This window comes from Phyllostomus discolor, chromosome 4 (assembly GCF_004126475.2).
Source record: "Phyllostomus discolor isolate MPI-MPIP mPhyDis1 chromosome 4, mPhyDis1.pri.v3, whole genome shotgun sequence".
In the NCBI taxonomy this organism is placed as follows: domain Eukaryota; kingdom Metazoa; phylum Chordata; class Mammalia; order Chiroptera; family Phyllostomidae; genus Phyllostomus; species Phyllostomus discolor.
In genome coordinates, this window is record NC_040906.2 from 35327763 (window position 1) to 35904478 (window position 576716).

Below are 576716 nucleotides of genomic sequence, written 5' to 3' on the forward strand. Positions count from 1 at the left end.
TATAGCATCCCAAGGAGGTCCCCAATGAACTCATTTCTCCTGGTATTTACACTCTTACGTAGTAGGTCCACTTCCATAAGTGTATTAGGGGTGGCTTGTGTGACCCGAGAGCACAGGACTGAGAAACTGAGGCCTGCCAACAACCATATGAATTTGTTGAGCTGTGAGCGGACTGCAGTTCCAGTTGACAGTTTGACTGCCACCGTGTGAGCCAGAACCACCCAGGAAAACCACTCCTGAATTCCTGGCCTGCAGGAATTGTATGAGATTATATATATATTTGTTGTTTTAAGTTGTTAAATTTTGCAGTAGTTTGTTACACAACAGTACAAACCTAACCCCACTTCCATAGTGCTAACCTGGTAGAAAAACAATTTTGTTGTAAAAATAAAATTTATCTAGGCATTTGATTTGCACACGTTTCATCAAAAGGGAGTTACTTAATTAGTCGTCATCCACAATAATCAGTGCCTCCATTCTGAATTTTATTCACAGATCATGTATAGGCACTGGTAATATTAACAAAATATTAAATGAGAAAAGAATGAAAGCAAATTTGAACATTATTTAAAGTTCCTCATGAATTTATATTGACTACCTTACAAAATCATTTGTTTTTAAAGCATTATCAAAATTATTTTAGTTTCCTATTAAAGTCTATGCTCATAAGCAAAGACATGGAATATAAAGGGAACTTCTCAGGAAAATCTAAACAATTTTCTGTCAAAACCTTAAATCTTTTGATTTATTATACAGCAAATTAAGTGTCTAATGGGGCAAGGGGAATAAGACAGCAATAAAGAAAACAAAAATAATCTGTGCCCTTAAGAAGTATACATTCCTGTAATTCTTCAAAGTATTTAAGACACATAGCTAACAAATTCTTCAGCCAATATCAGGAAGATTATTATCCTGTATAATGTCACCTTTCTTCACAGGACAAAATATTTATATTATGTGGAAGTCTGTCTTCCTATGACTGACATTCATTGGTTTTAGCTTTTTCCACCAAATGATGCATTGTGTGTCTGCACCCTATATTATGTGACTGCCCTTCAAACATACCTGCAGGGAAGTTCTTATTTTTTCTTACAGTATCCGACCCAACCCCCATTTTTTACACCAGGCTAAAACTTCAGTAACTTTACATGTATTTTTGAAAATACAAATATCTAAAGTTTAAACAATGGCAGTTGCTTACAGCTAAATGGATTTTTATGTTTGCACATTTTTGCTCTGTGATAAACTCGACTATAGCAGATTATTAAGTTATTTCCTCACACGCATTACTATGGTATACACCATACCTGCCATGTGAGCTTTTAAGTGTTTCATTGTTGGGAAATAGAATTTTCAAATTATTTACATTTTAAAGATGCAGATAGATGTTCTAGTGCACAAGGTGTAAAGTGCCATTCTCACAATGCTGCTTCATGAGGTTGTTTGGAAATCAAGTTCAGATGACCCAAGAGTGGGAGGGACCCAATCCCTTTGCTATGACTACAGAGAATCAGTAAAAAGTCGCCCATCTCTAAGCCTTGTCAAATGTAATGTACTGTACCTTGAGGAGAGAAAAAGATACTTGTACACACGGTAAAAAAAAAAAATGGTTTGCAGTGAGAGATGAACAGGATGCCTTAAAGAAAAAGGATGGCTTGTATTTAAAACATAGTTATCATTTATCATTGAGTGGGTTACCTGTTCTCAATGGCTGCATTCTTTTACAAGGAAGTAAAACCTTCAGTATTTGGAAGCCATTGTCAGGGGAAAAAAAGAAGTGATCAATTTTCTTCAAAATGCAAAGTAGCTCTGAGTGCATTATCTTGGAGATTTCCATTGTCTGTCAGTGACTCATACTATACCCAACCATAGCTTTGCCTTTCTCCCAATTTGAGAAGACAGCGTATGACTCACTGACAGACAATAGCAAATTCTCCTCAAGATAGCAGGGACAAGAGAAACAAACATCTGGGAACTAAGTTATAAAGAACTAATTCAGAAGTTAAGATGCCACTGTCCACATCCATGTGTACATTTCTTCTCCTGAAAAAATGTTTCTTTGTTCTTCTTTAAGTAGAGAAAAATAGATTGTGTTACAATGTAAACTATAGTCTTAGAATGCTTCGTACAGCTTTCTTAACCAAATATAATTGGGTTCATGTATTTCCTTATCATAGGCAAAGTTGAAAAACATCAATTAGTTATTGTTTTTAACTCATGTAAGTTATGTTATATACTTTCCAAGTATGAAAATGAAATAGAGAATGGGCAGAAAACTGTACTATAGCAGACACTGGGCCATATTCATATACTGCTTTGTAAGGAAGTTAAATTTTGAGTTTTATCTATTTTTATGCAGTTTCCTCTATGCCTATATATTGGTGTTATATTTTTTTGGTCTTTTTATTTTCATTTTTTTATTGTTGTTCAAGTACAGTTGTCTCCATTTTCCCACCACCACTTCCTCCCAGCCCACCCACCCCCACCTCCCACTCTCCATCCTTTCCCCCTTTGGCTTTGTCCATGGGTCCTTTATATATATATATTGGTGTTATCTTCATATACGTCACTTTCATCTGATCTCAAATGAAGCTAAAAATTAATACAAACTCTTTCTCCCTTATGTTTTGAACTTGTTTTATACATTTCTGAGAATTCTTTTTTTTCCTTCTAGTTATTATTCAGGCAGGCTGACATATATTTTGCACTGTATATGACTTTTACAAAATTCCCATTTTTTTCTTAAGCAGTAAACATTTGGATTTCTCTATTTAATAATATATATCAATAGAGCTAAAATTTTAATGCTATATTTTAGTAAAGAAGTTATATAAGTATTTAAAATTTTCTGTTTTACTATACCAATTAGTCAAGAGTATCTCATGAATATCTAAATTTCATATCACATTATGCTGATCTGCTCTTTTAATGATTTTTTTCCATAGACAAAGAAACAAACAATAATACAAAAAAAATCCAAACTACTGTGTCTCCAATTATTTCATGACATTTGTTGATTCTAACAATTTTTCTATGGAGGGACCCTTGTTGTGCTGTTGTGGTTTCAGTAGTGTGTGTATGTTTACCTGTGTGAATATATGCCCTAATTTTTTGAAATTACTCTGCAAACACAAAACCTTAATGTTTTGCTGTTGTTCTTGGAAGATTCCAAGTCCCGCCTGATGTTAATAAGCCAATTCCTCCGACATCTCTCAAACAGCATCTACGTCCTACATGAGCACTTTCATGCTTTTTTACACTTAAAAACAAAGACAGATTTAAAATCAACTGTGTTTCAGATGCCGTCCTGTTGCTTCAGTAGCCAACATGAATACTGTGTCTGGTAGGCCCCAGAGAGCTCCCTTTCTTCTTGGAGAAATGAACCAATAAGGAAGTAACCAGGTTATAGTAAGATATTTGTCAAAGTGAAATCAAGTCAATATAAGGTAAGGAGGGATTACCTCTTCCTTAGAAAGTCAGGAAAGACCTCATTTAAAAAGTATATCTGTGGTAGGCTCCAAAAGAATTTTTGCCGAGTAATTGCAAAAAAAAGGTGTAGTGCAAATAAGCATTTAAGTAGTAAATCTTCAGAAGTGTGAGTGTGCACGATAATCCAAATCAAGTTTCCACAAGTTACATGTAAGATGCATGGAGTGATTGGAAGGAAAAAAGAAGACACCTGAAATATATTTCTTGCTAGAAAGTGAAGGGGTTGAATGTGTTTCAGGTTTTGGATGTTATCCTTAAATTAAAAGAAAGCCATGGAAGATTTCTAAAGAGAAAGGATAATATTTTAACTTCAGAAAGTTCTTTTGACAACAACCTGAAGGATAAACATTAGGGTTGGGAAACTTCAGGCATGGGTGGCAGTAAACAATCTCCTGTTAACAGTCCAAGTGGGGAGGGGGAGAGGGGCAATGGGAGGAAGCATGAACAAATCAGAGAAGCACAAGCAACTATTGGAACACTATACTTTGTGAAGAGCCAAAAGTTGCTGCCCTATAAGTTTAGTTGTTCTGTGCTAGTTGTGATTTCTCTTCTGGGGTGTCTGTATTTGTTTAGTTCAGTTAAATATATACAGAGGTGGGTAAAAGGTTTACAGTTGTTCATATGGACAATAATACAATAATTAATAAACAATAATAATACAAGTATAAACTCTGTTTCATGTACTCACAACTATAAGTATATTTTGTCCATCCTTGTATGTATATACTTTTTACTTTAAATCTATGATTTTTCAAAGGAGATATATTCATCCCCTTTAATTATTCATCATATGACATGCTTTTGACCTTATCATCTTGATGGCTATACTCCAAATATACTCCATTTTCTCAAGGTTCTTCTTAAAATCTTGGACTCAAATTTTTATGGTTTCATTGATTCATATTTCCTATTTATAGTTATAGTTTTATATTGTACATTCGATTTTCTATTGTAAGAAAATAATACCTCCATTGCCTGTTTCAAAAATACACACAATGCCAAGCTGTCTATTTTTTCTCATCTTCCTCAGATTGTCTAGCATAAGTCAGAGAAATAGCACCATAAAATCAATCATATAAGGGGTAGTTGTAGCAAATGAAATAGTTCTTCTAAGTGAAAGTTAAATACACCCTCATGTTTATAAAATACAATTCAATAGCTGTAATTAATTAAGTTTATTCTTTTTCTAGAACATGAAGATTACATACATAATCTTTCTTTAAGTTCCAAATAAATTATTTGAATTTTGGTAATTAAGTTTCTTGACATTTTCAGTTATACAGATGGAGAAAATACCTGGGACTTTAAGTATACAAGGCTTCCAGTTAAAACTTTGTCATTTTGACTTTTAAAAATGTATTTCTTAGCCCTGGCTGGTGTAGCTCAGTAGATTGAGCATGGGCTGTGAACCAAAATGTCGCAGGTTCGATTCCCAGTCGGGGTACATGCCTGGGTTGCAGGCCATGCCCCCAGCAACCACACATTGATGTTTCTCTCTCTCTCTCTTTCTCCCTCCCTACCCTCTCTAAAAATAAATAAATAAAATCTTTTTAAAAATGTATTTCTTAGTAGGAAATATTGAAGTACTGCTGACTAGATAATAAGCCAAGAGCACTTTACCCTCTATATGTATCTACATTACTTAAGCAGATGAAAAAAAGTATAACTTCAGAGGTTCACTTAATACAGGCAGCTGACACTTTCCAGGAGAAAATAGAATTACTCTCCTCACACACTCATCATCAAACTAATTATACTATAATCTCTCAATCTTTGTTGATAAAGATAATTGCAATAATACAGATGTGTAGTTTCAGTCTTTGATTATGGCTGCAAGAAAGGAACAGAAGTTTTCATTACAAGGGAGCAATTAGAGAAATGCATGGAATCTTAATTTCTCAATGCACTCAATGACAAAGGAGGACATCTGGCTGTCAGCGACCAACATGTAATCAAATTAACATTATGAGAATACCACTGGCAATCCCTATTTTCTTCCCAGCATAAACTATTTTTGAACTCTTTGTACTTTAAAATATAATCATTTTCTTTAGAGATGCAGCCAATAACTTCATCTCCAAAGAGCATTAACGTCATAATAGTTTTTTTTAAAGCAACTGTCTGTATTTCTCTCAACAGATCTGAATAAGTTTGACCTAGCAAAGGGGAGAGGTTGTCATGATGAGTTTTATAAAGCTTCTTTCTGGCTCTGTCTTATCTAGAGGGACCACAGCAGCCTGCTCATCTTTAAGGAGGTAAGAGACAAGATTATTCTTTCAAAAGGAGGGAGGCTTTCAGCTTCTGTGAGTCTTTGTGATGTCCTATAATATTCCTGGCATGAGTTATCTCTGTATGGGACCAGACAGCTGGCTTTGAAGCTGGTCTGTAATGAATGAAAAGAATAGTTAGTCAGGAATATAACCAATATTAGTCACAAATCTGTGTAATCACACTTTAAAAAGATTCGTATATTACTTAAAGTATATCATTATTCCTAAATAATGATAATTGATGTCCATAATTTACACTTTTGAGTAAATATGACATACATGAAATCATATTACTTTATAAATGGTGATCAATTTGATAGCAAAATTTGAACTACCATGCAACTGTGTGTATGCACATACAATATAAGTGCACTCTGGAAAATGTGTCTTATTCAGCAAAGAAATATGTTAGTATAGTGATCTTGGTAGTTTTGTTATTGTTCAGGATACACATTTAGATTTTGCATGTTCAGTGATCTTTATCATTCATTGTTCAAAATAAAATCCAATTGCTTTATTATAATAGCCAAACCATTTCAATGAAACAAGGAAAAGTACAATAATAAATCTCCTCTAGTCTAGACACCAAGTTCCCAGCTCAAAAAAGAAACTCCAATAGTTTATTGTTTAATCTTTCAGAAATTTTCTTTGCAGTGATAATTATATATGGTATAATATTTTATTTCCTAATTTTAATTATTAATAGTGCATATAAAATTTTAAAAATACTTTACATTAGTTGTTGATATGGAAAAACTAAATTATTCTAAAGAAAAACAATTGCAATGAACTTGTTTTGTTTTTGCAAAGTGTTGTTGGATACAGTTTTAAGATACATGACAAACATTAGGATTTCGAGTACAGGAAAAAGGGAGAAGAAAATTATATTAACTTATTATGATAAACATGTATTTGATGCATCAATATGAAGAATGAAAGTCTTATTTTAGAAAATTTTATGAACTCAGAATCAAGGAACACACTTCATCTTAATAACACATTTTTTCTACAAGTAAAAAAATATATTAACAAACCTCTTGGGGAAAACCAATCTCTATATAACTTTATTATTGCCTAGAGGAAAAATGAATACTATAAAGAATCTGTTGGGAATTTGATAGTTATTTCAAAGAACCAAATTGTAAGTATATATATGGTCATGTGTAGAAATAATCATCTTTGTTGGTCATGAGGTAAATTTATAATTATTTGTGCCAAGATATCTTTTCTAACATATATATTATTTCCAGAGAGGAAATTAAAAAGCAGAATCATAGAAAAAGGAGAAAAACAAAGAAATGTAGGAGACAGAGGGATGTCCTGAGTTGAAGACATGAGATACTCAAAGTGGAATAGTAGGAGGTTCAGAGGAAAGGTTGAAACATAAAGTGCCTTCCTTCCATCGTGATGTCATGCTCAAGCAAAATTAGAAAAAAGAACAGTCTCTTTATTGCTCACCTGAGACCCAAATGTTGACAACCGTTTCCCTTGATGTTCTCTCTCTCCCAGCTCCTCTGAATCCTTCTATATCCTGGAGAGCAAACAATTTTTGTTATGACATCTTATCCACCATATCCAAATAATAACAATAAACTGTACCAACGAAATATAAATTATTTATATTCTAGTCCTTTAGGACCCTATTTAACCTGAAAATATTCTTGAAAAGGCTGGTAGACAATTTGATAATCATTTCATGTCAATATGGATAATTCCTTAACAGTCAAAATTACAGTCACTGAATCAGCCAGTGGAAGAGAAAGCAGCCTTGTAACATTTTTCACATAATACCTGTGAAATGATTCCGTACTAAATTTGAATTTGTTAAATATGTCAGGAAGTAGGAGTCTTGACAATGTCAAGCAGCATATATTTATTTTTGAAAGAGAGAATAAGTATAAGGAAAAATTGAATTACTAAGGAATAGTTAATAAACAATATGAAAATCATGTAACACTTTTAAATATTTATGAAATTGGAACAGAATTAAAATACCACATAATAAGTTTAAGGTTAGAATATCAGTAAAGGGGAAAAAAGATTATGTCAGTGGTTACAACTGAGGGAAGATCATATTATAATCAGCATTATAATCAGCATTATCTTATTTGTTCAGGGTATTATAATAAACATTCTAGATAACAGAAAGAAATATACTGTTTTACAGGACTGTCAAGTAAAACCAAGAACTAATGTGAACAATGAAATGACAAAGATTAAAATGACCAAGAACCAATGTGAACAATGAAATGACAAAGATTAAAACATTGAAATGAAAGAAGAAGAAAGTTCTTTATTAGATTGGGAAGATTTTAAACTGCAAAAAACTAGGAGCCAAATTGGTAAAAAGAGAGAACCAAGAAAAAGGAAATCACAGGATGTAATGACATAAGAAAGTGTTATAAGGAAGAGAAAGCATGACATTCTCCAAAAAAATTCACAGTAAGACAAAAAGTCACAGGCAGATTTGTAGTTTCACTCCTAAAAAATTTTATCTATCTGCATAGCCCAGGCAATCAATCAGTGTATATCAATAATATCCAAACTTTTAAATGTCAATAGAAATAATGTGTTTTCATGTTTGCCCATTCTTAGCTAATGAGGTAATTGCATAAAGCTTGTGTTTGGAATGAAATGATAATGAAAATGCATTTCAGTTAGAGTCTACTTCAACTGGTACTGATGTTACTGATTTGAAAGAAGTGATTTTAGTACATCTATTTGTCACATCTTTCTCTCTTCTCTCTTCATTTAAATGATGGTTGACTTGATAGATTTTAGCTTGAATATATTTGCTGTTTAGCAATAAAGCTTTTAAACTAAACAATCAAGAAAGTTCTTTTAATGTTTTGTGCCCTCACAAAACATATGGAATATGTAATTAGGATTTGCAAAATACCAAAGAAGTATAAAAGTGAAAACAACTTAGGTTTTTGATAGCTTTGCTACACCCACTAATTTCTTTCTAAATTCCATGGTTAAGGCACTATGGTAAAGGGCAGTAGTAGAAAAGAGTTAATTTAGAAGTGACTGCTTAGGGTAATTGCTATAAACATTTACTGAGTCCTTTGGCCTAAAGCAGGATGGTTGCTAAATTGATTATGATCGTGTTAGTTCTTATTTGAAATACAATAAATAAGGAAAAATTCACATCTGCTTAGACTTAAACTGAAAATAATTAGTACATTGTTTACCAATAGGTCCTCTGGAAGATAGCTCAGCAATTTTTATCTTTCTGAAACAAAATGTTAAAGTAGTTTCCTATATAAAGAATTAGAAAAATTTGAGTGAGAAATTCTTTAAAGAATTGAAAAGACAGAAGTTATACCATCAATCTATCTATCTATCTATCTATCTAGATATATTAAGAAGATATATATATATATATATATATATATATATATTTAATAAAAATCTTCATGTTTTAAAAAAGTACTTCCAACCAGAGAGATCCCAACTGCTTTGGTCAAGAATGCAGCACTAAGACTTCCAGAGAAGATGGCAGCTTACGCAGACATGGCTCACCTCTTCACACAACCACACCGAAATTACAACTAAAATATAGAACAATCATCACTCAGAAATCAAGTTGAATGGAAGTCTGACAACTATGGAATTCAAGAAACCACATCTACCCAAAATGGTAGGAGTGGTGCTGACCTGGAATGCACTGATCCCACGCCCACGTATGCTGGACAAAAATTTAGAAAGGATCTCAGGAGTGAGGAATTGCAGCCTAATACCAGGCCCCCTGGCCCAAGGTTCTAGTAACAGGAAGATAAGTCCCCACAACTTTTGGCTGCAAAAATCAGTGGGGATTGAGTCAGTACAAGAAACTGCTGGAACCCTGAGCAATTTCTCTTAAAGAACCCACACATGGACTCACCCACTCAAATTCACTCCCTATGAACTCCAGTGCTGGGTGGGAACTTGAAGGGCATACTACGAGAGGCTGAAGTGTCTGACAAAGGGGAAAGCACAGGCCATTGTCCCTTTTCTGAGCCCTCCCCTGCACAACCAGGGAACCAGCATTCCAGTGCCACATCTCAGACTGTCAAACTGGTTAACACTGTTTGACCCACCTTGGAGATCTTCAGAGACTCCACCCCACCCAGCTTATGAGCCCACCCCAATTGCTTTTTCATGTAAATGGCTGGTCTTGGCTCATACTGCACAATTTCCTAAATCCTCTCAAACAAGCAATAGCTGGTTTCAGTGAGCCCCGGGTCCTGCATTAAGAGCTGCCAGCCTAGATTCACAATTTGGACTCACCTGGAAATCTTCAAGCCCAGCACAAGTGGCAGCCATCTCAGATTGCTTTATAGCTCAGGCAGGATGGCCTGGGACAAAACACAAGTTGGGGCTGCACCACCTGGGAAACCCCAGGGCCAGCACACCTAGTCAACAGCTACAGACCACACTGGAGTACCACCACCCTGCCCCTGCACAGCTGATCCTCCAGAGGGCAGAAGTTGGTGGTCAGTGGTCACAGCCAGTCTTTGAAGCTGACTGGCCTGAGTAAATCCCTCCCATTGATCCACCAACAGCAACCAATGCTCAACTACAAGAGGAGGGTGGATTCAGCCCACAGGAAGGGTGCACCTCAAGTACCAACTTAGGTGGTAGGAGAGGCTGTGCCACTGGATCCTATAAGATACCTACTGCATTAGGCCACACTTTTAGGACATGGAGTCAAACAACTCTACCTAATACATAAAAGCAAACACAGAAATACTGCCAAAACGAGGAGACAAAGAAGCATGGCACAAATGAAGAACAGATCAAAACTCCAGAAAAAGAGATATATAAATGAAGCTAAGCAATCTATGATTCAGAGTCCTAAACACTGGTTATAAAGATATTCAAGAAACTTAGTGAGGACCTCAACAGCATAAAAAAGATCCAGTCAAAAATGAATGATACAGTAATTGAAATAAAGAATAATTTACAGGGAAACAACAGTAGAGTGGTTGAAGCTGAGAATCAAATCAATGGTTCAGAACAGAAAAAGAATGAATCAGAACAACAAAAAGAAAAAAGAATCCAAAAAAATGAGGACAGTATAAATAGCCTCTGGAACAACTTTAAGAGGTTCACATTCACCTCATAGAGGTACTCAAAGGAGAAAAGAAAGAGGAAGAAATTGGAAATCTGTTTAAAAAAATAATGAAAGAAAACTTCTCTAATTTGGTGAAGGAAATAGACATGCATGTCCAGGAAGCACAGACTCCCAAACAGGATGGATGCAAAGAGGTCCACACCAAGACATATCATAATTACAATGCCAAAAGTTAAAGATAAAAAGAGAATCTTAATAGCAGCAAGAGAAAAGAAGTTAGTTATCTACAGGGAAGTTCCCATAAGACTGTCAGCTAATTTTTCAAAGGAAGCTTTGCAGGCTAGAAGGAATTGGCAAGAAATATTCAAAGTCATGGAAAGCAAGGACCTACAGCCAAGGTTGTTCTACCCAGCAAAGCTATGATTTAGAGTTGAAGGGCAGATAAAGAGCTTCCCAGAAAAGGAAAAAACTAAATGAGGTCATCATCACCAAACCACTATTATATGAAATGTTAAGGGGATGTATTTAAGAAAAGAAGATCAAAATTATGAACAATAAAGTGCAAAAATAAATATCTATCAACAGTTGAATCTAAAAAACAAACTAAGCAACTAAGAACAGAGACAAACTCATGGATACAGAGAGCATTTTGATGGTTGCCAGATGAGTAGGGGGATCTGGGGAAATGGGTGAAGAAGTGAGGGGATTAAGTACAAATAAGTAGTTACAGAATAGCCATGGGATGTAAAGTACAGTATGGGAAATGAAGCAACCTAAGAACTGATATGTGTGGCCCATGGACATGAACAATGGTGGGGGTATTGCCTGAGGGAGTGAGGGATGCTGCATGGGGAGGGGCAAAGGAGGAAAAAAACATCAGGAAAACTGTAATAGTATAATCAATAAAATATAATTTAGAAAAAAGAATGCAGCTCTAAGTATAAATGCACATTTTTTATTGCTATTAACAACCAACAATAATAAATTTTAAAATGTCTGAATAAGCCCATGAGATTCCTGTAATTCCTAATGGCTCCAGTCTGGCAGTCAATGAATTCTTATTAATATAAATGTATGCTATCATTTTTTTATCAAATGAAAATATAGTTATGTCTAAGTCTGAAGCTTAGGAAGGCATACTTAGGTCAGGCCTGCCCACCTAAAATAGCCAGACTTCAATACAGCAATTATTCTTACTTATGATACACAAAACAACATAGTAAGCAATAAAAAGTCAGGGAGAGAAGACCCTAAACAGTACTAGGGAGTTCACGAACAGGTAGGTTATGGAAAAGAGAACTGTAAGAGCCTCTCACAACTTCACTAATCTTCATATTGTTCCTGGATCATGAAAAGCAGTTTCAGATCTCAGAACCTAATGCTTTTTTTCTGATAGAAAGACACATCTCTGACTCTTTACCAGGCCTCCTGAAACTGACTTAGATCCCATTTTAAGTGCTGCTTCTTCAGGTGTGGCTTCAGTTACCCATGAGATTAGACTGGGTCCCAGAAGGAGCTACCATACTGGCCCGATTTCCCTTTCCTTGAAAGCACCTGTCACAGTTACGATAAATTATAATTATCTGATTAATGCCCTTTGCCAATTAAACAAGAAACAAGACAAAAACCATTGCTGTTTCATACATATCTCCACACATTGTAGATTCTAATTATTTTTAAATCTATGTTGGTCAATAGTATATCCATCAGGATGTTTACATTTATTTTATTTAATTATATAAAACCCTATTATTACCATTTCTGTTAGGGAAAAGGATACTTTTCAGAGTAATGTGTTCATGATCACACAATTATTAAGTGTGTGGTCCCACCCCTCTTTCATCACACACATTGACTGTGGTACGGTTGGCTTGATATTTATATAATAATTATATTCATAAAGTAAACCTTTCTCAATTTTTGGTCCAGCATTCTTTGTAAATCACCTATTTTCTTTATGGGAAATGTCAACAGTGCTAAACATAGACCCTAACCACTTTCACATCTGTAATAATGCCTCTTTTTTTAAGAATTAAGTTTAACGTCAATTGAATAACTCATTTATTCCAGTAGAAAAACCTAGCAATGGAAGTTCTATATGTCTGAATGCCATGTAATGTATTGTTTATATTTATTAGGTTATTTTCTCACAATAACATATGTTGTCCATACTAATCTAATACTAGCTATTAATAACTGCCAGTGCAAAAGGGAATAGCTGTGGATAAGGGCAGTAAACAAAATGAGAGCAATTACCTATCTCCAGGTTATATGGTACAGTACCTTTTTGATCTGAAGTAAATTGTATATTTAGTATTTTCTATTGCAATCTAATGTTTTATGGAGAAATAACATTTGCAAATGCGTAAAAATTTTGTTTCATTAGAAGACATTGTGTTGGCCCTGGCTGGTGTGGCTCAGTGGATTGAGTGTGGCCTATGAATCAAGGGGTCAACAGTTTGATTCCCAGTCAGGGCACATGCCTGGGTTGTGGGCCAGGTCCCCAGTAGGGGGTTCATGAAAAGAGGCCACACATTGATGTTTCTCTCCTTCTCTTTCTCCCTCCCTTCCCCTCTGTTTAAAAATAAATAAATAAAATCTTTTAAAAAGATGACATTGTGTTGATAGTAAGAAACCTAGTAAACTTAAATTTAACTGCAAATGTAATGGATCTCCTCATGAGAATAATAACTTACAACAATTTTGCTAAAAAAGGTAAAAATTATCAGCATTTCAGAACTTGGAATAAAGAATACTCAAGACATTATGAAATAAGAGACATCTAGCCTATCGTTGAAAACATGCCTTGACAACACACTATATATTGCACAGATCAATTTTTTAAAACAATATTCTTTAGTGTGTTCTCATAGTCATCAAGTGTAAGCTATTGGACACACCACAATTAAGTGCTTAATTTGCAAAAATAAAGAAAACTTCCCAGGGATACCTTACTTGTTCTATTCAAAATTATAAAATAAGTGAAAATTTGTAATTCATTATACATATTGTAAGAGGGAAGATAGAAGCAAAAACATAGAGTAACACTTAGAGAGATATAACTTGTGTTCACTCACAAAGCTTCCCTACTGTGTTTGTGCTAAGTTCTCTAAATTTAGTAATCTTTCCCAGCCTAGGCAAAATAGTTATTTGAGTCCAGTTAATACCCATTCTATATTTAAAAACTCCAAGTTATTCATGAGTTTACAACTGTAAGCAAAAAAAAGAGATTTTTGTACAACTGTAAGGAAAAAAAGATTTGCTTGTGAAAATGGTAAGGAAAATGTATAACTGATAAAATAATACTTGAAGAAAAATAATAGAGCCATCAAGCCGGGGTAGCGTATATAAATGAAAAGCATATATTCGTACACCATGTCAAGTCATTTTCTCAAGGCTTAAAAAAAAAAACAGCAATAAGCAAGGAAAATGCAGCAAACTGGGTATTCTAATCTATTTGTTAGGGTTTTCAAAGGAACAGCACAGGGGAAAATTTAAAACACAGCAACCAAGCTATGAACAGCCAGATTTCAGTAATGTTCCATTGAAGAGTGCCAAAAATAAAGAGAGAAAAAAAATCAAGTGGGAAAGGTAAATAGGTGAAAGACTGCTTTTACCTACAGATGTACAAGTGTTGCTGAAGTGGAGTCAGAGGCTTGGCACTCCTGTTCATACTTGACTCCACTCCAGCGCAGTACATTAAGAGAATGAAGAACAGGGCACAGTGCAGATTAAGTATAATGACAGGGCACGCGTGGCAGCCAAGCCTAGTTGTGGAGTGCCGTGCACCATTCACTTGGCAGACAGGGTCGCAGTCTATGAAAATGACTGTGAGGCTCATCAACTTAAAAGGAATGCAGAGAATTTAGACAGAGTTCAGGGTAGAATGACAATAATGGAGACCTCTAAGGAAACATTAAATAGAGTCATTAGCCTGCAGAAATCTGAGAAGCTGCATATTTATCGATCTTTAAACAAATTATGGCTTGCCCCTCAAAGGAAAGAAGTCTATACTTTTTACTCCTTTGGGCATCACAAAAAGGAAATGAATTTAAATTGCACCATGAGATATTTAAGTTAGACATAAAGAGATATTTCCAGGTAGAGAGAAAGAGAGTGGTTTAAAAATTAACTTTCTCCGGAGGTCATTAAATGTATGCCATCTTAACTGGGTTAAGCCTAATGCTGTCTGCAATTTTCTATCACATGTTTCCTTCAGTGCTGTTACATTACTGTCTCTGTTATTTGGGCTTATAACAAATTATAGTTTTATTATGATGGAATCTCTCCTTTGCCTGAATGCCTTTCACTCTCTCCTTTTAATATGTGCAAAACATACAAGGAATAAAATCAAAATGGCCTGTGCAACCCAGTGCCTTTTTCTTTGTTCTTTTTGTAGAGATATTTTAGGGAATCTTCATATCTCCACATTGATTTCACTTTTAGAAAAGGTTAGGACAGTTTGACTGCTTCCAGGAAGACTGAAATCTGGAAGATAATGAAATACAGGGCATGGCAAAAGGAGATTTACAGTTGTGAATAAGCAAAACATAGTTTATTCTTGTATTATTTATTAATTACTGTATTATTTTCCATACAAACAACTGTAAACCTGTTTTTGCCCCACGCTGTAGTATTGCAAGTATTCGTTAAGCTAGTTTTATGTACAATTCAAAACCATTCCATGAGCCCCGGGTGGGTGGTGTTGAAAGCCGGTTTGGTGAAAGCTGACGGCACCACGGCCTCGCCACCACCTGCACATCTGAGGTTTCCTGCCTGCACAATATTCCTGGCCAAGTCACCAAGCTGCCTGGGCAGAGGTGAAGCAGGAATCCTCAGACTTAAAGAATATTTTTTCAGGGAGTTAAGAAATAAATTTTTGAGTGTCAGACTTTTAAACTCCATGCAGGAACCTTTGTTCTAGTTCATTAGTACTGAATCCAATGAGATAATTCAGGCAGAAAATAGAAAACGTTGAATGTCCAAACTTTTGGTGTCTCTGGGCCACACTGGAAGAAGAATAATTGTGTTGGGCCACACATTAAATATATTGCAACCTGTAATCACAAAAAAAGGAATCTCATAATATTTTCAGTACATTTACAATTTTGTGTTGGGCTGCATTCATAGCCATCCTGGGCTAAATGCCTCTCACAGGCCACAAGTTGGACACCCTGTTGGAATGTTCAGACAATCCAATGAATCCTGCACCCACCCAGCCAGACACTTCCGGTTCTGAATAATACTCTCCTTCCTTCATTTAGTCCTCATACAAAAATTCTAGAAGGGAAATTTAGAATACAAAATGTAGTTAAAGCTGTTGCTTTTCTTTGATGTAAATCTTAACAATTGAGTCATTTGTAAAGCTGGCAGAAATGAAAAATACAAATTTGTCAAATGGTGTATAGATACACCATCTATTATAATAATCACTAACCACACGTGGCTATTTAAACTTAAATTAACTAAAGGTAAATAAAATTTCAAATCTGTTTACTTAGTCTCACTAGCCACGTTTCAAGTGGTCCATAGTCACCTAGTGGCTACTATCCTGGACAGTACAAAGATCATTTTCATTGTCACATAAGGTTCTGTTGGACAGTCCTTACCTAGATAAATGAAAACATAAAAGCACATTTTGTGAATACATATGGCATATAAAAATATTATTTATTTGTTTTACTTTATTCATTATAATTCCTTTTTCTATAATAGTTTGAGAAAATATTATTCTCAGCATGGATAATATTAAATGATCTGAAGCCATGTTAATGAAATTCTGGTCTGTCATTGGCTGAGCAACCTTGGGCAAGTCACTTATTCAATTCATTTTTTCAATAAGTCTTTTCTGAGTATCACCTGTGTTCAAGGTACTGTGCTGAGCCCTGGAGAGAAGTCAATGCCTTAACAAAGTTTCTGAGTTCACGGAACTTATATCTTAGTAAGAAAAGAAAATAGTTTGCAAAACAATATGTAATATAATATCACCAAGTATTGATTGCTACAACAAATATTATATCGGGTAAGGGGTAAGTGGGTAGGAAAGGCTGTGAAGATAAATGACATTTAGAACCTTTCATAGACCTCTCAGCCTCACCTGTCTGGGTCTTTTAGATACTTGTTTCTCCTAAGCTATCGCTGTGTGATTAACTTCACATGGACTCTGACCAACTTCATACAGACATGACACTGCCCCCAGAAACACTCACATAGCTCCTGCTTCCCTGTCTACACAGTGGTTTCCTGTTGGTGCTGAGATATGAGACACTGCCTGCATTGCTTGGGTATCCATGTGCAGTCTGGAAACTCAGAGGAGTCGATGCCTCAAGGTGCCTACTCTGACCAATGGGAGTTGGTATCTGAAGGATAAACTCTCACTTTATTCTCTCAGAAGCAAATCCCAAGACACAGTCTTTTATGAACTCCAAAGATGGTCCCACAAAGTGAAGACGTTAGCTACACATGTTACCAAGCAAGGTCAACTCTGTAGCACATCCTTGCTTTGTTTTTCTCTCCCTACTCCCTACCTCAGTATCCCATCTTCTTAGTCTCTCTTAGTCTCTCTTTTTCTCTCTCCTGAATCCTTGGGATTGCACTCCCAAGTAATGTCATTAAACATAGGCTTTACCTTATGCTTTGCTTTGTGAGAAAGCCAGGAAAAGTTACTAGCGAAAGAGTCTCGTAGACAGACAGCTTTTTTCAAGTCCTTGAGTCAGGGGCGTGCTTGCATTGTGCAAATACATCCAGATTCTGGAGTTTTGGCTTTCAGGTCTGTGAAATGTGATGGTTGAACAATTTATCACTATAAAACCAGAGGCTCTTATATATAATATTTGCATACACGTACCCTGTGTACTTACGAGATTACATGCAATGTTAACTGTCTTTTTCATTTATGCTGTTACTTTGGCTCCTACAATTTTGAAAACAAATATGCAGGCATCTTATGGAGTCTCAAGGGAGTTTTTACATGTAATGGTTGCTTAATAAGTCTTGACTAACTAACTGGCTTAGTGCTCTTGTGCAACTACTTTTGAAATTTGAATGAGATTTTTTCCCCTCCTCCTCTAACTTAACAGGTCAGGGTTTTTCCAAATCTTTTTGGGCAATGCATCCCCTGCAAACTTTCCTAAATGCCTATATCCACCCCCTACCACTCTATGAGGCTCTTTGAGTTGGTCTAGGAGGAAGCCCTACCATCTGAATTTTTCACCAATATTCCAGGCAATTGTGAGAAATTCCTCCAATGACCACATTTTTTGAGTAATTTTATGTCAAAACAAATGACGAACCACATGGAATTTTGGCACTCTGGTGGTTTACAAAGCTTGGTTATAAACAATTTTTTCCATAAAATGTTTATACTTCTGTGGTACAGGCAGGTATAACATAAATAGTTATAAACTTTACATGTAAAATGTTATGCATCAATAAAAGTCATTTATAAAGTATATAGAAAAACAAACTTCAATTGATATGTCGAGGGTGAAAACATGTTAGCTATTAGTAGCATAAAGCTACCTCTACTAAAGTTATCCAGAGTATTAGTATTCATAATTATTCATGATGGTAAATCTTAAATCCATTAAAATAATAATTTTAAAAAGATGGATGATGGGAGACCAAAAAGAGTAGAACCATTATTCTAGTAAAGTCTGGCATTCATTCTAAATTTTCTTTTTTTTTCTTTTAAGATTTTATTTATTTATTTTTTTAGAGAGGGAAGGGAGGGCGGGAGGGAGAGAAAGAGAGAGAGAGAGAGAGAGAGAGAGAGAGAGACATCAATGTGCGGTTGCTGGGGGTTATGGCCTGCAACCCAGGAATGTACCCTGGCTGGGAATCGAACCTGGGACACTTTGGTTCCCAACCCGTGTCTAAGTTTTCTTTAAAAAGGTATAGAGGCGCTGAATGTTAGCAGAGGTTGTGATATCTGAAAAAATATCCCTGCAATATTTGTAGTTGTTATTAAATCTTGAAGATAGATGGAGTATTCTGGGTAGTATATTAACACATCACTTTTTTTCCCAAGATCCTTCAAAAATTCTTTCCAACTCACTTACATAATTAAACCATTCTCCTCAGCGTTCATTGTGACCATTCTGTGATCTGGTGCTAATTTAGTCTGTTGATTTTATCTCTTGAATTCTTAACAGTGCTGCTCATGCACTTTTTGTTTGTTCGCAATAAGGCAGTATTTCTGCAGGATGTCCCTGAAAACACTAATTTCGGGAGACTAATAGGTGTTATATTTTAATAAAAAGTAGTCTCCAAGGTCAAATGCATTTGGGAAATATGATAAGCAAAGTTAATCATGTTTCTTTTCTATAATTCTCAGACCCTTTAGGATGTTAGTATGAATTAGAATAGTCAGAGAGTGAATATAGAGTAAAATACTTCCCATATGAATTTTTTCAGAAAACACCCTTTCTTTCTTGTATTCTTTCTTTTCTTTCTTTCTTTCTTTCTCTCTTTCTTTCTTTCTTTCTTTCTTTCTTTCTTTCTTTCTTTCTTCTCTCTCTTTCTCTCTCTCTCTCTCTCTCTCTTTCTTTTTTCTTAATGAAGTATGTATTGAGAAATTATTCTGAAGGACATGGTTTAGGTAATATTGAGATGGAAAGATATTTTTCTTTCTGTAGGAAAGAAAGGCACAGGATTTGGAATCCAATGGCCTTGGGGTCAAATCTCAACCTCAATATTCCATAATATTGGACCCTGAACAGGTAAATCTTAGACTTGTGTGTTTTGCCAGAAAAAAAAATGTATAACGAGAGGTTTGATTAACTTCTAAGGTCATTGTAATAATTTTAAAAGGAAACATATTAAATACCAAATATTGATCTTTTCTATATTCTATACAGTCAGTAAATATCAGGTTTGTTGCTTTTCCTCAACTTCCAACCAAATTAAATTCTCCACAGTTTCCTTGAAGATGTGTAACTCTTTGTTTATTGGAAGCAGCAGAACTCTTTGAGAATCCGTTATTCTATGGGCCCCATTATCCCCCTTTTTTAAATGAGTTAACCCCTACACACATGTTTCTTCTTGTGATTTTTGACCTCTCTTCCTGAATTTAATTCTCCCATCCTTCAAGTTCACATTCTGTATGAGCCTTTTCTTCAAACTTCACATTAAATCCACTATTCCCCTCCCCATTTGTATTCCCACGGAATTTTTTCTTGAGCCACCACTATTTCATACATCCCTGTTCGTCACAAGCTGGTAGATTGTAGTAAATATTCAGACATCAATTATTGTTTGACTAGCATAAAAATATTTAATTGAAACACATGTGTGACAAAAAATGTTTTATTTCAAGGAAACCCACAAGCAGCAAAACTCTTCTTCACAATGTAGCAAAGCAGTTGAGTGATTATTGATATAAAAAAGCTGTCTTTTTATCCCTCATCCACATTGTTAAGTGATTTTTAAGCACTTTTTTCCTTTCAGCGTTTTTTGGATGATGAAAAAAACTTTGTTTATTTGTGCCTCTTCTGTAATCTTTTCATCACTTTGGGCACAATAGTCTCAAAATGTTGGTAATTTTTTAGTTGGGGTTCTCAAGAAATAGCAAAGTTTTCTACTTCCCTGGATTTAATGTCAGATGTATTTGACTGCATTCAAAGTCTGTAAATGAGTTCATAAAATTAAAATTTATTTTACATTTTGATACTTAAATCTTAGTTTTAAGAAGCTGCATGAGAAATCGGATAAAAATGTGGATTTTTTTAGTCAAACATTTTGGCTTAAATCTTAGGCTCACTACTTATTTACACATACAAACTTGAAATTTAGAGAATTTGAGGGCACTCCCAATTTTGTCATTTACAGGAGAGGATAATATCATTTCACAAGGTTACTGTGAAGCTTCAATGAAATAATACGCAGGTTTCCTCTCTCCCAGGAAATAGAGCACTCCTATGAAACATTTTGTAAGCTGCAGTGATGTAAAGCAAAGAAGCAACTACTATTAATTTGCATAGAAAAATTGTGAGTGCTCCCAGGCTCCCAAAAATAACCCACCAAATTTTATGAAATGATACATAAGTCCTAAATGAACACCACCATGTAGTAAAATCTGTAACATTCGAGCTGCTCAAGGTACACAGGGGCTCTGTGAGGAGTCAATGCAAAACAAACATGTGAGCACTGTTGTGGCATGCTGCCTTTTTTGATAAAAGCAAAAGTCTTCAGATGCCTCTTAATTTGCAAAAATGTACTCATGTAGGTGTTATATAAAAGTGAAGTGGTATAATATAAACTTCTAAAAAGCAGGGAATACCTATATGGTAACATGCCACATAACAATCTTTTATTCAAAGACAGTCCTTATACAAGTGGGAGGTCCACATTATAATAGAGCTCAAGAACTGCTACGGCCTAGTGACTGATGTTGGGTGGCAGCCGGGGGCACCAAGGGAGGCTTCAACCTGATCCAAGTTCTTGTGACAGAACAAGAAAGGATTCAAGAGCGCAACAGAAAGGATTTAGCAAAACACAGTAAACTTATGAAAGCAATAGTATGCACACTCAAGAAGGGAGAGCAGGTGACCTCAGAGACTGAGATGTCTTCATGGGGGTCTGGGTAGAAGATTTTTATTAAACGCGGGCAAGGTGGCAATAGGGTGGTTTTGGTTTCTGTTGCTGGTGGGGTGACAGTAGACCTCGAGGCTCATCCTTGCCACTTCTTTCCAGATAGCGATTTCTTTCTGGTCTTCTGAATTACAGAAAGTTGAGGAGGAAGCAGCAAAACAGGTGGCCAGTGAAGGTCACAGCTATGATGTTCCAGCCAAGACAGAGAAGGGGTCGGGGAGAGTTTGAATTCTTTGTTCCCTATTTTAACATTGCAGCCTCAACTTCATAGCTGTCTGGAGTAAACTTGTAGTGCAACACATCGCACAAATACTTACCATTGTCTTACAATTGCCTATAGTATACAATACTGCAAATTCTGCACAGGTTGGTGGCCTAGCAGCTTTATGGGAACAGAATGTGTCAGCCCAAAATATGTTTATTTGACATAAGAATTTTTTAGGCTGGTAAGAAAAACAGACATGGGAGAAGCTCTGAAAAGCAAGTTACCCTTTGTAAAAAATATTTACATTTTTAAGAGAGGCCTCCATTTGTCTCCCTCTCAGTACCTGGAAGGGGATAATGAGCTTTTCTTCTGAAGCTCTTAAGAATGTAGGAGGCAGATTCGTATATCCATAACAGGCTATGTTTACTGTGCTTTTCTTGATAACCTTCCCTAACTGGCTTCCCCCACCCCTAACATCCTTTGTCTTTAGTAGGAGGTGCTATTTAAATTGGTGGCTTCAACCATGTTGGTGAGTTAGTCAGTTCTCCTGGGTCTCCCCTGGATACAGAAGGGATACATGTTACTAAAATTTGGTTTGCTTTTCTCCTGTTAATTTTTGTTACAGAGATGTCTCAGCCAAAAACCCAGAGGACAGAGGAAAAATTACTTTTCCTCCCTACGGAGCAATAGGCTATGCCATATACCTAGGTGTGTAGCAAGCTAGACCATCCCAGACTGTTCAAGAGCACTCTGTGATGTCTACACAGGGATGAAGTTGCCAATCCATGCATTTTTCTGAATGCATCCCCTATGTTGAGCCATGTATGACTGTGTATGTATATACTGTTTATTGGTAAATGAATATACTTAGATATTATTTTATTTAAATATAGTTCATTTCAATATTTATTAAAAAATACTTATTAAGGCTTAATTTGAGCGATACTCCAAGATATATTTGGTGCTACTTTCATATTTTTCACTTGTTTCAATATTATTAAATAATAGGAAATTTGATATTTCCACATACGGATTGAGAATTGTTGAGAGTTCAGGGTGTTACTTAGCCTTCATCCCTAGATTATTATCCCTGTACTCTTTTGAGCTTTCCAGTCCTATGTCAATGCCTGAACATTTGTTTTCTTACGGATAACACTTGGACAACCCCTGAGCACTCAGGATGTGACCAGACCTACTGGTGTCTATCCTCTAGATGCTCTGGCATCTGCCTGACAACTGTCCTGGACCAATTCCACAGCTAAGAATGAAGAACTGGCTATTCTCAAGAATGCACTTTATATCATAAGATCTCTCTTTATTTTCTTCTTTGGAACACTATTTGGGTCTCTGCTTGAATCCATGTTTCCAAAATAGCTATTTTTTGGATCTCAAATAAATGCTTATTACCTATCATTTTGGTCTTTTATTTTTAGGTTAATACTAAAAAGATACTGGGGGGGGGATTGAGAAAATAATTTTTATCTCAAGAAACAGTTCATATTAAAGGTAATTAATTGGGGCTGTATTTTCATTGCTGTTCTACTCCTACTGAGTGCCATAATTTTTTACATGATATAAAACACAAGTCAAAGTTCTTAGAAAATATTAAATGGGATCAAAAACAAAATTACCATAATAATGACTTGGTTTTAAAATGTATATTTTAAACTAAACCAAGCATGCAAAATTTCACCTGACATTTAAGCTTCCTTGGCATCTAGGATAGAAAAAGTTATTATTTCTATGGAAATAACTTTTCCCAATGGAGAGCACAACGCTCTATTTATTTTATCAAGTTCTTTGTGTTTCATTAGGATTACCCATGAACTACTGCTGCCCAATGCCTGCCTGACTCCTGCAATAATTTTAAGCCCATTTACTAATGAGATAAACTTTTGACTCTAGCTCTGTCCTTTTGCTAAAAGTGACTCAGGAAACTGAAGTTGAGTACTGTTTTTGTTTTTGTTTTTTTAACAAAATGGCCAAAAATCCTTTATGTTAGTTCAACTGTGTCTTTCCCAGGTTATACTAATCCTGGTATCTTCAGGAAACAAATGTACATGTTTTTTGCTCGTGCCGTATCATTTATGACAAAGGAAAAGAGCAACCACATAGAAACCTCTGAAGATAGAGAGATTGGAAATGTGTTATAAAGTGGAAAAGTAAAGAGGGAATACAAATAGCATTTTCAGAGGAAGTGAACTCTCTTGATTGGATTTGTATAGTGTTCTCACCAAATTTACCCTCTCACTGCTCCCAAGCACATTTCGCACCTGCATTCCTCCAAGCTGGTATTCTTGTCGTTCCTCAACTTGTGTTGTTACGCAGCTGGATTACATCCAGTCGGCAGCTATTTGATAATGCCTTACTTGTTTGGGAGCTGGGGCTGATCATTTGGTTCTCTGAATAAGCTCATTATCTATTTTCATTGGTAGTTTTTTTCCAGTTGCCCAGGACAGTACTCCTTCTCTTCTAGTACCGGCCCCTTCCTTGCCTCCTGCTCAACCTTGTGGTTCAAGTTGAACTCAGCTTCTTCTGGAAAATCCCATTGTCATTTGGTCAACATGAAGTAACCAGGTGTAAGCATTTGACCGACACCAGGTCAGTCATATTATTATCTTCTTTTGCCTGGACAATTTGTTCCCTTCTTGGTCTTTTGTCAGTTGGTGTGTTTGTCTTACTCTGTTTTATTTTTGACTTGGTACAAGAAAGAAGGTCATTCATAGTCTTTATAGCAGTTCTAAGAAAGGTGGACTTGGGACCCATCTCCTACTAACCATGTCGAGATGGCTAATATCAAAGAATGCAAGTGACATGTGGAGAGGAGACAAAGAGAGAATGACTGAAAGTTTGGGAGTACAGTGTTTCAAATCTCAGTTTTAATCATATATAAGTTCTAACTATATCATAGAATCCTTGTAAGTTTTTTTGTGTTAGATAATGACCATTTTTGTTATAAATCAGTTCAAAACATTTAGGCTTCTGTGCTGGAAATTAAAAGATAGCAAATGAATATGCCAATATCACTCTTTAAAGACAGTGACATTGAATTTCAGTTTCTAGTCCTTTCAACTTCTTACCACCTTTGTAAGGAAAAAGAATATATATTATTGAAATCACTTCCAAACACTAAAATAGTATTCCTGCTCTCCAATACTTTTCTTGGTCTTATATATACGGTAACATTTCAAATGCCTTAGAAGCAATATATTTTCTGTTTCTTTGCATCTTTTGTGGTACCAGTACAGCAAAAGAAACCCAACAAACTCATATTGGTTGACCTGAGAAGACACAATAGTTTCATTTAAGTCTTTTGAATTTGGGTCTTGCCACTCAAATGAAATTTTGGCACTAGTATCAACAGGCTAAGGTGAAAAACATCATAATTTACCTTGTCTCCATTAAAAGCAATGCATTTTGTATTTGAATACAGCATAGTTTTTTATATAGAGAGGTTATAAAAGCCACTTCTTCCATCTTTCTGATAAGGAAACTGAGATCCAAGATTAAGTAACTTGCTCAGATGCATGCAGACATAATCAGAATAAGGATTAAAAATCCAGTTAACCCAAACTAGGATTTCTCTGAATCACATATGTTTCCCTTTCTTCATAGTTAAAATGAACTGCTGATGAACTATTCAAAAGTTCTATCAAGCCCTGGCCTGGTGTAGCTCAGCGGATTGAGCGTGGGCTGGGAACCAAAGTGTCCCAGCTTCGATTCCCAGCCAGGGTACATACCTGGGTTGTAGGCCATAACCCCCAGCAACCGCACATTGATGTTTCTCTCTCTCTCCCCCACTTCCCTCTCTAAAAATAAGTAAATAAAATCTTAAAGGAAAAAAAAAGTTCTATCAAAAATGGATTGTTCAGGTGTTTTCTTGCTGACATATAACTTGGTGGGTCACCCTTTCCCCTCATTATCCCCTCCCCTCTCCCTTCTGATCACTGTCAGCCTGTTCCCAATTTCAATGTCTTTGGCTATACTTTGCTTGCTTGTTCATTTTGTTGATTAGGTGAAGGGTTTACAGGAACAATTATAAAGGACATATGAACAATAACAAGGAGGGTGGAAACAGGGGAGGGAGGCAGGGAGGGATGGAGTAGTGGAGAGGGGTGGGAGGGAAAGGCAGAAAACTGTATGTGAACAACAATAATTTTTTTTTTAATTTGGTGAGTCAAATATATTGTCATAAATCAGATAAAATAAGCTAATGAATTTCTGTAAATTTTTAAATTTCTCAAACAGAAAAAATCTTTTGTGTCTGTGTATCTAAATTACCTTTTAATCTATTTCTTAATCACTCTTATAGAAAGCTTTATCTTCACATCCATAAAATCAAATTAAAAATAGAGTATCAAATGAGAACAAGGGAACATTGATGATAGTAATAGACTTAGAAAAATATAGAGATAATGCAAATCCATTCTCTTAGTTTCTTTTAAATGTGATTTCTTTGGGATGCCATCAAATAGCCTAGTTCAATTATATCAAGTTAAAGTACAAAATCATATTGAATACTCTTACTAGAGTAAAAAAGCCTACCTCTGAGTGCACACCTGGCATTCTATAGTTTAAATATTCCTTGTTGTGACATTTCAAAATATATGAAGTTTACACAAAATTGCCTGGTTGATATTCTAATTTGCATATCAAAACAATGCTTTCAATTTACTTCATTGACGGCAATTGTGTTATCTGAGATCAGGAATACTGTTTTAGTGTTTGGAAGTGATTTTGGTAATATAAATTCTTTTTCCTTACAAAGGTAGTAAGAAGTTGGAAAGGACTAGAAATTCAAAAATTTTGTTTTCAGGCTAAAAACAGGAAAGTCAACAAAACACTCAAAGTACCCAAGTGTCTATTCTATTATGTATTTCACCATCGGGTGGTCGATTACCTTTGGCTGTGTTTCCTCACAGGTGATTTTTGAATTTCTTCAGAAAACCTTTTCTTATCTAAATCACATTTTCTTCTTAATAGCTCATTTTGATCTATTGATACATAAGATTTATAAATACCTAATGATCTCTTTCTCATTGAAACTGAGGTTGAAACCGGGATTGAAACTCCACGTTGCCTTATCTCATGATGTGGACTTAGTCACTTTCATGATAATTACTAATGCCTCTTGAAAGCATGCACAAAATTTCATTAGATATGTTATAATTTTAAGATTATAGGGGAGTAATATGTTAATATGTATACATACGTAAATACATGAAGAAAATTTTACACACATTACACATATATTACACTACATGTACACATACATTATATATACATTACACATATATTACATATATACACTACATTACATATATATCTGTTATCTTACACTTCATTGTAGCATCTCAAATATATTTATGGGATTATATATTTAGAAAACAAGCTACAAACATCATTGATATGAATATTTATATCATGTAAATACCATGTAGCTTTTAATAATTATAATCTAATTGAAATAATGTAAATAAATCCATTTAGTAACTAGTATGGTGGTTCTGCCATGTATAGTGGTTCTGTCCATTGCAACATTTTTTGTTAATTTTCTCTTGTCATTCAATTGCAGTTGTCCCAATTTTCTCCCATTGCTCTCCCCTGCCCCACCCCACCACTTTCTCAGTCAGTCCCCCCCTTGTTTTCCACTATCATGGTTTCCTTGGCTAGACCCTTCCCCCCTTCCCCTTCTCTCCCCCATTATCCCTCTGCCTCCTCCCCTCTAGTCACTGTTAGTTTGTTCCTTATTTCCATGTCTCTTGTTCTGTTCTGCTCATTTGTTTGTTTTGTTCACTAGGTTCCACTGATAGGTGAGATCATATTTTATAGTCACAAAAAAGAATGTGTTGTTTTCATAGAGATGAGAACTAAAATTTAAAGCATTTTACCAAAACATTTAAGACAGTGATAACTTTGGAAGCAGCCTCCAGATTTAATAAGTCTAATTGTTTGTTCAAGTTTGTTTTTCTTGCGAAGGAATGTAGAATTATATAAAAAAGATTAGATAAGTCATTAAAAACTATAAAGAGCTAAAGACATCAAAGTTGTGAGTATAAAGAATAACAAAACCAACTGACAAGATTTTTAAGTATTCCATATTTCTGAGCTTTTTAAAAATGGATTTGAGAGGTACATAATCTCTTAGCTTACAAGATATGAAAGTTTAAATGTTTTTATTCAGAAAAACACAATAAAATTAATTATTTAAAGTGTGCTTAAACCTTGGCATGTGTGAATGGCTTTATTCTGCTTTCATGGAATAAGTGTATTGTGGTTTATATAATTAACATAACAAGTGTCACTCAGCGAATGACTGGAACTGAGTATTGAAGGGAAAAACAACAAGGGATAAAGTCCACTGGGAACTTTTATGGAATATCAAAGAACAGGTTATATTGGCATTCAGGGGGCTCATCTTGGCCATGTCACTGGAGAGGTACGTGACCCACAGCCTGCTACTGTTTATTGTCTGATGAGTGAACATATGAGCATTGTTCACAAAAGTACTGTGTGAGATAACAAAGAACTTTTTAAAAATCTCTAATTAATGCTTTAAATATCTTGAGATAGACTGAGAAAGACTCTTAAAGAATAAGAGCATCAAATACATTTTGGGCAAATGAGAACCCAGGAGATTCTAAATTATATCACGCCTAATACAGGAGACATTCTGAGACTTAATTATAATGATTTACCCAGCAAGGAGGGAAATAACAAAAATCTTTCACAACTCACCAGTCAATAGAAAGACAGAAGTTTAAAATAGCTGCCAATAAAAACAATCATAAATTTAACAACATATAATCTTTTCTTCCCTTCTTCTTAAGGAAATAGAATGTAAATGAGTTAATTCAAGCTTAATTACAAAATAGTTTATTAAAGTCCCTTCTTATTACTGATGCCAGCTTTTAGCAAATTAAGAATTTGTTGAAAGAGCATATGCAGATAAAAAGGGGGCAAAGCCCTAAACTAAAAGAGAATCCCTATTAATGGCTTCCTAAAAAAAAAAAAAAGAAAGAAAGAAAGAAATACAACAAAGGCCCAGATAACTGAATCTGCAGCTGCAGTTAACACTCCATCATTGAGCTATGATGGACAATACTGGTACTGTACAGACTCAGGCTGAATTAATGCTGTTCGTTTTTTGTGTCTAAAGACAAAAAAAAACCTGTATGAAACAATTTCAGTTCTCACTAAGCCAAATCTGCAATCCCATCTGTTCTGATTTCATGTTTTAACTCGAAAAAAAGAAGTCAACCTGATAAACAAACCTCCTTCATTTTAATACTATTAAGATATTCAGCAAGACAACTAGATAAAATCCTTGGAATTGTATTCAACTTGAATAACTTTAAACAGTGAAACCACCAGTGTTTTGCAATATCTAGGTCAACCTGCTCTCCTAAGGAAGCATGTGAATGAAGCCGAGGGCTAGACCTATATAATGTGATGTCACCTCTCTTTCCTGGCACAATCTGAACAGTGAACTACACACTAGGGTTATAGCTAAGAATCCTGCTAAGTTCTTTCATTTTACTAAAGGGAAAGAGTTAATGTGTCTGAAACTATTAAGTAGAAACATCGTATTAATTTTTTTCTTCTAATTTTTAAGCAACATTTAAAAGGGTAAATAAATATCCATCAAAACATTTTACTGCTTTCCCTTTGTTCCTTAGCAGGAAAGAATTTTTATATAAACACAAAATGCTATTGCCTAATGAAATGCTTACTAGAGAATAACTAATTGGCTTAAAATAGTTTAATTATAGTCCTGGTAAATTTTTTCAGTCCCTGTTTGTATTGGTTCCCTGGGTGCAATAAATGTTGCATTTCCTCAGGATTTATGATGGTTGTGAATAATGTGCTCCATAATTTAAAACACAATAAATGAAACATTGTTTAATTTTAAGAAAAAGCTTTGGATTCTATAATTTCTCAGAATTAAGAGTTATTTTATCATTATTGATTATGATAATCTAACATGTTCCAGTAAGGCTTCAAAATAGATGATATATTAATGACTTTGCACTTTATTAAATACAAGTAATTTTGTAACACTCTTTTGGTATTAATCTAAGTATAAAAACTTATCTTAATGTTCCTATTATCATAACTTAGATATAATTTTCTTCATAAATGAAACACTAGAAAGGAGACTGAAGGCCTAAAAACCACATAGTCGTATACCAGGAAGTGGGTAAAGAAGGAATAAAAACAAACAAACAAACAACCACCAAAAACAGCCCTATATTGGGATAACTCAACCTATGCTGCCGACTCATTAAAAAAATGTGCTGAGTAAACTGATCTTTCATTCTTTATGCTAGTAAATATAGCAATTATGACATTCTGTGATATAAATGAAATAAGAGAATTCCTCTTTTAAGACTTTACTGTCTTTATCCTTCAGTGTTTTCCTCATATTAATAACAGCAGATAACATTTAATGATCATTTACTATATGCCAGGCACTAAACAAGCTTTTTAGTACTGTTTATTACAGTATATGTTATCTAGTCTTATTTTATTCATAGCCATCTTATTACCTCATTTTTCACATATGAGAAATCAACAATAGAGAAGTTAAATAACTTGCTCTCTTGTCATGCAGCTACTAAGTGATAGAATTGGGATTCACATCAAGGTTTTATCGAATTTGATGTCTATCAAAGAATAATAAAGTAGCTAAATATTCTTCCCAAAAGTTTTTTATTAAACAAAAAATAATAAAATAAGTCTTAAATACATTGTATGTTATTTATCCCTCAATTCACTCTTTTAACTGGTATTCAGATCATATAAAGATAAATGGTCTTGGAATTCTCCAGTTTAAAAAAACTGTTTTCTATAGTTTTGTTTAGGTAAGCTTCCTCAACCATAAAGGATCAATGAGAACTTGAAAACTAGCATTTAAAGACATACTATAGAAGTTTTCTGTTTGGGAGAAAACTCAATAAAGTTGTCAGTCATTAAATATTTACTTTTACTTTTTACTCTAAGGAAATTTAATATGTAAAATGTAAGTGTGGAAAAGTCATGTACTTATGTTATGCATCATAATCTTTGAAATAGAACAAAAGATTGTTTGTAAACAGCAAAAATAAACAATTCAGGAAGCAAAACAAATAGAAGAAAGTAAATTTACTTATTGCCACAGACACTACCTATAACAATGGTTTAACTTGGAATATTTATAATTTTGCTGCTTTACCTTGGTAGCATTCTATGTGGGTTAATAAACTTAATGAAAAAATAAAATAAATCAGAATTCAGCTTTCACAATTTAGAGACAGCTTTGCATTTATGATCTTGCTTGATAAGATAAAATAATGACCATGCTTTCTTATTATCAGATAGAGGTTTTCAAAATAAAGGCCCTGAAGAAATTTTTTATTACGAAGTCTTTTTCAGCAGCTGATGTCAGATGAGGAAGTCCCTTCCTGCTGGTGGAAGGGTCCTATTGTTGCATCTAAATTTTATATTTTTTATTGGGTTGTGACCTCAAAACTTCACAATGGTACATTGAAGCAGATAGTATTATGGAAAATAAACATATGATGTCTGAAAATTGGTGTTTGAAGGAGCATGAATAGTTCCACAACAAAGTTAGTATAATAAAAACTACTACCTTTACCATTTCCCTGAATGATGAAATATTTTTGGCTGAGGCACATAGACAATTTGGAATTAGTAGCAAGGACATACCTGTAGAGAGGATTTATTAACATGATACCAACCAAAAGAACACTCATTTAGGAAGACAACCTAAACTTGTGTCTATACTCTGCCATTAACAATATGGTAAGTTACTTGACCTCTTTGAGCTTAAATGTATTCACTTTTTATATAAAAAGATTAGATTATCTTTGTGAGACTTTCCACTTATCATCTTTCTAATAAGCTATAATTTTTCTACATGGCAGTTAGAGTGTTAATTCTACTATAAGATAAAATAAATAAAATATAGTCTATGTAACCAGCTGTCACAAATTCATCTTAGATAGGAAACTGTACTGTTTAGAAAAAATACATTGCTAAGTGTATCATTGTAGAAGATAAGACTCTAAGACTTCTAAATATGAGTGAAATAATTCTAAATAAAACATAGGAAAACATTGCTTCTGGCAGCTGAAAAGAGAAGATTTTTAAAAAGACAGAACAAGGGAGATGGTGAAAGAGCCCTTATTTTGAGATGAGTCTCTTCCTAATAAAGACATAGTAAAGCCCATTAGAATCATAAACTGGTCAACACATGGGTTGCTTATGGAATAGATCAAACAGTTGAGTTGTAAATTCTTGTGCCATTGGTGGAAGTACAGATACAGTCCTCAAGCAGTCTGGAGTACAGAATCAGAGAGAAGCATAAAAATAGTAAGTTTTGTCCTGGCTGGTGTGGCTCAGTTGATTGAGAGCTGGCCTGCAAGCCAGGATCAATTCCTTAACCAGGATGACCAGGATCAAAGATCGCTGGATGGATTCCCAGTCAGGGCACATGTGTGGGTTGTAGGCCAGGTACCCAGTTGGGGGTGTGCGAGAAGCAACCACACATTAATGTTTCTCTCCCTTTCTCCCTCCCTTCCCCTCTCTCTAAAAATAAATAAATAAAATCTTTTTAAAAAATAGTAAGTTTTGATATTTGCAGAATCTGTGGAGAATGTTTTAAAATTCATCACAAATGACAGAACTGGAGCTCAGGTTAAGCTAAACAAAATCTTCAAAAGCAAAAAATCCTGATACAACATCTGGCTTACAATTCTAAATTACAAGTGGCATTGTTGCTCTGTTTGATGCCTCTACATTTTTCTGTTGTCCTGAGAATAAAATCCAAGATGGTTGACACGAATTACAAGACTCTACTCCATTTAGCCTGTCTCCCAGATGACATCATTGCTCATATTTTTCTAGCTATTGAATTCCTTTTAATGAGCAAGACTATGTATAAATCCTGGATTTCATATTCCATCTTTTCTTTACCAAAATTATTACCCCTATTCATTTCCATTTGACGCTGGCTAAAAAAAATTCTCGACTTAATTTTTTTCCTCCAGTTGGGCTTAATGTATATGTTTTATGTTGTCCTCAAACATTTTCTGGTTCTTATCTTTTCATATGAGGTCTGTACATAAGGTATCCAGCCATATAATAAGAAAAATGGAGACATTTATTGAAAAGATACAAGAAACATTGTATGTAGGACAATGATGCCTCAGTTCCCTTCAAAGTAGGCACCTCAGGACCTCAAACAGTTCTCCCAATCACCATCAATTGTCCTGTCATATTTTCCTGAATCTCATCAATGGTCTGAAATCTCTTCCCTTTCAAAGGTGATTTTAGTTTTGGGAAAAGCCAGAGGTTGAGAGTGCCAAGTCTGAGTCACTTGGGTGATTTGGTGTTTCACCAAAAAACTCTGCATGAGACATGATAATGAGTGGGTGCAATGTCAATGTCATGATGAAGCTGCCAGTCACCAGCTGCCCATAGCTGAGGCCTTTGGAATTCTCTGAATAGTTTCCATGGAGGAATGTTTGAGCTTAATGCAAAATTTGATGCAGATTCGTTGCTCTACTCGCTCAGTCATTTTTAATGTAACAGCCACACAGTATGCGCGTTCACTCAACTGGTGCCTACCACCCCCACTGACTAGTACAATTTAAGTTGTCATTGCTCATACATGTGCATTCAAGTCCACTCTCCTTGGTTGCCAGATTACAGCGATGCCATGAACACCATTCTCCTTATATTAACAATGGCTGGACTTTTAAAAGGACAGACCTTGTACTACTCCTCATACTTGATTTTAATTCCATATTTGTCTACTTTTTTCCTAAACCCTGAGGGCAGAGACCATGTATATCTTGTTTACCATTCTATCCCTAATATGTAACATAGTACTTGGACTGTGGTAGAAGCTAAATAAATTAGTACAGAATGCTTAATTTGTGTAAAAAGCAAAAGATTTCAGGTTTTAGGAGAGATATGAAATAGTCTCTGCAAGTTCAGTTATGCTGTGACAGCCCCATTGTTCAACACTGAGGGGTCATATGTGTTAAATGATTAAACAGCAGGAATTCTGCCACCTGTAAATATCAGCAGCCTAAAGAGTAAAGATGTCATTTTCCATCATTTATTACATGGATGATAATGTTATTGTTCTGACCATTCAAAAAAGACTAAGACATCCCACTTTCTGATGACTCATTCTCTGGTCATTTGGCTTGAGTTGACTGTTCAATCACTCTAGTTTTGTTTTTGTATTGTTTGTGTTTTTTTGTTTTTGTTTTTTCAGTTAGGAAAACTACAGAACCATTATTGCTGGCCTATCTGCTTCCTTAAAATCCATTGTATACTCAGGGACCACAGTGATCATTTTAAAACAAAATCTAATCTGCTAGGCTCTGAATTAACCCTTAAAAACATTATACTTAGAAAGCCCAAGTCAAAAGCCTTAACATGATGTACAAGACCCTGCATTATCTATATTATGTAAATTCTGCTTACCATCCAGAACTTATTCATTTACTTGACAAACACTTATGAGTACAATATATACTAGATACTGTTCTAGTTGATGGGGATGCAGAGTTCCTGTTCTCATAGAGCTTTCTTTCTGATCAGATGAAGCTAAGTCAAGCTCTTAACACTACCTCTTAACCCACCATCTTCTCTCTGGATTCCATCCCATTAATGCTATCCTTGATAGGTCACCAGTAAACACCATGTTAAAAACTAAAGTGGCACATTTTTTTAAAGATTTTATTTATTTTTTCAGAGAGAGAAAGGGAGGGAGAAAAGAAAGGGAGAGAAACATCGATCAGCTGCCTGTCGCTTGTGCCCCAACTATGGACTGGCCCACAACCCAGGCATGTGCCCTGACAGGAATCAAACCAGCAACATTTTGTTCTGTGGGATGATGCTCAACCAACTGAGCCACAATGATCAGGGATCAAGTGGCACATTTTTAACCCTCATCTTACTTAACATCTCCACAGTCGATGACAACTGTCCACTCACTCACTGTCCCCCCATGAACACTCGTGCGTCATGATTTTCCTCTTCCTACACAGTGACATCACCTCAATCTCTTGTAACAATTAACCCTCACCTTTCCCTAAGCAGAAGGTGGAAAAAGGATGGGAGGGGAATGGTAGCCCCAAGATACTCCAATATTTAAATAAATGAGTGAAAACATGAATGAACAGCTGCCTGAGCCCCTACATGAGATCCATGTGTTATATACACTATGGACAGTAGACTGCCACACTGTTCCATCATGCAAATTTTCGCACTTACTTATTTGTGTAATTACTTATTTAATATCTCTCTTTTCCACTGAGCCCATTTCCCTGTTAAACCACTTATGACTGTCTATCCTGTTCCCTGTGGCATCCACAGAGGTAACTTGGGGTCTGACTCATAGTAGGCATTAACATTGTGGAATAAATGAATGTACCATCCTATCACATGTTTGGACATGAATCTACATACTTTTCAGTGTATAGTCATGTAACTCCATGTATGATACCCAGGTGGTGAGAAAGATGGACTTAAGATATTGATTTAAAAATAGTATGTTAATGCTGGAGGAGGTCATCAAGAGTAAGTGACCACCAGTTGACCAGAGAGCTGGATGCCAGCACCTGAAAGCTCATCACCACCTCCCCTGTCTTTGGAATATACATTCTTCCCACATTTCCACATAGCTGATATATGTGTCTGAACCCTCTTAAGACATCAGTGTAAACTTTTAAGATTCTGGTGGGCTAGTGTTGGGACCTACTCATATTGAGTGCCCAAGAGAAACCTTATATGTGAGTTCCCTGACTTAATGAAAGCTACCACCTACTAATCTAGAGAGGCCTGTCTGTCTTTTCGGTCTTTCCTTACCCTTACAGTATGGCAGTCACCTTCCTATTTCATTCTAGGAGTTCCTGAGGTTACAAACCAACAACTGAAAAGAAAAACAATCCATAAATTATGGATAACCCCACAGAAACATAGTCTTTCTTATTTTTACCAAAGATCATTGATAAGGGATTTAATATTTTTGTTATTTTATTGTTCTAATAATGTTCCCTAATTAAACCCTAACCTAGCCTAGAAAATGAAAACACTCAGATAGTGATCTTAAATTTGCAGCATAAGGGTATGTAGAAAAAAAATGAAGCTGAAAATTAAGAGAATTAAATACAAGACTCTGACTCTTGAAAACTAAGTGCAAGATAAAAATGGTATTCCTACTTACATCATGTTATAAGAGATGTTCCTTTCCTTTATTTACTTTAATCTGTCATAAATTCACTAGATGTTCTTCTAACAAGTAATGTAAATTAAGAAAAAAATGTACCGAGTAATTTACTAAGTGACAACTAGAGTGGACTTTTGCACTGTTTGCATATGTTTCAGTAATAATCATCTAATTCTAGATTCTGAGATATAATTTATTCAGAGAGTCTCACAGAAATATTTTCAAAGTCATCATAATTTTAAAAATGGTCTACAAATTTATTTTAGTAACACTGATTTTTGCTAGAAAATTTACTTTTAAGGAGTATTGGATAATGAAAGAAGTGGGACACTGATGTCCACACACACACACACACACACACACACACACATATATATATATATATATATATATATATATCTTTTGTAAATTATACTGGGGTACATATATATGAAATATAAATTTTTCTCTTAGCTAAGTTACATTGACATATATACAAATATTGAAGTGATCACAGACATCATAGACAAATATGTTTTTGGTAATAAGTTGTGCATTCAACACAGTTTCATATATTTTCATATTTTATTTTACTACCAATATTTGCCAATTTGAAACCTTATGCAATTTAATAATATAACTATTTATAATGCTAAGTAGTTCACTGATTTGCAACCAGCCCCCTCAGTTGAAGTACTTGAAATGGCTCCTATTTTTAAAAATCAAAAAGTAGATCATAAAATGGAAAAAGAAAGTGAGCCATGTCATTTGGAAATAAGCTATCATCTTTTCATACCAAATTTCTGTTTTAAAAAATGGTTTGTATAATTTGGTGATGCCATTTTCCCCACAAATAATGAAAGATGACTCAGATGAAATAGTGTTTATCCTAAGGGTCATTAATGGGTCTGGGAGAGCTCTTTGAATCTCCTGAAACTGTGTGCAAAAATATTGTGGCATAAGCTTATGAATATTTTTCTGAAGAACTTTATCTATTAAACACTTCTCAATTATGTGATTCTCTAAAATATAAGTATCACTAGTATATAGAAAAAGAATCACAAGTCCACAGTGAAATGGGCAATGAGATTAATGAGATTTCAGGAGATTTTTGATACAGGCTGTCATTATAATGTTGAAATTGAGAAAACAAATTTAAGATTTATTTCATGTTAGAATTAACATTACTTAGACTTTCATATGTTCAAAACTCATAAGTTATTTTAAGATCAGGAATCTGTAACTGAAATAACTTCAGGCGTGTCTATAGAAGTCAGATTTTAAAATGTTTGAGCTGATTGATTGCCTCTTCATGTGTACAACTTCAGAGGTATCAAAATGAGAAACCAAGTGCCTTAAATTTCTTTTAAATCTTCTCTGAAAGGAAATGGAGCAAAAATAAGTAACATTAAAAAATTGAACTGAAATCCTAAACTATATGAAGATGACCTATGTCTCCAGACAGATAACTTAATGTTTCTTAAATGTACATTTTCATGAAATGAAACTTTCTAATATGTTCATATGTAATACAAATATACATTGTACACCAAGATGAGAGCATTTTGTTGTTATGTCAATAACAGCAGCATTGCTAACTCTTTGCCTTTCAATCAGATGACACTGGCAAGACAATATTTTATTAGAGAAGAACTTGTTAGAGAAATAGGTTATTGTTATGGAACGTAAGTCTATTAATGCTGTAAATTTATCTTCACATATGTCATGTAAGATGCATTAGTGCCCATTAGATGCAGGTATAAGCTAAACATTAATGGAGTTATTGTTGATATCTTTTCACCACAATATCCTCCCAGTTGTGTGTGCAATGCCTCTGAATAAGGCTTTCTTCTAAATGGTAGGCCTTTCTAAATAATATGCAATTAAGAAATGTGCTATTCTACTGCATTAAAGCACAAGCCAAATGCAGGTTATTAGCATCCACTTCCAGTACAACTGTGCAAGTGGGACAATGTGTGCAACAAGGAAGCAATCACTGACCGTATGATAACAGTTAAAAAAAACTGATATTTACAATCCATATATTCTATTTGGAGAAGCTTTCTTTCAGCTCTTTGTAGTTACCTTGACAACACAAAAAAATGAGTGTTCTTCAAGAACATTAAATCTTAGGTTAAAAATTGGAACATTGGATAAATGTTTTAATATTAATAACTGTACCCCTAAAATGGAAATAAAAATATTTATGTTGTTAGAATGATGAGGATTATTTAAACAGCTTATAAAAAGCAAGAGCTGTGCAAATATGATTAACATTAGTACTAATACATAATGAAACAGTTTAACCACTAAAACTAAATTTGGTCATAAAATTCACATTGGCTTATCCATATTCTCTAATGATATTCTGTTTCCTCACCTCTTCAAGGTATCATATATTACAACTATTTTAAAAATATAAATCAATTACAAACTCACACTTAAAAATGTTTTTAGAAACTTCTTTTTTAAAAAAAGATTTTATTTATTTATTTTTAGGGAGGGAAGGGGGGAGAGAGACAGAGAGAGAGAGAGAGAGAGAGAGAGAAACATCAATGTGCAGTTGCTGGGGGTTATGGCCTGCAACCCAGGAATGTACCCTGGCTGGGAATCGAACCTGGGACACTTTGGTTCCCAGCCCGCGCTCAATCCACTGAGCTATGCCAGCCAGGGCTTAGAAACTTCTAAATTATTGTTTTATTTACTTAAGGGGAAATCACAGATAAAAATTTCAAAATGTGATGGATTATGAAGAAAATCCATTATTTTCTGCTTTAGACAAAGTGACTTAGTGTGCTTAAAGTTTACAAATCCTATCTTCTAAAGTTTCCTACTTTTCTGGAATTCATTAGCCCATATCTATAAAATCAGAAGTCTCACATGTAAAGTGATTGCAATATACTTAACCTTAGCATAGGTCTACCTATTTACATTTTATGTCTACTATGACCTTCAATTAGGAGTAATTTCTCAATCTGAAGTGTCGGGGGCTGAGATGTCACCAGAGATGGTGTCTGACTCAAGACTTCAGCAGCAAAGAATAAATCACATAAACTTCTTTCGATATGTACACACTTGAGCAGGTGACATATAGTGCCTTTCCTATTACTGAGAGCCTTGCGGATTACAGATCTCATTTAATCCTCATATTGTAACTGCCAAGTTACATATCGAAAGACGATTGTGAGATGAGGTTCACATGGCTTCAAGGGTTGGAGCCAGAACTTGAAATCTGATTCCTAACACAAGTTTGGAGTCCTGGTCCTTCCCCCAGGAACTGTTTGTGTGATGGCTGATTCACAACCTATTGTCTCTACAGAACAAAAAAAAACATTTTAAAATTTTGTATAACCTGAAAAAATAAAGATTTAGCTTTATGAGAGAAAAGAGCTAATTTATTCTGTCTACACTGGTGTGTCATGTTAAACACTATTCTTTGTATGTCTAACAAATGCAACTATCATTGTATGATATAATTAAACTCCCTTGGAAAGAGTTCAAGACAAACCCACAGTCCATTGAATTTTACAGTACAGCAACTAATATTAGATTAGATTTCAGTGGCATCATTATATACTATGGCAGCAAGTGGATTACATTTAGCTTGTAAGAAATTATGTTCTAACTGCAACATTTGTGTGCAAGAATATCTGAATTAAATTGGAAAGGTATTTCTAATATTCCCCATATTTGTACTCAGGTTAAATTCATTCCTCACTGAGAGTAGTTAAGAACCAAAAAGTAAGGCTTTGTTTGCTAACTGCCTCAGTTTTTGTGCCCAAAAGCATACTTACAATGTCATTGTGACCTTTTGTCTCTTTACTGGGAGAGTGGGGTAGCTATTTGCTGAGAGGACAGTAAATCATGTATCGCTGCTGCATTAATTCTAATTAGCAAATAAAATAAAATAAATGTTATAAATAAGGCCTGAATAAATTATGAGACATTTTTAAATCAAAAGGATATACACATGCATACACATATAAATATATAAATATACAAAAATTTATATTTATATATCCTTTTGATTTACTATATATATCACACATGTATATAAAGAATGGAAGATTGAAGTTTTATGGTGTTAATGGTGTAATATATATATGCCCATAAGCTGATTTACACATATATTTATGTTATATGTATGTGTGTGTGTATATGTAGACAGAGAGAGAGAGACCCAAATATCACCTGCTGCCTACCTTTCGCTCTTTGTTCACATCACTTGAACATCTCACATTTCACATCAAGACAATTTGCATTTGTTTTATGGTCTGATGACTTGAGTGGTTGATCTGCTGACTTGAAGCAATGGGAAATGCCAAAGCACCAAAAAGTTAAGACACAATTACAGGCTAAGACCATGAATATAAAATGCTACCCACATGAGGCTGAGACTAAAGACCACCCCTCAAAGAACACCTAGGGAAAGAAGCAGTGTCCTCTGCTGAAGTGCTCCCTAATGTGCTCTAAGCTTCACCTCCTGAGTACCAGCTTTTCATTCAAAAATAACTCTTGAATCAAATAAAATATTCCAAAGTGACTTAGTACCTTTCCTGGAGCACTCCTTCTGGAGTGTTTTTTCCCCTTTTTTCTTTTTTTTTTCTTTTGCTCGATCCTTCCATGCCCTCCAACCACCAGCCCCACCAGCTGTCAACCTGCTCTTCCGCTCTACATCTGAGTCTATCACTATTTTGCTTGTTAATTCACGTTGTTCATTAGATTCCACATATGAGTGAAATCATGTGGTATTTGTCTTTCTCTGACTGCTTTATTTCACTTAACATAATGCTCTCCAAGTCCATCCATGTTGTCACAAAGGGTGAAATGTCCTTCTTTTTTATGGCTGAGTACTATTTTGTTGTGTAAATGTACCACAGCTTTCTTATCCATTCATCTACCGATGGATAGTTGGGCTGCTTCCAAGTCTTGGCTATTGTAAATAACACTGCAATGAACATAGGGGTACACATATTCTTTCAAGTTAGTGTTTACAGTTTCTTTGGATAAATTCCCAGAAATGGACTCAGTAGGTCATAAAGCAGTTCTATTTTTAATTTTTTGAGGATACTCCATACTGTTTTCCACAATGGCTGCATCAGTCTGCATTCCCACCAACAGTGCAATAGGGTTCCCTTTTCTGCACGCCCTTGCCAACATTGGTTGTTTGTTGATTTATTGATGGCAGCCATTCTGACTGGTGTGAGGCTATATCTCATTGTAGTTTTAATTTGCATTTATCTGTAGCTTTATCATTTTAATTTAATTTAACATCATCTGCTGAATGCCAGCTATGTATAAAGCATTTTGATACATCCTTAAGGTATACACAAAGAATAATCTCCCTGAACTGAAATTAAAGATCTTTGCACTTTAATATTATCTGAATAGTTATTGTCTATACAAAGAAAATCTTTATATACAAAAGTCACAGTATAAAAAGGAAGTTGAAGAATTTATATAAACTAAAAAAAGAAGCTAGTTGTACTGTCATTAAATAATTTGTTTTGGAGATATCTCTTCTCTGTTTTAGATGTATTAAAACATATACAATTGCCCTGGCTGCTGTGGCTCAGTTGTTTGGAGTGTCATCCTGTAACCTAAAGCTTATTTGATTTCTGGTCAGGGTACATACCTGAGTTTTGGGTACAATCCCTAGACTGTTCACAGGACAGGTGTGATCCCCTGGTTCAAATGTATAGGATCCCTAGTCTGCCCTGATCCTAGGTCCAGGTGCACAAGGGAAGCAACCAATTGATGCTTCACTCTAACATTGATGTTACTCTCTCTCTTTCTCTCCTTTCCTCTCTCTCTAAAAGCAATGAAAAAATGTACTCATGTGAGGATTAAAAATTATAAAATAATAAAATAAAAATAAACTATATACAATTTCAGAATAATATCTATATAGTGTACAGTAGACATCTAATGTAGCTAAATGCAATTTATAAGCACATCTGAGATGGGGATGTTAGGATTACAGAGATAATTAGAAGACAGGAGGGAGAAGAGTGGAAATAGCTAAAGTAAAGAAAAAATGTTATCATACCACAGAAAGATGAGATGAGTGTCTGCCTTAGCTGTACAGATGAGTTTCTATTTACAGATTTCAGTCCCTCCTGAAACCTGCCTTCTTCTTCTCCCAGAGCTGCACAGCATACTCTCCTTACACCAGGCTGAGTTTCTTTGTTTTCCAAGTAACAAAAGCAAGTCTGGCCAAGACAAAACTGAGTCTCAGAGAAACAAAATAACTAGGCCATGGATACCCAGCTTGTGTCAGGGTAAAAATCCTAACTCCTGTGCTCACAGATACCTGGTCTGTCTGAAAACCTCACCTTGTCATTATATTGAAAGCTCTAATAATAACCAGTGAGTGGCTAAGGGTCCAGATTTATCTTGCAAAGCAAAGAGATGAATATAGTGGTATACACATGTCAATTAAATTCTCTTTAAAATCTTGTGAGTTATTCTATTTAAAAAATTTTAGCATGTTCAACAATGTTAGATACAGCTTTTCAGAAAGCAGTGTTATCAGGCACAATCTGTATCTGATCCTTTGTTACTATAGCTGTTAGAGAATTTAGAGTATTTAATTTAGATTTTACATAAAATAATGTTGAGGAAAATTTTTAAGGTCTGACATGGTAGAGCTGACATTTTAATCATCTTCCCAAAATGTTTATGATAACAGGGAAAGTCTTGTGGGAAAATAAAGTTGTGGAGTATTTACCCTACTGTGAGCTGACTGTTAGGAGTTTCTGTGAAAAGTCAGAGAGAATGATCAGCTCTCCCATCCAACATGCTGACACAATTTTTTAAAAGCCTCGTTTCTTTAAACTATTGTTACTAATGGTATGCTTTGTGGAAATCCATTGTCATGGTTTATTGTTCCACTTTCTTGCTAAAAGAGATTTCATGATCAAATAATATTGGAAAATCTGAGTTCAATAAAGTTAAACAGGAGTTTAGTTTTATTTGATGAGTTTTGGCTTGATTTTACTGCAGAGCTCCTCAGAGCTTTAAAATGCAAATGTGTATTGTGAAGCTACAAGTGAGCTGAGGGGTAAAGCATTTCCCAAATTTATGTTCTAACAGATGCCTTCCCCCTCCAATTTTTCTTTTTACTTCTTTGTTTTGTGGGGGCTGAAGGGAGAGAGAAGAGAGAAAAACTTGGGTAGAAGGAGCAGCAAAAATTGTTGAGAACGTTAGTTCTCGAGTGACCTGTCATGCCACTGACAAGTAACATGAGGACAAAAACAAAAAAATTCAGTGTCACAGGTAATGGAAAAAATGATTGAGGCTTGTTGTAAGAAATAAGTGAAATGCTAATAACACAAATTGCAAGAACTACTGTTACTAATACTTTTCAAAAAGCCGAAGAGTAGTCCAATTCTAATTTAGTTGAATAGAAGGCCTGAGCAGCCAGCTGAAGACGAGCATGAAAAGCAGTTCCTTCTCAAACTGATACAAGCTTCTGGTTCTGATGGGGAAAAAAAGAGTTTCATATGAAAAAAAAATGCTCAACATCAGTAGCCATCAGAGAGATGCAAATTAAAACTACAATGAGATATCACCTCATTGTATCACCTGTCAGAATGGCCATCATTAACAAATCAACAAACCACAAGTGCTGGCAAGGATGCAGAGAAAAGGGAACCCTGGTACACTATTGGTGGGAACGCAGACTGGTGCAGCCACTGTGGAGAACAGCATGGAATTTCCTCGAAAAACTGAAAGTGTAACTGCCTTTTGACCCAGCAATTCCACTGCTGGGAATGTACACTCAGAATCCAATTCAAAAGAATTTACGCACCACTCTATGCACAGCAGTGCTATTTACAGTGGCCAAGATTTGGGAACCACGTAAGTGCCCATCCGTAGATGAGTAGATTAAAAAACTCTGGTATGTTTGCACAATGGAATACTATGCAGCAGAAAAAAGAAAGAATCCCTACTTTTTGCAACAGCATGGATGGAACTAGAGAACATTATGCTAAGTGAAATAGCCAGTTGGTGAAAGACAAATACCATACGATCTCACTTATAAGAGGAATATAATGAACAAAATAAACTAATGAACAAAATAGAACCAGAGGCATGGAAATATGGAGCAGACTGACAGCTGTAAAAGGGGAGGAGGAACTGGGGACTCTTTGAAAGAAGGTGAGGGGATTAGTCAAAGAACATGTATGAAGGACCCATGGACATGGACAACCAAATGGCGATTGACTACGGAAGTGGAGGGTGGGCTCAGTGGAGGGGAGAGAAGAGGGAAAAATTGAAACAACTGTAATAGCATAAATAATAAAACATTAAAGATAAATAAATTTGAAAACTGTACTTGAACAAAGATTAAAATAAAAAAAGAAAATAAATAAATAAATTCAAAAAAATGTTTTAAACTAAGCTCTAAAATACTGTTGTGATTAAATTAAATATCAAATTATTGACAAACATTGCAGCATATTGTTTTGGTTAAATATCTTAATCAAAGAGACCTTTTGTGAGATGTTTATTTTAACAGTTTTAAGTGAAAAAAAATCACTCTTCTTACCTGCTGAAACTCGGATAATTTGGATAAGGAGGAAATTCCCACTCATTCACCTTCCCCTTGGCAGTGGCTGTCAACAATAACACCATGCCTTACAATCACCAGGGACACTTTAAGGAATGTAGCAGTGCCTCTGCCTCACCCCCAGAGAGCCCAGATTTGCAATGGAGACTTTACATCAGTATCTTTTATTTCCCCAGGTGAATATAATATATGCTCATGACTGGGGACCACTGCCCTAAGAGGAAATAAATTATTTCTCCAGGAATGAAATGATACATCTAAACATAAACTATTAAAAATAATTAAGGGCACAGGAATCCATAAGTCATAAGAAAACTTTTTCATTATAAAATTATTTCTTTAAACCATTATTTATCATTTGTGCATCAAAAGTTGGAAAAATAACAAGTTTAAGTACTCGGTTAAAAAAAATCAACCAAAAATAAAGATGACTTCCCTGGAACATTGTCAATGGCATTTGATCTACAAATTAAACACTTAATGCTCTAATATATTTGTTAGTTACCAATAAAATAGGTATTTAATATTAACAAATTATAAATAAAAACGGAATAAGTATTTGGAACATTATTATCCATCTGTCTATCCACCTACCTACTTATCTGACATAAAAATATCTATCTCTCTCTCTGAGAGAGGCTAGAAATCAAGGGACAAAATGTTATGATATTGTGTTAGATATAAAAATGATACTATACTTCATTACAGTAATCAACATATGTGTACATATTTAGCACTATAGACACATAATTTGGTATCTTTAGTTACTTTTGATTATATCTCAGTGTAATGACATGCACATATTCATATATTTATTCACTCATTTATATAGGCATTTTCCTTAAGGCCATCAAAATTAAACCGTATTTGCCTTAATCTTCAGATAAATCATAGAAAGTAGGTGTCACTATTATCCACATTTTACAAATGAGGAAACCTATTACAAACACAAAATTACTGAGTCAGACAAATTAGAAGCTTAATTCATATTGGTGAATGTATGAGTACAAGAATTCATTTCCCAATGGTCGATAGACAGATGTATGCACTGAATATAAGCCTTTATCCTGCCTTAGAAACCTCTCTGCCAGAAGTCTTATGAAAACTGAGCAAGAATTCAGATATACTTTAACTTATCATATAAGAGTATCTTAGTTCTAAAGGATGATTTTGGAATATAAATTCCATGGTCCAACCCCAGACTTCTAAATTTGAATTCCTAGTAGTGAGATCTAGAATTTATCTTTTTTTTTAAAGAAGGCCCCTCAAGTAATGAATACTAATTCCAAGCATGAAACACTAAATTTCATTGCTCATTGTTGAGATTTAGTGAGTTCCGGAGTTTGGGTGCTACTGGTGTTCCAAAATGAGGGCAGGCAAAGAGGCTGCTTGGACAGAGTAGATGTGTTCTCAGTCACAGTTTCCTCTCTCAGAGGACAAGAAGCTCAAGACCTGAGTCGCCATTTTATGCTCCACTTCCTAATGAGAATCCCTTTCCGCATGCAAACATCTTTTTAACTTTTCTGGGGAAAAAAATACTCTGCTATTTTTACCTAATAATATTACAATTTTATTTTACTTCCTCTGAGTTCTAGAGGGTGTATGACATAAATAAACTTTTAATTCAGGAACAGTGAAAACAAATATTGTGTACAATTTTTAATGAGCAATTTTGCAAGTTCATGAAATGATGGTGTAGTATTACTAGTAATCATATAAACACCCAATGCAAAGTACAACCAGTAGACCTTGTTTTAAATTTAATTCTAATAAATAATGTGATTGAATCCTGTTAGGAGAAAAGTGGAAGCATTAATCCAATCACTGATCTGATCTCCACTGCTACAAAATTTAATGCCTGTCTACTTCCTTTGTACTAATGATGAGACTAAATAATGTATATATTTTTTATTTACATGTTCAATAATACTATGGCCTGTTTGGTGAATGATGTTCTTCTGCCACTTGGTGGTGCTTGCCAGTTTCAGAATTTGTTTCTTGGTGGCACTGTAACACTAAGTATAAAGTAAGCTGAACAAAATCACAGCATTCCTATTGGAAATGCTTTGCTTCCAACTGTTTAATAATTTAAAGAACCTCTGTGGAAGCAACTGCATTTGTTAACCAGTCACAACTGGTAATTAACTCCTTTGGAGTTTTAAGTTACTTTGGGCAAAATGTCTTAGGAAGAGTACATGTTACTAGAAAGCATGCCAAAAATTTACTTAAGAGAGAATTCAATAACAGTTTTACTCTGCTAAGAGGTTCTGTAAAATTCTACTTACATAGCCAAGCACTGATATTCCAGCAGGTCCTGCTTCATTATTATAATTACTGCATAAACACTTTTAAAGACTTCTTTGCCTTTAGTTCCAAGCCTAACTTATTTTCATAAGCTTGATTAGTTAGCACACCAGCCTTGCCATGGAAAATGACATGTTCTCACTCTGAGGAGTTGTTAAACCTTGATGTATATTAATCGTATATTTATGTTGCTGTCTCTGCTGAAAGGGGGCAGCAGCAAAAGACATCTCTGATTCTTTTTTTTTTTTTTCAGTGTCGACTGGCAGCTCTATCTAATGGGCATTTCGTTTCCTTAAAGAATTTAGCTGCACTGTCTAGAAGCCGATTTTCTGATGCCTCCAACGTCTGGTCAAATTGATCTGTTTTAATGGAGTCTTCGTCGGTGAGGAGCGAGATGCCACCGACTAGAATGCTGGGATCCGCTGCTTAATTGTCAGGAGTGAGAGGCACTTAGATTCAGAAATCTTTGGAAGTGGGCGGGGGGTGGGGTGGGGGCCACCTCCCAGCGGAGGCAGGTGCGTAAGATAAAGGAGTGGGTTTCACACGGGAAAAAATGAGATTTCTTTGAGACACTGAGGTGCTGCGTGATCACATCCCTCCAAGAAGTTAAAATGCAAGGAAATGGGAGGAGGATGGAGGTTAAAGTACTTAAAAAGATAGGTCCGGTATAGGGTACAGTTTTTTTTGTTGTTGTTGTTTGTTTGTTTTTTGTTTTTCTGGCTGTGCCTATAAACGATGCTAATCCCTGTTTTCAAAGTGTGTTGGTGCCTCTTGTGATTGGTGATGGACGCAAATTGCCCGTGAGATGTTATCAAACAATGCTCTTCTAAATTCAGGTGACAGAGAAGGAGAGAGAGAATGGCGAGAATTAAAAAGAGAGAGAGAAAAAGGAAGAGATGGGGGTTGAGGAAAGAAAGAAGGGAGGAAGGAAGACAGGGAGGAAGGAAAGGGAAGGGAAGGAAGGGGAGAGAACTAGAGAGGGAGGTTGCGGGGACAGAAAAAAAAAATCCTGAATCATTGAAGGATCACACATTAAACACTGAACAATTACGTAGAAAAGAAAACTCATCCAAAACACTGTCACTGCAATAACTACGAGGGTCAAGGGAGAAAGATGTTCCTTTCCATCCGTGTCCCAGGAAGCCGCGGGTCCCGTTACTAAGGACTAAAATACCATTAGTCTAAAGAGTGTGTCTAACTGCGTGAAGAATGCAGCAGGCAGAAGGCGGGTCCGGCTACGCGGTGTGCCCGACACCGGCAGGAGCAAAAGAAAGAAAAGCGTAGAGCGAGACACTCCTGTCAAGTTAGACCTTCTTCCCTCGCCCAGGTCACGGCGACCGGGCAGGGACCAGCGCAAAGTGCCCAGGGCCACTCCCTGCTCGGTCAGTCCTGCTGAGCCGCCCTTCTCAGACGCCGCTTCCCGGAGAACGCACCGGGCAACCCACCCGTTGCTGACGATGCAGAGGAGCCTCCCCTTCCTCTCTCTGACCACTTGTCCCGACCAAATCCTACCTTCTAAACACATTTGCCCGCACTTCCCAGGTAGCAACACAAATGGGCTGCTGGCCAGAGATAAGCGTGGGATGGGGAGAGGTCTTCAAACCTTCTGCTCCTCGAGCTGGGTCGGGACTGCAGGGGGCCCGGGAGGGCAGAAGAGAGAGAGAAAAGGAAGAGGAGAGAGCCTGGAAGACTGGTTGAGCCAGCTTGGCGAGCAGCCTCAGGGTCTCAGGCTCCTGTGGGAACTGCTGCAGCTTCCAGGCCGGCCAAAGCTGTGCTCACACCACCGCCTTTCACGTCCCCGGCTCCCTGCTTCTCCCTAGAGAACTGTCCCTGGGCTCTCCGCAGCGTATTCCCAACCTGTATTCTTTTACAGCCAGGCGGCGCGCTCCCGCAAGCTGGAGCGCTGGGCGCCAGTAGGACGCCCTCTCCTCTGCGCCCGCTTTCCCCTCTCTGCCCTGCTGCTACCGCTTCTCTGCCACCTCCGCCCTCACCAGCTCCAGCTCTGAGAGATGCCACCCGGCAGCAGGCGGGGGTCATGCACGGAAGTAGGGCGCTACAGCCAGCGGAGCCTGCTCTCGGTTGGGGGCAGAGAGTGAAAGGACAGGTGGTATACTATACAGGTGTGGGATTAGCCCACCCAGAAGCTTGCGCTTTTTGCTTGAGCCCTCCCCTTCTAGCCCTACTCGGGCCAGAGCCTGGCGAGCTAGCCCATCTGTGGCATCCACCGTCGCCTCCTCCTTGCACCTCCTTGTCGACCCCTCCCTCCCGGGACCTGCATCCCGCTCCGCCAATCAGCGCCGTTTGCCTCTTCCCACGTGATCCCGGGCGGGCTAAGGACCTGCTGCTTCCCAAACGCCAGAGGGATGCGGGCAGCAGAACGCGAGAGGCGGCTGCTTGGCTGCGGGGCGTTTTGACTTTTCCTCCACCCTGCCTCCTAGGGCTCCTCTCCTCTGTCCCTGGAGTCTGGTCTCCTGCTCCCCCGGCCTCCCAGAGCCCTTTTCTTATGGCAGGAGCTTCCCAGGTCTCCGGCGTAGCTTCTCAGCCAACGACCCTCTCGCTGCCGGAGCTGAGCCGGGTCACTGGATGTTGCTAAAACTCTCGAGATCATGCGCGGGTTTGGCTGCTGTTTCGCCGTCAGGTGCCACTGCCACCGCCACTGCTTCTACTGCCGCCGTCCGCGGGATGCTCAGTAGCCCGCTGCCGGGCCCCAACGATAGTGTGTTTTTCGGAAGCCGTTTGCTGCTGCAGAGTTGCGCGAACTAGTCATGGTGCTGTGGGAGTCCCCGCGGCAGTGCAGCAGCTGGACACTTTGCGAGGGCTTTTGCTGGCTGCTGCTGCTGCCCATCATGCTACTCATCGTAGCCCGCCCGGTCAAGCTTGCGGCTTTCCCTACCTCCTTAAGTGACTGCCAAACACCTACCGGCTGGAACTGCTCTGGTAAGTCCAGAACCCCAGCCTCTGAACCCTTAACCCCTCAGAGAAGACGCGCGTTTCCAGCACAGACCAGCTTAACCTAGAGCGTCTCCCTAGCCCCTCAACTCCTACTGCCCCAAACCCCAGAGACGACTGACCTCCACCCGAAGGAACACAGAGAACTGTTCCAGGCCGCTAGGGAAGGCTGGGGTGCGGGAGGGGCCTGGGATGAGCAGAAAGTGCAGGTGTAGGAATCTTTGCATCCTTGCACTTAAATTAGAATGGCGAAGATTTTAAGAAATATTAAACGGGATGGCTTTGTGGGCTCGCTGAAAAGAGCATCAATCCTTGGGGAAACACCAAAACCGAATCTTTAGCATCATTAAAGAAAAAAAGTCTGCTAGAATGGGCTAGAGATAACTTTATGAGAAAGAACGACCAAGAACGCAATAAATCAAATGGTGACTGCAGGGGAAACACTGGTTCCTGGCAAAAGTGCACTAGTCCGGGTCACGCAGATTCTAAAGGAGCTTGATTTCACGAGATTCAATCCCAACCTTCTCTTAGTGTCTCTCCTTCTCTCTCTCTCTCTCTCTCTCCCCCCCCCCCCTTCCTCTCCCTCCCTCTCTCTCCTTGGCTGCAAAAGACATTGTTTTGGCAGCCCACAGATGCCTCTCTCTTGCCTCCGAGAGCTCCTAGATGGTGGAGGGAAGTTGAAAAACAATCATTCCTAGGTCTCCCAGGCCGGGGTGGGCATGACCAAGGCTAGCCAGGCTCACAGGCAACCATGCGGAGAACAGAACCGACCCCTTGGGCTCTGACTCCTCCATTTCTGAACACAGTTCCTAGGAGTGAATCAGGCGCTCTTCCTTCTCGCTTGGGTCCCTTCAGAGTCTGAACGCCAGAGCTTGGCAGGCTTTGCTTTGCTGAAACCTCCTAATGAAATAGGGCCCGCGGATGGAAGTTGCTGCACTCTGAGCTGGCTTCACATTTCAGTATGACAGCCCTTAGTATACCAGGAGGGATTGTGGTGTGATTTCACTGGCATTTTAAACTCCATTAACACGCGTTGGTATTGTTCCCTAGGTGTGATATGTTCCAGTTTTAGCTACTGTGTATGTGATTTTTCATCTTCTCTAAGTATGATCTTTCTGTAGTTAAATCTGGCTATAAATAAAGGGGTTTTCAAAGGATGTGTGGTGAGCAGAAGTGCATGTAACTTTGGGGAAAATGTAATAACCAACTGTAACTTACAGGATGAGAGAATATGTAGTCCTGGCTTGTTAGTGATATAAATTTCATGAGGAAAAATTTATACATCATTGTAGTTTGTGCTTTTTAAATACAAGTTAAGTTTTGCAACCCTATTAGATTTGGGTCAATAGATTGCCTTTGTTCTGTTTTTAAAAATTTCTAAATTTGCCATTTTTTAAAAAACTCAACATGTTTTCTTTAACTTACTTGTGGTTCACATGTGCATTATATTATTTCAGAAAGACAAATTTCCACTTAGCAGGCGCCTGATCACTTTTCAAGTACTTTATCAGAGGAATATTAAACAACCTGTAAAATCAATTTTTTGAAATGTTGATAGCTTTGTAGTCCATATGACTAGTTTGCTTCATCCCTAATTGCAGTATTATTTTAAGTAATAACTAACTTAAATGTGAAATTGAGGTTGGCAGTGAAGAAATTCATTATTAACCAGATATCATAAAGGAGTCTGTGGAAACTAAAGAGAATGAACTGGTTTTCCAGGCTGACTGTCAAGGCCCTGGCACCCCCACGCCCCCACCCCTGTTAACTTAGAGGTGATCAATCTTCATTTGAGCCAGACAGACCATCACAGAAAACACTGTGCCTGTTTATCTTTATTATTGGGGCTTTGTTTCCTCTTTGTCTGGAGAAATTCCAAATAAGAGGTTGTTTCAGGCCATAAAGAAAAAGAATGATTAAAGATACAGAAATGGTGAAAAGGCATTCAGGGATTATCACCAGTTTTTTAAAATAAAATGTAGAGAGTGGGGGTCGTAAACTATAGTCTACCTGATGAGAAAAAAATAAGGAAGCTAGGAGGCGAACATTGAACATTCATTCAGCACTGCCAGTATTAACCTAAGCTAAAGTAAAATAGCACTATCAAAAAAAGGGATATTAAGAAAGAACTGACTAGAAAGGAATTGCTGAAAAAAAACAAATATTGATTACTTAACAAGAATTTTTCAGGTTATCTGTAGAATGACCTTGTAATACATATGTGGTTGTCAGAATTAAAATTTTGGGTAATTCTTTTAAAGTTTCAAGAAATCACTATTTTTTTCTTAAAGTCTATGACTTTTTAAATGACTGGGGTATTTTCTTTAAATTTGAGGTTATGATGACAGAGAAAATGATCTCTTCCTCTGTGACACCAACACCTGTAAATTTGATGGGGAATGTTTAAGAATTGGAGACACTGTGACTTGCGTCTGTCAGTTCAAGGTAAGAAGTCTGATATTTGCACCTTCTAATTTGTTAAGGAGACTACAAAGCAAGGATCTCCCTTTACAACTCATCACTTGGCAATTTATAGCTATGCAAGCTAAAAGGAAAGCTGGCACCAAACAAAGTACTGATGAGAGAGCCAACCGATGTCAAGAAGGCATAGTTTTTGGGGAGAAGTGCATATGACACAGTTATAAATGCCATAGAGGTACAGAGGTTCAGGTTGTTCCTTTGGCATGTCAAAGGAAAATTATGTTTCTGTGTCTCTTTTAGCATATTTTATAAGCCAACTACTGAGAATAATAGTCGATAACCAGTGGATAAGTGTGGATTTGTAGTTTTGCTCTTTTTGGTTGGGACTGTCATCTTTTGATCATATTGTTCTCTTTTAATGGCCTTGTGTTTTATTATCTTGGCAGTCTGGTTAAGTTTTTAAATGAACTCCTTCTTAATGTGACTTCAAAACTACTGTGCTAGTTTTAGAAATCATGGAGTTTGCTCATATGTGTCAACGCTCCATGGGTACCATATTCAATTAAAATGGGGTCTCCCAGAAATCCAAAAGAGCACAAATAGCCACAAGTGATTTTACAAACATGAGAAAGGTGTACTGTGGCTCATGTTAAAAAGTAAATTAAAATAAAGAGCGAGATTGTAGTGATGTTATCATCAAAACTAGATAACTAGTAACTATTTAAAAATAGAACTCTTAATAGTCATCATCTAACAAATATTTTCTACCATGTAAATTATAAACCTTCATTTATCTCCAAATGTTTATATAATCATATATACTTTCAAATATCACCAATGTCATACTAATAATGTCTTATATTCACCTTTGGGTGTTAGTGAATTACTTTAAATACACATGAGTTCTAACATAAAGTTCTGTGCATAAATGAACTATGTGGGATCAGTGGAAACTTTTCCAAGATTGTAAGCAAAACTAAAAAAAAAATAAAAGGATATAGAGAAAATAAAAACATTAAAATCAAACTCAGGTTTAAATATTTATTTTGGTGTATGATATTTAGATTATTGATGAAGTTTAAATATTTTAGACCAAATTCAATCTTTCTATGAGAGAGTTAAGAAAATTTACAATTAAATATACTTTGGCTTATAGATAAGCTAAAAGCTTCTTGGACAGTACTTTTTTTCTTTCTAATAAAGCAGTAAAACTGATACTTGCAAAGCACACTACCTCCTGGTGGGTAAGTATTGCTATGACCATACTATAATATTTTAGACAATTCTATAGTTTTACAAACATATACTTGCATATTTAATGTGCATGCAACACCAACCTGTAAGACCTTCAGCCACATCGACAATGTAATTATGGTCTTTCAATGAACTGCACGAGAGACTGCATGAGAGAGATAGAGGGTGAGAACTCTCCAATTCATTCTTTCCCCAAATGTTAACTAAAGGAAAAATACAGTTGGGTGATTCATTAGTTAATGGCCCACAGGATTTTGTGGATTTCTTCTGCTTTCAATGTGTAATTCCTATAAATTTTTCTTGTTTTCATAACCAAGGGTAGACATAAGAAGTGAGCTCATAAACAGTGTAAAATAGATCAAGAAAAATATTTCTCAAATGGAAAGCCATAATTCTAACAAGATTTAACGAAGAAAAAAGAGTTCACAAAATTCTAAGTGGACACATGCTACTAAAAGGAAATGCATAATTTTCTTTTTAAAAAAATGGTTCTGGATTTTCAGGTTTCACAGAGGATTTTGGTAAAACTTTTATCAACAAACTTTTATCAACAATATATTAATGTTTTTCATGCATTGGTCAACCAATTAAATTTGTCATTTAGTTAAATAATTGTTGAGTGGGATAGTTTGGATGGGGGGGCAATGACTACAAGTTTAAATCAGAAACTAAAATGTAAATTTTCTTTTCCTAATGCCTGTAACATTTTAAGTTTGTTACTAGATTACTGATGCTATTAGCTTGTGCTTCACAATTGTTGTCAGTGTGTCAGGAGAAAAATGAACATTTCTCTAGTGGAAAAATTAGACTCTGCACAAACCTTGAACTAGAGTGTCTGAATTAAGTTGATGATCAAAGAAAATGTACAAACTGTACCAAAAATAATAGATAAGCTGTTTTTGGTTGGGAGTATCTTAAGTTAGGCCTTTCCAATACTTTTCAGGGAATTTGTTTTTTTTTAATTCCCTGTAATTATCTGATGAAAAAAGAGATATTCTGAAAATCTATTCTCAGTATCTGATGAAAAAAGAGATATTCTGAAAATCTATTTTTCTGTGTGTTATTCTGAAAGACATGAGGTCATAATTCTTTCATTCAAATAAGCTACACACTATGATCTTTTTGGCTGATAGAGAAATTTCAAAGATTAATGAATGTGTGTGTTTATAACCTATAATGTTTTCCAATTTGGATTATTGTTGAAGCACTAAAGTGAACATAGAGTTGCCTTCACCTCTTTTAGATGACTTAAAATAAATGTATTCTACCCTTCAAACATATTACAGTAGTCCCTCATATCCTCGTGGGACTGAGACTAGTGGTAGTACTAAACCCTATACATTACTATGCCTTTTCCTATACATACATACCTATGACAGTGTGATTTATAAATTAGGCACAGTAAGAGATTAACAACAATAAATACAAATTATACTCATGTGTTTTCTTTCACACACAAAATATCTTACAGTGCTGTATTAACCTTTCCACTTGAAGGAAGCACTTTATGACTTCTCTTTGTCATCTCTGAATTGCCAACATCACTACTCTTGAACTTTGGGGTCATTATAAAGGAAAATAAGAGTGATTTGGGCACAAGGACTGTGGTACCTCAACATTTGATCTGATAACCGAGACAATACTAAGTGACTGACGGGCAGGGAGCGTGCACGGCATGGAGATGCTGGGCAGAAGGGTGATTCACATCCCAGTGGGATGGAGCAGGTTGGCCTGAGATTTTATCACTCTATTTAGAAAAACACACAATTGAAAAGTAATGAATTTATTACTTTATTTCAGGAATTTTCAATTTCATATTTTTGAATGGATGTTAACTACAGGTAACGGAAGCCATTGGTAAGGTGGGACTGCTGGATTGCATTTATTTCTCACAACTGAGTGAAATAGTTATTTTCTGTTTTTAAAAATGAGGAAGTTAAGGCCCATAAATACAAATAACTTACCACTGAGTGGTGATCCTAAAGCAAGAACTGAGGTCCTCTGACACCAAATCTATTTTTTTCCAGGACATGATATTTGCAAATAAAAACATCAGTAGCAACTACAAAAGTACATATTTATTGTGGAGAACTTTTAATATCAAAAGTAGTTCAACTAATTCTTAGGTGATGATATGAGTTTCAGAAGAGGGCTTCAACTTTGTATATCCTACATTCCTATCTACACAGCAAACGGTGTGCTGGTCAATCTGGTAAATCATTTGTGGGTATGAAAATTTAGAAACGGTGGGTGGATAAATGAACAGATAGATGGATGGATGGATATAGAGATGGATGAATGGGAAGATGGATGAAAGGAAACTAGAAAGAAAAAAGGAAAAAAAGGAAGGAAGGATGGAGGGAAGAAAAGAAGGCATATAGTTTTTCACATATTGCACTGGTCAAATAATTATCAATTATCAGATTATAATTTTAAAATACGATGAAAACTTATATATTTTGAGTATTACTTTATTCAAACATTAAATATATTTTTAATTATCTTACTGTTGTTCAATTACAGTTGTCTGCATTTATCCCTTACCACTCCCCCCACCCCAGCCAAACCCACCTCCCTCCCATCCTTCCACTCCCCCACTGGTTTTGTCCATGTGTTTTTTGGATGTTGTTCCTGAAAACCTATTTAATAAACCATGCTTCACATCTGTAATTTTCCTACATACTAGGCCTAACCAATTTTCCAGAACTAGTGGCACAAAACAGTGAACATTATTTTGTTCAAGAATTTGCCATTGGACATGGCTTAATGATATCAGCTCATCTCTGTTCCCTCTGGCATTAGCTGAGGTGAGGCAGGGAACTCAAAGGTTTGGTTCTATACTTAGCTCAGAGTTCTCACTCTTATGTCTGACTGTTGGCTGGGAACTTTGGTCCTTTTCCATGTGGATCTAACTGTGTGGGCTAGCTTGGGCTTCCTCACAGCACAGTTGGCTGGGTTTCAGACAGGCATCCAGAGAGACGGAAAGAGCCATATCCTGTGATGTATCCTGTGATGACCTAGCCTCCAGTCTCAGGAGTCAGAGAGTTGCTTTCCCCCTAGTCACAAACTGCCCACTCTTAAAACCATAAAAATGTTTCCATATAAGGAAATGTAGTCACAGAGAAGTAGAAGATACCTGTGGAATGATCAATGGATTGGGACATATGTGGGTTTTTTATCTTGTTCTCTTTTGAGCAAGAAACATACCATATTTTAAGTCATTGTCCCTAAACCTTTGACAACTAGGAATATAGCAGAATTCACTTAACATCTGTAGAGAACCTTCTACATGCCAGACTCTATGGAAGGTGTGGACAATAATAAAATATAAGTTATGCATAGTTACTAGATACTGAAATCTCAGTTAAATAAAATTCTTATTAACCAAGCATGTATAAATCACATGAAAAACTTCTCATATAAATCCTTTGTTAATTTGTAGCAAAATGAATTCCATATATTCTAGAGTATCAAGTCATTGCATCTACCCATGTGGCATGTAGCTGTTTTCTTAAGCAATGTGGGCATTTGGGAACAAAATCATTCTAAAAACACATATTTGTAAAGTAAATTTAAGATTTTAAAACATCTTACAAAAAATAGAATCACTTTTTCCCTGAGAGGAAGTTTGTACAACACATACATTTATGGGCCTAACCATCTGGGCCCCAGTCTTGTTTTTTCTCTTGCCAGCCAACTATGTAGCCTTTCACAAGTCACTTAACATCTGAATATGTCCCTTCATCTGAAACTGAGCAGTATCATGATTACCACTAAAAACTATTTCAAACAACTTGACATATTTTAATGTAGTAGTTAGCCTATTTTTATACTAGGGTTATACTGTTTTCCTTTATTTTTCTAATTGTAGACATGCATGTTTTAGTGTCAATTTTAGATGGTGGTGACTGCTAGCAAAAATACATATCATGAAAGGCAAATCATTTTTATTTCCTTTTATAAATGAATATTGCAAAGTGTTTTAAAAACACAACTCTGCTAATCCTCCTAAATGCTCTTTAGCCATTTCAAATGGGGAAACTGAGCTATAAACTTGTTAAACATTTAATTCTTGAGTAATATACACCAAGTCCTACACCAAGGCAGTGAGAGAAGTGGGAGAACCTAGGACCAGACTTCCACTCCTGAGCCTTAATTGTTACAGGTTTGTCCAACCTGAGGCCTTCGGGCTACATGCATCCCAGGATGACTGTGAATGCAGCCCAACACAAAATGGTCAATTTACATAAAATATTATGAGATTTTTTTGTGATTACATGTCACAATGTATTCAATGTGTGGCTCAAGACAACTCTTGTCCTTCCAGTGTGGCCTAGAGATACCAAAAGATCAGACACCCTTGGTAGAGTACCCTTCCTTGGTGTTACTCATATTGATGAGTGCAAATCATGGTACTGAAGGGCAAAATCCATCTTGTTGATAATCTACAGTTGAACTCTTTTCAACTCCTTACAAATCTCCCTGTTGGCTTGTGCTTGGAACTTAGTAGCTCTGTTTTTAGCATTGCTCACACTTGGCTTGCTCCATCCCTCAGAAGTGGCATATGAGTATTGTATCCATTTATTTCATATTTTAAGATGCATATCAGCATTATGTACTAGCACTTGACAGAGATAATAAATACCTCCCACACTTCACTCCCAGTCCACTCACTACATCTGAGTAATCTGCAGAAATAGATGACAATGATAAATAGGGAAATTCTTGGAATCAGAGAGAAGAAAATGTGGATGCCAATAATCAACACACAAAGTATTGCAACCAAAATTGGGGATAGAGATTAAAAGATAACCAGTGACAAGAATGCTAGAAACCCAACATAAGAAGCTAAGTAGTCCAGTCATCTGCCCTGATTATGACTCTCTTCTGTCTACTGAAAGGTTGCTCAAATCTATTGAGTATAATGTTACCAGCTGTTTACTTCTTCATAGTCTCCTCCATGTGCTCAGATATCATTGTAGTGCTAGTGAGTTCTCATAAATCTTCCTTATATTCTCCTGTCTCTGGTCCTGAACACACCACCTTTGTCAAGCACCCTATGCAACCACCTGGCCGTGGTTTTGACCATCTATGTGGTATTGTCTCCTTAGCATTGCTCATGGAAAATTCAGCTCTTCACTGACATTTTTCTATTGCCTTTTTTCTTTAGTAGTGATAAAGATGTTCAGTCCTTCAGTTGGTCGGTTTTCAGATATAAGCATATATATTTGGAAAACATATGGAAAGCTGCCGCTACACATGTATCACCTGGTCAGAAGTGAATTGCTATTGAATTAAAGATCCTCATTAGCAAAAACTTCCAATCAAAACAGTGTGTTTAAAATAGAATCATGTAGACGGACTGAGTCTGGGAGCCAGTAGTATAACTGTAGAAAGGAATTGTTGTGTAGAGGGCTTCCAGAATGTCTAAATTAGAAACTGTTGAAATAAAGAAGATTTCTAAAATATGCCATCTTTTAAATATTTAAATCATAATATAATAATATTTAAATGAATATGATTTAATATCTAAATCACCTTGCTAGCATTTATGGTGATCATAATATTAGTGTCATAGAATTTGGATTTACTACTGGCAGAAAAATATATCACTGTTAGTAAAACATTATATTTAAGTTTTTCATTAATTAATACAAAGTTAGGCTCCTAAAATGACTTCCATTTCACAGAGCATTGGTTTATGCCACTTTAAGTTGTTAGTATGATTAATCCTATATTACATAAAGGCAAAGAGCAAGATGGTCGACTGGGGAGGACAAAGTACAGATATTGTAAGGCAATAGAGTACAATATAAACTAAGGACAAATCCCTGAGTTGAATTTGACTTATGATAGAACTTTAGGTTTGTTATCATATATATTAAAACTTTTTCAGCCATCTCACTAGATCATTGGTTTAATACAAAATATTATGCATTTATGACACATTAAGTATCCAAATATTTTAATAAGAAGTAGAAGACAGCAAAGTGTTTTCACATACATGTGTATGTATGATTTGCTTTACTCAGTTTCTGGCATAGGTGAGTATTTATAGCTAATCAACTTTGTCATTATTTATGTTATAATTAATCAATGAAGCACATGTGTGGTGGTAATCATGAGATAATCACATCTCTGGCACAGTTAGCAGGTACAGGACTCAGCCAAGTGTCTCTAATGCCTCAGGCTGTGATTATACTATGATGAGTATACCCTGTAGGTTGCCTGTTTTCCATTGTAAAATGTGTACTTTTTTGCAATGACCTTTTTTTAAATGAACTTCTCCCTTTATGAAATATATTGATAGTCATACTTTTGAATAGTCAGTGAAGTTTACATGTAGTTCAGTAGTTGCTGATTTTTTCCCTGTATTTCATAGTCTGTTTCTCTCTACACTGTATCTGCATCATTATCCCAGGATATAATGATATAATGAGAATGAAGTAGTAATCCGAATGTCTTATCCAAACATTTAGAAATAAAGATTAAAATTCAACAGAGAAAAAACACGCTAAAGGGTAACTGAATTCTCTGGCATTTCAGTTATACATTTTTGCTGTCCAAACACAGACATTGCCTATTTTTGAATAGCTTTAATACTGTAGCATGTTTTGCTTTTTCCAAAAATGGTATTAAATAATATTGATATATTCGTTGGTATCTCCTTTTAGTATTGTTTCTCTGATCACTTTGTTGGAATTTCCTGATCAATTTAGCTGCTTTCCCCCCCCCCCCATCTGAATTAAATGACCAGTTGGCTGACTTGACATTGCTTTTGTGTTTCTTTGAATGATTCCCCTGCAAGGTCAAATACTTATTGGATACAGTGAGGATCACTGAAAAGGAAGACAAAAGCTTTCTATTGTAAATGATTATTTTTGTTCAAGAAGTGAGAGGCCCGCAGACTCCAGTACTAACCATAGGATTATATCTGTGTGCTTCTCAGTGCAACAATGACTACGTGCCTGTGTGTGGCTCCAATGGGGAGAGCTACCAGAATGAGTGTTACCTGCGGCAGGCTGCCTGCAAACAGCAGAGCGAGATCCTTGTGATGGCTGAAGGATCGTGTGCCACAGGTATGTGTGTGATCCTCCTTAAACCTTCTCAATGAATTCTGAATCAAAAAAATTATGTCTCTTGCTCTTTCTGTTATCTTGAGATAAATAATTCAGACTATATATTGGCTAGACTGTTTGTCTGTTTGTTTTGAACAATAGCATTGTCTACTGGAGGGTAGCTTTGCAGATTTGGGTTTGGAAGTTAAGATGTGGCTAACCATAGCAGCTCTACAAAATGATTTTCGTGCCCTTTAGTAGATTGTTTTGAAAGTCGTATTGATGGTGGGCATTACTTCTATGACACCTGTCATTTCTGACACAGTCAGCCTGAGATTCCACAAAGCTTTGTAGTTATAGTGTGTAAATAATGCTATGCAGAAAGTGAGGAGGAAGACTGACTTTATATGCTCTCTAGCTTTTCAGGTTTTCCTTTTATGTGGTGGTCAGAGTGAACAGCATTACAGGAAAGAAGGGAGACAAACAAGAGGAACAGAGCCTAACTTGATGAAGTAGTGCTTTAAAACGAAGCTGAGTTTTCAAGTCAGCCTTGAGGCATTGAAATTACATATATTAAAGAAATTTTAGTGTCCCTCGATAGTTATCCTTAATGGCAAATATGTATCTTTCTGGAATATCATTGATTCTAAAGAGTTGGATGATATAAGCATGTTCAGAAAAATAGTGATATTAAACATATCAAAAGTAGAAATATAGAATAGTGCCCAGGAAGGTCTATTTTATTGAAAATTATCTCTTAGATAACAAGTATTTCTATTCTGATGAATTAAGTTAAGAGTTATGTGTGTGCTGGCAAGGGCAAGGTGGTAAATGAGCAAAGAGAAAAGTCCCATTCCCTAAAAGATTACCTTAAACCTATTGATGATTAGTAATTGCTAATGTTCTCAGTTGTACTGGAAACTATCGAAGTTTCTAAGAATTAGGGAAACAGAAAAGCATCATTCCTCATGGACAGTTGTGCAGGCTCTCTGCATTTGGTTTTAGTTTTTAAGTAGTTTTTTCACCTACATGATTCTTTGCCCTACAATGCAAATGTCCTTCTGGGAGGGTGATTGGGAGGCAAACTGGACTGGTGCTCCACTTCTTACCTGCCAGAGCAAGCAGATCGTCACTGTTGACTTGGAACTGAGAAAGAAGTAATGAGTGAGAGTGACAGCAACAAGTGAGAGTTCTGGACCATCTTCCTCTGTGGGAAAGGAGGAGGGTCAGCATGCTACTCTCAGAGTAAGGATGGGGGAACTAGAAAGAAAGGCAAAGAGCAAACAAATTATGAAAAATCAATGTACCATACCTACTGAACCAAAAGTGAAAAATGAGACTTTAGGACAAATGGGATAGGAAAAAACAAAAACAAAAAGAGCTCTGACTCCCAGAAATGAGGAATGATGTAGGCAAATACCAGAGAGTGCTAAGGAAAGGATTTGCTCATTCAAGTTCATGTAGGGTGTCTGTCTCTGACAGTAGCCAAATAAGAATCAGTGGACAGTCCTCAAAATAAACAGTCATAAAGTTATGATTATGGCTAATAGCATTTAGTAGCAAAATCGCTCTTGTCAGCCTCAGAGTTCTTGTCAGCATATGCAGTTGCATTCTTCTGGTTCATTCAAATCTTTCCATTCTAGTCCCTAATGTTTTGGTTATACTATAGAAATAAATACTTAACCAAGTGGAAAATTCAGTCACAATTGAGTAAGCCATCCCTAGGGCATTCACAGACTTAGATTTCTTCAAGATTTAATTAGTAAGCCAGTTTTGTTGCGTGCATCTTCCATTGACTTGTAAATCAAAAAGATTTTTGATCTCAATAATGACAGAGGGACTAAAGTAACTTTGATTAACTCAGTGTGACTATATTTAAATTGGAGTTCTGACTTTTGATCTAAAAGCGATTCTTACTTTTTTCTCCATACATTTGCCATTTATTTTAAATGCTGTTTGGCACTGAGTGGAGGTGGAAATTTGTGACCTCTAGGAATAAAAGACAGTAAAAGATATAAATTTATTATACAGGAGTAGGCAAAAATAGGTTTACAATTGTGAGTATGCAAAACACAGAGTCAATAAAGCTGTTGTATTAATTATATAGACAACTTTAAACCTACTTTGCCTACACCGTATTTCATTGAACTTAAACATCATTTTTCTTTTGTCTAAAAAGTGGGTTTCTATTGGGAAGTCTGGTCAATAGCCTCACTGTCAATTTTACTTCTCTGCCTTATAAGAAATGCATTAACTGAGAGCCCAGATTCAAGTCTAACCACATGACTTCTTTTCTTAGGTGTTTCTCTCTCTCTAATAAGTTTTAGTAGGCTGCTTATCTCTTGTTTGTCAAGATAACTTATCTCATAGTAGGCAAATCATTAAACCTTTCCATCACTATTTCATAATGATGCCATGAGCTTAAGTGACTATTTAAAAAAATGTATTCCTCCTTTCTTTTCTAAATACACAATATGTGTCAAATCAAATGCAAATTGTCTTAAGAACCATACTGCATGAATTTTTGGAAACATACATGGGAAATACAAGCCAAAATTCTACTGCTATTTTCTTGATTTTCCCCAGCACTATGCATTTATTAGAAAACCTATAGATGAACAGGCAAGATGTTCATTCAAATTTTTAATTATTATGTTCCAGATACAGTGATAAGGATTTTAAAAATGCTATTGTGTAGTAATCCTCAATATAACCCAAATGTAATACACATTATTATAGCCATTCAATAGACTGAATAAGCTTAGTAGGAAGGTTGAATGACATTTCTTATGCCATCCAGGGAGTAATGTCCTAAAGATTATAGCTTGAAATCCTTAAGCTTTTATGCATTTCCTCATAAATGCATGTAAGTATAGGAAGCTGAACAAGAATGGACCTTGATGTAAAAAAGTTTACCATCTTAGTGACAAGAGAATAAGAAAGTATACACATTTAACTAAAACACAGGTAGAATGTATTAGTGCTATACTAGTATAACCTGTTATTAGTCCTTGATTATTATAAGTGATACTGAATTAACTTTCAAATTAATTCAAACCAGTTAAAATTTTAGTTGTGAAGATATATTAAAAGGAGACCTGATACACATTGACTATTCAGGCATTGTCCTCTCCAAAAGTGATAAGGCCGTGACTTATGATTATCAACTCAGTTAACAAGACTATTCTATGAAGATGAATGCATCAACCTTCTTGATCTACTATCATTAAATAGTCAGATCATATGACTAAAATCTTTTTTTCTATACTTACCAGGAAAGGTTTTTTATTATAAATTGTTTTACCAACTAGCCTGTTTTTAAGGAAAGGATATTGTGGCCCAGAGACACAAGTCTTAGTCACACTAGAAGTTAGTTGAAGACTTGGTATTCTGATTTTATACAGTGTTGGACCCTGTGGATTTAGTTAATATGAGTTTCCACCAAGGCTGACAATTCAAACTACTGCTCTTTCATGGAAGTGCTAAAGCCTAACATAACAAGGGGGGCTATCGGGGAGGCATCTGTTCTTTCACATGTGTCAGCCTTCTGTGGATTTTCTGTGCTATGCTTCTTTCCATGAAGTGCCTCTTAGGACAGTGTCATGCTGACAAACAAGTTGAAGTAATGTTTTATTTTAATTTGGACTAAAACACCAAATGTAAATTTATAGAAGTAGCATTTGATATAGTTCTTAAATTCTGGTTGAGATTTCAATGTTAAGTGAGGACATATCAGACAGAGAATACTAGTATTAGTCTTATTTCCCAGTAGTAACATCAAAAATACATGACCAAATGTACTTTGAATAGAAAGAATAGGGAAGTAGAAAGAAGACGATGTGTACACGTAACAGGTGGAAGCAGATGGAAACTCAATGGTGTTGACTCCAATAACAAAATTGAGTGTTTCTGAGAACTGAGTTCTCAGAAATAGACAACTCTGACCAGTTGTAATTATGTAGGAGAGAGAAATGAGAAGAAATGAAGAAAGAAATATGCCTAAGGGATTTTTTTCTATTGTGAGCATCACCCTAGGTTTATTCAATTTTAAGCCAAAGGCAAAGTTAATCTCACACTTCTACTGATTTCAAAAACAAAAGATACTCTTGGTGTCAGATAGACTCATCCACAACTGTGGTTTTTGGAAGCATATTAACACTTATATAAAAAGATATTTATTTTTAAACTATTTTTCTTTGTGCATATGTGATTTATCCATAATAAAAATCTTAATTATGACTTTATTTGCTACCTATCTTAGACTGTTTAATGTCTAAATCTCATTGATTACTATAAGCATCTCATTTTCCATTTTTTTGTTACTGGCACCAAACTCGTCATTAAAATAAACATGTGAGACTTTACATAGTGAAGTTTAGGAATTATTTTAAAGCTAGAGAATCCTCTCTTTTATAAAGTTTAAACATATAAGTAATAGAATGTTTATTTTATAAGTTATGCTATAGAAGTTAAATTAATGTGAATACACATTTTCAGGGTAAATATTCTTAATTTTCTCAATTATATCACTATCTTATTGAAGAAAGTAAACATGAACTAAAAAGAGTCAAAAATATTTTTGAAAATGTTTTTCAAGCAAAAACAAAGTTGTTTATTTTTCTCTCCCAGATGCAGGATCCGGATCTGGAGATGGAGGTAGGAGATGTCTTTTTATATATTTAAGGATTTACATTTGGATGTTTTGTAGATATTTACTTGTATACTTGTCATTATAGATATCTTAGAGGAATTCACAAGTCACATTGTAGGAAAGGAAAAAACAAAAAACTATTATTCTCTTGGTTAAGAAAGTGTATATACTATGCAAATTATTTGATATATTTATAAATTATACTTAAGAATTTTGTCTCCAACTAATCTTCATTGTTTATTTGTGTCTGGATTATCTCTGAAATAGATATGCATGTCAAAACTTTTCAACAAAAGATTTCGAGCACATTTGACAGGGCAAAAATAACTCATGAGGAAGCCATTTAAATATCTTTTTTATAGTATTGCTATCAATTACCAGGTATTAATTTAACATATATATAACTATCTTGTAAACAGGGTCTTAATTATTAAATTAAAGATTGAAACTAAAGGAGATTGAACTTATTAAAGGAAAGTGAAAAACTAAACAGAATTTAAACCAATGGCCCAGCCAGTGTGGCTCAGTTGGTTGGGCGTTATTCAGCAAACCCAAAGGTCGCTGGTTGGATTCCCAGTAAGGGCACGTGCCTGGGTTGCAAGTTCAGTCCCCAGTTGGGGTTCATACAGAAGGCAGCCAATTGATGTTTCTCTTTCACATGTATGTTTCTCTCCTTCTCTTCCCCTCTCTCTAAAATAAAAAAATGAAATAAAAATTAAAAATTAGGAAAAAAACTTAGACCAATGAAAATAAGTCAGTATCTTTACTTCTTTGATTAAATTAATTTGTATTCATTTTTACTAAAATAAGGTACATATATGTTTTCATTATTTCATTGTGTGTTTTTAAATTATTTTTAGTTTTATTGTTGTGTAATTACAGTTGTCCCCATTTCCCCCATTACTCTCACCCTCCCTCCCCACCCCACACCTACCACATTCAATCCTTACCCCTCAGTTGTCTTTCTCCATGAGTCCTTTGTACATGTTCCTTAACAACCCTTCCCCTTCTTTCCCCTCTTATCTTCCTCCCTCCTCCCCTCTGGTAACTGTTAGTTTGTTCCTTATTTCCATGTCTCTGGTTTATTTTGCCCACTTGTTTTTTTTTTTATTACGTTCCACTTGTAGGTGAGATTATATGGTATTTGTCTTTTATTGCCTGGCTTATTTCTCATTGTGTTTAATAAATGTATAAAATAAGAGAGTCAGAAACCTTTAAAATTTGATCTGATGTATGTACTGACAAGATTTTATTTATGGTTTGAATTTGCATTGTAAATTTCCCAAAATGCTTTTCTAAGTGAAGTCAAATAAAATTTCACCTTTGTGCATATGTTTTTAAAATAATTGTTCTGAAAGTTGCACTAATGAACATTTACTCTTAATGGCAGTAACTATTTTTTAAATAAGAGACTGAACAGTTTTATTTTTTCTAAATTACTTTAAAAAATTTTTGTATTACTGTGCTCTAAAATACTAATGTATTTAATTTCTTGATTTTTTACTGTATTACAAGATGCCAAAAAAGCTTAATAACTTGAACCTGAAAACCTAGGTTAGAATGACCTGCACAACTCCACTTCACATATCCATTGGGCTGTATATAAAATATATTTGGCTCATTACTTCTTCTATACAGAAGATGGACTTGTCTTTGTATTCTGACAGAGTTCCTTTTTCCAAGGTATCAGGGGATTCAGAATCAGTTTCCTTTGAATTACCCATAAATGATTGAATTACCTGGGATTGGTTAATCCAACAATTCTAGCTAGTGATTTTTCTAAATGGTGTCTATATAATGTATTCTCAATAATGTGTATTTAATTAATAATTGGGGCATCTTTGCGAGCACTTTCTATGGTTAATGATTATATTTTTTCATTTATTTTAGCAAAAGTTAATATAATTCCCAAGTGAGTGCATTGATCTGAAAAATGAAGGGATCAAATTTATTTGCAAAACCCCTATATGTGTGACTGTCATAAATGATATCATTTAACCTCCAAATCCAAAGTCAATTTAAAATATATCAATTTTTACTTGTTTAGATTTTTCTTTACTTTTTAGATAAATGACTATTATGTTAGCAATGAAAATTAGATCTGATTATTTAAAAAATAATTTAAGTTTCACTTATTTGCCTAAGAGTGCAACAGTCATTTACCACATTTAAAGGAACACTTTTACTACAATATAAAAGCAATGTAAAGGTTTCATAAAATTTATATTAACTTGTTAGTATACATTTTATAGGAGGTTTTAAAGTCCAACTGTCAATCTATTTATTTAGATGAAAAAATTTGAAAGGCTAATTTTATTTAGGTGAAACATGTTTACTGTGTCTCCAACGTGATCTACACTGTGCATCCATTCACATAAGTACTTTGTAGATTGAAAAGAAACAAATGCTGCATAATAATCTTAGCTCTCCCCCTGTCAGTGATTGTATTCTCCTTAAGTACTTACGAAAATTCATCAATACAAAGAATAATTGTATATTATTAGTTTTGAACCTAAGACATATTGTTTATGGAATTCTGTTTTCAAACAAAAATGTTTAGTTAGAAATGCAACTATCTACAGCAAATAAGCTTTTTGAATGGACTAGAAGTTGGAAAAATTAGCATAAACTATAACTATATATGCATTCTATAGAAAGGTAATGCGTGATAATGTGTGAAATTCAAAAATTCCAGAAAGTAGTTGAAAGGGGTTAGTGTTTCAAGTGTGTGTGTGTGTGTGTGTGTGTGTGTGTGTGTAGTGAGAGAGAGAGAGAGATTTAATGTTGTAAATACAAAAAAGTGTGTGTGTAGGAGGGATAATAACGTCTTATCCACCTACAGACTTCCTTAAGTAACACATACTGCAGTGAGAAAAAGTATGAAAGGAGCCTCCTCCCAAAGTCTATGGGCGTGTGGGTGGTAGAAAGATAATTTTTAACCCCTGCTTTTCTCTCTTCTTTCACAGTCTTCAGTCATAAAGACAAGTCTATGCATATTTTGCATTATTTTCTTTTAAAACTATTTCTGAATTGATTAGACTTTTGATAAGTTAGATTTCTAAAAACAAAATATAAGCCCAGTAAAATGAAAATGATACTTTTTAAGTATCATTTTTTAAATGATACTTGTATTATACTGCTATAAGTCTGGAGGAATCCGCAATTAAAATTTAGTATCATCATATGGGAAGTTTTATAATGTGTAAAATAAAATGTGTCCAAGAGACATGGCATAGAGAAATGGGTATATTTTTATTTCATAAGGTAAATGAAGCACTAGACTTATTTATACAACTTACATAATTATATAATTTTAAGATAATTCTTTAATAGATTAATGTCATATATGTACATTAATAGACATATCTGACATTAAATTTATGTCCATTATTTGTACAAAGAAAGCCTGGTTTTTATTTTAATCATCCAGTAATTGTTGTTATGGTAACTTTGGTACAAAGAACTAATTATGATATGCCTTTATTTAACACAAAAGTGCCCTGTATAATTTTGGTTTATATATTACTCGGGTGTTTATAATTAAGATATTTCCTTCACTTATCTCTTAGATACAACAAGAAATGTTTACACTACAGCAAACTGTGGACCTTAAGTTGCCATTATTGATTTTGTGGGTTGTAAAAACAGTATTTCACAAAGTTTGAGAACTTGAAAATCATTTTTTTAAAAAATCATATGTTTCTGATGTGGATTTGATGATATTCAGGAATTCAGCCGAATTGAACATGCCTAATAAAACCTGGATACTGTGACAGGATTTCCGGTGCTGTTAAAGATGAATTGTCAGTTCTCTACACTCAAAGAGATTATATGTAAATTCTCCTCTTAGCACACAATGAGAAATATCATGGTTCTGACTCTAATTATCAAAAGAGAAGCAATTCTCTGTGCAAGTAAAATGTTAAATATATTATAAATAACAACTGAATATTCATTTCATAAAATATATAAGGCTAAGTCATTTTTTGTTCCATGTTGCCATATTCATTTCCTTTCCTGACCTCACCTCGTACCTTCTGAACCTTATGGTCATGGTTAAGTTCTGGCTAACACAATATGCTTCACCATGTATTTTCTCCACTGGGTTCACATTATAGCCAAGTCTGATCAGCATGAATTGTTAGCAGCTTCAGCTGAAATACTGATTCAGTAAAGAAATTCTACCACTTATGCGAGGTCTGAGATTCTTCTAGCGTAGTCTATGGGGAGACAAGCAGAAACTAGCCCTGTTTTTCTCTTCCACACCTTAGGGCTGCTGTTCTGCCTTATAACCATCTAAGCCTCAACTGAAATCTTATCTTGGATTTCCATAGGTTGGAATCTATTTTGCTTTCTCTTTACCCCAAAATAAAACAATATTGCAATAGTAATGAAATAGAGGTAGAAAAAATGGGGAACATGCAATGGATAATGAAATTAGAAAACTACAAAAACAAATCAGAAGGAGAGAAACAAAGTGAGAATAATGGAAAATAAAAAAGGAGGAGAAGGAACCTCTTCATCAGCATAGCCGTACTTTGTTTTCCCATATGGCTACCATCTTAAAAATAAAAATCGCTTTTCTTCCAGTAGAACAGTGATTATTTTCTGAATTTCCAGAGAAGATTGCTTGGGAATATGAAATGGATGCTACAACCTTTTGTCTGAATCATTCATATGGGTTTTAAAACCACGTCTAGGAAAAGAGATGTACTCGTGTGCTATCCGACAGACACGGCTTTGGACTTCCAATCAGGAAATTTGTGTTTGGGATTTTAATGGGCTTGGAGGATACCTGTTTGATATTTACTCTCAATCTCACTTGGAGTTCATTTATTTTATCAGTAAAATAGAATAATATCTTCTTATAGGAAAAATGATTATAATAAAGTAATGTAAAGAACTTTGAACTCCAAAAAATTAAAAATGAAATTAAAAGAATTTATATTACCTTTGCTCTTTAGTCCCAGTTACTCTGATTGTATAATTTCTCTAAAGAGCTTAATTGGAAGTTTGACTCTTTTAATTAGTGATTTTTACCACTCATGGTATAAAGTATCGATGCAGAGATAATAATAAGAAATCTACGAATACAATTACAGTTCTCAGTATTTAATGGAGACAGCTAGCTTTGCACCATGTAAAGAGGTGAAATCACAGTGTTGATAGCAGAGGAACTGTGCTTATATAAGTAGATAAGAAATGATGTTAAAATTTTTAAAACAGCAAATAATTATTCTTAAAACTGGAAAAAGAGGCATATTGCTTCCATAGAAAACCAAAAGAGAGGGTACGGGAAGGATTCACAATTTGAGGGATTCAGTATACTTTCAAGGAAGAATTTCCATTATGGGTCCGATCATTGCAAAGTTTTTCTCAGAGCATTTGAGATTTTTAGAGAGAGAGTCTTTTAAAATGGGAGCAGGAAGATTTTATTACAGTTCTGCTTGATAAGAGAGCATGAACTAGATAAGTCTGAAAGGATGCTTATACTCATGTATAATTATTTTTAAACATTCTATGTTTTATAGAAAGCACTATTATAATAGTCACTTATTTAATCACAATACTAGCCTCTAAGTGTGTGGAAGATGATGAGAAAGGATGAGCATCTCGCCCACAGACCCAGCAACAGTGGTTATGGTAACAAACCAGTCCTTGATCTTCAAGAAAGAAGGAAACTATAGGCTACAAGATCATCCTACATCTTGTAGTAGGTTTCTTGCAATAACTAGACCCTATATTCTGCAGTTTATATAACTGATAAACCCTATCAACAATCATTTGAGACTTTATTTTCCCATCTCCTTACTCCCTTCCCACCCTCATTTTTGTTTCTGAAATCATCTGTGCTATTCAACATAGAACTCAAACCCTTGTAGGTTTCTGTTGTCTGTTATCCTCATGTTAACTCCTAAGTTAACATAGCACATGATGACTGCTATCTATTCTCTTACATTCATTTCCCCCTACATCCCCATGCATAACCTCATTCCCTTTCTTTCATAAGTATTTACTCTGAAGTATTTAATGTACTTTAAATTATTGAGGGAAAAATATGGTTATGTGTTTAGCAGCAAAAAACAGTAGTTAAAAACAGGCTCTAGAGCTGAACTCTGTGGGTTTGATCCTGGCTCCACCACTTACTAGCAGGGTGACCATGGACAGGTTACTTAGACTCTCTGTTTTTAGCTTCCTCACCTATGATCCTAGCAGGGTTTCCCAGGGTGCAGACTCTGAGGTTGAGATTTGTGCATTTGAAGTTTACTGAGTGGTATGCTCAGAATCAGCACCTGTGGAAGGGAAGACAATAGGATTGGGCAGAAGGAAAGTTGAACTGGTGTGGCTAGAAAGAGTCACAGCAGACCCACCTGTAGCTTTCAACATGGGATGGTCCCTGTGAGTTATGCTGAATTGGTATGATGAGGCTGGGCCTTTATACCCCATCACTGATGTTGGTAGCTGCAAAAAGGGAGTGTTATCTTGGGCCAGGTGGCTGTCTTCAGCTGCAGACTGGACCTGGAGAGGGATGCAGCAGGGAGGTGTCTGTGTGTACCCCTCCCAGAAGCTAACAAGAGGAAATGTGGACATTGCCTCCTGGTGTCCTCTGCATCCTACGAAATTTAAAAGAAGGACCAAAACAAGCAAAATCCCTGCCCTGGTAGAGCTTATTTCTTGTGAAGTTACCCAAACAGTAAAGAAATAAACAAGAAAAAAACTGGACTATCAGATGGTAATGAGTGCTATGTAGGAGGGGAAAGTAGGATACAGAAAGGAAAGGGTGGGGTTTGTAGTTTTGGGGTGCTCAGGAAGGCCTGGACAGAGATAAGGAAGAAATGAAGGAGCAAGCCTTGCAGATAATCGAGGGAAGGACATTCAAAGACTGCAAAGCAGGTGCATAACGGGGATGCTCCAAGATGAGGGACGTTAATGAGACTAATGTAAGAGGGTTCTCAGAGATGAGGGTGGGATGTGAGGATGTCCTTTCAGACCGACCCTCCAGGACAGATTTGGCTCCTCCTGTGAGTGAGCTGGAGCCACCCAGGGTCTGGAGCCCAGGAGCGTGCCGTGATCTGACTGATGATGTTACAAGATCACTCTGACCTCTGTGTTGAGAACACATTGTGTTAGGTAATGAAGAAAGCAAGGAAAACTACAAGTAAAAGGCAAAGTTTCTTTGTCAGATTGTCGATGTTCAGGAGATGTGGTATATATATTCTCTGTAGTATTCCTTGTCATGTTACATGTGTCACTCTGCCACCCATATGAGGGACATTGTCTATGATTCCTTACTGAATCGATATCCTAGATTTCACTATAGTAAGTCCATTTTTTTTCTCTTGAGGTATTTTTGTATGTGGGGCTTTATTTAAGATGTCCTCCTCCTGTTTTGATAATTTCAAGTGAGTGGAAAATTTCACTTGTTTCCAGACAGTATTTGATACGTAGGAATCTCCCTGTATGCTGTAAAGCATGCCAAATTGTATTTAATTTGTTTCGAATTTGGATTTGAAAATATAGCTTTTTTACTGTACTAAATATACAACCCATATTGTAGCATATGATTTTCAATGTGTACTTAACAAAGAGCAATTTCATTTTCTCTGGTAAATTATACACTTGTTATAGCTTTGGGATTTAAAAAAATCTTGGAATAAATGGAAAACAATATGTTTAAATAATGGTAGCATCCTGGCTCAATGAGTCAAACCAAAAGAATTATTCCAGTTATCATCAGTTAATAAACTTGTTCTGGAAAATCTTTTAGCTTTGTATTCCATGTGGCTCTCTCTCTGAGAAGAATAAAATGGGAATGAACTCGATTTTAAATAAGGTTGGGCTGGTGCTTCCAAGAACCTGTTCTGCAGATGGATCATTTAAACTGGATCCATTCCTAATTAAATAATATTTCTTACAAACCTAATCTTTCCCCCATTTTCTCTCCTTTTCAAGACACTTTTCTCATTTCTCAGTCCTATGTTTTGGCTAACTGGGTGGCTCTTCCAACATTAGCTTCTCTTGGTGAAGACCACAAATAGAATGAAAAGAGCCCATTTCGATGATGACATCTATACAAAATTGATGTTCTCTACACCTATCTGGTTCTAGCTAAATTAAGAAATCCTGCACGATCTTGTAAGCATTGAATTAGGGTGAGAGTCAGTTCAGACACACTGACGGCCCTCCCTGGAGACTGTAGCACTAATAGAAAAACATGACCTTTGGCAAGTAGAATTTCTGACACATTGATTTAAGTGATAGTGGTGGGAACTTGGTGAAAAGATATGCTGAGCTATGTAGTGTCATCTTTCCGGAACCCTTTGAGCTCTAAGATGCAGTTTGAGATCTAATCCTTGAAGATTGGAGAGGTTACAATGTTGAGGATTTTACTCAGTTACTCAAGGGACGACCATAATAGCAGCTTGAATGTGGTTATGTTTGAAAGTGGGTGTTATTTTTAAATATAATGAAAGCGAAACACAGCTGGCAGTTTAGAGAAAAGGGGGAATTCATAGTAGAGCTATTATACTGCATTTTAAATAGTGGGATAATATTAAACGGTTGGATGCTGGTGCTCCTGCTCCCACTGCTTTGCGGTCCGTGCTGCTAACAATGTTCAGGCCTTGATTCAGGAATCTCCCTTCACGGCTCACAAAGGCAGAGCTCCCTGATGCCAAGCTCTGCTTTGAAAGAGAGTGAGGCAGAGTTATAAAGCCAGTGCAATCTTATAAATCAGCACACTAAGGATTTTCTATTGTGAATAGTTCTCAGATCCCTATCTCCAGACCCTCCACCAATCCCCGGTATCAATCCCTAGTCATCTCTGGTATAACACTGAAAAAGAGCTTCCTACCTGGCTTCCCTACTTCTAGTCCTGCCCTAATTTTTTTTTTCTTACTTGCACAGTCAGAATGATTTGTATAAAATACTTATCGAAGCATATCACTTGGCTGCTTGCAACCCAACAATGGCTGCCCATCATCTTTACAATAAAAGACAGTCTATTTTTGAAGTCCATGGCATCTGATACTAGTAAATCAACATGTTCACTTGTGATCTACCTCATTCTCCTAAGAGTTGTGTGCAAAGAAAAAAAAATGAAGTTATTTTAGGATTCTGGTTAGTTAGTTTGTAGGCAATTGAGGTAATTTTACCCTATATGACTACTGTATTCTACATCCAAATTACTTATTAAAATACCAAATGACTTTGGCCAGAGAATAGAATCATTTGGAAATCCATTTGATGCCTTCATTTAATTTGACACTGAACTAGGGAAAAAAAGCCCATCTTCTTTTTCTGAGTTTTCAAGGAATTTCAATGATTACCCCACATAAAATGTACTTTAGTCACTAAAGAGTATTACTTAGAAAATAAAGCACTGAATATTAGTTCTTTACATTTAGGAAGTTTCTTAATTTAATGGGATAAGAGAGTAAAACTCTGTGAGTTTTAGCTTTTACCTTGCAAAACACACAATGGTATATGGGAGAGAAACAGGGAACCTCCATGTGACACCATGGAGATTCTAGAGGAAATGTGCTTTTTTATTGTTGTTGATTACGGTTGTCCCAACTGCCCTCCCTGTAGCTCTCCCCTGCCCTGTCCAATCCCCATTCCCAAGACAATCCCCATCCAATTGTCCTTATCTGCACGTCCTTTGTATATGACTTGACCCTCCACTTCCTTCCCTGTTACCCTCCTCTCCCCTCCCCTCTGATCACATGTCTCTGGTTATATTTTGCTTGCTTGTTTGTTTTGTTGATTAGGTTCCACTTATAAGTAAGATCATATGGTATTTGTCTTTCATTGCCTGACTTATTTCATTTAGCATAATACTCTCCAGCTCCATCCATGCTGTCACAAAGTGTAGGAGTTCCTTCTTTCTGCTGTGTAGTATTCCATTGTGTAAATATACCACAATTTTTTGATCCACTCATTTACTGATGGACACTTAGGCTATTTCCAGCACTTGGCTATTGTAAATTGCACTGCTATGAATATAGGGGTCTATAGGGGAAATGATTTTAGAGTAATTCCCCTCACTGTCATCAGACAGAAAATAAAGATGCAGCCAGCAGAATTTCATAGAATTCTGCTTGTCATGTAGGAGGTGCTGGATAAGTGTTTGTGAAATTCATGGTTGGATGAATGAATTTGCAGGGCAGTGATATCAGCTCCTATCATGGCAATTAATCAATGCATATGTGAACACTGAGGCCATGCACCTGCTTCCCAGTGACCTCTGACTATGGACCTTGACTTATCAAAAGTAGACATCAGAAATTCCATACAAGAGATCATTCCTCAAGAAAGCTACAGAGTGATTTTATCATTTTCATAAGCTCTGAGTCACGCTCTTACCTATATCCCCATTTTCCCCAGGTGCTTCTTTCTCTATTTTCCCTCATCCACAAGTGAAACTGGAGCAATGTAGGAATTCAGTGCTTAGATATAAAATGATATTTATGGGGGATAAAAACTTGAGTTTGGAGAAACAATACAGGAGAGCAGTCTACTGTGGGAGAATAGGATTTCTCAATGCAAAATGTCAGCAGAAGATAAAACAGTGGTGTTCAACGTCAAAAAAAAAAAAGCTTTAGTGTCCAATTTAAAATAGCTTCAGGCTTGGGTCAACTGTGTTGTTTTTTATCATGTCCCACCTCCTAATGTTTCTTTCCATATTAATACATATAATATTTACTCATTTAATGCATTCCTTCCCTCAATTGTTTCTATACTCCAAACACATATATGTTTTGAGAAGAAATTTTGAGAGGAAAAAAATGTTCTTTCTAGTTGTAGATTTTCTTTCTAACTACCCCACATTTTTCTCACCCATCTAAAATAGCACTTAATGCGACCAGAAGATATTTCATTAGTGAAAATAGGTTTCATTCTCCCCAGACAAGACAGAGGCTGAAACCAATATTTCATGGTGCTGAATAGGAGACCTGACAATCGTCTTCTACCCCAGCACTTTTAAAATGTGTTCTGTAGAACTTAAATGCCTCAAAATGCTATTGTATGAAGACAAAGGACATCCAGTTAAATGAGATTGAGAAACGCTACACATTTTGACCCCTTTTGAAGAGTCGGGATAGGACGGCAACTTGTTTCAATCTGTCCAAGCCCCTCTTCCAGTGTTCAGCACTGAAAATCTTACAAAGCAGGGAATTCCTCAACCAGGAATGATTGGTTGCCCTAGTCACGTACTAAAACTGAGAAGCCATACAGTAAGGAAGCATGTTACATTTTGTTTGAATGGTGTTTTAAAAGAACAACTGACCATGAAGTATTTTTTTAAACAAAGATATTGAGCATCAAAAAAATTAGTAATCTCAGGTGCACACCTTGGGAAACTGCCCCAACCCTATCCACTTGTCTCCTGGCCCCTGAAATTCTTTTAGTTGTCTCCTCTCTATCGTCCTGTGCTGCCATCCAATGGAGACCTAGGGACTGATCCTCCAATTGTAACTGCTTGAGTCTGCTCCTGAACCTTAGACTACTAAGCCTCAAGCTGGAAATGTAAAATAATTTCCATATAAAAATATATTTCATTACTTTGAAGTCATTCTCCTTTCTCAGTCTCTTTTATAAATATTTACCTGTCTTAATGCATATCTTTTGGGAATTTCCACTGGAAGGTAGTATATTGTAAGGGAAGTCTTTAAAAGATCTGTATCACAAGTTCTTTTGGTATTTGCTATTATATAATTCTGGATAAGTGTTGAATGTGCATTGGGCAGTATGTGTAAACTTAAAAAAATTAGTAAAGAGTTTTGAGGCTGCCATTATGTAACATAGGTCTTCATGGCGGATCTCCACTGATCCCTCTCTCTGTAGGAACAACAATATCTGAGGAGAGAGCGGAGAACCAGATAAGGGGGTGAAGATGGGTAGAATGGAATACAAACATTTTCAATGTCTGTGAAAGGGAAAAGACTGAGATCCAGAGCCTCTTAGTTCTGCTCAACCATTTCTTTTTTTTAACCAAAAGCTAAAAGCTTGATCTGGTTGAGCAGACCCTGTACCTGAAACTGCACCAGAAACTAGGACAGGTGCCCCTCCACACACCTGCAAATGATCATAGAAGGCAAAGCTCATTTGCATGGATGTCATAAAATTGGCTGAATGAATTTAAGAAAAAGATTCTGTTACACTGAATAATGCATTTGTTTCAACAAAGACTTAAGTTTTTCTAAATTCAGAGATATTTTTCTAACTTTTCCTAAGTGGATTTTAGCTTTAAATATCTGAGAATTAAAAAGTACTATTTCTGACATTTCTAGCACACAGTATTTACTGATAATGCTGAGGGAGCATTCTTTTTGACAAAGTTTCTAATTTTTGTACCTCTAGGACAAGGCCAAGCAAAAGAAAAATGCAGTAGCTGCATAATACTCCCTGAGGTTGCTGGGAATGAAAAGGAATAGATGGGCGAGTGTTTCACGTAGTGCATTACTTTTAGGTACGCTTCTTTTAAATTGAGCAATAATAGAAACATGATAGAGACACAGCACTGCTTGCTCATTTACATATATACTTACATGAATCACTTAATGTTCATACAGTTTATCCAATATTTCCCCAATAATTGACAAGCCCAGTGTAACATTATAAACACTAATTTCACTGTCTCTAATTAAGACATTTATAATGAGTATCTACTGTATGTCAGGTATTTTATAGCTATATAGTAAAAACTTGCCATAACTCCCCAAGAATGACATAATCATCTCCATTTTCCATTGAAAAAAACAAAAGACACAAAGGCTAAGCCACTTGACCGTGCAGTTTGGTGGTCTAGTCAGGACTTAAACCCAGGCCCCTAGAGCTCCAAAGTTCCCCTTTTCTCCATGTTTCATGTATAGTCTGCCTTATGTTTTAGAGTCAGGGATTTAAAATAAAAACTATAATCTTTCATTAAACTATACTAAGAATTTACTAATTTGATTAAAAGGCAAATGTTGCTTTTAAGTAAGAATTTTTCACTGATCACAGAAACATCTACGCTGTTTGTTTTGTGTGACAGGACTGGCTTATCAGCCCCCGTGCATGCAAACACAGGCACTCACTCACACACACATTTTTTAATTCACAATATTTATTGCTCTAGTATTTATGGATATTGTAGTGCTTGTCCTCATGCTGTACTAGCTCTCTTGGTATTGATAACATGGCATAATATTGTTATACTTTGTCCCAGCCATGTTTTAGATGCTTGAGATACAGGGGAAAAAAATCTTTTCACATGAAACTTAATTCTAAAGGAAAGAAAAAAGACATACCAAGAAAATGAATAAACCAGAGCATTTCAGAGGGTGATCATTTCTTTCATTAAAGTAAAACAGGTTGGCATAATGCAAAGTGATGGGGGTTTGTAGGGAGGGTGAGATCTGCATGGGCTGCCTAAATTACAAAAAGAAAGGTGCACCCAGAGCCAGAGGCCAGGCACTCAGAGCCAACAGGGGACACCAGCCAATGGCCCAAGTGAGAGCTTAGTGAGACCCAGAAAAAAAGAAGGTAGTGAGCACAGTGATTGAACAGGAAATGGTAGACAAGGAGAGTGAACAGCGGGTAGTCATAGAAGGGGAGTAATATAAATCTGGTTATAGTCTTAAAAGACTGCCGTGGCTGATTTGTGGAGAATGAATTAGGAAATGAGAGGAAGCAAGGAAAGTGGTAAAAAAGATTATTACAGCAGAACGAAGGAAAAAAGATGACTCCGACCTGGCTAGAATGGTGGCAACAGAGACAAGGAGAGACAGGTGTACTGGCGTCTACGTCTCCTCACATTACTGTCCATTCATTTCATACTGACATTGGTGTGAACAAAACTCTCACATGCCAATATAAACAAAGATCTGGAAAGGGGGAGGAAAAATGATACCAATCTTGTCACTTCACTTTGCATTGTATGTATTCTCCATCCACTTGCAACATGAATGAATATATAGGCTTACTTTTAAGACATGAAAATGTTTTATTAAAAAGCATCATTTTATAAAAAAAAAAAAGCCCACGCATTGAGTCTGTTGTATTCATATAAGGCAATTTTCTCAGACTTGAAGAGAAAAGCAGATTGATGTACTTTTGGGATTTTCAACCAGTGACTTTTTCAATAAAGCCTGCATGCATCACTGTTTTTGTTCTTCATTTACCATTTTAAATTTATACCACTTAAGCATCACTACTAGTATGGTAGTAAAAGGTAAAAATACAAAAAAATAGACAGCTTTGTACTTTGGCCTTTAAATGGCTTTATGTATTTATATGCTACAGAAGATATGTAGCAGATTGTGATAACAGAATCCCATATAATCAAACTGCAGCATTACTAATATAGCAAATACCATGAAACAGCTCCCTTCTGCTGACTCAACGAGTGGGAGTTCTATTTCTTTCATTATTTTTTTCTGTAACAGCTTATCACCAGCAATACCTTTATAGCAGTTCTACTTTGAAGTGTGAATGTCCCCACAGTTGCACTTTACCTGTATTTGCCATTGATTTGCACGTTGGATTTTCTTCTTAGAGACAACTAATTTGAGAGCATTGAAATATAAAACTTAGGGCTTCCATCTTTGGTTTCCTACTTCACATATCAATGTAGGAGAAGTCACTTTCAAATGCAAATAACCCAAGGCCCTCAATAGATTTTGTTCAACCTCCACGATGCTACTGTATTTTATTTTTCTAAAGCCTGTAGATTTTCACATGTTCTGTTAGAGGAAAAAAATTCCACATGTGCTTCTAGAAAGCTATATTAGTACCACTGCAATTTAAATCTGCTTGTTGATATTTCTAAATGAAAATGAGGACACCAGAGCATCCTGCGAGTGACAGCCATTTAGTTCAGTCCGCCTGACCAAACTTGGGGGTGGGGGTGGTTTCGATGGTGCTGTCACATATTTGTAAGTATGTCCTTTGCACATTCCTTTCACTAACGCTTTAGAGGTTATTTTAGAGTAAGTAGAGTTGTTTTTCTGTTTAGTTTGGGGTTGTTATTTAGTTTTTTACATGCTTGTTTAGTTTTTCCTCCTCTTTAACCCTACATCCGAATTCTGTTCTATCCTACAAGTCACGGACACTGTCCCTGACTGGATTCATGAAGTGGGAAAAATGTTGTACCAGTAGGGGGAGCTCATATCCTGCCTATTTCCTGGGTTGTAGAAAAGTGACTAGTATAGCCTTGTGTAGTTAGGGTGGAGCTATTTCAACTCACAAGCCAACAAAGATTATGGTTTGGAATAAAAGTTATTTCTCCAGTGAAAAAGTAAAAATTTTCTAATGCTGTAAATCTCAACAACAGTAAGTTTTTTGAGTGGCTTGGTTCATGAGTCTGTATGCTGTGCTTGAGTATTTCAGATAGCTGAAATAGGGAGGCTTTGAGAAATGTTAAAAGCTTTTTTTCCTGGTATGTATTATCAACTTATTTTCCTCCATAAATAACAGGCACAGCACTTGATTTTAAAGGGTTTTGTTTGTCTGTTTTGTGGCTGTAGGTCAATACAAACACAGCAGGTGCAGATGTGAGTGGCAGTGGACATTGGGTTGAGTGAATACTCCTTGCACTCTTAAACTTTTTTTCTTGTGAATATCTCTTAAGTTTGCTTTGGGGCCATTTATCTTTCTCACTAAATTGGTTTCAAGTGTCATCTCACATGTGCCATGATCAAGACTGGCTAATTGACCTAAATCAATAAAGAGTCAGGGCTGCTTCTCCTGTCACTCCATTTTCTTCCTTGAGGATGCTAGGACTTTCCTTTGAGTTGTTAGCACCCTTCAAGATCCTCTCTGCAATGTTCAGATCTTGAATATGGTGGGCATTAAGCACCTCATCATGCTGAATGTACTTGTATATTCCCCCCAGAGTTTGTGTTCACAAAAAACACTCATTTCTTATACTTTATTGAACACCCATTTAATAGCAGGCACTGAGGGAGAGACCAAAGATTAACGACTAAAAGATGAAGAATACTGGTCTCTATGCACAACGACCTCATGACCTAGGCAACTCAGCCCATATTATGTTGGGAAAAGGATGGCTCTAAAATCTGTGTTTTCTCCACAGAAGAAAGGGACACAGTTGTCTCTGAACTGATCTGGTTAGAATGTTTGACTTTCAAATCATTTCTGACTGAAGCCAGTTGACAAATACATATAACCAGTTTTAAAGTGCACAATGCCTGCAATTTGGAGGGGCTTTACTTGTGAAATCACTTCTGTCATACAATGCTCATTCAAATAAATGTGCTTGAGTGATGGGTTGTGTCCATGTAGAGACACTGGAGTGGGTGTGGCAGGGTAGAAGGGAGGTGAAATGGGAAGAGGAAGGAGCCTGGTAAAATGTTACCAGGCGTTTACTCAGTTTCTGCTGGATGAGCTCCACAATTGCCAACAATTTCCTAGCAACAAATTATCTGTCCTGTGGTTGATAAGCCTTTAGCATGACAGAGTGATGACCCTAGACTGGATTCTCAGATTTAAATAGCTCTTCAGTTCCTACAAGATGAAGCTTTTTCTCCTCTCTCTTCTCAAAATAGACTTTTTTTCTACTGTCAGCATTACTACTGCTTATTGTTCCCAGTTCAGTCCCTAATTACTATGGATCATTGGTGCTTCGGTGGCCTCTTTTCCTGTTCTTTCCACATTTATTTTCCATGTGTCTTATTTTTCCTGACTCGGATTTACCTGGAAATACAGTTTTATAAACATCATCAGTCCTACATGAGTAGACTGGACCAGGCAATACACAGAGGCTGTTATATCATGAAACATGTGTGGCTTCAACTTCTGGGCCCCTCCCACTTTGTACAGGCCCTTCCAGCCTCTACACCTAACTGTGCATTTGAAGTGTTTTTCCCCCTCTGAAGAAGGCCTTCTAAATTGAGAAAGCTCAGGCACTATAAAAACTAGCATCTGTCTCTGGCCGTGGGTTTTAGTGTTCAGATCTTTGACCCAGTTTTCAGTTGCTTTGTTGTTTCTGGTTGTTTTGTGGTTCTATAGGGAGATTGTTGTCCTGGTTGTTTTCTTAATGAATATTTTTAATTTTGCTTTTTTCTCCCAAGTAGCTTTTTAGTCCAGAATTGTGTCAGAAGCCAGGTCTTCTAAGAGTTAATGGATTTTTCAATAATTTTTATAAAATGTGACATCTTATATATGTTCCTTGACAATCCTTCCCCATCCTTCCCCTATTATCCCCCTCCCCACACCCCTCTGGTTACTGTCAGTTTGTTCTTTATTTCAGTGTCTCTGGTTGTATTTTGCTTGCTTGTCTGTTTTGTTGATTAGGTTCCACTTATAGGTGAGATCATACAGTATTTATCTTTCACCACCTGGCTTATTTCATTTAGCATGTATAAAGGACACATGGACAAAGCCAAAGAGGGGAAGGATTGGATGGGGTGTTGGGCAGGGGAGAAATGGAGACAACTGTACTTGAATAACAATAAAAAAAAATGTGGCATCTTAAATCTCTATCACTAGATATTATAATATAGGTATTACACGAATGTATTCAACAGAATACACAGCATTCGAGCCAAGCCAAAAGATGATATACACCACTAATATGATTCACCAGAGACTCATTTCGAGTTTGACAGTACATTTGAAATGAGGCTCCTTGTGAAGTCTATTGAGTATTCTCTCAAATCCACTCATGTTGCACTTCTGCCCCCCTAACTCCTCCCCGTGCCAGCACATACATACACTTCCTCCACCTCAGAGGTCTAAGGCTCTCAAAATTTTAGAAGGCTATTCCAACAAGGTTCCCTTTTCCCAGGGAGTAATATCACTGCAGAAAATATCCTTGGAATAGTAAGCTTCTGGCAACTATAAAACCTGTTTAAGCTGTTGCTAAAAGAACTGGTGACTTACTAATTCTCACTGGTCCTATTTCCTTTTAGCATTAGCTCCAATCTCAAACAAAGATGAAGTTCAAGTCCTTGATTTGGTCATCTAGCTTTCCAAAGAACTAATGTGGTAAATGACTCATGTATTAATTCCATATTTTATGTATCAGGTGCTTGTTCTGGGAATATAGAAAGGAATAAAACAGGTAATAATCATGTTAACATGGCAGTTTAGTGGACCAGGGCAGTGAAGCAGGAGATATTAAAGGACAGGGAAGGACTTTTTAATAATCTAGAAAATTCCTTGAAACAGATCTACAAACTTTCCACACCAAGCACTCAGAGTAGGCTATCATTGCTCAAAGGAATTGCTATAATTCTTTGTGTTATTAAATTTTATTAGGTGCTGGGTCCATACAGAGGTAGAGCTCTACAATGACAGTTAACTGAATATGAAGTCATTAAAAAATTAAGTTTTGTGTTATTCATTTTGGTGTCATGAGTGTAAAAAAGCTAGTACATTTGATTCCCAGAATCACAGCTTCATCACAGAGATGAGTCATTATGAACTAAAGGGACCATATTTTAATGTTCCAATTTGGTTACTGTAGCTCATCCATGCTCAGCAGCGGACTGACTAGGGAATTGGGGACAATCTATTTTTTTGAAAGAAAAATTAGTCCCGGGTACTATTCTTGCTGTCTTTAGTCCCCTCTCAAGAAGGAGCAACATCCACTATGCTCCTTCTTGAATACGCTCTCATCTTGAGGTTTTCCTTAACCATAAATAACAATAACATAAAACAATCTCGGTTACTGTGGTTGCAGTACTCCAACTGGCATTTGTTAACAAACATGAATCACCAAGTATTTTATTAAGCATCTACCATGTTTGTGGCACCATAGGGCTAGGAAAGAATCTTTATAAAATAATCTCTTCTTGAAGAAGAGCTCATAGTCCTATAGAAGAATGAAAATATGTGCATGTGAAATAGTCAGGCTCAAGGCCTGATATGTAGTTATTCAGAAAGGAAGACTGATCAAGTGCTAGGTCTGGAGAACCTCAGAAAGGAGATACAACATGAGTTCAACTTTAAAGAATAATTTAGATTTTGACTAAACTGCCATTTTTAATTTTTTCCAATTTGTTTTCCTTTTAACTTCACAAACTAAACATTTCCTATTGACAAATGGACTGTGCACAATTATTTGTATCCCTCCTTTCAGCCAATCACTTTATGAGTAGTTTTAGTTATTTTTCTAGCCCTTGGAGAAGATTTGTACTTTAAAGGCTGGGTTTTGTATCTCACTGGTTCTAAAGGTATTGAAGTGTCGAGTAATAAATTCTAGTGTCACAGAACTAGAGTGGAAACAAAAAGATAGGGAAAATTAGCAATTTGTAGTTTCATCAATGTACCCATAGGTGATTTTTATGACTTGTGGTATTCTGGTAAGTGTTTTAAGGTAAATTTCAAATATGTTTTCTTCCACTGAGTATCATGTAGTGTTATTTTGAAAATATGTTAATAAGCTCCAGCTCTATGCCTTGTAATATACTTTAATGATGGCTGACATGCCTGGCTAGTAACAGAGCTATCTTGTTTTCACATTGAAAATAATAAATCTAGATTTATAAACTTCCTGACACATAATATATTAGAGGTGTAATCTTTAAAATATACATCCAAATAAGGGTTGTCCTTCAAATTTGATCCTTCATAAAACCGTAATCACAGTTAAACAAAAATCCATCAGTCAAAGAGTTTCTAACTCTGGCTTCAGTCTTTCTTAGAGAGCCAATATACAACTGCACAAATAAATTCCCTTACACTGCTGTGAAATCTAATTTAAAGAAAAATGGTATTGCCCTGCTTGATATTTTGCCTCATTCATTCATGTAGCAAGCACTTGCATGGTACTCATACACTAAAGGTTCCAGGAACTGTGCCAGGGACACGTGGATCCTGCCTCTGAGGAGCTCACCACTAGTGCATGGGGACAGGTGAGAGTCTGGCAAATGAACAAGAGAGAAAGGGCCATTTGAGACAGAGGCAATGGCAATGTTAACACATGGAAGTGTGGAACAGCATGGCATTTTTAGGGAACAACAGATGGTTTGGTATGACTAGAATATAAAGTACAGGAGGAAGGGTGCACAGGATGCTAAAAATGTTATTTTAAGCCAGACAATGAAGGATTTTCTTCAGCTTAAAAAGACTTCATATTATCAAGCATTTTTCTGTCCTTTTTGCCATAGTCTGGAAGAAAGTTCTAGTAAGCTGCTCAGGGACACTTTTACTGAAATTTGAGAGATTTAGTACAGGAACAAATGTTATAAATAAGCCTAGAAATGCAAAATGAAGTATCAGCGTGATTTCTTCTTGTAAGCTAATTATTTCTCTTTTCAGTCAAAATAATTAAGGAAACCACAGAGGGTACTCAGACCCACTTTTTTATTGCTGTGTTTTTCTCGTTTTAATACTTCAAATGCATTGTCCTCATACACTAAAGGTTCCAGGCACTGTGCCAGGGACACGTGGATCCTGCCTCTGAGGAGCTCACCACTAGTGCACGGGGACAGGTGAGAGTCTGGCAAATGAACAAGAGAGAAAGGGCCATTTGAGACAGAGGCAATGGCAATGTTAACACATGGAAGTGTGGAACAGCATGGCATTTTTAGGGAACAACAGATGGTTTGGTATGACTAGAATATAAAGTACAGGTTGTTTATAGAACAACCTAAGTAATAGACATTCATCCTCCCATTTTATAGATGGGAAAACTAAAACCCAGAAAAAAACATCTGCCCAAGATCTCCAGGTCACTAAGATACAAAACCAAGATTCAAACAAAGATCTGTTTGATACCGAGGTTAATGATGTATACTGTGCTGCCACTTCTCCTTAGTCAGACGTTATCAATATCATGTTCAGATGGGAAAACCCTCTGTTCTGAGCAATATTTAAATCCTTCATTAAACTGTCCCAAAATATCAGATAATAAATGTTGACACTAATATCTTTAAATCAAAATATTCATGTTAAACATTCTGGAAGTTGCTGGGAAGAGAATTTCATAGCTATCTTATCTTTAGCTTTCTATACAAATTGCATCTTGGTCCATTAATCTTCAAATTGGGTTAAAGAACAAATGGGAATTTTGCAAAGTTTCTAAGTAGGATGAAGTTTTCAAGTGTGATCTTAGGAAACCTTTCTCAACCTCAGTTCCTTGTTTCTAAAATGAAGGTTTTGGACCAGTAATCCCAGCAGTCCTTTTGTACGGCCTCAAGATTCTGCAAACTTTCCAAAATAAATGATATTTCATTCTGTAGATATGGAATAAGCTGGCTTAGAGGTGAGAGAACACTTTAAGTGTGATTATTTATAACTGCCAAATTCAGATTCAGATTTGAGAACTGTGATTTCTGTATTTATTTTTAAGTACTCTCATGGTCTGCATATTTCTGGCATATGTAGGATTTATTGCTGGTTGTATACCGGTTTATAAACAGAAAATTGTTCTTTAAAAACAAAGTACCAACCCGTTTCATTTTTAAATCAGAAGAGACAAAATAATCAGGAATACCTATTAATAACATTGCAGAATGTTTGTTACCATGGGGAGGCAGTAGGGTGGAAGGGTTAAAGACAAGGCTCTGTGGCCAGAACCTGTGGATTTAAATTCTGATGCTTCTACTTCCTAACTGTGGAACTTGAATGAATTCCACACTCTGCTCCGTCATTCTCTCATCTGTAAAATAGTTGCTGAGTCACAGGGCTTCTGGGAGGATCAATGGGCCCTCGCACAAGATACGAGGACCTAGCGCAGTGCCCAGCCCATAGTCATGAAATGCTGCTCATTTTTAGTATTTTGAATAGGATCATTTATTAGACTTGAAGAAACCATGGAATTAATAGATTAAATAAAAATATTGAAGGTAAGCTCCAAGGGGACAATGGGTTTTGTCTCTTCCTTTTACACTGTAACCTCAATGCCAACCTAAGGGCCTGGAGCAAATCAGGTGTTCAGTAAATATTTGTTGAGTGAAAGAAAGGTTAAGAGTAAATGGTGTTGAAGCTTCTGTTATCCTCTTTATTCCAAATATCCCCCTGTATTTTAATGTTTTTTAATGTTCAAAAGCAATGTGCCATATACTATAAATCATATAACATAACAAGTGATAATTAACAGCTTTGGTTTCTGATGGACTCCTGTTCCAATTTCTTCCTGACATTGTGAGCAGAAATGTCTAAAATCTTAGATACAATAGAAGCAACTGTTAGGCTTCATCTTTTTTATTGTGACAAGTAAAAAAAAATCAGACCTCTACTTATTGAGACGTTTCATGGGTCTTGGCAGTCCTCTTCCTTAGAGCAGTAGCTGTGCTGATCCAGCCGCTGGAGTGGTTACTTGGACGGCTGCTGGGCAGCTCTGGCGAGCACCTCAAGAGGTTTTAAACTGATTTCAGAGAGAAAAAACAAGCTGGGAATTCCAGGAATACTGATAAGCCACCCCTCACTCTTCCTCAATGAAAAGCTGCAACCTAGAACCATGGATTCCAAATTCTGCTTCACTGGACCCAAATGGATGCCTATCTTGAATAATCTAAGTTTGATAAAAATCTTTTTTATCTAAGACATGCAGTCTTAGTTTTAATAATGATGCTTTGAAATTAGTTATGTAAACTAATTTTTTATAAGATTTTCGCAGTCTTTATCTTGTTTCATTAAAAACCCATGTTTTCTCCTCTGTATTCTTTCCTACACAGACTGCTCCCAAGTCACTGTTGATTTGTCTGAGTGACAAGGACAGTGACTTCAGTTAATGAAACAAAATGACTCCTCCCAATGGGCTCTGAGTCAAAAACTTGCTGATATTTAAGGTGCCTTCCAGCTGTATACTATTTTAAATATTTTATTATTGTCTAAATGATTTTGTTGGAAGCAGAAGTTTGAAAACAAAAAGCCATGTATTGTATAATATCAAAATCTGATGGTTTTCACCCAGGGGAGTGCATTGGCTGACGAAGGACACTTGTGTTACATGAAGATTACTGATATCAAACTTAAAGTTTCTGGGAAGGATATGAAGAATTCTGCATAAAGATCTCATGGTCCTTCTGGAAGGAAAACTATTTTTATTGTAAAGTTTATTTATTTAGTTAGTTTAATTGTTCAAGTACAGTTTTGGGGGGGTGGGCTGGGATTGGAGTAAAAGGAAAATTATTTAAAAAAAAAAACTCTAAAGCCTTTTTCCCAAGATGCAATGTTACAGAAACCTGTCAGAGTGGAGGAAGCTGCTTTCCAAAGACGGGTGGGAAGAGCTGCATGCAGATGGTGGCCTCACTGTCCCCACTGTCATAGGGGTACTCCTGTCCCCTCCATCATGCAAATGTGGAGTAGGAGCAGAGCCACCTTCTGGAGACGCCTGGACAGTCTCCAGATAAATTAGAGCAAAGAGCACAACTGCTATCGGCAACATGGAGGCACATGTAATATACATAGATTATAGAAAGAGATACTACTTCCCTCACTGCCCCCAAACAAATAAAATAGATGATAACATGGCAAAATTTATTATAGTTGATTTGAAGTTCCATCTATGATCCTCATAAGAGACACAGGCACTGAAGTAATTTCTAAACAGAAACTCTCTACTATTCTGAATATGTGACATTTTGAGGGTAAATATCAGTCACATCTAATCAGAGATTTAAGTTAGTATGCTTATTGCACTAATGCGATGTTGTCAATATGTTTTTGTGCACTCAAGCCATTCCCTCCGTCAGACCCACTCTTTCTCACACAGAGCTCTAACCAACTCTGCCCTGCCCATCAGCGGTAGTTGGTGCAGTATTATATATTACTTGGTAGCACCCCATACCCCCATGCACACCTCCCATTTCTGGTTGACACAAGTCACAAGCCTGGATTCTAAATAGAGTCAAACCTTGGTTCTCATCTGTCTTGGTTCTCAAACAATTCGGTTTTGACTGAATTGTTCATGGGGAAAAAAGTGCCTTCGTTTTTTTAACAAAGCTTCAGCTCTCAGTTCTCTACCTGACAGTCCTTTTATGCTGATTACCTATATGATCAGTCACATGTCTCTCAGGCGACAGACAGAGGAGATCTGGTTTTCGAACAAGTTGCTCCTGGAACAGCTTTCCAGAACAAATTCAGTTCAAGAACCCAGGTTCCATTGTGCTGAAATGTAACACTGTCAAGTCAGGTATTTTGACTCCTCTAATTAAAGGAGCCCAAGAAAGCCACTGGGAGCACACAGAAAATCCTTCCCATTTTCAAAAATAACTATGTCTTTTATCAAAAACTGGTTAATGGGCCCTAGGCGGTGTGGCTCAGGTGGTTGGGTGCCATCCCGCAAACTGAAGGGTCAGTGGTTTGATACGATAACCACCTGCCAGGGCCCATGTCTGGTTTGTGTGTGCTGTTCCTGGTCGGGGCACATGGAAAGGGCAACCAAGTGATGTTTCTCACACTGATATATCTCTCCCTCTCACTCTCCCTTCCTCCCTCTCTCTCTAAAATCACTAAGCGTGTCCTCATGTGAGGATTTTAAAAAGAAAAAGCTGGTTAATGGAATTAACATTGCCTTTAATTTCTTCTGCCTTCCAATTTAAGACACAAACATTCACCCTTCCCACTACCATGAAAGGCCATAAGCTGGTTTTGATAAAATTGTATCTGAAAATGAAAAAGCTATTTGATGTTTATTTACTGATTGAACCCGTGCCAGCAGTTCTGGTGTGTTCCCGAGGAGGCATCCACCATCTCATGCATATTTGAGTAGCATCAGCACTTTCACCCCGTTCAAGCATACAGTATGTCAAGCATTAGAATGTACATCAGCATCTGTGGCAGATCAGCGTCTTTCAAAGCAGAGAATAAACACTGTACACTGTCTATAGTACACATTTTTCATACCACTGGTGTTGATTTCTCCCCCAGAAAATGTGAGAATGGTAAATCAACAGATATTAGCCATCATGAGTTATGATGTGTCTTCAAAATGTCAATTTTAAATGGTCTAGTTAGAATGTCAAATGGTTGGCAAAATGCATGATGGTCAGCCTGCTCAATAGTTGTTGGTCTACCATGGTCAGGGCAAAGTTGACACTGGCGCCTGACCATTGGCTTGCATCAGTGAATCTGCAGGAAGTGATGATGCGTCAGCAACTAGGTTTTGGAGAACTGGCTGTGGCAGATAGGAAATGAATGTATACCAGGGAAAATGTAGTGGAGAGTTGGATGCAAAGTCTTCTGTGAAAATCTATAATTTTCCTAAAATAATACCATTATTCAGGTATATCATGCTATCTAAAATGCATTCCAATTATTTATGTGTTAACATTAAGAATTATATGACAATATAATTTGGTTTAGTCATTACCTTTTTTTCTCATATGTAAAATGTATTTCCTTAATAAAGGTCTAGTATATCTGTGGAGGAAATAAACTAATTCTTAGACTTATAATGTTGCCAAGAGTAACAATTCAAATATTTATATATAGGCTCTCTAGTGACTATTGAAGTAGTTTCTTAAAGTTAACATTGCCATGCAGTTTAAATGAGATATCAAATTAATATTTGTATGCATAAAACTCTAAACTATAGAGTTCTAATGGAAACTTACATCTGCCCAGTTCATTCTTACTGTGTACACTAATTACTTACTGAAATAAGGTTTTGACTAACTGTATTTCAAGTATAGCTGTCTCTGCTTCTAATAATACTTAGAAAATAATTTTCAGCATTTGTCGATGATTTCATACTAGGGGGTCCATAGATTATTTCAACATAGTTCTTTTGTACATATTAAACAAATACAATTATTAGTTAAATAAACCAGATATCATTAAAAGATCAAATGGTTCTGAGTTTATTGAATACTTTTCTTTTTTAATAATTTATAATCTATTCTGACTTCTATTAAAATAAATATTTAGTGACCATCTACCATATGCAGGCCCATACTAGCTACCTTCATAGATGTTATCATTGGCAGTTTCTAAAACAACCCCGAATAAGTCACTGGGCAGTTGAGAAGAATGATTCTACTCCCCGAGGCCACTCGTTGCTTCCACAGCAGCATCCAATCTTTTTTTGTATGACCTTATTGTATTATATGATGTTTTGGTCTCTTTCTTGCTCAACTACCTTCCATGAGGTTAGCAATAATTACAACAGCAATGGTACCAAATAACTTAGTGCCTCTAAAACAAGTTGGAGGGAATTCTCTGATTTCAGTGCCTTATTTAGTCCTTAAAAAATGGTATAGATATGGAGACGAAGATAGCCCATGCCCCAATATCCTATCTTAATGCAAGCCTTGCCTTTAGTATTTAACGGTACAAAACACCATTCTCCACAGTCCCTGACTGTCACCCCAGCATTGTCCTGGGCCAGACAATATGGATTACTGAGTTATGCATGAGATAAAAATTGGCAGCAGTCCTAGTGCACTCAGTTCTTGATTATGCATGACTGAATTATCCTTTTGTGGGTAACACATGTTTCTCTGGATTACCACCCCCTAATTGCTATTATGGGACCTCCAGCCTTCTTCCTCCCTGCACAAGTCTTTCCCAACCACTCTAGAAGCCCCTAGGGATATGACTCACAAGATTCCTGAACAATTACCTTCAAGCAACAAGGAGCATTTACTGTTTTTTTTTTCTTTTCTTTTCTTGGGCCCAACTCTCTTTGGTCATACACAGGAAGCCAGATGCAGGCCTTCTAGGGGTACCGTGTCAGCCCCCTGGTCTGCCACACAAGGTCGGGCTGTGTGAACACTCACACTGGAGCCTCTCAGCAGATGTGGGGAAAATAGGGGGCCTTGTCCTGATGGTCCCTAAAAGGTGGCGTTTCCAAGTGTCAGAGAAAAGTTTACGTGAGAATGATGGAGTCTTTAGCTCCTGCTTACACCTCTGGCTCAGAGGACTAATCTGAAATTTCCCCCAAACTCTGCTCATCTCTTTCTTCATACAAAAAGAAAAAAAAACACTTACCTTTCTCTTTTTCCCCCTGCAGTTTCTTAATCAGCATATTTGCTCCTAAACTCAGGTTTCAGATATCTCACAATTAACAAGTGAAAATAGAATGCTTGTTTTCCCAAAACAATTCTTCGCACAACAGTCATGGGGAAATCTTAAAATGTTATCTGGGTCAGTGGTATTCAAATGTTGCTGGACATTGGAATTATCTGGAGAACTTTTGAAAAATGCCTGGTGTCTGTGCCCTTAACCTAGATAATAAGTCATCTCCAGGGCAGAAAAACTCAGAGAAAATAATGTGGTATGACCCACTTCATCCTGAACTTTAGAAAAAAAAATGTAAACTTGTTCTAGACTAAGCCTTTTCTCCAGGGCTCTGGAGTGGTGACAGGACTTGTACCTGAAGACAAAGGAGAGGCTGAGGGATGTTTGTCCCCCCATCTCCACTTGTTCACTAGGAAGTTATAAAAGGACCTAGTGCAGAAGGCAATTGCAAGGTACCCACTGTTTGAGCCATGGAGTGTGTGCCGAGGGAGCACTTTCCATGGCTTCAGTGTGGACAAAGGACCCCAATCAGATGAGAACTGAGAGTGGAGCAAAGAACTCAGGGCGCAGTTCACTAGTGGGTATGCCTACTCTGTGTATCACTGTGGAATAATTATGCACAATGGGCTGCATCAACAGCACCCTGCAAGTGATGATTTTAGTTTCTGTTACTTAGGCTAGTTTGTTAAACACTGTAAAGAATCTTTAACTGGACAGTATCAGACTTAGCAAGTGAGAGTTTTTTCTAAATGTTAAGTCAAAACTTAATTAAGACAAATGAGACTTCACACACTGGTCCCTATTTTCAGGAGCACGGATGATACCAGCTTACTCCATATATATTTTGTATGCCTGCATCTTATTGTCATAATAACTATTCCTACCTGTTACTGCTCTTGTTTGTATGTATTTTAAAGACAGCTCATTAACTAAGTTTCCATTGGGAAAAAAACACAGGTTTTTAAAAATAAAAGTGATAGTGCTATTTGTGCATTTGCTCACCAATTTTTAATTAGTCTTTCAACCATGTATAGATTAACAAGATATGTCTCAAAAATCACAAATGCACCTTATAAATATAAGCTATAAATAGTGTATGACAAAAAAGAAATTGGACTCCAGAGATTTAAATGGGATCGTTCTATGATAGACCGTCTGGACCAGTCATCACTAAGTAGAAGTTGTACTAAATGAAGGCACCAAAATATTAATTTGTTCTAGTTGAAAGTGAGCCATGAGGCCCTGGCTGGTGTAGCTCAGTGGATTGAGTAGCAGCCTGTTAACCAAGGGGTCTCTAGTTCGATTCCCAATGAGGGCACATGCCTGGGTTGCAGGCCAGGTCCCCAATTAGGGGCATGTGAGAGGCAGCCACACATTGATATTTCTCCCCCTCTCTCTTTCCCTCCCTTCCCCTCTCTCTAAAAATAAATAAAATCTTTTTTAAAAGGAAATTAGCCATGCAGTTATGTAATATTTTGCTCATTGGATGAAGTGTTTAGTCACCTCTTTCACCCCAAAATTGTGTACAAGTATATAATATTAAACATAAGATATACTTATGATAATATCCTTCCCTCATTGAAATGTGTGACTACAACATTTCACCAAAGTTATTTACTGTACTTAAGGGGGAGATGGTAGTGTAACCATTACCATCACTACCATAAGCACTAATTTGGAGTCCATCATATGATGCAAGTGTAGAAAGAACTTCATCAACTAAGCTCTTACTCTGAACTTCATATCTAAAGCAGTTTTTAGATTCAATATGCCTCTAATATTTCCTCATCTTCTTAGTTCAAAGCTCCATTTCTTCAAATATTAAAAATCTCCCAGAATAGACTTAAATAAGCACAGCTCTCTAATAAAGAAAAAGCCCAAATGAAGCTTGAAAGATAGAACAACCCTAATTTGAGCTTTTTTTCCAGTTCTTCCTTCCTCTCCCCTCACTATGCTTGTCTCTCTCACCCTTGTATACACACACCCACTCGCACATATTTTTGGAAGCAGAAGAGCACTGCTTGCTTTTTGAACAAATTAAATTGCGAAGAAGAAGAAAAAAAATGTTGATGTGAAGCCGGAATACACTCATCAGACTAACAAGTGCTTTTGGCAAAGCTTTCGCTGAATGTCATCCTGAGGGACGCAGCTCTCTTCTTCCTAGGGTCCTGCACAGAAACCACGGGACCTCCCAATCCCCTAAAACCTGTTAGACAATGAACAGGATTTGAAGGCAGAATTAAGGGCCTGAACATTGTAGTCACAAAGTGATTGGTGGGTTGTGATCGCAGGAAATAGGGAAAAAACAATACATTCTTCTGTTCCTTCTCTCTTTGTGGCTTTCTTGTCACTCCGAAAAGCTAGGAGGCCTATGGGGCTTAGGGACCCCTGGACATAGAAGATAGTCTAGACATACATTCGCTTAAAATTTTCCAAAAGCATCCACTCTAGAATTTGTCTTCTTTTGAGGTAATCTGTTACAGAAGGCTGCTATATTTTGGCTTTCATCAATAATGACTAGTTATGCCAAAAATGGATCATAAATAAAGTCTAGACAAAGGCAGTGCTTTTGTTCCAGAGGCAGCCAGCAGATGCCTTTGTAGTCCTCACTCTCCTGCCGGCCAGATTAATTTTGCGCCAGATTTTACTCTGTAATACCTTGGAACAAAACTAATTTATAATGTGTCCCTTGGCCACATGGACTTCCTCAGATCACTCACAGTAGCACTCTTCAATAATAATGAAGAGTAAACTGTTTAAAAGGCTTTTCTGAGAGTCAGGGACTTACCATGCGGCTTTACATAGACAAGGCTATCACAGGCAGGGATTTCAGTTCTCCAGATTGTTCTTTGATTGTTGGGATTCTGTAACATGTCAAGTATGGGAAAAAGGACAAGGCAAGGAAATAGAAACCCAGGGAAACGGAAATCTCAAGTTTATTCATGGATTGTCAATCAGTTATATGATTGTAATTTCTGATAACCTCGTCTTCCCCTTCTGTGATACTTATTTTACAGTAGGAACTATGAAACCTTGCAGATCTAGCACCTTGTCTTCAGAGTAGGTGTTATATTGGGACAAATGACATTGCTGCTTTTCCAAGTGGAATAGTAACCAAATCTTAAAAATCAGCCTTTTGTTGTTGTTGTTGTTGTTGTTGTTGCTGACAAAAAGAGCAAAAAGGTCAGTGGAACTTGCCATTGAAAGTTAGCTCATGCTGATAGCTCTGTGCAGCTTAAATGGAAGCATTAGCTGTAGTGATAGTGAGAAACATGATGGAGCTTTCTGCTCATGACAAGGAATTCTCCCAAGCTCAATAGACAGACTTTTCTTAATTGAGGAACAGGCATCACCAATGAATTTTTATGAGTTTATGCATTCTGGAATTTTTTTCATAATGTAGTCAGTTTATAATATTAAAAATGTATATCACAACTGAAGCAGTTTTGTAAAACAGGCATTAATACAGTACTGTATCTATTTATTTGTACCTCAGGGATGTAAGGCAGAAACAAAGCAAACTGCTTACTGCATGAAAAGCCATAGCCATCCCATAACTAATGGCTGTGGTGCAGGGAGTAAGGAATATGCTTCCATTGGACTCACATCAAGTGGTTGGGGTCAGTTATAATGAGATTGGAAGAGGTAGTTGAAATTGAATCAAGATGTTGCACAATGGGATATTAATTTTCTGTATTGTTCGTGGAAAATAAAACATGAGGGAAGATAATTGAAGTGCAATATTTGCTGTTATAAGCCTTTTAAACTCCCGTCTGCTCCTTCTAGCCCACAATGTGTATCTTAATATATGTATACCCACTGCAATTTAGACTTTGTTGTAACTACTAGATACCCGTTTATATTTTTAATACGTCTACAAGAGTTCCTGCTTGTTTCTGTGGTGACTGATACCAATAATCCTGGAACGGGAAGTCTCGAAGCCATGTTCAAGATGAAGGGTGTCTGCCAAAAAGCAGCAACCCTAAGTGGAGTCTAATTGTGATCTTTTTATATACCCGTAGTTCCTTAATGATGCCTCTAAAATGTTACTCTGGTTAAAAATAAAAACTGCATATGAGGTCTTGAAAATTAAAACCGAAATGCTCATGTTTTCTTTATTGTAATTGCATCAACAATGCTTAGCTTTCACTGGCCCGTAAATAAGGAAATAGTTTAGGGGTAATAACCAAGTCATTAATTTGCCATTGGGTACTTCTATACAAGTTTCTCTAGCCAGTATTTTGTAACAGTTTCTTGGAAGACTTTTTTTTAACTGAGAAAAAGCCATTTTATTAACACACACACATTCATAGGACTTTAAACTAGAGGTAGTATAAAATCTTTAAGAAAAGAAAAAGAAAATGCATGTACTTGTAAACCACCTCGGAGCTGGTGGATTACTGGCTGGCAGGACCACCCAGGGAAAACGAACGCACAGATAATGAGGTGTGCCGACACTGCTAATGAGCAAGAAGTAACCACAGGCCGTACTTTTCGTACCCAGCCACCTATCTACCCTAATCGCGCCTCCTTAGAGGCAGATCGGGACAGTCCTTCCCTCATTCTCCAGCTCAGTCACTTGTTAATGGGTCACTTCTTAAATTTTTACTTTTTAAATTTAAAAAATTATTCTTGGTTTAAAAGCTCCACACATTACACTACTGGCCAACCCTAACCAACTATATTTGTTTCGACAAATAAAAATGCAAATGTTCCAGCTGAGTCTGGAAGACAACATGCTATTTCCTTTTACGTCTGGGGAGATCTTTGTGAAGTCAAAAGACAGCCATTACCTCTAAACGAAAACAAAATACCAACCTTCCAAAAGGTAACAAAAGCATCACTGCCATGAGGGAATAGACAGAAAATGTGTAAATGCCATTTGTTACTGTTCTGCTACATAGATGCATCTTGTGCATGGAGAGCCTCTTCACTTAACATAACTAATACAACTGTATTTTCAAATAACAAGAAAAGCAGTTTAGGAAAGGCAGTTACACACAAAAGCATTCACAAGTATCTTAAACTTCAGCTTGCAATAGGGTAATGTACCTCCAGAACATCCAACAAGGTGATTTTTGGCATAGTAATACTGCCACACACACCACCACTCAGTGCAAGCTTTGTTTGCCAAGTCTCAAAAGTGGTCTAACATTCTCTGGCCAATGAACATTTCCTCCCCCACTAGCACCCCATTCACTGGGCGGGCAGCAGCAGCCGGAGGGAGACAAAGCAAGGGGACTCAAGGAAGAGAAGGTAATTCTTGATTTGGGAGAAAAACCATAGACTTCTTGTGCTACAAGAGAATCACAAAATTGTTATGAGAATTTGAATATGACCTGGACTGTAGACATCTACCAGAGTCATAAATAAAAGGGCCCAAATTTTAAAGGGACTTGAAGTTTATTTTCTCTAATGGAGAAAGATAGTGAAAAATAGAGACTTTTCCTATTGGAACGGCTAAATAAAAATGTATCAGAGTGGTTTTAAATTCGATGCCTATTGAAACTGCAGTACAAGAGTGTCACTTAAAAAAAACTCTATAGTCCTCTTGCCCCCCCATCACTGCACCAGATTAGAAAATATTTACACACTGTAATTACAAGCAGTATAAACAGTGTTTTATACTTTTCAGATTTTGTCCACTTTACACAGTGCAAAATACGAAAAATTTGAACACATGAAATTACATATCCATAATGTATCTACAGAGTATTACATTGCAGAGAGTGAAAGCCCCCACTGTGGGGCAGATGGATGCCAGAGTTTCAGGCTTTTGTCAAATGTAACTCTTTGTGTCCATCTCATTAACCATAAGTGGCATTTTCTAACAATACTCTGGAGAGGTAGTATCAAGATAATAATATTCTTACCAGTAAACTCAAGACAGAATAAGGAAGATTTCTTTTTAAGATTTGAAGGAGTTGCCAGAAAATATGCAATTGGAAAATAATTTACACATACAGACACACACAAATTGCAGGCTGTTGCTATGGGGCTTTATAAAGCTTACAAATTCAGAAAATAGGATATTCGCATTCTCTCAATGAATCAAGAATGTAGCAGTCCACATAACTAAGCAGATGACTAAGCAGGCACTCAGGAGAAAAGCGTGCAAATCAGGCTGTAGGGAAAATGCTGTCACCAGATGCTACAAATGTAACATAATTATCACTTAAAGAAAGTCAATGTAGGAAATTAATTAAAATACTTTTTTAGGCCATTGATTTTTCTAGTTCTCAGATCCCTTTTTCCTTGCATACCCATCCCTTGTCGTGTTATAATCTAGCCAATATCAAAAATATGCTAGAAGAACTCTTTAAAAACCAAACCTGAAGTTTCTGTTATTTTTCCACAATATTTTTACTTGCCAGTAGCCTATCTCTTTCTGAGAATAATCTATTTTTTCTGACTATAAAGGTTTTTAAATTTCTTATAGTTGCTATATAGAGATAGCACCTTGCATGATGGCATGATTCAGGATATTTTGTCGTGTGATGTTTACATTTTTGCTAAAATTCTTTGTGGTCTATTTTTATATTTTTGCTTTCATGAACTCATTCTTTTAGATGTCTCATGATTACTGATTGCAGAAGCAAACATGTTTTGTTTCATTCACCTGCTATGCTATCGTTTGGATGTGCAGACTTGTTAATTAACCAATTGACTCAAGCAACTGAGCTGTTTTGCAATTTCTTCTCTTGACTCCAGCTTCTAGAAGTGTCACATTGTCATAGTAAAATCTATTTATATGATACTTAGTATATCCTGTTCTCTATTCTAAGTTCTATAGGTAAAAACAACAACAACATTTAAGTATTGTGACAACCCTAAAGTGTACAGACGAGAACTGAAGCAAAGAGAAGTGAAATAACTTTTCTGAAACAGCACATCCAGTAAGTGGCCAAGTCAAGATATGAACTTGAGCAAACTGTGTCTAGAATCTGTGACCTTAGCCACTACTCTATTCTCCCTTATACAGAAATTTATATTTTTTTCAATTATACAGAAGACATTTCCAAAAGGTGTGGATGAGTGTTTTGTCCTTTTATCATATGATAGACATACTACTTTAAAAATACTGAGGTTTTATTAATTGAGTCAGTGTAATTCCAAGCATAAGACACATTTTTATAAATTCTATTATCAAGATCATATAAAAACAAATATTTTTAAAAGTATCTTAATATTGGTACTATGTGTTAACATATTCTCTTTGTTTTCTCTTTTCAGCTTAGCATTTTATAGTAAAATGAAATACATGTATTTTTAAAGGTTTTACTATAAATGATAATAGATATTGTTCAGTATTTTATAGAATACATGATCAGTAGCATAGATACATAAATACGTGTTTTATAATGAAAAATATTGGTTTAAAATTCAACTAATAGTCAACATTTTCTTTTTCTTTTTTTTAAATTTTATTGTTGTTCAAGCACAGTTGTCTGCATTTTCCCCCTACCACTCCCCCCACCCCAGCCAAACCCACCTCTCTCCCCTGATCCCACCCTGCCTTGGTTTTGTCCATGTGTCCTTTTTAGTTGTTCCTGAAAACCCTTCCCCGCTTTCCCCCTATCACCCCCTCCCACCTCCCCTCTGGTTACTGTCAGATTGTTCTTAATTTCAAATTTCTCATTAATATTAACATTAAATAATTAAATATTGTTAAATAATTTAATGTTCTATGTACCATGACTAGCACTATATACCATACACTTTACATCCAAAGAAAGTGAGTTTTATTCTATTAAAATTGCTTATGCGATTTGCCTTTCAGAAAAAGAAAACATTTCAGAAAATTATATCCATTTATTTCAAGTATGTTAACTCATAATAATATGCATTAAACATCTCTCAAATTTGCATTTTTTTAAAATTCCAGAAAACTCCCAAATTGTACATTAGTCATCATTTGCCCTTTAATTACTATAATCTCTACATCAGAAGAGCTGGCATCCATGAAGTCAAATTAGAAATAATCTCACAAATGAATGATATTTAATAGTGAAACTGTATATGTTAGACCACCTATTTACTGGCATGTTTGGGGCATTATTTTCTCTCTCAATAAGGTAACTGAAAAAAACTAAATGAAAGCAAAACAATTCTTCATCTATCCTTACTATATTCACATGTTGTTTAATGCTTTGTCATTTACTTTCACTCTGGGACAAGATGAAACAAAGTATTTCCAGTTTAACCTTGAAATACACACACACACACACACACACACACACAGCACAAATATATTAATTTAGACAGTTTTATTATTGTTTACAAAACAAATTGTACAATCAAGATTTTAAAAGTATGGAAAACAATTCAGTAAAAATACCGTGGGAGGAGAAACAGGTGAGCTAGAAGAACTGCCAGTGGCTTCTCTCGCTGTCTCAGTGTTATTGAGCAAAGAGAATGGGGTACTCAGAGGAACAGAAGATGAAATGGGGATGAACAGATGAAAAGTGTAGACTCAAAATTTTACAACATCTGATAAATCCACTTACCAATTTTTCAGTATTATGCCCTTGACAATTGGAAAAAAATGAATTTTATACTAATTTTTCTTAAGATGCAGGGGAAAAAAAGGGAAATTTCTCCAAGTTATATTTAACAGTGTAACCAGAAAATGAGGTAATGGTGATGGTGACGGTGACAGTTTGGGAAGGAATACAACCTTATGAGTGAGAGTTTCCCTTGTGCTCCTTAGTGTACTTGAAAAGAAAGCCCTCAAATCCATGTTTTTCCTAACAGATAAATCAAGATTTATAACTTTTAAGTGTTTTGATACCAACTGAGTTTTCAAAATAATCCAATAATACATGTACACTTATTTTTCATGTAAGTGCTTATGTAAATACATTGCTAATGAGTATTTTAATGGAATACAGTCTGACCTAAAAACAGGACATTATGAAGTAAAAAGTCAAGTGAAATAAACATCTGCAATGTATTTATGATCGTTCTTTCTAAATTAAAGTTAACCGTTAAAGAATATCACTAAGAAGAGACTATAGGTCTTACATTCTTCTAAGAAACCACTTGATAAATTCAGAGAATGGTATAAGAAGCAGCTTCTGCTGCTCAGAAATTTGCAAAGAATTGTGGTTGTCATGGGGATACTTAAGTTACAGAAAGAAATAAATCAGGATACAATGAATAAAATTAATTTTTCTTGAAGTTCAGTTGATGCAAGGTTAAGACCTATTTATTATATGAATGTGTAGCCACCCATGATATTTTAAAAAATGAATACCAAATTTGCAATATATGTAAATTAGGCAAATCTCGTCAATTGAAGTCCTCAGCAAATGCAATAAAGTTTAGTTACTCACTGATGACTTTAATTTTCTCATATGGTTTTGCATAAATAAATACATAAATATGTTTATAAAAATAGAAGGCTGTTTTTTGTTACTTTTTGCACTCTTTAATAAGAACAAAAAATATTGAAGAAAACATAATAGTCCACAAACACTAGATATTATCTGATATGAAAAAATTGCTACAATCCTGAGCAGTAGACCACAACTTCAGGGCGAATTTGAGCAGGTATCAAATGCCCGGCTTTATTTGCTCACTTTAAGTTAGAAGCAACAGATCTGGATTAGATTAGAGGAACAAATCAGGCAAATAAGTAAATGATATAGGTGTTTAAAAAAAGTAAAGGAGTAACAGGTATTGGTAAGGTCTACAGTAAAATAAAGAGTTCATGCCTTGTCTAACTGGACAAATTAAGTCCTTGAATAGTTGTCCTGTGTGAATTCATATCCATACCTGCTAGATCTGATTTTTCACAAGAGGGTGAAGATCTAGGTTTTTATACAAAACCTCCTAATTTTTAAATGTAGGCAAGTAATTTAAACATTGAAAGCATCTAGTGGGCTACAAAAGAACTATTGTCAGTAACTGGTTTTTGACTTTCTTAGAGGTCTTCATGTAAACTTGTCTTTAATAAGTAGGCTAAAATCTGATCAATAGAAAATTTGTTAGTTGGAGTCTTTGCATTTTCTTAGGCACAAGCTTATGAATGTGAAGTAATCCACTGTGTTTTATCAGTGGTGGCTTCTAATAAATCATAATTCCTTCAGTCTATAAATATGTCTCTTCTTCAGAAGTCCACTAGATCCCAAGTATATAGCTAATAAATACTATTAGTTCTTGTATTCCAGACCACGGATTATTTTTAGAGTTAACAAGTGTTATGGTTCACAACAGAAGTTTAAATAGGCTCCAGAGAATTTATTAATTGCTTTCTCATCATTTGTCAACCTTCAGACAGAATTTTTGCCTGAATAGCAGCAAGGAGCCTCTCTCTCTGTGATGCAAATTAAGGTACACCCACTCACTCCTTCATAGCTTTAGAGTAAGAAAAATAAGGGTGATATCTTCAGTGTTGTAAAATATATATGATCTTCGAACCAAAAGGCATTTGGTCCACAGAGAAGTAATACATTCACCAGAGTTATCTCCATATGCCAGATTAAGTTCATCATTTCTAAGAGAATTCATGTTTTCAATCTACATGTGACAAACACATGATCACTAACACTTATATAATGGTTAAAATTTAGAAACTACAATACATTCTCATATAAGATCCTAGATATAATATTTTGATCCTAGATATTATGCAAATGTGCATGAAACTCTTCATTTCTTCCTTTGACTCACCAAAGAGGGCCGTTCAAAAGTATCTTTTTTGTTTTACTTTTTTTGATGTTATACAGTTGTATCCATTTTCCCCCCACCACTCACCCCAGCCATCCCCACTTCCCACCTTCGATCCCATCCCTCCTTGGCTTTGTTCATGTGTCCTCCATAGACATTCCTGAAAACTCTTCCCTGCTTTATCTCTTCCCACCTCCCCTCTGGTCACTGTCAGCTTGTTCTTAATTTCCATGTCTCTGGTTATATTTTGCTTGCTTGTTTGTTTTGTTGATTATGCTCCACTTACAGGTGAGATCATATAGTATTTGTCTTTCACAGCCTGGCTTATTTCACTAAGCATAATGCTCTCCAGTTCCATCCATGCTGTTGCAAAGGGTAGAAGCTCCTTCTTTCTTTCTTCTACATAGTGTTCCATTGAGCAAATGTACCATAGTTTTTTTTTTCTCCTTTTTTTTTGATCCATTCATTTACTGATGGGCACTTAGGTTGCTTGCAGCACTTGGCTATTGTAAATTGTGCTTCTATGAACATTGGGGTGCATAGGTTCTTCTGGATTGGTGTTTAAGGGTTGTTAGGGTATAATCCCAGCAGTGGAAGTTCTGAGTCAAAAGGCAGTTCCATTTTTAGTTTTCTGAGGAAATTCCTTACTGTTTTCCACAGTCAAAAGTATCTTAATGGATTCCTTCCTTATGTTTCCTGGTATAACTCTATTGCCTGAAAGTTACAGCTTTTTCTGGTTTATATTTATCACAGTGTAATAACACATGCTTGATTTTAGAGCATTTATTTCATTTACATTTGCTCATATAAATCTATGAGAACTAAGATGTTTTATGTAAAGGACCTCATTAGTGTTCTGGAGATTAGATGATAGTCAATGAATACAAATATCTTTAGTTGCCTCTATTTTGCCAATTTCCCCCCACAAATGCACCTATTATATCCAACTTATCTGCTCATGCCAAATACTAAAACAAAATTACAATCATGGTAATTCCATATTTCAACATGTGCCATAGATTCACCCTGCCTCTGGAAGACAGGGTGCAGTTTTCAAAGCCCTACCTGAGCCTGTTTTTCATTGTCTCCTCTTTATCATCATGCTTTATTCAAACAAACAACTTTCTTTTAAGCTTCTTTCTCAGGCTGGTATCTTTGCTACAAATTCCCATCATCTTAGAATCATTTTACTACCTCTTTCCTTCACCAAGTATATCTTATAAAAATTATGCACATCCTTGGGGCCCAGTTCAATGAGGTATGTCTATACCGCTTCCTCTTTTCTCTTCCAGAGCACTATGTGTTCTTAAATCACACCTGTAAGTATCATAGCCTTAAAATTAATGAAGTATGCACCTCAGCTCTATCACAAGATCACAGGTGTGTTTAAGATAGTATTTATCCCATTCACTTTTATATGCCCCCCAAAGAATGTTGTCTTCCACATAATAAACACTCAAAAATGTTAATTAAATTGGCTTGGTAGAAAGAACCAGAACCATTAAGATCTGCCTGATTCAGAAATCCCCTCTACACCTCTCCCACTGCGCAGCCTCTACATGTGAAATATCATTACTTCATGACATAGTTCATTTTTGTTGTTGGAAAATTAAAACTATTATAAAGTTCTTTCTGATTTTGAGCTAAAATATTCTCCATCTTGCTCTCAACCTTTCCTGTTAAATTTAAATATTAACATTTTCCGTCTTCTACATGGCAACCTTTTAAATATTAATATAATGCTCACCCTAGTCATTCTCTTCTCCTATTATACCTCACCCATCCCTCACTCCCGTATTCCATTTTCCTAATATGATACCATTCTGGTCGGCCTCTTTTTAAATGTTGCTGATTTTGTCAGTTTGCTTCTCTTACTGGGAAATTCAAAACTGACTGGGCAAAATGCTCTGTGAATGACCTGATCTGCCCAGTCCAGATGCAATGGAAATGACTTCCTCAGTGGGAGCATCATACTGCTGCAATACAGGCTACAGCTTTAGCAGCCAGATCCTGTGTTTGGCTTATAGCGAGCTTCAGCAACACACAACTATGCAGTGAGTGACTACTATCTGCCAAGCACCACAAGCTCTTTCACACATGTTGTCTCTGTGAATGTGCAATTGGTTCAAGCTCCCAAGTCATTGTCACGTGAATTACTGTCAAGAAAAGATCTAGTCCCAACAAAGATAGTAATAGTATAATTACTATTCCAACAAAAATCTAAGATTTTTTCACTTATCCCAGTTAAATTTCACTATGATGACATTGTCTCATCCATTACCTCAGTTAAATTTCACTATGTTGGGTTTGCCTCATCCATTCAGCCTGTTGAGATCAATTTATATCTTGTTTCTGGTGGCAAAGATAATACTTTTCCCAGCTTTAAGTCAACCACGTATTTGATAAGGACACCATTTAATTTTCAGCCAAGACACTGATAAAGAAACTGTTGAACTGAATGGAACAGAGCCAAGGAGAGAAGGTAGCTGTCTAGAGTTCCTTCTTCTGATTCATAATTAAAAGTCCCTAAAGCAGGGCTCTTCCTTAGCTTCAAATCCACCAAAATGTTCTGTCGTTTATTGTATGTCCTTTGTCATGGCTACAAGAGCATCATGAAATTTCATCTAGTGTCTTGGATTATGGTAGAAATCCCACAAAATATGAGATTGGCTTGATATGACTTAGTCTGAGTGCACTCTTGGTGCTATTTGCTTATTTACTTATTGGGTTTATTTATTTTCCTCTTACTAGAGGTTCCAAACTAATGCTTTGACAATACTTCATGAAATTTTGCAAAGTTAATAATTGCCTGACAACTCTGTGGATTTTGTACTTTTATCCATTTTTGAAAATTGGGTCATTTACTCATGTTTAATCTTATAAGATCTCCTCTATTCACCATCATTTCCTAGTGATTACCCAGAATGATTTGTTTCACAACCTTTCAAATGTAATTTATCTGTGTCTGAACTTGAGCACTCATTTAAGGAGGCTAAATGCTTTCATAATCTTTGCTTTTATTTTGTGCTTCAATTACCTCTTTATGATGCTGTCTTTCCTAATGTGAAGATAATTCTGCCAGTGGAGAGAAATGGAAGCAAACCACCATTTTACCACATTGAACAGTATATCATTTTCCCCAAACAGTGATTGTATGCATCTGCAATATTTATATTATATATTATATCACACATATTTTATGCACATTTAAAAGACAACTTTGTAGCGACCATATATATGATTAGGTAAGAAATATCAAATATTTCAGCCTCTTGGTCCTATTCTTCAAGATAATCGCTTCTCTTTTGTATTTATATTTGTCTATATGTTCTTCTCTTCATATTTTGCACATTTCATTTAAATAGGAACTCATTAGAGGAGAGCCCTAAGCAACCACACTGGTTTCCTTGGATACCGTTCTCATCAGTATCATCTGTGATTGTATTATCAGATTTTCAATTTTTACTCTCCACCTTCTTTAAATTTGCTGGCCATGGAACCCCCAAGGGGAATATAATAGCCGTTGCTTCTTAAATTGTTTTTTGATATAATTTCTTAAAAACTTCAGTATGCTTTAGTAGCCTTTTCTCAAATGCTAAAATGTCATGGATGCTTTCTCTAAAAGTTTCCATTATTTCTGATTCAGGGATAAATTCTTCTTTGCTGGTAAAAATGAAATCAGGAGTAGCAACCCCCTCACTGTTTTATTTTTGACCTGAGGAATGCGGTTTCAGCAAGACAGCATAATTTTCAGATGCTCTTTATTAGAAGAAAGGTCTTTCTAGTAAGTGTCTAGGTGTTTGAATTTCCTGTAAGTTGCCTCTTTTAACACCAATGTGATTTGTGTAATACAACATCTGTGTCATAATTACTTATCAGAAATGTGAATTCTGAACCTCAGCCCAGACCTATAGTATCAGAAACTCTGGAGGTGGGTTTCAGCAATCTGTGTTTCAGTAAGCCCTTGAGGTAATTGTCCTGACACTAAAGTTTGAAAACAACTATTGTAAAGCATCTCCCATATCTTCTGGCTGGAAAGCAATGCAGAATATTATCCCTTAGCTACTTATGTTGGCTCAGATATTGCATATTAACATTACAGATTTGTAAACAAATGTACATCCTCTTACCAGACAGTAGAATGTTCCTTCATTTACTCTTTTTTCTATCTCCCTTTCTTTCTTCCTTCCTTCCTTCTTTCCTTCCTTCCTCCCTCCCTTCCTTCTTTTCTTTCATTCTTTTTTTATTATTTATTCACATTTTTATGAGCAGCTAGGGAGATACGAAGGTGTTTTAAAATGTGTTCAAAGAAGTGAAGCAATGCACATCTAGAAAGCAAAGTATAAGGTTCACTGAATCACAGAAGTCAAAAGAAAAGGGCTTTAGGAGATCAAGACTAAGATCTCTTCCACCTGGAAGGGGGCATGGGTGGGTAGCAAACCAGGAAAGGGGATACAGATTAAAACAGAAGACTTCAGTCTTGATTGTTAATAATACTCTGTACAGACTTGGTCTCTTTTCCTCTTCTCCCATCTTTGGGCTGTTTACCAGTAGCTCCCAGGATTTGCAATGCGCTTTTTCTATACTTGCTTGAATTTTTTGCTTTAATGTCTTGTACAGAACCAGGTTCTTTTTGTGTTTTAGGAAGTTTTTCCTGGGCTTCTTTTGAAGGATTCTTAACCTTTTGATCTTGGTATTGGAGGTTTTAAGTCTTTTTCTTTTTGGGTTTGATTTTTGTGAATATTTTGTCTGGAATATCTCCTACAGATTTCTTTCCTGGGGCTTTTTCTTCAGCTTTCTCATCATCAAAATCATCATCATCATCAAGATCATCTTCATCACCAGATTCATCAGCAGCAAGTTTTGCTTTCTTCTGGTGGAACCTTGCTACCAGGGACAGAATGCTTTCCAGATATACTTAAGAGTTTCACATCCTCCTCCTCCTCATCTTTGGACTCTGCATCATCCCCCACAGCTTCTAAGTGCTGTCCACTAATATTCATGGGCCCTGAACCACACTTAACTCTAGGATCACAGGTGGTGTTATTTCAAAGCCCCAAGTGAAACCATTCACTGCATGGGCATTTTCACAGTTGTCAGTGTTACTTTAATTGGAATTCCTTTGTAATTCATTGCCTCTGCTTCAACAATATGCAATTCATTCTCTGTACCACCCTTAAACTGACTGTTCTTAAAGACAATTGGTGCTCATTTTCATCATTATGCACCTTAAAGTAATGATATTTGTTGCCCTTTAGTTCACAACTGAAAAGATAGTTCTGGGGCCTGAGGGGGCTCATGTCCATGTCCATCGAATCTTCCATAGGGTGGTGGCATGCACTTGGGTGGGAGAGAAGGCCGGCAGAGATACATACATGACTACTGTTCCTCAGAACAGATGTGCAGGGTGGATTCACACCAGGGAAAATGGACTTGTGTCTTTTGACCAAGGAGTCTTCTATACCACAGACAGTTGTATCCTAATACATATTCTGATACCTGTAAGATAATTATTGAGAAAGATAGATAATCTCTAATGTTAAATTGCTGATGTTTTCAAAAGTATGCTACCCATCAGGTTCAGGGTCGTCTGACTCATTCCGGATTGTTTCCTCCTGAGATCTGTTGCTCTTGCTTGGACCATTACAAATCTTTTATGCCAGCTCTCTTGTCTCTGAGTCCCTTCACTCTGCTCTCTTTATCTATGAATCAGTCTAAAACACAGCTCTCATTATGTCATTTCCTCATTGGAAATTCTTTGTTGATTTTGAACTCCTCATACTGGCAGTTAAGATACTCAATGATACCACTTAAGTTACCTTCTTCAGAATTTCATTTCATGGTGCCCTTCTTTATGATCCACACTGTATTTCAATGGGGCTAAGCAATAGAGATAGTCTTGGCCCCAGGCCTTTGTTCGTGATCTGCCTTCCTCTCGACCTGCCATTTACCTGCATTTCCTATTGGAATCCTTACTTCACAGCCCTGGTTACCCCACCCTTATGAATTCCTTTATTTGTAACTTGTTTAGGTGCCATATCTTCTCTTTCTGGTGAACTGGAAGAGAACAAAAAATGTTGTACTTTATGTTTCTAATTACATACTACTTTGTAGATATATGGTTGGGGATTTACCATATATCTCTATTAAGAAGGGACTTCTGATGCATGCTTCTTCCTTAACAATATTTGTGTAATTGAAGTAAATAACACACTACAACAATTCATTATTTCTTTTATGCATTTTTCTTTCCTTTATTCCTCTTCTAAAATTTTCTCAAATTAAATAGTTAATTACAAAATGTCTAAACAAGAAATGCAGACTTTTGCTTCCAAATTATTTAAACTTAGTGATTCAACACACTAATGTATTACCTGTTTGATGACTCTTGTATATAATTTTTATAAGTTTGAAGTTAATTTGTTACTTTTGAATAATTTATCTCTAGATGGAAACAGGTGGAAAATATTAATTTAAAAACTTGGTGTTAAAAAGTGAAAGAAATATGTGTATGAGTGTACTCATGTGAGAGAAATGTGGTGGGGAGAGAAGGGAGAAAGGGAGGGAGAGAAAGAAGAAAAAAAGAAAGAGTTCATGAAGAATGAGTTGGCCATGGAGGCCTTCAGTCTTTCTTTTTCTTTTGGTTAGTAATATCACTATCACACACTCAATTTAAGTGGAAATGTAAGCTGTTGAATATAAGAAAATTATTTTATTCCACACTTGCATACAGGTGGTAGTCATATTATAAAACTTATAAATTATAAAAAAATATTTTAAAAAGGTAGCATACATTTGGATACTATATGGTAGAGTTGAGAAGTCTTATGAATAAAAAAAAACAAGCGATAAGAAAGCCAACTTCATGAAAGTAGTCAAAAAGGCTTAGCAATTAACTTTAGAATGAAGTATTTTTCCTTTCTTACCGTGATCAACTCATATTTAAATCCTTAAATGGAAAATTACTTGTATTTAACCTTTTATGATTCCGAGAGCCATTTAATTGTAATTATAGCTAATCCAATTAAAGATGGATTATAACTACTGACTTAATAGGTCATGAAACACTGAGTTTAATTAGTAGAGTCCTATTTATTTTGAAAAAATTTAAAAAATGCTCTTCTTAAAATATGAGAAAACTCTTTAAAAGATTAAACTTAAAATTGTGGAGGTTGCATTGTTTTAAAATTAAATTTTTTAAAAAAATTCAGGAAAGAGTGGTATCACATGAAATTCAGAGAAATTTTTGAGGTTATGTTTTTATATTTATTGAATTTAAATTATTTAATATAAATTTTTCTCTTTTCCTAGACAAATTAAAATTGTTAATATATACAATGAAATACTAATAAAAAGTGGTCATAATAATAGTATTAATGGCCCTGGCTGGTGTGGCTCAGTGGATTGAGTGCCAGCCTGTGAACCAAAGGTTCACCAATTTAATTCCCAGCCATTTGATGCAAGCCTGGGTTGCAGAACAGGCCCCTAGTAGAGGGCACGTGAAAGGCAACCACACATTGATATTTCTCTCCCTATATCTCTCCCTTCCTTTTCCTCTGTCTAAAAATAAATAAGTAAAATATTTAAAAATTAGTATTAATGAATGAAATAAGTATCGCTTTTTAAGATTACATATCACAATGCAATACAATCTAAGTCACCTATAAATATTTTGTATCTGTTGCACATTTAGAGAAAACCATGCAGTTTCCAAGTGACCTCTGTTAACATCAGATGTAATATTTTAATGTTAGTGTAGTTTTTTTAAGAGCTATAAAAACAAATATAAATAAAGGAGATCTTTCTCCTAAAAAAATGAATGACTATGGGTATGGTAAATAATTGCACAACTAAAATTAAAAGTCTACTTTAATTTGTGCATAACATAGATTATACAGTCTTTCCCGCTATCCCTACAAGCATACAAGCATATTAAAAAGATCTACATTCCCACAAATGAGCACATTAAGGTCAAGTCCTCAGGCTGAGCAATTCTGGAACAATATAGATAAAATTATTTTTTTGAGATATTTTTATTTATTTTTTAGACAGGGGAAGGGAGGAAGAAAGAGAGGGAGATAAACATGGCTGTGCAAGAGAAATATCCATTGGTTGCCTCTCTCATGCCCCCAACTGGGCACCAGGCCCGCAACCCAAGCTTGTGCCTTGACCAGGAATTGAACCAATGAACTTTCAGTCTGCAGGATGATGCCCAACCCACTGAACTACACCAGTCAGGGCTTTAGACAAAGTCTTAATTATAAATATCACATTTCCTTAATTCTATGCTACAACATTTTCATATTTTAGCAATTTTGAAACCATGATGCCTTTTAAAACTGAAATGTAAGAACAAATGTGAGGTCTTCAGTGTGAAGGTCTTCATGGGGGATTTTCCAAAGTGACAAGAGCTAAAATATTAAAATATTTTCTTCTAAAAGTGTCCTTTTTCCTTGAATAACCCAAGAACCACCTCCTGCATGGCCAAAAGGATACTACTATTATCTTAGGATAATATTATTTCTTTCCATATTTTTTAATATTCTGGTAAAAAGTATCAGGATATTTCATTTTCTTCTCTTACAAATTATCCACTGGGCTATATTTTCATGACTAGAGGTACCATAGTAAGAGAATTGGTATTAAAAAAAACACACAACAAACAATCAATCTAGAATGTACTATTAGGGAACTATCAAGGTGCCAATTTTAAGGCCTGCATGAGGATCCCAGGAGTCCTTGTGGTTTATTCAGCCTCAGCCCACAGGTACATAGCAATATAAACTGGCACCAGAGCTAAAATACCTAATTTAGGAGCCCCAGGCCAGAACAGGTTAAGATTACTCTGTGCTCGATACACACATATGGGGCACCCAGGAATGTCCCAGAGGAAATCTGTGGCTATTGAAACATATATTATGGCAATACATATCAGATTCAGATTCACAAATAACCCAGCATGCATCATCTGATGCACGCTGGAGAGTTCCGCTACCTCCGGGGAGAAGTCCAAATGTGCTACTGCAGCCTTGGAATAGAAATGCGTTTTCTGTGAGCAACAGCCTCCTATGACAAAATTGCTTTCTCCTTTAGCATCTGGAAGCTGCTGAGCAACCCATAATCAAGGTTTTCTTAATGTTTTAAATAGGCCTATTATCAGAGTTGCATCTCTCTGAAAGCTTCAGACTTCATTACACTATTAGAAAAAAAATTAGCATGTTATACCTGATAAGCTTCTGGCATATTCAAAATCTTGCAGCCTTACTAATGCTGACTACCCAGCACTTTCTGTTTTATTAAAAGTGAGTTGCACAGAATTAAAATATATGCTGTTTGTTTACTTTATCCCTGAGATAAGGCAGCAACAGTTAACTTGTTTAGAAGTTAAGTTAATTTTCTATCTACAAATTCAAGTATTTTTGGTATATCCTTTCTCTTATCAGAATATTATCTGATTGAACACAAATTTATAAATAAAAAACAATTTGGGCATGTTTATGGTAATAGGTGATATTAAAAGTAAATTTGAAAATTAAAGTGATTTATTAGAATATTTTTTAGTAATCTAAATTAAAACGAAGAATATTAAATCATGCTAATGCTGGTTGCTACTTCATATGTTAGTTCTTAAGTATTTCTTAAATTGAGTGGTTTAGAAAAATGAAAAATATATGTATAGACATTGAATAAAAATAGTATTTTTAGCTTTTTGAAAATAGGCTTATATAAATTGGCAAATTACAGAAATCATCTGCGACAGATGCAGTTTATTGGGACTTTAATTAACGTGAAAGGCTAAACTTATATAAAAGACTGAAAGTCGCAATGATCTGAAATTTAAGGTCGCAGTGCCAGGTCCAGTTTGGAAATGCAAATCACGTCACCATTCCACTATTCCTCACTGTAGAATCATGTAACTTTGCGCTGAGAAATACTACAAAACAGCCCAGACCTATGTGTCTCAAAACTTTAAATTAGTAGGTAGCCTTAGAGTATGTACACATGGCATCATTGTTAAAGTGTAAGTTCTGTTGGGTCTTTTGTTGTAGTTTTTAGGATTTTTGTTAAGCTCAGGCTCACTATTAGGAGGAAGAATAACATACAAATATAAAGAGATTGTTACTAAAAATGCCCCAAATACCTTGAATTGGTCTATTTAGGACTTAAATTTAAAGATTTGGCTTTTTGATTCATGTAAAGGTAATGAAAATTACAAAATTTTAGTGTTGCTCCATTTTTGACTTTAGACACAGTCAACTCTGCTCTTATCTTGCCTTAGCACAGTGTTTCAACATTTGCCCCAAATAGTCGTTCCATGCCAGCAAGTCATTGGCTTCTCCAAAATAAATACAGGGACTTCTAATCTAGTTTGAACAAACAAAAAACTGCATTGTTGTCTTCCCAAATGTTCCCTAGATGCATAATTTTTACATTTTGGATTTAGGAAAGAAAGGGATAGGAGAGAAGGTGGAGGGGCAACACTTACAGACAGAAGGAAAAATATTCTAACAATATTGAGAATTCACACAGATAATAGCTGTGAATTAGGTAGTTTGTGACATTTAATGAACCCTCTATAATGTGCTGTACTGTTAGTCAATATGTGGCTTTCTATAAGCATTTACAAAATTATACCTTGGTGAATGACTAGGTCTGGTAACGTTTTCTCTCTCATTGCTGTTAGAGGATCATTTGCAAATGGTCCAATGCTGTCCAGGTGCCATCAGTGCACCTGATTCTCCAGAGACACGGAGGGAGGAGCTGTCAGAAGCTTGGTGGAGGGAAGTCCTGTGGCGCTGATAATCTTTCATGGGCTTAGCATTCCAGCTGTCAGAGTGAGAATGCTTCGCTATTCAACATGTAACTAAATACAGTGGTGCTAAGTTATTTAGTAAAACAACAAAATTCAAAAACCCAAAACAAGAATTATCCCTAAATTTATATAAATAAAGAAATAGGTACAATAGGAAAATGAATGAATGAATTGCCTAATGTGGAATAAAGGGGCATTCTTTTAAAGCAACCAAAGCAAGTGTTTCTTTGAAGTCAGGAGGTAAGAAGACAGGAGTCTACTCAAGCTGGGTTTCAGGGCTGTGGAGAAGTTACCAAGCCTCTCTCAGCCTGTGTCCTACTGTGACAATGAGAAGGCACCAAGGTCCTGAGTATAAAATACCAAGTCATTTAGTGAGTATGAGCTATTTTCTCTTCATACTACTAGCGACTGTGTCTTTTCCTTTATCTCAAGAATAATTAGCATGGCATTATCTAGAGTACATCTAGCTGTGCTATGAAACCCAAACTGTGCAGCTTTCAGTCTGGCCCTGGCAGTTTTAGCCACCACCTTTTATTGTTCTCGTACAAATCCTGGTGCTTTTTTCCTGAAATATATCAGACAGTATTTTCACACCAGTAAGTGAATGTGTTTGAGATACCTGAATAATTTATAGGACTTTTTGTTACCCAATCTGTCATATAGACTTGGCAAATGTATTCACAATTGGGAACATTTCCATAGAAAGGAATGGTTAAGTTATTCAGATTCTACTTTTTTCCCATCACCTAATTAATTAGCACAACGCATTAAGGACTTATTTTATGTATAAACTAATATTCAACTAGATGTAAGGAATGAGCATAAAGATTCTTTCAGAAAAATGTTTACAAATAACTTTACCTTTCTTTGTTTGGAGGGAGGGAGAGTATTGCTTCTTTTTCAGATATCTGAATATTGGACTGAATTTTTTCCATTTCCATCTGGATTTTGGTAGATATGCCCATGTTTATTGGTATTTTTTAAAACAAAACTGTAATTAAATTAACTTTCTATAAATATTTCTGTTTTTCTCTGAACTGAAATGAAATTGTTAGCATACTTTAAATTTAAGGGTATTCTTGGCGACTTTAAAAATTAGTCCCCTAAGAAGGTGTCTGTTAGCAACTTGATACAATATAAAATAGATTACAATATAAAAACATTTATGTTTCTATAGTAATTGTTTCCAAAATTATGAACTATATTTTTCTATTACAGCTGTGGAGAATATATTTTTTTAATTCATAGATGTATTTTCCTTGTTATATATTAGCTTGAGAATGTTTTTATATATTTTACTTAGTTGCCTATCTCCTCTCTACCACCTGTATTTTAATCTGACTTTTAGTTTAAAATAACATTCAGTTAGACTGAAAATAAGGAGGGAAATTTTTCAAACCTTCAAGACATTGATTTATAAACGTTTATCCTTCCAAATGAGAAAACTTTAAAAAAAGAATAGTTCTGTGCTATACAATTTCATTCAAGTGGTAGTGTTTGTGATAAGGAAGGATAATGGGTCCTTCATCATATGCTTTCCCAGTTAATTAATGTCTGTTTTATGAGAAGTTAGTTACAACAGCTTTTCAGAGGATATAATTCCAATATCCTAGCCAATGAGAAGAGTTAATTCATGACATATAAGTAAGAAATATTAATAAAAATAAAAACAGTGCTATTTGCAAGAAGCAAAACAGGTCTAGAGTGGTTAATATCTAGTTTTTCAAATGGTTGTGCTTGTTGGACAATGAGGGCGGATAATGAGAAATAAGAAGGTGCCCATGACTCGTAACAAAGTTTGACATACTGGAAGAATATATCTGTGTTTCTTCTTAGTTTTAGGATCAATATGACTCTTCTGTCCTTACATGTTTAAATTCCATTTGCCAGGCATCAGCCAAGAAACCCATTTTCTAACTGATTATCTGTGTCATCTGAAAATTTGTATGTGTTCACTCTGCTTCTCTGTGGTTGGCTGAACAAATCTGAAATACTTGCTGATCTTACCCATCCGAAAGATCCTGACAGTTTCACAACTGTGTAGGGGATCCAGAAATTATTCTCAAAAGTCTTAATTTGACCCAGAGAAGGTGCAACGCATCTAGACCCACAGAAGAAAGTGTGGCGTTCATCACTTCAGCCGGCCCTCTGTCGGATGACCCACAGAGCCCCATCAGAAGGTCTCCAGTAGGGAAAAGCTTGACTGCATTCTTGGGTTAAGGAAAGGTGATGCAGTTTATAACTGCTGAGACAGGGGAGATGAGAGAAAGATGGATAAATCAGTTCCAATGAAGCCATAAAAAGAAAAGAGTGTGGTGTTCGCCCTTATGGTCCTGTACCCCACACCCCTCCAATTTGCAGGCTAGACATTCATTTTCATGGTGATTGCATCCACGCATGTTTATCTTCCAGTGGTGGAAGTCAGGTGATTAAATTCAAATGCTGCTGGTGAGATTTATAACCCAGCGGCAGTGTAGGCTCAGAGTGCTTCAGCTAGGAAAGAGTGGAAGGTGCATTTAGAGGAGCGGCTGATGTGTTGTTGGCAGGCAGAGTACCGCTGAAGTAACAATTTGCAGTAGTTTTACACCCCTGTCAGTGCCAGTTGGCAAACTAATGGAGATGATGGAATAAAAGAACAAAATGTCACAACAGAAAGGAATGACTTGAAAATTCAAACATTTTCTTATTTCTCATCATCCTTCTGAATCAAAATTAAATCAGTCTACAAATGAACCAACTTGGTATGGAATAAAAGGCAGCTATCTGCACAATTTGTTTCCAAGTAGGAAAATCGATTAACATTCTTTTGACCATTAGCTTGTTCAAAACATCATCATGTTTTGTAATAACTAGGAGAACTAGTTTATAAACAGGAATATTGATTTTAAGAGAATAAGTTTTAGTTGAGAATAGCAATTGATACAGATGTTGAAACCTTATATTAAGGATTCCCTTGTAGTGGTGTAGTAGAAAATCAGTACCGAGGTAGCAAGGTCAATTTTAAACTATTATTTTCTAATAGCAGGTATAATACATTTCCCAGTTGTGCTCCATATACTGATCATGCGGCTTCACTATGTAATCTTTGCCTTTCATTACAGACTGCACTAAAAAAACCAACTCTGTGCACTAAACTTCAGAGATTTAATAAGTGTTGTTGATATCCCATGATTCACTCAATTTTAATTTTTTTAAACCCTGAGAAACTGCCTCAATTTTTGACTCTGGAAAAACACTGGAAGTTTATCAAAACAAATAGGAAAAAATCAAATTAACACATCACATCAGAAGTTCAGCACAAGATAAATAAATGTGAAATTTAGATGCTGCCAGATGTCACAAATATCACCTTAGTAAATACACTAAAGAACAAATCTTCAGAGGAGCTACAAGACACCAGCCATAGCACGTCAAGAATGAGCTACAAGTAACTTGCCAAAGGTTGAAACGTAATATAATTTTACAGTGCAGCTATGTGGTGGCTTACTCATTTTTCTCCCATTTGGTATAAAAGAGAAGTTGTTTCAACATTCACATGGAATAATAGATGAATAGCTTTATCTGATACATGGCCGCTATAAAACTCAGAGTCCAATTTGTGTACCTTGTTATTGCATATGCATCTTAAAATAATATACAGTACATTACTTAATTTCATCTCTAGATTCCAGTCTGATTGTTATGCCTTCATTTTACATTTTCACCATTCTGCTATGTTTTTCCTGTATTTATAAATGCTTGAATCACATTGAATAAGACAAGTATGAAGTTTTATCAACCTATTGCTATCTGATAGTATTCTTTTAAAAGGCATAGAAATTAAAGTATAGTTTCATTCCAATGCAGTGTTTATATGTATATTCATTCTGTGAAGGTTATCTAAATTAGTCTTTGGACCAAGCAGCTGCATGTAGTTAATTTCATAAATACAGTTGATTTCATTGCCTATTGAGCACTACAGAAGCCATACATTACAGATGCACACAGTTAATTTCATAAATACAGTTGATTTCATTGCCTATTGAGCACTACTAAAGCCCTACATTGCAGCACCATGAACTGGATTTAAAAAGACCATAAAAATCAGTCTTTGGCAGGCTTAAGCCACTCAAAAAGGAGAAATGACTACCCCATTCTTAAGAAAATACACAGAACTTACCATCTGACTTTTTTCCTGGAACCTTAAAATAAAGCTCCTACATTGGCAGAGTCTAAATTCCTCTGACATCAGTTTTTGCAGCATGGAGGTTAGCTATTATACACCAAAATATTTCTCTTGTATATTTCCTGTTGGAATGAGTCGTGTTACTAAGTCCTTTTTTTAGCACTAAGGAAATCAAATTCTGTTTTTGCTTTTTCACTGAAGAATACAGGGGTGTGCATGGAATGGGGCCAGATTTTATTATGGCTGCCTGGTGCATATTTTGTAGAGAAGAGAGCTGTTGCCACTTCCCTCTCCTTACCCAGCATTTCCACACAATTTGCATATTTACCTGTTGAATGCTTTTATCATCATTATCACTGCTGATTGTAGGTTCTCAGCATTTCTCTCCTGAACAAGTTCCTCTCAACAGCTGCCCCCTATCCTCATTCTTTTTTATATGGAGTCTGTACTCCTCATACCTACAGCTTTATCTTTGAAAGTCCAAAATTAGATTGTGTTACTTCTCTGCTTGAAATGTTAATAATATTGAATTGACTGCCAGAAGAAGGAAGAGGGCTAAAACCCTTAGAGATGGGGAGCATGCTGCTATTCATGCGTGGTCTTCCACCCAACAGCAGCACCACCAATCTTGGTAGTGATGCAGAATGGAGTCCCTACCAGCTCAATCGTAAGGAAGTTGCATGTTGCCCAAGAGATTGTCCAGGTAATCTGTTTGCACATCAAATCTTGTAAAGCCCTGGTTCCAAAGGCCACCTCATTCTACCCTATCATTTATCTCCAGCCCTCCTTCTCATGCTCCTCCCACCTTTGCTTTCATTGACTCTCATTCTCTAGACACAGGACAAGCTTTCCATGCCTCCAGCCCTGTGTATACAAAGTGACCTCTTTATCCAGAATTTTCTTTTCTGAGATCTTGACCTAAGAAACTACTACAGGTGCTTTATGATCAAGACCAAGTATCTTCTTATCTGGCATTTCTTTTCAAATTATGGCATTTGATAAATCACAGTTAGCTGTTTTTATCATCTTTGTTCCTATAGCACATTCACATATTTATTTTTAGAACTTACTATATTATGTTGGAATTACCTGTTGACTAGATTTTTCCTTCACTAGACTGTGGTTAGTTCTCTGATACTTAGTAGAATTTAAATAACATGTAGGATCTTGAGAAATTCTTCCTCAAGAAAGCCATGAGTGAATGAATGGACACTATAAGGCCTCTCCACATCTTCTCAAGGAAAATAAAAACAATAAATGTTACTGTGGGACAATTTAAACAATTGTCTTTGGTGTCCCTTAGAATAGGGATCCAAAAGCTACAACACCAGGGTTAAGCTGATCCCTCAGCACTGTGATTTCAGCCAAGTTGGCCTTAGAAATTAGCCTTTACTACAAAGTTACTAACATTGTTTAATAAAAAGGTAAACAGCATCCATATATGAAATTACTCTACTGTAATTCTGAGAACAACTGATGTTTGAATCACATGTAATGTCAAGCTGCTTTAGGCACCCCTTATAAAGTCAAAGCAGGAAATAAGGTCTGCATTCTCACACAAATCTGCAAAAGATATATTCTTCTGAGTCCAAACTACAGTCCCACAGCACTTTTCAGGCCTTCATGCGAGTGCAAAGGAAATTTGCATACTTCAAAATTCATTCACTGTGCATTTGAAGAGTTTCCACCTAACCTTCAATTGGAAGTCATTAATCTACAATTTAAAGACAAGCTAAACAGAAATATCAAAATGATTAAGTAGAATTAGAAATTACTTTTAAGCAATAAATATACTCAATTAAAATCATGTGCTCATGCATTCATATCAGTATTTGGCATTACCTACCTTGATGAAAAGACATATTCAAAGAAGTAATATATAAAACAATATTGTAGCAGAATATTTGCAATTAATTTTGGTGATAGAAAACATTAACTTTGGGCCTCAGTTAGACAAATATTATCCCCTCCCAAAAAAAGAATTACATTTTTCCACTAGTAGATCTGTATTACACAAAACTGTATTCAATTTTTATTGTTTTCAATTTCATCAATAAAATAATTATAGAAATGTAGATAGTCTCTTGTCATGTAAGTACCTACACATTGTCTTTGATTCTGCCTCTTGGGGCAAGATCCCAAAACATTTAGTCTGGCACGATACAGAAAAAGTTTGCTGACCTCTGCTCTACAACCAGACACAGAGATTAAACATTCAGAAAACAGGTAGCCTATTTTATAAATCAGGGCATAAAGTGTAGACATTTTCACCAGTTTAGAAAATTTATTGTCATAGAGCATGTTTATATATTTCCTAAATAATCTTGTCAAAATACATAAAATAAAAATCTGTATATTTTTAAATATATATTTTAATTATTTTCTAATAATTTTCATCAAGACTAAGGGTTATAAAAACTGTAGGTGAAGCAAAAAATGGAAATAAAGAATTACATCTGAACAACTCAGGTCTAGATCAGATTTACTTTGTAAACATTTTAAATCTACTGTATAAAGAAACCTACTTTTCCTGGAATTTATCTCTTTTAAGCAGTAAATTATTGTAAGTTTTTAAAAGCTGAAAAGAGCCTTCACCTTTAGTTGAGCCAAATAAGCTCTTAGTTCCTGAGACCAGCTACTCAGCAAGTATCTCTTCACTGTTCACCAGGCGCGGCTCGTCACACAGAGGCATTTCTGAACACGTGGTGAGGGCTCTACAGAATTGCAGAAAGAGGAAAGGTGTTCTGTTTTCCTTTGACTTGCATATATTTCTTAAAGACAAAGCAATTTTCTGTGTTGAAACATCAATTCTCTTAGACCTATTATAGTGGAGTAGTTATGTCTTTCCCAAAGTTGTGGCTACAAAGCTGTGGCCTGCTAGAAACAGTCATCAAAGGACGTGTTCAAAAACTGGCAGTCACTCTAGGACATCCTTTGAAGAGAATAGAAGGCATCCTTTGGCACGTACATCTGTTATGACAGGATCTTTATTCTAAAATTCTTGGTACAAAACCTTCCATTTTGATGAGAACATCTTTAAGTTGACAAAGTTGAGGCTGAAAATGTTCAAAATTTTTAAGGTGTTGATCACAAAGAATAAAAACAAACTATTCTCAAATAGATTAATTTTATTCCAATTCCATATTTTGACAATAGAAATTAAGAAACTTACATTTACTTAAACACTTTAATGTATTATTTTTCCCTTTTTAATACTGTTTATATCACTGGCTTTCTTTAAATTAATTCCATATTCCTTCATTTCAAGAATTTTCACTTCTGCTTAGTAGTTAACCTATCACCAGAAATTTAAATTTTCTTTTGGCATGTTTATGAAAGTATACACCAATTTGATATTAAATAATTTTAAGTTTACTTACCATCATAGGTCTTGGAAATAAAGTTTAAATAACTATAGAAATAAAATATTATCATTTGAATTATTATTGAGGCATAGACATTTGACCTCTTGCTTAAAAGGCTTACAAGTTTTTATCAGCAATTATAAGTAATATGCTACACTGAGATTTAGCATGTTTAAGAGGCTCGATCAAGTGAGAATTAATTCCTTCATTTCTTACATCATGGTACTAGGAATAGATTTAATCTATATTGAAAGATTTCTAAGAAATCAGCCTCACAGATCCAGTCCATCTCCCAGGTAATACCTTTATTGGATGTAATTAGTCACATTTTTAATAAAATCACTTAGCTATTTTGTCAGTCTATGCAGATTGTTAATATCAACAACCAAAAGTATAAAATTATTTTCTTTATGGTTGTAACCAATGACTAATATCAACATATAATATTCTATTAGTAAAATGTAGTAACTGTGCTGTACAGGGTGCAACAAAAGTTGGTTTCTAGTTGTTCTTATGGATAAAATACAATAATTAATAAATAATAATATAATAATAAATTGTGTTTTGCATACTCACAACTGTAAGCCTACTTTTGTCCCACCCGTGTATTCATTAAATTTATTGATTCATTTATCTTCATTTTGCTCACTGAATAGCATTCAGAATTCCATTAGGCAAGTCTTGCAATTTACTATATTAACTATGCTTATTAAATTAGCTAATGTATATCATTATATTTTTATTTTTTTTATTTATTTCAAATATATTTTTAAGATTCAAGATTAAATATGATACTGACAAAGTACAATTAACTTCTACAAAAACAGGTAGTATTACATGAATTTCATTTTCACATAGCAATATAACTCTTGTGAATTAGGACTATATTCATGTTCTCCAAATTCTAAGCTATTTGTTTGATATTAGTTTCGGAGATTTTTTTTAAATGAAGAATATACCAAACTTAGTACTGGTTAAGGTCTCTCTCTCTCTCTCTCTCTTTCTCTCTCTCTCTCTCTCTCTCTCTCACACACACACACACACACACACACACACAGTTTTCAGCCTTGATTCAATATTGTTTTCAGGGAGAAAAGTAAGTCTAAGTAGAAACCCTGTATTACTTTCAGTTGTAGAGAGATTAAGACCCAAGCTTTGAAGTTGCTTGGACAGATCAAAGTTCACATTCCTGCGCTACTGCTTGTCGGTGCTGTGCCCATCTCCAAACTTCAATTGCTGTAGTGTAATGGAGATGAAATGGAGATAATAATTACATGTACCTCGTGAGGAAGTTGTGGAACAATGAAGTGAAGTGCCTGGAGTGTATACTAACTACTACTCAGCAACTCCTAGCTACTATTAACATCACCTACATTTAAGCAAAGGCATATATTAAAATCACTATTTTAGAGCTAGTATTATATTTATAAGTGTATTATATTTTCAGAGATTAAATGGTTTTTATTTATTTTTCTTTTTTAAATCATTTTTATTTTTTAATTACAATTGACATACATTATTATAGTAGTTTTAGGTGTACACCCAAGTGATTAGGTATTGTATAACTTACTAAGTGACCACCCAGATAAATCTTGTACCTACCTGACACCATACATAGTTATTAAAATATTGACTATATTCCCTATGCTGCATTTTACATCTCCATGACTATTTTGTAACAACCAATTTGTACTTCTTAATCTTTTCACTTTTTTTCACTTACCCCTCAAGCACCCTGCCATCTGACAACTTTCAAAATTTTCTCTTTATCTATGAGTCTCTTTCTATTCTGCTTATCCATTTATTTTACTTTTAGATTAAATTATTGATAGATCTGTATTTATTAACATTTATTTGTTCATATTTTTGCTCTTTTTCTTCTTCTTCTTAAAGTCCCTTTAACATTTCATGTAATACTGGTTTGGTGGTGATGAACTTTTTTAGCCTTTTCTTTTCTGAGCAGCCCTTTTTCTGTCCTTCCAGTTTAAATGATAGTTTCTGTCGTAGGTCTGTGCTTTTTATCACTTTGAATATTTCTTGCTAGTCCCTTCTGTCCTGCAAAGTTTCTGTTGGGTTCATCTTGTTTGGGATTCTCTGTGCTTCCTAGGTTTGCATGTCTATTTCCTTCACCAAATTAGGGAAGTTTTCTTTCATTATTTTTTCAAAAAGATTTCAGATTTCTGGCTCTTTCTCTTCTCCTGGCACCCCCAGGATGCAAATGTTGATATACTTAAAGTTGTTCTAGAGGCTCCTTTTACTATCCTTATCATTTGAATTCTTTTTTTCCTTTTGCTTTTCTGATTGAATGCTTTCTGTTGCCTTCACTTCCAAATCTTTAACTTCATCACCTGCTTCATCTACTCCACTGTTGATTCCCTGTACTGTATTCCTCATCAAAGCCAGTACCATCATTTCTGACTCATCCTTTTTTATGTGTTGGGGTTCTCACTAAGTCCACTGAGCATCCTTATAATCAGTGTTTTGAACTCTGCATCTAGTAGATTGCATTCTTCCATTTTGTTGAGTTGTTTTTCTGGAATTTTGTTCTATTCTTTCATTTGGACATGTTTTGCTTGTCTCCTCATTTTGACAGCCTCTCTGTGTTTGTTTCCACATGTTTTGTAGATCCACTATGTCTCCAAGGCTTGGTAGAGTGGCCTAGTGTAGTAGGTGTTTTATAGGGTCCAATGGCACAGCCTCCACAATCACCCCTAGCTGGGCACTCCAGAGGACCCTTGGTGTGGACTATATACTCCCTCCTGTTGTAACTGAGCCTTGATTGCTATTAGATGTCAATGGGAGGGATTAACCCCCAGGCCAGTCAGCTTTAAGGAATAGTTGTGACCAATGACCACCAACCTCAAACCACCATGGATAATCAGCTGGGTAAGGCCCCACCCCAAAGGCAGGCCTTACTTCAGCAGGACTCTGATGCCCGATGAGTCTACTCCTTGAGTGTGATTTGTGAAAGTGATTGGGTGGTGATGCTTTGATGTTGTCTGTTGCTGTCCACCAAGTGAACTGGCTCTGGGGCCTCCCAAGAGGTATGGGCCAAGGTCAGCTGCTGCTTCTGTTTCGCCCAGGGCCACCTGGCATGAGCTACAAAGTGATCTGTAGATGGCTGCTACTAGTCCTGGGCTTGAAGGTGCCCAGGAGAGGTTGAGCTGTGAACCAAGGTAGCTGCTGCTAGTGCCAGGGCTGGAGCTACTTAGCAAGAGGTACAAGCATGCTGAGGCCAGATACAGCTTCTTTGAGAGATTGTAGAAAAATCTGAAACATAAGCCAAACTATACAATTCATATGGAACATTCACTGGAAACGGTTTTGGTGGGCCTGAAATTTGGGTGGGGGAGGGCCTCAGAGAATCACCAAGGTGGGGAAAACAATGTGAGTCATGTTGATGGACTCTCAGGTATGGCTTCTGCCATCTGGCTCTGTGAGGGGAAGGCTCATCAAAGGAACAATTGCCTCTGCCAGAACTTCTGTCTGAGAGAAAGCTGCCCTGATACCAGATAATTCAGTTTCTCCCTATATGTCCCTGTTGCCTTTTTCTTTGGGTTCCTACCACATCTTGCCACATAAACAGCCTTCTATAGAGTTACCAATGATATCTCAGTCATGAAATCCAATGGACAATTTTTAATTCTCAATTTGACTGCTTAGAAGTTGAGTTTATTGATCTCTTAGTTTTTGAAAACCCCCCTTTTCTTCAGTATCCATAACTTACCTGGCCTAATTTCTTGTTACAGCTCTGATAGCAACTGCTACGTCTCTCTCGCTGGTGCATCTTTCTCATTCAAGCATTAGCATTCCTCAATAAGTAGTCACAGATTCTGTTCTTTCTCTTTCCTTTTCACCTCTGTTTCTTAATTCTAATATTTTCCTTTAAGTCATATCATCCATACCTATGAGTTTAACGTGACGTATATGCTAATAGCTTTTTATGTCCCTAGTACAGAATTCTCTGTGGTTTGAACTTGGAAATGTAGCTGCCCACACTACAACATGGTCATTGGATAAAACACAAAAATGCTTTTAAAGCACCTACAACTTCATATGTCCAAAGCCAAATTAATTATCTTCCCATATAGTGTCATGTGCATATTGCACACATCACAGTCTGGTTTTCTGGAGTTTCCTACGTCAGTTCTATTTTGCAAGCCAGAAACCTAGAAGCCATGATGGCATCTTTCCCTGCCTGAGACCTCCCACCATAGGCAGTCTGGCTCAGGTAGCAGGGCCTGGCACTGGCACTCCGAGTCTGCCTTGAAGCCATCTACCTCTTCCCTTCTTCCTCTGTAATAGAGATATTATTAAGAAAATGTCCATTAAGTTACGAGCAATCCTCAAAAATCAACCATTTATTATTGGTTAGCAATTTAATATGCCCTGGAAGTGTTTAGAAATAAATGCCATGAGGATTAATGTACTAAAGAAAAATCCCTTAAAGAGATGGGAAATAAATCACAAGTGGCAACCAGCAGTGTGACATATAGCAGAAAAGGGTTTTAAGAATTTAGCCTGCATAGTAGATTGTATGTAAATCAACTGATATGGCTCTATTGATTTTTGAAAAGCACAATCTAGGGTCCACAGATAAGAATATAGTACGCGGACCCTCACATTAAGTGTACTGGTCAGTGGTGTTTGTTACATTCACAATATTGTACAACCATCACCACCTCCTATTTCCAAAACCTTTTCTTCACACTAAACAGAAACTCTGCCCTTTAATAATAATTTCCCACTGGTAAACTCTACCTTCTGTCTCTGAACTTACCTAATCTAGGTATTTCATACAACCGAAACCCTATAGTATCTAACTTTTTGTGTCTGGCTTACATCCTGCGGTGTAATGTTTTCCAAGGCTCATCACATTGCAGCATGTGTCCGAACTTCCCTGCTTTTGTGCAGCTGAATAATATTCCATCTCTACATATATGTCACGTTGTGTTACTCATCGGTTGATGAACACTAGAATTGTTCCTACCTTTTGACTTCTGAGGAGAATGCTGCAATGAACATTGGCAGAAAGTATCTGTTGGAGTCCCTGCTTTCTGTTTTTTCCAGACTACACCAGAGTGGAATCATCGGGTCATGTAATACTTCTGACTAACTTTTTGAGGAAATGCCCAACTATATTTGGCAGCAGCTATACCGTTATACATTCCCACCTACAATGTCCAAGAATTCTTTTCAATGATATATGTTCAAGGATGATTTTAGTTTAATGCTTAATAATTTAGTGTTGACATTGAGAATTCATTGCATTGGGTTAACAAAGATTACCAAAGAATTTAAGAATAAAAGTTATAAGCCATAACACAATGTTCTGAAAAAATCTTTTAGTCTAGAGAATGCTAGTGTTCATTTATATTACATAAAAAAATTTACTCTATTTTTCAATAAAGGTCTGTCCTTAATAGAGGTGGATAATACTAACAATCCATATGACTATGACATGTAATTCAAATTATTTTTGTAATCAAAATATTGCTCTGATTCAGCCTTTTTTTTTCTGCTGTTGTATTTAAGCTCTATATAACCAAAACTACTCTTTTTGAGCTCTCTGGCTAGATTAGTAGTAACCTACTGGTGGAAATGAGCAGTTAATCGCCTGCTAGGAAAATCAGTTTAAAAGGTTGGCCTGTCTGAAGTAGATAAGATAATTTATCACATATATTGGATGACTGGCTAACTATTTGCTTCTATTTTCCTCAATTTCAAAAAAACAAAAACAATGAACTTAGTGTATAACAGATATTCATAATAACATTATTTAACAGAAATTATGTTTTAATTTTTTTAAAAAGAAGTTACATGGTTTCTATCTTTTGTGGGGAATTAGAGAGGAAGATATAAGTCAAGTGGAAGATGAACAGGATGATCTCTTAATTTCCCTTGTTGCCTTGTGTGTCCTTGGCTCTGCCACGCTGCTGATACATTGACTCAGTTTCATTGTAGTAGAGAAACCTTAAGTCTTAGCAGTATTACTGCAGCACATGCATTTATATTGACATAAGAAGTCCCTTGAATTGTTGAATTTGGGAAATGAATAGACTTCATTGTTTTATAAACATAGAACCAATATTTTGTGGGAAATGCACATTTTCCAAGTACACAAAAAATCTTGATCCTTGTTTTGATAGACTGTTTTATCAGCATATATGTGCATGTACATGCACACACATAAATTGGGCACTTCTGCTTTAGAAAAGTTGCCTTTTCTTAATTATAGCTTGAATTTTCCACAATCGATTGTATCTAACATAAGTATTTACATTCATATTTATGTTAGGATTTAAAACATTGATTTAAATAAATTTAAGAATCATTTTTTAAAAGTTGCTAGTAAAAGAGAAAAGAGAATTTCCTATGTGTTCTAGTTGAAATAAAGAACAACATTCAGGCCCTGGTTGGGCAGCTCATTTGGTTGGAGCACCATCCCATGCACCAAAAGGTTGAGGGCTCCATCCACAGTTAGGGCACATACCTCAGCTGAGGGTTTGATCCTGGGTTAAGTCACGAATGGGAGGCAACCGATTGATGTTTCTGTCTCACATCTCTTTCTCTTTCTTTTTCTCTCTGTCTCTCTCTCTCAAATCAATAAACATATCCTCCAGTTGATCTGTATATGAACCTATATATGAATTAACAGTCCCTCAATCCTAAGTGTATTTATTGTTGATCTTAAGTGTTTAGTATAATTTATACTTTAACACAGATAATCTCATTCCTCTACTCAAAAGCTTTTGATAGCTTTCCAATAAATAAATACAAAAGTCCAAACACCTTAATTGTTCTTTTTCCCAGGAAGTTTGGATCTTGCTACAACTACCTTTCCAGCCTTATAGTTTACTACTGCTTATCAAATACTCAGTGCATGAAGAAACCTTACTAGTTACTCTGCTCTATTCTTTCCAAAGTGTTTTCTGTGCATGTGTGTGTAAGTCCCACCCACTGGAAATGTCTAACCCCTTGATTTCATCTGTAGAAGTCCAACCCATTCTTCAAATCCAATTTCAAGGCCATAGGCTATCATCTCCATTAAACATCTGTTGGACACTGAATGGAAAATAATTTTCACCTTTCTATTATTATTAGCCTTTTTACCACTTTTGACATACTTCTTACATTTTGTATGGAATTATAGTTGAGTATTATGTGTCTTATTCCTTCTTCTGTCTCAGCTCCATGTGAGCTGGGGCTACATATCCTTTATCTTGAAGTTTCCCACAGCACCCACCCCCCAAAAAGTACCACACAGATGGGGAGTACTTAAAATATTATTATTTTGAATTAAATAGAGTGCACATTTTCAACTGTAGATTATAAGAGATCACTTTTTAAAGGGTATGATTTATTCTTTATTAAGTAAATTAACAAGAAATTAATAAAACAAGGAACTCTTTTGAAAATGATATAAGCTGAATCATGTTAGTATTTCAGGACACAAAGAAACATGAAATGGTGACTTTCTTAAGATAACCTTTTGGTTTTATTGCCAAGTCATATGTTTATTGTATGAAACAATGAGAAACAAATCCACAACAATCAAACTACTTTTACCTGCATTACCAAAGATTAACTCCAGGTATACCAAGATACATTTTTAACCTACCCAAAGGAGCACAGTTAATGTTTTTCTGTAGTTTATGTTACGTTCTGTAGTTAGTTCTGTAGTGTATGTAAAAAATTTGTCGTGACTTTGTTTTTGTGTCAAAAACTATGGTTCTCAAACATTATTTTTCAAATGCCTGGCATTCTTTTCTTGTCTGTATAACCCCTACTGATGAACATTTTAAATACTAATTTTTCACTGTATCTAAACCACTTTAACTTTCATCCATGTAATTTAATCTTTATGCTCATCTTTGTTTCCTGGGATAAATTCCAAGAAATAGAATTGTCCTACTCAGGACATATAAAGTGTCAAAGCTATTCATATGCGCGTAATAGCTTGTCCTTCAGACATTTGTTTCTTTTGTTAATCTTTATTGGCAGCAGTAGTATTTTAGAGTGCCTAACCCCCCTGTTTCTGACTCAAAATGCATTTTCTTAAGTATTCCTCAAAATCAGGATATATCACAATTCTTTTCTGCTTGAAAGACATTAGATGAGCTCTGGCCAGGTGACTCTGTTGGTTGGAGCATCGTCCCACAAAAATAGTTGTAGATTTGATCCCCAGTCAGGGCACATACGTAAGTTGCAGGTTCGATTCCAGGTTGAGGCATATGTAGGAGGCAACAGATGAATGTTTCTCTCTCACATTGATGTTTCTCTCCCTCTCTCTGTCTTTCTCTCTTCCTCTTTTAAAAAAAAAAAATGTCAATGAACATATCCTCAGATGAGGATTTAAAAAAGAAAAAAAAGATATTAGATGAGGTCCTCACTAAAGAAAAAACAGTTGGATTAAGGATGAATAACTTAGATTCTTTTTAAAACTGTATTTTCTCCATATCTGAAAATACATATTTGGAGTTAGCTGTATCATGGCACACTCTGGGCACATAGTGTATTTGTGACTCCATATTGCAAGTTCAGAAATGGCAGCTGACTTGAAGAAACATGCTGTTGTCATTCAGAGTTCCAGTTCTGGAGTTACAATGACTACACTGTTACCTTCCACTCACCACTGTGTCTGTGCGATGCTGGGCCACACAAAGAGGGTACTTCTTTGGAAGGGTGGCTGTGAGGGCTGGATGAGATAGTGCCTATAAAGTGTATTGCCCATGGCCTACCAACTGGAGGATCTCCTCAAAAGGGTAGCTGTAATTATTTTTACGTAAAATATGTGGAAAATAGCTGCATAAAATACAAGTTAATTATTTGATAGATATGTTCAGTCAATGGTTTCATTTAGTGTAAAATGAGTTATACTACTTAAGGGAGGACACACAGAAACATTAAACTTTATGTTCACTTGAGGAGTACTTCATGAAACACATATATAATCAACCTCTCTATGTCGCTAACATTGAAACAATTTGGTAAAAAAAAAAAGGTGTCATTTTGGAATAGGTCAAATGAAAAGAGTGTGTTGCTCGACATTAAAACATTAATTAGACTTCATATGAATATTTAAAGGATTCTGGTAATAATTCATGCACTAACATCCAAAAGAGGCCTTTCAATAAATGAAAAGTTTCCAGGTCAAATCTCTTCACAATATTCATATATTTTTCTTGTCTTGAGTTAACATGAGATAACAGTCAAGGTTATAATTTTACCTATAACTAACTTAAAGAAATAAGACAGGTAAGATGAAAAGAACTGCCTTTGAAAACACAAATATAGAATTAAACTGTCAAGACTTGAAATGTTCAATAAACTATGTGTAGAGTAAGATTTTTAAAATGCAAACAATTTTCTTTGGCTATGATAGGAAATTAATGTATTGGCCAGAAAATTGTGACAATTAATTGCAGAATGGCTGAATTTTAATGAAAGGTTCTTAGAAAAAAGTGATAAAATGAATGTGCTGTTTGCTTTTAAATCATTTACAGTTGAATAATTTATGTTATCTTAATTTATCCAGTTAAATTATCCACAATGAATACAATATGAATAGAAGGGATTTAAAATTGTCAGGTTTTGCAATAAAATGTTTGCCAATAACCACTTTCTGTTTCTTATTACCATTTTAATGGTTTGATATTGCAATATGGAATTAGAAGACTCGACTAAAGTATACAATATAATGACTTTTCAGGGTTATAAGTATTTGACCTACAAGACATTAAGATAAAATCTCTTACATAGATTATGTGTTCACTCAAAACTAACCTAACTGGAAATTATTTTAATAGTCTCCCAAAAATTTGACTGACATTATTCTCCCCATTTCTGTGTCTAACAGCATTCTTCAGATGCTCATGCCAAAATCTTTGGAGTCTTGCCCAAAACCCTGAACTTCTTTCCTGTCAAACTTTGCATCTTATTCATAAGTAAATTTTGTGAAAAGCTGCCTATAAAATATAACCAGTGTACTCACAAACACCTACTGCTACCCCCTTGCCCCAGTCACCCTCATTCTCATTCTCTCCCTCCTCCTCTCTCTTTTCTCCTTTCTCTCTCTCCCTCTTTCACTGTAAGGTAGTCTCTTTATGTTTTCCCTGTTTTAGTGTTGCTTTCCTACAGACTCTTTCCAACAGAGCAGCCAGAATGATCATTTATAAATACAAGTCAGAATGTGTTACTGTACTTGAAACTCCCAATAGCTTTCCATTTCATTCAGAATAAAAGCCAAAGGTTTTATAATGAACTTCACAGCAATATAATATCCTAACCCCTGCTACATCTCTGATTTTGTCTCCTACTACTGTCTTTTTGTTTTCCTCTCAGCTCTCTCCTAAACAGCAAGCATTCTCTCACCTCAAAACTAGTGCAGCTCTGCTTATAAAACAGAGGCTTGAATTTATCTTATTCCTTCTTTCTATTATGACTCCACCATCGATTTGACTTTCACCAACAGAACCCTGGAATCCAACCCTAAGTGCTGACAGACAGACTGCCTGATTCAACATGCAAAATAATTATGATATACATCACACTCTACGAAGTGTTTTACTTGAAGAGTTGAAAGCAGACCTACCTACCTCCTGAAAAGCTTCAGTATCATTAAGATTACATACTGAGTCAGAACTAGGGTTTTGTTAATATACAATTAGTAAAAAGAACCAGGCAAGACACAAAGGATAGATCTGAATATTCAGAGAACTGGAAGATTGCTGCAGTTCTGAAATGGAAGCAAGACAAAGACCAATTATTCTAAGGAAGAATTAGGACACATGGCCAAAGGTGAATCCCAAACCAAAATGTCCATATGCTGGCCACGATCCAGGCCTAAGTGGAACAGGATATGAGAGAATATGCAATAATCATGTCATTGGTCAATGTACTTATGAGTGGTCAGTTGGAGCTGGCAATGGGCATAAGGAAAGAGAATGTAGGCAACAAGTGTACCTACTTGTGGATACTGATATACAGAAAAAGGATATCCCTTGGGATCAGGAATAACAATCAGAAAACAGAGTCTTAGGAAAAGATAATCTCCAGAAAGACCATACTCAATGAGAAATTGAGTTATAGGGAAATAAACATGACTAATAAAAAAATAAAATTCAATTTCTGAGTTCTGGGGAAACCAGCCCCAATTCTGAATTAGTGAGATATCTCTATTTTCATTGCTGAGGCACTGGAGTGATGCTAGGGCCTGGGGAAACCTCAGGGTGGCACTGCTACAAACTCTCACACCACGGAATGCTCACAGAGAACGATGAGCTTCATTTCAGGAGTAAGCTGGAGGCTTCAACTTCCAATAGGATAGTTAAGAAAAGCCTTATGGAAAGGTAACATTAAAATAAAAACTTTAAAGGGCTGAGGGAGAGAGAGTCATGGAGATATCGGGGACCGAGCATTCTAGGTCTTATCAGAAGGACTACAGGAAGGCTGCTGTAGCTGCAGTGGAATGAAAAGCAAGGGAAATGTGGAAAATGTGGTTGGGGTCAAGACATGGTGTGTGGATTCCATAACCCCGAGGTGAGGACTTTGCCATTAATTGTAAGACAGCATGCCACTAACTGGTTTTTTAGATTTTACTTATTTATTTTTAGAGAGACAGGAAGGGAGGGAGAAAGAGAGGGACAGAAACATCAGTGTATGGTTGCCTCTCAAGTGCCCCCTACTGGGGACCCATCCCACAACCCAGACATGTGCCCTGATGGGGAATTGAACTGGTGACCCTTTGGTTCACAGGCTGGCCCTCAATTCATTGAGCCACACCAACCAGGGTGCCACTAACTGGTTTTAACAGGAGAATACATGTTCTGCATACTGGCTATAAGCTCATAAACGTGACCTTAATTCCTGGACTAACTAAATGGCTAACTAAAAGCAAGAAGACAAGAAAATGGAGGCTTTAATTTTGTTTTTATGTTTTATAGGATAATAGTTTCTTACTACATGAACTTCAACAATTTGTGTGTTCCATGTTTTATACACACCTCCCTGACATGCTGTTATTTAACACTCCAATTCCTTCTAATAATTGTTTAGATCAGTTGCCCTAGAGTTAAAGTAAATAACATTTATTGAGCCTTTATATGTCGTAGGTACTATACTATATGCTTTATATGCAGAATGTCATTTATTTCTCCAACTTAGAATCATCATCATTTCCATGTAACTAATAAGCAGATAACTGTGGAATTCTAGAATGTGTGCCTTGCCTAGGATTGACATAACACTAGTTTTCACAGACCTGAGTTTTGTCTTCAGATTTTTTAAAATGTTTTGTTGGGTTTTTTTATTACCATTTAGTCCTCTTCAGATTTCTTTAGGTTGACTAATATTTAGTTAGGAGAGAGTGCGTTTCTCGTGTTGGAATAGATTTCTAAGAGGGAAGATAGCGTGCACCCTGAGACATTTGTTACAGCCTGAGTGCAGCATCATGGAGCAATTCAGCACACGTGCATTTGAAACAGCACAGGGGTTTCTAACCTGGCTCTTCCACCTCCCAGCTCTGCAAGACTCCTCAGTGTTTTGCTTTGGTTTCTCTGTAAAATAATAACATCTAAAGTAAGATCCAAGCCTATAAGATTTTTGAGGTCTCTTTTTCAAAGATAGAATACATAATTAGGTACAAAAGTGAATATTTATTTAGATGAGGCAAAGAGAACATAGCAAAATACACATTTAAAATAGCTGACACATGCCATAAGCATCATAACTCAAGAAAAAATTAGCAGTGTTCTTGCCTTATGCTTAACAGTCAGCGTGACATAACTAAAGATTGCTGGAAAATAGCTGGAGTCAGACTCCCCTGGAAGTCTAGGGAAGAGGCAGGAGTTTCTAGACAGAGGTTTTCAGTAGGCCACTGTTCCAGCCAACATCACGCACAAGAACAGATTTTACAACCTCTAAGCCCATCAAGCAATTACCTTGAAATGTGTGTGCCATGCATTTTAAATAAAAACAATCTTCTCTAGGCACTTTCTCTCTATATATGTTTGTTTAATTGAATTAAATTGGGTAAGGCTAGTTCCTTGGTATAAAATACGAAGAGGCTGATTGAATTTAAAATGTTTTTGGGGGGGAGAACTACTATAAGACACTTACTAACTCTCACAACAAAAGTGTGAACAGGACCGTAATCTGTTATTAGGCTAATGTTCCCTCTTTTTGTGAGCATTTATCAATGACTTTTTCAGATGACATAGACTGATGTATATATTTAGAATACACTTGAGTAATGAATATAAAAATCGTTTGAAAAACTAAAAGTGGTCTACACTTTTTTTCATTAGTTAAATCACATTTACTCAGAAGCACTATTGAACCAAAATATACTGTTACTCCTAAGGTACAATACAGGTGATTCAGTTGTCATCATGTGGAGTGGGAATAAATAGGCAAGGTGATAGACCTTATCCAAGCTTGATTTGTACTTGCCAATGTGATCTTAAACAACTCATTAAATATTTTTGTGACACATATTCCTTAGATGTAGGAGGAACCAATGGCATTAGATCTACCTAAATAAGTTGGGAGAAATAAATCCCAAAATGAACATACAAATCTGTGTGCTTTTAGTGCCCAAATCTGTTCCATAACAGCATAGTCTGAGGCATATGATGCGATGCTACATGCCAAAATGAGAGAAAACCCCTTTTTCCTTAAACAGCCTTTGAAACTGCCAGTAATTAATTTGAGATAGTCGTTAAAAAACTGAAGCCAATCTCTCCTAGTCATGGGGTCCTGTACATGAGCCATCTGGAATCATCAGATAATTGGGACGATTTCAATCATTCTTACATAATTGTGAACAAGGAAACTCATTTTGATGTGAGTTCAAGGCTTTAGGAAAACAAAGCATTACCAATTCAAGAACATCTGAAACACAATAGCAATAGGAAATATACATGTAAAATATCTGGTTTGAACAAAAACATGTATGTGGAAGCTGTCAGAGTCCCTAACATTCCAAGCATCCCAAGGAGTTAGTTCGTGGACTTTATCTTCAAGGGGTGAAACCTAACTGGGGTTAGGGGTTATAACAGCTACAAAGATTGAAGAACAAATAACTGAAAAATATAGAAGAAGGGAAAGAAAAATAAGAAAAGTCTATATTGGTTTCCCCTCAGTTCTCAGTATATATGCCTTGTGAATGCTACCTGTTAATATTTGAGAATATTAACCAAGTGCTAATGTTGTTTTGAAAAGCTGACGTGTTGAGAATTTCAAAAATATAAAACATCTGTCTTTAAATCACCAACTCTTTATTAAGCACAATTTTATACCCGGTTTCTGTAATGGAAATAGTCCAAAAAAATTAAATCAATTCCTTTCGAATATGTGAAGTGAATATTCTACCAAGTCTTTCTCAATACTTACTCTAAATTTTTGTTTGCAAATCACTCGGATACATATAATGAAGTATGATGATCAGTTGTCAGAAGACATATTTTTAGAGATTTTATTCTGTTGTCCTCCTTAGGATTGTTATTTACCCAGAAGAAAAAATCTTCAGGAGTTGCAGTTCTATTGAACTGGCAATTTAGCTAATATGTCTTTATTTTTCAAACTTTCATCATTCAGTTGAGAGAAGAGTGACAGACTGCTCCCACCTTGGTTCAGTTGCCCTGCTCTGCACAACATTGGAACAGATGGGAGAACCTCGGTTCTCCCTTGTCCCTAAAACTCGCCTGTCTAACCAGGAGTCACCTATAGAGAAATTCAGCGCATTTCCTTAAAGATGTGATCGTTTCAGTGCTTCGCCTAGTGTCACTGCAGCACTTGCCTTGTCAGGCAAGAAGAATTTTTGCACCAAGTTAACTTTAATTCTGAATGGCAGGCAAATGATTACATTTGAAAACATTGAAATTATATTGACCAAAATGCTTAAAAATTATACATAAATAAAATAGAAAAGAAGTTATTTCACACAAGGAGGTCAAGGTTCCATTCGAATAAGATTTGTATTGAGAGTTTGGTCGGTAGAATATGACCTTTGATACTTCTTACTAGATAAGAAGTCACTTTGTTTTTTTAAAGAGTGTATGTGTTTTATTTTACTGTGATGTGATTAAATTCAAGCTGCAGATTATTGTTTTGGGAACCACTTTGTACCCTAAAGCACTGTCAAATGATGACATATGCTAGTAAATCACAAATCACAGAATTATATGCATTTCACCCTTTCTGTGGTTAACTGAGGCACATGTAATTTTCATTGGCCAAATGCTTGTGCCCTTTCTTTCCTTCATCTTCACTTTTCTCTAAGCTTCTGTTTAAAAAGAGACTATTGTCACCACTTTAGTAAAGTCTAAATATGATAGCATATGTAATGTACCGAGAAATCCAGTACCTTGCACCTTCTTCACATCATTTAAAAGATTTTTAGACCAACCTAAGTTGTAAATGTGAACATATTTTTTTCAATGAGAGATTTGCATAATTCATTAAAAATAAAAATGTGAGTACCTTCAGAAATGCTAACGATAGAGGTCAAAAAGCACCCACCGACGTACAATTGAGACACAATGACCTGTCATTGTCTTATCCTCCTGCTCCACCACAGAACAAAAGACTATCTAATGTTGCAGTGAAGATTTATTCTGTTTTGGTTAGATTAAAAATGAGCAGTCCATGCTTATTTCTCAGAGAGAACAGTGTATGGTAGGTCAATTGAAGGTAGCTGCTGTATCTTAAAATCTATTTGAAATGTTTGAGTGAATTATTGTCTAAATTGACAGGTGATTGCTATCCAGCCTAACAATGTATTCTGTTAGGATAGCTCAAAAGGGACATTGCTAAAGAATACATGCTGTTATAAGCTTTGCCTGAGTAGATAAAATGATATGATATGTGAATTAAGAAACAAAGAACAGTTACAATTAAATCCACATAATTCTACTGTGAGATGTCTTTACTTGCAATTCTTTGCAAAGTGTGCTGTGCCCAGTGTATCAAGTTCACTCGAAATAAACAGTTCAGGGATCTGCTTGCATGGAGAAATGCACAGGCAGTGTTTTTAAAATAAACTCCTAAGATAAATGCGACATGATTTTCTTAAAGTGTTTAAAAATGGGTGTACCTATAACTGTTATGTCTACAAAATTTAGAATACATAGAAATCCAAGAGTTCCCTATTAATTATAATATTTACACATGCAAATAAGAAATTATACTAAAAATGGATGCAAGAATGTGTCTTTTAGAACACTTTTAAAAGATACATCTCAATTTTAAAATATTTCTTTTTATAATTTTCAAAATAGTGAGTACATTTGCAAACTGAATTAAATTTATATAGCAGATCAATTTGAAAAGAAACTGGTCATGCAAGAAATAATTTCTTATATAACAATAAGTATCTAACTTCCAATAACATAAAAAATAAGCTACTAGATTAGTACTCCTTAAACCATTAAAAATTAGCTTGTTTAATAAATAGTCACATTTCTATAGTTTTATATTAATGCTTTATTTACATTTATGTATATACAATTTTTCATTTCAGTAAGTGGTTGTAGTTGAAAAATCTCTTTCTATAAAAAGTTTCAACTATGCTTTTGGAATGAATTAGGTCCAATTAACATTCCATTGATTCCATTGTTAAAGGGCGACCAACTCACAGCCCAGTAAAAAGGGAAGTTAAGTGGTATCAGCTGCTTCCTCTCTCCGAGCAGTAGGGCCCCCACCTGAATTCCATTCTCTGTGTTGTCTGCAGAGGTGTCTCCAAACCCCATAACATCACTTTTCCTTATGAAAACCTCTTGGCAGTTTGCAGGGTGAGAGCAGAAGACCAAACCATGACAAATGTCAATGCAGCTTTTAAGTGAGTTATATGACCTAGGCCTATAACTTAACCTCAAATTATGGATTATGTCAGAAACTATGAAGCATATTTATCCTCCATACATTTCACTTGTTTGTTGTGGTTTCTAAATATTTTGATGGTTGCTTATTTGTTTATTTTATGTTTAAAGTCAGTTACGGAAGACTTTTATTCCCAGAGTGCGGGAAGCACCAGGCTTGAGTTAGAAGCCCTAAACTGAATGCTCTGATAATATCTAACTGTGCTATTAGCTTATCCTTGGTACCAGGACAAGTCTTTTGGCCTTTGCCTTTAAAGTGAGTTAGGGACAAGATTCTCCATATCTCTTATTGTGTTGTTATTGTTGTTCCTTGTCTTTGATTTGGTTTTTGTTTTAAATCATTGTTTTCTATAGCATTTCTTTTGCTACAGAAAAAGTGCCTAGCTTATTGAGTTTCCCTATAACTTTATAATTTTCATACTGCCTTGAAAATGAAATTAAAACAGTGTGTGTCCTTACCTGGCATTTTAAAAAAAGTGTTAAATTCCCTTTCAAGGTAAAAAAGGATAACTATTTTTCCCTCGCTGAACTCTATGGCATTGCTATTTCCAAACTTCCTTCAGGACTCACTACCAGGCCCTGTACACCTAAGATGATAGATACCCAGGAGCACAGAGAAAGAGAGCATCTACATAGCTGGAAAGGCATATTTCCACTCATTTCTGTCCTTCAATGGGATCAATTTCCACTTCATTTATATTTACAAATAGTCTCCAATAAGTATGGTGCTGAAAGAAACTGAATTATATTCCTCTTTAAGCTGTTAATTGAAAGTTATAGCTGATCATTGAGGGTTTCGGCTCAGTGGCAAAATCAGCAGTGAGTAAAAGTAAGCTGTAGATAATCAGTTCTACTGTTCTCCAGGATTTTAGTGGTAAAATATTGCCTGGCCAGCCGCTCAGCCTCAAAGCACAGACCTTTTATGGCTTCACCTGTGTCCCTTCACCCAAGTTACCTTCCTATCTCTCACCTTCGTACTATCTGAAGATAGAAGCTTAAGAGGACTTTCGTGTCTGTGAGGAAAGAAAAGATGACTCAACCACATAGAAAAAAAATAGGTAAAGGGAGAGTAAGAAAATAATAGCAAATCTACTCAGGACCTAATACAAACAAGGAAGGAGTGATGAGGAAGAAAATTATCACGGCAAATCATCAGTGGCTGTAAGGAACCATGTGCATTTGAGGAGAGTCCAACTCTGATGTTTAAGTTCAGCTTTTGTGATTAAATATTCTACAGGCATAAATATGAAAACTCTTCCATACTCAAGTGAATTTACCATGAGCTTCTACAATATGAAAAGCAGCTTAGACTCACTTTTGAAATAGGCATAAATATTATGCCAGTTAATCTGGTAGAACTCGTAGCAATATGTGGACTCATTTTATTTTTTAAGAGAGTCATTATGTTTGGTTTAAGTCATTTAGTTTCTGAAGAAAATACATCCATTTCTGTTGTTTGTGAGATATTCACATACAAAGTTTCAAAAAGTCTTTATTTAAAGAAAAAAATGCTGTTGATAACAGTGAGTATGAAACTTAATTATTGGCAGCTTAATTTTCCCCTTCCAATATATACATGAACGAATACCAAATGATGTCAACACAAATTATGAGCATGCAAGAAAAACTAATTGTTCCACATTATTTTACAGTTATTATTGATTACCATGCCCTTTGCAAATTAAGACAGAAATAGAAAGTATAATAATTCTCAAGGATGAATCTAACAGTTAAGAGAGGATAGAAAAAAGTTTCCAAATACTTTCTTAATCATGCATTAAAATCATAGGATATATTTAAAGGGACTCAACTAGATATATATAAAATCAGAAAATTTTAAGATATGCTGTCTAATCAAATATACGCTGACTTAAGAAAAGACTTCTCTTTTCAAGTAAAAACTGTTCTTTCTATCAGAGGGGCATTGTTTTCTCCAACAGAGAGCTTAAAGACAAGATGAAAACTGAGATGGGCATATGAACACCACGTGCACACACACACACACACTTTCAAGGAATCTATCAATTATCTTTAAATACTGCCTGTTTTGCAAATGTAAATTACAGCATGGTGATTTAAAGTAATCACGTTTGAAAATAAATATACAGAATCCTAAATATTTGAAAATAAATGAAGGACAATATTGAAGGGAATTTCTGAGTAACAAAGTCAAATTTATCATGATTCTACTTTGTTTACACTGATTCAGTCAGAAGCGGTTAAAAGCATCTATGGCTGTACCACCCCGAATGCGCCCGATCCCATCCAATCCAGGAAGCTAAGCAGAGTCGGGCCTGGTTAGTGCTTGGATGGGAGAAATAGGAAAAAGCATCACAGAGTACAACAGGAATGGTCATTACCAGTAAATATCTAATCAAGCATTCAGGAATATTATTTCCTGTAACTGAGCTTTAATAAAAGAAAAAAGAGCTGAAAATTGAAGGTTCAAATCCTGGGGAGGTACTTGAACTTCAGAGGTTTAAGATTCTAACATAAAAAAGAAAGCTATATTTTTAAAACTTACTTTTAAAAGGAAGTAGTGATGCTATCATAAAAAATAAATTATTCTGAAGAGGCAGTAATATACAGAGCAATTTCAGGACATAGTTGACACAGGACTTTACGAATTTCATCCTCATTTTTTATTTCCCCAGTTTTTGGACACTTTGGCATGATATGTGCATGACAGTTTATGGGTTTAATGAATTGGAGAATTCATTGAAATTCAGTACTGTGATAATAACCTTTAAATTAATATTTTCCTTCAGATAACTTGTATTAGAAAAAAAATCTAATATCATTTCCCATAAAGTGACATAATAAAACCAGAATGCCAACTACAGCATGAAAAATTCTCCCAGCAAATGTTGGAAAGGTAGTCCACTTTCTGAGTGTTTGCTCTGTGTGTTTAGCTATTAAAATAAGGGTTTAATTTTAAATGCATGAATAAACTTCTTACTCATCTGCAGACAAACAAAGAAGTAAATATTTTTTCTCTCTTTGAGAAAACTAATACTCTATCCTTTTGTTTCATGCAACTACTAATTTAGTAGGCAACCTGAGGGTATGGGGGTGCGGGGATAAGGCAGGGGAGGAGGGTGTTGAGCATAGCCGTTCAGTAATTACTTCACTGTCTTAACAATCTCCATGGTTTCCCTGGCAGTCTGCTACTGTGTGACTTTTGTTTAGGCTGGGATTTATAACTGTCATTCAGGAATAGGTATTTGAGAGGAGCCATTAAACAACCATCAAAGCATTAAACAGGTTCACATGCGGGAACCTGCCACAAGTACCGCCATGAGCTGGCTGCAGAGAATCCCTCAGTCTTGCAGCAGCTGTGATGCCATTTAGACTGGGAGCCTAGGGAGCTGGGAGTTGACAACAACGTCCGAAGGACTGGAGGTGAAAGAGCGTGCAGCTTGAGTTTGAGTGTGAGACAGATGCTGCGTTCACCATCTCCCCTGTGTAATGCTTACAACACAGTAACAGAGCATTAGAGTTTGTGGCAAGCTGAGTGACAGGAATAGAACCATGAAATTGGTAATGTCTTGCCAGTTTTAAAATGTAGATGAATAACTTCTTGTCACAGCAATGAAATCTATAAAAAATTCGTGTATAACTAATGAGACTCTGGACTATCATACTTCTCTATTCAATTTCTTACACTAGTTTGGATGTTCAACTACCTGTGGTACTTGGACTATGGAGGCAGCTTATTTTCAGAATTGATTAACATTAGAATAAGTTAATATACAAATGCCTATGTCTGAGTTGCATCCTCGAGGTAATGTGCAAATCTGATGCTGTCATTTTTAAAGCTATTCCTGGTGTTTCTACATCAATTATCAGACTTCTTTGATTCTTCTCTATATAGAAAGCATGTAAATTAGCTTATGTCACAGATTGTGGAGAAAGGGCCTGGGAATGGCAAGGTGTCAGAGAACTGCCATTTTGACTGATTGTACTCCTGGCAACTTATTATGATAATAGATTGTTTTTTATTATATCACTGCATTTAGCTGTGATGATATTTAACTACAGAAGATTAAAGACGTGTCATGATGCCAGAGAACTTTATGAATGGGCCAGTGCATTTTTGTCACATTTAAAATTAGCAAGCCAGAAGAGTAATAAACAGTTCTGGGAAACCTCAGAGTCACTCCACTAAAGAACGCACAATTATTTTGTTTTCTTTTGGCATTTCTTTTACTTGTTGAGCCAATAAATGTTTATTGTTTACTTTTTATGCTCTGGCACTAGGCTAAGTCCATGTCGAACACTTGACCATAAACATGACCCTGTCCTTAAAGATCTGATAGTCAAGTTTATATAAGAAAATATGAAAGAATACAAGATAATACATACTCTTTCTAATTTCCATGCTACAGAAAATAAGTGATGTTTATAGAAAAGAGAAGCAGATTAGTAGAGATAAAATTATATAAGACAATTGGACAGTCAACTGGTGGATGAATAGAATTTCATTAAGAAAAAAGAAAGAAAAGCAACTTAGATGGGGAGAACAATGCATAGAAGAAAAGAATGTGTGAATGCAGGGAACATTCACACAGACCATTTCTTAAGCATAAAGGTTACTATGTTCTAAGCATTGTGCCACATGGTTTACATGTCTTTTCTTGTTTAGTGCTTGCCGTGAAGTAGACATTATCATCCCCATTTTGCAGATAAGGAAACAAAAACTTTATGGAGCTTTATAGGCTCCATAAAGTCACAGAGCTTAGAAGCAGAATATGTTGGAGTTAAACCCAGCTTACGCTGTGCCATATCACAGTGACCTGAGTGGAATATGGCACACAGTGGGTGCATGCTGGCTCAGTCCAGGGTGGTGGACCAAAGCAGGTTGCTCCCTCAGTCTGCAGGAGCAACAAGGTGGACCCAGATCACAGATGCTGTTCTTGGGAAAAATATTCAGGATTATCTGGGTATGGAGAAAGACAAGTGGTTGTCTAAGAAGACTGAAAGGGTTTTAACCTGGAAGTTCTGACTTGAAGACTCACTGGGAAAGAGAGGGTCATCTCTTAAGATCCTATACTCTTTGAATTGTAAAGGAACTTCAAGGGCCAGATGCTTTGCTTACAGACCAATATTCAGTCATCTTTACCTTTGGGAAGAAAAAAGCCTGGAGCTGTTTGCCCCTAGACTGTTGGCCTAGTTTGTCTATCAAAGTAACTAGGTCAAGCAGGAGGAATGGATGAATGGGGTGGGCAGAAAGGCCTTACCTGAGTCTAGAAGGCTAGAAGGGAAAAAAAGGAAAGGAGGTTAGGAAAGACTGTGCTAGAGTCCAGGGAATGGGAGTTTTGTCTCGATACCCTAAATTCAGTGAAGAATTAGAGCAATTAGCTAATTCAATCCCCACGTGTCGCTTTTGTCTCTATTTCAATGTGTGTGTATGTGTTAAGCAAATATCTACTAAGTATCTCCTGTGATAAGTGATAAGCCTTAAGGGATACACATATAAATTAGACAGAGATCCTACTGTCAAAGTGTTCACTGAGAATTATGAGACGACCCAGCCACAATTAACTCTACAGCCAAGGTGAACATGATTGATAGCCCAAATTCAGGGCAAAGTGTTCCAGAGTTCAGAAAAGAAAGCCTTACTTCAAGAAAAAGAGACATGGCAAAGCACAAAAATTACGCTGGAGGTGGTATTTGAAATGCGTGTGATGGGTTTTGGTCATTCAGACCAGAGACAGCAGACGAAAGCAAGCTAGTTTTAGACAAAGGGAATCACATGAGCTAAAAGACTGAAAGGTGGGAAACATGAAGTATGAGTAAGAAATAAACGGAGTCCTTGGGTTTACCTAGAAACAAAGGGTATGTGAATACTTCAGAAATATCAGGGTAATTGATTCAACTCTGTGCTATATTCTGCATATCTCTTGTTTTATTCAAAGCAGCGGATGCTGACACTACCAGTAAGGTCACCAGGGTGGTGCTCTGACCCACCCTGCTTGCTCTAACCCAATTACTACTCACTGCTTCTGGGATGATTTCACCTCTTTTTGTAAATACAGCAGCCATTTGGTGGTCTGGAGAAATGCAGAAACTCCACCAGTAAAGGTGCCCTTCGATAAAGGATTGGATAAAGAAGATGTGGTGCATATATCTATGGAATACTACTCAGCCATAAGAAAGGATGAAATACTGCCATTTGCAATAACATGGATGGGCCTTGAGAATATTATACTAAGCAAAATATGTCATAAAAAGCTAAGAACCATACGATTTCACTCACATGTGGGATATAAAACTGAAATTCGTAGACACAGACAACTGTATGGTGGTACCAGAGGGAAGGGGCATGGAGGGCTAATAAAGGGGAACAAATTCATGGCAAAGGAAGATGGTTTGACTTTGGGTGGTGGGCATGCAATGCAATATACAGATCATGTACCATGGAAATGGCCTCTTGACACCCGTATGATCCTATTAACCAATGTCACTCCAATAAATTTAATTTAAAACATTTATTAACCACATATTGCTGTAGCTGGTGGACAGACAGGCCCTGTAAGTAGTGTTAGAAAAGTGTGAGCCTCTCTTTCCCCACTACCCCTTCAGTCTTCCTTTATGGATTCAGTCCCTTCTTTCCTGTGAGTACAATTTAGCCTCTGTAGATGTGTTTGCCAGGGGAGGGGGGAATCTTATTTGCTTTGAGCTAATAGTTTTTGAAAGTGATGGAAATACTGAAGTCCAACACCTATATTGCCTCCCAGAACCTCTACAAGGAAACCATTTTCTCATTGTTGATCTGCAGACAGAAAAATCCAATACTGAGATACTGTAGTTCCTTAGTGAATCAGGAAGCTGCAGCGATATGAGCCACACAAGAAAAAGTTTGTCTTTTTTAAATCAATGTTTGGCTCAAGGAAAGGAATAGGAACTGATCATACTAAGTATTTCCTCCCAGCATTTACTTCTTTATAAATAAATTTGAGTTTAGTAGGCAATTTACTTTTTCTTTTACAATCAAACATACAGCTGAAATATACAATATAGAAAAAAAATGAAGGATTAAACTATGGTTTTATTAATAAAGATGCCAACAGAGAACATCAACAGACATAATACAGGGATCTGAGTCTGTCAGTAATGACACAAAGTACTTCCTCAGAAATATCATTTTTTGGTATCACGCATACTGTATGTTACACATAGAGGAGTTTCTAATAGAATCTTTAGTCTCTTGCATTGAATCTAGTTATAACAGATCAGCTCCCTTTCCATTTCTTCTTTAATTTACTGTGGCAACCTGCTTGAGTGAGCACAGACATGGTACATTTAACCAATTTGGCACTGTGCCTTGGGTTTATTAAACAAACAAAGATTTGATGAGCCGCCTCTAAACTCCAGCCCCTCAGGTAAATTCTGCAGCAGTGATATTGTCCCGAAGGTGGCTGTGTGCTCCCTTGGTGCTGGGACTGAGGACACTGTGGAAGTAGGATCCACACACCTTGGGACCAGTGTTCATTCCTTAGACTTCTCTCCTCTTTTGAACTTGGACGTTGTCCTCTCTGTACCTAACAACTTCCACAACCCTGGTACACTGCATGGAGCTATAGGCTCTTTGCTCTCAAGATATCGTGTATGCTTCCTTAGAGCCACTATAGCAGGATTAAAGATTCTGCAAAGTTAGGAACTAAATACATGAGTTACAGTATAGTTTCTCCCAGTGAACAAACAGGCAAAGTCCTCCTCATTTATTAATTGGTTGGATTTTGTTTTTCCTACAACTCTTGCACAGAGTAGAATATAAATATCTATCTACGAGCTTCCACATTGAGAGTTTAGCCTTATGTACTGTGTGAAATTTTGTTTAATATCAAGAAGATATATATATATATGTAGATATATATACACATATATATATATATCTCAATTCTTTTCTTTCCAATTCCAATCTAGTGAATGATGCCTAGTTTTTATTATACACATGTCATATTAAAAGAGAATATTGACTTCTAATATATTTTTCTGCCATGTATAGAGTTAGGTAATAAATTAATTCACTATATGCTAACAAAATAAAAATATTTCAAGGCAAGTGTCTTTAGAGGTTTCATGTAGAGCAAACACAATGGAAGGAATAAAAGATGTGTGGACTTAAGGTTCCTTGTCCCTTAGTAGAAAGTTGTCTAATGCTCTATTAGCTTATAGACAGATTATAAAGTTTGATCATTGCTATGAACATTTTTTATAACCCAAACGTGTAACCCATGAACACCCCCTCATTTCTCAGCTAACAGCCCTTTTCCTTTTTCACGGTGTGACCAAGGTGAAACATGCCATAGAGCATGTGATGCTAAAAAGATAAAATTTCAATAAGAACACTTCATGGGCAGCCAGACTGTAAGAAATTTTCATAATCAGTGATTTGAAATGTCTGCATAAACTTTGACTTGAGATTAAACCTTATCATAAGGCTATTTTTCTCTGAAAGAAACAAGGATAAATTACAGGATAATTTCAGTTACTTTTACTCGTGTATGATTTTGAAAAGAAAAAATACTTTAAATATGCTTTTTAAAAACTTTTAAATGACTTTCATGGTGGCTCTTACATTGCATCACATTTATGAAGGCCAGGGGAAAAAAAAAACAACAACAAATAATTGAATGTACCAAAGGCTTCAACGGTCTTAGTTGGAGGGAGTTGTCAGTGAATTCTAAATCCCGTTACTTGTTAAGTAATTCCTTTTATTTTCTGATATCATTGATGGTTCAAATTGGCCAAAGATGCATGTTGAACCAAAATAACAAATTTAATTTGTCATTTGTTAGCACCTTCAATCTTTACAGTAGCCTGTGTGATTTGATAAGCTCCATATCCCAATAAGGAAACTGATGCACAAAAAGACAAAAAGAAATCCACTAAAGACCACAATAGCCATCTTCAGTATCCCTGAGTCCCATTTGGGAAACTGGTCCTGTCCACACGACTAAACCGTTTGAAATGCAAAGCTCTCTGGAGCACTCACTGCATGATGAGCGAATGCTGTGAGGTAACGGTAAACGTCATCTCATAAGAGTTTTGTGATCAAACTTGTACGCTTGCATGCTAGACTTTTTTGATCCAGCTTTGTTTGTTGAACTTTGAAATTACATCCTTGGTATTTTTTTCTTTCTTCTTCTATGAGTTCGCCTTCTATCTCCAGAGATATGGATTTCCCTTTCATATTCCTCTTTTTAATATGGTTATTAGATATAAACTGCTGAAGACTGCACAGCCGAGAGACAGATGGAGACAAAGATACCGTTTTTAGGTCTGCATCTTTCCAGTTTACCTCCTCATCTGGCCACCTGAGATAGGATTACATCCCTCCATTTCTCCAAGCAAAGCCTTTCAGCTGCAGTCAGTTTCATTTAACGAACCCACAATGAGTGATGCCTGACTACGTGGTGCTGTTTCATGGGCAGAAAATTCTGGGGCGTGTAAGGAAAGTATAGCTCCAGTGCCTTGTTTATCTCACTTGGGCCTCACAGAGTTGGTTTTCAGCAATGTGCTGCTTTCCCTACACACTCCATCTCAATTTATTGAGGAACTGTGAGCTCAAGTAACTCATCCAAAGTCACACATGAGTGGCTTACCAGAATTCGTACCCCAGAACTGTCATGGTTCCTAAATCCTTTATTATGAGCATTATACCGTACCATCTTCCAGGTCTCAGTATTAACATCATGTAAATTTATTCTCCAGCATGATTCATTAAAATGAAAATGGGCCATTTTCTCTGATTCTCCAAGCACTTCAGAAGAAGCGTTACATCCTGAATACAGATTTCATTTCTGAGAAGGAGACAAGAAAAGAAGTTAAACCTTTAGTTGTATTGGAAGCTGGTTCATCTTAAAAGGATTTTTATTCCCATTTTTGCTTTAAAATATTTAAAAGAAAACCAAGAAGCATTTAGGTTAAGAATAGCTACAATTGCATTTTTTGGCACTAGATAAAGCAAGGAAACTAAAGAGTGCCTGTAATTCAGTGGCAGTAACCTTATAAATCCCCTATGGATTAAAAGTTAATGTAAAACTAAATTTTTTTAAAAAGATCAACCTATGCTAGACACCCACATTTCTTTCCATCATCATATATACATAGCATCAATTTCCTTTTTTGGTAGAATCTCATTTTCTGTTTAGATAGAAAATTAAAATATAGAGTAACCACATATGTAGGTCCCAGTATAAAAATAATACCACAAGAAAGAAAAACTCAACATCTAAGTATGTTTAAGATTGCAGTCAAGAGGTAGAAAGATGAAAATAAAAAGGGGAGACATTATAAAGTGTGACTTTGCTTTTTATTTCTTTTCTTTCAATAAAAAGATCCTTCTCTGGATTACTTCTCCTCCCCCTGCTCCTCCTCGTCCTTCTTCTTCTTAATATAAAGAGCATTCATTTTTCATTCATATATATGCCAAAGTTAACAATTGTCCTCAGCAAAATTATTTATTAAGAATAATTAACAGAATGGCCACTGTTTGGGTAATAATCCTCCCTCGAGGAAGTTGTAATCTGGTTGTGAAACAAAGCATATATGTAATGACACAAGCATGCATCTGTGATGTAAGGAAGGGAAAGTGACATAACACAGTAAATGATAAAGGCTTTTAGATGACAAATAAATGATAGGAGAGCAAAATAAATGTGCCTTCCAGATTGGAGCAGAGGCACAAGAGACAATGAGGGACAGAAAGAAGAGGCTAACTTTAGGGCTCCAGTGGACCTGTTCACAAATCCCATTTTTACCACTGTCCACTATGTGTTTTAAGCAGCCTTGTCTGATCCTACATACATAAGTGGACATCACAACCCCTTCTCCATGGAGGTTTTGGAGTACCAAATTAGGCAGTGTATATAACTACCTTCTCCAGGTCTTATCTCTGCGTAGACATAATCCAGTGGTACAGTGGTGATGATAGTATCAAGAGCATTTTTGAAACTCCTGGCACCAGGGCCTGACATAGGAAAGTCCCCAAATGAAATTTCATTCCCTTTCCTAAGCCCTCCCTTTGCCCACAACACCATCTAGTTATCTAATTGCTTGAGTTGAACCCTGAGTCAAAATAGATCTTAGAAGTTTAGAAATGGAGATGGACATTTCAGAGAAGTGAATAAAAAGTGGACAAAGTTTTGAAGGTAAAAATATAGACCATTCAAAAAACAATAAATACACTGGACTTTTTTTTTTTGCAGGGGGTCACGGGGGTGTTGATTGTGTAGAGGAGTACTGTGTGTGCATTTTGAGAGCAGATGAGCTGTTAAAATATATGTGGTAACCTATGTATACAGGCTTTTTTCCTATTACTTTTGAATTTAAAACAGCCTTTCCCCTAAAAATGTCTAAACATCTTGCTAGCATAGACATGTTCCAAAATGCAGGAAACATAATTAATAAAATAACAATGTTCTCTTTAGCACTTTGACATCTTTTACTGTCTTCTATTTTATTTAATTGAAAATGCTGTACAGATACAATTAAAGCATGTTACTCAAAGTAATAAAAGTGGTGTTTAGGGAAAAACAGTTTGGAGAAATGCACCAACACAAGGACCAGATAGTGTAAAAATGATCTAAATCTATCAAGGAAAGTCCTTTGTCTGTAGAGTTCTAGTACATAAGCAAAACACTTTTTTATAAAAATTTATTCCAGAGTATAGGTCATTAGCAAACAAACATACAGGAGAAAGTTTATCTTCGCACATGGTGCAAGGAGCACAGTTGCAATAACTTTATGAGAAAAGTTTAAAAGTTATGATATAAAGTTTAAAAAATGATGAAGAGTGATAAAATATCACCAGTTTCAGTGATGTTACCAAGTTCCTTTGTTTTTAGTAGCATTGAAGTCTAGGTGATTGTTTTAGAAAATTATGGGAGGAAGATAACAAATAGGTCATAGAATGCTGACTGACTGTTTAGTGATAGTGCTGTTCGGAGCACTGTGCTCTGAGAATCCTAAAGCACATGGAGGTTCAGCGGGAAAAGGCACTCGGCTAGAATAGAAGTGTCTGCTATGGGCAAGGGAAGAACAGGAAGAAGTAAAGACAAAAGATTTTCAAATTCTTTGATTAAGAAAACTTCACTGAGTGCAATTCAATGCAAGAAAAAAGAAAGTATTTATTAATGTGTTCATCATGAAATTAACTATAATGCCCCCAAAGGAAACTTCAAAACAAGTAGTTTAATAACTTATGATGCCTCATCACTGATTTTTACCCACTAAAAAGTATAGTTTTAAGGATCACATGGAAGATTATACCTCTTCCATTATATTTTCTTCTATAACATGTCCATAGTAGGTGAACAAAACAACTGAATTAATTTAAAAGCACTAGAACTTTCCTGTCACTGATACAAATTTTTTGTTGTTTTTTCCCCCTTGGCATTTTTTGGTAATGGTTGTGATTCCCTGATTCTTTGGAAAGGAAAATCTGATATTTATCACAGTTAATTTGGTAGAAATTAAATTTCAGGTATATAAATTTAATAAATTGGCACATCATCAGGCTGGTTGTTTTCTCTTTCTTAAATTAGAATTAATATGTCTGGAAAGAAATTACTTCCATCTCCTGCCTTGAAATTTACTAATTAGACAAAACCTCCAACTATTTAAGAGTGAAAGATATTTTCATGCCTTGCATTTCCAGTCTGTGTATTAAAGTAGACAAGGTTCTTTGCAAAGAAATTTTTTTAGAGGAGACTTCAAGACTAAATGATGAAGCACACTGTATTTTCTTAAGGTTTGTGGTAAACTAATAAGCTATGCACCCAGATGCTGCTAGAAAAACAGCATCACTTTACTCTTCATTTATTAAAATATGTTTTGGATAGACCATGGTATTGCATCTGAAACTACCCATCATGAGAATTGTTTTTCATTTTTCACTGTCGTAACAAAAAATTTCTGTTACAGCATTTCAGTACCCTCTTTCTAAATATCTCAGTGAATGAATGCTAATTTGCTAATTTTAAAAAACACTTTATTCAGATAGCACAAATAAAATTATAAATAGTGGTCAATCATTAAGATTTGCTTACAATATCATACCTATTTGATTAAGTATTTTGCAAAGCATTATGTGTAATGAGAAACAGAGGAGAATTTGGCAAGCAAGTTAGCTTTTGAGTATATGATGGGCCATATATATAGTTTTTTGTCATATATTCTGCTCCTTTTTATTTTTTTTAATAGTGCTTTACAAATATAAAAGTCATTCTTAGCTTATAAATTATACAACACAGTCCACAGGCCAGCTTTTACCTGTGGGCTGTAGTTTGCTACCTGCTTCTTTAAGAGAATTTTCTGTATATTAGAAGCTTAGTCAAGGCCACATCAATGTGCGAACTTTCAGGGGCAAGAAAACAATGGAAGTAGAAGGTGAGCAATTTCCTCTAAAGGAAGCAAAGCAGTAGTTACACTCATCACTTTCAGTCATATTCCATTGCCAAGCACTTAGCCATATGGCCCCGTCTAGGCACAAGACGAACTGGCAAATGAAGTCTCTAAGTAAATTTCTACATAGCCGCGTTCTTCTTTTTTGGTTGTTTGTTCTGAAAGTTTATTTTTTTTCCCATTACCGTTTAGTCTCCTTATGCCCCTCACCCCCACGATCACGGTTGTCCATGTCCATGAGTCCCTTTTCCTTTTTGCTCAGGTGGAAGGATTAAGCACACAGCCCTCTCAAACTCTGTTACTGCACATGTCAGTTGGGTCCTCTGGGAAGAAGGCATGGAGACAAATTTAGAGGGCAGATAATGGTTTGTCTTTGGGGGAGTGAAAGAGAAAATGTGGAGGAAGCCAAATTGGGCTGGGAAAGTCCTCAAACTGTGAAGCAGATCTAGTGACTCTGAAAGGAAAGAGGATGGGAAGCAAAACTGGGCAGAGCAAACCTCAAACCAAGATATAAATCTGGCAAAAATTAGGTCAAACGCACATGCACCTCCAGAGCAAATGTTGCCCATTAGGGGAGTGTTGCATACATGGGGCCAGAACTGCTAGACCCTAGTGTGCCGTCATGCTCGCCCTTTGGCTGTGGCTGTACAAAGAGAATGTGTCCTGGTCCTGAAAATGGAGGTCAATCTTGAAGTCGCAAACACCTGGTGACTGCCAGCTCACTGCAGTTAAATGGCAAGTTCATTCTTAAAATGAGGTCCTGAGATGGGTACCTCCAGAGCTGCCATATTATGTAAAAAGGGGAGAATAGAGTTAGGGAACACTGACATATGTCCCATTAGTAGAAACAGAGTACAAGGAGTGTCACGTCAACCACTGGGTGAACCCTGCCAACCCTATCAAGATGACAGTGTCACAGCTCTGAGTTTGACCAATGTTTATATCTCTTTTTCCTGTTTCATACCAGAATTAATATAGTTGGCTATAGGATACACTTTGTTGTCAAATTTGCAATTCACATTTTTATTTATAAGCTGACAATACTAGAATGTGAGGTTAGATTCAGCTAAAAAATTGAGAAAGCTCTAATGAGGGCCCCACAGAAGTCACCCACAGCTAATCTGCACTATAGGTATAGAGAAGCAGTGGAGTTAAATTGAGAATTTTCTTGATTCACACCAAAAACACCTCTGCAGTGTATTTCTAAGGCCCAAGGTGAAACTTCTTTCTCTCCATTGTTGTACAAGTCCAACTGAAATTAATTCAGATGAAAGGGAACACAAAAGACTAGGTTCAAATATAAATATTCTTATCTAGATTCATAAATTAACTCAGTAAAGAAATGGGTCACAATCCAGGAAGGTAATGAATAATAATTTCTACCATTTATTGAAGGTCCTAATAAATTTTAATATTTTTTCATATGTTGCATCCACTCTTGGAACATCCCAGCAATGGGTGTTGTTATCCCATTTTGCAGATGAAGAAACAAAGTCTCATGGAAATCACACAAAGGCATTGACTTGTGCAGACTTCACCTGGTGTTAAACTCATCCCCATGATCCCAGCACCCACTATTTTTCTGGGGTTTTTAATTGAATTTATTAAGGTGACACTGGTTAGCAAAATTATTTGGGTTTTGCATGTACAATTCTATCATGCACCACTTGAATATTTCATTCTGTTTATCACCTCAAGTCAAGTTTCCTTCCATATCCATTTATTGCCCCCCCTTGTACTCTCTTCTGCCTATCCCCACCCTCTTCATCTCTGCTTTGGTAATCACCATGCTGTTGTCAATGTCTGTGAGGGGTTTTTTGTTTTTTTTTGCTTAATCCTATCACTTCTTTTTACCAAGCCCCGCAACCCAACTCCCCTCTGACAGCTGTCAGAGTGTTCCCTATCTGTGAGTCTGTTTCTATTTTGTTTTATTATTAATTTGTTCATTAGATTCCACATTTGAGTGAATTCATATGGTATCTGTCTTTCTATGAATGGCTTATTTCACTTAACATAAGGTTCTCCAGGTCCATCCATGCCATCACAAAGGGTAGGATTTCCAGTAATGCCATTGTCTTTCTAAAACAAAACAATCCTTTGGAATAATCATTCCTTTCTCTTCTTAAGAGTGTTTACATCCAGTCATACTTGGACATTACTGCTTTTCCTGTTGGACTTTAGTCCAGTACGAGTTGAGGTGAGAGAGGTTTGTGTGCAACTGTCTAATGCAGACCCTTTACTTTTTGCTGCTCTGTAGTTCTGGAGGTCACGTACCTGGGGCCAGACTCAGCTTGGGAAAAACATTTAAATCATAATTTTAAATTCATTTTTATTCAACCACTTTTTTATGACAAATAGGAAGGTTTTTGCTTACATGTGTGTGTACATGGATGTAGTCAAACTTGAAAACATAAGCCTAAATACTCATACCTTTCTGCATACTTTCACACATCATTATATAATTGACATTTCTCATTCTTGCCCTAATTATTGCCTGATCTCATGATCAAGAAGTAGAAGAAAAACATCCTTGGAAGGTTAATAAGCCATCCAGAAAATTAGATTAGCATGATCAAACCTTAATGATTATTATTTCTCACTATATTAGATCACCTGAAAAGTTGGAGAAAGAAAAATAATTGACATCATTGGGCAATTATACTTGTAGTTTTTCACAGTAGATTTTACAGATGATCACCAGTTATAAATTCTTTTCCTATCTAAAACCAAAGATTTTTTATAAATTATACCACCATTATTATAGTAATCAAAGCCCGTTTATTTGATCATCATGATAATGGAGTACTTGAGGCATTTTCTCCTTTGCTAATTGACAGTTGGTCAGTTAAGAGCTGCTTTTCACAAAATCTTCCATAACCCTAAGGGTTTGAAATAGCTTCTAATAAATGCCTGAGAAGCTCCTCTAGAGTCTTAAGTGCATTTGCTAAAACTCCCAACTGCTATTTTCCACCTTCTGGTCAGCAAATGCCTTTGATCTGCCATCTAGCTGCCTGTCTTGCATACATCTATCTGTCTCAAGCATTGTAACCCTATTCATCAACACAATGACACATTACCATTTAGATATCATTTTCTGAAGCCAGATTTCTCTGAAAAAGAAAATGAAATGCAAAGAGTAGGAAAAGGGTCAACCTGAAGCTTGGATTGCCTTATTTGGGGAATTGTAAGAAGTAGCGTGTGGTCAGAAGACTAAGCCTTGAGCTTGCTCCTCACTCACACCCTATTACACACCCAGGTACTTTCTGCGCAGACTTTCTGGCTCACTGGCTGCTCCATACTGGCCCACATGCCACTTCACCTTCTGAGGTGGGACCCAGAGCCCAGGTTCCACAATACCAACATCCAGTTAAGCAGAATTGGTTCCTTCGATTTCACTGCCCTTTAAAAATTCCTAAACAGGTGGTGGTAATGGGGTAGGGGGAGTGAATTGGACTAAATGAGTAAAGGAACTTGCTAATTTTTAGAAGACAGAGCATGCAGTCTTAAGTTTTTAAAAATGTTTAAGAGTATTTCCTCATAATATTCTGATATTCATGATGATGGACTTTATTTAGCTCACAACTTTATCTCGATTACCACCAGATAGTTGGTGTTCAATAAATGTCAGTAAAATGAATTAATGTGCTAGAGAAATTGGTTTATATCATTGAACAAAAAATTAATATCTAGTTTTATCTTGATTCATTAATGTCATTGTGCTTTTAGATAAATAAAGGTTTAAAGAAGATGTTTGTATAGTGCAAACTCCAAAATATTGGGAATATGATTAATCCAAAACTTCTGTTGATAATAGGAGAGGAAGGAGAAAAATTGGGGAGAGAGAGAAGGAAGGGTGGGTGGGATGGGCAGTGATACCTATTAGTTTCTCAAATATAACAAAGCAATATATTATATTTGAGTAAGGAAACATTATAACTTTAAATATAAGGTTTAAAAATAACCCACTATCTTGTCTCAGCAAAAATCTCTTCCTTCATTTATTCAAAAAACATTTCCTAAGTGCCTCACTGTGGGCCAACGAATATGTGGATACTAGGGCACGAAGCAAAATTAAGCAGTTCTTACCCACAGAGAAACCATAGAGGTCATTCCTTTCCTCTTTCCTTCCTTCTTTCCTTCCTTAACTTATGTCCAAATACAAAGTCAAAAGTATAAAGAACAAAATGGCATCCTTAGTAGCTCCCACAATATTTGAATTAATCTGGAAAAGTCAGCAATCAAAAATCTCCTTTTCACCAGCTGAGGATAGCTTTTTCAGTGTGTATTCTAGTGTTTAAAATAAATACTTTGCAATTAGGGTGAAATATGTTAGTGACAGCTGCAGAGACGGAAGGCCTCTGTTTATTCAGACATCCATTTATCTCCAAAATATCAAGGTAGTGGCAGATCCGCAGCTTATCACTGCTTCTAGATGAGGACACAGAATTGAGTCTCTCCATGCCTCCATTTGGCATTAATCTTCCCCCTTAAACTTCTGGTAATGAGAGGCCTGTTGATATCAGTTAGGAAAGTAATTCTTTTGTAGGAAACTTTTAGCCACCAAAAGTCAGGTCTGTTCTGTTACAAATAATATACCGTTGAAGCCTCCCATGTTGATTTGGTTTAAACTCACATGGCTAAGTGTATACATGGAAAATGTAGGCCCCCATGAAAAAAAAAACAGTTTTATAAGGATATACACTAAGCAGTATGTATATATTTGTACCATACTCGAGGTAAATGATGATCTCAGTGTATAAGGCAGGCATGCTAAACAAAACTATAAATATAATTGTAAGTGAGGTAGCCAAAGCCTTGAACAGAGAATAAAAAATATTCACTAAAAACACATTCACAACCACTGTGCCTAGTTCTGTGCCTGTACCCTGTTGAGCTTCAGTCACAGTAATATTTACCTGATAACTTCTTATCAGGATGTTTGGAGACTAAATTAGAAGGTAGCTATATTTTGAGTACTTGAGATGGAGTAAGAATACAAAGTTTATTAATTATTATGCTAAGTGAAATAAGCCAGGTGGTGAAAGACAAATACCATATGATCTCACCTATAAGTAAAACCTAATCAACAAAACAAACAAGCAAGCAAAATAGAACGAGAGACACTGAAATAAAGAACAAAGTGGCAGTAACCAGAAGGGAGGGGGCAGAGGGATAATGGGGGAAAGAAGGGGAAGGATCATCAAGGAAAATGCATAAAGGACTCATGGACAAAGCCAAAGGGGGGAGGATTGAGAGTGGGAGGTGGGGGTGGGGGAAGTGGTGGCAGGAAAATGGAGAGAACTGTATTTGAACAACAGTGTAAAAAATGAAAAATAAATTTAAAAAGACATACTTAAAAGAAAAAAAGTTCTGTTGTGTTTAATTATAAATCAAGGTACAGAACATACCAAATGCCACACACAGTCATACCATGCATATATGTCTCGTGATATTCCACCACCTCATAGAAAGATGAAAATGACAGTCACACCATCTCTTATTTTCTAAAGGTTAAAGATTCTAAAACAAAAGTACTGAATTGGGAAGACTAATTTATACATACTATTATATGCTGTATTTGAGCTAAACCTCTCTAGGGCAGTTCTAGCATGAGAAATTTCTGTGTTGATGAAAATGTTCTTTATTTATCCCAATACAGTAATCACTAACCTCATGTTGCTATTAATTTTTTTGAAAGGTAGCAAGCACAACTGAGGAACTTCTATTTAGTTTTAATGACTATAACATTAAACAGCTACAAGTGGCTACTGGCTACCTTATTAGACAACATTGTTCTTAGAACATTTGATTTGTAATCTTTGAAAGACATTTTTTTAGAGTGGAGATTTAAAATACTTATTTTAGTCAGATGTTAAGCAAAACTATATATATAAAGTAATTTAGTTTCTTCATAATTCAATAAAAATTTGTTGAATAAAGATTACCCCACTAAAGTGGATGTATTATATTGCAATGAAATTTCTCAAAAAAAATTAGAGATAAAATTCAGTACATTTGTAGCCTTCTCACCACCCCGTGTCCCTCCACATATCAGGGTTTTGTAATTTGTGGGTTTGAATATTAATACTAAATGTAGTCTTTGCTTAGGTGAGTCAAACCTTCTCAGAACTAGTAGCAGAAACTTAAGGTGGGCTAATAGGTTTGGATACACCACACCAAGTGATACATCAACTTCTCTATTGGCTTATTAAAAGAAAAATGTGACATCTGAAAGCAAACACATGAAATTACTACATGCTCCCACTCTTTTCACCAGCCCACTATTTGATTCATCTGATTAGTGATCTCAGAAGAACCTTTCAGGCACTGAACCCATCAGAGAGTTGTGTTGTCAGATGATAAGAAACTTTTAGAGCTACGTAAATCGTCTTTTACCACAGGGAGTTTTATCTGTTCTGGAATAAAGAACACTTTTACATATGATATTTCTATCTGGATAGCTATAGGAATATTCAGAAAAGATTCATAGACTTAAATCAAATTCGTACTGACAAGGACCTTAAAACCACACGGTATTTACCAAGACTGTTAGACAATGCCTTATTTTTATTTTGTTTCTCAAAAGTTGAAGGGGTGGTTAATGTATTACACATTGAGAAGTCCATTAATCTTTGCATTGGCATTTGTTTTCCTGTATTTTCCTTGGAGACAAACCAACAAATGAAGAATGTTCTTAATTTGATCTCGGGAGTAATCATAAATAGGGATATTGTACTATTTAACAGATGCAGTAAACAGTGTTGCAGGCTTTTTATGTACATTTCTATGCACCAAAATTGCAACCGGCTTCTTAATCTGACTGATGTTCTTAGGCTCTTTAAACAGGAGTTCAATCCAAGTAATTTGTCTTGAAAAAGATAAGTTGAAATCTTCCCAGTTGCATTGAAATTGATGTGAAACCTGCTTTGAAAAACATGCAGCATGAAAGTGACACTCTTGGCTGTTATATCTCACCCACAGCCCTCCCTCCATACACAGCAGCTTCGCTAAGGAGAGTTCATTTTGTTTATAGCATATGTACTCACCTTGCCCTGCAACTCTGCCAGGTGTGGCTCCTACATAATAAAAGCTGTCTCTAAACCACATCTTTCCCACTTAGAAATTCCTCACCTGAATGTTTATCCATGTTTTTGTACTAGCCTCTACATGTTTTGTTGTTGCCATTGTCTTTAAATCCCTTTTTAAACAAAGGAATGTGAATAACAGCCTTTCTCTTTGACCTGCTTTAAGGTAGTGTGGGAGCAGAGGAGGAATGAAACAGTCACAAAAGACAGCCCGTGTTTGGGGGGATTCAACGTGGACTTTAACACCCCAGGGAGAGGCTTCTTCATTTTGATACCTGTATTGGTGTTGGTGGAAAGTATTTCTATATAGAGATGTTTTGTCTTAAAACACAGTAAAGATATCATTGGTCCTATGTACTACCTCGTAGTTAGGCATAGTTTGAAAGAGATTGTATTTAGTGCTATTAAATCCCTTCCCCCAGCCCCATGCTCTTCCATTTAAAAAGTCTGCCAATACCAGTGCTTGTGCAGCTACAAAACTCCATAAGAACAGTGCTTTAGAGACACAAAGAAAAAGCAATTGCATATAGAGACAAAATTAGTTGCTACATATCAATATTTCACAAAGCTTTCAATATTTCATTTCATTAACATTTTCTTTGAATCACACTACATATTTTTTAGAGAAAGAACTTCTATTCATTTTATCTGATCTAAAAATACAAATATGCATGAGGAACCCTAAGCAGCATTGGAGAAAAATGAAGGCAATGATACAGAATGCTGTGTGGGTATGAACTTGGGCAGGAAGCAGAATGTGTTCTGAGATAGGAAAAAAGGATGTGTTTTCCATTTGGGATACCCAGAATCAGCCACTCTCTGACCTTTGTGTCAACAGCTTTCGGGCATTTAAAGCATGTGTGTGAACACAGTTTTTTAAATACCAATAGCTATCAAGAAATATTTCTTGTATGCTCTAAGAAAATAAAATTGAGCCTATTTAAAGATACAAGAACTTGTATGTTCTTGTACTTTCATGATAGTTACTATCAATATTAGCTCTAGTGAAAAAGTGGCTGAAGTTAAATTGTCTAAAGTGTTTCCACAGTTTCCTTCTGTCTTCTCCCCAGTGACAATACTCCTTCAAACCTAATCTACTTCTACTTCACTGTCCCATGTAAGGCCATTCACTTCTTTCTTCATACTGTCTGTCATTTTTAAACTGCCATTAATACAGTCTGTCATTATCACTCGCTAAACTGATTCTTTTCAAAATCCATGCTGTTTGCTTATATGACCCTTTCCTCGTACGTTAGATTTAAGCTGATAAACCTCCACTACTGCCTACTACTGTTTTTTTCAATGAATCAGCATTTGACTTACTTTTGTATATCCTGTTCCAGAGTAACCATCAGTGGTCGGGTACTTGGGAGTTGCTGCTGAAACACAGCAACACAGTGGAACCAGTTGTATCTATGCTTCTTAGGTTCATCTCTGACATACTCAGATTATGCTAGGTTATTCATGGTAATGCAATAGTTAACAAACGTGTCCCCAAATTTAGCAGTTTAAAATAACCAAGATTCATTCTCAGTACATATTCACTGCAGGTTGGCTGGGCAAGGTGGAAGGTGAGGGCAGTCACTCAGTGACCCAGACAGATGGAGTGCCTATCTTGAACACTGACTTTATAGCTGGACCCAATCCATCAGTAAAACTCATCAGTTCTCTCTCCAGATTACATGCCACATCTGATCAATGTTTTTCTATCTCCCTGCCATAGCATCCTAAGGGTACCCTCCCTCTAAGTCACCCTTCAATAGTAGAGGAGGTTTCCAACCAACAACTAAATCCTCCAGCCTGAAAAGATCCATGTCACTTCCACTTAACAACGCATTAGCCAGAACTAAGTTATACAGCCTGTTCAGTCACAGGGTGTCCAGCAAATGCAACATTGCCCTGTGCCTGGACATTTTAATGTACAGCATTACTGACTCCCACAGGGTATACCTGGTATTTCTTCCCAACACTTGCCCCATAGTTTCTCACTCTTTTCAACTTCAGTTTAGCTATCTGGAACTCTTATTATTACCTAAAACTTCTACAACACAAAATTCCCCCCTCTGACCACTACTCTCTGTCATCTCCCAAGCTAAAAATGGATATAAAAGCAAATGATACATATAAGCTAACCTTGAAGATTTCTCAGAATAATGGGAGAATCAAGAAAGTAACCCAGTCTCTACAATGAAATAAGTTAAGAAATGTATGTGGATACAAACCAAGAGCCCAACACAGCCTGTGGATTAAGGAAAAACGAGGAAGATGATGACATCTTTCCTGAATAGTGTGATGCTTCAGCTGAGTCTTCAAGCTACAGTCAGAATCATCCCTACAGGTGGGGAGGAGACATTCCCCTGTAGACATTGGAAACAGCATGTGTAAATCCCCAGCTAAGTCACAAGTACAGCATGAGCATAGGGAGCATGCAAGAGATGAAGGTAGAGTGGGTGATAGGTTGGGAGCAAATCATGAGAGTCTGAACACAATGATAAGGGACTCTGGATTTTTATCCTGAAGGTAGTAGGAAACCTTTGAACTAAACATGGTTATGTCATAATCAATATTTGTATATTTAAAGTATCATTCCAATTTTCTTATTGACCAATATTTTATTGTCATTAGAAATACTTCACTGACAATTAAATGAACAACAAAGATCTACAAAAATATGCTTTTTAAAATTTTGTTATTCTATCAATGTAAACCACAATGTTAGAATAATACAAATATTTTGATATTTTAAAATATTTCTTTCTTGTGCTTATTATATTTACCAATATGTATTGGTTTATTCACAAAGTTAAATCATATTTTATGCTTGGTAATTTTAGCATGTATGTCCTTCAATATTATAATTTTTAAAACAAACATTAAACAGAGAAATTAGCTCTAGTTCATATTAAACCTAAATCTTCATGGTTTAGGTTAACATCAGCTCTCCCTAAAACTTGAAGATTTTCTTCTCCAAATCTACAAAAAAAAGGAATTGATTCAGATTTGGTTATCTTACAACTCAAGTAAGGTGTTTAAAAATAAAAGATCCATGAATCCTTTTTTAAAGATTTTATTTATTTACTTTTAGAGAGGGGGGAAGGGAGGGAGAAAGAGATAGAGAGAAACATCAATATGTATGAGAGATACATCGATTGGTTGCCTCTCACAAGCCCCCAACTGGGGATCTGGTCCACAACCCAGGCATGTGCCCTGACCTGGAATTGAACCGGCGACCTTCCAGTTCATAGGCCAATGCTCAATCCACTGAGCCTCACCAGCCAGGGCAAAGATCCATGAGTCTTGATGGAACTATAAATGAAAGTGGTTTGAGTTTAAAAACCTAAAGTTTAGAAAATTGGTCTCATAACAAAATTCCAAATAGAGCATTATTAATTTTTAAAGATTATCTCTTTCCATTTATTTTGGGGTAGCCTAGCAATCTAATGATGATAAAATTTTCTCTGAAATCCATGCAATTTTTAAAAATCTAGCTATCTTTTCCATAAGTATTCATTCTTTCCACTTTACAGTTTTAGACTGAGCTAATGGTTCTGTAAGTAGCCATATTGATTAGCTTGAATCCAATTTCTTACCTATTCTAACACTTCAGCTCTCTTAGGTCATTTTGTGGGTTTTATTTTATTTTGTGGGGTTTTATCCCATTTTGTGGAAGATGTTCACATCTTCTTTCATATTTCAAACTGGAAAATTCTGACCTTTCTATATGTATACTTTTCAGGATACATTTTCTCATCTTGTTTTCTTTTGCTTATTTTGATTTCAAATAATGTATGTGAGAGCAGGTTTTCTGGGAGTGAGTGACACTGAGGAGGCAGGACCCTGCCTCACTTGGCTGCTAGTGGGGACAGACTCCAAGATGCAGCATCGCAAGCGATATCTTCAGGAATGCTAGGCTCTGTGCAATGGGTTACAGATTTGAAACCCGAGTTTGAAAAACAGCTATGAACTGGAAAAAAGAATCACATCAACAACCAAACCACCTAGAGCTGATAGGCAGAAAGGAAACTGTAGAGATGAAATAGGGTCTTTCAATATAAGACAAGCAGTTTTGGAGGAAAGAATGTGGCCAGATTCAACACAACCCTGAAACTCATCACAAACACTGAATTCCAGCCGTGGCATTCTTTCTATTATTTTGGTTATTGTGATTCCAAAATTTAGAGACTGGACCTTCAATAGCAAAACTAGACTAGAAAATATTACAGGTAATTCAGAAAAATGATCACTATGACTACCAATTTTACCAAATACTGTGACCTCTTAAAGTCGGCTTCATTACTGCTGTTCTTTCATTTCATTGACCTATTTATGTCAATAAGTGGTATGTATGCACAAGCCGTGACCTTTGTAAATTTCATTTTTAAGTCTCTGTTGGACTTGAAAGTTAGCTGGAATGTCTTCAGGCATATAAGGAAAACCAATGTTCATAGCAGGCAAGTAGGGGGAAAAAAGGTAAAGCCCTTATTTCGTTTGTATCTTCATTAATAAGAAAAGAAAGAAAGCATTTTTGTTCCCAGATCCAGTGTACTAACTGGACTAAAGAGCCCAGAGCTCTGGGAAGCTTCTGAGAACACCTCTCAGAGACTCCTCGTCTGTGTCTTACCTGTTTTTCCTCAATCCTTTATGCCTTAATGTAAAAAAACAAGTGAGATTTTTATGTGTATATGTGCAAGATTTCGTCTATAAATTCCTCAATATTTTTATGTCCCTGGTTTGTTATGTTGTTTTGTGATTCCCATCTTCCTGCTCCTACCAAGGCTTCAGTATCATTATAAGCTACTCACAAGGGCCAACAATTCACATTTGTGATGCTTGGCCTTGGATTTCCTTCAAAAAACCTTCTAGTTGGAACAAGACAATGACTTTATTTCAACTTTAACACTTTCTTCATGTCAACACCTTACTTAGGGTGGCAGAGCAATTTAGAAGGTGCAAAGCACTTTCACACATCCTCCTGCTTCATCTTCGCCACAGCCTGCGAGCTAAGCAGGACAAGGCTTCTCCTTTTACAAGTAAGAGATCCGCAGATCAGGAAAGAGTCTGGGCAACCTAAATTCAGCTCTCCTCGCACTAGGCCTGAACTATGTCTCTCATGTAACTGCCTTTAGACTTTATGTCATTTTCCATTTTAAATGCATGATCAGGTTTGCATTTCAATTAGACACCGAGAGATAGGTTTAAAATAGGCAAGTTTGCAAGTGCACAGATCAGGTAGTACAAGTTTAGGCTAAGTGAGTGTGGTGGTAATGGGATGGGAAAATATTTAGGAAATAAATATGAGATATCAGATGTTACCAGATTGCGAAGTAATTCTACTTTAACCAACATTCAGTAGGTTAGAGTTAACTCTACTGGCAATTTAGTCTTTATTTGATGAATCAAATAAAACTTTCTACATCACAAAATGCCTTGATGTTTTCAATACCAGAAGTCATATACTAAAGACATACAAAAGTGCAAGTTAATAAAGATACATCTTTATATATCAAAGATGTGCTAATTAGAAAAATTAAGCACAAAACTGGGAAGTAACAAATTAGTCTTACAAGGCTGGCAAAGCTTTCATCTTTCTTCATTCATATTCACTCTCCTCCAGTACTTCATATCTCTCTTTTTATCACATTTCTCTCAAATGATGACACCCCTCTTAATTACATACAAATACAATAGAAGCAAAAAAATATAACCAGAGATCCATTTCATCCCCTCTTTGTGGTGTCACCTTCCTCCTACATCTGTACCCACTGCTCTGCCCTCTCAACTAGAGTAGATGTATCCCTTCCTCTAAGAACAACTACTACACCTGTGTACACCCATCACTTCTCGCGGGCATTGCTTCTGTGATTACCCTCTTGCTCTCCTGCATAAATGTGGTCCTCTCTGCTCCATCATTTCTCTCAGCAGAAAATGAGTCCTCAACTCCATCCTTTCATAAAAATGTCTAAATTTTTGTCCAATGAATCCCTCATTCCCTGTTCTCATCAGGACATTTATGTGAAAGTGTCACCTACATTTATTCTTCATACTTACTAATTCACAATCCTTTCTCAGTCTTCTCTCACTGGGATCTGGTCTTCATGGTGCTTATAGTATCCCATGTAGCCCAAACCAGTGTTCATAACTTACCAATAAAAATTACATGTTTTATCTTTTAGGCATTTAATAAGGAAAAATAAATTATTTCTATAAATTTACATAAAATAATTCAAATTAATTATACAGAGAAAAACAAAAGTACTTTTGTGTATAATTACCACATGATTGATATGACAGAGTACCATGCATCTAGTGTATTAACTTGCTCTGAATTCCACCATGCATGATATCAAGCTGAATAAGCCTTTTCTCTTCCTTCTTTCCTTCCTTTCATCCTGCCTCCCATCTTTCTCATCAGCTGAGTATCTTCAGTTCCTTTTTTGTTTGTTTGTTTTAGAAATGGAGTATATTTTCTTTAGGAAATTGAAAACTGAGAAAAAAATGCCACTTAACATCATCAGTATGTCAGTTTAGGTCAGCAGGAAAACACTGTGATGTGTTCATCTCTTTGACACCAAGAAGATATTCCAGTCCATGCTTTAACATGCTTTCCATGTTTTTTCACTATATGCTTCTTTTCTACTGTTTTTCATCCTTTTCCATATATCATATCAGAAGATTGGTTCAGCCTTTAAAACTTCAATAACAGGAACAAATCTAACCCATCAAGTAGCCCAGCAGATTCATTATTATGAATACTCTAGCCTTGAAAAAACTCGATAGGACACTGAGGAATCCAATGAATAGAAGAAGAAATCTACTGAGTTTTGGAATGTTTGGAGCATTGGATCAGTCTAGGATTATGAAACCTAAACCTGCCATTGTAAAGAGGAAGCTGGATGCAAGTCCTTCCATAATGTTATCCATTTACTCTGTAGGCTAAGAAAGCAACTGGTCTCTGATGCCCCTGTTCATCAATCATACAGCCAACACTTGGAGGATCAAAAATAACATCATAAATTATTCCTCCAGTGATGAGAAAGTAAGACCCCACCACCAGAGTGTACACCGTCATTGTTGAGGGCATGTGCACCCAGGGTGACTTCCTCAGCTTCAGGCCAGGGCAGTCCAACACTGAGAATGGGACTTGGTATGAGTCTCCATGTTGGTGTTGGTGGTGGCAAGGACAGCTCTCAGGGTCTCTTCACTTCTGACTTAAATAGAACCACGTGAAGTCAGTAAGACTTAAATGACAATAGAATCATGCCTCAAAATAGTAGCATTGTATTAATCTCTTGAATTATTTTTAGTTGCATAGAAGATAAATTATGTGATTTTTAAAGAAACTTTGTCAAGCTCTAGCGAACTAGCTTAATTATGAAAAATTAAATTTTCTATAATGATCTTTTCTTTTGAGTGTTTAATATAAAATTACATTTGCTCAGTCTTGAAACTCAGTTCTTAGACTTTTCAAGTAGTTTTTAGAATTTTAAGTCATTATGTATACATGTAATTTTAGTCTTTTTTTAGTTTTTAGCATCTAAATCACTCAAAATTCAAAATTAACAGTGGATTTATAGTTCTTTTAATTAAAAAAAAACAAAGATAATGGATTTTCTCCCTAAAATCTGAACACATATTACTGCATTGTGGTACTGATACATATACAAAATAAATCTCTTTTGTAAATAGCAGACTAAAATGCTAAGACTCTTGTTTTAACATTTCAATAATAACAGTGTAATTATTATTCAAATATTGTCACATTATAATATGAATACAAATAAATTATTTCTTTTTCTTCTTTTTCTTTAAAGTCATATTAGTATTTTTAAGAAAATGTTGGAAACTGTAAGAGAAAACATGACCAGGGCTCAGAATCGACAGCTTAGCGTTGTGTGAGCCTCTGGGACCCGTCAGCCACTCCACCCTGTAGTCCCACTTCCCTGTGGGAGAAACACAGAAAAGGGGAAGCTGTCCCACAAAAGGCAAAACCCACAAGTTATCCAAAAAAGGATGGAGTAAAGAGTTTTGGTTTAAAATTTTCTTTCTATTCTTTAAATGGAATTTTTCTTTACTGAAAGAGGAACTCAAAATTCAGCTTTTGGTGATAATGAAACAGTAATTTTTACAAGTTATTTAAAAAGAAAAATTGTTGTTTATTATAATTTTGTTATCAAAACAAGCTTAATAACAACAGATAATTGGATGTTACCACTGATAAATCCTTTACCTATATAAGTAAAACAGAAAAATTAAAAGTCTTCCAAGAATTAATTTGTCATTCTATCAATTAAGAAAAAATAAACACTGAGTTCTAGATTGGTACTAACTTTAAAATAGAAAGAGTAAAATGTCTTTTAAATTTTGAAAAAAATTCAGATTGAGGTCTACATAAAATTTGTGTAAGTATTTTTTCTCAACTTAATTTTTTTAAAGATTTATTTATTGATTTATTTTAGAGAGGAAGGGAGGGAGAAAGAGAGAGAGAGAGAGAGAGAAGAACATCAATGTGCGGTTGCTGGGGGCCGTGGCCTGCAACCCAGGCATGTACCCTGACTGGGAATCAAACCTGCGATGCTTTGGTTCACAGCCCGCGCTCAATCCACTGAGCTATGCTATCCAGGGCTTTTTTTCTAAACTTTAAATAAATATAGAACCAGTATTTATGGGTCATATTTAAGCTTAGAAATCTCATTGTCTTTTTTGGTAAAATCTGATTGTTTCAAGGACTACCTACTTTATCTCAGGCTTGATGCATGTGGAGGTTTCTTTTGATTTATGCTTTTACTGGGTTTGATGTTTGTGCTCTCCTTAATTTGAATGGCACACCTTATATATCTGTCAAAGAGTGGAGGAAAAAATGAGACCCATGCATAGACAGGGAAAAGGATTGCTCTGTTGAGAAAAAAATGAAAATATGATAGAAAAAATATGCCTTAAGTAATGTAGAATATATGTTGGTATAGAAAAGAAATAGTAAAAATTTGAAGGATGATTTGGAAAAAATGTAAAGCAGATCTAAACTTGTGTAAAAAAGTAGTACAACCAAAATCTGAGATGTGAAAATGATGTGAAAATATGTTTCTTAGAATTTATTGATAACATTAACCTGAGTCTTATTAGTCATTATGCAGTAAGTAAAGCCATAGTTCCAAGTGATGCCAAAACCTCAGGGGCTTACAGTGTCAGTGGCAAAAATTCTTGCTCCTATGGCTAGGGTCAACTGTGGCCCTGTTCTATGTATCTCCTCATTCTGGAACTGGCTGAAGGAACAGCTCCTGTTCTATAATCTCTCTTTGTTTGTTTGTTTGTTTGCTTGCCTGTTTGTTTTTTTCTTTGTTTTTTTAAATATACTATATTTATTATGCTATTACAGTAGTCCCATTCCCCCCTTTATTCCCCTACTCCATAAACCCTTCTTCTAACATTCTCCCCCATTAGTTCATGTTCATGGGTCATACATATAAGTTCTTTGGCTTCTACATTTCTTACACTATTCTTAACCTCCCCCTGTCTATTTTGTACCTACTATTTATATTTCTTATTCCCTGTACCTTTTCCACCATTCTCCCTGCTCCTGCTCCCCACTGATAACCCTCCATGTGATCTCCATTTCTGTCATTCTGTCCCTGTTATAATTGTTTACTTAGTTTGTTTTTGTTTCTGTATGTTCAGTTGTGGATAGTTGTGAGTTTGTTATCATAGTTTTGTTCATAGTTTGTTCATAGTTTTCAATCTTCTTCTTTTCCTTAGGTAAGTCCCTTCAATACTTTATACAATAAGGCCTTGGTGAGGATGATCTCCTTTAACTTGACCTTATCTGGGAACCACTTTATCTGCCCTTCCATTCTAAATGGTAGCTTTGCTGGATAGAGTAATCTTGGATGTAGGTCCTTGCTTTTCATGACTTTGAATACTTCTTTCTAGCCCCTTCTTGCCTGTAAGGTTTCTTTTGAGGAATCAGCTGATAGTCTTACGGGAGCTCCTTTGCAGGTAACTGTCTCCTTTTCTCTTGCTACTTTTAAGATTCTCTCCTTAACTTTCACCTTGGGTAATGTAATTATCATGGGCCTTGGTGTGTTCCTCCTTGGGTCCAACTTCTTTGGGACTCTCTGAGCTTCTTGGACTTCCTGGAAGTCTATTTCCTTTGCCAGGTTGAGGAAGTTCTCCTTCATTATGTTTTCAAATAAGTTTTCATTTTCTTGCTTTTCTCCTTCTCCTTCTGGCACCCCTATGATTCAGATGTTGGAATGTTTAAAGTTGTCCTGGAGGTTCCTAAGTCTCTCCTCATTTTTGTTTTTTGAATTCTTGTTTCTTCATTCTGTTCTGGTTGAATGTTTATTTCTTCCTTCTGCTCCAAACCATTGGTTTGAGTCCTGGTTTCCTTCTCATCACTGTTGGTCCCTTGTGCATTTTCCTTCAATTCACTTTTCATAGTCTTCACTCTTTCCTCTATTTTGCAACCATACTCAACCATTTCTGTGAGTATCCTGATTACCAGTGTTTTGAACTATACATCTGATAAGTTCACTATTTCTTCATTGCTTAGTTGTATATTTTCTGAAACTTTCATCTGTTCTTTCATTGGCCCATTTTTTTTTGGTCTCATGCACCTGTTAAGTGTAAGGGGAGGAGCCTTAGGTATTCACCAGGATGGGGCAACCCATGTGGCCGTGTTGTGGTGTTATATGTGGGGGAGGTGTCCAAGAGGGAACAAGTCTGCTTGCTGGGCTCTGGGCTAGCTTTCAGTCACTTCCCCCACTACCCACAAGCAAACTGGGCCCTTCTGGTGCTGATTCCTGGGTGGGTGGGTTTGTGCACATTCTAGGACACTGTGGGTCTTTCCAACAAACTCTTCCATGATGCTGGGATTTTCTCCCACTGCCACAATCCCCACAGATTTCTTTAGTCAGAGGTTTTGAGGCTTTATTTCCCTGTGCTGGAACTCTGGGTTGTGCATTCTGTCTTGCTCCCCAGTTGTTCCTCCTGGTTTATCTGCATGCCAGTGTGGGACCACCCAGTCCACCAGCCCCACACCTCACCTGCCTAGCACCTTGCCTGCCCTGGTCCTCCAACTGCTGCCTTGTCTTGCATCCTCTCCACCCAGGAGCCCATCTCCACCCCTCCAACTGGTCCGGATAAATGTTTCTTCTTTAACTCCTTGGTTGTTGGACTTCCATACAGTTTGATTTTCTGGCAGCTCTGGTTGTATTTTGTTCTTAAATTTGTTGTTATCCTTCTTTTGGTTGTGCAAGGAAGCACAGTATGTCTACCTATGCCTCCATCTTGGCTGGAAATTTTGTTTGTTTTTAATGCAGAGAGGAAAAGCAAGAAATCCACATGATGGTTTTCATATAACTTCTTACTTCCACTCACATTTCAATGGTAAAAGCAAATCATTAGACCAACAGTGATATCATGGAACTCAAGTCATATGGTTCTACACATAGTAACCCTTTTGTTGGAGAGAGTTAAAAAATAATTGGAAAAATTAATGCAATCTACTATAAATGTCACATATCAAGGGTGTCTTCATGGAGAATGTGAGACTATAGGTAAGTCTTAGAAAGTTAAAACAAATGCATGTTAGAAGTCAAATACTTAACAGTAATAGGCTGGAGTCTTCATTAGCACTGAAATCTCTGGCTTTTGCCATTGAAATTAGCACAGAATAAGATGGCTGCTAAAATAAAGCTAATTTTTAAAAGGAACATGAATTCTGCAGCATAGGTAGAAGTATGATATACAGCAGTAAAAATGCAGAGTAGGCTGTAAATATACTGTCATAAAGTTCTTAAATTGTTCATTAAATGATAGGATAATTTAAAGATGTGCACTATAATTCTTAAAACAATCACCAAAATAATAACACAAGGATAACCCAGAAATTAATTACCCTAAAGTAAATGGATGAAATGCCCTGACAATTGCTAACATATTCAGACTGAAGTTAAAAAGCAAGATCTAACTACATGTTACCAAGAAACACATAAACACACTTTATTTTTTTTGATTTTTCAATTACAATCATATACTTTACAAAGTGTTCCCTTGATATTTCTTGTACCTACCTGGCACCATACATAGTTATGGCGATATTACTGACTATATTCCCTATGCTGTTATATATATCCCCATGACTATTTAGTAACTACTAATCTGTATTTCTTAATCCCTTCACCTTTTTCACCCAGCTCTTTGAGCCCCTGCCTTCTGGCAACCATCAGTCTGTTCTCTGTATCTTTGATCTATCAAGGAACACACTTTATTTTTTAATTTTGTTTATTTTTTATTATTGTCCAAGTACAGCTGTCTCTATTTTCACCCCACCTCAGCCTCTCCACTCCACCCATCCCTGTCTCCCACCCTCAAATCTACCCCCTTTGGCTTTGTCCACAGGTCCTTTATACATGTAAGGAACATACTTTAAAACATGTTAACAAACAGGTTGAGTATAAAAGAATAGAAACAATAAGCAAAAGAAAGCTGGTGGCTCTATGAATGTCAGAACAAAGTAGACTTCAAGATGACAGCATTACTAGAGATTAAAAAGGTTCATTTTATAATGAACAAAAGGTTACTTATTTAAGGTAAGACAAGACGGCTAAATGTTTCTACACCCAATATCAAAGTTCCCAAATACAAGACAAAACAAAAGAGAACTGGAAATAATGTTACTGTAACTAATAGAGATTTTAACATTCCTTTTTCAGTAGTAGAACAATTTAAAAATCAGTATAGCTATGGATGATGTGAACACAAGCCATCTACTTAAACATATTAACATTTATAGGTAATTACTCCCCATATAAGGTTACAACTTCTCAATGTACGTGAACTATTCAGGAAGTAGATAATATTCTCAGTCATAAAACAAGTTTCAATAAATTTCAAAAGATTTAAGCAGAATATATTCTCTAATTATGACAGATTTAAATTAAAGATGAATAAAATAATATACTCTTAAAGACCCTCAAATATTTGGAAGTTAAAAAACACACTACATAATCTATGGATTAGAGAAGAAATCTCAAAATACATTACTAATATATATATTTTAACAAAAATACATAAAAGCACAATATCCATATTTGTGGGATATAACTAAAGCAGTATTTATAAGGAAATTTATGGATTTAAGTATACATATTAGAAAATAAGAAAGGTATAAAATCAAGTACTTCTAACATTTTAAGAAGCTATAAAAATAGTAAATTAAACCCTGGGTGAATAACACAAAGGAAATAATAAGTAATAGCAGAAATCAATAAAATGGAAAATTTAAATAGCTCTCATGAAAAAATCAAATAATAATACTGTCATACCCAAACTCTCATAAAATAGAGGAAGTGGGAACACTTCCTAACTCATTATGGTAATATTTAGGTGATGTATTATAGTACAGTACACATATTATAGTGTGTATGTATAATATACACTATATGTAATTATTACATATACTCTATATGTAAATTATTATAATAAATACCACTATTATATATTATTTTAAATAATATCATCTATAATATAGTTTATATTGTGTACATACTATTGTGTATAATTGTGAGTTGGCACAACTTATCCCCTGGGTAACTCCCAGTAGATGCCTAACCAAGGGTCTCAACTGCAAAAGACAAGGGGGCTGCCCCTAAGTGGCTGTAACTGTTCATTAAGGACCTTCCCATTGCACGTTAGTGTTTCCTGAGTGATGGGAAGCTTTAGTCTGGAAGCTGCTAATCTTGCTAACACTAAAAGGCTCTCTCCCATTAGCAGCTTCTGTGTTACATTAATCATAAGAAAGTAATAAAGAGGAAACCTCAGCCGTTCAGTCTCCCCTGAGGTGGGACCCCAGCTTCCTTCTTATCCCCATGGTCTACTCTAATGGTCTTGCCTGTATGAAAGTAATAGAGAGGATAATAAGTGTTGTGTATTTTATCAGAGTCCAAAATCCTTTTTTTCTAGGGAGAACTCTTTTTGTATTAAGACTTCCACATTTAAAACCCTATCATGAATACTTTTGTAATTGAAGTTAATCTGTTTAATTCATAACTTTTTAAATGTGAGTGCAAATAATCAAGCACAGGGAAAAATAAGCTTTAGAAAAAATAATAAATCTACCATTTCTGGAAAAACTATAAAACAGAGTATTCTCAGAGATGTCTTCCTGTCCTTTTAAAAAAAAAAAATTAAATCACTTATCTGCACAGCAGTAAATCAAAGAAAATCATGAAATAAAGACCTTTGCTTTTTGTAAATGTTAAAAACTTGTTTGTAAACAAAGAAGAAATGATGAGAAAATATCTTATTAAAAGAAAATAAGGTTGGATTTGTTGGGTTCAGGGTGCATGTTAATAAATTATGTTTTTGTTCAAATTTTATCTTATGAGGGTTCATAAAGATAGGAGCCAATGCCATACTTAATTGCTTATACTCTTTTTCTGTTGAAAATGCAGGACCTTTAGCAGAAGTGCAATTTTTAAAGATCTTAATTTAAACATTTGTTTCTAAGTGTATGATCTGTTCATGGAATAAACTTATCTATGCTGTAGTTAGGTCATTGAAATTTTTTATTTGCAAGGAAAATGATTTTTGCTTTCAATACTTTTTTTAATTGGATAAACAATAATTCATCATCTCAAAAGTGTTTCTGAGATTTTTATTGTTTGGATTCAAAATGCTAGAAAGTTTTTCTTCATTTACACTGCTTTGTCCTGATTTTTAGAGGTTAATTTTATAATTAAGTTACATATTACATATTGTTATACTTGTAATTTTTGAGGAGAAAAGAGGACTAATACCAATAATCATCATCAGTGACTATGTATGTTTAAAATTAACCATGTGTTCATAATTCTCAGAAAAGAAACCCCTGTAATGGACTCTGTGACATATTTATGTAAGATTCAAGAACTCACTCTACAAACCTGTAGAAAAGCTGTTTTCTAAAAATTTATAATCAACATTTTCTTTCTTATCAGTACTTAACATCTTGAAGAGAGAAAAGAAGATATATCTAATAAGTTAAGGCCACCCACATAAGTTTTTTTGAATTATGTATAAAAGCCTGTGAATGAAAAAATATATAATTTACAAATGAGAAAATGCTAAGTATTTTTTAAAATAAATTATACTCTAATTTTTTTCCTCTAGGCAAGGAAAATATTCTGAATCCCTTTCCATAAAATAATTTTCACTTGGTTTAATTATTAGCTGAGCAATTTTGATAAATCCAGTTAACTGTCATTAGTTTTATTTTGCTTGTAAAAGGCTGAAGTGTTCACTACATACCAGTGGGTGGCATATTAATATTATTGTTAGAGTCGTCCTTGAATTGGGAGGAAAAAGCAGTTGAGGACGACATTCTTATGAAGCCCTAATAGCAAGTGGGTCCATTGGAAAAGTAGCAGCTTTAATGTAGTATTAGAGTTGATGGTACTACAAACACTTATCTGAGTTATTTTTGTTTCCTTTCTCTGTCCTCACAGTCCATGAAGGCTCAGGAGAAACCAGTCAAAAGGAGACATCCACCTGTGATATTTGCCAGTTTGGGGCAGAATGTGACGAAGATGCCGAGGATGTCTGGTAACGTGTTTTATTTATTTTTTTAAACAAAATAATGATAATTTATTTTTACTTCTTTAAGCATTTCCTAAAGAACACATTCTCAGCATTTATTTTTCTTCTCTAGTTCCTAAGAGGGGCTATGAGGGCTATAGTAACAGCAAGGAATTTCTGAAACTGAATTAAGAGTTGGACCAGCCACGCAGCTGCCCAGCTTCCCCACTTTGTTTGGTGAAATATGAAAAGGCGTCACTGAGACTCTGAAATGCTGTCAATGTTAAGAGGTGGACAAAATAATTGTATTTACCAGAACATCTCTCAAGAGACACTGTCAAGAAACAATGGACACTTGGTAATCAAGTGTGTAAGACGGCGGATCTGGGTAACCACAGAGATCTTATTTAAGGGTATGCCTATACATGCCTGCAGCTGAAATGGGGATATGGGGAAGCAAAGAAAGATCTCTGAGCCACCCTCTAGGCTCAGCTTTTCCCTTCATCCTAGCCATACTCAGCTTTTCCTGTAAAGATATGCTGAACAAATAGCAAATATTTATTATTTTGAATGAGTCCCAGAACGTTAGGCTTCTAGGTCATGGACATATGTTCGGTATAGCCTTGATCACATCCAAAGTGAATGACTCAGAATTCAGAGGTCTTTGTGGCATGATAGTGAATGAAGCTCTCTGTGTCTCTGTCTCTCTCCCTCTCTCCTTCTTTCTCTCCCTCCTTCCCTCCTTCCTCTCTCTCCCCTCTCCCTTCTCCCTTCTTCCTCTCTCACTCATTGACTCTTACCCATACCTTTCACGTATGCTGTCCTTTGTTTTCTTCAAAATGTAGGCTGTGCTTGCCTAAAGCTCTTAACACACATTTTGATCAACGTGGCTGAGTAAATCTTAAATGTTCTCGCCACCAAAAAGAGTGGTGTATGACCTGATGGAGGTATCAGCTCACGTGATAGTGGTAGTCATACTGTAACATACAAGTGTATCAAATCAGCCTGTTGTACATCTTAAATTTATATAATCTTATACATTAATTATATCTTAACTTAAATAAAGCAATCATTTTGATCAAACTTTTGTGGGTGGAGAGGACAATTCATCAAAGGGACAAGAAGAAAAAAATTAAGGCAACATAATTTTGGCAAGAGTTAAACAGTCTGCACTTAAAATATTTCAAAATATTTTCAAGTGCAGATTAAGTTGAGGACACCAACTGAGCAAACTGGATGGGGTTCTTAGGGTAAATTAATGAACCATTTCAGAAAACTAGGACTTAGAATTTTACTTATATAAAATTCCCCAAATGATCACAAAATACTGCTCTGAAATAAATGACTGACTCAAAAAGTCTTCCTTCCCCTTAAATGCTTTAGGGTTCCATATATTAGGACATGTTTACAGAAAATGTACTTCTAAAATATCTCATTTTTAATGTTTTTGATAACTGCTTCTATTCAACATTATTTTTAAAGCTGATAAATATTTTGCTGTCAATTATTTTACTTTTAAAAAATTGGAATTTTCCTTTAGTTTCTCATCTCACTAATGATCCTCATTAAGTGATATAGTTCCACTTTACAAGTGCAAAGATTTAAGCAGTGGGATAATAATAGCAAGTGAAGATTACTAATTGCTTATTTAGGCTTGGTCCATTTGTATGCATTTTTCCCGTTATCTTCAAAATAACCAAGGGGCATTTCATTTTGATCTCACTTTACAAAGAGGGCACTGAGTTTTAAAGTGTGTAAGTGGTAGGGCCATATGAAGAAATGAAGGGGAAGTACTGAGAGGCTGTTAGCATAACAGTTCAACCAAAAATGCAATTCAAATATTTCTTCCCTGTCATGTCTGGGATAATGAGATGGCCAGACTGCAGGCAGCTTAGATTCATTGACTCAAGACCTACAGGGTTAGAGCTGCTGACAAGAGAGATGGCTGCAGCAGGCAGGGAAAATGTCCAGACAGTCAGTGTCACTCCTGGTCTCCTAGCAAAAGATCAGATCTATGGTATGAAGGCTGGCAGTACAAGGAGATATGGGCAAGTCCAGTGGCGTCAGAGAGGTTCAACACCCATGACAACTGTAGTTATAAAAAGAAACTGAGTTACAGAGGAAACAGAGAGAAGGCAAGGTAGAACTTCAGTCAGTGAGAAGATATCAGTTAGGAAAACTAGTCAGAGACAAATGCAGGCGAGACTGGAGAGATCCCCACTTGCCAGAACTAGTATAGAAGAAAGCCAAGCCTTGGTACAGGGGGCTGGGGCCAGCACCTGGATCTCAGGAATAAATTACAAGGTCAAATGCAATAAGGCTGACCGGAGACTGAGTCACTTAGCTTCTGGCTAAGGATTTCTTGTATACCCCCACTCCAAAGACAGGATTAGTTCCAAAATGCAGAAAAAGGCTGAACCTCCAGATCGGGCTAAGTGGCCGTAGCTGTGAAGATTAGAGGGCTTCAGGGGGCAGGGAGCCAAGAAGATGATTATACTTGCCAGGCAAGAATGAAGAGTTGTTAGCGTTTGAATAAAATGTACTTAGAATGTCCAATGTAAGCAATAAGAAATGGTGCTGAAATGATAAGCGTATTGATTTTCATTTACATAAATACCTTTGGATGTTAATGCATTACATTTAGTTATAGCCATGAAGGACAAATTGGAAAGATTTAAAGGACACAGAAATAAAGCAATAAATGAAATTAAATAGGCATGGGATGAAAGACACTATAAAGTAAGAGAGGAAGCAATAGGGGAGCCATCTGACTCTTGTACCATCAGCTGATTCAGGTGAGCTTTGAAGTGCCATTGATTTTGGATGAAACCATGGCCAGGTCCTCTCACAAACATAAAACACTGCCTATGTTGTATGGCAACAAAGAATACCACTCAGCGTTTTGTATTATTTTTCTTCTTTGACACCAAACTCCAGCTTTATGCATACACATTTCCTGAACCCTGTAACGTGAAGTAATAACAAGATGTGAGTAAATACTGCTGAGAAATAATGTTATTGTATCTGCAATTCTAAAACAAAGGTGAAAAATTAACTCTTGATCTTTCTTTAACTCTGGCCTAAGAAATTCGTCTCTTCCATTACACCACAAGGACTTAGTCTAGTTATTCAGAGGTGCTCAGGTGTTTTCTAGATGATGATAATTCTTTATTAGAATCAAGACACCAGTACAATAAGTTGACCTTGTTTTCATAGTTATTAACATAAGTTTTTGACTTAAGAAGCAAGTCACACTGGACATGAGAAAGGGAAAATAAATGAAAGGGAGAAGAGTAAGGAAAGTAGAATAATAGGAGAAAATACTTATTAGAGGATGGCATTGATAAACAATGTACTAATATCGTACTAACATTTTAATGCCTTTAGTTTGAGAAAATGTGATTTATAAACTCATAAGCCTCTCACTCATGTTCCATGATTTTGTTTCAAGGTTTTTTTCCTTGTCATTTTCTTCATATGGAGAGCATTAAGGCAATAGAAATCAGAAAATGATCAGGCATTTTCAGTAGGAAAGACCATTACTACAGAAAATTCTTCAGTTATGGATATATACCTAAGTGTAGGAAAGAATTAAGCTCTCAAAACAGAGAACTAAAAGTCCACATGGTAAGTGGTCCACACCACATATATGGCCACTCTCATATCCAGGCATCCCCTTATTTAGGATGGATGTCAAAATAATTGCAATAGCTGTACAAAGGGATGTGTGGCCTGTTTAGGGGCAGGGTTTAAGAAAAAGTGAAAAGAAGGGCTTAAAAGATTGTTTCTCTTTATATCCAAACTAAAAAAAAAGTCATAATTGATACAGCTATACATCAAAGAGACTCTCAAATGTATTCTGTCAAATATAATTTATAAAGAAAAAGAATGGCTGATAAGTCGAACATAATAAAATTGACTCATTGCAAAGTAATAAAGTCCCAGCTGATAGCACTGGGAATAACAACTTATGATTTCAACAAATATTTCTGATACTTGGTTGGTTTTAGAAACAGCTTTATATTCTCTTAATTATGTTACCAGATAAATTATTTCAGTAAGTCCAAAGTAGGTCAGCAGTAACATTTTGTGCTAGGAACTAATCCTAAGAAGTAATTAGCCTAGAACTTTCTGTTGGTCCTGTCAGTCAGAAGTAGTTCAGAGCCCTGGGGTTGATTCTTGATTTAATGTAAGAATAAAGCAAGCCGGTAGCTGGGTCTGATCATAGGAATGGCTGGGTATGAAATTGGCTGCGTGCCTAACATTTCCAGGGTGTCAGGATAGATCAAGAAAAGGAGCACAGGTGTAAGAGCAGATGTGGCTGGGTGACAAATGACATAAAGGGACAACTTAAATTATTATGGGTATCTGCTTCTTACGTATGCTTTATAGCTCTTACATCCATTTTAACTTTGCTCTTGCATTATTCTCTACGTGCCATTCAGTCTCCATTAGCAAAATCATATTGGCTTAAATGCTATTAATTCCTCAGTAGGCATTTTATTTTTGAAACATTAGTAATGTCTTCCAGTTTTAGTGCATAACATCCTTTTTGGACTCTAATGATGAGAAAGGAGAAAAGCAAAGTAGTTGCAATAAAATGAACTCAGAAGAGTAAATGAATGAGTCTGTTTCTTTCTTTATTTCATTGATGTTTCATATCTGAAACAGGGTGTGGGATTTGACACTCCTTTTGTGAGTGTCTCTTACAAAGACAGTTTAGTCTGAAGTCTTGACCGCCATGCTCCTATGATCTGAGAAGGCTCCTTGTCGCTAGGAAGACTGTGTGTTACTGGCATCATTCCCCCCTTTAATGCATTGTGGACTGTGGAGAATCATGAATATTTGAAGCCAGGCAGTGGCCATGGATAATCCCTGGACTAGATTTCACCATACATATAAGCAAATTAGGCATTAGGTCCTGCTGACTTGAGTACATTTGGATTATGAGTTTGATAGGGAAAATGAAGACACCTCTGAGGAAAATATAGAAACTGATTTCTTTTAGAACTACCACTGGCTGATGATTGAACAAAAAGATTGTGTTGCAATTGGAAAGGTTCCAGTTGGTTTCTATTAAGTAGAAAGATCACTCTGAGTTGTACGGGATATCCAAAGAAGAGGATGCTGATGAATCACAAACTTTTGTGAACTAAGAGTTTATTCAGTCTTCCCTCAGGGTGGTTCCATCTTATTCATTTCCTTTGCTCTCTTGCCTTAGAATTGTAAATGTGGTCACCATAACTGGGACTAATTTCTTCCATGAGTTTACTCAGGGAGAGAATGCAAAACAAAACAAAACAAAATAGAAACTGGTCTCATCCAGAAAATCGAAGGTTTGGATTGGATGTAAGGCTTTAGGAGAATGCCTTTTCAATGCCAAGATTCCTGTGGTAGAGGTACTGCCTCCCGGGAACTGCCTCTTCTCCCACACCAAAAAGGCAATGCTCTCAGGGCTGAAAATTGCTACACACATTATTTTCTATTTGTATAGACACGTGGGGTCTGAAGATAAAAGACACCTCTCTTTCCTTCAATGTTTCCATTTGCCCAGAACATTTTTGCAGAGACAGAGGGAAATATACAGCTCCTGATTTTGGGAAATATACCTTTTCTATTCCGATGATTTTAAGGGAAAATGTTGACATTTTTAAGCAAACCTATGTCCAAATGTAAAAGTTTGATTTTGATTTTGTAATTCCTTCTTTTATATATTCTTCACCTATCTTAAACATAATTTGTACTTTTTAAAAAAATTTTACACAATGAAATACAATTTGGAAGTTCAATTATAGTTAAATAAGACCAGTATCTTCTGTAACAGGGTCAATAGAATGATCTGTACTGAAAAATGCCCCATCTGCAACCCAAACTTCCCTCTGCCAATGGCTGCCAGTAAATAGTCAAATCTATAAACCAAATCTAAACACTTCAAGTGATACTTAGAAGTGAATAGTAATGCCTCTTGAATTGCACAATAGGAAATTCCCCCCCACCCACAAAACATACACACACACACACACACACACACACATACAACTGATCCATCTTCCAAAACAGCAAGTGCATGCTTTGTGGAAGGTAAAACTTAAAAAATGAACCTGAAATTTGAAAATAAACCCTGGTCCTTAAAACAAAAGCTTACCTCACTCAGGTCTACTGTGATACTGGGTTACTTCAATTCAAAATGAATTGAATTTTCACCTAAGTTCTGAAGAGTTTTTGAGTTCTTCTCACAGACTGTGCTCAATGCTGCCATCGCACAGTAATTAAACTTAATTAAAATGTGATAAATACAAACATAGATCTGCTACAGAGTACCAAGAAATACAGGAATGAAGTATTCTAAATACTAACATGTTTTATCCATTTTTATAATTTTTATTTAGCTTGTGCTGCATGAATCATGTGTTTTCCACTTTATATAAAATTAAGGAAATACTATATGCAGGCAAAAGAGAAAAACAAAACTCCAAAGTATAGATTGTATTTCTACCACTTACTTATCTGTTTTCATTAATTGTTTCTCTTTTCACTTGCTTTTTTTCATTTTTGATGCTTTATTGTTTATGCTATTACAGATGTCCCATTTTCCTTCTTCAATCCCCTCTACCTGCCCACCTCCCACTTCCCTAGTCAATCGCACGCCCTTGTCCATGTCTAGAGGCCCTTCATGTACGTTCTCTGACTTATTCCTTCACGGTTTCTCAATCAGTCACCACCTCCCCCCTCCCCTCTTATAGCTGTCAGTCTGTTCCATGTTGCCATGCCTCTGGTTCCATCATGCTTATTAGTTTATTTTGTTCATTAGATTCCTCTCATAAGTGAGATTATATGGTATTTGTCTTTCACTGACTAATTTATTTTACTTAGGATAATAGTCTTTAGTTCCATCCATGCTGTTGCAAAAGGCAGACATTCCTTCTTTTTATTGCTGCGTGGTATTCCATTATATAGATATACCAGTTTTTTGATCCACTCATCTACTGTGGGGCACTTAGGCTGTTTCTAGCACTTGGCTATTGTAAATAGTGCTGCTACGAACATAAGGGTACGTAGGTCCTTTTGAATTGGTGTTTTGTGATTCTTAGGGTATAGTCCCAACACCGGAATCATTGGATCAAAAGGCTGTTCCATTTTTAATTTTTTAGGGAAACTCCATACTGTTTCCCACAGAGTACACCAGTCTGCATTCCTGCCAGCAGTGCACTAGGCTTCCTTTTTCTGCACATCCTCGCCAGCACTTGTTGTTGGTTGATTTATTAATGATAGCTAGTTTGGTTTACTTGCTTTTTTAAAAAAAAACCCTGCACTAGGCTTGCTTTTCTAGTGCTCACGCTCCAAACTCCTTTTGACTTCCTCTGGAGTTTTCTGAATCTCCATCCCTGGTATATTCTGAATAAGACATTTCTTTCCCTTAAAATTAGGGAACATATGCCCTGGATTCTAGCATCCCAGTGTAACATCTCAGCCTCACAGATAAAAATATAAATCTCATTGTAGTTATTGAAATATGAGAGAACCTCCAAAAGCATGTTTCCCACACAGTAGGCACCACTGTAATACCATTGAATCATCCCAATAATCTTATGAAATTAGATATACTGATAGTTCCCATTTTACAAAAAAAGGAAACTGCAAGGGTCAGCAAACTGACAAAGCCAAACAGGGAACAGCTAGGACTTTGCATACATACACATGAAAACTGAAGATGTTTAATATGTTAAATATATTCATCTAGGAACTAACTTTATTTGTTGAAACAGAATATAAAAACAAAGAATTCAACTGCCACTTTATGATGAAATTCACCACTAATTGGATCATATTATCTATGATGCCCTTGAAGTATAGTCTTGCCCATTAGGTGAATACACCTTATGTTTTGAAGGCTGTTTGGTTTTTATTTGTTTTAAAGACACATTGACTTATTATCTATGAAAATACCCTTATTACAACTATGTGCTTGCCAATTAGATTGAAAAGGTTTTTAGCCATGAGGTTGCAGAGAACAGATATATCTTTACCAAAAATCTGGTTATTTTGACCTGCTTCGACTTCAATTTGCTTGTTCTGAAATGGCAATAGCAACCTTGATAATGGACAAGGGTGAACATAATTTATATGTCATACTTAGTGATAGTTTTCATATTTTTTCCTTAAAAGATGCATATAACACAGCTTTTAGAGATGGGTATTATAACACTTCCCCTCCCTGTAATACCAGTGTGTCATTATCACAATATTTCAGGGGGGTGTGCAAAAGGCAGAGCACCGAAGAACCCAGAAGTGCGGGGGCACTGCTCTCAGTAAGCCATTTGCTAAGCAAAGTGGGAATCATTCTTTACTACCTTTGGGACTAGTTGATGGGCTACCTGCCCCTTTCCCAGTGGTGAAGGATGCTGTATTAGAAGTGCAAGAATAGAAATAATGAGATCTATAGGAAGAGGGCAGAATCACCAAATTAAATCACCCATATGCCAGTGGGTTTTAAGACCTAACTTAGTGGCAATGCTATATCTTTTTATTTAAGACTTTAAAATGTGACGCCAAGCTTCTTATTTCCCAGTCCATATTTTTGGTGGCTACACTGAAATGGAATTTGTCATGCCTTCTCTGATTATAAAAATTGTATGTGTTTGTCATAGAAATTTTAAAAGATTAGAAATATGAAGACTCTATTAAAATGTCATCTCACCATTCCAAGATAACCACTGTATATTACCCTTCCACGTGTGTTTAGATGTGTGTGTATGTATGTGTTGCTAAGGAGTCTAATATTTTACACATCAACAAAGTCCTTTTCTTAATTTTACTTAATCTTGAGGTTGAGTTTGGAGATCATTATAATGCAAAATAAGTTTATGAATAATATATTTACATTCGAACATAACTTCTGTGGCCCAAATTCTAATGATTCTTCCTAAAGGTTTGTATTTCTCAAACAAATGAATTTGAGAGTACTGTCCTCCCATTTGTGATCTAAAAATTTCAACAAAACCTAAATCCCTTCTAACTCTACAGTAGACATTTTTCTTGGTTAGCTCTAGGAAACTAGACTGTATGTATATGGGAAACATTTCCATTGTCTGTATCCAGAGCATTCATAATAAATAGCTTTCTGGGGTATAAGCATTATTCACTGAGAACTATCCTCCCAAAGGTGTTTTAAATTGGGTAGAAACTGTTTCCGGTCAGTGGTTTACTTCCCAATAGTAATATATTGTTTGTATTGGTTCATCTAAACAACAGATCAGTAAGCCATCCTCGGCAGCCCACATCAGTCTACTCCAGACACATGTCCCTAACAAACAGGATGTGTGATATCTAATGAGTGATTAAACAAATCACTCATGATTTGTAGGATTATATGTAATACCCACTCGAAAACTCAGTACTGCTGAAAATCTAAGTGCTGTTTTTAGTAAAAAGAAAAAATAAAGTAAAACAAATATCTATTTTTCTAGTCCTCCCAATGCAAAGTTAAATTGGGTCCATTCATTCTTTTATCATGAAGCTATGAATGAAACTTAAAAAATCAGTACCATGCCCTGGGGATAGATGATCTTCTAAAGGTTGTTTACAAGAGCTGCTTTTTATTCATTGCAGTCTTTTCTATGGCTTTGACATAGCAGTTTACCCTGTTCTCTGAGCTCATCCTAAAATGAGCTTTCCACAATCAAAATAGCATTATCTAGGGTAATAAAAGTAATGCTAGATCCTAACTTGCTATAAGTGCCTAGACTTAGCAGATATTAAGAGATATATATCAGGGAGAAGTGCATAACAATTGGTGAAAAAACAAAAGTAAGAGATGAAATAAAATATTAGGTTCACATCAGCAAATAGCAAGTGTTGTACTATTTCTGTAACATACATAGATATCATTAGTGTGATACTTTAAGTTGTTCATCTATAACATCAATTATCAATTATGACAATAAAATAAAAGTAATATATTTAATGGATGTATATAATTTAATTGAATCTAATATCTTTTTTCTTCTCCAACAAATTGGTCGATGCGAGAAGAAAATGTAACAAAGCTGTTTTCATTATAACAACAGTGGACAGCCAGATTTAAGGGGAAAAAAAGGAGCTTTGTATAAAAAAAAACCAATATATTTGTGTCTGACATTTTGGGGTAAAGTTATTACATGCTTAGGGAATATATTATGAAATATTTTATACCTGAATTCATAAGGTTAACAATTGTCTTTTGCAATTATGTTAAAGTATTTCCCTTTTGAGCTGTGCATGGCATGATGGGACAGCCAGAGGAAAAGGAAAAACTTCTAATATATTAAAAAACTTGTAATTTTCAGATTCTTTCTCCTCTCTGTGGTTCTCTGATATCTCTACAATGTAGGTAAGGGAGGTAAAGGCAGATAATGATATCCTCATTTTATAGATAAATATAGGAAGGCCCTGAAAACTGAAGCGTTATCTTCATGTAGCAAAGAAGAAGGGTCAAGTAACACACACCACTACCTCATCAAAGCTACCAAAGAGAGACTGAGAGAGATCGAGAGATAGAGAGGGGGCAAGGGGGCTTGTTCTTACCTTGGATAAAATTACATCATTTCCCTTGGCCCCTGTTATTTTAAATAAATGGATTACATTACACAGATAGATCTACAGTCATATTATAATTCACATAAAACTCATTCATTTAAAGTATTCAGTGTTTGTAATATATTCACCAAGTTTTGCAACCATAAACACAATCAATTTTACAATATTTTCATCACTCCAGAAATAAACTTTTAGCATTAGCAGCCCCTTGCCATTACCTCCTAGTTTCCTTTCATCATTCCTAGGTACCAACTAGTCTACTTTATATCTCCATAGATTTTTTTTTATTCTCACATTTCATATAAATGAAATAGTTCAGTATGTGGTCCATTATGACTGGCTTCTTTCACTTAGCGTGGTGTTTTCAAGGTTCAGCTACATTGTAGCATTTATCAGTATTTTGTTCTTTTGATTGATGGAAAATATTCCATTATCTAGATATACTACATTTTGTTCATTCATTTATCAGTTGATGAACATTTGTGTTGTTTCCAGTTTTGGCTATGATGAATAATATTGTAATGAACATCTGTGAAAAATTTGTGTATGTGTATACAGGTTTTAATCTGGGCATATGTTTGTATTTAACTTGGGTATATTCCTAAATGTTGAATTGCTGAGTCAGATGGTAACCTTATGACATGATTAACTTTGGGGATCTGCAGACTGTTTTCCAAAGTGACTGCCTCATTTTATATTTCCACCAACAGTATGCAAGGATTCAAATTTCTCCACATCCTTGCCCATACTTGTTATTACTACCTTTTTTTAGTATTATGCTCCAAGTAGGTGTAAAGTGACATTTAATTGTGGCTTTTATTTGCATTTTCCAGATGTCTAATCATGTTGTCTCTTTTCATATACCTGTTTATCATTCCCATATCCTCTTGGAAGAAGCTTCAATTTATATCCTTTGCCCATTTTTACTTGAGTTATTTACCTACTTGTTTTTGACTTGTAAGAGCTTTTTAATAATAAATTATAGGTGTAAACTTCTTACCAAATACATACGCTATGTAAATAGTTTCTCCATCCTGTAGAGCTGTCTTTTCATTTGTATGATGGTACCTTTTAAGACATAGAAGTTTTTAATTTTGATGGACTCCAATTTGCCAGTCATTTCATTTGTCACTTGTGTTTTTGTTGTCATATCTAAGAAGGCTTTGCTTAACCCAAAGTCACAAAGATTTCCTCACATATTTTCTCCTAAAGGACTTATAGTTTTAGCTCTTATGTTTAGGTCTCTGATTAATTTAGAGTTAATTTTTTCATATGGAGGAAAGCAAGGGCTCCAAAACGATTTTTAAATATAGATATTCAGTTGTTTCAGTACCATTTGTTGAAAAGACTATTCTTTCTCCATTGAACTTTTTTGCACCTTTGTAGAAAACAATTGACCCTGTATGTGATGGTTTATTTTGAACCCTCATTTTATTCCATTGATGTGTATATCTATCCTCATGCGCCAAAACTACATAACTTCATGTTGTCATAAGTAAAACATGGGAAATAAGTGTTTAATCAGGGGTGTCCAACCTTTTGGCATCTGTGTGTCACACTGGAAGAAGAGTTGTCTTGGACCACACATTAAATACATTTCAACATGTAATGACAAAAAAAATCTCATAATGTTCTAAGTAAATTTATGGTTGTGTATTGGGCTGCATTCACAGCCATCCTGGGCTGCATGTGGCCTGTGAGCCGCAGGTCAGACATCCAGATGATTTCCGTGATTCCTTTGAATTCAGACATCAGCTAGAATTGACATGCAATGTTATATTAATTTCAGGTTGTGCATCATGATGGTTAGACATTAGTATAACTTATGAAGTGGTCCCCCATGTAAGTGTAGTACCCACTTGACATCATGCATAGTTAATACTGTAATTGTAAGGACCTGTTTCACAAGCATCCACAGTGGTCCCAGTGGTATTATTCCTCTTTCTTCTTTTGGACTAAAATTTCTATTGAGGCTTTTTTGTTAATACTCACCCAAGGATATGTTTATTGATTTTGAGAGTGAGAGGAAGGGAGAGAAAGGGAGAGAGAGAAATCGATGAGAGAGAGAAACATTAACTGGTCACCTCCTGTAAGCACTCCAACTGGGGATCAAACCCTAAACCTTTTGGTATATGGGATGATGCTCCAATGTACTGAGACACCTGGCTAGGGCATGACTGAGGCATTTTTAAGTTAAAAGAGGTGGTCTGTTGTGTATAGAAGGTAGCATTTATGACTCTGTACTTTAACCTTCATACCAAAATTAACAGAAATTTTTTTTTAAATATTGGCTAGTCATCTCTTTAGAAAGCACAGAAAAATGGTTTCTTTAAAGTATTTGAAGCTGCAGTGGCAAAAGATAAAAATACAATGAAGCTATTTAAATAAGAGGAGACATTCAAGAGTTGAATAATAAAACTATGTTGAGGAGAAAGAAGAAGAGGAAAAGTAAGATAGAAAAAATAATTGTAAAGAAAAATTGAACTAAGAGAAGCTACTACAATTAATCAAAAACCCTATCTCTGAGTAACCTGGAATTCAAAGGAAAGAGGAAAAGAAATAATTCTTATGGTGGAATTAGAAAAAACAACTAGTTTATCAAGAGATAGTTTAACAAATTCTTAACTCCACAAAAATTAATACTGTATGCCTTTAATAACATTTTGAATGAAATAAAAGACAATTTCCCTGGTAACTAGCTTATACATTATATAAAATTATTTATATTGGATCTTAATGAGTTGATGATAAAATTATAAGTCTGCAGAGGTGATTTTCTCTAAGACCTGAATTATATTCAGTATGTCATTGCTGTGATATCTAAGTTGGTAAAGGGAATAGTTTTTTTCTCAATTACACTTATCTAACTAGAAATTAGGCAGAACCACTAAAATATTTTATATAAGCCTTTAATATTATAATTCCCTTCTACAGATATGAAAACTAAGCAGTTGTTGAGAGGTAAAATTTGTTCATGCAGCAGAGTAAGAGTTAGCACCACGGGTTGAGATGGTCCTGGAACATAAAAGATGTGGTTGTTATGTAAGTTTGTGCAAAATGGGAAAGCCCTGATTGCATTGTCAGGACAAATATCCTTGATTTCATTACAACTGGTTAAATGATTAAAAAGTACACATGTACACATGAAAAGCAAAGATAAAAACATGCAAACCATTAGATCATAACATGACTGTGATTATGGTTTTGGAATGTAAGATGCAACTGTGAGATATATTTACTGATAACTCTTTCCACCAACCATTCTGTTCTTTCTATTTTGGCTCAGATTGCCAATCAATCAATAACCAATAATTTGATAGATACATTTGATTATATTTTTTTTAAATCCTCATGATGAGATTTGTAGTCCTTTATTAGTATAAGCAACTTCTGTAAAATTTAACCCACGTATTCACCTATTGCATCCACCCCAAGTTTTATTTGTCCCAACCCAAAGTACAGGTGCAAACTTATTTATTTATGTATATTTTTTTTAATTTTTAAAGTTACAGTTGACATACAATATTAATTTCAGGTATATAACATAGTGGTTATACATTTATGTAACTTACAAAGGGATCCCCCCAATAAGGCTAATGCCCACCTGACACCATACTTAGATATTAGAATAGTATTAACTATATTTCCTATGCTGTATTTTACATCTCTATGACTATTTTAATTACTGGCAATTTGCACTTCTTAATCTCTTCCACCCATTTCCCCAACCTTCCTCCTATCTGGTGACCACCAATTTGCTCTCTGTATCTATGAGTTTGTTTTTGTTTTGTTTGAATTAAAGGGGGAAGAAATTTTAACATTAGGGACCAAACAATACATGGTAATAAAATAGAGTCCACAAGGGCAATAACCTTGCATTTTTTAAAATGTAATTTAGTTTAATTCCAATTTTCCTGCTTACAACAATGGCTAGAAGGGTTGGTATAGAACACTGTGGATATTAAAAACTGTAGCCTGCAAAGTTATTCATTAAGAAGTCTTTCTTTTTAACAGGAAATAAGACAATACAATAGACACAACAAGTATCTTAAGTATAGAGAAGGGCAGTGTCAGCGTGAGCTGGATGATTAGAGTTGGCAGGTTGGAGAGAATTATTTTAAAATAAGGACTGAGCAATAGTGAGCACTAACCATTTGTCCTGTACTCCCCTAAGGGCTTTGCATTTATTAATTAATTTAATCCTCATCAAAACACACGAGTTAGGTACTATTACTATTTTAGTTTTGTGTATGATGAAATTGAGGCACAAAGGTATTAAGTAACTTCTCTAAGTTTGCTTGGTTGTTCAGGGTCATAATCAGTTTGAACTCAGAGGTCACGCTTTTACCAATTTTGTAAACACTGTGCTCCAGAAAAATTGGGGCACAGGGGAGAACTGGCAGGACTCAGAAGACTTGCAGGTGTGGAGAAGGGAGAGAAGTTTCCTCGGGAAACAAAGAAAGAAACATATGTTTAACTAGCATGTAAGTCAAATGTACCATCTATGGAAGTCCAGTGCTCCATCTCATTGAATCCTGTGCAACAGTGTGGTGAGTTAGGTATTATTTTCCTACATTTATACAAAAGAAGAAGCTAAGTTTCAGGGAGATAAATAACATGCCAAATCCATGTTGGTAGTTAGGGGCAGTTCTTGAATTCAACTTCAGGTTTTTCTAAAATAATTCTAAGGTCCCTATCCTTTTCACTTCATAATGCTAGAGGGTATATGTTAAAGCAGAATTATGTAAGTTAAAGAAACTCATTCTCCTTTCAGATAAAAGAATAGCTTATGACCGAGAATGTATATAATACCTGGAAAATTAAAAAATTATCTGTTGCCAAATGATGGAAGACTTAGTTGTCAAGTATATTAGTTATGGTAGGTAACCCTAAATGTTATAACAGAGAAGTACCAAATTCTCTGTTATTTCTCTTTCTCACACACATACACACACACACACACACACACACACACACATTTATTTCTTGCTGTCATCACAGTTCAAGGCAAATGTTCTCATCAGGCAGTTTTACACATGATCTTTTAGGAACTATGTCCATTTCCTTATCATGGACCTGCCCTTATCTAAACAATTGAGATCCCATTCATTCATTTAATAGAAAGTAAAAGAGAAGTAAAAGATCCTACATGGGAGATTTTATTGGCCAGTCTTGGAGGTGGCATTCCTCACTTCCACGTACATCACTCTGGCCGGAACATCTGTTACACAGTAAAAGTTGCATTAAGGAGAAAGAACCTAGTCATGGAGTTTGGTAATGGTCCCTGGAGGAGAGAGAAATTGGAGTTAGGGAAGCTGTACAGCAGGAGTAGATACTTACTTAGTGCATAAGATGGATCGCGTTCTGTCTGAACCATGGCAACACAGTGTGTAATGCAGACAAAGTTCACAGCTCTGAAGAGCTTCCATCCTGGAGAGGTTCTGGTCCAAGATGGTGACAGAGACATCCTGAGAAGAGGAAAGACAGGGGAGAGGTGATAAAGAAATAAACAAATAAACAGGCAAGATGATTGCAGGTAAATTTTTAAACAAGAAAATGAGAGTTCTAAAAAACAGGGTCCTGGGCGATGGGGATGCTATTTAAGATGGGGTATTTAGGGAATGAATGCCTCACTGTGGATTGTCATTTGAGTCAAATAGCAAGAAAGAGCCAGCATCTCAAAGATCTGTAGAAACAGAATTCTGAACCAAGAGAGCCCTGGGTCAAAGGCATGGAATGCAAATGATCTGTCTTCCTGAAGCTGGAGCCCAGAAAATAATAAAGAAATTTTACATGAACTTGCAAAGGGATCTGATCATGAAGTCTCTAGGAGGCCTTAATGAAGAATGTTAATTTTATTCTAAGTATGCTGAGATATCCTCCGATGTCTTAATCTGGAAGTGATAGATTTACTCATCCCCACCCTCACTTCCTCGTGAAGCCTTACCAGACCTCTTCAGAACATCCTCATTGCCCCTTTCTCCCATATCCCACAGCATTTCCCCCTGTTCCACCCATATGAGTACTTAGTTTCCTGGACCTATGCATGTGTGGTTTTTCTCAACTGGAATGTAACCTCCTGGAAAGCAGAGACTTATATTTAATTTGTGGCTCCCTCAGAACAAGCACAGTTCCAAGAAAGCACTGAGGTCTTGATTAAGTGTGTGACAAATGAATGATGAATAAATAAATGAAGGAAGGAATAAAAAAGAGTTAAAAAATAGAGAGCGTATCTCTTTGTGTTTAGAGTCTGTAACGCACTTTTGACTTGCACTATGTCTTTTGATCCCCATGAGCACCCTGGGCTCATGGGGAAGAGTTTGGTAACTGCTCTATCATGAGAAGCAAGAGAGAGACAAAGAGAAATGAAGATTTTGATGCTGAGTGCTGGGAGGAATAATGGAACAACTTTGGAAATAGGGATCAGGAGGTAGAGTTAATTTGGAGTAGGGGAGGGAGGTAGTGAGAGAAAGTTATGTTCTGATTCAGCTGATAAAAGGCAGAACCAAGTGGAATGCCCAGTAGGCAAGTAATTAAAGGTTAACTTGTGTGGTGCAGACAGAAAGAGCTGCAGGAGTTCAGAGATATCTAATAAAGGAAATGGATTTGGGGCTGAGGAATAAGAATAGACACTATGCTAGCCAAAAGCTAGACTGCTGGGGAAAAGGACACAAAATATTTACTGAAAATAATGTGATATTGCAAAGAAAGGGCAAACTAAGTAATGGGAAATAGAAAGATATCAGGATATATTAATTAAGAGCCAAGAAATGAGAAATCAACCAAAGAAGAAAAAAACATAAGGAGTTGCTTTCTTCCACTTGTTTAATTAAAAGATAAAATCACTGTCCTGCTGCTCACTGAATATTTCTGATTTCCCACCTCCAGAGTAGGGGAGATAGGACTGTTTACAGGATTGTACTTTCTGGTTCCCCTGAGGTTGGGGAACCTCATGTGTCTGATTCAAGACTTTGACTGAGTCGTTGATTGCCAGTGCAAGTCTCTGCAGAGTTCTTTCTTCTCTCTGGCATAGTAACCAGCAGTGTTCAAGTTAGGTGACTGCTTCATCATCCTGGGTCCTTGGGTGACAAATGGCATAAGCAAAAAATAGATCTTTGTTGTTTTAAGCCACTGAGATGTTTAGGCTGTTTATTACTGCAGCATAATATCTTATCCTGACTGGTGAACTCAATATCAATCAGAAAAGGTAAATGTAGAGTGAGATTGACTGGAGATAGGAGACAGTGATTAAAGGGAGCAGATAGGAGACAGTCATTAAAGAAAGCAGGAACACAGATTTGGTAAATGACACTGACTGCTACAGTCTGAATGTCTGTGTAACCCCGCAAATTCATATGTAGTATTAGGAAGTTGTCCTGTGATTAGATCCTAAGGGTGGAGTCCTCATGAATGTGATTTGGAGTCCTTACAAAAGAGGCCCCAGAGAGCTAGCATGTCCCTATCCACCACATGACATCATAGCAAAAAGACAGCCATTTATGAAGAAGCAGGCACTGACCAGATATCAAATCTGCTGGTCCATGATCTTGGACTCCCCAGCCTCCAGGACAGTGAAAAATAATTTTTTTGTTTGTAAGCCACCCAACTTATGGAATTTTTGTTATAGCAACCTAAATGAGCTAAGATTTTCCACAAAGGCCTTGCAGTGGGGTGACCCTAGTCACATAACCACAGATACCTTCACTTCTCCACCCAAGCTCCACCTAGTGGAAAGTCGGATAAGCCATCTCCTTCCCGGAGACGGTGAACTCCTCTGGCTGTCTGGAGGCCACACTCCCTGCCTCCTCCCCCAGCTATCATGAATTAGGCCTACTTGCCCAAGGATCAGGAAGTTGAGAAGACAATTAGTGGTGCTTCCAGATCTCCAGCATTGCACTGCTAATGATAAAAGAAAGAAAAGCACCAGTTAATCAGAACCAAAAGCATAAAGTAGGACAACGATTTATAAATGGGGACAGCAAAGTGCTTGATTGGCTTCTGACAAGAAGGATATATTTAGGCAGATAAATCCAAGCTTACAAGAATAAAACAGAAATTGATTTTTCATATAAGTCCTACCAATATAGAGACTAGTAAAAGGAAGAGAACAAAAAATGAGATAAGCCCATTTTTGTTCCTACAATGTACAAAGTATCAGTGAATTGTTTTCCAAAGAAGGTGATGAGGAGGGTGGAAGAGAAAGGAACTGAATATCTTTTTTAGCTCCATATTTCCCAACTTGTAGTGACCTAATTTCAAATTTAAGGAATTATCCTTAAAACTATATTTGAGATAGTACTTTTAATATTTTAAATGGAATTCTAAGAATCATTGTGAATTTTAAATGGGAAACAATCTAGTTTTATTATTTTTGAAACTCAAATCATGCTTTAAAAAGGAAAAACTTTTTCCTTTCTAAGGGAGAAAAGAGAAACAACCTATAAAACTCATTCTGTTAGGAAATATCTTTCGCAAGACAATTCTCACTCCCTAACAAAAAGGCCTGACCAAGGGAAATACTCAATTTGCCATTGAGCTGTACCTCAATCACAGATATGTGATGATTGCATTGTATCAAAGTCAAGTCTAACAAATCTTTCCCACTTACTCATTGGCCACAAACCAAGAGTTCAAATCATTGTTATTATAATAGACAAAGGCATGCTTTGATGAATGGGAGGATGGATGGATTGGTAAATGGGTGAATGGACAGATGAGCATATGGATACGATTTATATAATGAGGCAGCTTGGTGTTTCAGAGGGCATAGAGCTGAACAAAGGACTCCTGTGCTAAAAAGCAGTCTAATTAAGAACTCAAACGCTGAAGTCAGACTGCCTGAGCTTAAATTTTGGTACTGCTACCCACTTCTGTGTAGCCTTAGGCAAGTTCCTTAACCTTCCTGAGTCTCCATGTTCTCATCCATATAAAGAGAATATGGACATCTATTATATAAGGGTGTTAGGAAGATATATAATAACTATTATCATTAACTTCAGTTGCCCCTGAGTTTCTTCTTTAAAAATATCTCAAAGGTGTTTCTCTTTTTGCATACCATGATAATTTTTTGTTCAGATTATGATTTGGAAGAATATCACTCTTTCTCTCATTATCGGTAGACTGCAGAATGGTGTCCTAGCTTATCTCAGAAATTCTTCCTAAATCTCCAAAGCATCCATTTGAATAGACCTTGAATCTTAATACTTATTCTACTGAGCTGAGGGTAGGAGAAGGAGTGAAGACAATCAAATCAATTGTTTGGAATTTTACAAATGAAATTAATGCTTTGGCTTACTTTTTATACTTTGAATAATAGTGTAGGTAGTAAATAGATTAAAGAGTTTAAAGCAGCAAAAAAGAAAAGCCATGCCATCCTGAATTCTTAGGAAATTTCTTGTTGTTGTCATTGTTAAAGGGGAAAAAAGGATATAATTTAAAATATAAAGTTAATAGTAATTGTTCACAATACTGTGTATTGGTTTTTTACTAAATTCAATGCCAGTTAGTTTACAATAATGATTATGTTTAATACTCAAAATGTCCCTAAGAGTCTTACAGTCCTCATTTTGCCAAACAGTAAACTGAGGCTTAAAGGGTTACAGGGTACCTTATGTCATATCATGTGGCTAATAATAAGTGAAGTGAAGCAGGATCTAAGTGGAGGCAGTCTGGTTCCAGAGCCCAGGCTCCTTACCGCTGCACTAAATTGCCTCTCAGATAATCATAGTGTGTTAAATCCATCTGGATGAGACCTTGGAGATCATATAATCCTGTCTCTTTGTATTACTGCTTGTAAATGTAAAGCAGGGAAAAGTTAAATGGTCTGCACAAGGTTATACACTTCCATCTCTTCCTCAACCTAACACATTCTCATTCAAAAATCATTTCTAGGATTTATACAAACTAATGGGGGAAGTCATGACACTTGTTAATTTGCATGCCCAATAAAAAATTCATTTTCATCTTGTTTTTTTATCTCATGTCCGTGAACAAAATACAAAAATGTGTTGCAAAGCCAAAGGAGCCCTTATCTTCACTGATAACTTGCTTTTTCATAGAAGGAGGAAAACCATCCTTAGGCCAGTTCTGTTTTAAATGACATAAGTGTGCAGCCATTTTCTTTGTGGAGTACATCTCTGAGCATTAAAGAGAAAAGATGTCACGACTGACCTTCTAAGTCATGTAGCTTTAGCTCACAACCAATACGTGGCTTTAAGAAAGTATAACCTTTCCTATACTCCGAGTGTTACATTTTACAAGGTCCTCCAGTTTACTTCACTACAGTTCCAGGGAGAAAACCAACAGGGCTAAAAGGGCTTTGCCTTTTCAACAGACCAATTGATTTTATTGTTAACTGTTAATTGTGTTTGTTTAATCAACCTTTATTATCGCTTCATTAAGACATTAGGAGAGATGTTTATATGTATGCATTGTTATCTGATGTTCTTCCGATTTCAAAGTCAAGAATTATTTTTCTTAAAATTTTAAGAAAGGATCACTTCTACTTTTTACAAGTTCAAAAAGCAAGGAAAACTCTGGATCACTTTCCTGGAAAACTATGTACCATTGCAGGACACAATTTAAAATTTTATGTTAGACACAATGTCTATTTAAGATCAACACAAGAGATTATTTTGGTCTTTTATATAAAAATCCAACTCCCTCACTAGCTTTGCAACTTTAGTTGAGTTACCTAACCTCTCTGAACCTCACCTTCTCTACCTGAAAAGTGGGAGAGATAACTATCTACACACAGCATTTTTATAAGCATTAAATGCTAAGATGTCTATAGCATGCTTAGGAAAATTCTTGTTAATAAATATCTGATGCTATCTCTTTGAGTTCAGTATCCAATTATAATACATTCATCAAGTCCTGAAGCTTCAGTTGCTACCCTTAGACATATGATTGACAAGTAATTTTGCAGCCCTGACTTTCATGCTCTGGGTATTTATATACACATATTTATTTGAATATTTACTAAGTGTCAAGCATTGGCCCAGGTGTTACAGTTGCAGAAGTGAACAAAACAGATAAAAATTTTATTTTTAGTCTTGCTTTTTATTAGGAAAACATGATAAATTAATAAAGATCTACATAGCATAAAATAGATAAGTACTTAGGTTTAAAAATAGCATAAAAATAGCATAAGACTTATTAAGACATATTGAGCAAGGGTGAGCAAGGTTGTGCAAGACAGACTTTCCTGAAAAGCAACATATTAGTAAAGTATAAAGGATATGAAGAAGCAAATCCTATAGGTAACTGGACATTTTTGAGCACTAACCATGTACCATGTATTTTAGGGATGTCTTTGACTCCATATGTCCAAATTTAACCCATCATTCTCCCTCCCAAACCTAATACATACACAGTGTCTGAGGCAACACTGTTCTTTGAATCACCCAAGCAGGCAATTGATTATGTCATTGCTGATGCTTCCCTTTCATCCCCCTGTCTGTACACACTAATGATCATCTACCCAGCTGCCAAGTCCTCCCAATTTTACTTCCACAGTTCTTTCCTGTCTATTCTATTCTTCTGTGTGTGTTTGTTGATGCCACAGTATTTCAGACCCCTATTACCTTTACTTTGACTACTTTAATAACCACCTAGTTGGTGCCACAAAGTTCTATCCACAGCAGTCAGTTCAATCTTCATAGACATTAATCAGTTTGTCAATTCACATTTCAAAACTCTTCAACAATTCAGTGGCTCAACAGTATCTAGGCTCTGGGTCAGCTCCCTCAGATGCCCTTGGCCTTCTCATCATTGAATCAGAATGGTAACAGCAAGCATGTGTAGGATGTACAGCAATACATTATATTCTTACAGCACAGCATCCAAGGACACAAAGGAACAAGACTGTGTCTCAATGAAAACTTAGACCTTGCCAACACCACCCACAACTGCACACTTCTTTATATGACGATGGTTATGTCACGTATTTGTACTTGTAAAAATCATGGAAAAGAGGAAGACCAACATGCACCCCCTCAACACACAAGCTTTCAATATCTGAACAGAATCATGAGATTTTTAGCAAGGGAGGACAGAAGGAATGGCTTTTGGATTGACAACAAATAACTTCTGCCAAACTCTCTACTAATACTATTGAGTATGATATTCAAGCCTTCTGAGATCAACCTTCCTGTGATTTTTCCTTGTGCAGCATGCGTTAGCCAATATGTGCTCTCAACTCCCCTATCCCCATGCCTTAGATGAGTTGTTCTCAACGTGTTACATTGAGACTAAGGTATTATTTGCCTTTTTCATTCTCATTCTCACAGAAACGCACAGTAGAGTTGTCCAGAGCTACTTGATATGTGTTATTCAACAGCTTCAAATCAGAAGCAGGTACTGGAAGGTAGCTTTCTTCTATTACAGCAAAAATTAAAAGAATTTTCAAAAATGTACACATTGCCATTCTTCTCACTAAATTTATTTTTAGAAAACATATTCATTTTTATAACAATATGTTAATGTCAACATGTAATACATATATTATTGGTTTTTAATGACTTAGTAAGTTCACTTTCTTAAATGCCTTAGTTTAATGTTGTCTGTGGTAAATATCAATAGATATAATGCACATAAATAAAATAAAAGCTCTTTGAGGTCCTCAATATTTTCTTAAGATTAGGAATGGAGTCATGAGACCAAGGTTTTGAGAAGGGTTGCCCTAGTTAAACTGCACAGTTTCCTCTACCCACAATGCAATATCCCTCATCACTAAGTGCTATTGTGAACAATGGCAAAGGATCCCCTTTGCCATTGACAATCCTTAGAAGTTAGCTCTTATTCTACTGAACCTCAGTGCATTAGTTTTCTATCGCTGCAAAGCAAATTATCTGAAAATGTGTCCACTTAAAATAATATTTATTACCTCACGGCTTGTGTGGGTCAAGACTCTGGGTGTGGCTTACCCATGTGCTTCTGACTCAGGGCCCTCCTCAGCCTGCAATCTGGATGTCACCTAGGACTGCAGTCCTTTCAAGGCTCAGCTGTGGAAGATCACCTCCAGGCTCACTGAGGTGGCTATTGACAAAAAACAGGTCCTTCCTGGCTCTTGTCCAAGGTCTCCTCACAAAACGGTGGCTCGCTCTCTACCTCTACTGTCAAAGAGTTCAGACTGAGGGAGTGAGGGAAGCAGGGAGAGGGAGATTTATTGAAGCCAGAGTATTTTTAACCTAATCTAAAAGTGACATTTCATCATCATGGTCTGCTGTTTGTGGGACCCAATGCAAAAGGAAAATGTGAAGTCTCTAGTTTAAAAAACATGGGAAAAGTTCTGTTAAAGGCTTTTCTCCTTTCTTCTGTTAGTTTCTCTTTCTGGAGTTGTCATGGTGATTTTGATTTGCTATGTCATTCTGAATAGAGAAAGATGAACATTTTTAATTATTAGTAGGAATTTTACTGCTAATTTTTATATTATATAAAGCTAAGTTTAAATGCAAGTAAAAGAACATTTAATGTCTACAGAAATGCCAAAATTACACAATTGTATTTTGTAGCTCATACGTGCATATGCATTTCATTCTTATTAGAACAAGTGGAAACTACTGCACAAAACTAATTCAACTAGTTTTGTTTCCTTTCTTGCTACCCCTAAATTCTACCAACCCCCTCTACCTTTGGTTTGCTGGTAAGGAAGGGCTAAAAGGAAAAAGAACTACAGGTTGTTCTTTTTCTTTCCTACTAAATCATAATTTTTAGCGCAAATGGTTGGCTAGTCCAGGGAAGTAACATGACAAAAAAAGTTAATATGATGGAGTGTCTGGGTCTTTGGGCTTTTTAGGATACCATTGGCTTCTCCCTGTGCTCTAAGCAAGTGCTGGTGTAAATGGAAAGGATATCTTCTCGGGCTGTCAGTGCCCCATTTACTTAATTGTAGCAGTAACTTCCTTCCTTGAGAAGAGAATTCATGATACAAGGGACAGCTGGAGCATATCTTGAGCAACCCTTGTATTGCTATTTACATTTTTTATTTTGGACCAAATCAAAATGGCAGGGGAGCTACGCCCTTATAATAGTTTGCACATGTGGTCAGGCATTGTGTGAGCAAATAATGCTTCTCTGAGCTTGCATTGAATTTTCAGAAAAAAAGAAAATAAAAATGAGCAGAATCCTTTGTAGATCTAAGCATTTTCTTCAGTTTTCTTCACCAGTCTATCCCACAATGCATAAGCTTTTACTTCCAGATCTGTTTCAAGGGTGGTTTTTTTTTTTTTTTTTGGTTTCTTTTTTATAATGACAGAAGCTAAGTCTTTGTTTCCAAGGAGCAGAATACAAAATGCACCTGTGTGCCATTTAAGAAAAACTGTTTTGTCTATCTTGTTTATACATTCAAGATAATACGACTGTTTTAAAAATAAGACTGAACCCAGGCTCTGCCTGTTTATTCAATATAAACAGAAGCATAGCTTTTGACGTTGTAAGGAGAGGATGTGTGCTAATTTCACCAACTAAAAGCCACTGTACTTGGCCATATAAATACTTGTCTAGAGCAGCCTGGCTGCTTAGAATATTGAGAAAGTGCACATAAAGGATAATATGATGATGCACATCAAATATTGATGTGCATTGACACATAGTCATCTATTACAGCAGCGAAGTGCCCACACTCAGCCACAGTAGGGTAATGCCTTCCTTCACCTTTGTCTTCACACTTCGGCTCTCCCTCCTCCCACCATGCCTAAACAAAAAGCACTCTGTACCCTGACCAGCAACTCCAGGGAAGTTCTGGCAGCACAGCGACTGATGTCCTCCTGGTGGCCTATTTACTTAAAACAGAGCCCCTTATTGGCTAATGTGAGACCAGGAGAGGGATGGAATTTACTGCTTCAGATTTATGATACTTTGCACTGAACAAAAGCCAGAGCCACTCAGAGGCCCGGGTGGGGGAGGAGCAGAAGTTCACAAGCACTAGATATTTATTTCTTCACCGATTTCTTAGCAGCATTTTAGCGATAAATGCAGTGTCTTTTTCATGTTTCATGTAAGAATATATGAGTAACCCAGCAACAATTCAACCCTGCAGTTTAGAAATAAATGTGTTGGTTAAATAGTTCAGTCAAGTATGTATTTTTCTCTTTGTACAAAGCTGCAAAAAAGAGTTGCGCTGCATTCAAATACTCCACCGCCTGGCTGTGGGTGGCAGCCCTCGTCCCACACCCCGCTGCACTGGAGCCTCAGGCCACACCCAGAGAGGAAGGAGGCACTAGGAATCCATTTGTGCATTTCAGAATCTCCCATTTTCAAGAGACATATGCCAAAAGTCATGTATTGCTTCCAGACAGTTTTCTGTTACTGTGGCATATCTTCAGATCTCGTCCCATAGAAAACTCAAGAACTGAATTTTACTTCCCATGATAATTAATATACTAAAGCAGAAATTTTGCTTTTCCCTACACAGAAAAGCATTTCTACCTTTTATAAGTGTGCCTAAGTGAGAGTTTCACCAACTTCTTGGGTTTTAACTGTGCTGTTTTCCATGTCTTCCCCATCAGCCTGTTTTTTTCTTTTCAGCAAAAAACCTATATTACAATGAAAAGCATTCTTGTATGCTGGATTTCTTCCTCAGTTAAGATCTTACCTAGCACCAGCTAAACCAGTAACTTCACACTTAATCATAGTCCCAGTCCTCATCATCCCCTGCTCAGTAATTCAAAAACTCAATACAGTGCTTTAAATTGAAATGGAACCACCATTAACAGTCATAGAAAAGAGGGCTTCATTCAAGCCAAGCAATCACAAGCAGTCTCTCCGTCATCAACATGGCGCCCGACAGAGCTTGACATCTGTGTTTCTCATTGACTGCCAAAGCATTTCCTGCAGATTGGTTATTCAGTCTTGTGTCAACTTCTGGTCACCTCCTTCATCTGAACATTAGCCTATGTCCCTTATATTAGTCATCAGTATACCTCATTTCTTCCCTCTTTGTTCAAGCCCTCTCTGCTTCTCATTAATTTTCTTCTGGTCAACCAGCCAGCTCTGGCCACCTATGGTTATAGGAAATTATCCATGCAATGAACTTAATTTAGGAAACTCTGCTGCATAAAAAGGTGGCAACATTATTCTTCTCCGAGTCCCATCTATGTTTACTTTTATGCTATAGCCTCTCAGTGGCCACCTGCATAGCAGTAGACACTGGACTGAAAATGTTTTTGCAGGAGCCATTGGACAACTGGTAAACAAAGCTGAGCATAGACTCTAAATTGAGTGCTCACAAAAAGTAAAACTCCGGCATCCATCCTCCTCACCCTTAATATGAAAAACCTCACATGACACACTGGTCTTACTCTGAAGTGCGTACTTCAAAACTCACATTTTCAGTAGTAGAAAATAGGTCTGTCCTGCACAATTTACAATAGGTAAATTCAAACTCAAATTTTGAAATTTTACTGTAAGAACAACTGTTTTAAATTCCATTTAAAAACCACCAACATCCTCTACTTGCCTGACACAGTTCTGTGGTACACAACACTAACATAGAGAAACATTCCATGTAATCAGATAAATGTCTCAGCTGTTCTTTGATTTCACTTATGAAAAGACAAGAACCCATTCTATATTTTTTAATTTTAAAAAATATTCAAGGGCACTCAAGAAGTTTTTACAACCTACAATATTATGCTGTATTTAAATTGAAATATGTTGGTTAATACAGTGTGTATTAACTTAATGCAACTTATAGCAAATTAAAAAGCAGGAGGTAAAATATAAAATTCATATTATATAATATGAATTTTCATATTCATAAAATATAATTCCATTTTAGTATTTATGATAAATCAACTATAGAAAGCCCTCAGGTATGTGAAGTACATTCAGAATTTCACATGAATACAAAATATGGAAATACTGTGCCAAAGCAGTAATAAACACACACACAAGAGCTGTTGGACTGTCACAAAGTGTGCTGTGTGATGGCCATGCTCTGATCATAGAGCTTTCCCCTCTGTGGTGTTCTTTCACAGGAAAGACTCTACTTACTGTTAATCTTTTTTTAACGTGTTTTTTAATCACTTTGAATCAATGAAGCTAAACCTCCCTCCAGTAAGTATAGTCTGCCCCAAATTCAGGTAATCTAGGGATAATAGAAACATCACTGAAAAGATGATTATAGATGTGGTGGGGAGAAAGATCTCCCAGTTTAATATTCTGTCTGACTGGCAAACCTAATGAAACTTTTCCCTACTAATAAAATAACTAGAAATATAGATAGATAGTGATAGATAGAAAGATAAATAGATATTTAAAAGTTACCAAAACCTGCAGATATTTTACTACCTACAAGGCCAATAAAACTATTTAAAAATGCAGTCAACGCCCACCAGTCCTTTGCCTGCAGTAACAAAGACTGCAGCTGCTCACCCCACCTTCAGCCTCTTGAAAAACATAAGGACCAACCAATCAGAAAACTGGGCAGTGTTTCCTATTAAATCAAAGCTGCTTTTGGAGAAAGCCAGAATGCCGTCATTCCCTGCCCCTTTTTTTCCCATAACTACCTCTCTTTCTCAAAGTGCAGGTAGAAACTACAGTTCCTAGACTATAGTTAGGCAGGAAGTAGGAAGTACCTGGTGTTGGAATAGTTAGGTAAGAAAAAGATACTACAGGCAGAAGATGTAGGGGATATAGAGAGAGTCGTGGATGCTGAGCATATGTATGATTTTCAATTTTTTAATACTCAGTGTTTTCAAAGTCTTTCAGAGGAAAGATGAGAGGATGGCCATTTTAAATGAAGGTCTGGGCACTGGAGACTGAACTGGAAAATGTAGCTATCAACCCATCACTCAGATACAGTGGAGAAGAAAGGAATATGAAGACCAAAAAAGTCAGGGAATAAAATAAATCATAATCCATATACCTTGCATATTAGCAGACTAGGTTTAGGAAAGTCAAGACTTACTTAAAGATGGGTAAGTAAGCCAACAAACTAACCCAAAAAACTCCCCAACATTCTCTCTTACTTTGTAATATAGGAAAATCCAACATAATACTTAAGATGCTCATTGGGAGATACCTACCTTATAGGGTTATCGTGATGAGATAAAGAATATAATGTAGCTAAAACATTTAGCTCCCAGCAAGTAAAATACATCCAATAGAGATCATTGCTATTGATAAACAAGCAATACTAAAAAGATCATCAAAAACTACTCTCTTGAGTGTAAACAATCAAAAAGAAAATCCTAAGTGCAGCATAAAAGAAAAAATTCCTAGGCAAAAATCAATGAATTAATGAGTCAATGCCCACTCTAAGACATCCTTGAAAATGTTTTTATGCATAAATATAGAGGGGGAAAAACCAGCAAACACCTGGGTAGGAAGAAAACCAGTTACCTGTTCTCTCAAAAATAGTCCAATCAAGGAATGAGAACCACTGTGAATGTGACAGAATGAAAGGTTTTGTATGGGGGTAGGACCATTCCACATTTGTGGGGGGCACTGAAGAAATATGTGAAAGACCACTGCCTCTGTATCTGATGTCTCTGTCAGTCAACAAGGCCAGCAGTCAGGAAGGAGCACTGGATATGACACAAAGAAAACAGGTGGGACAAACTGGAACTTTCAGGGATCAAGTGGAACATACATCTGATTCCCACAGTCTCCAGTGATGCAGGTGAACTGCCAAAATTGACCCCTATAATGTTGAGCTGCACACCCCCCCACAGTTTGAGACTCTCAGAAGCTAAAAGAGGAAATCTAGTGGTAGCCTGAGATGCTGCAGGCCAACCTGCTGCCTCACAACAATAAAACGAGGTATCAACCAATCAGCAACAATCAGTGTGGCCTGCAGGGACTTTCAGGTCCTGGATGGACTTTCAGCATAACATGGCTGCTGCTTTACCTCCAGCTAATTCTCTTGTGGCCCAAAACCATGCAGGAAAGGGGTTGGTGGAAAATGTAGTTCCAGTGTAAATAGCTACAAAAAACTAAACTAAGAATGGCCAAATCTTAATTCCAGAAGACAGGGGAAAAATAGTAACTGAATTATGAGAGAACTAAGCAATGAGCTAAGGATTTAGTACTGTTATTAGTTACTTTTTTATATTTGAAGACATCTATCCGCTTCAGCTCACTTTATATTTTTAAAATATTTTTAGGCTTCCCAAGCCCCCACTCCCACTGCTCTTTCTCTGTTGAAATCCTTCTCCATAACTTAATGTTACCATATGCAGGGTCCCAAACAAATAATGCCTCTTTTTTATTATAAATTTTTTATTATAAAATTATAAGCAAGTAATTCTATAACTTAACAATATCACAGTCAAGCATACCATATGGCATTTTAGGTGAAATGTTCAAATTAAAATTGTAAAGTATTACACCCATATTATGACCCTAACAAGCACACTCAAGCAGATGTTACTTCTGTGAGACCCTGTATTAAGATGTTCCCAGGGCAGTGTTACATATTCCACACTTTCATTTGCATTTTGTCATTGTTAATAATAGTACCGAATCTTAGCCTATTCAACTTTATGTTTCTATCCCTTCTGTCTATTTCAGGTCCAGCCATAGTCATCCTTTAAACTAGACTCTGGTATACTATAGTTCTTCTTTAATCAGGGACTCAGGTTCACCACAAAATTGATACCTAAATGACCGTTTGGTTATCTGAGCCTTGTTCCTTAACAAAACTCCAGGCTCTCTGGGGTAACACCTCTTTGATCCCATTTCCTGCCATGCTTTTTGTCTTGTGATTTGTTTCTAGTTTCAGTAAGGAAATTTACCACACACAGTATAAATACTCTTCAATATACATGTGTTTTGTTTTTGCTTTTAATCCTCCCTAAATCAATTAACTTAGTGTATAAGTTAAATACTGAATTGTAAGGGAAAAAACAAGCACTTTCATTCCCTGTTAATTAAAATGAATGACATACATAGGCAAGATAAAGATACCACTAATTAAATATTCTCTTTCTAAAAAACAACAAAAAATAAATTTACAGTATAAATCAATCTGCATGATATTTGTTTGTCAAATGTTTATTTGTACAATACTAGTGCTTAGCTCTTCCTCTGGATGTCATCTGAGAGCTGTTTGAAAGCTCTTTGCACCGAGATTCTAACATTTCAGAATGTCTAGTGGTAATAAGCAAACAACAAATTCAGTTTCATTTTCAACATGATAAGTTAATTTTTTTTTAATTTCCTAAAATATTTATGTCCTTCAAGCAAACTATCTGAGCTCTTTGGAGTTCTGAGACCTTTCACTGTCACTCTCACTGGGTCTAGAAAGTCACCAGGACAGGAGACTCATGGAGTCTCATGGAGAATGAATTAAGCAGAAACTCAGCTTATTTGGGGCAAACTTTCAGGAAGTCCCTATCTAATCCTCTTTGTAGACCAGACTTTGAGAAACACTATTGTGGAAAGGATTGATGGGATATTTGCTGACTGATCCATAGAGAACAAGAGCGGCTGAGTCTGATTTGAAAATGATAGTTCTCTGGGCCCCCGAAATGTTCCATCTCTTTTATCCTTCAGCTTCTCATATATACTCTTTATTTCTCTTTCTCTTAAAATAATATTCTGTTTCCTTTCTTAATTTCCACACTTCTTAAAGGGGTGGAGAACCCTGGAACCTTCAATAGTCAAAATTCCTTTTTGTTCCGTTGACATCCCGCTTCAGCCCTTTTTCCCTGTGATCAGCCCTAGGAAAGTGGGAAAGTAGAAGGGAGTTGAGTAAGCAGCTGTTCCAATCCCAGAGTAGCCTTAGTGTGATCATTTACAAGGAAATCCAATGCTTGTGTTTGGAAAGATGCAGCCTTTCTTTAAAATGGGAATGAGGAATATATATTTTCAAGCTTTTTAAATGACTTTTTCTAGTATTCAAAATAATTAGAAAATAAGAAAAACAAATGCTTAAAATACTATTTAACAGATAAAGTATACCACTGGGTATTACACATTTGAGTGGTTACTTTACAATGGAATGAAAGTTAAAAAGTAAAACAAAACATTTACTCTGCCCTTAAAGTGTTAGCATACAATTCAATATTCTGTTGAAAGCACAGGCAAGTCAAATGAAGGTTATGTTATAATTGATACTCTGAATTGTTAAGGAGAAGCAAAGGTGAAATGAAATGCTTTTATTATTTTTTTTGTTGAAATCTTATTAAAAAACTTTTAATGGAATACAAACAAGAGATCATCCAAGGTCTCAAGTTAGATTGGATGTGCAGCCATTAATAGTAAGTATCACTTAACATAAAGCTTTTCAAAAACAACTTTCCCAGCACAGACAAGGGCTAATGTGTTTTCTAACTTCTTTGTATTTTCTTTGCTAGTTCAGAAAAAGTCTTGAACTCAAACAATATAAAGTATAATCATCATACTTAATAATGATTCTAAAATATAGCTGGAAAAATGTCTGGATTACAGTTTCTGCTTAAAAAATAAGGACTATCCCTGGCTGGTGTGGCTCAGTGGATTGAGTGCCAGCCTGTGAAACAAAGGGTCACCAGTTTGATTCCCAGTCAGAGCACATGCCTGGGTTGAGGGCCGAGCCCCCAGTAGGGGGTGGGCAAGAGGCAACCAAACATTGATGTGTCTCCCCCTCTTTCTCCCTCCCTTCTTCTCTCTAAAAATAAATAATAAAATCTTTAAAACACTAAGAGCTACTTAAAAATTTAGCATTTTAATTCAGTGGTTCTCAGTCCTGCTTAAGTACACAAGCACCTGAAAATTATAAAAGTTTTGCAAATTTTCCTGAAATAACTACATTTTAAGTGAATCGAAAGAACTAGGAAGACATTCATCTACCAAAATATGATTGCTTTTATATGTATGTAAGTCTCTATAAGTAAACATATTATTTATCCTATATTTGAGAGTTAACATGTACAAGGTTCGTCTCTTGTCTCAGATTGTCTTAGTTCATTTTGTCATCTTATAGCAGCACGTGCCAATAGACGAATGGAAAAACCAATGAAACTAAAAAGGGGGGTAGGGGAGGAAAATTTACACATCTGGAAAATTTCTTAACTATTTTTCTCAGGGAATTGGAACAAAAAAGCTGTTATTATTTTATTTTTGTAGCAGAACATCTTGGTTGTGCTCTCAACAGAATTGTTTCCTAGAAGCATAGTATGAAACCTACTATTTTAGTGTGTATGGCTCAGACATATTTGCAAAAGAGAAACACTTTCTCCATATGAGCAAACAAAAATAGTATAATTGCACTAAGTGCTTCATGTTATGAAAACTAAAGGCCTTTAAAATCATTCTCATTGTGCAAAATCAATTTTGCATGTAACGTTCTGATCATTTTGAGCATAGTTTATATATTATTTTAATTATTTGACTAACCTTGTCTGTGTTACTGAATCACTGTCCAGCAACATCTCAATGATTTTTATTCTTAGTGGAAAAAAAAGTTCAATGATATATATATTATTGTGAAAAGCCAATGCAAAATACAAGGATCCTGAAGAGAAAAAAGACAATATAAATGCAATATTTCGTGCATGTTATAATCATCATTTCAGAGGAAGGAAGCAATTCTGAAAACAAACTTTCAAAGCTATTTTTATCCTAGCATTATTTTTTTTAATGTGCACCCATTATGGTAGAGCTCTCTTTTCCTTCCTTAAGCTCAGAATAGTCAAAGTTAATTTCCTGGCAGGCAACGTGCTATTATTTGTTATTTAAATTTTTTGCCAAACTTAGATCAATTTATTTATACGTTTGAGGGCACTGTGAGCTGAAAAGGCAAATTCTGTATAAAGTATCTAGGTAAAAATACTCCTAAGCTTATCAAGAATGATTCTTATTAAGATGTGCTTAGTAATTTAATAACATCTTTTATGCTTTAAGAGTTCTAATAATAAATATTAGCATAAAAATTTCACCAGCTTTTTTCTTCCAGAAGAATTATTTCCAAGAATGTTTTGCTTCTAAATAAATACTAAGCATTACAGTAGATGTTGTGCAAATGTGTATAATAGAGACTAATAATATTGTGCAAAATATTGCTGTTACTGTGGCTAGAAAAATTGATTTGATCACACATTTGCAGTGAATCAAGAATAAGATCTGAGCATATTCTGGCTATGTCATATATGTAGCAAAGTTAATTTTGCTACCTTGAAAAATACCGCAAAATATCAATTTGTCTAAATTTATGGAAAACTGTAATTTTGCCAGTTATGATTTGTTCAAATGCATGACTTTGAAGTATTTAAATAATTGTACTTTCACTACATGAAGATATATTAAATCAAAGTCTCACATAGAAAACATCAGGGGACTTGACTAGAGAGGGGCTAGAGACAGAAAGGAATAAAAGATCTAACACCACTGCCAGCCTGTCCCCATCCGGCATCGCCAAGCTGCAACATGCCACTTCAACACGACAAAGTGAATCAAATCCTCTTTAGAATAATGATTGGATAAAATAAAATGAGAGGAAGAAAGACAAGTGCAGCAGATTAAATACTCAAAGACCAGTGTGAATAAGAGAAAAATGTTTACAAAACTAAGAAGGAAGGATATTCAAGAAGTGGATATTTATGCTGTCTTCATGTGTAAAGTAAAAAGAAACCAGGTATCATAAGGATAACGACTTCTAACCTTTTGCTGAGTAAAAAGTCTCATACAATTACATAAATTTTTTTCTCTGGCTATCTCTAAAGTCTTTACCAATTAGAAAGAATATCTGTTTATAGACAGAGAATAGAAATCTGAGGCTCAGAGACATTGAAACTGCTTCTAACAGGTCTTGCATTTTTATACACTTTGGTAGAGCTTATCGCCCTCGTAGAATCAAATGGTAGAAATCCCCCTGCCTCCAGTTTCCCTTAGTTCCTTGCTCTCACTCTGTCAACAAGCCAGAAGCTTTTTATCTCAAATAAACTTGTCATCTTAGGTATCAGTGAGAAAAATGAGGAGCAGATTTGGTGAAAAATTGGAGGTAAGACAGAGGAAGTATCAACCCTCACACCTAAGGTTTCTGGCTTGCCCGCTCAGTTGATGTAGTTGCCAGTTGCTGAGGTGGGGAAAGTGAAGTAGAAGTAAATTTCTGGAAGAAGAACAAGAGTTTAACTTTTAATGTTATAGTGCTCATGAGACACCCATGTGGGTATGTCAAGTTGAATTCCAGTGCTGAGATTACAGTAAATTCTGTGCTGAAGAAAAATAAATTTTATACTGTAGGAATGAATAGAAGAGATTGCTTAGACAAAGACTGTAAAGAGAGGAAAAAAGGAGAAACTAGGACTGAGCTTGAAGAACACCAATGTGTAGAGTGTGAGAGAAAAAAAGAGATACTAACCAGGGTGAGAGGGGGTAGGCAGAGGAGTACAAGATAAAACAGCAAAGAGTTCTAACACAGAGAGTAAAAAGAAAAAAAGAATGGTCATCTAAAGTAAATGCTCCTCACTGGTGTAATCAGATCATTTGGGCCTCATCAGTTCTCTTCTATATTGATACATGGCCTTTGAACTGGTCTCTCTGTGTCCAGTCCCAGTCTCTCCAGTCCATTGCCGTTATTCTTTGCTTCCATTCTTTAAAGCTTCCTGAACCTTCATAGGAAAGTTCAAAGTCCTTAGCTGGTCACAGATCTACTTGTGATCCAGCCTTCCGTACATCTTCAGCCTGACTCTACATATTTCCTGCCACACAGGAACCACTCTATCTCCCAAGTCATCTGCAGCTCCTTGGAAAAAGGCTTCATGCCTCTGTGCTTGGACACAAGCTCTCCCCTGTAGTTTGAAGATTTGTCTCCCACAGCTGTGCCCAACCAAGTCCTTTTCAACTTGCATTACTCCTCTAAGGAGCCTTGACACTCCACCACACCCAACTTCAGTTACTCTGTCAGCCTTGCCTATGCTTCTAAACCAACACTGTATAATTGATGTTATGTCCCTTCTTTTAACTTTAGGTAGTGTTATATTCACCTCTGTATCCAAAAAACAGTGCTGTCACATGTTAAATGTTCAGCACAGATCTATTGAGTAAATGATTAAATAAAGGAGTATACCAAAATCCTGCAGTTTATAATTTTTCATTTACAGCTTTCTGTCATGCTGGTTTTTCACACTTTTTATTGTATTTTTTTTCATTACCATTTATACTCCCTCAATCATCACACTGTTGTCTGTGTCCATGAGTTTCCTATTTAGTTTTTGCTCGATACCTCCATCCCTTGACACCCCACCTCCAGAACTATCAGCCTGTTCCCTATGTATCTGTCTATGTTTTGTTAGTTACTTCAATTTGTTCATTAGATTCCATATATGAGGGAAATCACAAGGTATTTGTCTGTCTCTGACTGGCTTATTTCACTTAGCGTAATGTTCTCCATGCTGTTCTATTATTAGTCAGAAGATGTAAAGTTAAAGGAAATAGAACTTAGTTTTTATTTTCTCCTTCCAGGTGAGAAAAACAGCTTTGAGACTCTGAATCTTATTCATTGGCTGAAATAAAGAAATGTCCAATGTCCCCGAACTTCTAATAACGAGCTGGTAAAAGAACACATGTATGAAAGTGTGACAGGCTGTTTGATAGACCCATGGGCCCCTAGCCACAGTTCACCAATTGACAGCAGGGTCTGAAGCCAGGTGGGGGAGTATTAGTGTTTCATAGTTCATGTTTCAGTTGATGAGGCATGGGATTAATATGATATTAGTTATTTAACTGAGTGCCTTATGCAAATAGTTACTGAAGAGTTCTGGGTCACCATGATCAAACTGCAGTGTTCAAAAAGATTCTAAGAGCAAATGATCCTTGACCGATCTACTCTAATTATGAATTGTTAACAAGCAAAGGTAGATATGCACTCACTAGTTAATTAGATTCTGTTGAATGGAAATGAAAATAATCCTGTATAATTAATAAGTTACTTATGAGGTAATCACCATTGTCTCCTACATATATAGGTCTTTTAAAAATATACTACCCCTTTTATTTAGTGTAGATTGTTTACATAACATTCCTTCACAGTGTATTAGTTAGGCTTGTGCTTTCTGCTAATGAAAAACATTATCAAAAGATAATCATCTTTTAGCCTGCAAAAGTAATAGACTATAAATTGTGCAAGTAAGCCACAACTTCAGTTTTTAATCATAAATTCTTTCAAAGAGACACACAAATGCAGATTACATAGCCCAATAGAACAAGTTCAAAATTATGATCTAAAACCCTTTGACCATTTTAGGCTTGACCAACCTGGCACAGAGGGTTTTGTGGCAGCCTCCAGAATGCCATTCAACCATTTTAATCTTCCTTCTGTCAACAAAAATATTCCAATGACAAATCACAGCTGTAATGTTTTATTTTATTTATTTTATTTTTTAGCTTAATCAGCTATTCTTATTAAAAAGTACAGTGTGGGGCTTTTGCTAATAGTTGATAAATTACATTTGTGAGAATATGGGCATTAAGCACACTAAACTTCTCTGGGTTAATTGTAAGATGTATTCTTTAGGGTACATCTTGATTCTCATTTTTTATTTTTATCACTGATGGAAACTCTCAGCTTATATTACATTTACTTTTTAATTATATTTTATTGATTATACTATTACAGTTGTCCTAATTTTTCCCCTTTGTACCCCCTCCACCCAGTATCCCCACTCCCTTAGGCAATCCCTTCACCATTGTTCATGTCCATGGACCATGCGTATAAGTTCTTTGGCTACTGAATTTCCTATACTGTACTTTTCATCCCCACGGCTATTCTGTAACTACCTGTTTATACTCCTTAATCCCCTCACCTCTTCACCCATTCTCCCCCACCCCACCTCCCATCTGGCAACCATCAAAATGCTTTCTGTATCCATGATTTTGTCTCTTTTCTTCTTGTTTGCTTAGTTTGTTTTTCAGATTCAATTGTTGATAGATTTGTATTTATTGCCATTTTATTGTTCATAGTTCTTATATTCTTTTTTTAAATAAGTCCCTTTAACATTTCATATAATAATGGTTTGTTGATAATGAATGAACTCCTTTAGTTTTTCTGGTCTGAGAAGCTCTCTATCTGCCCTTTGATTGGAAATGATAACTTTGCTGGGTAGAGCAATATTGGCTGTAGATCCCTGCTTTTCATGACTTTGAATATTTCTTGCCGATCCCTTCTAGCCTGCAAAGTTTCTTTTGAGAAATCAGCTGACAGACTTGTGGGAACTCCCCTGTAGGTAACTAACTGCTTTTCTCTTACTGCTTTTAAAATTCTCTCTTTATGTTTAATCTTTGGCATTTTAATTACGATGTGTCTTGGAGTGGGGCTCTTTGCATCTGTCTTATTTGTAACTATCTATGTTTCCTGGACTTGCATGTCTATTTCCTCCAACAAATTAAAGAATTTTTCTTTCACTATTTTTTCAAATAGATTTCCAATTTCTTGCTCTTTCTCTTCTCCTCCTAGCACCCCTATGATGCAAATGTTGGATCTCTTGAAGTTGTCCCTGGAGCTCACTGAGGCCAGTTGTTGCTTGTTTGATAGTATTTAGGAAGTTGTGAAATATGAGCCAAGACCAGCCATTCATATGGAAAAGCAGTTTTGGGTGGGCCTGTAAGTTGGGTGGGGCAGAGTCTCTGAGGATCTCCAAGGTGGGTCAAACAGTGCTAGTCAGGTTGATGGAGTCTCAGATATGGCACCTACTTGCCAGCTCTGTGGGAGGAGGGGTTGGAAAAGGAACAATGGCCTCTGTTTACCTTGATGCCAGACACTTCAGTTTCTCCCTGTATACCACTAGTACCTTTCAAGCTGTTGCCCTGGTGCTGGAGCTCAAAGGGAGTGAGTCTAAGTAAGTGAGTCTATGTGTGGTGTCTTTAAGAGGAACTGCTTGGGGCTCCAGCAGTTTCTTCCATGGACTCAATCCTTGCTGGCTTTAGCAGCCAGAAGTTATGGGGACTTATCTTCCTGTTCTTGGAAGCTTGGGCTGGGAGCCTGGTGTGGGGTTGGTGGTCCTCACTCCTGAGATATCCCTCCTGAATTTTTATCCACCACTGTGGGTGTGGGATCAACCCGTTCTCTGTCTCTGCCCTTTTTACCAATCTGGATGGAGGTGGTTTCTTTAATTCCACAGTAGTCAGACTTCCATTCAACTTGATTTCTGATGGTCTGAGTGATGGATGTTTTATATTTCAGCTATAATTTTGATGTGGTTTGCAACCAGGCAAGCTATGTCTGCCTATACTGCCATCTTGACTAGAAGTCTCACAGCTATAATTTTTAGATTTTATTTCCATAAATCATTTTTGCAGATAAAGCTTTATATACAAACATGTACTCTAATCCCTAACATGAACTAACTACCACCTTACCAGCATGCTATCTGCCCAGGCACAGCATATGTATCAGAAAGAAAAAAGAGCGTCTTTGCCTAAGAAATCTTGTTAAGCAGAAGGAGGGAGATATTATCGTCTCTGAATTTGCTTGCTTTATTAGCCATGTTTATTGCATAAAATACCCTGTGTCTGGTGTCTCCAATACAAAAATTCAAAATCTTTCACTCCAAAATATTTGTGTAATATTTAACATGCCTTCTGATTTTAATTCATGATTTAGTAATAATTTCATGTAATACAAGCAATAAATTAATATACATTTTCCCCTTGTTTTTAAATTTTGGAACGTAGAGGAAGCACTTTCCGCCAGTGCAGGCCCAAGTTTATTTAGTTTTCAGTAGCTGCTGCTCCATCTTTAAAATGAAATAGATCTGTTGATACAAGTATAATTGGAAGTCAGATCAGAATGATTAAATGATCAAATTTCTTAAATTAGACAGTTACTAAATTGCCTAAAGATGAAGAAACTGGTTGATTGGCAAAGGCTTATAGCAGACAGTAACCTTCAATCATTTTCTCCCTCTGCAGTAAACACTGACTCATACTTTGAAGGATAAGTGATCTTAAGGATAGCAATAACAAAGGTTGGCACAAATTTAATAATCATTAAAAGAAACAAGGCTGATTGAGTTTAAGCTCTGAATAAGAAGATTCTGACTGATAGAGAGTCTAAACCATTTTGAACATCACAGTGTAAAAAGGTAAAATTATATAATATGTTCATTTATTTATTTTTAAATTAAATTTATTGGGGTAACAGTGGTTAATAAAATTACATAAGTTTAAAGTGTACAATTCAATAATATAAGGGGACCCCAAAATAACCAGAACATATTTATAAAAAAACTTGTGTATTTATTCTTACATGTTTCAACTTCAGTCACCTTCAAAGCACTCTCCATCTGATGCAATGCATCTATCAATATTTTTTTCACTCTCAACAGGTTTTGAATTTGTCGATTTTAATGCCTTTTAGGGTATCTGCCATTTTTTGTTTGTTTGTTTCATCTTTTCCACATTGGCAAAATGTTTCCCCTTGCGGACTTTTTCTTCTGGATGAACAAAATAAGTCACTCAGGGTGTGAACAGGTAAACAGGGAGGATGGGGCATGGGAGTCATGCCATTTTTGGTCAAAAACTGCTGAGCACTCAGCGAAGTGGAGGCAGGTACATTTGTAAATCACCCATCATGAAATGGGCAAACACACTGAAAGACTCCAAAAAAAATTCACTGAAGCTGAGCACAGCCTCTCACAACAACGCCATTGGTACACTGATACAGATGGGTTCCCAGAACACTCACTTAGTGAGGGAAGCCTGTACTATTAGGGGCCCACTCTCCAAAACATAATTCCAGTTTTGGGGGATCTCTACCTCATACATCATCTGTACATTGCATTGTGTGCCCACCTCAAAAGTCAGATCTTCTTCTATCACCATAATTGACCCTCTTTACCCTTTACTATCTTACCATCCCCTTCCCTCTGGTAACCACCAAACTATGAGGTTTTTTGTTTGTTTTTCTTGTTTGTTCATTTGTTCCTTTCAGTTTTATATCTTACATATGAGTGAAATTATATGGTTCTTAGTGTTTTCTATCTGACTTACTTCACTTAGCAGAATATTGGATCTTGAGAATAATAGAATATGTCATCTACTGAAGTGGAGAAAACACACAATTTGAAAATCAGCCCTGGCTGGTGTGGCTCAGTAGATTGAGTGCTGGCCTGCGAACCAAAAGATCACCAGTTGGATTCCCAGTCATGGCACATGCCTGGGCTGCAGTCCAGGTCCCCAGTAGGAGGTGCGTGAGGGACAACCATACATTGATGTTTCTCTCCCTCTCTTCCTTTCTCCCTTCCCCTCTCTCTAAGAATAAATAAATAAAATCTTTTAATACAAAAAAAATCAAGTATGTTCGCAGCCAATTAGCTCAGTTGGTTAGAGTGTCATTCCCATATGCCAAAGTTGCAAATTTGATCCTAGGTCTGGCAACATACAAGAAATAAACCAGTAAATGCATAAATAAGTGGAACACCAAATCAATGTTTCCCTCTCTCTCTCTCTGTCTCTCTCTCTCCTCCCCTCTAAAATCAATAAAAAAATATGTTAAAAAGTTAAAAATCAAGTATGTAATACAATGTCAGGATTCAGACATGGACATGTATTAATTTTGATAGGTAGTCATGCAAGGCTTCTCTGAAAAGGTCACCTTTCAGTCCTGCAAATATCTGATGTGAAAGCATTCCAGGGAGAAGAAGTAGCAAGTGAAAGATCCTGGTGGCAGAGGAATGTAGGTGTGTCTGGAGAGCAGTTTAAAAAGCTCAGTAATTTTGGGTCATGGAAAGAGTGGAGAAAATTGATAAAGAAATGAAATTGGAGAGGTCACCATAGGTCAGATCATGTAGGGCCTCACAAACCATTGTGAAAACTAGATTTTATTCTAAGGCCCATGGGAAGCTTTTGCCGGGTTTTGAGCAAGGGAATGATTTGGTCTAGTTTGCATTTTAAAATTATCACTCTAGCTGTGCTATGAACTGACCCTACAGAGGAAGAATCGGGCAGGGAGAACAATTCAGAGGCTCTTTCGTGTCCCTGGTGATTTATAGAAATATATATATATCTTTAGATGATTTTTCATCCTAGCATTTTAATGTCCTAATTCTGAATTAGCCTCTACATTTTCTTTCATCTATATAATTTTTAAATTGTGTATTCTTAATTTTTGTATTCTTATCATTCCAGTTTTTCCCCAGTACAGTATTTCCAGTCTTTTATGATCCAAAATGCTCTCCGATCTATGAGCATGAATAGAAAGCTAAAGTTATCCCAATTCTTTCTAGATAAAAATATACAGGGGTATGGCAAAAGTAGGTTTATAGGTGTAAGTATGCAAAACATAGCAGTGAATCTTGTATTATTATTTCATTGTTGTATTATTTTTCATACAAACAACTGTAAACCTACTTTTGCCCCACCCTGTGTTTGTAATTATGTTATTTTTATTAGAACTTTACATTTAAAAAGTAATTTTTCATATTAGAAAAATCCCAAATCATAGAAGAGACGAACCATGTATTTAGGACTAGCATTTTCTGAGGGAAAATATGAGCTTAAATTCCAGTGCCTGCTGAAGGGGCCCTGACTGATGCCACATCTGGATGAGTGATGAAAGCATCCTGTATGGGTGTTGGCGTTGGTCCCATAGGTGTCTTGATATGTGTATGACAGAGGTCTCAGCAGGTTGCAAGTCTGCCTGCCTGAAAACTGTCAGACCTTGGTAGAGCACATATGAATCAGAAAGGCATGGAGTACCTGCTATTCAGAGGCAAATGCAAGTTTTTACCCAATGATTTTTAAAGTGTAATCAACTATAGCAGGGGTGTCAAACTCATTTTCCCCGGGGGCTACATCAGCCTTACGGTTGCCTTCAAAGGGCCAAATGTAATTTTAGGACTGTATAAATGTAACTACTCCTTAACAGTTAAGCAAGAGCTCAGCATTGCCAGTGGATAGAAACGAGCTGGAGGGCCAGATTCGGCCCACGGGCCTTGTGTTTGCCACCTGTGAACTATAGGCTGATTTATTTAAACATAATTTATTAGCCCTGGCTGGCATAGCTCAGTGGATTAAGTGCGGGCTGCCAACCAAAGCGTTGCAGGTTCGATTCCCAGTCAGGGTACATGCCTGGGTTGCAGGCCATGACCCCCAGCGACTGCACATTGATGTTTCTCTCTCTCTCTCTTTCTCCCTCCCTTCCCTCTCTAAAAATAAATAAATAAAATCTTTTAAAAAGACATAATTTACTTATTTTTTATGTGCTCATTGATAGTGTGGCACTTAAAAGTAATTATTTTGAAAAAAAATAATGTGATAAGAAATATTGTTTTGAATTCAAAGAAATTATAATTTAGTTTGCTTAAGATAGAAGGCTGACAATTTTATGAAATCAGTGATTAGTATTGGTGAGGGTAAATCAAATTCCTCATATGCACTTTATGTAATATGTAGTCACAAGAAAGTTAAAATAATAAAAATATTGTCAAGTTTCAGGTAATGATTTAGGATAATTCCAGTGTTTGTCATAGCCAATAGCTTATTGGTTTTATTAAAATATTTTTTTCTTTTACAAGTAATTCAGAGCACTCTTTTGAAAAACATTGTGTCCCTGTGATGGTCACTTACCAGGCCTAAAAGAAAAGCCCACATTTGATTATGCAGCTGGAAAAGTCCTCTGAGAAGAGGCCAAGAGCAGGACTATTTGCACAGCCATGCCTAAGAATAGCAATGTAGACATTTTAATTAAAATAAAAAGAATAGCACCATTAACAAATAACTCTAGCATGAAAAATTAAAGGAGAACAAAAAGAATCCAAAGTGACTTTATGCATATGCTATAGACATTTATCTAAGATCTATAAATTCCATTTGCTTCTACTATGTTCAAAAGTACAAGTAGGTTTATCTCTCATTTCATTTATATTGTCTCTGCATTTAAATACATTTATATCATCTTTATAGACAATGTGTTAATTTTTTCTACATTATTATCAAGAATTTTGATTCTTTCTATTTTCTAAATGGTAAGCTTCTATGCCAAGAGGTGAGCTCCATAAACAGCAAGGAATTTTTTCCTACATACTTAGATTGTATATTGACTTAGATATTTAGAGAGAATGAAGGTAGTAAAGAAAGAAAGAAACATGAAGAAGTGATGGACAAAGACAAAAAGAGCTAGAAAAAATGTTGGAGTGAAACAAACTTATTTTTAGCATTTTTCAGTACAATGATATTCTCAGATTTTGTAAGATTTTGTATGAATTTGTAATATTTCTGGAAGACCAGATAAATAACAAATGACTATTATATTTTGAAAGTTATGCAGAATAAAATGTAGTAAAACTTACATGGCAATGCCAAATATCTCACCTTTAAAATAGAACACACTGACAATGTTATCAGTGAATAGTTTCTTTCTTTCTTATCCAAAATATTGAGAGACATTAGTCTTCTTGTACTTCCAAAAATGGAAGAGAAAACTCAATTTATAGATTTTAGATAAATATACATGACACATAGTTCTTTTATCTACATTGAGTCAGATCTTATTTGCAGTCAATCAGTTAGGTGAAAGTGGAAAGGTAATGTAGTTATGTCCAACCTGGAATGGACAAGACCAATTTAGTACAAGATGAAGAATAAACTCTGTGAGCAAGGGAAACAAGAGAACCTGCTCATCAAATATTGCCTGAAGTTGTTTCCATTTGTTCTTTATTTACACCCTCAGATAACCTTTTGAGGTAAGACTTATTTTCTACATTTTATAGTTGCATCAAGTAACTTGCAAAATTAGAGTTGTAACTCTGGTCTATCATTCATTCAAATAAGCATTTATTAGGTATAGATAATGGGCTGAGGCCCTAATTACCAGATCTACAGGCCCATGTTCTTCCCACCAACTCTATAGACAGGTGACACAAGACAGAATGAAAAACGAGTAAGGCTACAGACGATAAAACAGCAAGTAACCTAGTAGAAATAGAGGGAGCATCAGTCCAAGGAAGGGAGCCTTCTCAGATGACAAAGAGTATGATGGGAGCTCTGGAACGTTGGGAATCAATGAGTAAGTCAGTGATTGGAAGGACACTAAGGGAATGTTGAAAAATCTAGCACAATTTTCATTCATTCATTCGTTCATTTGACTGTTATATGTAAAATGTCTACTGTGTGCAAAGCACTGTGCCTAGGGTCACAGAGGGCAGGAGAGCTCACCAAACTCATTTAGTGAAGGGGCTTTAGCAGAGAAGGTGCAACAAAAATCTGTAAGGATAATAGGAAGACAAAGAGGTGCTGGAGAAATAGAAATAATTAGTAACATGAGTTTAAGGAAATAAAATGTCAGAAATTTAGAGCAGACCACTCTAGACATCTTATTGGGGCAGCCTGTCCTTCCAGAGGTCTAGATGCCAGAGAGGGAGAGTTTCCACACCAGCCCCGAGTTCTGTCTCCTGGCACAGGGTTCTTTCAATGGCCTACCTTACTTCCAGGAGCTTCTATGGCTCTGCGTCCCAAATGAGACTCATACGATGTCATTTCTAACATGAAACACTAGGCAAGAGCTTTTGAGTTATTATGTATTTTTTAAATGAACACACAGGAATCAAGAGGGGAAAAAGAATAAGAAATGATATTGCTTAGGGAGCTCTCTTCAGTGGAGTAAAGGATTCAGAAATCTCTTAGTACAAGTCACCACAGAAACCACCTGCTAGAATTCTACTTCTCCTTAAATGCTAGTTCACACATCACATCCTTTGTGACTCCTTTCTAGACTTTGCCGGTAGAGGCCGTTATTCCTCCTCACTGCTCTCACAACACACTGTCCACACCAACCGAACCCATCTCTGATGACGCTGCATTATGGATACTTGTTTTCCTCATGACACTGTGATCTCTGTTGCCAGCTGGGATCACATGGGCCATCTTGTTGTCTCTGATGTTTAGCACAAATACCTGGCACCAAATAGGTATGTGGTGCCTATGGAATTAAATTAATTAAATGAAATTCGTGATAAATGAAAACGCATGCGCTTAGGGATGGAGAAAAAAAGGGTGGGGTGCCTCTGCCAGTCATCACTGCAGCCCTCCAAGAGGACCTCATGGGAGCTCACAGCAGGGAGGCAGTCACACATCCTTTCCCTTCTTACCTCAACATTTTTCCTTGTATAAAAATCTTAATATTTTTGAGAATGCTCTGAAGGAGCCTTAATCAAGGCAAAACGTTCAAACATTTCTGTGTGAAGGCCTCTGTCCCACCGGTTTTGGAATAGCTCCCGACTATTTCTGGCCAACAGCACTGCCGTATAGCTCTGTTTCAGAGCAATCAGAACACACCAGCAATACTGCAGGAAGTCAGTGTTGCTTTGGGCCAGTAAACTAAATGCCACCATGTGTTTGCAAGTTTAGCATTTCAGTGGGTGAACAAGTAAGAGGAGGAGAGAGAGAGAAACAGAGAGAAGATTCCTTTCATATAATAAACTCTGCTTGAAAGTCATTTTTCTACAGGCATAGGTTCAATCTTAAATAGTTATTTATGAAAAACGTTTTATTCCACTGGAATTTCTCTGTGTATATGTTATTTTTTCAAATTCAGTTTAATTAATTTAGAAATGAATTATCCAGATATAAATCAATGCAAAATATATTTACCAAGGTTGGTAATATAATCATTTAAAGCAAATTGTCAAATCTAATACTTTTATTTTTAATTATATTTTGAAACTATCAAAGATGATATAACACTTGTGCATCTACCACCTAGTTTTAACAATACAAACATTTCACCATGTTTGCTTTTGTTATGTTTCTTAAAAAACATTATCCCAGTAATAAAATTTATAACATGTTATAATATATTAAATATTATTTTAAACACAAATTTAAATTAAATTGACCCTAAAATTAGTAAGTAAAACACAAAAGATTATGTAATCATAAAGAGAGACTATTTGGCACAACTTCAGTGCTTTATTTTTATGCCCAGTTACAACAGCTTAAACTTTTGTTGACATCAGTCTGGAAAAAGCATGTCACAAAAACATTGAGAATTAATTTCATAAGGAAATGTTACGAGTACACAAATGTTATCTTATTTTCCTACCTTTATATTAGAAGGGCAATAAAATTGATTAAAACCTGTGGGGCAGATATTTTGTTATTCCCGTGCACCACACCCATCATTCACTCACCACACACACGCACACACATGCACACACATAGACTCTTACACCCGCTGCTTATCTTCAAGCTCTCTGAGAGCCAAGGAATAAAGGAAAACATACTAGCTCTTAAGCTGACAATATCTGAAACAGGAGGTATGCCAGATCATCAAGTGAGACTACCTTCTTCCCCTGAAAAGAATTATCATAAATATCTTTATAGAAAAATAAAAATTAAGCAAACCAAAGCCACCTGAGCAATGTAATGGACAATCTCATTTTCAAACTAGCAGTTTTTCCAAGGGTGTGATATTAAATTGCAGCTTTGTAGAAAATCCAGACTGCAGTGATGTTTATACATATCTCTTCCTAAAAGTCCTTTGTCGAGTGAATGCATACCGGAGGGCCAGTTAGTAGAAAATGAACACAAAGGTGCCCGGCTGGCTGGAGTGGGCATGGCAGTCCCGCAGAGGGGCCCCAAGGGAAGTACTGAAACACTGCCTGTGACTGTGACCGAAGGAAGGAGTGAGAATTTGGTGGACCACATTATTCAAATGCGATTTCCCCCCTAAAATTTCGCTGTATTGTTTTTCATGCTTTCCGACTTTGTTGTGTTAAGACCCATCTAGTCAGAGCGACCACACTTCTTAGTAATCACATAGTCACCCTTCGTTATTGAAATGCTTTCCAGCTTAATAAGCAAGAGCGTACACATGATGCTAATGAGGGATTTTTGCTTTAAGATACTTTTAAAAATGTATATGAGGATGAAGTATTGTTTACTTTGATTATTTTAAGATGTAAATGCAGCTGCTTCAAAAAGGAAAAAAAAATAATCCTGAAAAAATGCAACCACAATACATGAAAATGGATCACAAGTCAAAGAACTTGCTTCAACTGTATCACATATACTGCGGAGGGGCTGCCTTGGAGGGAGCCTTGTTTGCCGTCTAAGGCAGTGGGCATTAAAAGTATCTGCTGCCACAGGAGTCTTAAATCAATCCTGGAAGCAGGCAGGGCATGCATCAATACAAGGAATAGTTCTTTAAACTGCAGCTAAGGGTGCTGACATGATATCAGGATAGAACCCTGTTTGCCTCCATCTCAAAGAAAATTACTTCGGGCAGGAGAGGAAAGCATGCCTTCCTGAGTCCCACATACAGCTGCCTCCCCAGGCCTGCCTGGTCTTCTCATCACTTTCAGATTTGGAACACAACACAGATCAGGAAAAAAGCAGGAAAGGGTAGAGCAGGAAGTGCACGATGGTGACATTTTTTCCTTAGTAGTTGGCTTTAATATGCCTTAAGTATCAAGTCACTGAGCCCTATTGATTCTTCCTTCTCTTTCTTAGTGTGAATGCCTCCCTCCTGGGCTTTACTTGCTAGTCCCCCTAGGTGACAGCAATAGCCTGGTGACTAGTCCCTCTGCCCGCACTCCACTGCAAGCTTAATCTTCCTAAAGCACCCCTTTCATCATGTTGACCTTCTCATCTCCCAGTGCTTGAAAAGCTTTCAGGACTCCCCATTGCCTCAAAGATAAAGGCAACTCCTTGGACGGGAGTTGAGGCCCTTTATAATTTGTCTAGAATGTTGTATTCTGCTACTTTGGATGAGAAGAGCTGATTCCAATCAGACTGATCTATTTGCAGTCTGCCACCACCCTGTGTGCTGTCTACCTCCACACATTTCCTCGTGTCATTCACTTCACCAAGATTCTTTTAAGTCCTACCCACCTTTTCCTCCCTATCTTGTGAGCATAAACCTGAGAGTTTTGCAGAGGAGCTAAGTACCTGGCACAGGGGAGTCCCTCCACAGCTTCAACTCCTTTCTTACTACTCTATCTTGGTTTTAGTTGGTGAATCAGTTCGGCCGGCTACTCTACAAGCGATGTTTTTGAATCGGTGCATTTAATCACCTGTCCCTGTCATCACACAGATACCACTTGTAGCATGTGGAGGAAAGCATTTTAATACACATCACTGAAGCATGTACGTTAAACAAGAACATTAAACTCCTTAAAATGGAATGAAAGAGAGAGGAAAAGGGTGTGGCTGGAGCCAAAACAGCTGAGATTTCTCTGTAGATTGTACAAACTACCTGAGAAGGAGCCATGGAACTTGCTTAAAATGCTGATTTCTTAGTCCTACCCCAAACCTATTGTATCAGAATCTCTCGTAGTAAATCTTACACACAATTGATTTGGAAAATCTGTGGCTCAGAGGGTAAGAAAATGTTGGCTACAATTACAGCTTGCCACAGCTGCACACCAGAATTACCTGTAGCATTTTTGACACCTGCAGTCCCCTGGGCCTCACTCCGGGGCTCCTGAGTGAGAGTCTCTGGGTGGGGCTCAAGGTGGAAACATTCCGCAGAGGTTTGGATCTGCATCCAAGACTGGAAACCAGTAAGCCAAAAGTTATTAATGATCAGTGTTTAGTGGGTAATTACAACTTCTCAGAAAATTTGCTATGCAATTTAGGCACATTATTCCATCTAATCCCTACACTCCTAAGCTAGAGTCTCCTTTTTCACAGGTTTGGGGGAAGTTCAGTGACTGGTCCAAGGCCATACAGCTACAATATGATCAAGCCTCAACTAAACAGAGGTCTGATACCAAATTCCAAGTTCTGGTCGCGTTCCCCATCCACCTTTATTGTTTTGTTAGACTTTATTTCAATATATGACCATCAGTATCTTGCCCAGGAATTGTTTTCCCCACTCAGTATGTGATTCTGTCTTTGAAAGCTCTGGTACTGCCCAGAGGAAGGCTTTCTCGACTCCATTTCCCTTCATAGAGACACCGCTGAGTAGCTATTTATCATATTAGGCTTTTCCACAATATTCCCGAGAACTTTCTATTTAATAAGCCAACTTTTTGCTTTACCTTCTTACAAAGAAATAGATATTAATGACAACTAAGCTTTTTCCAGGTATAAGATAAACCCTATCCCCCTTGGCAAGCCTCATTTCAGTCCTGAGTAATGTGTCTGCAGAAGAGTATCATTCCTTCTAGATTTCGAACCTAAAAGGGTTGCCCTTCTTAAATATATATATGTGTGTGTGTGTATATATATATATATATATATATATATATATATATATATCCCCAAATTCACATATGCCACCTGAGTAAAACTATGGTAAACTTACTAGTCTTACCTCTCAGTCAATGCTCTTACATGCTTTGTAAAGATGTTTTAAGATTTCAGTGGATTTTCACACCTCATTTTGTCCCTCACAACTCACAGGTATTCTTGATTTATAGTTACAAATAGCTTTACAGTTAAAATACTTATAAACAAGTTCCGTGAAAAGGAGAGACGTAAGAGTTAATAAGTAAATGGGCTTAAATTTCCACAAGGGTCTTGGATGACAGTCACACACTGTTTTTACTGTTGTAAAAACAGTAAAAGCAGCTCATCCATTGCAGCTCTGGTGGAACACAGGCAGCGGCTCTGATCTCACTTCCTGGCCAGGCCAGAAGGGGTCTTCCTCATACCGCAGAGACAGGCTCAAAGGAAACAAAACCAGTCGAGGTTGCAAAGGAGCCAGAAAGCCGACCTCCCTGCAGTGCAACCAGGTGCTTTAACCCTGATTAGAAATGTTGTACGGTCAGAATTCACAATGGACACCCAGTCAAGGACCTTGGGAAGGAATAAGTGACAGGCACATTTAATGGACAGAACAAAATCTACTGAAATTAGAGAACAGCCACAAACCAGACACATGACTAAGTAATTTGCTACCTGGCAGTGTTAGCATCCTCACCGTCTGGCAGATGATGAGGCCTTCCCAAATACATGGCAAAAGCTTACTTCACTCATTACAGAACATCCTTAAAAGAGCCATTTTAGGAGAAGCAGGGAACTAAATTATATCAAGCCCCCTCAAAAATATTCATGAGATAATTATAAATATATGTCAGTTGTCTTAGACACCACCTTTTACTTCCTATAATTTAGGTTTTTCACTCCATCAAGTGGTCTTTTAAAATTATTAAATGTTTCTTTTCTTTCTTATAATTTAGAAAGCTAAGGTTTTCAGTCAATGTTAATTTTCTTGGAAGGATTTCAGAGGGTTGTATTTCCACATAGAGATCCCTAAAATTATTATTTTCAAGTAAGGCTATTCTTTTTCTTCATAGCCTAGGGAAAAAAAAAGAAATCTATGCAATCACAGTGCCAAAATGTCAAAAGACTGAGATAGGTTGAAATAGAAAAGAAAAGAAAATGCTGGGAAAAAAAACAACAACCCTAAAGGCATCCATGCAGTCCTTAGCCTAACAAATCCTTGACTCACACAAAATACTTGTGACATGCTGTAATTAACTAGTTACTCCTTTCAGAATGAATAATAATGCAATTATTTGCCAAAGGCAGTGAAGAAAAGATAGTTTCTGTTTTTAAAAAAATCCTGCCTTTCATTTCTGTAGAGAAAAAAAGAAACAACAAAAACCCTGGATTAATTTACATAATTAATCCCAAGTCACCTGCAATCTCCCCATCACACTATATGATAATCCTGTCACCTTTTTATCAGACCCTTATATTTCTAGTGGTTTGAAGTAGCAATAAACTAATTTATTGCCATGTTTAAATTATATTGGTTCCCCAACACTGCTCCCAAATACCTTAAAATTAAAGTAATAGCTTGACAAACATCTTTTCACAATTGAAGTTCAATGCCATCGAAGCCACTAAAGGCTACTGTTGTTTCCTTTGTGTAGACACAAATAAAAGGAGGAAGGTGAACCTTAGTTCTTCAAGGGCCTTCTTCTTCCTTAGAGAAACCATGTGCCAAGTCGCACAAAGTTAGGTGAGAGTTTATAGGAACACATGACTGGCTCTCTCTCTCGTGTTAATGTCTAGATCAATGACCATTGTCATTAACTCCCACCAACCCATCCTGTCATTCTCTCAGTGGTTCATTCAATAAGCATTTATTGAAAACTTGCAATGACACACTGTACAACAAGGTGCCCAGAATTCAGTGGTGAGAAGGATGCAGAAAAGTAGATACAAACTAGTAAATAGTCATATTAGCAATGCAGTAAATGCCACAGAGTCCACTTTCTACACACAAACACGCAATTCATTCACTCATGTAAGCACACAGACCCCTCTGCCCCATGAATATGGAGTTCTAAAAATTCCAGACTCTTTAAAAGTTCTGAAGCAGAGACTTGGAAAGATTTAATGCTAAGACTTTCCAATTTTATAATTTCAGTAGACTCAGTTTGGGTGTGTGTTTTTGTGCATGTGTGATCTGTCTAAATGTGTGTTTTTACGTGAAGCCAACTTTATATAGAGTTTTGTGAAGTATAAAATATTCTGAACAATTGATGCCTTAAACTGTCAGATTATTCATTCTAACACCAGGCATTAGCTCAGAATATCTTTAAATGAATATTCACTGTTATATCACTGTGGTACAAAAAAGACTAGATCATTTGTTTGGGAAAACAGAGACTAAACGTCAATGTGATTTAAATTTATAACATCATAATAAATATTCCAAGAGTAGATATAGTCTTTTTTTTTCAAGCCCTATTTATCCAAATATCCCTCTAATTAGTTAATAGTATGAATTTTGGTCTGTCTTGATTTTCCCTTGTACTGAACAATATTTAAAACAGTACAAGCTCTGGCATCAAACTACCTGTTTTTGAAATTGGGTTCTTCCTGTACAATTTGTGTGACTTCTCCAAGACTCAATCTTCTTGTCTCTTAGATGGAGGCCGTAATTGTAGCTACCTCATAGAGACAGAAGGATGAAAGGAGTAATAACATATAAAGCATGTAGCAGTGGGAGAGACACTATCCTTAAGTAAGCTAATATTATTATCATTATCTTCATATTCAGGTGAATATTTATTTGATCTCAAGGAGGACACTTAACATTTGTCAAGAAAATTACTTAGCTACCCTATGTCTGTTTTTATGGCAGTATAGTAATGACAATTTATATTAATTTTATGCTGTCTTTAAGAATATAGAATAATATTGCTGTATTCATTTATTTCATCCATTCTTCTATTGGCCATGTAGTTATTGAAAGTTTAGTGTGTGCAAGCAAGGTATTAAGTGGTTCAGGGAATGCAAAACAAAATTTAGCCATTACCAAGAGATGTCAAAATGAACTAAGAGATTCAGAAAATGTCTCTGGAATCCTGCATGGTTTTAAAACTAATTAAGCTTAACACACTTAGATACAAAAAATACAGTAAATAGTGATTATATAATCAGAGTTCACTGGTCTAACATAAATCTGGAAATGGCAGGTCCTTTGTAAAACAGTCACAGTAGGTACCTTTCCTGAAATACATAGTTTTCAAGCCATTTTGGAAAATTGTCGAAACTCCTTCCACATATTCAGAGAAAGAAAAGCATGCTCCATAGACTTCCAGTTTCCAATAGTTGATGAAACTCATAAGCAAAATATTTTTATTGTACTCCTGCATTTGTTTATTATATGCAGGGCCACAGAAGGAGGAGGAAAGAGGGAGAAATAATGATAGCACGCAGCAGAGAAAAGGATAAATATCCATGCTTTTACAAGGCATGATATGACTGTACCTTACTTTAACCTCAAGGAATCAAGGTCCTCCTTTTGAGACTAGAAGAAAAATGCCAAATGTGTCTATGCTTTTTGCTTAGCCATTTCCCAAAGGCAGCACGAGTTGGGGATTCCCAAAGGCGAAACAAACACACAAGGATGCCCTCAGTGAAAGGTGCTAGGAAATGAAAGGGAAGAAGATGCCAGCAGCAGAAACTCTGTAAAACTAAAACCAGACCAAACTTTTTAAAAACTAGCCAATTGGAAAGGGAGTATTTTATCAGGAGTAAGATATCCTAAACAATTGTGTTAATTTGGTGCTGTGGCTTAATCAAATGAATTTTTCTTTTGAAAACATTTTCTTTTGAAACACTGAAACATTGAATCTAGCCAATTCATTTGAACCAAATTTTCTCTTTCTATTTCTATTCTTATTTTACCATTTTATTATGATATCAAATGGACTTCTGAACTGCCAGTCATTTTTGTCAAGAATATGTATGGTGTACATCTCTGATTTTTTTTTTTGGACTTAATGTTCAAATACCTGCAGCCCTTGATGTCTTACATAATCTAATGATAGAAGAGAGAACACAGCTTTCTCTCTGTTCCGCTGCTGCTCACTGATCATTATTTTCCTCTTTCATGGAGATGGCCCCTAGAGTCCAACACAACAGTCAAAACCTAAACTGGCTTGAAGATAAATGGAAAGACTTTTTCAAAAATGTCAGTCCCCTCCTCTCTTTATTTACTACAAATGGTTCGGGAAAACAAGCCTGATCTACAAAGTCACCTCTTTAGATCCACTGTGAAAAAGACCAAAAGTTCTTTGAACATGTGGGCAGCTCCTGATCTCGGATTTTTTGAATGCCAAGAATCAGCCTGGGTAGCAATGTCGTGATTCCAGTAGCTGTCATCACAGGGCAACGTCCCGCAGGAGTAGGAACACCACTCCTCATTGACTTGAGCATTTAGATCTTCTAGGTTACCATCTTTCCTAGCTATCTGTTCCTAAATAGGTAAAAGTAAAAATAACCAAGTGCTCCTAAAGCAATTCTCTTACCAAAAAAAAGTACGTTAGCACACTTTCTGTCAGCCTTTTTAAAGTGATTTAGATCATTCCAATACAGATGGCATTCTCTGAGAAGCACTGGTGTGTAGACAAACCCTCTCTCACTCAACCAACGAACAGACTAGTGATTCCCAAGAAGCGAGACTGATGTCTGCTGACTACTTGAGAATACACAATTCTAGGCTTTACCTCCAGTTTTACTGGAGCCCCAAAACCTGCCAATAGATCATTATAAAGTTTTCCAAGAAATTCTAATACACTTTCCATTACAAGAGGAAAGGGATTGTATTTTATTTTGACACATCTGTAGGGGGTTCTCATTCCACAATTTACTAGCTCTCTGACCTTATATAAGTCTGTAAAGTTGTGGTTGTGATGAATAAATAAAGCCATGCATATTAAGAACCCAGCAAGTAGTATGCAGCTGGTTAATGATATTATTATAGTGCATGTCCAGCTCTAAAGAAGATATACAGAAGCAAAATGTGTGGTTCACCACTTTGAGAAGCATATAATCTATTTAGAAATACAATATAACTACTAATAAAAATATAAAATATGAGTTTATATTCTATGTCAGTAAATATTTATAAACAACACAATATTCTGAGTAAAAAGTATATTGTAAAACACAGAATTATAAGAACATTAAAAATCATTAAATGTTTGCTTAAAATATCTAATTTTTCTAATATAGGTGACCTAATTCTCATTACTTCACCAAATTTTCATTTGTACTAAGAAACATACTAAAATCATGAGTGATAATCAATTTATTATTTAAAACTGAAGGAGAAAAAGAGTAGTATATCTGGGAAAGAGGCCAGGGAACAGGCTTCAAGGGACTTCTGAAACCCCTAAAATGCTCTGCAGTTGTTTACATGAGTTTGGGTATTTATGAGAAAAGATTTATAACTTTCATTTGATTCTCAAAGGGTTTGGTGGTCCCCCCAAAATGTTAAGGACAACTGAAGATTCTCCTTCAGCACATTTTATGTGCATCCTTGTGTATGCTGAGGAAATTTAACTTGTGATGACATTCCAAATAGTCTCCGTGTTTGCTTTCTATTAAATATCATCTTCATCATTTTCCTCAGTCTTTCTCCATTCAAATATCCTGAAAAAAAAACTAACAAAGATTTCACTTTAGGAAAGTGTAAAGCAGAGTTCTGTGGCTGCTTCAGCCTATTCTGGTTCTGCAGGTATCAGCATGGAAGTTCATGTATGTGCTTTACATGTTCCAGGGGCAGAGACTAACTGATGATGATTTTCTGAGTTTTCCATTTTTATTTTTTTCCATTGCTCAGTCGTTTGACTTATCAGTGTGTCTTTTTATATCAGGTAGAAAAGTGAAGGAAACAATTCAGTTTTGCCAACTTGCATTTTGCCAACCTAGCAGTTCTTCCACTTTGCGTTTTATTTATAATGTAACAACACTATTGATGTCACATTTTTATTTCCCTCTTTCTTTAGGTGTGTGTGCAACATTGATTGTTCTCAAACCAACTTCAATCCCCTCTGTGCTTCTGATGGGAAATCTTATGATAATGCGTGTCAAATCAAAGAAGCATCGTGTCAGAAACAGGAGAAAATTGAAGTCATGTCGTTGGGTCGATGTCAAGGTAACGTTCATACTAAAATGCATTTCAAAGAATGTTTTTAGTCTTTGTGTAGAAACCAAGAGTGAAGATAACTTACTGGGCAGCTGTTTCATTTTTGAAGGGCAGTTCTGATTTATAATGGATAGTATAGTCTACTGTAGCATTCGTGTTGATTATAGGAGCTTGAGTACCTATCAGCAATGGTCCATATCGTTTTCTATATAATGGGACTGTATCTTCCCAATGCCATTAACACAGAAGCTAATATTCAGAAGATAACAGGTATTCTCGTTGCAGAGGGGAAAAAAAGAAAATTAAATTCATTTTAGCAAAAAACCTACAGATTTATTAGGCAATCTTGAAATGAAAAGTAAGCCCCACCATTTTTATGTACTAATTCAACAGAAATATTTCAAATATATTTGTTAAAGCAGAATATACCAGAATGTTCTACTTTGTTTCTTATTTAGAAACATGTTGTTGATTTTTGACTTGTTAATTTTTATCCAACTTAGTTATAATTATAACCTTCTCCTTCTTCTAAACTTTAGAAAACTGGTATCAGTCTGTATTCACTCCAAGCTAAATCTGTCTTTGTATAAAGATTGCTTAGAAGTATAGTTGTAAAAATTCCTTAATTTCAATGAAAATACTGTTGGAGAATAATATGTTTGATATTATATATTAAGAAATAGTTCATCAATCATTATTGTTAATTTTTTAACACAGATAACACAACTACAACTACTAAATCTGAAGATGGGCATTATGCAAGAACAGATTATGCAGGTACATAGTATTTTCTGTTACAAAATATGAGCACTTCTATAAAATAGTTCTGAGATTCACTGTTTACCATTGACCCTGAGTTAAACCGTGCAAGCCTTCTGACATGTGCTAAGTCTCTGTTGCTTCGTTCAGGCTTTCCATAGGCAAGAGCGAGTTCTCTAAAGCAAATGAGACACTTTTTTTTTTTTTGCCAGAGTTAAAGCAATTGTCAAAAATGTCAGTAAGATACAATTAACTTGTTTTGACAATGCAAATGGTACAAATGACAAAACATTTATCAAATTAATGGGCATCAGTGGAAATTAATGCAATTTTTGTCAGTATATTGTAATAAATGCAAATGTTCTTGCTTGAATTTTTATAACCGTCAACAATAAAAATGTTTTCTAGTCTCTAAAAAAGGCCGGACAGAAAAGACAGCCATAAATAGTAATACAGGCTTTCTCTTTTTGGATGAAAGTTAAAAAGATCTGTATAAATGATTTTTTAAAAATGACAAATTTCCTTAACTTAATAAGTAAAGTGTATTTTCTGACACATGCAAAATTACAAAGAATTCTATATAAAAATATACATGTTTAGCAATTATAGGATATTTTGAGGAATATTTCTACCTAATATAATTTTTCTGGAATATGAAATACTTTATAGTTATGCAAATGAGATTTTAAGAGATGCTTGAATTTTATGCAAAATTTAGGATAAAAATATAGAAATGCAATCATTGATGTTGTTTACGATATATGGGTTTTTTTTAACGGAGTTTACCATTTAGCTATTAAACGTTTGTAATTGCATTTATGGCTAATACTCAATTGAAGGTAATTGCTTCTTATCTTTCAAAATGTTTACTAGCACTCATTCCTTTTGAAACTGCATTTCCTTTAACAATATTTCTGATGTTATATTTATATACAAAGTAAATCTTGATGAAATTTTAAAAAATCAGTCAATCAGATGTTTTATTTGTAGATACTACAGCCCTCTTAGAATTTGGAAATAATAAAGTGATTCTTTTGTTAATTTTTTTCATTTTTATCTTAATGTTTTTCAACATACAAATAAAACTTTTCATGTGATAGAAGCCTAAAATAGCACAGGCAATGATACATGGAAAAACATTATATAGAACATTAGTTCTACTATTGTGTAGCTGTTCCCAAAGTGTCCAGGAGAGATAGTAATAGGTGTGCCTTGAAAAGAATAATTCATATTCAATATTTTTGGGAAGAGCACAGATAAATAAATATTTTTTTTTATTATGGAGAATTTCTAACATCACAAAACACACAAATGTAGAGTGGAGAGTGCAATGAAGCTGACTGTGCTCGTCACTCAAACTCAGTAACATCCCACAGCTAACCTATCCTTTTCTTCACCCTCATCCTTCCTTCCCCACTTCCGAAATATGTGGAAATGAATGCCAGAAATTGCATCATTTCATTCACAAATGGTTTAGCCTGCATCTTTAAAAGATCAACCCTTTTTTAAACAACCTTACAATGTCCTTATCGAACATAAAATAAGGATGAATACACCTTAATAATACATAGCTTTATTCAATCTTGTTTGATAAACAACACATTTTTTGTGTGTGGCAAGTTTTGCAGTGCTAGTGCTCCCAAGAACACACTTTTGAATATGCTGATCTACAAGAAAATATTAAAAGTAATAAAAGATAATAATAGAAATTTAAGTTCTGAAGCTAATGATACATATTTATATTTTAAAAGAAATCAGATTTAAATTCTATAGCTCTATTAGATAATTGTATCTTTTTAAAAAGATTTTATTTATTTTTAGAGAGAGGGAAAGGGGTGAACAAGAGAGGGAGAGTAATGTGAACGTGTGAGAGAAACATCAGTCGCTTGCCTCTCACACCTGGCAGAGAATCAAACCAGAAACCCTTTGGTGTGCAGGGCAATGCACAACCCACTCAGCTACACTAGTCAGGGCCAATAACTGTATCTTGGCACTATGATTAGCTACTACCTAGCACACTTAACTTTACTATGGCCTAAAATATTTCTAAATTTCATAAGGACTTTATTTCCATTCAAGAAGTAGCTTACTAACTGTGCTTAAAGTACTTTTATACCCATTTTGCAAACTAATTCATTTGGGAAAAATGTTCAACAATTTAACATGCTATGAATATTTCTCCATTGAACTATCCATCATTGGACTCACAGGAAAATCAAACCTCTTCCTGAGAATCGTGTCCCTGAAACAAAGAACTCTTCATGCTGGTCACAATCACTACGCAAATATGTGTGTTTTGGGGGATTGAATTTTTGTTCCAAAAAGATCATATTTGAGTTTGGTTTCAATCTCAGATTGTCAGTGTCAATGCTTTTAATCAACATTATTTTCTATCTTATCACTTTATTAAACATGAAAATGAAAGAGAATTTGTTTTTAAATACTTCTAAATGAAAACCATTCCAAGTCCTCTAGTTTGACATGAGACTAATGTAGTAAATTCCAAAGAAGACTTTTTAAGATAAAAGTAAAGTTTAAAATACCTATTACTTGAAATCTAAATTTAAGACAGGAATGAAGATAAGGCCAATTGAAGCTTGCAATTCCTAATTAAACATTGATTGCATACTTAACAATTTTCCTTGAATTTAATTTAGATGTCTTTACCTTTCTTGGTGATTATATTAAAATACAATGTATCACTCTTTTCAGACATGATTGAAATAATATTCATGTTCCTCTGCATATCCAAGTTCCCAACAGTATTTGCATTTTTCTGAATTTTGGAACACAAACTTTGGAAAAACTGAAAGGAGCCAACTATAGACTCAGTATGTCACGTGCTCTCAATTTATATTTTTCCCTTATGCTTCTACTTAAAATGTGAGTGCTCGCTTTTTCTAAGTAATTGTTACTAAGACCTGGAATAAAAATAAGTTACATAAGGACTAAATAAGTAACCATGATTTTACAATCCATCAGTGAAAAAACCACCGGAGGCTAAGTGAGAAAGCACTAACGACAGAACAAGTCCTCCTCATTTCTTTCTCACGTGCTCAGAACTCCCCGAGGAGAGAAAACAGGGACCAAGTGACTCATGTTCCTAGAAGTTTGCTGTGTGCTCACGGCTCATTTAATGTCAGTCACTTCCCTTGTTAGACAAAAACATTCGTGAACTCTCCCACCAGAGGGGAGTGCTGATCTTAACACACTCTCGTTTTTCCCTTATATGTCATTAATACTAAAGGTTTAAAACTTTTTTTTAAACACCCTACACACAATTCTTTTTTTTTGAGCCCACCTTAAAGTTATTAATACAAGAACACACATTTCTGACTACAAAAATGGAAATAAACTTTAAAGAAAGCCTACCTCTTCAATAGGCTCTTACTTGTAATATCATTTAAAAAGAGGTTGCAGCTGGGACCAGCAGGCGCTGAATTAAAAAAAAGAAAGAAAGAAAGAGTAAAAGAGCTAAATAAGAGAGCCATGCCTCCAACAAGAATACCAAGGTGGAATAGAGTTGTGATTCCATGATCCTCACATACACATAACTGCAGTCAACACCAGGAAGACAAAGAGTTTGCCAGATCACCCTTACAACCAGTACTTTCTGGTTGAGCCTGACTTGGATCTCTATCCCGCCCTCTCTCCTTTAATGAAACCCAAGGCGTGAGTGAGTCCTGAATAGGAGCTTTGGATTTCATTGTTTAAGGCACAGTGACAAGACCCCTGTCTGATAAGCTGAACAGGCCACTGAATGTTATTCTCTCTTCAGCAGTCTAAACTTTGGGCTTAGATTTAGGTCTTTCTCTTTACTTTCAGAAAGGTTTAGAGGACACCGTTTTATAAAACTACAAAGCTAGGGCTTTGGGGATTTTCATTTTTAATATTAAACTTTCTTCCTGGAAGTTTTAAAATAGCAAATGTTTTATATACATTGAATATGCCTCCTCATGCTTTGTAATAAAACAAGGTGAAGTTCAACCATTTTGTTTTTCATCATCTGGTATACGTATTTTCTGATTGTGTTGTTTTTCTGTCTAAAAGTCTGGTCATGCTTTAGAAATGTGGAACATATTTCTCCAATGCAAATGTACTTAATTTCATAAGTTGTTAGAGAAAAAAACATGAAGTTAAATGATTCTGTCTTTTATCATCTAGAAAATAAAATAACATTCTATACCTTTTTTCAAACGGATTTTCAGTGGCTTATTAATTAAAACATGTTCAATAAGTTTGAAAAGGAACTAAAAACATAAAAACAGAACTGTTGAGGGAAATAAGTATATCATAACATAGACTACTACAAGTTACTGCATTTAGCCCTAAGCTTTCTTGCAACCAATGTAAAAAGAGAAATTATGGTTGAATCAATCTATTCAGAAAATATAGAGTTCTTGTTATGTGCACTCCACTGTCCTGGGCTTCACAAAGGTGAACACATTAACCTAGGTCTCTATGAAAATGAAACAGGTTTTCCTTGTCTGACAAAAATAAATAATAAGTTCAGAGACCAAAAACAAAGTTTCTCTGGTGCTAAATTCTAAAAGAAATATTTAGCACGGATCTTTTTATAAGACATCGCCAGAAAACATAGATAGAATGTATATCTCCAACAGTGATTTTTATAAAATGTGCCAAGAAGTTTTTCATATGGCTGGAGGCTTTGAAATCAATATTTGATAATATTTTATAGCATAGCTTTAAAATATATATAACCGAATGATACTATTTCTATAGCAGACTAAAGTAATGAGTTACATTTATGTATATTTCCAAATTGGAAAAAATAAATAAATAAGACAGAATATTGAGGGAAATGGCTGTGAGGGGACCTTAGCTTCCTCATGTATCAGGAAGATATACCAGGTTCAACAAGAACTGGATGACAGAACAATCAGAAAACCTAAGTAAAGATAAAAATTATTTCAGATTATAGTATGTATTTGGGAAAAAAGAATTTCCCTTGTTTTTACCAGCTGTTGATGTGAAAAGTAAGCCCTGAGTCATCTCCAGCATTGGGAGGGAACCAGGGTCTACCTAGCTCTGAGTGTGGGTACAGGCATGCAGAGAATCCATATGTCTACTCATTGTTCATTACACTGTGGCTGTTCATCATTTCTTGCAACATTTAGGAGGATTAATTTTTAGGAAATGTTCTCTTTAGAAACCCCTTCCTGACAGAAAACTATACTCAAACAACAATTAAAATAAAATAAAACTTTTTAAAAAAGAAACCCCTTCCTTATCTTTGAGGAATAATTTAAATATTAAGTTAAGCTCTGAAATATGGAAGCAAGCAATCAGAAGTACACATTTAAGCCAAATTCTATCAATCCTATTATTATTCCATCAACCCATTTTTTCCACACTAAGAGGAAACTGACATCTTGAAAGGGTATCTACGTAGTCTCAATGAATTGTCATAATAACTTGTTCTCTGTAGAAGCCACTGCAATTCATGAAGGCTTTTTCCATAGATTGTCTCCTTCAATCTTGACAACAGAAATGCGAGGGAGATATAATATGCATTTGACAGGCAAGAAATTAAGGTTCAGGAAGATTAAATAAAAAGTCTACATGATGGAGCTAAGGTTCAAACCATCACTGCTATTTCCACATCCCAGCAAAGTGTGAACGGTGAGAGATCAGGGAAGAGGTGTCACTACCGAACATTCGCAGGGGCTTTGCGACTCACTCTGCACCTCGGGAGTTCAGACTCAAAAATATCGACAGGATGTCTCCATTGCTGTGCAATGCTCCAAAGAGTTACTCTTGTCTTTGAACTTATGTCGGTATCTTACAAGCATCCTAAAAGTGCTATGTTGTTTGGTTTAAAAATTATCCTGTTCTGATTTCTATTTCCCCACATAGACAAGAGAAGCCAAAGAGAACAGTATGTGCTACCAAGTAAATCCTACATTAATAGAAAATGTGGGTGATACTTTGCAGTTTTATAAAAATCCATTCACATTACCTTATTCACTCTAATATCAACCCAATAAAACAGGATTGCAAATACGGGGAAATAAAAGTGAGGCTAAAAGAAGTTAAGTGGTGGACCAGGAACTGGATGCAGTGTTTTGATATATTGACCACCCACCCATGCAAATAAGGCACTTGGTTGATTTATCTGCTATATGCCTCTATTGCTCTTCCACTATACATACACAGACATGAATATCAAGTGGTTATGTATCATATTTATAATATGAATTAATTCAGTCACATGGCAAAAATATGCATTTTAAATGGAGGCTTTTTCCATTTGCTCATGAGCACTAGGAACACTTCACTGGAAAACATGTTCTATTGAGGCCAATAATTTGATCTGTAGGAAATAAATAAATAGCAGCAAACACAGGCAGCAGCTTGTAGCACAAATATTGGTGGCAACAGTGAAATAAATAAAAATGTTTGCCCAGGCTATTACAGTGCCACCAGACTAGCCTAGAATATTTAAGCTCAAGAAATGAATTAAGATGTCAGGATTTCTGAGGGAAAGTGTCTCAATTCAAGTATTTTCCCCTCTGGGATTACATTAGAGTGCTACAAAATTCATAAAGCTTTCTATGAACTCTAACTCACAATTTTTCCTGGTCTCTTGAACTTCTGTGCTTTCATTGTTTTCCCTATAAAATCATGCAGCCACTCATCTGTAATATTATGTTATGTTCATGGTTATAGATAAACACAGAAATAGTATTTGCAATACAGATGAAGGTTTTCTGCTGAAGAGTTGCCTTGGGCCCTGGTAGACACTCTGGAAAACTTTGTGTTATGTGCTCCAGTTCATAAATGTATCCTGCATCATTTATGTGCACTATTTCCTATTTGAATTGCTTCTTTCTGAGAGAAATTGCTCATGTTGAGGTGTTACTTATCTACCATTCTCTTCCATAAAGGTGTTGCAGTCAGTTGTTAAACCCACTAAAAATCAGGCAGGGCTGAGTTTAAGCACTGGCCATGCTTCTATTGATTATTTAACCTTGTGTCAATTTGTTGACCTTTCTGAGCGTCAGTTTCTTTATCTGTTCAATGGAGTTGAACCTACTTTCATAGGTCTGAAGTCTTAATTAAAGGACATTATGCAAAGCATTAGCAAGCTACTAGTAAGCTAGCTATTTTTTTTTGGTCTGACAATTGAAAATTTATTTTTATGGGAAATATAACATCATATGCCATATGATCTGTTCATATATGTGTTCAGAGTTTATATATATATGATATATATATTATATATACTCATAACATATATACTCGTAGCACATAAACTCATAGTGCATAAACTATGAGTATATATGTATATATATATATATATATATATATATAAACTATGAGTTTATATATAAATTTATGCACTCATTCAGTTACAGGGGGTTATTTTTTCTACTCAGGTCATATAACAATCTGTTGTAGAGACTTTGACTTTTTAATTCATTATAAAGAAATATTTATTGAGTACTCACCATTTCAATAGCACATTGATACGTCTAAATTTTTAGTTTTCCTTTATTCACCATAATTTTACATATGGTATATTTTGATCACTTTACAATAATACAATCACCATAGTACTACAACATGAGATTCAAATAGAAATTTAATGAGAAGAGATAACATTTGACAGAACAGCAAGATCATGATATTAGTATATTTATTTTCTATTTGATCTTTAAAATTAGTTACTTATACCCAGGGTACATGTTTGAAGGACCTCCACATTCATCACTTAGAAGAAACCTATATAATGGGTGACCCTATGCTGATGGGGTGGTGTCAAGCAAATGTAACAGGAGTGTAGTACATAAGAATTTATTTCTCTTTATGCAAAATATTATTTCACTCAGAAATGTTAATGTTCACACATCATCAATCAACACATGCACACAAAAGAGGCAAGGGATCAAGGTCAGAGCAAATGTTTTCAACAAAAACTAATCATCAAGGAAACACAACTCTACAAAGCATAGGAAGCAAAGAGGAAAAGACAATTAGATATCACTTGTGAAAGTGGCATAATTCTTTACCTTAATTTACCTTTTTACTTCAAGTATATTATTTTATTCCTATGGGTAGACTGTGTGAAACTGAAAGAACAGGTATATGTTCATATGCTCTGTATAATTTTTAAGCACAGTTTTCCATTAAACTAATAAATAAAATTCAATCAGTTTCCAAAAACCAAAATATCCAGAGCACTTTGATTTGCTGTTTTTGCTAGTGAATCTTACGTGCCCCAAACATGAATCCACCTTATTGAGAACATTAAAAATTCAGTTCTCACATCTTGAGGATTTGAAACTATGTACAAACATAATCAACTAAAAATAGTTTTAAATATATGTGAAACTAAAATCTCTTAGAGAAATTGCATTTCTAAACACTGTTACTTGTTTCATGGGTCATAGCTTGTTTCCTGTAGTTCCATTTGTTCATGAACACTAGGAAAATGCTCAGACTTCTAGTGAGAACTCAAATGTAATCAGCAGAGGCCAAATTTATGAGCCAAACTTCAGATATATTAATGTATGGAAATCAGTGCTAAGGCTTGAGGGACATGGTGATCCAATAACATGAGAATAGCAATGAGGACCAGGGACAGCAGCACCCAACCCCACATCTGAGCCCTGTGATACAGGGGGGAAGGGTAGAAAACATGGCCACCTTGTCAGAAGGCTGAAGGGATTTGGTATTCCCAGAGAAAGCTGGTGCTTTGATATGCAAGAAGAGAGATGAGAATTTCAGCGAAGCATTAACAATATGGGAGAATTTGCCAATAATGGAGTATAGCTCCCAGTGAGCTTTGGGAAGTAGTTGAAATTTAGGAGCAGAGAGGTTTAGTCAAGGGCAGAGAACTGACAAGGGCAGGACATTATGAATATGATGATTCAGTGGTTATGGACAACTGAGACAGGACAGGGTGAAAAGTAGATATTGATTAAATTTCTGATATAAGTTCTTGGACTTGTAGATCCAGTCTAAATTTTCAACACATCAAGAGTGAACTGTCACTCTGTGGTGAACTCAAGTTGTCCAGATTCACTGTCTGTGTATTGATTTGCAGTGAAAAAGAATTACCTAGATGATGTGGGTCCTTCGACCAGTGCGTTCTCTTCTTACAGTTGAATTCTCTGAGACGCCCAGTTATAATGAGGTCACTTCACTTAGTGAGCCTGAATAAAGCATATATTCATATATGAAAGCATCAAGCTCAGACAGCCTGATGCAAATGTCCACACAATAGGGATACTCCTGCCCCCAAACCAGTATAAATAACTAAGTGTCTTTGGCCAAGACCTCCTCTCTCATGGTCAGAGCTTCCACTAACAACATTGGCCTGTATGACTGTCTCTGCTTTGTTGAGATTCCATTTTGGGGTAGTTCTAGTCCAATTTACCCATTTTTCAAGATAGAGTATTAGATATAGTTAGGGTAAAGTTGAGGCCAGCTCTCCCAGAGCTATTTGATGACTTTAAGGCACTTTGGAAAAGCACAGGGCAGTTCTACTCTCCTTACTTATGCATTCCCCTGGGATCTGATTCAAGAAATGACAGTGCAAGAACAGAATACCCACATTAGTGATACTGGATTGGGTTGGTCCTTTTAACATCGTGGAACTTGTAGAAGTTTTTACACAAAGTTAACTTTGAAAGCTGTTTTTTAATATACAATCCAAAAAGGGTTTGAACAACAACAAAGAAAAATGAATAAATCTTAGAAAGCAAGTTTAATATTTTGGGATATCCTAAGTTAATTCTTAGCATTTATGCTGATAAATATCCTTTATGGTGATGTTGATGTTTTATTTCATAAAACATAAACAGAATAGGTTTATTAATTATATGATATGGAGAGTTCCACAGAAAGCTGTGAAGGCATTAATGGTATTTGATGGTATTACATAATATTTATATAAAATATAGTCCAGGCCAGAAAAAAATCACTGCTTTTAATCTCCTTTCACATTTTTTAAGATTCACAGCTGTGTATATCCTATATCAGAAAACTCCCTTGCAAGAGTATTTCAGTAAAAAAAAAATTAAATGTGGTGATAGAAATAAATGCCCTTTTAACTAAAAAAAATTAAAGAAAAATGTTTAAATCATTTAGAAAATGAATCCCAGAACAAGCTCCATTTGTCCTCCAGAAATTAAGTATTCCAGAAAGATCATGTTATTAGTCTACAGGGTTTAAACCAACAAGCAATTAGTGTTTTGTCAGGCAGTACACATCCAAATTCCCTTCTGCAGATCAACTGTTCATGTACTGTCACAATTATTCTACAAATCTTGCACCACTGGGTTTTTTCCTCTCTATTTTTCTGTTATTTGAAGAGCCCCAGGGAAGTTGAAGATCTCCAGTTACTTGAAATAATCTCTGAGCAAATCCCACTCTTGTCCCCATGCCCCTAGCCACTCACCCTTCCCAAAGTTGGCACATATGACTTTGTTTCTGATTTTTTAAATGTTTTTTTTTTTATTTTAGAAGGAGAGGGAGGGAAAGAGAGAGGAAGAGAGGGGAGAGCTAAAAAGAGAAACATGGATTGGTTTCTCCCATACACTCATTAGGGATCAAACCTACAACCTAAGGATGTGCCCTGACCTGGAATCAAAGCTCCAACCTTTTGATGTATGGGACGACACTCCAACCAACTGAGCCACACTAGCTAGGCCTATTTCTCATTTTTAATGAAATGTAGCTATGGAAGCATGAGGAAGAACCAACAGCCAGTCCAGAGAAAATTAGCTGTAAGGTAGTTTTAATAAAATTTTCACATTGCCTCCTACATGTGGAACAATTAAGAGTAAGCATAATACCACATCCACAACAAGAGACAACTACTTACTCTCACTTATGTAGGCCGATTATCAGGACTATAGCATTCTAGCTGCTTTCTGCAATTTAGCATGCTTCTTAGCTGTTCATTTTAGCCATGAATTTTATGTGTTAGAAATACAGCTAATCATAATGTTATCCTAAGAAAACCATTGTTATATTTATTATAATCATGATTATCAACATCATCATCATAATATCAGAAAAATAATACTGCTGGAATAGGATCAGTTAGTTCATTCCAAAATCAACTACAAATTATATGTGTTATCTATTGTTTTGAATTCTTTACATGGCTTTTCTCCAATGACATGACTGGTCATATTTACTTCTTAATTTCATTTGAATTTCAGAGCAATTGGCTTATTAATAGCATTTTGTAGAAGAGCTTGGGATAAAAATATAGAAACTTTTGACTTAGTTCCACCTTTATTCTAAGCTAATTCATCAAAACTTAAATAGATAGATATTTAGTCTCTCAGAACCTAAGTTTTCTCATCAGCAATATTTGAAAATAAGATTAGATTATAATGATGCTTTTCTGGATTTAGGATTCTGTGACCAAGAATATAGCTTTAGTTCAAAAATCATGAACTTGAAGGAAAGTGGTTGACCATCATCTATGATATAGATTCTCAACTGAGAATAGAGTTGATATACAGAGGCTACATTTGACAATGGCTGGAGACATTTTTGATTGTCTGGGGGAGAGGAGATGCTACTTGTGAGCCAAGGCCAGGGATCTGCTAAACGTCCTACACTGCACAGGACAGGTCCCCACAACAAAGAATATCTAGCCAAAATGCCAATAAGTTCAAGGTTCGGAAACCCTGCTTTAAGGCATTAGAAATTATGGGCAAGTACATATCACATGGTTTCTGGAAATCAGGAGGGACTATGAAGCCCAGAGCAAGGCTCCCTAATCATTTCTCAGTTCTCCTGTGCCCTCAAAGGAGATACAATTCCAGACGGAGGATCATTATCTCAGTCCAAGTTTTTCTTTTTTTCCATCTTAACTGCTTCAAACACATATAGTTTTGAAAAAATTATGGTTGTTTCATACATAGAAATGTTCATTAGGGTTGCACAAATAAGAAGGAATATCTGTTTTTGAAGAAGCATCTCAGACTGATAAAAATTCATCCAGCTAAAAAGGATGTTATTATACTTAGTTATCATAAGTTATTGAGGAAAGTTTTATAGGCATAATTGGGTCTCTTATGCAGCATTCCTAAATAGTATTCTAATAATGCGGGACCCTGCTTTGCTTCTGTTCAAAGCTGTGTCTTCTTTTTGTTCACATTAGCTACTCCTTACACATTTGACTAAATTGCTGAACCAAACACTGCCTGTTTGAAAGATCTTTAATAATGTTCTTTGAGGAAGCAACAGCAACCATTTCAAAGGTTCTTTTTATTATCTAGCACTTCCACAGTATAAATCTTTATAAACCTTGGTTCATAGGGATATATTTAAAGTCAATAGGCTAAATCCTATTGAAGTATTCAACAACAAATCTTAAGGCTGAAATTCTATTTTTCATGGAAAAAGAAAAAGCCTGATATGGCATTAGCATTCAAAAAGTTAAGAAAACTTCCCTAGTTCACACAGAGGGAGAGCCTGGAAATGTCTCTTAAATGGCAACTTGGTGCTCAACTAGATGGTGCCATGTTCTGAAGGGAAGGACACCAACAAGCAGCAGTGTTTGGTGGTGCCCAGGTCCTCCTTGGAAGGGAGCAAAACTTGCTGCATCGGTTGGCTGTCAGTACCTAGTAAAATAAAGTCATTGGTTTCATAACAAGGACAATAAGGATATTTGTTTAAAAAGACAACTTGAAAAAAATGGCAAAGGCAATAGAAAATGATAAATGAGCAAGTCTTTGCTACAGTAATTACTTTAGTATTGAAACAAATAAATAACTTTCACAGAAACACCATTTTTTGGCTTGGATTACACTATCTATTCGTACAGTACATGTGTCATATGCCTTTTTACTAAAACTAAAGAAATATCAAAGAAGGAGGAGTTGGTAAACAAATTGAAAGATTAGGGTTAATTTTTGAAAGACTTGACCTTTTGGAGGCAGATGAACTCTGAAAGGTGAGACTTTTTTTTTATCTATACTAGTTTTATGCCAAAAGTTTGTCATTAAAAGAGAAAAGTAAAACAAATCTTTATGGTATAGACTAATGAAATAGCATACAAGTATATATAGTCCACTTATTCAATGGCGTTCTGTGTATGGTTTGTTAATTCCCTACTGAAATGTTTTTATTTGTGTGGAAAACACACCAAATGGTTTACCAAAAGACCTAAATTCTTAACCTGGCTGCTCAACTTAGAAATGCTATACAATCTTGAAAAGTTTCCTAAGTTTTCTGAGAATCTTTAAAATGAATATTATCTCTTTTCTGTGTTTTTTACATGTTTTGAAAGCCCTTTGTGAGTTATGACTTGATTTTCATGGTTGTCTTTTATTTCTTTAAAAAGAAAGAAAAGAAACTTCTGTGATTTATTTTCATAGCTTATATTTACCTTTATTTACCCTAATATTTTCAGTAAAGGGGCTACTCAGAGCTTTGTAGAATACATCTACAAACTATTATTAGATTATGTATTTAATTTTGAACCTTGAAACAGCATAGTTCATTCACTGCTCTATGTGACATTTTAAAAACCTGAGCAAATAGTATTATTCTTGGGGGGAAAAAAGCCCTTTCTCACTAGATTCAGCATTTAGAAACAATATTGAATTGATTTGAATCAGAAAATTGTCTCTGAAAACCTGAAATGGATATAAACATTAGGAAAATGATCTCACCTCTTACTTCCTGCCTTGGTCTTGTACTGTTTCTTATGGGTGGTTCTTAATATTCACTCCAACACTGTATGTGGTGGGATCCATCCCAAAGCCACAGTTCATTCTCATCACGGCCCAGGCTGACTGCACCCACACTTCAGATCTGCACAAGGCTCCTGTGCCCTAGGGTAGAGCCCTGTTCATAAGAACCATGTTATCATCAGCCTACCAGGCACCATCATTTCATGTGTCAGGATGGCTTGTGTATTTTACTACTGTTTCTTCACCTCTCCCCAACAAAAGAAAATGGTGCTTTCAGGTGAATAAAGCTCTGCTGTCTTACACTTCAAGCAGAATTCTTACATCCCTCAGGGTGACAAAGGTTCATATCTCTTTCTGCCCCTAGGAGAAAAAAAAAGACTAAGAGGCATCATTAATCATGCAAACTGTCTACTGCAACAGTGCAAAGAAAATTATCATTCCCATGCCAACTATCAATATTCCTGACACCTGTCTAAAAACTCAGGTCATGCATATCCATCTGCCTTTAGAGAAGTGGCAATGTGCAAACATCCTTTCACTATTTTTAGGGTCATGTTAAAATTATTCATCACCTGCCTGTCAGCTCATCCAATTTGTCACCATATCCTGATCTACCAATGTCTATTATTGGTCATTCCCCTTTTGCACTGTGTTTTTAGAACATTAGGGTATAGGATGTTTTTGAAACTGTCAAACATGTAAGAGGCAGTGGCATGCGACCAGAGGCCAGAGTTCTCCCCAAGAAATTACTGTACTCAATGTACCCTCGTGTTTAATGGAAAATGCAGGTGTTTGGGCTTCCTGTGTCTACTGCAAGGTCCACTTCAATCTAATTTCTGGTAAATGAATTCTGGTTTCTGGTAACTTTCATTATAAAATCCACAATATTTTTCTCTTGGGAAATAGTCAGAAGAGGTTAAAAACACACCTTATGCATAAAACAAACCATTTAAAACTAAGAGGTTAAAGAAAAGCTGTTCCTGTAAAACTTTTTTTTAAAGATTTTATTTATTTAATTTTTTAGAGAGTGGGAAGGGAGGGAGATAGAGAGAGAGAGAAACATCAATGTGCGATTGCTGGGGGACATGGCCTGCAACCCAAGCATGTACCTTGACTGGGAATTGAACCTGTAACACTTTGGTTTGCAGTCTGTGCTCAATCCACTGAGCTGTGTCAGCCAGGGCTCCTGTAAAACTTTTAACATTCAAATGCCTAGGAATATTGTCTTCTTTGAAAATTAAAAATTAAATAGAAATTTTAATGGAAAAATATGACAACATCAGAAACTCAAATAATATGATTGTACATCTCATTTATTATTCTTAGTATAAAAGTCATAATTCCTAAAACTAGCTGGCAACCATTCAAATTTTTCACTCAGCTCAAATCATTTTAACATTTGTATTTTACATCTAATGTAATTTTAAAACTGGTATTACTCTCTGCCTCCTTTCTTTTCCCTCCTTTTTAACTGTTTCCATCATCTTCTGCTAACACCTGTGAAATGGGTTACAATATCTTTGTAACAAGCTTTCCACACAGGTAGGAAAATCTCAGAATTGGGATTTAGTGCACCCTTAAATGCAGTCATTGTTGTGCACTAACGCCCAGGGAGATCTGTGATAGGCCCTGTATTTGAGCCTTAATTTTCTGGCCTGTAAATCATTGGTCTTGGATAGATGATCTCAATGTCTGTTCCAGATAATAGTCTCATCCATTACTCTGTACAGGTTAGATTATAAAGCCATAGACCGAAGTGTTCACTCTGAGTTCATTGACTTTCCCCATAATTTGTATAAGTATGTTAAAATCCTGAAAATGATTAATTAAAAAAGTAGCTCTTCAAAATCCTTTTTGCAAAAAAAAAATATTTTTGCTATAGTCAACATTGTTGCCGAAGCTCATCTAAATGATAAATTCTAAACCTAGAAATGTACTAGTCAGTTTCAGAAAGTACCAAGTGTTATGAGTTTAATTGTAACACCCTTGAAGTATAGGGCTCTGGTTCTTAGGCTGGTCCTATCCAGGACTTCAAAGTAGCAAAATAACCCACAAAATCTGCTCATGTGAAAAACGTGGTTCCTTAGGGAGATTGTGATTATTTAGGTATTGGGGTTCAGAATTTTAATGAATGAATTAATGAGGGTTGATCAATTTTTTACTGATACCAGTAATATTTGTTTTGATTGTTTGGAAATAAGCAAATTCAGAAGCAAACTATACCCAAGCCTCTGCAACTTTAAATTCAGAGAGGCATGTTACTCAAACAAGAACTCTTATTCTAAATGACACTTATTCAGGACTTCCAGCCAAGATGGAGGCATAGGGAGATACTCTTTGCCTTCCCTTACAACCATAAGAAGTATCACATCACAACTAACCTCAAAACAAAATACAACCAGAACTGCCAGAAAATTGAACTGTATGGAAGTCCAACAACCAAGGATTTAAAGGAGAAATATTAATCCAGGCAGGCAAAGAAGGGGAGCTGGGGCAAGAGGATGTGGTGTGGTGGCAATGAGGTAGTGGTGGAGCAGGAGGGACACTTGGGGAGCAAGTCATCCCAGCTCTAGGCCAAACCACACAGCCCAGGATTCCAGCACCAGGAAAATAAAGCCTCATAACTTCTGGCTGTAAAATCCAGTGGGGGTTGGGGTGGCGAAAGAAACTGCCAGTCTCTCAGGAGAGTCCATTTAAAGGACCTATATGGCCCTAGAATATACACAAACCCATCCACTTTGGAACTCAGTACCAGGGCAGCAGCTAGAAGCCTGCCAGTTGCATACGAGAAGTGGGGAAGTGACTGAAAATAGGGTGAGTGCCAAGCAAGAGACATTGTTCCCTCTTCCATCCCTCTCCCACAGATAGCACCACAAAGCAGCAAAGAAGGTTGCCCCACCCTGGAAAATAACTAAGGCTTCACCCCTTACAATGTAACAGGTTTGCCAAGACAGGGAGTCAAAGCAGCTCTACCTAATACATAGAAATAAACACAGGGAGGCTGCCAAATTGAGGATACAAAGAAATATAGCCCAAATGAAACAACAAATCAAAACTCCTGAAAAAAAGAACTAAGCAAAATGGAGATAACCAACCTATCTGATGCAGAGTTCAAAACACTGGTGATAAGGATGCTCAGGAATCTCACTGAATACAGCAAATGCGTAAGGGAAGAAATGAAGGCTACACTAAGTGAAATAAATAAAAATCCACAAGGAACCAACAGTGATGGGAAGGAAGCCAGGATTGAAATCAACAATTTAGAACAAAAGAAGAAATAAACAGTCAGTCAGTACAGAATGAAGAAACAAGAATTCAAAGTAACGAGGAGAAAATAAGATTCGAGGACACCTCCAAACATGTCAATATCTGAATCATATGAATACCAGAAGTAGAGGAGGAAGAACAAGAAATTGAAAACATATTTGAAAAAATAATGAAAGAAAACTTCCCTAATTTCCCAATAGGAATAAACATACAAGTCCAGAAAGCAGAGTGTTCTAAACAAGTTGGACCCAGAGAAGGCCACACTTAAGGCACGTCATAATTAAAACGCCAAAAGTTAAAAATAAAGAGAGAATCTTAAAAGCAGCAAGAAAAGAAGAGAGTTACCTACAAAGGAGTTCCTTAAGTCTATCAGCTGATTTCTCAGAAGAAATTTTGCAGGCAAAAAGGGGCTGGCAAGAAGTATTCAAAGCAATGAAAAGCAAGGACCTAGAATCAAGATTACTCTATCCAGCAAGGCTATAATTTAGAATTGAATCAAAGGGCCAATAAAGTGCTTCCAAGACAAGTAAAGATTTCATCGTCACCAAGCCCTTATAATATGAGATGTTAAATGGACTTACTTAAGAAAAAGATCAAAACTTTGGAGAGTAAAGTGACAACAAACTCACAACTATCAACAACTGAATCTAAAAAGACAAAAATACCCCTGGCTGGTATGATTCCAAAGATTGAGCTTTGGCCTGAGAACCAAATGGTCTCTGGTTTGATTCCCAGTCAGAGCATATGCCTGGGTTGCAGGCCAGATTCCCGGTGCAGGGCACAGGAGAGGTAACCACACATTAACGTTCTCTCCCTCTCTTTCTCCCTCCCTTCCCCTCTGTCTAAAAATAAATAAATAAAATATTTTTTTAAAAAAACAGAAACAAACTAAGAACACAACTGGAACAAGAACAGCATCATAGAAATGAAGATCATACAGAGGATTTTTAGCTAGAAGGGGAAGGAGGAGAGTGGGGGAAAATATACATGGATTAAGAAGCATAATTGGTAGGTACAAAATAGACAGGGGGGTGTTAAGAATGTTGTAGGAAATGAAGAAACCAAAGAACTTAAATGCATGAGCTATGGACATGAACTAAAGTGGGGGATTGCTGAAAAGTAAGGGGGTACATGTGGATGGGGCAAAGGAGAAAAAATGGGACAACTGTAATAGCATAATCAACAAAATATACTTTAAAAAATAAATAAATGATACTTAGTCAAATAACTTTTTACAGCAAATAGAAAATAAGGCAGTAAGAGTGCTAAAGTAGAAATAGAATAATAGAAAGTAGTAGAAAAACATATTTCTTTTTCATTAACTTTATGTCACGCATTAAATAGAAAACATGCTGGCTTAACTGATAATTTGCCTGGAGAGGAGGCATAACAAGTCTTTTCTGGATATGAGTAAAGTATAGCTCAGATTGCCACCAGACTGGTTCCATATCGGGGGCTGCCCCTGGTCCCGCACAGTCCAGGAACTCCCGGCCCTTGATTCATGCAGGAAGAATTCAAGAATGAGTTCAAATGAGAGCAAAAGCAAGTTTCATTTAAGTAGAGAGAAAGAGGCCAGGACACAGGTTCCTAGAAACAGGATCAGTGGTTTAGCTCGGGACTGGCGGCTGGCCTGCTGCCCTGCTGGCCGCAAGCCTCCCAGAGGGCCACGTGAAAGAAGCAAAAGTGCACATCCGAGTGGATGTGGGTGAAATGAATTGTGTGCCACAGTTAGTCCCTGGAAGTTTATGTGTTTTCAGTTTTTGAACTTTGGGGTGCCAAATGCTGTTTCCACCTTCTGGTTGGGAGAGGGTCTTTTTTCCAATAGGGTCCTTTCCAGAAGTCTCATGGTGGTTGCTCCCTCAGGCCAGTCCCCTTCTGTTTGTGGTATTAGTCTTCATTATAATGATGGTATCATGAGCTTTGGGTTCTGTCACTGGTCGATTTTACCTCCGTCTTAGGTTGATCTGATTTTAGCCAGTCCTTGTTGTTGTGACTTCTGTGACCGCCACAGGGGTTTCCTGCCATACACTGTTCCCTTTTGGTCATACATGGAGGTGGGGGTTCTAGTGAGAGGACCTAGTGGCTTATCCACCTGTGGTGCCCACTTCAACTACTGCCATTTGGTGGGAGTTATCCCTAACTTCTTTCTATCCTGCCTCAAGAGATGGTTATATAATAAAGCAAAGATTCAAGCTGTTGGAGTAACTGTGACTGGCAATAAGGAAAGTCAAGTGTTATAGAGAAGTTGATACTTGCAGTGAGTGCACCTGGTAGGGAAAAGAGCATCATAAACACAGGGAACAGCATTTGAAAAAGCAAAGAGCCTGTGATGGGTAGACATTTTTAGGGAATGGCAAGTAGTTTGGGATGACTGAAGCATGGGATGGGGAAGGGGAACAAATGGGCTACAACAGGGAGAGTGGTGTGGAGCCTCAGCCAGCCTCTTCTGTCATTTGCTGGGGAAGTTGAAATCTACCCTGTGCTCAATAGGGGGTCACAGAGTTATTTTAAGTAAGGTTATTTGTTGTTTAAAAAGATGAACCCTGGCATCAGCTTGAAGAATAGGCTAAAGAGGAAAGGAACACACAGCAAAATGAATTAAGAGAACATGGATTTAACCAAGCAGAAAACAATGAACCATGAATGTTATTGATGGTGGTGGCAGCAGAGAGGAAGAAAGGGATTTGGGCTGGATTTAGGAGCTAAAGGTCACCGTGTTTACTAATTGACCAGACAGAAATGCCAAGAAAAGGGGAGAGTCAAGGAAAATGTGCAGGTCCCTTGCTTGGCTGCCTGGGTGAATGACAATTACATTCTCTAAGATAAAGAAAGCAGTGTGAGGAAGAGCAGATTTGGGAGCAAAAGACTGAGACGGCTTTTTACCTGTTTTGTTGGAGGACATCAATGTAGAAGTGAACATGTGGTGGCTAGTGGTCTGGAGAGAAGTGGAGATGGAAATAGTGATGTAATCCTCAAACAGTGGCTGAGTTAGGGGGTGCCAGGGAACACAGGTAGAGGGAAACGCAGAGTCCACCAATAATAAATCCCTGGGGGCAGATGAAAATTATGGGAACACTCAGTAGCTCCTCTCCTTTGTTTCTTTCCTTCTCACTTCATGTTTCTTAAAACTCTAATGTCAGATAAATGGTCATTTCACTTTCAGAGCTGTATTTTAAAATGTCCTCCCTGTTGCAAAATTTATTTTTGTATGCAAGTAAGTTTTATATACAATTACGTCTAGGGCTCACTATTTGCTCTAGCCTTTCCTGTGCTCTTAAAGATGCACGTCCCTCTTCCTTCCCCTGGCAGGACCCTTCACACCGTTCCAGAGAAAGGCTGCTTGATCATTCTGCTTAATGTCCACCCGCACCCCATGCATTCCCTCTGCCAATATTATACTTGGTTTTCTTCAGTATTGAGTGAGAACAGAATTCTGTTTATATATTTGTGTTTTTACATTTTATTTTGTCTTCTTTTGTTACAGTATACCCTTCATGAGGACAGGGAGTTTGTCTTGTCCCCCACTATAAATACAGTGCCTGGAAAAAAGTGCCTTGGCATATAGTACACACTCAATAATTATTTGTTGAATGATTAACTCTGGTATCTCTGCAGAAACCAAACTACTCGAATTTTCTGAAGGAAACTCTATACCAAATTAATGTCACTTTTGTTTTATCTTTGAGAAAATGTGGCCATAATAATATTTTTATTATTTTACAGAAGTTGTAGTGCAAAGCCACAGAAACAGAAGGTGCTAGGATTATATATATATATACATATTCATATACATGCATACATACATACATACAGGGTGGGGCATAAGTAGGTTTATTGTTGTGAGTAAGCCAAAGAGTTTATTCTTGCTTTATTATTCATTAATGATTGTATTATTTTCCATATGAACACCTGTGAACCTACTTTTGCCCTGTGTGTGTATGTATGTGTGTGTGTGTCTATAGACACACACACACATATCCCTAAAAAATAGATTTCAGTTTGAGAGTTTCATATTTTATCTCTACTGGGCATTTAAAAAAAAAACATTGTAAGGATAAATCTATATAGAAAATATCATTCTAAGCATTGCTTTGGAAGTAATAACAGAGACTGTTTACTGAAAGGGGAAGGAAAAGACCTTCATATGCAAATGTATGGCATTTGGAAATGTCATATAGCTACATCTATATATAAATAAGTTGCTTTTTGAATTCCAAGGAAGGGAGACTTTGTATAGCATTAGCTAATTTCTATATCAAAATAAAGTAAACTGATAAAGTAGCAGTAAGTCAAGACATGGAAAAACACATTTTCACTACTTCGAGATACAATCGTGGCACTCCAGGTCAAGGACCACCTGGCTGACATGCAAACCAAAATGAAATCAAATCACTCGATAATTTAATTGTAATAGAAATGCACCATCTAGAAGAAAAGGGACTCACAAATCAAAAACAAAGAAAAAAGAAAAAGAAAACTTTCTATCAAATATTTGTTTCCCTCTAAATATCAACATGGAAGCCAAGGGCCTCGGGATGTCTTCTGTACTTGACCTCTATGTCAGGGTTGTTTTTGTAGATGAGGTTTTCAAGACTGGACTAGAAATTGTGCAAGATATGTAAAGTATGCCATTGGTATTTTAAAAGGAATTGCATTGAATCTATGGATTGTTTTGAGTAGTATAGCCATTTTAACGATATTAATTTTTCAAACCCATGAACACAGTATATGGTTCCACTTATTTGTATCTTTGTCAATTTATTTCTTCAATGCCCTATAGTTTTCAAAGTACATGTCTTTTACCTCCTTGGTTAAATTTATTCCTAATTACCTTTTTTGTTGTTGTTGCTATAGTAAATGGAATTGTTTTCTTAATTTCTCTTTCTGATTGTTAATTATTGGTGTATAGAAATGCCACTGACTTCTGAATATTAATTTTGTAGGCTGCTACTTTGCCAAATCCTTTTATTAGCTCTAGCAACCCTTTTGGTGGAGTCCTTAGTGTTTTCTAGGTACAATAGCATGTCACCTGCAAATAATGACACTGAAGACCCCAAATGGCCTCAGCAATCTTAAGGGAAAAAAAAACAAAATTGGAGGGGTCACAATACCTGATATCACACTTTACTACCAGGCCATTGTAATCAGAGCAAAAGTTTTAATTTTTACCATTTATTTCATATTTGTTCCATTGCCTTGGTACAAATGGTCACTTTGGGAGAACTCTGGTAAAGCATAGAATGTAAACTACCAGATGGGGATAAATAACTCCTCTCTACTAAATGTATTATCCTTTCTGGACACCAAAATACCGTTCTATAAGTGATTTTTTTCTACATTGTTATGGCATTCCTTGCATCTGAAGCAGTCCATTAGCCTCACCTGAGTAGGCAGCCTATACCTGGGGCCTCGGTGTCCAGGTATTATTTTTACAACAGGCTATTTGCTCTTTCCCAAGATAAGACTTTGGAATTCACCACAGGGGGAAAAATCAAATAAATTACTTTATGCAATTTTTACTGGTCATTTCATGGAGTCCCTGTGGAAGCTGTGTTTCTGTAACAGGAAGAGCTATCTGCAGTCTGTCAAGTAGTAGTACCTACACCACAGTTTTGTCTTGGGTATTAAGACAGGCAACAAAGCCTCCCTCATCCTTGCATAGCGTATTTATAAGGGAATTGGGGCTAAAGAATAAGCTTCTAGAATGATAACTGAAAGGAAACACTGAAATTTTAGAAGAAATTTTAATGAACTTAAGGTATCAATAGAGAAGAAAAATGAAAAACCCAAGTGTCAAAGGAAACCAAGAAATCAGAATGGTCTTCAGATAGGTAATGTAATTGTTACCTTTTATTAAATATGCCTGAATGCTTGGCAGCTTATTAATGTTTCCCTTCCAAATGGCCCTTCAATGAAAAAAGTATTATTACCATTACAAAGAAAAAGAAATTTAGGCTTAGAAAATTGAAGCAATTTCTCCAAGGTTACCTAGCTATTAAGAAGCTAAGAATATTTGTAACCTGATATCTTTTTTACCACAAAGCTGGTTGATCTCTTTCCATCACACCAGCCCACCTCCTAATATAGGCAGTAATATGGGATAAGGTACCCAGATGCGTGTTGGCTACATTTGAAACTATACAGTGAGCCTCTTGTATAAGATATTAAAGGAACCAAAGCAAATCCCTAGTGAAGGTTAAAAATATATCAAAAAATGTTCAGAAAACTAAAACAGGAAAAAGAAGTAGACAAAATTTTGTTGATTTTTTGCTAAATTGTGCTGACATGTGGAGATATTTATGTTTCTCTGAACATCTGGTGGATATTAGAATGTTTTTTATTCACAATCTTCTATTATTAATGACAAAGAGAAGCAGAGCAATTATGAAATATTGCCACAATGAATAAATACCGTGCATGATTTTTTTCCCAATGTATTATAGAATCTCATCATTCCATCACACATAAAGTTATTTTTAAAAAAGAAACATGGATCTTATCTTAGTGTAACAAACTTGTTTCCATCAGAATAGGCCATATTGAGTCAGCAACTCTTGCATCTAGGAGATAAGAATACATTTCAAGTTAGGAGATTTGTTGTTATTAATAAGTGATTCAAATTATACTTTCAGTATTGCTTTGAGTTTGAGAAATGACCTAAACCAGGTATACATTTGTTGTGCCAAGAAAGGATTCCATTTCTTTTATAAAACCTCATGGAAGAGAGTTTGTTTGTTTGTTTGTTTGTTTGTTTGTTTTTTGTTAGAGATAGAGACACCATGGCTTTTGTCACCTTTATAAATTGTCAACATAAAGTGTCCCATTGCTGACCCTATAATCCTTCTGCTTAGTGTCAATTGAGAGCTCCTTCAGCTCCCCAGGGCTCATGCAAGAATCTATTATTGAATATACTGCATCCCTTCCATACAGTGCCAGTAGTGACAAACTCAAAGGCTGGGCTGGGCAAGCACGGCAGCAGTCCTACTGGAGCACCAGTCTCCCCAAGCGAGCGAGCACTACATGTATTTGCAGGGCCAGTGAGTGAGAGCCTACTTTACTGCAGGACGGCACATCAGCTCTTTTGGTGTGCACCACCCTCCTGCATCCATGCCCTCTACCTTCATTTCCTGTTCCCGCTCTGTTCCAGGAACTGGCAGTTCCCCTACAGGCCACCCGCTACCTCCCATCTCTGTTTTTGTGTATATTGTTCCAACACGGAATACTCTTATTCGTCTTTCATTTGTCTAATTCTTGTTCATTTTTTGTGTTTCAGCTTAGATATCCTTCACCTGGGAATGATGAAGGTTATAATTTTCTTATTATTTGAGCATTTACTATGTTCAGGCACTGTGCAAAGTAAATGCTTCTTTGCATTTCAAATCGAATGTACTCATTAGGCATATTAGTTTAAAATAGGCTGAATTCATTGAGTACTTACTGTGTGCCAGACATTGTTATCAATCTTTTGCAGACATGTACAAAGGTTAAATAACTTGGCTGTGGTTACAGAGTAGGGAGAAAACAGAATTGTCCCCAAACATTCAAGCTCTCAAGCCTGAGATCTTATTGCATCATAAGTGATAACAGGGAGCCCCATTATTTCAACCATTTTAAAGATGAGGAAACAGAAGCTATTTGCTCCCCACCCTGACCCTGGAGTTCAGTGTAAATTCTGTGTGTTCTTTGCCCCTATCTTTACCCAGCCATCACGTAGCATTGTATTTATCTGCTTACTCTTCTAGTTCCTTCTTTTTCAACAAGGAAACAGGAATCTTGAGGAGTGAAATAACTTGCCAAAAGACCAGTAACAGTATTAAATGGCCACACTAAGATTAGAGCTTGGCTCTCTCTGTTCCAAAGTCTGCATTTTTCCCTCTGCTGGACAATGGCCTGTATATGTGAGCCAGGGCATTTCTCCACAGACAAGCATTCCCATGAAAGTGAAAGCAAAGACACCAGAAAGACACGAAGAACATTTATTTCTTGGTGTATTGCTTCATTCTTGTTGGGTTCCTTTAAATTTGTTTAAAAACATGACTATAATGGCATGTGATGACAGTAGCTAAAACACTCATTACATGCTAATTATTTGCTAGCTATTGTTCAAAGTGTTTCATATGGATATTTTCATTTACTTCTCATTCTAACCTTGTGATGCCAATACTATTTTTGCCCCCATTTTACAGATGAGGAAACTGATACACAGAGGGTTGTATGATGGGTTTTAAGTCCCACAACTGGTAGATGGAGAATTTTGAACTCAGTTTAACACAACTCCTCATTGGTAGGAGTAGTGATATTATTTTCAACATTAGCAAACATTCACTGTTGATTATGAAAACTGTTTGACTCATATAACATTGATTATGCGAATAACATGCCTTATGTTCAATACCCTTGGGGGAGCACAGAGAGATACTCAGAGAATAAGAGAGAAATGATTGTGCCTAAAGCACTTCATGCTCGCATTTGGCTCCTAATTTCTTTGGAATGATCTTGCTTGAAAAGCTGATAAAGGGCTGTGGGTCCAACTTTGTTTAGCAGAAAGACAGATGGGATCTAGAGACTCTGCAAAGCTGTTCTCCTGCTAGGCATACTCCATCTTCTCTGTAGAAACTGAACTTCTTTAATTTGTGTGGAAGATTCATTGTCCCGAGTCTCCGTCAAAGATCCCTATGTTATATGAGTGTGATAAGCCTGTAGAGTTCAGAGGACAGTTTTGACACCTCTAGCCACACTCGGGAAATGGTAGGAGTTTGCTTCTGGTGACCCAAGACCATGAAAAAATAGAAATATAAAAGAAGTGTTGACTCTCAGGAGCAATTAGCCCATTCTTGGTACTGGCAACTATGACAGAGAAGACTGTGGAGCTCCTGGGGCAAGGAGCTACACTCAGTCAAGTTTGGGAACTGGAGGATCTCTTCCCTCAAAACTGTATGAGGACATGAAGGTGATGATGAATATTAGAGTTTTAATAAGCTCAGGGAAGTGAAATTTTACATTTTTACTAGAAGAGAGTGTGAATAAGTAATAAAAAGTTTCAAATGTACCCAGTATAAACTGATCAAATAAGAGTAAAATCTTAAATTCAAAGACCTGGCCACTCTTTTTTAAGATCCCCAACAAACCCACCAAAATGGAAGAATCACATGCTGACCTTTACCTTTCAATTAGTGTATATGTTTTTCTGGTAAAAATAAAACATGTTATTATAGAAGATTATTTCTACTACCTAACCATTGTCATTGTCACTCTCAAAATTTAGATGAATTTCATTCCAGGTTTTTCTGTTTTGCAAGCATTATAAATTTTTAGTAGCCTACTCATTTTTCTATGTCCTCAAAATTCTTCATAATTTTTTGGTTAAATAATATTTTATCACTTGGCTACACTACAATTCACTTAACTATATTATACTATTGCTAAAAATTTGAGTAATTTCCCATTTCTCATTTTTATAAAGTATGTTACAATTGACTTATATATGAGTCTTTATCCACTTTCAGGTTCATTATATATAATAGCATATTCATTTTTGAAAGTCTATACCATTTTCTCTCCTATGAACTATATCTTAAATTCTCATCCCTGCACCATCGACCACTGGCCCAACTCACATAAGATGTGGACTTTCAATGGCTATGCTTTCTCTCCAGAATACTAAGTGGCTTACTTGTATCGTATATTGCTTAACGATTTAACTGCCCTTCTCTGTTTGAGATCACTTCCTAGACATGCTGATATGAAGCTCAAAAAAAATGCCCTATGCATGGCCCAAAATAAGTAAACAAACCCATACAATACATGTAGTAAAAATACTGGAGGTCAATAAATTAAATGTTGATAGCGGTTTCCTTTAGGTTGTAGCAATAAAGACTTTCTATCCTCTTACTTTTTTTATTGTCTACTATTCTGAAATCAATGTGAATTGCTTTTATAATGAAAAATACCCAATATATTTTATTTTTAAGAAAGAAAATATAGAAAACTAAGCAATTTAGCCCTCTCAACAAAACTCACTTTCTTCACATTGAATGATATACTGTTTCCCATTCTTCAGTGAAACACCTATGGTTATGACTGTATGTACAAACACAAGTGGAGGAAGGCAATCATAGGGATCTCTCCAGGCAAAAAAAGCATTTCTGTCTCAATTATCTTCATATTTCAGACAAAATTGTTTTCTGGCCTGGAATTATCCAGATGACTGCCTCTTTCATTTTCCCCCTTTCTCTATATGTACAACTCTAAGACAATTCTTTACCATTGAAAAATAGTGAAGAAAACACCATATTAAAAAGAACACACAGAAAAAGTAGGTGTGGGTTTATGAGAATTCTCTGTACTATCTTGGTAACTTTTGGAAAAATATCAACTTTTTAAAATAAAAAGGTTATTTTTTAAATGAAGACATATGGCTTCTGCAGCTAGTTTTCTGCCTTTAAGCCACTGTGTGATAACAAGTAATAATTGAATATTTCTAGTCTTTACTTCCTAATATACCAAGGAAAGCTACATACACACACACACATACACACACACACGTATACTTAAACTTACCTAATGTTTAGGAGTTTTATAGTCTCAAATAAAATAATATCCATAAAAAAACTTGAAAATATAAAGCATTAAATAAGTAAAATAATAATATAATTTAATAATGTTTTACCAAAAGAACACTTATATAATAGAAATTGAAAAGAGCAAATGCACAAACTTTTCTACAAATAAATATTATTTTCTTGTGCTAATTTTTTCAAAATGGAAGAAAAATGCTTTTCTTTAATTTAGAGGTTAAGTTTTTTGCTTACCTTTGGTTTTATATATTGCCTTTCTCGCTCTCTAATATATATGACTTCAGGAGAGAAACTTTGTTTAATTCACCACTGTATACCCTTACTTGTAACATTTGCCACATAGGAGGAGATTAGTCATTATAGTCATTAGCTTTGTAAGTGAATAAATAAGTTGATTGATTAGGTGTAAATAGGACTGAGTTCTAGTACATTTTAAAACCTCGTAAGGGGAAATATGCTTCTTATCTTCTCTAGATCCGAAGGTCTACATAGCTCCACAAGGAAAGTTAGCAGTTGTGGGTTGCTGATAACAGCATCCATTACAACGGACGTGGGGGCCTTTCATTTGAATTATCTGTACCATGTTCCACTCCTATCTCTGGACTTAGCCATTTTGAGCTTTTTTATATTCAAAATAAATGGTTTCCTGTAAGTCCCAATTACAAATGTCAGCTGTTTTTATATTCTAATGGATAAAATAGATGTTTGACTCCCTCAAAATTCAAATTTGTATGTGTTTCCTAACCCGTATTGATTTCTTGAGTGGTTAACCGTGTACTTGAAATGTGTAAATTATATACTGGGAGTATGTTGGATCTGTTAAAAGGTAAACTAACACTAGGACACCACAAAGTACCATTTAGTTAATAACTAATTTCAAGCCGTTAGTGCTGTCCAAGTGGGAAGCGTTAAGACTCACACAGCATCCATAACACGTTTTAGAGCAGTTTTACACTCAGAGTTATCACTGACTAAAAATTAAGGAAGTGCCAGAAGCAAATCAATTGTTCAAAACTAGGAGAGAAAAAAATGAGTGACTCCTGAGCTATTTAGAATACCTGGAGGGAATGAGTTGCCCTAGATTGAAAAGATTTGCTCTTAACAGAAGGGTAATACTTCAAATATGACATTTAATGTTCAAATTTTCTTAATGGAGTGCTCTAAACTTTCACCCTTCTTAAACCAGAGGTGCTAAACACACTTTAGCATTTTCTGAATGAGTCAGGATTCCATAAGAACATCAGTTTTAGGCATTCTGAAAATGCAGATAATGCGGGGGATCATCTCCCAGATGCCACCTGAAAACTTTTTGTTGAAATGGTCATTGATGTCATTTTGCTTCTTGGTCATTTGCTTATTTCTAATAAAGGTAAAAATGCAGCATTATTCATTTTATGACAAACTGAGCAATGTAATATAACTGTCTTTTTTATAAGATGAAGTAATATATCAGAAACAAATATAGATCCTTTTATACAGTTTTTCTATCTTCTCAAAAATTCTTCTTTCTGTGATTATTGGCATTCACTGACACATTGGCACCTGCAAAACATAATTTTGCTTTGCAAATGCAATGAGCCACAGGTATTTCAACATAAGTTTAAACTAAGGTGATCACAAAAATTCTCACCCAACTTTTGAAAGTGAAAGGAAGCACTATTCATAATTATGCTGGGAAAATAAACATAATCCAAGATGGTCCAGGTCACATACTAACTAAAACCAACACATCAGCTCATTTCCATTGATTTCCTATGGACTACTAAAAAGTATATATATGTCATTAAAGTAAGAGTTTGGTTGCTAACTGGTAACTATATTTGTTTGCTAGGGTTGCCATAACAACCACAAACTGGGTGACTTAAAACAATGGAAATTTATTATTTTCCAGTTCTGGAGGTTAAAAAATTCTGAAGTTAAGCTGTTGACAGGACCATACTCCCTGCAAAAACTTAAAGAGAAAACCCTACCTTACCTCTTCCAGCTTCTGGTAGCTCTATATTCCTGTAATCTCCATTTGCATCCTCAAAGGAGCTTTTCCTTGTGTGTCTTCATGTGGCCTTTTTACAAGAACATTAGTCATTGGGTTTAGGGCCTGCTTCAATCTAGTATGACATCACCTGAACCAATGACTGACTTTTAAATAAAGCTACATTCTGAGATTCCAGGTAAGTGTGAGTTTTGGGGGGACACTTCACACCCAGGACCATAACCAATAAAATATTTGGTTATTATCTTACCAAATAATCACTTAGACCTAAGGTTTACAGACAGTAAAAAAAAAAAAATGTATAATGCTGGGCATGCAAAAGACTTGTTTATTGGTATTATCATATCTCTGTAATAACAGGTTAAATGGAGAGACCACATAGCTTCTATAATAAACATCACATCATTAAAAGTTTTATTTTAAGAATTAAGATTTTAGGGGAAGGATCTATAGGAACAAGTGTAAAGGACACATGGACAAAAACTAGGAGGAGTGGAAATGGGAGGGAGGGGGGAAGGGCTGGGTGGGTGGGCTGGGATGGGAGTAAAAGACAGAAAACTACTTGAACAACAAGTAAAATAAAATTTAAAAAAAGAATTAAGGTTTTATTTTAAAAATTAATACCACCATCAATAAGAGTCTTATTCTGCTTAAACACAAAGATACTTGATTCACAGACATATGCCAAGATATATTTGAGAAATGCAGAATAACTTTTTCACACCATTAAACTACTCAGAGGCTATGCTGCATTTAGAAATTATTTCTTGCTCTGGCTGATGTGGCTCAGTGGACTGAGCCAGACTGTGAAGCAAAGGGTCTCTGGTTCAATTCCCAGTCAGGACACATGCCTGGATTGCAGGCCAGGTCCCCAGTAAGGGGCACCTGAGTGGCATCAACACATTGATGTTTCCTTTCCTCTCTTTTTCCTTTCCCTGCTCTTTAAAAATAAATAAATAAAATCTTTTTTTTAAAAAAAAGGAAAGAAATTACTTCTTAGTAAAAACTACAAAGTTCTGTCTTAAGATTTCTCCATGACTCTTTTATTATTAATTTTATCTAGAATGCTAATTTCAGATGTCAACCCAATCTTCTGAAATACTTATAGCACAATTAACCGTATTTGTTTCTTAAAATTATTTTGGCTTATTAGTGAATATTAGAAGAGATAGTATACCTTCTCACCCTTTTGAGAAGAGTCACATTTATTAATTCAGTCAGGTTCCAACCTATGGCAGTATTCCAAATTTGTAAATGAATCCCAATCTGCACTATAAATTCTCTAACTGCCTTTGTGGGCCATGACATCACACAAGAGAAACATGCAAACCCATCAACCAATCAGTTGCCTGTACTTGCACTTTCATGTCATTTATAGATATCTTTCTTGCCTTCTACTGTTAGCCACACATTTGCCTTCCACCCTTTTCTTTTCACTGAAGAAGACTGACGTGCATAGCAAATATGACTTATTCGTGCACATCTAGTCCTGTCACCCTGAATACATGCATTCTATTGAGTAGACTGGAGTTCTCTGCCATTGTACCTTACCTCACCGCTTAAGGTAGGGATAGTCTGAGCTTTAAGAACACATCACTGAAGTGCAGCTGGCTCTTCAATGCAAACAATGGACAAGCATTAATTTTTTGAAAGCCACCATACCGAGGTACAGGTGACTGTCAAAAATATTGCCAATGCCCGTAATATTCATTCATTCCACTAACTAAACACCCACTTTGTGTTAGTTCCTGTTCTATACCCTGTAAATGTTATAGTAAATGATATACAGTCTTTGCCTGAAGAGAAAGTAGAGTCTAGTGCAAAGCTCTCTTGTATGCTCTGAATAAGTAACAATGAATTACTTCATTGATCCACCTCAGACTTCAGGTGTCTTGGTTAGCTAGAGCCTCCAGGCTAGTTATCTCCTCCTTTTATCTAAAACAAAATGTCATTTTCTATGTGTATGGCAGTGTGAAAAGTTTGGAGATGTCATGTTCTAATGTGGTGTTTCCCAGAAGAGAGTCTAGTGGAATAGCTTCACAAAATGTTCCTAAAAAGAACAGAGAGGTTCCCTAGACAAGTGAGCTTAGGAACAGTCCATGATGGGTTTTCTTTCTTGGCATCATGCAATACAGGTTAGCCTTTTAAGGACCCAGAAAACCAGCAGTAAAGAAATCCATGTAACTAGGTTTAATCTAGTCCTTGCCAACTTACTTGACTATAGAATGCCTTTGTCCATACTTGCTCCAGAAGTAGCAGTGCATCTCCTCGGCAAACTGGTCTAGAGAGAATGGCCATTGTTCATAAAGCCAGCAATAAAGAAGCACAGGTGGCTGTTTGTCCTGCCCCATGACACTGAAGATATGCCCGTCCTATGCTGTCCCTTCTCTTGTGCTATCAACACCTTGTATTTGTTGTAGCATCATCTCTCCCAGTTTTCACACTGCCACAAAGGTGATTCTGCTTCCATTTATTTCTCTCTTACCTGCCCCCATTGTTTCTCTTACAACTTTATCCTTTCTACAGACATGTTGAACTTGTAAGGGCGTCACCAGTGGATCAACCCTTTTTTTACTCTCACTTGGAAATTGAACCAGGGAAAATCATTGGCATAATCTGCATCTTTTCTCAGTTGTGTTATCTGTTCCTGTGTCCAAGAGAACATTTCATTTGCTTTCACACAGAGAGCTCTTCATGCTACTCTGCTAGATAGCTAACAAAGCCGTTAGTGCAGCCTGGAGATTTGCAGAAGTTAGTCTCAAGATACCTACGATTTGACAACATTTAGAAGTCTCTTGCAGATCTAGTGTTTGTTACAGACACACGGCTTATTCTTTTAAGTGTTGTGTTCTCAAAAGAGACAAAGGCATTCTAAAATGAAGTGAATTGTTCAGGCTGACAACCAAGATCCAGGACAGCTTGATAGCTAAAGACCCCTGATGACTTCTCCTCACATCCAAGGTGGCCCTGGAAAGGGCAGCAGTGGGCAAACCCCTGCTCACACACTCCTGGGCAAGAACAGCTGGATGACATCAGTATTCACAGAGAAGGAGCTGAGATAGAACTGAGATCAGAAAGGTAGAAGAGCACTAGGGTAGTTACTAGGGGAAGGAAGCAGGATCCAGGGAGCAGGAAAACCCAGCACTAGACAGCCAGAGGCAGACAGGTAAGAAGACAAGATGAGGTGAGGTCGGGGTAATGTGATCCAGATTATCTCAGTACCAGAGTCACCTGGAGAACTGCTTATGAAGACCAACTTCAGGCCCCTCCTCAGCTGGCGATTCAATTTAATTGATCAGGACCAAATTCTGGAAATCTATTTTTGATAGATTTTATTTTTGACTGATTTTATTTATATTTTATTTTGGATAGATTATCTAAGGTGAGCCTGCACTAGAACAAGAAGACCTTTAGGATGCTAACCCACTTCTGTATCTCATTAAATTTTGCCATTTGTAAGAGATCGTCATAGAATTGTTTATACATAGCTCACACAGGTATATACGCACACACTTCTGTGAATGTATCAGAGCATCAAGTATGTCTTCTAATGTTCTGTAATATACAATTCCTAAATTTCTGTATCTCTAAATTTGTTCAGGCATCTAGCATTGCATAATATCTCCCATTGTGGCTGTCAACAATTTCAACACTAGACAGGTTATTAATATTTAGAATTAAACATTAAATTTAAATATTCCACTTAAATACGATATAAAATTCCTAGCTATTGGAAGTGCTTTTACCACAAATTTTATAGAGCTCATGTATTTCTCTTTATTTTCTCCAGAAGAGAAGCCCAGTTTTAAATCCGTTTCCATAGAGAATTTTACATTACTGCTGGTGTCTTTTCTCAAGCACTTTTGAGACTCTGCTCCTGAAAGTCTGTTGAAAAGTAAAAGCTGTCTCTTTGTTCCTTAGTTTAAAAAACCTATAAAAGCTCTCCAATTCTTTTTAGAGTGCTCTTGTAAAAAAACCAAGGTGATCACTAGCTTTAGCCATTGCAATATCATCAAGTAAACCTGTATTTATAGTTTTGGTGTTTATCATCTATTATTTTTAAGTATGAGAATAAATGCATGGTTGTATTCAGAAGCAGAGAACAAGGAAAATGTTTTATTCATTCATAACCCTAGTTTCTATGTTGAAATTCATGTGTGTGTGGTGTCTTTGTTGGGTTTTTTTTGTTTGTTTTTTAATAAAAGCTACTTTCCTTGTTGTCCTAAAAAAGTTTAAGCAACATTTCTCCCTTCTGGACAATACTGTAGACACAGTATGAGTGGTCAAGTTAGAATCTACAAATTCAGATCAGGCTCCAGTTGTGATTATTTTAGGCATGACATGCAGGCAGGTATTCGTTTTTCCACCTAGATGAACTAAATTTCCATGTTCTTCAATCTCAAAATGAAAGTGTCTATAAGTCATTTCTTTTATAAATATACCTCCTCGGTTAACAGAGGGAATACTATTTTTAAAACTCACTGATCTACTCATTTTTCTATTTGCCCCATGAGAAGCTGTAGATAGAAGGAACCACGTCCCTTTCTCTGGGGCCATTCCTCCAGGGTCTGCAGGTGCAGGTCTCAGATTCGGGCAGCGCACTTTCTCTCATGAGACACTTCTCCCACTCCCCACAGTCACTTTCTGAAGCCACCCTCACGCTACAAAACGTTGTCGCCACAACACAATGTGAAGATCTTTTTCCTACTAATATAACTTCTGAATATTGTTTTGGCTGCCTCTCCATGCTGAGCCACTGTGTCAGTGGGGAAACTTAGGGAAACATTCTTTTACTTAAAATACTATGCATTCATTACCATTTCTTTGCTATGGTCTATGTTAGACACAGAGACTGGAACAATAAAAAACACATAATGCAGCTACAATACTTGCCTTTAACAGGGAGTTTCTAAACTAATATATCACACAGACAAGTAAACAACAAAAAGAATGGTGCTAAAAAGTGCTAGGAGACGGAAGTGGTTTTAGGTAAGAGGTACAGTGAGCCCAAACTGAGTGGGCAGAGGGGAACATTACAGACGATTTGCAGAGGATGTAATGTCAATGATGAGACCTAATGATGACTAAGAGTTGGGAAGATGTATAAATGGGGTAAATGATCATCTCAGACAAAGAGAATTATATGGCAACTCTCAGAGGGCAGAGAGAAATTTCACATGAATGTAGGAGGATGCAAAAGAATTATAAGGGGTGAGAATAAAGAAGTTGGGTCTGAATCCTGACTGGCCTTCTAGGTAATGTTAAAATTTAATTTGTTGGAGTAGTAATAGGAATAACAAAAATTGTTTCTTTGGCCTTTGTAAATGGATCATGACACACTTGTATTTTTCTTCTAGAAAGATCTCTGTGGCTCTAATGTGGGAAATTGATTTGGAGGGGGAAAGATTGGAGACTAGCTAAGAGATAGTGATTGTCCAATCTAAGATAGTAGGAGTAGAAATGAAAAAATAAATGGTAGATATTTAAGAAATAGAAAACATAGGACTTGATTTACTCAATTAGTATTTGAAAGTTAAACCGAGATTTCTGATTGGGTCAATGAGTGGATGAGTACACCTAGGATAAGAAGGAAAAAGATACATGATGTCTAAGACATATAATGAAACCTATTTCAGCTTCAGTTTCCTCACTTACCCAAGGTGGGATTTTTATGAATCTACCTTGAAGGGCTGTAATAAGGAAGACATTTTTATCATGTTAAGTATTTAAGCAATGTAGGGCATGTTGTAGATTCTCACGTAATTGTAGATGTGTTTATCAGTCTTGAGAATTTGTTTTCTCAACTGTGTTTAAAAGACAACAAGCAAAATCATAGGGAGACAACCAGTAGATATATAGCATATTACATACAGTACATAGCACAGTGCCAGGCACATAGTAGGTACTCAAGAAATATGCATATAACAGATTACTGAAAGCCAGTTATCTTGTCTTATCTACATTATTAAGACCTTTATTTCTGCTGTGCTTCAGTGAATGCTCCAGCCTAAATCCCCCTCACTCTCTGCCCGCCGGTAACTTGAGGGTCACAGAGAAAGACAAATTGTCCTTGAGAAGGTGTATCTGAACTATTTATTCATGTCTGCATATACAGCCTATTAAGAGAGCAATAGTTTGACTCCCAAAGCCTAGAAGGCAAATCTGGACAGGACCTGAACCCTCTGTCACTTGGGTTATCATTTTCAGCATTGCCACCAAAGAAGCTCACTAAGAAAGAATGCCCAGATTAGCCACTAAGTAAATACATCTGACCAGAAATGCATAAATTTGGTTTAAGACAAAAGAAAAAAGGCAAGGGGAATATTCTTGGCATGAAACGCCTTCCCATGATGTTTTCTTTCTGTAAGTTCACAGTAAACTTTGTCTTCTAAGAGCAGCTGCAAGTGAGAAGGTTGCTGCAGCAAAAGCTCAGTGGGAAGAGCTGAAGCAAATTGCCCCAGATAAGCTTAAGGCAACTCCAGCCCTGGGCTCCGGAGAGGCTAATGAACCATAGATCCCTTCCTCTTCCCAAAGCCTGATATTTACAAAGTTTTGTCAAAGACATCTAAAGTTCTATAAAATACTATAGTTTTAAGAGGTCTTCAAGCTAAATTCTCTAAACCTATAGGAGTTACCCACTTGCTGAGAGTTAATAGGCTCTTGACTGAATGGGGAAGTTGGCAGAGGACCATTAGAGGCAGAGTACAGTTTCTCCCAGCAGCCTGCTCTCATCACTCTGTCGAGGACGCTGCCATCTGAAGCCAGGCAGGGCATTGCTAAGTCAGAGGATAGTGCAAACAACTAAAGATCTTCTTATTTTGCTCTTAATAACAAACAAAAACAGAATATTTTTCCCTTGGGAGTCTAGAATTCTAACTAAATATGTATGAGCCTTGTTATGCCAAATTCATGAATTATAATAATTTTATTTTGATGTCATAAGATAAAATGTTATTTATAAGTTTCTCTCCCCAGATTCCACAGATTTCTCTGCTTTTATCTGTGTAAATATATTTCCAGTAAAAACTGAGATAATAAAAGCCCAAGCAAATAATCATCCAGTATTGTTGCATTTCAGTCACTCCAGTCCCCAAATTACTATTTCAGATCCTGGCACTTTTTTAAATTTAAATTCCAGCAGTTCTTGAATAATGTCATTAAGTCCTTACTTAAGAATGTAGTTATAGGAAAATTAGTTTTCTTCCACTTTATTTTAATTTTGTGTTCAATAATAATATTTATACATGCAAGTGGTGATATGGATAATCACATTTCACATTTTATACGACTGCCTGATCAATGATGGGATGAGAAAGAATGTCTCTCTATCCCCTTCCCCCCTGGCCCCAACCTGTACCAATGTCAATTAGCAAAGTTTTGAGTCAGATATTTTTAATTAAATTGCTGTTCTTAAAAAAACAGATAATGTTCATTGAGCAGAAGAAATGTTGCATTTAAAAAACCTGGTCTCTGTCTGAAGTTATTTTTCTAACTCTTTAACAGATATCAGTATGTTGTGACTGGGCCTCTACTCTTTACAAAACTTAAGAATCAATTGTGTCCTTAAATGCCTCTGTGTCTCCAAGTGACATAGGCTGTCATTTTTTGCTAGCACTCTCATTTGAGTCTCTGTCCTAGAGGCTTAACAAAGGAGAGACTCCTGTCATCTACTAATCTGTGCCTTGAAGAGACTCTGACAGCAGGTGAGGCCATTATGGGATCTGTCAACTTGCAAGAACTCATGCAACATCACATGCAGAGCCCCTTCAACAGGAACGCTTTCCCATCTTTAAGAAACTCCTATTGAAATTCAAGCCAGATGTGAGGTTTCACTGCCACCTCATATGTTTACACCTGATAAGATAAGGAGAGGAAATAATAAGAATGGTATATCCTCTTTGAAACCAATTCTAATCAACAATACAGACAATCATGGCTTGACTTCTAAATTCAAAATTAGTTTCTGCCCCAGGCATAATATAAATATAATAGAAAGAAAGATAGTTTTTCTTTTTCTAGTTGGTTAAATAAAATTATTTTCAAATTGCTTTGGGGATATGGCAGTAAGTAGGGAAAAAGGTAAAAATCAAGCAATCACAACAGGTGTGCAAGTATATGAGAGAAGACCCCCCCCCCAAAAAAACAGAATTATCTTCTGGAGGGCAGGCCTCGTGTAGTACAGGCTGCCCCCGCTAGGTGAGTGTTCTAGGAACCCATCTGTATCAGTGTACCAGCTGGCATTCTTGTGAGAGGCTGCATTCAGCTCCAGTGAATTTTTTTAATATACTTTCAACATATTTGCCCATTTCATGATGGTTTACAGGCACACCTGCTCACACCATGCTGAGTGTTCAGCAGTTTTTGACCAAACGCACATGGCCCTGGTGCTGTGCCCCACCCTCCCTATTCACCTGATCTCACCCTGAGCGAGATCAGCGTTGTTTCCTCTAATGAAAAATGTCCTCAAAGGAAAATGGTTTGCCTATGTGGAAGAGGTGAAAGAAAAAACAGCAGATGCACTCAAAGGAATCAAAACTGACTAGTTCAAAACCTGTTCTGAGCAGTGAAAAAATGTCTCAACAGGTATATTGCATCAAACAAAGAGCACTTCAAAGGTGACTAAAGTTTAAATATGTAAAAATAAATACACACTTTTTTTATAAATGAATTCCAGAGGTTTTTTGGGGTCCCCCTCATACAAATATTTTAGTTTTCTTGTACAAGTATTAAACATGAAAATAATAGTATTATATAAAATATTCAAATTTAAAATTTTGGTTTTCTGGAAAAGTGTGGCACATTTTGTGTGCTCACAGGAAAAGAGAGCTAAAAAGATAATAAACCAAAGTGTACTACTCATACATGGGCTTGTAAGATAATTTGGGATGTTAAAAATCGAATTTAGATCCATATATTGTTCCCCACAAGGAAAACAATACATAATGAAGAGCACTTTATGCAAGAATGTCAGAATTTTAGACATAATCAATATTTAAGGTATTTTATATCCTTTGAAAAAATAAAATGTTTTCATAATTAAGGCAAAGTGATTTCCTTTGTTTACTGTCTAAATAACATACTCATTTCTACACTTTTTTAAGAATATAAAAAATATTTTATAATATCAGTAAATAGTTATTAGTAACGCACCACAAGTATTAGTAATCGAAATAAATATCACTCTTAGAACTCAAAGAACCCAGAGGTCTGAGACAATCTAAGCCATCACACGGGAGCAGTCTACATGACCTCCCTGAGAAACAGCGACCCAGTTCCTTCTCAACTCCACCGGACACTCACTGCTTCACTATCAGCTCATTTCCCTACTGAACACCTCCATTTGCTTAAAAATGTGCAGTAGAAATCTGCTTCCCTAAAACATCCACTAAATCCTTCATGTTACTTCTACTTTAGGATATTTCCAACTTACTCTGTAATTCTTACACAGAGTCAGACCCTTACTGCAGAATCAGTGGCCTAAGAGATTCATATATATTCGAAAAAGAGGGTGGAATAAAGCAAAGTGGAGATACATCCAATGAAGTGTCATCTAAAAGTCTTCAAAAGGCGCCCCACACTGCAGTGCACCATGTGTAGGGTCCAGTCCTCTAGCCTATAGGTGCAGAAATTTGATTTTACAAAACCTTAGAACTGAGTGGGCTGAGGAAGCTGACTTGTATCCAAAAAACACACAGAAATTAAGGACCCATTAAATAACTCAAACAAAATATATAAATGTCAAACTGATAAGATACTCAGATGGTACTGTCAAAGCCATTTCCAATTTGTAGGCTACATAGAAGTCAGTTTATTTTAAAACTGTTTAGAGAACAGAGGATGAGAACAAAAGAAATGCCTTAATAGCGTCAAGCAAGGATAGTCTGGTGCCTCCATCTCTGCAACTGGTGTCACCAGTTCAGCTTCTCAGGACAGCCTGAGAATGCTTGAATATATAATATGACTGGACTTTCAGAAGCTGCTTCTGCCCAGCTGTAAGCCTTGTCCAAAGGGAAATGATCTTTCTTCAAATCTTTGGATAAGTTTAGTCCAGTTTCACACTGTCATAGTTCTACTTTGATCTATAAGGAGCCACTTTGATAGATTCTCTGAGTGACATCTTATTTCCAGCTTTTTGGGGAGAAAAAAGCAGGGATAACAACAAACATACACCCCTGCACACACAGCCTGCCCTTGGCTGTATTGATGTAGACTCTCAAATTCTGCGCCTGGCCCTGCCCCTTTCTGCCCACCTACCTTTCTTGACTTGTGGTAAGGTAAGACCATTGCCCCTTTCTCTGGCTCCCCTGTCTCTCTCTCTGTAAGCACCAGGATGGAAACGATATGCATAGTTATGCTTCAGAGCACCCAGCTCCTCCAGTGCTTGTCTGGAGTGTGGACTAGCAATGGGCGTGCAGCCCTGCCAGCTCTGCTGCAGTCACTCAGATCAAGCCAGAAGTTGTTTCTTAAAACATTCTGGGTATCTTTTAGAACAAACCATTTGTGAGCATTTAAACAGAAAACTAGTCAAGGATTTTAAACAAAGACAGGAAAAGTTTCTACTGTTATCTCTATCTCTCTTAGAAGAGTGAGATCCCTACATTAAATCTCTTTTTAAATGGAGGACAGATACCCTACAGACTTTGAGTTATCAGTTCTATAATTTTTAATCTTTAAATGCTTTTAGTATTGTTTGGATACCTATGCATAAACATCAGGATTACAAATACTATGGCCCATACACATATCCAGTTAGAATGTTGGATTTCTGTGTCTGTCCTTTCTTAATATACTTAAATTTCATTTCTAAAATATGTCTATTGCATTACTAGAAGTGGTTATATATTCAGGTTTTCAATCAACTGGTATATTTGGTTGGATTGACTATAAATTTGTTGACATATATTGATGATTCCTCATTTTCTTGTCCAGGAATCATTTCTTCTACTCATTTATTTTCAATCTCTCTCCATTCTTATTTGACAGTATCCCACAAATAGAGCACTCCAAGCTCATAAGGAATGGTGTAAACTAATTAGCAGATTTTATGTGGAAATGCTTGCTTTTCCCAGGTGATCGCCCTGTCTGAGTAATGAACTTAATAAAAAAAACACCCAGCTTTTATCACACTAGGGCAACAGGTTCACTCAAACAAGTTCTTATTTCGCCCTTGGTCTTCAATTTATAATCATGAATATGGTACCAATCCAGAAACAAATGGTATGGGGTTAGGGAAAAAGTTAAAAATAAAGTAGCCTAAAAAACAATTCTGAGTTAAGAAAATTCTTGATCTTCTTTTGCAACTGACAGAAAGAAAAATGTTCCTAATAAAAATATACTGTGGCTGAAATCACAGTATATAACTGAAACATAGGGAAGTCACAGAAAGTTCTTCTGCATGCAGGTGTGCAAAAGCATTGAGGGGTTACTAACGAACACTAAATAGGAGTGTCTAATAGTTTGTCGTAGGGAAAGGATCCAGAAATAGGAGTGAAAATCAGTGCTGGTTCATTACATCAGCAGTAAGGCCAGCAATCCCCCTGCAAAGGTTGTCTTTAAACAGCAGGTGCATGGTTTAACCACTTTAGCTTAGAGCCCCCTGGCTGTGGCCCAGAATGAGCCCAGTCTTCTCCAGGGCTTCATGAATGACCACAAGCCACTTCAAGGTGCATCTAAATGCCATGGTTGCCCTACTTCTATTTCGGTCACACATTGAATATTGGATATTTCATTCAACACTAATCCATTTCAGTTTTGGTGTTTGCTTATTGTAGATACGATTTGTTACCCAAAACACCATGACACAAAATTCTAAAATAGTTTGGAAGAATTGAAGAAGCCAAAAGAAGAAAATTCAGCCCTGGCTGGCGTAGCTCAGTGGATTGAGAGCAGGCTGCAAACCCAAGTGTCGCAGGTTCGATTCCCAGCCAGGGCACATGCCTGGGTTGCAGGCCACGACCCCCAGCAACCGCACATTGATGCTTCTCTCTCTCTCTCTTTCTCCTTCCCTTCCCACTCTAAAAATAAATAAATAAAATCTTAAAAAAAAAGAAAATTTTGTATATGTTCAATCTTTTCATTGAAATGTTTTACTCAGTTTAATGGCAGTTATCATAGTAAAAATATTATAATGCAAAAGAAGATCACCTACAAAGGTAAAAAGTCACAGATAAAGAACAAATGAATAATTTAAATTCCATCTCCAATCTCTCCAGCACATTTATTGGAAATCCTTTATTAATTCAGGTATGTAATTTGAAATGTTGCCCATCATACCAATGTATGTAAAAATTCCAACACAAGAAAGCACTTAACATATTTAGCAATTTATTCCAAGCTTTAATGTTTTGCAGATGGCACCTAGATCTTAAAATGTATAGATCTATTACAGCTCTGCTTAAATGTAAATAATACAGTTGTCTGATTCACTGATACTAAATGTATGTTTTTTTTCTCCTGATGATTACACTCATCATCCATGACTGTCAGTATAAATGATAAAGGAAACACTATAATAAAAATTATACCCTCATGTGAAAATAATAAGAAATAACATGTTTCATAAGATGAGTAATTCATTTTCAATATTCCATTACTGCTGACCAATTACTGTGGTTTTGAAGGATATCTTTAGATGGATGTCAAGAATGTTATATTGCTCGTGTGTTTGGATAAGAATTTTAAAGTATATCAGATTTCAGATTATAGAAAAGACTCAAATAGGCTAAACTTTATATTATAAAATGAGCACATAAAGAATCAAAAGACTGCTTAGAGATGACATTACAAATATGAAGCAAAAGTATTTGGACTAATAAAAGTCAGAAAAATATTTTAATATATCTTCAGGAATATGAGAAAACGAAACTTGTTAATGACAGAGGAAAAGGTTCATTTTAAAATCCAAGTTTTTCTTTATCATAAGTTTAAATTTCAAATAACATTGTTGACAGAGGCCAAATATTACGCATTACAATACACTTACAGCTTTCAGTGTGTACTGTGCTCGTATCTACATAAGTGATTCTGAAATAATGTTTGCTGTTTCAATAGCTTTATTTTGGTAATTAAAAATGTATGGGTGCCAATAAAATTCACATTCACAATAGATGAAAAGGCCTAAAAGAATATATTTGTTGAAATTTGCATTGGGTTTTGAAAAACATCTGTTTAACTTTTGAATGCAGTGATATTTTAACTTTTAAGCTCCCACATTGAGAAAGTATCAAGGTATTGCAGCAATTTTCATAGGGACATTATTATAGACTTTGATATTCAAAAAATAGGATATTTCTTCTTGAATTACTTTATGATCAATGTACAGTCTCTACACAAGAAAAATTAAGGCTGTCTGACAACTCATGGACACATTACTGACTGTTAAAGATGTAGGAAATTGCATAAAAGCATGAAAAGTACTGGGTAATTTTGCAGTTCCATCTCTAAACACAATTGTAAAGACGCCTGTCTTTCAATTCTCCCTCTTTTTTCTGAAGCATGGCCTTTTAGCTCCTGCCCTTTTAAATATTTTTAACGACTGTAACTTTGCTTTTTAATGTACTGGTTGATCTTGCGGGGCTAAAAAAGTACTTACAGGGTGCTTGCTTTTATCTGTATTCACAGAGAATGCTAACAAATTAGAAGAAAGTGCCAGAGAACACCACATACCTTGCCCAGAACATTACAATGGCTTCTGCATGCACGGCAAGTGCGAACATTCTATCAATATGCAGGAACCATCTTGCAGGTAATGTTTTCACTCTTTAACATTTGAAATGTACAAAATAAACATGTAGAAACTAAATGCTGGATGTTTACAGAGAATTGGATGCCATTCTGCCTGAATGGGTGATCAGCAGCGAACTTCTCTCTGCCTCTCCTACACACATGCACACACAGGCACCCACTAGAAAACCATGAATGCATGTGCCTGGCACACCCAGGTAATATCACATCATTTATATACACTTTTAGTAGAATTTTAAATTGACTTTGGGCATTACAAGCTCCTTAAAGACACAGGCTCCTCTGTTTTATTCACCCTCTTCCCCATGGATACAGAACAGCACTTGGCACATATCAGGTGCTTAATTAGAAATATTTCTCAATCAAATAAATGGGAAAAGCTTTGCTGTATATAAGATGACACCGTTACTTTTAGGAGGCCAACTTTTTCATAGTCCTTTGGGTCTTAAAACAAATATCGCCAATCTTAGCTTTGCTAGGCACACACATCTTTTCTGTGGATCTGCTGCCCACAGACCTTGTCTGTATAACGAGATAATAAGCTATACCTCCACAGATTCATACTCAGTTGAGACACAAGGAAATTGCTTGCCCGGATTTTGTTAATAAATACACATATCTGCTAAATATTTATGAAGAGAACATAATTATTTCAAATATGGGAAAGCCAGAGTGAAAAATAAATGTGTTTTTATTAAAGGAATGTACAAGTGACCTATGGTGAAATAGGTTGTATATAGCTATACAGGAAAGGAGTTTCTCTCCCTCTGTCTTTCTTCTCTTCTCTTTTTACCCCGTCCTCCTCCCGTACACCTCTCTTCTCAAGAACTGTCTCCTTTCATGTTTTCCTTCTCTGAATACATTAGTGCCTGCCTTCCACTGAAGCAGGGCAAAGTGAGGTGAGAGGTTGCTCCAGCTGGCCTGTCATCCTCTACAGAGTTGCTGTTATTAAACCTTTCTGAGGCAGACAGGAAAGATCCCAGGATGCAGTTAGGAGAAATTCAAAGTGAAATACTAAAACAGTTGTACAAAGTCAGTGACAAATTGATCCCCATCAGTATTGTTTTTATGTGAGCTGTTCTCTTGTTTCATTGGGAGATGCTACTTGTAATAGGCAGATTATCTGGCTGAGCTCTCTGATGAGGACTGAGTGAGAAGCAGCATTCCTTCTCAGATGAACAGCACATGGGCTTGTTTTGCAAAACTGTATCATCTACATCATAATTACTTCCTTTTTCTACTGAAATTTAACTCTCTAACATAAGCAGACAACTTTATGACCAGCAAATTAAAAAAATTACTCTTATTGCACCTCTGGCCCTAACATTTTTTATCATGTATTCTAATAGTATAGAGGATGCTGTATCCAAAAATCAATACATCAATGAATCAACAAATAAAAGAGCCTTATTTTTTATACCCATGTCATCAGAAAGAAACCTTTATTTTTTCAGGTAATCATATTGACTTAGGCTGATGAAGGAACAAGTTAAATAAAACATAAGGCTTACCTGAAAAATAAATATAGAAAGAACAATGATCAAACTTTTTTATTCTAAGCATAAAAAGAAACTACATATTTTTAAAAATAGAAACACAAAGAGATCTTTTTTGAATGTAAGAAGTGGAGAACTAATATCTACAGAGTAGATTTTCTTTCAGAGAAGGAAACGAAAAGCCCTGCTTTCATGATGAGGATAAATGCTTATAGGGCAACAATAAAAAGAAGTCCAGAAGCTTCAGGTAACTAGACATTATAATTTTTCCAGGTGTGATGCTGGTTATACTGGACAACACTGTGAAAAAAAGGACTACAGTGTACTGTATGTTGTGCCGGGCCCTGTACGATTTCAATACGTCTTAATTGCAGCTGTGATTGGAACGATTCAGATTGCCGTCATCTGTGTGGTGGTCCTCTGCATCACAAGGTCAGTAGCTGCACTCAGTGGCCACCCAAATAAAGGGAGGTGGTGTTCCTTCTTGTCTTAACCAGGTCACTCTGATTATGAGTCCTTTCATGGACTCTGCAACCACCCATGCTCTGGAGACCTCCTTCTTCATCAAAACAGCATTTGAATAACCAAATGGAAAGATACTGAGTTTCATGATGGAGTACTACAGATTTTTTAAAAGATTTTATTTATTTGTTTGTCTGTTTGTTTGTTTGTTTGTTTGTTTTTAGAGATGGGGAGGGAGGGAGAAAGAGGGGGAGAGAAACATCAATGTGTGGTTGCCTCTTCATGCCCCCCACTGGGGACCTGGCCTGTATCCCAGGCATGTGCCCTGACTGGGAATCAAACTGGCAACCCTTTGGTTCACAGGCTGGCACTCAATCTGCTGAGCCACACCAGCCAGGGCCAGATTATTTTTTTAGTTTTTGCATTCTAATGAAGATTATTTACTTTCTTAGCAAAGGTCTTTTTTCCCCCCTCTTATGTATAATTCCCAGTCTTTGTTTAAATACACTCTTCTCTTTCAACTACAAAAGTCAGTCCTAATTTAAACTTTTAAGACTATTTAGATGACCAGTGTTTCCTTATTTATCCAGATCAGTATGCTGAATGAGGTTAAAATAGATTCTAAATGAGGCCTATAAAAGTATCCAATTATATCTCTCATTTATGGCACATATTTCCTAGTGTAACTCTTAGATATAATTATTTTAACATATTTGATATAAACAAAAATATATTTTTATCTTAAGTTAACAAAAGAACTTTTAATCACAAAATTCAGAGTAAATAATTACAATGACAAAAATTATGTCATAGTACATATAACTTTTGATATATGGAAATGTACAGCAAATGTCAAAACAAGGTTTTCTCTCAAACCTCCATGACAATTAAATGGCAACTGTTTCCCAGAGAGCTAGGCTGAGAAAGATAAAAAGATGTCATCCAATTTCAACAGGACAGAAAATCATGATTAATTAGTGATATATGACATTGGGCTTGAAGTAACGGAGTGAGGCCAGGTACTTGCTTAGCTTTATTAGTGTGCCCATTCATGGTACCAGGAATTAGATTCTAAACCAAATGTATATCGTTTATGTCCTGTCTAGCCAGAAACATTATTGAAGATGGTTCTTTCTGATCTGTTTTTACTCTCCTTGAGAAAAAAGTTCTAAGGAAGTTTTCAAGGTTTTTGCCAAATTCACAAGGCATTTAGACTTTTCATTCGTTTGTACAGCTCTACAGTAAATCAGAATGGTTCCCAAAAAATTATTTTCAAAAGGGAAGAAAATAAAAGAAAGCATCATACCTTTAGAAAATAAAGGCAATAATATATCTCACTCTCTGTATCACACTGTCTTCTTTGAGGACAAGTGTGGCGTTTGCTCTTGAAAAAGACAAAATGTGGTTCATAAATCCTTGCCCAGCATAAAGGCTTAAGGGAAGATCATCGACTGGAGCTTTATGCTGCTCTAACACAAGTTGAGTCCATCAGCTAGACTCACACATTTAGATGCCAAGTGAGTCAGTGGATTATATTAAAATAGATTCTGGGAAACATAAAGATGACTCAAGAAACCAAAAACACTGAGTATGAAAGAAAAGATAGAAAAGAATCTACAACACAGGAAACTGTGCCATATATTACACTGAGGGAGCTTTCTAATATCTAAGCAATATCAGAATATGAAAAACAAAATTTATATGTAGTAGATATAATCTCATCATAATTGAATTTGCTACTTCAGGTCCTGATGAAGATGCAAAACATTAAATAGCAGGTGTTTTCAAGTCTGTTATTAATCACAGTGCCATTCCCATGCATAATAAAAACAACTGGAATATGTAGGTCCTAACTTCACCATATATATATATATGTGTGTGTGTGTATACATATATATGTGTGTACACATATATATGTGTGTGTATATATATGTATTTACATAATATATGTATATATCCTTTATATGTATACATACACACAGACACATATGTTTAATAGCATGATGTGGAAGGTACAATTATCCCCATTTTCAAGGTAAGTACTCTAAGGTATGAGAAGTTAACAAAAGGCTGAGTGTAGCCAGCTGAACAATAAGCGCAGAAATAAAGGGCTGCCTACTGTCAGAGCCTGTGCACTTAACCACCCAACCTCTGCTCGTGCTCACCCTTGGTTGGCCATGATGTATACTGCAATGGTCAAGGCAGCCTCAACTGAGCTCCAAATTACAGCAAGCCATTTTTTCAAGGCATGTGGTCATTATGTTAAAATGAACAAAACCTATCTTCTATTTACTTTTGAGGAAGGGAAATAGCTCATGAACTAAATTAGCATTACTGTAATGCTAATTTAGGACATCCAGGCCTTCCAAAGTCTTTCCCAGGGTCAAACTAGTCAATAAACTACACTGTTCCCAGTGGGAATTAATTTTAATTACTCGAAAACATTCTGCTCAAAAACCAGACATTCCAACTTGGCCATTCCCCACTACCAAAACCCTCCTTTTTTGGTGACCTGGTCTCATGTGTCTATCAAGATTGATTCCAAAATGTCCAGTTGCTAAAAGATTTTAAAAATTGCACGAAGCAGAGATCCTCTCACTCTTCAGTTTTTTTAACCTCTTCATCATCTGGACTCTCCCCTTTTATACTTTCCTAATTTCTTCCCCTTGTTTTTACTGTTTTAGTCAAGCACCTGCCTTCTTCCTAAATATGACATATATTATAAAAAAGTAAATATCTGGAGAAATAAAAAGAATTGCACTGTTGAGAAGATGGATTTTCAATCTTTTTATCTCTAGCTCCCACTTGCTAAAATGTGACTTCTGGCTCCATGTTCATTTTGATAGATCTACCCTCTGCACCCCCCTATATATATATAAATAAAAAGAATATATATATATATATATTCTTTTTATTTATCCATTCTCTGATACAGCTTATTATGATAGGATTTTTATGAACTTCATGTTCTCATTTGCATCATCAAAGCCTTTTATGCTTTGACAAGAGATACTAGATCAGAGTTTTTCAGATAATTTGACTGAATATTAGCTTTTATAGAAGCTAAATAACTGGTACCAATTTATGTCCTTAGCTTATAGTATTAACACAAAAAAATGATATTAGGCTCAACCAAAATAATGTGTTTTTGCATTGTGAACAGTTAGCTCCTTCTCTGGTTTGATGGGATTTAAACTTGTAGCATTGAAATGTCAATATAACAGTCATCCTTTGGAAATTTAAAATATAAAATTTCTGAAGACCTTTAAAGTGAGATTAGAAGGGCTCACAGTTTGCTTGATTGCACTGTGCTCACTCTCTCTGTGCTGCAATGCGTAAACAGTTGAGAACCAGGTAAACATGTTCCTCTTCAACATCCACCTCTGTGCTTCAGTTCTCCTCAACGTGCACTTAAAGACGACTGCAACTTGGCTACAGTACTAATAAATTATTTTATCTGAACTATTTTAATAACTTACTGAATCTACAACTTCACTCTGTGATTGCAGGACCAAACTTTAGGTAATAGCAGTGGACTAAGCTTTGTATACTTTCCAACCTTCTAGGAAATGCCCCAGAAGCAACAGAATTCACAGACAGAAGCAAAACACAGGGCACTACAGCTCAGACAACACGACAAGAGCATCCACGAGGTTAATCTGAAGGGAGCATGTTGCACAGTGGCCGAACTACCGAAAGCTTGGACTACACAATACAGTATTATAGACAAAAGAATAAGACAAGATCTACACATGTTGCCTTGCATTTGTGGTAATCTACACCAATGAAAACATGTACTACAGCTATATTTGATTATGTATGGATATATTTGAAATAGTATACATTGTCTTGATGTTTTTCTGTAATGTAAATAAACTATTTATATCACACAATATAGTTTTTTCTTTCCCATGTATTTGTTATATATAATAAATACTCAGTAATGAGAAAAAATGGCATTCTTAACTTTGCGGTATCTCATAACTGTAAATATAATCAATATAGTACAATCTCTGCAGGTACTGGTTTTTCATCTTTCTCCACATCTTGAGACATGGCATTAGTTTACACAGGACTCAGTGGCTAGGGTTTGAGTGGTTCCCAGATCAAGGGAAATGATTGTTATTAGAAAAGAAAAAAAAATTTACTTTATATCAAGTGAGGATAAAGTATTTCAGATCTTTGAATTACCTCTATTTCATCAACTTTCTTCCTGGTCCTCTGTTTTCATCCCCAGAGCAGAAAATCTCTGTCATATAAATTAAATCAAAGAAAAAGGAAAGGAAAGGAAACATGTTTTAACTCATAACAGAGAGGGAAAGAAGATATTCATTTTTATTTGCAAAACACCTTAGGTTAAATGCATATATCCAAGTTATGCATATATTCCAGTTAAATGCATATATCCAAAGGGTCCTGAACAAGTTAAATATTAGGACTACACGGAGCACAAAATCTGTTCCATTTAGGTGAGTGGAATTAACAACTACCAGAAATTTTTAATAACATCATTAAATGTAAAACACCAAAATCATGAATTCTTTGAAGAACCTTACTATATTTATAGTATACAGTTCTTTAAAAAGAAGTTTGAGTCACAACCAAATCTCTCATGAATAGCCTTATGATTAATGCAGCGTCATTATTTGAAATGGAACTAAGATGATGATATTTTATAAAAAAAGAAATATGTTTGAAGCACATTTATATGATGAGATAAAAAATGAATCCCATGGCATCTGAAAGAGCTTAGTGGGCAGTTGGTGGATATTTGAGCATACAAATAGGTAGGACTACTTTGGGAAAAAATTAACAAAATTTCTCAAAGAAAAAGATAAAAATAACAAATCAAATAATTGCTTTGTATTAGTTAGTTCTTCATAGCTTTCTGTGGCAAATATAGTAAATCTAAATAAAGCTTTCTTGTCTTCAAATTACCTCTACATGAGCTAAAAGGAGTGACACTCTTATGTCAAACACACACACACACACACACACACACACACAAGTACCAAATCACATTCTGAATATAAAATATTCAGTGAAAAATATGGTTCCTTAAGTGGTATTTAAGGCATTTGCCAAGACCTTGAAAGGGGATGATCTAAGTAGCATTTAGGATGCTGTGAAAAGCCTGTTTTTCTAGGTTAGTCATCAATTTGAAAAGTGTGAATCTATTGGCATAATCATCATTCAGGTGTTTCCATATATGGGTTCTATGCTTCTTGTACAAAACAAACTCCATTCAAACTTCTGCATGGAATTTTGGTTTGGGTAACAGGTGCAGAAATGTAACTAGTCCTGATCTCCTTTGTAAGACAGGAGTTGTGGCAAACAAATCATCCTCCTACAAGAAAAGCAAAAATGAAACATCACAAGATTTATAGAGCTTAAAAAGAAACAATTTCACTGACTTTTACTTGTATGTATGAAATTGACTTGCTTTGTTAAGTATTAATACATTACTTTGTATGAATTTTTACCAAAGCATTATAAACCTGAGTGTTGAAAAAGTCCTCGGAGTTAATAATATAATACATTCTTGTTCATCTCCATGTTTACCCACTTCATGAAAGAACCCCTTTGAAAAGATGCAATAACAAATCTTAAGTGAGCATATGCTATATACCAGGCACTATTCCAGGTCCTGGGGAAACACAAATGAAACATGATCTCTACTATAAAGGAACAATCTAGTCCAGACAGATAATCATATTGCCTCTATTTGCATATTTCTTATAATTTGGACCTTGAAAGCTTGTTTGGAGGTTCTAGCAGGGGAGCACAGCTACTCATTTACCCTGGACCAAAGACCAGTCCTCTCCTCTAGTTGGGAAGGTTGTCCTATTCAGCCGAGCTTGCAGCTTCAGGAGAGACACATATGGATTAGTGAGAAAGGAAGGGGACACCTGCCTAGCCAGCCAGATCAGCCACATCAACCCTGACGATCAATGGGGTGACCCATGTCACAGCCAGATTGCCCTCACATATGAATTTGGAATTCCATTCTTGGACAATTTCAATTTGGGGACCAATTTTTCTCATATTGAGTTAAAATTTATTTCTCTATGGTTTCTACCCATACTATTTTACCTCTCTGGAGCAAAGGAATAATCAATTATTTATTTTAAAATATTAGGGCAGATACCATGCTTTTCCACTCACCCCACAGTCCCTTTGCAAGTATATTTTCCTCTTCAGATGAGACATCCTTACTGTCCTCATCTGATCTTCATGTACTATGGTTTCCACATCTCCCTAGCACCTGCATCGTCATTCCTTGGGCAAACTCTACCTTGTCAATATATTTCTTTAAGTGCTGAATTCAGAATTGCACTGATTACTGTAGCTGTGATCTCACCAGCACAGCACATAATCAAATTTACAGAAACCAAATTTAACTGGGAGCCATGGCCTCTAAATTCAAGTCCTGCTTTGACCACAGATTTGCCACGGAACTAAGAGCAGGTTATTTCACATGTCATATCTCAATTTTCTCTTTCATTCCAAGATTCGAGATCATCAAACCCAGGCTCTATACGTTTATTATCGTTACCTAAGACCACATTCACTGTATTTGCTGTCCGCAATTTAAATGCAAAACTCTTTCTAAATAAATGGCCATTAAGCCTCGTCATTCACTCATCCATTCATCCCTCGATGAATTCATCTCTTGATTCATTGTCCATTATACATGCACCGAGGGCCACCAATTGTCGGCACCATGCTCATCTATGAGAGAACAAAGAAAAATAAGCTGGAGTCCCTGCCTGAAATGAACTCACCATCAGATCCTCTTGGTCCCTTATATCAAAGATCTCATAGCCCATGGGGAACACTGAGAAGTAAAGAATTATAAAGAATGTAACAAAGGCTGTGAAAACAGGAACCCACCAGACCAAATATCCAGCTGCGTAGATATGCATCTTCACAGTGAGATTCACAGGTTGCCTTCATTCTCCACACAAACTCCGCCCACTTGCTTCAGAGATTTCACCCACTCCTCATGCACTCTTCGTTCCCTTCTTCTCTTCACAATACCGACAGCAAAAAAACAGCTTATCAGTGAGGCCTCCCTGACTCCCTTGGCAGTCTTCCAAATCCTGTTATGCTACTATCCATGTTATTTCTTGATTTCCCATGCAAGTCTGTCTTACCCTTAGCCTGGGAGCAGCAAAAAGGCAGAAAATCCATGCCTTGCCTGTTGTTTCCATGCATTCAACAAACATTTATGGGGTGCTGACAACGTACCAGACACTATTCTGGGTGCTGTTGTGTGGCAATGAAGTGAATAACAGGTCTCTGCTCTCAGGTTGGCATTCTAGCAGAGGAAATGGAAAGTGAAGATGAATTAAACAATAACAACGACAAAACTGTTAAGTTCTATTCGAAGAATTAGAACTGGCATGAGGTGACTCAGGCTGACTGGGGGCTTCCTGGGGATTGGGTCCCTCCAAGGAGAGGGTAGCATTTAAAATTTGGCCTCTGAAGCAAAACAGAAATGGGCTCCAGGCTAGAGTTCGCTTTATTACTCGTCAACTTTGGACAGGCTGCCCAATTTCCTGACGCCTTGTATTTAGAACGGAGAGAAAGATGGCTTCTGTGTCCGCTGTGGGGGTTAGGAGGAATAAACAAGAAATGTTGGTGCTAGCCATGTTGGGCTTAGCACAATAGTATGCACATAATACACCTTTAATATATGAAAATTATTTTCAGGGAGGTAATATGTGTATTTTTTGTAAAAGTAAATAAGAACAAGCTATATTTCATCAGTAAAATAAAGCCTAATGGAATCATATGGTCAGAGTTAGAAGGAGTCATTAATCACACTTATTCAAAGGGGTGTCTCATACCTTTGGAGACGAGAGCTGGTTCTGGAAAAATAAGGCAATATCGAGTTAAGAAACAATACAGCTTCTCTATTTTTTTTTTCAAATGAGTCTGCCGGTATCATATTTGAACAAGAGGAAGGGCCATTCTTTCATTTTAAAAGAGGTTGGCTGCTAAAGCACACACCCTAAACCTCTCATGTGTTTCTAGGCCCAGGACGAGTGAGTCAACACTGCAGCGGCTCTGCAGGGCCACGTTCTTCATTCTCAGGAGTCCTTGCGGGGACGTCAGGGCAGACTGTCGGAATATGGCACAGGTGATCTCAAAGTCATATCAGAGCCTCCACTAATGTTTATCTTCTGACGGTTCTCCCCATCGCCAAAGCCTTGCAGCACCTGCACCAGCTGTTACTGTTCCTCGGTTATAGCAGATATTTCACTTATGTAATTCATCATCTGGAAATCAATAGCAGAGAGAAACCTTTTCATTGAATTAACCAATATCTTTAAATGAGCATTCATATTATGTAAAAAATGAAGGATCATATAAAATCATGCTACTGGTTTTTGTAACCAACACATAAATATACAAATAACTATAGCTTTTCGAACTCAGCATCAGGAAGGTGCAGGCTACCCGGTCATATTTAGGTCTCCTACCAGCCTCACTCTGGACAAAAATGTACTTTGCTGGCATACCCACTCTGCGAATGCTACCTTGTTTGTTATCTGTCTCCGGCAACACTAAATAAGTTGTTTTAGCTTACATTTTTTGTTTACTATTAACTTTTTGATTAATTTGCATTATTTCTCTTACATCAGGTAAGAAGTTAAAAAGTAATGCTTTGCTTTATTTTTTCTAAACCAAATTTAATTCAGCACATGAAACTAACTCAAAGTTAGTGAGAAGTCCAAAATCAGTTCTCATGGGGGTCAGGGGGATAGGGGGGACAGAAGCAAGTTTTGGTTTTCTACCTCTACTGATGCCACGGCCATTGCTAAACCTGCCAGTCTCCCTGACCCATCAGAGGCACTCCCGCCACACCAGCCTTAGCCACAGTGATCTCCTAAGTCAGCAGTTCCTGGGACTCACAAGGTCAACCCATTCTGGAAGACGCATTTTGAGGGGACTCTATGCCCTTCTCTTTGGGGATGTCTCCCCATACTGGACTTTCCTCCCTTCTCAGGATTCTAACTGCATGCATGAAGCCTCCATCCTCTGCTACAGTCCTTTTCTGCCATGACGCAGCTTCATTCTCCTCCACAGACATACGTAGACCTTGAAAACAAAGGCCTTTTTATGAGTCCAGCTATGAAAGCAAAGCAGAGTAAGGTCCCAGATTGTCAACATTGTACAGCAAATTGTTGATAAATATGTTGCATAAAAAATACTTGTTTAACTAGTAAAATTAGAAAGTATAAATGTGCCAGAAATATAAAATAATCTCACCACCAAGAGATAAACAATGTGGTGTTAGTGTATATCCTTTGAAATAATTTTTATGAATAATAGGTTCAGGGTTTTATAAAGCAAAACAATAATTTTTAAGAAACTGAATCCTCACTAAAGAATGAGCTACAAAGTTTAACAGTCATTTAAGCATACTTTATTAAGCTACACATATGTGCCTGTATGGTTCTTGCATAAATTTCAATCCCTCTTAGGAATCAGTGAAGCCTTCTAAGATTTGAACTGAAGCTCTGTAAATTATGTTTGCATCTTTATCCCTTCTCCCATATCGTTAATTTTCTATCATGTCCCATACTACTTGCAAGGAGCCCTTCTAGTCTCAGAGCTTTTACACCACTCTCCTTCCCTGCTGTGTATGGTCTACGTTAAAGCCACTCATCCACATTAATGGAGGCATTCAATCTGGTTGAGAACCAAGAGTTAATATAACTATTGTCACATTGACTAACAATAGCAACAATGTTAAGGAATGTACTTATTCTTACTTTTATTTATCAAAAATGTATCATTTGATTATATTGAAAAATATTTGAACCAACTTTCAAACTTGAACACAATATAAAATTGTATAATTAAAAATAATTTGTTATTATATTATGTAAAAATAGAAGCATACACAAATTACTACTCATCACCTGAGCTGAAGTTAATTTTAAAGAATAAAATTTAGCAGAATAAACTCGAAGATATAATTAGCTTTACTAAACAATTCATGAATCAGGCAGCATCCCATCTATGGACTGAAAGGGAGTTCCAGGAGTTGTGAAGAGAAAGGATTATTTTTAGAGGAGAGCTTGTTTCCTGGGGTGCAGGGGTGGGGTGTGGCTTGACAGGCCGCAAGGGTTCTTATCATGCAGATTGTCTTGTCTTTCGATGGGGGTTGGAGAGAACCCAAGTGACAGAATACCTTACTGGTGCTTGACCAGAAAATTCCAGACTGTTTAATTAAAATTATGTTTCTGGGAGAAGTTGAAGCAGCAATTAGGTCAGATATTAAATCTAGGTTTTGTATCATGGGATTTAGCAAAACGACAGTGTTTGGGAATAAGAACCATCTAATCTTTGAACAGGTTTTCATATGTGGTGCTTCTGGGAGTCTCTTAAAGAACAAAGATGAAGAGAAAACACTATGGCCACTAGGGAAACATTCCTACCTCCTTACTACTTACTTGAAAAACAAAAATTTTAGCTAGAAGTTACTTCATCTGTTCACATTCATAACCTCTGGACAATGGCGTTTCCAGTAAAACCCTCCAGGTGAGAAATGACAATGTGGGGGATGGAGAGAGAAGAAAGGGAGCAAGAAACAGGGGAAGATCAAAGGTGCAGGGGAGAGGTAGGACAGATGAAGGCAGCAAACACAGGTTGGGAGGAGGGGAGCAATTGTGGAAACAGAAATTTAAGAAATGGTTCATTCAGAGAGACTTTCAAGAAGAAACATGTGAGCAGGATTGCAGGAATACAGAATGGCAGTGAGAAAACAGAAGAAATGGGCCTGGGAAGGCCCCTTGCCCTGAAGTCTCAGGAGGCCAATCTGTAGGGTGCACAGGGTTGGTAGGCGAGGAACTGGTTTGGCAAGCTGGGCAGAATGAGGCCAAGGCACAACTCCAAGCATGATTTTTCAGGCCTCCAGGTGAGAAGGAAAAGGTGTTTAAAATAAAGGTTTTGTCATGTGCGTATTTTCTTCCTCCCAATTCTTGACCTCTAGATATGCAGATTAGATTCTTTATATTCTTCAGGACAGCCTTGTCCCAAAGCACTGGACCTGCTCTCTAGAGAAACAATAAAGGAACAGAGGCTAAGCCCTCCCTCCCGGGCCACGGCAGTCATCACCAGCTGCTGGGTGGCATCTCATCTGGCTACACTCAGAAAGCAAAACCCTGAGGTCTTAAAACAGCCCTGAGCAGCATTAGAAAAGGCACACCAAAAAAGGAAGCACGCTAGCCCCTGCTTATAGAAGACAAATCCATCTGTGGTCTGCCTGGGGAAATACGGGTCAGAACTGCCAAGCAGAGCCAACCATTGGAAAGTATTGTTTAGGTTTGAAAAGATGAGTAGAAAGAGAAAAATGACTGCTCTATGAGTGGAGGTTAAGAAAGAAATGGGAATGGAAGGCCCAGTGTTCCACCTCTCAGCCTTTCCAAAGGCCTGCGGCTCACTTCCTCACAGACAGCAGGAGCCCAGCGGGATTGTAAGCAAGCTCACAGACCCAAGTGCTGTGAACAGCCAGTGACGTCGCCGACGTCCCCTCGGAGGTTGAAGACTTCACTGCACCAGCATCCACATAATAACATTGTATTTCTCTTTTAAATAAGATGTACAGGAATGTTCACTTGTGCCCAATTAGAGTAATGCATGATTTACATAAAATTAACTCTCCTGCATAATTCCAGCCACACAGGAATTAAGAAGAAAGGGCCTTTACTGTGTAAACAGTATATGCTTTAACACTTAGCCTCTCAATGAAACACAAACAGCCCAATTGCACGGTTTTCTGCCCCTCTATCAGGATTACCTGTAAACTGAGTCACCAGAGCCTTTCTCTCGTTGGAGGAAAGAGATCCATCCAGTTTCTCTGAAATGTGAATGTATAAAGTGGAGTGCTTTGTAGCAAGGATGTTGGGTTCAGAAGCATTGCATACCGTATGGAGTTTAACCATCTGGGTAAAGAATCTACACAGGGCAAGGGGAGGGGTCTCTTGTTTTCCAGAAGCAGCAAGGAAAATGCTTTCTTCAAAGGCCATCCAGAGTTACTTTGACAACAAAATGATTAAAGGCTGCCTCTTCTCTCACCTTATATCTGTCACTTTTCTACATTCCTTTCTGCCACAAACATGAACACAATTTTTCTCCGAATAAAAGACTTCAGGCTGCGCATTAATTGGGAATTAAAAGTGAAGTTCACTGCAACCCACAACAAGAGTGTTTTTTGTTTTTATTTTGCTTTTTCCCCCCCAGCTTCAGCCAGACCTGGTGCCAGAAAACCAGAGTTGAAGAAAAGTCATTGAACTGGAACAAAAAGGCAACAGGGACTGAAGTCCCATCGTTGTCAGTTCAGTAGGGACTTGAAAATGGTTCTCTGAAAAGCTGCACAGAATTATTACCTCAAGGGAATGGAATGCTCACCTCACTGGCTACCACAAAAGATGGAAATTTCCTTTTGCCACATGGCCAACCCCCTTTCCACCTAGTACGTGGAAGACACAGAGGCCATGAGAAAAGGCTTGGGAGGGGGAAAATCCAGACAACCTAGGAGTGCCTAGGAAAATCCATGGAAGGGCAAGATCCTGTATGCAGAGCAGATTGAATTTGCAAAGAAAGAAAATTAGGCAAATTGGGTCTTATTTTCAAAAAATATAAAAATAGAGAAGTGTGTGTCTAACCCAGGGCCTGAGTTAATTTCTTTAGCAGCACCCTTAAACATGATGCCTAATAGACTGACTAGATACCTGTATTCCACCCCGCACTTCTCTGAAAAGACATTACTCCAAAATCGCATTTATTATTTGGAAGCACATGGTATGTTATAACAAAATAATTTTACTTCATAAGCCCTGCCTGTTTATTCATCACAAAAGCAGAGTGAAAAGATGTTTTTCAAGCCCCTGCAGTCCTGGGTGGGGGAGATTTCCTAAGTCATTTTGGAAAGACTGGAGATAATACGCAGTCACCTGACAGTTGGGGAAAAGATTGGTCCAAACATCTACATTTTTTATTTTATTTTATTTTTATTTTTATTATTGCTCAAGTACAGTTTTCTATCTTTTACCCCCATCCCAGTCCACCCCCAGCCATCCCTACCTCCCTCCCATTTCCAACCCCCCTAGTTTTTGTCCATGTGTCTTTTATACTTGTTCCTGTAAACCCTTCCCCTTTTCCCCTGAAATGCATTTTGCTTCTTTCTTTTCATCACAGAAAATTTTTCTGTCAGAATCTGAGGCATTAGAGAGGTTAAGTTGAAGATTTCTTTTTCCTTCTTTGAAATCAAGGTACCTCTGTCCTCAAGTTGCCATCTCCCTGGCACCAGCTGCTTCACACTGTGCCCGATGCTATGAATCAACCTTGAATTTTCCCTCCTTTGATCTTTCATTAAGTTGTTTCACAGTATCAAAGCCCTCAAAAGCTATAACTGGTATAGTGACCATACTCAAAGGAACACTATGCCAGATTTGATCCTGAATACACAAAATCAAAACTTTTTATATTAAAACAAAACAGTTTTTACCTGAAGGTAATACGATAAAACTGTCCTTAAAGGACTGACCTTTGTTTTCTAGCTATGTCTGAGGATTTTAAAAATTGATATTATGGTTTGTTGATTTATCGTGATACTGGATGGTGTACAATACATGAATTACAATTTATGACTAAGGATAAAAACACAATTGATACATTGATTTCCAACTCATCTTTTATAGGAGAGGTGTTGTTTTGGACACTTTATGAATATTATCTTGCTTATTTCTTACAATGAGACTCTGAGACATGTTATTATAAGTTGTTGGGGATTTTTTATGAACTAACTGTAAAGTAACTTGGAAAATTATAAATAACTTGCTCAAGGTCACAGAGCCAAGGATAAGCCACAAAGTTTGAACCCAGATCAAACCCAAATCCATTCTGCTCCACTGTTTCATGCTGTTCCCATTACTTTTGGTTTTTGCTAGTATGTCAGAAGTCACACAATCTTGCAAGTTTACCTGTTGGCCAACCAAATACTTGTTTCAATAATGCTGCCATTGCTCCAATTATTTTGAAATTTTGCTGTGGAACTTATCCTCAGAGAGAAAACTTAGGAACCACATCAGAAGACCTGTTTTGACATATTATGAAAATGCTATTGCCCCGGCTGGCGTAGCTCAGTGGATTGAGTGCGGGCTGCAAACCCAAGTGTCGCAGGTTTGATTCCCAGCCAGGGCACATGCTTGGGTTGCAGGCCACGTCCCCCAGCAACTGTACATTGATGTTTCTCTCTCTCTCTCTCTTTCTCCCTCCCTTCCTTCTCTAGAAATAAATAAATAAAATCTTTTAAAAAAGAAAGAATATGCTGTCTTTGAGTTCTTACCTTTTTCTCCTTTCTCCCCTCCTCCTCATTCAGCTATCCACATAGCTCTTTCTACCTAAACTACAGGTGTCAGGAGAAAGTGTTAAGATCATGTTAGATTGTTACTCAGTATAAGTAATATGGTATCAGATTTTATCTTGATCATGTTTGTGTTTACTTGTTTTCCTGTCTCTTTTTTGCCTCTGGACCTTCTATCCTAAAGAATGTTAAGTTTCATGAAATTAAGAAGCCTGTCTTGTGTATCTGTCCTTGTGCTTAGAATAGTTCTTAGAACAGTATAGGTGCTTCATTAATACTTGCTGAATGAATGAATGAAATTAAAGTCATCTCTGAGCTTCTGCCAACCTTTCTGGAATAACTGGCTATGTAAGTCAGAAACATAACTGTGCCATTATGACATAAATCAGCAGAAGTTGAATAAGACATGATTTCAAAGTTACTAGTCTCTGAAAGAGGCCCCAGAAATCTAAGCTGACAGTGCAGAGGCTGCTAAAAGGGCCTTGGAGTCTTTTTTTTCCTTTCCCCTTCCTTTCTTCCCACCCTCCATAAGCCACACTAGCTTCCAGGCAGCACCCTGGTGGGCCAAAGGGTATTATGGAGCTGGTGTGCTATAAATTATAGTCATTACCACATGTCAGCCACCCCCAGCTGAGATCTTTAACTCATTGCTATGAGAGCTTTCAAGGGCATCCACTTTCAGAAAGGTTTAGGAGCATTAAATGCCTTCTGCAACCCACCAGGCTTTTTAGCTCATCTGTGCTGGACACTTATTGGGTGCATTTTATCTCTCAATCACTTTAATTAGGAGTCGTCAGATTAAAAATGATTTGTTGCTTCTGAAAGGCACTGGAACTCTAAGATTCATTTGTAAAAGCTGTTCCTTTCCCTTGTCTCTCATTTTGTCCTTTTAATACCTAGTACAAAGCAGCAGAAAGGGGACAAGCACGGTGGCTCCCTTAACTGCCAAGTAGAAAAATGAGTGAAGGCTAAGTCATTATTGAAATCTTCAGATGGCATACACATACCCTTTGAATGGTCAGGGTGGAAACCTACCTTTCTTTCATTTCTTATTAATATTACTGATTTCTAACCTTTTCTCATAAATGGAAACTTTTTAAGGGGCTCTGCATGGCAGAGATCAGAATGGCCAAAAGGTGAACTGATATGCAAGATAAAACTGAAACACCAGTCTAGGCCAGAATAAAGGACCGAGGGGCACCTAGTCTGATTTCATTTGTTCAAGACACTGGCTCTGATTCCATCACTAGCCATTCATGTGCTGGGATGCAAGTAAAAAAGAAAAACGTTAGCTACTGAAGAACAGTACTTCCAAAGCTACTGAGGTAGAAACTGTAAAATGAACCTCACTTTCCATGAGGTCAGCCATAAATGAAAGAGACACACGCAGAATAAATTGCCGCCAGCTAAGGCAAACAGAGAGCCCTCTCTGGTGAAGACAGTTGGATTTCACCTGCCAAACTTTGTCATATGGAAGAATTGAGGAAAAAACATTTCAAATGACCTAATTCTAAGGATCTATTATATTACAGTCCCTGACTCTTTTTAAATTTCAAATAACAAGGACCTGTGTAGTTAATGGTTAATAAAAATGATTAGTAGGTAGAGGCACAGCACTGAATCTGTCAGACCCAAAGTGTGTTAGGGAGAAAAATTTGTAAGATAATACAGGAGATGAAACTGTTCTTAACTGCAAAAGTTACTATTATGTGTTTGCACATTTATTATCTAAATTTGATTACTTTTCCCTTCTTTACTATAAGAAAAATAAACTGATGTCCAGTGAGATTTTAATTGTGTTGTATTTGTTATCTGAATTTGATCTATTCAAATTTGCCCTGGGCCCAATGAACTGTTCCAAGAAGAGGCTATGGGAACAGAACAGGAGCTACAAATTCCATGCAAGGACAGCCTTGAATCACTATAAAGGGATTTACCAATTGCACTCAATGCGAAGACATTGAGTGCATGGGAACCAAAGCAAAGTAATAGCAGTACACTTTTAATCTGTGAGTAGAGACTTGCTCTAACAACAAATTGCAAGGAGATCTACGAAGGCAAGCTATCAATGAATCATGCACACCAATTCTTTTTGGAAAAAAGAACAAATATCACTGTAGTTTTCCATCAGGTAACAATGAAACTCTGAAAATTAATACCTAATTGATTGTGAGAATGTGTAGTTTAGCATATACTTGTTGTTTTTGCTCTTGAGATTTGGGTTTGGGGCTGCCTGGGGCAGGGGGTGATGAAGACCCAAGACTGATCACAAATATCAGCTTTGGGAAGGTAGCTGATTTGCACAGATTTTGAAAAGCCTCATCTGGGCACTGTGATGGCTGCAGCTCTCATGGCCAAGGACTACGCCACACTGGCATTTTGGCAGCAGGGTGTTTTGGCAGTGAAGGCGAATCCTGGGTGAAGCACAATCTGCCATATTTTATGCTGTACTTCAGAATCAGTTGCATGTCCTGCTCACTTTTTAAGGTGTGATATAGTCTAAGAAACAAAGAAACCTGAGGACTTGTATTTGAAGCCTGCCAAGTGATGAAGTGGTGGAGCAAGGTGTAATGCTTGAGGTTCTGGATCGTGTTTACATTTCCTGGGGAAAATGCCCACTGCCTCTGAGCTACCCTAGATGGATGCATATACATCAGACAATCAAATTCTTCTAAGTGTGACTCTGAGTCTATGAAGGCCTCAATAGTACCTGCTTATTGAAACCAAGATGAGTGTTGCCTTAGGTGCCGTTGAAGACACCACAAATCAGCAGGATTAGATTTGCTGCCCAATGAATACTTGAAAGAGAAGAAAAGAGACAGAGAACTCTCTGGAAGGAATCCTTTCACCAAAACTTGTTGTAGTACTTTTGAAGACTATATCAGGAGGAGATTAGAAACCTTTTCCCCTGAGTTACAGAGGTTTCAATTTTATGAAATGTTGCTCAGACGTTATAACTTACTTAGACTGAAAAGATGTCCTTTCCTCTCAATTCATTCAGAGTTGAAATAGTAACATTTAGTTCGGCCATCTTGATGGTAAAATATAGGAAAATACCACAGAGCAGCAAGACAATTCCCGGCAGCAGGACTGTATGTGTGTCTCTGTGTGTGTTGACCAACCAGGCCCTATGGCTATTCATGTGCCTGGTCAATCCAAAATTACTCTAGATGCTTTTTGAAGGTAATTTTCAAAGGTGAAATATTCTCAAAATTTAAAAAATTGTTCAAGTCTTTGAAAAATTAAAACAACAAATGAAGTGCAGAGTGAGAGAGCAATGGGGATGAGAAATAATTCATGTAGATACAAAAGATTAAAAAAAGTTACATCAGATTTTAACTGTTTAGCATTATTAATTTAATTTCTAGTCATTATGATAATACCAAGCATTTAGAATGCGTTTAGTGTTTATGTAGATGGAATCATTTCTTCTCAAAAGTATAATTTTGAATTAATGTGCTATTAAAAATGTCACTGGAAAGTGCTATTATTATTCTGCCAGTAGAACAACTGTTCCCTGCATCTTTTTATAAATGAAGTTTCAGCATTTATTTTTTGATCTTCCTTAGATTTTGAAAACTGTAATGTTTCTGTTTAAGAATTCTCCTTATGCTACATTAGTGCCATGTTCTTTGACAGCATAAAAATATGCAAATATAGCCTTTTTAATGGTGATTTTCATTTTGTTACTGTCATTTAACTAAAAAAACAACTGATGATGTTTCAACTTATCACTTACAACAGTGAAGTTACTGAATTGATATTTATATTCAGAGCAGATGACACAGAAACAAATATGTTTGAAATGCCATCTGCACCATGTTGGTTTCTCCTTAAAGGCACAACAGAGTTGTTGAAGTTCAGCCTTAGAGGAAATGTCAGACTTGGGGACAAAGATGGCACATTACTACCCAAGAAAAATGGGTAAATGAGGTTTGCTGAATGCAGAGATGGGCTGTGGGGAAAGCGGGGAGGAGGGGAACGTGTGACTGTGAAATCTGCGACTTTGTGGGAATCTTTTTATTTTGGCAACAAGAGCTCTCTCTGCTTTTTGGCCCTCCATCTCCCAGACTGCCCACTTGGCTCTGTGCCGCATTGCCTACCTCTCCTTGCAGCCTCTACTCAGTATTACACAGCTTCTCCATCTGTTGCTGGTTGCTAACCTGCTGCTTAGGAAACCCCAGAATACTCTGCTCTGAATTACGTGGGAGTGGCACCTTTCACAGCTATTTGAACTGAGAGAAGCAGGCAGCTGGGTGGGAGGAAAGTTGGAGAGAAGAGCTTTGCTGGAACAACATGCCATGCCTAGCAAGACTGCGTCTCAAAGGTGGAGTTGAAGGCATATCTGAGGACTTGTTAGAACATGTCATGTGGGAAGCTTTCTGTCATTCCAAAATGATTAGAAAATGAAGAGAACTCTTAATGGGCCCATGGTTAGAATAACGTAGTGAATGAGATTTTTCTCCTACCTTGACCTCGGTAAATGATGCTAAGCAATTCGATAATCTCCACTCTGCCTAAAGTTTCTGATGATGGGATAGCCAAACCTCATCTTCATGGGTAGAAAAATGAAGATTCTTTGAAGTCTCTCTACCCTCCCCCACGTACATTCTCACTGGGGGGTTATCTCCATTCATACACTTAATTAGAAGATAATAATAATTATAATAATAAACATCAACTAGGTATTCACTCTTTGACATAACTGATGGTAGTGCCTTACATGCTATGCTGAATATTTAGCCACTCTGTATGTGTCTTCCTCTTGTCCTGTGCCTTTCCATGTGCCATGGGAGGCTGACTACTTTGAACTATATCTTTAGGCTCTCTTGTTCTTTGACTTCTACATGGGCTAAACTTACATATACAAGCAAAAGGGTGGAAGGGAGAAAAATGAGGGCAGGGCATTCTTCCCTCTGTGTCCTGTCACAGAAGTTTGACTGTGTCCCTGTATGAAAAAACTCTCACCAGCAGCCATCTCCTAGAGCTACAGATTCCTCTCCCTGTCCCTTCAGGCCTAGGGGTGGTAACTATTCTGTTCACCATCCATGTTCTTTGCTTTAACCCTGCCCACACCTCTGTGAACACTCCCTTTATTAAACTCTTCTCAATCACCTGACTCAAGTGGAACATCTATTTTCTACTGGGACTTGACTGATACACATGCATAGCATTCTCTCAACAACATCATGGGGCAGGTACCCTCTGATAGGCAATAAAACTATGACTTAAATGGGTTTAGACCTTGCTCCAGTTTATGTATATAGTAACTGCAGTGACCAAAATGCAAAATCATTTTTCCAGTTCTGAACCAGGGCTCAATACTGCCAAGATTATCAATACTTACTTTTTAATATTTTATTGTATAAAATATTATTTATTTGTATTAGTCTGTCTCTTGCCTTTATCACCAAAAAAAACCCAAACTCTTGTTTAAGCTATTGCAATCCCATTATATTAAGAATAATTTACTTGGTTTTACATAATGAAACAGTTCAAGTTAGCATTAAGAAAAGAGAATAATTAATCTCAAATTGTTGTGGGAAGCCTTAAATGCCCCTCATAATCCCAACTCCTGGTATTTATGCCCTTGTGTAATCCTTCCCCTTGAATATTCACTAGATTTATTAACTTCTAGAAAACACTATGGCAAAAAGTACTGAGATGTCACTTCCAAAAATAGATTATTAAAAAATCTTCTATTTGAATACTTGGTCTCCTTCATTCATTCTTGGATCACTGTCTCTGGAAAAAAAAAACGGTCATCCTGTGGAAAGGCCCATGTAATGAGGAACTGAGGCCTTCCAGGTGCCACAAGAGTGACCTGGGATGCGGATGCTTCCCCAGTTGACCCTTCAGATGACTGCAGTCCCAGTCAGTACTTCACTGTGGCCTTGTGAGGGACCCTGAGCCAGAATCTCCCAGCTAAGCAGCTCCCAGATTCCAGAAGCTATGAGTTGACCAAGTTTTAGAGTAATGTATAATGCAACAGTAGACAACTTAGACTTTGATTCTGAGAGTGGTCCAAAAAAAAATAGAATCTTAAGAATGAGTTGTCTTACTTGGTTCTGGATTCTGTGAATCTTTTTGTTTGTTTGTTTGTTTGTTTGTTTGTTTTTTCAATATAGTTTATTGATTATGCTATTACAGTCGTCCCATTTTGCCCCCTTCACTCCCCTGCACCATGCACACCCTCTCCTACCTACATTCCCCCCCTTTAGTTCATATCCATGTATCATACTTATGAGTTCTTTAACTTCTACATTTCCCATACTATTTTACCCTTTCTTTGTCTATTTCCTGCCTACCATCTATGCTACTTATTCTCTGTACCTTTTCTCCCTTTCTCCTCCTCCCACTCTCCTGTTGCTTATCCTCCATGTGATCTTCATTTCTGTGGTTCTGTTCCTGTTCTAGTTGTTTGCTTAGTTTGTTTTGGTTTTGCTTTAGGTGTGGTTGTTAATAATTGTGAGTTTGCTGTCATTTTACTATACATGTTTTTATATCTTCTCTTCTTAGATAAGTCCCTTTAACATTTCATAAAATAAAGGCTTGGTGATGATGAACTCCTTTAACCTGACCTTATCTGAGAAGCACTTTATCTGCCCTTCCATTCTAAATGAGAGCTTTGCTAGATAAAGCAATCTTGGATGTAGGTCCTTGCCTTTCATGACTTGGAATACTTCTCTCCAGCCCCTTCTTGCCTGCAAGATCTCTTTTGAGAAATCAGCTGACAGTCTGATGGAAACTCCTTTGTAGGTTACTGTCTTCTTATCTCTTGCTGCTTCTAGGATTCTCTACTTTATTTTAATCTTGGGTAATGTAATTATGATGTGCCTTGGTGTGTTCCTCCTTGGGTCCAACTTTTTTGGGACTCTCTGAGCTTCCTGGACTTCCTGCAAGTCTATTTCCTTTGCCCAAATTGGGAAGTTCTCCTTTATTATTTGTTCAAATATCTTTTCCACTTGTTGTTCTTCCTCTTCTCCTTCTGGTACCCCTAGAATTTGGATGTTGGAATGATTAGAGGTGTCCTGAAGGTTCCTAAGCCTCTCTTCATTTTTTTGAATTCTTGTTTCTTCCTTCTTTTCTCTTTGGTTATTTCTTTCTTCCTTCTAGTCCACTCCATTGATTTGAGTTCCAGTTTCCTTCCCATAACTATTGGTTCCTTGTATCTTGTCCTTTATTTCACTTAGCATAATCTTCATTTGCTCATCTAATTTGAAACCAAATTCAGCCAATTCCATGAGCATCCTGATCACCAGTGCTTTGAACGGTGCATCTGATAGGTTGGCTATCTCTTCATCACTTAGTTGTATTATTTTTGGAGCTTTGATCCGTTCTTTCCTTTAGGCCATTTTTTTTTGTCTTGATGGCACCTGTTACATAGTGAGGGGCGGAGCCTTAGGTGTTCACCTTGGTGGGTCAACTCAGTCACTGGGTTGTGATGCAGTATGTGGGGTTGGGGTCCGAGAGGGAACAAAGGCACTTGCTTCACTCTCTGCTGGATTTCAGTCCCTTCCACCACATCCCCCAAGCAAACTGGACCCTTCTGGTGCTGATTCCTGTGTGGGTGGGCTTGTGTACCTTCTAGGACCCTGTGGGTCTCTCCACCAGACTCTCCTGTGAGGCTGGGAGTCTCTCCCAGCCCCTCAACCCTCACAGACATTTTCAGTCAGTGTTTTGAGGCTCTATTTCCCGGTGCTGGGACCCTGGGTTGCACAGTCTAAACCAGTTTTGCCTGGTTTATCTGCGCATGAATGTGGGACCTCCTGGTCCACCAGCCGCCTTGTGCACCGTGCCCCTCCACAATCTGCCACCTTGCTGGGTCTGCCCACTGCCGCATCGCACCCAGGGTCCGCCAGCTGCGGCTTTTCTGCAAGTCCTCTCCACCCAGCCGTGTGACTCCGCCCCTCCTACCAGTCTGGATGAATGTTTCTTCTTTAACTCCTTGGTTGTCAAACTTCCATACAGTTCAATTTTCTGTCGATACTGGTTGTTTTTTGTTTCTAAATTGTTGTTGTCCTTATTTTGGTTGTGCAAGGAGGCACAGTGTGTCTACCCACACCTCTATCTTGGCCAGAAGTGGACTCTGTGAATCTTGCAGGAAAGTTGGATATGAAAAGGAAGCAGCAGCATTTTTGTAGCACACACACATCATTGCTGATTTGCTAGCTCACCCACCTGCATGAGGCAGTGGCCAAGCCTGCATCTGCCCCACCTTCCTCTGCATATTCTCTTTCAGCTTCTCTAGACCCTGGGCCACGTATTTGTGCTTAGTTCACAGCCTTAGAGACTTCTTAACAAGATCCTGCAATTGCAAGAAGTCAGATACTTTGAGTTTCATAAATTCAAGAAAAGGTTTAATAAAAAGGCTAGGAAAGTCAGGAACCTACATAGGCAGCGGCAAAAGTTTTCTGAACCTCTTTCTCCAGCTCCAGCAGAATCCAAGTCTTGTCCGCCAACTTCCCTTCTCAGGCCTCCCAATCCCAAATTCCATGTTCTTGAGAGATAGTCTAACTTTTTCAGCTTGGATCAGCTATCCTCCCCTGGACCACTATGCTGGGGATTGATAATATTGTATGATAAAATATACAGAGAAATACAGATTTCAGAAGAGAACAGCAAGGAAAACAGCCCAAAAGACCATTACATCTTCCCAAAAGGTCTCCCTGACTCCAGTCTTTCTCCTCTGACTTACCCTACCCATTGGGGTCATAGCTCCCAACCAAGTACTCAGGACTCATCTCAACATGGTCTAAAACTACCATTTAAAGTTCAGATGACTTACCCATATGGTCTATAATTCACACCTAATGTGCACAAGCCACTTTATAACCCCACAAAGCTATATTTGTGCACAATTATAAAAGTTCAAATTTGGCTTTTTATTATGATTACTTATGGATTTCAGCTTGAGTTAAGCTTTAAAATGGATTATCCAGTTTTCTCAGTTTGGTTCAGCAATTGGCACTATCATCACACTTTGGCCAGGGCAACAATATTAGAAAGGCTACCTGGACAGGCTTTCTAATATTATGAAAAGAGAAGGTATAACTTTCCTTTTTAATTACATGTGCAACCTTTCACTTTCAGTAATGTTTGTTTACCCAGTGAATGACTGACTGGCTGATAGGAAAGAAGCTCTAACACCCGAATCACATTCTTGACCAATGAGAACAGTGCAATGGCAGTAGTGAGGAAGCCTTAAACATACCTCCGCAGGCACTGGATGGCTTTTGTTTAACATAAATCAGCAGGTACACAAATGGGAACACTGCACACTTGTTTAAAAGTGTACCATATGCTCATGGAGTTGTGCTAAAAGAATGTGTATAAATGGTACTGTCTTTTGCTCCATGTTGTCTCATAGGTATTTTAAATTATAAAAATGAGGAAATTCAGCAGCTAGCACAATGGATCTCAATGTGCTTTGTGCATGAGAGTTATCTGAAGCAGTTGTTTTGATCAAAAATCCAGAGCTCCAAACCCCAATATTCAGATCCAGTTAATCAGCAGTGGATCTGGGAATTTAAATATTTCATAATCACCCGCAGGTGAGTCTGATGAAGGGCATCTGCCTGTCCACACCTTGAAAATTTTGTAGATGGAAATAAACCCAGAATTTAAACCAGTCAGTTCTTGCCTGAATAAATACAAAAATACCTCCTAATTCTTGGGAACCTAATCATATTACCAAGCCATGCCATAGCCCAGAAGGAATTACTTCTGACCTACATACAGGCTTGCAATGAGTGAAAAGGTGAGTCAGGCACAAGGTCAAACAAGCAAAGGAAACTAGAGGAAGAGGAAAAGGTCAGTATGAGCATGGGCAACCCTCAGCCTGGGCTTCTGAGCATTTTTATAATAAGTCCTACGAAGCTCAGTGGTAGCTGAGGAAAAGTGTTCTAAATGTTAGTCAAATGAGGGGGAAATAAAAGACCATTTTGTTAAGAAACAGCTTCTATTTAAAATGTTTGCAAAATGAGCCCAAAATAGCATCCTTTCAATGGCACCAACTCTACAGATTTGGTTGCTTTTACAATGATGTTATCAAACAACTTCCCTCAAGACCCACAGCCCTATTGCCTTTGCTATGTGTCAGGCACAATTTAACCTTCATTATGTTCTCAGCAGAGGTGTTTATACGAGACACTGTGATCTCCATGCATTGCTTCCTCTTTTTGTTCTTCCACAGTCTCAAATACTAGGCTTCTTTAAAAAGCCTGTGGTTAGCATAACTGGCCTGTTTTACCCAAGCTTACCCTGAGGGTGATTGGCGTTCCATGGCTGTGTAGGTTTCAAGGATGACAGAGTGGGCAAAGAACTCTAAAATGGAGCTGGTTAAATTGAATGAGAGATGAGTATTGAACTGACCAGGGTGCCTGGCCAAGGGTAAAGTGAAATTCAGGGATTCAGGTAGGGGGTAAAACATAAGACAGAGATGCGGTCAGGAGCAGGGCCAGAGGCCATGAGCTCTGCAGTGAGTAAAAAGGCCATTGAAAAAAAAAAGTGAATTCTCATTGCCTCAGAGGCAAAAAAAAAAAAAAAAAGAACAAGAAGTCATATAGCCAGAAAGTCGATGTCAATAACCAGAGGAGTTGAAAGATAGCAAGACAAATACTAAAACTTTTCACACTAGTGAGCTGCTAGAACCAAGGAGCTGCTAGAGAATCTTATAGTGTTTCTGTTAAACTTGGCAATATTTCCCAAAGTGAGGCCTCTGTGTTACTGATGTTATCAGAGTGCTTACTGAAAATGCAGCCATCTGACTCAACCAAAGTGTACTAAAGGACACTCTCTGATGGCATGGGTAAACCCCCACAGCTGGCTCCGTGTTCGTTCACTGATGCTCTAGACCCACAGTGCAAGTGACTTAAGCAATGGGCTTCATTCTGCTCTCCTCCAACCCTCCCGTCTCATCTAATACAATTAGATGTCAGCATCATTATCACAGAACTCTCACCTAATTCCTCTGAAAATTGAATCTAGGAAAGTGGAAGTTCTCAAGGGACTACAGGCTGTTCACTAAATGTTTCTTACAAACCTAAAGTCACAGGTCAAAAACGTTCCAGTCCAGTGGTGTCATAATGTCTAGCAAGATACATTTCCTGAGAATACCTTTTGCCAACTTTCCTCTAATGAGCTCTAACCTATTCCATTAAAATGGTTGTAAAAATAAGATTTGAGAAAGTAAACCCAGAGTCACCCAAAGTAAGTAGTAACTATTTGTAAAGGGAGAATTAGAGTTCAGTTCTTCTGACTCTCAGCAGATAATCGCTATATCTATTTAACATCAAGTGTGAGAAGTTACATAAAACATTCAGTGAAAATCCCCTCCCCCATATTGCTTTCTGTAATTTGAATGAAAAATAAGACTTGCACCAATATAAATACCAAAATAATATTTACAATCAATACATAGCTCACCTATTAAGGTAAAGCAACAAATAAGCATGCATGTGCAATATACAACATGAAAGAAGGGAGGGAATTATCTAACTGCAGTTTTCCCACAAATTGTTTTGTAAGGTGATAATAAAATTCCCAAGTCACTTGTTCTGAGTTCCCAACTATGCACACACAGCCATCATTCTCTAGTAGAAATGGCAGCTGAGTCACACTGCTATTTGAGGTAACCCACCAAAAATGGAATTTATTTACTGAAAAGTATGTGTTTATTCTTCATGTTTAAATTTCAGTCACTTTCAAAGTATTCTGCCCTTGATACCATACACCTATCGAGACTTTTTTCCCACTGCTCAAAACAGTTTTTGAACTCATTGATTTTGATGTCTTTCAGTGCTTCTGCCATTTTTTCTTTCAGCTCTTCCATATCAGCAAAATGTTCCCCTTTAAGGACTTTTTTCATCCAGGGAAACCAAAAAGTTTACTCAGGGCAAGACTGGGTGAATAGGAAGGGTAGAGCATGGGGGTCATGACATTTTCTATCAAAAACTGTTGAACGCTCAGCATGGTGTGGGCAGGTGCATTCATAAATTATCCATCATGAAATGGGCAAAGGTGTTGAGTCTTCAAAAAACTTCACTGAAGCCAAACAACCTCTCACAATAACGCCAGTTGGTACACTGATACAGATGGGTTCCTAGAACACTCACCCAGCGGGGGAAGCCTGTACTACAAGAGGCCCACCCTCCAGAAGACGATTCTATTTTGGAGAGTTCCCCATTACATAACAGAAGCCAAGGACAATTATTGGAAAACACCATTAACCCTTACTTTCCTCCTTTTTACACCCACCTCTACATGTGGCTTTTGAGTCTTGTTTGTACATTCCACCCATGAAGAATTTTACACTAACTCAAATTCAGGGAGTACTGTGAGTACTTTCACATTACGTTAACCTTGCAAGTCTTACTATTCTGTCGTTCTTTAAGGAGTTCCCATTAAGTCTAAAATGCTTGAGAGATTAAAAGGGTATATTAATGTTATTAGAGACTTGAGATAAAATGCCATGCCTTGCAGGGTATCTTAGCACTTAATGAAAACATTTTCATCACATTCTGAGTCTATTATGCCAGGTCTTCATTTCATAAGTTGTAAGATAATCTTACTTTAATTAGAGGCGAGATACCAAGTATATTAGAGTAATACAGTTAGATATATTCATCAACCTTCTTTATGTCAAGTAAAATGGCTCCTTCAGAGTTTGTTGTACTGATGTGCTGCCACAGATGTCAGTAAAAAACAAAACAAACCCAAATGTATGTATATAAATTCTGAATGGCTTATAAAGCATTAAATTACTGTTTTCTATGGAGGACCCTACATAAGTCTGTACTATCCAAGACAGTAGCCACTGTCCCATGTGGTTACTGAATACTTGAAATGTAGTCAGCTCAAATTGAAATGTGCTATAAAGTACACACAGGAGTTCAAAATTTTAGTATGAGATATATTAAATATCTCAAAAACATGTTCATGATTATGTGTTGAAATAATTATATTTGGCTATTTGGGCTAAATAAAATATATTATTTGAATTAACTTCATCTATTGCTTTTTATTTTCAAAATATGGCTACCAGAAAACTTTAAGTTCCATATGTAACTGATACTACATTTCTACTGGACACTGTTACTCTGTATCATCTGAACAATGTGCAAGGTCAAAGTTTAATCACCTATACCATATTATGCATGCTGTTAAATAGCAGACATAAATAATAAATGTCAGATCAGCTCCACCTAAATTCTAAACAAATTCCTAAATACCTTTCTCTACTGCCCAGTCATTTAAATGAAAGAACAGAAAAGCTAGTCTTAATAGCAGCCTAAGAGAAATGCTACCAGGCTGGTGTATGACTGCAGGAGAAAGTTGGGCAGTACTTTCCAGAATCAGACATGAAAGCACATGATTCTGAGAAGTGGATTGTGAAATGGGGCCCAGGTATGTTGTGGAAGAACCACTCTTTAACAGCAATCACACTTATGACTCAGACATTTAAGTGGGATGGGGAGAGCCTCAGATTCCATGCTGTGGTTTTGCAATTCTTGCAATGGAAGGGGATAGAAAGGTACATGTTTTGTTAGGGAATGTTTTGAAAATACACAAACACCCATAGAGACCGTGTTCAAGTACCTTGCTGGAAGCCAGGAAAAATGTGAATAGCAATCAAAATAGACAGCATTTAATCAAAAGCTACTCAAGCCAAGATGGTAATATAAAAGTGCCACACAATTTTTTAATGTAAAACTCACTGCTCTCAAAGAAAAGGAATCTAGAGGAAGTCAGAGGCAAACTAAAAACAAGGAGTGCATGAAGCAATCAGTAGAGCACCTCACAAGGGGCTCCAAAGCAGAAATGCAAAACAGTTTAAGTAAGGCAAGATCGGGAAGACAGCTAGAAGGCTCAAAGATCACTTAGGGGTGAGTAAGTGAAAGGAGGGAGAATCAATTAATTATTTGCTTTAGTCTTTACTATAGAAGACTTAAGAAAGAATCTCACCATCTTGCTTTTAACAGACAGGTCAGAGGTATTAGAACAGTTCTCACACAAGATTTTCTGGGCCAAAATGACAAACGAATGTAAATAAATCACTAGCACCAGACAGCATCCACCTAAGACTTCCAAATGAACTCAGGGTGAAATATGGAACCTTTGGACAGAACATATAACCTGTTGTTATTAGATGCCTCGACTGGAGAAGAATGGCAGCTCGCCAGCGTGATTCACACTCATGGGAAAAGCTCCAGAGGAGAGTCTGGAAAGGAAAGTCTCTCAGTCTTACTTCTAAATTTGATAAGATAATGGCATCTACATAAAAATTAAAAACACTGTGTCTAGGAGAGTATGGTTTATTTGAGGGGGGAGTCTTGGTTAATATAATCTATGAGGGTCATTTTTTAAATGCTTTGAGAAACAAACAAGATACTAAAAATTCTCAAAATGTTGTTTTTTAGTGCTTATTGTTATAAATCTGACTATTTATGAATGAAAGTATATCATGTTTGATGATTTCATGAAAATACCCCAAAAGAAAAAATTTAGGAAAAAGGATAGACATAACAAGAAAGAAAGCAGACTATTAATGAGTACACAGTGGTTTATTGCTTTCTTTTTACTTTTGTGTGTTTGAAAATCCCCATAATAAAGGTAAAAATTAGTCAAGAAGAGAACTAGAAATATATGGGTATGTGTCCAAAGAGAAATCAATGAGTACTATTTATTTAGATTTTTTAAAAACACTTTGACCAAGTTCTACACTAACATTTTATATATACACATACACACAGGAGGTTTTTCAGTTAAAATGAAAGTGTTTCTCACAGATAGGGAATCATCCTAGAGACAAAGGCAAAGGGGAAAGAAAAACAGAATTTCTCTGAATGATAAAGTGCTAATAGTGATATCCCTGATAAGCCCATTTTATATAGAATCTTAAAAAAAAAAAGGACTAAATGGAGAGGTCAAGTTTGTAGATGACACGAAACTCATGTCATCACCCCCAAACCCTTCCAAGTCTACCTAAGTGGAAAAAAAATGGTATATAGTCTTTAATGCATATTAAAAGATTAACCCTAGAAAACAGTAATATAGAAATATATGTATAAGACATGAGATCTTATTACTAAAATTCTAAGAAAATGTTTAGAAAGAACTGAGAACAATTCCTCCTAAAATCAGCTTATTTCACCTCTTTGGCTAAAGAGAACACAATGCTGAAGACTTCTGGAAAAGTCTTTCAGATATAAAACATTTTCAAGACTAGACATATCTAAGGCAGAAAGGCATTTGTTTTTTCTGGTCATGACATCTCAGTGACAGTACCACTAGTCTAAATGAAGCTTAGCGAACATTTGGAATCAGTAAAGGAGTTAAGTAGACTATCAAAATAGACTCAAACAGTTAAAACTTTTTGGCTTAGAATTACAAAGCTTGAGTAATATTTTATTATTAATGTTTATTGGGGAAAAGGCATATAAAAAGATTGATTATGACTTCATTCACCAACTTGTAGAATTAAGAGCTACTCCTTGACATGCTGAAGCTTTAGTTCTTAAACAAATACAATTAGTAAGCTACTGCACAGTAAGAGCAAACTTTAAAAAGATGGTACCTCCCAAGAAAGGGCTAAAAGTAGAAATACAAAAGGATTGAAGGAAACTTTAGAAAAAATATCCCCAATTTACTGAGCATCACTAATGAATATTAAGAAAGTAAATCTATGTTTGAAGGGGGAGGAGGAGGAAGGGGAAAAGGGGGAGAAGGAGGAGGAGGTGGAATGGGAGAAGAGGGGGGAGGAGGAGGAAAAGAAAAAAGAGGGAGGAGGAGAAGAGGAAGAAGAGGAAGAAGCTAAAAAGGGCAAAAAAATTTACTGCAATATCTTTTGGTGCTTCTCGGAGAATTGGAATGGTAGTAGGCTACGTGGAAAATTATACAACTTTTGTTGAATTAACTTCATCTTTGATGTATTTGACACCATTTTTCCTTTATTGTAATTAAAAATTAACTATAATAATACAAGTATTTTAATATTCAATATCATAAACCATAAATTTACTAATTATAAAGCTATAGTATAATATAACTCATGTAAAACAAGTGTCCATTAGAAGTCCCAAATAGTTATATTATGAGTTGTTACATTATTTTCATACAGACTTTATTCACCAATGATTAGAAAATTAGTATTGTAAATTATTGTCTTTAGTTTTTTCCTGAAAGCTATAGTAATTTCATAAACTTTAGTTGACTAAGCTCTTTACTCACCCTAAAAGGCAGATAACATTCTTATAAGGTATGATTATTTCAACATGTTACTCATTGCATGTCTTTTGAATCCCCAGAAGCTGTGTGTAAAATGGTTAACTCATGTCATCAAATAACCAAGAATAGTTATCTGACACTCAGGGAAGCTACTGTAAAATAGAGAGTAGATGACAGTAGCAATGTTGCCATCAAGATACTTGCTTATTTGATCTTGCTCTAAAATCATTGCAGTAGTCTTTAATTTCATCATAATCTGTACTTAAAAATCAACCAATCATCATATTCCAAGAGTAAATATTTTCATGCTACATTATCTAAAAAGATAGCATAATTTCTTAATTGCTGTTCATGGCTTCACCTTATTTTAGATAGCTGAAACTTGTGCTTGTGAATGTATAAATTATAAAGCCAAGAATGAGATTAAAATGAAACTTTCTATTCTCCCACTGCACATGGCAGTAATGGTTCCATGTCTCACCTCACAAAAGGTGAGGGGCATCTGGTATCTGGTGCAGCCAGACGCTTGTCCAACTTGCCACAGAGCACTGAACTCAGCTTGCGAGCTCAAGCTCAAGCTCTCTGGTAGATGTTAGGCAAACAGAAAAAAACAGAGAAACTTCAACATTATGACCAACATTAACCTTTTCCCATTCAGCTATGCCTGCTAAATATCCTAAGAAGAAAATTATTCATTTACAGGAGCTAATTAGCTAAAAGTTAATAATGTTGATCTCTGGTTAGGAGTTTGATGAGTAATTTTAATTTCTGTTTTTATGTTTTTTATTTTCCAGTTTTTTAATATAAATTAATTGACTTGTAATCAGAAAAATCATTAGAGTATTTTAAAATGGGTGTCACAAATATCTATTTATATAATCTGGAAGAAATATATAGAGTCCATAATATCTCCCTGGCAATTGAGTTTTCAGGACTGGAATCTTATGTAATGTGAATCAAAGTCTTTGAAAAGAAAAAAACTAAAAAGATGTATAGGGCTCTGCTTTAATTTTTGATGAAGACATCATTATCTGCCATCGCTCATGTCTGAGAGAAGCAGACTTAGAGGTGGACACAGCCATCACAGCACCCAGCACGCCACGGTCTTTGTCAAGTGACTCTGCTGTGTTCTGGACCATAAGAGAGGGCTTGACATTTCAGAATAAATGCCACAGAATTTCAAAATAGAATTTGAGAATTCTCAGGGTCCACATACAAATATCACAGTGGTTTTTTTCTTCACCAAGGGAACTAAGTGGAATTTCACTCTACTTCCTTCACTGAAGGAATCTCAGCCAGTTCTTCCCTAAACAGCAAAATACAGACTCAGCAAAAGGACCTACGAATTATACCACACATTGTTTATGGCTGAGTGAGCTTACAGAGCTCTTGTATATGCTGAACACACAGCTATTTGTCATGAAGCCATCAATCAAATTCAGTTGATAATAGAAATCCCTAAATAAATGAATTATAGAAATCAATGAATCTGCTATTCTTTCAGAGTTTAAAATCACTAAAAAATTTACCATGGATTTAGAAGGCAATTAAATAGTGGGGCATCGATATTCTTCTATTCATTTCACAGCTCTTTCAGGCCTAACTGCACTGTTTAGCAAAGACCAAAAGAGACCCCTAAAGACAGATTCCACTGCGGTCATCCCAGGAATAGCGGGCACGAAGGCAGTGGTCAAGTTGAGTTAACTAGTCCATGAGCTCCTAATTACACAACAAAGTGAAGTTCCTTGGGGCCCATCCAATTATATCTACCAATAAGCCCAGATCTCACTCACCTATTATCTCAATTAGTAGGGCCAGAGGGAAATAAATAATGAAACCCCACAGGGAATCAAAACCTCCCACATTAGCTGTGAACTTTAACTTCACTTTTCCTCTCATAGTACTAAAAACTACAATGACTTTTCTGAGTTTCCTCTTTGTTTCATTACAGAGCATTTTCAATGCCTAAAGTCCCAAATAACACTTAGTAAAAGAGAGAAATAAATGGTACAGATGATTATAAATTCAATAAGATGCACTGAAGTGAGTTGGTTCAACATATCTGTCGGTATGAAAGCTACATTGGTGCACATAGTCTGATGCTGCCTTGAAAGGGAGTGAGCACATTACTTATATAACTGTGAAGCTTAATTTCTCTTATACTTGACATTGCATTTGCAACATCTTTCCCACTTAAGACCATGATAGCAGCCTATGAAGACTGCCTACTACATGCCTGGCTCTGCTTTAGGTATTGAAGATACAAAGAGAAAAAAAATTTCAGAGTAACAAACCATGGATCCTTCCTCAAAGAAGCACCAAGCTGATAAGGAGGAAGAACATGGAAACCAGTCATTGTCATGAAGTAAATGGCATAATACTGTATAAGATGCAAGCAGCAGAACAGCCTTATTAAACCTTTAAAGGCTTACAGGAGCCAATGATCTGAGTATTAGAGGTTGAGATGTCTTTGAAGAATCAATAAAATTTAGCCAACAAACAAGAAACAGAGGGCAGTTCATATAAAGGTCTTGGCATGTGCCAGTTGTAGAGCATAGAATAACTTAGTACTTGGGAACAGCTTAGCATTTGTGGAATAACTTAGTATAATATTTGTGAATAATTTGGTATGGTTGGAGTGAAGAGTAAGCAATAATAAGAGCCTCTGTTCTCTAAGTGTATATATATCATTCATCTTTCCTCTGATTGGAGGCTATTTACCAAGATAAATCTGTTTGTGCTTCCTGAGTAGTGCAGTTTTAGTCCAAACTGAAGCTCTGTTTATCATTCCATATCATCTAGTGCTGCCATTCCTAGTCATAAGCAGCATGTTGCATGACTGAACTCTAGGTGTGCTCCATTGTAGATTACAATGGAGCTTGCCTTCCTTGCACATACTTCCTTGCAGAAAAACTGACACTGAGAGAGCCAATGTATTTTTATGGAAATGTCATTATTAATAGGGCTCTACTGCTTAAAATACAATTTAAATTCTTCCTTTCTTATTCCTATCTATCATCCTCATCTCCAAAGATGCATTCTTAGTGTGCACTAAAAAATGCAGTACTATTTTGTCTTTTTTAATATCTTTTGACTATAGGGTTTGTGTTGTATTTATAACTGTTCCTGGCAGAGGGGTTTGCCTACAAACAATTGATTAACAAAGCAATCAATCAGTTCATCTGATTGCTGCATTGAAGGCAAATGTGGAAGCGTATGCTATAGAGAGACAACCAATTGAAGCAAAGAAAATACTGTGCAATGTCTGCAATTTTAATGAACTGAGAGAACAAGACATCTAAGAAATCATAAATATTTGTCTTTGTATAAATCCTACCTAAAAATAAAATAATGCCAGGTAACATTAGTTATGATAACTTAGCTACAAGAAATGGAAAGCTTATTGCCTAAACAATAAGGAAAACGTATTCTCTCACATAAGAAGAAGCCCAAAGTTCTAAGGTGGACTAATTCAGTGGCTCAACCATTACATCTTTTTTATCTTCCTTCTTCAGGTTTTCATTCCTGTTTGTCTCCTTTGTGGTTATAATTTGGTGCAGTTGTTTCAAGTATCACATAATCGTATAACATCCAAATGACAGTTTGGTAAATTAGGGTACCTCTCTTTCTCAAATTTTCTTCATATTTCTTTCGTCAAAATTGCATCACACGCCTGGTCCTAAGCCAATGGCAGTCAAGGGGATTGGATTTATTGTCATTGACAGCCTTGAACTAATCAAAAATCACCTTGTAAGAGACTAGGAAGGGTCTCAGCTTCCTCCAAGAACATAAACAAAATCAGGTTCTGAGCAAGAAATTAGGGGGTGAGGAAACACAAAGAGGATTTGCTGTTAAATAAGCAACTAATAGTGTCTACAATAGCTAATGACCTATTTAACTTCATCTCAGTGCACTCATTCAGTTCGCAAAGGGTCAAACAGCAAATCAACTGTAATTGCCATAAAGAGTCATGCTGTATTTAAAACAGATGAAGAGTACTTCAACAAAAAAGTGAGCAAATGAAAGAAAACAAAAATAAGATCATAAAGAATTTTAAACACCATGATCTTGGAGTAAAAACAAAAAGAATCCTTTGTTTGAGTACTGTGGATTGTCTTTCCAAAATAAATAGTAGAATTTCAGTGCTGCATTCAATGCAGTAACTCAAAGCTTCTCCATGTGTTTCTTCTATTGACAGTAAAGATTGAAAAGTGACCATATCTAAAACAAGGGACAATCGACAAAAATAGTTGAAGACTAAACTTGCATCTGCAGCCCTTAGAATTACATTTGCTGTGTCTGCAATCCTTTACCCAGAAATATGCAGGTTTTGCAAAGTCTTTGAGGTTAATGTGAATTAATTTGTTAATTTATTCAGAAGTTATTTTGGTGGGCAGAATAATTTAGTTCCAACCACAAGTTAAACAGTTCTAAGAAACCTTTCTGGAATTCTGTGCCTGTCACACCGTTAGTGTTAATATCATGTTGCAATATTTAAAAATTTCCAACATAAAGTATTTCACGTTTCACATTTTAAAATTAATGTCAAACAAAATTTAAGATTACACCCATTAAGCATACCTTTAAGAGTTGAATATCAGGCATAACAATCACCACTGGTTGCTTAGCAACCCTGTACCAGCACTTACAGTAAGTTTATCCTAAACACTAATATAAAATCAGCAATGAATAGATATCCACTTCGAGTCTTTGTTTGCTGGAAAAAAATGCACTTTTATTCTTACTAATGATTCCATATTTTGTTATCATGGAAAGCTGAATTTCAATGGAGGCTGAGGTGGGGCTTGGTCATTAAGCGATCATCCTCTCTCAATGAGCAGTCTTAAGAATGGTGCTGAGTCGTTACAGCACTGATGTCAATCACTGGTCATCATGGTTCAAATTAAACTAATACCAGCTGAGTATCTCAAGCCATCTTTTTTTAGAAGCCATGTGGAAAATAAACCTTGTTTCCATACATTCTAATTTCCAAAAAAAATATGAGATGAGATTAAGAGAGCCTTGGGGCACTCTCAAGGCTCTCTTATTCCTTAAAATGCCTGAGGTAAGCCCCGCAGTCAAAAAATGTCATCTCTCATCCCATTGCCTCCTGCCCGAGTCTATTATAACAAATAACCTTTCTAATTGTGCATACATTCCCATGTCTGTACATTTACATTACTGGAGTCTCCGGTGCCACCATTGCCAAAGAGCACTCTGAAGCACTGAGGTTGTACTCTGCCAAGTGCGTTTGGCTGCCCGGCTCCTCCCAGGCTCCCAAAGCTGGCAAGCTAATATGCTAATAGAATTCATTAGTCCGGGCTTTGACAGACAGTTAAAACAGGACTCCACATCAGCACTCCAGCACTGCACAGCCATTATGCCATTTCAGGAGGCACAGCTAATTCAAAGAAGATGATGACAGGGTTTGCAATCAGGGAACATTAGAGTGTCGGGCAATGGAGAGGCAGAACATGCTAGGCAGGCGATACTGCCAGCAATCCTGATTTGATTTCTGGCACTACTAGCGGGCTTGGCAAAAAACGGAGGTAATGAGATAAACTGAAATGCCAGGCACTGGGACTGGTCTTTGAAGTAATTATTCTCTGGGGTAACAAGGGACAAGATGAAAAAGCTTTCAGGGATAGGCAATGGGCACCCAGGGGACCCAGTTTCCATTACAGCGTGATTCTCTGCTGAGCAACTCTCTCCACTCAGGGAAACAGTACCAAATAGCTGTCAAAAGGTGGGGGGTACGGGGCAGTGCTGGGAAGGGGGCTGGGAAAAGAAATAAAGCTGAAAAAAAGATAGAAGCCAGATAGATAGTCAGAGCCTTGTAAGCGAGCAAGAATTAAGTGAGGTGTTTCAGAATCTCCATCAGGAATCACGATAACTTCTGTGGCTTTCATCAATTAGTCTCCACATTTCAACACACTGGGGGGAAAAGGGAAAAGGGATCCAAGGCAGAGAACTCAGCATGCCATGGAAGCCCCAAGAGTGGTCAAGTCCCAGGAGAAGTATGTTGCAAAGAGATAAGTCTTTAGCACTTCCCCTTCAGGGCCCTTGGCTCTGTCAGGACGGGACCTGAGTGAAAGGACTGATTAAGAGAGCACCTTCTGGAAGTTCAAGCCTCTAAGCTTCTGCATATAACCAGGTTTACCAGACAATTCTGTAGGCAGCACCGGGCTCAAGGCTAAAGTTGAACCAGAAATGAATTATTCCTCATTCTGTGGTGAACACCACTTCTTTTGAATCAAATTGGAGGTCACTGGCTAAACAAACTGGGAGCACTCATGTTACAAACCAGGAGAGTTACTCTATGTACGGAAACCTAGAAGCTTTAGTTTTCTTTGATCTTCACAAGGGAAAATATTACCCAGCTGAAAATAAACACCACACCAGAACTGACAACTGAGAACACGTACAAATCATGTCATTTTTGCTTTGCTTGTTTTAAAAAGTGAGAACCAAGATAAATTTGACCACATACACACACATATGCAAACTGTTGTAATTCCTGAGAAGCTGTATATTTCAGTGGTATGCTTTTGAGTTTTGATTCCTGCATATAATAAAACCTACCCAGGAGGCTTATCAGGCTTGCCTCACATGTATTTTCTCCAAAGATCTTCCCAACCCCTTCTCTCTCCTTTTTATACTTACTCTTTTTCAATGGCGTCCCATATATTTCTGCATTTTCAACTATCTCCTCTGTATGGACATGATTATCAACCTCACTCTAAAGCCCAGTTTTATATATAAACTCCAGGCCCAAACTGTCTTTGGTCTTTTGGAGGGCACTAGTGACGTACACAGAGCTGGAAGCAATGTACTTTGACACACAGCCACCAATGCACTTGTCCCAAAGTCCTCCTCTATACTCCCATGTCTATGAATAGCATCGTTATCCATTTATTCACCCAGGTCAAAACCTTGGAATCATCTTCACTTCCTCTTGCCTCCCACAACCAATTTGGTAAAACTTACTGATTAACCCCCTCAGGTCTCTTGCATTGATCTCTGAATGCCATCACACCATGCTTTTTTGAATTAGGAGCCATGCTATGAATTGAATTGTGTTTAAAAAAAACTGGAAACATACCACTGTAATATTGTTTCAGTGGAAAAACATCGTCTATACACCAACAAATAAACTTCAACTCATCCTTGATTCTGTTTATGGCACACCAAATTTATACCTAGTCAGGTCCAAATCTTGTAACTATACCTCTATTTCTCTTATATTTCCTACCACAGGGTAGGATCTTGCTGTTGTTCCAATTTCTGCCCCCAAAACTTTTACCTGGAGCATTGCAAGAGTCTCCTAATTGCTTTTTGTTACATATATTGGTACAAGATTAGCTTTGTGACATATCCCTACTCAAAAACTATCATGCTTCTATCTCAAGAATGGTTAATCTGACACTAACAGTTCTTTGTGATGTAGCTGGGGCCTATTACTCCAATTTTCTCTCTTCCCATACTTATTCTGATATTCCGGCATACAACATCACTTCCTAATGCTGAACAAATTACACACTTTTTAAAACAACCACTTTTGTTTAGAATACACTAATATCCCAGCTATAAATTTCTTCATGTCACATTCTACCCATCTTTTAGATTGTTCAAATTCTATGTCCTTCAGGAGTTATTATTTGTATCTTCCCCTTATGTAAACAAACTACTAACTCAAACACCTTAATCAATAAATAAGTATTAGTTAATATTCATAAGGTTTACCAGTATTCTCTTTCTCTGAAAGTAAGATAGCTGGGTTTGTATGTAAGATCATTTTGTGAAACATATCATATGCAGAAAGGCATCAAGTTATGAGTCTTCCTTTGATATAAATGAAAAATAAGTATGCTAAAAGTTAGTAAACCAATTCAAATAATGGGGAGACATGACTTAACAGCTGATTAACCTCAGTGTTATTGAAGAGGTTCTCTGCATGGCGCCATCACATGGCCTGTCCACCCAAGCTAGTGAGGTAGAAATTAGTCCGAAACTGATGCTTCCCCACTGCTCCTCTCTTCTGACCCCTTCACTCTGGTGGTGAAGAAATCCTGGTGACTTCCTTGATTTTCCTCAGCTTGCATATCTATAGGACTTCTAGATAGACAAAGATGGTCATTCAGTTAGAAATAATAATTTACAACTGGAAGAGGTTGAGAGGAGCTTTTTTTTTGGCTCAGAGATAAAAATCAAATTGGCTGTGGAGTGAAGCCCATCTTCAGTTTTCCAATATGCATCCTGGAGAGAATGGAAAGCCCTCCTGTTGAGAACCACCACCATCCTGAGCAATATTACTGATTTGAGTATATTTTGTCATTCAGGTATTTTGATGAAGAAAAGAATTAAAAAAAAAGAAAACAAATTTAGAACCTCTGGGGTAGGTCCTGTTGATTATCACATTGCCCATATCACAAGGTTACTATGATGCAAAGACGGTAACAATAAGAAAATGCTTTACCAAAAAAATAACTCTCTAAATGTGGCAGTTAATTTAGGGAAACTAAATACTCCCATCCTCCCAGTGTGGAATAATTTGTTGTTGAGAATCCACCATTTTTGTCTTTGCCAGCATAGACTCATTAATGAGAGTCTTCTTTCAGATTGTGTTTACGCAACACGAAGTGAACGGAGTCATGTCACCTAGGAAAAAAGGAAAAATAAAGAATTACGTGGCTCTGCTTTCTCTGTCATGTTAACCAGTTGTTTTCATATCTTCAGTTTACCTAGAGCCCTGTGTCTTTTTGTTAGAGAAGTTGCGACACACACTCATGGACAACATAATCAGAACCACAGAATTGCAGAGCTGGAAGACACTACAGAGATCATAGCTGAAAGTAAAGTTAATTTGGGAGATATAATTTTATTTTTCCCTTTGAGGGTTAAATGACCAATACAATCTGCTCCAGACAGTCATGTCCCTTTTTGGAAGTAAATTAACTATAGCTGCCTACGAAGGGAATTCTTTTCTCTTTGCACATATTTTAAGTGGTAGTTACTGGTACCCTTCAGAATGTTTGTTTGTCTCCTGCCGCCATCCCTGCCAGAAATGCAGTCTGGCACCCACACTTCCCGACGAACACTCTAATTACAATAATGCCCTCTTTTCCAAACGGTCTTAGGATGAGCAAAATTAACAGGCATAGAAAGAAAGACTATAATGAACAACTTTGATGACATGGGGGAATGATTATGGTGAAATGAAATCCATTTGATGAATTTTTGACAAAATCATCACAAAAGCAAGTATATCTTTTAAGTGTGATTTTAATGCTAAGTACAATACAGTTGACATGAGGACGGCAAAGTCGGAATTACTAGGAGGAAAGAGAAACAGAAAGTCTGGATTCTAATCCCAACTCTACGTGAACATACTGTTGTGTGTGCATCAGATAATCCAAGTGGAAGTAATTTGGATACTGTAAAAAAAAATTAAAAACATGAAACATAAAGGTATTTTAACTACTCTGTATTACACACATTTCATTATTTTCCCTACCCACTTGTAAATCCATTGATGTCAGCAACTTATTTTTGTGTGTGTTTTTTTGTTTTTGGAGGAGGACAAGATCAATAATCTTACATTCTTTCTTTTACATAAAAGATGCTTAATATATGTGTGTTGCATAAAAGGACACATGAACAAAGAATAAAAGAACCATAGAATGATTAAGTTATTAATATATTAAAGGGAAGGTGAGAGAAGAGAATCACAAATGGATCATAAACACCCTAATGGGTTAGAGTCATTGAAGGGCATTCTAATGTGACATACAAAATGCTCTCTTTTTAGCAAATAGGAGGCTATTAATCTAAGGTGTTTCTCTACCTGCTTACAAAGGAATAACATTTCAAAACACTGTCAGATATTCCTTTTAGATAAGGGCAAGCCAGAACACACCCACACTAGGATGGGAATTATAAGGGCTATTCATCGGCAAGCTTCAGGACATAAACTGATCACCAGCTGGGGTCAGGAAGAAATTATGGAATCTCCTAAAAGCTTCCTCCAGAGCATGCTGCAGTGCTCGCTGTTGGAGTCACAATACCAATACTAAACTGAAGCTCAACTGTTATTTTGTTATTGAGTAGGAATTTTTATGGTTTTCAAAATGAGAAGAGAACAAAGAAACCTGCTCGAACAGCATCAGCAGCTCTGTTGTCCTGGCTTCCAAACAAAATGCAGGCAGTGGGCGATGAAAGACAGAAACCTGTGATGCCGTTGATCGAAGATGCAGTGTTCTACCTATGTGGGGAACCACAGTATTTCATCAAAGGCGCAGGAAAACAGCATAACTTTCTTCTGAGAAAGTACACAGCACAGAAAGGCAAATATTTCATCTTCAAGGTCAACAGCTATGTCACCCTCGGTTTTCTCATTGAAAAGCTACTTTGGAAGTAAAGAAATGCCCTATTCAAACATAGAGCTTTTCAGCCCAGGATAATAATTTTGTTAAGTTAAAATGGTTTTGTGAGATCATTTCTCCTAAGGGGGGGAAAAAAACTAAGGATATGTAAGAGACGAAACTCCTTTCAAGGACACAAGGCTTAAAAAATACACAGGAGGCAACTGCTGGAGGCAAAGCTGTTGGGGTTCACGTGAAGAAAAACACAATCGACACACATTGGTTCCAATAGCTAGATGCCCAGGGATCCTGGATGGCATATTCAAAACAAGCCTGATCTTTGGCTGGTCTGCAGTGCTTCTCAGGCGCAGACACGCTCACTGATGCAGATGTAGGTGAAACTGCCTTAAAGCATTAGCAAAGCCACCACCATCTTTAACCCCATCCAAGCTCTTCACTCCTGCAGGGAACAGCTTGAGGCTTTGTGCCGTGCCCAGAGTCAAAAGTTCATTCTATCTCAGAGATATTGGCAGCCAGGGCCCCTGAAGAGAATAACAACACAGTCTGCAAAATCAAAACCTTTTGCCAGATCCTCACTGCTTTCCCTTAGACTTCCATGAGAATGCTGTGAAAGGAATGCAAGCCAGAGGATGGTATCTGTTTTCAAGTTAATAGTGCCCTGATATACTCAAATACAGTATATATGAGATAATAGGAACATTAGGTGGTGCTGAGCTATTTAAAGAAAAGATGAACACAACTGACTCCAGTGCAGCTCTCTTAGACTCTGTAAATTCATTCGTGCAATAAATATGTGTTGGATGCCTCCTCTATGTAGAAGGGATAGGAATACAATGATAAATAAGACTTGGCCCTCATCCTTTAAGTGTTGAAATAAAGCATTCAATAAATAAGCTCTTGTGTTTCCAAGTTTTCTTTTTCCTCTTATACTTCTGTAAGGAAAAATGGGAGGGAGTATCATTTTAACCGAAAGTGGGTATATCCACTTGTGAATTCAGAGGAGTAGAGTGTGGGTGGTGGCAGTGATGCAAGGCACATAGCCAGGGAGAAAGGAGACTGAGTGGGACATGGAGTAGTAGTCCGTGCATTGATGATGAATGACAACTAAGCAGAGGGAGCCCAAGCGGGTTGCGGGTAGGAAGGGAAAGCCGGATTGTTCGGCATAAACAAGTATGAGAAAATATTATTTTCCCTTTTGGAGTGGCTGGAAGGCAGCACAGAGAGAAAAGAGTGGGGGAGCCAATGAAAATAGCAGGCATCCAGAACTTCGGTTGGAAGAAATAGCTGAAGGACTTTTTGAAGAACTCAGTATTCCATTTTAGAGTGACTATGGAAAGTCATATAATTTCTTTCCCCCTCACCTATTTTCTCAGTAAAATGCTGCCACACACAGCTGCTTTCCAGAATGATATTTTAGGAATGTGAGGAAAAGAATCATGGAGAATGGTGTCCTATGTCTGGGTTGATGCCAGTGAGTAGGGGCAGAATTTGCCACCTCAATCTGTTGGTGGTGCAATGGCACCAGAATATTACCAGAGATTGGACCTTGGCTTAGTAACGACAGTACCTGAGTTTGGTTAAGAAAGAATTGAGAGCCAAGACTCAACTACAAGCAAAAGTATATTTAAAAAGTCACAGAAGTGGAAGAAGTGAGCCATGGAGGAATTGAGCCAGCTGGGCTACATGGGCTCAGGAGACAAGTTACAGTGGCAAAAGAGGGCCCTTGGAACTTAGGAGAAAGAAAAGCAAAAGACACCTAAAGGGAGAAGGTGCAGGAGGCAGAGAGAGAAACAGAGAGATAGAGAGAGAGGGTTTTTAAAGGTGGGGGTTTCTGGGGAGGTCTCAGGGATGCATCTCAATAGAATATTCATCAGTTTTCCAGGTGTCTCTTTTTATTGGTCTTCACTCATTGGTCAGTGCTAGAGGAGGGGGTCTTTAGCTATAGCATGTGGTCCTGGTGTCAGCCATAGCCTCAATATGAAACCAGAAAAGTTGGTATTGGTGCTGCCTGTCACCATCAGAACCAATAAGTAGAGACAGGGATTGAATCTTCATGGGCACTTTGTTCAGTGAGCTGGCGATCTAAGATGTGGGTTGTGTACCCTAAATGACTGTCTTACGTTTCATTTCAAGCAGACTTTTTTATAAGGAGGGAAAAACTGTAGGTAAGAGGTTTAGAATTCAGAAAAAGAGTTTAGGTAAGGGATTTGGAACTCAGGACTGAGGTTAATCAGATACAAATTGCAGTCTGGCGATTTCCCTAGCATCCTTTCATCTGCTGACCAGTGATGATTTATTTGTGTCCTGGGTGCCATGGAATGTCTCTCCCTAAAATACAGTGGCTCAGATACCATCTTGAGTGCTTGTAGGACCCCTGGGGCACTAAGGTCAAGAACTGCTGGTAAGCCTCCTGGAGTCGGAGTGGGTCATATCTTCAGTTCTCAAAACAGTAACTTTTTGCATGCATCTAGTACTAAGCTTATTAACTATTACCTAAAACTAAAATTTTCCAGCTCTTGAGTCTTCCCATCAAATCCATCTGGTTTTGCTGCTTTTCTGGTTCTAGAGCTGAAAGACAACTGAGTCCTAAATGGTCATCTTTAGTTTGACCAAAACTCTGTCTCTATGGTCGACAGACCCCAGGCCTTGTACCTAAGATAATCTGATGCAGGTCAGAACCTCATTGCCCTGAAGGCTTAATGCTTAAGGGAGTGCTTGTGCAGGGACTTGCATGGTCATCCTATGAGGCTATTCTTCTGCTCCACCGCTCCTCCCCTAAGGGGGTCTACCATGGGACCAGCGACATGCCAGGGGAGAAGAGGTCACCCGGGGGAGGAGGTCCCTGTTTTCCATTTTTCCTATCACTAGGTACCCGGGCTTTCCACCCTGCTGACATTCTATTCCTGGCCCACTGTTCCCACTCTGTTCATGCCTAACTGCCTACCACAAATAGATGCCTTTGGGGATATTGAATATTCACAAGAAACAAAAGACTCAGAAAAAACCTTGAACCTTCCCTCTACTCGCCAAAAGAGGAATATAGGTAGAATACCTGCCCTAGAAGGGAGCTACCATCAGAGATAACTATACTTTGATATAAACTATTCTGTGGTAGACAAAGAAGAACCTAGCCAAGGCCCATTTAATCAAAGTTCTCTCTGTGTGCCCCATTGTTAAATACGGCCCAGCAAACACCTTTTACCGAACATTTGCTTTTTCATCTCCCTGTGAATTGCCTTCTGCCCTTTGAACTCCCAAGAGACCACCCCCTACCTTACTTCTCCTTAGCTCAAGGTGGCATATAAGCCTCAACTGCCCAATGTGTCCTTGGGTCTCATATGCTCAGGGAACTCCACATGTACACGTGTAATGTATCTGTCTATTTTCTCTTATTAATCTCTCTCATGTTATTAGCCCAGCCAGGGCTTAATAGGGTTGGAAGAAAATTATTTTTCTGCCCCTACACCAGGGCAGAGATAAAGGAACAGCCACGACACAGAAAATAAGCAACAAAAATCTATCATTGGTAAGAAATCAGAGCCCAAGATGATGAGATAAAGCCAAACTCCCTGGATATTTGCAAGACTCCAGGGGCAGGTACTGGTGTTTCCTTTAAGGTGTCAAGTAGAGACTCTTAAGAACAGCAGGTGACATCTGGATTGCATTTCTGCAGGGCAGGACCTTGTCTTTGTCTGTGTGTATCACATTATGTCGCTACAGGTGCTAGCACAAACCTACTAAAAACAACTTATGAATGTTTGTGGAATAATTTATAATAGAGTGGTGAAATCTCAGCACCTAACTGCCAAATAGGGAATCAGGGGCTGCCTAGGGACCTTGGAGTCTGGAACACGGGAGCTGCTTATACACAGATAAAGAGAGAATTGCCTTAGGCCCTGATTTCATGAGCTACAGCCAGAAAATTTTTCTCTACAGTCAGCCTAGGACTGAGGTTCCCATCATTAAGGATTTTGGGATAGACTTAGCACAACAGAGTCAAGAGCAATGTCTTCGTGTCTCGTTCTCTTACCCAGCACAGAGAAAGCCCCGTCGCGTTTTGAAAAGGTTTTCAAACACTCACTCTTAGAAACTGTTACCTCGTTTTTGTTATTTGAATTTGAAAACAGCAAAGATCAAGTTAGTAATTCTTTGAGTATGAGTGGTATTTAAGGCAGAGAAACCTTACTGTAAAAATAAACAAATTGTATCTTTAAATAGATGAATTTACCCTTACACCGAGTTACCTCTGAGCTAGTGAGATGATGCCTAAAGAAAAATGAGGTTTGGGGCACTGACTAACAAAGCACATACGCTGCCAGGCCCCGGGGGGATAACAATGCTATAACTGCCTTCACAGTTGGAGCATTGTCGTGAGAGACAGGACAAACAAGGGGGAGTTACAACACAGAATGGCAGGTGCCAAGTTAGGGGGCTCCAGCACATAATGAGAGTGCACAAGAAGGGGGCCCGCTCAGGTCCCAGGGCAGAGACAACCTTTAAAAAGAGCTAACATGAGCCCTTCCTGTGTGGATAAGCATCGCCCTAATATGCCAGGGTTGCAACAAGAATCAGCCAGTGAATGTATGAAAAGTGGAACAACAAATCAAAGTTCCTCTGTTTCTCTCTTTGTCTCTTCCTCTAACTCTGTCTGAAAAAAGGGGAGGGTGAAGAACTAACATGTAACGGGAGACCTAAGTGAGGAGTGAGATTTGGTTTTTAAAAGGTGGGGGAAAGCATGCATTGGGTCAAAAACGCAGGTTAAGCACAGGGTCAATCTCCAACAAAGCAAGAGCAACAAAATTTCAGGGGTTTTTTTCCCAGTATAGTATTTCAAATAAAGATCAAAGCAATCATTGAGGAAAAAAACCCACACCTTCATCAGGCTTACTTATTATCTAACTGTACTTTACTATTTAGAATTGTTTTTGTTTTGAATCTCAAATGTAGTGTAAATACAGTCTGTTCAGTGTTTAGGGCCAATGATAATGATAGGAGGTAGTGTTTATTGAATGCTAATCACACCCCTGCATTGTTCTCAGTGTTTTACCCTCATTGCTTCATTTACACCCTATGACAAGCCTATTATCATCCCATTTTATAGATGGAGAAACTGAGGCAAAGAAGTTAAGTGATTTGTTTGAGGTCATACCATCATTAAGTGATGGAGGGATTTGAACCCAAGTAGTCTGGGACCAAAGTCTGTGCTCCTATCCACGGATACTGTGCACGTATGTTGGGGAAGGGAAGTAAATTCCCTGTGGCTTAAAAAATTTTATACTTAAAAAAATGAGGCCAAAGAAGGAAATGAAAATGAGATCATGAAGAGTCTTATGAGCCATAGCAAAGAGTTTTAACTTCTTCATGAAAGGAATGGAGAGTCTTTGATGGTTTTAAGGCATGAAATGATAGAATCTGATGTGTTTTGTACCAAGGCTCTCTGGCTGTGGGACAACCAGTGGGGGAGGAACGAGGCCTGGGGCAGGGAGACAAGGAGGTGATAGCAGGGATCTAGGTGAGTAGTAATTGCTTGGTTCCAAGACAGTAGCAAGGAAGCTGGAGGAAACAGCACATGTTTCAGAGTAATTTGGAGGTAGAATCGACGGGATTTAGTGACTGACTGGAGGTGGGGTTGGCGAAAGTGGGAAGTTGAAGATGATGCCCACATTTCTGAGTGAATGGTAATGCTGGGCACGCAGAAGGGGCAAGTTAGGAGACAAGATAGGAGCTCAGGTCTGGACCTACTGTAGTTAGGGGGTCTTATGTCAATCCAGCAGGTGATGAGCAGAGGCAGCTGGATGTGAAAATATGAAGTTCAAGAGAGAAATAGTCATTAAAAGCATAGGAGAGGGTAAGGTCCCCCATAGCAAGGGTGCTGTATGAAATTAAAAGAAGGCAGGAAGAGAATCAACATTTAAGAAATTGGCAGAGAGAAGCCCCAAGGACACCAGGAACAAGGTATCAGAGTAGTGGGAGCTCCAAAGAGCAATGTGTCTCAGAGCAGAGCAAAGTGTGGAGAAGCAGGGAGAGGTCTAATGCTACTGCAAGACCAGAAGGGTTCTGGAGACTCTGCAGGCTATAGCGACTTGGGCAACAGTTGTTTTCATGCAGATGGAGGGAGAAGCTAGACAGCAGCAAACTGAAGGAAGTACAGGAGGTGAAAACATGGAAACAGTATGTAAACATTAGGAGGTTTGACCAGGAAGGGGAAAAGGACATTGGGCAGAAGAGTACAGTTGTCATTATCTTCATCATCACTTTTGTACAAAGATGTGAGTACAACAACTGATGGAGAGGAACAAAGAGAGATCCTGGAGAAAGCAGAGGGATAGAGATTCCAGGTGGAGGGGGTTCCTTTGGCCCAGGTGACAGAAGGTGTTAAATTAACTAAACGAAGAGGCCGTTAGACCGAGGTGACTCTGAAGCCAAGGCGGCCAATACAAGCAAGCCAAAACTGAAACTTGTACATGTCTCAAGGTTACAAAATTGAAACCTAAGGACAATGGATCACAAACAGCCAACTAGGCTTTAAACTATAGCTAATCAATAGTTGCCTGGCCTTTGCTTACTCCTTTTCTCCTTAAAAGTCCCTCTCCAGCTCCTGTTTGTGGCATGCTTCTAACCACTTCCAGTGTGATACTGCCCAATTCAAATTGATTTTTGTTCAAATAAACTCTTAAAATGTTTACTATGCTTATCTTTTAGCAGAGGGAAGGAACCAGTGCAAAAGGCAGACACTTGGCAGGGGCAGAGCAAGGAGTGAAGGATTTTTCTGAGTAACAGCTTCTGTTGCCTCTGAAACAGGGGGTAAGGGCATCTGCTGAGAGCAAGAGGGTGGTATAGGAGAGGTCTGAAGAGATTATTCCTCTTCTTTGCCACTTTCACTGACCATGTGGGCAGCCCAATTCAGTCCCTGAAACTGCCAATTCACTCACGGGACTTTATGTACTTGCTGGGTTGTTCTAGTTGTGAGGGGACAGTTCAAATATTAAATGTCATGGATGGAATTATGCTAGATGGAATGAAGATAGAGAAGGAACACTTTAAAAATTATCTTACTATAAAGCTCCCTTTTAGCTGAAATGATAAATATTTCTGTATAGGATGGATTTTTAAACATTCCAGAACCTTTGTTTTTGTCTGTTTCTGTATTTATATTGGACTTTGGGAACCCCACAAGAGCTATACAGACAATTCTTCCACAAGATAAAAGGTCCCAGCACTGAATGAATATGAAGTTGTAGATTTTTTTATATTCCATATTCCATAATAGGATTTTATGATTTTCAGAATGAGTCAAATTTATACTTCAAGTTTCTTCTTTACTTTTATCAAACTGTCATCAAAAACAGTACATTATATTGCTAGATCCCATGTATTAAATCTCATTCAGAATCAAATGTTAAAACTACTTCTTTTGAAGTATAATATGCTTCCTCCTTCCTAAGAAACAAAAATTATGCAGCTTACTAGGTCTCCTTTGCCATAGCTACAGGGATATTCTTATGTCTAATTGGAATGACTGTATTTATCCATGCAGTTAGCATATGCCTACTTTTCTATCCCCTCTAATCTGTTGGCCTGAACTGATGTGTTCTTACTGGAAATAAACATTTGGGGATATGTGATACAAACAAGTCAAGAGACTAACTTAATCCTATGGATGGTTGCGAGCAATTCAATTTCTCCATGAACACTTACGTGTTTACTTCGTCTTCACAGCACATAATAAATCCATTGTAAACTAAACATCCAGTTTTGCTATGAAATCCTGAACCTACACTAGAAAAAAAAATCTTGAAAAATTCTCATAACTTAGATTGAATTGTGTCCAAATCTTCTAAGTGGTATTCCAACCCCTTATTAAACCATACAACAATGTGCAAAGAAAACAAGCAAAAGCTTAATTCATCAATGTTAACATTTTTTTTTTCTTGGAGCCAGTATTTTATCAGATATTTTGTTGCCTGTTTCAACTGGCTGTCTTCCAGGAAGTGGCATTCTAATTTTTCTGGGGATAATTGTAGCTCTGCTTCCTCAGTGGTTTTTATTCTTCCGAGTGATTTGTTTTACTCAGTTTATACCATCCGCATGCCTCATGTTCTTTTCTAGGAGCCAGCCCAGGATACTGAGAGGTGATACACATCTGGTACCTTTAAAAGTAGCATCTGCATTGCCTACAATAATTAGCATTTTGCTTTACAGTGCATCCTGCTTTGCATTTATACTGCACCCTGAATCAAACGACTTTGAGACCCCGAATTAGTTAATCTCTGCAACACTGCTATCTTGCCCAATATCTCAAAAAGATCTGAAGAAATTTTATTCAAATTTAACCTAGAAAATGGGCGAAAGTGAAGTTAGGTAAGAAGGCAATAAAGCAACAAGCCTGGAATGAGAACACCTGGAGATGAAAAACCTGGAGCAGCTTTGCTAAGCCAAACTATTTCCCTAAGAATTCCTGAGTGCTAATGAAAGCAATTAACACTGCACACAGCTTGCTTCCCCTCGTATCCTACCGGCTGGGGGACTCACAGTGGCCTACATGTCTTTTTTTCCCCCATGATAGTATTATAATAAAGCAAAATTATCTGTAAGATAATAAGGGGCAGTTATCCTATTGTCCTATAAAGTTTCTCTTCCAAGGAGGTGGAATCTGCAGCCCACTGGCCACATGCCGCTCAGGATGGCTATGAATTCGGCACAACACAAAATCGTACATTTACTCAAAACATTATTGTTTTGTGATTACATATCACAATGTACTTACTGTGTGGCCCAAGACAACTCTTCTTCTTCCACTATGACCCAGAGATGCCAAAACGTTGGACACCCCTGTTGCTGAGTGAAACAGGTATTTTAAAATGTGTTCAAGAATGCCACCTTGTTTCCCCAATAAGCACAGTGGATTTTTAAGACCAGTTTTTTACAAATGATGCCTAGAAGTTAGATGTATTCTGCTATGCCTTTGTAAAAAGTCTAATAACTCTCCTCTTTCATATACCTACACACTGGGGAATGGAAAAACAGTACATAAAAATTCTGTCCTGATCTCTCTAGATAGAATTTGGCAATTTGTTTTATTTTGGCATAGAAACATTATTTCTTTGCTGATGTTGTGGGTTAAGTTAGAACCCAAAGTGCGCCTTCAGCCTCATTGGCTTTTTCAGGATGTGGGGCTCTTGTGACGTGTTTTACCATTTTTACTGTGTTTATCAGATGAGGCACAACTTGCAGTTTGAAATAAACAAGTTGTTCTAACATTACCTTTTCCTCACTAGGCTGAGACTCTTCCCTTATCATGTACAGAATTTCCATTGGATTGTAGAGTCCATTTCTGAACTTATTTATTCTTCAGGTCTGTTTATGCGCTGGGAGCACACTGCATTCAATTTTGAGGCTCCGCACAAACAGACAACAGTGTGGTGATGGCCAGAGGGAAGGGGAGGTGGGGGCTGGGTGTTGTCTTAATGTCAACAATAAAAATAAAGTTAGAAAAATATGGTTCTATAATAGGTTTAATATCTGGTAGTGCTGGTCCCCCTTCAGTGTTCTACTTTTCCAGAGTTTTACTAGTTACTCATCTTTGTTTTTCCAAGTATCCTTTTGCATCGATATGTATTTTTTTAAAGTATACTATTGATCTTTTTATTGGCACGCCAATTTTTTATTAGCATACTATCCTTGTTGACTATTATTATACTACCTCTGCCATATATGACGCTCACCCACATTTTTGGCCCAAACTTTTGGGAAATAAATCTTTTGTTTTAAGTTTTAAGGCAATATTTTTAATTTATATCTAGTTACTTGTTTTTTGTATTACAAAGGAATTTTAGCATTTATTTTTGAACACATTATGGTACAAAAAAACTTTATGTAACAAGTAACTATGAAACACAAGAGCAGATACAAAGGTATTTCAGGTACTATCCATGTATAATGTGCATCCTTATTTCTCCCTCAGAAATTTGGGCAAAAAGGTGTGCATTATATATGGCAAAATACAGTATCTTTCTATTTGTTCAGCAGTTTTTTGGTGCCTTTAATAATACTGTTCTAAACTTTTCAAATATAGCTCATGCACATCCCTTATTAAGAATACCCCTAGTTATTTTATTTTTTATGTTGCTATTATACGCAGGATTTTAAAAATTATATTAGGTCTTAAAACTGGTTGTTATTTGTGTATGAATGTTATTGATTTATACGTATTACATTTTTACTGCATTACTTTAGTTAATATCTTTTTTTTAATATTCCTTTGTAAATGTATTCTCTTGGGTTCTTTATGTATACAATCATATTGTCTATAAATAGTGATTTTTTAAAAAACTGTCTTTAAAATTTGTGTACCTCTGTTGTCTTTTTTAGTCTAAATACATGGATTATCACTTCCAGAATAAGGGTGAACAGAAGTGGTAACAGTGGGAATTCCTATCTCATTCCTCTTCAGAGTGGGCACCTACCTAGGAAAAAATTATAACTTATACCTTATATATTTTAACAAGACAAATTATAATCACTCAAAGATTTATATACAAATAATTAAATCATAGGAGAAAATTGTGTTTGTTATACTTAGTTTTAAAGATTTCTTTCAAAGTATTATTCAAAATCCAGAAACTATAAATAAAACAAGATTGATAATTTTTATTAAATGAAAAAAAAGATTTCATCCTGGCAAAATAAAATAAAAACAAGGCCAAAGACAAAAAAACAAACAAACTGATAACAAAAAAAAAGTATTTACAACATACAATAGAAAAAAACTACATTAATACATAAAATGCTCCTAAAAATTGATTTAACTAGATAAAAATAATAACCTAAGAAAAAAGAATATAAACATACCTCACAGACAGTGAAATAAAAATGACTCATAGTCCTATGAAAAGATATTCAATCTCCCTTGCAGTAAGAGAAATGTAAATTAAAATGACCCCATAATGCCCTTTCTTACCTTTCAGCATAGATAAAATCTCAGAGCTTGATAATACTCTATCCTAGCAAGGCTGTAATGGGAAAAAACAAGTTAAAACTTTATTGGTAGGCATATCAACTGATGAAATTGTATGAATGCTAAGTTAGCAATATCTATCAATATTACAGATTTGAAAACCATTTGACACCATGCTTCTGCTTGTGTGCATTTATCTTATAGACATATTTTTCTCATGTGCAAAATAAATAATTTACATGGTTATTCACTATAGTATTATTTTTAAGAACAAAAGATTGGAAACATCCTTAATGTTTATCTACAGGAGGCTGGTTAAATAAATTATCCATACAACAAAATGTTATGCAACTAGATAAAAGAATGAAGAACCATTTTGTCCAAATGTGAAAAGTCCTTGAGGGTATTGTTAGATGAAAGCAAAAATTCAAATGTAGGCCACAAGATATACCTTTAAAAAAAGAGAGAGAGAGAAAGAGGGAGAGAAACATCAGTGTGTGGTTGCCTTTTGTGCACCCCCTACTGGGGACCTGGCCTGCAACCCAGGCATGTGCCCTGACTGGGAATCAAACCAGTGACCCTTTGATTCACAGGGCAACACTCAATCCACTGAACCACACCAGCCAGGGCAAGATATACCATTTTTATTAAAAAAAAAAATAGGAAGCCCTGACTGGTGTGGTTCAGTGGATTGGGCATCATCCTGCAAACCAAAAGGTTGCTGGTTTGAACCCTGTTCAGGCCACATGCGTAGGTTGTGGGACAGGTCCTTATTTGAGGGTGTATGGGGAGTAACTGATAGATGTTTCTCTCTCTTTCTTTCTTCCTCCCCACCCCTCTTTCTAAAAATGGTTAAATAAAATCTTTTAAATTAAAAACATTGGGAAATAAGACAGAATTTATATTTGTCTTGGCTTGGGTATGCATAAACGAATTATGGAAGGAAGCATAACTGTTAACAGTGGTTACCCATGGCAGTGGAGTAATAACTCAGCAAACTGGGGATAGGGATGGGAGTAAGATAGTTCACTAGTACTTTAATTATTTATTCATTTATTCATTTATTTATGTAAGTTTTTCTACTAATTAATACATTTTAAAAAGTAAAGTAAGTTCTTCTCAGAAAGATGAGAACAGAAAAGTGGGTCAAAACTCCTTTAGTCACCCCAGCTGAAAAATAAGCAAAATGTGTTAAGAAAGTTCCCCCAGAGACAGTGCAGACAGAACAAGAGTGAAGCAAGGCATCAAGAGCTAACTGATGATTTCCTTGTCAAGGAAACAGCTCATATACTCACCTAACATCACAAGGGCCATAAATGGCCTGTGCTAACCTTTCTTGCAAATTAGAAATAAATACCGTCCTGCCTCCAGGGACTCAAGTCCCCAGCCTGGTCAAGTAAACAACATATTTATAATAATTTTTAGATCATGCCTCTTCCTGTGGGTGGAAGCAGTTTTGCTCCAGCTCACACAGCCCAGTCAGCAAGAATATGACTTTTGACTCCAACTCAACCAAGTGCCCTCGCCCAACCATGAAGAGTTGTAAGAAAGTGAGACCAGAGACAGAGGACAATTCCATCTGGACCCCATGCACTACTGCCTCAGGGTCATGGGAGCAAACAATGTCAGGCAGAGAGAGGCAGAGATTTTAGCTGACCCCAATTTCCTGTTAATGGATCCCCACCCCCTACCCAATGTGATGGAATACTTTTCTGAATTAAATGGGATTTTTTCCTAAAAAGAGAAAGAGAAAGAGAGAGAGAGAGGAAAAGGAAGAGAGAGAGGAATAGGAAGGGGAAGAGGAAGAGAGGAAGGAAGGAAGGAAGGAAGAAAGGAAGAAAGGAAGGAAGGAAGGAAGGGAGGGAGGGAGGGAGGGAGGGAGGGAGGGAGGGAGGGGAGACTTGTAGGAAAAATAGGAACTCTTTGTCTTAGAGTCAGTTTCATTGCCTCATGAAAAACATCCCAGTGCAGAAGCACCAACACCAGGTGGAGGAAATATGAAGCCACACAAGAGAAAGCAGACAGGCAGCTTCTCACCAACTGACAAGTTCACTCTGACTCAGAGACATTTTCATAAAACAAAAGGACATTTGCCCAGATTTGCAGAGAGACAACAGGCAAATGTTATCATGTACCCAAAAGCAACAGTAGATCACAGGGAAAATCAGATGTAGAAAACAGGGATCTAAATTTCTGTCTCCTTCTGGGAATATCCATGCCCCAATTTATCTCTCCATCCCTCTCCATCTGACTAATAACCAAATCGTTAATATGAATTTATATTATCTCCTCTTTTCATCATAAGACATAAAAGGAGGAATGAAAAATGTCAAGCTAAGCAGTAAGCAGGCCCAAGGAGACTGAGCCATTTTAATTTTTGTTCAACTAGATCAAAACAGACCTGCCTTCTATCAAAGATAAGTATACACAAACAGTGTTAACTTTTGGCAAGAAAATAAAGTTTTGGCAAGAAAATAAAGATAACATGATAAAGCTGGAAGAGTATGTTTTTGAAAAGAATTGTTCCATGAAACAAGCATTCAAACATTGTAGAACATTGTTTTTATAATATTTAAAATAAAGATAAGATGTGGGAAGATATTTTGGAAAGGGAGTGACTGAATTAGGGAAAAAATGAAGCATGTAAGGTAACTAATAATTCCATGAATGGCATTTAAAATATCACACTAAGCTGTAGAGGACTAAATTGACCTTGCAGAACATTAAATCTGGGATGTGAAGAGATATTTGGCATATGCTTTCAGAAATAAAAGGTAAATAAAAAAGAAATGAAAAGTCAGAGATAAAGGATAGAATAGAAGAGCAAGCAGCAGAAATCTGACATCTGGATAATTGATCTTCCTTGAGGAGAAAATAGAATACTCCAATCCAAAGCAATTTAAGAAATAGAGCTTTAAGCTTCCAGCATTCCCCTCCAGTTTATTCTTGTGAAAAACAGAATGCTAGCTCAAATGTCCAGTTCATTGATGTTCCTACCCAGATTGTGGGTTGTTTCCCTTGAGAGCCAAATATGAGAATAACAAGCCAAATTCATCATCTTAAAATGGAGTAAGTGTATATTGGCTGGTAATAATAATGATGACAATAATAACAATGTAGGTATATTTAATATTTTCTATGTTCCAGGGAACATGCAAAGCATTATCTAATTTAATAATCACCAATGGCCCTATGATGAAACTATTATTATCAAAACCATTTTACTGGTTAGTAATCTAAACTTTAGCAGGGTTAAGTGATTAATCAAAGAGCACAGTTAGGAGAAGAAAGGACAGAGACTTGAGCCTAGCATATCTTTCTCCAGAGTCCATGCTCTTAACCACCATGCCATTGCCATAAAGCCCAGGGATCCTGGATTGTGACACTCCTTCCCAAGATATTCCTTTGTGGCCACTCCAGAGCATGTACTTCTAGCTGCAGCCACAGACAGGAGAGATGGGATCTCTAGAGTGAGCAAATAAATCCTAAAGGTCTTTGCCGTGTGATGTATAGATATGTGTAGCTCATTGCTGGCCACAACACAGAACTACATCAATCACTGGGTAAAACCTAGCATTGGATGTGAGTGAACCCCAGACTTTTCCAAAGGAAAGAGAGCTAACAAAAGAGAGATGGGTGGGCAGAAGCAGAAAGTAGATGATAGACCATGAGAGCAAATGCAGCCTCCTTACTGAGCAAGCAGATTCCAGGTGATCACACACTGGCCAGCAGCTGGACAGAGCCCACCTACATCAGAGAGGTCATAAAATGTCCACCAAAAAATACGGTAGAATGATCTTGGTCTTACTTTTGATGCTATGTGCCAATAAGAATTACCTTGGTAATTACAGCCTGGTGCTTTATATGGTAACATGTCAAGTGAACCCATTAAGTCAATTTGTAAATTGAAAGGAAAACACTGGCTTCCCCCAGACTATGTAATACAACAGAAAAATGCATTAATTATATAATAGAAAAGAAAAAACCCTCTCCACAAAGGAAGGCATGAAGTAACCTGCAAAATGATAGAACATACCTCTATGTCAATCCAAACTTATTAAAAGTGCCCAACACCCTGACATATCCTAAGTAAATTATTGGATTTCTAAAAGGAGAAAGGAACCTATAAGTAACCAGGCAGGAAATAAAAAGGTGACCTAGAATAAGTCACAAAAAAAATGTAAGCTACCTCAGACATTTTCCCTGAAGCATTAGATTCTAGATGAAAATAAAGGTCACCTACCCCTATATACAATATTCTCCTCCTGAAGGCTGAGTGCACATCAGCACAGGAAAGCTTCTGCAAAGACTGGTCATGCATATGAAAAAGAATATTACCAGACACTAAGTTGTTTATATATACTAACTTATTTGCTTCACCTAGTTTCTATAGAGGATGATATTATTATTATCTTACAAAAGAAGACACTGAAGAACAAGGCACTTAGTAAAATGCCTGAGGTCACATCTCTAGAAAGTAGCAGATACTATGATATGCACCCAAAGCATTTCGGCTGCAGAATCTGTACTTTTAGCCATTATGCTATTTGAAAACTAACAGATCACCTAAAATAAAAGATACTGTGCCAATGACGGTACTGCGGTCAGCCCATCTTGGATAGCTCCTACTCGTCTCTCAGGTGTTAGCTTGCATGTCTCCATTAGGAAAATCTTCCCTGGGACGTCTTCCAAACTAGGTCTAGCAGTCAGGGTATAACTAGGAAATGAGAGATCTCTAGGTATTTAAAACAGAGGGGATTTAAAACAAGAAACATTTATACAGGTGATGAAAAAGTTCCGAAAATAAACAGGGTACAAGGGGACCAGAGATTAGGAACAGTAGGAAGTTACTATTATCTCTACATGGCAACAAGTAGTGTCCCAGAGACCGTGGCTGCTCAGAGGAAGCTAGGACCACAAAGTGGGGAACTTTCTGATAGGAGCAGGAAACCCAGAAGAGGTGCACTTATTGCTGTAGAGAATAGATGAGACAAATAGAGAATGGGGAAAATACACTGAATTCTCCTTCTCTCTACCTTTCAAACTCCTCCAGTGCCTCCCATTGGCTGAGCTTATCTGAAAGGGAAAAGGGAAACTGGATAACGTTGTTCCCCATGACACAGAGCAGAACAGGGGAAGAAAAATGAATGCAGATAAACTTTCCCTGCTATACCATCAAATAGCCCCAGGATATAACTATTGTAATATGCTTTACTTCCACTTGTATCCATTTGTTCAGTGTTTGCAGGTCCCCACATGGCTTCTCCAAAGCCATGACAACGCACCTGTTAGATCACCTTTTGAGAAAGAACCTGTGTAATTAGCTGACAGCCTCCAGCTCCCACACCCATTGGATTCATCATGCCATTCACACCAAGGTCATGTTTTACCAGGGCTGCTCAGAGTCAATAACTAAGCACAGCAGAGGTATTAGAGCTGGGCCATTTGTGGACAGAGTGGGATTCCCCTAAAGAGCAATTTTTGCTTAGGGCTTCTCATCAGCCTAGCTAAGGGTTTCTCAGAGCTACACTATAGACTTAAGTTCTTCTACCCAATCCTCCTTCCTTCCTCTTCTTGCAACACAGTCAGACGTACATCATGATCTACTCCCACTCCCTTCTGCATGATCTTTAATGGGTATTTTCTCCAATAAACCTCTGTACTTCTTATTCCATCTTGACATGTGCTTTCCTGGAAAACCCACCAAACTATAACCCCCTGGAGAGGAGGGAATGTGTAGATCTCATCCGTTGCTATAGCTCCATGACCCAGTACAATACCTGGCACATAGCTGGTGCTCAATAGATATTTCATAAATAATTGTTAAATGTTTGAAGGGGTAAACTGGCACCACACAGTAAATCTGCAGCAATAAGTATTAGTCATGAACAGATTTAAAACAAGCAATAAATAACTTGCCTTCAAATGAGGATTCATCATGCGGCATCTTGCAGTTTGCTGCTTAGTCTCATACAGAAAGAATTCTGTATAAATCATTAAAGTGAATAATATCCAAACATTCCTAGACTTGACATTGGGGAGAACTCTTAGAATTCTTCCTTGGTTTTAAAGCAAAACAAATAACTTTTAAGTTGGCATTTCAAACTTTTCAGATTTTTACTATTCAGTAAAAGATGTGTGCATTCAATAGATAGGGAGCAAAGGTATCAGACTCTGCAAGGTAAGAAGACAAGATTATTAACTGGATTATTTTTGTAGCCAGGAAACTGAACACTATAGAATCCAATTTAACTGCCCCTCTCCCTGTTGGCCCCTTATTGGAGTCACACTCTTTCTTTTCCCTTTTTCAAAGAGGGAAACATTCAAAAATATCTGAATCAAATTGCAACTACTAAAACCAAGCACAAAGTGCTACAGAGTGCTCACCATTTTCTTTCATCTCATTCCACAAAACCAAAAGCCAGATAAGAAGATAAGATGTGAGGAGAAATAATAGGCATCATGTTAAGTGCCAACCTCTTTTAAAAAGTCTCCTTTGCCACTAAGATTAACCCCTTCCTGAGATGAAAATCCAAACCAGATAAACACTTAATGTGCTTTTGTGTGAAATCTCTGGAAAAGTCTAGGCTTACTTTAAGCAATAATTTTTTCATGGTTTCAATGTCTATTACTTTTTCTGAAGTTAATTATATTAAAAATGTAATTGTTCCCTTTGATCCATATTTCTTATAATTTGGAAGGTATATCTACAGGATTAATAAGAGTCAGGTCTTATTTTTTGGCAAGACTCCTTCAGAAGGACTTCTGCGAGCTCCCTTGGGAGGCACATCGAGCCTGGTCACCATTATTCCCTTGGGGGAGCAGGCCCTGTTGCTCAATGCCCAGCTCCATCCAGTAATTAGGAGTTGCAAATGCTACTGCAACATTTTTTTATTTATTAACCAGAATACTTATAAAGAGAGACCGTATTATCAATAATTTGATTACCTCTGGTACAGTTAGTATAGGAAAAAGCAGAAGCAAAACTTGAGTCTATTAATTGACTCACCAGCTTTCAAAATAATAAATTAGAGTCATAGAATCATCCAAAGGTAACTAATGAATTTTTCTTTCTTATTTATTTTAGTGTCTTTAAATATGGTTATAGGTTTTAATCCATAGGAACGATTATCTTTATTTGTGCACAAATTGGTTCATCTTAACTAGCGTCCACCTGCTCATGTAGACTCCCCAGTCCTTTCAAAATGATCACAGTAGTCTTTGACAGTGACTTTGTTTTCAAGCATGACATGATCTCCATGCTCATCTTGGGTATTTCCTGTCCCAGACCTGAAATCAGCCTCTTCTTCAAGAAGTTATGGTTTAAACATAGTGAGAACTAGGAGCTAGTGGTGCTTATCTGCTGCATGCATTGGCCTTTGTTCTAGACTTTTAGAAGGATCAAAGGTAGGAAATATGTAATTTGAGAAAAAGTTAAAACATATCACATGACCATATGCTCTGTTATCTCTGATTCAAATTCAGGACTAATGGATTTTCGTAAGTCTTACATTGTGAATTGGCAGTATAGGCATGTAATCAGAAGAACCCTGGTTATGGAAAAACTGGATGACATCTTTCTTTTAAAAAGAGAGAAAGAAAAAGACAGACATAGAGACGGAAAGATAGATAAGGATCTTATTGATTAGATGAGAATTAAAACATACCTATTAGAATGACTATATTGAAAAATAAACAGAAAATAACAAGCATTGGTAAGGATGTGGAAAAAATGGAACTGGAACCCTGTGCACTCTTGATGTGAATGTAAAATGGAATTACTACCTGATCCAGCAATTCCACTTTGGGGCACATAGCTAAAAGGGTTGAAGGCAAGATCTCAAAGAGATTATTTGTATGCCCACAGTCATAGCAGCATTATTCACAATAGCCAACAGGTGAAGGCAGTTCAAATGTCCATTAAATGAGAAATGAAGAAACAAAATGTGGCACAGACAAACCGTGGAATAGTGCTCAGTCTTAAAAAGGAAAGAAGTTCTGTTACACACTATCTAACATGGATAAAACTTGAGGACATTATGCTAAGTGTAATAAGCCAGTTACAAAAAGATAAATATTGTGTGATCTACTTACATAAAGAACCTAGAGCAGTGGAATTCATAGAGACAAAAAGTAGAATTGTGGTTGCCAGGGCCCACAAAGAGGGAGGAATGGGGAGGCAGTGTTAATGGATACAGGTTTCAGGTATGCAAAATGAAGTGTTTTGGAGGTGGATGGTGGAGATGCTTGCATAATGTGAATGTACTTAATACCACTGACCTGTATATTTAAGCAAGGTTAATATGGCAAACTTTGTCATATGTATTTTACCATAATTTTTAAAAAGAGAATTAAGAGACACATCAATAAATATACAAGGTAGGGCAACAGTAGGTTTAGAGTTCTGAGTATGCAAAATACAGAGTTTATTCTTGTATTATTATGTATTAATTATTGTATTACTTTCCATATGAATAATAGCAAACCTACTTTTATCCCACCCTGTGATGTTATTAGGGTATCATAGTTTGCATTTCTCAAGAGCTTGAGCTGTGACTCCAGGAAACAGAATTGGATGGAGGACCAGGCAAAGAGTTACTAGGAAGGAGAAAAGCCAGCATTAAGGTGTATTAAGGATGTTGTCTACCTGTAGGGGCCAATTCTGTGTGGGCCACTGGGAAGCACTTGGTAGGCTACCAATAATTGTCTTCTTGTGGGACAGGAGGTCACAGCCCACTCCACAGGCTCCTGCTCCCTATTACTTCAATGTTTCCCCTGGCTTTTATGACCCCCTCTTTGAGGATGCATTGTGTACCCAATAGTGTGCTGTCTCTTTTCGTGCAGAAAGACATGGGACTCATATGCAGAGTAAGACACTACGTGAGGTCACGTAAAACTGAGGCTGAAATCAGATGGGGCCGAAAGGATGTGACCTGGGGACCCTAAGGCCTCTCCCACAAAAGAACACACAGGATATAAGAATACTGATTGAATATTAATACTGAAGAGGAATGATCATTACCTTATTTTTAGATGTGATCATTATATTATAGCATGTTTGAGAAAAAGAGAGATAAATGTTGTTTTATAGCTACATACCAGAATATTTACAGATGAAGTGGTAGGAAGTCTGGGATTTCCTCCAAAATAATCAGAGAGGGGGTAATACTTCCTTGCCTCAGGGGGGAGTACAGAAATAAAATTGGACATGAGTTAATAGTTGCTAAAGCAAAACAATGAGTATGTGGAGATTCATTATAATACTTTTATATTATCTATGCATTTAAAATTGTCTAAAGGAAAACATATTTTAAAACATAATTGTCTGACAACACTTACAAAGACAACCATCTAACTTCACTGATGTCAAATGTGCATTTTTCTGTGTGACCTGTTTTTGTTGGTTAGTTATGACACTATTTTTCATGTTCCAATTCTGCCAGTGTTCTTTAGATGTTCTGAAAAAGGTGATTTCCATTTACAAAATTTGAAGGTGTTTACAGTTAAAATCATAATTACAGAGACTTTAAAATAAATGTTAGTTGCTCATGAACTCTAGTTATTTACTACCTAAGCTTTATTACTTGTTCTGTGCTACCACAAAATACTATATGAGTTAAACTTGACTTTTACAAAACCATATCATTCACTATGTAGTGACATAATAAATAATAAAATAAGAAAGTCAACAAGCACGTCTTTGTTGTATTGAAGACACTGGTTCAAAAACTAAGTGTTGTCAGATGGAAAACCTGAACCTACTATAAACAGCACATGCTCTGTTTCCTCAGCAAACTTAAAAACATGTCTTAAAAGTCAAATCAATACTTTGCGTTACCTTTTTCAGAGAATCTACTATTCTGAATTATGGCATTGCACCTGTTTCTACATGGGTTGTAGTTCACTGGTAACAAAGCAGCAAGAGCCAACTGGCATGTAATCTACAAAGAAAATTATTGGAAGGATGTGGGCTAGTTCATAGAGTGGAAGGAAATGCTGAGGAACCAAATCTGACAAAGGTGCCGACTTGGGCAACATCAGGTATCGCGGTAGCAGGTACAAATGGGTGATATCTCAGGGCGTCACCATCGGGGTGAATGACCTAGCCATATTTCCAGGCTTTCAGTCCCTCTGCTCAAGATTCTTTCTCCTTGGAAGTCTCAGTGGCATAGCTTAATCTGGGGTCCATCCCTTGGTCCTGATTGGCAACCCTTGCATAACTGTATCTATGAAGAATGTTTCCCTCATAGATAGCAAAAATAAAGGCCCTCAAAAATGATTGGACAGAATGCAGGCTGGGCAGGTAAAATCAACACAGAACGTTTTCCAACACCCTCACCAAACTACAAAGGACTGGGGATCTCAGTATCCCCAGAACACAGCTCAGTACTCGGTTAGAATGTGCATAGTGGATGTTAATACTGGAGCACAGTAGACATTGACAAAGGCATGGACTGAAGATACAGAAAGGTAGTGCTATCCAATACACCTTGACTAAGTTTGATGTTTTGGGAGATAACAGATAAATCCAAGCAGCTTAAAGAGCCAAACAAATAGAATGGAAGGAAGAAACAGGAGAGCAGCACATTTTAGACGCCACACAACTTCATAGCAATCAGGGGTAATACATCCTTTTTTGAAGAAGAAGAAGAAGGAGAAGGAGAAGGAGAAGGAGAAGGAGAAGAAGAAGGGGGAGAAGGGGGAGAAGAAGAAGAAGAAGGGGAGGGGAGAGGAGGAGGGGAGGAGAAAGTTCTGATAAGAGGAAAAATCAATGTACTACATGTACATGTATATCAGTTAGACTGTTGATCAATTATCTGAGTCCATAGACTGATTTGTATATAGACCCCCCAACTTTAATACAAAACTGCAAAAAATATGAGACTCTGCCAGTAGTAACTACAGCATTTCTCACTGTGTGCAGCGAACTACTGATCATATATTGATCTTATAGAGACATCACTATACATCTTTATCAATATTACCATTTCCAAATTTGAAGGCCAGTAATATTTTTCCATTAGCATAAAGAACTACCATGTATTGCAGGACACACTTAGATAAGAAGCATTCTTTTAATTTTTTTTTTACTTTTTCAATTACAGTTTACATTCAATATTATTTTGTATTAGTTTCAGGCATAGAGCATAGTGGTTAGACAACCATGTATTTTACTAAGTGGGCCCCCTGATATTTCTAGTCTCCAATTGGCACCATACATAGTTATTAGAATATTATTTACTATATTTACTATGCTGTACTACTTTGTAACCACCAATGTATACTTCTCAACCCCTTTACCTTTTCTACCCAGTCCCCCCAAATCCTTCCCCTCTGGCAACTGTCAGCCTGTTCTCTGTATCTATGATTCTGTTTCTGCTTTGTTTGTTCTTTTATACTATTTTTTAGATTCCACGTGTAGGTAAAATCATGTGGTGTTTGTCTTTCTCTGACTTATCTTAATCAGCATAATACCTTCTAGATCCATCCATACTGTTGCAAATGTTAAGATTTTATTTTTATGGCCATGTAATACCCCATCATGTAAATGTACCACATTTTTTTAAAGATTTTTATTTACTGATTTTATAGACGTGAAGGGAGGGAGAAAAAGTGGGCGAGAAACATCAATGTGTGGTTGCCTCTCACATGCCCCCTATCGGGGAACTGGCCCACAACCCAGGCATGTGTCCTGACTGGGAATCAAACTGGCAACACCTTGATTTGCAGGCCAGCACTCAATCCACTGAGCCACACCAGTTGGGGCTGTACCACCCTTTTTTATCCACTCATCTATTAATGGGCACTTGGGTTGCTTCCATAGCTAGGCTATTGTGAATAACACTGCATGAACATAGTGGTGCATATATTCTTTCAAATTAATATTTGGGGTTTCTTCATATATGTACCCAGAAGTGGACTTGCAGGGTCATAAGGCAGTTCCATTTTTAATTGTTTGAGCATCCTCCTAATGGTTTTAAACAGCGACTGCACCCATCTGCATTCCCACTAACAGTGTACTAGGGTTCCCCTTTCTCCACATCCTAGCCAGCACTTCTTATTTGTTGATTTATTGATGAAAGCCATTCTGACCAGTGTGAGATATATTTCATTGTGGTCTCAATTTGCATTTCTCTCGTGATTAGTGACATTGAGCATCTTTTCATATGTCTGTTGGTCATCTGTATGTCAAGAGGAACACTTTATTGAAATTGAGAATGTCATATGAACAATTATATAAAACATATTAGTGCTTAGTCATAAGTAAATCAACATTGTAGTTCATTAATGATTACCTTTAACTTATGAAAGGCTATGTACACAAAGCTCCTTTTTTAAATACAGGTAACTTTAATAGAAATACTCATGCAGAAATAAATATCATCTCACACTTATACAATGCACTGAAATAATTTTGCATCAGAATACATATGAAAAATAAGTCGCTGAAATAATGTCCAGATTCTAAGATCATATTGATAAGAATGCTAGACAATTCTACAACAGCCTGAACATGCTTTTCCTGTACAGACATAGATCCACTCAAACACTAGGGAGAAAGTTAGATTGTCCATTATCCATTTTTGGCTTATTCTGGAGTTTGACTACTTCTGCATTTTTCTAATTATTTCTGTTCCTCTTCAAAGATATCTGATCAGACAGTTCAATCAAAGTTGATTAATAATAGCTTTCTATACATATAAAGGCACTGGCTGGAGAAACCCATGTTCTAAAAGTACATCTCTTCTCTAATTGTGTTGTTTTTTTTTAATGGCTTCATAGTCTGTGTTAAGAGGAGACCTAAATGTCAATTATTCAATTCAAACCGTTTTTCCAAAGCAAGAAGTCTTTAGAGAAGAGAGAAATAAAGGAGCAAGAACTCCCTTCACACCTAGCATATGCTGGGCAAGTGCTTACTGAATGAGCAGTGGCAGGGACCCCACATGAGCCCACGCTGCCACTGCATTTCAGAAAATTCTGTCTGGACATCTCAAGCCCACTGGTAAGGAGGACCTGACAGAAGCTTATTTGTTTTAGGGGATGGAGAACTTCCCAGAAAAAGTCATCCTAAGAAAATAAAAATGACCCCCAAACAATGACTTGGTTGTCAAAGACAGGGCCAGGCCCTGGCACTCCCCTCCCTCTGGATGCCTGCATGGCACCCAGAGGGAAAGAACGGTCTGCGTAAAAGCCCAATGTCCTGGTTTATAAAACTCCATACAGATAGAGGCACCAGCAGTGCCACGTTTGTACACTCTAAACCATTTCAACCAACAGCAAGTGGAAGAGAGGCCCCATCCCCCACCTAGTCACACACCATCTTGCAGTTTGGTCACTGTGAGGGCTCTGTCTCGTCCCTCGGTGGGGGCTGCAGCACCAGGCTGGAGAGCAGAGCAACCATATGATACCTGGGCACCTCGCAGACACAGATGGGCATCCCTGTGATTACCATTGCAGGGGAGCACAGCATGTGGCTCGAGTAGGTGACACAGAGAGCCTGTAAAGTTGGGACATTGCTGACCATGTGACACCACTGTACCTTCAGATTAGTAAGCCTGAGTCAACTCAGAGAACATGTAAATGAATAAGTCCCAGTTACTTTGAGACACTTTTTTCTCCACAAGATTGACTTCAATCAAAATTAGAATTTGTGATGTCACAAAAGATTGTGATGTTATCAAGACAAAGGATAACAATGGGAAATATCTGGGTCGATCCTGAACAACAGTCTGTGACAATTATGTTTTTTTCTCCTTGAATTTCTGGTTTCAGTAAATCAACCCAAGTAACTCCTAAGCTCCTTAAAGATTTGCTTGATTATATATATATATATATATATATATATATATATATATATATATATATATATATGTATATATACGCATTGTGGTTACTTTCTTTCAACTGTTTTAATGTCATCTTGTCCCGCTATGTCTGATAAGCAAAAAAAATTTAACTCAGGTTGACATCCCTCCTACCAGAGATGCAAAGCTATTGAATTATCTAAAGATGGTTCTAAATACCAGCCTTTAAATGATAAGTAATCTGCAAAAAGCAAGCATTGTTTCCGACACACCATGTCACATTTCTAGTGTTTCCCTCGGCATTGTGCTCCGTCCTGCAGTGTCAGCTAACATGGAGAGCGGCAGCACGCAGCATGGTGGGGTGACTGGAAATGGAATGAAAGCCACTCTTCAGGCTGAATATACATTTTATGCCATCCATTAGGCAAAATATAAGGGCAAAGAATGAAAGGTTATTTTCAGAAGCCATTGTTTCAAATAAGCTATGCTTCCTTGAACACTTACATAAAATGTATCTCTCTTCTCTGTATCTTTACTCTGTAATTTATTATGGTGAAAGCCAATTTAAGAGATAAATTCTATGCTATTTCCCTAATCAACTTGCAGTTATGCATACTGTCACTTTATTCCATAATATGGTTTTTGGCTTGAAATCATAGATCTTTTAAAATTCTGGAGTTGGTAAGGACCTGGGAGATAATATAGGTCAACCCATTTGCTGTGCTGATGAGGAAACAGAGCCAGGATGTAAAATGATGTGTCCTAAGTCCCATTGCTAATTAGTGGGAAAACTCCTGCTAGAACCAGCATCTCCTTGCAGGCAGCATCTTTCAATTACACCATGTGGGATGAAAGCTGCCGTGAGGAAGTGCGGCGAGCGGGTGGGCACCTTGAGATTACTTACAACAGTATAAACAGCAGACAATTAGACCTAACATGCTCTGATTGAATTTCTGCTTTCTTTTCATTACTTGTCACGTTTCAGCGGTTTAAGAGAGTTTGCTATTTATGTACAGTGGTCAAGAAAAAAAAATCCTGTGAACCTGATAAAATATGCTGTGTAATAAGCCAAAAACAAAATAAACAGAAAGCCGGAAACCTGAGAAAACAGGGAAAGAGCAGGAAATCTGGAGAGGAGAAAGAACTGATTGCCACCTGGTTATTGTTCCCATTTCCAAGAGGAGAAAATCAAGGAGCAGAGCCATTAGCTTGCCCAAGGTAACCAGAAAGCAAACATTTACCAGATCCTCTGTCAGCTACCTTTCCAACAAACGGTTGCTAACCAGAGCTTTCATAGCTGCTTCTCAATAGTCTTCCCAGTATAAATCACTGTTACACCCAATTTCTCATACAAGTTAGGTTGTGAGAGATACTAAAAGGGAGGAAGGACAAAGAGAGGGGTCATATTCCAGAGAGGTACTTCTGAAAGCTGGCTGTATTTTAGATGGTTGGAGAAACCTACATGGAAGGATTTCAGGAGAACCACAATTTCTCCTCCCATCTATCACCTGCACTTAAAAAATAACCACTGCTTTGTGTTAAGGATGTTTGTTCTTTGTGCACAGATTGCCCATACTGAACTTTGTGCCTTTTACCTTCTATGTTGCTCTCATTAGCACATTTAACCAGTTCAGTTTCGTCTTTGTCACTGGACTCCCTTAGCTCTGTAGCTGTGGCACTCATTCCCGACTTTGCTTCCTTTTCAAATGTACATAAATCATTTGTTTAATAATGTACCCTTCCTTCTTTAAAGTGGACACATTTACCCTGCTTATGTCTGTTGTCACGTTCCCCATCCTCTCTGCTCCCTCAAGGGTTGCCACAGAGTATTCTTGTCCCCATAGGATCTAGATGTAGGTAACTAGACCTGAAAATCTGGACAGTGCTCTCTGGAGTTTTTCTCCCATATCTTGGCCTTCTATCTCTCTCACCCGTTGCTTTTCCCCCTTCCTGGTCCCACAAGCATTCTGCCTAACCTAGGAAGTAGATGCAAAGGAGGACTTTAGAGAGTGGGCTTTTTTGTTGCTGTTCATTGACCTTGCACTACCACTCCAAGCACTAAGCACTGATGATAACTTTAAAAAGCCTCTTGTTCTCTTTGACATTTTTCAAAAGTGTCTAATCTATCTGAGCCTTAACTTTTCTGCCCTTCTTCTTGAAGGTGCTTGTGCTTCATGTTTGTACTAAGTCATGTACTCATTCTTTGTAGCCTTGAGCACAGCCTTCCAAACCCAAGTGGCTGGTCCTCAGCCAGCCCTAGACCCTCCACAGACACCACCCTTTTTGTTCTTTATGAGGGAAGGTAGAGTTCAGAAGTGTACTTTCAGAACTACATTTTTAGAGTTACCTTGCCTGTGAGAGTCTTGGCTGTGCAGAGTCCTGAAGCAGCTGGGAACATTCAGGAACCGTAGGTGGTAAGAGATAGGACTAAGTATTTATAAGGCATGGGTTAAGGCTTCTGGTATCTTAACCTGCAGCCTTTTAACATGAGCCCTCATATTAATGACGGTAGCATCATTGCCTCTCCTCTCTTCTGCTGAACACCTTAGGGCTGCTTCACAACCTTGAAGGGAAAAGAAAAGGCAAGAGGTCTCAGAACTCTTAGGAATAACCATTGTTAACATTTCTGATGAAAGCCATTGTGAGGAAAACCAGTGACTTAAGTGAGATTTGATATGCTCTGCTGGGGTCTGAGGACCAGCAGAACACTTCCAACAAAGTGTGACTTTTCACACCTCAGGAACTAACGCAGCTAATCCTGTATGGATGAGAGGCACCTACATCTTCACATCTGCCCTTCGCGGAGGTTCCAATGTGTACTAAAATTGGCCCCACTCCAAGCCCCACTTGGGCACAATGATTCATTATGGATGCTTTGATGTAGAGAGGAGCAACAGTACCCTAAAGACATTTTCTGCCCACCTGTGAGTCACACCTTCTGTCACCAGGCATCATGTGGCCTCTATCCACTGACTCACCACTGCCAGTAGCGGAAGTGCCAGTAGAGACAGGTGTTCCTGCTGCTCCTTCTGACGTCACAGTGCCCCCAGACAGCTGTCAGAAATAACGACTGAGTGCCTTCTTCCTCCCACCCTCACCTCCTTTCCCCAGAGTCCATTCCCTTACTGCAAAATCAGAGGGCTCTGTGCCCACTTCACAAAGACTTCCAGATACGGTCCTCACCACTCCACTGGCCACCACTTCAGGAGACCAGCCCGGCACCTCTGAGAAGGCATGAACGATAATGGACAGTTTCTGCTCCCTCCAGGCTCTGTGGCTAAATACATAACAGCAAGACTGGGAGCTTAGTTTCAATTGTCAGAATCTTCCCTAAAATGCCAACTAGTTGTTTCCGCAACATTCATAATTTCAGCCCTTGGATGGAGGGAGGGGGACTGGGACAATTTGCATAGCTGCTTTTTAAAGATGAAACCACCCAAAAGGTATATGAATGCTCCAACATGGCCACAATTTTAGCTGCTCAGAGAACACAGCAAGATAAATAACCATGCCATGAGAAATTACAGCATTATGTACTGCAATAAATATGACAAATGATAGGCCAGATATTCATTGGCTCATAACAGTTGGCAGGCATAACCATCTGTGGATCCAAAGTTCGAACTATTTGTTTTTTCTCCTATAGCTGCCTTGATCTTTGTCTACCTCAGCTGGAACCTCTGGTCTTTAAGGTAGCCTGGACGACCTTGCAGAACCTTTGACTTTAATAGGTTTTAATTAAGAAATGCAGGTAGTGTCACAGAACAGGCAAAATTCTCTGTGTGTATGAGAAAGAAAACAGAACAAGGGATCTCCTGTCCGTTTCTTAGTATAAGGAAGCTTTTCACTTGCAAAGAATCTGAAAGCAGGAGAGGCAAACCCAGGGATAATTAAGAAAAATGATGGTGTTTGTTGCCACAGAAGAAATAAATCTTCTGTGTCTCTCGTTTATTTATTGATTAAACAGGGAACCCTACAATGGATTTAAGTTCCTGCTTTTGTCACAAGAAAGGTAACTCTGAAGTCCATTATTTCGTTATGTGAAATGTGGATCTATATTTCTCATTTAGAATCTAAATCCTCTGCTTGGTTGAAATCTCACAGCTTACACAACTGATAAGAGAAAGCCTAATGAGCCCCATTGTCACCACAGCAAAACTTCCCCAATTAGACCAGCTGCTCCACAGAAGGACACTATGAACTTCTAATCCGGAATCTTGACAGTTTGAAGTTGAAAATTCCATGCTAAAAAAAAAATCAGATTTTTACACAGGTGTCTTTCTAAGCATAGCTATTTCATGCTCTTGCTTCTCCTTCTTAGCCTAGGAGATAGAAAAGGGTTTCATCAGAAAGCAGGAAAAAGGACCTTTTCAGGTGGTGAAAAATGCTAAGAGTTCCCTGTAATAGAAAGCTTTTCCCTGGTTACAAATTCGACCTGGGATTGAGACAGCTAAACAGCACAACTAATTTTCTGATTGTTAGGTATTTTGTCTTGTGTATGCATGTTTCTTTTAGCACTTATTGAAATAAAGCAAAATAATCAGAACCAAGAGCAAAATTCTTCTACCTTCCTCACATACAAAACACCAAACCAAATAGCCATCAAGGGCAGATTTGGGGAGCAGACACTGCAGGATTATGAGAACACTCTGTCTTACCTAGGTACCCTACCACGAAATCAACATTGGGAGACTAGAGTTAATCTATTCAGCAATAGTTATTCACCAAATGTGCACTGAACCCCTTGTATGTACAAAACAGCAAATAAAGTTTGTGGGGATTAGTGGTATAGAGATAAACCAGATGTGGCCCATGCTTTAAAGCTTCCAGTCATAAAGATGAATCATTCCAACACAGGACAGAGGGGACTAAGTTGTGTGTGAGGACCACGGCCAGTGCTGGGGGACCAGGGAGAGCCAGGTCAGCTCTAGCACAGAACCAAGAGAGGTTTCCTGGGGGAGAAGGGACTTGAAGAAAGGTCAGACTTGAACTTGCTGACTTGGGAAAGCAGAAGGGCATCCCCAGATGGAGGAAGAAACATGAAATTACAAAAGCAGGAGGGTAGAAAAGTGCTTCTGAGTCAAGTAGAGTGAGAAAATGAGCAAAATATCAGGTGTGCAAACAAGCATTGAAAATCATCTGTTCACAAACATTAACTGATCATTTGTCTTAGTATATTTCTGGCACTTGTCAGGTCCCTGCCTGACAATAGTAAACAAAAAAGTCTCCACTCACACAGGGTTATTTCTAGTTGGGGAAGATATATATTGAAAAACTATATAATGCATCAGACTGGAGAGCAGGGCTTATAGAAGTTGTCCAGGGGAATTTCTCTAATAAGATAACTCTTGAGCAGAAACCTACAGTAAAGACTAAGTGTCTATTTTGGGACCATAGCGTATTTCACTATGTGTAATGCACACCTACGTTTTTGTATGCATCATATATGGGATTATTATGCCCATTGTTGTACACATGGTATGTAATCATTATACCCATGTACAATACACATCTTTGTTTTTTCCTCAAAAATTTGGGCAAAAATGTGTGCATTATACATGGCAAAATACAGTATAATGCAGGCAGAGACCCTGAGGTGAGTCCCGTCTAGGGTAGTAGGTAGTTGAAGATGAAGAAGGCCAGGATGGCTGGGCAATAGGAAAGGAGGCAGGAGATAACGTCAAGGAGATGGCAAAGGGTGTGGGTGGTGTCCTGCCATGTCCTTGGGGCTTGTCTGAAAGACTTAGAACTTCAGGTTTTCCTTCGGGTGGGATGAGATGACATTGGAGGGTTTAGAGCTAAGAGTGACATGACCTACCTTACAATTTTGGGATGAGAACTATGGCTGCTTGCTCTGTGGACAGATGGGGTTCATGAGGATGGAATTCGAGAAACCAGTTAGAAGACTGCAGCAACAGCATGGATGAGGGGATGGTGGCATGGATGAGGGATACATTGCATATGTGAATATAGTCAGGTCAAGAAAGGGTTGAAAACAGCATTTACAGGGAGCATGTTCACAACCTAAATTGATCAAATTTTTCTCTCTTCCATTAAAAAAACTTTAGCCATAGACTTTCAAGTTCATTTTGACCTTGGCAATCATATTCAAAATGTACAAATAGTAAAACCAGCTGAATTACTCAGAGGTTCCTGCTATAGTGTCAACCTCTCCAAGAAGATGAGGAATGAATTGCAACTAATTTGACTGATAGTCTTAATGCCACTGTGGCAACGGACTTTCTCACCTGGGGGTGCAGGACTCCAGCCTTTCCTGTTCACAGCTAAAATGCTTCCTAGGTTAAAAACCCAACTGCATTCTTCTGCTCCTCTGGCTAGTGTGAACTATTAAGGGTGATAATGTGGTCTCTGTGTCTAACAGCCACATCTCGTCTTTCCTAGTAAGTTCAGAATAAACCTCCTCCAAGATGATAGATCGTAAGATGGGTGGTAGCAGGTGCTGTCCAGGCTGTCAAGCAGCCGAGAAGGAGCAGGCAGTGACCGATGGTCACTTCCTTTCCATAACTAGTGCTGCCAAAAGATCTGTTTGTGCCACATCCTTCCACGTGACTTAGGGATACAGCTCTCCACAGTGAGCCCTGGCGCTCTCGCCCTCGCCCTCCCCCCTTCAGGGCACCACTCTGATTTCCATTTTTCCTGCATTTCCTATCACAGACTCATATTATTATTAACACAAGTCATCATGTCATGGGAGAGGTGCTTGCTTGATGGCTTGGGGATCTCAACAGTCTCATGATTGATAAGCTCTTAAAATCACCCAGGTGAGGACGGCGGCAGCAGCCGCCTCAGATTGAACAGAACAGACAAGGAAGACCATATTTCCAAATGCCCAAGGCAACCTCTAGGTCAGCTTCCTTCTCTGACCCAAAAATAAAAAAAGAAAGGAAAAGAATCCACCGGCATAATGTGACAAGAAATGCAAGGCGATGTGTCAAAAATAACAATGCGGGTCAAGCTGGCATTTGTTGTTACTGAAAGTGATGAGTGATATTCCTTCCCCTATAAGTGCTTTTGCTCCTCCAGGAAAAATAATTCTGTCTCAGTCATTATCTTCCCAGAGCAATACAATGAGAGGGTTTTTCCCTCCCATTTATGAAATGATGGCCCCATTGCAGGATAAGGATGAGCATTCTCTCTTGGTATGTGACATTGTTTTTTAAAAACAGCAATTATTCACATAATTCCACTCTCAAAACCACTTTAAATGATTCTCAAGCTTTAATGTACATACAAATCACCCGAGAAGCTTGCTGGAAATTAGATTCTGGCTTAAAAAGCCTAAGGTTTGGCCTCCGATTCTGCCTTTCTAACAGACTCTGGGGTAAAAGGCACTGCCGTGAGTCTGCCAATCACGTATCAGTTAGCAAGATATTGAAGAGTACCTTCAAAATTATATTTCTGGTTACTCTGAATTTTGTTTTGCTTTCTAGAATATTCCAGTCTCCACTAGATTTGGGTTTGGATCAGGATTTTTCTTCTCCTAGTGCTTGGAAGTTCTCTCATGGCAGTATTTGAATATCTCGACTTAACAATGATGGTTGGCCACGGATTACTATTCTCAGTGTCAGCTGGATTCTTTGTGATTGGTGCCCTGCATTTTATTGTTAGTATGTAAGTCACTATGCTGATCGGTTGAAGTGGGGAAATTTTCTAAACCTTTGAGAAAGTTAGTCATTAAATCCTTTAGAAATCCAGTACGCAAGAGTCAGATTGTTTAAGAAACACTGTGTTTCTTTGGAAAATATTAAAGCTGTAACAATCACCTTTCTAGAGGGCAAAATACAAAAATAAAAATGGTACTTTACTTGCTGCATTGTAGAGTGAAAGCTATGAAAAATCTTGGAAGAAAACAGAATAAAAATAATTTTATTTTACATTTTGATTCAGAGCCTGTAATTTCAAAGGAAGCCTTTGAAAGGTGGATTGATTTTGATAATTTCCTGCATTCCACTTCACATCACCTGGAGCCAATCAAGAGAAATCAGAATATCTTGCTCTGACATTTGCGTGTGAAGCAAAAACAACACCTTTATATTTTAAACTTCACTGTTTCTGAAAGTGAGAGGTTGAGAGGCTGAGAGGCTGAAAGTTCTGCTTCACCCATGCGTGTAAGAAGGGAACACAGCATTGGGCCCACAGGTCGGTTGAAGTCGGATTTGCTGAGGGGTGGCTCCATATGCAACCTCTCTTAAGTGGAATGTGTTGATCAAGCCAAAGTGTGTCCTATAGTTCACTGTGTAGATAAACATCCTCTGAAGTCTGTGGCTGAGAACATTTCTTTTCCTTAAAACTCATGCCAATTTTAAGATTGTCAATTTATTTTCAAATTGCAGAGTTGGGATGGTATTTGAGTATGCAGGAGGATATATTGCTCAATTGTCATTTAACCATAGATTAAATGTCTGCATAAAAAGGAATGCATTTTACAATTTTCAAATTGATGAAAGTTTTATGGGGAGATGTAATGAGAATGAGGATGTATTTTATGTAGAAGGAAATGCTTTCTGGCTCTGAGAACCACAGACAAGGATTTAAGAGTCTAGGATGACATTGGTGGCCTCAGAAAAGATGCCTTTAGGCATCGATGCTCGAAGGTAGGTCAACAGAGCAACCACTAAATCATAAATGCTCACTGCTTCCTTTGTAACCTCAAAGACTTTGTGGCTCGCAGGTGAAAGGAGAGTGCAGGGTCACTTCAGATCTGGCTCTGGGAAGCTGGGCACAGTATTGAACAGAGTAGAGCCTGAAGCAGAGCTATCATCACATGGTGGTCGGGAGCATGGCTTCCCCAACCAGACAACCTGTGTTTGAATCCACTTACTAGCTGTGTGACCTTGGGCGGGTTACATAACTCTTTTGTGCCTCTGTTTCTAAGCTGTAGAAAAGAATAAGTTTCTACCTCATAAGGTTGTTATGAAGATTAAGTGAGTAGCATTTTATAATGCTCAGATTATTCCCTGTTGTAAGTGTATGCACACATTATGTTTGTTAAACACATCAGGTCCTCGAATAATGTTATTCTGTTAAACATCTTTTTGTTATAATGTTGAGGAGATGCTATAGGAACTTAACTCTTGTTTATGTCAATTAGCCTATGGTAAAGATTGGCTGTGTTATATGTCATATCACTTAAAGTCACAGAACCTAGCAATGACATTAAGTGACGACTTACTGTAAATGAATAAATAATAAAACAAAGTGGGTTAGGCATACATTGTCTAGTTCCCATTGTCTTGTTTCAAATCTCAGCTCTCCCACCCTACTGGGAAAGTTATTATTCTAGTTGAAGAGTAGGTTACTCATTTAATACTATCGACCATTATGTAGTCTTGGGCAAGTTACTAGCCTGTCTGAAGCTTGTCTTACTCATATAGCAGAATACTTCCTAAGGTTGTTGTATATTAGCTTAACTCCCCCTTACTAGTCTTATCAAATTTGTTAAGTATGCGTTTAACCCCCTGAAAAATAGTTTAAATAAGAAAGGACCAAAGAAAGAAAATAAAACAAAAAACCTGTAGTGTCACACCAGCAGTAACTTCCAGGTCAACACGCCCACACTGATCAGCCCTCTCTGGGCACGGTCATTCGTCAGTTACAACTTACATTGTTACACAGCCCATCTTTGACTACTTAGTTCACAAAAACAATCTCTTCTCACTGTGTGTTTTCTAACAGGACACAACGATGATAACACCTTACATTTATACGGCATGTTAATGTTTTGCAAAGCCATTCACATCCATTATTTTATGTAACTGGGCACATTGTAAAAGGGTCATTTGTCTTTGAGGAAGCAGTTTTGAGGAAATTTCAAAATGTGATTTAAAACTGCACTTCCACTGCTAACAGGAGTTATCGCTGGAAACAGTTATTTCCATCAGGGTTCCTGTTAGGGGATAGACGGTAGCAACTGTACTCTGGATGTTTGCTGCGGAGGACAGAGTTACTCCCACATGCACATCTCTCTTTGTCCTGTCCTGTCCTCTCCTCTCTGCTTTGGCTTAATACTGTATTGCCTGTTATTCTGAAACATCTCTATTTAAAATTAAATTATTTGTTTTCACTTATTCAGCATCTCCATGTATTTACCATTACTATAGATTAGTGTTAACTACCTTTTCTTGAGGCTAATAATTCCAGATAAGTCTGTTGCCTCCTCCACAATTAGTTATTAACTAACATTGGTGTTACCTCCATAAATCCCTAAACCACTTCCCTAAACATCCCCATAACATCCCTAAATCCACTTCCTCTTCAGCCTGACTTGGATCTCCTGGCCCAAGACTTGCTTCATTATTTATTTCCAAGATATCTTTTTTTACTTCACTAAGTGAGTAAATACATAGCCCACTTACTTTTAAAAACCTTCTGAGATGACTTAAAAACACACAGAGAGTCAGGATTTAATAGGAAGAACAAAAAAGGTGACCTCTTGAGACCCTTCTCTTGCTGTCCCTCGGCTTTCCCACCTTCCTCCTCACCCACATCCTGCACACAGAAACTGGTCACTTCCCTTGGGTAACGTTAATCTTATACTCACTCTATGAAATGAATATAAACTTTGTGGATGGCGAGATCTCCTCAAGACCCATCTTCTCTATGTTCTCCATCCCAGAATTCTCTGTTACAGACAAACAGGTCTCTGGAGATTCCATGTGCCTAGTTCTGCCTCTCCTGCCTTCAAATCATCCCCAAGAAGTTTATTTTATTGACTTAGCAAACATTTATATCAAGTTTTTATTTTGTGCTGGCCTCTATCTGAAGAACATTACTCAGGTTAGCTCATTTAATCCTCATAACAACACTCCTGGGTAGAATTATTATCCATCTTAGAAATGAGGAAACTAAAAGAGAAACTACATGGTTTACACAAACTTTCAAGCTGAGTGGCAAAGCCAGGGTGGGACCCTGGCAACTGGTCCTAGAGTGTGTGCTGGGCGCGACTCTGCCTCCACTCGATTCTCTCTGTGATATGTATTGATCTGCCTGAAGCCCCGTTAAGATGGGTATTGATCTGCCTGGGCCCTGTTAAGCTCCTACAAGGTCAGAGCACATGCTTCTCTGATATCCCAAGCATTTCTGAAGCAGTTGTGTTCCCCCAACATTGACTTCAGTAGCTGGTGACCCACTAGTATGGAAAAAACAAACCTCGAATGTATTGAAAATGAGCTTAATGGACCCTGGTAGTTCTGCATTCTGTGAAGAATGTAATTTTTGCATTGATCCTCATAAACGACATCTGAATTTAGAGATGTGAATGCATTGTCTAGATTTGGAAAGAAACAGAGATGAAATAGAAAAAAATAACATCCCCGACTTGTAACAAAATAAAATATTTTTCTAAGTGTTTCTTTTGGGGAAAAAGCATAACTCACATAGAAAAATACACAGGGAAGCAATTTTAAAAGAAATAAAAATGTCTAGATCTACTTAGTAACTGTGTTGTTCTATTCCACTAACCTATTACAGTAAACTCTAGAAAGTTCTAACACTGATAGAGATAGACCTTCTGTTTCCCCAGTCTAAGTGTTTTATCTCTAGACTTTTATATTGTTTTTATTATTTTATACTGCCTAATAAATTACCAGCAGTGCACTAGCTTAAAATATTTATTATCTGGAGCACCACATGACCAGTGTAGGATGGCAAATTTCTGTCAAAATAACTCACTTCCATTGATTTTGCATGAAACCAAGCTTTGCCTGTTATTATCTGGCTCTGAATAAAAAAAAAGTTTAATCCTTCCCTATTTCTCTGTTTTTCTCCACCTACACCACTGTCAAAAAGTGTAAACTGTTTCTCAAGGAAATCTTTCCTACCTACACCACTATTACAAAAAAAAAGCATTGTGCTTCTTAAAATGTGCCTATATATATATATATATATATATATATACACACACACACACACACACACACACATATTAAGGCATTAAAAGACTAGTATTTTAATAGATTACCTCTGAGTAATGAGATTGCAAATAAGTTTTGTTTTTCTTTACCCTTTTCTGCATTTTTATAATGATAATGTATTACTCTTACCAAGAAGAAAAATAAGATCCTATGTAATTATTGATAGAAATATACTTACAGTAGGAAGACTAGCTTTCTGGGATGATCTGGAATATCATCAACAGCCTTGGAAAATATGGCACATTCCAGAGCAAAAGGCAGACATGTTTACTCTCTATTGTAAAATATTCAGTTTCACTAAGTTCTGGATTCCTCCTTGTTACACAACCCACTGCATGCACAGGTGCTATCTGGCCCTTTTTCACCATTCTGTGAGAATTAGGGCCAAATTCTGGCTACTAATATTACTGTGAGAAGTAAATTATCCTATATCTCTATCTTTGGCATCTCCCATCATCTGCCAGGATCTATGAAACTGTGACCAGCTACTTTTTAGTTTGCTGGTAGGGTAAAGTCTCAGACTCTTCACAGTACTTTGGCTTTAAAAGCTTGTTTTCTGTTAAAATGAACATACATTTAAGAGAGATAGTACTTAAACTTTAGTAGTTATTATAGCTTATTATGTGAAAAAGTATAAAACTCTCTGTTGTAAACAATATTTATACGGGGACCATGTGATGAGAATCTAACTTGTGCCTTCAGCAGCAGAGCCCCGTGGGTAACAGTACACACAAAACAGGAAAGTGGAGACTTTCGAAAAGAAAGTGAGGAAAAGTAGGCAACCAGAGAATATAGTGACCAGATAATTTATTGTCACTTCAGAATATGAAAGGGGGTATCACTAAACAACAGAATAGAGTGTTAGATTTATAGCATATAATAAATTACAAAATCACTATAAAAAGGGTGTTCGGGCTACCCTATGCTCCACAGCTAGTTTCGCACACCTACAGGTACTTACTGTACTCTGACCCAAAAGAGCATTTCCAACAGGGCACCAGCACGATGCCAAGCTCCGCAACACTGACTGATTGACAAATGTGGGGATTTCAGGCGATGCATCACAGAGACTGGGGAGATTGTTTTTTTATAGTTCTTGACAGGGTATTTTGGTGCTGGTCATAGTTTGGATTTTTTAAAAAGAAGACACAATGTGTTTTTGAGTAAAACGTGTTTCCCAATGGAGAAAATTACAAGGAAAAGTAGTAGGGTTTGTTTAAAAGCAAATCCATTTCCATTTTTGCTTTCCTATAATGAATGCCCTCTATGGCACAGAAGCCCCCACTTGGAGAGCCTTGTGGGCCATGCCCATGACGATTTCCAGCTCTGCATTAACTGAGATTGACGTTAGACTTGATTACCCTGTAAATGCTCTTATAGTTTGCCTTTCTAACCTATACATTCTTTTCAGTTAGGTTTGTTCTCTGAGTGAGAAAAGAAAATCCATAGATGGAGAGAGGTTTTTCTTGAAAGCTCCTCCAAGAAATAAGATTCAAATGATAAAAGAGTGAAGAAGAAATAAAGTGGCTGATTCAAATGCTTGTGTCATAGAGAAGAATCACATCATTGTTAAGTGGTGACAAGCAGATAAAAAAGGAAATAGCATGCTTGAAGACTGAAAATTTCAATTCTTCAACATTCCACAGGACTTCACCTTCTTGTAATCTCCAAATAAGGAAAACATGAGGCTTTTAAGAGAGTTCTGCCCTTCAGAGTAACTGGCAAGTAAAATCAAATTTAATCTTGAAAATCTCACCTATTTGAATAGAAGAACATCGTCTCATGGGTCCAGGGCCCATGAAAGCATGGAAGACGTCCTTGTGTTTAGTTAGCATCGTTTAACTGCAGTGCTCTATCTACGTGATCTTGGATAAAGCCAGTTGCGATACTGAATTTCTCTAACCCACTTTGAAGCTAGCTAGCTCTATTTTGTCTCTTCTTTGCTTGAGGGAGAAAAAAATAAAAAGAAGAAAAGCTTGTGGATTCTTACATGGTGTGTGAATCCACTTAACACAATTATAATGCCCAATTAATCTTAGCAACATGAGTGATGAATCATTTCTCCAGGTGTCTCTTCAAAAGAGAGTAAATTTCGTTCCAACATTTGACTATTGTTTTAGACCAACTATAATCTTGCTAGATTAATGAGAAAACTAATAATTGAATTCAAATCCATATTAAAAAAACACCTCTCCACAGGCACCACCATAACAGCACACTGACTACCCTGGATACCAATTTTCCCAGGTAGTACAAGGAACAATGACTGAATTTTGTCATTTGCTCCCCTTTTTAATCTTGATTTGATGGTATCTCCTGCCATCTACTGATAGATAAAAAATATAAAATCAAGTTTTCTGAATTATTTTGTCTTTATACCATAGATAATCAATTGCCACCTTTTGCTCAAATGTGAAAAATCACCTAATTTTAACATCAGTGTTTTCATATCTAGAAACTAGGCTTGTTACTAGTGGGAAACCTTTGGCTGTATTTACAATATTTTACATTTAAAAGCATCATTGTATAAGAAAAAAATGTCGCTGGCTCTGGAGTCACAGAGTATAGGTTCTTATGCCCCATCCCAACACAGGGCACAGACCTTGCTCTCTGCAGCTTAGACTCCTTATTCTAAAAGTGTTGATGTGGGGGCCATTCTTCCCAGCTTCAAGATGCTCAGACTTACAGGGCATCTGTTTGCATTCTTGATAAACACAGCTCTTAAGACCAGGTCACTCAGTTTTATAGATGGCTCAATTAAAAACAAAAACAAACAGACAAAATAAACAGCGTTTCATCTCTCTGTCATGATCCCAGAATCCCTCGACCACCATTTGCAGAGGCTTTTCCCCATTTTGTCCGTTACATCCAACTACCCTTCCAGCCTGGCCCAACATGTAGCATCTTCAGGAGCGAGCTGTCTGCTCTTCCTCCTCATGTTAACACAGCATCTTCACTGTGGAAGACTTCTCTGCATTCATTCAGAGAAAGTCAGCATGGGAATAGCGATTAAGCTGTTGAATCTAAATGAGTTTTCACCTACAGCTGACTCCAAGTCCCTGTTGGGCAATAGATATATCTGACTCTTCTTTTTTAACCTTTGAAGGGCAGTCAGTCCAATGACTTCTTCTTATCTGAGGTTCACTTATCTGGTAACTTCAAATGTCTAAGACACCACAGAGAACCACAGATGGACCAAAGAAAAGTCCTCTGAGAAACATCTTTAAAGGTCCCCAAGAAGCTGAAATGCATGCCACCAAAACTTATTTCACTAAAGTTCATGCACTTGGCATAAGAGTTTCTTCGGTCCCATTCAGAGACATATATCGTCAAAATTTCTAGTTTATCCATGTTGAATTTTTAGCCATTGCCATTTAAAAGCAGCAAACTGGACATGCGGAGAAAGTCTACTAGAAGCAGGAATGGAAGCCTTGAGAAGTGACAGCTGAGCATCTGACAGTAAACAGAAAAGGGAAAATGTTATATTATCTTAACTAAATCTTTTAAGAAAGCAAAGAAATGTGTACTTCATTTTTAGAAAGATTAGTATTAAAATTGTTGAAAGTAAAAAGTAAAGTACAGGTTAGAGAATACAGTCAGCAATACTGTGATAACTATATATGGTGCCGGGTGAAGACTAGACTATCAAGGTGATCACTTCGTAAGTTCTGTAAATGTCTAATACCTATACTGTACACATAAAACTAATAAAATATGGAATGTCAACTGTAACTGAAATATTTTAAAAAGTATTTATAAAGTGGTCAGAAGCCTTAAAGGTATACGATTTAGATAAGAAAAATTCACTGTGTAGATTTCTGCATTCCATTTCTAAGTGATTTTAGAAAGGTGAAGAATTTCTGTAGAATAAAAAAAGGCATTGACACAGCTGGGCTCTTCCATGCCAAGTTTTTCTATCCATACTAATTTTTTTGAGGAAATTTTCCCAGTCTGCTCCCTTACACCACACCAAAATTTTCAGATTCTTATGAAGACAGTGTGGGCAACAAAACTTTTCATGATAGTTCAGATTCTTCTCTATTAACATCATAGACCAAATACTGATACCCTCAGTGCTGACAGAGTTGCAGAATTGTGCGGCCTGCTACAGAAGTTTCCTTGGCCAGGACTGTGTTGCAGTTCTTGCCTGCTTTGTTTTGGTTTATCAAATCGAGTTCAAGTTTGCCAAATGGCTAGGATTCATGACATGCAATGTGATCTTCTTCCCTGAGGGTCCTCCCCTTTAACTAAATTATTCTCCCAAGCCCTCAGCGACACCTTCCTCCTCTTCTATACCATCCTAATTCTATCAGGGCTCAGGGTTTACTCCACCTGGAGTTGACAGAGCCATGCAAGGCAGACCTGGCAAGTCTTTCATCACAGTTGACCTTCATTTCCACCATTAGTACTGTCATGTGAAGCAAATTGTGTCAAAATACAATAGTGTGTAACAGATAGCAAGAAAAAATATGAGTATGCTTCTGCTTCCGTCGGATTTGCCCTTTTGCTGTCATGCACTGGGGTGTGAAGAAGCACAGCTTGGGAAGAAATTGACCTACTCTGTAAAGGTCACAAAAGTTTCCAACAGAAAGTGATGACTCATGTTCCATACATCCTGATATTTCAGAGTGTTCAGGAAAAATGCAGTCTAGGCCAACACACCCTTTCTTTCCATCATTTTCTTGCCAGGTCGCTGTACTTGTGAATTTCACTACAAAGGGAAGTTCAACAACCAAGGTGAGGGAAATTGCTTAATGTGAACAAAAGTTCAAAAGCAGGGCAAGAGGAGTCGGACTTCTCTGTGCCTTGTGTTTATAAAAGAGACAGGTTTCATCCAAACATACAGATCTTTTCCATAAAAATATGTGGCTCAGTGTTTTGGCATCTTTCAAAGCAAAGTCTTAGAGGCTGCCTTTCCTCCCTAGTTCTGTACACACACAGATGCACGCACACACAAACACCAGCTTTGAAATCGGCTGGTATTGTCTCAGAACTTGAAACATATCCAGCATTTGACCTTAACTTTCCAGCACTTCAGGAAACAGGAATTCTCACACCCTAAGGCCTCTAGTTAAATGAGCCCATGGAAATCTCTCCTAAAAGATGCTTATTTGAAGACACTGTGTATATATCATTTTCCATTTTTAGTGAAAACCAATAAGGTCACACTCCAAATGTTGATACAAACTTCTCATTTAACAATCAAGCAATATGGCTACATAACAAACACACAACTTGTGAAATCAACTTGCCATCTATTTACATGTGGATCTAAGTAACAAGACCTAAAAGACTTTGCCTTCCCAAGACGCTGTAGAGAAGCAATGAGTTCCAGCCTTTCTCAGGCCTGCATCACAGTCCTCAACAGTCCAATTCCAGGACAGAGTCTGATTGGCCAAGAGAGGGTCAGTCCCCACCCCTTAGCCTAGAAAAGTCAAGGATCTTTGATGGAGGGAACTACCAAGACTACATGCAGTGGGGAAAGCAAAACACTAAAGGAAATGTGAAAGGATACCACGTGGGCAAAATTCACAGGTTAGCTGTACAAACAGAGAAGTAACAGGATATCAAAACTCAGTTAAATATCTCAGTTAAAACTTAGTTAAAAATCAGAGGATGTTCGCATTACAATGAGGATCCATGGGTACTTAGCCAAGGTTGTAAGTTTTCCTTAATACATGATTATGTACTCCAAAAGAATGAATAAATCAGAAATAAAAAAATAGATGTAAGGTCAATTTTGTTAAAGCCACAAAGTAGCTTAGTTAGCTCAATTATCTGCTCCTATTGAGGGATATAGGAAAAGAGGTCTTTTAAGCTGCTGTCAAAAAGAAAATTGAACAAGAAACTCCTAATTGAGAAAATTATAAAATATTTGAATGGGAGGTATCTTCACAGGTCAGACCAAACTATTTATTCACTGCAGAATTCTCTTTACAAGATCTCACTGCTTTTGCTTGCACATATATACTCCATCATTGCCTAGCTAACAAGCAGAATGATATTCCTTATATAGAATAAAAATCTGTACCCATGAATCCCACATATTGATTCTAGTTCTGCTGACTAGAACTACATGGAAAAAGAGGTAATTTGCATTTCCACATGACAGCCGATCCAGCATTTGGATCATGGCCACTACCCATCCCACTCCATTCCCACCCCCCAAAAAAATTAATAAATAACTGACCCCTCTAAGGTTGAACACCTCCAGTTTTTTTAAACAGTTTCTCATAGCATTTTGCTGACTCTTCACCATTCTTAGAGACCTCTTTTGTGCAGATACTAGTTATGCATACATGAATGCAATTGTTGCTGCTCCTGTCTTGTTCCCAAAAAAAGATTTCTGGTGGCTGACTTTCAGTTTGTCAATACGGCTTTAAAAAATATGATGCCCAGAATGAAACACAATACTCCAGAGTCAGAAAGTAAATGGACTGTGTTCAGCACACTTCACAGATAGGCTACCATATGTCACTAAGTGTTTGGGGATCTGCCGTCATTGAGGAGGAGGAAGTACAAGACTGCAAGGGAGTTGAGACAGAGTCCTGGGTTGCAGTTCCAGTATCACTCAGTGTAAAAAATACTCAATATGAGGAAAACAACAGATGCAATGTGCTGCTTGTCATACAAAACTCTTCCACCCTGGGAATATCTTATCAGAACCACAATCTAATGTTGCCTCACACCCCCTAGGGGAAATTCCCCTGGGATGTGTTAGAAGAGGAAACTGCCTTGAAAGAAATTTTTCAGGCACATTATAGCTGACAGAAATCGGTTCTGATGTCAGGACTGGGAATGTGAAGGATCTAACCAGAAACACAGCCCAGGTGCACTCAGTGAGCCATCACCGCCTGTGCTGAAAACTACCTCCTCGCTGCTCCTGGTGCTGAGGATTTTAGATATCTCAAACACGGGGTAAGAAAGGAAAATGAAGATTTGGAAGGTAGGAGGTTGTAATCATGGACAGATTTTGTTGGCAAAAGCACGTTTCACAAGTTTAATGCATTCTCCATGCCTGCTAGAACGCACAACATATAGGAGAATCTGCTTTGATTTGCAGTCAATTGTAAACTGTCTCCATGTGATTTTACCATTGTTTGTGCTAATTCAGAGATTTAAAATTCCAGCCCAGGCAGCCTCTTGTGCATAAATGAAACAACTGAGAGATTACTGGTTCAGAAGCCAGGGGATACCTTGCATTTTAGTTCCCCAAATCACAACACATTCTCTCTCTCTCTCTCTCTCTCTCTCTCTCTCTCTCTCTCTCTCACACACACACACACACACACACACGCTACCCTTGCTGGACCATGCCCTGTGTGTGGTAATAGTCTCTTTAAAAAAAATCTAAGCATAATTATTTAATTTTCAAATCTCCTGAGCAATGGCAATCAATTTTCCATGCTTTATCTGAAGTCTATTTCTAAACTTCTTATTCTTACCACTGAAAATAGTAGTTACTACTTTTGGAAATGTAAGAGTGAACTTTGTTTTATTTAGCTGTTTTTGAACTCTATCTTTTCAAAAGAAAAATAAATGAGAGCTCTGTATGGTGACTCTGGATGACTCTGACTACATGTGGCTTATGCAAACCTGGGTTGGGATTGCAATAGCATTTCATGACCGGTGGCATAACCCTGCTTGAAATGAAAGGCATGTCACACTGTACAAGCATAGAAAAGTATCTCACACTCATATTTCAAGAGAAGCCTGCCAAAGCCTATCCTGTTTGAAAAGTCACCCTGTGGCATAACTTTCACTGTGTAGGGAGTCAGACAGTTTCCTATACAACACAAACAGCTGCATCTCAAAGGCAAAAATACAAGAAAAGCTATAGGATGCAAGCAGGTACAAAAATCTATCTGTGTTTTCATATAAAAACCTGTTATATGTAAACAAGCCCCATGAGGGCAAGGATTTTTTTTTGGTCTATTATATTGAATGATTTGTCCTAAGCACCTAGAATAGTATCTGGCACATACTTGTTGAATAAATGATATGATCGAGAATTATTTTCTAAGTTCAAGTCTAAGTTCATAGACCCAATACTCTGCTCATAAATTTAAGGAAATAAACAGTCCCATGCTGGTAAATATCAGCATGTAGGCTAATGTGGTGATGGGCATCAAATGAGCAGCCTTGGTAGATGATATTTGGATCCATACAGATATTTTTTAAATTGCTTTGATGTCTTACTGACCAACAAAATCACTCTTCATGTCTTTCTGTGTTATACAAAAAGAGTTTACAAAGAAAAGACTGGTAGTCATCAGAATCAGGTGTTTTCTTCTCTTACATCTATAGGAAATTACCACCTTACTCTTTTAACTCAATACAAGGTGTTAAAACAAAGAATAGGGCAGATACATTGAACCCTGGTGCTAACAAGAATCTCTACTAAACAGCGTAGGGCCAAAAAAGAGGGACTGGAAAGAAGGAACTGGGATGCTGAGGAGCAAGTGTAAATAGGAATGTGAAGCTCAAACTGAAGATAAAGGTGTGAATACTAGAAACCAGCAAAGCAGAGGGCCTGCAGGCAAGGCACAGAGCCCAGAGGAGACTCCCCAGCCTCTCCCTTGCCCACCTTGAAAGATGCAGAAGACAAGGGGAGAGGCCCTTTGGAGATGTATGTGGCTGTCACTACAGTTCTCCCAGTCATTCAGTTTTACTACTTGCTCATGGTTGTTTAACAAATAGCAGATCTGGAAGATGGACCAGGAATGTTCTCATGAAGATCCTACAAGCAAAATTTAGCATCAGTTTTTTAGTCACATAACATTAGTGATATTACTTTTGATGGATATTTTAAATACTATAATTAAAACCATAAGATATTCATAATCTCCTTATGCATAAGTGACATCTTTCCTCTAGGAACTTCCAAAATCTCATTTTGTTATTTGTACATAAATAAGAACTACAGGTTAAATAACTTTCCTATGCTTATTGTAGCCAATAGCAGAGCCAGGAAAAATCCATGCTGATCCACGTCCTATGCAGTTGTAGATTCTATTAGATTGTTACATAGTTTGTTTTGATGGTTTCACAAAATTTTCATAATTGTGCCACCTTTGAAAGTGAGAGAAATGAGAAAAATACTTACAAAAGGTTGTACTGTTTTTCATTCAAACACAGAAACCAAAAATTGAGAGCCTTGAGTCAAACACTGTTATCCTTCACACCACACTGACTTGGAGGACCAGCACTGTTGGGTGTGATACCAATCGTGCTTAGACTGCCCAGCCCTTATGAGCAGGCCAGAACGTATGTAGTGGGTCGCTGACAAAGGGTTCAGGTATACTGGAATCAGCACTGTCTGTATTCTTAAAGCACTAAAACTAGTCCCGAGGCACAGAGTTCTGCTGGAGCCTGGAACACATGGACAGATTCTCACACACGGGGCCGTGAGAGAAATGGAGCAGAGTCAACTGCTGTCATCTAGCGCGAATTTCCAAGGGGAAGATTGGAGCCCTTGGGACTGCCTCCTCAGACCTTTCCCAGCAAAATCTTCCAATGTCCCTGACAAAATCTGCACATGTGGGAACTTGGGAATCACTCCCAAAAGAGATTGCACAGAAATTTCCTTGTTTCCAAGTTATCATTTCATCCCAAATGGAGATAGTAACTTCATCTTCCAATTAGAAATGATAAAAATTTGAATTTAATAACTATAGATTTTTCTTTTGTAGACCTTAACCTTATTAGATATGTATTAAAAAATTAAAATAAAGCTTAGATTCAACCAGATTAGTATGTGCTGTTTTTCCATAATAGCTGTAGAGTAGCTATTGGGTGGTAAAGATTATGATTATGCCAGTACACTCTTTAAGGATGTGAACCCTGGGGAAGGACAAGTACAACAGGCTGTCTCTATAGAGCCATGGAAAATGCACAGACCAGGAGCTAGGAAGATTATTCTGGCCCAGTCTCCCCGCTAACTGACTGTATGATATATGGCAAATCCTATAACAGCTTCTTGTCTATTTCCTCATCTGTAAAATGAAGGGAAGGAATAATGATGATGACCATGGCAATAATAACAATGACAACAATAATAATAGCTAACAAGGAGAGCTTATTAGTTGCAATTTAATTTAATCCTCTCAATACCCCTATGATTTAAATATAATAATTATCTCCATTTTACATTTGAGGACAGCAAGGCTCAGAGAGGTTTAGTCATTTGCTTAGTTGTATGGCAAGTGCCAGTGAACTTGCTGCAAAATAAATGAAATTTAAGCTTCAGAGCCCCTTATTTGCATAAGCCCCGTCCAAGACTCTGAACCTAATTTTGTATTTTCTACATTTAAAAGGTCTTCCAAATTGTATAGAATTTCCAAGCCCCACAAAAATTGACTTTTCCCCTGATGCACACAAGAGGTAGAGTTGAAATTCAAATAGAGGTGACCCAGCCCTGGCTAGTGTGGCTCAGTGGATTGAGTGCTGGCCTGCAAACCAAAGGGTCACCAGTATGATTCCCAATCAGGGCATATTCTTGGGTTTTGAGTCAGGTCCCCAAGAGGGGGCGCAAGAGAGTCAACCACACATTGATGTTTCTCTCCATCTCTTTCTCCCTCCCTTCCCCTCTTTATAAAAATAAAAATAAAAATAAATCTTTAAAAAAAATACAGGTTATCCAAATCCAAAACCTGAGCTCTTGGTCTGTTTAACTGGCTCGCTCTGGTCCCCAGAACTTCCTAGGCTGTCTGTTATTCACTGAATTTTTGTACCTACCCCTAATTCATATGTTGAAGCCCTCACTCCCAGTGTGACTATATTTGAAAACAGGGCCTTTAAGGAGGTAACTGATTAAATGATGGGCTTGGTGTCCTTATAAAAAAAGGAGGTGAGAGCAGAGCTTGACCTCTCTCTCCCCAAGCCCACAGACTGGGGAAAGCCCATGTCAAGACACGGCAGGAAGGTGACTCTGGCAGTCTATGAATCAGGAAGAAAGTTCCCACCAGAAACAAAATTTGCTAGCTCCTTGATCATGGGCTTCTAGCCTCCAGAACTGTGAGAAAATAAATGTCTATTCTCTAAGCCACCCAGTCTGTGGTATTTTGTTATGGCAGCCGGAGCAAACTAACACACTCTCTTATGCCTGCCTCATCCCTGGAGTTTATGTCTTATGTAATAGGACTGATGACACTTCCTTAAGAGAGCCATTCCACAATTTAGTATCTTAGATACAGCCAGCACAACATCTTTCTGCACCTGATTTTTACTCATTTCTTGTAGGAAAAAAATGCCTTCTTCCTCTCTGACTTTGGGGAAGCAGTGCATTATTAAACCTTGAACAATAGACAGCAAAAGTTTAAGTTCCAACCTTAATTATTCCTGGTTTGCTAATGATATGCTGCAATTCCATGTGTAAGCATGTGTAGCATCCTTAGGGTTAATGACTTCATCTGCATAGGATTGCTGGGCAGTCCTTGATAATTCATCAAGATTGTACTTCAGAAACTGTACGTGTATAATAGTTACAGTCCTCTCAGTGAGGAAAGTGAATTAAATGGACACTCAAATCACATGATGTTTTGAATTCAATGTAGGATATTAAACCTACATTGTAATACATAGGCAATAATTTATTCTTACTTCTCCCTGTCTCCTTGGTTCTTACTTGCTTCATTGTCATTTATTCATTCATTCACATGTATCAAATACCTACTAAGTGTCAGACACCCTCCTAGGCTTTGGAGGCTCAACAGTGTGGAAGGCAGAAGTGTATACTGGCCCCCAAGATTCCTACCCCTCGTGTACCTGCCCTCTATCCTCCCCTCCCCTTGAGTGTGAGCAGGACCTGTGAATATGATGAGTTATCACTCCTCTGATTAAGTTATATTATATGGTAAAAGTGTCAAGATTGTGTAGATGTAATTAAGGTCTCTAGATCAGTTGACTCTAAGTTAATAAAAAGGGGACTATCCTGGGTGGGCATGACATAATCAGGTGAGCTCTTTAAAAAAGACTTATAGGTCAGAGCCTTTCTTGTTGACCTTGAAGAAATAAACTGCATGTTGACAAGAGTCTCATGGCTAGAACCCTGGGCAGCTTCTACAAGCTGAGAACATCCCACCAACTGACAGCCAGCAAGAAAAAGGGAATCTATATCCTACAACGATGGAAATAGATTCTGCCACAATCCGAAGGAGCTCTGTAGAGGACTCCAAGTCTCAGGTGAGACTGCAGCCTGGCCAACACCTTAATTCCTGCCTGGTGAAACCTGATGCAGAGGGCCCAGTTAACCATGCAGAGACTCTGGATGCACAGAAACTGAGACAATGAATGTGTGTTGTTTTAAGCTGCTAAATTTACCTAGAAAAATAATGCAGAGTGAATGTTATAGACAAGATTCCTGCTCTCATGAGACTTTAGATCTAGTGGGGGAGATAGGCAAAAGCAGCTCACAAACAAACAGTATTATTTCAACCATTGATATATGCTATGAAAAAAATGCAATAGGGTGGTAGGTGACAGGGCATAAGGATGGATCCCCCTTGGGTACAATGGGCAGGAAAGGTTACTTCTGAATGATGAGAAAAAGGCCAGCCATGTGACGATAAATGAGAAGGACATTCCAGGCAAAGAGAACAGCACAGGAGAAGCCCTCAGCTACATGGGCCATGTCATTACAGAATTATCTCGAAAAGCCAAATGGAGACATTACTACATAAGCTAATTTATTCAACAAATGTTTAATTTAATATAAAAGTATAACTGCCTAAAAATACGCTTCAGTAGAGTGGGCACTATTGGATATTAATCAGTTTAAGTGCCATTATCAAAAGTTCTAATTATAGTAGCCTTTTAAATTTGACTTTTCTTCAACTTTTGCTAGGAGAAATTTGCTTTATAGGACAGTTATTAAACTGGAGTGAATTGTTCAACTTTATTTGAAGTTTTATGTTTGGTTATTTGGGAGAAGATGTTGTTCCTTTTGTAGGAAAACATAAAGAGAAAGAGCTATTAAATTGTGCTTTATCCAAGACTGCTGATGTATAGGTCAAGATCTCAATATATATTTAGAAGACTGTATTACTTGAATAAATACAAAATGGGAACATATTGGTAATTTTGGCTAGTTCACTATATTTTTTATGTTGTCTTTAATAGGCCCTTTGTGGTGTCATTAAATCTGAAACATTAAATAACACTGCAGTAAATATTATTGTTAACAGTAGTGATATAATTTTTTAATAAAGACACTGAGGCTTAAAAAGATTAAGTAATCTTCTCAATATTATACAGCTAGTAAGTGAGAAGCTAGTTCTTGAATCCAGATAACTGACCAAACTCAGCCTGTAAACCACTGGCTGTATGATCATTGCAATAACTAAAATGAATGTGTTTAAACATGTGCCAGGTTAAGTAAACATGAAAACTCATTTAATCCTCATAGCAACTCTACAAAATATGTACACTTAGTGTTCCTCATTTTATAGATGAATCTCAGAGAGGTTAAGAAACTTGTCCAAGGGCATTATATGTCTCTGAGGCTCAGTCCCCTCATCCTAAGGAGGGACATCATAGGATCTACCTCTGATGCACAGGGCAGCGGGTGGGTTAGACCCCAGACAGCTTGGCATCACAGCCACACTCTGAACCATCATACAACACTGCTGCACACTGACAGCAGCCCTATGATCCAAAATAAAAGAGTAATGACCACAAAACCTACCTGGCATATTTCCTGTTCATTACTCTGGTGGCAGGTTCACCTAGCCAAACTAATTATATCTGGACATTTTAAGTTAATCATTCACTTCTTTCATTTCTCTTTCCCTCTCGATTCTCTATTTTATACTGCTTGGTCGATATTTAAGGGCTGCAGTAAGGTGTCCCTCTGTCCCATCCATCCCCAAATTTTGAAATTGAGTACTAACTAAAATGGCATGCTGTGCAATTGAAGCAAATAGAATTAATCAAAACAGATGGGAATTGCTAGTCTGCAGAATAACTTACTATAAAATGCATTGCGTAAATGTGGGGCTAATGAAACTTCCTTGCATTGTAGGAAAAAAAAAAGACCATGTGACCTCTGAATCCAAAGAACTAGAGAATATTTCTCAGTCTAAGCAAGGCGGCAAGAGAATATCCTGAGGGCCAAGATATGACTAGCATAAATGAAGTTCTTATTTGGTCAACTGTATCATAATCTTTCCAGGACAACAAATATGCAACAAGAGGGATGTAATCTGAGGAGAGCCTAGAAAAGGAGATCCAGAAAGGAAACACCTGTCAGTGTTTGTTCAGCTACGTCCTGGAATGAGAGAGCTCTGAGTCAAGAGCAGTGTTTTCCAAATTGTGGGTTGTGACTCATTAGTGGGTCATGAGATCGAATTGTTGAATAGCAACTAACGTTTTTAACGAGTAAGATAGAGCAGACTGGCAAATTCCACCTTAAAATAAGTGTTGTTTTGTGAAGCTTTTAATTCTATTGGTAAATATTTATATATGCATATTTCTCTAAATATGAGTTGCCTGTACTTTTTGATTTGCCTCCTTTACTAATTACTACACATACTTTATAAATCACATGAGTTGCCTGTACTTTTTGATGTGATAATATGTTTTACTTTGTGGATCTTGGTCAAAAGCTTAAAAGCACTGGTACACAGATCTCATTTCAGTTTTCTAAATCAGTGATACTCAGACTTTGGGATTTCATAGAACCACAAATCACCCGCTAAAAAAGAACAAAGCAGGACCTGTCATAGGGTTGCCAATATTTTCATTCCGTCAAGTTCAAGAAAATTTACAAAGATAGTACTATATTTAATTTTACAGTGATTTCATGTGTACTACCCTTATTTTTTTTTAATTTTACTACAGATTTGTGACAATACCCTCATTACCAAGCACTGCAGAACATACAGAAAAAGTCCAAAATGTGTAAGAGCAATACATGCAGTTACTCTCACCTCAATAAAACATACCTACCTTCCTTTGCTTTATCTCAGCACATAGGAGCTACCTTCGCATATGTAATTTTGTACCTGAGGAGGCACGACCTCCCCAACGGTGAGCCAGGGCAGAGGGAATGAGCACTGCGGTTTGTTAGTGCCAGGTCAGCCTCCTTTACTAATTACTACACATACTTTATAAATCACTCTCTTCTAGGTTTAATAGCAAGAATAGATTTCCCGTAAATCTTATTGTCTAAGAGTAAGTGGATAATATTATATTTCTGGACCTATGAACTGGAGAATTGGATGTTTTAGACCACATGACTCTGGGGGACAGAGTGGAAGGTCGGCTCGTGACAATTCCTGCCAGTTTAATAACACTGTGATAAGGGCCTTAAGCTGATCCAGGGCGTTGACGCCGTGTTTCCCATGTTTTCAAATGCTTTTCAAGAAAACAACTCAGTAGCTTCCTGCATCCAGAATGCTTCCCCTTTCAGGATGCTCTATTTTTTTTTTATTCAATTGGAGAGAGAAAAGATGGGTAGGGGGAGAGAGAGAGAAAGTTATTATTGCACTCATTTATGCATTCATTGGTTGCTTCTTTTGCATGTGTCCTGACCGGGATCAAACTCACAACTTTGATACAGGAAGGACATTCTAGCCAGTTGAGCTACCCGGCTGAGCTCGGCTGAGCCCGGGATGCTTTTCAAACTTTGTCATCTCAGCTTCTCCTTACTTCTTTACTGGGTGTGACTTCCTTCTTTCCTGACCAATAGCCAAGCTTGAGCAGACTCTGTGAGGAACTCTCTTTTCTACTTTGTTTTACTTCCATCTTCCCAATGGCTGTCAATGGTTTTGTGCCCAAGAAGAGCTTCCAAAAACTTGTCCATCATGCCCTTCGCACAACGTATGACAGTAGCCAGCTGGCCTCCCACTTTGATAACTCTTTTAACAACAGCTTTTTAGAAATGACTTTCAGATCTGATTGTAGTAAAAGTGCACCATTTCTAGTAGACAAGAATCAAAGTGAGACAGCATTTTCGCAGACCCTACTGATGTGTAAACTTTTGAAAACCAGAAGTCTAGTTTACCTCTGAACCATTTATGTGAAAAGAAAGGTCGCTAAACAAATGAGCAGCATGAGCAAAATTTAGAGAGCTTGACTGGTCATTTTATTTCAAACACATTAACACATAAATAATGTGCACTTAAAAGATATTCCTAATAAATCAGAACCCATGTACTCATTAAAAGAAGATTCCAATAGCACTTAAACTTAGAAATGCTTTTGTAGCAATCAGTTCAACTTAACACCCATACTTGAAAATAATATAATTGCATTTTAAAAATGATTGTATAATTCAGGTAATATTTTTCTTTAATTTAATTGGGTTTCCTCCCAATTGAACTAAATTAGTTCAATTTTATGTCAGGGATATTTACACCAGTTTCCTCTACCAGCTTCATTACCCTCTCCCTGCCCTGATTCTTTTAAAGGTCAATCCCTGAACTGGAAAAACTCCATCTTCCCACATTTTCATTTCTCTTACACCCTGTAGAGTGCAATTAGCAGTGAAAGTATACATGCCTAATCACCATAGTAGATTGTGGTCCTAAGTAGCTGCTGCAGCGAACTGTATACATGAGTTACAGTGTCTGAAATGCAGACCAAAAAGCACCTTTCCTTAAAAGGCTCTTCAGCTATAGGTGATCATCAGCTTTCATACTTAAAAATTCAAAGGCACCTCATGCCTCCCCTGTGCTGCTAAAACTTCATGCTTTGTTTTTCCTATTACAATGCTTAACCTTGTCTTTTTTCCCATTGGGTATGTACTTCATTGAGCGCTTCTTCACTTCTTTACCTTTGTATTTTCCCCAAGTCCACCTTCATGTCCTATTGAAGGGTCCTGAGTATAGGAAACCATTAATAAATGTTTGTTGAACTGAATTATTAGATGAGTCAAACCCTTAATGTTTCACATGAGGAAACCCATTTCCTGAAGGTTGAGGGATGTCATCCCATTAGTGTCAGAGCTGAAGCTCAAACTGTGTCAGAACTGAAACTCAAGTTCAAGTCTTTTACATTCCCAGTCCACAGAAATGCCACACTTTGCCAAACTACCTTGATTCTGAACAGAGGTGAAATGTGGTACCCAAAAGATGCTGTGTCGTTTGTTTGTTTCAGGTTTCTATTCATATTTCATCTTCCTGGTTTTTTGTTTGTTTTTCTGTTTTGTTTCAGTTTTCATTAAATAAAAGGAACAGAGGGAGGGAGCACCTGCAGTCTCTTGTGCTCTGAGAAAGAGCCATGAGCCCCTCCCTCCCTCCCTTTAAGGAGCATTGTGTGCTGGGCTTGAGGTGTAAGCTGGACAGAGAAGTCAGCCAGAAGTTCTGGGTAGAGGTCAAAGGTCAGAGCCTGTGACCCATCTACCCCACCCAGGAAGGCCCATGGGCAGGGAGGGAGAATCCTGGGCCCCAACTACAGCTCATCCCGAGGGCTGAGGCAGCTTGACCTAAGGCTCAGCCCAGGCCCTTTCTTACCCCAGAAAGAGGAAGGAGTAACAGCAGCCTTCATTCACTGGAGGCAGCAGAGGCAGCAGAGTGGGGCAGTGTGTCTAGCCCTGGGCTGGTGGACATCCCAGATCCACAAGTTTGTCAATTTTTTTAATGAAAATCTGAAATACTATGAGCAAAATTACTCTATAAAATGAGTTTAAGTATTAATTAAATTATAAAATGTTATCACTAGAAAAGGCCTTAGAAATCAAGGGGACAAGTTTTACAAATGAAGAAAGTGAGGCCTCAAAACACAAAGTTTCCTTTGCATTATAACACACTCATGTTTGCCATTATTCAGGCCTGGTATTATGAACATGTCTATGCAACAGCCTAAAATTGTTGCAGAAAGAGATACTCAAAACATGTTTTAATAAAGCAGTCATGCACACAAGCACAGCCAGCCAGACCCTTGCTCCCTCAGCACTTGTCACCTGTGCTTGTTACCTGGATTTCTGGCTCACTCAGGAGTTATTTATTTTTCCACTTGGAGCAGAGCCATCGCTTCAACTAAGACAACAGTTCTTTGAGGCCAAAACATGTGAGCCCACCCAGAGGGACAGGAATTTGAAATCACACATTTTTAACATTCAGAGATAATTCAAGATTCTTCAAGTACTTTCCAAATGTGAACCACCAGGCAAGTGCTTCTTGCTGCCACCATTATTTGCCTACAAAAATCTTTATTGCAAAGATGTGTTGCATTGCCAAAATATTTTTGATAAAAATATTTTATTTCAGTGAGTTCTATATAGATACAGCCTCAACAGGGAGCTTAAATTTTAACATGAATATGTAGAAATTACAGAAAAATGATTAATAGGTAATTAATAAAAATCCATTATGTAGATGTTCATTAACTCCAAAAACAGAACAGAATGAGAGGAAATGGTTTTATATAGCTATAATAAAGATTTAAATTATCTATAAAGAACTTCCTGACAAATACCAGACTTGGTTACCAAAATGGTTTTGGAATTTCCTTCTTTAAAGCTTTCAAATTAATATGCCTTTCTTTTAAGATGGGGTGAGAAGTTTTTGTTGTTGTCCTTGATTTTTTTTTCTTTTGAAATAGCAAATACAATTCTTAGTGTTCATTCACCATGATACTTCAGGGAACAAATTCACAAAATAGACCTCAGAATGAACTACTTAAAAAGACTTATTAAACTCTGAAACAGGTGGCTAGAGGAATCTCTAGAATTTTCTTCCTAAGGAAGAGTTAAGATTCAATAAACAGCAACAGGGTACAGAGGAAGGGCGGGGAAACAGAGGAGGAGGCTGAAGGAGGTCTCCCTTTGGAGGAAGGAAGTGCCAAGAGAATGTGCTCATCTCCCAGCTCTGTCCGGAGACCTAGACCTCTCCAAGCACCCATATAGTCATGGGGAAAAAGAAAAAGAAAGAAAGAAACCAAACCAAACAAACAAACAAACAAAAGAGCAAATTCCTGCCCATTTCCTTCAAGTATTGTTTTTCAAGGTCTAGCAGTATCTTGAGACAACATACATGGAAAGCACTGTATTATAAGAACAGCATTATTGCTAAATTACTCTTCTAATTTAAATCTCTTTGCCACAATTCCTGTTTGCTTTAGGGCTCTGTAATGAGAAAAGCAAAAGCCAAGGTTATTGTGAGGTTAAGAGGTTTCCTGAGACTGAAGAGGGACAACTTCACCGCCTCGTTAGGTATTGCCTTGTATTGTCTTCTAATTGCTTCTTGTGCGTAAATCTCGCCTTTTCCCAAAAGATTTTGAACTTCTTCAGGATGATGACTTTGTTTATATGTTTTTATGTTGTCTAAGGGTCTAAGTCTATGAGCATGTAGCAATGCACGTAAAGTAGGTGATTGATTTATTGGTGGGAAACATTGAGACACCTCCTCATACTTCCCCTGCATGTCCCACAGAGGGCCAGCAAGGGAGAGCAGAAGAAGTATTCGTTTTGAATGTGGCATATGTACCTCAAGGCCTGAAAATAATTTTGAAAAAAAATTTAAATTACATCTTCAAAGCCAAGACACTAAATAGTTATGTTAAGAATTTTTATTTATTTAATTTATCTATTTAACACATGCTGCTTACTATGTTATAGGCACTGGTCCAAACATTTCACATATACTTATTTGAACATCATAATAACTGATAATAATAATAAGATAAGAATAATTATTGTTGTTGTTGTTGTTGTTTTGTAATAAGAACCTGGAGCCAAGAAAAGAAAAGCGATCTGTCCAGTCATACAGCCTTGCTGGGATTTGAACCTGGGAAATTTGCCTTGAGAGTCCATATTCTTAACTATTAGTTTTTATGCAAGCTAAATCCCCTGGGGCAGGAGCAATGAGAGTGAATGAGAAAAAGAGGACATGAGAGGGACAGATCTGAGGGAGCAAGAGGGACTGCCATCTTCAACCTTCAATTCAATAGTTTCCACTTCAGCACCCAGGTCAGCTTTGCCACCTCCTAGGAAAAATATGGGGAAAGAGGACTGGTTATCAGTAGGAACACGCACCTAATCCTTTGATGGGCAGCATTGAAAAGTGGCCCATACCACTTCTGCTCCTACCCATTGAACAGAATTTGGTAATACTCATATATCCACACCTAACTCAGAGAGAGACTGGAAGTGAAGTCCTCAGCTGGTATATATGTGCCTACCAAAAACTCTACCACTGTGTTAAACACACTGTATTCCTACAGAAGGCCTTCTCCTCTCACCTGGATTCCTGCAACATATCTCTGCTTAAATGGCCCTATTTCAAAGAGGACTTCCATGACCACTTCATCTAAGATCACACTCTTGTCACCCTCTGACCCAGTATTCAGCTTTAGTTGCTTCATAGTAACTTGTCACTGTCTAAAATTACATTGCATTTTAATTTTCATCAGTCTCTACCCCAACCCCTCAAAGTATAAACTCCACACAAACAGGGGATTTATGCCTCATCCTCCACTACATTGCCAAAACCTACTTGTTGCTCAGTAATATTTGTTGAATGAGTGAATGAATAAATGATGAAGGAACAATATTCTAACTTGTCTTTCTGTCTCTCATCTTGACAATAAAACAAGATGTTAAGGAGTTTAGTTATCTTACTAGAACCAGAGTTTTGTTTCTTTTTTAGGGAGTTTGGAAACGTCTTCTATGATAATATAGTTTATCCCCTTGGTCTAAAGGATAAAGCCCAAGAGCCTGTATTAGAATAAAATTTCCCTTCATCAGACAGGAAATGGAGGTTAAGAGGAAACAGAAGAGAAAAAACAGGAAACTTGGAGGAGAAAAACCAGAAAGATGTCAGCAATGTTCTTGACTGTGATCCTGAAGTTTCGTTAACATTCACCGCACCAAGTGGACACTCTGTGTTAGTGGATTCTGCGGCGATGCTTACAGCAAGGGTTGGGGTTCACAGCTAGGAAAGCATGGAGCAAGATGGAAACGGCACATGGGGAAATTGGAGTCCAAGAGGCAGAGGAGTCCTTGAAAACACAAGTTCCTCTAGAATTTAAAAAAAAAAATCATGGCATTTCCTAAATGACAGTAAATGGGGAGTAATGTGGAATCTACCTTTTATGTCAAAACTGTACATTATTTATGTTTTATCATTCATTTATATATGATTTCCTTATAGCTTGTATGGAGACTTTGGTTGGAAGACATTAGGGTCATATAATCATATGCTTTTTATCATTAATATTTGTGGTGAAAGTGAACACTTAATTTGTATCTAATACCTCAGAAAAGGATAAGGGAAAGGCAGGGCCCTCTGGGCTTCGACAAACTGCACCCTCACTTTCATCTGGACCCACTGCAGGATGCAGGGTAGACTGAAGGCAGTTGTGGTTGGATGATCCTTCAACTCCGCCTTCCTTTCTGCCTAATTCACTTCATCTTAGTTCATGCTTATCCCACCGCTTTTGGAATCAATCTCAGAGTTAAATTTTTTTAGGGTAAGAATAATTAAACGAAGTCTTTTATTTCCTTTTGTAATATTATTTTAGGAGTTAAGTTTTGGGACAGTAGTACACAGAAAAAGTACTGAGTGCAGGAGTTCTAGGAACAACCCTAGGCTGTTCATAACAATTCTTAAAGAACTGCATTTTCATGGCACACTACAGGTTCACAGTTTCTATTACTGCATAATAAACCATTCCAAAACTTAGTGACATAAAACAAAAATCATTTTATTGTACATTCAATTTTCTGGATTAGAAATTAGGGCAGGGCACAGCACGGGTGACTCCTCTCTGCTTCACAATGACTAGGGCTCATATGGACAAGGAAAGCGAAAGGAGGCGCTCAACCACTTAAAGATAGCTGACACAGCTGGGGCTAGCCACGTGTTTTTCTCTCTTCATAGCCTCTCCATGTGGCTATCTTGGGCTTTCTCATAGCATGACAGAATTAACCTAGTTAGTTTTTTTATACGGACCTGGCCTCCTCTAGAGGAGGCACATTCTAATGTCCCAAGAAACCCAGGAGCAAATTATAAACCTTCCCATGTTCTAGCTTCCAAAGTCCCAGCATGTTATTTCTGGCACATTCTTGTTGACCAAGTAAGTCACTAAAGCTATTTGAGGTATAGAAAAAATGGGAATTAGATTCTACCTCTCAGTGGGAAGAGTAACACAGAATTTGCAGCCATGTTTACTCAACCACATGGCATATCCCTGGAACATAATCTCAATGGAAAACACAGACTCTATAGCTTCCTTTGCTCAGTAAGTTCTATAAGGACAAGGACGTATGTATGTTACTCAGTACATTCATGAAATGGGCACATTCCTCTTAAATGATTGGTGATCAGTAAATATTCAATAAATGTATAAATGAATGCATTTTTAGAAGCATGATAAATGTGGGTAGCAAATATCCATGCCACTCACCAAACCTAAAACTACCAAGTAAGAATATGCACATGGAACTTTATTTCTTTAGATAGGAATTTTCCTCAGCCTCTAAAATAAAAGCTATAACCACAGAGATGTTAGTATACCTACTGAAGACCTTCCTAAGTAGGCTGCAGGGGACACTGTCTTCTGTAAAAAGCTTGCCCTCAAGCACTGAGCTGTGAGTATGCCCTGGCAGCAGAAACCCCTATGTGCCAAGGCATGATTACCACTAGAAACCATCTCCCTATGCACATTCTATCTCCGTGCAAGGTTCAATCCACAAAAATACAGATGCAAGTACCATTTGAGATCCCTGAGTTACTTAGCCCTCTGATTCCAGTGTCTTTAAACATATTTCCATATTCTCAAGTTTATTCTCTAAACTTCATTCATGCAAGATGTTATGATTAGGTTAAAATGATCAATATCAAGAACAGTGAATGGTCTGACATTTTACCGTACATGTAAGCAAACAAGTTAACCTGCCACCATTTCATGGCAGAAGGTATGAGACTCCTGCCTCAGAGACAAAGACTTTACCACTCACGGCCCCTAGGCACATAAGCTTCATGTTCAACACAGAGGTGGGTATAGGTGGATACTGCACATCCCATGGTTTTGTATCTAAGGCACCTCAAGTTTAGAAAACCCCAGTTTTTTACAAGAAGCTGCAAACAACCTGTCCAAACTTTGCTCCAGAAAGAACATTATCCTTTCAGTAGGTGTCATATAATCCTACCCCTTCTCCTTCTCCATTCTCTATTACTATCTCTATTTTCCAAGGCTGTTCAAACTTTCTTGAAAAGATAGTCCAAAACAAAAGACTTGCAGTGTATCTGCTCGGAAAGATCCATGGAGATTTGTCTCTCAATAGCCAAAAGCTAAAAACATCAAGGAGACTTCACAAGTATATGAGAGGTAGTGGCATTTTCATTAAGAAAAATAAACAGGTGGATTCTTCTCCCTTCTGTAGACACTATCCTTTTCTTTTGTTTCCCCTGTCTCCTTCTTTCCTTAAAAAAATGTTATTATACTGTTCCTCTTTCTTTCCATGTGGTTAATATATTCATAAAACCTACTGCTTAAGAGGCAACCCAATCTTTCAAAGACTTTTGAATTCTAATATGGGGCTCAAAAGAAAAGATATATGGAGTAGACAGCTTATTCTTTTCTGCTTGAAGAAGAGCTTTCTTTTTCTGTGAGCTCATCATCCAGGCCTTCTATCACTGCCACAGTAATAAGACCTACAGTGTCAGGATTGCCATACAGGTTTAAGTGGGAAAAATAAAAGGAAGCCATTGAGCTGCCTCTGGCTTATAAGTTATACTAAAAGGTTAGCCAAGCCTTGGAGCATGCTAATGATCCAGAATGGGAAAACACATAAAGATTGAGCCAGATATTCTAGCAGCAAAAGAGACCTGATATACAGGTCTCTTAACAGAGAGTATAAGAGGTCTACAGAGACCTCTTATAACTTAAGAGACCTGAGTTAACAGTAGGTGGCTAGTGATTAGACAGAGGATTCAGACTCCTAGCCATACCCTTGTGACTAAAGCCCTCTCGTTACCCCAATCCAGCACCACATCTGAATACCTATACCCAGTATTTGTCAACATGCCTAGTTCCAGTAAAGTAGGAACCTTTAAAGGTTAAATATATGTCACTCATCTTTGCATCCCCAGTGCTTAGCACTTATTTGCCATTCAAGAAATATTACCAACTGAGAAACCCCTTACTACATTTTATTGCTGTACTAATACTTCTTAACGCATCACTTGCATGTCAAAAACCTCTAGGAACCTCCTAACTGTCATTGTATCAAGTCTAAATTCCACTATCTCATCTCTAAGGATGATCCTAATATATGATAAGTATATTTAATTTTTCAAAAAAATATATTTTAAAAATTGCTGATTTTCATTCATTTCTCTCAGACAGAAATAGAACTTAATTTATGTCAACTAAATGGTGAGTGTGCCTGCTAAGAGTCACCTCAGGTTCTAACCCATTGGCAATGCTCTCTTTTATTGCCTTTGTGTTCCCCTTGTATAAACTCTTGATGCCCTTAAGTTTGTGCCATAGTATATTCCTCAGTTACAGGCCATCTAATACAGGACAGGATCCCATTCTATAGTTCCTCATAGTTCCCATGGTTATAGAGTTGTGCAACAGAGCAAATTACATGACACCATGACTCTTCACTAATGAATTGATCACTTATAAATATAATTTCTAAAGAATAGACTTCAAATCCACAAAAATGATTACTCTGACAAGAGGTGAGAAGGAATAGAGAGAAAATGGTGAGGCTCTCCGCTCCCCTGTTCCACAGACAGCCATGTCTTCCTGTGCAGTACCAGCCACACCCCTGAGATGCAATGGTGAAGGTCGGAGTGAACAGATTTGTCTGTATTAGGTGCCCGGTGACCAGGGCTGCAAACCCTGGCAAAGTGGATATTGTCTCCATCAATGACCCCTTCATTAACCTCAACTACATAGCCTACATGTTCCAGTGTGATTCTACTCATGGCAAGTTGAAAGGTACAGTCAAGGCTGAGAACAGGAAGCATGTCATCAATGGAAAGTCCTTCTCCATCTTTCAGGAGTGAGTCCCCACCGACATCAAATGGGCTGATGCTGGTGCTGATATGTTGTGGACTCCACTGGTGTTGTCTTCACTACCTTGGAGAAGGCTGGGGTTCATGTGAAGGATGGAACCAAGGGGGTCAGCTTCTCTTCCCCTTCTGTGGATGCCCCCATGTCCGTGATGGGTGTGAACCATGACAAGTATGATAAGTCTCTGAAGATTGTCAGAAATGTCTCCTTCACCACCAACTGTACAGGGTCATCTGTGACAACTTTGGTATCCTGGAGGGACTCATGACCACAGTCCATGCCATCACTGCTACCCAGAAGACCAAGGATGTCTCCCTGGGAAGCTGTGGCATGATGGTCGAGGGGCTGCCCAGAATACCATCCCTGCGTCTATTGGTGCTGCCAAGGCTATGGGAGAAGTCATCCCTGAGTTGAATGGGATGCTCACTGGCATGACCTTCCGTGTCCCTACCCCTAATGTGTCAGTTGTGGATCTGACCTGCCTTCTGGTCAAAGCTGCCAAGTACAATGACACCAAGAAGGTAGTGAAGCAGGATTCAGGGGTAGGGGGCCCTCTTAAAGGCATCCTGGGCTACACTGAGGACTAGGTTGCCTCCTGCGACTTTAACAATGACACTCCTTCATCTTCCATGCTGGGGCTGTCATTGCCCTCAATAACCACTCTGCCAAGTTTACTTACTGGTTGACAATGAATTTGGCCATAGCTACAGGGCGGTGGAACTTATGGTTCACATGGCCTCCAAGGAGTAAGAGCCCCCTGGACCACCAGCCCCAGGGAGAAGAGAGGCCCTCAGCTGCTGGGGAACCCTTGCCAGAAACCAGTCCCCAACACACTGAGCATCTCCTGATCTCCATAGTTTCTATCCCAGAACCTCTGAAGAAGGAGAGGGGCTTATGGAACCCTACCTTGTCATGTACCATCAATAAAGTTCATTGTACCCAGCTGAAGGGGAGAGGGAGAAGGAGGGAGGGAGAGAAAGGTGGGGGGGAAGGAAGGAAGGAAGGAAGGAAGGAAGGAAGGAAGGAAGGAAATGGTGATTGAAAGGGACTTCAGCTTTATCTATAATAGTGTTTTGAAAGAAAAATGTATTAATGTTGAGGTACATGATTTTCAAAAATGGCTATAACAATCTCCCACATGCTGCTTACTCTTTATCATGGGACTTGTCTGCTCCTCTCATAGGGGAGCTGGGGGTCTATTTCCTTTCCCCTTGAATCTGAGCTTGGCCTGTGACCTGCTTGGAACAACTGAATGTGTTGGAGATGACAAGAGGAGAGTTCCAACCTTACAAAATCCTGCAGCTTTTGCTTTCACTGCCTGGTTTCCTGAGGCATAATGTAAAGAAGTTTGGCTTCTCTGCTAAAGAGATCAGAAGGAGAGTCCCTGGAGGCTGAAAGACCAAGAAGCAACAAATCCCACATTCTAGTAGTACCAGCTAAAGAGTCAGTCATGTGTTTAAGACAATCTTGGATTCCATTACAGCTGAGTGAGCATGCCTGGCAGAGATGACCCATGCCAGGTGAGCCCTGACTAGCTAATCACACAAGCATGAGTAAATAAAATTCACGATTGTTGTTGGTTTCAACCTTGGAATTTCAGGCTGGTTTGTTACACAGCAATAGATAGCTGTTTATGATATGCTACTTATGTTACTCAAATTAATTTTTAAAAATAAATAAGCCCACTTGCAAATCTTTCTTCCTGTTTAACAATTAGCCTGTCTCTTTTTCCCACCTCAACCCTATGTCTTTAAGGTCTCTATGCCTCTAAAGGGCTATACAATATCCAAGGATGCAATGCAAAAATCAGTGCAAATCAATGCAAAATCAGGGCAAAGTGATTATAATGTAAAACTGCAAATCTTTCAAAATATGTAAGAAATCATATCACCTTCATCAAGTTGATGAAGTTAATGTTAGAAAAGCCCTTGAATCACGGGCAACTCCTCTGACAAATGAGAATCTGCAGCTGGAATAGTTAACATTTCAAGAAGAAAAAATCCACCCAGATGATGGCACAGTAACTGCTTCAAAAGGGAATGATTTGAATGTCAAAATTTAAGAGAGGCTCTTGGGAAACTGATGAAGCCTTCAAATATTTTTGCAATAATGACCCTTTTTATGATTTGCCCACAGAAGTCAAATGTAAAAGGATATTGTATCACGATACCATGTAATTTTGTTAGAAAATTATGCTTCTCAGTCAGCACTTGATTCATCCTCTGTTCTAATATTTAACATATCATTGACCACCTAGAATTTGCTAAATGTAAGGTAAATGAATTTTAATAATTTTCTTACATTTTTAATAATAAATTTCCAACCAGACCTTTTCACTTCTTTTGTTCCTACTTTTAAAATTTTAAAAATTCACTTTAAGTGGATTTTGGGAGGTACCAAATACCTGAGAAAATCATTGGTGGCTACTGTAAATATCTTTAATTCATCTGCCTAACTAGCAGGTATACTCACTGAGGGCAGGGGCAGAGTCTTAGATCATGCCATATTAGTATCTTCTGAATAGTTCATCGTAGAACCGAGTGGACAGTGGAAACTCACAAATTCAATCAATGTGACAACAAATGACCCACAGATTGATTGGCCTCCATGTAGATTTTGCCACTGAAGAATGGCACTTTTCCATTATCAACCCCTGATCCAATATGAGCTGGCATTTGTGCTTCTCAAAATTGTTCATAGAAGGCCTCTTACAAACTTCCTGCTGAAAGCACTTTCGAAGGATGAATACATTTAAAACCAATTCAAGCATGTAAAGTCGTTTTAGGAAATAAGCCCCACATCCCAAGGGCTCGGCTTAGGAGGGCCACATTTGAGAACAGGTGTGCCACTTCACTGAACAGGAATTTGGAAATGTCAAACATTAGAAGCACTTCAGAAACTCCAACTCAACCTTCCTGACAGTCACACTTCTGGGTACGTGTCAATAAATGCCTTGCAGAGATGGGCATTTGAGAAAATCTCTCAGCAGGGATTAAAAATTAGCTAAAACAAATAAGCATGGTAAGTGCCTAAAAAGACCAGATTTTATTTACTGAGGGAGAAGGGGTTTCCTCTTTCAATTTTATTTCTTAAAAGAAACTATGTATTTGTATAGGTACAGGAGTCATTGGTTTATTAAATTCTACATGTTCACACATTTGAGATGTTATACATTGCACACTCATCCTTTTATTCATTAAGCATCCAGCGTGGTATTCAGATATCATGGCCTGTAATGGAGGACATATGTTCTCGTTGTAATGTGCATTTATTTTTCCAAAGTTGCCCTTTTAAATACTATTCTTCAACTTTTATTTTTTCTTTTTTTAATCATTTTTTAATTATTGAATACAGTTGTCTCCATTTTCCCACTACCACTTTTCCCCACCCCACCCACCCCCACCTCCCACCCCCAATCCTACCCCCCTTTGGCTTTGTCCATGGGTCCTTTATACATGCTCATTGACAACCCTTTCCCTTCTTTCCCCGTTATTTCCTTCCCACCTCTCCTCTTGTTCTTATTTCCATGTCTCTGGTTATATTTTGCTTGCTTATTTGTTTTGTTGATTAGGCTCCACTTATAGGGGAAGTCATATGGTATTTGTCTTTCACCCCCTGGCTTACTTCACTTAGCATAATGCTCTCCAGTTCCCTCTGTACTGTCACGAAGGGTAGGAGCTCCTTCTAAGAAAGTATATATATGTATATATTTTTTTAAGTTGTCATTTAAAAATTTTCCATCTATTACAAGATAAGAATCCATAACAACATTACATGTTTTAACATCCCTGAAGTTCAGTCTCTTTTGGCTTATCTTGCATCTCCAATTGCAAGGGAAATTGGGGTTGTTTTCTTTGTCATTATCAGGCTTACTTCCATTCCTTCAGAAATTAAAAACTAACTACAAGCTTGTCTACAGGCAGCCTTTAAACTTGGCCCCTCCCAGTAGGACACCAGGCCGTTCTGCAGCTCATCAGTCAGTTCTAGGGCAAATGCAAACAATACTTTCCATTAGAGTAACTTGTATTCAGGAAAGAGGAGGGGGGAACAGGCGTTCTGTTGCATCTGTAGCATAGCAGCCAGAAAAGTTTACAAGCTCTAGCCAATTGGAGGCCGTGGAGCTGGGCCAAGTTAGCATGTTTTTCTCCGCCCCTAGATGAAATCATGATTGAAATATGGCATTGAACTTATTTTAAAAAGGGAAGAGGAATAGGAAAGAAAAGCTAAACCTGCAGGAAAGTGCCCTGTGGCCTGTGCCGGGGAGAACGCGTTTAGGAAGTGTGTGCATACTTCTGAACCCTGAGTGGTTCTCAGTTCTGTAACCTTCGCCTCCCACTGGGTGGAGTAGGGCTTTAAAAGCAGCTGGAATGCAGTTCCCCAGATCAGAGTAGCCAGTTGTTGCCTGTATGAACCGCTGCCAGTCCTGGAGAGCGGTGCTCTGAGCTCAAACCAGCCTGCCTTGCTCTGCACCCCTCAACACCGTCCTTCTCACTGGAACAAGAAGAGCACAGAGTCCCACCTGTCCAGCCATGGAGGAGGACGCTGCTCAAGCTGAAAAGTTCCAGCACCCGGGTTCTGACCTGCGGCAGAAGCCGGCCAGCCCCAGCCCGGTACCCTCCTCCACGCCCAGCCCCAGCCTGAACCTGGGGAGCACGGACGAGGCCATCCGAGACAACTCGCAGGTGAACGCGGTCACAGTGCTCACGCTCCTAGACAAGCTGGTGAAGATGATGGATGCCGTGCAGGAGAACCAGCACAAAATGGAGCAGCGGCAGATCAGCCTGGAGGGCTCCGTGAAGGGCATCCAAAACGATCTCACCAAGCTCTCCAAGTACCAGGCCTCCACTAGTAACACCGTGAGCAAGCTGCTGGACAAGTCCCGCAAAGTCAGCGCTCACACAAGGGCAGTGAAAGAGCGCTTGGAGAGGCAGTGCGCACAGGTGAAGCGGCTGGAGAACAACCACGCCCAGCTCCTCAGACGCAACCATTTCAAAGTGCTCATCTTCCAGGTCAGTGCCCCCTGCTCCTCCTCCCGCCCAACTGGGGCTCCTCAACATTCATGAGCTCAGTGGGCCTGGCTCTCACAACCGTTTGTACATCTGTCCTGCCTGTCAGGGATCAAACACACAGACATTGTCCCTCTCTGCTTTCAGCAGGCGAATGTGAAATCTGCACACGAGTGAGAATTTCCCAGGTCACTGTACCTTAAACTCAAAGTCCATGTCCTAGAGGTTAGTGGGCTCAGTTCATTTGTCAGGGAGCACCTGGATGTACTCCATCCGGGTGCGGAAGGTGAGCAGGTGCACAGCACCCTAGTCAAATTCATTTGTCTCTGTGCTTTATGAACTTGGGGCTCTGACTGCAGCTGTTAGCTGGACAGGACAAATTAATTCAGTGGTTGTTTATTAACTCTTTGTGCAAATGAGGTCATCATGTGAGGGTTTCATTTGTTTCTTTTCTTGTTTTTTAAATCAAAACGTTTAACTCATAGCCATTTTAAGTGTCCCTTTGTCCAAAGATTACCAATGTTTTGGGGATGAACCAAGTATTGAAGACCAATTCCATTAGAATTGAACTAGCCTCTTCTTTTTAAGACTTTTGGCCAAAGCAATATTGTTGAGGTCTTTTCTAGCAGATGATGCATTAAAAAGATCAAGCATAACTCTTTACAAACACACTACAGATGCTTCTCATTGCTCAGAGAGACCACAACTGCAAATGAAAACAACAAGTAAAATAAAAGCAGTGTTATCAGTTATCCTTACAAAGGCTGGTCTTGAATATTTTCTGCTTCAAATGGTTGCCTTCGAATAAAAAGGCCACTTAATTTTTTTAATGCATCAATGATGCAATTAACATACCAAGAGGCTATCTGGGGACAGGGAGATTGCGTGGGGCTGTTGTTCCACTGAGGGTGGGCATTTGTGAATCCAAGGGCAGCCCTGCCTAATGCTGGAAGCCCTTCCGCCCAGTGGAACCCCGCCAGCACAGAGCCCAGGAAGCAATTGCCATCCGTCCCTGCCCCAGGGCTGTCTTGTTGTGACCATGTGAATAGGAGAGGATTTCAGAGCCATGGAGGGGAGAGGCTGTAACCTACTGTTTGATTGTGAAAGGCACACAAGAAGAGCCTTCATCTCCCAAGAGGGATTTAGAAATTGGGATTTAAACCAAGGGAGCCTTCTTTCTCTAAATGAATCTGCTCTGTCAAGTTAGAACCTAAGCCTCCTTCCCCCTTAAAAGGAAAGACTTATCTGGCTGCTTTTTGTCCTCCCCAAATTGCACTTGACTGTTGTAAAACTTCAGGCAGCTGATGTCCTCCTATACCTTACAGGCTTTTTGAAGCCCGGAAGTTTTTTAGCTTTTAATGCAAATGGAATAGCTTTTCATGTACCAGATAAACTGAAGAGATAGGGTAACTGTGCTTTTCTTAAGCCATATAATATTAGCCTAAAAGATATTAGAAATCTTAGCTCTCAAGGCATTTCTAAATTAAATACTGATCTCCAAACAAAACTAACCATGTACAGACCTGTTTAAAGCTGTCATCAAAGGAAATTTCCCTTTTTCTGTTATGAATCAAAGAGATTATCTCCATCCTGGTCCTCAGTTAAGGAGGGGGGAAAAAAACAAATATTTATCAAGTGTAGGAAAATTGCAATTTGTCTGGATCAGCTTTTGTTTTGATTTGCCACGGATGTTCTGTAGGTGTTGGGAGAATGGAGGGAGAAGATATGCAACTAAAAATTCAAGAGAATTATAAATCTGACGTTTAAATAAAGAATTGCTGGGGCATTTAAAGACACACGCTGCTGCTGCAGCCCTGCCTGGTCTCCTGTTCCGTCACACTGGATTGATGGGTATGAAATTGCAGCCGGAAATGGAAGAAATTCTCCCGATAGTGAGTAAAAGGTGAAACAGGGGTGCTCTGGACCAAGGAGGAAAGGAAGCTAAGAGACTCCAAGGCAATGTGATTAGGCTCCATTCTGGGTCTCTTCGTAGGCAGCACCCAAGAACATTTGTTTTTAAAAAGAGCACTTTAGGAGGCAAGGAACTGAATCCTTCTTTTTTTTTTTTAAGATTTATTTATTTATTTATTTTTAGAGAGGGAAGGGAGGGAGATAGAGAGAGAGAGAGAAACATCAATGTGCGGTTGCTGAGGGTTATGGCCTGCAACCCAGGCATGTACCCTGGCTGGGAATCGAACCTGGGACACTTTGGTTCCCAGCCCACGCTCAATCCACTGAGCTACACCAGCCAGGGGAACTGAATCCTTCTTAATCTGTGTAAGATCCTTCATCAGCCTAAAGGGTATTAGAAATCTCAACTCTCACAGCATTCCATGATGATTATTTTGAAGAAACAAATGCAAATGCGGTTCCTCAGTGGAGCAGTTGCTCTTTCTCTTGATCTTTCTTAAAGCAAGGGTTTCCAGGGTAGTAATTACACCAGTGGATAAAATAATAACTTGTGTTAGAGCGTGGTTTAGTATAGGAGTTGAGAAGGTACATTTTGTCATCAGACACTGGTTCAAACCCTAGTTTCACCACTTGCCAGCAGCAAGCAAATCTTACAGCCTCTCCAAGCTTCTGTTTCCTCATATGTACACTGAGAAAATTAAAAAGAGCAAAAAAACTTTAAAGCTTTTAATAAGCCCTGCTTACTCTACTAAATATCTTTTCTGTGCATTATTTCATTTTCCTCCAATTTACAGATGAGGATGTTGAGATGTTTATAGCTTGTCTAAAGTCATTTAGTAAGCAAGCAATGAAGCTGTGGTTTCAACTCACAATTAATCGATTCCAAAGTGTGTGTTCTTAAACATTAATGCTTCCTTCCTCATATCTCTCTCCTAGGGTGAGGAACACTGCATTTTGCCATGTATAATATGCACCCACGTTTTGTGCACATTGTGCACAATATTATTATACCCATTATTCTACCCATGGTATGTAATTACTATACCCATGTATAATGTGCATCCTGATTTTCCCCTCAAAAATTTGGACAGAAAAGTGCTCATTATACATGGCAAAATACGGTAAATGAAATAACATATTTAAAATGGTTAGTGATTGGCATGGTGTAAGAATTCAAGGAACAGAAAGAAGCTCTTCCTGGGTAGATTTGAAATGCACTTGCATGAAGAGGAGGCTACACTTCTGCTTAGTTAGATATATGCCTCTTGAGTAAAAACTCACCCCACCTTACCCAGGATCTTGAAACAGCTATGCTTATGATTTTTCATTTAGGGCTTATTAAACTTACACTCACACACTCCTACTCCCTGCCATACATTGTATGACATCTACCATGCTGAAGTCAGAATTATGTCACCGCCGATCCATGAAAGCAGAGGACACCACCCGAAGAGCCTCCCCGAAACAGACCCTTTTGGTGGCGGCACAGTCTTTCCAGTGCCGCAGAGGGTTGGTGTTTCCTGGATCTTCAGAGGATGAGGAGGGCAGATAATGTATCAGATACCAGTGTACATCTTTAAGTTATTGTTGTCACTTCCAGTCCCCTTGAACATTATGCTAGTCTTTCCCATCCTAAATCCATTGGTTTTCCAGTCTAGGACCAAAAAATTACAGTGAAAATAAAAGAAGCGAGTGAGGAAAGAATATCTGTCACCCGACTTGAACGTATTTAGTACTGTAGTGTTTAGAAGACTACCTTTCTACTTTCTCAGGTCCAGTTATATCCTCCCAAATCTACAGGTGCTGGATGGTTGGTTGGTTGGTTGGTTGAATCTAGACACTTACATATTTGCATTTTCTAAATTCTGAACTTTGTTCTTAATTCATCCTGTTTACATAGTGTCATTTATTTATTTAAATCTGCTGAATTTACATTGTTGTAGCTGTTAAGCCTCTCATGCCTTAGCAATTACTTCAAATTATAACCAGCAGTATCTAAAACTGGGAAAAATTCATTTCCCTTTAAGCAATAAACTAAATTGTCAAATCCTTATTAAACTTAGGAGCTTTCCTTTCTACATTTTTTATAATAGCTTAAGATCAATATTCAAATTCAAAATACTGTGACAGAAACTCAGTATAAATGAAATAAGATTCAGAGGGGCTGCTGATCCAAAAGCAAATGCTAAAGAATAATAAGGCTAATTCTTTGCCCCTAAGTATGACTATCTTTTTACTAAAACTAGAATTTGTATGGAAAGTCAGTGAATTTACAGTTAAGAGGAAATTTTCTCTGTTGATGGAAGAGACTGGAATTTCATAGGTAACTGACCCTGCCTGAGGGTGTGAGCCCACTTCTATCCTCTTAAGGTTCTAGCGATGATTATTTGAAAAAGCAGCTTGAGAATGATTTCAAACCCAGAAAAGAAAATGAGAACACTCATAGGCAGCTTACACTTTCATCCACATAAAATTGTGAAATTGGGTGAAAAGAGTAGAGGTTAGATATTTGCTGTGGATACATTCGTGGAGAATCAAGCCTTTAAATGTGTTCAAATATTCATCTTTTGGGTTCCTTCTATGAGATCAGAATTTTAGAAAGGTGCTAAAAGGGTAACACCTTCAGACTATTTTTTAAAATTGATTTTTTAAAGACTATACTTTGTCCAATGCCACTGCTCTGAAAACTGCTAAATTAATTCAGACTTAGAAGAAATGAGGACATAGATAATTAAAAAAAAAACACCTTTATATGACAGTTCACAAAGTTTATATCACATTGATTAATGTTCCCATAATGGGTTATTGGTTTCAATATGCTGTGTATGCAGTGCCCTTTAGCTTATGAGATAAACAAAATACTAGTCCTTGTTGTTATTATTTACACTTATTGAATATCAGGGTTCCCTAGGGCACTTTAAGTGAATAACTGATTATTGTTGGTGTTTCTTCAAAAGAATCATTACTTCCCTCTCATATATTAAAAAACTAAATTCTCAGCTACAGCCCTTCTAAGCAAATGTTACCCCTTCTGTTTTGTAATCTATTATTTGTTTGAATTGAATGAAAAATGTTCTCAAATGCAGCTCAGGATTCATAGTTTTGATTCTCGCATAAAACAAAATGTGTTTGGCATTAGTATACTATGGGATTGCTTCTGTAATTTGTTAACTAGTTTTCATGATATTTAGGTTAATATCACAGAATTGAATATTTAGAGCTGGAAAGCACTTTAATAATCATATAGTTTAACCTCATTTTTATATCAAAGAAGAAAAGGTCCTGAAAAACAAAGTGACTAGCAAGGTTTCATTTTATTAACAATAGAAATTATGGAGTTGAATTTTGAAATGAATAAAAACAAACACTATAATCCCACTAGGGCAAAGTTCATGTTTACTTGCTTTTCTACCTCAGCTTTTAAATAATTCAGTGTGATTTTGTTTTGTGGGGTGTGGTTTTTTTTTTTTGGTGTGTAACAAAGAACACCTAACCAATGTGGTCTTAAAAAAGAATTGAACCCTTGATAACACTGAAAAATAATGAAACTTTTAAATCCTCCAGAATGTGAAAGACTGCTCAGGGATTATAACTAATGCATTTTATTCTTATGACTTGCTGATTCCACCGACAGCTGCCTTAGGGGTGCAGTTCTAATCAATGGCTTTATCCACTTGGCAATCTATACCTCAGGAACACAAATCGGAGAAAGCCATCAATGTGTAAAAGAGACCCATAAATCAGAATGTCAGGTGGGCATAGTTCCATTTTAATAACTAGTATTTAGAGATTATTGGATAAAACATTTCATGAACACAAATTTATGGTCCTCATTCCCCTCCAAGAGGCCACCACATCCCTGTGGGAATATGACAGCCTTTGCTATTTTCTTCGAACAACAGGGATGATAAGTTAGTGACAGGAGAGCAAACTGCTGGCTTGTCTCTCCTTGTTCAAGCCTTGAATGAGTTACTGTGGGCTAGCCATAGAGTGTCTTTCTTTTCTAAAGAGCACGTATCTGTATATATGTGTAAACATCTGCTTCTAGGAGCTCCAACCCAAAAAGTGTCCAGCATGGTGGCAAGTTTCTCCGTGTTTATATCTATATATATGATACAACTGGAATTATTAGTTCATTGGCATTAATATAAACAGCAAACAAGCCAAAGTGCACAGAAAATACCACTTCTCAAGAGTTCTTTCTATTCCTTTTCTCTTACAAGTGTGTCATTCATATGTGTTTGAAGAGTTCTGTTTAATTCTCCCTTCCTTTGAAAAATTCCTAAGGGTCCTTGTGAAAGGTCAGAACCAGAAGCAGCTGCATCAGTGGTGCCTGGGTATCTTTTTGAAAATAAATCTGTAGGGCAAATAGTCAGCTGCTGCCGGGGGCTTCTACTGGGTAAAACTACCCAAGAAAGCAGTGCAACCCACAAGGGATTCTTAAAGCCATGTTAAGGAGTCACCACCCCTAGTAGATATATGAGCAGCATAAGTAAGCAGTGACAGAATTGAAGATGTGTATTTTACCCTCCCCCCTGAACAAGCCAACAATCTTGGAATCTTCAGAGAGAGCAGATCAGAAACATCATGACAGGAGGCAGAAGTGTAGCCTCACCTGTAGGTAGGTGAAATATCAAGTGTGTCTTTGAGTTGTGTGTGTCCTGAGCAAAATATGTGTGCAGGTAAGACTGGGCACCTGGGGGACTGTGCAATTACAGAGGATCTAGTTGAAGTTCAAGTTGAATTTCCAACATCATAACAGTTACTTCATAGTTGAATACCCTGCATACATTTTACTAAAGAGACTTTGAAGAATGTCAGCATTTTTCTGCTTCTACACAAACATTATGGAGAGATAAGGTCTACGTGAGCTTGGACATTGCAGATTCCTGTGTTAGAAGGAAAGGGCTCACCTTCAGAGTGGATGCTACAGAAGGCACAAAATAAACACTATCCAGTAGACAGAACACACAATGCTGCTTGAGTAATTAAAATGACAGCAGATGCATAGCAGTTAGCCAAGAAGACATATCTCACTTGTTTCCAGTTGCATAAAGACACATCCAAATCGTTCTGGATTATATCTGTTCCTGCTGCGTTTATTTTCATAGTTGGCATCAAAGAGCACTTGTATAAATTTCCCTGGCATTGTACGAAAGAGTTCAATTGGATTTCCCACAATCCCTTAACTGCCCTCATATACGCAGTGTGTGTCTACCACAGATCACTACTGAATCACGCGATCCTGAACTGTCCTTGGACTGTCCTCAAAGGACTCATGATAAGAGAGATAAGAATCTAAGACTCAACGGTGACTATGCTTTTTTAGTAATAAAATTTACATTTAAGGAAAAAAATGTAAACTTAATTAGTTTAATTACTTTAGAAGTACAGTGAATATGTCTACTTTTTGTTGAGACTGAAGAAAGTTATCAGAATAATGCTTTCATTACCCAGAGAGATTATACTATGCAAATATACATCTTCTCTTGTAACCAAGACTAATTTTTTTACAGTTTTCCACCTGAATTTCTGCCTTCTTCATTGAGGGCTTTTTTAAAAGATTTTATTTATTTATTTTTGGAGAGGAGAAGGGATGTAGAGAAACATCGATGTGTGGTTGCCTCTCACACACCCTCATCTAAGGACTTGACCTGCAACCCAAGCATGTGCCCTGACTGGGAATTGAACCAGCGACTCTTTGGTTCACAGGTTGGCACTCAATCCACTGAGCCACAATAGCCAGAACCATTGAGGACTTTTAAAAACATTTCACTGAGCTCTTGGTTTCTTTCTGTCCCATAAGCAACTTCTGTCAAACCATCCCAACCCTCTTGTCAAACCTGAGAAATAATTTTGCTTCTGGATTATCAAAGCCCTAGCTATTTCTGCAGCCTGCCCTTCTTATGGTCACTCTCATCCTCTGAGAATAAAATCCTTCTTTAAAATGGAAACCATGACACTCCTTATGCCTTAGTTTCTCCTCATTTCCCAGGTGACAGCAACAGTCAGCAAACTTCCTTCTAGACACAGAGCCAGGCCCACTCTTTTGCAGTCTTTAAGCCTAACCAATGGGGGTCAGTCTCCACTCCAGCTACCCTCAGGGCTGTCTTAGAAGGCCACCTTACCCAACATACTCATTCCACAAATCGCAATGGAGCTACCAGGAACTATTCTAGTCACTGGGTCGAAACAATGAACAAGAGACAAAAATTCCACCTTCATGAGGAGTACATGCCGATGAAACAGAGATGAGTTGAGATTTGAGACATGGGAAAGTTGCTCTCTGTAATAAAAGTCCATGTCATCAATGACTTGTGGGAATCCCATCCCCCTTTTAATTTTTAACGCTGTCTTGTATACAGTGTTCCTGATAATTGTTGGCATTCACAATGGGAAGGTGTGGAGAGAGCTTTTGGAAAATATAATCTGTGATTTCTTCAGTCTCCCAAGGACTCTATCTAACTAGGTGTTCCGCTTTTTACCTCCACCCAAGACTTGATCCTTTGTTTCTAACCAGTTTGTGGAAGGGCTCTGGTATGAGTGCCTATGTTCATGTAAGGGGGAGACACAGGGCTGTATCTTTTCTGAGATTATCATACTTACATCATTCTGTGGTAACTAGGAGAGGGATTTTTAAGTTTCTCTATATCAAAACTTCGTTCATTTAGCCTTTGTAGCAAGAAGTTAAAAAAATGCAGGCTCACTCTCAGAGCATGTTTTCCATTATAACCCCAATTTTTCTATCAATCAAAATTGCAAAATGAGAAGGGAAGTTCTTACTGTTAACATGAATTTTGCATGAAACTTAGATCGCAGATGGACTTTTAAATTCACTAAATCTAGTTATTTTTCAAACTGAAAGTTTACTGCACAGTCCACAATATAATCAGGTAACATCACACCTTTGGTGGAAGCCAGGGTGGTACGGGCTGCGGAGCCTGGCGGTTCTTGGCCTTCCTGCAGAACTCCTAGTGTCCATGGAAGTGCAGTTTGAAAGCTGCTAATCTAGATCATATCCTCTTGTTCATGTCTGGAGGAAACAGACCCAAGGAGATTAAGTTATTTGCTGAAAGTCACACTGCCATTCAGCAGTGCAGCAAGGACTGGGACTCAGGCTTCCTGTTGCAGGTTCTTTCTACAGTGCCATTTCTTTCGATGACAATGAGAAAGTATCTTGCTGGCTGGCTCTCGCTTTCCCACATTCAAAGAAAAATATAAAAACCAAAGGGATTTTTGTGCTGCATGATCCAAGTCTGTCTAAATTCAAATCTCCCCACTTAGCAACACTGGAGAACCATTTCCCTTGCACTCAGACATAGCAAGGGGCAGGTCTTTGCCTATGTGCCTAGAAGCTGGAGAAAGAGGTGTGCTGGAATAGTGAGGGGGGAGGTTATTGGGTTTCTCTCCTCACTCTTAAGTATAGGTATGGACTGAATTAGTCTTGCCCCAAGAAGCCCTATTTAACAAGAGGCTTAATAAGCTGCACTTGGCCTCATAATTCTCCTTTGCTACTCTAAAAATGGCACAGTATACCACCTCCCCTTATTAATGCCTGCAAAGGATATACTAAACCACGGACAGGGCTTTGTGAGTGGGTTCCCAGTAAGGCTGGCCCTTGCTTCTCTTACTCTAAAATTATGTCATCAGAAATATTAGTGTGCACTTTTGCACAGATACCAAGGCTGACCATATCTTTACTTCTGACTTCTGGTTGGGGAGGAAAGCTGATCAAGGGTTACACAATATCTAACACTTGAGGACTTCCTGGTTTTCTCCCCAGCCTCCATCTTTCATCTTCCAACTTGACCTCCAGGCTCTTTTTCAGTGGGATATTGGCTGGAACAGAGCTGGGTAGGAGAGAAGGTTCACAGTAACTTAGTTTAGCTCCTTTATCTAGGCAGCTTCCTGGTCCATCCAAGCCACAGCCCACTTCCCCCTCTGCCTGTCACTGATAGAGCCCTTGCCAGAAACCCTCATAAACTTCTCCATAGGGAGCCCTTGGCCTTATCTAGCCCAGGGGAAAGCCGTGACCAATTTAGAATTAACTCTTCATGTTCTCGAAAAGTGAAGCCACAGAATATTTGGTTTCTATCAAGCCCAAAACACATAGAATAATTACAGCAGTACAGGAATTTGTGCAGTGTGTTATTAACATGAAATCTCCCTTGTCCATCTCTTCAGGAAGAAAACGAGATCCCTGCTAGTGTGTTCGTGAAAGAGCCTGTTTCCAGCCCTGAGGAAGGGAAGGAGGAACTTGCTGATGAAAACAAGTCTCTGGAGGAAACCTTGCACACGGTGGACCTCTCGTCGGATGATGAATTGCCCCACGATGGGGAGGCCCTGGAAGACAGTGCAGAGGAAAATATTGAAGAAAGTAGAGCAGAGAAAATAAAAAGATCCGGCCTCCGCAAAGTGGATAGCCTCAAGAAAGCCTTCTCTCGCCAGAACATCGAGAAAAAGATGAACCAGCTGGGGACAAAGATTGTATCTGTAGAAAGGAGAGAGAAGATTAAGAAATCTCTCATTTCCAATCACCAGAAAATATCCTCAGGGAAAAGCTCCCCCTTCAAGGTCTCTCCTCTCACTTTCGGTCGAAAGAAAGTCCGAGAGGGGGAAAGTGCTGCAGAAAATGAAATCAAGTCCGAAGACATGCCTAGCAATGATCAGATGCCGAATGACCACGAGGAGAGCTCATTCACAGAAGATCTTTCTCAAACATCCCTCACCAATGTCCTGGTGGAAGGGAAGGGGGCTGAGGGGGATGCTGGGAGGGCAGCCTCGAGGGGGAGTAACTCTGGCATGGACAGCAACGTGGACTTGACTATTGTGGAAGACGAAGAAGAGCCAGTGGCCCTGGAACAGGCACAGCAGGTGCGCTATGTGGGAGGCTACGCGGTAACCTCCAAAGGGGCAGAGCAGTCAGATGAGGATCCAGTGCAGCCACCTGTGCTGCAGGTGGACCAGACAGCCTAAAAGGCACAGCCTGCTGTGCCCAGCCTGTGCCTGCAGTTAGGTGGCAGACCAGAGCCTAGAGCAAACTCCTGCACATCTCCAGCACCACCCATCCCTACTGTGTTATTCTCCAGGCGGTGATCATTTACGACCTAGCAGCAGCAGCGCACACGTGACCAAGGTTTACTATAAGGCAACATGTCAAGGGCTCCACTTCTAATTTGCTCTTAAGTTCTGTTTCTGTAGAATTTTCCCAAGACTGTCCAGAAGAAGCAATGGAGCAGTTGAAAAACACTGATCAGTTTGGCTTTGTCAGAAAAACCAGAGGCCACTTAAGATACTAGTCAAAAAATAAGTATGATTTATTTTTTGTCATTCCACAAGCTTGCTTAATAGTGTACCAGTAATGTATTGAATTTCCACAGAACCCTGTGAACCTAGTTGTTCTTTTTCAAGTGTGTCATATACAACATACATGAGTATTTAAGCTAATGGTGTAACTACTACCAATTTTAAAAAGAAAACATTTTTTTAAATGGAGAAGAGAAAGTTGACCATCTACCTAATAGAAAACACTGGTTTATTGAAAATAAAGTAAAAATTGAAAGATTATAACTTTTAGCTAATGAAGTAAGATATGCAGAAAGTAAGGACTAGTAGAAAAAGGAAACTAAGAAAGAGATGTGGGAAAATGAGAGAAACTGGAAACGAAGAATGCCATAGAAAATGAAGACAGAGAAAAACATATATGGGTAAACGTAGAATATTTACAATATTAGCATTTCACTCTTTATAAAAATACTAAAGAAGTTAATATGTCCTGGAATAATGTTATATTTTCACAATACTTTTATTTTCTAACATTTTCAAATAATATAAAAAAAACCATTTTACTTTGTTAAAGCCTCATTGTTTCCTTAAAAAGTAAAAGACATTACAAATATTTATCTAAGGAAGCTCAAAAGGATGTAGTCTCTTTAACATTGGAATGAATATAAATCTTCAAAATTAATCAACACATACTGCCTTTTCTAGGAAGTTGGATCATAGTATTCGTTAATATAATATTTTTCAAATTTGAAATAACTTTCACACTCCAAGTGTAGGAATGTTGGTTCAAAAGATATTAAAATCAAAGATTTGGGAAGAGAAGCCTTCTGTTTTTCCTTTTTTTATACATAATGATAATTTCACTCCGGGTCATATTTTATTTATATGTTAACTTCACATAATTTTAACATTTCTTAAAACATGTTAGTATTTATGTATATGCACATGTATTTAGAGAGGGTAATTTTTACTACTACATAACATTATACTAAAATATTGCTTTATTTTTAATTACAGAGTGCAAATGTTTTGAAAAATTATTAAGCTGTAGTTTAAAGACAGGTAGCAGAGAGCAAATCCCTACCTTTAGTTTTTACCACTCACTATAAGTAACCTTATTAATATAGCTAATCCAAGTCAGTATTAGCAAGCTTCTCTGTCTTATAAAAGAGATGTTTAACAAATATATTAATGGCTTAATCTATACAGCTATGCCCTCATTTTTCAATAATGTATCCTGAATATTAGATTGTTGAACTAACAATGGCTGTGTTAAAAAAGACTAAATAAACCAAAAATAAAAAGTATATAATAGTGTCAGTTGTTTGGCAGAACACTTTTACAAGAAGCAGAAGGAATTGATTTGTAAACTCTCCTCCCAAGTGCAGCTGTAATGTTGATTCTTTCGGTCTTGATTTCCCCTATTAACTCTGCTTTCTCTTTTCCCTGATCTCATTTAGAAATCTAAGTCTCATTCTTCAAGTTTAACTTTCTTGACATCACCTTGCCAGCTCTCGAAAGCATCTGAATTTATTGCAGCTGGTTGATGAATTTGATGTTTCCTTCTGCATTTGTATGGGTTGGTACCATATCTTGTAATAAATACCTCAGGTAGCCTAGCAAACATGAATGTATTGAACTGTACATTCAGTTGATCCACACGGATAAACCTTCATCTTCTGCATTGTCGTACATTTGGTAGATGACTGAATTTCACTCATGGCCCTATGCATGCCTGTTTAACCTTTACAAAGTTGTTGTCACTTCTTACTGCAAAGGAGTTGGAGGATCCAGAGCTAATGTAATGTTTACATTGCCTTTTCAAAAATGCTTATGTTGTGTAGTGAAAAACTATACTCGGGCATCATTTTATATGTTACTGACATATATTTATTCTATGTTCCACATTTGAAGCATTAAAATCCTAAGCAATAAACAGAGAAATTAGGCCAGGTAATTGTTGGAAAACACATACTATTGGGATTACAGAGAGGAGCAGCCGTGCAAATGGAAGCCATTTATTCTGTGTTATTGTTGAATTATTTGCATTCTGGTGAGGCTGCAAAGTCCCCAAATTAGATATGTCTTCTCCCCACCCATCCAATAACCCATTTCTAGTTTTATGTGCCTGGAGCTCAAGGACCAGATTAGTTTTCCCCCAAAGATTGGTTATACATTAATAAGTACTGAGATCCATATCTTAGAAATATAATTCAGGAGTAAGAAGCTTCTATTACATGGATCACAAATCTCACAGAAATATAGTAAAGATGTCACTTTTCTACAAGATTTTATTTTTAAAATATATAGACATAAATATTTCAACAGGAATATTTTCCTCTTTCCACTTAGGAATCTAGTATATAGCTGAATTTCTTTATATATGTGAAAATAAAGCACCCACACTGAGGCCAGTTTTGCACAAAGTAAAGGTTTTTCACATTTATTGTGTGATGAAAGCCCAAAATGTTTTTGCTTTTGGCACTGCTCGACCAAAAGATCGAGGTCTGAATTTCATGCATTTCAGTCCACTATCAGGAAACTAGAAGCTCTCCTGACATGGCCAAGCTGCTGCTGGTGTTTGGAAAGGTTATATTGAAAGTCATTTCCTCCATTAAGACACTAATGCCCAAGCTCAGTTAATTCTTGCTCGAAAGTTTGTTTACTGCCCTACAGCCCAAGTCTAAGTGATTTTATATTGGAGATGGAGAGTATGAGGAATTGAGGTATAGGCAGCAATCATTATGAACAGTTCCATAGCAACCACCAGCCTTTTCCTAAACACCAAGGCTCAGACTCGGCAAAGCAAGTTTCAGATGAAATTGGCATTGTGACCTTTGTATTCTGCTTGATCTGGGTCTTAAGATAAAGACTTCTGTAACCAGGACCTCATTCCTAAAGGCAACAGGCAGCAATTCCCTTATTAAAGACACATTCTTATTTTTGTTTTAACCAGTGCATTGTCCTGAAGCATTTGAAATACTTAAATTATTTTTAACTCTCCAGTCAAACTTCCCAATGATGAAGCCACACCTTTGGCAAAAAAAGCTTGATATTCATACGTTTAGACATTCCACTGTAAAATCAAGCCAATAAATATTTATTGAGCAATGCAACAACTTGTCCCTCCCATTTGCTAAAATTCTTCGTGCCCAAAGCAGTGAGACACAAGCATGGGGGAGAGGAAACCAACATATTGGATAGCTTATGTTGTACCAGGCAGGGATCTCCAATGGTCAGGTACTGTGTACCTACCACAAGCTAGACGTAAGCACTGTCTGATTTAATTGAACAAATCCTATTAAGAAGGTGCTATTTTCACACCTGAGACCTTTGAAGTTAATTTACTCCAACTAATAAGATGGAGGAGGGAGGAAACTCCAAAGTTCTTAGCCATTCTAAGTTCTCGCTCATCACGTTACAACTTAACTATTTTTCATTTGAAGGTCACAGAGTTAAAAGGCTTGTCCAACTGCTGAGGATCAGAGTCAATGCCCAACGCATCTGAAACCCATGCTCTTGCCAGAACAGGCTCCTAATCGTATCACCCAATTGAGCTTAGTGATGAATCACTGTATAAGCTCCTAGATGGTATAGTATTAATTTCATTTGATTGCCCCTTGTACAGCAAGTATCACATATAGCTACACTACACAAACAATTTTGATGATTGCCATAACAATGCTAAGAAAAAGCAGCTCATGGTTTTTGGGGAGTCACACAGAGACTATTTTATTCAGGTTTGCTGAGGCCATGGAGGGACTCCAAAGCTCCTTGACATTGTCCACTGTCAGTAACTGCAGGTTTCACTTTGAAGCATGGTTTAATAATGTCAGGTTGTCAACAGAGATAGATGCTGAGATGGTCTAATTCAAAGATGGCACAAGAAGCCTGCCTCAAATTCTCTAAGTTAAAGGAGTCATATCCCTGCATCATGCCAGAAAAATCACTATATCCTTCCTAGACACATCCTCTCATAGGCTGAAAAAAAAATGAACAAATGGCAACTCAGCATGGGGGTTGGGGGCGGGGGGACAAGGAGAGTATTGAGGTTCAGCAAGTAAGGTGAACCTTGAGGATAGGGAGACCTAGCCTCTGATTATAATTTTTACAAAATTGTCCAACTGTCTTCTCAAGGGAAACAAGAGCTAAGTCAACCAATGCTGGAGTCTCCATTTCTGTGGTCAAGCAACCGAAGAAAACCCTCTAGGCCAGCCTCTTTCATCAAGACGTACGCTGCAGGCAGACTTCTCCCAAAGCTTTGGCAGTGGTCATAACTCAAATGCCCGCAGGAGCTCACGATGAGGAAAATGTCTCGAGGAGGTGGCAGCAATTTTGCCAGAGCTATTGCATGTGGACCATATCCTCTCTGATGGTTCAAGCTTCTAACTCCTCCACCCAGAAGTGGTACCTTTTTTAATTTCCAGAAACAGGTGGTACATTCTGGGAGTCATCCTGGATTGGGGTAACCTGCCAGCCATTACCCAACTCCAGTTGCCAGGTCAAAAATCAGGCCCAGTGTGGCCAAAACATCAACTTCTTTTAAGAAGGGCCAAAATCGAGATTTCTTTTTACATGAAATCCTCCTCGCCTTTAATTTTTGGCAACTAGTTCAAATCACTTTAAGTATCATGCAAACCAGTCGTAACCGTCTGCTCTCGGGATGTAGCCCTGACACAGACCACAGTTTCTGACTCCCGGTCTGTAAATGTGAAGGCTCTTGGTTCTCCTTCTCCACCCTGAGGCACAGATACGAGCCTCAAAGCTAGTAACAGGATTGGATTTGCCTTGAGAAAAAGCACAGTAACCTTCTTAGGGGAATATAAAATGGGAAAGGACTGCAGCCAGAACGTACAAGAAATTTTCTCTCACTGCTTACTGAATTTGTGGAAAGATCAGCGTTAAAGCTGCATAGTTAATGCCCTGAGCGAACAGGCACAGATCACACTGAAAGGTGGCTAAGGTTCTCTAGTGAGAAAGCACCACTTGCTGTTATTAGCGTTGTTAACTACCTGTGGGTTACCTGCAGAACCTTTGGATGTCAAAGAGATTGGTATTTTTGGTAAATTGAGCACCAGATGTAACTGTTCTGTTTCTGTATTCCAGCTGAAAAATATCTACTCCTGTCAATAAACGAGAGGTCCTACAGATGACAAAAAAGCAAGTCTGAATTGTGCTCTGCCATATATCATAGCAAAATTGCCAGCCAACACTCCATTCTTCAACTCTTTATTGTTCGTAATGAGGTACTAAAGGGAAAAAACACAGTTCAATTTTGGGGGATGCTAAATTGAGCCTTCAGAGCTCAGAGTCTGGGGGGAAAACTGTTACAGATTTAGCACAAGAGGCAAGATGTCCTTTGTTAAGGAGAAACATGTTTACCACCACTTGAAGCTCCACAGAAGCACAGAGGTTAGCTGTGTTCTCCAAAGGCCACTGTTAATTGTCCCCAGAATCTCAATGGCATGCAGGAAAAGACATTGTGAGTGTGCCCTTATTTGAAAAATAAAATTTCCTAGGGACTTTAAATCAATAATTTAGAATCCCTACATAGTAAAAGGAAGCCCTCCTTCCAGAAAGGATGGAGAAAAACAGTATCTTAGTTTATAAGGTTGCCCTTTAAATTAACCGGAGAACACAGGACTGATGTACACTGGGTATAATTTCATAATAATCTTTAGTTGTCTCTCTTTTTTTTCCTTTCTACCATCACTTTTTTATTGTCAGACACCCAAAACATCTTTCCCAACTACCTTGTAACTAGACTTTCCAGAGATTAAATAAAAGCAGGTAGGGGTGAATTATCCAATAACCACAGGCAGTTTTTGTCTACAAGAAAATTTCCCCACCAAAGGTATTCCGTTTTGTTTTGTCAAACTCTTGTTACATTTATTGGGCATTTAGATGTGCCAGAGCCTGTGCTGGCTCTGCAGCTGTGGCAGACGACTAAGAGAAGAATGTCTGCCATCTAGAAACCATCTATTGAGGAAGGAGAAAATGCTAAGAATCCCCTACATAAAGATTTTAAACTCATAGTGACAAAGCAAAAGGGAACAAGTAATTTGAAAGAAAAATAAACCTTCAGCCTTAGGAAAATTGTTATTTGAGAAATAGTCACTCAAGATAGTTAATGGAGGTACCCTAGCTGGGCTGAGTGACAATATCATAAATGTCTGGGACAGAGATGGAAGGAAGCTAAACTGCGGAAGTGGTAGGTGTGTGGACTTCAAGAGCACACAGGAATAGAAATTTCTCGGCTCTAAAGTACAAAACAAAATGGTGGACGGGAGAGTCTGAGTGGAAGAAAACCTGTAGTTTCTAACATGCAACACTTACAGCAAGTGCATTCATTTGTTTTAATTGACAAGGAACTAGGGAGCACCTACTGTATGTCAAGACCTGTGAGAGGCTGTGGGTTCACTGGGTAGATAGTAACCAGGCACACAGGCTTGCTCTTCCCTCCTGCAGTCCCAGCATTCCCTGCAATCAGCTGCTTGTTTAGTCTCTTCTAACAAAAGTTTGCAAGTTGGTTTTGTCTGGGGTTTTTGTTTTGTTGGTTTAATTTTAAGGATTTTTTTTCCTCCTGAAAACACATTTCTAACTTACAATGTTACATAAGACCTTTTCCAGAATGGGACAGGGATGAGTAAACAGAAATATACAATGGAAACCAATGAGCAAACCTGACTTTCTTTAGGTACAGCAACTTTATATTGCAACTTCATAAGAGCACTTATCCTTACAGTAGGAGCTGGGATTTTTTAAAAAACATTTTTTAAGGTTTTTAATTTAAGCAAAAAATACTTAAGGAAAAAATGGCCTGTAATCTTAGTGCTTAGATACTTTCTACTATAATTCTTTATTTCTTAAATATAATACAGAAAACTAATAGTTTTCTACAACTGTGTAACAAATTACTGCAAATGTAGCAGCATTAAGCAGCACCCACTTATCAGCTCACCATTCTGGAGGGCAGATATCCAGCCTGTGTGGCTGGGTTCTCTGCTCGGTGTATCTTTCACGAGGCTGAAGCCAAAGTATTGGCTGGGCTGAGTTTTTGTCTGGAGGCTCATTCTCTTTAGCAGAATTCAGTTCCCTGTAATTGTAGGTCAAAAGTCCCCATTTCCTTGTTGGCCATCAATCAGGGACTTCTCTCAGCTCCCAGATGCTGCTCACATTTTTTACCAGGTAGTCCCCACCATCTTCCAGCCAACAATGGCGTATGCACTGCCTGTGCTCTGAATCTCTGACAACTCAATGACAATGACTTCTCTTCCTCTTCCACCTCCTCCTCTTTCTCCCCGTCTCCTCCTCCTCCCCTCCCCTCTCCTCCTTCTTCAAGCTACCAAAGAAACTCTGCTCTAAAAGTCTTCTGTGATTAGGTCAGGAACACCTGGATAATCTTTCTTAATGTTACATTATATAACATAATAAAATCACAACAGTAAAATCTATCATATTCACAGATCTGGGGGTTAATCAGAGCATGTACTCCAGCAATATGGGAAATCTTGGGTCCGTCTTAGAATTTTGCCTACCACATAGTGCTGTATGGTAAGGAAATTCAAATGATGCAAAAGGATATTAAATAAAAATTGAAGCTAGCCCCTTCTCACCTCTTCCAACACCATAGCCCAGTAGTAGCCATGGTCAAGAGTTTTCTTACATATCCTTCCAGGAAACAAAAATATTAAAAGATACACATATATCTCTATATTTCCTTTTTATATTTAAATAACCAGGATCTTATTGCACCTAGCTTTTCTCATTGATTCTTTTTGGTGCTCCTTCCTTAGTAGCAAATGTGAGTCTATGTTATTCCGTATCACCGCTACATAGGGGTAGCTCTTTATTTCTCTAATAGTTACATAAGAATAAGCGAAGAGATCATCAATGAATTATCCCTAAGGCCAAAACAGATTATTTATTATCCCAAGGACTTTAAATTGTGGGCAGAGTTTGCATCAGACCCATCGTTCTAGCTGAAATATTCACTTTTCTAAGAGCAAATGGGTTCTGCTGTACTCCCTGTTTTGGAAGAAGGTCAACTAATTTTTCTCCAAAGTAAATGTAAATAACATCTGGAGAAAGTGAACTACTGAGACACAAAAGGATTTTAATATAAATTGCTCATGTGTGAAGGAAGGGTACCAAAAAAGAAGAAAGATAAGAAGGTAAAAAGGGAAAAGGGGGAGGAGGAAAAGGAAGAAAATAGAAAAGCCAAAAAAATCAATTAGACTTAAAATGAAGTCAAAAATTTATTTATACTTCAGAACAGGAATAAAGTTTTACCCTCTGACCATTGCCACATCTTTTCTCCATAGCAACATCAAAGAAATAAAAGGTATTTTTATTTCTTTTTCCACAAAGGATGCATTTTTTAAATGCATTTCTTTCTAATTATTGTCATTCTAAAGTTTTTAAACTATACTGTTTGATCTATGGCTTTAGAATACCAATTTTTCATATCTGTTTCTTCTAAGTACAAAAAAGAGAGAGGCTTTCAGTAACTTTCATTGTTCTTGGAATGGGACTAGATGTTAAAAAATAGACTTACATTACTAGTCATAACTTGCAACTTCTGAAGCTCCCACAAAACTCATATATTCAACATTTTTTCTACTGAAGTGACAAGTTGCTCTGCTTTCATCACTTTATCACTTTAAAGGAAAACACAGAAGCCATAATAGCCCCAATTTCCATGAGCAAAGTTTTCTCTGTGCGAGGAGTCCACAAGCTGAAGATTTCTCTTCAGAGGCTGGTCCACTATTCTGAAATGAAAATGAACTATTAAACATAATATGAATGTTTATGAAGTTATGAATGTATACTTGAATCATATGTAGTTTGCTCTTTTTTAAAAAAACATACTTTTTTTTAAAGATTTTTTTTATTTATTTATTTTTAGGGAGGGAAAGGAGGGAGAGAGAGAGAGAGAGAGAGAGAGAGAGAGAGAGAGAGATATCAATGTGCGGTTGCTGGGGGTTATGGCCTGCAACCCAGGAATGTACCCTGGCTGGGAATCGAACCTGGGACACTTTGGTTCCCAGCCCACGCTCAATAGTTTGCTCTTAAAATCTTAGAAGTCCTCATCTTCATGGCAGGGCAATGTCTTGTTAAAAAAAAAAAAACTCTAAATGTTGCCTACTGGGACATGGCAGAGGGCACTTTAGTAGTAACTTAGCAGCAATTTAAGAATATACCCCAAACTTGAATGAGGCAATTGCTACTGAGACAAATTGCAACAGAAGCTATGAGGAAATCCCATACTACCCTGAAACCCAAGCAAGCAGGGACCTTGCACTTTGCTCCTTAGGGAGTCCCATGCCTTAAGGCACCTCCCAAAAAATGTTTCAAAGTTTCCTTTCAGTGCCTGAGACCAGCAAGGGCTTGCAGTGTCATCAGACAAGAACTCAAATTAACTCAAGACCCTGTGGGTCCTAGTCTCCAAGTTTGAGGTGTGTTCTTAAATTACTGCTCACTTACCACTGAAGTGCCCTCCTCCATGTCCCAGTAGGCAACCTTTGGAGATGCATTTTTAAGACATTTCCCTGTAGTGAAGATTAGGAAGTCTGTGATTTTTCCCTTTCAGAGTATTGTCTGAGCCTCTACCCCATACAAGGGGTAAACGAGATGTCTCAAAGGCCTTCAGGGAAAAACTCATGAAGCCACAAGAGTCTGAATGAAATTGGGCCTCTGGAATGGTGCTGATGTGCTGCATTGTGGAAATTCGCATTTTTGAGGGACACAGGACAAGTTTAGGGCTCCAGGATACCAATGGTATACTGCCCATCCCTAGGCTTCAGCCGCATGTGTGGGCTGGTATCAGAGTTCTTAGGACAGAGGTGTCACCTCTGGTCTATAGCACCAAGGGAGCAAGGTAAATGCAGGCTTACCTGGGGCTCCACATCAGGTTCCACATCACATGTTAGGCTATTTTCCCAGGGTTACTTCACCTTCTCCAAGAGCTTCTGAGATCTTTGTTCACCCTATGCATAGTGATTCTTCAATCCATGTCCTCTCTTGTCTTATGTCATGTCTTGGTGTTATTCTCTGCCAGGCTGGCCTGAAGTCAGCCACACTGGACAAGGCATGGACATTCCTTGTACAAATGGAGCCACTCTTCTTATCTCCTATGGTTCTGACCTATCTTCCTGGTAGAAGTGGCAGAAGGCGGGGTAAAGCCACCATGAAAACAGGCCACATCCTAAGAAGGTCATCATCACTGCCTGAAGAGTTCAAGAGAAGATGTGGTTGGAAGATATATCATTCTATGTTGATACTATAAAATTCTGAGCACTAAATTTGACATGACCAGAAAACAATTTATTATTTACATTTTCCTGCATATACTAGATAAGACTTGCATTTGTGGTCATCATCAACCAAGCACAGTAACAACTTTTGAAACAGTCATGGAAAACCAGTGTTCATGACATGATGAATGATACAGACTCATGAGTAGTGATGCAACCAGCATTAAGTAAATGGTGTTAGAAACTACAGAGGCGAGAAGATCTATATTGTTTCAATTTAAACAGAATCCAAAGAGCCGTGGCATTGGGAATAACAGCAGCATTGCTACTTTTTTCTCACCTGCTGAAAGATATGAAATTAGCCAGGAACCATGCATTTGACAATAAAGAACAAGAACATATAGTGCCTAGCTACCAGCTACTAAGAAGAACTTTTATGTGCAACTATTCTACAATAAACAAATGCAACATAGTTCTACTTTACCCATTATTCAAAAGCTTTACTGAAAATTACCATACCTTACATAGGCCCATGAATTTTATAACACTCTTTTAAATCGATCTTTTTGTACAGATATAAATCTTACAAAAAAAGATTTGCCTGGAATCCTGTACATCTTAGGGATGGCCCCCAGGAAAACTGAGGAAAGGTGGCAGGTTTGTAACTTGTTAATATGCAGTTTCCTTCTCTCCCAGTACAGTCACAGTAGATTTCATATTATACGATTTGGGAATCTACATGACTTAATTTAGCAAATACTATATGCACCCAATGAAATAATTACCATTATGTGTTACTTGGAGACTTACATTATAAGACTTGAGGACTTTTGTACTGTTTTGTTTCGTAGCTATTCTATTTTTGTATTTTTTTTCTGCTTGGAGATAATTCTCAATTACTGAGATGTAGCTTATTCCCTTAGTAAATTAACTGCATAAAATTAAAGTTTTATTTCTAGATTGTCTGACCTCCAACACTGAGCATTTTTATATGGCCCCACTATATTATTAGTTAGTGGAAACTCAGAGAATACAAATTAACTTTGATGTTACTCTTAAACATTTTAATTATGGAAAAACATGCTCTAACAATTATAAAATGCATGTTACTATATCAGGTCATTTCTGAAGTATCTGTCTCTTGGATTACCTTTGCCTTTCTTATGGATGCATATAATTGAGGCTTAACTATTTCAGTGCTTCTGTTATATCCATGTCTGTTTTTCCATACATCACCCACATGTGTATCTACAAAAATACTTATTCACGGGTGATCAATTTGTTTAATGACCTAAAAATTATTTATCTGTCAAACAATTGCTCGGTTAAATTCCTATAAGAGACTGATAGCAAAGCTCTAGCTTCAGCTCAAATAATTATAGTTCATTTCTATAAATGGGCAAGAAAGAAATAAAAAGAGAAAATCATTAAATTTTAAATCAAAAGATTAAACCAAGTCAGAAATTATAAAGTCACTCTATAAGTACTCCTACCACTAATTTCTTGCCCTACCAACTTCTGACCTAGAAAAATGCTACTAGAGATGTATGAACTAGTCAGTATTTTATTCTTATGAGATTTTTAAATTTCTAATTCCATTGATTTTCTTTTTAATAAATATTACAAATATAAAAGTTAGAAGATAAAACATTCTAACAGTAAATTAAAATGTAAAATTTGAAGTCCATTTTTATATTTTCAGTTTTTCTAATAATACAATTTTAGACAAACATTTTGTTAGTACCACCATTCCTGATTTCAAAAATTTAACAGATTTTTCATTTAGACAGAGATGGCTATAAAATACATGAAGGCCATAGGGAAAATAGTAGGGAATAATTCAGATTTTCTTTCTGAATTTCTGAAGTAATTCTTTTCCTCTTTTTAAAGAGATTTTATTTATTTATTTATTTATTTATTTTAAGAGAGAGGGGAAGGGAGGGAAAAAGAGAGGGAGAGAAACATCAATATGTGGTTGCCTCACATGCACCCCCCACTGGAAACCTGGTCCGCAACCCAGGCATGTGCCCTGACTGAGATTTGAACTGGCTACCCTTTGGTTTGCAGGCCAGCACACTGAGCTACACCAGCTAGGGCTAATTCTGTCTCTCTCAACTCACCAAGGTTTGCTTCCCTTTTATCAAACAGGATACAAAGTACCTACTTTCAGAGATGCTTCTTATGTTATCTAACCCTTTTGAGTGTCATGAAAATAATATGCCAAGTGGGAAAAGATTTGGAATAATCATCTCTACTTTCTTGATAATGAATGACAAGTTCCAAGCTTCTTTTTTTTGAAATTCAACAAGAAAATGGTTTATATTTCCTTAAAAAGCAGTGGGGTTTTTGAAACAGAATCCCTGGGGAAAGTGTTAGAACGTAAAATTCTGTGATTTTTTTATACATCAGCTATAAATTATATAGTATTAAAAATCATTACCTGACTTTTTAGTACTGATCTTCAAATGGATGCATCACATTCAAAGATTAAATGCTAACAACTTTAGATCCTCCAAGTACAGCAAAAATCACTTGTGAACATTTGGAAATTAAACCAAAATAAACATCAGATGGCTAAATAGAAAATAGCAAGCACCTGCTTGCTTTAAAAAAGAATGTTTTAGATTTAATTAAAAGATACTGATTATAAATAAGCAATAGCATGGTGGAAACAAAGAACTAATTTTTTAGCCCAAAGTATTATATTGAGAATCAGTAATATCCAATTCGGTGCACCAGTCAGCATATTTGGACAATACGTTTTGTTCAAAGCACAGATTTGATGTCTGTGAAGGATTCACACTTCCACTGTGGAATCATGTATATTTCCCACCCAACAGAAATAATATTTGTTCCCTGTGTCCTTTCCCATCACCTCTATTTATGCGCTGTTTTACTAAGCAGCAGGGTCAACCTGACATTTCCTCGAGGACTGCGCCTGTCAGCTAGAATCACCATTCATCCAGTTGCTGAATCAGCCCACCTTTACACCATGAGCTGGTAGCAATACAAAAAGACCTTCAAATTTTGCTTTTTTTTTTTTTTTTGGTCTGGATTGGAATGGGCTCCAGGCCAATTCCTTTAAAACCAGTAGATTTTCAGACATTTGCACAAGCACATTTCTAATTACAGAGGACCCTGAAAATATACTCCACTGCAGACTTGGATGCACTGTTTGATTCCCAGTGAAAATCTTTTGCTGTGTCTCCCAGATGACTACCACAAACTAAGGCCACAATAATTATTCCTATTGTGGCAGGACATCGTTCTAACTTGAAAAGCCGGGCTTTTATAGGGAGTACTATAAATAGAATTAATACTAGAAAAGTACCTAAAATTGGAATGGAGTAGAAATCAGTCACTGAGTTCAAATTTCCAGTCTTTTGCCGCCCATGTTCCTGTGTAAGCTGATGGAGAAAGGCAGCACCGAGAACACTACTGAACTGAAGGAACTTTCCATCTGTTACAAAGGTTTATAAAGGGTTAATAGAACAGACTTCAGCAATTCAGAGAGAACAGTTTATTGTTTTCCAGTGGAATTCTGGTTAACAATTCTATGGTATTGTACAATACATCAGCACAAAATAAGTTAAAACACATGGGCAAACTCACTGTCAAAGGCCCAAACACCCTAGAATCAAAACCTAAAGCATTGTGGTGTGTGAAGTTATTGAAGGGGTGCTTCTCAAGGAAAGCTCTTCAGGGGAGGTGTGACAAGCAGGAAAGGGCTGAGCAAAGATGTGGTCCTATATACAAGCTAGGCTTGACCTGCTCCATGGGATCACATCACAAAAATAATGATGACCCTCTGCTTTGATGTGAGGTGGCCTGCCATTTGTAGCTCCATACCCATCACTCACTGCCTGATTCTAGCTGGTGGATCGCAACCTCTAGGGAGATGCAGCTGGCATCAGCAATTCTCTGGAAGAGGAGTGGGGGGCCAGTCATGGGTCATTAGCAACCAATACTCACAGCAGCCAAAGGACAGTGGATGGGCCTGGTAAAGGGACCCAGGGAGAACACCCACAGCATCCACTATACTCACTAATTGTGATTCGCTCAGAAATTAAAAACACGCCTAGGACTCTGTCATATTTTAGACAGGCTGAAAAAGTCTACCTTTGGCATCAACAGGGGAAGTCAAGGAGATGGAATGGCTGGCAATCTTACCCAGTTGCCTTTAATTGTATTACTGCCCATGACTTGTGCTTCCTTTGCTTGTTAACAATCTACAGCTTCTGACATAATGTATCCTTAACCTATTTTGGTGCTCTTAATTCAGAATTATTCCTTCTTCCTGCATGAAAGAAGAGCTGCCAGTTTTGAGAATATCCATTAAGTTAAGGGCACAAGGCAGAACTTTAACATTCAACTTGAAGAGAAAACAAAATAGACTTTATAACTCACAAAGCACAATTCTTTTTTTTAATGGAAGAATGAACTTCTCAATCGACAGATTTGAGGGAGTAGGAAAAAAACCTTCCCTGAGGTGCAAGTTTTATTGGCATTCCGTGAGTCCTGTTACACAGAAATCCTTCACCCAGTAAGGAATCTACACTCGGCTTTGGTTCATGACCCTCCCTATTTCTCAATTAAAGGCACTAGAAATTCCAAACATGCTACGAAGCATGTTTCTTCTTTCCTCCCAGACATTTTGCTGGAGGTAGAGTGGCGTGTGTTTTTATTGTTGCTCTATGGTATACTGAAATAGTCAGAACAAGTCTGAGCTTTTATTATCCAACAGGTAGATAGGAAATCAGAATCTGAGGCTGAATAGCAATAAATTTGGTAGTTTTCACCCAGATCGGTGTTTTGAAGAAAAAAAAATACTCAGACATAAAATTTTGCACTTCCAACTTTCCTCCTCTTCATTTTGAGGTGATTAATTTCACGTGGATGTCTAAAGAACAGACAGTCTTTAGAGTTGAACTCATTATTAAAAGAGAGAAAGAAAGAAAAGATTTGTCTATCTCTGCAGGAAAGTTCGTTTCTTTCTCTTTTGACTTAATCAAGAAGAGGAGGCATTAAATATGATGGTTTCAAAATCTTAACTAGAAACACCAGTTTGGCCACAAAAGGCTTTGTCAAAAGGGCACATAGAAATCCATGGGGAGGATCATCATTATAATAATCCACCCAGAATGGTTTGGTTTTTATACCTCTGAGTCAGATATTTGTCCTGGATTCGGCAGCCAGACAAGGCAGTGGGAGATTTTTTTCTGAAGCAAACAAATCTTTCTGTTTCATACTGATCCAATCTAATTCTAGTCATCCAGCCTACATATTATATATTTCCTATTTTGAGAAAAACATTCCTGGAACAGGGAGTGGGCAGTGGACTCAATTCTATTTTCCACTGAATTAAGACACCTTACAGATAAGGAAAGCCACATTTTCTGTGACAGGCAAGAGGCAGTGAAAAAAAAAAAAAAAAAAAGCTCACAAACCAAGACCCAGCAGATGAGAGGAAAATGGCAGGCTGACTTCCGGTTAAAGGACAGCTGTAAGCTAATACAGGCTCCTTCTGGCATTCTCCCTTATTCTCTGGCTCCATCCACATCCCCCCAAAAATTGCTTCCCAAAAGTAGAGCAAAAGTTGCAAAGGATTCTAACCCCAGCCTCATACAATCAAGGCAATACCCTCAAGTTATAATTAGCTTTCATTGACCCTTCCCTCCAAACATGTTTTACCCTGGGGGCATTAGAAGCTGTCAGTCAGTCTGACCAATTCACTGCTATTTATATTGGGGCTCAGTGGCCAATCCTGTGGCCACAATTGTGACCTGACCTTCTCCAGAGGGAGTACTGGGGGTCAGTACAGTGTTGTTCCTACTCAGATCAAGTTGATAGATCATCTCTGGAGATTAGAATCCTGATTTGTGGAGTATATGGCAACTTTTGGTTTTATTATTGGTGCACAAGGGTAAGACTTTATTTAATATTTGTGTTTAGTTGGGGATAATCAGCAAATACATTTATAAAATGTATTCATAATGCAGAGAAGAAGGGAAGGGGTAAAATCTTACTAAAATTTTCCAGGGTTTACAGGAATCTAAGATTAGACTGGTTTTCTAAATTGGCATTAATATAAACTTACCTCTGTATTGAAGCTGATCTGAGTCTCCTAACAGAATTTTACCCCTTCAGATATTCAATTGAGCAAATTGAAAACTAGGTGGACAAAAGCACTAAAGCCAGAGTGTAGCCTCCTTGCTAATAGAATTAACTGACATTTATTCAGGTTCAAAGATGCTCTGTGCAGTTAAGAGTTCAAGGCTAGTATGAAGTGTTACCACTTCCAGAACACAAACTAGTCAGTGGGATTGAAACCCAGCAGGAACATTTACTAGTTGCATACCCCCAGAAAATATATTTCTGGGGTTTTTTCCTCTACTTTTTTCATTTGGAAAAATGAGTGTTAGAAATAATCCCTCCTTCACATGTTAAACATTGAATACAGGATCTGGCATGTGGAAACAGTTTAAATAAATGTTGTCTGTTACTATTATCTATTTACTATAGATGAAAAATGGAGGTTTAAATGGTAAGTGACTTTCTCAAGTTTACAAGATGAAAAAATGGGCAAAGCTAGGATTTGAATTCAGGTGACCTATCTCTGAAGTCCATGTGCATAAGTAGTAAACCTGGACACCTCCCTGATGAGCATGTTCCCCAGGACCCAGTGTGATTTGAACTTGGCCCTCCCTGACAGGACAGGAGCAGCACAGCAATAAGATAACAGTGGGCACTTTGGGCCAAAAGCTTGCAGCGAGATCATGAGTCTAAGAATAGAATTATCAGTCACTCCAAAGCATGATTGTGTTAGGTATTATAAGGAACCTAGAAATGATTTAAAGAGTGCAAGAGAATGTGTGTAGGTTATATGCAAATACTGCACCATTTTATATAAGGGACTTGAGCATCAGCAGGTTTGAGTACAGGAGAGGTTGTCCTGAAACCAATACCCTGAGGATACAGATGGACGGCTGTACTTCATTTCCTACCTTTGTCAACATTGTCCAGAATAGGTGATCAAAGGATCTAAAAATATAATAGTTTCTACTAATGTAAGTGGTTTGCATCAAAAGGCAAAAACTCCAGATATCCATACAGCCATGCCAACAACATTCCCACAGCCAGAGTTTTGAACATATGAGGCTTTCAAGATTGATAGGCCATCGGGATCTATCTAAAGATATTATTGACTGATAATTTGAGCTCCTGTTCCCCTAGATCTTCTGTGAATATCGTGTGGTTTATAGACTCAAGGTAGCTCAATGACCAAAAGTGCTTCCTAGGTGATGGTGGATAGCTCTGAGACACAACAGAGCAGCAGTGATTGCGGAAGGGTGATTTCAAGGTAATGCTTTGTTTTTGCTTTCTGACTATGAGGAGATTAAAGCAAAATCACAAAAGGAAAGGAAAGGAAGAAAGAAAGGAAGGGAAAAATGGAGACAACTGTACTTGAACAACAAAAAAAAAGGAAGGAAGGAAGGAAGGAAGGAAGGAAGGAAGGCAGGCAAACACAACCAAACATCTGCCATACAGCACACAATGGCAAGCCCGCTAAGACTGAGCCAGCTTACCAACATCATTAGCCTTAGCTTTGAACTGAAAACTCAAGATTCAAAAAGCAACAACATGCCTGATATTCCTCATTCTTCTCTCTACAGGATTGGGAGATAAGAAAGACAATCTTGCAGAAAGAATAAAAAACAAAGAAGCTTTGCTTCCCTGCACATATTTATTTATGCAGATGGAAGAGTACTGTGTGCCAGCCAAGAACTCCCGCCCCATAATGGGCACTCAAGAAATGCTTATTGGATGAGGAGCCTGGGGCTCTCAAAGTGATGGAGACGACATCAGTCCTGCCCAGGAGGGACTTGCAATTGAAAACTTCTGACACTAACCCAGACAGAAGTGGACAGGCAATCCAGATAATGCACTGAGAACTCAGAGCAATCAAATAAATATGCAGCCTGATTTATTTTATTTTTTTATATTACTTATGTTATAGTCACAGATGACTCAATTCCAAACCATTCTGTGCATAATCTGGATCACAGACTATTAAAATGAAGTCACAATACATTTTGAAAAACATCCTTTAATAACACAAATATGAAGCCCTTTTTGACTGGAGATGAGTAGAATGTTTTTAAAGAACATTAAAAGACATTTGTGAGTGAATCTTGCATAAGATTTTTTTTCTCAACTCTTAGGAAAGGTAAGTAAGATCAGCAGCTAAACTGGTTTCCACTTAGACATAAATTTGATTACTCTGGCTAGCTCAGAAGAGATCTAATGATTCTAATGGATTTCTTAAACTGCCCTGAGTATTTCTCCACATTGGCTTTGTCCATAATCACAACAGACTCAGTCGTGTGCAGATGGAAACAGAGTGAAGTTGGGTGATGTCTGACAAGTTTGCTTCCTGCATTCCAAGGCCTGCCACACCAGCTGATTTCAAACCCTAATGTGCCTCTTATGTCCCTTCATGTTAACTTCCTTTAATTTCTCGTTCTTCTCCTATAGTATTTCTAAGGTACCTTTCAATGAAACTCGCTGCACAACTGCGTAGGATTATTTCCTATTGTCTGAAACTCTCTTGTGAAAGTCTTCTGGGACTGCTGCACAACACCTACTTACAACTCAGTGAAAAGCCCTAAAACAGAAAGAGAGAAATGAGCTTGTAAATGCAGTCTGGAGAGGTCAGGCTAAATATTTTGTTAAAGGTGGTCTCAGGAGTAATATTTGTTGTGAGGCAGACATAAACATTTCCACTAAGAATCAATAGTGGACCCATTTGCACTACGCTTAGTGTTCAAAGGGTTTCAGTGAATTTATCCCGCCTTGTGCACTTTCTCTCTATAAATAAATAGCGGTGGCTGTCTGGGTTTCAAAATGCTTCTGCTGGTCGTGTTGTTATCTTTGCCCGAGAGTAGAGCTGAAAGACGGATGCAGTGCTATCCTTCCTCTATATCCTGTATTCAAGCAAAGATCTTCCTGCTGTGGTCTTTCTGACGATGCTTTGTTTGCCTGCCTTTAACTCCACAGTCTGTCTGCTGCTCTGAAGCCTTTGCTCAGAGCAAGCCACCCCATTTCTGCTGGCTGAACCTCTAGGCCATGTCTGCTGATTTTCCCAACATTGCAAAACTCTGCAGACCATATGATGGGACCCCTCAGGGCCCTGAGTATGATATCTTCTGCCTGACACCTTTACATCTGTCATGCTCTCAGCGCAAATCTTGGGATCACTGACTGTATCTCTCTTCCATTCCTGCTCCAACCAATAGAACAGAGTTATAGCAAGCAATGCTCCGAAGAGAGGGAGTTATGGCATAGTAGGAAGAGCATGGACAGACCTTTCTTAAATTCCAGGGTTGGCTATTAACCAAGCAACTTAAGCAACCTCTCATGTCACTTATATGTAAAAAGAGTATAATAATGTCTCACCTGAATAAGGGTTATAAAGATCAAAATAATAGCTGGCAAGGGCCTGGCCCATATTGAGTATGCCATAGGATAACCGTTGTTACTTAATTCTGATAAAAACTGGCAAATTCTAGGAGCAGGTATCACATTACTTAGAAAGTTAGAGGAATACACTTTCTGTAGACTCAGTTTGGCAGAAGGACTGAACCCATGCTTACTCTGTCTATTCAACATTTGAAAAAACAGGCTAGCCTATATAATATTGGCTTTTGGAATTTCTCCCCATCTCTCAGTACACCCTTACAGAGTGTGTGCTGCTGGTAGCAGAATTCAGAGACAGATTTATGGCAATGTGTTGCTGGTGGGAATCTTTGACTGGGACAAGCTGGAATATGACCCCTTTCTCCTTCAAGTTTGCCATCAATCGGTGGTGCTCTGCCAACTCTATAAAGAGGATCTTAATCTCTTTCGCCCTTAAACATCAAGAAAAGATTAAGAGCAATCAAGTTTCTGCTCAAAAAGTTCGCAAGGACTTTCCAGCACCTGGAACAAGAGCAAGCACCTAGTAGGAGCTCAATAGCATTAGATGTGAGGAATTACAAATGACTTCATATGATATGTTATGTCTCGGTGAAAGAATTTCCTATGGATCTGGGAGCATTGCAGTTGCCCACAAGTTCCTCTTTGCACGTTCACATTTTGAACATAACTCCGTAAGATAACATTGGAACTCACCTAACTCCACTTCAAGGAGATCACTATCAGTACTCCCATGAAGGATTGCACTTGAGTAAATGTCGAGACATTCAAATTTCCAGCTGAACAAGGGCCTTAGTAGTTTGCCCTTATCTAATTTTCCTGCACACCTACAATATTGGTCATGTAGCCAAGCTCATAGCCACCTCCCCACATTTCATTCTAAGGACAAAGTGTGTTTCCCATGTGCCTTTAAGGAATCATTCTCTATCTCAGACATAATATTGGAAAGCTGCATAACTGACAAGATGATCCCCGAAGGCAGCTGAAACATGGGGTAGATTGAAACTGACAGTTAATTTGTAACAGTAAAAAATAATGATATCATCATAAAACAAGTTTAGGATCAGACTGGGCTCAAACATGCTATACCCACAGAATATATACATGGGTATTGTCAAGCTTAAATAACAAAGCAAAACGAAACTGAACCTCCCAGCTTCACCAAGCCCAGTTTATTTGCTTTGTTATAGTACACTAACACCATCTGCTGGCAGCAGCAATAAAATGCCTAGCATTCTCTAAGCCTTGGAATATTCCATTCTGCAGACGGTTGTTAATTACTATGCACAAGGAAACATATTTTTAACCTCACAGTATCATTGAAATAGTACAAATAAATCAGATCTCCCCAGAACACCAAACAAATGAAATTGCCCAGGGGGTGTCCTAGGCTGCTGTGCCTAAAAAAAAAAAAAAGGCTGCACTTGCTGAGTGCGGAAGTCCTAGAACATTCTCTTTTTATTCCAGAGCTCTCTCCTTTACACTCAGTCACTTTCCGACTTCCTCCTCTCCAGCTGCCTTCTCTACCAGGCGTCCTACACACTGCGGTGATAGGCAAAGCAGCAGCCCTCAGCTAAAAACAGCTTCCTCCTGGAGATGGGAAAGGAAGAAAACCATCGACACATCTTCAAGAAAAGCAAAGCTCCCATGAGATTCAGCAAGGAAAGAAAGGATATCGTTGGTTCTCAAAACTCTGACAGCATTATTTTAGCACGTTTTCCTCAGGGTTAAACGCTTTGTGTTATAGCTGTTTTTCCTAACTTGGCAACCAGTTAAAAATCTTTGGAGGGAGAAAGAATAGAGCCTTTATAAGCCCATCAAATCTAACCACCTATAAAGCCTTATCTAATGTGCTCAGTCTTACCCTTCTAGACTCTTTGTTACTGACATCCCAGGCCTCTGACCTTCTTTCTAACCACTGAGAGGATAACAAAGCTTTAGGAAATATTCCTTCATCGTGACTTATCTCTTTTTTTCTCACACGAATCTAACATTTTTATTCAATGAGCATGTAATAGTTGTGAAGTGCAACTTATAAAAACCATTTAAATTTTTGTCTATTTAGAAAAATTTTTTGTCACTAGTGTTTTTACAATCACGATGAGGATGAGGTAACACTTGCTCTCAGATATCTAGTCCTTATTTGGCAAAGATGTAAAAACATCGTCAGATGTTTTGTCTGGGAAGATGTTTTAGACTGCAGCCTGGTAGCAGCAGCAAGTGCCGTTCTCAGTTCTGACGTGCATCTGTGTGTGACCAGTCTATTCTGGTTCAAAGGGTATAATGACTCCCTGCACAAAACACGCTGGGCCGATTTGTTTCCTCCCGAGTGGTTCCATCCTCGTACGTATCTAAACAATTAGCTCACTCTCCCAAGCATTCAGAGATGTGAGCTATAGTTCAAAGCCATTCTACAATTTAGTCCTCCTGCTGCAATTTCAGAAAGTTATCACAGGTTAGGTGAGTTCTACACAGCAAAGTAAATCCCCATGAGAAATGTAGTGTTGACTAAAATTTCCATTTAAACTATTTCCTTTAGTACAAATGACCAGTGAAAATATTTTAAAATGTCCAAGTTCTGGAGAACAGATTTTTTAAATCAGTGAAAGTTTGGGATGACTCAGAAGCATTTCCCTGTATTAAAGCATGAGACTTACAATTGCAAGAATTCTGTCTGCATAATCTATCTAAAAAAGGTACACCTGATGTGAGGAAACACTTCAGAGTCATTGAAAGACAAGATCCTACATGTTCTCACAAGTGTTTTGTACTATAAACTCTAGTATCAAGACTAGTATTCCGCCTTAATAATAAATCCATTTCTAGTTTTGGTCGGGTTTAAAACAGCAGTTTATAAACAGAGGTCCATACTAACCTGGATGCACACAAAACTTTGCAGGGCACAAAGTCATGGACACTTTTAAGGGAATCCATTTCCAGTTCCTCAGCTTCTACGTGGACTCTCTCCTAAAACTAATCTCCCAGAGAGAATGGCTGTGGTGGGCCAGTTATCTTCCCCAACTGCCTGGCACAATCACTCTATTCTACACGAGAAAATTGTGCCTCTCACCCATCTCTAATCTCACCACAGTGAAGGGCGGTGATGTTGAGACTGCCTCGGCTCCCAGGGGAGGCCCCTGTAAGGCGGAGCAGAGGGACGCTGATGAGAATTGCTGATGCACGCGGCACTCTATTTCCATATCGTTTCAGCCACAAACTCGCGTCTCTCTGTCTGAGTCCATCTCACAAGGAATTTGAATTTATAGGTGAGGAGGAATGAGATGTGATTTATCATGCTTATTAAAATAAACATGGAAGTCAGACATTTTCTCTTGGAAACTAAGTCTGATTTGGTTGATTGGCTTGACAGTGAAGACAAGCTTTGCCAATTAGTTCTACGGCAGACATTTTCTATAAATCATTCTGCAAGAAACCTGTTTACTTAATGTTTAAAATATTTCATTAGTGCTAAATCATTTTCCTAGTGAGAGGTTTGGGGCGCTCATTTTCATTCTCCGGGCTGCCACACATTCTCTTATTCCCATCAGCTAATATTTTAAATTCATGAGCTTTGGAGAAACTATGTAGCCCCTCTTACATTTTTTAATTGACTTCTACAACCTTTACTGTAAATTTAAATTATCCAGGAGGATGTATTTACCAATATATTTTATATTGATACATGCTTTAAACATATATTTGTCAAAACTTTGGAGCTAAAAATTTAACTTAATATTTTTATAGAAAATGTCTGCCGTAGAACTAAATGGCAAAGCTTGTCTTCACTGTCAAGCCAATCAACCAAATCAGACTTAGTTTCCAAGAGAAAATGTCTGACTTCCATGTTTATTTTAATAAGCATGATAAATCACATCTCATTCCTCCTCACCTATAAATTCAAATTCCTTGTGAGATGGACTCAGACAGAGAGACGCGAGTTTGTGGCTGAAACGATATGGAAATAGAGTGCCGCGTGCATCAGCAATTCTCATCAGCGTCCCTCTGCCCCGCCTTACAGGGGCCTCCCCTGGGAGCCGAGGCAGTCTCAACATCACCACCCTTCACTGTGGTGAGATTAGAGATGGGTGAGAGGCACAATTTTCTCGTGTAGAATAGAGTGATTGTGCCAGGCAGTTGGGGAAGATAACTGGCCCACCACAGCCATTCTCTCTGGGAGATTAGTTTTAGGAGAGAGTCCACGTAGAAGCTGAGGAACTGGAAATGGATTCCCTTAAAAGTGTCCATGACTTTGTGCCCTGCAAAGTTTTGTGTGCATCCAGGTTAGTATGGACCTCTGTTTATAAACTGCTGTTTTAAACCCGACCGAAACTAGAAATGGATTTATCATTAAGTCAGAATACTAGTCTTGATACTAGAGTTTATAGTACAAAACACTTGTGAGAACATGTAGGATCTTGTCTTTCAATGACTCTGAAGTGTTTCCTCACATCAGGTGTACCTTTTTTAGATAGATTATGCAGACAGAATTCTTGCAATTGTAAAGTCTCATGCTTTAATATAAGCAATTGCCTCTGAATTGTCCAAAGATATCAGTGATTAAAAAAATAAATCTGTTCTCCAGGACTTGGGCAATTCAGCTTTTGAGATGAATGTGTAAATTATTTAGTTATAGTTCCCATTTATTTTCCCACATCCCATGCCTGGATTTTCATTATACATAGAAGGCTTTCATGAGGTTGTAGTCTATAGCATAGTAATTATTTTGATTAAATTGAACTTAATCTACCAGCAATTTTTTAGTGCATACTCCAGGCAGGCACTATGCTAGATTATAAGAAATGTGTTATCAAATCATGCCTTAATGCCCATGAAATGGAGAAAGTAACTAGATATGGATAAACCAATGGTGCACATATTTCGTAACAGTGTCCTGCTGCATTTGAATTTACAATGTTATAACAAACTACTCTTATTCATTAAATCTGTCTAATGTTAACCTAACTTTGAAAAAAATTATCTAAGGCCTCCCCACCCCCGCCCCACCCCTTCACTCCCCACTTTGTGTACTTGCTGGAACCACCACCAGCCCAACTGTTATCATTCAGAGAATTCTCCTTTTCTCTTTGTAGCTACCTGCCTGCCTACCCTGCCTATAATCTTATCACTCTTGCCAACATTCTCCGCAGTCCAACCATTACAGCTCTCTTTCTCTCTAACCCAAGGAATTCTCATAAGTTGACCTATTTCTGGAACGTGCCTCTCTCTCCCACTCCCCTACTAAATTCTATTCTTCAGATCCTAGTGCAATTCAGAGGCCTGGTTCTGTCTTATAGAACCTTACATTTCTGATCTCAGTTTGTAATAATACTTTTGTTTTTTTTATTATTTGATTAGTGTCTGTCCCCTTCACTAGCCTCAAAACTATATGAGGACAGAGTCTAAATATTTTGTCACTGTTATCTTCATGGTGCCTGGAACCTAAAAGAAGCTACATAAATATTTGTTAACTATTGGTATGAATAGTCTAACCCTGCTTGAGAAATCCCAGACCTGGATCATCAAAATATATTCAGAAGAGCAACTCTCTGGATGTAGTCTCTAGTTCCAGCCATTGTCTTTCAAGGTCCAAGGAACCTGCAAGGTATGCAAGGTTCCAAAGACCCTTTCAGACCCTTGTCTGGTTAATAAGGAGCTTCATTTCAATTAATGAGATAGAAACTGAGAAATGTGCTGCCCTCCTAGTCAGCACTGCAACTGCACTATCCTGGCCTGGAGACTGCAATGATCCTCTCTCTGGGTCTTCTCCAACTGGGCCTGAGTTTCACCTGCCTTGTTTACTACTGAATTACCAACACCGTGCAGAGTGCCTGTCACCCACCTATTAGGTGCTCAATAGATATTTATTGAATAAATCAACAAGTTATTCAATCTTTGACCTATACCTTCCCTTGAGTACAAAGCCCCCTGAAACTACGTAAGTATTTGCCACCTAGGCACCATTTGGCATCTTTCCACACTGCTTACTCTCTTTTTTTAATCACCATTCATGTATTTTCTTCTTGACTGATTAGTTTCAGCTTCCACACACAAACTGCCACTTCACTTTGAAAGGTCAGCAGTAACAACTTAAGTTGACCAAAAGATCTGAGCTTTCTTTTTCTCATAACCCAAAAAAGCAAAAATGAAAAAAAAATTGTTCCACTTTTTTCTCAGCCAATTGTGCCTTTGAAAGATTTAATTTTTGAGCTCAGACTCCAATGCTGTAATTATCTAAACAACTCCACAAGTACAAAATACCATATTTACATATGCAAAACAAGAAGAGGGAATTAGAATACTTAATGTAGTCACACAATTGAATGTTGAAATAACTACAGATTCAGATACTATCTGTTGCAAATTTACATCTCCAAAGTGGCCTTCTAATATACTTCTTTACATAGCATCATGGTCCTCAATCGTTTATCTCCAAACCATTGATATTTTAGGAACTTAAGTTTTTAGGTAAATATTTATGTGTTTGCAAATTGAGGTTCCATAAGCAAGGTTGTTAACTTACAGGCCTCTCTGGAAAATGAGGTCTTTGGTTTGCAAACATTTTGTTTTAATACCTAGGTGAGCAACAGGGAGGGGCTGCATTGATGGCTTAATAGCTTCTTCTTTCTGGGTAGACTCATTCAGGATGAAAGTGATTATTTCGAAATCCATTTCATTCTGAGCAAAATGTCTCTACCTTGGGAAAATAAAGCAGAGCAACTGCTGGCTAGCTCCTGAGCAATTGTTGCCATTTTATTTAGTGTTCTTCCTTATTACTCCCAATAGTTTCAATAAATATCTGTAATGGCCCCCATCCTCCTTGTAATCCCATATAAAACTTACCTCATTAAAAAACGCGTATCATAATGAAATTATAACCTTTCTTCAGTCTTTCTAGGTCAACATTGAATGCTCTCCTTTTCTAATTTTATACCAGCTCATAGCAGAGTTAAGGGCCAACTCCATCCTAGAATGACACACTTTCACTCAGTTGTCTTCTTGCTGTTGAATGCTTAGCATCATTTCTAAAGGGTTGTCTCCCATGAGCTTACCTTCCAGCCCACAAAATCCCCTAAAAAACACTCCAACTTGTCCTGATCCACCTTCAATGGCTCATTAAATAAAACTACCTGTATAATAAGTAAAAGAAATAATGAAGCAGTAGCTGAGAAACTTTCAATAAGTGGAAAAATTAAAATGTAATAATTAACATTATGCTTGGGTCTCTGAGTTCATTTTTCCCCAATTTTACTTTTTCCTGCATATCTAAAAATCAAGGCTTCTTTATTTTGCTCAAATTGGCATAAAAGCTTAAAGCCTCCTTTCTGCTTAATCTAGGGAATCTGAGAAATAGCTAATTGAAAATTTTCACATTTTTCCCAACTCATTGCATCATTTTATTCTTGCTCAAGGACTAGACTCTGAAAGTACAAAGTCAGGATGTGACTGTTTTGTGTAGCACATTCAGACAAAGGCAATATCCTATATGGGCTGGAGGAAGGAAGAGGACGAGGTATCGTTTACCTGGTCTGCGCTCTCCAGGTACAGAAATTCTGACTACGATTGTCAAGTGTTTTGACTTTGCCAAGATATCTAGCTGTAAAAATATCTGGAGAGACATGTTATTATAATCCTTTAGGAAGATAACAAAGGATATATTGAGAATCACTTAGCCTGCCCTATACAACAATAATTACAGATAGGCTACCATGCAACAGATTATAAATAACATATTAAAAGTAAATGTAGATGGTTCTAAAATTTATTTTTAATTCTCTCCTACTAGGAATTAGCAAACACTTGAACCATGGTACCAAATGAAGCATCACTTGTCCATCCTCAAAGTACCTTCTTTTACTCTGAAAATTGTGCTGATCATCCCCTGAAGCTTCATTCCAAGATGATCACTGTCTTAACTGCATTTAAAAATTGTCACTCAATGTATTTGTAGGAGATTTTTTTTCCCAAGAAGCTTTGCTGAATTCTGTATCAATCACCGGTCATTTATTTTCAGGGCTAATGATGTCACTCTGCCACTTTCTGTGCTCGTGTCTGTAAGACTGTTACCCAGAAGGAGCCTGCCTTCTTCTTTTGGGTTGTGTCGCACTGGGCACTGAGGAAGGTGAAAAGGAGGCAGGGAGGAGTATTTACTTGATTCCATTATGAGATATGTTTTCTTGCCTTTTGCAGCCTCTAGAGCCGCAATTTTCAACCTTTTTCATCTTGTGGCACACATAAACTAGTTACTGAAATTCTGTGGCACACCAAAAACTATATTTTTTGCGTATCTGACAAAAAATAGGTATAATTTTGATTCATTCACACAAGACAGCTATTGTTGTGTTAGCTGTTGTCATTTTCTTTTATTTGAGAGTCTAAGGGAAAAGATGTCAGTGCCTCTGGCTAAATGGTCAGGTATTGTAGGTTTTAAACATTCTTGTGGCCCATGGGTTGAAAATCACTGCTCTAGAGGGGACCTACCTTCCTTCGCATGCAGCCCCCTTCTCCAGCAACTGACTGATTCTCACAATACCATCTTCTGGTTTGCTTTCTTCTACTTTTTAGGACACTTGTCATCACATTAGGCCCACCTAAATAATCCTATTTTAAGATCAACTGATTCCTTAGTTCGATCTTCAGCTTCAATTCCCCTTTGCTTTGTAACCTCACATATTCACAGGTTCCATGGATTAGGATGTGTATATTTTGGGGGACCATTATCCAGCCTATATACACTGTACAAGAGAAACAAATCAAACAAAAACAAAAACAACAAAAATAAGCATAAGAAGTCTAGATGAAAATATACTAAAATGTCAGCATTATTTAGTAGAGTTGTGACCGATTGTTTTTGTTATTTTGCTTTTTCATTGTTTCCAAATTTTGATATTTTCCATGACTTATTGTTTTCCAAATATTAATAAAAGTCTTACTTTGATGATGGATGAAAAAAATTCCTAAAAATTGTTTTTCAATCCCTGTGGCTACAGTAGCCACATGAATTTTCTCACTTGCAAGTAATCAGCTTGTTAAAAGGAATAAAAGAGTAGTAAATGCAAATAGTTATTTATTAGTACAATCCAGTCTGGAAATATATAGTAACACCAACCTCATTGACTGAGAGAGCTCAGATCAGAATTGCATGTCAACTTGTAGTCACCAGTATATGTTTCATCTCCCCATCTCCCCAATTAAAAGCAAACAATTTAAGAGCAAAATGAGTCTTATTTGTATTGTCAAATTGTTAGAGTGTTTAAAAGATGGTATAATCATGACCATTATACATATATAAAATGAGCATATCAAAGATTTTATTTAATTCATTGATTAAAGAGGGGGCCAGTAAGATGTTACATCTATTCAGAGAAGGATTTAAAGTACAGTATATATATAATCAGATAAGGAATTCTAAAATAAATTTACAATTAGATGCCAGACAGGTCTATTCCAGGGCTATAATCAATTTCATTCCCCCAGACACAATTAATTAACATTTCCATGGAAAAAAAATCATTTGCATTATTATCACTTCTTTACAACCTAGAGAGTTATAAAATTGCTAAAAGACCATGAAAGTCAGAGATAACCCACAAGATTGTGCTAGACAGGGTACTCACAATTCTTCTTCTTCTTCTTCTTCTTCTTCTTCTTCTTCTTCTTCTTCTTTTCTCTTCTTCCTTTCTGGGACATTTCAGTAGTTTACAATTTTTTTCCCACAATTTTTCCTGACAATACAATACCTCACATAGTACATTGTATATAGTAGGCACTCAGTATAAATTTCAATGTTCAAATGTTTGATTAAAGATCAATTCCAGTTTTATTGCCCTAATTGTATTTGTAATGCCAGTCTTCCTATTATTCTCTCTCTTTTTTTTGTCTGAAGTCGCTAGTTTTTTGCCCTTTTCTCCTAACTATGCTTAAGTTATAAGAAGATGAATGTTTCTGAACCCCGAGTTTAGCTGGACTTATAAGGACAATATTGCAGAAGGAGAGTATCTGACACTGAATTATCACCCCAGTCTGGTACAGCTATGACAAGAAGTGTCTAGAAGTGATAGACTCTCTCCCCCATCCTGAGCAGGAACTTAAAAAGAAACACTCCAGTGATGGCCGGGTAGCTGTCAGCATCCTGGCCTGGGGTATGCATCTAGAGTTCAGCAAGATTTCCCTCAGGTCTTCTGAAGTTAAAATAAGCTATATGCTTTTCAAAAAGTTTAAAGATTTTCTTGAAAAATCTTCATTATTAGAGAATGAATCCATTCCTATAACCTCGTCAGAGAATCATAAAAGTAGATGAACTTTTCCTGCAGGAGCTAGAGAAATTAAATAGCTTAAACTCTTGGTCTAATGCCATGATATTTTCCAGATGGGTTAAGAGGCAGAAATTAAGTGCAATTAGAATTCCAACTGAAGTCATCAATATGAACACTAAATGGATATTAAAATCTATGTAAGATTTCAATTATACCAACAACTTCGAAAAAATAACTAGGTATAGAGAGATATCAATGGTATCAGAGACAGTCTACCCTAGTACCCTTGGATGCACAGAAAACCAGATCAAACCAAGCAAGAAAAAATGCCACACATCTTGTCAATTAAAGCCCTGAACAATTTAAAGTACAGAATGATCTATCTACATTAAAAACAAGCACAATATTCTGCAGCCACTTATAATTGCTTCTTGACCAAGCAGTTTTGTGATTTGAAAGCATACATAAATTGAAAAAGAAAAAAAAGCTTGGCATTGCACCAATAATCAACCAACATCTTGGCACCCATTCAGATAGCATCCACCACAGTCATAGTAATTCCTCTCATTACAGTGTTTACATGCACATAAATCAGATTCAGGTGAATTTAGACTGTGCTGTGAACTGCCAGCCTTACAGCAGCCAGCAGATTGTGTTAAGTGATACAGGGTTCATTTCTTTGAACAGCACATAACTCTCAGAGCTATTGTACTACCTTCCAGATATACCGTCCTCAGTAGTCTTCCATTTCCATAAACTGATGAGTTTATGTGAGACATTTTAAACTTGATTTTTTTACTGTTGCCTGGATTTTAATTCTAAGTGGATCTTGAAACTCAGATCGGGGGAGGAAACCGCATGCAGTCTTTTAAAATGAGATCTGAATTTTTTTTTAAGACCAAAGCATCATTGGTGCCAAGGCAGCATGTAGCCGTGTACCCTTAGAGTGCCTCCCCTTTAACACTTCAGGCTGCAGAGTCTGTCAGCATTTGAGCTTTTTCTCTTCCTGCGAAGCCTACAATTTCCAGGTGCACTTCAAACAGACTGAGAGAGATAGCCCCTTGACTGCGTGCATTTCAAGCCTATCCTTCACATAGGATCCAAGCAGCTGGCACATTAAAGAGGAAACCTGTGGGTAAAAATCCAAACTGAGACAGAAAAGGTAACAAGCAGACCTGAGCCCAGGTAATTTATGATTAGGCTAATGAAATTCTAATTAGGCTTATAAAGCCCTGAAGTATTTCCTGCAATGGCTTGTCATGAAGCCTTTATTCAAGGAAAGCCAGAGAGCGTTAGATGTGGGTCATGTAGCATATTGTCACATAGATTTATGTTTATATTCCCTCTTTTACAGTCAAGCAAGCACTTTTTTAATTAAAATATAGTTGGCATACTCTTAAAGGCAGTAAGGTAACGTGAAGCACTGGAGAAAAGAATAAAAAAGCAGCAATCTGTTCAGACCCAATGTGATCCTTGCTCAGGGGACATCTGAGTAATTGTTCAGTTTCTCCTGATTCACAAAACAGACTGTTATCAGCCTAAATAATGTCTAATAAATTCACCAAAGAGCATTTCTGGCCTGTTGTCCAGATCCTTTTAAGAGTGGAATTGTCATTAGTATTAAGAACATCTCAGAATTAAAAGTATATAGGATGCTATTAAAAGCAAGGACCCCTAATTAATTAGGAATGCCTATACACAAGCATTGAGCGGTGCACTCTGCAGAGCAGAGGGAGAGATGGAGGCCACTTAGCAAGTTGCCTGCGTGACTGCGAGTGGCTCTCCATTAATTCATGGCCCACATCTGCAATGGGAAGAGCTGCAGCATTGATGGAGGTAGCCTGAGTGATCTGTTCTGAAGTGTTCTCAATGGCAAATACAGGGTGGGGCAAAAATAGGTTTACAGTTACCTGTGTGGAAAATAATAAATACTTAATAAATAAGAATATAAGAATAAATTCTGTTTCTGTACTCGTTCTGTACTCATAACTATAAACCTACTTTTGCCCCTACCCTGTATACCTCAAGAGAGAGGAATAGAAAGTGCTATGTTATTAAAAAAAATTAGACAAGAGTCAAAAATAAGTCCACATTCAGACTCACTTTCACACTTTTAGATTTAATTAGCTTATTAGGATAAAATCATATTCAAAAGGTAACAGCTTTAAAAACCTTTGGGGACCAACTTTTATAATCATATCACTCTAATTTGTACCTTCCTGGATTCAATTTACTGACATCTCATTACTTTTAGAATTATCCAAACAATGTATGTGAGACCTATGCACGCACAAAGCTACGCCAGCCTGCAAAACTGATGCTAAATGTCTTGCATTTCATGTCACTTAAGTGCATGTCCAGCTGCTTCCTTTGACCCTCTCATTGGGAAAGATCCCCATGATTATTTGTTCCCTCCTATCTCTATCTCTTGACTTTTCAGTTCAGCAATTGCAACGTAAACTAAACTTGGAAAAAACAAAGCTTTCATAATGATACCTAATAATATTTATCTCCGATGTATTATTTCATTTAATTATTTTAAGTGACCTTTGAGGAAAGAACTGTTCATACCCTCATTTTACAGAAGAGAAAACTGAGGCATAGAAACTGATTGGGAGTAAAAGGGAGAAAACTGCATTTGAACAATGATTAAAATAAAATTAAAAAAAAAGAAACTGATTAATTTTTCAGGCCAGGTAGTGGGGCCTGAATTTAAAGCAAGGTCTCTCTGATATTGAAATGTCTTTGTACTGAACCTCTTCACTAACACTTCATGGCTCACTATGCTATGTCTTTTCTCAATTTCCTATGAATTTCAGGTGCTTATTTAACTATTGAAAAATAAATAACTTTTATAAACCCTACCCTGAAAAAAATAAGTATTTCCCAGCATTCCTGTGTGCTTAATATATTTATAGCAAGAACAATGACAAATGATGATAAGGCAGACTTTCACAGAAAGGACAAATTGTTCTAAATTGCAGAATGCGTTCATCAGTCAGCATGATTAAACTGTTCTCACTTAAAATAATGCTTTTCACTCCCTCTTAGTCATGCCCACTGTCCCCAACTGTTACCAACATCTGAAAGAACACCTCCAGCTTAGCAAACTCAGGATTTCCTGGAAGAAAACTTCTTATGAAAATAAATACATTAGCGAAATCAAAGAAAACACACGCTGTATTTTAGGTCCGTGCTTGGTCTATTTTAAGCCATGTGGGCATATGTTCATCTGATCTGTCAAAGTATCTTGAAAAATAAAAGATGAAGCTACAGTCAATTATACTTTGATAACTATGTATAGTGCCAGGTGGGTACCAAGTTTATCAGGGTGAGCACTTCATACATTATGTAAATGTCTAACCACTATGCTGTAAACCTGAAACTAATATACTATTGAATGTCAACTCTAATTGAAACAAAATTTTTTAAAGGATAAGTCTTCAGTAAAAACATGTGTATGTACACACATATATACACATATACAAAAGCTGGAGGTACGAGCACTACTTCAACTGTGTTGGACAAATTAAAATCATTATTAATCATTTCATAATCTAAATTACATTGATGCTTTTAGAATAAATAATCTGAATCAAGCTAAGAAATCTAGAGTATATTCAGGTTGGGATTTTATTTTTGTTATTTTGTTTTTTAGTTCTTTTATGACAGGGAGGACCACCAATTAACTACTACGCAACTAATGAAAAGCAAAAGACGAAAAAAGAAAAAAACATATTATCCTTAGATAATATTTTAAATCCAGCTCTACCATTTCCTTGATGATTTCTTGAGACACCACCAGCCTCATTTATAGGTGAAGGGACTCAGACTTGGACAGTTTAAGTGGTTCCCAAGGATGCCTAGGAAGAAGGCGTTGAGTATGGATTTCAACCTTGCTTTCTCTTGCCTCGTCTTTTGCACCTGCTGGCTAACCCGTCTCCCAGGAAAGGTCATAATGTCCTCTCCCCATCTCTATATTTGCCTGAATAATTTTTATTTGTTTTTCAGGACTCAACCTAGATGTTATTCTTTATAGGAAGCCTTCCCTGAAGCCAATGCCTGGATGGAGCACCTCTTACATGTGTTCCCATAATGCTCTAGGTTCTTCAGCCCCCACAACAGCACTCTTCATGGTATAGTATGGCTGCCTATTTTCTTTTGGGACTTCTCCCTTCCACCCCCAACCAATTACTGGTTTATTTGGTAGTCTATTCCCAGGATCTAGCACAGTCCCTAGCACACCAGAGGCACTCCAGTGATTACTGCGGCCCAACACAAACTTGTAAATTTACTTAAAACATTATGAGATATTTTTGTGATTATGTGTCACAATGTATTTAATGTGCAGCCCAAGACAACTCTTCTTCTTCCAGTGTGTCCCAGAGATTCCAAAAGGTTGGACACCCCTGCTACAGGCTCTAGAAAGAGTATAGCTTTGCTAACAAATCAATTTTCCCTCAGTGAGACTCATTTTAGACTTCTGACCTCTACAGCTACAAAAGAATAAATTTCTTTTGTTTCAAGCCACTAAGTTTGGGATAATTTTTTATAGCTGCTATTGGTTTCTAATATACCTTCCAAATATTTGCTCCTGATAATCTTAATGCAACATGTTCAAAACTAAGAATTTCTGGTCAAGATGGCAGTGTACATAAACATGGCAATATTCTTGCACAGCCACATCAAAATTACAACTAAACTATAGAACAATTAGCATTCAAAATCATCAGAATTTGAGCTGAAGTCCTACAACTATGGAATTAAAAAAGAAACTACATAATGACTGGTAAAATGAGTGGAGATTCGGTATGGGCTAGTCCCACACCCACATGTGGTAGATAAAAATTGAGAGAGATATCTAAGAAGCGAAAGGCCTAGCCCCACACCAGGATCCCCAGCCCCAGGTTCCACTGCAAGGAAGAGTAGTGACCATAACTTCTGGCTATAAAAACTAGTGGGGATTGAATCTGTAAAAGACAGGAACTGCTGGACACCCTGGCAGTTCTTCTTAAAGAACCTACACACAGACTTACTTAGATTCATTCCTTCTGAGCTCCAGCATGCATGGTGGCAGCAGATTGAAAGGCATCAGAGGCATATGGGGAGGAACTGAATTATCTCACATCAGGGTGAGAGCTGGGGGACAGCTTACTCCCAGACAGAAGTGCTGGCAGAGGCCACTGTTCCCTTTCTGAGTCCTCCTCCAACAGAGCTGGCAGGTGGGCATGATATCTGAGACTCTACCAACCTAGCTCACAGTTTGCCCCTCCCCAATGATTCCCTAAGGGTCCACTCCACCTAACTTTCAGGCCCACCCAAACTATTTCCAATGGCTTTTCCATACAAATGGCTTGTATTTGCCCATGCTTCAGATTTTTCTAAATTAACTCAGACAAGCAGCATCTGTCTACAGTGAGTCTCATACCTCTCACTAAATTTCCCCAGACCCAGCACTAGCAGCAGCCAGCCTTGGTTCACAACTTGGCCTCTCCCAGCCACCTCCAAGCCCTGCACAAGTAGCAGCCATCGACAGATCACTTTGTAGCTTATCCTGTGTGACCCCAGACAGAACATAAGCAGTGGCTGACCTTAGGTGTACCAACAGCAATGAAAGCTCAACTACAGCAGGAGGGTGTACACAGCCCACACAGTGAGCACACCTCAAGTACCCAGCTTGTGTAATAGGAGCAGCTGTGCCACTGGACCCTAGAGGACTCCTACCACATTAAGCCACACTACCAAACCTGGAAGACATAGCAGCTCTACCTAATACATAGAAACATAAAGAGGCTGCCAAAATGAGAAAACTAAAAAACATGGCCCAGATGAAAGAACAAAACAAAACTCCAGAAAAAGAAGTAAACAAATGAAGACAAGCAAGCTACTAGATGAGAGTTCAAAACATTAGTTAAAAGGACACTCAGAGAACTTAAATAGCATAAAAAAATGGCATGGAAACCACAAAGAAGACCCAGTCAAAAATGAAGGATACACTAATGAAAATAAAGAATAATTTATAGGGAATCAACAGTAGAGTAGATGAAGCCAAGAATCAAATGAATAAATGTCTACTAATAAATGAATGGATCAAAAAACTGTGGTTCATTTTACATGATGGAATACTATGCAGCAGAAAGAAAGGAGGAGCTCCTACCCTTTGTGAGAGCATGGATGGAACTGAAGAGTATTATTCTAAGTAAAATAAGCCAGGCAGTAAAAGACAAATACCATATGATCTCACCTATAAGTGGGACCTAATCAACAAAACAAACATGTGAGCAAAATAGAACCAGAGACTTGGAAATAAAGCAAAAACTGACAGTGACCAGAGTGGAGTGGGGAGCGGGACAATGGGGAAAGAAGGGGAAGAGTCAAGGAACATGTACAAAGAACCTATGGACAAAGACAATGGGGGGATGGAGGGTATGATTGAATGTGGAAGATGGGGGGAGGAAAAGTCAGGGGAGAGTAATGGGAGAAAAATGAGGACAACTGTAACTGAACAACAATTAATAAAAAAGAAAAAAAATTAAACGATTATAGAAAAAAGAAATAAAAACACCAATCAGAACATCAAAAAGAAAAAATAATCCAAAGAAATTAGTATAGGTAAGGAGCCTCTGGGACAATTTCAAGTGTACCAACATTCACATTATAGGGGTGTGAGAAAGAGCAAAAAATTGGAAATGTATTTGAAAAAATAATGACAGACAACTTCCTTAACTTGGTGACAGACATAGACATACAAGTTTAGGAAGTGCAGAGAGTCCCAAACAAGATGAACCCAAAGAGGCCTGCCTCAAGACACATCATAATTAAAATGCCAAAGGTAAAAGACAAAGAGAGAATCTTAAAAGCAGCAAGAAGAAAGAAGCTAGTTACTTACAAGGGACCCTCCATAAGACCATCAGATAATTTCTTAAAAGAAACTCTACAAGGTAGAAGGGACTGGCAAGAAATATTCAAAGTGATGAACAGCAAGGCCCTACAACCAAGATTACTCAACCCAGCAAAGCCATCATTCAGAACTGAAGAACAGGTAAAAACTTCCCAGACAAGAAAAAGCTAAAGGAGTACATCACCACTAAACCAGCATTATATGAAACATGAAAGGTCTTCTAGAAGAAGAAGGAGGAGAAGGTGAGGGGCAAAGGGGAGGAGGGGGAGGAGGGGGAGGAGGAGAGGGACAAAATGGCAACAAACACATATCTACCAACAACTGAATCTAAAAAAGAAAATGAACAAACAAGCAGAACAGAAACAGAATCATAGATACAGAGAATGTTTTGATGCCTGTCAGATGGGAAAGGCATCTGAGTGGGTGATCTAAAGGGGATGGGTGAAAAAGGTGAAGGGATTAAGAGGTACAATATGGTAGTTACAGAATAGTCATGGGGATGTAAAGTACAGCATAGGAAATAGAGTAGCCAAAGAACACACATCATGACCCATGGACACGAACTGAACAATGGCACGGGAATAGTCTGAGGGAGTGGAGGGTAGAGGGGCTTGGTGGAGGAGGGCAAAGGGGGGAAATTTGGGACAACTGTAATAACATAATCAATAAAATATATTTTTAAAAAAGTTCAAAACTAAACTCCTCATCTTTTTCCCAGCTATGGCTTATGCCCTAAACTAACCTATGTGGCCTATTACCCTGCCTTTCTTCTAGTTTGAGGCTACATTCTTCCACTTTCTTCTCCTCTCTCTCTCCAATCTGTTTCCACTCTTATCAATCCCTTTTGATAAAAGTCTATCAAATGACAACCTTTTCTACTCCCATTTTCATGACCCTAAAAAGAATTCTAATTCTTTAAAAAATTGAATTCTGGAAATAATTTCAGGTGATGTGACTAGGAAAAGGAAATAGTGAAAGAAGAAAAAGCAAGAGAGAAGAGAATAGGGAGAAAAATCCTTGATAGACCCCTTGTTGACACTTCTTGACTCAATCGTCAGGGAAGAAAAAGGGATTTTCCAACAGGCAGTGAGTGTTCATCAGATGAGATGATCTAAGAATCTTCCAAATCTTAAAATAGTTTATACGATTAAAGAAAGTGAGAAGGACATGTAGAAAAATGGACTGAAACAAAGACCTTCCAAAAGTATTCTCAAAATGCTATTCTACTTCACCAGGCTTCAAGCTCTTACTTGGGACACCACCTCTATTTTTATCAACCCCGTATCCAGGAGAGGCCTAGGGCATATGTGGAGATTCTCCCTCAGTCGGTAGCAGTGCAGAATCAGGTTTCTTGAGCACAGTCGTTGCCTAAAATAAAAGTATTCAGCAGATAAGAATTGGTTCAATGAAGGGCCAGCTGACCTACTTAAGATACTTCATCTTGTGAAAGTTGATGGGAGAATAAAATATGTCACCAAATTTTCAGTTAGATACAGAAACTCTCTAAAAGGCCAAACTCTTAGAAACCAATGAAGGCAAACAGTTCACTTTCTAGTGACAGCCTGTCACTTTCCAAGAGAAATGTCTCTGCTTACGCAGTCTCAGGACACCCCATACTGGGTCTGACCTGACATGTCCTACAACTCTAAGTTACTCTGCTCTGGGTTTTGGAAAACTGCATTTATAAAGACAATATTCTATTTATAATAGAATAGTATAATATTTATATAAATATGAAATTTATAACTATATAAATATGAAATATGTAGTATATTGTTATTTAGAGATCCCAAATGTGTTATATAACCATCCCAAATGTGTTATTTCTCAACACAAACAAAAATAACTGACCATCTTCCAAAAGCCAATCTCCAGTATAAGATCACTGTAATAGGCATCCCTCAGTCCTTAGAAAGGCTATGCTGTAGTTATTGTGGCCTGATGGGCTTCCCACTGTCCCTAAAGGCAGTAACCAATGACATGCAATGGGAAAGCCGGTGAGCAGCATGCATCCCACATTGTATTCTAACTTGATGTCACTTCCCCTGCCATTTTAGCCAATGGTAATCTGTACTTACTGAAGCCAAGCTGTGTTTTGAACCTTGGTTTACATGTATATTATAGCTTAACTTTATAAATGTAACTGTTGGAAATGCATGTAATACGTGCTTTCATAATAAAATATCTTTCTTTTCCCACTTCCCTCTTCCTTTCTGTCTTGCTCTGTGTAGGAAGAAGGAATATTAAACAGAGTAAAAAAATGGATCAAACCATGCTTATTCCTCTCCCACACAAAAGGCAGAGATTAGGTGAGCACAAATTTAAGCGACTCATTAGTGTCCGTATCCAAAATTTCAGTGCTCTTGTCCCCTCTAGACCAGGAGGTGGCCCATCTAAGCCCAAGATAGGGCGCTCTTCCAGGTTCTGCCTCTAAAACTTCAACCACCAATGAAGACTGCTGCTGACATTCTATACATTATATCTGGTTACATTTGAAAAATAGAGTCCACACTAGTTGTAGGAATTACAGTAAGAACTTCTTTTTGTAAGAAAATTGAAACCAAAGATAATATTTCATTAACTGAACCCCATTAAGGAGATTCTCTTCCTTCAAAGTATACTTCTGATTGCTTCTATCTCCATCTCAATTATAATTGTTAAGTTTAAAACCTTGGGAAAAATCAGGACGGCAGAAATAATCATTTCAAAATCATAATGTTCACTTGTACATGAAATATCTAAAACTAGGGCAGTAAGTGAGGTTGCCAAGGAATAGGAAGGAGACAGATACACTGCAATCAGGCTGAAGCAGACAGAACTCAGAAATCCCCGGGGCCATGCTCGGCACGTTGTTCTGGGGAACTACATCCATAGGTCTGTAAGCAGTCGTGGCTAGAATGCCCAGGTAAAGAGGTCCAAAAGACGTCCTCTTAACTACATATGCTACAAAAACATGGCTCTCAGGGTTGGCCTGTATAAACACATCATAGAAATTTAGATATAAATAACTTGGTTATACAATGTGCGGCTGATTAATTGTGCTCAGTTTGGTGAGGAATGTTACACTCCACCTGGTGAGGTTTCTTCCTCCACCCCACTTTAGGATTGGTGAAAATAACTGGACTTCGTCTTTCTCACTCCTGACCATTCCCTTGTCCTTGTGGTTTTTGACCCTTAGTCTAGTAATACGGTATTTCACATGGAATTTTTGATGTTAAAAAAGTCATGGGATATATACATTGTTACTTTTTAAATTAAAGTAATTGGAAATTGGGTCTATCCTATGAATTTAGGGAACTATTCACAGTGTCCTTAGACAACTGTCTTAATTTTTTAAAAAAAGTGAGGAGATGAAAGAAGAAATGCATAACCTAACGATGTCTTGACTTTTTTTAACTAAAGCCTAAAGAGATGCTCCTGTGCCGACAGAACTTGGTATCATTGGCCACTAGAATCGCTTTCCTTACCCATAATGCCACTTTAAATACAGACTATGCACTAGACAAATCCTCTCAATGAAGCAGAATTGCAGCCTGTCCGTGATCATCGAAAAAAACTGAGTCTATAACTTACATAAACTGAGGCAGGAAACATAGGGCCACATCTTTCCAAATACAATCAAATACATTTAAGTGTCAACTGTTGACCAAACATTTCACAGCCAGCCAGATTCTTTACAGCATCACATCATTCTCCCAGAGTGCAGTTGTAGAAACTTAGAAGAAGCAGGTCCACAAATGTTCTAGGGGGACAAAGGTAACATTTTCCAAACTGCACCAAAAAGCAATAGTATCTCTGAGATAGGAGAAGTGTTTCTTAAAAATTAATTTCAGTAGTCACAGAAGCTTAGGAAATTCTCACTTTATTATAGAACTTTGCTTTTGCTATGTTTATGAGAGTTGGGACTCTCTAAAAGTGAATCATATTATAAACCTTCTCCAGACTTATTTAACCAAGGAACCTTTTCAAAGAATGTCTCTCAGCATCTCATGGGGTCCCTAGTGCTTAAGGTACACAGTTTAGAAAACATTGCCTTTGTTCGTGATGTGACAAAGCTCATGCAGCAGAAGTTGTACAATAAGCACAAAGAGATGCTTACTTGAAAGCAGTCCCATTACCTGTGATATAGCCATCTAAACCCCAGCGATGGCATCAAGTATTTTTCTATACCGACTCTCAGACTTCTAGCAGTTATCACAAGTGGCAAGTTTGAGTCAAGTGACAAACTATTGTATTCTATAACACCATTCGGGAGCATTTCTCAAGATCTTTTCCCGGCCTGTTCCTCAAATTTTATGCAATTGTACATTTTTGGTGCCAGAATTATCTGGCTGTACATTTAATTTCCAGTTTTGTTTCAAAGCCTTGTCATTTCATCAGTCAGAGCTATTCCATCTGCTGAAATGATGACATATCCAGCTGCTTTGTCACTTCTAATCAATTTCATTAATGTTTCCACTTTCTATTTCAATTAGCAGCCTGTCCTTTAGACTGTTTGATGACTTGATACTACCTATTGTCTACGTATTAAAAACTCAAATTACAATTTGTTTTGTCCTTGACATTAAAAATTCTTCCTTTTTTAACCAAATTATTTCTATTTAGCTTATTTGCCCCCTCTTAAGTTAAATTAAACTCTACCATGCTGTGAACTAAGGGACGCAATTGATGTACAAGGGATGCACCCATACTGTGACGTTCTTCTTGACATGCATTTAATCCTTGAGCCCCAGAATTGAATTTTCTTTCATCTAAATCTCGTCATTGGTGTGAATTTTTTCAGCACATTAAACAGCTACTTGAAATGTTATTTATTTGGCCCTTATCCTTATGCATTTTTGTAATTCATCAGATGAAATACCTATATGTATTGTCCGTTGTCTGCAATTTTTGACTTTAAAAACAGTTGGAGAGGACCAGTTAAACAACCACCCTTGTTACTGATTATACCACCACATAAACCCAGCAATTATGAAGTATCATTTGAATGCTATTCTTCAAGTAGATCTAACATCTATTCTCTGCCTTTTCTTTCTTTATGGCATGAAAATCATTCTGTGCTTACTTATTTTAATTCTATAAAAAATGTACAGATTTTCATTTTTGTACCAAAATACAGAAATAGCACAGTATTTTGACTGTCCTTTCCCATGCTTTGTGTCACAACTGACAGCATGGAGCTTTAGTAGCCTACAGCAATTCCGCAACAGTGCTGTGGGTCATATTTTTAACTTTAATGACAATTTGTAATTGCCTGCAGCCTGCCTTATTTCTGGCCCAGCTGATGATTTCTTGAGGACCTGTGATAACGCAGCTCCAACCTGGCTTTTAATCTGGCTCATGCCCTTTTTTTTATATTTTTCATATTTTTTCAGGGTTATCGGGTCTTACAGTAAAGTCAGAGTCCACAGCTCTACCTCCCTTTTCAGGACCATTCCAAGGAAGGACAATTTCCTTCTCGCCTGTAAGCTTTCGGAACTGTCTGCCTTTTCCTGTGGCTGGGAGTGCTGACGGTTTGAATAGCAGCAGCTTTGCTTCGAACTGAATGGCCCAATGTCAGCCTTGATATCCTGGTTAGCTTTAATCTTTTTTAGACATTTGAAATTTTCAAAATACCACTTGTCAATATAAGTTTCCTTTTCCTCCAGAATAACTGCAGCATATGGGGATTGTACTTAAGAGATATTGCCATTATTTCATTCCTTTTAGAAATACTACCTTCATCAAATGTTTACGATGAACATACATGTTTATTTACTGAACAAACATGTATTGAATAACAATTATATATTAAATACTGCCTTAGAAGGTACTAGAATTCAACAAGAAACAAAAAAGTCATTGTCACTGTCCTTCAGAAGGAGCTTAGAATCTCTGAAGGCCTACACATAGTAGTTAATGAGATAGACATGATTGCTGCATGCGGTGGAGGTGGGGGGGCACGTTAGTATTATCATTTAACAAAGAATCATAATGAAGTGAGAAGCAGCATAGTGTGATGGTAGGAAAAATAGGTGAAGGAGCCAGAACATCTGGTTCAAATCCTGCTCCATCATTTCTTAGCTGTGACCTTGGGCAAGTTAACCTTGCTGTATCTCATTTGTCTCATCCATAAGTTGGGGGGCAATAATATTTCTACTTCAAAGGTTTATTGTAAAGATCAAATAAATTGACCTGGCTTGTGTGGCTCAGTGGATTGAGTGCTGGCCTGAGAACCACAGGGTCTCAGGTTTGAGTCCCAGTCAGGGCACATGCCTGGGTTGCAGGCCAGGTCCCCAGTAGGAGGCACAAGAGACAACCACACATTGATGTTTCTCTCTTTCTCTCCCTTTCTTCCCCTCTGTCTAAAAATAAAATAAATAAAATCTTTAAAAATATTAGATCAAGTAAGTTAATATCATAAGGCACTTAAAACAGTGTCAAGCACATAAAAAGATGTCATAGGATTATATATCAAATTAAAAACAAATAACCAACCAAAATCATAGAAGCCTTCTTAGAAGAAGTTGAGATCTGAAGGAGTATAAATAGCCACTGCAAGGGTAAAATAAAAAAGGCAACAGAATCATCCTATATAACTAAAACCTAAAACACCCATTAAAGACAACTAAAAATATCAAGGTAACAGTTTAGGCATGAACTCAAAAGAAATTGAACTTTAAATTCCAGACAGTCATAGATCAAGAAGGTTTATAATAAGAATAAGAACAATAATAATGATGATGATAAAAATTATAAACATTATGGATAAAACAGAATAATACCCCCAAATACTAAAATTTTAAAAATCATTTGACACTGGAAAGAGTAACTATAAAGGTAATGTAAAAATGCTGCTACCTCCCTGATTGCAAATTATGAAGTTAATTTCCCAATGAAGTGACACAGACTCAAAATAAACAGTAACTTCTTGGAAAAATCTAGGATATTCTGAAGAAACATCCTTACTTATAAAAATATAAGAAAACAGAAACAAACAAAAAATACCTTCTGAGTTCATTGGAGCAAGGGCTCATTCTAGGTCAGTAACTCATTTTATCAACACTTCTTAGAAGGCTCCAGGGACTGCAAACAAGTCTGTGGTTTATGCAGCCCACACTGCCTACATAAAGATGAGTGTTGATGGCTTAGATGTTGCCCTTTCAATCAGTTACCCAAAAGACTCCATGTTCCACCCCAGGATACAAGCCTGTTTCCATTAGGTAGAATCATACGAAATTGCCATTTTTGTAAGTCAGAAGTGATTGAATACTAGCATTGTTACAAGCTTAAGCCTAATACATGTTATGGGAAAATTTTAGTTGTGGTGATGCTGTTTTGTTGAAAGATAAACCACAGAACTCCAAGTGGTTTCTCAACCTCTCAGTGAACAGAAAAACAATGTAGAACATGTCACCTCATACTGAAGTTTCTTTATATACATCCTCTAGGTCACAGGTGGCAAACACAAGGCCCACAGGCTGAATCCAGCCCTCCACCTTGTTTTATCCGGCCTGGCACCTTGTTTCTATCCTACGGCCTCACTTAACTGTTAAGGAGTAGTTACATTCATACAGTCCTAAAATTACACTCAGCCCTTTGAAGGCAACCATGAGGCTGATGTGGCTCCAGGTGAAAATGAGTTTGACACCCTTGCTCTAGATGTTGGAAAACTTATCCCCTTATAGAGAGACAAAATGTGCATTTTTATAAATTCTATTCATTAATACCAATTCCTTTCTCCAGCGACCAAGAATAAGTCATCATCCCCACCCACCGGAAAGTTCTGAACATCCCACACTCTTTAGTCTCCCTAGCTGCGTGTCATCAGCAAATTCGATCAGGATGGCTCCCCTACTTTTACCTTCAATCCATGAAACAGCATCCTAGATACAGCATTTCAGTTGTTGAGATCCAGCCTATACACAGAGACAGTTTACATAGCTTCCTCTAACCCTTTTTACCCTGAGACACCATACCCAAATGTGGCATGTTTATTAGAAAAAGACTTGGTGTTATTTTAAGAAAAGGCATTGTGGTTTTAGCATCACAATTCTGTGATAACATTGTTTGCAGTCTATGTCTTTATTCTAAGCATGCAGTTGATGGCATGGTGGTTTGAGAGGCACAGTCAAAGCATCTGTTGTGAATGCTTTTGGCTGCAAGCAGCATGAAAAATAAACTTTAAAATTTTTTTACATAATAATACCATGCAGGTTTTTCAGGAGCTCCATAATGTCAGGATGTGGAAAGGCATCTCTGAAATCTTCTTGGTTCTCTTGCATTGTCACAGGATGGCTATAGCAGCTCCAACAACCTTGACCTTACAGGACAGCATCCAAAACAGGAAGCAAGGAGATGGATGGGGTAAGAGAAGAAAATAAAGTCTTTGCCTGGATGTTTTTTTATTAGGAAGGACAAACTTTCCCAGTTCTCCTATGGCTTACTGACCTAAATGAATCACAAGCCTAAACCCTACACCAGTGCTTCTCAAAGTGTGGTCCTCAGAGCAGCCGCATGTCAGCGTCACCTGAGAACTTGTTAAAAATCCAAATTCTCGCCCCGGGTTGGCATAGCTCAGTGGATTGAGCGTGGGCTGTGAACCAAAGTGTCGCAGGTTCAATTCCCAGTCAGGGTACATGCCTGGGTTGCAGGCCATGACCCCCAGTGACTGCATATTGATGCTTCTCTCTCTCTCTCTCCCTCTCTCTCTCTCTCTCTCTCTCTCTCTCTCTCCCTCCCTTCCCTCTCTAAAAATAAAATAAATAAAACCTTTAGAAAAAAAATCCAAATTCTCGGTCCCTATCCCAGACCTATTGAATAAGAAACCACAGTGAGACCCTGTAGGGAACCAATCTGCCTGGCAATGGCAATTGTAGCCCAGCCCTATGGGAAAGCCCATAAGCGTGTGGTGGCACATAGGATGCCAAACCCATGGATCAGTTCTTCCATGGGAAACTGGGCCTGCATTATACCTAGGCTGCTTCGTGACTTGCTCTTGGTAAAACTCCCTCACCCTGAGTTGAAGCAGCAAATGCTTACTGCATATCTTTAAAGTAACTTCCTGAAGTCTGTGCTAATTCTCCCAAGGACTGAAGTGTAACCAGACCAATTACTCTTATCATTCCCTTGCATTTGCAACATTTTTCCTTGTTAATCTGTAAGAAGTAATCAGTAACATCCCTTCGGTTGCTATCTATAAAAAGTGATTACCTAAAGCAAACCTAAGCATAATGAATGAAGACCTTCTTTGATGTATGCTATTAGAAAGCCAATAAAAGTCTGTGAAGGTAAGGGTCGGGGCACTCTCCCCTTGAGAGAGTGGCCGTGCCGTCCCTTTTTCTCCACAGGACTCAGTAGTTCATGTGAATTTGTCTTGTCTCCTCCATAATGCTGCAGACACTGTGGGCTGGTGTCCACATCAAGAGCCCAGGATTTTCTGTGTTGTAACAAGTTCTCCAGGTGATTCTGATTCATTTTAAAGTATGAGAGCCACTGCCCCAATCACTGGCAAAGGAAAAGCCAGATAATTTACCATGAATATTCATTCATTAAAACTGGGCACATGAAGCCTGAATTAAAATTGGGCTTCTGACAGCAGAAAGGGAGGAGAAGAGGGCAGAGGTAAGCAATAGAAGTGGAGAATAAAGAGGAAGAGGAGGAATAAGAGCAAGGGGGCCCAAACCTCTTGGAAATGGGTACTAGAAGTAGATCTCAAGTCACACTGAGCCTATTGCTTGAGAAGCATATAAAATAATTGACTTTTACAATTCAGAGGGAGCCAATAGAACTGATAAAATGTTGAAGAAAATCAATTTTCTAATGAAAAATACACTTGATTATTCTACTTGAAATGTAATTTAGAAGTGTGATAAGTACTATACCACACACATTTGCCAAGAAGTGATACACACTGCAAAAATCAGTGCTTAATTAGAACTTCAGTAAAGTGCCAGGTTTCAAAGGGAGTGTGAGATGGGTTAAGGATTGTCATTTAGCAAAATGTAAATTGATGGGTTTGCATCCCTTCCTGCTTTTGAAGAACTGCCTTTACATCAACAAAACAGTGCTGAAGAATGTGCAAAGACTAGTTACCAACTGTCTACAGTCATGCACAAGCATAGTAAAATAACCAATAAATCTAAAATTATGTGAGAGAAATAGAATGGATATAGGAGTTCAAGAAAGAAAAACAATAATGTAAAATTCGCCACTGCAAATGCATGACGGTAGATAGGTAACAAATCCCATAGTCTTTGGTTCATTGGACTCATGTAAAAATTTATTTGCTTTATTTTAAAATAATCAAGATTTGTAATATGTAGAAAATCACATGATTTAAAGCTGCTTAAACTTAAGTTAAAACATTCCTGATATCAACTTTAAAATGTGCAAAGTGAAAGAATCTTTTTCAAAATTATGTGAGGGGGAATGTTGGAAGACCATTTGGTTCTCAACCATGCCTGCATCAGAGCCGTAAATGCCCAGATGCCTTCCAGGAAGAATGAAGTCAGATTCACTGGGAACACCCTTCCATCCCTGCCCATCCTCATGATACCCACATGAGTCAGCTGGGGAACATTGCTACAGGGTGAGTTAGCCTTTCCTCTCACATTCCTCTAGGACAGAAGAGGTCCGGGAAAGCAGACAGGAGGTGAAAAGGAGGGAACTGAAAGGAGAGAAATAATGTGGAGGAGGAAAAAAAAAGCAGGAAACAAAGGACACTGAAAGCCATCCCACCCCATCTCAATTTTGCCAAAGGATACTCCTACCTCTAATAAATAATTTAGTTATTACTGAACATACTCTTGGGAGGTACATTTGTCCTTTTTATTTTATTTGTATTACTGCAAAATTTTACAAAATAAATGTTCAATAAACATCATTTGAATAAATTAATTTTTGTTGTTTATCTCATAATGAAACATACTTTAACGAAAAGTGATCTCATTGGTTTTATGAGAATTCCTCCTCCACAGGCTACTCAATATTCAATCCAATAAAAAATAGCCTTGTCCTTGTTTTGAGCTGAATGCTACAAATACCAAGGACTCGGGAACAGATACTGTTCTCTGTTAGAAAATGCCTGCTACTTAGCTATAGCATATTTCATTTTAGAGACCCTTGATGATGCTTCTTATACATACAGTTACATCCATTCTCTTTAAAAAAAAAAAAACACTTTGCAAGTGGTAAATTGCATACATACTTCCTTTTTTCTGACATCACTGGATCCCTGACAATCCATAGGTAACTGGTATGGTTTTGATGTCTTGACCGTTGATATTTTCTCAATTCCTATATATAGTACCTTATCTGTGGGTACTGAATAATTCTATACAAATTTCAAAGACTTTCTTGAAATTTTATTATTTCATGAACCAGCATGAAATCCTTGGTAAAGTCATGGGTTTCCTCACATTTATTGTTTTGGAAACCATTTCCAATTTGACAAACTATAGTGCACAGGTACTGTGAATGTTTTCTTTCAGTTCAAATAGGCACAATGATGAAGATAGCAGCCAAAATACTTCCTCACTAGAGGAAAACAATTTTTTGTGAAGTACATTTTATTGATTTTCATACACAGCTGTTCAACTCAAGAAAAATAGGATTCCCTACAAGCAGGGGAAAACAGGATTTCTCATCACAATCCTCACCTAGGCAAATGCTTTAAGGAAACAATCAAATCCAGCTGCATGAACTTGTCACACTGAAGACATCCCCAAATCATTAAGCAAAACCTCTGAGGCATAACTGACCCTTTTGTTCCTTATCTGCAAATTGGACAGGAGTCTCTGTGTTCAGTCATCCCTAACCCTTTCTCTGGAGCCCTTCATCTTTTGTTCATATGGCTCCTGCCTTCAAGGCTCCTCAAAAGTTCCCATCAGCAGCAACAATTTGGCAATAGTATCAGGCTTTGGCTTGTCGAACTTTTGTTTCTAAAGACAAACATTTCATGCTGGACTTCACCAGCAAGACAGAAATGAGAGATCTGGGACAGCCTGTTTAATCACACAGACGTGGCAAATTGTTAAAAGGTTCTGAAGCAACCTGAGTGTGATAGGTACCGGTAACTCCAGGTCCTCCCTTTCCTCTTCTTCATTCTCTACATCAAAATGTTGCCAAATCTACTTGAGTTTATTTCTCTTTCTACTCCCACAGCCCCTGCCTGCTCAGCCCAAACTCTGCCCCCTCACCTAGATTTTTGTCGCAACGACTGACAGTTCTCCTTGCCTTGGGCTTTTCTTCTCTCTAATTTGTTCTACATACTATTGCCTGTGTTATCTTCAGAAAGCACAGCTCTGATCATAAAATTCCCTTTTTCAAAAAGTTTCTAAGGCTCCTTGTTGCACACAGAACCAAACCTAAACTCCCTCACCGGCTTTCAAAACTTTCCATAGCTGAGGCCCTCACTTACTAGATTCAATGCTTATAAAGGGCCTCATTTTCCACTCATGTAAGTGCTAAGGTTATAAAGATTAACAAGAATGTTAAGCTTTACTGATCTTAGAGAGACAAAATAGAAAAAAATATGCGTCTCCCAGAATACATTCTCTTCTACCTGGGAAGTGGGCACATAAACAAATCCTGGGGGAGAGGCTGGTTTTAGTCTATTCTTAACTTGCAAATATACCCCCATCTTTTTTTCTGCAACATACCTGGCAGAAATTCTTTCCTCCTGCCATTTGAGACAATCCATAATTCTTAAATGTACTCAACACTCTGTTACCTTTGCACCTCTGCTCACCTGGTCCTCTTCACCTGGACACTTCTTTCTCCACATCCTTCCTGTGGGCATCCAGCCTTCTTGCTCTCGTCAAATTCTAGCTATTCAGTAAGACTCTCGGAATTCCTCAAAGAGATTAGTCTCCCTCCATTTCCCCACTGTGTATTTAGTTCACTATACACAGATTATAAAATAGTACTGCTTATTTAGGGAGTCTTCTTCCACCCTAAATTTGAAGGACCTCAAAGGCAGGGAGTTCACCTTTTTAATTTTCCTTCATGTCCCCCAGGATGCCCAGAATCTTATACATAAATAATCCCCCAAAATATTTGATAATCTGCAGTTAATAGTTTACACTTGAACCTTAACAAAGTGATACTTGATGTGTTGCCTCTTTTTGTTGAAATTCTATGCCATTGTTTTCCATGTCATATTAAGATTTACTTTTAAATACCCACTAAGGTTTGTTATAGCTTCTCTAGCCAGATTGCAAGGCAATTCTCTTTCAGCAGCAATATAGCGTAAGGAAGGCAAGATAACATCCTTTCTCTCTAATGTGTTCTGCAAATGCAAGTTTCCTTGGCTGTGCCTTTCTCTGATGATCCTTGATCCAAATGGCTCAGTACAACCGTGGTAGACATTGAGCCACAAAGCAGCTACAGTTCTAAAGACTGGTTGACAAAGCAAACAAACAAACAAACAAACTCATTTAATACTTGCTAATTAAATGGCTTGGGTAAATTCCAAGTTTATGAACTGTTACCATCTTCTGCTTTGGAAAGAAGAGTTCTTGGGATCCATAACACAGAAACTCTGACTGTGCAATGACAAGATAACCATCAATTAGGTGATTTAAAAATCAATTCTCAATCCAGTGGAGAAAAAAAAATAATCAAAAAGGTTTTTCTTATTTCACACAGACAAGGGGGTTGGCTAACTTTGATTTTATGCTCTTCAAGAGTACTTTGTTACCTTGCAGAGAAGAAACGTTGAGGGTGGGGTGGCTACAGGTAAAATTCTCTCCTGGATACAAGAAAGATACGCTAAGATTTTCAGCCTTCAAACTTGCTCAAAATTTGAAAAGATAAGATAAACATATAAAAAAAGGTAATTCATTGTTATCAAATATAATAATAATGCAGGGGCCACAAAAGTGTACCTAGCTAATTAATTTATAAATATGACCATAATCAGGACTATACACTCAGCTGATGGGAAGATCACGAAGATTCGGAGTGCTCCAGCAGTGAGCAAGAAGGCCAGTGGGAAGCCGTGTCCAATAAAAAAGAGTTAAAAGTAAGCTTACATCTATAATTCTTCAAAATGAAGTCACAGATTCCAAAGGCCTGTATCACTTCAAGATTAGATAAGCCCTTAGATCTGTAGTGTCAACAAAACATGCAGGGACTAACTACTGTCAGGTGATCACGAACACCCACGGGTCCTGATGGTGGTAGAGTGTTTCTGTGCTTTTCCCATCCTGTCACCATCAGACCACAGCGCCCACCTCACTGAACACCTTTCTTTCATTCTTCTGCCTCCTCTTCCTGCTCAGCCTGACCCCCAACTCTCACAGGCTTTTCTGCCTCTGTTCCCTTCCATTGGGTCCCAGTTTTCCACATCATATTAAGATTTACTTTCAAATACCCACTAACATTTGTTATAGCTTCTCTAGCCAGATTGCAAGGCAATTCTCTTTCAGCAGAAATATAGCGTAAGGCACCGAGCTTTGTTTCTGGCTTCATCAGAGATTAGCGGAGGCAGAGCCTTCCTGTGGGCTGCTAAAGACTCCATTTCAGAAGCTGTGAAGTGTGGCCCCAGACTGAAACAAGCCTACAGTGTAGTAATTGCTTATGATTAGTTGTCATCTTTTAAAAATTAGTGAATTTCCAGATTCTTCTCTTAAAAAAATTAGAATGTCCACATTGCCACAACTGAGGAATGACTGCTCACTTTTAAAAAAAGATAAGCATTTTACTTTTCCATTCCTCATAGCTCACCACTTACATCATTCACATTGGCTTCCTGGCCTTATAAGCATTTGAGTTGGGCCTTCCTGCCTTAGTATTTCCAACCTTCTCAAACAAGAGCATCTGTAAGATGAAAGTTCATTTTATTACGGTTGACCACTTCTCATAGTATAATATGAACTCATTATGCCAGAAGAAAAATTTGTCTCCCCCTGGCTGGTACAGCTCAGTGGGTTGAGAGCCAGTCTGCAACCTGATGCCGGTTGCACTCCTGGTCGGGGTCAGGGCACCTGCCTGGGTTTTGAGCCAGGTCCCAGGTTGTTGGGGGCATGTGGGAAGCAACTGATCGATGTTTCCCTCCCTCTCTTTCTGCCTCCCTTCCCCTCTCTCTAAAAACAAATAAAATCTTTTTAAAAAATTTATTTAAAAAAAAAATGTATCTCTAGCCCTGGCTGGCGTAGCTCAGTGGACTGAGAGCAGGCTGCGAACCAAAGCGTCGTAGGTTCAATTCCCAGTCAGGGCACATGCCTGGGTTGCAGGGCATGGCCCCCAGCAACTGCACATTGATGTTTGTCTCTCTCTCTCTCTTTCTCTCTCCCTTACCTCTCTAAAAAATAAATAAATAAAATCTAAAAAAAAAAATGTATCTCTACTCCGTCTTCCTGACAACTTTCCCGAGAGGAAAAGAAAATCTAATTTTATGACAATTATAAAGTGGACAACTTTTAAGACACTCTTATTTTGTCAAATCACTAGGTTACTACAGAAGTAATTATTATGTAATTTACTAATCAATTAGTAATCTGTATGGAAAATAATCATCTTCCACAGGAAAAAATAAATCAAAATATAGACCTTGAAGAAATCTAACTCCATAAATACTTTTACTCCCCTTTTTCCCTCAGAAATAAATTTTAAGTCTTCAGCCTGGGAAAATGCAAAGTCCTTCAGGCTGTGGCTCCTTATCTTTTCAGAATGAGCTGCTATCTCCACTGCTACTGCCCTCATCTAAGACAGCATCATCTGCTGCCTGTTTGCTACTGTAAATTCCAAGAGATCTCCCTAATTTCCATCTTGCCCTCCCATACTCCACCATCCATCCTCTGAACAGTAGCCTTAGTGTTCTTTCCAAATAGAATTCAGAAATCACCACTCCTTTGCATAAAACCTCCAATTGTGTCCCCTTGCATTTGGGATACACTCCAAAACAGTTGCCCTTATCTTAAAAATCTGAGACCTTGCCTCTATCTGTCTCTTTGATCTCCACTGGTATCATTTTCACCCACTGGCCATGACTCTCCAGCCACACTGGCTTTTTTGTTCATTGCATAAAGGCTCTTTTATCAATTCCCTTGCACTTTCCTCTCCCAGGCCTTAAAAAGACTAAATCCTTCTCATTATTCTAACTTCATACCAAATTTCACCCTTTCAGAGAAGTCTCCCCTCTCCCACCTACTGTAAAGTGACTTCTCGCTCCAACCCTGTCACTTGTCACTACATCATTTTATTTTTATTTTACAGTATCTCTCACTGTTAAATTATCTTACTTATTTATATATTACCTGTCTCCACCACACATATGCATGCTAGGGCACCTGGTGAGCCTGCTCAGCTCTGTAGCCCCCATGCCTAGAGCAGCCCCAAGCACGTAGCAGGTGTTCATCGTGTAAAGTTTGCACCTCACTCCTTGTTCACCACACTGAATACTGCTTCCTCCCTAAAAATGTCCGCTAGCCTTTCCCATCCTTCCACATTTATCATGCCATTCTCTTAGCCAAAACTTCCTGTTGCCAATTTTTCTTATCATCTGAATGTTACCTCTCCTTAAAATATTCAACTCAAGTATCATTTAATTCATGAAAATTTTGCTAACCCTTCAAGCTACTGTTGCTACTTCCCTCCTCCAAATCTTCATAGCACTCCCCTTATCTTTTTTGATATGCCATTTAGCATATTATATTGCATGTTCTAGATATTCACGTATCAGCATATCCCCACCACAAAATGGTTAGCTTCTTAAGGACTGCAACCACATCTCATTTATCTTTGTACCCTTAGCATCTAGGACAATAGGTTGCCTTACATGAAGTAGATGCTCAATATGTTTATAATGAATAAATTAAATGAATGAATAATGTGTCTATAAATTTCTATCCCTAAAACATAACCTTATGAGAAATCAAAAGTAACCCAAAATTTTAAGGTCTTTTGCAAGCAAACGAGCACTTCTCAGTGATTTCCTGGAAGACAGAGCATAACGATTCCCTTAAAATTTTTCCCATCACTGACTTTAGTCACCTTATTTATAATTTTGAGTGCCCTACAAGCCAGTAAGTTTTGTCTTCCAGTTTCAATAAGGAGATTTTATTTTTAAAAAAAGTAGCAGGTGACTCATTGAAATATCATTTTTTAAAAAAGCCTGGCAGAGCTGCCTCAGTGGATGGAGCCAATAGCTGAACTAAATCAATTCGGCTGAGCTATATTGAAGTAGTTAGTCAAAGATCTTCATTTTTTCTTGGCACTGAAACAAAACTACAGAACACAATATCCAGATGGCAAGCAAACAACATTATTGTCATTTTCAAGTGGGAAAAGTATAATTTGGTTTCTACAGAAACAAAGGAGATGTTGGTGGGGGTATTTTATAAGACAACTTTCACCTCAAACCATAACCCACGTTACAGAAAACAAAATGTAGGATCCATCTGTGACATTGAATTCACTAGTTAATAATGACTAAATTATGAAGTGCTTCATATGTGCCTGGCATTGTTCCACGTGCTTAACATACACATCAACTCATTTAATTAGTACAACAACCTTATAATAAAAATTATTACTGTTATTTTAGTATTATATATTACATTATACAATAGATATTACCACATTACATCATATTCATTTAATGCATGAGGAAATGAGGCACAGGAAGATTCAGCCCTTGGCCAAGGTCACCCAGGTGGCTGGTGGTAGCTCTGGAGATGAGCACAGTCATTCTGGCTCCCGAGTTCATGCCCCTAACCATTCCACTGACCTTCCTCTCCAGTTTGTTCTTTAATTTTTTCAAAATATACCATTCATCTAAAGCAAACTAAACTCTTTCATAGTCAGATAATGGGTGTGCCAAATTCATCAAAGAGAGTTCTCTGCACATTTTCACAGATGGTAAAAAAAGAAAAAAACACACACACACAGAAAAAAAAATATCTTTCCTTTCTGATTCACGACCCCATGAGAACTACACTGGCCAGGGAACCTCAGAACCTTCATTCACTTGAGAACATCCCAGAACCAGAGGAGCAGCATAGATGCCCCCGGTTCCCCACAGTCTGACTCTGATCATCTTCCCAGCAACACGGGAAGACTCTGCCTGAATATATACGGAGCCCAATGAAATCATTCTTTTCTTTAAGGAATTTTTCCAGAGTGGAGAACAAACTTAAGATGAATAAAAAAAGTATTTAGAGAAAAAATATGCTATGTTTAAGAGAAACTACATTTCTACGGGAAGAAAGAATGTTTCTCCGGCCACTAGAGAGAGGTGCTGGCTTTATCATGATGGACCTTTAATTGTGTAGAAGGGTAGCTGTAAAGACGTGGTCTTGGGCCTTCAGAGGCGGTTTGCACAAAAGAACACTGTCAGACCAGTTCCGGGGGCTCCTGCAGACTCTCCCCAGGTCCCATCCCTTTCTTCCTTGGCAGCCCTTCTCCATTTTCATCTGCGCATTCCCACTCACTCTGATCTTTGCACCGGCCTCCTGCTGGATGACCCCGTTTCCAAGCACCCTCTCCTTGTTTCTAATTCAGTCTTCCAGCTCCTCACGCCCTTCTCTCCTCCTCAGCATAACCAAGGGCACAGTCTTTTAAATCACACCTTGACACGTACATTTTTATCTTCTTTTCTCTATTCAGAGACAAAAATGTCTACCCCCCTCTCTTAAAAAAAAAAGGCCTATGTAACCAATTCTTTTCCTGTAAAGTTTTTGAAGTTTCAGCCATATGTAAATCACCACTCCAAGAAATTATATTTCCTGAAACTTAAGAGTTTAATAAAATATAAATAGCTACCTTGAACTTTAGATTAAATTTTATTACTCTGAGAGAAGTATGCAAATTCCAAGTAACAACTCAAGAGAAAAGAAAAATGAAAAACCTCAGTATTTTTTCAATTATTCCAAAGAAGCTCATATCAAAGTCACTTTGATTTATAAACTTCAAAGTCACACAGATTCCATTTATTGAAGGGCCAAGTCAAAAATATTGATAATGCCATTCAGTTATTCTTTAGAACAGATTGACCCTGGATTTTAACAATCCTACAAATTCTCAGCCTGAACTTCATTCATATTTGTCATCAATTGTCAATTCCTTTGCTCTTGGATATCATATACTAACTAATATTGAATAGCACTTTATTCTTTATCACTTGTAACATATCTTTCTGAGACTAGACTATGTCATTTCATTCATCTGAACTTCTACTAACATCTAAAACTATATTTTATTCAATTTGATTAATGCATTTGGGTCAGTATAGTTAATACATTTCAGAGAAAGACTAAAATTTGCTCTTGTATGTATATGCTTTCCTTCATAGGCCTTCTTTCTGCCTTTCCCTGTATACCTTCAAACCTAACCTGATATTTATACTATGTAAAAAACCTTCCTAGAATTATTAATGTTATTGTTCACTTAGCCATGTTTTCCTTCTTTCAAGCAGAACATGTTTCTCCTTATCCAGCATGTGACTTTATACCTACTGGCTTCAATTCTCATATAACACCACCCCCTTTGTAGCTTATGTCTTGCTTGAATTTATTCTCCACCAATCTCCAAAGCTATTGTTTAGCTCCACCAGATAAAGGACTATCTTCTGCTCTTCTCTATTTGTGTTTAACCTTTTGATGGACTCATTCAAGTCCATGTTTCTGGTCAATCTTGCCTCTGTGTCCCCGTTCCTCCACACATGAGTTCCATGTTCCCTACCAACTACAGGCTCCCTCTAAGGGTATGTCCAACCATAATCTCAAACTCAAGAAGTCCAAAATTCTGTACATATATTTCTCCTCAAATAAGATCTCTTTACAACCATCTGGTCTCAAATATTTAAGAATCAAAACTGAGAGATGAATTTCATCTTTCCCTGTCTTTCTCTGGTTTTTCATGTCACCTCTCAGAATCACACTTTCATTTATTTGTATCCCAGTAGAGTCACTAAATTCACACCTTTAGCACTGTGTAAATGAACTACTGCAGCTTCATACCTAATTGTCAGTCTGGTCTCTCCTTCTACCCCTAGTCCAACCTAAATATTATTGCCAGCTTAAGGACACTTTTATTGGCTCACTGCTATCAAGAACCTTCAATGGCTTCCCACCATTTACTGCACTAAAGCACCAATGGTGTTGGCCAGTAATGATTCTCCATAAACTTGATATGTTCTGGCTATTATCAACCCATTCTCTCACTCCACAGTCTATACTCTCACCTCCATTAGGCTCTCTCCACACTGGTCTCCAAACTAGTCAGATGTGTCACTGAACCCTTCATTTCTTTCCTCCTTCTGACTCAGCTCAAATTCTGCCTTTTCAGAAAACCTTCTCTGTTTATTCCATATCCAAACTATGATCTTTCTTCTTTGATGTTGCTACAGATTTAGTTTACTTTTGCAACAAAAAAGCTTAAAAAAATGGCACAGGTCCTCCAGGGTTTGTCCTGTCCCTAAGACAGTGCTGCATCATAGCATTCATGGCAGACCCTCCGCAAATATCTTATAGCCTAGGAATAAGTTAATCAACACACATTCTCTTTACAAGAAGGTGGATTCTGGTCAGCTTCTAGGGTAAAATTGTCCACAGAGCAAATAACTTTTTCCTGGCTCTACAACCAGTAACACCCAATGATTGCCATTCAAAATAACATTTCCACTGGTGCATTCACAGCCCTCCCAGATCCTACCTCTATCCTTCCAAGCTGACATCTCCATGTACCAACAACCCCACCCAGGCTTTTCCTTAACCATTCCGTTCTACGCATACTGTTCCTATTATTCTCTTTGAAATGAGTTAGATACTCAAGTCACATGATTAGAAAAAGTTCAAAAAAAGAAACCTAATAAAATCTGAAAGAAAAAAATAATGAAAACAAAGCAAATATAACCAAATTATAAATGAAACCCAAGAACTCGTTCTTGGGAAAAATTGTAACAGATCTAAAAAAAAAAGTACCTATGTTCCATATATAAGGGAACAGAAGGAGAAAGAGAATACAAAAACAGATAAGAATATTTTTACAACTATTTTAAAGTATTAACTATAACTATTCCAGCCCTTTTCAACCAGTTCCAGGAGAGAATGAAGCCCTAAAATATCCATTGCATATAACAGATTAACTTCTCTCTTGTGCATCCAGGTAGTAGTTAAGTACCGTCTTGGAAAAACTGAAAACATAGTCATACAAACCACTCTTTGGAAACTTAATTTACTGAGACTTCAATAAAAGGACACTTTTGTGAAAAAATATAAATTACCAAAAATGGCTTAAGTAGAAGAAAACTGATTAGAGGAAATCATAAAAGAAACTAAATAAACTCAAAAACAAATGACCTCCAAAATGACCCAAAATAACTGTTTTTGTGGGTGACTGCTTTTAAATGCCCATACAATATGTGCTTCAGGATATAGGGGAAAAAACTGTAAACAACAAAAGCATTTTAGGAACCTAAATGCTGCCCCTAATGCCAAAATCTGATGGAGAAAGGAAAATATTAAGACTATAGTCATGTCACATTTATAAATATAGATTCAGCAATCATAATAAATAATCTAGCCAGCTAAATTCTATAGCATATTGTAAAGATGTCCCATAAGCAAAACAGTATATCCTAGAACCAGAAATTGAGTTTATTATTCAGACAACAATTCATCTAAAATATTAGCTCAATAGATGCAGTTAGAAAAATGAACTCAAATAATTTCAATCCTTGCTTTAAACTAGGAAGAGAACACCTCTTTAACATACAATTAAGGCCATTCTTAAACTAATACCAGAGCCATACTGAATGTAAACTACTTGAGACATTGTGTTTAAAGTTTGAATAAGATGAAGATTCATCATGTGACTGTTAATATTCAACATAGTTCAAGAAGTTCTAATCAATACTTTAAAACTTTGAAATAAAAAAGGGTACATTTTCAGTATGTAGGAGACAAAATCACCACCATTTACATGTGATATAATTATGTACCTAAAAAAAGAGAATCAAATAAAAAATTCATAATTAGTGAAGTTTAGTAAAACAGAAGATATTTATATAAAAATAGAGAGCTTTCCAATTCATCAGCTGAAATTGACTTGTAAGTCCCATAGAAAATTATTCTAATTCCAATAGTAACCAAACATACAAAATGCCTAAAACTAATCTTATCAAATAACATCTGAGATTACATCAATAAATCTACAAAACTTTAAAGAAATATAATTTTTAAGTTTTGTAAATGGAAAATATACCATCTTCAATAAGAAGAGCTGATATTAAAAACAAGCAATATTTCCAAATTAGTTTACAAATTTATTGTAGTTCTCAAATTAAAATGCCTATGAAATTTTTTAACTTGTCTAAATGATTGTAAAACTCATCTGGAAAAATAAAATGTTGAGACCAGCTTTTAAAAAATGTTAATGAAAAGAGTAATGAATGAAGACTTGGCCCTACTAGATATAAAAACTTTTATGAAAGTACAATAATTTAAATGGTATCGTAATAGCACAGGACTTGACAGATTAATAGGACAGATTAGATGGCCTTGAAATAGGACTAAAAATATATAAACACTTAATAAAGAACGATAAATGAAAAATCACATACCATAAAAATGCTGGAAGTAACATTGGTGAATATAAAATTGATTTAAAAGCAATAGAATATATCACCAAGGAAAAGATACACAGAATTGACTGCATAATTTTTAAAATTTGTATGCCACTCAAATAAAGCTTGTCTAATATAACAATATTTTAAAAGTTAAAAACAAAACTCTATCAGAAAAAACCATAAAAATACTTAAAAGTAAACTGCAACCTGGGAAAAATATTTACAATATTTATGACAACTTAATAACTGACTATATAAGAGTATTTACATACCAGTGAGAAAAATAAGAACACATTATATTCATTTTCTGCTGTTGTTAACAAATTGCCACAGATTTAGTGGCTTAAATAATCCAACTTTATTTTCTTACATTTCTAGAGTTCATAGATCCAAAGTCAGTTTCACTGGGCTGAAGATGTCCAAGGGGTGATTCTTTCTAGATGCTGCTCTAGAAAAGAATCCTTTTCCCTACCATTTTTAGCTTCTAGAGGCCACCAGCATTTCTTGCCCCTTCTTTTCTCTTCAAAGGCCTTAGTATAATATATTCAGGTCTTCTCTGCTCTGACCTCTGCTTCCATCATCATATCTGCTCTGAGTCCAACCCTTCTGTAATGACCCCACCTGGATAGACCAAAACAATCTCTTCATCCTAAAGTCCCTAATTTAACCACATCTGCAAAATCGCTTCTGCCAGGTAAAGTGACAAATTCACATGTTTTGGAGATAAGGTTACAGACACTTGGGAGGTCATTATTCAGTGTACCCCACAGATCAATGAAAGACAGATAAAGAAGCAGAGTCAATATACGGAATTAACAAAAATAACAAATGGCCAATAAACATGTGAAACACATATTCAATCTCACTAGGATTCTAACAACTGGAAAATAAAATAATAGTGAGCCTTTTTTGTTTTGCCTAAAAAATTGACATAGATTTTTCTAAAATGTGGAATGGATACACAATTCTAGAAAGAGTATATATCGAACCATTCTAAACAATAATCAGGTGATATGTGTCAAATTATCCAATAATTTTATTTCTTAAATTTTTTCTTAAGGAATGACATATGGAGATATTTAAAACATATAACAAGGCTACTCACAGAATTTTAAAAGAATAATAAATTAGAAATTACATCCAAAAATAAGGTATTGGTTAAATAAATTGTAATAAAACTGTATGATTAAACACCATGCAGGCATTAAAATGAAATCTTCAAAGATTTTTAATACTATTAAGGATATTTTCACAAGATACTATTAAGGACAAAAAAATAAACAGAACACAAAACTACATATATTGTAAAAGATATGCAAATAGAAGGCTGATAATGATTAACTGAGAGTCATGGGATTATGGGTTATTTTTATTTTCTTTATTATACTTGTTATATTTTCTGAAAGTTAATAATAAACATTATTACTGTCATAATCATAAAAAGTTAATTTAAAAATTTTAAACTGAGGGACAACAGATGTTGGCCATTGAGCCTTAGAATTCTAAGCGGATGAAAAATTAAGAGTGTTACACGCCCCCAGATGGCAGCTCCCACACATCAGTCAGAGACCAGCTATGCACATTGTCCCTTTCAGACGCAAAGCCAGCCAGCATGTGCAAATCTGTTTCTCACATTTGTGTGCCGTTGCCAGGAGAGGAGCAACACAGAACACGTTCAAGCACAGAACCTCAGACTCCAAGTAAGAACAGGTTTTTCATCCCTGCATTTGAGCCTAGAAAGGATTATGGGCATATTGCAGAGCCCTCCAGAGTCAGAAGGAAAGAATGAAGCAATATGAGTTTTAATTAAATTCTAACATAGGAAGAAAAACCTAATTGGAATGGCTGAAGAATATGCCAGCTAAACACATCAGACATAGCACAGTGCACAGTGAAACTTTTTTTCACTTGGCAGAATAAAAAATAATAATAATATAAAATTTGGATACAGGCTCCTAGAATAAATATTCACTTCAAAGTGTGGTGAGTTAGAGATCCCTGATGGTAACTTGTCAATAAGGGAATAGGAAGTTAGCCCTGTGGTGGCTAATGTCATTGCTACTTGCCTGGTGTCTAAAACAGTGCCTAGTAGGTAGGTATACAATAGATAACTATTAAATTAAGGTTGAATCAGTAGAATTACTATAAATAAACTTTTATATTCTACCTTTAGGTTAACCGACTTACCTCTTTTATGGGATTTGAACTCACAACCAACCAGTATTGGGGAATTAAAGAACACATTTGTACACTGGAGGGGATATTTAAGGGAAATCACGGCTCAGACTCTGGAAAGGAACTTCATCCCCTTCAGACTCAAGCCCTTCCTTTCAACATGAGAGAACAAATATCTCAGAGCCTGAGTGAGGCATCCAAGGACACACCTTTAATCGATAGCAGAGCCAAAGTGGAGAGCTCTTTCCTCTCCTTTGCACAGCCAAAAGGCAACTGTCAGATGATGCCATGCAGGCATCCCTGTCCTGTTGGACCAACTATATGACTCCCACCTCTCCCCTCTTACAAAACATGTCCACTCGCCATACCTCACACTGTCTACACCCAGCACCTGCCATTTTAATTTTACTTACTCTAAAACATAATATGAGTGACATTACTTCTCTCAAGACTAATGGCAGAGATCCTTTGCCAAATCAGTTGCCAAGTGATTTTGAAATCAGCTCAAGGAACATTTCTAAGGACACTGAATATCGCAAACCCAATAGACTTCCTGCTCCTTGTAATTGTGCTGTTCATCCTTGATGTCTCTGAATTTGACATTTTGCCATTGTCGGCTCATTAAATAAATTACTTATTAAAATAAAAGAGCATCCCTGCAGTAAGTGCCCGGCCTTCTGACATCCAGCTGAGGAATGATGCCAATTGGTTTTCAGCTTTGTCTGATTGTACCAAGTCAGTTTGGCTGGAGCCTCCAGTCCCCAAACAGCCCCTGCAGGGGATGGAGGCTCAGAGAATGAGGGCACGGGGTCCCATGCTTACAGTGAAGGTGGACACTTTTACACATTTAGGGTCCAAAGTATGTCATTATGCCATCCCAAGCCACTAACTGTTCTTAGTGAAAATCTGTGATTTACCAATTACCTTTTTTATATTCGAGAAGAGCTATGCAGATAGATTGCTCAAGTCCCTCACAGAAAGATGTGGGGAAATGCCCATCAGAAGCAGACTCAAAGACAACGCCATTGTGAACAAACCTCAAAGCAAAAGAAAGATTTCAATTCTCTCACCTCAAAACTGTTTTTCCAAAATTAAATTCAAGCAGTAAACATAACTGAAAGATGAGATGCACCCCACCCACCTCCAGCCTTTCCTCTGTCCCCCTGGAACATGAAACAATAAATGTAGATTTCTGTGATTTTGTGCAAGGAAAAATGGAGCAGATAAGGTCTTAGCTAAGCTGGGAATTTGATAAATATTGTCATGGACTGCTGAGTCTCACTAATTGGATAGTTTAATGAAATTCGAGATTTCTCTTTGTAACTTCTAACACCACTTTAACCCTTACCGTTTGCACGGGCAATTTTTTAAACAGAAGAATGTGTAATTCCAGAGAATCTTTTCTTTTTATTTTCAAACAGATAACCCAGCCATAAATTGATAATGGCTTCTAATAGAGAAAGGACCATTGCTTTTTCCTGCTGCTTTCAGAACCACTAGTAATGAGAATTTCTTTCCAGTATTCACTCAAGAAGAAATTAACATTACATGAACATTAAGTACTAAGGAAACACCCACTAGAACTTTCACACTTCTCCCCCACCATCCTCACCCTACCAATTCTTCTGCTAACACACTAGACAGAAAGATGTCTCTTCCTATTGTACCTAAACAAATCAGTGTCCAGGGCAAGTGATTTATCATTCATGAAAAGCAATCAGATTGCTTGGAGCTGACAGCTGTTCCCCAAAATGCAGCTGAGAAACAGACCTTTGGCAAAATGTAAAATTTGGAACAAAATCATATTACTCTTCTTCAGCTGGCAAGAAAAAAGGCTGATATGAGCTAATAAACTAAATACCATGCAGCCCAAAATGTATTAGCAAATCTACACTTATGAACAAACATGGTCATTCTCCTCATTTTTCCCAAGTTTCAATCAAACAAAACATCTGTTAAAGCAAAATACTTTCTTTAGGATTTTTTAAAGACTTAGGCAAATTTTTGGTAAAGACTTTTTTCACACAATTCATTATAAGAAATGGACCAAGGGGAAAAAATACTGAAACATGTACAGAGGTTAAAGTGGGACAAAGTTTTTACTAGAAAAAGAAGAATTCCAGTATATTCTAGCCTCTGAGCCATGATTTGTTTCATTTCTCGTGTCAAGAATGCTTTCCCATATCTCTGTGCTCATCTAAGACCTAACTGTCCTTTCAAACAAAATATAGATCCTCATCTAACCTCCCAAATGCTCTGTTCCTGAGGCAATTTTTCTGACTGTTCTGACCTTTTGTGACCTTACCTTTCTTTGAACTCTTGTAGCACTTCTTTCAGCAGCCCCTTCTCGGAGCTCCTTCTCCTGAGTGCCCTCATCATCTCTAATCCCTTTCTTTCTCGTCTCCTGCCCCACCCCTTCCCAAGCACATTGAACCCCTTGCCCCATCTAAAGCAAAATGGTTTTTTTTACATTTCCATGTTTCTTTAAATACATTCATTGGCAAAGAAATGTCTTCCACCTCTTCTTCCTGGCCAATCACATTGAGTCTTTGAGACCTAGTTCAGGATTCCATTTCTTCTTTCATTTAATAAACACTTAATGAGCTTCTATGATAATTCTCACCCTGAACTAGTAGCTAGGGGTAAAGATATGAAGAAGATACAATCTCCATCCCAAAGACACCCACAAATTCCTGGTATGAAAGACCCAAATCCTTCATTTCTTCTAAAAGTCACTGTGTCACATGGCCCCTAACTCTCACTAACAGCTCCATCTGTCACTCCTCCCTCATATCCTTGTCAGCTCTCCCCGGGTTCTGACTCCAGGCTCCGTCCAGCCTCAGTGCTGTACACACCCCATTTATCCCTCTCCTGCACTTCTCTTTGACCAGCTAATTTCTGCTCTGCTTCACTTCCCAGCCCCCACATCCCTTTCCCAAGGATTTCTTCTTCAAGTCTTTCAAAAGGTCCAATTCCCTTATTAAGCCCCAGATAAGTCTTCTTCAAAACCATGATGACAGTCCTAATTGTACACTTGTTTATTTGCTTCTCTGTTTAATGCCGGCTTCTTTCATAGGGCTGTAAGCTGTGTTTAACATAAACTCCCTGTCAGTTTACCAGTAATCCCTCAGGACCTACTATTGTGTCTGTACACATTAACATTCAATAGATATTTTTGGAATAAATAACCAAAAAATGGATAAATAAAATAAAAAGTGTAAAATAAAAAGTCCAGTGGGTAAGATAACAATGAAGCCCTTTATCATGCAATAAAATGTATGATGGAGGGAGCTGTGAATGCTCTAAGACCCCTAAAGAGGGCCTGATCTAATAGGAGGCCATTTATCATTTTTATGGAAACAATTTCTTCTGATCATCAAACAATGAAGTCAGATTGAAATCAAGGGGTGAACAGGAAATGAAGCAGCGGACACAGTAAATGAAGACTCTCCTCTGTTGGGAACCTCCCTGACTGGTATCAGAAGCTGAAACCCCCACCTAGGCTAAGGCTAGGGGAACGCCCTTGGAACCGTAGGCCAGCAAGGAGACAAAAGCTTATCTCCCTGGCAGGAACGCTGCTTCTGCTGCTTTATTCATGGCTGAACCCCAAAAAGCTTGGTCGCTTAGCCAAAGATGGGTAAGATTCCCCACGGGGGGAACAACCTAAGACAGGCACGATCACTTTGGGAGGCCCCCCCAAAGGAAGGACTTTGGGGGGCTGCAGCAAAAGGGGGTGATGGACCCTCGCTCCTCGGCTTTGACATAGCCTGAGTTCTCACCGTCTGGGAGAAAATCTCCTTATTGCCTTAGTTCCCTCGTTCCAGCTAAGCCTGAAACAATGACAGGGTGGTGTAGCTCTGTGCTGAAAAGGGCGGATTCCCAGGTGATCAGGCCTAACAAAGAATATGTAAATTACTGTGAAACCTTCTTTGTTTAGAATGCTTTCAGTTGAATGAGAGGGGTCCAAGGAGGAAGTTAGTTTGTTCCTCAAAGTCTTACAGCTCTTTGACCCCGACTCAGTAGACCAGCAGAGTTCCTTGTTTTCTATAATTCCTTACTTCCCCCTAATGAGTACTGTACTTTACCTGAATTATTATGCAAAATAAGCCCAATAAAAGCAGGTATGGATGGTAAATCGGTGCGCTCCCCACTAGGGGGGGTGGCCATTTCGTCCCTACTTCCCCACAGAAACTAGTTTGTCTCTGTGCATGTTTGTTTCTCGCGTGTTTTCGGCGAGCCATCCACAGCGTTCCGTGGTCACTGCTGGCCGGTGACCCACGTGCAACACTCCTCTCAAGAAGTTTAGTTGTAAGCTGGCTAGAGGGAAGATCTAGAATAGAGAGGATAATTGTTTTCCTGTGTGTGTGAGAGACTGAAAAATCTGTTTGTGCTAATAGAAAAGAGTTCAAGTGATGAAGATATTGCATAACTTGGTGAATTTGGATTTCTGAAGATCTGGGTCTAGAAAGTGGACCGGAGGTAAGAGGAACTATCCTTAGCAGGAGGAGGAACCTCTCTTTTACGAGGTAGGAGAGAGAAGTGTTAAAATGTGTAGGAATGCACCATTCATTCAACAAATATTTATTAAGCCTGAATATGTATGAGGAATAGAGGATGTCTGTGGGAGGAGTGGAATGAGAGTTCCAACAAGACAAGCCTTATTGAGAAGGTGACAATTAGCAAAGACATTAAAAAGAAAGTGGGTTAGCCAGGCAGATGTCTGGGAGAAGAGCAATCCAGGTAAAGAGAACAGCTGGTTCAAAGGATCCGAGGTGGGAGTATGCCTAGCATTTAGACAGAAACTGATGGTGTTGCATTCTAATAGTTTCTAAATCTTTTTTGTAAAGCAAAGAAAGTTACCTGCTGACAGAATTGCTGAGGCTGTGTGGAGGAGAACAGTAAAAGTTTGTATTAGCTGCTTTTGAGACTGGAAGAAAGGACTTATATGGGGTGTGTGAAAGGACTTCTGGCAGTACTGAAGGCTGGAGAACAAAGTTTGAAGTCCATGTATTTGTTTTGGCATTATTCTCATTCCATTGTCTAGTCCTAAGAGCTAAGAAGGCAAAAAGGTAAACTGATCCAAAAGGAAGACAAAATTCCAAGAAAGTGGTGAGAGAACGATTCCCATAATAAACTGTGAAACTAGAAAATAAAAGAAGTGACACCAAAAATAGATAGATGCAGCTAGTAAAGTAGAGGAAACTTTCTTGCTTTCACAAAATCTCCCAAAGAGCTAGCCACAGGTTCCACATACATGAACTGCCATATTAATGATGTCACATGAGATTCTGTTCATGCATAAATACATGTTATTCTCTTTTGGACCTGCCCCATGACTTTGCCTAATACCTGATTAAGAGTAGGCATTCCGTATGCATTTGTTGACTGAAATAATTAATTGAATAATATATCGTTTATGCTTTGCTGCCTTTTCTAAAGTATACTTTATTGATTATGCTATTACAGTTGTCTCGATTCTTTCCCCTTGCTCCCCTCCACCTGGCACATCCCTTCTCTCTAGCATTCCCCGCCTTAGTTCATGTCCGTGGGTCGGGCATATACATTCTTTGGCTTCTCCATTTCCTATACTGTTCTTAGCATCTCCCTGTCTATTTTGTACCTACCAAGTATGCTTCTTAATCCCTGTACTTTTCCCCCATTCTCCCCCTCGCTCCCCATTGATAACCCTCCATGCGATCTCCATTTCTATGATCCCGTTCCTATTCTAGTTGTTTAATTGGTTTGTTTTGTTTTTGTTTTTATTTTCTTCAGTTTTTGATAGTTGTGAATTTGTTGTGATTTTACTGTTCATAGTTTTGATCTTCTTTTTCTTAAATAATTCCCTTTAACATTTCATATAATAAGGGCTTCATGATGATGAACTCCTTTGGCTTTACCTTGTCTGGGAAACTCTTTTTTGGCCTTCCATTCTAAATGATAGCTTTGCTGGATAGAGTAATTTTGGTTGTAGGTCCTTTCCCTTCATGACTTTGAATACTTCTTTTCAGCCCCTTCTTGCAAGTAAAGTTTCTTTTGAGAAATCTGCTGACAGTCTTATGGGAACTCCTTGTAGGTAACTATCTCCTTTTCTTTGCTTTGCTGCTCTTAAGATTTTCTCTTTATCTTTAACTTTTGGCATTTTAATTATGGTGTGTCTTAGTATGGTCTTCTTTCGGCCAACTTGTTTGGGACTCTCTGTGCTTCCTGGACTTACATGTCTATTTCCTTCACCAAATTAGGAAAATTTTCTTTCATTATTTTTTCAAGTAAGTTTTGAATTCCTTGCTCTTCCTCTTCTCCTTCTGGCATGTCTATGATTCAGATATTGGCACATTTGAAGATGTCCCTGAGTCTTCTTATTCTCTCTACTTTTTTTTTAATTCTTATTTCTTCATTCTGTACTAGTCGACTATTTATTTCTTCCTTATGTTCCAAATTGTTGATTTGAAACCTGATTTTCTTCCCTTCACTGTTTGTTCCCTGTGGATTTTTCTTTATTTCACTTGGTGTAGCCTTCATTTCTTCCCTTATGCATTTGCTATACTCAGTGAGATCTCTAAGCATCCTTATCACCAACGTTTTGAACTCTGCATCTGATAGGCTGGCTATCTCCATTTTGCTTAGTTCTTTTTCTGGAGTTTTGGTCTGTTCTTTTATTTGGGTTGTGTCTCCTCAATTTGACAACCTCTCTGTGTTTGTTTCTGTGTATTAGATAGAACTACTTTGACCCCACTTTGGCACACCTGTTACATTGTAAGGAGCAGAGCCATAGGTATTCGCCAAGGTAGGACAACGTGTTTCACTTCTTTGTGGTGCTGTATGTGGGGAAAGGGTCAGAGAGGGGAAAATGATGCTTACTGGGCTATCGCCCCATTTCCAGTCATCCCGCTTTCTTAATGTGACTGACACCCTTCCAGCTGTTGTTCTGGTGCTGAATCCCAGACTGGGTGGGTTTGCATACATTCTAGGGCCATGTGGATCCTGTAAACGAACTCTCCTGAGAGACTGGCAGTTTCTTCCACCACCCCAGCCTCCACTGGTTTTTATAGCCAGAAGTTATGAGGCTTTATTTCCCAGTGCTGGAACCCTGGGCTGTGCAGTCTGGCCTAGGGCTGGAACGGCCCGCTCTCCAAGTGTCCCTCCTGGTATTTATCCACCACACATGAATGTGGGAGTGCCATTCCACCAGCCACCACTGCTGCTGCCTCATCACCTACACCCCAGCTCCCTGGCTCCACCCCTCCTACCCCACAAATATTCACCTGGATAAATATTTCTTCTTTAAATCCTTGGTTGTCAGACTTCCATACAGTTTGATTTGCTAGTAGTTCTGGTTGTATTTTCTTTTGAGGTTAGTTGTGATACTTTTTATGGTTGTGCAAGGAGGTGAAGTATGTATACCTATGCCTCCATCTTGGTCAGAAGTCCCTGTTTTGCTACTTTTTATAATTATTTATCTTTCTGTGTGTACTCTCTATCTTATCTACTGTATTATGTAGGTTAAGAGCAAGAACCTTGCCTGTACTTCTTTAATTCCCTAAGAGTGTGACCTGGTAATAAAAGAAACTCAATAATTTTTTGTTATTGCTGTTGAAGGGGAAAAAATGATTAAGACAGTAAAGCAAGGTCAATTTCTAGAGTTTCTCTCCCTGAAGCAGTCATAAACTTGTAGTTGAGTAATTGTAAAGTTTTGAGATGAGGAGGGGAATGATGTAATCAGAAAAACTGCAGTGACAAGCGTTGAAAAAGATGATCCTGGAGATAAATGGCTCCTTGTGTTTCCAACATCACCAAGTACTTCTATAAAATTATTTCCCAGGATAGAACCTTCCCTGGGGTTAAGAAGGACATTTTACAAAATCATCACAACTTGATGGAACTATTCTTCAGGACAATGATTCTCCAATCATGACAGAGTACCCTTGGGGGAATTGAAGGTGATTCTGGGGATGTGAGGAACCCCAGGGTAAACATAGTACATTTCTAAAATACTATTAGATGTCAAATTAAACATATTAACATGAAAAGAATTATAGATATACATTATGGGAAAGAATGTAAATTTTGAGTGAATTTTAAAGAAAAATATAAAACTCTGGGAGGTAACATAATGTGACCCTTCCCCCTTCCTCCTAGATGCAATGCATGATATTGAATTCAGAGTTGGAGGAGCAGGAGACCATATTTACTTTCCTTAGCTATTCTAGCACTTTACTAGCTGAATTTGAAAAGTATTGCATTATTGTTACTATCTCCTTGCTGATTCTATTAAACATCAAGCAACTTCTTAAGTCAATGGAATCTTTAAGTGGGTCTTACCATCAGACAGAAAGTGCTCTGTGAAGGTAATTTTTGCACTACGTACTGGGCCAAGTATATCCTTTTCAATAAATACATAAGCTGTCCTCCAGGTTCAATACAATCTTATGTGAATACAAGCAGCACAAATCAAATACACAATTCATTTCCTTTAAAAAAGTATTATTGTTATTTACTTGGATCCCCTCAAAAGCTTTAACTAAAATGTTCATTTTGTTGACCCAGTGTAGATCCAGCCATACATCCACAAATTCGCCAAACTGGAAAAGAATGGCTAGATTTCAAGCCCCGGCTGGCGTAGCTCAGTGGATTGAGCACAGGCTGTGAACCAAAGTGTCGCAGGTTCAATTCCCAGTCAGGGTACATTCCTGGGTTTGCAGGCCATGACCCCCAGCAACCACACATTGATATTTCTCTCTCTCTCTCTCTATCTCCCTCCCTTCCCTCTCTAAAAATAAATAAAATAAAATCTTAAAAAAAAAAAGAATGGCTAGATTTCATGTTTCGGTAAGAATACTGCAATAGTATTAACCCAAGTTTTTAGTAGGCTTTTTCTGTCCTTCATGTGAAGATTTTCTGCTTCTGTGTTCATGTTCTTAGGGTAAATGTGCCCTCCACTGTAACCTTAAATTGTAGTTAGCCATAGGTAGGCATAAATTATAAATTAAAATATAAATTAAAAAGATGAATCTTTGAAGTGGAGAATAGAAAAGAATATGGAGAGTTCTCTTCCTCCTTCACAAATTTGTGTTCCTCAAACCACCGATGGCTAAATTTTAAAACTCTCCCACCCACGACCTTTCTCTTCCAGGAGAAGAGGATTTGTCCAGGTAAAAGAGTACATTCTAACATGGTTTCACCCATTCAGAGAAGAAAAAATGTGTAAGGAAGACAGAAAGAGATTTACAATGTTTTTCATGCAATGCTTCACCAAAAGCCAAGAGTAAAGAATAAAGGCTACCTGGGGATAACTTCTTAGAAACTTATAATTAATTTATTATGTTTACTCTCAAACTCCTGCTTTCTTCCTAAAATATTTACATCATTAAAATTCAATATTAAAACATGTATGTGGATTTTATCTAAAGGAAATTAAATTTAGATGAGCTTGCATTTATGTTTTTAATTCACTTAGTATTTGTTATTTGATTATCAGAATGTAGCTAATGATTTTTAAGGATTTGTACTATACAAATAGACTTTTCATGAATGTCATGAAGTTTTTTTTACTATCTTTATTATTTGAAAGTTAGTCATTTTAATCAAAGTGCTTTATCAATTGCCAAATGAGCCATTTTTATGAAAAGAGCTGAAATGTATTTAAAGGAAACCAGAATAAACTTTAAAAGTGTTCTCATCCATCTTAATATGAAAACAATTTAAAGACAATCTGGTGTTGGTTTAGATATTTTTTCAATCAGCAGGATAAACTAAATTATTCAACCAATACCCAGAAAGTTTTCCCCATGTACAATTTACTCAGGTTTTGCAATCAAGGTACACAGTCCCAGAGATCTCCTGTCCAATTTACACTCAGATTTGGATTTGGAAATGCCTCTTCCTTTCATGCCTTTTTCTCTCAAAAGCCCACAGCAGATTTTTCAAGGATTTTCACTGCCAACTGACTTTCCTTATTCTTAAAGAACACTTACTTCTTCATGGAGTACTTATTAGTGTTTTTTCACAATTACCTTTCCGTATTTTAGGATTACCTAGAGAGGTTTACTACCAGGTATGCTTCTTCTCAGACAATCACAGCATAACCCAACAGCTGCCCCCAAGAGTCTTGCAAAAGTGCAAGGTGTTTGGAAAGAACCCGAGTGTGCTCAGTGTAACTTGAGTTACAACCTTTGTCTTCGATTTTCCCCTCTCCACATAAAAAAAGACAGGTAGGTAGTACCCATTTAAGCTAATCTTCTCTATGTCATTTCACTTGAATTATTTCAAATTGGATTTATAGTTTAGCATTCATTTGCATATTTATTATTGGGCCCAGAAGTCAACTGTTGTAACTGACTCTGGGCTCCCTTTACTTATCAGCAAGGAAAGTGAAAAATTAAATTAAATTTTGACACAGATAAATTTATTTGTGTTTATTAAAGCATAATCTGAAACGGATGCCAAGATTTCTCAAATTAGGAATTATGTCTTGAATGTAAAGCCTAACCCCTATTTATATGTAATATGTACAATGTGCCACAGTTAAAACCTCACTAAGCATGTTCTGCTCCCAGCCTGACACTGTAAGCTCTGGTCAGCAGAGTCCTTAAGCATTCATGACAAAACTTGGACATGGACACCTTCCAAGGGACGTGGTCCAGGAGATGTGCAGCCTGTTCAGAGATATCAATGGAGAAACCAAATGAGACTAGAAGAGGAAAAGAACAACTTTTCTTCACTGTTCTTCATCATCCTTTTTTCTGCACTGACAAACATAGTACCCACTACACCTTACAGTCAATAGAGGTGCTCGATAAATGCCAAATTGGCAAAATAAGCAGACAAGCAAGACCTTACACCAGGTAAGAGGAACCCCAGCTTCAGAGTATGCCACACTGAAGAGGCGTCCCACTCAGGCTCTCCTTTAGTTGCACCGCTCCTGTTGCAGCCAAGTGGACATGCCTCCTCTGACACCGTCCCCCAAACCTGACCATGCTCTGGGAATGGAAGACATTAACACTGCCAGCTTAAATGATCCTGAGCCACTTCTGGTGCCTGCTAGAATCTCCTCCCAGGGCCTACCTCCCCAAGGGCTAACCACACTGGTGTACGCACTCCCAGGGTAGCCAAGGGCTGCTGACTGGCAGGAGTTGGAGAGAGGCCTTGGACAGAGCATGGGCAAGCAAGCTTCATAGTGTGCATGTGTGTGGGGCCCTCTAAGAGTTGGAGGAGTCAGAAGTGGGAAAAGAAAAGGAGGGAGCCAGGTGTGGGGTGCCAGGAGTGGACTCTCCCAGAACAGTCGTATTCTAGCTCAAAATTCTGAGGAGCCTGAGAATTCTAAATTCAAACTTTCTCCCTTGTTACAAGGATAAACTTTTCAGCATAGTAGAATATAGAATACTTAACCATTTGTAAGCTTGTTTTATCATTTTTAAACATTTAGGCATGTAATAGACTTGCATGGACTCTTACCCCAGGTCTCATTAATGGTAGAAGCAGGTTCTTCTATGTAAAGAAGGGGAAGAAAGAGGTGAGAAGAAGAATGGGGAAGAAAATTGGAGAGAAAGAAATAGCACTGAGCTGCTTATTAAATGATGATTTTATCTTAATATACTATACTCAGTGGCCAGTAAAATGCCTGTAATATTACAGGTGTTTAATATAAACTTGGTGAGTGACCAAATAATTCATCAATCAGTCAATAAGGAAGAAACCAACCTAGCTTTGCTGCAGGCAGTTATGGCCAAACTAAGAGTTACAAACCTCTCCAATATAACTTGCCATCTACTTATTCAGGTGCCTAATTCCAAACTCAGGCATTAAAAAGACAGAATTCATGACTCATCTATTGTATAGGACTCTCCTGACAGAACCACAAAGCCTGTCACTGGAAAATAAAGTGACCACCAGGGAAACATCCTTACATTAGGCTGCAGGCAGCCTGAAAAATCAAAACAAACAGGCCAGTTTTCAGGACTCCTAAAATTGTACCCGTTCAAGATGAAAACCTTAAATTTGGCAAGGACAATGAAGTTGAAGAAGGAGTAAGATGTAAGAATATTTTAAAGGGAAAATCAACTTGTAACATTGTTAATTCAGATATACTTGCTTAAACACTTAAAATTTCTATTGTTGCACATAAATATAACTGGGTAAGAAATCATGCTAATTTTCTCTCATCTCCCATCTGTGCCTACCTTTGTTTATCTACACAGTGGTTCTCAGTCCTGTCTCTCAATCCTAGGATCACTTGGGGGCATTTAGATAACACCAGTGCCTCTGCCTCACCTATAAAAATCCTGATTAAGCTGAGAATAGGGCCTGAGAATTGGTATCTTAAAAAACGATCCTCGACATTCTAATGTGTAACCTAGGGAACTGCTGAGCCCTGGGGAGTGGAGCTATTTGGTTCATTAACCTGATAACAGTATTCTCTACCTGGAGGCAAAAAGGAGAAAAATCTAGGAAGGAGTGAATATCCTCTAAAGAGGTAACCTGAAAACTCTCAACCCAAAGGGATGATTATCACACCATAGAGTTTGTTTTCTAAATATATCTCCTTGCTTTCATCATTGAAATTCATTTTATGTTTGCATGACTCAATTCTAAATTTTTTTAAATCATTGATTTGTATTTCAATTTTTCAGAATAATTACTATCCCTTCATATTTACCCTCATCTGAGTGTTTAATGATATTCTCAATTCTTTGAGCCATATTCATAGTAAAAATGTTTAATTAATATAATACCATTCTCCCCTGCAAATCACAAACTTCAATGTAAGAATCTCCAGGGTGTTTGATAAAGTGTACACACTAAGCTCCACTTAGAGTTCCCATTCAATAAGTCTGCAAAGAAGCTTACAAGTTTGCTTTTTAAAAAATTAATTGATTTGAGAGAGATAGAGGAAGAGAGACAGAGAGAGAATCATCAATTTGTCGTTCCACTTATTTATGCATTCATTGGCTGATTCTTGTATGTGCCTAACTGGGGATCAAACCCATAACATTGGCATATGGGGACAACACTTTAAACCAACCAGGCTACCCAGTCAGGGACCAAATTTCTATTTTTAACAAGTTCTTCAGATGATTCTGCTATTGATGACTAGCAGGCAACCCCTCAGAGAAATTGCTCTCAGGGCTCCCAGGTCTACAGATAATGGAGGATTTCTTTTCTTCCAGCACACTCGGTCATTTGGTAAAACAATAGCACAGTTATTCTTTTATAAATATATATTTATTGATTTTAGAGAGAAAGAAAGGATGAGAGAGAGAACCCTTGATTGACTGGCTCCCAACTGGGGATCAAACCCACAACCTAGGTATGTGCCCTAACCAAGAATCAAATCCACGACTATTTGGTGTATGGGATTACACTCCAACCAACTGAGCCACTCCAGCCAGGGCCAGTCATTCTAATTCTACCAGACATTGGAGATTGATTACAAGTAGCTTGATTTCTTTTACTCTTGATAATGTTGGAGAATACCCCATGTGTCAGAGTCTACAGTGTACTCAAATCAAGTCTTATGAAATCCTGCTAAATTGATTCAACTTTATGTGAAATACTTGAGCTGATTGCTTACTCTATTATTATTCTTTTTTTAAGATTTTTTATTTATTTGTTTTTCAGAGAGGGGGAAGAGGAGAAAGAGAGGGAGAAAAACATCAATGTGTGGTTGCCTCTCACACACCCCCCACTGGGGACCTGGCCCACAACCTAGACACATGCCCTGACTGGGAATCACACCAGTGACCCTTTGGATTTCAGGCCCATGCTCAATCCACTGAGCTACACCAGCCAGGGCTATTATTATTCTTTAATACAGGGCACACCATACAATATATTAATAGTTAATCAATGATAATCATGCATATGCCCAAAATAAGCATGATCCTGGGAGTTTTTAACAGCTCCACTTATAATGATATCTTGACAATCATGCAGGATTCCACTGCCATTTCCTTATTGTTGGGGCTTTTCCTGAATTATGAAGGGCAATGTAGTTAGTAAGGCACCATTTGATCTCCCTAAAGCCATACAGTTACTTTCCAACCTCTTCATTCTTTTAAAATGTTACTAATTAGTTGTTTGATGATTTTTTCCCCACTCATTTTATAAGTATTAGAGCAAACTGATGCATTCATTGTTTGCTGTCCTGCAGAGAACTGTCCTCCATTTCTCAAAAACAAAGGCTGGCAGCGGTACAGTGACATTTGCAATTGTTAAACATGCATTAGGTCCAAATGGTACAGCATGACTTTCATTTACTCTGTACAACCCTAAGAGGTGGGTAGTATCATCTCCATTTCACGGGTATGGAAGGCAAGGTTTAGAGGCCTTCTTTTCCCAAGGTCAGTCCACTAGTCAGTAAGTTGAAACTAGACCTGGGATGTTCTGGATATTCCCCCAAATCTCTTTCCACTGCATTACACTGCCAATCATCTGGCCCTCCTAGTTCAACTGTACCCAGACATTCCAGGTACTCTTTAATTACTTCTTTCCCAGTCCAGTTGGCCTTCTAATCTTCTCTCACAGCTGAGAATCAATCATTCTAGCCAAGTGTTCACATCTGAGCATTTATACGAAAAGTAAATTGAAAACTACATTAAAAGCTTCTGCCATTTTCCTGTCCTCAATCATTACCTTTTCCTTTCCTATCCACTAAGGAGTGGTATTTTCCTGGTCGCCTTCTTTTGTGTATTAGATTCATCATCTCTGAGCATTAGAATTGGCCACAACTGTGTGGTTGGCACCATACTAGGTGCTATTGTGCTCACACAACAAAATGACAGTCTCAGAGTGCCAAACTTACACTGGCAATGGCTGATAAACAAGAAGCAAAGTAGACGTGGGCAGGAGGCGTTGGGCCAAAATTCAGTAAGTATGTGCTTTTTAAAGGACCAGGTGCAGGACAGTTGGGTGCGAGGCAAAGGTGGGTGATTCTGCTCTCCTACTGCCCAGAGCCTGGCTGCTACCCTGCACCATCCCTAGTAGTAGAGATGGAGGCTCATAAATGTGATCGCCACGTGTGCTGCCTATCAACAGGCAGTACTGGCTGCTGAGATGGGTGCCCACTCTGCGATTCGCGGGGAAAGCCCTGTCTGGCTCACCTGCGGTAGCTTGGAATCGGGCTTCCCCTGGCTTCACTGGCTATCTCTCATGTCTACCATAATATGTATTCATTTTAACCATTTTTCAACAATATTTTGTGTCCACCTGTTAAAATTCATCAGAAAGAGCTCAGTATTTGAAGACAATTACAATTTCAGCCAACAGGAACTATTCACTCAATAAATAGCTATTGCGCATCCACAATATATGTGAAAGTCACAGTGCATGGGGCTGAAGGAACAGAGGTTATGAGACACTGACATTTCCTGCCCTCATGGAGCTGACGTTCCAGCTCTCAGAAATCGAGTGACCATTTACAGAAGGCCTTTCACATAACTGTGTAATCCATTTCTCATCAGTATGCACTAATCACACGGACAGTGAATTGGAATTTTTACTTTAATATTCCAAAGCCCAAGCCCCAGGGAGTCTGTATGAATTGGTCTTGGAAGAACTGAGCACTGACATTTGGACTGTCCCCAGGTAACTGAATATGTCACAGAGGTTGAGAACCAGTGTTTTCTATCCCTGCTGGGTCCTAAGAGTCATGTTGGAATAGGATGAAACCTGGGCCCCAGACTCACTCTATCAGAGTGAGACCCATCTACTTTTAACAAGCATTCCGTAATGTTTAGGATCACACCAACTTGGGAAATGCTGATTGTTGTCAAAAATAAATTAAAACTTGTCAACTTAAATGTGAATTAACCTGTCATAAATTCTAATTTTTAAGTTAAATTTTAAAAGTTGTAGTCAGTTTTTTACTATTAACAAGGCAGAATTTGCCTTTATGATAAATATCATGCCATTGTTTACAAAATGTCAGAATGAAATTAATTTCATTCATTTCAAATAAATATGGCCCTGCATGTTGTTAGTCTTTAAAGAGCCAAATTAAAAAAAAAAAAATGGCCTTATCCTAACATTAGCACAATTACAAATCAGTTTGTTAAAATATGTTCAGATTCAAAACATCTGATTTCTTGTTCACAAACTAACCTAAACATTTCTTGTTAAATGAAATTTAGTCATGATTTAAAATATTTGAAGAAAAGCAGTCATCCAGAAAATTAAGGTCAACCAAAAACAGATGGCATCTACGAAATTGGGTGTCGAGTTCTTGTTATGCCAAGTAAAAAAGTAAAACAAGATCTGTGTTAGAAGACAGTTCTTCTGAACTGTGCATCTCTTATCTGGAAATGCCTTTATATTTTTTAATAACCCAGACTTTTAAAATAGTAGCAGACCTTTCATGTTTCCTTCTAAGACTTGTCATTTGAAAATAAAGTTCCAGGAAACATGGTTTTGGAGGAAATACATTTTCATGTTATAAATCAGTTAGGTCTTCTAAGGGCCCATTATATACACTACATTTCTATTTACATCCATTAGGGAAAAAAATCTTTTGCTTTCTTACTATAGCCTTTTAAAGAACTTTACTTCAGCCTAGTGCTACTTTTGGAGGAACACTTTCATCAGTTATGATTCAGAAGGGGAAAAAGTACACTTTCAAGTCTCAGACGACTAACCCATCTAACCCCAGAAAAAGAGAGGAAGAATAAATAATACTGGCACAGGAACCGCGTGGTATTGGTGAAGACAGAAATAACAGATACTATTCTAGGGCAGCAATCACAATGAAGCAAATGGTTGCTGTTGTAGAGCTTCCTCATCATTCATTTCCACCACATCTTTCTATCTTTCAGATATAATGAGCAATCCAGAGTTTTACATTTACAAATGGAGAAAACCTCCTTCTAGGACATTGGAATGTGAAAGGCATGAATAAAGATGAAAAAATGGGCATTTTCCTTTTGATTGGAGCTGAGTAGTTTAAAAAATGATAATGGGATTGAAAATGTATTTAATAAAAAAAATTACGCTGTGAATAATAAATCAGGTATTGTAATTCTGACATTAAATCATTTTCTAGAATATCTTAGTTTTTTAGTAGAATATGAGTTAAAAATGAAGAACTAGAAAATACACTGGACATTTTCCTACCCTGAAAGACATTTTTTTCTTCTTTGTAGAAAAAAATAACAGGCCAAATCATGCCCTAAAGTAATATTTATGGATAATACAGTGTATAGTTTTAAATTGAGTTGATTGTAAAATGCTTTACAAATATTAATTCACTAATCATTACCTAATTTCTTTGTAGGACATACTAAAAATGCTATTAAAATAGGCTATACCCTTGTCCTGCCTTCCAAATGGCTTTTCTCATTCTAAGTACTACAGTAAAGAGCTGTATATTCTATGATTATTCATGCTCTTAGGAAGAATTTGCTCTTTTCCTCACTGGAGATACCATTTGTTTCAAACATCTTGTCATCATGTTACAAAATAAATGATTCACAGTATAGACTTATTCCAACATAACTTGCTCTCAAACATTTGTTGACATCTCACTAAAATGATATGGGAAGATATTCATGTTATGTTAGTAAATAAAACAACTTCTCAAATAACTGCTTGGTACCAAAATGTATGCATATATACCTATAGCTATAGCTATCAATATGTCTGAAAGAAATTATAGTTGATTCACACTCTTTCCACCATGAACATAGCTTTCTATTGTAATTTAATCTATTTTTTATTTTATTTTATTTTATTCTATTTTATTTATGGTACATGGCCAGGAATAGCCTTAGTCAGTGAGATAAGAGACAAAGGTAATAGGCAAGATTATCACCCATATTTGTATTTAAATAAATTTTTAAATAGATAAAGTTTCAAGACCACAATACAGGAATTAGACTTGTTATCAGAATTTTCAAGACCCTAATGACGTCTTTTACCATCTGCTCACTCAACACTTGGCCTCCCTCATCTCCTCACAGACAATCAGGACTCCCCAGTGCCCTTCTGGGTGTGTGCTGGACCTCTGGGGACACCCATTTTCCCCACCGCATGGGCAAACCAAACCTGGATTCCGTCCTCAAAGAAAGTTTAAAAGAGAAAAGAAGCGATGTTCACAAACAATGACCATGAAGACAAATACAGTAGGTTCCTTAAAACCATGGTGTTATGAAATTTTAACACTTTCTTCCTCTGTGTTTCATTCTGTTGCCCACCTTTTTCCCCTTGGGTAGCTTCACTGTATCTTCTTTTGTACCTTCAGCCTGTGTGACTCCTTACCTCAGTTGTGACACCTCGCCTAATTTTATTCCACTCTCCTTTCTTTCACATCAATAACTTTCTGTCTTATCTTTCTCAAAATAAATATGCATGTTTACTGTTCCATTGTCTTGTTTCTTTCCAACATGACTTGAAATCGTCCTCCTAAATGTAGGTGTCCACAAAGAGCTGCACTCAGCAGTTTCCCTCTGTGCCCAAGCCCTGGCCCAGAGTCAGGCTCAGCCTCCTCCCTCCCAAGAGTCAGGCAGAACCTTACCTCCTGAATAGCCTCTGGCACTTCTCATTACTGTCACCAAGAAAAGTGCATACAGCAAAGCATACAAAGCAGGAGATATTGAGGAAAAGTGTTAAGAATGGATCAGAGCAAGAGTCCCCAAACCCAGGGAGTCAGCCTGTTAGGAACCCAGCTGCACAGTAGGAGGTGAGCTGCCAGCCTGCAAGCAAAGCTTTGCTGGCATTATCCCCTGAGCTCTGCCTGCCATTCCCCATCTCCACCCCTGCACCCGCAGCCCGTGGAAACATTGTCTTCCATGAAACTGAAACCGGTCCCTGGTACCAAGAAGGTTGGGGACCACTGGATTAGATGTTGGTAGCAACCAAATATTTTTTTCCAGTATTATTCTGTATTTTAGATGTACAGCATAGTAGTTTAAACAATCATGTACTTCACAGAGTGGTTCCCCCAATATTTCAAGTATCCACATGGCCACATATATAGATATATTATTGACTATTTTCCGTATGCTATAATTTACATCTCTGTGACTATTCTGTAACTACTAATTTGTACTGCTTAATCCCTTCACCTTTTTCACCCACCTCCAAAACCCCTACCCTCTGTCAGCCATCAATCTATTCTCTGCACCTATTAGTCTCTTTCTATTTTGTTTGTTTATTTTGTTCTTTATATTTCACATATAAATGAAATCATATGGTACTTGTCTTTCTCTGTCTGTCTTATTTCACTTATCACAATGTCCTCTAGGTCCATCCACACTGCCACAAAAGGTCAGATTTTATTCTCTTTATAGCCAAGTAGTATTCCTTTATGTAAATGTACCACAGCTTTTTAATCCACTCATCTACTTATGGGCACTTGGACTGCTTTCATGTTTTGGCTATTGTGAATAATGCTGCAATAAACATGGAGGTCCACATGTCCTTTTGAATTAGTGTTTTGGGTTTCTTTGGATATATTTCCAGAAGTGGAATCACTAGGTCATATATGCTATGCAGGGCCTGAGTTCTAAATCTGTGTTAGAATGTGTCTGAGTCTATTTGACAGAATAAAAAAATATCCATATATTCACCACCTTTCTTCCTCTGCTCACTTCCAGAGCCTTCTTTATGATGACATAAGGTAATTAGTGAAGGGAAAGAACCAAGAGGGCAGAGAGCTGCAGACTAAGGAATAGAATAGACTTGGAAGACTGAAGGAGAAAGCAGGGGGAGAGCAGAAGATCTTGTATGGTTCCGGTTGGCTATTTAGAAGACAGAGAAGAGAGTTGGAGGGTGGAAGTGGGGCAGACAGTAGCCATGTGGACAATGGGAAGGTGTGCCATCCCATTGCATTGTGCCATGCCATGTAATTCCAGTTTGCCATCTCTTCAAAATGCTTTAGTAAAAGCACACAAAAATTTAAAGGCACTTTAAAATTTATTTGGTTTCTTTTAATTTTGGCAGAAGCAGAAAGACCTAGATCTATTCAGGTTTCAGCACATGTGAGATGTCAGGGTTAATGAGGGGTGTGAGTAGGCAAAAGAGAAAGACACACAGCAAACCGATAGTGTCAGTAAGACCAAACAGAATACGGTCCCTCCGCCCCAAAGCTTTAAGAATACTCTATTTTGGAGATATAACCCTATTTTTTGCTAGACATTTATTGCTGCCAATTTTTCCCCATTAACATGAAATGTTCTGCAGTGTCACACTAATCTATTTAAAAACCAGAGAACTGGAGAACCGTGAAAATTCTGCACAAAAATTCCAAACCCATGACGAAACAAACAGAAATATGTGTGCTCCTGTAACTAGGTCCTTTAAATGCTGTCAATGTTCATTATAAAATATTAAATGACTGAATAAATATTAGCAGAGATTTTTTTTTCCAGTGCAGTTAGGGACTAACAGGGCAGCAGGAACTCTTTTCACTGATGTGAATGACTCATTCAGTTCTAAGTAAACTCCTACATAATCAAGTTTATTATACCACTCTATGTCATCTGTTTGGGCAAGGAAAAAATCTGTTATTAGGCCACAAATCTGAATTCTAAAAATGAATGTTGCATATTAAAATATTATCATATTATTAAAAACATAAGTTCTTTCTGGGATTAAGAAATTATGGAAATGCAAATAAATGAGAGAGAAATAATTCTTAAAATCAATACCATGCATCTTTGGTTCATCTTACTCATCAGAGAATCTTTGTTCTAGTGAACCCTAATTTTGCCCTCATCAGAGGCACTAGAGTCTGACTCCACTGCACTTTTGCTGTGTCATAAATTAACAGTAATCCTGTTCATAGGATGCATCCCGTATACCTGCAGCTGAACTTTTCCCTTTCTCTGAGTCATTAAGCTCATTTGCTACCAGGTTTTAACTCCACAAACCTAGAATTTACAGTATCTCTTGCCAAAGGAATTCATATGGACACTCATCTGTCCAGCAGTTCCTTGGCAGGATACATGGGCAGAACACCCTCTGTTCACTATAAACCATTATTCCTCTGGAACTTGAAGGTTTTCTGAATCATTATGAAATGTCTGTTGAACAACCTCTCCTTTAGGAACTTCTAGAAAAGCTTGACGATGGCCCGCCATTTCCAAATGAATGCGCTAAGGGAGTGCATATACACACACTGAGTTTCCTGAGGTTTCAATATTATTATAGCCAAAATCACTACACCTCCCTAAATTCTTCCTATGCAGCTGGCTGTAATTCTTTTGATAATCATCTCCCTCAATGTTTCACGATAACGTAGAATCCTCTACTTATCTAGAAAATGGAGAAATATGGTGAGGCCATCTATTTCTTTACTGGAAATAAACTTTTGATGAGGTAGGACTATTTTCATTCTACTTAGCACAGGTAGAAAAAATCATGATTGTATTATTTTTTCTCCTTTCACCTGCCTTCTTTAGCCTTGAAAATCAAAGAAAAAAAATGAGCTTCATCCAAGTTTTATCTACTCAGCACTCACTTTCCAGGATCTTTAATCAAGAAAATAATTATACTGGTTAAAAGATTGGAGTTAGTTCTGGAAACAAACAAACAAACAAAAAGATAAAAGTAAGGTCTAGCCAAGTGACTAGTCCCAGACCAAGTGTGTTAGGGGCTAGCAGAGATGGTTAGCGGTAAAAAAGAGCTCAAAGCCAGTAAGTTTTAGGTACACAGGGACCACACAATGCTCCAAAGCCAGATGAGTGTGATATAGCCCATTGTTTCCTTCTTGCTTTGGTTGTCCAGTTATGTAATTATTGTTAACTCATCATCATAAATATGTTTATATGATCTTCCCAGATGCATGGGTAAGTGGTGGTAGCCCCTGGTAGAAACTGCTGTGGGTCTGGAAGGCCAGAACTGAGTCCTGAGATAGGAAACTTCATGTTCATGACTGCAATTCAGGGAGCCAACAGACAAAGGCAGCATGGTCTGCAGTTGTGATCTGAATGCCAGAAACCAAAATGTAAGTATCAATAAACATGGAACCCAAATACCTCCTGTATAGAGCAGAGCAAAGCAGGTGAAAGAGATGTGAGTTCTCAACAGACTCTATTTTTCTAAGTGAAATAAGCCAGTCAGAGAAAGACAGATACCATATGGTTCCACTCATATGTGGAATCTAATGAACAAACTGAACTAATAAGCAAAGTAGAAACAGACTCACAGATAGAGAGCAGGCTGACAGCTCTGGGGGTGGGTAGGGGGTGGAGAGATGAAGGAAAAAAGAAAAAAGACTCATGGACATGGACAACAGTGTAGTGATTGTGGGAGAAGGGGGTATAAGAGGGATAATGGTAACAGAAAAAAAACAATTAAAAACGTTTTTTACAGAATTATATATGGTGCTGGTAACATCTCGTGTGAGCATTCTGGAAGCATGCAAAGGTAGCAAGTCCTCAGTTGTGAGACACTTACTAATTTTCCCCTACCCTACGTGGGATTTTTTGTCATCTCTGCTCTGCTCTGACAGAAAGCAAGGGGAACCTCTGCACACCCAGTTGGCCACTTGCAGCATCTGGCAGCTCCTAGTGGCTCTTACAGTGTGTACCTCATGGTCCTCGTTCACCCGCTGTTTGAGCAATTCTTCCCTCCTAGTGATGAGCTTCCTGAGGGTTCCCATAGCTCCATTTTTTCTACAACATTTCAAAACACTTTATCATCAACCTTACCGAAAAATGAATACTTTGGCATAAACAGATTTGACTCTCCCCATATAAGTTTGTCAATTTTCCTCTCTCCTATTTGTTTATGGATATCTATAGAAATGCATTTACAATTACCTTTCACCTAAAGTCACATGACTATTACAGGGCCCTAAAGTAAATATTTATTGGTGATGGAGATGGGGGCTGCTGTAAACCCAGAACCTAGAGCCAACATTGTGAAGCCATAGTCTGGGCAGCAGTGTGCAGGACTAAGTGAGCTCACTGGCAGTCAGTGCAGGGATAATAGTGAGTGTCTACATGGTGTTTTATACCTTAGGAAATACTTTCACAATATGCATTATGTCATTGGACCCATAATGCTAACTCAATAGGTAGAGCAGAAATCTCGTTATTTCCTATTTATAGATGGGGAAATTGGGACTTGCTCAGGATTCACAAGTTTCAACCGTCAGAGCTGTGACTCAGAAGCAGGGAATGGGACTCAAATATTTAATCCACCATGACATGACGGTGGCCTGTTCCTGCCTTGAGCCTACATTAAAACTAAAGTCTCAAACGAAAGGGCACTAACCATTTTCTGGAGTACATGAACAGCTGAATGTCACTGTCGATGTTTTTGGTTTTGCATCTTTATAGTTGTTTCAAACTGCCTGGTCTTTCCATCTCCTAAATGCTTTTCACAGATAATAAATGTTGGATACAGTGGTTGGTCATGGCCATTTCGCTTCTTAATGATTTGATGGAGAATATACAAGTGGCCTGTGTATACTCCATTCTGAGGTCAGATTGAAGCAGTAAGTCACTATAAAGATAAGCATTTAGCCATTATATTCATTCATTGTAGGTAAGGATGCTACTTTATCATTTACCCTTTTTTTCTTTGGAACTGATAAAGAAATGAATAATTCCTTTGACTGTTAATTATCATGGCAGAGGGAAGATATTATCGCTTTTTATAAAAATCAGACCTTCAGTTAGAGAGATCAGGGATAAACTACCTATCCCAGAAGCCCCAAACAGGTTTCTGGGACCGTCTCCCTCTGTGTTTATTGAAGAATGATGTGGGGCCGCCCTCTGAGAAGTGCAGGATGAAGAAGCTTTATTCTACATCAGATTTGTGCACTCGGAGCCCATCTGAACTCTAGCTTCTTCCAGGGCAAGCAAAGCGGAATATATCGGGCACACGCTGAGCAGCCCTCCGCCGTTCCTCTCCCTTCCACGCATGTCCTTTACTTCTCCAAAGCAGCTTTCCTCTGGACTGGAGAAATGAGAGGTCATTTTTAAAAACATAAATACTTCTTTTTAATGTTAAAAAGGCCCCCACGTGACAATAGTAGCAATTCTACTATCTGTTGAACAAGAAAATACAGAATTAAAGGCTTCTGTGAATTCAGTATGCTTAGGAAGAAAACTGTTTTTTATTCAACGCACTTTGGGGGGGAATGCAGTGTATTATGCAAGACATATTTATGTTTCTTCTACACAAGGAGTCATAAGTAGCCTCCCCCCATACATTTTCCCACAACTGATCCAGAAGTTTTACTTCTCACACTGTTCCATTGTCTGAGCAGTCTCCACAGTTCAGCTGTTCCAGGTACAGAGATCAGCCTCCACGGACTCAGAGCAAGGGGTCTCTGCCTGGTGGGGATTCTCTGACCCCTCCAACAAACGTTTCTTGAATACTTCCACTCCCAGTGCCACACTAGGTCTAGGTTAGTGTGATTTCTGGGGACCTCCCCACCCACTGATGTCTCAAACTGCCCCCATCAAAACTGCATTCCTTTCCTATGAAGATTAAACTTTTAACATTCAAATATCTGAGAAAGATAATACTTTTGTTTGTTGTCTCTAAATCCTAGCCACACCTGAGGGACTTTTAAAAACTACCCCTGTCTTGGTCACACCCCAAACCAATAAGTCAGATTATGTGTGGGAGGGGACCCCAGACACTCTTCCCTTTGTCTTTTCTTTCTTTGTTCTTTGTATTTCCAAGTTTCCAAATGATCTAATATGTTGCCAGGTAAGAACCACTGGTTTCTCAGTGTTTCTAAAAGACCTAATGGACAAAAAAAAAAAAAAAAGGAACAAGAGGATGTGGGGAAATGCCTTAGTGTCTCAGTGAGAACAGGTCCTGGATCAGTAGAACAGTGTGGACAAGGAAGCCCTTGAAGACAAATTTCTTCAGCCTCATAACTCTGCCTTTGACTCATCCTGAGCCCTCTCTTAAACTGAACATTGTACTTAGGATGTTTTCATCTAAAACACTTTCCCTTCAGCTGAGCCTATCTCCTCATTCATTCAACACACACTAATATTGATACAGGGAAATCTGATCAGATCACTGGGGAGAAGTAAGAAGGGACGGTAGGGGGAGTTTGCCCAAGGCAATGGTAAGCAGTTTAGGACCCTCTTGGTTGAGAAGCTGAATGTCTCCAGAGCACTTGCAATTGTGGGCAAGAAGATTTGAAATAAAAGAAGTGCTCTTGGGCTCTCAGAGAGGCACTGGCTCTCCCTGGCTCTTGGGCTTTCTTCTTTGAGGATGCCTGGATGATCATGTTGCAGCTGCCTGCATTTCCCAACGGATGGTATTTTGGAAGAGAAGGAACTCTGGGCACAGCCTAGGATCAGGCTGGTTTGCCAGAAGGTGGCAGGAGGAGTATCCTTTGAGTGTTCAAGAGGGGACAAGCTGCCAATGGCAGAAACCTGCCATTGTTCCAAAGTTGTGTAGCTGTTGTATCTTATATTGTTTTAGTTTGTGAACTAATCCTATAGAATAGGGGTGTCAAGCATTTTCACCAGGGGCCACATCAGCCTTGCAGTTGCTTTCAGAGGGCCAAATGTAATTTCAACTCCTTAGCAGCTAAGGAATAGTTACATTTATATAGTCCTAAAATTATTTTGGCCCATTTGAAGGCAACCAGGAGGCTGATGTGGCCTCCCAGTGAAAATGAATTTGACATCCCTGCTATAGAAATAATTGAAACTAATGAGAAAATGATAGCAGAACTCAGGCATAAGAGTTTAGCTTTGATAGCTTAAATGGTTGAAGCTATAACTAAAGAGTTAAACAGTTTATCTTTAATTGTAGGCCTAAGTGACTAATTCATGTGGAAAGAAGTTATTCCAAAATTGTGAAGCTTTGAATAAAAACTTTCCTTTATTAACAAAACTTTGCCTCTGGAATTTTGCCTACGTGGTGTGCGTAGGCAGCAGGCCCCTGATTGCAGCTCAGTAACACTATTAATTGAGCAGCTACTGAACCAGTTTGTCTTGCAGCTATTCCAAGCCAGGCAGGTTCACTGGGATTCAGGCAAATGGAAGAAAATTTGCAGAGCCATCGGGATGTCTGAGGTGCCTTTATTCTGGGGTGGGACAATCCATGCACACCACAAGCTGCGTGTCACACTCAGGAAGTCCCAACTCCCTTATATACTAAATGAAGACAAAGCCAGCAGGGCGCCAAAATATTATACAATAGAGTGTGATCCTGCGCACACAGGCCCATACTCAAGGTTGTATTAATACTGCTAAGTCAGAGTGGCCAGGACATCCGGGTGAGGGAGCCTGACCAACTCCATTTTCCTTATACAGGCATTGGGCAAAGTTCTGCCCTTATAGAATTTACATTCTCGCTGGGAAAAAAGACAATAAAACAATGAATTTTGCACCTAGTTCAGACCTCTGGTTCTCATCTCTTTTATTTGCTGGCATCTTCCAGGTCTTGGTATTACCCTGATCATGTGGTTCATGGTTAATGGCTTTCATGTTGTGCTCCTTTTTATGTCATCATGCATATGTATCATGTGGGATTTTTTAAAGAGAGTTTATAATTACACTTCACAGATCTAGGCCTGCGATGACTAAATTCTATCCCACCCTTAGAAAATTAAAGTATTTTGGTTTCAAAATGTTTCTGTCTCCAGGGAAAATATTGAATGAGGACAAAACCTTAAGTCAAGGCACCCAAATGCAAATTCTGACTCTGTCGTACTAGCTGTGTGACCTCAAACCTGTTATTTAACCTCCTTAAATCTCAATGTTCTTCTCATTTGTGTATGAAGATAATAATACAAAAATCAAAGTGTTGAATGAGAAATGCATGACATATACCAATCAACAAAGCACACACCTTACACCAGTGGCCAAGAGTGAACTGGACCTGAGGGTAAGACTACCCTCCCCTAGGCCTTCCACATCCAGCCTGAGAGGGGAAGACAGTCTCCAGACGCCTACTCTTCACCACCAGATTCAGCCTCACCACCATCGTCTTGATAACCATCTCATTTCTTCATGTATTCCCAGTTACATCGACCACCACAAAAACCCCCAGACTTCCTCTCATTCACCAAACTCCAATCCCCTTCAAACTCTCTGCATCCCCTGCTCTGTCACCTCCTCCCTCCCTTCCACCAGTCCTGAAACGCACCCACGGGGCCTTCTAAATTTCATAATCATTATTTGCAAACCCCCTTGTACTAGTTATCAATACATTTACTGCCCAGCATTAACTACCAAAATGAGTGGCTTAAAACAAAACTACTCTCTTCTCTTGGCTTCCAGGGTGCCGTAGTCTCCCGTTTTCCTCCAGTCCTACTGGCTGCTCCTTCTTAATCTCCTCTGCTGGTCTTTCCTCTTCTCTCTGACCCTTTAATGTTTCATTTCCCAGGCTTAGTCCTTCACACTGCACTGGTTCCCTTGGTCTTCACAGCCATGTTATAGCTTTAAATACCACCAGTATGCTGCTCACCTCCAAATGTTTATCTCCAATTGTGAGAAATCACTCACAAGCTCCAGATTCATTACATCCTTGGACATAAAATAAACATTTTAAATACAACATGCCCAAATCTGAACTCCTGCTCTTACTGCCAAAACCTGCTCTACCCTCAGCCTTCTCGGTCTCCTTTGATCAAGGGGGCCCCGCCTTCCCATTCAGCAGATGAAAAATGCTGGAGTCCTTGCTCACTTGTTTTCCACAGCCCACATCCAATCCAGTCACAATCTTGCTGGCTGAACTTTCAAAATATATTCAGAATGTGATTGCTTCTCACCCTCTTCTCTGCTGCCACCTGTTCTAAGCCATCTCTCACCTGCTGCTGCAATAGCCCCTTAGCAGTTCTCCCACTCCCCCCACCCCCTGTGCCCTTCACAAGTTACTCTCAGCAAGAGAGATCCTTTTAAAACACTCATATCATTCTCTGCTCAAAACCCCCAGTTGTCTCCCTGTTGACGGAGAGTAAAAGACAACGGCTTACTAACCCTTACAGGACTGATAGCACCAGCTTGCTTACCTCTCCAACCTCATCTCCAGCTAGCCTCCCCCTTCATCACTCCACTCCAGCAACACTGGTCCCTCCCTGTTCCCAGACCTGGGCCAGACAAGCTCCCACCTTAACACCAATGCTTCAGCAGTTCTTTCTTTGTGGGGGCTATTTCCAGCTTGGCTAACTCCCCCACTTCTTTCATGTCTTTACTGGTAATGTGGAGGCTTACCTTCACCACCTTATTTACTACTCTAACGACACAACTACATGCACACTCATCTTGCCAATTCCTACTTACCCTGTTCCATTTCTTTCTACTTTATATGTCATTTATCATAGTATAGGTATTTAGTAATTTAAGATATTGGGTAATTTGTTTCTTTATTGTCTATTTACTATCTTCCCCTTTTCTCTACCTCCCCTTCCTACAAGGAATAATGAAAGCTCTTAGAGAGCAGGGATCTTTGTAATATTCACTGATTTATCCCAAACCTAGAACTACATGTAACATATTCAATAAATCAGTAAAAAAAAAAAAAAAATGTCTTCCTGGAATTCACGGCCTAGAGATTATAGGCATAGGTTCTACACTGTAGATCTACAGCTAATTAGTGGAAGAGCTAAAACTTGCACTCTGACATTATGGATACAAATTCGGTGACAGATCCTTTATATTCCAAGTGAGAAGAACTTTTCCTCAAACCCTTGAAGTGGCAATACTATTTGACTGCTAAATTTGAGCTACTTGATAACAATAAACATATTGGTTTAACTAAGTATCTGATTATTAGACAGATAAACACTTTTCATTCTTCCTCTTTGCTGAAGCAACTGAATCAACAGTGCATTTTGTACAATACCTCCAAAACTTCTGTTTTGTTGTTAAGAATTATTGCTTTCTTAGATCTCCTTACTCTGTTTTTACTACCAACACTAGCAGATGATTTTCTTTTATAGCCCATTTTACATGAATAAACTAAGTTTTTATCACTTTAGGAGAGTTTGTGTGCATGCAAATGAGCAGAGAACAACACTGCCAAGTAGAAAATCAAAGGCTTGTGCTGGGCACCCCCTCCTTCTATGAGTCATTCCAACACATCAGTGTTGCAAAGCCTGCAACCAAAATTCATTTCTCAGCAAAACTGCAAATCGTTACATGTTAAGTGGCTTGAAAATAGTCAAAAGCACAAATGTTTAAGCCTCAAATCCCAGTTATCTACTGTAATTGGACTCAATCATTACAACAGACACCATTCAGCAGGGTGGTAGTGTTAGTGGTGAAATGGCACCAGAATGTTGCCGGCTATTGGATCTCATTCAGCAACCTTGGTACTTGAGTTGGGCTAGAAAGAATTCAGAGCTAAGACTCAAATACAAGCAAAAGTTAATTTAGAAAGTCACAGAAGTAGAAGAAGTAAGCCGTGGAGGAAGTGAGCCAGCTGGGCCACACAGGCTGAGGAAACAAGTTACAGAGTCAAAGAAGGGCCCTTGGAGCTTAGAAGAAAGAAAGCAAAGAGAGGCACAGAAAAGGGAAAGGAGAGAGAGAGAGGAGAGAGGAGGGGGAGGGGGGAGACAGAGAAAGAGAGAGAGTTAGTTTAAGGGATTTTATCCCCTCTCTAAAGGCAGGGATCTTAAAGGAGGTTCCAAGGGAGAATATCAATGGAATATTTATCAAGTTTCCAGGTGTGTCCTTTCAGGGCCATGGTCTCTCCTGACTGGTCAGTGCCAGGGCAGGAGGGCATTAGTGACTACAGCTGGTTCTGATTGATGTCCACCATGGAGTTGCCCTACCTGGTCTTGCTGCTTTTCTTGGCCTGGAGCTGAAACACAACTGTGTTATCTCTAGTTTGACCAAAACTCTGTCTCTGTGGTCAACAAACCTGAGGTTTTGTTCCTAAGATTATTTGGTGCAGGCCAGAACCTCATTGTCTTGCAGGCTTAATGCTTAGGGGAACGGTTTTGCAAGGGCTTGTGCGGGAATCATATGAGGCTACTCCTGCCCGCTTGTTTCTCATCAGAGGGTGTCTACTATGTGACCAAAGATATACTAGGAAAGGAAAGGTCATCCTGAGAATGACACCCTTGTTTTCCCAGTTTTGTCCTTTACTAAGTACCCAGGGCTTTCCACCCTGGTGACATTCGTTACCTAGCCTATTATTCTTACTCTTCCCATGCTTAACTGCCTACTATAGCAGGACACAGATAAAGAAGAAGAGATGGAAATCCAAACAGCTGGGAGCTCAGTATTTAGAGTTAGAATTTTTTCTGCTTTGGGCAACCCTCTGCTCTTCCAGGTGGTGGCAGTAGAGAGGTAGCAAAAGCAACAATGAGCTGCCAAAGTAAAAATTTCTTACTGTTTTAATCGTGACTCTTTCAACTACAAAGTGTGTCAAAGTTTACATAACTCATTAATAAGGGAACCAGTAGGATGATAAAGTTGGTTCAAAGAGAATTTACAAAACTGAGGAGCTATAGAAATCCTGAAGAAAAAATGTTAGAATAAGATTACTAGGTTAGATATAAAATTGGTGGATAACCTAAAAGGCAGTAAAACCATAACCTCAGAGGTTGCATTTTCTAGACAGAACTAATATGCATATCTGCCAGACAAAGCTCTATGTATGAACATGGCACTTCGCAGAATTTGGGTCCTAATCAATAACAAATAATGTGCCAAAAAGGGGGAATATTTATTTCCCAAAAGAATTAAGTAATCCTTGTGTGGGCCTGTTAGAAACTATTGCAATATGACACAGAAAGTATACACAGGCATCCCTTTGCCTTATTTCTAATTTTTTTTAATAATTTTTTAACAGAACTGAAGCAGCAGAGCCCTTTCTTTGGAGAAACACTCTATTCCAATACATTAGAAATGCACCTGGTCTGTTTGGAGAGAGAAACCCCTCCAGGTTCCAGACTCAAAAGATCCCTTCAGAGCACAGCCTGTTTTAATATAGAGTACTTTGTCTGAATGATGTATTTCTCTCATAAACAAGAATACACTTAGTGATTGAATGAATCCTTTGTTTTAGTTTGATGAACGTGTATTCAAGAATACATATTTAGTTTGACATTCTCTGTATTTGAAGAATTCATCAGCTATATTTTAGAAGTGAAAAGCAACTTAGTGAGGAATCTTGGAGTCAGATGACATACGGAAAGGTTGAGCAGTTTGCCCAAGGTCACACTGTGACTCTAAAATTGAGTTTATAGAGAAATTTAAAGTTAAAGAAGTTAAAGCAGAAAAACATATTGGGCTGTAACAGATGTAGAAATTCCAAATGCCTGCGGTTGATCTATCTGTACTGACGATCTCTAAGCCTCAAGTCATGCTGCTAGGACCGGAAATCAGCTTTATAGCAGAGAGTTCATACTGAAGGACTGTGAGGACTTTCTGACTACTAGTAATTTTCTCCAATAAGGCACACAATGAAAGAAATAGGTTATTTCAACTGCAGAAGGAAAGAAAAGACGGGTGCTTAGACACAGTGCCATTTAAACTGGGTAGTCAAATTATGTCATCTTTCATAACTTGATTTTTTTCTCTTCTAATCTTGTCTTCCAAGTTTTTTTTTCCAAAGAGAAATCTGCTTCCTTGATAAACATTTTCATTTTAGAAAGTAAGGCTGTATTGTTAAAAATAATCAGGTTTTAGAAAAGATAGAGGATGTTATGAAACCCACCCCCCAAAAAACAAGGGAATTGGACTGCTGAATAACCTTGATAGCAGATTAGAACACATGTCATTTCTCATCTTTGTAATTCTCCTTATCTACAAATTGAGTTTCAAATACAGAATGGGTTGATAGTATTGAGAGAGATTTTTGTTACTTACTACAAAGTATTTATGTCAGTCATGGCAATTATGCTTGAGCAATAGCAGTTTTTTATCATGAATTTATGGAGTACTGATTCTTTCCCTATTGAAATTATTCACCTAAAATAAGGAGTTTTGCAATGGAAGAGGAAGATCAATGAGTGTTCAAAATGAGTTGCTATCTGCCACCTGGAGTCTGCAATGCCTATAATTTCTCTAAATAGGCTTCACACAATCCAAGTTAACTCAAATCTGCCTTAATTTAAAGTATATGTACATGGGACTTCTGGCAAGATGGAGGAATAGGTGGTTGCACCATGCCTCCTCGTACAACCAAGATTAGAAAACCAATAATTTACTATCAGAATAACACCCAGATCCGGCAGAGGATTTATCTGAATGGAAGTCGGGCAGCCAAGAAGTTGAAGTAGATGCGTTCATCCGGACTGGTAGGAGAAGACCAGCCGGGTGGGCGCGGGGCTGGCTCAGGTCAGCGGCGCACGGAGGTCGGGGGAAGGTTTGGTGTGAAATTGGTGCAGAAGCCATCCGGGGGCGCAAGAAGGCAGCGGCGATCCCTGAGTACGCAAGCTGCGGCTGGCAGACCCAGAGGGGCAGCGATTGTGGACCAGGGCAGAACTCGCGGCCCAGAAGCCCAGACAAGGGTCTGAGTCCAGGGGAACGGAGCTACCGCCATTGTTTTCTCCCGTCCCGCTCCCGCTCCCGCCCCACCCCCACATATAACGTCACAATCTAGCGACTGGGGTGCCCAGCCCCGGTGAGCACCTAAGGCTCCGCCCCCCACTGTAACAAGAGCAACCAGACCGGGAAAAAAAAAAAAAGGAGAGACAGGGGGAAAAAAAAAATATGTTTTCAACAGAGCAGATCAGTCCCCCAGGACTCATCCTTTTGAGCGACCAAGAATTAGCCAATCTATCAGATGCGCAGTTCAAAACACTGGTGATCAGAAAGCTCACGGAACTGGTGGATTTTGGACGAAATTTAGATGAAAGAATGCAGATTACCATAAAACAGATGCAGGAAGACACGCGGAGGAGAGCCAATAGTGAAAGGAAGGAATATGAGTCTCAAAACAGTACAGTGGACCAGAAGGAAGATAGAATCAACCAAGCAGGAAAGCATGATGAAATAAGAATTCAAAAAATTGAGGAAAAGATTAAGAGCATCCAAGACACCTTTAAACGTTCCAATATCCAAATTATAGGGGTACCAGAATCGGAAGGGGAAAAGCAACAGATTGAGCACATATTTGAACAAATAATAAAGGAGAACTTCCCCAATCTGGCAAAGGGAACAGTCTTCCAAGAAATCCAAGAAGCTCAGAGAGCCCCAAAGAAGTTGGACCCAAGAAGAAACACACCAAGGCACATCATAATTACATTAGCCAAGGTAAAAACGAAGGAGAGAATCCTAGAAGCAGCAAGAGGTAAGGGGACAGTCACCTACAAAGGAGTTCCCATCAGACTGTCAGCTGATTTCTCCAAAGAGACCTTACAGGCAAGAAGGGGCTGGAAAGAAATATTCCAAGTCATGAAAGACAAGGACCTACATCCCAGATTGCTCTATCCAGCAAAGCTCTCATTTAGAATGGAAGGGCAGATAAAGTGCTTCTCAGATAAGGTCAAGTTAAAGGAGTTCATCATCACCAAGCCCTTATTTTATGAAATGCTAAAGGGACTTATCTAAGAAAAGAAGATAAAGAAAAGACATGTATAGTAAAAGGACAGCAAACTCACAAATATTAACAACCACACCTAAAGCAAAACCAAAAGAAACTAAGTAAACAATTAGAACAGGAACAGAACCACAGAAATGGAGGGCACATGGAGGGTTAGCAGCAGGGGGGTGGGAGGAGGAGAGAGGGGGAAAAGGTATAGAGAATAAGTAGCATAGAATGTAGGTTGAAAATAGATAGGGGGAGGGCAAGAATAGTACGGGAAATGTAGAAACTAAAGAACTCATAAGTAGGACACATGGACATGAACTAAAGGGGGGGAACGTGGGTGGGAGAGGGGGTACAGGGTGGAGGGGAGAGAAGGGGGGAAATGGGACAACTGTAATAGCATAATCAATAAAATATATTAAAAAAACAAAAAATAAATAAATAAAGTATATGTGCATGCCACAAAGACTCTAACAATGATGGAGACAGAGAAATCTGTCAGAAAAATATAGTAGCCAAACAGAAATGTCAAAATTCTGAAAAGTTTAGTAGTTATAATATCAACAATATACCTTTTTAGTTATATTTCAGGTTTAACTCCATATTATCTTATAATTATGTTAGATTTAAGGGCAGATGTAATACTACCCAACCTGGACTATTCAAAATATATATATTTGTTAAAATATTCTAAATACACAATTCAAAGGACTAAATAGAAATATTTTTTAATTTTATTTTATTTTAATTGTTGTTCAAGTATAGTTTTCTGCCTTTTACACCCATCCCAGCCCACCCCCCAACCCTCCCCACCTCCCTCCCATTTCCACTGCACCCCTTGTTTTTGTCCATGTGTCCTTTATACTTGTTCCTGCAAACCCTTCCCCTTTCCCCTGAAACTCCCTCACCTCTCCCCTCTGGTCACTGTCAGCCTGTTCTCAATTTCAGTGTCTTTGGTTATATTTTGCTTGTTTGTTTGTTTTGTTGATTAGGTTCCTGTTAAAGGTGAGATCATATGGTATTTGTCTTTCACCTCCTGGCTTATTTCACCTAGCATAATGCTTTCCAGTTCTATCCAAGCTGTCACAAAGGGTAGGAGCTCCTTCTTTCTTTCTGCTGCATAGAATTCCACCGTGTAAGTGTACCATAGTTTTTTTAATAGAAATACTTTAAATGGAAGCTGATGATTCTTCTTCAGCTTTCTCAAGGTTGTTAATAAACATTTACCTATTTAAATAAGTTACTATATCCAAATACAGAACAGATGTTTTAATAAATTTGGACAGCTTAAGCTGCCCAAGGTGGTATTTCCTAACAGTTTTCTTGGCACATTCAAATGATTTCATATTCTCCTACTTTGGCTAAATGTTAACTAAAAAACAGAAGTATTCCTGGTTGCACACAGTGAGCGACAGGAGTGGGCATCTTGGTGGCATCCGCCCCATGCTATGACATGACCACTTGGTTTCTCTAGAAGGTAGGGATCCTTTATTATTGAGACACCAGCCCCTGAAGGCTGGGGAAATGTCACCACCTTCATTCCCCTAGAAGAAACAAAGTTTCTGATTGTTCTTAAAAATATAATGAAAGAACAATGATTCTGTGGGAGGTTTTTCAGTATCTGAATTAAATGCATGTGTAGGGGTATGTCTAGGGGTAAGAGGGAGCTGAAATTCCCCAGGATGCTAAAATTCAGAAATGCATTTTGTTAATTGAAAGTCACAGGTTCAAAAATGTCTTTTGGCCATTGAATCATGCCTGCATTCCAGATGACCTTTATTTGTTGTTATTGTTCATTTACACCTCCTTAAAGTCACTAGACATTTGTAATTTCAGTGACATGTATCATTTAAAAAATAAAATCCCTTACTGGGACTCAGATACACAGTCACCAGGGTCAGTCACCCTGGACCTACTGCAGTGCACAGGTCCTGCCCCGGACTTGTTGCATTTCCTACATCAGGCGGGGATGCATGCAGATTGAAATGCAAAAGGGGACTGAAATACGATGTTGTGCCCAGGGCATTGTTTATCTACCAGCTTCCAAGTGATGAAATAGAAAGGGGAAAAAAAGTTTTTTGTTAGATTAAGAAAACACCCCAAGCTAGAAATGTCAAAGATAACCTAAACCAAAGGAAACATTCTAAAGCCAGTAGTAACATCATTACCTTTACCTTATTGTCAACAGAAGCTATGTATTTTAAAATGGAATTACATAAACGTATGTTTATGTAATTCTAAAAAGAATGAAATACTGTATCTCAAAAGATAACACAATTTCCCAAGGTACACTGGCCCTTAGGGATTTTAGACTAGAATAATACATGTGCATTATACATGGAAGCTGAATAAAAGTGTGGTGCTTAATGATAAAATTGAGCAAGTATGCTGAGAACATGACATGCCCTACAGTTATCATTTATAATGAAAACAAAAAGTAATCTGAGAGTAAAAACTTTGAAGAAATAGACAAAATAAATTCACAGTCGTGTAGATGGTTAATGATGAGGCTAGAGATTAAATTTACTAACATCTTCTACTCCCTGTTAGTAATGAGCCTCAGAAGCCCCTAGGCTTCAACACTGTGTTCAGTCTTTTTGTTGTTGTTTTTAATTGTTTTAATGAGTGGAAACATTTTATATGTAAAAGAAATGATAAATTAATGAGTATAACCTACTAGAACAATATGGGTAGCATATGTTTAAAATATAAAAACATGTCTAAATTACTGAAATTCTCTAGCTTTGGAAAAGCGGGCCCGTGTCGAGGAGAACACAATAAGCGAGCAGAAGCTGGCGGAAAGCATGAGCAGCCTCAGCCTGCCCACTAGACCTCGTCTTTCCTTCCCACTTCCCAGGCTCCGTCCTGGGCAGGACTGGTATTTTCCTTTTTATAGTTCACTTGCAGCAAGATCAAGCTTGAATCTACTTGACTTTTTTTTCCTGTAAGCAGCAAGTTTCCTGTAACCAAGGGAACTGATATTGTCTCAGGTTACCTACTCCTATTGGTGTATTGTCCAAGGTTACATGTGCAGCCATAATGAACATCTTTGATGACTTCAGAGCTCTAGCCACTATAGACAATCTTAGATGGACTTTTTCTAAATGAAAGATATTTACATTCTCCTATTTTTATTTATTTATTTAATTAAGTGAACTTTTTGTTTTGGAGTAATTTTAGACTGACAGTAAAGTTGGAAAGAAAACACAGATTCACTATACTCCTCACCCATTATTAATATCTTTTATTATCACAGTTCACTTGTCAAGGTTAAAAAAAAAAACAAAACCTTGATAGGTTATTGTTGACTTATCTCCAGGTTTACTTGGACATCGCCAGTTTTTCTATTAATTTTCTCTGTTCCAGGATCCACTTAGAGTGACCTAGTTCACTTTTTTTTTATGTCTCCCAAGTGTCCCTTGGTCTAAGGTAGTTTCCCCATATTTGCCAGTCTTCTCCACTGTAAAGCTATTATTTCTTCCTTCCTAGAGTCTAGTATTTAGAACTAAGTCACCAAGTCTAGCCCACCCTCATGGCAGGGAAGTTTCCAATTATTGAAGAGGAGAATATCTATATATACAAGTGGAATTCTTTTGTAAAAAAAGATTTATTTGTTTCTTTGTTTGTTTATTCAACCACTTATTCCTATTTGTGTGGACCTAGTACATTTATTTTACACTTCAGGTTATAATTCAATACTCTGTTATTTATTTGCTTGCTGTAATGATGCTAACTCACTCAAGTTCACTCTTGAGTTGCTTTGAGACAATCCCATTTTGTTTTTCTCTCCTGGGTTTTTGAAGCTCTTTTCTTTGCACTGTATCTTTTATTCCCTTGGGTATCTCATCTAGTCTCTTGGCTTTAAACAACATCAGTAGCTAGTGATTCCCAAAATGTATTATATCTCTAGCTAAGACTCCTTCTCTGGACTCTAGATTTTTGTGCTCTTCTGCTTCCTCCTCATCTCCACTTGGATATCTCATTGGTGTCTCATTTCATCTAATACAAATCAGAACTTCTGATTTTCTTCTCAAGCCCCACTCAACCTACCCATCTCAGCCTATGATAATTCCATACTCCTGTTTCTCCAGTCCTTCTTTACCTTCATTCATCCATCCAGGAGCTCCCAGTTCTTATCAACTCCACTGCCATCACTCTGGTCCTCTCAAGTCGTTCTCCAGCCCATTGTCACACTGTTGCCCGAGCAATCTTCTTAAACATAAGTTGGATCATGCTGTTCTTCTGCTCCAGACTCTTTGTGGTGTCCCATCTCACTCATAGTAATGGTCAAATTTCCTAGCCTGTTCTTACTGTGGCCTACACTTCTCTACACATCTGCAGCACTCCCTGCTCCTGACTCCCTACACTGCAAATGTGGACACACACACACCCCATACCACACACAGTGTTATTCTCTGAGCTTTTCTCCTAACAGTCTCCCCTCATTCACTCTGCATCAACTACACCAACTTCTATGCTATTTATCAGCCCACCAAGCATGCCCCTGCCTTAGGGCCTTTGTACTTATAGTTTCTTCTGCCCACAATTCTTTCTTCCCACTTTACCCACATGACTCATGCCTCCACCTCCTTCAGGTCTTTACTCAGATGTTACAATCTTAGCAAGGCCTTCCTTGGCAACCCTATTTAAAATTTCAATCTCTCCTCCCAATCACAGCCCACCATCATCCTACTCAACACTGCTTATTCTATATCCCTGATTTCATCTTTTCCATAGCACATCATCAAGCACACCATATATTTAGTTTATTATGTTTTTATTGTCTTGGTCCCCCCTTGAGAATGTAATCTCCTATAAGCAAAAATTTTCTATCCCATCTTCATTACCATGTCCTCAATCCCTAGAACCATCTCTATCCTTTATAGAAACACAAATGCATGTTGAATTAATTCATTTTTTTCTTGATCTTTTTTTCAAAATCCTAATTCAGTCATTTCAGGCTTTGAGCCATTTTTACTTTTCCCTGGGGTCTGTGCCTTTGTTCCATTTGGGCATATGTAGAGTCATGAAAGCAGGGGGAGTGGTGCCTGGCTCACCATCAAAGATGATAGTCATCAGGCAAGCAGAAGTGACAAGAAATGTCTGTGTACCCACCATGATTTCCAGTGGATCAGTCCATGACCCCTGCATTGTCTTCATCCCCACTGTGATGTCCTTCTGGGCACTCCCACCCTCCTGCACCAACTCCAGGCAACTTCTAAGATCAGAACACTCTGCTGCCTGAGACATGTGCAGCGGTCTGCAAGCCCTCCTCATTGGTGACCTACCACAGCTGCACCAATGAAGCCAGTGGATTCATAGAAAAGCCGATAGTCTCCTTGAGCTATAGTCTCCAAAATAAGTCACACATCTTTACTACACCGTCCTCCAAACTTTATGTGACATTGAAGTCACTCTGTCTTAGAGAATGGGGGTGTTAAGGATATAATCAATTCTTGAAAATTCTTGTCCTCATCTATAGCACAAAAGAAGTCTCTACATCTCTGTTCTCTGCGTGTTGAGACAGATTAGGGTAGAGGTGAGTGGCAGTATTCTTTCACATTTACAGTTAATGGATAAATTTTATATATGAAGATTTGTTAGAACCTTTGATTCTTGACAAAGTGAAGCTTATGAAATTTAAAAAAAGAAAAAAACAACTCTTTTTTCTTTCAAAAAGCTCTTGGAAATCAAAAGCACCCAGGCTTTCGAGACTTGGTTTTACTATGGATTTTTAAATGTATTTAGAAATGCAAGTAACTCTTTCTTCTTTCCTGACTCTTCTGTGTCTGGCCATCCCCGGAGCCAGTGAGTGCCTCCTGAGGCCTAGGAGGATGCTGGCTCAGTGAGAGAGTGGATGGTTGGGAGGCAAAAGCCACCCTAATTGCTCCCAAATGTATTCTGCCACCCTGAGTATCCTGTCCAATCTTTAAGAAAACTCGGAAACACAAACAACATAAGCTGCTTCTGAACAAAACAGCCAGATAAGGTGTCTGGTGCCAAACTGTGTGTGAGGAAATGGTGCGGACCTGGCCACAGGTGACTTGCCCAAGGCCATGACAGCTAACACAGGGCTTCACTGGTTTAGCTCAGGAAGGGAAGTAGCAAGGAAAATGTGCCCATGTAGTAACCAAGTGCTTTGCCACAGAGGTCTCCAAACAGGAGGCATACAATTCCAGGGGTCCTAGAAAAAAATATTAGAGATAGAATATTTCTATTTTATTTAAAGAAAAGTAATAAAGTAGTTAAACTCTGCTATTATTTCATATACCAAATGACCCTGGCACCAAGCCAAGCCTCATTCTGTATGTTAAGCGGTCATGGGCACATTAAAGTCCTACAAGGTCTTGAGGGAAGAGTGGGAGTTTCATGAAGTTGACAGCAGTGCCCATACTTGTTCATCTGCCTTCCACACATTGTAATGTATTAGAGTCAACCTGTGCCTGTTAAAGTGGCCAGATTCATTGGAAATTAAATTTGTGGTTTTTCAATAAGGAAATCAGCCCCTGGACTAATGTAATACCACATACCAATTGCTAGAAAAAGCAAGTGAAGTCTCAACAAATGAATCAAGTCTAATGTTCTACTGGACTGGCAACTGTGACCACTTTCAGCTGTATTACATTATCTCTTTTTAGCTAAATTCACCCTCAAATGTTGGACAAATGACTTAAAGGAGTCACAAAAAAAGCCAACATGAATGACACGTGCTACTAATAAGATAAACAGAAGTTCATCTTTAATGGAAGCAATGACACCTCATGAGAGAACTCTTAGCCACATACAGATAAAAACTGGGAGACTTTGGTCCAGAGGCCCCCAATCTTCTTAGTTCACAATGTCTTGATGTCTCAATAGTTTTTTTTCCGTACCTTTCCATAAAAATGTTAAAATATTCATCTTATTTATTAAGGCCAAAGTACTTAAGTATGTATTTCCTAACAACTTAGTAGCCATTTGAAAAAATAATACACATAAATTGAAAAATTTTTTATTCCATTCTTTAACAGTGATAGTTACTTGCTAATAGGATATATGCACCCACTGGGGGGCTCAACAGGCTCTCACACCTTGGAATCCAACCGGACACGCCACCCTTATTTCCTGTTCCATATTGGTTTCCAGAGGTACTTGCTTTTTATCCCAGCAATTGCACTGCGGATATATTTCATCATTGCAAATATTACAATGTTACCTAATGTTGAAAATGAAAACAACCTTGTACTTGTAGTTCATGTAATATCCAATAGATGATAAATATTGCTATTTCACTCAAAAATTTAAAATATCACATTGCATCTCTGTGGAACACCCTTGGGAAATGTCTGAGTCTAAGCCCATGTTCTTCCTGCCAATGACAGTCTACAACACCCCCTACAGTGCCAGAAGGAGAAGAGGAAGAGCAAGAAATTGAAAGCTTATTTGAAAAATAGTGAAGGAGAACTTCCCCAATCTGGCAGAGGAAATAGACTTTCAGGAAGTTCAGGAAGCTCAGAGTCCCAAAGAAGTTGGACCCAAGGAAGAACACACCAAGGCACATCACCATCACATTACTCGAGATTAAAGATAAGGAGAGAATCTTAAAAGCAGCAAGAGCATAGAGACAGTTACGTACAAAGGAGTTCCCATGAGACTATCAGCTGATTTCTCAAAAAAAACCTTACAGGCAAGAAGGGGCTGGGAAGTATTTAAAGTCATGAAAGGCAAGGACCTACATCCAAGATTACTCTATCCAGCAAAGCTGTCATTTAGAATGGAAGGGCAGACCCAGTGTTTCCCAGATAAGGTCAAGCTCCAGGAGTTCATCATCACCCAGCCCTTATCGTATGAAATGTTAAAGGGACTTATCTAAGAAAAAGAAGATCAAAAATATGATCAGTAAAATGACAGCAAACTCACAGTTATTAACAACTGAACCTAAAAACAAAAACAAACTAAACAAGCAACTAAAACAGGAACAGAATCAAGAAAATGGAGATCACATGGAAGGTTATCAGTGGGAAGTGGGAGGGGAAAAGAGGGGGAAAAGGTACAGCGAATAAGAAGCATAAATGGTAGGTAGAAAATAGACAGGGGGAGATTAAGAATAGTATAGGAAATGTAGAAGCCAAAGAACTTATGTATATGACCCATGGACATGAACTAAAGTGGGGGAAAGCAGGTGGAAGGGGGTGTGCAGGGTAGAAGGGAATGGGAGGGGGAAATGGGACAACTATAATAGCATAATCAATAAAATATATTTTAAAAAATAAAATTATAAAAGAAAAAAAGGAAGTCTACAATACCCCCCACAAATTAGTGTTGCCACAAAAAATCAAAATTAGGCCATGAATTCAATCAACCACTGAGCTCCAACCACCAGTTTGCAGGAATAAAAGAAGATAGCATAGGAATGCAATACAAATCTAAATTGGGGAAAACTCTAAAGCTCAGTTTCTTAACAAATGAGTTACAAGTAAAAAAGAAGAGAAAAGAGAAATATCATGAGGTGGAGAGTGTGGTAAAGGTGGCATATCAGATCTTGAGGGGAAAGGTCGATTATTTAATATATATTAAAATTACTGGCAGGTATTTAAAAAAACAAGGTCACTTATACTGAAATAAACTCAAAAAAGTAAAATATTTAAATATTTTTTTAATGAACGTGCTAGTAACATACATAAGTGATTTGTTTTACATGATATTGGCAAAGAGAGGGCCTTTCTAGGCAAGACACCAAACCCAAAACCTGTGATAGAAAATATTGGTAAATTTGCCAGCACATATTTTAAACTTTTGTAGAGAAAAACACCACAAAATATGTCAAATATAAACAACAAATTGGGAAAAAAATTGTAACATTCATATCAGAAAATGAGGTAAGTTCTTTAACATTTTAAGGACTCTTAAGTATTCATTTGAAAAAAAAATAAACACTCCAATGGAAAATAGATAAGGACAAGAAGCTTCAGTTCCCAGAAAAATAAATACAGGAACAATTATTAGAACTTTGTTTATAATGGTCAAGTCTTGGAAGTGCATGTTCATCCACGACAAAAATAAGAAGAGAAGAACATAGATTAAAATAAAATTAAAAGACCACCACTAATCACAATGTGTTAACAATATTTTTAAAAAGAAATATTTATGAAATAATGGAAATTTGAATATTTTGACTGAATATTTGGTGATAATAAGGAATTAGTGTTAATTTTTTGGCCTGATTATGTTTTTAAAAGCCTGTATCTTTTAGGGAGTCATAATGACATATTTAAGGATGAAGTTTCACGAGGTCTGAGACTCCCTTCAATGCAAATAAGGAAGAAGCATGTACATGAGACAGGAATGGCCATAACGTGATTGTTGGTGGAGCTGGATGTTGAGCACACGTCGGTTCATAGAATTATTCTGTCTGTTTATTTATATTGTACTTTCAAATTCTCATAATAAGAAGTCTTTAATTTTGTACTTACACAAGACCCAAAGAGGAGACAGTACAGCTTGATTTTTAAGAGCACAGGCTTCAGATTCCACTGGCCAAACTCAAATTTTAGCTCCATGGAGCAATTAGCCACCTGAGCAAGCTCCTTCCTGGTTTCCTGATCTGTTCTGAGATAACGATAAACCCACGTCACTGGATGGTCAGGCAGATGATGACACTGAGATAACATCCAAAAATTAGCGAACAGAATGCCACCGACTTTGATTTCAGAAAATCATGACATAGATGGAATTCTTCCTATTACTTATAGTACTAGTTGCAGCTTTTGCCCACGTAATCCCTATGAGTACAAGTTAGACCACGAGAATCCTATGATAAGAAGTGATGTTTTGAAAATTCCACAAAGACTCTGGTATGCTTGCCACAGAGGATCATGTTCTTGAAGACGATTGCTCAAGCAGTTTCTTAGAGAGGCCCACGTGGCAAGAAGCCAGCACCAGCTTGCCAGCCTTGTGAGCGAGCCATCTCGGACATGCCTCCTCCAGTCCCAGTAAGGCCCTCCTGTGGCTGCTGCCCCAGGTGACAACTGACTCGACCTCTTGAGAAAGCCTGAGCTAGAACCACCAAGCCAAGACACTCCTGAATTCCTGACCCACCAAAATAATAAATGCTGTGACAGATAATAAGTAAATGTTACTTGAAGCCATTAAGATTTGGAGTAGTAATTTGTTATACAATGATAGATAACTAATAGACATATAAATCTACATGCACATTAAAATGTACTGGTACATATAAGTTCAGCTATAAAAATGGCACTCCAGTCTGCATAATTCTCAGAAAAGTGTTGTGGAATGCGCTTTAGAGAATTTCCTCTACAAATCAGTCATGGTTATGGTCGTGGTTAATATATGGATCAATTAACACAGCAGATTAAGTGTTGGCTCAAAAAAAAAAGTGCATTTGCTTTCTTGGGCTATATTATCCACTTGTTTGAAAACAGAGTAAGTTCTTGAAAAATAAATGTTTGATTTAAAAACTATCTAATGTAAAGCATAAGATGTAATATAGATTATCAGCAACAAACTCCTCTGCATAGCATGTCTAATTTTGGTTTGTGGTCAATTTTTTTCCCCTCAAGTGATCTTATATTTTTGTTGGAGCCATCTGGCAATGCTATTTCCAAACATGCATTGGAGGTTCCAGTATGGAACTTAGCGTGAAGCTATGCAAATAAGGTCAGGGATAGTTAGAGCTATAAACTATAATTGACAAAGACTTCAGTTGAACAGAAGGTCCTCTATTTGCCAAGCACTGTGCTAGATGCTTGAAACAGAAAATTCAGGCAAGTGTGAATTTTAAAAAACTCAAAGAGTCTGAGAACTGTTTTCAGTATTAAAAGCACAGATACAAGATCCTGATCAATTCAAAAAGGATGAGAGGATGAGAATGGAAATCATGGGTCACAAAGAACTGAGATGATTGGAGAAGACAAAGTCCAGCCAGGAGTTACATTGCCCGCCCACTGAGGAAAGATCACAGGTTCAGTTAACACCATCCCAACACCTATTCGTTTCAGGTTTTCTGTAATGATAACTATTACATTAATTGTTGAGTAAACCCAACTCTCAATTAACTCTCATTCTGTGGGGTAGGTTCTATTATTCTTAGTATTTCTGACAAGCATAAAAATTGTACTTGGAAACAATTATACAGAAATATCTATGTCATACTGTGGTTAAGTTTTTAAACCTTTAGAATCAAAAAAATTTCTAAAGAACTTTTTAGTAGATGCATATAGCCTAAACCCACTAATTCCACTTCTAAGGACATGCCTTAAAGAAAAATCGTGCAATTTCCACAAACATACATGTAGAGAAAACTCTTTGCTGTATTGGTTATAATGGTTATATTGGAAACTGTAATGGGGGAATAAGGTATAAGGTTTTTTATTGCTTTTCATTTTAGGGCTTGCCTATTTGTCCTTGCTTGATTATTTTTCAAATTATCTTTAGATTCAATATGTCTAGGTCCAGGGAAAAATTTATTGCTATTTTTATTGGGCTTGCCTTAAATATATATATTAACTTGAGAAAATTGACATTTATATGAGGTTAAGCCTTTCTAACCAAATGCACAAAATATTTTTGCATCCATTTAAATTTTCTACTTTTTTCTTTCATAGTTTACATGGCCATCCCTTTCTCAGTCTGTCATTGCTGTGTGTGGGGGGGAGGGAGGCCGGAGCCTGATCTGCCTGAGGAGAGAGAGTGGGCACATGACCCAGGTTCTGCCCATCAGAGTAAATGCCGGGTTCAGAAATGGATATATGACCTGACCTGGTCCAGTGAAACAGCTCGAGAACTGTTTCTGGGTTTATTAGGAAAGGGAGACACTCTGCTGGTGTTGCTAAGGTGGTAGAATGTAAGCCCACCCAGAATGTAAGGTGGTAGAATGTAAGGTGTTTAGAAAGAGGCTAAGAACAAATAAGAAAAAGGAAAATGAAGCAATAGAGTGAGCCAGGTGCCTGACAACAAGTGTGCACACCAAGACCCCGGCCTTGCCTGATCACGTCCCCTGGAGTCAACATATTTATTTCCTCTAAGCCAGTTCAAATTGAATTTTTATTACTTGCAGCTGAAAGAGACAGCATGAATAATATAATACTTTTTATTATTTTTGAATTCCATGTAGTGCATGATTCCATTGTTATCATGTCATTTCTATCTTCTACTTTGGTCACCCTTATCTCACTGCATTTAGATCAAAGTCTGGAGAGAAGGGGGGAATGCAGTGGGAGATGGCCAAGCCCCTCTCTCCCTATAAAGAGCTCAGCATACATCACTTTCTCTGCAAACTTTTTTGCCTCTATAGCTGGACAAAGAGGGCCTATGCTTGGGGGTATGTAATTGACCTTACAGTAAAGATTTCAGCTCAGAAAGAAGTTACCTTTCTGGACTTTGTCCTTTCCAGCCACTAGACAGTTTTAGATGCATAAGACTCCTGATAACAGTGAGTCTGATACTTCTCTTTCTTCTGAACAGAAAGATCAGCCTCCTAGTTATTGTTTTACAAAGCAGAGATAGGCCATGTGACTGATTAAACACATGTAAAGGACAGAAGCTATGAACCTGGAGCTACTGTTTCTAATCATTTTAAATACATGCAACCAAAAGCTACAAGATATCTTTAATACACCTGTCCTCGTTTCACACGTCCTGCTGCTTATGGCTTGCACCACAAAACACAAAGAGCCAGGCAACACAAGAAACCCAGCAAATGTGCAGACAGCATTTCCCAGCAGGGGCCTCAGCCTCCCACAGCATGGGGCGCTGCCTCCCAGTGATGTGAAAAGCCTGTCACGGGCTGACTTTCCAGCTGATGCTGCAGCCTTCTTACATTCTGGATAAGCAATTCCTATACTGTTATTTTTCTCACATGAATACATGAATTTCACAAATGGTTCCTATGAATTTGGCACAACCTAGTCATCTGAAATTTCTGAAAAAAAAATGACAATTCTATCCCTGGAAATATAAAGTAAATTTGTAAACGGATTTGAAGATTCTGCTTTAAATATTATGTTAAAATTCTAGTTGCATTATATCTATTTGCCATCAATCATGACTTTGTTTGTCTTTATTGATTCTAGATTATATAACATGTACCCTATAAAAATGTATCAGAACCTCTTGAAAAATGTAAATCATTACTTACATTCATCCATTCCTATCTTAAATTACTCAGGATTTATAATGTGCTCAATTTTTTGAATTCTGCCCAGAAGTTATTCTTTATTCCTTCCCTACTCCACCATTTTTCTTCCTTTTTCATTCCCTCTCTCTTGTCCTTCCCCCTTACCATGCAAGCTCCTTTGCTAGGCCCAGGATTAATGCTCTGTGCATATGTATGTATGTTTCTTGGTGATAGAGTTGCATTAATCTGTACAGGTACATTGACTTGACCCAAAGTTTCTCTTTCTGAAAGATTTAGGATGTCTTCATATATCATGACGAATGGCGGTGCCGGCAAGCCAGGAGTCTATGTAGAGCAGGAGGGAAAGGCATCTCTCGAGAAAGAACTAACTCTAAGGGAAGAGAGCGTCAAGACACACACTTGAGCTGTAGAGATGAGGGTGGCTAGTCCGAGACACAAGGGCTGTGACAGAGAGTGAGAAAGCCAGGCGATGTCACCAACACAGTTGAGCAGGAGACCCCAGCCTTGGTTCCCCACAAAGATCAGCAACTAGACAGCTCTCCGTGAACAAAAATCGTTCTGAGAGAGCTTAGGGGTCCACTGAAGAAACTTCAGTAACACAATGAAACAAACAAACAAACAAAAAACTGAGAATAACCAAAGAAAGAAGGAAGAACAACATCATGTTCCCTGCCTCACCCCGTCCTCCAGGCTGACACTGCAGTGACAAGATGTGTCCTCGGCTCAAGAGTGCCACAGAAAGGGAGAACCAGCAAGAGACCAGTGCTCCCAGGCTTTCATGGCACTTCACAAAGTACCCTCTTTGGTTTCACCTTTTCCAGAGACCAACAAAGCTGAGACAACCAGAGGCAGCTAGGAACAAGGAAGGTCAGGAGCTATGGGTTTGGGACATGCAGAGGGGGTGAAAGCAGTTCCCAGTGACCTACTCTGCAGAGGACCCCCAGCGTTCACTGCTGAAGAGGTCAAAGGCCAGCACAGCTGCCACGGGCCCCCTACAGCTCTCACCACTGAGGATTTCTCATTTGCAGGCACCAGCTCCCTCCCTGCTCCTTCCCCAGATCTGCCCTCTCCGCATCCCTTGCCAGAGCTGGGATTCATGCTGGCATCCAGCCCCAGCCTTGCTGCTCTGGGAGTACACGACATCCGCATAGACCCCAGCAGCTGATCCCCACCACCTTATATGGATCCAGTCGTGCGCACCTGCAAAATCACAGCCTGACTCCATCACCAGCCTTTACTGCTATGCCCATCCATGCCCATGGGGAGACTCTGAAGTCACAGGAATGCATGCTGACAATCAGTGACCCAGAAGCTGGTTGTAGGCCCAGACCTGGCCTGGTATCCTGTTACTGGCCTGTACTGCTGGCTCACCTGCAGCTAGCCCCTCCAGCTGGGCACCTGCATGCATCTGGCTCCACTCCCATCACTGACCTTCACTGCCATGTACACACACATAGGAGACCCTGCAGCCAGGGGAGTGCACGCCAGCAGCCAGGGCCCCCACAGCTTCTAGTATGCTCACAGTTTGTCCTGGCACTTGCTGCTGGCCCTGGCCCCCCACTACATGTGTGTCTGAGATAATGTTAAGTGTCAATTATAATTCAGTAAAGCTGGGGTGGAAGGAAGAGTGAGACATGTTAAAACAGACAAAGTTCAAGAGAGCAGAATGTTTTGCCTTGAAGCCTCCACAGTATCAGAAAAGGGCACTCTCAATACACATTATATGGGCTCTCACAGCCTTGGCTGCCCTGAGCCCAGACCCAGGGCAGTTCTAGCTACCTTACTACCATCCATGGCAATCTCTAATATGAAGCAATACTAAGTGCTGAGGCAAAGGAGCCATCAACAAGAAAAACTGACCATTATCAATGTGCATTAATGGACATTCCCAGAGGCACTGACGTTTTGAGCTCCAGCGGCAAGAGGAACTACTACCATCTCCAGGTCTAGAGAAAGCTGTCTCCCAGTGCTTATCATCAGGAGCTGAGAAGGGCCAAATTGTGCCTGTATTACTAATGATCATTATCCCAGCGTCCAAGACAATACCTAACATATGGCAGACGTACACTGAATATTTATAAAGAATGAGTGAATGGATGGATGGATGGATGGATGGACAGATGGACCAACAAACTAGTAAATATCTTCTTCACTGAATATACATTTTCAACCATGGGAATAAGTTCCAAAGGTTGTCTTTAAAAATGTATGAAGGGGATGTTTGTGAATACTTAAAACTCCAATCAAGGTGACTGAGAGCAGGCTCGAGGAGGCAGAATCGGCATTTGATTATAAGGAGAATCCTAATCAACTACAGTAGACTTATGTTAGGAAGAAAATTCACATGAATAGATGATGATCAGACACATAAACGGGGAAAAAAACTAGCATCCTTGAAAAAATGTTTACAAATAACTATACCAGTGTTATCTAGAGGAACAAGGAAATCTGACTGAACACTAACATTTTTTATTTCTTGGCAACATCATCCCTAGAAATGCTTTGAGCTGCTGGTTTAGGCCATGGCTCCGGGCTCATTTCTGAACCAGTCACTGGGGCAAGTGGTTGTGGTTATCATGATTAGCTTAGGCCAAGCAGAGCCTTTCTCTGGAGCAAGAGGCGGTCAGTCCCACCAAGCACGTGGCCACCACATAATGGGAGAAGGGTAGAATGGATGCCAGGGAAACAACCAGTTTTAGCTACAGCTTGTCTGTTTTGAACCCAGAGAAAAGAAAGAATTCCGCATAGTCAAGCTTCCAGACAGCTTAGAATTCATTTCACCCATTATGTATGTGAACCAGTTTGAATGACATAGTTCAAAAGTGTATTCTTGATGTCTCTGACTTTTAACAGAAGTATACTGAACATAATTGAGCCATTTAATGATGAGCGGAGGTCACCATGATGTAAATTTATTATCGTACCAATTAAAATACAACGGCTGACCCCTGGAGTTACTCAGCAGTGCAGGCCGTGGCCCATCAAACGACTCCGGGGCTCTATGCACTTCAACAAATTCTATCTACTTTTTATGACTTTTCTTTCTTTTCCCTTTCTCTAAATTGCTGCTTCTAATCTACATTGGAATTGAGAACAACATAATGAAGATTTTTAAGTTGTGTATAAATTATAAGTAAAAATGAAATAGCCTAGGAGGAAATATGCCAAAATGTAAAATGTGGTAGTCTCTGAGCAGGGACATTAACTTGGTTTTATTTATTTTTGTTTCCTTATCATTTTTTTCTACAATGATTGAGAGTGACTTTTATGATCTCATACACACATATTACAAACCACTTACACACCACACATCACAAACACACACACACACTAAATTAAACAAAGGAAAGAGGATTTGGGTGGTGTCTCAGAGTTCCCCAAGTGGAGAAATGTCCCAGCTATTAATTCTCAAAGCCCTTGGTAGTGCTTCTGGAAGGTCGGAATTCTTGTTGGTCTCCTGTCCTGGTGTGTTCTGAACCAGTGAGTGTTCACTCTTAAGGAGAAGGAATGAAAAAGCCAGAACGTACCAGTGGGAAGTCAGCTGCCTCCCTGCTAGGAGGCCTTGAGCTGGTAGGTCACCACCAGCCAGAGACTGGTCCACAACGCAGTCTTGTAGGTGAGGAAACCCAATTCTTCTTGTGCTCCAGGGTTGGGCAGATCATAAGGATGATGAATCAACACTGTAGAAACTCATAAGTGACATGTGTACTTCCTACCCAAAATACCAATTTAATGAAGACAATGAAAATGGATGTGCTACTCATAAGGAATTTTTCTTTCAGCATAGAATCTATATGGAGAGCCAAATTATAATTAGAAAGCTGATTTTATAAGCATAAAATTAGAACTATAATGTGGCATTAGGTTAAAATAGTCTGGGACATCCATCCATCAACACACGGGGTCTTATCTACCAATCACACCAGACCACCTAAGACCTCAGGCCAATGCAGAACACTGTTTTTTGGGTGCTGCCAAATTTTGCCTCCATGCCCCACCATTTTGTTTACTTCATTACAAAAAAAAACCTTTCTAATGAGCCATTCTTCTTTAGATCAGTCAACACAGTCACAGCTTATGAATAAAGATTATTGCTCTTAAAGTTCTTCTTCATACTTCTCCTTATAAGCATAGCTCTGGGAGAGCAGTTTTCGAGTTTCCTGGCCACGTCATGTTTACCTCCCACTCTGCATATTACATTCAACTTCCAAGAGAGCTGAAATCCAAACAGAAAAGAGTTCAAATAACATAAAAGCAAACTCATTATCTTCTCTACAGCTCCTCCACCAAGACAAACCAGCTCCCCAAACTAACTTTTAAATGTGCTCATTTAAAAAATTAGTATGCTCATCTTTGACTCTTATCTTTCTCTTACCAGTTATTCTGGGGGTAGCCAAATCTTCTTACTCATCCTTCTCAATGTGTCTCCCCTCCATCATTTTCTTTCCACTCACATTAGCCCACTTTTCAAAAAGTCTCAACCTGAATTACTGCAGTAGCAGTAATTTCCTCCCTGGCCTCCTGTCTCTTTCTTTGTACTCTCCTCTACAATTATGACACTATTAATCTTCTAGGTACTTTCTCATTCAAAGTATTTAAAGGCTTCTCATGACACAAAGAAGAAGGTGCAAATGTCACAGGCCAGTGCTCAAAGCCATCCCAGACTGGCCTTTGTGCTCTGATCTGTCTTCATTTCCTGTGAGCCCTCAGCATGGGTCCTCCGTTTCAGCCTCTGGATGCTCCCTGTGGACAAATGAGAAAGTCCAATACAAAACAAACAGTTTTATGGTTTGTAATGTAAACCTACAGGAAAGCATTCTAAGACATTAACACCAACAGATAGAGTTTTCAGATTTTCATTTTGAAAACTGATTCAGCTTTAAAAAAAAAGTTTCTTCACAAACACATACATACATTCATAGAACTATGGCTGGTTACCAAGTGATGAACAGGCATCAATGGTTTCAGTCATGTGTTTGAAGGAAACCAGAACTTGTGTGACGTAGGCGTTATCCAATGACATCAGACAAATATCACATGACAACACATATTGACTTGGGACCTAACATCATGCAGGATATCCTGAACATAAATGTCTCTGACATTTCGTGTGGTAGAAGCTCTGCTTATTTCTCATGCAGGATGTGACCTTGAGGAACATAATATGATCTGTCAGGTTTGGTCACCTTTTAATACGGACCCAATACAAACTGATTTGAGCAATAGAGAGGATATATTGACCCACATAACTCAAAAGTACAGACGTGTCTGCATCTAAATGTTCAAATGTGGCCATCGGGACACATCTCCGAATCTCGGTTCCACGTTTCTCCTGCTTCACTCCCCAATAGATTCTTTCCACATCTGAGCAAAGACAGTCCCCAAGGGCTCCGGGCTTAGCAACTCGAGCAGAAGGATGGTGTCCCTTTCCCAATAATATTGATAAACACCCTAGAGTGAATTCATATTAGCCCAGCTGAAGTCATATGCCCATTTCTGAACCACTCACTATGGCGGGGGATTACCCAGGACTGCCTCATAAACTCCTGCTCTCTGCAGAGGCCGGATGACGGGGTTGGCCCCATTGAACTACATGGATTCAGAATGAAGGAAATGTGGTTCTCCCAAGAAAATCAAGGTGCTGTTATCAGAAAAGGGGAGAACATATATAAAACAAACAGGTGAACTAGGGGCAGATTCTTAAATTCATAAATATGCCTATTACTTCTCACTATATGAGTCCCATGACTTTATAATCACAATTTAACATGAACTTTGGCAATTTGTATCAATAGTTTTTTTTAAGATTTTATTTATATTTTGATAAATAAAAAATGTATTTATTTATCAAAAATAGGGGAAGGGAGGGAGAAAGAGAGAGAAACATCAATGTGTGGTTGCCTCTTGAGTGCCCCCTACTGGGGACCTGGTGCACAACCCAGGCATGTGCCCTGGCTGGGAATCAAACAAGAAACCCTTTGGTTAGCAGGCCAGTACTCCGGCCACTGAGCCACACCAACCAAGGCTCAGTAGTTTTAATATATATACCCTTAACCTACCAATTTTATTTCTAGGAAGAACAGCTATGCTAGTAAATGATATTCTATGTCCCCAAACACTAAGGATATTGCAGATATTGTTTCATTTAACACAGAGTTCTAGGGTCAAGTGCTATTATCTTTATCTGGACCTCAAGAAATTGAGCTTAGAGAGGTTAAGTGACTTAAACAAGGTTGCATAGCTAATAAGAACAAAGCCAGAATTCAGCCTTTAAAGTCTTCACCACTATGAATTACTTACCTCAAAAGTCTCCATGGCAAATGAATTTTTTCCTAAGGAAAAAATATGACAGATGAGAAGAATGCACATCTCAGAATCTTATTTATAAGTATTTGTCCACAGAACTCAAGTGTGAAATAAAGTATCAATAAATTATGTCAACCTACATATGTCCCCTCATTATCAGTAAATATATACTAAGTTCCTACTATATAAAATGATAAAAGATTAATGACTTTTTTGATAAGGCTGTGAAATTATAAGTTTGTTCAAACCAGCTTGCCTAAGCTACAAAAGCATCCACAGTCAAGGTTAATCAAACACAGTAAGGCCTTGTGCATTGTTTCATATCTATCACCATGTCAGTTTATCGCTAAGGAAAAAAAAATTGAATACTTAATCTGTACAACCACTCCAAATATATCTTTATACATCGCAGCTATCTACTATCAGGCCAAAGGGAGCTTTAAGCTAAATTACTTAACCTTGATGATACTCAGCACTAGACCATTCCATCAAATGGGGAAGTGCTGGGAGGCCACAGAGCTGCTGGTTTCAACTACTGCACTCAATAAGCTTCAGTTAGCAGTCAGACCGAAGCCTTCACTCTGCCCCAGTCCCCAAATCAGGGCAAAAGAGGAAAAGAGGGGGCAGCACAGCAATGCCCTGAAGCTAATCAAGAGCTTAGACAACCGGAAAGGACAGCTGGAAAAGTAGTCGTACTGGTTTCTGACATGCTTCTGACATGGTTCTGGTTTGGGTGAGAGGAGGGGAAAACTCAGACTGTACATGCCACTAATTATCGTTGCTTTTTTAAAAAGAAGAGTATTAATCTATTCATGAATATTAATGTATTAATGAGTAATCGGTAAAAGCGAGTTTTTACTGAACCTCAGATTTTGGTGGGTTTTTTTCTTTTTCTTAACCTCCTGTAATACACAGAAAGATCAATTTGTTTTTAATCAGCCTCGTTTTTACCATGCCTCCATTTCTCATTATCCTCTGGAATGTACCCTCAGCAAATATAGCCCTAAAACACTGCTGAAGAGACCGTGAAGGAGAAACTCATTTGCACCAGAGTAATGATTTAGTCCTGTGAACTTTTAATTTGCATAATCCTCCTTCCTTTTCCCCCTTTGTAAAGATCTTTGATATTTTTTTTTTCTCCAAAGGAGGTGGGTTGGGAGAAAGAATTAAGCAAGCATCAAAGTTCTAGCTTCTGTGTTCTCAGCTATTACATTAATCTTCAAGATTTTCTCTCTCATTTATTAAAAATCAGTGACTCATCCAACTTTACACATAAATCCACATCAAAGTTAATTAGAATCTTGGTAGTCTGTTTGTCTCTTCCTTTATTAATTCCTAGAAGCTTAAAGCAAGGTTCTGTGTGTGACTGTGGAAGAAGGAAAAAGAGAAGCCAGTAGACATGACCTGTCTCTGATTAACAGGCAGTGTTTGCATGGTCAGATTGAGAATTGAGCCCACACCCACTTGGGGTGAAGAAGGGCCCAGCCTCTAAGCAGCCCAGCTGATGGTCAGGTCAGCTTCCCCTGGCACTGAGGTAAGCCCCAACCCCAGTCTCAAAGAGCAGGGTGGAAGTAAGAATCAAACATCTGCAAAGACAGCCCGGCTTGCTGACTTTTTCTTCCCCTCCATAACCAGCAAATGCAGCCAATTATGCTTGTCAACTGACATTCCTTCCTTCCTGATGTGTTGTCTTGCTTTCCTTTAAAAATACCATACAGCTTTCCAAAGCTTCTACTGGAAGCAGCCGAGAAAGTGCAGGAGGTAAGAGGGGTGCAAGACGTTTTACCATTGGTTTTCTCAAAGTGAACGTCGACACCAAATACAGGGAGAGTGCATGAGGAGAAGAGGAGATCTGATACAATATGCTTATTTGTGAGAAACTGACAGCCACAGCTCCGGGATTTTATTGCCTATTGATTTTGCTTTAGGAGGTTTGTGTGGAAATCACATAAAACAAACAGAGGAAACCAATTTTCTTCCCAAACTGTTCTTTAAAAGTGTTGGGGAATCTTCCGATGCATTTTCTTATTTTAAAAGAAGTAGTTGCATTATTAACATTCTGAAATCTAAGAAAATAGGACAGAAAAGCCAAGAAACTCATGCTTATGCCCCACAGCAAGGGGCTTGAATCACCAACAGAGAAGACAAGTTAGAGCATAATAAATGTATGTCGCATTAACCCATCTGAAACTACCTTTTTTATAAAGTCACAGAAGCCCATGTTATGTAAGGAGATAATCTGAAGTCCTGGGAAAACTATAAAGCACGATGTCAATATTGTTCAGCCCACCCTGGAGGGCTGTGGCCACTGCAGCTCCTGGGAAGACTTCCTCAACCCCGAGAGTGTGAGGAGTCGCAAACTCAGGGGTCACCGCCTCTCTGCATGTGCACCTGCTCCCCTACTAACCTCTGAGCCCAGCAATAGACATTCTGTCAGTTGGCAACCCCCTGAATCCTCAGGTGCGTCCTGAGGAGCAGGTGAGTGGAGAACAGGCTGTCTCCCTATCCTTTGACCCCAGTGGTGTTTGACCTCCCACTAGAGAAATCTCAGATGAGAGGCTGGCACTCTAATGTGGAATGTGACTTAGCGTGTCAGCATTTTCCCTTTATCTTGACAACACTCTCCTTCCCAGGACCCGGCCAGCACTGCAGATTCAAGGACACATTCTGGGAACAGTCGCTGCATTGTATTCAGAGCTTCCTCCTGCCCTGATGACTAAGGTCTTGCTCTGGGTCAAGTTCCACATGCTCAGATCCTTTCTTCCCAAGATGTTTCTCACCCTTTCCCACACCTTCCTCTCCTCCTCAAAACACTAGTAATCAGGCAGTCTCACCCACTTACTGAAGGGGCTGGCGATATTCCCGAGCCCCAGCAACAGGCCAGCTTGAGTTCACGTCCCAGAAAGCTCTTTTGCTTCTAATCAACAAGAAATCCAGGCAAGCTGAAACCCCAAAAGCATGGATAATCCCAGGAAAATCCCAGAAAAAGAACAGGGAAGGTAATGGGCAGAATAGAGAGTATTGCATCCCCACTGAGCAGCAGCCCGAAGACTGCTCTGGATCAGTGGGTGCTTCTCGCCATTACAAAGCATGGCTAAAATGTAGGGGTGGGGTGGGCTCAGATGGCTACAGTGTGCTAAGCAATTTATATGTAATATTCACATTGTCACACAAGGCCAGGTGAGACCAGACATATGCCTTGCAATGTATACAGCCAAGTTCAGGTCCGTGGAGCAGCTTTATCACATTTCTACTTGTTACTGTCTACTCCCTTTGACATGTGAAAGGGTTGTTTTTTGGAGACTTTGACCCTTCCTTTCCCAGAAAAGACACTTAAGCGTCTTCACTTTGCAATGCTCAACCCATCCTGTTCTTAAGGAGCTACTGTTTTGTATAAAACAAAATGATAAACATTGGATTTTGACACACCCTCTGTGCAACATTGATTCAACACATTCAAATGAGATTTTTGTTTTGATTCAATGTGTGTAATAGAAATCATACAGAGGAGTCATGTTTACTGTAGCAATAAGGGTCTAAAATCAGTATGTAAAATAAAATCATGTAGTCCCTGAATTTATTGAAAATTTCCTTAACTAATTTAGAATGCATATTTTAGTGTATGCAGCCCTACATGGTAATATACAAATATATATATCACTTTCACATGATTCCAGTTAATATAACAGACATAAAAAATACAATTTTCAAATTTTAAAAATTTCATGAGAGAGTGAGAAGTTGGTACTCTTCAGTTGAGTTCCGGAGGAGGCATCTGGTTTGTATTGAAAGTGTATGTTCTATTTAAAAACAAAAAAAAAACTTCAAAACATGTCTTTAAGTGCTAAAATCCCACAGAGCAGAAAGATGCCCCACTCTGAGAATCCAAACCACCCAGGGCTGCCCCGGTTGCTGGAGTCATGGTGGGTAGACTTTGAAAGTAAATATTTTTGTCTTTCTCTTACTTCTGTCTTGTTTTTATTGTTGAGTCTGTTTGCTAAGCCAAGCCCTTTTAGTTGAGCACCATAAATTAAATGTGTATGAAATGCCACTCCACTGTAGAGGGGAAAAATATATCAGGTTGATTACCTAGTAATGTTCACTTCTTTGTCTATTTAACCTAAACATGAAGTTGGATTCCTTTTCACCAGGGGATTGAAGCCAAATCTTCCTGTTGCCCCTGCTGCACACAAAGAGATGTCCGTGTGTGCTCATGTGCAACACATCACACACCCGTGCACACACCCAGCACCACCACCAAGGGGGCCGTAAGTGGAGCACCTCCCTCCCAAATCTCAGGCCAAAGTTCAGCCAACTTCCTCCCACTAGCTGTTATGCTCTTTGGCATTTACAACGCCTAATTCAACCTTGCCATGTGACAAGAGGCTGACCTCCTCGCCTGTGTCTCTGTAGAAACAACACGGTGGCCACAGTGCCCCTGTTGGCTCCAAGCTCCTCCGAGACTCTGCTGCCACGCTTTGCCGGCACTTTTACCATTGCCACCTTTCTGCCTCTGGCACTGCTGACAGAGCCTTGATTATTGCCGAGGCAACAAATGCTACTGCTGCCTCTCCCCTAGAAAGACAAGAAACAGGCACACAGGACACTGTTAGGTACCAGTCAGCTTCCTCAAGAGTGCAAGGTCTGAATTCCTGGGTTATATGAAGTCTTGGTAATACTAGCTCAGAAGGACAGATCGGGGCCTCACCAGCCACTGGGCATCTTTCAGGTTGGCTGTTGATGGGAAAATTATCAACATGAAATAATAAACACTTACATAGGCTGTCTTTAAGTGCCTGGTACACATGAAATTGTTCAAGGCAATTTTGGGGCCTCTTTCAATGTTAAGAACATGGTTATACCTATATTGGCTTCCTAGCCCCAGCCCTGAACTTCCAATAGAAATCTCTTTCCCTCCCATTATCAAAGTGACAGTTCCGTCTTCCCAGTCAGCATGCCCAGATTGCAGAGGGTTGATACCTGGCTTCTTCCAAAGTCGGAGCAGTCCTGGATTGCTAGATTAAAATAGAAACCTTAAGATTCCTAGAAACAGATATTATGTCAATTCACATTTCAAAACTTTATGATGAAATGAATAAGGAACATTTATATATGCAAGCAAAAATATGCATGTATATTTATCTCATATGTGCATGATATATAAATCTCTCATATATAGATCTCATATACATGTATTCATATACCACATACATGAGGTAAATATTTATAAAAAGTACAGAGAGAAGTATAACAAACCCTTTGATACCAGTCCTCAACAGTTATCAACATGCGAATAGTCTTGTTTCATATGCCCACCCACAGAATTATTTTGAAGCAATCAGACATCCTATTATTTCATCTATAAATACTTCAGTATGTGTGCCAGTTATAATGTAATACTCCTCAGCTACAAATCCACTATTCTGTGTGCCAATGTGTGACACTGGAGCTGGACCCTATAAACATTTCTTTTGCCAGCTGGCAAGATGTTAAACCTTATCACTAGAGGACACCAGAGTCACACTGGAAGAGGGAGGGGCATCTCTTCCAGGTTCCACTGTGCCCTTGCTTGCTTGTCCTTAGAGTTGCAAACAACTACAGCTCCTGAGCCACATGGCGGCACTCACCTTCCAGTGGCTTTCAGTAGCACCCAAATGGGTGGCTTCCCAGTGAGTTCTGCTGATGTCTCAGCCACCTTCCCAGTAGGTGTCCAGCTGATGTCTTCCCATGGAGTTGGATGGTCACTCCTAGCCTGCACTCCTCCCCTTGACTTCTCTGCCATCCAGTGGACCCATCAGCTCAACATCTCCAGATCTCCATGATGAGATCTGGATCTCATCACTGGGGGTAGGGTGGTTGGGGAGAGGGCTGTGCCTTCTTTGGGTGTTCTGTCTCAGGCCTGGAAGTAGTTAGCGGCTGCTCCTTGTATGTCTTCTCTCTCTAGTCCTTAGTGTTTGCCTTACCCCTTTGTAGTTAATTTCCTGATACTAATTAATATTATATTAAATTTTCTCTGTTCACAGTACTGTTTGGTTTCTTTCCTGACTACAACCAATACAAAATATAACTCCAAAAAATAAGGATCTATTAACATAATCACAAAACCACACAACACCTAAAAAATTACTAATTTCTTAATATCATCAATATCTAAATACTGTTCAAATTTCCTCAAATGGCTAATACATACTTTTACGAAGGTCTTTTCCAATCAAAATTAAGAGAGTTCACATGTTGCATTTGATTGATATTTTTCTTAGATGATTTTTTCTACAACCAGCTACCCTCCTCCCTTGTTTTTCTTGTCATCAATTTATTGAAAATTCAGGACTATTGATCTTATAATTTCCCATGGTACTATTCAACTTGCTCCTCTGTACCCTGTACATCCTGCAACTAACAGTTAGATCTAGAGACCTAAATAGATTCAGGTTCAATTGTCTTTCCAAAAAAAACACTGGCATAATTCTTACTGCATCATATGAGGAGATGCATAATATCTGGTTGTCAGTTTTTTGTGATTAAGGGGGTCCTGAATTGTCAACTAGATCTCCCAAAATGCTTCCCACCCATTCTTCCAAATTATTTTGGAAGAAATCACTTTTCTGAAGGAAGTACATTATACTTCAGAGTGATATTTCCAATTCAAAGTTATAATTACATTTAAAATTTACTTAGCATCTTTGATTTTATATCTGTATATCTTTTCTTGATTGCTAGTATTAACAAAACTATGTATTTTATCTTGAAAAAATATATATATATACCATGGATTTAGAACAACAATGTTATCATTAACAATATTTTTTCCTAACTCATTTACCTTAGTATATTTTACCAAGAATGCATAGACAAATGACCATGTCTGCAACAGCATGGATGGACCTGGAGAACATTATGCTAAGTGAAATAAGTCAGCCAGAGAAAATCAAATACCACATGATTTCATTTATATGTGGAACCTAGTGAACAAATTGAACTGACAAGCAAAAGAGAGACAGACTCAACAGAGAGCAGGTTTATAGCTGTTTGGGTGGGAGTGGGGAGTGGAGGGATTGAGGAAAAAAAGAAAGAGCTCGAGGACAACAGTGTGGTTATTGCAGGGGGGAGGGCTGGGGGGAGCTGGAAGACAGTGTGGGGGGGACAGATGGTAACAGAAAAAAAAATCCAATGACTCAGATTTTCTCCCCACTGTTTTGGGAGTAGATATTAAGTACTTAAACAAGGAGTTAATTGGAGAGTATTTATCCAAAAACTAAAGGAAAAAAATATAGGTGTGCCAGGAAATTCATTAAAATTGTGATTTTTAAAAAATTTTTTAAAAAAATTTGAAATAATTCTTCTCCATGTGGTTAAGCCATCAACAGAATTTCCCTTTTATTTTGCTTTGGCTTTAGATATATTTTCATCTTGATTTTATGTGTGTATAAACACCTATATGTAAAACATGTCCATGATTTTAAAATTATATCTACAAAACAAGGAATATTTAGTGAAGTCTAGCTTCCACGCACGTCACCTTTTTAAAATATTTTTTCAATTCTTCCATTTTAAAAAAAGCAAAAATATTCATTGTCCTTCTTAAATAAAAGGTAGCACATTATACAGTTACTATTCTACTCTTTGCTTTTTTCATTTAACATATCCTAAACATCACTTCGTAAAAGTATGTAGGAGGATTTCTATTGCACCTGCTTGGTATTCCACTGAGTGAATGCACTGTTGTGTGCTCAACCATTCCTGAATTGGTGGACATCTGAGTTGTTTCCAGTTTTTTGCTGTTAGAGTCAATGCTTCAGTGAACGTGCCTTTTTTATATTTTTGCCAGTGTACCTTTAGTATTCTATCAGTTAGCTTTTGCTACATATACCTCACTACTTTAAAACTCAGTGGCATAAAGCAACATCATTTAGCTCAATACCCTGTAGGTCAGCACTTTTGGCAGGGCTCAGCCCTGTCTCCCTCTGCTGATCCCACTCATGTGACTGAAGTCAGCTGGCAACTCAGCTGGAGCTGGATAGTCCAGGATACACTCATTCATGTGTACAGAGGTCGGCAGACTGGCAGCCGAGGAGGTTCAAGTGGCCTCTCATCTTCCAGTAGGCTGACTCTCGTTTATATGCTCTCCTGGCACTCACAGACTTCCAAGGGCGTCAGCAGAAAGCAAGCCCTAATACAGAAGTGCTTTTCAATCTTCTGCCTCAAGTTTGCTCATCTTAAGGTGCACTGACAAGCCGGGTGTCACTGAAGATGACTACTGGGAGACATGCATATCAGCAGGCATTCTAACAGTATTTGCACACAATTTGCCACAGGGATAAACCCCCACAGGCAGGATTGTTGGGTCACATGGTTAATTCAAATGTAAAATCGCTCAAGAAATACTTCCCTCCAGACAGTACTAGGGATTAGACAAGTTTGCTTTCCAACTACGAATTAAAGTGCCAGTTTCTCATAGTGTCTCCGATAGAGTATGTTTTCAAACTTCATATTTTGCCAATCTAAAGCAAGTAATATTTTAATGGCATTTTAATTTGCATCTCTCATTACGAGGTTGAACATTCTTTTCCATATACTTACAAGCCACTTTTATATAAACTACCTATAGTTCTTGTCCATTTCCCATAGCATAGGTGTTCTTTACTTTTCTGAGCTTTTTATTAGAAATATTAGTCATTTGTTAATGATATACTTTTATGTCTTCACACTTTTTTAACCAAGCAAATATAGTCAAATTTATCAATCTTTCCTTTAATGTCTCTAGATTTTGAGCCATGGTTAGAAAAGTTTTCTGAATTTCCAAATAATGGGGAATTCACATCTTCTTCTGGTATCTGTATATGGGAGAGGGTTTTCAATTATCTCATTTTCTCTTTAATATACCTTTATTACAGACTAGATTTGAGTCTATATTCAGTTGGCATTTAGAGTACTACTCCCAGATAAATACGTGAATTACTCAAATTATTTGGATAAAGTCAGCAGGAGCCTCTGTTTCAATGTTGCTAGGAAGATTCAGTATATGGGACTTTGTCAGTTCCTGGTTGTGTGATCTTGAACAAATTATTCATTCCTTCTAAATCTTAGTCTCTTATCTGTAACATGACGATAACAAAACCTTTCTCACAGGGCCATTTAATAGAATGATACAATATAGGGAACTCACTAGCATCATACTGACATATAGTAAATGTTCAACTGAAGTTATGGGTAGCCCATCAAAGTAGGACAGTGTATCCTTAAGCACCAAATGATGAAAAAAAGGGAAAATATCTTAAATTGGGAAATGTGGAGCTTAGTGAAGAAATGACATTATTGGCAGAGATTGTGGCATGTGCATACACATGTGCATGAACTGAGAAAAAAATACACAACAGTGTTTTATTTAGTGGGTTTCCTTCCTCTGAGTCTGCTTCCCTACAGACTCAGGGGTAAGGTCTTTGTGTGGCAATTTAAGTATACATGCACTCTCGAGAATGCCAACGTGGTCCCTACCTGTGAGAAGAAAAGGCAAAACCCTAAGCAGTGTGAGGCACTGTGGTCAGTTCACACCTTAAGAAAGTATCTTGGGAGCAAGGAGTCCCAGTCCCACACCACGCCCCCCAGCCTCCAGTTGCAGTGCCAGGAAAAGTCCCCTAACTTCTGGCTGCAAAAACCAGTGGGGTTGAGTCAGTGGAAGAAACTTCTGGAGTCCCAGGCAGTTCACCTTAAAGAACCCACACACGGACTTACTCAGACTCATTCCCTCTGAGCTCCAGCACCCCAGCTTGAAAGGCACCAGTACCATACAGAGAGGAACTGAATCATCCAGCATCAAGGCAGGAGATGGGGTATAGCTTTCCCCCAGACAGGAAGACAGAGGCCACTGTCCCTTTAGTGAGACGTCTCCTCACAGAGCCCACAGGAGGGTGCCATATCTGATACTCCATCAGCCTGGCTAATACTGTTTACCCTACCCTGGAAATCCCGAGACTCCATCCCACCCAACTTATGGGCCCACCCAAACTGTTAACCATGACTTATTCCATATGAATGGCTGGTGTTCGCTCATGCTTCAGAACTTCCATATCCTATTAAGCAAACAGCTGGCCTCAGTAGCCCTCAGACCCTGTACTTATTGCTAAGTGGCCCCCAAGCCTACCACTAGCTGCAGCCAGCCTAGATTCACAGTGTGGCTTCATCTGGGACTCTCCAAACCCAGCACAAGTAGCAGCCATCTCAGACTGTTTTATAGCTCATTCAGGGTGGCCCTGGGCAGAACACAAGTGGAGGCTGACCTTGGCCTGTACCACCTGGGAAATCCCAGAGCCTGCACACCCAGTGGACAGCTACAGATCACGTGGAGCACCACCCTGCCCCCTGCACAGCTGATCCTCCACAGAGGGCAGAGGTTGGTGGTCAGTGATCACAGCCAATCCTTGCAGCTGTCTGGCCTGGGTAAATCCCTCCCATTGACCTGACAACAGCAACCAAAGCTCAACTACAGGAGGAGGGTATATTCAGCCCACAGTAAGGGCACACCTTGAGTACCCAGTTTGGGTGATAAGGGAGGCTATGCCACTGAACCCTACAGGACACCTACTACATTAGGTCATGCTACCAAGATAGGGAGTCATAGCAGCTCTACCTAGTGCATAAAAACAAACACAAGGAGGCTGCTAAAATGAGAAGACAAAGAAACATGGCCCAAATAAAAGAAGAGATCAAAACTCCAGAAAAAGAACTAGACAAAAGGGAATAAGCAATCTATCAGATGCAGAGTTCAATACACTGGTTATAAGGATGCTCAAGGAACTTAGTGACGACCTAAACAACATAAAAAATATCCATCCAGAAACAAAGAATACACTAAAGAATGATTAGAAACAAAGAACAATTTACAGGAAATGACACTAGAGTGGATGAAGCTGAGAATCAAATCAATGATTTAGAACATAAACAAAAAGCAACCAATTGGAAAAACAAGAAGAAAAAAAATCCAGAGAAACGAGCATAGTGTAAGCATCCTCTGGACAACTTCACGAGGTCCAACATTTGCATCATAAGGGTGCCAGAAGAAGAGAAAGAGCAAGAAATTGGAAATCTACTTGAAAAAGCAGTGAAAGAAAACTTCCCCAATTTGGTGAAGGAAATAGACATGCAAGTCCAAGAAGCACAGAGTCCCAAACAAGATGGATGTAAAGAGGCCCACTCCAAGACACATCATAATTAAAATGCCAAAGGTTAAAAATAAAGAGAGAATCTTAAAAGCATCAAGAGAAAAGCAGTTACCTACAGGAGAGTTCCCATAAGACTGTCAGCTGATTTCTCAAAAGAAGCTTTGCAGGCTAGAAGGGACTGGAAAGACATATTCAAAGTCATGAAAAGCAGGGACGTATAGCCAAGACTGTATTATCCAGCAGATTTACTATTTAGAATTAAAAGGCAGCTAAAGAGCTTCTCAGGAAAGAAAAAAATAAAGGAATTCATTATCACCAAACCATTATTGTGAGATGTTAAAGGGACTTGTTTAAGAAAAAGATCAGTCCTGGCTGGTGTGGCTCAGTGGACTGAACACCAGCTTGTGAACCAAAGGGTCTCTGGTTTAATTCCCAGTCTAGGACACATGCCTGGGTTGTGGGCCAGGTCCCCAGTAGGAGGTGTACAAAAAGGCAACCACACATTGTTTCTTTACCTCTTTCTCCCTCCCTTACCGTCTCTAGAAATACATAAATAAAACCTTTAAAAAAAGGGTCAAAATTATGAACAATAAAATGGCAATAAATACATATCAATTGAATCTAAAAAACAAACTAAGCAAACAAGACAAAGAGAGACAGAATCGGACACAGAGAGCATTTTGATGGTTGCCAGATGGGAGGGCAGTGTGGGGGAATGGATGCAGAGGTGAGATTAAAAAGTACAAATAAGTTGTTACAGAATAGCCATGGGGATGTACAGTACAGTATAGAAAATGGAGTAGCCAAAGATCTTATACACATGACTAATGGACATGAACAATGGTGTGGAGATTGCCTGAGGGAGTGGGGGGTACTGTGTGGAGGGGGGCAAATATTTTTTAAAGCCAGTGTTAGAATCAAAATTTGAATAGTTGAGATTACCTGACCTGAGAACACTCAAGTTCCAGCGCTCTCCTACCCACAGCACTCCACCCCAGAGGACTTTGTACCATGACCTGGCAGAGGGTCCCTCTTTGTCTAAAGATGCTCAGGCCCCAGGTAGCCAACTCATTCCACTCACAGTCCTGGGACTGAAAGTCTTCCTGCTCAGTCAGACGTCATTCCAGCAGTTTCTGCCCTGAGTCTAGGGTGCCAGCTGTAAATCTTGAAGGAGAAAAAACATATTAAGAGCAGAGATGGCACTAAATTGAAACAACTAAAAAAATACCAAGGTCCTTGGGATTACATTTCTGAGACATGTGAGACAGCTGGGTTTAGTTGGACTCATATAGGTGGTGTTTCAGTGAAGAAATCTAGAGCTTTTACATACACAACATTGCCTTTTAGTTAGGCTGAGAATGTTTTTTCGAAATATCAGAAAAGTGACTACCAATAGGACTATAGGGTGGGGTTTCGACTTGAGACAGCACAAGGGAAGTTTCTGGAATGATGGCAATGTTCTGTATGTTGATAGGGGTTTGAGTTACACAGGTGCAGGCATTTGTTAACTTACAGCTAGCTATACACCTAAGAATTCTGTTTTTGTATGTAAATCTTTGAGAATATTGAGTTCTAGTAAATAAACATGATGAAATAATGTACAATGGCTGCAGCTTACTTGAGATGTACTAAAAGTGGATTAATGAGTGAACGTGTTAAAACTAGTGTAGTAGATGTCAATGGTAAAATCAAGGTGGTGAGTACACAGGTGTTCGCACTAAAATTCTTTGAACATGGCCATACCTTTGAAATTTTTCATAAAACTTGGGAATATTACCCAAAGCTTTATCAAAAGCACACAAGTTACTCTGCACTTTGGGTGTGCAGCAATCCTGAACACCATCACTGGAAACACAGAATTCCTTCCAGCATGAGCCGTGCCTTCCTCTTCACCATTGACCTTTCTTCTAGGACAAAACCTGACCCACGTGCTGTCTCTCTTCCTCTGTACCTTCATAACCATGCCCTCCCTCTCTGGGCAAAGGTGAATGGAAAAACAGCACAGGGTATTCAGCTACTGAGGAGATCTTTGTGATGAAGACTGAACTCTGTCAGCATGTTCTCGATCAAGTCGCCAGCATACCTTTTTGTACCAAGAAAACTTGTAAAAGCCTGACTTTAAAAAAAGAGAGAGAGGGAGGGAGGGAAAGAGAGAAAGAGAGAGAGAGAGAGAGAGAGAGAGAGGGAGAGGGGGAGAGGGAGAGGGGGGGGGCCTACTTGCATTTAAGATTGTCCTTTAATACTGGCATGGAGAAATGGCCAGCATTTGCCTCTATTTCCACTGTTTATGGGGAAACAGCTTAACATTTCTTTAGCCCTAGAAGTGGAACGGATGCTTTGCATACGTTGGCTCCTATCGTCCTCACAGCCCTGAAAGCATGTATCTCACTCTCCTTTTATAAAGAGGCTCATGGTCAGGAAGCCAACAAACAGAAGATCCAGGAATTAACCTAGAATCTCACTGGTTCAAAACCATGTCTTTTTGCGAAAGCACATCTCTGACATTTAAAGTTCATGTAAAGCAGCAGTCATCTGGCCAGGAATTTAGAAAACACCACTGATAAAGGAATAAAATTTGTAACGGCAATTTCCTGTACTAGTCCAAAACACCACCTATTAAAAGGTATTTTTAAGTTTACACTCTACACAGTATTGCTGACAAATGTAACAAGAAATACATTTGACAACTTTTCCCATTTTCTGTAGCTCTAGGGGCAGTTCCAGGTTTAGCAAACCTGCGTAACTGAGGGGAATTCACTTTTGATGTCACAGTGTTGCCTGTTCATACATTAGAAACAGATGGCCCAACTACCCTGTAATGACTTTCCATTTCGAGCTTACACCGTCAGACAAAATTTCTTATCCAGTGGAATACTGGGAACTTTCCCATCAAACCAGATTCCTAAACTACAGAAACCATATAGTCTAGTAACCGCCCAGTAGGTGGCACTAGCTGTGCTAGCTACCCTGTTTTCCTTTTCTTAAGTAGTCCAGCGATTGAAGTCAGAGGTCTTACTCTCCTACTAGGGTTATAAATGTTTGCAATGAACCTAGCACCATATGGCATTCTCAGAAATGTTCCTCATACTTCCAACCCAACTACTTTTCAATTTGGCCAGCTTCTCTCCACATAATAAAGCAGAAAATACAAGGAGATAGGCAATGCTGCAAATGTCTTTTCAGAGAAAACCTGTTTAAAAAAAATGAGAAACCTAAGGTGAACTTTCTTTGATCTGTGTAGGCCCAGATGAAGCCAGGGTGACTCCACTATATTCTGATTTCAACATCAATATAACTTACATGATTCTACCTGAAACCTAATTCAAAAGTCTTCACACCCAGAAGCCATACTTAACCTCTGTTCTGCCTGGAACAACCCTGCTTTATCCTTCAATTCTGCCCTTCGGGGGCACGTGTGTCCAAGTCAGATTTTTCATTTTACAATCTAGAACTTCGGTATATTCTAGCCTCACAAAGGTTAAAAGCTGAGGAGCTACATGTGTGCTTCAAAATAAAGTTATTTATGTGCTATAGGGAGACTTTAGAGGCAGGAGACAAAGTTCTTTAGTCTTTCTTTCAAGTGCAGCTCTGCCAGGCCTAGACTTAATAATTCTTTCTGGGACAGAATTTCATACTTCTAACAAGTCCTGGGGTGACTCTTCTTATGGGTAGTACATAACCAGTCTCTGAATCCAACACATGGTTGATGTAGGGACCAAGAAACTGGACTCTCGTGTCCAGAAGCATAAATTTTGATGGAGTAAAAAAAAAGACTTGAATTTATGGTTGGAAGTGGGTGAAGAACTGGTTTTAAAGGCATGTCAGTAGCCCTCCAGCTGAGGCCAAGTTAGACACACAGTGTGACAGAGAGGGCTGCAGTGCCGACAGTCTCAAGACACCTGGGCTCTGCACAAGTGCAGCAGCGGGTCACCGAGCTCTGGGTTGGCATGTTTGTTCTTAACATGTCGGGAGCTGAAAAATTGTGTTACCTCTCAAGGTCTTTCAAGACTTAATTGAAATGTCTTATAGTCAAGTCTGTTAAAATGTTCTTTTCCTTTACATCACACCGGTTACCTCATAGTGGTGTATAGCTCTCAGATCCTTAATAAGAAAAAATGTGAAATAAATGGCCTGTAGGATAGACTGGTCTCGATTCTCTCTGGTCTGTTTATTCCGCACTGCACTTTGGGAGACCATTACAGACCCCTTTAGCTCAGAAACCTGGAAGTAATTTGGTTACAGAATCTGAAATATAAACTCTGGTTCATCCCTAATAAAGCAAACTTCAAAGAATTTGGATAAAAGTTGAATGTACTTGGAAAGTAAAATATTTTCCTAGCTCTTTCCCTTGGGGCCTAACATGGTAGTGCTAATATTTCAAAGGTCACAATTAGATTTTCTCAGGAACTTACCTAAATATTAATTATCATAAACTACTTCGTGAAATGTGAGGCTATTCCATTACTCTAACATTTAGGGACCTCAATACACAGATGCCCTGTGGCCAAGTACATCCGTCTTTACCCACCAGAGAACACAGTGGGGAACAACTGTGACCCTTTTCTACCAGAAATGTTCAGACTGTCATCAGACAGGGGATAAAACAAAGAACAGGGAAAAGACTTAAAACAGACTGACAGGGACCAAAGGGGCAGGGGAGAAGGGGATAAGGGAGGAAAAAGGGGGAAGGGCCTAGCTGAAGAACAAGTATGAATGACCCATGGACATGGACAACATAGTGGGGACTGACTCTGGGAGCAGGTGGAGGTGGGGCCCAGGGCAGGGGAGAGCAATGGGGCAAAATTGGGACAACTGTAATAGAACAGTAAAAATAATAATAAAAAAGTTAAAAAGCCATCACAGGGCAAGTAATCCCAAGAATATGCCTAGAGGTAATAAGAAACTTAAATTTGGAAAAACTGTTCCATGTTGATAGTGTTCTCACATAGTTTTCAGGTTTGCTGTATCTAGAACCTTTCCAAACACTTTTACAAAGAATCTTAAGAATCATGGCAACCTAAAACTGCTTCAAGGAGTCATTACCTTAATGATACCAGAAAAGGGAAGTTATTCAGTAACTAAACCAGAATGTCAAATCTATATAAACCTAAATTGCCATTGTGTCTTTAGATTGATGTAAAGCACTCAATTTGTACCTTCTAGGACCAGTTATCCTCCCTCCTATACTTTAAACATTCTCCTATCATAAATTATCATTTTCTTTTCTACTAATCTCATATCTATTTGTTTTCTGCCATCACCCCCTTGGCATTATTACTCAACCAAGCAAATTAAATGTTTTTTTAAAATGTTAAATGATAAAAACACAAGTGACAAATAGTACTATAAATATTCAGGATATCTCCAAGTTCAACTGTCCTCAAATTCAAAACAGAACTATTGAACCTACAGGAACAAAGCACAGGAGTTGGTATACTATAGAGCATCTGCTTAAATGCCACTGGGAAAGTGTATGGCACTATTACACATCATGGCCCGGCCTCGTGGGTTTCATCTTTCTATTTCTGTACTGGAGCAATTCCCCCCAAGAACCTGACCAGACAGGAGGGGCCAGCTGGTTGATGAGACGTCATCCACTTCAGAACTTTTTTGTAGAAATAAAATAGGACCCAATCCTAGGAGCATGTATTTCTATACTAAGCGGTTTTTGTTTTCAGTAGGTGTTTAAACATTTAAATATAAGTTGAAAGCTGAAAGCACCAGGAAGGAGGAAGGTAGGAAACTTTCTTCCTCTTCTTGTTGAGTATTGTCCCAGCAGACTGGTAAGCCAAATATTCATTATGGATTGTAACTCACTTTGCTTTCGTGTTAGAGGCTTCCCTTAAGAAAAAAGAAATCTGTTAATAAATGATTAAAAAACATAGAACACGGTTAGATTACTAAGACAAGTGTCAATTATAAAAGTATAAGCTGAAGTCTATTTAATCTGACCATGTTAAAAGGTATCAATACTTCCACACCAAACCCTGCATTTCTTCTGTTCTTAAGGTATGATTATACAACAAATATTTGACTGCTTATTATGTGTCAGAAATCATTCGAATCACTTACATGGAAAATTTTAAGTAATTTTACAAAGAGGTAACAATACTTATGTTTACAGTTGTGGATCCTAAGGCTTACAGAGGTTTCAGATATAATAACTTGCCCATCACCACAAGTGAGATAATGAGGCCTAACTGGAAGCTCAGTGACCCATACTTAGAGTGTAATTTTCCAAAACTCCAAAATTATCTTCTGAATCACCTTTAACACTATATTCTTCCACAAATAACTTAGTGTTATTGCTCCTACCACTACTTGATTTAAAAGAAAAAAGTATATACTAATTTGTAATAATATTATTTACTCCAAATATCTGTAATTTTGCAAACATCTTAATATTAGTCATAAAGCCAAATTAATAATCATCATCAGTATATAAAGGAAGAACTTCTATAATGCAGGGTGGAGCAAAAAGAGGTTTACAGTTATTTATATGAAAAATACAATTAACAATACAAGAATAAACTTTTATGTACTCAGAATGATAAACCTACTTTTGCCCCACCATGTATGTAAAACCCCAGTTACCAAAGTACTATAAACCATAAATAAGTTCCTTAATATCGTGCATTATTTCATCTACCCCTTAACTCTCCTCACAGTGCCTAACACATAACATGTACTGAAATATTTGTCTGCTACACTGAATTAGAATAAATAATCTCACACAAATTTTATATTCAAACACTATGGAATTTTCAGAAAACAAAGTCTACTTAAATAATTTTGTGACTTGAGGTGGGGGAACAAGACAGAGCAACAACTGCAGAGCTGGTATTCACCAGGCCGAAGTCGTCATTATAGCTACAGTAAAATGTACTGGCTCTCCACTGTAAATCACTGAAAGAGCAAAGGGTAGGTCTGTTAACATTAATGCAAGTTTTTATTCAAGAGATAATAGAAAGAGTTGAATTCTAACAAAGGAAAATCTCACCAGTTATCCACCCTACAATAAAAAGTGGAACTGGGGACCATTTACAACACATAAATAAACTCTACTTTTACATTTCTGCATAAAGCTGTACTCGCTTCTGAGAGAGCCATTTCTTAACTTTTGCTGATAAGGCTTTGTAAATTTTGTTCAGAAACTTTAATAACCCACACACACACACACATACACAAACACACACACAGACATAACACACCCTTCAAATAAACTAAGTACCTAGGGTTTTTACTCCAGGCTGAGTTTTTACAAGTACCTAGAATCCTGTAACTTAAGACAGCATATTTCTCCATGAATTCAATTTGAATTGCCTTCACTATGTTTACTGCCTGTAATTTTTAATAATAATTAGATAAATGTTTATAATGACCCTACAACTCCCTCAAATTATACTTTAATATTTAACATTGGTAGTTTCAAAAAAATAAATACCCAAAGCCTCAGTTTTAAATTTCTTTCTGTGTAAAGCATCAAGTTGATAACAAATATTAAAGGACCATCCTAAATAAAGTAAATGTAGCTTTTCTTCTAAAAATCACTTGTTATACTACAGATCACATTCTAAACTGTAACTCTGGTAAAGAATATGTTTTTTGGTAATAAAACAAGAGTTTAGGATGATCCAGTACTTGGAAAATCTTAATGGCAGTCACCCAATGAGTCACGAACACTTACAAATTACTGCTAGTATTGATCAAGTTTTTGGTTTTCTTTGATGGTTATCACTTTAGTTAGTAATATCTGACTTTAAGACAGAGAACATCTCCCACTAAAGCCTTATTTTAAATATTACAAAATGTACGCAGAAGATAGACTCATAGAGGCTATAATACCGATGTCTTAAGTAACTCAAGGGTGAGTTATATCCAAAACTAGAGGATATCCAAAAACATTTTTGCTCTAGAAATAAATGCCCCTACTTTCAGCGTATTCCCATTCTTCAATAGGAGACTTGAGCAGCTTAACAGTTTTGCTATAAAAACAAACACTTTTGTTAACAAACCAAAAACATAAAAAGAAACTGATAAAGAACATAGTTTTCACAGTTAACAATAAATAAAAGTGCAGTAAGTGTTCAAGTAGGGCATGTAGTTTAAAAACTACATGTGAGTATTTGGCATAGGTCATCTTTTAAAGGCTCTCCGAGGGTCCCTGCCATTACTTATTGTGGTAATGACTGTCTGAGTATTAGCTGTTCCTGGTAGCTGTGGATTTATAGCTCCCCGGCCATTGCTTCTACCAGCATATGAAAATTGACATCCCCTTGATTCTGGGCCAGGTTGAACCCCATTTCCTAAAAAAGAATATAAAAATTCATCACCATTTGTAGAATGAATATACAAACTCATCACTCATCTATAGAGGCATACCTATTTGAAGTTATAACACATGCTATTAATACTTACAAGTAATACTAGGGAAAACAAGTGCTTTTACCTTTAAACTACTGGAAAAAACCCAAGCTGGGTTCTAGGTTTTTTCCAAACATATGACTACTCTAAGTATATTAACATGATGCTGCATTAACAGAGAGAAGAACAAAGAACAACCTGGGCAACAGAATGAGAAATTGGTTGAGAAGAAAAAAGTATAGACAACACACTGCCTACACATTGTAAGGGAAAAAGAGAGGACAAATGATGAGAGTGCTAGTACATTGGGTTCAAATACGCTTATTAACGTCTCAAAAGAGACAATGTAATTCTACCTTTTTAAAGGAAAACACAGCAGTTTCTCACAATGTGATGATCACCACTGTGCCAAAACATGGAGCTATCAGTTCAAATAAATGACAGCCACCTTAAGCGAACTCTCTGATCACCAAAGACTTTTCCCCAGTTATTAGCATAAGACTTCAAAAAAGCTTTATAACATGGTGGTAAGAACCATTAACATGACATTTGAGGGTATTTGAAGGGTAAAGGCTAATCTTTTAAAGAGGCAGCTATCAGAATGTGAACTATTGAGTTATTAGTTTGAAGATAAAAGGCTTTCAGTGTATAACAATAACCAGTAATTCTGCATCTGCTAATAATCACCAGATCACAAATATTTTACAACAATAAATGGAAAAATAACATATCACCAAATCCTAGATTTCTACATTATTAGTTAAGGTTCACTACCGTATTCCCAGTAGCTGGCCCAAATGTTTAAATATAGAATGTGCTCAATAAATTAGTTAAAGAGGGCATCTGCTTTCTAGAAAATTGACTATTTGGGAATTCCCTGTTTACCAGTAGTTCCCTTTTAGAACTAATTTATGCCTAAAGACAGTATTTTCCTCTACAGCTTTCAAAAAATATATTCTCTGATTACAGTTATGCCAAAAAAAAAAAAAAATTCTTACCCACTGGTCCAAATGTACCTGTACCCATATTACTATTCATGGAATTATTCTTCTGTTCACTATGTGCCTAAAAAAAATTTTAATTTAACCAAATGAGTATTTTTTAAAAAACACATTTATGTTATTAATGTTATTTTAACATGTTGAACCCATTCCTTTTTCATTTTTAATGTTTTCTTAAACAAAATTTTTAAAGATTTATCCAAGTCCAATCAATGAATGTTTCCCAGACCTTTTACCTTATTTTATTTCCTGGTTTTACTTCTTACCCAATCTTCAAAGTGCTAAATGGCACATATACTTAATATATGACATTACAGATACATATTCAGACTCACAAAACATGCAGAATAAAAATGACTTTAAAAAAAGATTCCTGCCCTGGCTGGTGTGACTCAGTGGATTGAGAACCAGCCTGCAAACCGTTACCAGTTCAATCCCCAGTCAGGATACATGCCTGCGTTGTGAGCCAGGTCCCCAGTTGGGGGCTGGAGGCCTCCAAGAGGCAATGTATAGATGTTTCTCTACCTCCCTGTCTTCCTCCCTTCCCCCCTCCTCCAAAAATAAATAAATAAAATCTTTAGAAATTGGTTAACTTAGAAGGCAACAGATAGTTTAAAAAAAGAAAAATTCCTTTTTTCAATAAACTGTCTTCAATATACTGTGGGTATGACAGCGTTGGCAACCTCACCATAGAATTACAGTGCGCAGTCAAAATTGGCCTAATCATAAAAATAGACTATACATTTGGATTAATTACCCCTTTGTTTTGTTGTCCTCGATAATCTGGGTTAGGTTCACTGAAATTTGGCAATTCTGAATACACCATACAAAATCTGAAAGAAAACAAAGGACAAGTTAAATGACTTCTGAAATAAAGTATTCAACCTCTCTTTATATAACAAGCATAACTTATAGGAATGACAAATTTAGATGTCAAATGAATTAACTAAAAAACAACCTGCTGACTAACTCTATTCATTTATAACAGAAACTTCCTAAATGCTTATGTTCCATTAAAGCATCAAGTATTTGATTGTCTACAATGTATGAAACATTCTCTTTTGTATTTTAATTCTTCTGTACCACAAAAATACACCATGCCAAAGATCATGGACACAGAAACACATTTGTCCTGTTTTCCCCCATAGGCTGATGCCACTGAACCATGTTTAGGGTTCCAGAGTGGTTTTTCCAGCAGTGGTGATGGATTAGCACGGATCCATTCACACACTCTCATCCAGTCCCTCACTGTGGACCATTCACTGTGAATCTGCAAAGATAATCATTCAAGGTTAAGACTGGATTCTGCAGACATGAATAAAGACAAGTGGCTTTCAAAATGACAGTTTATTCCAATGATTCTTAGAAGTTGACTATGGCATATATTAACATTCACACAAGATTCCCATCCCACAAGAAACTAGAACTAGTTTTGGTAAATGCCAGACTGACCCTGATAAAGTTAAGTCACTAAGAACAGAGAAGCAGTGGTTCTTCACTTAACTGATTCCTTTACTATAAATACTTCTCCATACATGAAGGTGACAACACGATCCTAATCTTTCAGTAATACTGATATTAAGTTCTTTCATAACATATTGTTCTAATACACAGGTGGCAAACACAAGGCCAGTGGGCAGTATCCAGCCCTCCACCTTGTTTTATCTGGCCCAGCACCTTGTTTCTATCCAGCAGCAATGCTGACTCCTTGCCCCTAGTTGAGGAGTAGTTACATTGATACAGTCCTAAAATTACATCCAGCCCTTTGAAGGCCAACTGCAAGGCTGATATTGCCCCTGGTGAAAATCAGTTTGACACCTCTGCTCTATTACTACTCTAAATGCGAACATAAAACATAAGTGAATCCTAATTTTCCTCCTAGAAAAGGCAGAGTTACCGGTTTCTGATCTCTAAAAGCTAGCAAGATTGTTTATTTGTCCACACAAAGTATCTTACCCTTGAAATAAGGAAGAGTTTTCCTTTACTGATTGATTAATTGACTGATTGATTGGGTGCCACTTTGTCTTCTCTCTTTAAATATCCTCTAAATTGATGGGGAAGAAGTAAATGTCTAAGCATTAACCAAGCGGAATAAACTAACGATTTGCCTTAGTGCCCACATCAGACTTTATGAGTATACCACAAATGTCTAAGGTAGCAAGTATGCTGAATTACCTTTACACCCATAGAGAGGATAGTTCCTCCAAGTCAGGGTGGAGATTACCAAGATAGGAAGTAGCACATGGAAGCTTGCAAAGCCTGTATGGTACCTAGATTGTGGATAAATACAGGACTTCATTTGTCATTGCTAGAAGTCCTTTACCATGAGTACATATTCACCCATAAACAGAGAAAAAGACAATTTAAACTCATGGCCAAAACCCATAGTTAGCTTATCTGGCAATTCACTAGAAGACAGAGCCAACTTCAAATGGCACCTGAAAAATGCACATTACCAAAGCCTACAGAAATGGTCTCACTGGGGCTTGTCTCAAGTGCAGATTCTTAATGCTGTTTGCCAGAAAAACTAACATTCTCGGCCACAGAAAACAGTATTGATAGCAGTTCAACTAATACATGTAGGTAAAGTTATTTTTAAATTCAATTTGCTGAAGGCATTCTGTTTAGCAGTGAAAAACAAACCAAGAAAAAGATCTGTAGTGTATACCACTTTTTTAGTAAACATTATTTGTAGTTTCTTCAATTATACAAAATGTATTTAACACTTACTCCCCAATTTTTTGAAGTTCTCCACCCCTCCCAGTATAAAGTGTCAGACATCCTTTCCACATGGATGCATATCTAGAAAGAAAAGAAACATTAGTTTTACAGAAATATATAAGAGAGATTTTTTTCTCCTATTTATATTAAGTAAATATTTTTTGCATTTTTGTATTGGATGCAGGTGGGGATCAAACCCCGTGTCTACCATAGCAAATCAAATACAATTAATTAATCTAACTTTGGCTAACTTGTTACTTACTAAGGAATAATACAAAGAAAATTCTACTGCCAAATTTTGACATAATCACCTAAACTGTAACAAACTCTAGAAAACAAAAGGTCTTTTTTTGCAAAGCAAGCATCACTATACTCTAAAGGGCACATTTTTAGTCAGTTAACAATGGGAGAACTTACAACTGCAGTGATTCAAGCAGAAATTATTTTTCAATCACAGGATATATATAAAATCAACACCCTAGTGTTTACTTTTATATTCATTTACTTGGTCTAGTCGATTTGATATAATTGTTTTTCCTTTGCTTCCATAAAACACACAGGGTTCCCAAGCTCCGGAAAATGTGACAGAATTTAATCAAGGGGCTAAAACAAGCTAAGACCACCAATCTTTCACCCATCTGCCTCTCCAAATTTGCTGTTTTTAACACTAACTTGGCTGAGCAATTATTTACTCTTAAAAATTTTGAATGCAGACAGCATCATTAGATGAACCAATCCTACGCATAAATCTAAAAAAATTTAAATTAATCAATATTATAAAAATTAGTCCAAGGTTTGGTTTTCAGTAGTTCTTTGTACAATTACTAATGTTAACTTCATGTCTTAGAATAAATTATAACCAAATATTGTTTAGTCTAGTGATAGTTCATCTTTTACTACAGGTAATAAAAATCTGCTAGTTCCACATTATATATTTCTCTTTATTTAGTACACTTTATTAAAGACTCACTCTATCAATCCTATGTTAGTTAAAGTGACTTAAGAGACAGTGTACTGATATTTTACCATAGTAAAAACTGATGCATATTTTGAGAAAAACATTTAAAGTTATTACAGTTAAAACATTGAACTTGCACTTGTTTCAGGAAATAAGATCAACATTTGCAGGGCCTTCTGATAAACATATCAATATTCAAATTACCATTATTTAGATGCTTATCTTTCTTCAAAAACCACTTAGATTCAACTAGAATTTAAGGGTCTTACAGTGGGCCAGACTCTGCTGGATGTGTTATTTTAGTAAGTAAGGTATAACTATTCCCATTTCATAGAAGGGAAAGTTAATGAAGTGTGAGAACTTCAAGGTCACATTGAAGTTAGGAAATACCAGTTTCTTTAGTTTTGAATTTTTCTTAAAATTGTACTACTTGGTAACCATAGTCCTTAAAATCCTAAAGCTACTATATAGCTTGAGTTTAGTTTTCCACAATTTTTTGGTTGGAGAAATCTATGTATTTTTTCTGACTACAAAGTATGAAATATTTGAAAGGAAATGCTGTTTCCGGTATATAAAATACTTTAAATCACCTGAGAAGGTACTTTGGTAGCTAAAACTACTTTAATTATGCTAATCCTCACCACACCCTCCCAGGTAGGAATTCTCTTTTGGTTAAGTTAAATATGTGGAAGTTTAGAAGACACAATTAGTGTTATTAATGAGTCAGTGTATGAAAATTAAATGTCTAAGTCCTGACTCCCACTTCCTTCTTTGATGATACTCTGCCTCACTTCCTGAGGATGTAAGGCCTGTAAGATATTGTTATCAAAGGGTTCCTACACTGAGTTATCCAACACATCTCAATTTCCACTCGTTTTTTCCTAGTTATGGCCAATAAATTAATACAATTCTGTTGACCATAAAGCTTCCAAAATCTATTTTGAAGACCCTTTTCCAGCCTTTTATCTTCCTAAGATAAAGATCTGGTAAGTTTTTAAAGGCAGTCTAACTACCAAACAACAAAGACTGCTAATTTTTAAAAGCCAATCTTCCAAGTGACTTTTTTGGATGAAGATATAGATGTCTTTCTGCCAAACATTTTCTGCGTATCATTCTGGGTTTTGTACATTGATCTTGCAGCAGTAGGCACAAAAAATCATTTTTGAGAACGTGCCTTGCAGATTAAAATTCCCCCTCTAAATATGCACAACTAAAATATTGGCAGGACTTCAAAAGTCATTAAAAGGGAGAAAAAATTGACAACTATATTACATTAAATAATTTATGAAAAAGATAAAATACTGACTACGTTAATATTCTCAATCTACTTTAGACTCAATAATCTCGGAACAGTATTTAAAAATCTAACCTGTAAACTAAGGAGGGTGGCGGGGGTCGATTCCTGGCTAAAACTGACTGCTTAAAAAAAAAAAAAAAACTTTATTGATTTGAAGTGGGGGATGGGCGAAGGAGGCGGGTAGGGAAGAAGAGGGAAGGAACACCGATTTGTTGTTCCACCCATGCCCGGGGGATACAACCCTCAAACTTGGCTATCCCGACCTTGCTCTAACCAACTGAACTACCAGGCCAGAGATTTGAAGTGACTGCTTTTAAAGGCAAGGTTGTTACATTCCAGCTGTCCACCGGCCGAAATAATATCAAAGAGGCTCAAAACTCCTCGGGAGTGGCCCACAGAATAAACGTGGAACTTTAGAACTTGCCAAGGTCCTGGGTGTCAGCCAATCCCGATTCCACAGACTGTGCCCTCAGAAAGCACTCTCCCCCATCCCCCACTTTTATGCCAACCTACCCTCTGGTTAACCGAATAATATCCCCTGGTTGTATGAGACCTCCGATTTCATCCCACACGGAAATAGTGATGCTGCCCGTTTTATCGGCCACTTTGCATGATCTCACTTCATGGCCGTCTTTGGTTTTGGTCACGCGTCCTGCGAAGATTTAAAAATCAAAAGGGGAGAGGGGGTATATTAGTTAATGGGGACTTCCAGAAAGGCTCGGCAACTCCTGCTGATATCTAAGCGCATCTGAAAGCTGGGAAGAAGTTGAGCCCCGGGTTCTCGCCGCAATATCCAAGCCCTGGGTGGGGTGGGGGGGTGGGGGGACACCAGTACCACGTGGGCGGGGGAGGGGAAAGGAAGAGAGGAGGGGGGGATCCCTCAGCTCGCGGCGGCGGCGGCGCCCTTCCCTCCTGCCCCGCGAGGCACGGGGGCGGTGGGAAGGGCGGTGGAATGGGCTGCGGGCCCCACTTACCTATCTCCAGGACAATAAAGACGACATTTAAGTTTTTCAGTCCGGGCTTAATATCTTTTATAAAAAGTGGTGGGTCGTTGACCCCATTCATATTGAGGCAGGTGCGCTTACGGCTGCGGAGACGCGGGTGAAAAGGGAGCGGGACAAAGCTTCCCACCCTCCCGGGCTAGGGACCAGGGCAGAGGGGCGACCTTGGGCGGGGGTGGCAAGAGAAGGGGAGAAAGCAATTAGTCAGGGACCAAGGAAACCAGCCCAGGTGGCTGAGCCTTAAAAAAAATAAAATGAAAATGAAAAATAAAAAATAAACCGCTCAGAAGTTTAAAAGGAAAAAAAAAACGAACCACTCCGCACACCAACCCCGTCCCCAACCGGGAACAGGAAGGCAAGCGTGCGAACTGCCCCCTTCTTTGGATAAAAGGCAGAAAAAAAGACAGCGAGGGGACGCCTCTGCCCTGAGTCCCGCTCACATACACATGGGCGCGCGCCCAATCCGTCCCGGGACCTGGGAAGGGACCGCCTGTCACAGCGAGACGGGAGCACAGAGCAACCTTCAGCGCAACCAGCGTCCCAAACAGCGACTGCCGAACGCGCCCGCGCGCTGGCTGAACCCTCCAGGTGCTCCGCCCCTTATGACGTCACGTGGCGTCGGCACGCCCACCTCCCGGCTGACCAGCCCCGGGGGGGGAAGGGAAGCCAAGGGGTGAGTACAAATTGGAGACGCCCGCGCAGCCTCCTTCGCTCCTCCCCGGCTGTCAACGCGGGCCCCGCCCCTCAGCCTTCCAATCCGCTCCGGGCACCGCCCCGCCCTGTTCCCGTTTCCGCCGTAGCGCGTTGCGTCTGCTTTGCCCTGCCTAGTCTTCCTTCTGTGTGCTGCTACCACGCGAAGTCAACCTTCGGTTTTCTTGTCTGTTTTTTTCTTCCCCTCTGAGTTCAGTCCTCTACATAGGTGCTTTAGTCCCGCAGTCACCGGGAGTGGTTGTGTGTAGGACTGAGTGGGCAGTCAAAAACTACGCTGTCCCCTGACTGGTCGGGTTGAAGGAGAAAAGAAGGGATGGGTCTTCAGCTGCCAGTCTGGAATGTTAGGACCAGAAGGAACTTGGAGATCTATTCGACCACCTCATTTAAACATTCTTTAAATTGTTGAAATCCGGAAAGGTGAGGTAGCGTCACCCAGCTACTTGTAAGCAAGCAGGACTTCAAAAAAAGTCTTCTGACCTGGTCTTGCACTTTTAACCCTGGAATAACTAGGCAGATAGACAAGTCGTTAAGTTCCTTTGTAAACTTCTCATTTTTCATTACCCCTGCCCTCTCGGGGTACGCCCATTTGCTTTTATTCTCTACACTTTTTAAAAAATGGCTATTTTTTAGAGCAGTTTTAGGTTCACAGAAATATGTAGATGCAGGGACAGATTTCCTATATACTCCTGAGCACCACATATACCTAGCTCCCCCCATTACCAATATCCCCCACCAGACTGGTAAATTTGTTACAGTTGATGAGCCTACATTAACACATAACTATCACCCAAAGTCCAGCATTATAGTGTACAGAATAATTTCACTGCCGCCAAAATACGTATGCCACCCGTTTTCCTTTCCTTTCCCCTAACTCCTGGCAACCACTGATCTTTGTATTGTCTTCATAGTTTTGACTTTTCCAGAATGTCATATAATTGGAATCATACAGTATGTAGCCTTTTCGGATTGGCTTCCTTCACTTACTGGTAATAGGCATTTAAATTTCCTTCATGCCTTTTCATGGGCTATGAAATCATGAACTTGTTTTTATGTATCAAAAAAATCATAAAACAGCATGGGAAACCCTGAAACATTATAATCTGGGACAGGGCAGGGGGGTGGGGAGATGAAGAAAGTTTTCTTTATGTCATGTAGTGAAAAGGGCATGACTTGAGAAAGAGACCTGGGCTCAAACTGTTTACTAGTTGTGTGACCTTTAGACATTTGATCAAGATTTCTAGTTTACTCGTCTGGACAAAAGAAGAATGTCTTCCTTAGAGGATTACATAGGCTATAAATAAATTATTCAACTATTGCCTAACAAATACTAGACATTCAGTAAGTACTTTTGCCTTATTTATTTTTATTATTAAAAAAACAATAATAGCTTAAACTGGTTATTTAATCTTTTCATCCATCCTGTTTTGACTGCTGATTTTTATCCCCATTTTATAGACAATGAAACAGACCAGACACAACAGAGCTAGAGAATGATCAAACTGGGTTTTGAATCTAGGCAGTCTTGACCCCAGAGCCCTCTGTTACCTTTATCCTAAAAGTAATTTTTAGACTTAAATTGCAGTGGTAAAACTACAAAAGTCAAAAGCACCCTGAAGAAATAAAGCATTAGCAGTAAGGTATATCTTGTAGGGCTTTGAAGAGCTACCTAATTAACTGTTTTTAATGGTAACAGAAATGAAGAATGTCAGAGAATTTTCATGGCAGAAGCCTTAATTTTTTCTTGATTCTTTCTGAATATTTTTAGATGAACCACCACTTTCCAAATATCTGCAAACAAATGGCATCGATATATCAGTGCCTGAGATAAGTTTCAAAATCACAACATCAGCAGCAGGGTCAAGACAATATTAAAGAAGCAGAAGCTTCCATTTCGTGATCAAATGTGGCCAGAAGGCCAAAGACATTGATGTAATGCTGGAAAGTGGTATGAAATAATATTAAAAACATGCTTTCAACATCAAATTAAAAAATAACAAAACATGTCTGTTAATGGTAGAACAACATCCAACCTTAGGACTCCCAAAGACTCCTAGAATCAGAAGCTCTGATTCTACCATGATTATCTGACAGGACTTGATACTTCAGTTGGATTTTTCCCCAAAGCTATATTCTTGAACATGAGCAAAAATTTTTTTTTTAATTCTCATAGAAGCAATATTTAAATCAGACCTTGGTTTGGCAAGATCTTTAAAATATTAACAGTGGACAGAAAACCAGTTAAGAATGGTGAGCAGAATTGTGCCAAGAGTTTGGCCACAGTTGTGGCCTCAGCCACTTGTTCTCAGAAAGGGCATTAGGTATGGCTGTTCAGACCAATTTTATTGACATTTTATAAAGAAAAGCCAAGCAGTTATGAAACCAAGCTCCACAAAAGCAGAAGCTGGTGCTCAGAAGAGCAGCCCAGCCCTCCCCTTCCCCTCACAGGACAGAAGTAGAGCCAAACATCTACTTCCTTCCCTGCTAACTAGCAGTTCTCAGAAAGGAAATGGCAACCAAGTGCTTTCTCATTTACCAAAACTGAAGACATCCTAGATAAATGAGGTGGTGTAAGCAGTGTACAAACTCTTCAACCCAGGCCAGTCGGTTTCAACTACCCCCAAATCACTCCTCAGGGATAGTAGTTAATAAAAATAGAAAGGGGATGTCCAGAAAAACAACTGTTGCCACTCAGATAAGCTTTCCTAATAGTACCATTCAGTGAAGTTAACAAAGAAATCCATCACTCGTCCCAGCCAGTTAGGTCATAATGATTATATTGCTGATTCCTTACTACATTCACAAGATGGTGTGCTTCCTTCTAAGGCTTGTTCTTCAGTCCTCCTCATTTTCATAGCCCAAACATAAATTTATTCCAAGATGATGAGAGGTTTATGCTCAGAGTCTCAACACCATTACTCCACATAAAAAAGATACTGCTTAGTGAGACTCAGTACAATGTCAGAGGGCATCCATTAGAATCTTGAACATAAGGTTCCAGTTATCTGGGTCCTCATGGACAAAGGTTTTCCTGTAACTATTCCTTCTTACCACTCACTACCTATGCTCACTCCAGGTTCTGGTTCCTGGGATCACAAAGTTCATTTTCACTCTCTTTGCACTATTCATCAATTTAAAACTATTACAAAGTAAACAAAACAGGTACCTTTTGATACATCTCATGTGGTGAAATTAACAATAAAAAAATAACAAGAACAACAGTGTTTTCACAGAATAAAGATAGTCCACTTTCTATCATAACTGGCTGGCAAGGTATTAAAAAAAGGTCTTTTCTTAATATTCTTAAGAATATTTAAGCAAGAGACTCATAAGTAATGTTTAGTAATATTTGCAACAATAGTCACACAAACCATCCCTATAATGATAAATATTAACACACATGGAGCATTTGCTATGTGCTAGGCATTTTACAGATAAGCTTATTATACTTATTAATATATTATTTGATAATATATGTGAAATGGATTTTCTTATAGTAAGTTATGCAGCTAGGATTTAAAACTGACTGTTACATGCAAAATCATTTTTTTACAAAACAGATTATTTGCCCTAAAAAACACATTTTTTGGTTAAGTGGGTGATTCAGTTTTTAAGGATTTGTAGCTTACAGTGATAAATGCAATAACATTTTGTCTGATCTCTAATGTCTCTGATTGTGTGGAGACAATGAAACTGAATAATTTTGTAGTTTCTTTTGGGCAGAAATGCATCCCTAAATGGGTTAATTAAACTCAGCTGTATTATCTTTTTAATGATAGAGTGAAGAACTCTGGCTTCTGTGTTCTAAAAAGTTTTTTTTCAAGTACACCATACATGTAAATAGTTGCCTGAGTTTATTGTTTATTCAGCTGAAAAAAAAACAAACAAGATATTGGCAATTGAACTAACTCAAAACTAATGAAACAAAATTATTTCTTTATTAGCGAAACGTGTCTAATTAGAGTATATATCGTAATCCTCATATTTAAAGGGATATTGGAGAAAAATGTACAAATAGAGCATGAGAAGGGTTCTGTAGGATCAAAAGTCCATTTCATATTTTATGTCTAGATGCTTCAGAAAGGGTTACTCGCTACTGCTTGCTGCTATTTCCCAGTGTACTATGTTGCTATAGACTGAATGTTTGTGTCCCCCTGCCAAATCATATGTTAAAACTGAGTCCCCAATGTGATGGTATTTAGAGGTATTTTGGGCCTTTGAGTGGTACTTAGATATCACACATGCACACCTACACATATACCAGTGAATCATCATGAAAGAACAGCAAATACTTCCTACAAATCCATAAATGAGAGCGCTTCTCATATGAGCATAGAATGTCTCAGTTGGAAGTATGTTCATAGATAATGTACTCTAACCCCTTCATTTTGTATATGAAAAAAATACAGGCCCAGAGATGTGAATAAGATTATTACCTACAGCCCCTAATGAATTAATGGATCTCAGTAATAATCATCATAGGCTGCTGATATGACAAGAAGGGACAACCAGTCCAAATCAATTAAGTCAGAGTCTCTGAAGGTGAAACTCACGCATCAATATATTTTGAAACCCTTCAGAGAATTACAATGTGCAACCAAGTCTGAGAATGACAGCAGGTTAGAAGAAACCTTTTTCACATGCTTTTTCTTGTTTTCCACATACCTACTCATACCCTGGAATAACATTTTATTTATATTAGCCTGGGAAACCCTGCAGTAAGATGAGTTTCTAGAAGTGTAATTACTGTGTATGTAGTTAAGACTTCTGATATGTATTGTAAAATTATACTTCAGGAATTTTGAAGAGATTCCCACTGCCATTTGTCCTTTGTGTAGGTATTAAATTCATTAATTTATTTAACAAAATTTTATTGAGCATCTACTGTGTGCCAGCACTAGGACTGCATAAGTGAAAAATAAGACATATGAAAATCCTTGGACTCCCAGTCAAGATGGAGGCATAGGTAGACATGCTTTGCCTATTCCTGCAACCATAGAAAGAATTACAACCAAAACTCAAAAAGAAGTACTACCCAGAACCATCAGAAAATTGAGCTGTGTGGAAGTGCAACAATTAAGGATTTAAAGAAGACATATTCACTCAAATGGGTAGAAGAGGTAGAGTTGCAGAAAATAGAACTGAGAGGCAGTATGGGGGGGAGGGTAAAGCTGCAGCAGAGGTGGTGGTAGAATGGATGGTCCCATATTCACATGTGGTGGTTAAAAATTGGGAGGGATACCCTGGGAGCGAGTGATCCAAGCCCTGGGCTAGACTGCAGAGTCCAGGGGTCCAACAATGGAAAGATAAACCCCCATTTCCTCTGGCTGTAAAAACCAGTGAGTGTTGGGGCACTGGAAGAAACAGCCCAAGTTTCACCACTTAAAGGGTGCACATGGTCTTAAAACATATGCAAACCCCAGGGCAGCAGCTGGAGGAGTACAAACCACATACAGGAAGTGGATAAAGTGACTGGAAATGTAGTGAACAAAAACAGACCTCCAGAGGCCAGGCAGTGGCACTGTCCCCTCTCTGGCTCTGGCCCCCAAGTGGAGCTGCAGAGTGATAAAGTGGGTTGCCCTGCCCTGGCTATTACCTAAGGCTCTGCCCCACACAATTTATAGGTGCCTTTGCTCTATAGGCCATGCTGCTATGACAGGGATTAAAAGCAGCTCTACCTAATACACAGAAACAAACACAGGGAGGCTGCCAAACTGAGGAGGCAAAGAAACGTGGCCCAAATGGAAGAACAGAACAAAACACCAGAAAAAAAAATTAAAACAGAGAGAGCCAACCTATCAGATGCCCAGTTCAAAACACTGGTGATAAGAATGCTCAGAGAACTCATTGAGTATGGAAAAAAATAATAAAGGAAGAAATGAAGGCTACACAAAGTAAAATAAAGAAATATATACAGGGAACCAAAAGTGAAGGGAAGGAAGCTGGGATTCAAATCAATGATTTGGAACATAATGAAGGAAATAAACAAGTCTACCAGAAAAGAAAGAAGAAACAAGAATTCAAAAAGATGAGGAGAGGCTTAAGAGGCTCTGGGACAACCTTAAACATACCAACATCTGAATCATTGGAGTGCCAGAAGGAGAAGAGGAAGAGCAAGAAATTGAGAACTTGTTTGAAAAAAAATGAAAGAAAACTTCCCTAATTTGGTGAAGAAAATAGACATGCAAGTTCAGGAAGCACAGAGAGTCCCAAACAAATTGAACCCAAAGTGGGCCACACCAAGATGCATCATAATTAAAATGCCAAAGGTTAAAGATACAGAGAATATCTTAAAAGCAGCAAGGGAAAAGCAGAGAGCTACTTGCAAAGGAATTCCCATAAAACTGTCAGCTGATTTCTCAAAAGAAACTTTGCCAGCAAGAAGGAACTGGCAAGAAGTTTTCAAAGTGATGAAAAGCAAGGACCTACAAACCTAGATTATTCTATCCAGCAAGTCTATCATTTAGAATAGAAGGGCAGATAAAGTGCTTCCAAGACATAGTAAAGCCAAAGGAATTCATCATCACTAAGCCATCATTACATGAAATGTTAAAGGGACTTATTTAAGAAAAAGAAGAAGATCAAAACTATGAACATTAAAATGACAAGAAACTCACAACTATCTACAGCTGAATCTAAAAAGCAAAAACAAACAGGCAAACAACAAGAACAGGAACAGAATTCTAGGTATGTTAGGATTGTTATCAGCTGGGAGTGGGAAGGGGGTGTTATCAGCTGGGAGGGGGTTATCAGCTGGGAGGGGGAAGGGGAAGAATGGGAGAAATGGTGCAGGGATTAAGAAGCATAACTGATAGTAACAAACTAGACAGGGTAGTTAAGAATAGTATAGGAAAGGAAGAAGTCAAAGAACTTACACACACAACGCATGGACAGGAACCACGGGGTGGATTGCTGGAGGGAAGGGAGGCACCAGGCAGAGGGGGGAAAGGGAGAAAAAATGGGACAACTATAACAGCATAATCAATAAAATATATTTAAAAATAAATAAACAAAAATCCCTGACTTCATAGAGCTTCCATTCAAATGTAAACAGACAGACAATAGACTAAATAATAAGTGAAATTATATGGTATGTTATAGTGTGATAACACTAAGGTGAAAAATGAAGAAAGGGAAGGAATAGGGCTTTAGCAGGAATGGCTACAGAAAGTGGGCAGGGAAGGTGATAGGTGAGTGCAGATATAAAGAAGGGAGGGAGCCATTGAAAAGGCCCAAGTTGTGTGGCTTTTTCCAGGAACTGTGAGAAGGCTGCTGTGACCGAAGCAGAGTAAGCAGGGAGTGCAGAAGATGAGGACAAAGAAGAGACTTACACACGAGGAGTTTGGCTTTTATTCTGAGACAGGAACCTGTTGGAATGTTTTCAGCAAAGACCTGACATTCTAATCTGACCCATCAGGATCACTCAGGCTGCTGGGTGGAGAACAAAAGCGTCGAGAGAGGAGGCGGGAAAAACAGTTCGGTGGTTATTAATTCACTTGAGATGTATGGTGGCCTATGCCAGGGTGGTGGCAGTAAAATGTGATCAGCATCTGGATCAATTTTGAAGATGGAGCCAACACATTAACTGGTTTGAAGTGGAGTATGTGAAAACGAGATAAATCAAATATGACTTCTAGATTTTTGGTCTGAATAACTAGGTGATGGAGTTGTCATTCACTGAAATAGGGGAAGCTAGAAGTGGAATAGTTTTGGGGGATTTGGAAAGATTCTTTAAGAGATGATTTCAGGAGGGCCCTTTAGACATAAAAAACAGTGAAGCAGGAAGAACACAGTAGGGAGAGTGGTGTGCTAGATGCACCAGGTGCTGGAAGTGGGGGTGTTTGTTTATGTTGTGTCAAAATGCTGCTGATAGATCAAGTGAGATAAAACTGAGGGTTGATTGTTGGATTTAGCAAAAATGAAGGCTAGTGGTGACCTTGACAAACAAAAGCAGTTGTAATGGAGTTGGTAGGGGTGAAAGCCTGAATAGATTGAGTTAAAGAGAGAATGGAAGTCAAGGAATTGGGTATGTCAAAGCGAATATATGTCACTCCTTCTAAGGTAAGTGCTTCAAAGGAGTGTGTAAAAATGGGCTATAACTTGAGAAAATGGCACAAAAGATTTTCTTAAAATGTGAAAAATAATTTTTATCATGATTTTAGGTTGAAGTGAATGGTTCATTATAAACAGAAAATAACAGAAACTTCTGGAAACACACCATTGACTTTAAACAGGGGGGACAGGGTGAGAGCAAGTGCCTTGGGATCACAGAAATTTCCTCCGTAACAGAAGGGGAGATGCTAGTGGATGGGATATGGTGGCGTGAGCATGTGACCGCTACTCTCTTCTGACTGCTACTGTTTTCCGAGTAAAATAAGTTCATCAGTTCAGAGTGTGTATAGAGAGGAGATGCTGAAAGTTTGAAGTGTGAGAAGCGGGTATGAAATAGTTATCAGGGAACAAGTGAGAGTGAGTGAACTAGGGAAATGTATTACAGTTTTAGAATAAGGGCAAAGTCTCACCTGAAGGCAATGAATAGTGAGTTTAAAGTTAGACTAACACCCGTGGTTTTGTATTTTTTCTTCAGACACATTCATCTGTGAACATTGAAGTACAGGCTAGAATGAGAATTGGACCCAATCTGTATTGGAGTTTCACAAGCGACAGAGACCCTGTGTTTTTGCAACATGTCATAAAAATCTTTCTCAGTTTATAATTTGCCTTTTCATTTTATCTGTATTTTTTAACTACAGAAACTATATTTTTACATGGTCAATCTATTGCCTTTCCCTATGCGTTCTTCCATTGCTTTTTTGCTTGAAGGAGTCTTCCCTTATAAATCAATGATAGAAACTTTCTTCTATATTTTCTCCAGTTTTTTTATGGTTGAATTTTTAACACTTTAATCTATTTGTATGTATGTTAGGATACAAAGCTCTAATGAAATATTCATCCAAAAGTTCTTTTGTCCCCCACGTTATTAAAAACCAATTCCTTACCCTTAGATTTGTAATTTTTAAAAAATATGTTATTTTATTATCTTTTTATATTTTGTAGGCTCTATTTTCAGTTTATCACTTCTAGGCCATTGATTTATCTGTCTGTTCTCAGTACTTAACATGCTTTAACTATTATAGATTTATAATCCTTCAGCATCTGATAAGGCAAATACCAACCTTCAGCCCCCCCCTTTTAATAAACATCTTTAACTATTATTGCTTACTTATTTTTCTAGAAAATTTTGTCATGATTCAAAAAACAAACCTTTCTCAGGGTATGTCTGGAATTTAAAGAAACCTAAAAATTAAAGTGGAAAATACTGATTTCGTTATAATCCACGTTTCCCATTTATGAACCATGCTATGATCCTTTATTCTTTTAAATCTTACTGGACTGGTTACTCATTTACTTTTTATATACTTTAAATTCCCCCGGGATACAGTTTTGCTTTGATTTTTATTTTGAGTGATTCCTCAGTTAAATTCCCAGAAAGGAAAGCAGAAGGTAACTTTCTGATACTTTACATATCCAAAAATGTCTCAGTTTTTTCTCACATATGTATGGTAGTTTGGGCAAGTGTAGGAGCTTTATATTGTAATCCTTTTCTCTTAATATGTGTCACTAAGGTGGATGGATGCAATGTTCCTTGAAACACTACTATTAGAAGAAAAAAATAGGAAACAACCTAAATGTAAAAAAAAAAAAAAAAACCAAGAGATTTATTAAATAAGTTACTGTATCATTACTAGAGAAGTCTATAGATGATTTTTTTAAGTAAGGGAAATATGTATAAATGATGTGTTGTGGAATTGTGTACCTGAAACCTGTATAATTTTGTTAACCAGTGTCACCCCAGTAAATTCAATTTTAAATAAATAAATAAAGGAAATAAACATCCATCGATAAGGAAACAAGTCCATGTGAAAAATGGAGACTGCATAACAATATGTGTACCATGATAAGATTTTTGAAAAATAAAGCCCTACATGGGTAATTATGGTATATCTATTTTTATCTATATATCTGAAAGAATATGTACTAAATATTGACAAATAACTATAGAAATTAAGATTAATGTATAGGGAAGGAAGAACTTTCACTTTTATATACTCTAAATTATTTGAAGTTTTAGAATTATGTCTTATTAGCAACTAACAGGTACATAGTTTTATATAACCAAGGTACACATTTGCTTCACCTTTTTCCACAACTTTATGACACTGTTAACCACACTCGCTCCTATACAAATACTGTGTTAGGTGCCTCTTCTAAATATTCCCCTGACACTGTACTTATTCTAAGTATAGAACTTTTCATTTTCATTTATAATTGCCTATGTCTATTTTTTTTAAGTAGAATGAAAAGTCAGGTACTTTCCCTGGTTATCATTTTATGTTATACCTCACAAAGTACCAGTACAATAACTATTAGTTGAAAGTGTCTGTGAGATTTGAAATAGAATGTGTACTATCTAGTTCTTTGGCAAGTGAAAGAGGCAGTGTTCAGAAGGTAGTAAAAGGAAGTGATATCAGCAGAGTGGAAAGTCCTGAGGGTGACTGTGTTCATTGGCTGAGCAACCAAATCACCATGAGAATGGTTCCTTTAACTGTAACCTAAGTAGGTCAAAGGAAACAAGGCGGAGACTTGTAGGAAAAGCTATGCAAGTGTGCTAAGAAGGTAACAGGTCTTCTCCAACAGGGTCATTCCACACTTTGGTAGGAGAATATTGTGTAAACGTCTTTCTCTAATAACCTAGTAGTTCACATGTCCTATATGAGTGAGATACATAGGAGTAGCATAAAACTTCTGAAGGGTAAGTTGGAAGGCAGATATCACTGTAAAAGCAGGACTGAGTGGGACTTGCTTATTAGGTTAAAGACTAAGCTGTCTCTCAAAAAGAAATACCAAAAAGAATATATACATCTATATGTACAGGCTTAAATCATATGGAAGTTCATTTCTTTCTCATGTTACAGTTAAGGTAAAGCAGTCCAGCTTGGCAGGGAGTCTCTACCAAACAAGGTCACCCAAGGACCTAGATCCCTTCCATTTAGTGCTTCACTATCCCCTAAGGTGATACCTTCATCCTCCTGGTCAAAGTTAGGTTGTGGGCACATTCAGTGTTCTAACTGGTGGGTAAGGGAAAACAGAGGAACTCAAAGGCAAGTGACTTTTAATCTACACGTAATCATTTCTAGTTGTGAAAAGAGGATGAAGATGGCTACTTTAGCTGAGTAGCCATGTGTAATTACCTAGTGTAATCTCTGTTTCCATGGAAGGAGAGAAATATGGATTTTGGTGAAAAAGTAGAAGTTTTGCAATATAAAGAAATCAATATTGTGCTCATAACCTGAAAGCCTAGTGGCCATCAAATGTTGGTCTAAGACCACTAATCCATGTGCAGGGCAGAAACCAAAGACAGTGGAGAGAAGTTAAAGCTAACTATATTCAACTTAAGCAGTTGTCCTTTATTATGCTCAACGTCCTTCCTATTTTTTGTTGAAATATCTTTAATGTGTGGTGATAGTGGTAGATAGCATTTTAAATGCCCCTTTAAAACAAAAGTAAAATAGGCCATTGGTAACATACCCATTACCCAGTTTGTGTATATGTACTTGTTAAGATTGTATAGATTCTTGAAATCCTTAATTGGCACCAATGTTCTTTATGACAACCATGCCGAGGGGGTCAGCTGAGACCAGTAGGTAGGCCAGTTATTATCCTACTCCTCCTCCAACACTGAAGGTGGCATCTCTCCCCCAGGATGTTTCCTAAACTCTGCCCACAGACCCACCCTCATCTGTCTCCCTTCCTACATAGCCGGTTAGGTCCCGCTCTCTGGACTTTCACAGTATTCTTTACGTGGTTCCACCATAGCATTTATCATGTTGCATTGTATTAAAAGTTAACGGCTCTCTCCTGCTACTTGAATATGAGCACCTCAAGAATAAGAACCATGTGCTCATTGAAAGTGCTAGTTCTTTTTCAATATGAAAAAACCTGTAGTAGTTCGCTAGGACTGCCACGACAAAATACTATAGACTGGGTAGCTTAAACAACAGAAATTTATTTTCTCATAGTTATAGAGTCTAGAAATCCAAGATCAAGTTTTGGCAGAATTGTTTTTTTCTGAGGCCTCTCTCCTTAGCTTGCAGATGGTCACTGCTCACTCTGTCCTCACATGGTTTTTACTCTGTGCACACAGATCCCTGGTGTCTCTCTACACATCCAAATTTCCTCTTCTTACATGAACATAGTCAAATTGAATTAGGACCCACCATAATCACCTCATTTTAACTTAATCACCTCTCTAAAGGCCCTATCTTCAAAAAGTCATATTCTGAAGTACTGCTGGTCAGGGCCTTAACATATCAATTTTGGTAGGGGGACACAATTCAGCCCACAGTAACATCTTTATTATCTTTGCTAATTTAAAAAGTAATCTGTATTTTTAAAAATCTAATTATACAAAAACATATTGGTAGAAAGTCAAAGTCTCCTTTCATTTCATCCCTCACAAGAATAGCTCTCAACAGTTTGTGGTAATGTAATTAATGTTTCTTCAATGAATGAATGGACAATTTACATACTACACCTGAAGAAAATGAGGGACCAACAGCTAGGCAACTTTGTCAAGTTCATAAAACTACTTAATAAATGGAGAACCATAATTTTGTTTTACCAATTTCTAGTTCAACATTCTTCCTACTATCCTATGTTACTATTTTTAATGTTTATTATAATTATTGAATCCTTATGTTCATTTTTAATGTTAAAATAGGTAAACTGAGGATTTTGTATTTCACTTTAAAAGTTACCAAAGTTAATAAATTTAAGTGCTCTTCACTGACACTTGCCCTTGTCTTTCTGTAGCAAGAAACAGATAGTTGCTCAAAATTAATTTTCAGGTACCTTCTACTGCATAACAAACATTGTCAAAACTTTATGGTGTAAAAACAGCAGCTATTTTACTTTCATGGTTCTGAAGGGTGGCCATCTGGGAGTGATTTCTTATGGCCTTGCCTGCAATCACTCGTGTGGCCTCATTTATATGTTTACAATTGGTGCTGACACTGCACTGGGGTGCTTCTGTTGAGGGTGAGAGTGGGAGCTACAAGATCTCCTATGGCTTAGACTCTAGAACTAACACAGTGTTACTTTTGTCACATTCTGTTGGTCAAAGCCAGTCACAAGGCCAACCTAGATTCAAGGGGTTGAGTGGTAGCCTCTGGCTTTTGATGGGAGGAGTGGCAAAACCATATTGCAAAGAAGCATGAGGACACAGAAAGGTGTGATCCATGGGGGGAGCATTACTACAATGCTTGTCCACAGCTGACATTTCCCAGAAGACAACATTCTGTTAGCTGAACCACCCTGTCAGGCTAGCAGCTTCCTTGAAACCAAGTGAAGAGTTCATATGGTATCATGCTTTGTACTTTGTAACTACCATCTGGCTTCAAGAAATTGGACTGGAGATTAGTGCTTGTATTAGGAGGGATTAGAGCCAACTTCATGTGAGAGAAAAACCCCATATGGCTGTGCTTAAACAAGACAGAAGTTTATTTCTGGCTCTTGTCAAAATTCATAGGTAGATTCTTCAGAACTGGTATTGGCCTTGAATTATCTGATCACTTCTGTCTTGTTGCTCCCTGACTCTACCTTCCACTCCCAACATTGCCTCATGATTTGAGATGGCTGCCAAGTAATACAGCCAATTTCACCCAGCAGGAAGGAAAAAAGGGCAGGAAAACTGTGCCCACTCTAATTAAGGATACTTCCTAGAAATTGCACACCCAAATTCCAATTAAATTCCATTGGCCTGTACCTAGTCACAGAGCTGCACCTATCAACATGAGAGGACCAGGAAATGTACTCTTTATTTTTGGTGCTAACATGCCCAGCCAAAAATCAGGTATTCTATTACTATAAAAAATGAGACAGTAAATATTGATGGATAATCAGCAGCCTCAGCAGATATCTGTACACTGTCCGTGGCCATATAATGTGGCCTAGTATGAGAAACGTGCTTAATAAATATGTGTCACTTACCAATTTATTCTTTCTGTATGCACAGTATTTATCAAATCCTTTCTTTCTGCAGACATAGTGTTTACTGAGTCCTTTCTATGCCAAGCACTGCTTTAACTACTACAAAGAAAGCAGTGAACAAAACAAAGTCCCTGCCTTCATTTAGTTACATTCTAATTTAGAAAGATAACCAATAAAAAATAATATAATGTAAAATATTGACAAGTGCTGTGAATAATTAACCAAGATAAAGGGATAGCTACTATGGCCTGTGGGGAAGAAGGGGTAGTGATTTCAGATAGGTGGCATGTGAGCAGGCATGTGAATGAGTGAGGTGAAGTGAGGAACAGCATGCTGATATCTGGGGGAAAAGGCATAGACAGAAAAGGGAACAGTAAGAACAAAGGTCTTGAAGCAGGAACACACTTGTAATGTTTGAGGAACAGTGTATCCGGCATAACTAGAACCTGCAGTGGGGGAATGACAGGAGATAACGAGGTAGCCAGCATCAGATCATAATAAGGACTAGTAGTGGGCTGTGAATAAAATATTCTTTCTTCAAAAGTCCAAAAGCAAAGTTGTGTCAGAGGTCCTCAAGATCACCCTGAGATACAAAGATTTGCTAGAAAAAGTACAGGACTCAGCATACGGTCACACTCAGTTTATACTTAGCTCATGGCTATGACAGCAACAGGACACAGAACAAATTCAGCGAAGGGAAAGGTTCATAGGGGTTCATAGGGCAAAGTCTGAATGAAATAGGGTACAAGTTCCAAGTAGAGTCACACAGGACATACTTAATTCCTCCAACAACAAATGATGAAATTCTGTCTACCAAGGAAGCTCATTACAGACAAAAAATAGTGCCCAAGATTTTTATTTAGGACTGGTCACATAGGTACCCTCTTCCTGTCACATACCAAATTCTTGACTGCTAGAAAGGAAGCAGGTCTTTAGTATAAACTATGCTTTGTTTGTACAGTTTAGGCATAGTGAGCCATGGTTATTTAGCAAATGGTCAGGACTGTCCTGAACTAAGTTTTCAGATGCCAGTCAGGGGCCAACCTTGCAGACTTTTGTTGTTAACTCTTTTCTGCACAAAAGCACACAGTGAGTGATGCCTGAAGCAAAGTGGATTAAGCACCAGGAAACCAAGCAGAGATTTAGCACACTCCAATGAGCTAGTAGAGGCAATGCATAAATAGAATCCATGATACAAACTGAGAAGTAAACAAAGGGTGGTAATAACAGCAGGAGGAAGGAATAGAGAATAGTTTAATCAAGTGAATGGAAGGGTATCTTGTTCAGGAAGAACTAATGCCCTTCTATTTGAAGATAATCCCAGTATAGCTTTTGGGACATTAGAATTGCTATATGATCCTGGACAGGCATGAACAATGCTCTGGTTCTTCATAAGGCCTGATTGTTTCATTAAAATGATTTCCCATACTTGCATCCTAATTTCCCCTTTTCTGCTTATAATAAATTCCAATCACCCAAGATCAAAGGCATGTCTGTGCTCTTTGAAACCTGAAAGCACCTCACTACTATACCTGGGTTATAAGCCATTCAAGGCATAGACTTAATAGAGAATAACTAGAATTGTGGCAAAGGGATCCCTGGCCAGCTGGATGAAGGACCAAGACCTGTAATACAGCATGAAACCTTCTCCCACCTCCCACCATAAGGCCATGCTTCAGGCACAACTATACTCAGATACAAACTGCACTTTCATGCTTTTTTATTTTGATCGTGTATTTCACTATCTCTAGAATTCCTGGTCTTTTCATCCTCAAAACAACAACAACAACAACAACAACAACAACAACAAAATACCTAGCTCAAATGCTGTGAAGCCTTTCTGACGACTTTTCTCCCCACACTCCTGTCTGGTCCCTCTAGAATGAATTCTGCTCTCTACACTGCTCTCTTAGCTCCTGATACATATTTCTGTAGTAAAAAATATAAAACACATTGTGACCCCTATTTATTCATTGGTTTCTGATATAAATTATGTTTCCAATACTTATCATAATGGTTCACAAATAATATTTATTTATGTTTTGTTTATTCCTTTACAGTTGTCCCAATTTCTTTTTTCCCCTTTGCCTCCCTCCACCCAGCCCACCCTCTTGCCCACAGTCAATCCCTTCTCCCTTGTCCATGTCCATGACTAATTCATACATGCTCTTTGAGTAGTCCCTTCCCCTCTCTTCCACCACTCTCCCTCCTCCTCTCCTACAGCTATCAGTCTGTTCCATGTTTCCATGTTTCTGATTCTATTTTTCTCGTTAGCTAATTTTGTTCATTGGATTCCAGTTATAAGTGAAGTAATGGATTTGTCTTTCGCTGACTGGCTTATTTCACTTACCATAACATTCTCCAGTTCCATACATGCCGTTGCAAAAGGTGGGAGTTTCTTCTTTCTTTTTGCTGTGTAGTATTCTACTGTGTAAATGTACCAGTTTTTTTATCCACTCATTTACTGATGGGCACTTGGGCTGTTTCCAACAGTTGGCTATTGTAAATAGTGCTGCTATAAACATAGGGGTGCATAAGTTCTTTTGAATTGGTGTTTCAGGATTCTTAGGGTATATTCCCAGCAGTGGAATTGCTGGGTCATAAGGCAATAGTTTTTAATTTGGGGGTGGGGGGAAATTCCATACTGTTTTCCACAGTGACTGCACTAGTCCACATTCCCGCCAACAGTGCACTAGGGTTCCCTTTTCTCCACAACCTCTCCAACACTTGTTGTTTGTTGATTTATTAATGATAGCTGTGCTGACAGGTGTGAGGTGATATCTTGATATCTCATTGTGGTTTTAATTTGCATCTCCCTGATGGCCAGTGATGTTGAGCATCTTTTCATATGTCTCTGGGCCACCTGTATGTCCTCCTTGGAGAAGTATCTATTCAGGTCATTTGCCCAATTTTTAATTTGTTTTGGTCTTCCTACTGTTGAGTATTATGAGTTCTTTATGTATTTTGGAGATTAAACTCTTGTCTGATGTATCATTGGCAAACATGTTCTCCATATAGTCAGTTCCCTTTCATTTTGGTGACAGTTTCTTTAGCCATGCAGAAGCTTTTTAATTTGATTTAGTCCCATTTGTTTATTTTTTCCTTTATTTACCTTACCCTAAGAGATATATCAGCAAAACTATTGTTGTATGGGATGTTTGAAATTTTCCTGCCTATGTTTTCTGCTAGGACTTTTATGGTATCATGACTTATATTTGTGAATAAAAAGACTTTAAGGCCTTTATTCATTTTGAGTTTATTCTGGTGTATAGTGTAAATTGGTGGTCTAGTTTAATTTTTTTACATGTACCAGTCCAGTTCTCCCAACATCATTTATTAAAGAGACTGTTTTTACTCCATTATATTTTCATGTTCCCTTTGCCAAACATTAATTGACCATGGAGACATGGATGTATTGGTATTTCTTTAATAAATGTGTATTTGGTAAATGAATGAGTGGATAAGCAGCCAAGAAACAAGTGCTATTAGTCACATATAGAAGAGTTCTGATCCCAGGAGTCAAGGACAAGGCTCCTTGACCAAGTCTTAATTCTCATGGTTGAAACAATATCTCTTATCTATTAGGGTACTTATTATTTTCCAAAGTTATGTTGATTTTGCTCTACATTATTTCTTCCAAGGTATTATTACTTTATAGATGTTAAATAGCCATGTTAGCATTGATTCTAATCACTTCCCTAGTGAGGATGCAAATTATTTTTTATTTTTTAATTATGGGAGGACCTAAGCATTCCCCAATCAAAAAAAAATATGTGCTAAATATGCTCAATTTTGTGGTGTCTGAGCATGTTTATACAAGTAACACACAGAATCACTGTCCTGTTATGAAAGTACTTCCTATCACTGGTGCCTCATGTGTGTGCATATTTTTTAATTAAACTTTTCAAAAGGGAATAATTTCAAGTAGTATTGTTCTTATGATTCACTACTTATGGCACTTAAAGTGAATTCCCTAAGAAATTTTACAATAAAACCAATTCTAAAAAGCCTAATAGTGGTTATAACAAACATCAAAGAGAATCTAAATCTGTTATCCTTTCCACAGATCTCTTCCAAGTAGTGGCCCTTCAATATCTGAGAGTACATTTTATAGCTGTCCTAGACTTCCTCGGGAGTTATTGGAATCAAGGCCTTTGGTTAAATGCTTTGATGATACGCTGTTGTTAACATGCAAGAGGTTGCAAGAAGTAAATAAAATGGATTCCCAGATACTGAAGAGAGACTTTATTTTTTAATTTTATCTTCCAACTAAAGTTTACATTCATTTTTCTGTATTAGTTTCAGGTGTGCAGCATAAGGGTTAGACAGCCATATACTTTACAAAGTGTTCCCTCTGATATTTCCATATCTACCTAGCACCACACACAGTTGTTACAATATGATCAACTATATTCCCTATGCTGTACTTTACCTTCTTATGACTATTTTATGACTACCAATTTGTACTTCTTTTTTTATTTTTATTTTTTAATAGTTCACTTTTATTGAATTTTTTCCATTGCCATTTATACCCTTTATACCTTCTCCCACCTCTACCCAACCCCGTCCCCCAACAATCACTCCTTAATCCCATTGCCTTTTCCACCCAGTCCCCCAACTGCCCTGCCCTCTGGCCACCACCAGTCTCTCCTCTATATCTCTGAGTCTATTTCTGTTTTGTTTGTTTACTTAAATTGTCTGTTAGATTCCCACATTAGTGAAATCATATGGTATTTGTTTTTCTCTGACTTACCTTGCTTAGTGTAATACCCTGTGTGTTTTCATCCATGCTGTCATGAATGGTAAGATTTTGTCCTTTTTTATGGCTGAATAATATTTCATTATATAATGTACCATAGCTTTTTTTTTATCTACTTAACTATTGATGGGCACTTAGGTTGCTTCCACATCTTGGCTATTTGTAAATAATGCTGGAATAATTATAGGGGTACATCTATTCTCTCAAATTCATGTTTTGGGGTTTTTTCTGCACACCCAGAAGTGGAATTGCTGGGTCATAAGACAGTTTTATTTTTAATTTTGTGGGAAAACTCTATACTGTTTCTACAGTGGCTGCACCAACCTGCATTTCCACAAACAGTACAAGGGAACTTCCTTTTCTAAATACTCTTGGTAACACTTGTTGTTTGTGGATTTATTGATGATAGCCATTCTGTCAGGTGTGAGGTGATATTTCACTGAATTAATTTGCATTTCCATGATGATTATGACATTGAGCTTCTTTTTATATGCCCACTGGCCATCTGTATGTCATCTTTGGAGAAGTGTCTATTCAGGTCTTCTGCTATTTTTAAATTAGATTTATTTATTTATTTATTTATTTATTCGTGATGAGTTGTATGAGCTCTTTATCAATTTTGGATATTAACTCCTTCTGGGTGTACCATTGGTGAATATCTTCTCCCATTAAGTAGGCTGTCTTTTCATTTTGCTGATGGTGTCCTTGGTTGTGCAAAACCTTTTTAGTTTGAGGTAGTGCCATTTACTTATTTGTTCTTTCATTTCCCTTGCTGGAGGAGCTATATCAGAAAAAAAATATTGCTAAGAGGAATATCAGAGATTTTACTACCTATGTTTTCTTCCAGGAATTTTATGTTTCAAACCTGACATTTAAGTCTTTAATTCATTTTGATTTTATTTTTGTAAATATTGTAAGAAGATTGTCATTTGATTTTTGCATGTATTTTTTCAGTTTTCCCAACACCATTTATTGAATAGACTCTCTTTACCCCATTGTGTGTTCTTGCTTTCTTTGTCAAATATTAATTACCCATATGGTGTACGGGTGCTCTGCCCGCAAGATCCCCCTGGCTGCCAGGGATGAGAATAAGTCTACCAAGACACAATCTGCTTGGGGAGGAAAGGTGGCCAATCCCTCAAAGGAGAAGGACCAAGAGCCTTTTCCTCAATGGGCCTTTACTGGGTTCGTTTGCACAAGAATACAGGTAAAGCTCATTAATCATTGTCAGGCAATAAGGATTAAACAATAGATAAAAAAGAACTCTGAGGGTCTATTTTGAGTCAGGGTCAGGTAGCCAAAGAGCAATAAAACTTTGAGGAAAAAACTCCCTTCTTGCTCGGACCCTTATTTAATTGAGAACCTAAACAGCAGGTTTCACAGGATTTTACATATTCTTAGGCCTGATTGCCCAGGAAACCCACCCTTTCCAGCACAGGGCTGCACTGCCCTCTGTCATTGTCTCAGGCTTAAGTCAGGCTAGGGTAGTAAGGCAGCCAAGAGATTAGAAGACTTCTTGCAGACAGAATGAGGACTCAGACTTTGTCAAAGCCAAGGGATGAGGGTCCATCACCCCCTTTTGCTGTACTACCTAAAGTCCTTCCTTGGGGGACTTCCACATGATCATGCCTGGCTTAGGTCGTTCCCCTCTTTGGGGAATCTTACCCCTCATTGGCTAACCGACCAAGCATTGGGGGCCAATTATGGATGAAGTAAAAGGAGCAGAAGCGGCGCTCCTGCCAGGAAGGTAAGCTTTGTCTCCTTAGTGAATTCTGGTCCAAAGGTCACCCATTCAGCCTTAGCCATGGGGGGTTACAGCTTCTGAAACCAGGCAGGGCGGTTACCAACAATATGGCACAGTTTTATTTTTTTTTTTTCTGGGCTCTCTATTCTGTTCCATTGATATTTATGTCTGTTTTTATGCCAGTACCATGCTGTTTTGATTAATATGTCCTTATAGTATAGTTTGATATTGGTTAGCATGATTCCTCCAATTTGATTCTTTTTTTTCTCCAGATGGCTATGGCTGTTAAAGGTTTTCTGTGGTTCCATATAAATTTTTGGAATATTTGTTCTAGTTCTGTGAAAAATGTCATTGGCATTTTGGTAGCAATAGCATGGAATCTATAGATTGCTTTGAGTAGTATGGGCATTTCAATGATGTCAATTTTTTCTTATCTATAAGCACAGTATATGCTTGCATTTATTTCTATCTTCTTCAATTTTTTCCTTCAGTGTATTATAATTTCCAGAGTATGGGTCTTTTACCCCCTTGGTTAAATTTATTACTAGAATTTTTTTTAATGCAATGTAAATGGGATTGTTTTCTTAGTTTCTATTTCTGATAGTTCATTATTGGTGTATAAAAAAACAACTGATTTTTGAATATTTATTTTGCATCCTGCTACTTTACTGAATTCATTTATCAGTTCTAGTAGTTTTTCAGTGGAATCTTTAGGTTTCTCTATAAAAAAGTATGTCATCTGCAAATGATGACAATTTTACTTCTTGCTTTCTAATTTGGTTGCCTTTTGTTTCTTCTTGTTGTTTAATGGCTGTGCCTAGGACTTACAGTACTATGTTGAATAAGAGAAGTGAAAGTGGACATCCCTATCTTGTTCCTGGTCTTAAAGAAAACACTTTCAGTTTCTTCCCATTGAGTATAATATTAGCTGTGGGTCTGTCACATATGGCCTTTATTATGTTGAGGTATGATCCCTCTACTCTCACTTTCCTGAGAATTTTTATAAATGGGTCCTGGATTTTGTCAAAGGTTTTTTTCTGCATCTATTGATAAGATCACATGATTTTTATCCTTCTTTTTATTTATGTGGTGTATCACATTAGTTGATTTGTGAATATTGTACCAATGTTGCATTCCAGGAATAAATTTCATTTGACCCTGGTGTATGATCTTTTTAATATATTGCTGAATTTTTTGTTGAGGATTTTTGCATCTATGTTCATCAGGGATATTGGCCTCTCTTTATAGTTTTGGAATTAGGCTAACGCTGGCTTCATAAAATAAGTAGAGATTTTTAAATAGCATCATCTGATACTGAAGTTAATTAGAATTAATTTTAAATTTCTAAGATTAGCCATCTAAAAGAAGGTTTTAGAATATGTGTGGATGTGATTGGGGTGTTCTATAAATCACATGTGTATTAGAAGATTTTTGTGGGATTGGAAAAGGAAGCTAAATATTTTTAGCATTTTCTTTGTATCAGGCACCTATATACACTTTCATTTCCTCATTACAACATCCATTTATGCCCTGGCGGGTGTGGCTCAGTGGATTGAGTTCAGCCTGCAAACCAAAGGGTTGCTGGTTTCATTCCCAGTCAGGGCACATGCCTGGGTTGCAGGCCAAGTCCCCAGTTGGGGGCATGCGAGAGGCAATTACACAGCAATATTTCTCTCCCTCTTTTTCTCCCTCCTTTCCCCTCTCTCTGAAAATAAATAAATAAAGTCTTTTTTAAAATTTTATTTAAAGAAAACACCCATGGAAAGTAGGAGTCTTATTCACATTTCACAAATGAAAAAATGAAGCTAGGAGGGGGAAGCTCTAGGCTACACAGTTACTGAACAGCAAAACTGAAGTTCCAACCAAGTTTTTCTAACTTTAAAGTTTGTCCTCTACCTCCCAATACAGGAGGCAAGGTTATCACATCACAACATACATATAGGTTACTATACATATTAAATGTAACCTATTCTGGATATCATCCCCAAAATGAAGTGGTCTTGGAGACTGAATTAAAAAAAAAAATTGAGCAGGGGTCAGCAAACTAAGGCCCCGACCCATTCTTGTAAACAAAATGTATCTGAACAGTTCTACACCCATGCATTTGTTATGTTGACAGTGGCTGCTTTGGAAATGCAAGGACAGAGTTGAGTAGTTGTGACACAAAGCCCAACATATTTATTATCTGACCCTCGATGGAAAAACTGTGCTGACCTCTGGAATAGAACCTTTGTTAATCAACATCCAGTGATATCCCAGGTAGGGAAGTTCAATGTTGGCCAGACACTAGAGCATTGTTCTGCTACTGAAATGTGGACACTCTGCGGACTCTGCCCCAGTGTTGAGAAGTACTCTGTAAAGGGAGTCAATTTCCCTTGCCTTGACCTACTGTGCATCAAAGAATCTCATTACAAATATCATTCTCTAAGTAAAAAAAAAAAAAACATAAATAATAGTCACTGTGAAAACATAGCCTGATTATAAAGTAGTAGAAGAGAAATAGAAAACTAACACGTACAGCAAAATTTTTCAAGGTTGATTTAGGGTGCCTATCTATGAAGCAATTAAACATTGGCAAGGGAAATAAGATTAAAGTGATTGGCTAAAACTAATTTAACCTAACCACTGGCAGCCCAACAATATAATAGCTCATCTTAAAAGTGCAGTCCAATAGATATTGACAGGCCCATCACCATGTTCACTCCAATGAACATGTTTTCTGATAAAGGAAGGGTCTACTAAGACAGTATGAAAAATACAACTCTAATTAAATAATATATAGTAGCTGTCCTTATTACTCTCCCATTTGATACTCATGGATTCAGCTGATCATAAATGGCCAAAAAGGATTCTCACATAACAATTGCTTGACATTTCTAAAGGGTATTTCTACAAATTTTGAAAAATGAGAAAAACAGAAAAATTTTATCTATTTTCCTGGCTTTCTTCTTATTCTATTGATAAATATTGCCTGTGCACAAACTCGCACCCTACAAAACATTTTTTTCTTTATTTTCCTCTTTTAAAAATAAAAAAATAATTTTTTGAGACAATAACACATTCACATGACTAAAAGTTCAAAAGTTTCCAAAGTGTTTCCAGTGAGACATCTCTTTCCTGTCTCTGTCCCCCAGTCACCCAGCTCTCCACTCCCCTCCACCACCAAGTTACTGTTTTCTTGTGCATAATTACCAAGATAATCTGTGTCTGTATAGCTAAATATATATACACCTTCTTTCACTCTACCTCTTTTTTAGAGTATCCTGTGCCTTACCTTTTCCTTTATAATATATATTAGTGATCATTCCATAGTGATCAATAACTTGCTCATTCTAAGTCTTCATAATACAGAATGGGGAAAAATAGGTTAACAGTTGTGAGTACACAAAACACAAAGATGTTTTCTTGTACTATTATTAATTAATTATTGTATTATTTTCCATAAGAACTGCAAACCTACTTTTTCCTCACCCTGTATTCCATTATTAATGATATACTGTGATGTATTTGATTGACCCCCTATTGATGAATATTTGAGTTATTTCCATTCTTTTGATATTACAAGCAATGCTGTGATATTTAAGCCAAGACATGAGTCATTTCAACATGTGCAAGGATATATACAGAACAAATTACCACCTCTTCATCTTTCACCAAAATCTCATTTTCAGTTGATTAACAGTTTTTGCACTGGATGGCCATACTCACTGAAACACTTTAATCTTTTGTTTATTTGATATGAAAATCTCATCCATGTCATAGGCTAAAACCACCTCCAAATTATATGTTCCACACACTAATTAACACCCCAACTCTGTTGTCTGACTAAGAATAATCACTTTCTTATGGCTTCACCTCTATTGCCAAAACTAACAATGGGAGACACATACACACATACACACACACACAAAATAATACTATGGAAAATTTAAGACAATACCAGGAGTATGAGCCATGCATGTCAGGCAGTTTTCTGGCCTTCCTTGTAGCATAGCAATTTATTCCCTGGCCTCAGAGATTTTTTTTTTTTTGCCTCAGAGCTTTTTAATTCAAGCTGACATCTCAGCAAAGTCTCTAGGTTTGTGGACCTTCTGGGGAACCTTGTATAGTTCAAAACTTTGTAAACCATTTGTGTCAGAATTCTTAAAATTGTAATCCCCAGGATATTTCACAGGCTCCCATTAGCAGGGACAAGAAAACTAAATCCATTGTTTTGTTGTTGCCAGTCTAGCACAGAAGCCAAAATACTCTGAGCAAGTTCTAAACAGAGAATTTAATGTGACTTACATCACCCTTGGGGCCTTGTCAATGAATGTTTAGTCAACACCCTTAAGAGTTAAGTGATGAGACATAATAAAAATAAAATACTAGCTAACATTTACTGAGCATTCACTATGGGCCAACCACTGTGCTATGAGCTTTACATGCATCCTTACATCCTTTACATCCTTGTTTTAGATTTCAGTCCATTGCGATTTAAGTTAGGGTCTAGAGGAAGCTCATTCCTTCCCCTCTGGCCCTCCCCCAGAGTAAACCCAATCCCAGACTCTCTCATTGTCCTAAGAGCTACTAAAATGAAAATATTCTTGCAGCAGGGAACAGTGTAAACTGAGCCAGCTTTTACACGCCATTTTGAGTGATTCTACAATATTCCTTACAGGACAGCATTTTAATGGGGAGGGGGAGTTATTGCTCAGTAGATGTGTCATAGGATGGGAATAGAATGCAGCTGAGAAGGGACACTAAAACACAAGACTGATACATCATAAAAGCTAAATTTGCCTCAGAGTAGTCCCTGGAATATAATCATTGCGGTTCTCCCTATTTTAAATCCCCTTGTGAATAAGTGGAAAAACAAAGGCCAAATGGATTTTTTTCACTCTGTAGTGTTACAATAATTAACTGTAATAGCTCACCAAGTATCAGCATGCTCAAGGATCAGTAACTTATAATCAATGCATTAGACAGTCTTCAGAAGTTGCTCATGGGTGTTTCTGAAGGGTGTTTGGGATTGCACCCTTTTTAAAATACAATCAATTCAAAGAACAGCTTTGTAGTGTTTTTTTTTTTTTAATAATTTCTCAGGAGCTGATCTTAGATCTTTAAGCATAGACCTAAGGTTATCTCTCACAGAGGTACAATTTATCAAGGCCTAAAACCACTGAGACTGAGGAAGACCTCTGACTAATTGCTGTGAGAGGTGGGCAAGTAGAATAGAATGCCTGAAAAAGTAGGCCACACAACTAATTGCACACAGTATAGCCAAGAATTAAGCAAAAGGCAGTCTCACTGTATCTCTTTGATCTGTATGCAGTTTGAAACTGTCAACTGGCAGCAACTTGGTTTTTGTATCTTCTGAGGTCTTGCAGGGGCTTGGACTGGGCTTTATCATTTATGGCCTCTCCTGGCTGGCTAAGTGCAGCTTGCTCAGTAAATGTCTGGAACAGAAGGAAAAGAAAATCCTGTGGGTGTCCCACTGGATATAAACCCTAACTGGAAACATACGACTAGGCTGTAATTACCATGCCCTCTCCATTATTTCCAGAGAATTACCCAGGAATATTACTGAAAATGAACTGTCTTGTCCAGTCAGCTTCCATTCTGTCTGCAAGGTTAGAGCCCTGGGAATTTCACAACCTTTGCAGCTTCTTGGGAAATGCATTATGAGTTTCCAAATCTCTTGCTCAGCCCTAATAAGATTCCCAAGTGATTGCAAAAGTGAAAATAAAAGCCAAAGCTATTTTGTGCCTTGGTATTTATGAATAAGACAGGAAGTAAAAATTGAAACCTGGACTTTATAGTCCCATGAACTTTGGGGTACTTGGTGGAATCCACAGTCCATGTATGGGAGAAAACGATATTGTTAATGACACAGGCTTATTCTTGTCCTATACCTCAGTAATTCATGCAATCTTAGGCTGGTAAGAATTCAAATACCATCTACTCCACACCTTCATATCATAAATTTAACTCCAGAGAGATTAAGTCACTTATTACTGGGCACTCTGTTCATTTGGTAGAAAAAACACTAAGCTTAGAATGAAAAAAAAAAAAAACTTGAACCTGAGTCTTTTTTTTTTTGTCTGTTTTTGTTTCATTTTGTTTTGTTTTGAACTTGGGTCTTAACCCTGTCCCTTGCTTGTTGTGGCTTTCAGACAAGCCAGTGGGCCCCCATTTCTGTATTGGCATATTGGAGTCATTTCTGCCCTAAACAGGCTGTGAATGTTGCTTTATTGGATAGGAACAGTAAGGTGCCACTAGGAACTTGGAAATGCATTGGCTCTTACAGAGCCAAACTAGTATCATTTACACATAATAGATAAGACAATTACCTTTAGAAATAAATGATGAAATTGAAAATGTATGACAGAAGAGTTTAAAAAAATGTCTATTTTTCTGATTTCAGAGTACTACATGTCTATTGTATTACAAAAAAAAGGGAATAAAGAAGAAAGTGAGGATAGCCCATAATTCCTGGTGAACATACAGCTGCATCTGGATGAACCCATTGTAAATGGAAAATCTCATAAGTCAAAAATGCATTTAATATGCTTAACCTACTAAACATCATAGTTTAGCCCAGCCTACCTTAAACATGCTCAGAACACTTACATTAGCCTACAGTTGGGCAAAGCCATCCTATAGCAAGCATATTTTATAATAAAGTATTGAAGAGCTCATACAATTTATTGTGTGTATCCCTTTTGCAACACTGTAAAGTTGAAAAATTATAAATCAGACTACTGTAAATCAGGAGCTATTTTTATGTTGTTGGTGAATTCCTCATACACATATGGATAAGATCATGCTATATCTGCTTTTGACACTTAACAAGATATTATTGGTACACTCTTTCAATATATGTGACAGCACTCAGAATTCTAAGCAAAATGAATTGAGTATAATATCTGGGAAACTGATCTGATCTGAAATGTGATGGTAATCCTGGAAAAGACTGAGTGAATGAAATAAAATTGTCTGACAAGAAGCAAAGCAAAAAGAAGCCCCAAAACACCAGATTATAGACCCAGCAAAGTGGTAAGACTTTACAGGTTTTACTTATTTTACTCCTCTCAACTATGCTACAGAATAGGTACCATTTCTATTCCCAGTATTTTCTAGAGAAAGGAACAGATGCTCAAAGACATTAATTTACTCAATATCACACAATTAGTAAATGTTAGGAATAGGATTTGTACCCAAGTGATACATTTCCAGAGCCTGATTTTTTTTTAATTTATGTTTTAGCCCTTGCCAGGTAGTTTATTGGTTACAGCATTGTTCCAATATGCTAAGGTTGCTGGTTTAATCCCCAGGCAGGGCAAATATAAGAGGTAACCAATGAATGCATAAATAAATGGGACAAAAAATTGATGGTTCTCTTTCTCTCCCTGCCCCCCCACTTCCCCCACTCTAAAATTGATTAAAAAAATTAATTCTTTTATGTTTTATTTTTACTAAAGTTACACATGCACATAAAGAATCAAATAATTCTTCAAGGTTTGTTTTGAAAACTACAGTCCCTAGCCCCTACCTCTTCACCCCATGCTTCAAAGTCTGTAGGCAACTTCTTTCATCCCTACCTCCCCTCCAACAGGTATTTATCTCCATACTGATAAGTAATGCCCTTGAATTGCCACTTTGTGGGGTTTCCATGTGAGCTGGTCTCCATTGTCATCTCCCTCTGGAAGGTGAGGATTTAGCCCTCTGTCTCCCTTATTCTCCACGTTCACCGTGAACTCTCAACCACTCTCCCTATCTACTCAGTTCTGCTATGATCTGAATGATTGTGTCTCCTGAAATTCCTATGTGGAAACCTAGTCTCCAGTGGGATGATATATTTGAGGGTAGGGTCTTTAAGAGGTGATTAGGTCACGAGAGTGGAGTCCTCATAAATGGAGCCCTTGTAAAGAAATCCCAGGGAGCTTCCTCAACCCTTCTGCCATATGAGGTTCCAATAAGAAGATACTACCTCAGAATCAGGAAACAGGCTCTCACCAACAATGAGTCTGCCAATGCCCTTAATATTGGACTTCCCAGCTTCCAAAACTATGAGAAATAAATTTCTGTTGTTTATAAGCCACCCAGTTTAGGGTAGTTTGTTATAAAGGACTAAACAGACTAAAGGAGTCATACCATGATTTTCTTATCTAATATTCAGTGTTCCCATGCACAAGCAAATGGTCACAACTAGTATCTGTAGATCATAGTGACTCTTTTTCCATTACTACACAAACTCCTATTTTCCCTGGAATTATTGTCATGATCATTTTACTTAGTTTTCTTTGTACTTATTACAAATTCAAATTTCCCCATCAATTATATAAATTGACTTTCAGTGTATTCATATGCACTGAGGACTCCATCCATTTCATCTTCAGTGCGGGGGGGGGGGGGGGGGGGGGGAGCACCTTGCTCCAATCTGGGTGAGGTACCCTCTAGCATTAGCTCCACTTAGGAGATTGGGGCCTCTTCATCCTCATTCTAGGGATTCTCTGCACCTCTCTTTAGTCTTGTGTCTTGTTCCTTGATTCATATGTCCTTCTCCTTCTGGGTGTGTTTCTTTGTTTTAGTGAAGGACACAAATTCAGTAAAATTTTTTTCCGACCTTCCATGTCTAAAAATACCTTCACTCTACACTTAATGCTTTTTTATGTTATAGAAATCTATTTTTCCTGAATTTTGAAAACATTTTTTCCATTGTCTCCTGGATTCAGATGTTGTTATTGAGAAAATGACATTCTGAATCTTGATTTGTTATTTTAAACTGGTTTTGTTTTCTTCTGAAAGTTGGTATAGTCTTATACCTTTGCTTTTCTTGTTCTGGTTTTTTTTGTTTGTTTTTTTTTTGCTTATTCTTTTGTACAAACTTATTGAGTGCCTATGATGCACCAGGTACTATTATAGGTGCTGAGAATATGACAATGAAAGTTTTATTATGATATTCTTCCATGAACTACCCTCTCGCTCTCAGTTGTTGGTAGGTCCTTCAATCTGAAGACTGAGATTGTCGGATATTTTCGGTTTTTTTCTCTGATGATTTTTTTATCCTCTGTTTTCTTCTTCAGTAACTGTGTTATTGGGCCTCCTGGACTGGTTCTCTGATTTTCATATCTTCTCTCCTATATCCGTATGCTAGTCTTTTCACTTCCTGGGAAATTGCCTTAACTTTATCTCCTAGCTCTTATATTGAATTTCTCATTTCTAATGTTATATTTTTAATACCTAGGTTTCTTTTGAGCTTGCTGAATATTTTATAGATAACCCAGTTATTATTTCATATCTTCTCTTACCTCTGAGGACAAGATAGTTTGTTTTTTATGTTTTCCTTCAAGAGTTTATTTCCTTTGAGTTGTTTTCTTCTGTTTGTTTTGATCTCTCTCATGAATAGGCATTCCTCAAACACCTGGTGACCGCTAGCTGTCTAGTTTTATTAAACATAGGACATTTGAAGGTAAGAGGCTCTATGTGCATAAAGGAGTTCTTCATTGGGTTTGCTGCAGGATGATGTGACACAGGCCAACTTTGGGCCCAGGTCAGTGTAGTCTCTCTTATGCTGATTGGATTACCCAGAGAATTCTTCCAGCCTTCTGCCAAGAGAACATAAACCTGGCTAACAGAATTCTGGAGCCAAGTGGAGGAAGAAGACTGAAGAAGTTTCAACACACAATCATAAACTTAGAGTTAACCCCCAAATTTCAATATTGTAGCCCTCATCCTCTCCCCACCACCCCAATCCAGAGTCCCTTTGTTCTTATCACAAGAATAAACCTTCAGTTTCATACTAAATGAGGAAGAGGTAGACTCCTACTTGCAAGGAACAAGGGGTTTACTAGCTTCATATAAAGACTTTCCACCAAATACCTTGTATAATGCCTGCCCTCATTCCCACTTCCTAAGATACCTATTGCTCCAGTTTTTTAGGGATCTAAATTGTAGGCTCGGTGGGTATCATTAAGTTTAAGATTCAGCTTTCTTGGGTATACTAATTCAGTTACTACTTACATATCAGATTCCTAGTTTCTAAAATGTTAATCCTATTATCTCTTCTCCCATTCCCTTTGTCCTTGTACATTTATGTTTTGTTTAAAATCATTTTACTATTGCCCTGGACAGTGCGGCTCGGTTGGAGCACTGTCCCATAACTGAAAAGTCACAGGTTCAATTCCTGATCAGGCACATGACAAGGTTTTGGGCTCGATCCCTGATTGCGTTGTGAGCAGGAGGCAGCTGACTGATGCTTCTCTCTCTTATTGATTTCTCTCTCTCCCTTTCCCTCTCCCTTGAATGAAAATAAAATAAGCCTTTAAAAAATCATTTACTGTTTTCTTAGCTGGATGAAGGAGAGAAGGGATTTGAAGGCTTATATTCAATCTGACATCTTTAACTGGACCACCCTAGATCATAAGATATTATCAATATGTTATAGAGAAGTTTGCAAGGTTTGTTTCTAGAAAGGCAAATACTAAATCTAGCAAACACAACCCCAGTCACTAAAGAAACATGATAACTGTAGTTAGAAAATGTCCATCAGTACTCTCTATCTTTTTTCTGTTTTTATTCCATGCTCACCAGAAATCTAGTTATATGACACTCAATGTGTCCAAGGTAAAATCCATAATCTAATACCCAAACTAGGTTCTCCTACATTGTTTACCATCTTGTTAAGTGGTATCTCATTCATTCATTTACTCACATCAGAAACTTAAGAGTTATTCTACTATCTTCTCTCTCCTCAGCCCCCTCATCTACTTATCACCAAATCCTGCCTTTACATATTTACGAAGAGCCCATTTCTTTCCATCTTTGCTGTGAAGACCTCATTCAAGTAACAAATAGATATCAATTATACTTCTACAGTTGTCTTCTAGCTGATCTCCCTGTAACCATTCTGGCCCCTTACCTATCCATTTCCCACACTGCAGTCATACCTTTGCAAAATGCTAGTCAGATCTTGTTCTATACTATCCTCCTTGAAATCTTCAGAGATTCCCCGCTGCTCTGAGATAAGGCGACAATCCTGAACAAGGCCTGGGAAAGCCTGCAGGGACTGGCCCGTCTCCTTGTCTGGACTTATCTAGTGACATCCCCCATCCCTGCCTGCCTTGCTGTTAGCTCACCAGCCAAGCTGACTTTCCAATCCTCTTTTTTCCTGATGTTCTTTTCCCCCATAGGCCTGTTCAGGCAGAATGGCCCCCTGCTACATCTGCTCCCGACAGACTGGGCCCCTTTCACTGGGCCCAGGTTATCACCTACCTATTCCTTGGGTCTCAGGTCTGATGTCACTTCCTCAAGGAAACCTGGTGGAAGCAAACTTTTAAAAAATATACTTACACATGCTTCATTTCTTTATAGCCTTTATCTCATTAATTAGGTCCTTATTGTCTTTAAGACTATCTTATCAATGTCTGTCTTCCCTCTCAGAGAGCAAAGGACCCTGAGAGCAAAGAGCGTATCTATTGCTTTTCACCACTATATTCTCAGGACCTGGCTAATTGCCAATTGTTCCTCTAAGGGTTGATTTAAAAAGAAAAAGTTGTATGTATCTTGGCTTGTATCTTGTTCAAATTCAGAATTTCAGTACAGTGAATATCATGCAATCTTTCCTTTAAAGACTCAAGGTCATCATCATAAAAAAATTATGTAATATAGCCAATTTTTAGTTTTTTTAAGTGTATAGGAATATCAGCCACTATATTGAAGAATTTCAAACTGATTGTCCAGAAAAAACTGAGGTAATTTTGAAGTTTTCAAAAGAGCATTGGAATGTTTTAATGTGCAGTGGAAGATCAATAAGAGATTTGTTTAGTTACTATTTTCAAATATAAGGAAGCATTCAGTAACAATTGTTATTATTATATGACTATCATTATTGAATACTTATCATGTACCAGTAGTAAGCAAGAACTCTGAAACATTATCTCATTTAGGCCTCACAGCAACCTTCTGACTAGTAGCATTTTTATTTTGCCAATGAGGAAACTCACAAAGGGTAAGAAAGAAATTAAGGAAAACTCAAAGAAGAAAACGATTTATTAAATCGGTTGACACAGAAGATGAAAACAAACAACTAAAGCAGGAGAATAAAATTCTTTTTAAAAGTTGTTGAGCAACTAACAAGGTAGAATATTCAAGGCTCAGTGTGGAAAAAGTATTTAAAAACTACTGAATGAATATTATGGCTAATGCTCAAATAATGTTCTTATGTTGAAATACATTAAGTATATTTATATTGATAAACTGAATGTTTATTTTTAAAATATTTCTTTTTCACTATTAATTTCAAAAAGTATCTACCTTTTATTTCATGAATAAGTAACATCTTTCAGTTAAAATGACTTTGGGTTTTATGTGGTATTCAAATAATATATGGTTTAAAGTACAACCATTTGAATATATTTTAATATATGGTAGTGCACTTCCTCCCTAAAGGAATATATCCAGTCTTTGTTTAATGAATTCCAGTACTTTTGGGAAGTTATCTGAAATGCTTATTACTAGAGTTTACAACCTTTTCTGTGTAGATGATTTACTCATAAAGGTCTTTGTTTACTGTCATTTGTTCTTCCAACCTATTCTAAGCAACTTAGAGTAATATAAAGTCACACTATGTTGTATAAGTTATTTTTTTAAAGGAAAGCTATTATTTAAAAAGTCACTTAATATTATGTACTACTTGGCTAAATATAAAATTTAAGAGAGTACTTAAATTGTGCTATAGTAAATTAAAATGTACTTTTTATGTGAATATTAAAATATTTTAAAATACTTCAACTTCTGAAAAACATGCATTGGTAATTTTAATGCAAAATTTCTTACATGGTTACTATTTTTTTTTATTATTCCAAGGTTTATAAGTGAACATGGGATATTTAAAAAGTTGTTTATTCATCAAGCCTGGAGAGTATGTGTGTAATTTCAGTGTATAAGAAAAAAATCCATAGTCTTAATTTTCATATGTATTAAAATCAAAACCAGAATACTTATTCACACAGAAGACATTTATACCTACCTTACAAAACAGTGTAAAAACAGAAATAGTACTGAAATAACTTTGCTTAATTTCTAACTTAGAGAGTAATATTGATACAATACTTCTCATATGAGAGAATCATTGCCCAACCTCAAATTTAAGGGATATTCATCCTAACACTGGGTTTTTAAAAAACAGAATTATTAGCCCTGCCTGGCATAGCTCAGTGGATTGAGCGCGGGCTGCGAACCAAAGGGTCGCAGGTTCAATTCCTAGTAAGGGGACCTGCCTGGGTTGCAAGCCATGACCCCCAGCAACCGCACATTGATGTTCTCTCTCTCTGTCTTTCTCCCTCCCTCCCCTCTCTGGAAGTGAATAAATAAAATCTTAAAAAAAAATAAAATAAAAAACAGAATTATTTTGAAGAATTATACAAATTTTGTTTTAAATATCATTAGTGCTTAGAGGTGTATTATATTACATTTTTATGTTGAGTAAGAACCCCCCCTTTTAAATACATTAATATTAAGAAATGTCTGCCTGATAGTTAAATCTAAAGCACTATACTGATACCCTTTTCCCCAGTTAATATACATAAGTGGCTTGAACATGGTAAAATCCATTTTGGACACCCCACCGATCTTTTTCCTTCATTTGCCAAGCCTCTTCATTATTCATTATTAGAAAAGTAGAAAAGGTGAGACTATTGGGGAAAAAAAGTAAAGCAAATGATAAAAATCAGATGTTGAATTCTAAAACTTTTTTTTTTAAAGATTTATTTATTTATTCTTAGAAAGGGCAGGGAGGGAGAAAGAGAGAGAGAGAGAGAAACATCAATGTGCGGTTGCTGGGGGCCGTGGCCTGCAAAGCAGGCATGCGCCCTGGCTGGGAATCGAACATGCGATGCTTTGGTTCTCAGCCTGCGCTCAATCCACTGAGCTACAGGGCGAATTCTAAAACTTTTATCAAGGATCTAGATTGCCCCCACCCCTGACCCCTTTCCACTCCAAAAGTTTCAACCTTGGCGAAGTATCAGATTCACGTGAGTTGCTTAAAAAGAATTTCCTGGCTTTAGTTTCTACAAAGCTTTAGATTGAGACCAAGACAGAATTTTAAAAGTTCACCATCTAATGACTCCAACCATAACACGGGTTTAGAAACAGCTCTCGTTGCCTCTTTCTTTCTATATCTTCCATTGGAGACTCGAATTAACATAATTTTAGCTACCAGCATTTTTTCCCTTTTACTCTACTTAGCAACCTGGTCTCAAGGGAAGTTTTCATACTTCCATAAATATATTTACCAACAAGATCAATGTTAGATTACCAAACTTGACACAGTTGCAGAATTACAGCATAAGGGCATCTTTTGGAGAATATTACCCAGTGTGATCCACTGCCCACACAGCAGGACATTTGCTGGGCTCAGCCACTGCCTTTGGCTGTGAAATACTCATGGCCCTATAGCTACCCTTAGGTAGTCAATAAATGGCCAAAAAAAAAATCAGTATTGCCTACCCACGCTTAGATGTTTTGAAAATATCCATATCCAGCCTTAAAAAAATATTAGTGTATTGGTTTATCAGTAAAAGAAGTGTTTTGGAATTTTCTATTTAATCCATATGTAAGTAAAAGAATATCCCATTTTTGTTTTTTAAATTATGCCAGTTATTAATACTGTTAAAGAGTAGGCTGTTTTAATTTTTTCCTTTCTTTCAGTTTGTTAAGAACATTTCCATCAATGGTCCTATACACAATGGTACCTAGTGCAAATACAGCATCTGACAACTTAGGCAAACCTTTTACATGTATTTCTTTCAACCCTTAAAATATGTATTTATATCACATATAGATTTTTACTTGGAATATTAAAAAATAAAGTAGCATCTGCTATAATAACCCTTTAAAATTCATTTTTAAAAATTGAAATTTTAAAAAGATAGCTTAAATTCACTACCTCAGAAAACTTCATTACTGTCAGTAAAGTTTTAGTATTTGTAGCATTATTAGCCTCATTCAGAAATAATATTTCTTACATTTCCTGGGAATTTGTGGCATAATAAAGCATATCCAAAGTTTAAAAAAAAAAGCAAAAAGTTAGGAAGTTGTGGGTCCTAGTGGTAGAGTTGCTCTTCACTTCCCCCGCAGTCGGGCCCTAGAGCCTATGTGTTTAATGCCTTTAATGAGAAAGTCAATGAGCAATTTTTTCCAAGAAGCCAGAAATTTGACCAAGGAAAACTGAACTTAAATTTGAGAAAACATGCTTAGACACAAGGAAGAACCATTTAAAGGAACTAAACACTGATATAAGCTGCTTTTTAAAAGTTGCATGTCTACTCTGATTAACACTGAAAACCCGAATGGACGGGCATGCAGCCCAGCAGGGCCAGTTAGTCACGTGTTCAGGAGCAGGGTTGGACCCAATGACCCACTGATGTCCCCTCTGTTTCTCCAACTCCGACAGGACGCCAAGTGCTAAGCTCTACCTTTAGTCTTCAACCTTCTTCCTGGCTGAAAATTTACCTAACGTTGTCCACTTTGTTTTATCTCAGCTTAGCTTATCCAGGGCAAATCTTGCTTTATTGAGTTTAGTAGTCACTCTGCTTAATGACTTGCTGTGTTAACAACTTGGCATATGCTTCGTCCACAGTCAGCACCTACTCCAGTCTAATTACTTGCATTGTTGACATTACACCATCTTCAGGGAAACACTGCGAAGTCCAAAATTTAACCAGCTCCTGTGGTACCACTTCCCTCACCCCACCCCCAAAAATATGAGATCATAGCTGATACTGAAAAGAAAGAAGAGGAAGAATTTAAATAAACTGACATAATTGTCATGAGGCTTTTGATGAACTCAATGTACAAAAAAAATAAGATGAAAGATGGTGTGACTCAATCAGAATGGCAAGAGTCTATAGGTTTTAGGAAGACTAAATCATTCTTTAGCATTATATCTTGAGGTTTGCTAAAAATATGCTAAGAATACTTTGAAGAAATAGAGTACATTTTCAAACACAAAGAGAGCCAAATTTTATGGAGCAAATGTTGTATGTATTGGTAGCTACTATGTAAAAAAAGGATCCTGGAATTGGGGTCCCTTCATCTCTTCTCAGGACTCTCCATAGGAGCTGCCCTGTTCCAGGGAAACGTTTACTCTCCAGTCCCCACGTGAGGGTGGTGCCATTACCTTTGACTTGTCCTGGGCTGTATGACTCAGACAAATGGCTCATACTTGCTTTTGAGAAATATTTATGTAAAGGTCTTAAAACCTTAAAATCTGTGCCTGCCTTATCTAAAAACAAACAAAACAAAACAAAACAAAACAAAATTCCCCAGGGCAACACTGAATCATTAGTAGAAGGTGGGAAATAAAGGATGAATTGTTTATCTTTTTGGACCCTAGGCAAATTCTCTGCAGGATTGTTTTTGGCTTAGATAACTATAAAACAACAACAACAACAACAACAACAATCCTACAGTAAGGAGTTTAATCTGCTTTGTGGAGTTTGAGATCAAAAAGTCAGGGACACCTCTGTGTAGCAACTGACTCAATGGGCTTCTGTAATGTTTTAATAAAAGAGAGCACTTGATATATATAGTCACTTAGCAGTTTTGATTGTCTTCATAGGACAGTGCCAGTGTCCCAAAATGACCAGCAATTCTCCTCTATATAAAGATGATTGATATTATCATTCCCCAAGTACAATAAAGCTCTCATTTTCAGGTTTATCACATTTGGAATTGTTAGTTCGATGTCTGTCCCATGCCCAAGTTCACTGCTGACTTTGTCTGCCTAATGTGGAATTATGCCCTAGGAACCCCATGATGCAATACCCTGCTCCTCCCACTTTATACCCTAATCCCTTCCTCAGATCATAAGCTTTTATTCAGCCCAGGGGATTATAACTCTCTGTTCTCTGTTGCATTCCCACTAGTATTTAATAGAATCCTTGTCACAAAGTAATGCTCAATAAATAAGTTGGTGGTTGAGTGATAAAACAAATTAATGGCCTGGGTGTGTTTTCTTTCTTTCCTCATGACCCTAGGAAAGTCACTAACTCCTTGTGTTTCCAAATCTGCCTATATTTCAGGGTCACCTTAGGAAGTTTTTTAAAAAATAGAGATTGGTACCCACCTCCAGGCACTCCAAATAGTACCTTACAAAACTCCCACAAATGGCCGTGATGAGCAGTTAGATTTGAGAAGCAAGGATTTAACCCATTTGACCTCATCTTCCTCATCTGGAAAACAACTGGTCCTGCTGCCTCACAGGATGTCATTAAGATCAAATGTGATAAACTGCAAAGAACTCTAGCAAGAAACTCTAGCAAGGGACTGTGTATAACTGCCCAAGGTAGGACCAGAACTGAGGGCAACCAATAGACCTGCCAGAGAGAACAAACACACAATATCACACCCAAGAGCTTCTCTGTGCCACATACATGACTCATCAAATTCTAAGGTTTGAATAGGATCTGAATGTTTTCTGAACAAATCAACTCCTTATTTCTTTGTCTATAAATCTCCTACATCTTCCTTCTGCTGAAATTGGGAACAAAGCACCTATTTTACATGAAAAGTAAGGGAAGGTTATCGGAAAGACAGAGTAGTTTGGGGAAAGACCATTCATTTATTCTTAGCTTTATTTCTCCACTTGTTCAACCGGTCATAACTGGTCATTTCAATCTCACATAAGATGTACCACAGGATACTAACTCCCAAAGCTGGTACAAACACAATGTTGTAGACACCACCAGTGCTCCACCTAGATTCCCTGGATCCCCTTTATTGTGGCTGTGTGCCCACCCCGGCTTCTTTCTGCATACCTCACTCCAACATAACCCACTGGCGACCTTCTTCAGAGCCCCTTAGTCAGGATGCACTGGTAACCAGGATGGAGCCGAGGGGAGATGATGTCCACCTGGGAAGCTGCTAGCCATCTCCTGAGGATGGAAGCCCAGGTCACTTGCCTGGAGGCAGAATAAATTATGCAGTGTCATTTGCCCTCCATAGTTCCCTTGGGCCTAGGCTGAGAATGGGAGCTCACCTGAAATCACACCTTAGCTGGGCTTCTCCCTCTTCCCTATTTACTTCCCCCACACCCTTACTGGTTTCACACTTAAGAACTTCCTTAATAATCATTTGTGCACAAAACTTCATCTCAGTATCTTCCTCGTAACATCCTCATCTTGCTCAGCTTTAGGTATTATATCTAAAAATAACTTTCCATTGGCATTTGCCAACTGGAATGGAATGTGCATATGTGTTCATAACAGTTAAGTCAGTTGATTTCTTCTTTTGTGATCTTGAGTCCTTTGCCAATTAGATCTTTTTTTTTTTTTTAGGTGGAACGTACATACAGGAAAGTAAATAAATCTTAAGTGCACAGCCTAATGAAGTTTTACATTTGTACACATCCATGTAGCCACCACCCAAATCAAAACAGGGAACATTACTGGCACCCAGAAGCTCCCCAGGTGGCCTGCTTATCAGCAGTGACCCTGCCCAAGTAGCCACTATTCTAATTTTTGTCATTATAGATAAGCCTAACCTGCTTTGTACTTATAAATAGAAACATCCTGTGTGTACTCTTTTGTGTCTGGCTTCCTTCATTATGTTTGCACATCCGTGTTGTGTATATTGTTCACTTTTTCCATTATTATGTTTTTTTCCATTGTGTGGATATACCACAATTTATTTACTCATTCTGCTGTTGATGGAAATTTGGGTTGTCTGCAATTTGGAGCTATGATAAATAAGGCTGCTTGCTAAGAACATTCTTTACATGTCTTTTGGCAGATAGAGGCAATCATTTCTGGGTGTATGCCCAGGACTGGAATTGCAGGGCCATAGGTTATATGATTGACTAGCTTTGGTTGATGCCATAGCAAACATATTAACTTTTTGTCATATTTGGGTAAATTTCCTCCTAGTTGATTGCTTGCCTTGTTAATTAGAGGTATCTTTTCTTTTCTCCAAAGCTGTATTGCAATGCAATTTTCACACATAAAATTCTCCTTTTACATATAAAATTTTAAGAATTTTGGCTGGGACTACAATCATAAAACCACCAGCACAATCAAGATACAGAACATTTTCATCAACCTAATTATCTCCTATTTTAACATAGAAATGTTTAAATGCTTGACACAATCATATATGACTGATCTCTCATTTTTTCTATTTTTATAAAATACTTTACTTTTTAATTCTTACAGATGAACTCTAGAACTACTTTACAAAATGTCAGAACCAGTGCTATTGCCTTCTCATCTACAAACACAAATGTAGCTCTTGAGTTGGAGAATGGCTCTTGAGTTAGAGAATGGCAGCACAGGAATCCCATTCACCCACTTGCTGGATAACATTAGAAAAAGCCCCATAGCTGCTCTGACATCAGTCTCTTCTTCTGTAGCATGGTGTTAATAATGGTGCCTATGCCATGAGGTTGTTGTAAGAAGCAGTGAAAGTAACTAATATATAGTGAGGGCTTGTTATTTGTCAGGCACTGTCCTCACCACTTTATTTGCAGTGACTTATTTAACTCTTACAACAATCCTACAAGGTGCATATTGGCCCTCTCCCTGTTTTGTAGATGGAGAAACTGAAGCACAGAGAAGTAAGCTGAGTCAAGCTCAAGAGTCATGGGCTAGCTACTTTTCTCTGCTTCCTGGATCAGGGGGTAACACAGGCAAGGATGGAGTGCAGGGCCTAGCATAAAGCACACAGAAATGCTAACTTTTATTACTATTGCCCATCTTCTTTATACACTCAATAAAGTTATGTAATTGTCCTCATATAGGTCATGCATATTGCTTGTTAAGGCTGCCCATAAATATTTTATGCCCTTTCATTCTATCGGGCACAGGATGTCTTTCTCCCATTGTGTTTGCTCACTGGTTGTTGGAATGCAGTAAAAGGTATTGACTCATTTACACTATGTAGC

The 576716-nt window shown here is 37.6% G+C and overlaps 3 protein-coding genes and 3 pseudogenes across 4 annotated transcripts; 3 read left to right on the forward strand and 3 right to left on the reverse strand.

The window, feature by feature from the left end:
- The first annotated feature begins 49042 nt into the window (after positions 1-49042).
- TMEFF2 (transmembrane protein with EGF like and two follistatin like domains 2) lies at positions 49043-280702 on the forward strand. Its single transcript, XM_028510576.2, has 10 exons — positions 49043-49656; positions 52004-52113; positions 60293-60422; positions 65031-65057; positions 173843-173939; positions 229607-229755; positions 230464-230523; positions 273645-273768; positions 275537-275695; positions 279292-280702. The coding sequence occupies exons 1-10, from the start codon at positions 49485-49487 to the stop codon at positions 279386-279388; spliced, it is 1125 nt and encodes a 374-aa protein (XP_028366377.1). The 5' UTR covers positions 49043-49484; the 3' UTR covers positions 279389-280702.
- LOC118500038 lies at positions 105823-109042 on the reverse strand (annotated as a pseudogene).
- LOC114494009 lies at positions 165072-173718 on the reverse strand (annotated as a pseudogene).
- Positions 280703-378143: 97441 nt separating the features above from the next.
- LOC114494677 lies at positions 378144-379188 on the forward strand (annotated as a pseudogene).
- A 3423-nt stretch (positions 379189-382611) lies between these two features.
- On the forward strand, positions 382612-395890 carry CAVIN2 (caveolae associated protein 2). Its single transcript, XM_028511046.2, has 2 exons — positions 382612-383390; positions 393483-395890. Exons 1-2 carry the CDS (start codon positions 382911-382913, stop codon positions 394272-394274), a joined length of 1272 nt encoding a protein of 423 aa, XP_028366847.1. The 5' UTR covers positions 382612-382910; the 3' UTR covers positions 394275-395890.
- Positions 395891-527123: 131233 nt separating this feature from the next.
- NABP1 (nucleic acid binding protein 1) lies at positions 527124-536107 on the reverse strand. 2 transcript variants are annotated; one of them, XM_028510370.2, is made up of 6 exons: positions 535509-536107; positions 535048-535186; positions 532289-532360; positions 530316-530391; positions 529556-529622; positions 527124-528499 (listed from the first exon to the last, which is right to left on the reverse strand). In XM_028510370.2, the coding sequence occupies exons 1-6, from the start codon at positions 535597-535599 to the stop codon at positions 528330-528332; spliced, it is 615 nt and encodes a 204-aa protein (XP_028366171.1). In that variant the 5' UTR covers positions 535600-536107; the 3' UTR covers positions 527124-528329. The 2 variants fall into 2 exon arrangements, with proteins under 2 accessions (XP_028366171.1, XP_028366172.1); XM_028510371.2 differs by having other exon boundaries at positions 535980-536102.
- Positions 536108-576716: the final 40609 nt, after the last annotated feature.

Coding starts and splice junctions, on each gene's coding strand:
- TMEFF2 (XM_028510576.2), top strand. CDS start 49,485: ATGGTGCTGTGGGAGTCCCCGCGGCAGTGCAGCAGCTGGACACTTTGC. Junction 229,756..230,463: donor GTCGTTGGGTCGATGTCAAG/GTAACGTTCATA, acceptor TTTTTAACACAG/ATAACACAACTACAACTACT. Junction 230,524..273,644: donor TGCAAGAACAGATTATGCAG/GTACATAGTATT, acceptor CTGTATTCACAG/AGAATGCTAACAAATTAGAA.
- CAVIN2 (XM_028511046.2), top strand. CDS start 382,911: ATGGAGGAGGACGCTGCTCAAGCTGAAAAGTTCCAGCACCCGGGTTCT. Junction 383,391..393,482: donor TCAAAGTGCTCATCTTCCAG/GTCAGTGCCCCC, acceptor CCATCTCTTCAG/GAAGAAAACGAGATCCCTGC.
- NABP1 (XM_028510370.2), bottom strand. CDS start 535,599: ATGAATGGGGTCAACGACCCACCACTTTTTATAAAAGATATTAAGCCC. Junction 532,361..535,047: donor ATTATTCGGTTAACCAGAGG/GTAGGTTGGCAT, acceptor TTTTCTTTCTAG/ATATGCATCCATGTGGAAAG. Junction 529,623..530,315: donor GAGGACAACAAAACAAAGGG/GTAATTAATCCA, acceptor AATTTTTTTTAG/GCACATAGTGAACAGAAGAA.